Genomic DNA, 522,607 nt, shown 5'->3' with positions numbered 1-522,607 from the left:
ACATACATACATACATACATACATACATACATTTTGCATGAGTAAACGCAATTTCCTGAAATAACCGCATTTTTTCTTTGAACTTTTAACTTTTTAAATTTTTTAAAGTGTTTTCAGAACATTAGCTAAATGTACATATACCCCAACAATTCTTAGATAGTTTCATATTTATGTATGTTGAGAAGGAACGCATTCGGGGAAAATATTTAAAAGGAACAAGTGTTTCTTTTATCATGCAGCTTAAACTCTTTATCAATGAACATTCAAGCAGTTTGTTGATCTCACACAACAGTCTGATCACGATTTATGTGACTAAAACTTTCAACATTCGTACTAAGTAAACGTTACGTCACATACACACACACACAACAACAACAAAAACAAAACAAACAAACAAACAACAAAACAACAAAAACCTGTATGCATCCTGTTATTACAGGGGAAATATGTAAAATTATGCATCTGAAGTTGGTGGTCGGGTAGACACTTTCTTTTTCACATCAACACCGATGTCGCTAACATTTGGCCGTATGTTTCTGCTTCATAATCCAATAGTTTAGCGAAGATACTCGACCCTTGATTAGCGGTAGACCTCCATTCCCACTTCCAATTATATATACACCTGGAAGTGCATTTTCCGCCCACAATGATATATACACTGCCAAAGCTGAGCCCCACCTTACAACTTTGGAAACTTCCTGACGGCGCCGCAGTGCATCTCCCCGAGGCAAGAAAGTCGGTTAACTCTCTTGCCTCGGGAAGATGCCGCAGTGGAACACGGTCGTACAAGTCGGAACCGCTGTAGTAGATGTAGTAACGCAGGTGATGGAGTCGCACTACATGCACGCTGGCTGACACGTTGTCGACTTGAATCAGTCTTTTTTCCTTCTTCCGAAACATATTACAGTAAAATACGTTTATAACGAACACTTTTATAACGAACTGACGGATATTGCGAACTTAATTTTTGGTCCCGGCCATTTGCTGTATAGATGTTGTATATATGCTTATAACGAACTGCGGTTATAACGAACTAAAACGAGTGGTCCATTTGAGTTCGTTATAACCGTAGCTTACTGTACATCCTAACTAAGTGTTATATTTACGGAAACGTTTTCTTTTATTTATCAAATATACTCCACCTTCGACAGCACAATGTACCAAGCAGCGTTTCTACATTACGTATCCATTTGGTTAGGTGTCGTCAGTTTCTCACCTTCATTTAAATGTTTAGAAACAAAAGTATCGTCCACACTTTCAGAGCACGCGTTCCCTCGAGGACATAGGCGCATATGAGGCGAGTTCTGTTTTAATTAGGTAATCCCTAGTTACTAATACCTTAGAACTTTTCACGGCGGCCGCCCGTTTCTAAGACAGGCTGATTAATGTCCGTAAGCCTGGCAATCGAGACCAAAGCTTAAATATGACAAGTAAACAAAACGGTAATCGGGAGATTATGTCGGTTTAATTACTTACGAAAATAGTTGTTATAGCGATGAACGGTCGCATCCCGACCACTAATACACCACGTTATTGTTAATATCCAAGTGAACTAGAATATGCATTAAATTAACATGTACGAGATAGTCTATGTCACGCTACATTTATTCACATGAATTATTAAAACATAATATATTGAAGCATTTACAATAATAGTTTGTATTTAACATACATTCATAAAAGTAGTCATACCTCTAATGATACAAAAAGTGGGAAAACTTCGTTTAATACGACACTAGAATAAAAGAGCACATCTATATTTGTAATAACCTTTCGTTAAATGTGTTTCATATTTTTACAATCAAAATGTATGCTAAAAATGTGCATATAAATATTCTATAGGTTTATTGTTCTTATTTGTACATCCCATGTTAGTCATATAGATGTCTTAATTCCATTCAGATGTTACATTCACATGCGTATGTAAATAAAATTTTACTACTATCTCGTGCCATCTCCATGTTTGATAGTAAATGAATGAATGAAAGCTACACTGACGACCTCAAAGAACTTCCCATATTACCGCAGCAACCACGGTCAGAGGTCATACGCAAATGACAACAAACGGTACGCGTCACAACCGGAAATACACTATGCCTGACATACAAAGTAGAGCGACAACTAGTTTCTAAGAACATTATATAAAATACCTTTTTACATCTTTTTATTAGCAGAAATTACGTAACATATTCATCCATAGTTGATGTAATAAAGCAAATATATATTGAATCGTTATTCGCGATTAAAGCGATCGTTGTGCTTCCTTAGCAACGCGCAGTAATATTACGCAGGGATTTGTCCCTTGACAACTACACTTAGACACACACCACACAACGGATCCTTCACTTGACAACTTGGTGATCAAGAGAGAAGTGGCATATAAGGGCTAGGAGCAAGAAGTTCGGTAGATATTCTCCTGTAAAGTCCCTTAGCATCAGTCGAAATGTTCAAGAACACATTTCAAAGTGGATTCTTATCCATACTTTATAGTATTGGAAGCAAGCCTCTACAAATATGGGACAAAAAGGTGAGCAAACCACTAAATGTGTGAAACAGTTTTCCCATGGATACAGATGGATAGCAACCGGGAAGCTAGTCGATTTCTCAGTCTATGTGAACATTTGTGAAATGACAACTATTTATACAACAATTTTACGATATCTACAGGCGTTAGGTGGATTTATGTTACATTTTATACCTACCATTTTATTATATTAGCGTTGATTTGTGACTCGCTCAGTTGTTCTATGCCGTCGGTCTACGCCTGTCAGTAACTGCAACTTCTGTTATTTTATTGTACGTGTCTTGTTTGGTATTCTTTATGGTTTCGTCCAACGCCTCGACTGCTTTTAAGTTGGTACGCCTAACCTTATGTGATCATGAAGACTTACATTTCTAGCATCAATATTTTGGTTCATCTCAAACTCCGTTTTCATAGGATCGTTTTCCCTTACCACAGTCTTTTTATGTCGTTATTTATCAATATTTATGAGTAGCAGTGTTAACAGATAGCTATGTAATTAATATGAAGTGATTATTTTAGATTAAAAGGACGGTTGCTATGATATTTTAAAATTGTTTCATTTCAATACACATCAAGTTGTCCGCCATTTTGGATTGTTCACTGACCTATTTCGCCAACTAATACATGTGTTATTATATTTCAGGTCCGAAATGGGCATATCAAGCGTATCACAGACAACGACATCCAGTCACTAGTCTTAGAAATTGTTGGGACAAATGTCAGGTGAGTTGTTTTTTCGGAAAGCGGAAATAATTATATTCTTTGTACCGGTGCCACATGGGAAGGGCGGATAACTCTTACGTTCGTATGCGCTTTATCTAATGAAAGAAACGTCATAAAATATCCATTGTGACTCAAAATTGGCAACAAAACGTATCACACTAGTCTTCAGATAAAGTATTGATCCGATATTCATTCTTATATTGAAAAACAACAAAAAATATAGTAAGTGGTGAAGATGTTCATATGTGATATCCATAATATTTATGTTTTCTCTCTCTCCCTACAGTACAACGTACATCACATGTCCAGCAGACCCCAAGAAGACCCTGGGTATCAAGCTTCCTTTCTTAGTGATGATCATCAAGAACTTGAAGAAATATTTTACATTTGAAGTTCAGGTAATGAATCATATTGGTTTTTTTATCACATGTTATGAAAATGGAAAACAATTTGTCATTATATGAAACAATTATAATTAATTAAAAATAACACAAAGGCAATATTAATATTTATGCAAATTATTGAGATGTATTTCAGTCAACTAAGTCTTCCTTTTTGTGCTATTCAGGTATTAGATGACAAGAATGTAAGGAGGCGCTTCAGGGCTAGCAATTACCAAAGCACCACAAGGGTGAAACCCTTCATCTGCACGATGCCCATGAGATTGGATGATGGCTGGAACCAGATCCAGTTCAACTTGTCAGACTTCACCAGGAGAGCCTATGGAACTAACTACATTGAAACTCTTAGAGTACAAGTAAGTAATTCATCATTTATCAACCATTACAGCAATATCATTTCCCTGTGATCTGAAATTCAGTTCTTTCCCTTCATGTTTTAGGTAACATGGGAAGATTCTCCTATAATATTTGAATCTGAGAGCCCCTAAATCTTTAACTTTTAACATTATTAAACAATAATATGACAAAGACACCTTGACTACCATATTTAATATCGAACTGTGAGATAAGATGAGTTTAGTGTGAATGAATTATTACCAAGATAACTGCTTTCCGATAGACGTTACTTATGTGTTGAGAGTCACTATTATATGTTTATACTTGTGTTTTCAGATCCATGCCAACTGCCGTATTCGTCGAGTGTACTTCTCCGACAGACTGTATTCCGAGGATGAATTACCAGCAGAATTCAAACTTTACCTCCCCGTTCAAAACAGCAAGAAATAACAAGCCCGACCTTGGAAGTAACTCATCATTGTAAATATCTATATGTTACTACTCAAACTGATCACAATGGAACTACAATGTACAAAGGATTCTTGGAGCCAATGCAAATGCCATTGTGCTTGGCTAATATACATTTTAAGTTACACATATCTCGGGGAATATTTGTTGAGAATAAATGTGTCACAGAGGAGTGCATTGTTGAACACAAAACAACTGTAATGAAACAAAACAGGATAATACTTTTTTCGAAAGGACACTGTCTTTTTTAGGCAGTGACAATTGGCATGTTAAATTATTTCGCTGCACACAACCACCACTGTGAAGAATTTGGGACAGCTGAACCTCAGTTCATACTTGGCGTGGCGCAGCAAGCAAGATCCAGACCCATATTGGTGACAACAGTAGTAATAGAAGCCTATTTTGTCGGTTCAAGTTTGGGGACAGTTAAAACATTTTGTTTCATCTGTATAAATTTTTCATGGATTTTATATTGTTTACAGTGAAACACAGATTGAGTTGTTGGGACCTGTTGCAATATGCCAACACAGTAGTCCCTGTTATCTATTTGCTTGAAGCTTCCCAGCTCCTCATTCTGCTTGTTCGTTAAGGATTGATTGTGTACAGACTGCCCTGCCCAGTAGGCATGATGTATCTGCATTTGGAGGAAATGTCAATATTGAATTGTAAATACCACTTCCATAGTAATAAAATGTTCTATTGCCATAATTAGCATCTCTTATGTCTTTCTGTTTATTTCAATGGACTTTTGTCACATGTGTCCACATAACCTGGAACTCTCAGGGGCTAGAACTTAATGAAAAGCTTTACTAGCCTGGGTGAAGATAACATGCCCTTGTAATGTTAGAACCATAGAGAAGTTGGGAAATTTGTACTAGCCTGCAGGAATTTGTATTAGCCCCGGACTAGCAGGCTAGTCTTCTGTTCTAATCCTGAACTCTGATTATTTGTAAGGGTTCAGAACAGTATTGGTATTCATAATTTACTGTTTTGATTAATTGCATTTGGCCAAGATGCAGGTTTATAAAATATTATTATTTTTTCTAATATAAAAAGCAAGAAAAATGTTTGAGGTGGGTTATATGTATACATTATTAAGTTTGGTTTCCTTTTCTGATTTTAATTCAGTAGGGAAGAGTAACTTCAGATTATGTAACTTGTCATATGAGTCCGTTCAGTAGGCATGCAAAGTGATTCTTTGTTTTATTGGTGACCGAGTTTGTAGTTAGATGTATCCTCTCAATATGATTGGAGGAAAGGGGCACATAAGAGTAAAATGAATGTCTCCAGTTCATTAATATTGAGGCAGATATGTTCTTGTTTGGGAATGTTGATGTGCACCAGTTCCTGCATTATTCACTTATGGTTGTCATTTGTCTACTTCCATTATGATCAATGGCTGTAGGATGTAGAAACTGAAACTGAAATATGACCATATGAGCATCTGTACTCCGAGCTGGATCTTTGACATAGTATCTTGATTTCTGGGTTAATAAGTTTTCTCAGCATAAGAATTTATAGATTCTTTGGAATTTCAAGAATAATAATAAATTGAAAATGAAAACAGCATGTTCTAGATTTTCAAAACAGAGAAAACATTAGTTACCATGGTAACTGGAAACCTGAAATGTATCGGTTTCCTCTTTCTCGTCACTGCCTGAACAGACCTTGCTAGGCAGTTAAAAGAAACCACTTGCACTACCTCTTGCATTCTGTTGACAACATGTTACAAATCCATATAACATATCAACCATTATTACATAAGCTAAAAGTGTTCAGGGCTTTCAGCAAAACGTATAGCTATATGAGTGCTTTCTTTTCCTTACCAAGGATATTCCAAGTCATACTTTTTCAAGGATATTCCAAGTCATACTTTTTCACATTCTCTGAATTTTCTGATATTAACAGCCATTTATGTTACAGCCATACAGCATGGCTGTATCCTTATATTACTGGGTTTTAATTTAATAAAATAATCTTTAGTTTGTGTTTATTTTTGTTTGCCTATTTTGGCTGCCATTTGGAAAATATGACTGAATGTTTTTTTATGGTTTCAATTGTACTCAAAAGAAGGTAAACACTCAATTCTTTCATATTATTATGGTTATCTGTCATAGCCATTTAACTATAGTAATATGAAAGAACTGGCTGTTCTTAAGCCTCGTTTGAGAGGTATTAAGGTAGGTTGTGTGTTAATCAGCTAAAATTAATACAGTCTGAACAAAGGTTGATAGCATGTGCAATAACCCTGCTGTGGGCAGGATGGACCAGGTCAAGTAATGTAACCACTCCAGACTTAGATGAAAATCAGATAAAGGTATCTCAATTCCAAGGGATATTTAGAATATAGTTAGCCTTCCAACAGGAACATCCTCATAATCCAGTGTGTTATATCTGGTTATGTTATGATAAATGCTGTTCACCAAGCAGTGAATGGGTACCCAGTAGGATAAAATGGTGACTATTAACTTTTTAGTGCTTCAAGGACAGCTGTCATTGTATACTCCCCAGGGTGCTGAGAATATAATTGAGTGAAATGGATCCATTGAACTGGGTAAATATTCAATGTGTGCTTTTCAGCATGAAAAAGCCCCATACAAATGGATTATTATTGTTGTTGTTGTTATTATTATTATTGTTGACCGCCTCCGTGGTCTAATGATAGACTGTCCACCCGGAGAGTGGAAGGTCCGGGGTTCGATCCCCGACTGCGTCATGCCAAAATACGTTAAAAGATGGTACTTCTTGTTACCCTGTCTGGCGCTCGGCATTAAGGGGCTTAAACAAGGACTGGTCGGTTCGGAGTCAGTATACTGTGTCTGAGTGGGGTATTCATGTTAAACTGCGGCATGGTATCTCAGTGAGCTATCACTATAAATTGGCATCAGTCTGGACTAGTACAAGCAGCCACACACACACACATACACATGCATGCACGTCGCTATATAAGTGCAATAATCTTGGACGCGACGTTAAACCCCATTTCACCTCACCTCACCTATTATTATTAGTGCAATGACTGGGGACATCAATCCAATCCAGATAGTCCTGTGTTCAGCCACCCCAAAGTCATGAGATGGGGTATCTAAATAATAACAGAATAAAGAACAGAATTATACTAACTATGACATTTCCCTCCTAGAAAACAAAGAAGTAGGACAAGGGTAAAGGTTAATCAGTTTCACGTGCAAATTCTTTTATATCAAAATTCCCAGGAAAGCACTTTATATGTGCCAGATCGTGTATGGTAATAGAATCCAACAATGGCACACAGGTTTGTTCACGTCAACAAATATGATAAGGATCAACACGTAATTCGGTGATGCTGACCTGTTCCATTATGTGAGTTCATACCCGCTCCCGGAAAGAAAACAACACACCTTTATAAAAAATATATGGATATGAATCTGCATGTAATTCTTGGCAGAATGTTTGTTTTCCCCATCCCATGGTCAAGACGTATAATACTACAGTGTTTTAACGAGTGTTGATATTGCCTTGAGTGGCTATTTGTAGGTGCCTTGAAAACACGCAGGTTTTATGTAAACCATACAACTTCCCCCTAGAATCAGTATGTTAAATGCGGGAAGCTGGTATTACATATAGAGAATCTCACCCGAGTGTCTTTTGATATCTCATACATCAACACGAGTTGATAAAAGTGGAAAAATTCCGAGGCTTGCCGAGGCTTTTTCCCACTTTTATCAACGAGTGTTGATATATATGATATCAAAAGACACGAGGGTGAGATTTTTTTTTCATCCACCATCATTCTTTCAACTTTTTTAATTTGTAGACAGTAATTAGCAGTGACTTCAGTGTAAAAAGTACTGCAAACAGCTTCAGTAGCAGAGCCATTAGTAATGTCATTTGATTGTGACGTCATGGTTACCAGTGACGTCACAATGGTCTGCGAAGCATTGTGATGTAATTTCATTGCAGCGATATCTACAGTGTAGATATCGCTTGATCTTATCCAAGCGATATCTCCTGTGGGAGCCAGTTTGGGGTGATAAATATTATTCTTTAAAGGGGAAGTGTACACGCAAAAATCGCTTTCTTTCTTTTTCTAAACAAAACGCAATTTTAGAATTAGTTAGTATCTGTGTTTGAAAATATACACTCATTTTTTTTCACAGTGAAAGTAGGAAGCTCACAATAGTGTGAAAGGGATATGCCGTTATGAGGCCTTCGTTTTACGAGCGAAATAGGCCTGAGTTATCCCCCTTAGATTATGACGTAATTGGTGCCAATTCAACTGGGTCCCTGTCTATTCTCAACGCAAAAGATATCAAGGACCAGTTTGCGGTAAAACAACATGGTCTACGACACACTCCGGCGCAGTGGTGTCTCAGCATAACACAATTCTGGCTGGCATCTGAGATGCTAGAATCACAAAACTGTACCTACCCCACGTGAAGCGGCTCTAACAAAGCATGATGACGTCATAATGTTTATCAATTGGCACCAATGACGTCATATTGCAAGGGGCATAAGCCATGGTGTTTTTGTTATGGAAATAGAACACTTGGTAAATGTGAAAAATATGAATCGTTTTAGTGCCAAAAATATGTTAATTAAATATGATGTTTTTATATTTTTGTCTATGACACTTCTATGTTAACACTTTTAATGTGGAAAAAGTACAAGAAAAAATGGTTCATTTCCGTGTGAACTTGCCCTTTAAGACAAAATCGCGAGCTACTAGGAATTACGTCTTTTTTTATTACGGAGAGATAATCCGAAAGTCCGTGTTAATTCCGAGAAGCTTTTCATTACCAGTAGTCTCTTTTCAGAGAAACGAATAAGAAAATGTAGAAAATGTGTGTTTCCTGATATATCGAATTGAGACATTATCATTTTGTTAGACCGGCTTCACACAGTCATCTTTGACGTCATTAACAGTGGATGACGTCATCTTCAATTATTTGCGACAATGCCCACTCAAGACGTCACGTTGCTATGGGTTTCTTCGCAAACAATCAAAACAGCAGAATAGCCAATCAGCCAAAGCCGATAATGCTCAGTGAACGTTATTGAATATAACTTCACTGTTACCGTTGCCCCTGTGGGCACTATTTAATGAATAACCAACGAGTTACGAGGAATTGCGGATTATCTTATTTATCTTATTATCTGTCCCGAGTGAGTGAGTGGTGCTAATCCTCTTCCTTCTGGGAGGGACTTACAGGATTCATTCACGAGAGACAGATAATCCGTAATGGCGGGTTTCGAGTAGGTTATTCTATACGTCATTGACATTTGGGCAGACCAACACAATCATGATGTATTAGTATATTTCATAAAGACACCCTGTAAAGGTTATTAAAAAAAGTAAGAAAGTGTAGGTTCTTTTAGACATATATGCTAACTCCCTGTTCTATTCACGGAATCTGACCCGTGAAGATCCGGGATAGAATACGTCTTCAGCAACCCATGCTTGCCGTAAATGGCGACTATGCTTGTCGTAAGAGGCGGCTAACAGGATCGGGTGGTCAGGCTCGCTGACTTGGTTGATGCCTTAAATCGATCCCATTTGCGTGGCTCGATGCTCATGATGTCAATCACTGATTGTCTAGTCCAGACTCGATTATTTACAGACCGCCGTCACATAGCTGGAATATTGCCGAGTGCGGCGTTAAACAACAAACAAACAAACTCACGGAATCTGTTCACTTGATTTATAGCTGTTTGCCTGTTCAAGACGCAATTATTTCAAGGCTGTCGTGATATAGCTGGCATCATATACCGACTGCGGCGTCCAACAACATTCGAAAATTTACTTTTAGCTTAAAATAAAAGCGTGAAAACACTTTCCATAATCATTAGACATTTCTGATGGAATTAAGGGTCGAATGTACGATTCCGAACATGTCATGTGTTTATGAATCACCACCAAATAGTGATGATACCAGGTGTTCGTGAGCATAAGCTGCCTGTCCAACCGTTGGGTCTCGTCACAAACACATGCAAAGGCAAATCATTATTCTTCACCGAAAACAACACGGTAACATGTACAAGTCAAAACAGGGAATTGCACTAGACATCTTTTTTGTCGTTGATGCGTCAAATATGGCAATGTTTACCACATCCTGTACCAAAAGTACGTTCTGATTATTGAGAACGTACCACTCAGTATGAAACACACACACAAGGTCAGAATAATGTTATAGCTGGTTTTTTTTACGTAATTTGTTCGAATACCCGTTCAGTTAGTCAGCTCGACACATACATGTTATGACACGCCTGGTTGTGTGGGACACCAGTTTAAAGGTTCACCTTTATCTATAACCTCTGTATACACTTAAATTATTGGTAGGACAGTTTTACGACTCCGAGTGTCAAATCCGAGTGGCTGGTCTCCAGTGTCGTTTAACTTACCGTAACAACAAAGCTATCATTTATTGACACCTCATATAGCGCGACCGTTATCAATTGATCTCTCTCCATCAGTATTGACAGGGCGTGTCTGATGGTCACGTTCTCAGTACCCAAGGATGTATCCTATATATCGCAGGATGTGACGACACATGATATTTGGTCTTCAATTGTTATGGTAACAGTGATATGAATGTGTTATGGATTGCGAGGTATAAGTATTTGTGTGGTTCCCATAGTAACCATAATCATAGATTAGCAACAAGTATTGTATTCTTGATTACCGTTTCAGGCTGAATAATTTACAAGCCATATATATATATATATATATATATATATATATATATATATATATATATATATATATATATATATAGTGATTAAGACAATAGCTGAGTAGGGACATAAACACACGGCAACCTTGGACACCTGTCCGTTGATAAACAATATTATTTCAGCTACTGCTGCAAAACCAGATATGTTTTTTTAATTAAAACTATCAGCCTGAATATATTTTGGTGGCAGACAATTTATTTTGTTTTCAACAGTCTGAAGCATAATTATATAGAGAATCTCACCCGAGTGTCTTTTGATATCAAATATATCAACACGAGTTGATAAAAGTGGGATAACTCCGAGGCTTGCCGAGGATTTTTTCCACTTTTATCAAAGAGTGTTGATATATATGATATCAAAAGACACAAGGGTGAGATTTTATTTATCATCCAACATCATTCTTCAAACCTTTTCAGTTTGTAGACAGTAATAAGCAGTGTCTTAGTGTAAAAAGTACGGCTAACAGCTTCAGTAGCAGAGCCATTAGTAATGTCATTTGATTGCGACGTCATGGTAACCAATGACGTCACAGTGGTCTGCAAAGCATTGTGATGCAATTTCATTGCAGCGATATCTACAGTGTAGATATCGCTTGATCTCACCCAAGCGATATCTCCTGTGGGAGCCAGTTTTGGATGATGAATTTTTTTCAAAGATTTCTGGGAAATGTTCTTCTCGATAAAATTCCATTAGTGGGGTTTAGGGTGAGTGGAGGTGAGTTTATTTACAATATTCATTTATGTATATATATATATATTTGGGGGGTAGGGTGGGGGGTACACGCTTTTGCTTTTCAACAATCCTCCTCCCTCGAAATGCAGAGACGTGGTTAGGGAAATGCAAAGACGTGGTTATGGCTCTGAAATAAGCTAATAATTCGACAAAATTGTCATTCGTGCTCCCTAACTATGTAGATCTAGATGCGTTTAGAACATAGAGCAAATTAGTGATGAAATTCACCCGGACAGTGACCTGAAATTAACAATTCGCACATGACAACACTTTGCTTTCTCACGTGGGGCGACGTTTGTTTATCTTGACAACGGGAACTGATGTAGTACACACAATCGGACGCTGTTTGCATCACGTAACACTAGCAGATAACGCGTAAATAAAAACACAAAGAGAGTATGGATTTTCTGAGACAGGAGGCGTGTTCAAGCTTGATAGGCCGTGGATGAAAGCTCGGTGTATTAATTGATGGCCCGCCTGCATCGACATGAGAGCATATTGATTATACGAGTTTCAAAGACGTTTAGAACGCATTTACACAACAGCTTGAGTGAGCACATATGATGCCTGTCGACACTCAACACGTGTTAGTTTGGTAAATCTGTGAGTGGGAAATACCCCGCTGTTGAATATTAAAAACAAATACTGTGGGACATTCTATTGAAGTGGAGGTGTTATAATAAAAAATACATTTAAATTTTTGTGTGAGTGTGCAAAAGTACTATATGCAGTTATATACAAAAAGACACTGGAGACTTGACAGTTGTGAGCGAAGTCCATCGTTGAGTTTCCCTGTTATCAAGGAAGTTATATAAAGGCAAGAGTAGCATCCCCATACACTAATGATAAGTGGACCGCGTATATCCAAGCAGGAAACGTATCGCAGGCGGCCGTCGGCGCAGACTGGATTGCAACACGTGACGAAAGATCTCACTCACATGCTGGACGAATATCTCCTCTCGACACACGTTTTTGACATTGCACAGGATACTGAGTGGATGTATTTTGCGTGGATCCAAATTTAAAGCTACTTGGGGCGTTCACTTCGCGTAACCAGGGAAGCTTTATCAACGCCCAGTGCTGGTCCTTGTCAACAAAGCCTCGAGTTACTTCCACAGACCAAGAAATATATATTTTTCACTTTACAGTGATTCGATCGTTGTATTGATTCCCACAAGATTTGTGATTCGAATGGAAAACCCGCGTTGAGAATTCTTGAAAGAGCGTTTGTTTTATTTGTGTCCATTTGTTTGTTGTCAATTACTGGTCACGTGACATTTGCTGCGGCACTGTAATATGGCCGCGCCCATGAAACAGGAAACAATAGCAGCAGACGATGTGAAATCGGGAATTTTACAAAAACTAGAGGGCAATTGTTTCCTCAAAGATGTATCGGAACATCTAAAGTGCCTTGATGTTTCATATGATATAGATAAGGAAAATTCAAAAGCAGCAAGGTAGGTGATAATTGACTGAAACTGTTGACTGCCAAAAACAGCCCCGCCCACCTTTGCTTCAGTTAGTGTACAATATTGCCATATTGACCTGCCTGACATTGTCAGGCATCACATTTGCAACTATTTGTCGTTAAAATTGGAAATATATAATATTTTCCCATTGTATATTAATTGAAATTAAATGTAATGATGAATCGAACTTGTTGATGTTTTTCATTTTGACAATATGTTGCAGATGCACAATGACCCATTTTATCAATGGCAACTGATTTCAAAATGTCTTGGAATTGAGATAAGTGTAGATATTATTAGCTTACATTGGTCCAAGTACTTTGAATCAGAGTGATAAAAGTATGTCCAAAATAATACAAGGATCTTAATTAAATCTTGACAAACTATGATTTAAGTCTTTGATGGGCGTTTAGAAGTTAGAGGAACATGGAGCCAAGAGCCACGATATGCGTCAATCAAGATATGAGACGATGTAAGGTCATGTCTTGACTGAAGGACCCCATCGAGGCTCTCATCTTGCCGGATCCTATTGTAGCTCTCAGCTAGAACATGACGACATGATACATTTTATGGATAACAACTTCTTTACTGTTTGTAACAACATGTCAGGGCTACTTCTTGCTCTGTCATTAGGTAACCCTCCACCAGGCAATGAAGGGGCAAGAAGTTGCCCTGAAATGTTATTACATACAATAAAGTTATTATCATTGAATGTTTCATGACTTCAAACTGTGAAGTTGTATTTGGAATAATGTCAAATGCATTTGGTTCCAGAAATTGTATAAAGAATTATCAGTGTTATCCTTGCCTTAACAGTGTAAGATCAAGTTTTTCAAAGTTTGTTTTTATTTTTACATACACATGTAGTTGACGTGGGGAAAACCAATTCCAAATTATGACTTTGTTACTGTGCAATAAGCTGCTAGTCATAGCTAGATTACAGCCCAGCTCATACCTATTATGTGATGTAAAAAATGTGTGAAAAATATTTAGTATTTAGACAAAATATTTCTTTACCACAGTATAACTCCTTTATAATATGTTTTTTTCCAGCTGGTTAGACTGGGCAGTACGTATTCCATATCTTAAGGTTATCAAGTCTTCAGTGCCTGTGGGTATTCTACCGAATGCATACCAAGGAAATCTGATTGATGTCAAAGTATTTGCAAGACATGGACCAGATGATGAAATCTATGACAATAACAAGTCTATACGAGAAAAGGTAAATTTAACACATATATAACAGAAATATATTGTTTGAAGTGGTTCACCTGTTTTCCACTGTAATCTTATTTATCTATAAAATATAATGACACTGAAATTTTATGGTATGAAAAGAGATACACATTCACTATAATATATTTGTATAGAGAAAAGGGTATTAGTATGATATGCTACACATCAGGGATACAGGTCAGTCTATTTTCAATAATTCTTATGGAGCATTATAACAAATGTTCAATTGTTTTCATTGTTTGCAAAGAGGCCTTTAGCAGTCTTTCAAAATACCCGTCTGTCTGACAGTCTGAGACGGTCTATTTTGCTGATGGATGGTCAGTTTTGCAAAGTTGCACTCCTGGGAGTTAAAGTTACTAAGTTGACGATCTCCCAGTTTATTGTTATTTGCAGAGAAATAACAGTAAACCGTACTATTCTTATGTTTCCCCTTTCGTTACTTTTGTTTGTTAATTTAGAAAATTCTGGACTGGCAACACTTTATCTGGTCTGGTAACTTTGCACAGGTGCCAGTCTGACTGAAATTTTGGGGAATTTTATACACTGCCTTTAACAATTTGAGGTCATATGAACACATAGTTGCCAATGATTGAAAATGACATCATCCATTGTATTATGTGAAGTTGCTCCAACAATAGAGTAGCTGAGCTGATGTCTTCACTTGAAACCCACATTTTTCTTCATTTTCTCACACCATTCAGACTGTGTTAGTCCTGCACCATAGCTGTGGAATATATTTATCTTATGAAAACAAAGCTCATCTAGATATACAAACAAGAGCAAGTATAGCCAGCTCTGGTCAGCTCTATTTTACAATCAGCATGAGAAAAATTATTTGTTTTAATTTTAGAGCGGCGAAATGTTATGTGTAATCAAATGTTTCAGACTATATGTTAGTCTAACTGTTGGATATACAGAGTATAACCTACTCGCAACTAACTTAGAATTATGGATTCTCTGCACCTTGTGAATTAATTGAAAACAAAACTAATGCACTCAGGACAAATAATCCTCAATTTTAAGTTGGTGGTGAGTAGGTTATAGTCTAAATGTGGATCGCTGTCAAAAAGTTGGCCACATCAATGTTAACTATTACCCCGTTCACATATGTGTGTATATATGCATACGTGTGTAGAAATACATACGTGAGTATACTTGTCATGTGAACACGTTTACTCATGTATATATTTACACCAGGAGCAAATTTGCATCATGTCTGGAGCGGGTGCAAATGTAAATGTAAATTTGCACTGTGTGTACATGTTGCAATGTAAACGTTTATGTCAACACGAGGATGATCTAATTAATATCTGTTCTTTTGCCAACACCAAACAAATTGTCAACAGTTGCCAACTTTTATGCATATATACAGAGTTGAGCAGACAGTGTTTTCTTTTGGTTTCAAGGAGACAAAACTTTGTGTACAAATTAAATCAAACACACGTTGCTTTACACGAAAATTTTCGCTGTAGTAACTCTCTTCTCATTCAACTTTGATTGGAAAACAACCTGTTTTGTGTTGAAAGGCGTAATCAGACTGACAAATATGTGTGCCTTACACAATTTATATACTTTATTTACACACCTATGATGCTTTTCATGTGAACGCATAGTAAATTTACATATACACACGTATGTATAGTTACACGTGCAAAATTACTTACGCTAGTAAATGTTGTGCATGTGAACAGGGAATACGTATTCAACAAATGATGTGGTTCTGGGTGACAAATGCTACTAACATATTTATGAAAGACATAACCAATACATTGTTCTTACATCATTTCCTTATAAAAGGAAGATGGATCCTATTTGATATTCATGTGTCACAATTTAGTTTTGGTGTCTAGTAATAGGGGATACCTGTAAGCTTCTTGGTAATGATACAAGACATTGATGATTATATTAAATATAATTGTTTCTCTAGCAGACTTCAGATAAATAACGTGTGGATTAGTGTGAAAAGAGGCTTAGGGCTGCCTAGGTGTCAAAATGATCACTTCTTGACTGATGCTGTGATCCTCGACATTAGCCCTGATTATAATTTATAAATTTTATTATAGAAATAGAGGAAGACAATGCTTTGCACCATGCAATGTCTGATCAAACAGACTGTATGTATGCCTCTGTGACACTGGTCAGTCTTGTTTATTGAGGACTGTTTGTTTGTTTAATGCTGCACTCAGCAATATTCCAGCTAAATGACGGTGGTCTGTAAATAATCAAGTCTGAACCAGACAGTCTAGTGATTGACATCACAGGAATACGATGACATGCAACAACCAAGTAAGCAAGCCTGACCACCCGATCCTGTTAGTTGCCTCACACGACAAGCATAGTCGCCTTTACCGCAAGAATTGAGGACTGGTCTAGTGGTAGAGCGTCCGCCCGGAGAGCGGAAGGTCAGGGAATTGATCCCCGGCTGCGTCATACCAAAAGACGTTAAAAGATAGTACTTGTTGTTACCCTGTCTGGCGCTTGGCATTAAGGGCTAAAACAAGGACTGGTCGGCTTGGAGTCAGTATACTGTGTCTGAGTGGGGTATTCATGTTAAACTGCGGCATGGTATCTTGGACACGACGTTAAACCCCATTTCACCTCACCTCTTTAAAGTAATTTTCTTGTTTGAATGTTTAATATTCAACTGAGGAAGGGAACTATTTGAGCTTATTTCAGATGAAACCTTGCTAGGAAAAAGAAGTAATAATGAGCTGAGACTCTCCATCTTGTGGGGTATTTTAATTAAGAGTGCTGATTAGATGGTGGGGTCAAGAGGTGCTTCAGTGTAATGACCTGCTTACTGTGGGAGACTGGGGTGAGAAGGTCACAGGGGAGGTGGGCTGTCAGTGTTGAGGATGTTTCCACATCTTTAGTTAATTGGCTTGATGGTGCCCCAGAAGGATCCCAGGACTGCAGAATTGGGCATAAGTGTCCCTTGTCCACTTGTTTCACAGACAAATCCCCTAAATGTTCCAGTGCTGTAAACACATGTAGTAACTATGCACTACAAGTGCCTATCTGTGTTGGATTTTGACAGGTATTGTGGAATACAGAACCTAACATTACGTTGAATCTGAAGTCATGCCCGAAACATAGAACAGACCAAACATCTTTGAACAGACACAATTTGTGAAACTGAATATTCCATTTATTTTCAGTTGCATTCAGTATAAATATCTTAAAAATGTACTTGTGCTGGAAAAGATTTCAGTTGTTCCTATAATTTTAAGGCCTTTCGCTAATTTAGCTCAATGGTGGAAATAAAAATGTTAATGTTCCGAGGGACCTATTGTAACCCTTGAACCCCTGTAAGACTGTAACTTAGTAGTGATGTAATGATGAAGTGATGTGATGTTGCCCTGAATGTATGCAGCGGCCACTTGTATATGTCCACAATTGATGTTAGAGAAGAGGAATTTTGTGATGATAAACCAATGATAGAAATTGGCACTTGTCCTTTAGTCCTTGCCAAACAGCGCAATTTTTTAGGGTTTTGTTATATCTTATCATTATATGGATTATGGATTAATAATGTTTGTTTCTATGGGGTAAAAATTGTGTTTGACTGTTAATTAAATCTACAGAGTAAGATACAAATGCAATCATTATTAATTTACGCATGTCGGGTAATTTACTTATTTATTACTTTGTTTTGTTAATTTCAAGTTATGACTTAAACAGGAATATAATTCATTAACTTCCTGCCATCCCTATTATGACCAAAGACTGATGATGAAATCGTGTCCTAAAAGTGCTTCAGTGTTGTGTTTCTTCTTATTTGTGTGTCCTCCATGGGCAAGATATCTCTGATTCCTGTAACTTGCCACACTTTCCTTTGCTGGATAGTTTTAAGCTGAAATCAAGATAAAAACAGTCACTTTGACATGTTAATTTCTGAAAAGTACTGATTATGATTGATGATCGGTCATTTGGGAGAAACGGATTGATTGTAACCAATGATCAATTATTAAAATCGGAACCAATTTCCCAATTCACAACATACAAAGATCTATTTAGATTGCCAGATCTACCAAAACTTGACATTCATAATTTTCCAGAATTTTCAGAATGTTCCACATTCTCTTATTTATACCAAACATTATCCATTACTGGAGGAGAAATAGATTGATAGTAATTGCAATTTGATGGACATATTCAGGTCCATCATGGACACTCTTATCGTGCTCATTCAATACTCTCATTTGTTCCTTAATGTTTCAGCTGAACATTTAACATTTGAACATCCTTAAACTTTGACCACTTCATCTCAGAAAGCACTTAACCAGGGAAGTGAAGGTTAGCGTGAGTGATCCCATGTGGGATTTTCCTTACATTTGTGCAGTAAATGTGTGAGTAGAAAGCATTCACACTTAGTCAGCAGTTTCACAGCAATATCAAAGTGACCTGCTATGTTCTAATCAGAAATTGCTGAAATGGCCCATAGTGGAAGCAACAGTCATGCCCATTCGGGTGTGACGACCATCTTCCCGAGGCAAGGGAGTTGACTCACTTTCATAGTCCACCTTTGCCGAACTAGGCTGGAATTTCTGGATTCGATCGTAGCACCACCAGTGGCTGTTATGAGTTTTGTCCCATCTATGTCTCCCCCCCCCCCCCCCCCCCTCTCATCCTCGATTATCCAGTGTCTGAGTCATCTTTATATTATGACCAACACCCTGGACCTACTCCCCACAATAGCTTCCATCCAGGAGGTGACATCACCATCATCCAGCTCCCTTGTCAGTAAACTCACAGGACCTACTCCAAACGATAGCTTCCATCCAGGAGGTGACATCACCATCATCCAGCTCCCTTGTCAGTAAACTCACAGGACCTACTCCCCACAATAGCTTCCATCCAGGAGGTGACATCACCATCACCCAGCTCCCTTGTCAGTAAACTCACAGGACCTACTCCCCACAATAGCTTCCATTCAGGAGGTGACATCACCATCACCCAGCTCCCTTGTCAGTAAACTCACAGGACCTACTCCCCACAATAGCTTCCATTCAGGAGGTGACATCACCATCATCCAGCTCCCTTGTCAGTAAACTCACAGGACCTACTCCCCACAATAGCTTCCATTCAGGAGGTGACATCACCATCACCCAGCTCCCTTGTCAGTAAACTCACAGGACCTACTCCCCACAATAGCTTCCATTCAGGAGGTGACATCACCATCACCCAGCTCCCTTGTCAGTAAACTCACAGGACCTACTCCCCACAATAGCTTCCATCCAGGAGGTGACATCACCATCACCCAGCTCCCTTGTCAGTAAACTCACAGGACCTACTCCCCACGATAGCTTCCATCCAGGAGGTGACACCACCATCACCCAGCTCCCTTGTCAGTAAACTCACAGGACCTACTCCCCACAATAGCTTCCATTCAGGAGGTGACATCACCATCACCCAGCTCCCTTGTCAGTAAACTCACAGGACCTACTCCCCACAATAGCTTCCATTCAGGAGGTGACATTACCATCACCCAGCTCCCTTGTCAGTAAACTCACAGGACTTCAGCGCTCATGGAAGTATTTTGAGTGGCCAACTATTTTTGTTGTTGCCTATTTCTCAAAACAAAGCTACAGCAGTCAATATTATTTATCTTATTTGATGGAATTGAGATCAGATTTTAGATAAGATACTTTGGATTCCCAAGGATGTTATTTCTGGAATCCCCACTTCCCTGGAATCCAGTGACCAAAGCAAAAGGTTTATTGTTTGAAGACACTATGAATGTCCTTGTTCTGTTGTTCTGGGGAAATATAATACATAAAGCAGTTTCACAACGGCATGATTTATCAAAACCAGGGTATCTAAAAAGCAATTTATAAACTAAGCGACCATGGTCTTCAGTATGAATCACCCGAACAATCCTATCATGGCTTTCACTTACCTTATACACATTTTTTTTACACGTGTTTAAAAATAGTTGATCTTTTCAGTGACAAACATTGAAAATCTGAATCTCATTTCTGAGCTGATCATATTCTACCCTTGCAGTAAATTTCTCTACCCAGGTTTTCTGACAAGCCACACAAAACAGTGGCCATTTCCAGGTTTCATGTACCGGTTAGATTCTTGACAAATGCACCATCAATTGTCTCCCACTACCATACAAAAGAAGTATTCAAACATTGTTTTTCTGCAAACAATTAAAAAAATAAACAGACATTTGATTGATTTTATCGTGTCATGTAGAAGAGGCCTTTGTATACAATGACTTATATTTAGGCTATTTTTTGTAGAAATATAACTGAGAAAGAGTTATTTTCAGAGACTTAATCACATTCTATGAGGAATTGTATATTACCTGTGCAAATTGTATTAAATTTGAAAATCTTTTTGTAAGGGACCTTCAACATTATTTCACAATAAGGATAATCCATAAATACAAGTTCCTGAATTGATTCTAAATATTACCATGATTACCCATAATCCTTGTTTTTGAGAAAACATAGAAAAATGTGGGTACACTGAGCAAACCTTGGCCACCCAATCTCAATGAAATATATGTGGGTTCTTTAGCCAATCTGAAGTCATCTTTCTAAAACAAATCGTCTTAATTGTTTTACCACCTTGATTGGTAAATTTGGATCTTAGTAAAAGAAAACCTCCACAGAACTCAATATACAATTGATGGTACACCCATTTGGATGTCAATGCCATGTTGCTCATGATGTAGAACACAAACATAATATAATTGCACAGCTATTTTGTTTGCATTAAAAAATCCCTGATTAAAATAGTTTTATGGTACATAAATTAGATATGTGTGTCTGAATGTTTGGCTCACTGGTACTGAGAATTTAGAAGCCTTAATGCTGACTAGCTGGTCAGAAAGTTCACCTAAAGTTTCTACCTGCCCTACCTGCCGCTTTAAAAATATTTGATAAGAAACAAGTTTTTTTATGTTGCTCTGTGTGAATGTTTTTTTTTCTCTAAGTAACAAATTAGGTACATGTTCCTATTATATGTTGCCTGGTGTGATTGATATGTTTGATTTTAAAATTTTAGTGATTATATTTTCTTCAACTCAGGTTTTTATATCCCTAGAAATTTGTGTATCCCGTGCGGAATAAATTATTTGACAACCATTTGAACTTGATGAGACACATTATTTTGACATAAACATCCAAAAGAAATTAAAGCGCATTGATTTTTCAGCCAAGCATGGGGATTACTGACTGGTGTCAAGTTTTCACTGTGAACCATTGCTAATATGATTAAGTCACATGTTCCTCGTTAAGATTGATCAGTAGTGTGAAGAGCATGTCCCTACTTAATTACAAAGAGTTGCCATGGTGATTTGGGGAAGACTGTGAGATAACTAGGGGGTATTTCCTAGCTTGCTGTGTCATATTGAATTTGGATTGTGACTTGATTGTAGTTCAAGATCTGAGGCACTCGGGAATTGTGCATAGTAATTAATTAGTGTTTTTGTTTTTTTCTTGGTAAACTAACGTACACATTCTCGGTCACACGGTGTCAATGGGTTTCTTTCTTAAATGTTTTTTCAAAATATTTTAAGATGTTTCATACTTGATAAAATTGTGAACTCGTACCAGAAGAACTCATTTAGATGGCAATTTCAGTTTTATTACATTGTAACCCATCTCCTGTGGTTTTAAAGGGTCAAAACACCCTCACCGCACTCAACAACTTACCTTTATGTTTATACTGATGTGTGATCTTAGTATTTGAGCTGGGACGAGTCCAAATTTACACTCTGGGTACCCGACCCCTATTACCCGACCCTACCTGGGTACTCACTGTAGGTCTCAAGAGTTGGGTACAAAATGTTGTATTTAGAATTGTTTACCAGACCTCTGTCAAAAGGTTTTTAGATACATATATAAAACAATCCTATCATAATACACTGAAGTTGACTGAACTGTATCTTTATTCCAAACATATCAAAGTCAGAAGGAATGCGCATATAGTCAGAAATATATGCAAACATTAGCGACTTGTAGGCAACATTGGTGTTATAGTAGTGAATTTTTCTCATTAGACAATATATCACATGACTAACCATGGGTCCTGGTAGTCCTGTGGGTACCCGAGTCCTACTCAGTACCCGCCCGGCCTGAGTTACCCGTCCCCGCCCTACTTGTATTCCTTGTGCTGCTGGTGTGTCCTCTGTTACTAGTTCTGAGTATTTTCTATTAAGTTGCATGGAAGATATTCAGTTCCCTAAAATACCATGATATAAGAGGTGACTAAATCAGTAAATGTATTTGGTGGTCAGGCTTAGTGATTGTTGATTGCTTGTCATTGTATCCCACGTTGCATGTTAATCACTGGATTGTCTGGCGCAGACTTGATTATTTACAGACTGTCATCATATATCTGGAATGAGGCATGAAATAGAAAAAAATCTTTTTTTTTGTTGAAAATCACGAAAATGATGTTCATGATTCAGGGTAATTGCTTCTATTGTTCTGTGATCCTACCTAAACTTGTGTGAGTTTCACAAATCTCTCTCAGGCATTCTCATGTTATTGGCTGACCTCCCCTGATTGTCCAATGTGCTTGGTGACAGGTGTCAATTATTCAGGTAAATCTATAATCAAGCCATCCAGCTTTATGGATATTCGGAGCAACTAGCTAATTAAACTAGGAACCTGGGGCCAGCTAAACAGTTCATCATATGTGATATATATTGACTTATTTGGCATGCAGGGTAAAACAGTGATTTTTCTGACATAATCTTGAATAACTATTGCCTGAAGCTTGGTATTCAGTTATTGCACTTCAAGTCAGTTCTTTTTAAATTTTTCTGGCACGGTTAAAATTGAAACGATTCAAAATAGGTTCCAGTGTCTGAAGGCACACTTAGAAATAATATTTGACATGACAGTCAATCCCTCGTGAAATTTTTATTAAATAAGGCTGGAGATAAATAAATATGCTTTACGTGAATAAACGTGACAAACATATTGCACAGGATGACTTATGAAGACAATTAATCCACATTGACGCAATTGGTTAGTGTGTACAGCACCAACCCCACTATTACCCGACCCGGGTACCCATTGTAAGTCTCAAAATGTCCAATCTCATTAAAATCAGACCTTAGTTCTTGCTACCGCTAAACAAAGATCTGAAGACATCCGAATAGGGGTCACGTCAGAACGACCTTTCATCCAACCAATCAGAGCGTCACTGAAAAGTGACAGTCGGAATGTGATTTCTAATCATACAACCTTGCAAACATTAACACGGGATATTCCTAACGATAGTTACGGGTTGAACGACTGAATCCATACAATCTAGACCATCTATTAGCCATTCCAGAATGTTCTTTTGTTCAGGTTTCTAATTTGTAATCGAGAATTTGTCAAAATATATTTCGAAGCGTAGTCGCCAATTTGAAATTATTGCTGTAAAGCACGAGAAAGCTGCCTTCTGATTGGTCATTCCATTGGTCGGTCAAAGTTCGCGCAAGGTTGGTCTGACGTGACCCGTAATGGGATGTCCTCAGATCTTTTTTTAGCGGTAGCGAGAACTAAGATCTGATTTTAATGAGATTGCAAAATGTCCGATTGTGAAACGTTTGTCCGTTCTCGTGTCAAAATGTATTTAGATACAGGTATAAACCAATCCTGTCATGCATACACTGAAGTTGATTGAAGTTTTATCTTTATGCAAACATATTAAGTCAGAAGGAATGTGTGCATTGTCGGAAAGAAATGTGATCATTTGTCACGTATTGTGTAACCATAGAGTTTTAAATAATTTTTGCCATTAAACAATATAATCATGTGACTAACCACGGGTCTGAGTAGTTCTGTGGGTACCCTGGTCCTACTCAGTACCAACCCGACCCGAGTACCCGAGTACCCGAGTTACCCGTCCCAGCCCTACAATGTATACATTTAAGGGGATTAGTTGTTTTACTTTATTCTGTAAGATTTAAAATATGTGATTTCAGGTTGCCAGGGGCAACTGTTTTCTCAACATTGAGGGTGGCCCACATCGAGGAACCACCTGTGTTCTCTATGCCCTGAAGAAATTTACAGGGGGCCTTGGTGATGACGATGACAGGGAAAAGGGCGATAACTTCACTTGGAAAAAATACTTTACTCAGGTATGTCACAGTTGCTTTGCAGAAAACTACTACTGGTAATTTGGAACTGAATTTCTTTGAATCATCTTAAGTTTTCAGATCTACTTGTTAAGAAATATTCAGTAGTAGAATGCCACGAGCTTCAAAACAGATCTACCTATCATCATAATGTGGCTAAAACCATGGATTTCGGAAAGGGATATTCAAACTTAATATTTTGCAATACATCTACCACTAATGTTGTGGCCACAAGGAAAGCCAATGGGGAGGCAGCACATCTCAGCTGCACTATGATTGGTTATATATGTATGTTTTCAGCCAATAGAATCTACCTCTAATGTTGTGGCCACAAGGAAAGCCAATGGGGAGGCAGCACATCTCAGCTGCACTATGATTGATGGTGAATATGTCCTTTGTGGAGGATCCAAGAACGTCCATCTACTATTTAGAAGAAAATGTGAGTCTCAATATGATTATTTAGAATGACCAATTAATTTTATTGTTGATAAAATTTGGAATAAACTGTTAAACAATTATTGAGTGGTATGTGACATGAATATACCGTGATGTATGGCTCATTGTATCAAGCTATACAATTTCCAAATATCTTTTGTTCTTACTGTATAAATAGGACATGTGAAACCTCACTTTCAACAACATGTTATAGTTTCAATCTTGAACTTGGACTTGTACGCTGTCCGATCTAATCAGACAGTCACATTTGTTGTCAGTATGCCAGTATGAAGGTATGAAAGAAGACTTATGCCGTGGTGTGTTTTGCTTCCTTACAGTTGCAATGGGAAACTAGTTGACATGCCCAATAATACAGACTGTCTTGGGCAGTCGGCACACATCTTCCCAAGGCAAGGGAGTTAACTGACTTAAAAGTCCTATTTCCACCCTTGCCAAACTAGCTACTTTCCATGAACCTAAGGAAACGGGCAGAAAATATCTGTTCCTTTCGAACAGTTCTTGCAAAAGACATTCTGAAAAGCATTGCGATTTATCAGTGCTTCTTTAGCCTACTGGTACGGTCACTGTGCTACAGATACAAAGGTTGCGTGTTCGATCCTCGGGTATATGAAGAAAACATTTGTCATTTGATTTTAAATTACATTACATGTTACAACCTGAACGGAAGTTGTATTAATAAAATACCTGGGATATTATAACACTTTATATAGCAAATAAGCCTGGAGTATCCTATAAAATCCTGGGGACATTACAGCATCCATGTTTGTGAGATTTAACCCAACTGGAGAACAAAAGGATGACGTCACTGGAGGTTTAGATCATCTTGACTGGGTGCCACCATTTTGTTTGAAACAGTTCCATGTGATATGAGAGGTGGAATCAGAGGGACACAGACGGGACATAATTTGTAATAGCCACTGGTGGCACTACGATCGAGCCTAGAACTTATCCGCCTTGCCTCGGGAAGATGGTTTTTCGGTTACTTTTACTGAAAGGATTAACCTGTAGTACTGTAATAGGGCTCTGTTGTGTTATAATTTCAGGTGCCAAAGACAGTCATATTCCAGTGTAAATTAGTAAATACAATACTGCTTTGCCAGCTTGTCTCACAATACAATACTGCATTGCCAGCTTGTCTCACAATACAATACTGCATTGCCAGCTTGTCTCACAATACAATACTGCATTGCCAGCTTGTCTCACAATACAATACTGCATTGTCAGATTGTCTCACAATACAATACTGCATTGCCAGCTTGTCTCACAATACAATACTGCATTGCCAGATTGTCTCACAATACAATACTGGATTGCCAGATTGTCTCACAATACAATACTGTATTGCCAGCTTGTCTCACAATACAATACTGCATTGCCAGATTGAATATACTATCTGCTTCTCAGTTACCAGCTGGGTTGCCTCGTTAATTTATCTGCATCCAGTCCACAGTGTTGAAGTGTGATCCCCCCCGGCATGCCAGAATCTTATTATCAAGTCCTCGAATCCCAGGCCAGATGCTCATCTTTGTTTGGCAGCATCATACATAACAAGTGAGATGTGATATAACTGAAATATTATTCAAAGGGGTGTATGGCCTAACTCACTCACTCACAAGTTCCGAATGGAGTATACATTTATACTGTATGATACCTTTTGTTTCAGTGGATATCAAGCGTTACCCTGAGGATCGATTCCGCATTGCACGTGAAGTATGCACTACTGTCATGGATGTTTTGGATCAGATGGAGGCTGCAGACAAACAAAGGTCAGGGTCATCCTGGCATCCCAGGCAGCAAGTTAGGCATTAGATTATGAATACAGCCTTTTGCTCCTATATAATATCAATCACTGGATTGTCTGGTCCAGGCTTGATTAATTACAGGCTGTCATCAATTAGCTGGAATGTTGCTAAGTGCTGCATTCAACTACAAATAAGGCTACAAAACCATGTTTATTCTGCATGACAATACTTACTGGTGCAGTGTTAATGCTAACTTTAGATATTTTAGTTAGTCATCAATGAAGTGAAAAAGGCTTTATTACAAATTTTATTGTCACATATACATATAATTAATATTCAAGTAATAAACATTTGTTTTAGCTTTTTGGGGAAGGTTTTTCCAAATTGCCTCAATTTGGGTTTGTCATCTCTACAGTTAGAGTGACAACCTGACATACTCAGTAGACATTACAGGAAGTTTCTAAGCATTCTCACCAACCAATTAACAATTCAGTTCATTCAGAGTTATAGGTTTCCTTAATTTAGGTTTATATTATGATTTTTAATTATTCTTAGGCTATATATGTTTTATTTTGCAAAGAAAATTGTATTCCAATATTTAAGCACAGTTTCACACTGTTTCACAGATTGTGAGCTAAAGTCTCTTTCAAAATAAATACTTATTTCTGAAAAAATATATGTCTTTTTAAATTTTACATGTCACATTCACACATCCACATAGAAAATAAAACCTGATCCCCCTGGGTGACAAGAAAACACATTAACCACTGTGCTACTTCACTGTCCCTTCGTGTCAATAGTGAACGGCAAGGCAATGTTTCATGACCCAGCATACAGTATCCCTACAGTCTGTGATTCATATTCAGGAGTATTTATTGATGTATGTTCCAGGTTGCTACAATTCCTGTGTTTGAGTCGGTACACAGCAGTGTTTGAGATACTGGCGCCACACCATCAGCATGTAGAAGACCTCTCCAGTTTGCCCGTGTGAGCTGCTTTAGTGGATCTCAACACAGTTATGTCCTGTGACACGTTTCACACAGCAATCGTTGTGCTAAGACGATCTTAACTCCCATACTTTAACATAGGTTTACAATAGTCGTAGCGCTAAGATCGCTTTATGGAATGGGCCCCTGGAAACCACCTTTTTTAAACAGCATTTTTTTGTTAACACCACAATATTCTAGCTATATGACAATTGTCTGTAAATAGTGATTGAAGTCATGAGCATTGAACTACAAAAGTCCTATAAAAGTAAAATTTCCAAATTTGCCGAACTAGGCTGGAATTATGGAGTTATATTTTGGCTGCACTAACGAATCTGGGAGTCCAATCAAAATCGTGTAACAAACTAGATATCCAGTCGTAAAGAACATGGATTCAATATGCAGATTTGCAAAGCATGTGTACCATCAACTGGGTGCTGACAGAAATTTTTAAAATCTGTTCATGTTTATAATCAAGGTTCGCACTTCGCGAGTTAAGATCCGTTTTATTGCAATATAGATATTAATTATCTATCAAATCGTCTTGACTGGGCACCCCCGTTTTGAAGCAAATACAAGTGATATGAGAGATGGAATCTGATTGGTCAGTGGAGGGACATAGAAGGGACATTACTCGTAATCATCACTGGTGGTGCTACAGTAGAGCCACGAAATTCCAGCCTAGTTTGGCAAAAACTAATGTACAGTTAATAGAAATAATCCTCTACTTTTTCCTTTATCAATGTACATGTATACTAAAAAAACTGAATTATGGGAATAAGTATAACAAAACCTTACCTTCACCAATGAAATACGACAACAACAGAAATGAGATGTACATCAGTGGGTGTTGGTCAAAGGGAGATAATTCTACCAGTATGTGGCATGTGAATATGGTTGTGTCTAATGCTAATTTTGTATGTAAATATCATTTTACCTATAAACCTAAACAAGACATATTTATCTTGTGTTTTGATCTATCAGGCCCCAGCTACAATTTATCACATGGACCAGCACAGACCTGGAGCCACCCTCCGACACCCAGCTGTCAACACTTCCACCACACGTTGGTATTGAGGTCAGTGTCACTCACTGCTAGTAGCATTACAATGCCCTCTCCACAGGGGTTAGAATCCCGCTTCACCCAGATATGTTTCTGGGTTTGTCAGCACCATACCTGGCTGGTGGGTTTGACAAAAGTGCATCACTTCAGGCTTTCCTCCGACATTAAGGTGACTCATCATGATGTAGCTGGAATACTGTTAGAAGCAACGTTAATTCAAGCTCACTCACTCACTCCACAGGGATTTGGGGAATTTAACATCAGAAGCCAAAGGATAGGAGTTATAGCTATTCTAGACTTATAATCCACTGGTCATGGGTTTGAATTCAAGATTCATCCTGATAAGGGTCTTTTGGGTGCTTGTGGTTTCACCAAAATGTTACATGACCTGGGTAACGTCCTTCATAAGGTCCTGGGTAATGCCCTGGATAATGCCCCGGGTAATGCCCTGGATAATGCCCTGGGTAATGACCTGGATAATGACCTGGGTATTGACCTGGGTAATGCCCCTGGTAATGTGCTGGGTATTGACCTGGGTAATGCCCTGGATAATGCCCCGGGTAATGCCCTGGATAATGCCCTGGGTGATGACCTGGATAATGACCTGGGTAACGCCCTGGGTAATGCCCTGGGTAATGTCCTGGGTAATGACCCAGGTAATGACCTGGTAACAACCAGGGTAACATCCTTGGTAATGACCTGGGTTATATCATGGGTAATGACCTGGGTAACATCCTGGGTAATGACCTGGGTAATGACCTGGGTTATATCATGGGTAATGACCTGGGTAACATCCTGGGTAATGACCTGGGTAATGACCTGGGTAATGACCTGGGTAACGTCCTGGGTAATGCCCTGGTAACGCCCTGGGTAATGACCCAGGTAATGACCTGGGTAATGACCTGGGTAATGCCCTGGGTGGTGCCCTGGGTGGTGATCTGGGTAACAACCTGAGTAATGACCTGGGTAATGACCTGGGTAACGCCCTGGGTAATGTCCTGGGTAATCACCTGGGTAGTGACCTAGGTAACGTCCTGGGTAATGACCTGGGTAACATCATGGGTAACGACCTGGGTTAACAACCTGGGTAACTTTGGGCTTTCTCAGCCATATTTTGTGCATCTCAATACAATGACAATGTTCAGTGGGCTATGTAGTTCAACTAGGTAAGTTAATACTGACTTATCATACTCAGCGAGGATACTTTGTAGAACTTCAGGAATCGTATTGTCGGTTGCATTGATTTCTTCCTTGAAATATGACATGATAGATGAGATGAGACATTTGAGAGGTGTACAAATAATAAAACAGACATAAAATATGATTATATTAATCAGAACTTCATATCCCTATGTCAGAACTTGTTCCAGGAGTATGATATAGTCTTGATTTTCACAGATTGCTCGTGCTTTAGGACTACAAACTGTTGAATATGAAGTCATATCCCCCGGAGAGGTAGAGAAAAGAATGATTGAGGTAAGAAGATACATATATATGTTGCTGTTCCATCTTGAAAGCAAATGCACAATGTCGGAAGGTAGGCCTGTGTCATGTTGAACCTGAAGGGACAGCGCGTTAGGACATTATTGCACAAAACAATGCTAGCAAAAACAATACTCTTTTATTCCTGATGTATATTTTTGAAACCTGAAAGCATATTTAACACTAAATTATGTCTGAATGTAAACTTGGTCTTCAACAGAAAGGGACTGGGTGATAGTGTAGCATGTTAATAAGTGGCCAAAGGGAGATAAGCTCACCTGCTACTGTGCTTTTGATAATTATATGCAGCCGAGAAATGAACCGTACTCGGTTTATATGATAGGAACATACATTATTTTGCGTAAGTGAAACACTACTGCATGAAATTTTTTTATGTCTTCTAAGGGAACAGAACAAAATTGATACCCTCAGGTGGTATACTTTTCAAATTTATTAATGGAATTGAACAAATTTAACGGGACTCTGATCTGCACCATGCACAGTATATATTGATGGATATCAATGGAATGGGTTGCTACGAGTGTATGTACACTTTTATCTTATTATGAAAGTGGGGATTCCAGGTTAGAATCGGTCTCCAGCAACCAATGCTGGTCATAAGAGGCGACTTAATGGATCGTGGTCACTCGGTGACTTGGTTGATGGCATGTCATCGTACCCCAACAGTGTGAATCGTTGCTCACAATATCAATCAGTGGATTGTCTGGTCCAGACTTGATTATTTAGAGGCCACAGTCATATAGCCAGAATATTCCTCGAATATTGTTAAACAACAAAACAACAACTATAACATTGTGAAATTTGTACTAATATTATGTATATTTCCATGGGATTTCATGAAAGGAACTAGCCAATATTTCCTCATTTCTGTCAGATCCGCCAGGGCTACAACTATGAAGGGGAAGTCTTGTATTTCCTCAACTCATCAGACTGTGTCATCGGGCTGCTGAAAAAGAAAACTATATGGTATGTTTGCCTTGAAGCTTCAGAGTGGAAGACATATAAGAGTTTAAACAGGAATTACTCACTGTGTGTGTGTGTAGCCCTGTTCTGGTCGTTGAAAAGAATCTAGCTATCTGATTGGCTGGTCAGGCATTGTCATGTGAAAATACATGAACCGGTAAGTAGGCTGGCTTGTTTAATGAATCTAGCTGATTGTCCAGTCGCCGTCTGTTGAAAAAATGGCTGCCCAACCTGCACTGGTATCTTGACTTAATTATGTCAGATGTGGTGTCTCTTGCGTGTTATATCGCAATCGTTCCTGTTCACACTTTGACTTATCATACTGAGAGTCCAGTAGCGGTCACAAGAAGGATCTAATTGTCAAAAAGAACAAACGTATATAATTCTGAAATACCTTGTTTTGTCTCACCTTACATTAAAATATTAGCTTCTGATTTGTTAAGGAGCAGGTAAATATTCTACATGTAACCTGCTTGTGTAGCCTGCTTGTGTAGCCTACCCATGTACCCAGCTGAGAACTTTAGGTAACATGCTTATCTCACATAATTATCGTTGAGCTGAAATGAACCGATGTTTCTGCGATTGCATTGGAGGGAAGTAACCCGGTTCGTTTGCGTCGTCTGCTTTCTGTCAAAATGGCTGAAACAAATGGTGAATGTTCTGTGTACATACATTCTTCTATTAATGACACATGGCAAAGGTTATGTACCTTGGTGAGATTCATAATAACATAATAATCCACAGTTCTTATCAGTGAAGGGCCAGTCGGGTAGCCTAGTGGTTAAAGCGTTCGCTCGTCACGCCGAAGACCAGGGTTCGATTCCCGACATGGGTACAATGTGTGAAGCCCATTTCTGGTGTCCCTCGCCGTGATATTGCTGGAATATTGCTAAAAGCGGCGTAAAACAATACTCACTCACTCTTCTCAGTGAAGCACTTATCATATGGATTCTTATTCCAGGTATATCATCTGCAGAGCTACGCGTGAGAAGGTCCGAGTCTCATGTCAGTTGGCGAAGAAAAACCCAGACACCTTCCAGATATCTCGATCTATACAGAAGGTAGGAAAGTGATGTACTTAGAGACGTTTTGTGTGGAACTTTGTGTAGCAGGGTCATGAAATGGGACTTTGTCATAATTTGACCTCTGGAGAATTTGATTTGTTGAGTCCACCAGGTTGTGAAACAAGCAGAAGTTTGTACCACAAATAAATGGTCGAAGAGTGTTGCTAGACTTATACAAATTCCTTATTGTCAAACTTTAATATTTGTGACCAAACATGATATCAGGGACCTTATGGGTGAAAAATCACATTTTGACTTCTCATTATATTTTAAAACTAACATGTATGTCTTTCATTACCGGTGATCTTGTATTTTATTTTCATTAAATTTTCTGAAGTTGTGTGTTTGGTGGCTGGTTGTTGAAGAGGTTGTGAACATTGTCTGTTTGTTGCCAGCTGGAGAAGAGAATGAAGGAGATACAGATGTGGCTCGGGATGGACGATGACAGCGTCGAGAAGTGGAGGGTAATGATGATGATGATGATGATGATGATGATGATGATGATGATCGAGAAAATGAATATAATTGGGGACTCTAAGACTACTGGTACGCCAGGATAAGTTGAGTTGAGTTGAGTTGGGACCTGACAATTAACCCTGTGCGTACCATTGTGAAGAAAGGGGTAGCAGATCATCTGTGACAAGTAGTACAATGGATCAGCTAACAAGAAGTTCTAATGGCCAGTACAACCTCTGAATAGTCTTACATGCAACATGTGTGTCCTCGGGAGCATAGTCAATTTCATCATCATGACCTGCATGTGCACAACATGCGTACACCCTCTCTAACAAACTAAATATGTTGGCCCAAATTCTGTGCATCTCCTACTTGTCTCAAACACATTTTGTGATATGGTTTAAGTTATCCTGGCTTACCAGTAGCAAAAGATATAGTTGTGGAATTATATTATTGTGGACGAGTTATGCAGCCTGTTGTTTCTGAGCACCATGGCATCTACATCCAAGGTTGAAGAAATTTTGGTATTCTGTGTGGGTTTTCATTTGTAAAAATTAGAATTTCCGATTCAAGGTGGTAAAGAAAGGAACCCAAATCAGTTCAGAAAGCTGACTTCCGATTGGTTCAAGAAATAATGTATCTGTCATTTAGATTGGGCAGCCAAAGCTTGTGACCTTCTATAGAGGTGTCTTAGGGTCTTGAAGCAGAGAGTCATCATATCAATGTTATACATCTGAGTTAAATGAGCTTGGTGTATATCATTGAAAAGTTGATGGAACTTCAGTCAAATCTAGCAGTTTCTTTGTATTCATAGCATTGCAAATAAACCTCATGTTTGTAATTTATTCTATGCAGGAACTTGGTGTGAGGTTCTTACGGTGGAGCATCCATGAATTGGAGGCAGGCCACATCTGTGTGAACGACATCTCCGACAAGTTTCCAGTTCTATGGTGAGAAGTGATGCGATAATGTTACTCAACATCGTACATAGAAACAGTGTTTAAAATACATGCCTCCCTGACAATTTGAGATGGACTGTTTTTGTTGCTGATGGGGAACTTTTATAACAAGCTAGTCCAAATTCCTTTTTATAGATTTAGTAAATAAATAAAAAAACTTAAATTGGGAGAGGCATTTACCAAAAGTCTCTATATGTATATCACAATTTTCATCTGTAGTTATCTGTAGTTATTTTTCAGTCCTGTGTAAATGAAATCTGGACTGGCATCATTTTAACCTGACTTTCAATTTATTAGACTTGCCAGCCCAGCTGTCAGGCTGGAATTTATCTGAATCTCAAACTCTGATGGCATTCATGTGTCATACTATTAATTCTGAGGGACATTTTAAAGATTTGTCATCCTCCCATAACTATTTCTCTCTTTATTTTACCTCCTTCTATAGAGCAGCATGTCTTTGTCGCAATGCAGTGAAAGCAAACAAACATGATCTATGTGGCTATGGTAATACTAACATAATCGGAAATTATATTTTTTGTGCTTTTTTTTCTTCTACATTTACATTTATAAATCTTCATATTTTATTCCAGGAAACAGCATTTATCGGCAAGTGATTTGACAGACAAGATTTCAACAAAATGGCGGGAACCAGGGGGATCAGATGACTAAATAGCACCTGTCATTCCAAAGAATTTCATCATTTCTATCTTTCCACAAAAAACATGAACAGAATCATATCGCTTCCTATCAAATGGAATATTTAAAACACAATCATATCACCTTTCATAATTATGAGTTTTACATCCTGATTTTAACATTGTGATATATTTATTTCAAGAATCGTTAAAAAAATCAATGTTCATTACATGTATATAAATGATGAAATTCTTTGCAAATTGTATTAGTGAAAAAAGGCAGCATGTAGAACCTGATTCAACATAATTATTTTTAAAAACTACCAGTAAGTAAATTCTTTTGAATATTTCTTGTATAATGTTTTGATTATCAGTTTTGAAATAGAATGATTATAAGCATGACATTTATATCCACAGACTTCTTTGTGTTCAATTCACGTGTCTGTGATTACTTGGTTTTCTTTACTTAAATGCACTTACCACACTGACCATACTAACCCAACACAAACAAAATATCTATTGACTAATGAATCCATGGTCAAGGGGAGACAACTCAGTACACTACTGTCTGTTGGTCAGTGTGTTAATGGATGATGCAACATTGATTAGTAGCCATATATTGAAAAATATGTTGTGAATTATCTAAATTTTGATCTGAATCAGATTTGGTAAAATGTATTTATGCAAGTAAAATCTGATAGTATTTTTTCTATGTTGTAATGCATGAACATAATGTATATATTTTTAAATGAAATACAAGTATACAAACTCTTAAACCACGTCAAGTTAATTTATTAATATCACTTATTAATACAGATTTGTTTTTATTTGTAGGATATTCATTTAGATTTGAAGTCTGTTTATATATATGCTTCTTGGTATTACTTTCCAAAGTTTTTTTAGGGGAACTGGATTCATCAGGCTTGGTTCATCTCATACCTTGAGTCGATAGTGTCAGTAAGTGCCTCTCGTAGATGAACCCTCCTATACAGTATCTGTGTTAAAGGGGCTCTTGGTTCAAATATCACACTATCATGTGTTTTCAAATATCACCTGTTCAAAAGGTTCTCTATACCTGTTGATTAATAAACTAGGAAATATTTCATTAACCAACAGACCAGAACGAGAGAGAGAGAGTAGTCAGTCTAAAACTAGTTGAAAAAATATTCATGTTTTTGTTGAATATTTTCAAAACTGATTGTAGCAAATGACCTGTTTTGGGCTACTGAGAGCAGCTCTTAACAACAAACTTCAAAATCACATTTGTGTGAATATTCATAAAACTTATTCAAAATTCAAAATAAGAAATGAAATGAAATGGAACGAAATGATAGGCTTCAGAATTTATATAGCCTAACTCAGTTGTTTGAAAAACTGTCATAGCGATATAGAAAATGAAACTGTTACTAGTATGCATGAAAACAGATTCATTCCTTACCTCTCCATACTTGAGCTACCTAACATATGTTGCATCTTCCCAAGGCAAGAGAGTTAGTTAAGTGACATTAAAAGTCCAGTTTCCACCCTTGCCGAACTAGGCTGGAATTACTGGGTTCGATCGGAGTGCCACCAGTGGCTATTACCAGTTATGTCCCTTCTAAGCCTCTCCTATGGACCAATCAGATTCCACCTCTCGTATCACTTGCGTTTGCTTCACACATAATGGTGGCGCCCAGTCAGGATGATCTGATCCATAATCAAGATCTATATTGTGATAAAACGGGTCTTACATTGGAAATGCATCAAATCATGTGAGCACCTTCATTAAACACATGAAGAGATTTGGAAAATATCTGCTGACAACAAGTCGGCGGTGCACATGCTTTGCAAATCCTGCAATCGACCGAAATCTTCACAACAGTTTACAAACTGGATTTCGATTTCAGTGCGCGATTTTGATTGGACTATGCATAGACTCGTTAGTCCAGCCAAAATGTAACTCCATAATACCAGCCTAGTTCAGCAAGGGTTGAAACTGGACTTTTATAGTCAGTTAACTCTCTTGCCTTGGGAAGATGGATATGTTGATGCCCGAGAGCCCCTACACAATGTGCTGTCCCATGATGCCCACATCATGCAGTTGTATGTCTAATTGTTTATATACATACCTTGTACGGAGATAGTTCTTGTTTTAACTGTTTTAGTGCCTTTTATACAAAGTCTCATTTTTTTATTTATAATATAAATGTTTTAGAGTAGTTCTTCTGTCATGTAACTCGGACATCTGTTCTGTGAAACAAGCATAACCTGTTTAGGACCAATAATGTTAATACTATATCCTTGGATAGCATTATCAGTTGTATGTTAAACCTGGTATATTTCTAACAAGGCAAAACATGTGATGTTATAGTAGCCTAGTCATTCACCATAAGTCAGTTCATAAAACTTCCTCCTCCATATGTTTCTGTAATGTAAGCAAAAAGAATATTTTACTTCAAAAATGAAATTTCGCTAATTTCTTTGCATGTATGTGGATACTCTATTTCAGCCATCTTTTACCATTTGCTTTTATCTTAACCTTTATCAACTTGCAAGAAATGCAACAAATGTCTTGGACACACATTTAGGTGTCAATGTTCACAAAGAATGAAAGAAATGGTGAAAAGGACTACATATGTTAAACCCACAGACAAACCTATATAATCTGGATAGGAAACACTGCAGATAGGTTATACAGGTCTATGATCAAGATAATGCTGCAAATTTTCAAAGAATTTTTTTGAGTAATTAAACTTATTATTGCTAAAATTAATTATTATAGAATCGTATGGAGAATGACATGTTTCTAATTTACACATGGAAAATTATTATTACTCACTCCCAGGCCAGAAAGTGATGTTTGTTCCTTGTTTTTCACAGATAAAATTAAGGTTTAAATGTGCATGGTGGCAATTCCATTGACATGTGTTTAGAGTTATCTGCCATTGTGTACCAAATCCACAAGCTCCTTCCCTGCGTGACACCTTCCTCACTCTCTTGGTATCATTGCTGCCGACAGTGTACAAGAGGCCATTACAAGAATCTTGAAAAGTTTCCATCAAACCCCAAATGTAGTGACATGAATTTTTGTTAGTACGTCAGTTGGAATGGCATTGTAGTGAATTGGGATTAACTTACGATTTCCCGGATGAATTTACCTTTGTTTATTCAGATTGGTTTGAGATTGCAGAACTGAAAAACAATTTCCACCTTACATTCTCACTAAATAAATAACGTTAGAGTTGAAATGAAATAGAAATTCAAATTGACAAACAAACTAAATGTTTTAGCTGGGGGAAGTGGATTGGATGTCACAACGTTCATCTTTTGTTTGTAAACATAATCATGATAATGGTCAGTTCAACTCCATGCATGGTTGTTGGCATCTGTCACTGTAGGGAGCTGTGCCTGGTGGCTGAGAGCTCCTGAGCAGCTTGCAAAATCCAGTACTGAAGACCAAACTGATCACTGCGGGAAACATGGAAAAAACAAGAAACAAATGACCTTTTATTTTGGCCTTACCACAATATTGTGATTGAGTATCTTTGTACCAGTATTTAGTTAGAGCACCAGTACTCTATTTAAATGTCAAGTAGCGTCCATGAATATATTTATAGAATTGCTGTAGACCTTTCATGTGCCTTGCTCAAGCAGTGTTTTGCATTAATATGTCGAAATCTTAGCTCACCTGAACTGCTCACAAAATTTCATAAAAACATTACAATTTTTGTTTGATAAGTAAAATCTTCCATGGATAAACCTGTTGATTAAACCTCAAAGGTTTTGTAAGTATAGCACTGAGAAGAGAATGAACGTTTATAAATTTATGTATGATGTACAAATATTGACATTCAAATGTTCAGGTGAGCTGCCATGTTGGCAGGTGCTTTTTACAAGGTTGCTTTCCCTAAGTTTGGCCAGTGTTGCAAGTGTTGTTAATGTGCGATGTAGAACAACTACACTCATATATATATTACATTCCTGAACACTGGGGGACTAACCACATTATCTTTGGGGCAGGGCTGGGTGTATTAGATTGTAAGTATTAGCAACACAATCATGTACAGAGTTCCTATTGTGCAAACTGTCCCTAAGTCATAGCAGCATGATGGCATTTGCCTCTGATTATTTTCACCTTTGCATGGTTGTATGTGTATTCAATAACTTGCTGTTTACTACAGTTTCTGCCAAGACTCTGATATAGGTATTTGATAAAACACTAACGTCAGTCACAGACTCTTGCACAGTATCCTCTGGTGTCGGTCGTCACAAGGCAATAGCTTCAGTATTGGAACTCTGGAAGGGATTTATCACAGCTCAATAACCAGGGCCATTTGCACAAAGCTGTTTTAGCACTACGATGATCGTAACTCACATACTCTAATGTAGACTTAAGATTGCCATTGCGCTGTTAAAGATCGCCTCTGCAACCCCCCTTAGCTTATGATGGATGATGTTGATGAAGTGCACAGCGCATCTTCACACCTCCATGGGTGTACCAATACAGTTCATGTTCAACCATTACACACCATTGTTGTCACTCAAGATCAAATTTATACTGGGGACCCTGTCATCTAAGAACTGCAGACTTGTGTCCCTTGGCACTACCAGGATCTGCTGATCATTTTTTTCAATACCATACCCCAAGTATATGTCAGCATGATCTCTGAGGGTTTCCTCGAAGTGCACAGCCTCCAACTGCCACCACTTGTAGCTTTCCTCACATGTTCAGGAAACTTGTGGACTAATTTTCAAATTTAACTTAAATAAAACAAATGCTGAAATATATTAACACTTGCTTTACACATTTTACATGCTTCTGTCAACAAATGTAGTGTGTTGGTGTGTTAATGTAAGATATGTTCAACAGATCATTTTTCAAAAGTAAGTTTCATTTGCGTGTACCTAAGCTTTTATTGTGGAATGTTGAAATGTGTTGAAATAGATTTTTAATGTTCTTGCAGTGCCAGTAGTTCCATGGTCAGACTTAATCATGTGTTTATGACATATTCTCGTGAATATCTCCTGCATTAAAAACATGATAGTGGCAACATGTACAAGGCCTTGTTTCTCAATAATCAAGCAGTGGGTTTGAATAAAGCATTTAAGATATTGATGTTTTAAGCAAACTTTTATTATGAAAACATGTCATCAAAATACCATATTCACTGGATACCAAATCTTTTTGTTGGGGTTTTGTTGAAATCTTTGAAATATGTACTTTTGTATAATATTTGTTATGTTGTAATGGGACCAACCTAACTTATAAATAAGGTAGAGAAATACGAAGTTGATATATATTTAAGTACTCACAATGCTAAGTCAACTGCACCATTTCACAAGTTTCATGTGTTTCCTAGGAGTTGTTTCCTCTAATACTGACAACTCCTGCCACACATTCAACTCATGTCATGCCACTTATTACTGTAGTGTCACAGCTATAGACCAATCTTCCTGAACTGTTTGAAGGCAAGTCTTACCTGACAACTTTCCTGAACCAGCAAAAGTAGAGGCTGAGCCATCGCTCAATGCCCATGACACTACAGTGTAGCACGACATGCATAATGAATGTCAACACTCTTCATAAGTGCATGCCTTCATCTTTCTCTCACTAGTTGTGTTCACTTGCCAGTGTTTACTTTCAAACATTAGTGTGCTGTGGAATTTTTATGTACTTGATATGCCAGTATTTTGTTGTTTTTCTATTTCCTTGCAACGTAACTGAACTCCTAAACTCCGAACACTAGGAATAGAAATATCAGTGTTACTTTCAGAGATACCATTACATAGGATGACATTGCATCACTGAATACACTGGTATCAAGTTATACGCTCTGCAGATTAGTCCAGTAGTTTCATCAAAAATAAGAAAATAGATAGAATATTTGCATTATCTGATCATGTTTTCATTAAGTGATCTTACAAAGCAAGCAGTTTCCTAGTGACTGTGTATCAACTTTGACATGTCATTCAATGGGATCAACATATTATTTGACAGGATTTGATTATTAGAATCTGTTTACATTCCACTGAGTAGGGGTGAAGCTTATTTAACTCTGATATTGCATGGACACTTTGACTGCAGTCCAAAGCAATGACACAAAGACAGTACTTTATTGAGTTTTATACTTTAATGTAAATAACATTCATAAACATATAACATCTCCTTGTTTAGAAAGAACTTAAGGGAAATGTTGATATATAATCCTACCTGAATTTCTTGATAAACTCTGGTTTGACACACTTATTATGGAATAGTGTTGATATGTGGAAATTATTTATACTGGTTCTATGTAGCCACACATCTTCTTGCACTGTCATGATGAACTGAAAGGCATCAATAGCAGAATAACACAGTTTTCCTGTATGTCATTATTTTAGTTTTTCATTTTGTTGTCTGCACCTCTGTGATACTTGTCAGGCCATGTGGAATCATTTGCTCATGTGAAGTCAGTGCTCTTTGTTGTCCTCACGGGTCGCTCATCCTGTACAGATGTCAAACATAATCCTCAGATCAATACTATCTATCAGTGTACCCTAGGACACAGGATGCTGTTGCTTCTTATCTTAACAGACTTTTGTTTATTACTTATTCTGATCAAAGGGAGATAATCCACACAGCATTACTGTCATCAGAATGGGTCACAATGAACTTGTCTTTTTTTAAATCTATTATTACAAGAGAAGTCTCAGACCCAAAAAAGAGTCATAAAATTCTGTGTGTTAATTATACAATACTTCACTGGTATTAATCATAAATTTGTGAATACCACATGGGTTTGTACACAATGTTCCTATGAAGATCCTGGGTAGAACCCATTCTTGCTGTAAAAAGTGACTATGTTTGTCGTAAGAGGCAATTGGGGATTGGGTGGTCAAGCTTGCTGACTTGGTTGATGCATGCCATTGTATCCGAATTGTCTGGTCCAGACTTCATTATTTACAAACCACAAGCAGAGTGTATAAACCTGTAAAGAATAAATGTTGCTGTAATTTCAGCATCTATTCAATCTAGCAATAACTGATTATCATAAATACAATGTCCAAGTTTCAAACAGATCATTAATATCATAAAGATCTAAATTAAGTATGGTTGCAAGTCTGCGGCAGCTGATGGTGATCCAGTGCATTAATTTTATTACAGTCAAGGGATTGACTCCTCCCATCACACTTTTAGAAAGTATGTACAAGTGGGTTTCCAATTTTGGAAGACAATAAAAAGGTCATCAAGGTAGAAACTATCAATGTCAGCAAGACCATGAAGTCAACGTTTCGGTTTTGTAACAGTTATCGTTTGATAACAAATCTTACATCATGTGAATTTAAATAGGCTACAATAAAACTAAATGTCAGTGTTATATGTCTTGTCAGTATAAAAAATGTAGTTACTGTGTACATTTTTTCAATTTTTATGGATGTTTTGGTGTACAGAGGTATTGATGTTAACTCCAACATAATGTGATATGATCTATCAGCAATAGGACTTTGTACTCTCATGTTATGTGTTTAAAACATACTCATCATATTAACCTATACATGTTTTATGTTGACCATTAAACTGAACATTACCATGAAGTGTTGTTGTTTGAAGTTGAATCCAGATTACCACACTACACTGACGATCAGGGAGTCAGAAAGTGTGTCCTGGATTCCTGTCCGATTGTGATATTTCCTTAACAACATCGTTCGCTACTCATGACATCAACCCACGGTCCCGACTTCAAGCTGCTGTGACTCCTGCTGAAAATTCCCCATTCACTCTCACTCCCCCTAATCAAGAGAGTTGACAAAAAGCACTTCAGCATACAAAGTGACAGGCTATTGTCAGTAACTATTACTGATTAACATAGCCTGATCATTTTGTCATTACTCACATTCATTCCTGGTTTGTTTGGGCCAGATTATTTACAGGTCACGTCATGTAATCTTCTGGGCAAACAAAAGTATACACTTAAAAATTGGATCTAAAAAACCCAAACAAAAGGTTACTACGCTGAAAACAATCAATAAAACACTGCAAACTTAATGTCCAAAACACAAGTATGACACTCGTATGAAATATATGATAACCATTACTTGTTTGTTTCATTTTTAGCCACCATCAAACATTGGTGTATACTTTCTTTGCATAGCAGTTAAGCTTAAAGTGTGGCATTAAGTAACAAACAAAACAGTAAAACTATTACTTAGGTACCTTACATGACTGGGCTAGTTCAACCAGAGCTGCATTAATAAACAAAAACACACTAGCAAACTGATTAGTCAGCTCTATAAAATACGAATGTCCTCAACATGCACTGTGAGTTTTATGACAGAACATTAATCTTAAACCTGTGCATATTGTGTTCAGGTAAATTTTCAAGTTGTGTTTGTAGTGAATAAATAGGTGCCATAGATGCACCACAGAATATCAGTATCATGGGATCATGTTGATTTCAAGTCCTGCTATCTGTTCATCTTCCTTAATTAACCATTTCTATTTTAGAAATCCAATCTGAAACACAGTCACAGGCGGGCAGTCGGGTAGCCTAGTGGTTAAAGCATTTGCTCATCATGCCGAAGACGGTTCGATTCCCGACACGGGTACAATGTGTGAAGCCCATTTCTGGTGTCCCCCCGCCATGATATTGCTGGAATATTGCTAAAAGCGGCGTAAAAACCATACTCACTCACTCAGTCACAGACAGCAACCATCCTCTGCCAAGCATAATATACTAGTACCTACGTGAAGAGTCTCTTTAGCACCAGACTCATGGGGCTTCTGTTTAAGAATATAGGGCTCATGCAACATTTGCTAGTGAGAAGCGACTAAATGGATCAATCAGGCTCGGGGTCATGGTTGATTGCATGTCATTGAATCCCAAATGCATTGATCAATGCTCATGTCAATCACAGAATTGTCTGTTCCAAACTCGATTATTTACAAACCACATCATATATAGCTGGCATATTGTTGAAACAGCAAACAAACTTCAGCCCCACCCTTGACAATATTTTACTGTCACACAATATTTTAAAAAAGACACATGTTTTGTAACAAAACTTGTTTAATGTCACTTGTCTTGACTTTCAAAGTAAACTTGGTCATTTCTTTGCAACCAAACAAGATGCAAAATATTTATCATTGTTGACAGCTGCTAGCAACTGAGATATCAGAGCTGGTAATGGTTGGTGATACATTCATGAAGCAGGTTTCATATAACCATTTCAACACCATCATGTTTTCGAATATGCATTTACATCAGCAATCCATTTGTCCATTCATTTATAAATCCAGTGCCTGCTCACCATCTTAATAGCAACAGCACTGAAATAAAGACACAGCACTTCGGTACAATTGTTCCATCCTGCAAACCTTTTTCAATGACATGAAACTTTGGAAAAAAGTACACCTACGATTAATATCTATCACTTCTTTGTGCCCTTTGCACTTGAGTCTTTTTTGTCACCATCTTTTGTCTTATCTTTATCCTTGTCTTCTTTATCCTTATCCTCCTTCTTTTCTTTCTTCTCCTTGGGGTCCTTTCCTTCATTCTTCTCTGCATCGCGGTTCTGGATCTTGTTATTGATGAGATTGTGGAGTGCAATAATGGAACGTATCAAAGATGCCAAGTAGACAACCAACATCTGATCGTTAGTCTTAACATACATCGATTTGACAAATTCTTGCAGGTTCACATCGGGAAGGAGGTTGAAGATGTCTTGAAGCTGGTAAATGATCTGATGGTTAATGGGCAGTTGCCCAGATGTCACTTTTTCCAGATATGCGCTTATATCATTGATGTGTGAATGGAGGCCCTTCAGCCCCATCAACTGACTGGTGATCCGCTGAGACAGTGTGCCTACAGTTGTGTCCTTGATGTCCCTGAAATCATCCAATATAGCCCCTGTACCTAATGACTAGACAGCAACATCACAAGCACATCATAAAGGCATACCATTTCCTCTGCAGCATAATTCTAGAACTCTGAGTTTTGTTTAACGCCACTTTGAACAGTATTCCAGTTATATCATGGCATGTCAGCATATGTGGGAGGAAAGCCCGAAGTGATGCAGGTCTTAAACATGTACCACTAAGGTGGAACCCACGATCATGGGCATGGTGCTGACACACCCTGAAATATCAGAGTGAACCAGGATTCGAAATCACGATCATAGGTTTCGGGTGTGTCCACTGGAAAACTGCACGGGTAACTCTGCACAGCGAAATGTGGCACCTTAGACGACTGGGTCACCCGTGCCCCCACTAGCACTTAAATGCCAGAAGACTAACTAGTATGGGCAATAAGATACCTTTAGCCATTGTTAATACTTTAAATAGTAAACAAAATAATCTGATAAATTGAATTAGATTGCATTACAATGGTGCAAACAAATGTCCAGTCTAGGGCACTTATTTGTTATGTATGTTAACCAACCTGAGCAAATGTTCCACTCCCACTTCCTCCGCCTCTTCTGCACCAATTTCACTGGGCACATGGTCAAATGTTTTAGAGGTTGGGGTTCCATCCTGAAATAGACAAATCAATGGGAGACCATGACATACAAGCATTCTCTTACAATCTAATGCAGTAATATGATCCACTGGGCAATCTTTCTGAAGTTATATTTAAAATCATTCCTATGATTATACTGATCTGTAATAATTACACATATGAAAACCATCATCAAAATGCAAGCTATCAAAGATTTTTACTTCTAGATATATAACATGAGATTTCTAAAATTTCCAATAAAATCTGTTGATAACCAATTTTTGGACGAAACAGACAACAAAAGCTTAGAGAACAAACTGATTGTGACCAATTCTTGATGAGAAAATGACAAGAGTTATGTATCCAGCTATGTGAATAGTAACTTACATCATGCACCTCTTCCACTGACACATAGGCTTCAGTTGGCAGTCCCAGGTCCTTAGGCTTTGCATCAATTACCACCAACACCTGGAGTAAAGGATTTATCATTGACATACCAGAATCAACTCTTAATGACATGAACAAATACAGTTAACTAGTTATTACAAACTCAAAGGGACCACTAATTTTAGTTTGTAATAACCATAGTTCGTTGTAAGCATATAAACAACAAATGGCCGGAACTAAAAAATATGTTTGCTGTAAGTGTCTTTGTTATTATGTAGTTTACTGTATGCAGTTTTGTGTACTGAACACCATGTTAAAGATTGGAATATATTAAGACGACATCAATAGCCTCCATCAACTGACCCATCTTAAAAATGTTACAGAGTCAAAGAAAATTCTTATTTGAAGATAGTTTGCCAATAGCAGGGTGAGCCACAGTGCAAACTAAGTCAGCTGTTTTCCCTGTTTGACTGAACCATGTCATCTTCCTGAGGCAAGGGAGTTACTGACTATAAAAATCCAGTTTCAAACCCTTGCCAAACTGGGCTGGAATTCCGGAGTTACATTTTGGCTAAACTAATGAGTCTATGCATAGTCTAATCAAAATCGTGTAACAAACAAGACATCCGGTCCATAAACATGGATTTCAATGTGCAGATTTTGGTCGACTGCAGGCTTTGCAAAACGTGTGTACTGCCAACTTGCCATTGACATATATTTTGCAAATCTTTTCATGTTTTTAATCAAGGCGCATAAGTGATTTGATGCACTTCACAGGGTAAGACCTGCTTTTATTACAATATAGATCTTGATTTTAAATCAGATCTTCTAGACTGGGCGCGGCTATTTTGTTTTGAAGCAAATGCAAGCGATATGAGCGATAGAATGTTATTGGTCAATAGGAGGGACTTAACTTTTAATAGCCACTGGTGGTGCTACAATCAAGCCTTGAACTTTCAGCCTAGTTCGGCAAGGTTGGAAACTGGACTTTTACAGTCAGCTAACTACCTTGCCTCAGGAAGACTGAGCCATTTAGTACAATACCATGTAAGTCACATTATGAAGTTTGTTCTTTAATGCCACAGTAACCAATATTCCAGCTATAGGACAGCAGCATGTAAGTAATCATGTCTGGATCAGAGAAAGCCATATTATGTGCAATGTCACACCAGGAATCTTACAGAATCCCAATAGGTCCACATGACTTACTGAGTTGGGGTTGTATCTTCTGACAAGCTCATTGATTGCCACATCATTGGGGTGAAGTTTGGGGCCAGTATGATACCATCCCACAATCTTCTCACGGGCTGTTGGAACAAATAGCTACATATCAGAAACAATAGCAAATAAAACATGCACAATAGAAAAAGAGAATCAGACTAAATCATTGTAAAAAGATTTGTTTTTTGTTTGTTTAATGCCACACTCAGCAATATTTTAGCTATATGATTGTGAACTGTAAATAATCAAGTCTGGACCAGAAAATCCAGTAATTGACATCATGAACATTGATCTATACAATTGGGATATGACAAAATACATCAACCAAGTCACCAAGGCTGACCACCTGATCCTGTAAGTGGCGTCCTAGCAGAGTTGACTATTAGGGCAAGCACGGGTTGCTTTATTCTAACCCGGATCTTCACAGCGCAGTCTAAAAGGAATAAGCATGCACATGGACGCAGCCAATTTCAACAAGACAATCTGTTATCATAATTATTGTCTTCCCACATCGCTGCATTACATACAAGTAGCTCACCACTCTATTACTGTAAATCTGTGACAAAAACGCTGTATCATGGTTGTAGAAGATGCTGCATTTATGTTAACATGCGTAATTATCACTTCCTAAAATCCTCAGTTATCCAGTGTTTTATCACTCCATTAAATACACTGATGATGCACTTAATAATTCACACATCATGCAGGTTTTCTAGTTCTAGGAAAAATAGCCTGGAAATAATTATGTTCCTGCACTGTTTTACATGTTTTATACATACTGTATTTTCTTGAGTATTGGGAGCACCCATGTATAATGCGCACCCCCCTCTAGCGGATTCAGTATTTTGGAGAAAAAAATATTTGAATACCAAGCGCAGAAAAATTTACACCGTACCCATTTAGTCAAGTCCGGCAAACGAACGGGTGATGAGAAACTTAGTCAGTACAAATTCGAAATTTGAGATAAAAAATCAAAAGAACATGTTTATTTACCGTTTAAATTGTATTTATTGTTCTGCTAGGCATTGTTTTATATCCAGGGATTAAGATTACCTTGTGTATTTTCTCGTAAACTAAGCCGACCACAGCAATCAGCAGTACACACGTTTTCTTTGAATCTACCGGTGATTCGGTCAAGACACACCCAGGATTTACAGGATTTTAATTGTATCTGAAACTATTTTTTTCATCAGGACTAATATATTCCAATATCTTGTTAATTTAGATGCAGCTTTTACTAAACATATTTAAAATAATAATAACCCTTAGGGAAGCAGCTGATTGCTACTGCCAGGTATTATTTTTTACATGGAACCAGTCTCAACAGTCACCGTCAAGGCTCCCTCGTACGCGATCGCGAGAATTACGTGTTGACATAGAATCGTCCAACAAAACCAAATATGACTTTTAACGAGTCAAAGTATGTATCCATTCTCTGTCAACTAAAGTTCGTTTCAGGGCGTCAATAGCGGTAATCTGACCGTGGTTGCTGTTAATAACGATGAGTTAGTGATCTTCCGATCACTTCACACACAATTTCGCCGAAATTAATTAAATCAATATCATTATGAAAAAAATTAATGAAATAAGTTACAAACATAAGTCCAGATATACAAAGAACACTTTTTATAGACAGACAGTGTAATTACATAATTATTTTGCGTACTTCAGTATGGATTTGTTGACATGGTATTTCCGGTGTTTCGTGCTCACGGTACGTAATGTCTTTCCATGGGAGGAAAAAACATCCAAACTCATAATTCGTGTATAATGCGCACCCCCTTCTACACAGCTGTGTTTTTCCGAAAAAAAGTGCGCACTATACTCAAGAAAATACGGTATGTGCTCACGGTAATGTCTTTCCATGGGGGAAAAAACATCAAAACTCATTATTTTGTGTATAATGCACATCCCCTTCAAAAGTCTACACAGGTGTGGATTTTTAAAAAAAAAAGTGTGCACTATACTCAAGAAAATACTGTAGTTCTTATGAACAGTGGTTGAATCTCAAATACATTTGTCGATTTACCTGTAAATGAAACATTATCATGATTCAGTGATCATTTTAATAAAGTGATATCAATAGCAGCCTCTACAATGTACACTGCAAATGTTGATACTCCCTTTTGCTAACCATGCTAAAAATTACCATTGACTTTCTTGAACATTCCATACATATTCTCCAAGTAATCATGGTCAAGGAACCACACATTCCTGTCCTTGTCATCCTCATCAAATGGAACTGAAAGAGAAGTTATCATTTTGGTTATCACAATCATAACCTCATGAGTTATATACAAAAATGTAACTTTATTGATTCTATGATACTGTGTTCCAAAATTTATTGTTTTTATTTGGCTTAAACCTGTCATTGTGCATCATTCTTAGCAGACATAAGTAAACATGTAATCATTGAAGTCAGTAGTTGTAGACATCTAGGGAGTACTGCCTTGATGGACATGGGCAGTAGAAACCTGAGAAAACTTGCACCATGTTGTACTGGTTATTGCCATTTTTTCATATTATTTCTGACATATTCCTTGTACAAAATTGACTGTACCTATAACTTGGATTTAGTCACATGACACTGTTCGCGTCTCTTTTTTTAATTTGCATTTGAGCAAGGTGATTGTGTGTGTTTTTAATATTCACTCACAACAGTCCATTTTGTACATCATTTATGGATAAATATTTCCTTCTTCTAATGAAAACAGGCAAAAGCAATATGAGACGCGATCACATGCACGTTATAACGGTGAGTTGGTGATAACCGGTCGCTAGCCAGTATTATTTTCATCGTAAGTTGATGAAAATCCACTGGTTTATTTCGTGAAAAGAGGTGAGATAGTCAATATATACTCAAACTCACAACTAACCCTAAGGATAGTAAAGGTCGTGCCTGGCGAACTGCAGTCTGGACCACCCTTTAAATCAAAACATTATAAATGGGCGATCTGACGCGCTTGAATAAGGATAAAATACGCGGACTAGCAACAATACCATTATCATGATTATGACAATAATTCGGATATGCTTTTTTACCAAAATATGAATACACGAAAGAATTTCATATTTATAACGTTTCGGTCGCAGTAGGGGGCAGAACAACCAATGTGTTTTTACATACCTGCAAAGCTGTTTGATATGTCAAGAATTCCTTGTCTGTTTGCTCCAAGCAAGACACCGACAACGCGTTTGACGTTGCCGACTTTTCCCATACGATTAAAATGGTCCACGACGCTCAAAAGCACAAGTGGATGAACAACCACTTTAGTTATTTGTTTGCTTGGTTCAGTAACAGGCATTCTGTCTGTTTTGATTTGACGAAAGATAACTAAATAAGCTTATATTTCTCAAACAACAATTAACGAAAATGCTTTCAATTTTCCTGAATCATGTCGGCATGGACTTCCGCCGGAAAACGGAAGCGGATATTTGATAGATCACTACACAGAAACGTTGATCGTTTTGAAAAAGGAAAAGCAATTATGATCGGATTGAAAAAACACCCCTTAGAATCATACAACGTATTTATGTTTCAAATTTCCAACTTTTAATTTGTTTGCATGTAAATACACGAACGATATATAGTGGAACTATGTTCTTCGCGTACGTTCATGCTTACATAAGTGATAAGGCTATATTGTTTACAGGTGCTTGGCAATGCATTCGAGGATGGTGGTGTAGCTCATGGGGTTATAAATTATGCAGAAATCAGTCTCACCTGAACGGGTTCCGCGAGAAGCGCTTCACGAACAACATGAACGACTTACCACGAAGCACATTCAAACGCTGTCGTTCTTACAGGACATCGTTAATGAAAACAAACAACTCAAGGCCAGAGTGGTGCAGCTTGAGGTGTTCTATTTTACATGCGAACATAGAACTATGATTAATATCATTTTTGTCCTTTACGTACACATTGATATTGTTTATTAACATTTTATTGTACCATCCGAAACAATGTGAAAAAGAGAAAAAATATTGTTGTTAATTTAGATTCAGTGATATCGATGTGAATATCATTGATAATAATAATAATAATAATAATAATAATAGCACAGTACTCCATGCCTAATCATGCTGGAAGACCTTAGACATTATTACCCCTATCAATGGATCAGTATGCACTCAATATTCATTCTCAGCTCCCTGGGGAGTATACAAGCCAAGCTGCCTGTGAGGGGCTAGAAGGTTATTTGTCACATTAATAGATATCATTGATGTCCTGTAAGAAGTACCTGGCATAAGATTAACAAGAGTGAGTTAGTGAGTTGGGTTTAACACTGCTTTTAACAGTGTTCCAGTTATATCATTGTGTGCCAGCTTAATGTGGGAGGAAAGTCCGAAGTGATGACGTTTACCACTTTTGGAAATCCACAAGCACAAATATGGTGCTGACAAGCCTATAAACATAATCAAGGTGAACCGGGATTCAAACCCACGATCAGGTTTCAGGAGTGCTTAAGGGACACAGCCTTAGATACCCGGGCCACCCATTCCCCCACATGAACAAGAATAATATTATAGAACTTGTTATTACATATTGATAAAGATATGCATATAGGTACACTGTTAAGCTGACAAAGCAGCACTCAAAATATCTTGACATCCTTAATTGCAACATATTGGCAAAAATCACATAACAGGTAGTATGTTATGGGGGTCTTTGAAAGGCATTTAGAAGTGATACACATAAGGAAGAGAATTTATGGATGTCAACTTCTTTATTATGAGGAACACAACATTTCCTCCTTCATCAGGTGAATGAATGCCATGAGGCAGAAAGCATATATATGTACATGTAAGGACAACAAAATCAATAAGATAACAAAAGGTGGAAAATAACAAAGGTAAGAAAGCTAAAAGGGAAGCCAACAGATGATTGGCGCTGATAGGTGATTAGCAATAGACAATGGAAGCCAACACTTTACAGTAATTAGAGCTGGTAGTATTGAAGCCAGTACTTAAGTTATCTTAGATCAGTAACAGGCAATGGACAATGGGCAAACCGGAGTAATTAGCACTGATAGCTGATAGAGTGGACATAGCAATAGGCAAATTGTCATGATGATCACAACCCGTGAAGATCCGGGGTAGAATAGGTCTTCAGCAACCCATGCTTGCCGTAAAAGGTGACTATGCTTGTCCTAAGGGGCCACTAACGGGATCTTGTGGTCAGGCTCGCTGACGTGGTTGATTCATGTCATTGTATCCCAATTGCATGGATCGATGCTCATGATGTCAATCACTGGATTGTCTGGTTCAGACTTTATTATTTACACACTGCCGTCATAAAGCTGGGATATAGCTGAGTGTGGTTTTAAACAACAAACAAACATGATGATCGCACATGTATTTTGATGTCATCCTTCACAAATTTGTTGTACAGAGAATCCAGAAAGAGTATGAATCCCTGGAGGAGATGGAGGACGACCATCAGGATCGCATCAAGCAGATCCAGGAGCAGTACATGAACAGAGCAGATGAGATCAATGCCATGCTAGCAGAAAAACACAAAACAGAGGTTGGCCATTAGTAGTATAGAGATAAATTTATATATTATAGTTAACTGATAAAAAAGGACAAACATTGGGCTATTTTCAGAGCGTGGACCTAGTCCAGAAAGGGCGTGGTGACTGGTCGTCATTGCTCATAATATCAAGATTTGATTGTTTATACTTCTAGCATGTTTAGTTTATTCTTTGCTTTGTTTTGAGGGAGCTGAATTAGAGATCCATTGAGAGCAAAAACTTGTGCCACTAATCTTATCTCTGTTCATATGTATGTTGGAAACATGATGGATAAATTAGTGCCAGCATGTAGCTGTTTCTATTCTAATATTGTTTAGAACATCCTTATCTTACACAGATCCTACAGCTGGTGGATGAGAAAGTTGAAATTGAAAAGAATGCATACCAAGAAATTACTAAGGTGAGTTGCTGACTTCTTACACAAGTAGAATAATGATAAATAGAGTAAATAAAGAAACCCCATTGTCATGATCATCATACCATGCCTGTGAATTTGTTTTAATATGTTTGGAATAAACAATGAAGGGGTTAGTTAGCTATGGGCATCTTGTTGCACTGCATTACCTCCTGTTTTAATACCTACTCATGCTACTGGTGTGTTTACCTATATGTACACAGAGTATGACCATGATAGGTTGGGGCAGAAGGCTCACACAGGCTTGAAAAGTCCTTGAATTTGGAAATCCTGTCTTGAAAACTCCTTGAATTTGGCAGTCCTACTTGAAAATTCCTTGAATTTGGAAATCCTGTCTTGAGAAAATTCCTTGAATTTGGAAATCCTGTCTTGAGAAAATTCCTTGAATTTGAAAATCTTGTCTTGAAAAGTCCTTGAATTTGGCAGTCCTACTTGAAAATTTCTTGAATTTGGAAATCCTGTCCTGAAAAGTCCTTGAATTTGGCAGTCCTACTTGAAAAGGTGGGGTCAGGGGTGGCACTGCAATATGCTGTGCAGAGTTGAGCCCCTTGGCAGAAAGCTATGATCAGTTTGCCCTGATTATGTTTCTAGCCTTGTAAGCTCCATAGTTACATTTGCTGCTACATAAATGTCTTACTGTTATTAAAACATAATTCTGGTGGTTCAAGTTTTGTATGAACAATGTGGCCTCAGTGACTCAAGGTGAGAATGTTAAATATTGAATTAAGCAGGCTTTGCACAGTTTGTTTGATGATACTGAAACACGTAGTGTCAAGTACATATGCATGTTTTAGTGCTGCACATTTTAGTGGTATAGTGCTGGCCAATTTGAAGCCCCACTCCAAATAGTGGTGCATTCTGTGATGGTATACCTCATGGGGATTCCCCTCTCCTCATAGTCATGCATTCTGTGATGGTATACCTCATCGGGATTCCCCTCTCCCCATGGTAATGCATTCTGTGATAGTATACCTCATGGTGATTCCCCTCTCCCCATAGTAATGCATTCTGTGATGGTATACCTCATGGGGATTCCCCTCTCTCCTCATAGTCATGCATTCTGTGATGGTATACCTCATGGGGATTCCCCTCTCCCCATAGAAATGCATTCTGTGATGGTATACCTCATGGGGATTCCCCTCTCCCCTCATAGTCATGCATTCTGTGATGGTATACCTCATGGGGATTCCTCTCACCCCTCATAGTCATGCATTCTGTGATGGTATACCTCATGGGGATTCCCCTCACCCCTCATAGTAATGCATTCTGTGATGGTATACCTCATGGGGATTCCCTTCACCCCTCAAAGTAATGCATTCCGTGCTTGTATAGTAATGCATTCTGTAATTGTATACCTCAAGGGGATACCCCTCACCCCTCATATTAATGCATTCTGTGATGGTATACCTCATGGGGATTCCCCTCTCCTCCCATAATAATGCAATTGTGATGGTATACCTCATGGGGATTCCCCTCTCCTCTCATAGTAATGCATTCTGTGATGGTATACCTCATGGGGATTCCCCTCACCCCTCATAGTCATGCATTCTGTGATGGTATACCTCACAGGGATTTCCCTCTCCCCTCATAGTCATGCATTCTGTGATGGTATACCTCATGGGGATTCCCCTCTCCCCTCATAGTCATGCATTCTGTGATGGTATACCTCATGGGGATTCCCTTCTCCTCCCATAGTAATGCATTCTGTGATGGTATACCTCATGGGGATTCCCCTCTCCCCTCATAGTCATGCATTCTGTGATGGTATACCTCATGGGGATTCCCTTCTCCTCCCATAGTAATGCATTCTGTGATGGTATACCTCATGGGGATTCCTCTCACCCTTCATAGTAATGCACTCTGTGATGGTATACCTCATGGGGATTCCCCTCACCCCTCATAGTATTGCATTCTGTGATGGTATACCTCATGGGGATTTCCCTCACCCCTCATAGTATTGCATTCTGTGATGGTATACCTCATGGGGATTCCCCTCACCCCTCATAGTATTGCATTCTGTGATGGTATACCTCATGGGGATTCCTCTCACCCCTCATAGTATTGAATTCTGTGATGGTATACCTCATGGGGATTCCCCTCACCTCTCATAGTATTGCATTCTGTGATGGTATACCTCATGGGGATTCCTCTCACCCCTCATAGTATTGCATTCTGTGATGGTATACCTCATGGGGATTCCCCCTCACCCCTCATAGTAATGCACTCTGTGATATTATAAACCTCAGAGTTTTCATTTGTATTGATCGTTAGGTTTCTTCAAACTTGAGATAGACCCACATGAGGTTTTACTTGCGTAGAAAACCCGGGACTTACTGTGGAAGACCCGGGGACTTGATTTTCATCGTTATAAAAAGTTACATATTTCAGATCAAGTCCCTGGGTCTTCCACAGTAAGTCCCCAGGACTTCCATACTATTTATTTTTAAAAAAACCCAGCAGTACTAGATTTTCTTCACTTTAGTTGAAGTTGACATTTACAATGATATTCTTTGCAGGCCCCCCTTCCTGCGGCAGCGCAGAAACGGTGTAGGTCGGGGTCTTCACCTCGGAATCGGTGACGGTCCTTTCTGGCTTGCTTGCAACAATATTCTTTGCACCTTCCTCTCTCTCCCACATCTTGCCACTAAATGAAACTCAACTGTAAGCTGTCCACATTATGACGGGGACTCTCACGGGCAATGCGTGCGTGCACGACCAGCACGTGCATAACACCTGTAGTCGTCACTCAACATAGCTCACGGATGCGTTTATAGTCTCGTTATAGCGTATATATAGATCCTCGTTATCGTGTATCTCAATTAGAATTAACTTTGTCGGTTTATTCCCTGGTCAGGGAGATCCTGCGGGCCTTCGGCCTTTAGGATCTTCCCTCCCAGGCGATTTACATTTTCAACCAAAACCTCGGAACATGTTTTATCCTTCACGTATACCTCATGGGGAATCCCCTCACCCCTCATAGTAATGCATTCTGTGATGGTATACCTCATGGGAATTCCTCTCACCACTCATAGTATTGAATTCTGTGATGGTATACCTCATGGGGATTCCCCTCTGCCATCATAGTCATGCATTCTGTAATGGTATACCTCATGGGGATACCCCCCCACCCCTCATAGTATTGAATTCTGTGATGGTATACCTCATGGGGATTCCCCCTCACCCCTCATAGTATTGAATTCTGTGATGGTATACCTCATGGGGATTCCCCCTCACCCCTCATAGTATTGAATTCTGTGATGGTATACCTCATGGGGAATCCCCTCACCCCTCATAGTAATGCATTCTGTGAGGGTATACCTCATGGGGATTCCTCTCACCCCTCATTGTAATGCATTCTGTGATGGTATACCTCATGGGGAATCCCCTCACCCCTCATAGTAATGCATTCTGTGAGGGTATACCTCATGGGGATTCCCCTCTCCCCTCATAGTCATGCATTCTGTGATGGTATACCTCATGGGGATTCCCTTCTCCTCCCATAGTAATGCATTCTGTGATGGTATACCTCATGGGGATTCCCCTCTCCCCTCATAGTCATGCATTCTGTGATGGTATACCTCATGGGGATTCCCTTCTCCTCCCATAGTAATGCATTCTGTGATGGTATACCTCATGGGGATTCTCCTCTCCCCTCATAGTATTGCATTCTGTGATGGTATACCTCATGGGGATTCCCCCTCACCCCTCATAGTATTGCATTCTGTGATGGTATACCTCATGGGGATTCCCCCTCACCCCTCATAGTAATGCATTCTGTGATGGTATACCTCAGGAGGATTCAGGGCAGAATCTGTCAGCAGTTACCATGCTTGGAGCTGGGTGTCTACGCTGTGTGACCTGGCTGACTGTGTCATCCCATCATGCTCAGGAATCAGTGCTCACGTTTAAACCACTAGTAGTTTATTAGGGCTCCAACCAGTAGTCAAGTGGTTGGGGCCAGGTTGATTTCCGCAAAACTTGACTCCATTATTGATGACTAGAGTACTCACTAGGTGGAGGTAACTCTAATTCACATACTTTCTTAATTTCAATACACATGTATATAATTAAAGAAAGACGTCTCATTAATTTAGTCAGAGTATTCAGCTACAAGTGAGAGTTCATGTATACATAGAATAGCATTGATAGTATTTCTTCTCTACTGTAATTTCATTGGATGGTTGTTCTGTCAGTTATCCAACCACATAATAGTTTGTGGCTTAAGTAGATAAGTGACATGGAAGTGGATTCCCATTGTAGCCAGGTGTAGAGTTGTCCGAGACATTTTAATGTACATCAGTGTCAGTGCCTTGCACAAGTATATAGGTCAACATGTCCCAGAAAGTTACAGTATTGAAAATCTGACACACAGTGTGGTTTATTTACGTTTTGTTTCAGTTATATATATTTTGATTTATTTGCTAGAAAAGGGAAGGTACATAAACCGACATGCTGAACCCTTATTCATAAAGATAATGACATTGTCAAAAGGTTCTCACATAATCAGGTATGATCAGGCATGAGCCAGTTTCGCCCCGGGGCACTCGAGACAAAACATGTGGACCTGTTGAAGCCCCATTGTTGACTGTGCACTGTGATAGATAGTGCATACACTGCTGCTTGTAGAAGGACACTGACTGTAACCGTGGTATCTGTTGCAGCTGAAGGCTGACATTGAGGTCCTACAACAGACCAACAGAGAACTCCTAGGGCAGCTGGGGCCTCTCACTGACCTCGAGGAGGAGAACAAGGTGGGAATACAGTATTGTCTTCATAACTACATTTGCTAAAACTAATATTCATTTGATAGATTCAAATTAATGTAATGCCAAAGGCTCTTGTTCTATACCCCATGTGGTACAATGTTTCAAGCTCTTGTGCCTTTCCTCCATGACCGCCTCCGTGGTCTAGTGGTAGAGCGTCCGCCCGGAAGGCGGAAGGTCCGGGGTTCGATCCCCCGCCTCGTCATACCAAAAGACGTTAAAAGATGGTACTTGTTGTTACCCTGTTTGGCGATCGGCATTAAGGGGCTAAAACAAGGACTGGTCGGCTCGGAGTCAGTATACTGTGTCTGAGTGGGGTATTCAGGTTAAACTGTGGCATGGTATCTCAGTGAGCTAGTACTATAAATCGGCATCAGTCCGGACTAGTACAAGCAGCCACACAAACACCCACATCAACATGCATGTCGCTATATAAGTGCAATAATCTTGGACACAACGTTAAACCCCATTTCACCTCACCTTTCCTCCATCTTTGTATTGCTGGAGGTGGTGTAAAACTCTACAATAAGGAAATACTGCACCACACAAAATATCAACTCTGTCAGCTAATTCGTTAAACTATACATGTTATGTGACAAAATAATCCAAATATCCTCTATATATTTCTTCAGTCACTCAAACAAGATCTTGAAAATGCAAAGAAGGAAAATGAAAACTTGAAGTGTGAGTACACCAAGTTGGAAGAGGCGTCTGCCAGCAAGGTGGACGTGCACCACCTCCAGGGACTTAAAGCTCAGAATGAGGCCCTCCAACAGCATGTCAAAGAGCTGGAGCAGAAGAAGCATGAAATGGAACACAGGATCTCTCGACTGGAGGCTGAGGTGGTAGAGAAGTCACAGGATGCGGACAAGGTCAAACTCATCGATAACCTTCGTCTCAAGCTAGAGAAACTACACAAGGAGAAAGCAGACCACTTGACAAGGATTACTGTCAATGAAGCTGAGATTCAGGACCTTACAAGGGAAAATGAACAACTGAAGGGCTCTCTCATCCAGCTTGAAAAGGAGAAAGAAAAGCTTGCTTCCGAATTCCGAAATGTGTTATATGAACTCCAGACTTTGAGGAAACAATTGTCACATGATAATGAAAAGAAGACGTTCAGGGATTATGTGATGGTGAAAAGAGAAGTGAATATGTTAAGAGAGGAGAATGCTGTTCTGAGACAGAGGAATAAATTGACAGTTGAGAAGCTGCCATTCCTGAAGCCGGACCGACCACAGTCGGGCATCAAGGGGGCAGAATCCAGGGACACTAACAAGAGGCGGCAGTTAGCGTTGCCATCATCAGGACATGCTTGATAGAAGTGAGTTACCGTTTCTGAAGGCTGAAAGGGTAGATTCCAGGGACACTTACAAGAGGCAGCAGTTAGCGTTGCCATAACGTTCAGTTTAGGAGTCTCTGTGTTAACTTGGTGTTCTGTGTAATGTAGTCAAACATAGAAGTTTCTAGTTTACAAATTAAACATAAAGCCATTCCTGAAAATGCATTTCTGGATCTTGCATTTATGCCCCAATAAGCAGCCCCAAATCATCTTCTGGACCAATCTGTAAGTAATCTTTATAAGCGCCCCCTGCAAAAATAAAAAACTTACCTCGTAATTATTATAGAAAAAAGTTTGATTACTACCGCTTGATTTCTGTATGCAAGTTTAACTTGTGTATGATTTTAATAAGCATCCCCTTCGTCCATTTCTAAAAGACTAACATATTTAGGATTAAATGGTTATTGTATTTAATATGTTATGTTCACATATTGGCCAAAATCAGTCCTCTTACAGCATTTACCATGTTTAAAGTGTCATATGGTTTAATTTATACCTCCTAAACATTATGCAATGTTCCATCTTGCTTCGATCATATGACAGTGTAGAACAATCACCGGAACACACCCTCTGACCACCTCGCTCCCAGCATGCTCCTGTACTACTCGTCACTTTTTCCTTCATCGTCCGTGGTAAATGGACAGTTAGATTAGTTATTGTCATTTGGGTTTGACTTAGATTAATCATCCTTAGTCACTGTTAGTCCCAGGCCATTATTTATCAATAAACATGATTAAACAGCTACTTTCCTTTGTCACATGCATTCTTATACCGCCATTGTTCCCATTGGCTCGTGAAAGCTCTGTTTTGGTTTCCTTTCTCCTGTTTCTACCACCATCATTTTAACCCGGGATGGTTGTATTTTATTGAATGTTCATGATTTTTATTCTTCTACGTCCTCTCCGAAAGTGTGTGGAAGAAATCAGCATAGGACCATCAAGGTCACTGCCCTGACTGCCGCGTCCCCTGCACCTTGGTCCAGCATTGCACTGATTGTGCACACTTATCTCTCGACCATTTCAATGTTTACCTGGCCAAACTATGCAAAAGGGCACACCAACAACTACAGCATCAGACTTTGTGCCCCGCTTGGAAGCCTGCAACTTGCCAATCCTTGTTTGTCGCTTCTTATACCCATGACGTGGGCGGAGCATCTTCCACCTCGTTCATCCCCCCAACTATCAGTCTGCTCAGGAACTTGTATGACAAGTACGTCTGCCTTGCTGCATCCCTTGAGTCCCTCGACCTGGAGTCTCTAGGAGCCTCCCCAGGTGCTGACACATTCGTCAGCGTATCTCCAAGTGCCTCCTCAGACACTGCCTCCTTTTCAGGCGCAGACAAAGGCACCTCCGCAGGTGTATATCTATCACCTTGTCAGGGCCACCTACACTTCAAGCACCTCTCCAGGCACTGCCTCTTCCTTCAGTGCCTCACCAGGTGCAGGCGCGTCCACAGGGCTATCTTCAAGCACCTCACCAGGCATCACATTAGCAGATTCGGTTCATTAGGCACCACAATTACAGGTGCAGCTACATGGTTACCAGCTGTGGATGTTATGTTATCACCCTGCTTATCTACAGCATCATCAGGTACCATCTGCCCGGCCTGTTCCGTATTACTCGCAGCAAGCGCAATCTCTTCAGGCGTGGTTGCCTTTATAGACATCATCTGAGCCGCAGCCGCCACAGACTTCGAATGTCCCGTCCTCACCTCGGGATGGAAAGCCTCTGGTGCTATCTCCTCAGGATACTGACATGGATGTCAGTCACTGCAGTTAACACTCTCACCTCCTTAGGGTACCTCCCTACTTTGGTTGTCGCCTGTAAAGCCTGTTCAGGTGCCTCGGGTTGATGGTACCTCAGGCTCTCTTGCTAGGCATTCAAGATACCATTTGTTGTCAGCCACTCTACACTTCTAAGGATTAGATCCCGTGAATCATGGATGTCCTTAAACTCGAGGAGCCTGTCCTGCTGCCTTCAGTGAAATGCTCCTTCGATCCAAGGATTACGACATTTGATACGGTGCCCGTTCATAACTTGGTCAACAGCATCCCTGCTTTGTTGCAGCAGGCTTTGGATAAGGTAGTCCTCAAGGTATCGCTTTGGCAAATCCGCCATCATGTCATCCCAGTTTAAATTGCATGAAATTTCATTCCCCACTTCGGCACCTCCCCTTCATGAGGATGATGCTTAGACATTGGGTCATTTCACGTCTCATGTCTGTTAAATGGCGCCTATCCTTGTTGTTTGAACTGTTACGCAAATCTTAGACGCCCAGGCGACTGAGAAACAGGAGATTTAGGAAAATTTTCTCCCTAGTAGGCCGAAGCTACAGTTCAGACCTTGCAGATGTGTATTACCCGCCCAGGTACTCAGTACACATGGAGGATGCCCTATCAACCTAAGGCTCAACCACACCATCGTGCTCAACCACACTCCAAACCTTCGACGCAGACTGCATCTTCTCAGATTTCTATGGCCAGATCGACAAGAGGCCGTACTCAGTCTTCCTCCTCGAGCTTGGTGCAAGGGCGCAGAATGACACTCAGGCATGACGCTCCTTCCTGGGCAACTGGGATCTTCCGCCACCGGTCGGTTCTGGCAAAACTGGGACCAACTCTTCTCGGACCGCTGGGTCATTCAGACTCTCGGCTACGTGTCCCACAGAACCTCCAGGCTCCAGGACTTCGGGAATGTGGACCGCCCTGCTTCTCCATTGGCACATCAACTGTTTAGAGTTTCAGTCTATCTTTCTCAATCCATCTGACACACCACCTTTCTACGGCATCCCTGTATGACCAGAAATGCCTCCTGGCTCTGTCTGTTGAGGATGTCAAATGAGTGCACCAGGCGGTCTAGTCTAGTCTGTGCTCTGGCCCATCCACTAAATTGCAAAAGGGGATATGCAGTTTATCAAACCGGCTGTCCTACCATGGGATGATTGCAGATAATTGTTGTAGAGGGATAAGTAACAAAATGTAGGGAATCAGAGTATTCCCCATATTTTATATACTTAACCTGATACAACAGGTCCTGACTGCCCCGTCCATCCCCTTGAAGATTTGGATCAATGCGTCACCTGTCTACAGGCAATAGTGGGAAAAAGTGACGAGTAATACAGGAGCATGCTGGGAATGAGGTGGTTGGATGGTGTCTTCCGGTGATAAGACTACATTGTTCTACACTGATATGATCAAAGCAAGAAGGTTGCAACCTATAGCATACAGCTGTGGAGAGATAAGTTTATGTTTTTTACTTATCATGCATTACTCCTTAATGCATTTACTGCATACTTTTGACAGAAGACAAAGCTGCAGTTTAATCCCAAAACTGGACAATTTATTAGATCAGCATGTCTGTCTGTGACAAGCAGTAATATATGGAGTTAACGGACATCGTCACATTGGGTCACATGGTCTCTTCTGCTGCGTCCTGCCACACACTTCAGTGAAACAACTTCTTTCTCAGCTGGACCCCTTAGGTTTCTGTCAAAAGTAAGCAGTAATGCATTAAGGAGTAATGCAGGATAAATATACAAATGTAACAAATATGTAGATTTTACTAAAAGTAAGGTGAATACTCTAATTCCCTATGCTTTACTGAGTTTGATAACATGTTCAAACAGGAGAAAAACATATTTTTCATGAACTGTTTTACTATGTTTACCGTGGCAAGTTTGAAGATGTCCAAATGGAAACCTGTTATTCATATTGATGTGATTGAAGTCTTGGAACATGAAATAAACTTGTTATTCATATTGATGTGATTGAAGTCTTGGAACATGAAATAAACTTGTTATTCATATTGATGTGATTGAAGTCTTGGAACATGAAATAAACTTGTTATTCATATTGATGTGATTGAAATCTTGGAACATGTTGAACATGTGTTGAACGTGTTGAGTGAGTGAGTTGGGTTTAACACCGCTTTTAACAGTATTCCAGTTATATCGCGGTGTTTGAACGTGTTGAAGTGATAACGATCATTATGATGATGATGATGTAAATTATTGTTTGATATCCTTTATGATTTACACCTGTTATTTGTCAGCACATTCCGTCCAACATGTCCAAAATATGAAATGTGTATTAAAGATATGTATTTTTACCTACCAGATTTACCATTTCTACAACCTTACAGATTTATCTGATGTTATTTTCTACTGATGTGATGTCGGCTGTTCTACGCAAGTATGTCATACAATATTTCATATCATTGAATGGCTTGGTAAAACATTTTGATTACAGTGCCACATTAATATATTCTAGTTACCATGGTTACCAGAACAGATTTACTCACATGTATCATGTTTGTAATAAAGATGATTTCATTCTATAACTGTTCTCATTTGGATTTGATTTCATGCTACACTGTTGCAATCTCTATGAACAAATAGGAGGCTCTTGGGTATTCCAGGCTGTAGATGGTCACCAGCAACATGTGCTGGTCATTCGAGGCGACCGGGTCGTACTTTTTAACGTCCAGGAATGTCCGGGATTTTTTGGATGCAGTGCAGTCAGCAAGTAAAACATGTCTTTCTCAGTCTGTCTTGATTGTGAAAATATCCACCGTGAATGGCGTAGATAGATATTTTACACAAGCATGAGAGAATAATTCTTGTATATCCTGAACAAGAGCCCTGTAGAGTAGGAAATTTGAAAATAAAAATATATAATTTATGAATTGTGGGAACAATTTGGAGACTAAAGTATATAATACGAATATCAGAAACACAAAATCCACATCAGTGACATTTTATTAAAATTAATACAAGAACACAACTATATAGACAGTGCTTTATTATTTAGTATCATTCTTTGGACACTCCCTGACGTTGCCTGGATGTACAAGTAACAAGGAAAGAAATATAGTATATCAATACTAATACCAGCACAATGAATACACTGCAAAAATGTTTCTACATCATTGAGGAAAAGAGCAAACAGGTGACAGGTTATCTCCTTGACGAACACCATTGTCACAGTAAAATAATTGACATTTGACCATTTAAACAAACACATGACTTTATCATTATACATACCGTATTCGACGGAATAAGCGCACACGGCGATATTTGCTAATATATTGGCTCGTGAACAATCCCAATTAGCTCCCTTTCCGATTGATCAATGTACACTGCTTATTTATTCGCTTATAATACGCACTCGTGTGTTACATGCACCCTTAAAGGGGCACTGATCTAACGCAATTCCCCGGACTGGTTGTTGCCTTTGTTATTGTTTTTTTCCCCGTGAGTACCCGGATGATACGCAAAGCAACTGAGCGTGACCAGAGACTGGGCTACCGTCTGCAAGGGCAGCTAAATAAACTTGGAGGCTGGAGGCAATATTTGTTTTACGCATTTTTGTTTTAACACTGATTAGTTTAACCGTGATCTATAAAGATTTCGACAAAAGGCGCATGTTAATTAATTTCTTCAGCTTAAACAAACAGACAAAAAGAACGGCGGAGCTCATCGTATGTCGTCATTTGGAAATACCCCAGATGGTTATAGTTTAATAATTAAAAAAAGTATCCATGCAGTGAAAGCATTTTCGGATTTCGGATTCCGTCGATAATACGATTACTACTCACTTGTTGTCATCCACGTTTTCTGGTATAACCCTACACTTGTGTATTTGTCGTCATTCACTTGATGCTCAATTAATGAATTTATTACAGGTACAATTAGTGGTAGCACCACTTATGTTACCTGACAAAGGTTCCCATTTGGCATTTATTGTGTCTGGGGTAATTATTCAATCTAAATCCAGGTTTGAAGTGAGGTGAAATGTGTGTTATGTAATATGCACGTGGCAGCCCAGCAAGAGGTGAATGATCAGTTCATTTACTTTTTTTGTAAATCAACGGATCGTTCCTAGTCATCAAAGGATTAACAGAAAATACGTTGATTGATCAATCACTGTTATCTTGCACAGTGGATATGTCAAAAGGGAGTGTTTACATGTCTAGGTTTACTAAAACAAAGGGAATACACTCATATCATGGCGTGATGTGTCGATGTAAAAACAACATACTTTGTTCAAAGGGTTAACTAATAATACGTTGATTGATTGCTCATTGTTATCTATCACTCAATGGATTTTTTAGGAACCGTGGACGTTATGAAAATAGTTGGCACGTGGGCTTTCTCAGCCGACCCTTGAGACTTGACACCTATGTGAAACACCTGAAACAATCCAAGTGATCAGTTGAGAAAGGAACACGGGTTATAATATCCCGAAACGATATATATCTTTTAAAATATGTGATTGTTACAAAGACACGTGACATCGAATAAGTTTCTTTGTATACAGCTGCAGACGAGTGGGATATTGTTCCTTTGTGTGGATATTCACGGATACATTCCTCGAACAAGGAAGCTGCCTAAAATTTATACACGTACATTTGGTAGGTTGTAATTATGGTATTTGCATTTTGTTTTCCTTCATTTGCTGTAGCATTGAACCGATTCGTCCTTGTTTCTCTACGTCTTGGTTGGGGAATTCTTCAATGCGCGATAGACGTTGTTTTCACAGGCCTTTTCCCTTGTAAGCGTGTATATATTACCGTCAATTTGTAAAATGTAATTCTTTCAGGCAATTTATAAAATGTGTAAATATTTCAGTCATTTTGACTACAAACACCACAACAAAGATTATGTAGGATTAGAAGCCAAGCAACATAGGAATGTACTTTTCAACGTAACATTTTCAGTCTCTTGGTGATGACATAAAACATCAAAATGTTTGGAATTCTTATCATAATAATACAGATGGAAATGTTTTTCAGTCACATTGTTAAATAACTGAATATTTAGGCGTTTAATAAATTTGAACATGTTACACATTTTGACAGTAAAAGTTAAACACACTTTCAAATAGCAATGCTCAGGTGAAATATTTACTTTGTGTTGCAAGTCAAAATAGTGTAAACGAAAATCGCAAAATTACCAAGCAAGTGACTTATCAAAACTTCGGCACCATTACCGATGCTACCCATAAAGATACCTACATTTCCTTATTATCTTGAAAACTGCATTTCATTTTGTTGATCAATGTGACCATACGCCCTATTTACTACCCATACAAGTGACTAATGCGCTTACGAATGGCGCAGCAGAGGTCGCGAACTAGTCTCGATTTCTGCTATACATCCGGGTACTCACTGGGAAAAAACAATAACAAAGGCAACAACCAGTCCCAGGGAATTGCGTTAGATCAGTGCCCCTTTAAGTATGGGCAATTGAATTCTGGAAAAATATATCTCTCATATATAAACATTTCAGGCTGTCAGCATAAACCACGACATTTATCTTTCAACTCTGTTTTTTTCGACCAAATAATATTCTAATAACAGCCCCCTATTTCTAATTTTGAGAGCGCCCCGAGCGCTTATTACGTCGAATACGGTATTTCATATTAGAGTAAATAGTTTTCCTGACACATCATAGGATATTAATTTAAGCCATAGTCCATATCTCAACACGTTATCGAAAGCCTTTTTGGAATTGCCAAAGACAGAATAATATCAGACCTGAGGATTTCGTAATTGTAATTGATCTGTCAGGCTTGATGACTTGGTTGATTGCATATCATCCCACTATCATGCTGTTTCTCCCAATATCAATCACTGGATTGTTAGGTCCGGACACGATTTTTGCAGGATGCTGTGAGATGAAACTAACTAGACTGCAGTTCATTTTGAACTAAATACGAGACCTAGAATCATGGGTGTAAGATAGATGGCCATACTATAATGTTCACACAATGTTTTTCAGCTGTCCAATATGTCAGGTCCTACTGATGTCGCACAACCTTTGACAGTCCTATCATCAAATACTATACATTTCTAAACACTTTACAGTTCAACAAAACACTGCTGTGTCCTTTCACTAGTCTGGGACTAGCAATATAGCACCATGTGACCATGACAACTGATATAGCTATGTGCTTTTATGCACTGTTTACAAGCCCTGAACATGTGGCAACTTCATACTTGCATTATTAGTGTGGATTCATCACTCGTATTCCTTTAACACTGCTACTGGAATATTGCACATTTTTGATTGTCAATATACTTTGTGAGTAATATGTTAAGAATTTACAGAAATGTATGATGAGAATCTAACGGTGTTGGCCCCAGATACTGAGATTTCCTCTGTCAGTTTAAGTGTCTGTGCTTGTTGATATAAGGGAGATAATCCATGGATGTTACTCACAATCACCCATCACAGTGTCTGCAGATTGGCCTCGGATCTCTGCTGTTTACATAACTGAATGTTGTATAATCTATGTGTCAGTTCTTTCCCCTGCATATGTACAGTATTGCCTTTTGTTGTGTGTTAATAAAGACACGCACGCACGCACACACGCACGCACGCGTGCACCCAGGCACACACACTGAACAAAAATTAAAAGATCATGACACATTTTTATATACCGTACATATTTATAAAAACTCATTTTTACTACAAAAAATATCCCCCCAAATATAAATGTTTGTGCTCAGCATAAGTTGAAATCAGTTGTTAAAATGGTCAGTAATTGTTGTTGTTTAAGACTGCAGTCAGCAATATAACAGTTGTCACAGTAGCCTGTCAATAATCAATTCTGAACAAACTGTCCCCCTCATGAGTCTCACCCTCACCCTCACCCGCATCCTCACCCGCACCCTCACCCGCACCCTCACCCCCACCCGCACCCGCATCACCACCCGCACCCTCACCCGCACCCTCACCCTCACCCGCACCCTCACCCGCACCCGCTCCCTCACACGCACCCTCACCCTCACACGCACCCTCACCCTGACCCGCACCCTCACCCGCACCCGCACACGCAACCTCACCCGCACCCACACACGCACCCTCACCCTCACCCGCACCCTCACACGCACCCGCACACGCAACCTCACACGCACCCTCACCCTCACCCTCACACGCACCCTCACCCTCACACGCACCCTCACCCTCACACGCACCCTCACCCGCACCCGCACACGCACCCCCACCCGCACCCGCACCCGCACCCACATCACCACCCACACACCCACACCCACCCGCACCCTCACCCTCACCCTCACCCGCACCCGCACCCGCACCCGCACCCGCACCCGCATCACCACCCCCGCCCCCACCCGCACACACACTCCCAAAAGTGTGTTTTCTCAAGTTGTGCCAAATTTTTCCCATATTTGATACGGCCAACCCGTGAAGATCCGGGGTAGAATAGGTCTTCAGCAACCCATGCTTGTCGTAATAGGCGACTATGATTGTCATAAGAGGCGACTAACAGGATCGGGTGGTCAGGCTTGCTGTCTTGGTTGATTCATGTCATCGTATCCGAAATACGTGGATCGATCCTCATGATGTCAATCACTGGATTGCCTGGTCCAGACTCGATTATTTACATATAGCTAAAATATTGCTGTGTGCGGCGTTAAACAACAAACAAACAAATGATACGACCACCTCCGTGGTCTAGGGTGATCAGGGGCGGTCGGGTAGCCTAGTGGTTAAAGCGTTCGCTCGTCACGCCGAAGACCCGGGTTCGATTCCCGACATGGGTACAATATGTGAAGCCCATTTCTGGTGTCCCCCGCCGTGATATTGCTGGTATATTGCTAAAAGCGGCGTAAAACCATACTCACTCACTCTAGGGTGATAACATTTGTCCGGAGAGTGGAAAGTCTGTTGTTCGATCCCCGGCACCGTCATACTAAAAGACATTAAAAGATGGTACTTGTTGTTACCCTGTCTGGCGCTCGGTATTGAGGGACTAAGACAATGGTCGGCTCGAGTCAATATGCTGGGTCTGAGGTGGGCTAGCACTATAAAATCGGCATTAGTCCGGACTAGTACAAGCACTCGCGCGGGTGCCCGCACACACACACGCACACACACACACTCACATGTGCATGCACGTCACTGTATCCGTACAACAATCTTGGACACAACGTTAATCTCATTTTCAACATGGTGACACATTCCGTTAATTTCAAAGCAAATCCAAATTTGAGATAAAAGGAACCGAAAAAAACTAAAACAGACCCTACCTTATATATGAATGGGCTGAAAAAGGAAACACAAATTTTAGGGGCACTTATCATAGTGGTCTACTAGATTCTAGAGGGTTCATCAGAGAGTCAGGATTTAACAGGCCGAAATTTACATGCACAAAAATAAATACATACTTGCTCATACAGCATCCGCAATGCACGATCAATGGCTGAGTAACATGACCATGTTCACTATCAGAGTGACAGGAGGACGCTCACACGAAACCATTGCTGGAATCAATGGCTGAGTAACATGACCATGTTCACTATCAGAGTGACAGGTGGACGTTCACACGAAACCATTGCCGGAATCAATGGAATCAATGGCTTAGTAACATGACCATGTTCACTATCAGAGATACAGGAGGACGTTCACACGAAACCATTGCTGGAATCAATGGCTGAGTAACATGATCATGTTCACTATCAGAGATACAGGAGGACGCTCACACGAAACCATTGCTGGAATCAATGGCTGAGTAACATGACCATGTTCACTATCAGAGTGACAGGTGGACGTTCACACGAAACCATTGCCGGAATCAATGGAATCAATGGCTTAGTAACATGACCATGTTCACTATCAGAGATACAGGAGGACGTTCACACGAAACCATTGCTGGAATCAATGGCTGAGTAACATGACCATGTTCACTATCAGAGATACAGGAGGACACTCACACGAAACCATTGCGGGAATCAATGGCTGAGTAACATGACCATGTTCACTATCAGAGATACAGGAGGACACTCACACGAAACCATTGCTGGAATCAATGGCTGAGTAACATGACCATGTTCACTATCAGAGATACAGGAGGACACTCACACGAAACCATTGCGGGAATCAATGGCTGAGTAACATGACCATGTTCACTATCAGAGATACAGGAGGACACTCACACGAAACCATTGCTGGAATCAATGGCTGAGTAACATGACCATGTTCACTATCAGAGATACAGGAGGACGCTCACACGAAACCATTGCTGGAATCAATGGAATCAATGGCTGAGTAACATGACCATGTTCACTATCAGAGATACAGGAGGACGTTCACACGAAACCATTGCTGGAATCAATGGCTGAGTAACATGACCATGTTCACTATCAGAGATAAAGGAGGACGCTCACACGAAACCATTGCTGGAATCAATGGCTGAGTAACATGACCATGTTCGCTATCAGAGATACAGGAGGACACTCACACGAAACCATTGCTGGAATCAATGGCTGAGTAACATGACCATGTTCGCTATCAGAGATACAGGAGGACGTTCACACGAAACCATTGCTGGAATCAATGGAATCAATGGCTGAGTAACATGACCATGTTCACTATCAGAGTGGCAGGAGGACGCTCGCACGAAACCATTGCTGGAATCAATGGAATCAATGGCTGAGTAACATGACCATGTTCACTATCAGAGATACAGGAGGACGTTCACACGAAACGATTGCTGGAATCAATGGCTGAGTAACATGACCATGTTCACTATCAGAGATAAAGGAGGACGCTCACACGAAACCATTGCAGGAATCAATGGCTGAGTAACATGACCATGTTCGCTATCAGAGATACAGGAGGACACTCACACGAAACCATTGCTGGAATCAATGGCTGAGTAACATGACCATGTTCGCTATCAGAGATACAGGAGGACGTTCACACGAAACCATTGCTGGAATCAATGGAATCAATGGCTGAGTAACATGACCATGTTCACTATCAGAGTGGCAGGAGGACGCTCGCACGAAACCATTGCTGGAATCAATGGAATCAATGGCTGAGTAACATGACCATGTTCACTATCAGAGATACAGGAGGACGCTCACACGAAACGATTGCTGGAATCAATGGCTGAGTAACATGACCATGTTCACTATCAGAGATACAGGAGGACGATTGCTGGAATCAATGGCTGAGTAGCATGACCATGTTCACTATCAGAGTTACAGGAGGACGCTCACTCGAAACCATTGCTGGAAACCATGCAGTATCCGCTGTATTGACATTGTCAGCTCAGAAGAAATGTCCAAACTGTATTGTCCATAAGGTACTGCCAAATTCTTTCTCATGAATAAAGCACAGCCAAATTGTACTTCGTTCATTAAACACAAAAACATCAAATGATCCATATAAATTTAGTCTAGTGTGTATTTAATAAGAATAAAGGTAACCGAGAGTTGTTTAAGGAGTTTCGGCTACGAAACTTGGCTGTCCAGCAAGTTTAATACAAGACTCTCAAACTGGCATCAAATGAATATCCTTATTATAATGCCTTTGTGTCATACAGCCCCAGGTCGCCATCGGGTTACACAAAAACCTCGAAGCATGACAATTGGATATATGGTGTACTAGTATTTAGGACTATCAGTGTCCTCAGTATTAAATTGGTCCAAGGCTTGTAAGACCTTAGCGCTACAGGCATCTAAGGTAATGTTTCCTGTTTATAAATTATTCAAGAAAAACAAATATATTTCCACAGCAACTTCGATATTTTATGGTAAATCTCTACCCATTTTGTTATACGGCTCGGAAATATGCGACATTAAATATTTTGCATCCATTGTGAAATTTCACACTTTATATTTGAAGCAGTTTTTATGCATTGGTAAATATGCTTCAAATAAGGCAGTACCTGGTGAAACGGGTCGCTGTAGTTTACATGTACATAGCCAGCTGCGTGTTGTTAAATATTGAATAAAATTATTAAAAATGGAAGCTCAAGGTACCCATTTCAGTGTTACAAAATGCTAAAGCAATTAGATGGTGAAGGAAAAACGAATTGGGTGTCTGGTGTAAGAAGCATATTATTCAATACTGGATTTTCCTTTGTATGGATCTCACAAGACACTGATGACACAAGAGGACGTTCACACGAAACCATTGCTGGAATCAATGGAATCAATGGCTGAGTAAAATGACCATGTTCACTATCAGAGATACAGGAGGACGCTCACACGAAACCATTGCTGGAATCAATGGCTGAGTAACATGACCATCTTCACTATCAGAGATACAGGAGGACGCTCACACGAAACCATTGCTGGAATCAATGGCTGAGTAACATGACCATGTTCACTATCAGAGATACAGGAGGACACTCACACGAAACCATTGCTGGAATCAATGGCTGAGTAACATGACCATGTTCACTTTCAGAGATACAGGAGGACGTTCACACGAAACCATTGCTGGAATCAATGGCTGAGTAACATGACCATGTTCACTATCAGAGATACAGGAGGACGCTCACACAAAACCATTGCTGGAATCAATGGCTGAGTAGCATGACCATGTTCACTATCAGAGATACAGGAAGACGCTCACACGAAACCATTGCTGGAAACCATGCAGTATCCGCTGTATTGACATTGTCAGCTCAGAAGAAATGTCCAAACTGTATTGTCCATAAGGTACTGCCAAATTCTTTCTCATGAATATAGCACAGCCAAATTGTACTTTGTTCATTAAACACACAAACATCAAATGATCCATATAAATTTAGTCTAGTGTGTATTTAATAAGAATAAAGGTAGATGTTTAAGGAGTTTCGGCTACGAAAATTGGCTGTCCAGCAAGTTAAATACAAGACTCTCAAACTGGCATCAAATGAATATCCTTATTATAATGCCTTGGGTCATACAGCCTCAGGTCGCCATCGGGTTACACAAAAACCTCGAAGCATGACAATTGGATATATGGTGTACTAGTATTTAGGACTATCAGTGTCCTCAGGATTAAATTGGTCCAAGGCTTGTAAGACCTTAGCGCTACAGGCATCTAAGGTAATGTTTCCTGTTAATAAATTATTCAAGAAAAACAAATATATTTCCACAGCAAATTCGATATTTTATGGTAAATCTCTACCCATTTTGTTATACGGCTCGGAAATATGCGACATTAAATATTTTGCATCCATTGTGAAATTTCACACTTTATATTTGAAGCAGTTTTTTATGCATTGGTAAATATGCTTCAAATAAGGCAGTACCTGGTGAAACGGGTCGCTGTAGTTTATATGTACATAGCCAGCTGCGTGTTGTTAAATATTGAATAAAATTATTAAAAATGGAAGCTCAAGGTACCCATTTCAGTGTTACAAAATGCTAAAGCAATTAGATGGTGAAGGAAAAACGAATTGGGTGTCTGGTGTAAGAAGCATATTATTCAATACTGGATTTTCCTTTGTATGGATCTCACAAGACACTGGTAATGAAAAAATATTTTTACATAAATTTAAACAAAGATTATTAGATATATTTCAGCAAAGGTGGCACCAACAAGTTTCCTGTTCACACTTTCTCAAGCATTATGCTAATTGTTACAACCAGAAAAATATTTAAGTATATTACAAAATAAACTCTATTGAGAGCTCTTTGTAAATTTAGAATATCTCTCCCTAACTCCACAGGCTACACAGAAACTATGTCTTTGTTTCATACAGCCCCAGGTGGCCACAGGTTACACAGAAACTATGACTTTGTTTCATACAGCCCCAGGTGGCCACAGGCTACACAGAAACTATGACTTTGTTTCATACAGCCCCAGGTGGCCACAGGCTACACAGAAACTATGTCTTTGTTTCATACAGCCCCAGGTGGCCACAGGTTACACAGAAACTGTGTCTTTGTTTCATACAGCCCCAGGTGGCCACAGGCTACACAGAAACTATGTCTTTGTTTCATACAGCCCCAGGTGGCCACAGGCTACACAGAAACTGTGTCTTTGTTTCATACAGCCCCAGGTTGCCACAGGCTACACAGAAACTATGTCTTTGTTTCATACAGCCCCAGGTGGCCACAGGTTACACAGAAACTGTGTCTTTGTTTCATACAGCCCCAGGTGGCCACAGGTTACACAGAAACTATGTCTTTGATTCACACAGCCCCAGGTGGCCACAGGTTACACAGAAACTATGTCTTTGATTCACACAGCCCCAGGTGGCCACAGGTTACACAGAAACTGTGTCTTTGTTTCATACAGCCCCAGGTGGCCACAGGCTACACAGAAACTATTTCTTTGTTTCTTACAGCCCCAGGTGACCACAGGTTACACAGAAACTATGTCTTTGTTTCATACAGCCCCAGGTGGCCACAGGTTACACAGAAACTATGACTTTGTTTCATACAGCCCCAGGTGGCCACAGGTTACACAGAAACTATGACTCTGTTTCATACAGCCCCAGGTGGTCACAGGTTACACAGAAACTATGTCTTTGTTTCATACAGCCCAAGGTGACCACAGGTTACACAGAAACTATGTCTTTGTTTCATACAGCCCCAGGTGGCCACAGGTTACACAGAAACTATGTCTTTGATTCACACAGCCCCAGGTGGCCACAGGTTACACAGAAACTATGTCTTTGATTCACACAGCCCCAGGTGGCCACAGGCTACACAGAAACTGTGTCTTTGTTTCATACAGCCCCAGGTGGCCACAGGCTACACAGAAACTATTTCTTTGTTTCTTACAGCCCCAGGTGACCACAGGTTACACAGAAACTATGTCTTTGTTTCATACAGCCCCAGGTGGCCACAGGCTACACATAACGCTGGGATAGCTGAATATTGCTGTGATAGCTGAATAACGTTGTGATAGCTGAATAACGTTGTGGTAGCTGAATAACGTTGTGGTAGCTGAATAACGTTGTGATAGCTGAAAAACGTTGTGATAGCGGAATAAGGCTGTGAAAGCTGAATAACGCTGTGAAAGCAGAAAAACGCTGTGAAAGCTGAATAACGTTGTGGTAGCTGAATAACGTTGTGAAAGCTGAAAAACGTTGTGATAGCTGAATAACGTTGTGGTAGCTGAATAACGTTGTGGTAGCTGAATAACGTTGTGATAGCGGAATAACGCTGTGATAGCTGAATATCGCTGTGATAGCTGAATATTGCTGTGATAGCTGAATATTGCTGTGGTCGCTGAATATTGCTGTGGCAGCTGAATAACGTTGTGATAGCTGAATATTGCTGTGATAGCTAAATATTGCTGTGATAGCTGAATAACGTTGTGATAGCTAAATATTTCTGTGATAGCTGAATAACGTTGTGATAGCTGAATATTGCTGTGGTCGCTGAATAACGTTGTCAAAGCTGAATAACGTTGTGATAGCGGAATAACGCTGTGATAGCTGAATATTGCTGTGATAGCTGAATAACGTTGTGATAGCTAAATATTTCTGTGATAGCTGAATAACGTTGTGATAGCTGAATATTGCTGTGGTCGCTGAATAACGTTGTCAAAGCTGAATAACGTTGTGATAGCGGAATAACGCTGTGATAGCTGAATATTGCTGTGGTCGCTGAATAACGCTGTGATAGCTGAATAACGCTGTCATAGCTGAATAACGTCGTGATAGCCATATAACGTTGTGATAGCCGTATAACGTTGTGATAGCTGAATAACGTTGTGATAGCTGAATAACGACGTGATAGCTGAATAACGCTGTGATAGCTGAATAACGTTGTGATAGCTGAATAACGCTGTGATAGCTGAATAACGTTGTGATAGCTGAATAACGCTGTCATAGCTGAATAACGCTGTCATAGCTGAATAACGTTGTGTGTGAGTGTGTGAGTGAGTATGGTTTTACGCCGTTTTTAGCAATATTCCAGCAATATCACGGCGGGGGACACCAGAAATGGGCTTCACACATTGTACCCATGTCGGGAATCGAACCCGGGTCTTCGGCGTGACGAGCGAACGCTTGAATAACGTTGTGATAGCTGAATAACGTTGTGATAGCCGTATAACGTTGTGATAGCTGAATAACGTTGTGATAGCCGTATAACGTTGTGATAGCTGAATAACGTTGTGATAGCTGAATAACTCTGTGATAGCCGTATAACGTTGTGATAGCTGAATAACGCTGTGATAGCCGAATAACGATGTGATAGCTGAATAACGCTGTGATAGCTGAATAAGGCTGTGGTAGCTGAATAAGGCTGTGGTAGCTGAATAACGCTGTGATAGCTGAATAACGCTGTGATAGCTGAATAACGTTGTGATAGCTGAATTAGGCTGTGGCAGCTGAATAACGCTGTGATAGCTGAATATTGCTATGGTAGCTCTGCTGTGTAGCATATTAATTTTTCTTATTTCCATGGCGTAAAACTACAAACAATATTAATATAATACATTACGCTGATTGCGACATCCACATGACTGTAAAATGGCTATATAGAGCAGTCCCACTCGCAACCACCCCAAGCAACGTGTGTATTTTAAATAAATGTGTCTTATGCAAAAGGATGCACAGAACGAATATAATTTGAACAGTAAGTTTAAAACTGTTATGTTGTTTATTAAAGACCAGCTGATATCCCTGTTATTGTATGCATAGCATCATCGAGAGATTCCACGTGTTCAACATCATCAAAAGATTCCAGTTTTTGTGGATTGTTTTCTCATTTCCCCATGATTGGGCTAATTGTGTCTGAATCAGAACCAGCTGCTCCATACGATTAATACGTAATTTGACTAAACAGGAATCAGATGTAACATTTCAAACAATATACTTTTTTTCCATTCTGTGAAGCAATCTACCAAACAGTTTTAGCTCACCTCAGCTAAGGGTCTGCGTGAATTTATAAATCAGGGCATGTAGTCTGTCATAGACATTTTATTTTAGACATTTCCTCATAATATAAAAAATACGTTTAATTTTATTTGATTACTTGTTTATCGTACATCAATGCATAATGTGATATGGTATGTTGTATCTGCGAAATACTTTAGTTTTGCTATAAACATACAGTTTTAACTTTCGTTCTAATATAGCCCGAGACCCTCATTTACCCCTTTGATTCGAGTAAACGAAGATGAACTTTGGTTTATATGATCCTTTCAATGGTATTCTTAAACAGGGCTAAATATTCCAATTCCATTTTCAAAATCAGTACCCACCATTTATTTATATATGAATCACGTGATAAACAGTTTGCAAAAATGATTGTTGCAGTTTTCACTCTCTATGACCTTTGATCTTGACATAACATTTGAACCTAGTTCGACACCTTCTGAACTTAGGTTTTGTTGATATTTCAAAAGATGCTCAGAAAATTCCAATCCAATTCTAATCACAGCCGCAATTTCATTATATTGTAGAAAATGTGATTTTGGTCTGTCTCTGACATACGTAAGATTTTGAAATTTAAAATAACAATCCCTCTGCAACTATAAAGCTAATCTAAAATAAAAGGCAGACATAACATGAATATTCCAAATGGATTTTATGTGCATTTTATTCATGTGCGTGTGTGTGTGTGCCTGTGTGTGCGTGCGTGCGTGTGTGTGTGTGCGTGCGTGTGCGTGCGTGTAGATATTGTGGTGTGTACATGTGGTCTGTGAGGGTGGTGTGGTGTGGTGTGCACGTGCGTGCGTGCATGTGTGTGGTCCGTGCGTCCGTGCGTCCGTGAGTGAAATCTGTGTCCATGTTTACTGTTTCCAATGACGTCAAAAAGAAATATGGCTTTATCATATGTGAATATTGAAACTTATTTCATGTTTAAATTTGAGGATAACATGAAGCCAATTCTATTTTTTTAGATTTCTCACAGGTATGTTTCTAATCTACCTAACATTGGAAATATATGGGATTTCGTACAATTTCTTTATTCATTTGTAGGAAGAACCTCACGTTTCTGCTGCTAATATAACAGTTATCATCACAACATTCCCATGAGAGATATTCCTAATGAACTATTGATAAATAATGCAACTTTAATCCTTATAGGAAAAATACCATTAAGAGAGTGGGTGTGTACTCGAAATGTAACTTTTCTGATCATCAGAAAACAGTTTGTTCATATTTATGTAATTATATGAAATAAAATAGATGAAATTACATTTTTATACACTGTTTTTCAAGAGACTAGTAATCAGTATATGTCTGTCTGGTATATCAAATTGTAATGTGATAGGTCTGATATCTGCCCTAATCTCCATTGCATCGGATACTTAAGAAAATGAAAGTTTGACCTTTTGGATAATGACAATTTTCAAAGAAATAATTGCAATGAATGACTGTTCGCCTAATTAAATATACCATTATATCACCTTAGTACCATCTCATTAGATAAAAATAACCATCCAAACATTTTCTTAAAATATTCATTTTTCTTCAAAACAAAAACTGATAAAAATACCCCAAAATATAGTTTGACATAACTTTGGTAGATTGGCATATTGTGTGTCCGCATCTGACAATGGCTTCCATTATGCTCTTGTATGACCCATATGCATACATTGTCCGTTAGACAGCTCGTATTACAGACTTGTGAAGTAGAATTGGGAATGCAAGAGTTATCTCCCATGGACTAGTTACATCATTAGTACCAGGTTGGAATGGACAGAGACAAATCTCCTGTTACGATCATTTCTGGTTGCGAACCACCTGCGACTGGATTGTTTAAATATCAGTTTATTGTTCACTTTTTTTGTCAGTTTATTTTACAGAACAGTTTCAACGTCTCTTAGAACTGAAATATGGTATAGACTTGACCTGAATATTTCATGTGCTTGGGTTATTGCTGTATAAAAACCCCATCAGATTCCAGATATGTTTCGTATGAGTATAATGTATTAGAAAAATATGTTCCATGAATTCTGGCTTGATGATACACAGATGAGTGAGTCTTTAAACATATATAAATATATAAACATGACCTACCTTCACGCTTTTTTTTATGATCTGTTTTTTAATTTTTTATTTTTCCATTCTTCAACCTCAATACATGTCTATTCGATTGTTTAAAAGGCTCATTACGTTACTATATGCAATTGCAAGGCAGGCAAGTTGCAATGTTGTTGTTGTTGTTTTTCGAAAGAAAAAATAACCCGTTTTATTGGTGCTTGCATCAAGCAAACATTACACTTTCTTGTTTTGGTGATAATTCCCCAAAATATATCATTTTATGTCTTTGATGGCAATGGGGAAAAAAACCTCATTAACACCGAATGATAATCCCAGTCAATCGGTCATTAGACACATCAGATCTCCCACACAAAATCACCTTATTATCTTACACTAAAAGCATAAACAGAACAGAAAATGTCGTTGTTCGTGGCTAACAGGAAAGCGATAACATTGAGCATCACTTAAACTTGTGATTGATGTGGCGAACGGAACCTTTCTCAAAAGAACTGAAAATATATCGACTCCTCTAAAGAACACCATATATATAGATCCATGGGAAAGACTTGTCGACCGTGCTTAATTGACGTAAACGATTACTAAAATAGTTGTTCATGATAAAAATATTTTAACAAGATATCTTTGGGCTATTACCCAAGCCAAATGAGATGGATGGACGGTATTTGAATTTCGTAATTGGTGTTGGATGAATTAAGTCTTTGAGAAGTCTGCAAATCACCAATACCAGGAAATCGACTCAACGTCCGATGGTGATACTTGTGCCTGTTTAAAAAGTCTGGTCGTGGGTCTTGTGTGAAACAATCGACCGTCATGATCAATTCATTCCTGTTTTCGCGGCCTCAGAAGAGAAACACATGAGAGAAAATATGCTCGCAATAGTCGTCTGCTTTGGCTATGTCGTCTGCTTGGAGGTGAAGAGAAAATGAAGAAAATAAACGATTTCATGACCCGGGTCCACAGAAGCCGTGGTACTTAATTAATCCCCCGACTTAGGCAATGTTACATTAATGTTCCTTTGCAGTTAGCTGGAAGCAAATATTTGACTAGGCCGAGAAAGTGCTGGTCCTTGGGTAATTGCAGCTACGAATAGAAGATTGACTTACAAGTTAAGAAGGCAACGGGAGGGCTTATGAGATTACCCACAGAATTTTTCCATAATGGCTGCATGCGAGAGAACTCTGATGAAGATGTGTATAATTTGAGTAATTTCACCATTCCTTGTGCTGCGTCAGCCGCCAGTCACTTCGATTTCACTGACATTACAAGTGTTTAAAGGAATTCGCAAACAAGTTTGCATGGACTGCGACAATAGACCGAGTGGGGAAATTCTGTTATAGCACCCTGATGGGTCGGAGCAAGCAAAATTTAGCTCATTAACAGCTGCTGGCGGACAGAGACGACGGTATGAAGAAACGTCCTTGTTTCACGGCCGTGACATCTTCTAGCTTGGCTAACAAGCGACTGCCATCTCATTTAATTAAAAGCCGGCTCTTTAGATGACAGAACTGAGAACAAATTTTCTTGTCTTGGGGCCAGGCACATTAGGGCCTTGAAATTAGGGATGGAATTATATCTTTACGAGAGTGCCGTATTGATCGTTTGCCCCTGTCATTACCACGTGCAAAACGTGGAGCTGTAGCAGTTGTCTCCCCTTGACTCGTGATCCCTGGCAATGATTATATTTACATCATAAACATATCTACACAATAGCCCCGTGCTCTGACTCGGGATAACTATATTATTCTTGCTTCTTAGGCAGGGTAAGAGTCAAAGATCAAGACGTGAATCAACAGGTCAACAACTCGACTAGCATTGAACACTTTATGACACATCGATGATGTTGACATGAAGGATTTTAAATGATTGACATTCTTTTTCTAAAGTTCAAAAGTCGGCCATCGCTATCGTATTAATACACAAACCCAGGACATATAAAAAGTAATACTTTTTTCAGCCATGTTCACAACTCTCAACCAAACTGAACCAGCCAGTGGGACAATTGTCAACATGTCTTTATGATTTTGCGTTTATATCAAGACAGACAATTAAAACAGTTTTTGAAAATCTTTCAACGAATATTTGACAAAAAGATACTCTTTACTTTCAATCATGGTCTGAATTATTTCTTTTTGAAAAAAAGAGAGTCTTTTGTTGTTTTTTATGGCTCAGTTTCTTTTTCTCGCTTACACTCTCTCTTTTTTTTTTTGATGCGTTGGTGCTTTGATTAAATTGTTTTATTAACTACATCATTAAATGTATCTGACTATCGATCTGTCTGGATGGGCTGTTATTAAAAAAAATAAAGACAGAAAACTGAAAAGTTGCTTCATGCAAACCCTCCAAGCGTCTAATCATTCTGAATAATATTTGTGATTATGACAGATTCGAATTTCGTGTGCACATGACACAAATCGCAGTGCCGTCTCCGGTCGATGTAATGGTTATAGATCGCGCGCACCAGCGCTCACCTCGACCGGGAGTCGAACCCCAGACCACCTTGATGATGTGTGATTGTAACCTCTGACCAATGTGCTGCTCAATAGCGTTTCGCGTGACGTGTATGCACGAGCTTAACGCGCGGAAAGCGAGCGGTCGTTGAGACGGTAGCCTCTTCGGGCCGCCATGTCATCGAATCAGAGCTCATTAACACTGATAGCACCAACGCAACGATTTCCAATTATGCGTCGCTTGAGAAGGCACTTGTGGCCGAACTATTGCAATGCCTTTCACTGTCACACGTTTTGATAGGGGGACAGAATGAGGATTAACTGGTCGTACAGAGATATTCAGACGGTTCTGTCTGAAATCAGCACGGTGTCAACCATCAATGTCCAATACTCGCCCGTTTGTTTTCTACATTACTTAACTTAATATGCGATTACGTTTACAAAATCAAGAAAACATGACCAGATCGATGTCACAAAATAAATATTTACAAATTTGGGTAACATTTTGATAACTGATGTAAATGATAATATTTGCGTGAGATAAAACTACTTGCACATTTATTTCTTTGTGCAGGGTTGTGCTAGAAATACCGCCAACTACGAATATTTATTGGGAAGGGACTCCCTTCTCTCCTTTTTAATCTGGCTCTCTCTGGTGCAGTCTCTCTGTTGTCAAGTGTCTGAAATATTTGGAGCGACTCCGTGGTCTAGTGGTGGAACGTTCTCCCGGAGAGCGGAAGGTCCGGGGTTCGATCCCCAGGTCGCGTCATACCAAAAACGTTTAAAGATGGTTACTCTTGTTACACTACCTGGAGTTCGGCATTAAGGGGCTAAACAAGGACTGGTCGGCTCGCGGTCAGTATACTGTGTCTGAGTTGGGTATTCATGTTAAACTGCGGCATGGTATCACAGTGAGCTAGCACTATATAATCGGCATTACTCCGGATGGTACAAGCAGCCACACGTCCCCATATGAGTGCAATGATCTTGAACGCTACGTTAATTTAAATCTCTCTCTCTCTCTCTCTCTCTCTCTCTCTCTCTCTCTCTAATAAATCACATGCCTATCTCTTGTCACTCTTTCCCTTTCTCTCAATCTCCCAAATTTAACTCACTCACTCTTAATTCGCCTCCGACTCAATTCTTTCACTCCGTCTCTCTAGTATACCTTCCTCAGTAGCCCATTCTCTCTCTCTCTTCTCTATCATAGAATTTATTTCTGAATCTTAATCATCCTTGATTATGTTTCTATAGACTCCGCCCCTCCGCGGGAACAGACACAGATAGCCTGAAGGGGGGTCGGACGCAAATATCTCTCTTGATGACATTTGGCTGAGAACGTCAGTGCCTTAAATATGATTAACGGACACTATCCGGAAACAATGCACGAGGCAAATCATAAAAAAATAGGCTTTTCTATATATCATTTAAAAAAGGTACTTCTTTGTGGTTGTAAAAAAGTACCTTTCATATATGGACAATACGAAAAATAATACTGAAAATCATTTGTTGAAATCTTTGCAATAAACCTGCAGACCGCCATTATAAGGTTGAAACGTGTCAAATTCAAAGACATTAAACGTGTTTTGATACCTTGCAACGACAATTATTGTAAAAAAAACAGCGTTTGTGTACACACCCTTCTAAAACAGTCCATAAGATACAGATGTTTAACTGGAATATATCGTGATTTGTAAATGTATTCTAATCTTTGATCCCCATGGATAGATGCCCGGTGATTGCCTGCAACCAACCCTAATGAGGATCGGTTGTGTGGCCTGGCTGGCTGTTTGTCATCACATCCGACAGCGTGGAACGTAGTTCATGTTCCGCTGATGTTTGGTATGTTGATGGCTGTGCCGTAAAACAACATTCACTAACAAACTGCATCATAACTATCTGATAAAAGGTCCAATCAAATACATCCACCAGTTGTTTAGTACTGGGTTTGTTAGCTCAATTAATGTTAGGCCTCATACATATCGCAGCTTTGTCATTGTCGACTTAAACTTATTGCACTCTTAAAATCAAGACGTTCGTTTATCGTTTACCCATTCGGTTCCATAATACAACCCCGGATTTGTCGACATTCGAGATTGGAGGATTGATGAATCGTTTCCAGCTGTAATTTGGAAGTACCGCGATGCCACATTTTGAAATTCGATCCCCGGCCGCGTCATATCAAAAGACGTTAAAAGATGGTACTTGTTACCCTCCCCGGCGCTCGGTATTAAGGGGCTAGAACCAAGCCTGGTCGGTTCGGAGTCGGTGTACTGTATCTGAGTTATGTATTCATGTTAAACTGCTGCATGTTATCTCAGTGAGCTAGCACTATCAATCGGCATCAGTCCGGACTAGTACAAGCAGCCACACAGCCACGCACGCACACGCACGCACGCACGCACGCACGCACGCACGCACACACACACACACGTAACACACAAACTATCGCTATAAAAGCGCAGTAATCTCGGACGCGACGTTCGACCCTAAGACTAGTACCTTGGTCTGTAAGCCTGTTGGTCTTTTCGTCTTTGAATCTCTTCCCGCAAAGTAAACTGACACGCCGTGATAAAGCTAAGATACCGTTAAATGCAGCGTTAAACCCAACTCACTCACTTAATGGTGTCCATGCATGTAAAGTTCTCGTCGATCCCATGATGAACACAGCACAAGATCGGCCTCTCGAGTACGGCAGACCGGCGGGGATATCTCCCGGTGTGAAATATTCTGGACACGCACTGAATGACTATTACGCGCAGCGTTCGATCCCCTGGGTGAATGACTTGGTGTGGTTATCCTCCTGTAATGAGACACGGAGCACTGAGACATTCCCGCTAGTCACCTGAAGGCTTGTCCCGGAGTCGATGTATTTACTCAGTCATACGATTCCACGCACTCCTCCACACAGCCGGCACCGAGGATGAGGAAGCAACGAGGACTGCTAATGTATTTCCTAATCCCAAATCAGTGGGTTATAATCCAGGAAACAACGGTGTCTCCGTTGCCCCTGATAGCAGAGATCACAACACTGTCACTACAACATGGAATACTGCTGCAACCATTACATCTACAGTTGCTACTACCATTACAACATCTATTGCTACTACTATCACTACACCACAACAACATCTCCTGCTGCTATTATCACTACACAACCCGTGAAGGTCCGGGATAGAATTGGTCTTCAGCAACCCATGCTTGTTGTAAGAGGCGACTAACGGGATCGGGCGGTCAGGCAATTGCGTAGTTCGATACTTATGATGTAAGTCACTGGACTGCCCATTGCTCGATTATGTACATACCGCCGCCACATAGCTGGAATATTTCTGAGTGCGGCGTTAAACAAGAAACAAAAACAAACTACCAGTACACCATCTACTGCTGCTACCAGTACACCATCTACTGCTACCAGTACACCATCTACTGCTACCATTACACCATCTACAACTGCATCTACTGCTACTACACCATCTACTGCCTGCTACTAGTAGTAGTAGCAGCAGCAATAGGAGGAGTAGTGGTAGAAGCAGCGGTAGATGGTGTAATGGTAGAAGCAGCAGTAGATGGTGTAGTGTTTGTAGGAGATGGTGCAGTGGTAGTAGCAGCAGTAGATGGTGTAGTGGTAGAAGCAGCGGTGGATGGTGTAATGGTAGAAGCAGCAGTAGATGGTGTAGTGTTTGTAGGAGATGGTGCAGTGGTAGTAGCAGCAGTAGATGATGTAATGGTAGAAGCATCAGTAGATGGTGTAATGGTAGAAGCAGCAGTAGATGGTGTAGTGTTTGTAGTAGATGGTGCAGTGGTAGTAGCAGCAGTAGATAGTGTAATGGTAGAAGCAGCAGTAGATAGTGTAATGGTAATAGTAGCAGTAGCTGCTGTAGTTGTAGTAGCCGCAGTAGCTGGTGCAGTTGTAGAAGCCGCAGTAGATGGTGTAGTGGTAGTAGCAGCAGCAGATGGTGTAGTGGTAGAAGTAGCAGTAGATGGTCTAGTGGTAGTAGCAGCAGTAGATGGTGTAGTGGTAGTAGTAGCAGTAGATGGTGTAGTGGTAGAAGCAGCAGTAGATGGTGTAGTAGCAGCAGTAGATGGTGTAGTAGCAGCAGTAGATGGTGTAGTGGTAGTAGTAGCAGTAGATGGTATAGTGGTAGTAGCAGCAGTAGATGGTGTAGTGGTAGTAGTAGCAGTAGATGGTGTAGTGGTAGTAGTAGCAGTAGATGGTGTAGTGGTAGAAGTAGCAGTAGATGGTCTAGTGGTAGTAGCAGCAGTAGATGGTGTAGTGGTAGTAGTAGCAGTAGATGGTGTAGTGGTAGAAGCAGCAGTAGATGGTGTAGTAGCAGCAGTAGATGGTGTAGTAGCAGCAGTAGATGGTGTAGTGGTAGTAGTAGCAGTAGATGGTATAGTGGTAGTAGCAGCAGTAGATGGTGTAGCGGTAGTAGTAGCAGTAGATGGTATAGTGGTAGTAGCAGCAGTAGATGGTGTAGTGGTAGAAGCAGCAGTAGATGGTGTAGTGGTAGTAGTAGCAGTAGATGGTGTAGTGGTAGTAGCAGCAGTAGATGGTGTAGTGGTAGAAGCAGCAGTAGATGGTGTAGTGGTAGAAGCAGCAGTAGATGGTGTAGTGGTAGTAGTAGCAGTAGATGGTGTAGTGGTAGTAGCAGCAGATGGTGTAGTGGTAGTAGTAGCAGTAGATGGTGTAGTGGTAGTAGCAGCAGATGGTGTAGTGGTAGTAGTAGCAGTAGATGGTGTAGTGGTAGTAGTAGCAGTAGATGGTGTAGTTGTAGTAGCAGCAGCAGATGGTGTAGTGGTAGTAGTAGCAGTGTACTACCACTACACCATCTACTGATTGCTACCACACCATCTACTGCTACCACTACACCATCTACCGCCTGCTACTACACCATCTACTGCTACCACTACACCATCTACCGCCTGCTACTACACCATCTACTGCTACCACTACACCATCTACCGCCTGCTACTACACCATCTACTGCTACCACTACACCATCTACCGCCTGCTACTACACCATCTACTGGATGGCGTTAAGTAGCAATTAATAACGTATGACCTATGTGTGAATGTTTCAGGGTGTTGAGTAACATCTGAGTACAATTGAGTGTGACTGGCCCTCTATGTGGTTGTCTGTTTTTAAGGTGTTATGTAACAATGGAGTATGATTGAGTGTGACCGGTCCTCTATGTGGTTGTCTGTTTTTAAGGTGTTAAGTAACAATGGAGTATGATTGAGTGTGACCGGCCCTCTATGTGGTTGTCTGTTTTTAAGGTGTTATGTAACAATGGAGTGTGATTGAGTGTGACCGGTCCTCTGTGTGGTTGTCTGTTTTTAAGGTGTTATGTAACAATGGAGTATGATTGAGTGTGACCGGTCCTCTATGTGGTTGTCTGTTTTTAAGGTGTTATGTAACAATGGAGTATGATTGAGTGTGACTGGCCCTCTATGTGGTTGTCTGTTTTTAAGGTGTTATGTAACAATGGAGTATGATTGAGTGTGACCGGTCCTCTATGTGGTTGTCTGTTTTTAAGGTGTTATGTAACAATGGAGTATGATTGAGTGTGACTGGCCCTCTATGTGGTTGTCTGTTTTTAAGGTGTTAAGTAACAATGGAGTATGATTGAGTGTGACCGGTCCTCTATGTGGTTGTCTGTTTTTAAGGTGTTATGTAACAATGGAGTATGATTGAGTGTGACTGGCCCTCTATGTGGTTGTCTGTTTTTAAGGTGTTAAGTAACAATGGAGTACAATTGAGTGTGACCGGCCCTCTATGTGGTTGTCTGTTTTTAAGGTGTTATGTAACAATGGAGTATGATTGAGTGTGACCGGTCCTCTATGTGGTTGTCTGTTTTTAAGGTGTTATGTAACAATGGAGTGTGATTGAGTGTGACCGGTCCTCTATGTGGTTGTCTGTTTTTAAGGTGTTATGTAACAATGGAGTATGATTGAGTGTGACTGGCCCTCTGTGTGGTTGTCTGTTTTTAAGGTGTTATGTAACAATGGAGTATGATTGAGTGTGACCGGCCCTCTATGTGGTTGTCTGTTTTTAAGGTGTTATGTAACAATGGAGTGTGATTGAGTGTGACTGGCCCTCTATGTGGTTGTCTGTTTTTAAGGTGTTAAGTAACAATGGAGTATGATTGAGTGTGACTGGCCCTCTATGTGGTTGTCTGTTTTTAAGGTGTTATGTAACAATTGAAGTATGATTGAGTGTGACCGGCCCTCTATGTGGTTGTCTGTTTTTAAGGTGTTAAGTAACAATGGAGTATGATTGAGTGTGACCGGCCCTCTGTGTGGTTGTCTATTTTTAAGGTGTTATGTAACAATGGAGTATGATTGAGTGTGACTGGCCCTCGGTGTGGTTGTCTGTTTTTAAGGTGTTATGTAACAATGGAGTATGATTGAGTGTGACTGTCCCTCTATGTGGTTGTCTGTTTTTAAGGTGTTTTAGGGTTTTAAGTAACAATTGCGTATGACAGAGTATTATTGTTCTCCAATGTGGTTGTCTGTTTTTGAAGGTGTTAAGTAACAATGGCGTATGGTTAAATGACATTGCTTCTTTATGTGAGTGAGTGTTTTTGAAGGTGTTAAGTAACAACGGCGTATGGTTAAATGACATTGCTTCTTTATGTGAGTGGGTGTTTTTGAAGGTGTTAAGTAACAATGGCGTATGGTTAAATGACATTGCTTCTTTATGTGAGTGAGTGTTTTTGAAGGTGTTAAGTAACAACGGCGTATGGTTAAATGACATTGCTTCTTTATGTGAGTGAGTGTTTTTGAAGGTGTTAAGTAACAACGGCGTATGGTTAAATGACATTGCTTCTTTATGTGAGTGAGTGTTTCTGAAGGTGTTAAGTAACAACGGCGTATGGTTAAATGACATTGCTTCTTTATGTGAGTGAGTGTTTCTGAAGGTGTTAAGTAACAATGGCGTATGGTTAAATGACATTGCTTCTTTATGTGAGTGAGTGTTTCTGAAGGTGTTAAGTAACAATGGCGTATGGTTAAATGACATTGCTTCTTTATGTGAGTGAGTGTTTTTGAAGGTGTTAAGTAACAATGGCGTATGGTTAAATGACATTGCTTCTTTATGTGAGTGAGTGTTTCTGAAGGTGTTACGTAACAATGGCGTATGGTTAAATGACATTGCTTCTTTATGTGAGTGAGTGTTTTTGAAGGTGTTAAGTAGCAATGGCGTATGGTTAAATGACATTGCTTCTTTATGTGAGTCAGTGTTTTTGAAGGTGTTAAGTAACAATGGCGTATGGTTAAATGACATTGCTTCTTTATGTGAGTCAGTGTTTTTGAAGGTGTTAAGTAACAATGGCGTATGGTTAAATGACATTGCTTCTTTAAGTGAGTGTTTGTTTTTGAAGGTGTTAAGTAACAATGGCATATGGTTAAATGACATTGCTTCTTTATGTGAGTGAGTGTTTTTGAAGGTGTTAAGTAACAATGGCGTATGGTTAAATGACATTGCTTCTTTATGTGAGTGAGTGTTTTTGAAGGTGTTAAGTAACAATGGCGTATGGTTAAATGACATTGCTTCTTTATGTGAGTGTTTGTTTTTGAAGGTGTTAAGTAACAATGGCATATGGTTAAATGACATTGCTTCTTTATGTGAGTGAGTGTTTTTGAAGGTGTTAAGTAACAATGGCGTATGGTTAAATGACATTGCTTCTTTATGTGAGTGAGTGTTTTTGAAGGTGTTAAGTAACAATGGTGTATGGTTAAATGACATTGCTTCTTTATGTGAGTGTTTGTTTTTGAAGGTGTTAAGTAACAATGGCATATGGTTAAATGACATTGCTTCTTTATGTGAGTGAGTGTTTTTGAAGGTGTTAAGTAACAATGGCGTATGGTTAAATGACATTGCTTCTTTATGTGAGTCAGTGTTTTTGAAGGTGTTAAGTAACAACGGCGTATGGTTAAATGACATTGCTTCTTTATGTGAGTGAGTGTTTTTGAAGGTGTTAAGTAACAACGGCGTATGGTTAAATGACATTGCTTCTTTATGTGAGTCAGTGTTTTTGAAGGTGTTAAGTAACAACGGCGTATGGTTAAATGACATTGCTTCTTTATGTGAGTGAGTGTTTTTGAAGGTGTTAAGTAACAATGGCGTATGACCCAGTGGTACTGGTCCTGGTCCTGTGTCTGTTTCCAATGGTGTTAATAACAATGGCGTATGACCCAGTGATACTGGTCCTCTAAAGCGACCGTCCGGATTGCTGAATGGCTGGATTAACGAGGGTCAGATGTGATTAAATCGTCCTCAAGAACCGCCTATGATGATTATGAGCTGGATGATGTGAATGGGTTTCCATATTGTTTCTAGCGACGCCCATGCACGTGTGTGTGTTTATGTGTGTGTTTAAGTGTGTGTGTGTGGCTGCTTTTACTATTCCGAACTTATGCCGGTTTTATAGTGCCTGCCCAGTGAGATACTCAACCTGACTCCGAGGTGGCAAGTCCTTGTTGTATCCCATTTTCTTGCTTTTGTCCAGCTCCAGGTAGGGTAACAGCAAGTGCAAGACCATTGCTATGGTGCTGCCAGGCATCAAACCACCGACCAAAGGAACTAAGGAATATATATAAATATAGATATGCACAGCAACTATCATAACACATTACTATATAACTATCCTGGACCATATTTATTGAGCAGCATATATAACCGCTGATGAGATCACTTGATTGGAACATTTAAAACGTACGAATGTTCTTGATCACTCGCGGGGATACAGATTTAGGATCTCGAATTTTGGAATATGTTACTCTCCTTCTAATTACTATCGTTATAAATCGGACTTGACAGGAAAATAACAAACCCAGTTGCATACTTCTTTTTATTAATCGACCTGAACTCATCCCGTGTGTCGTTTTGTCAAACGGGATGCACTTTTTCTGTTTTAATGGATGTGGAATACGGGAGTAATTCCGAATGCACAATTGAATCTTCCTTTGAATTTAATCAAATTCCCTTCATTTGGAAATAATTTGAATAAATTTAAGTGTTTAAGAGTTCGCTTGTTACTTAAATCATGAACATATCAGTTTGAAGTGATGTGATCGCATTCCTTGCCGATCATTTTCAATCCAATTACGGAAACAAAACTAAACCATTTTTGGGAGTTCGGTGACTTGATAGCGCTCATGTCATGTAATTATTCCATCAACTTTTACTCCAATTTCGATATCTTCACTGATTAATTGAGGCGCTTTATTTCTGAATATCACTCCGCTAGTTTCTTGATAGTTACGGAAGCCATCGACCCAAACATTCGAGAAAATATTCCCAATATAATTAGAAAGAAAAAAAATGGAAGTAAAAACAAATTCAATCTCATAAATCAAAAGTTAGTCACGGATCGTGCTCCCACGTGACCCTCACGTGACCTGCTCTCACCTCACCCGCCATCATTCCGGAATGTTACGGCATTTGCCGAAAAAAGTCGATTTCTTCCCGGAAAAGATGACAGATTGACGATCGGTAATCACTGGCGAGGCCAAAGCAAGTCGCAAACACACGAAAGAAGAGGACTTTTGTTAGCTTTTAAAACCATCGCCCGGTCACGACTCGATCAACCTTCATCAGGAGCTGTCAACAGCTTCCAAAATTTAATTTTTATTTGTTTTTACCAAATATTTCTAGTACTTCAATGCCATTCAATTTTCGAAATATAGGCCAAACTAGATGTAGAAATTATTTACGTCGATAAATGAAATGGTACTGTTGAAGCTGGCATTTTTTTTCGTCGTAAATTTGTATCTTTTATCTTAGTTGATCTTATTTTTACAAGATTGATACGTGTTCGAAAAGTTCAAAGGCACGTATACGTAATTCATATACATACTATTGATGAGGATAGTATTTGTTACGTTATCCGATGACCTACACTGTCTTACTGAAACATCGCCATTGATCTACGATAGCAATAAGGTCAAGTGGTGCCGGAAAATAGTGCAATTTTAATGAACGTTCAATCTAAAATAATAATTGTTCATTTATTTGCATATTATTTGCAGAAGCAGCTAGAGGAATAGCGCTAGAGCAAGCTATAAGAAATTGTCCATGGCCACGCGTAAAGTCAAATTTGCTATGTTGTTCCATTTAAAACATAAAATATAGGTTCTTCTGTATTTCGTCCGAATTTGAATGCCTTAACCATGCTTTTTCTAGCGCATGACATATACTGTAATAGAGTGGTGTAATGACCAACGGTAAACAGAAAAATAAAATAATAAATGATTATTATTATATTAAATTCATCGAAATTTAAAGTGAATTTCCATTTTTATATATTTTCACCCTCGATTATCCAGTGTATTATAGCTCCATTCTGACATGTTATTGGGGTCACTTTCTATACGAAGCTAAGGTGTTGAATGGGTCCAGGGTAATAGGCATAGGGGAACAGAGATGCAGTGCACTGGATAATCGGGGGTGATTTGTGATGATATTTTCTAATGACCGAAAAAATGACTTCAAATATAATGGAACATACAGTGAAATAGTGAAATATAGTGAAAATACATAAACATTTCACAGCTGAGACACCATACTGGCCTGTCATACATTATACCAAATGTAACTCTTAATGATTGTCATATTTTCATATGAAGTGTTAATTTGGTTTATTCTTAAAATAATCTACATTAATTACAGAAGCTATAAAGTATGTATTAAATGATTTTAATTACTTGGTAATAATTTTCATGGCTATTTTCGAGCCTATGAAGAAAATATGTCTCTAAATATACGTGAAGGTGGTCGTGTATTGTTATATATAACATGGGAACATCAAAGGCCGAATCACCTCAGTTGTCTTGCTTGTAGGAATAGCGGCGGATTATATTCTGTGAATATTCTTATATACGTGAACCTGTACAAATGCAATATTACCAGCTCTACATGTATAATATCAAATGAATTAATTAAGTAATTCAATTAAATCCACAAAACGGCCTAACAAAACCATTCAACCTGAATTATCAATATCACAAAAATATGTTTTCTTTGTGTTTAATAAAACTACAAAAAACAGATTTACATGATAAACTTTACGCGATGCGTAACATTTAAGAGGTATTGTTTTCACAATTCAAACAAAAATAATACACACAAGGCGTGCTTCAATTCAAAATGGCGGCAGTCATATTGAGAATTTATTGTCAGATTTCAAGAAATCAATATTGACTATTATGTGGCACGAGGATTCGCTCACCCCCATGCCTCGCTATAGGTTGATGGAGGACTGGACGCGGTTAGCTCCCTTTGACCTGTTGTCGAGAGAAAAAGACATTATTTTTTTACTGGATTGTGAAAAAATATGGCGGAGCGAAGATATTTTTTGTCTGTCTGCATTTTTTACTTCGTATCACGATGAAGCGTAATGATAAACACGGGACTTATCTAATGGCTGAGATGAAGACTAAATGCAACCAAGAAAGACAAATAGTTAAAAATAACGTACACTGATCGAGAATAATCCATATATGATACACCATATGTTATGCAGGGATGAGGATGGGGATGGATTTTTGTAATCAGCAAATATGTCCCCCATGTTACCGCCAGCACAAATTATAGCACTCCTCAGCATATGACATTAAATGAGTGCGTACACATATATTTTATGTCATAATAAAAAAATATACATATTAAGAATTCGGAATACAAGAAAGATATAAAAGCTATTTTAATCACAATTCGCGTTTCCTCTTGGGGATATACGATATTGGGATTAATTATTTTCGTATCTATTGCAAAACTAAATGGATTCACTCATAAAATCGATAACTAATGTATGTAGCTTTAATTCAGTCTCCAATTACAAAACAATATATTTTGACAGACCCCTGTGTAATTTACAAATGGCCTCCATAACTGATATGATTTTTCTTTTTCAATTTTCATAAATTTGATAATGTTATCAAATTTGTCAGATCCGTGTAACGCTCTCCTGAAAACTAATTGTAGCTGCATGTCTTTCTGTTGGACCCGGGTCTTTAGTTAGGCAGTCGTAGGAAAGTATCATCATAACGTATAAGATAGAGATTAATGGCGATAAAGTAATTTCAGCGCGTCTTAGAAAATTGCTTTTCGTTGTAAAAGTTTTGGAACAAACTCGACAGGAAGGTCAGACGACTAAAGGTTATGAGTCAGGGACAGGGGGCCTCCCACTTTCAAAAAATTAATTCAAAGATTTATATCAACAAAGTTTCTGAGCGAAACAGCAATCGAAAAAGCCAATTGAAGCTAAATTATGATTTCTATATGACATTATGAAAAACAGACTGAAAAATGAGTGATTAATAACAGTTACATTTCTCAACTTAGACATCACGTCTGCGTGCCATTGTGTCCTAACGCTTTAAAGAAATTTGACAAAAAAAACAACGCTCTCTCAAGGGTGATTCAAATTAAAATCACAGGAAACAAGTTATCTAAAATTTTATTTCGAAAGTTATGAATTGATAAATTATGATCCATGCGCTAGCAGCGAGGGCGTTTTACCCTGACTGTCGGTGTCTGTCAAGTTCTGAAGCCGACCGCCATCTTGGACTTGGAAGTCTAGCTGTTATTGCTGATTATGCAGGACATAAAAAAAATAAAATGAAATTGCGAACGACATGTCTAAATCAATATGTGGAGGTGTTTTGTATGGCGGACACTGTTGCATGTGTAGCTTGTCTTCCTTGACTATTTCTGGTGCCAGAGTATGATGATATATCAGAATTCAGAAGCAATCAATCGATGACCAGATCGATACCAAGCAAGCATCTTACGTGTGAGATCTGTGCGCTGCCACATGTAAACTCACACATACCGTTGTGAGTTCTCCACAAGCCATTGTCGGTATAATTGAAGGACATGGTTTGGGCGGGTCAACTGTGACGGGGCCTCAAACCCTGGTCTGTCAGGCTTGATATGAGATCGAACTACGATGATCGAAGAGACAGTAATATATGATCGGGTATTGGGTTCTGATGTTAAGTGTTGGTGTGAAATCTGTCAGCGAGCATTGAATTACCAAATAGCACTTATACACCAAAGGAAACAATTTCGATTTATTTGCTTATTTCAACATACAAAACAACCCAAACACACAACACGGCACTCAAAATAAACTATCGGGCAAAAGAAAGTACATACATACACCCATGTTTGCCGGTGGCTTGAAATTTAACAAACACGAAATGGTAATTTGTATGTATTTGATACAGGTATCATAGTAGTGTTTTGGACCTGAAGTTTGCAGTGTTTCGGCGACTGTTTTCAGCATAGTAACTTTTTAAAAAAACGGTTGAAATTCGTTGGTCAAATCCAATTTTTAGGTATATAATTTTTTCTCGGCAGTTAATTTTATTTCTTAGCTGGATATGTTATAGACAAACAGGTAGTCCTTTTGTATGGCGTTATGGTCAATAGTACACTTTATGTGTTTAATTTAAGCATTTGCCACGTGAATTACGCAGTCATACAAACTTAGAGGCAGTCATCGAGTGTACTTTTAACAAACTGTTTACGGAGAGGATTTGCGTAACAAAAACACAGGGCACTACAATCAATGGCCACTCAATTAATTGTTTGTGTTGCGTATAGTCAAGTCGTATACTGCTGCGGTATGCAGGGCAGGTCCTCCATTGTAACGTATAATGTAGGCCACATGTTACTTTAGGTTAAAGCACACGGAGAACAATAGTATTATATTTATATAAAAAATGTCTTTTAAGGTACAATGGCTTCTGTCAATCACTGTGGATGGTGATGGTATGAATTTGTCTCTTGAGTGGCATGTGTTTTAGAACGAGGAACGTGGACCACACAGAGAAAACTATATATTAATATTTAATTTATCGGTCATTACGTTTTTTACAAATTGATACCAAACAATTAGTGCTGTCAAACTATCCAGATTTGACGATATCTAATAAATCCATGCGAAATCGTTTAGAAAACTGATTAGGGGTAATATTTGAAAATGTGTCGCGTGTCAACGAATGGGACCGATAGACTAGACCAGTATAACGATAATGTCATTAGTAAATGGAACCGTGCTTGTCGGAAGAGGCGACTAACAGGATGGGGTGGTCAGGCTCGCAGACTTGGTTGACGTATGTTATCGTATCCCAAGTACATAGATCAATGCTCATGATGTCAATCACTGTGTTGTCTGGTCCAGACTCGATTATTTACAGACCGCCGTCATATAGCTGGAACAATGCTGAGTGCGATAAGTGTCACACATAAGCAGTTAGAATATGTACACGAGCATAACACTTTTATTTGTTACATATGATGAGATGGCGACGTCCCCCCCCCCCCCCCCCCCCCCCCCCCCCCCCACACACACACACCTTATTAACCACAAAGGGACGCAATCCGTTTCAACGTTTAGTCGACCGATCACTGTAACGAAATTTTCATTTAGAAGCTGAAAGAGCATAAAAAACATGGTTCATGGATAAAAACCTGTTTATTGTTTGTGATGACTTTTCATGTCTAATTCTCGATGTTTCTTAAAAAACCCACTAAATACTTATAATGATAAAAACAACAAGAATAACAACAACAACAATAATATCAACAACAACAATAATTATAATAATTCACTGTTTTTAGCGGTGCTACATTAATACCCCGGTCAATGGATCATTCTCGGCTCCCTGGGGATTATACTCAAGCTACCTGTGAGGCGCTAGAAAGTTCATAGTCACCACCTTATCCTACCGGGGACCCATTCACTGTTGGGTGAATTCGGGCATAGTTCGAACAAAGTCACTTGCCTCATGAGACACCACATGTACAGCGATCCCTCTTTAATCCGGAAACCCGTAATTCTGGCCGTTAGTATTGGGGACTATGTATAATACATTATCAGAAATATCGCTGTGCAGAGTGAGTGAGTGAGTTTGGTTTAACGCCGCTTTTAACAGTGTTCCAGTTATATCGCGGCGTGTCAGCTTAATGTGGTGATGAAGTGATGCAGGTCTCAGACGTTTACCACTTCGGTGAAACCCACGAGCACGGGTATGGTGCTGACAAACCTAGAAACATAATCGGGGCGAACCGGGATTCGAACCCACAATCATAGGTTTCTGGCGTGCCCAAGGGACGCAACTCTGCACAACAAATCGCGGCGCCTTAGACGACTAGGCCACCCGTGCCCCCCCCCCCCCCCCCCCCCCCCCCCCTACCAAGCTTATTGTTATACTTACAACAATTACTATAATAAACATAACATGATAATATTATATTTCAGACGGCTGTGGTTAAAAAACTGTACACGAGAACTTATACCAAATTCTTCCAATGACACGATACCGGAAGTACATATCAATGTCTCACACAAAAAAGCCCAGACAAGGACTAAGTCAATATTTCAGATTCTTAGTGTCAAGTGTGAAACACTACATGCTAGTGTCAAAGAGCGGGCCTTGTACGACGAGGCCGGTAGACCATTGACTCCATGTACATGAAGTCTCAAACGGTTGGGGTTATGTAAGAAGCATAACAAATCATACGAGGTTGCCGAAAAATAAAAATTAGGTTAGAGGAGACAAATTTAAAGAATTTTCACGCCTGGAATAGAAATTAATGATTATATGTCTGCAGGGTGAATTAAGAAAGTCGTGATGGATGAGCGACTAACAAGCCTAGCCTGACATGGGTCTATTAGCTTGGACCCATTTGCTTTATTACAGTGCCGCAGCTAAATGTTTGGCTATGGCGTTTGGAGACACACAGACGGCACCCTTGTCCGGGGCTAGCCCCTCTTCTCTGATGGAATGCTAGACACAGCGCCTTCCATCACGACAGATGTAATCAATTTAACTGCTTATCTCAATTCGAGCAAAAATGAATAAATGCCATCAACTTTTGGTCTCAATTGTGTCATAAGCGGGGACTCTCGCTAAATGCATTTGATTATTTCGCTAAAATCTCGGATTTCAATCTCCCCCAGGACGTCAAGTTGAGGAAAGTAGTTCGTTCTCAAAACAATACTGGCATATTCACACGATTCTTGCAATTAATACTAAATGCGTTCAATGTAATTAAGGCATACACACGAGTCCTTGCGGAGGCCCGAGCGCCTAGCTTGAATAAACATGGATTATCTGAGTCGGAGACTTCTCTCTTGACGACTACGACGCTAAAATCATTAAAGTCTTCTGAGGATTAAAACTATCAATCAAATTTTATTTTTTGTGGAAATATCTATCAACAATTTATTACATGTTAAAGTTGAACAATTATCTAAAGTGTCGGCTATACTCCGTCACCTTAGGAGTCAAATACAAAATTGCAAATTGTAAGTGCTCCATTGAAATGGATACATTAAAGTTTCATAATAAAAAAGAAAAATAATCTGCCGTTTAAACCTTAACATGGGCGTTTCCGATTAATTATCATTGATTTCTTTGTTGTTTATTCTTTTATTTCATTGAGAATTCCCCGTTGTGGTAGAGACCGCTGTCGACCTTCGATTCACAGCTGTGTTGGGGAGGTTAAACTCATGAATTACTGATATTGAGGTTTGATAGATGAATGGGAGGTCGACGACAACATATGCGCAACAACTTACACAACAACGGAAAAAACGCACATATTTTTAGTTCTGTTTCCTAACGTCACGATAAATGACCTTCAAGTCGACTTCCGGTTAAGAAGGTCATCTTTTGAGTAACAGTTACAATTGTTAGAACAGAATACCCCAAGACCAGTCAGTCTGAATATATTGTCTGGGTGTATAGTCGCACATAACCCAGCTACACATCACGTCCCAGTCAGCGATAGTGTCAACTTGTATTCGGTCGACATGTTCGCTTCATCTAATTTCCCTAAGTTGACAGTGTAGTATTTTTGTCGACGTGAAACTATGGGGGAAGTACAAGCAGACTAACGAACTGGCAAACCATGTGTGTAAGAAAACTACATGCATGTGCTCAACTAAACCCGTTTAACTAAAAACTACCAAATTCATGGACGTATACAAAGTTTATTCCAGATCAGCTAATCTGTAGCAAATGTTTAATATTGGTTAGAACTTTTAGGTTTTTTTTCTGTATCGCAAATTATCTAAGTATGGTGATATTTGCTTTTCACACTCGAATGTCACAATTTGCTGCGCTTTTTGGCAGTAGGTTTGGGGAATGGGGGAGTTAGATTATACACGGCTGTGCACTGTAGCTCATTTATTGACGTCATATCATGGAGGAAAGCTCACAGCGTGTCCAAGGTGAAATGTGGGCAAACGTATTTGCTGACCAGTCGTCTCTAAACCAGTATGTGTAGACCGTTAAAAACCTAAGTAAGGATCTTACTTTTTGAAAAATGATATTGCTGGAATATTGCTGGAATATTGCTAAAACCATACTTACTCACTCTTTCAGTAGTTTGATGAAACTAAAACATTTTGTTGACCTTTGTTTTTGATAGCTGGTTATGTGCTAAACAGAGAAATATCGACACTACATTATTAAAATGCATATACACTGCTTTCAAATAACGTGTGCCAAGTTGTTGATAGAAGAATGTTTGTTTGTTTGTTGTTTAACGCCGCAGCAATATTCCACCTATATGACGGCGGTCTGTAAATAATCGAGTCTGGACCAGACAATCCAATGATTGACATCATGAGCATCCATCTACTCAATTGGGATACGATGACATGCATCTACAAGTCAGCGAGCCTGATCATCCCATCACGTTAGTCGCCTGTTACGGCAAGCATGGGTTGCTGAAGAAATATTCTCTACCAAGAACTTCACTGGTCTGATAGAAGAGTGAGGGAGTTTGGTTTAATACTTTGAACGGTATATCGTGGCATGTCAGTGGGAAAGCCCGAAGTGATGGTCACAGACGTATACCACCGTGGTGAAACCCACAGCATGGATATACTGCTGACAAATCTAGAAAAATAATGAGAGTGAAGCCGGATTCGAATCCGCGATCACAGGTTCTCGGCACGCCTAAGGGACGCAACTCTACACAGAGAATTGCAGCGCCTAAGGCGACTGGGGTGGAGAAGAAATACCGAGGAAGTTACTGTCTGGTGTTTTACTTATCGAATCAACGATGCAGCGGTCAACCACGTACTGACCTGACAAATACAACGACATTTATTATAAAGAGATAAAAATCTTATGTGAATAATATGTCAAGTACACGCCCTTCCCCGTGGTATAATGGACTGAACCTATCCCGCCCCTTAACCCTGCACGATATGCACGTGCATTATGGATACTTTATGGGATGGTCGTCTGCGAGTGAATTCACTCGCGAAACGATCATGCCGTTCCTGAGCGGTCGCTTGTCATAGTCTGTACATAATCAAGTCTGGACCAGACAATCCAGTGATTGATATCATGAGCATCGATCGACGTAACTGGACTACTGGGATGGTCGCCTCTTTTACACAAGCATAGTCGCCTCTTACAACAAGCATGGGTTGCTGAAGATTTATTCTAACCCGAATCCTCACGGGTCCTTACTTCTAGTATCAAATAGCTCATCGAAAACGATTTACCAATCTCTATATTTTTTCTCATTCCACGTCAGACTTTGTCCAGTCCTTGATTGTAATATCTTGTGACAACAGAATGTCGGTACATAGGCCTCAGCCGTGTCTGTTCTTAAACGATTTATCACAAACGTTGTAATCTTTGTGGTGTTAACCAGCTGTATTGAGATGAAACAATCGGGCCGAGAAGTGCGGCTATAGTTTCCCCTATACAATAACCACTGATCCTGGCACATTCACGACGAGTTGTTTAAAAAACATGTGAGTTTGTTCACGATCAGAGATCGACCATTTAATGTAGTGCCCAAGAATACACAGAGATGGGCATGGTGATCCTGTCAACTAAAGCTTCATATCTCAAGGTGCAGAGTTACTTCCCTTGATCGCGTGCCAGAATCCGCTGGTCGTTGGTTTTTAAATATGAATAACTCCTTCCCCATAAGTGAATGAATGTTGTCCACTGCCGTAATCAGCTGTCATGTAGTGATGTAAAAATTAATACTTTATAATTAAGTTCCCATATAACATCAAGGAACATGCATCGATATTACCATGCGGTGCTCCACACAACTGCCTACTCGTTCGTCCGAGATACATTTGTCCAAATAATGAGCATTTATAACGGAAAAGATTCCACACACTGGCTATCATTTTTAAAATAGTATTTTCAAACCTTGATATAATATAGTGAGTATATACCCAACTCCTGCCAGTACTATGCGGGAGCGGGTCTCCATATGCATATACTAGTATTTATCATATAATGGGAATGCAGGATAAAGTCAACGGATAAAAACGGTAGCCGTTGGGGTCATTTACGGATAAATATGCAAATATAAACGGTCAGGTAAGTACTACTTGCAGTGGTTAGAAACCAGCATGGCGCCGCCCTTGTCTATCTGCGATCGGGAATTAACCATATTCTAGATAAAATTCAGGGAAAACTGTTATCATAAATTTAAAAAAATGGTCTTAGAAAATCAGTGTCTGTAACTGAAACAAAACAAATTTCTGTTTTAACTGTAGTAATGCACACATCCAGTAGAACTTTCTATGTTCAGGAATCGTTTGTGAGAGATGAGAATGCCGTTTAAGAGGACATAATTTAAGAATGACATGCTGTATATGAAAAAGAGGTTTTCACACTTGTGTGTTTTGGAGGGTAAATATCATGTTCGTATATACCAGTATATATCAACTGCCAGTACTTGACGGGATATGGTCCCACACGTATACATATATATCACCCCTGGCAGCACAGCACGGGGTCAAGTTCCCTCGCTTCCGCCTGTACATGCGACATAAACGACACTCTCGTAACTGATCTCCGCTTCCGACAAGCACAATCCTCCGCTATGTGCTGGAACCACCACGACTTACCTAGCTCCCGCGACACATACTGTTTCAACGATGTACGTAAGGTGATCGTTTGACCGTTTCTTTCAGTGTGATGCAATCACCGGTAGCATGGCGGTGGTGTGGGGTTCTCTATCTCATCGGCATTGATATTGTACTCTAAACATCAAACATTCTTAACTGAAATGTCAGACAAGATATTCCTGCAATGTGTCAGCGACTTGAGTCGCCACGGCTCTCAGATTCTCTATGGTAAATGTCACCTATGAAGATGGTATTATTTAATGGCAGCTGTGAACGGGTGTATTAATATATCTTAAAAGATTCCCGAAAACGATCTCTATGTCGAAAGACACAATTTGTTTATTTTGAGCGCTACTGTATCCCGCCGGCGGAGGATGATGTGCATAATATCAATCACTGGTTTGTCTGGTCCTTTACTTTTTACATGCCACCATCATTCAGCTGGAATATTTCCAAGTTAACAACAAACAAACAAATAAATTACCTGTATTCAGCCTGACACCAGCATAAACATGATAAGTTAAAGAGGAATACTGATTTCGACTTTTTATAACGAGAAAAGCTTTTATCTTACATATTCATCAAGTTTGTTTGTTTATTTGATGTTTAACGCTGCACTCAGCAATATTCTAGCTATATGACGACAGTCTGTAAATGATTGAGTCTAGACTAGACAATCCAGTGATTGATATCATGGACATCGATACGATGACATGCATCAACCAAGTCAACGGGCCTTGACCACACGATCCCGTTAGTCGCCTCTTACGACAAGCATAGTCGCTTGTTACGGCAAGCATGGGTTGCTGAAGACCTATTCTACCCCGGATCTTCACGGGTGACATATCCATCACGGGAAATATGCCCTGGACCTATTGTTTTCTGTTTTCTGTCTCAAACAGCAAGATTCCTGTTCTATCACGCCAGGCAGTAAACATTAGAGTCAGGACCTGGCGAACCACTGACTGACATCATGAACAACAATACAAAAGTCGGGGTTCGACACGCAATCAATGAAAACACAGAGCATGGCCAACCAGTCCTCAATAATCAGCTCCTACGACAAGATGTTGTAGGATTTCAATTGAGAAACAATACTTTACTCGGCCCTGCCCCCCAAAAAGTCCTCAGTGGTAAGTCTGTCGATCGGCTCTCTGAAGAGAGCCCATTGCTACGATGCCTCACATACTGAAATCGGCTCTTGTCTTGTATACGTCTGTAGCTTAGAAAAGTACCATTATCAGTTTTTTGAACGCTACACATTTAGACCAGAGCCCCAGTGTGAGATTGTTCCCAGCTGGTGGTTAAACAAAAAAGAGGCTCTAGACGTGTGATGTCACTTTCAAAGACCTGTCTGTAGTCCGCCTCAATTAACACGAGTCAAACACACTCCTAGATTAATTTAGATGAAAGAAGAACACGATACGATACTCTGTTTCAGGGAGACTTCAGTGAAAATACTGACTGGAATGTCAAATGACGGTGACTGAGTAGTGTTCCAGTAGGCTTATTTCATGTCCTGGTTAAGTTAGTACAATGTTAATTACGATCTGTCTAAAACTAAGGACTGTTCTTTGAGATTAACCCCAAGGGACTTCTCTTCAAATGAAATGACCCAAATCCAAACAAACGTTGTCCATCGCTCAGTTACGTAAACAGTCGAAGAGAAACAATGCCATACGTTTAGTTACCGAAAATCCAAGATGGCTGTCATTTCTCAAGATGGCCGTCAAATGTCAATGTTACATGTATGTATATATTCATACATATTGGTAGAATTTCCAAATTTATTTGTCATAGTGTTACATTAAAAAAAAAAATCAAGGTGAAAACAGTTTCTCTTGAGACTCACATAAGTCTCAGGGCGAATGGTCCACATGCTTCGCTGAAACACATTTCCAGTGTACGAAGTCAAGTGACTTTTGTTGACGGCTTAAGAATGCAATAGAGGTGAAAACAAAGTTGTGTCTTGACATTGACCCAGACACATGACAGACTTTATTCCAAAAGTACCCAGATAACACCAATATAACATGTGGAAATATGACTGAAGTGGTGGATTATTTGTTGCTTGTAGCGACGGACGCCCGCCATTGCGATGTCCGGTATAATCTACTATGTTCGTCGATGGCTAGTTGAGCTAAAAAACACGTGAGGTGCTTCGGAAGATGAAGTTAGTATAATCACCTAATCAGATTAGGACCTATCCTGTCTATACTTTTAGCGTCCGTCGACAGAAAGCACTCCTGGAGTAAAACACTTTTCCCCGACAGCAGTTTTCTACCCCCACTATGTCCTTATACGTCTTGTGTTGTGACGACATGAAACCCAAATGGAAACCATTTACACATTCACAGCTACGTCGGATAGCGTCTTCGGTAAAAGATCAAAGTTGTTTATTATTTATGCACATCGACGTTTTAGCATTTCTATTCTTAAAACGAATTGTGCTAGAAACATGTGATGTATGTAAGGCGTTTATTCTTCGTCGGTGTAAACTGCATGGGTTGGTGATAGGTGAATCAGAGGTCGTGTACTTGAGGATGCTGGCAAATGCGTCCGATATGACATATCACGTTTGTAGCATGTTTACAGGTTCATTTCAGCGGACAATGCACAACGACTCATTCTCGATAGGTGACCTCGTCATGTTGGTGAGACGAGGTGGAATGACGGTTTACTCCAAGTCAGGAGCCAGGAGCCTGTACGGAATCGTTCTTAGAGGTCGATAGTGCGAGCACCGACGAGTTTACAGCGGGTTGAAGGGAATCGAATGAAGTCCAGTGGTCGATAGTACGAGCACCGACGAGTTTACAGCGGGTTGTAGGGAATCGAATGAAGTCCAGTGGTCGATAGTGCGTGCACCGACAAGTTCAAAGCGGGCGTGGGAAAAATTCGAATTCAGACTAGTGGTCGAAAGTTTGAGCACCCACTATTTCACGACGGGTTGTAGGAAATCGAACTTAGACCAGTTGACGATAGTGTCAGCACCAAGTATTTCACGATGGGCTGTAAGGAACAGAAAATGTACGAGACAAACCAATGGCCGTTAGTTTGAGCATGCAACGACAACGAGTTGACAGTTCGATCACAGACCATTTCACAGTGGTCGGTGGATCGATCCCCTAACCGTGTGATACCGTTTAAAGATGGTTCTCGTTTTAACCCTGTCTGATACTTGATATTAAAGGTATAAAGCAAGAACTGGTCGGCTCAGTATATCGTATCTGAGTGTGACATACATCTTAAACGGTGGGGCATGGTATCTCAGTGGGCCAGAACTATAAGTCCCGACTAGTACAAGCAGCCACAAATACACGTGCATGCCCGTCACTATAGAAGTGCAATAATCTTGAAGGCGACGTTAACCTCACCACGTAATATTGCAAATTTCAATGCAGGGCTAAGCAAGGTTCACAATTGCTATTAATGCTATTAAAACGCGTGTCCAACTATTGCAACAGAGGTAAACAGCGGGTGAAGGAGGTACCCTAATGACGGTGTGATGACATTATGAACGCTGTCTGAAAGAATACCCACGTGTTGATCTAAGCAGGGTGTAGTTTGGATCAAGGGGACAGAGGTAAACTGTTAATAGCACTTTTCATATTGTTACGTCTGTCGATATTATCGACAGTGCAGCCCAACATCCAAGGAACTATTGATGTTTTAACTCGTCATGGATGTATAGCCAACGTGCCATCCACAATTGCGATGTAATCAATCGTTACGCCCCTAGTTGCCAGTATGAGAATAGCCTAAGCATCCTCGGTTATCCAGCGTATTAATTATATCACAAATCTATTTTATTTACACACGAGGAAGTAGCCCCAGTGGGACATGCGAGTCCTATGCTTAATGCAAAATGCAATCAAAATGGACAACACGGAGTCTAGCCGCTGATGATGCTCACACCATCAGTCACTGGTTTGTATGCTCCAGGCCTGAACCGCTCCGTTCAGGTAGCGGAATAGTTCTACCATATCTTAGTTCTATAGCGCTACCGCAGCTACAACTACTATCACTCCTGCTGTCACAGTTCATGGATTTGAGGTAATTGGGAAAAAATATCACTCTTTAATCTCCAGCAGTTATCAAAACTGATGATAACAATTATAATACTCACGATAATAATTCATAAATCCTGCCACGTTTAAGAGCCTTTTAGACATAACATGATACAGGAGCTGGCACACATGCGCTCTTTGTGCGTCTTTATCGGGGATCAAACCTTGGGCTGGATTGTTTTTAATAAGCGGGTCATCGCGACGGTCAGATGATAAATGGGCGTCATTAATACAATGTCTGACCACTCACCCTTGTGTGAGAACAACTCGTCCCCCTTTATCTTAGAGACACGGGCCGTGTGACCGTGTCATTTGTCTTTCGACAAGAACCAATCTCGAAGCAGACAGATGGATCCGACTATATGAGAAATGCCCCTTTCAAACAATGGCCCGGTCCGCAAGCATGCACAATTGCGAGAAGACAAAAGGTTTCGGGCAAGAAGACATGTCCGTCCAGGGGTGCTATTGAAAGAACAACGCTTCCCTAAAAACAACGAGCAAATTGACATTATCGTCCAAATCTTCAAAACAAGGCAAACCAAACAGGACCCGTGATGTCTGGGTCTGGTGTCCTGGCGAGGTGAAACCCTCAGGGGGTCATCCGAGACCACAGTCTTATCTCCTCACTGGACAACAATAACCGTCCCCTTACCCCATGACCCTTTCCCCCGCCCCCTGTCACCTCCACTCACCCCACACCCGCCCTTTCACCTCAATCTAACCGATAGCCGGACTACCTACCCCAACAAATCGGGTGTCTAAATTACAGGTAATGCATACGCAGTTTCCCCACAGCGTTTTCAGCGACCCCTATAATGACCAATAACAACGTCACAAGCATAATTAGAAGCCGGGCTATGTATAGATAATACATAAATGTCCACCTGTATACTGACCAGGGCAGGTGCGAGGTCATGTGACGTGGTCACTACATCTGGACGGACATCTCTGAGGACACGACCGGTCTGCTTATTAATCATACATTGACCCTCGGGCCTTGAACTTATTACTCTGGGTAATGAAAACAGCACTAATCACCCACACTTTGTCCCGTGGGAAAAAAGTGATGCCCTCGAGTTTATGGTTTCCTTGTCGGGCGACACGTTTGTGTTTTGTGTGTCTAATATGTGGTTGAGTGGTACTTGTCAGCGAGGAGGTGTGATTGTGAAGGACATGGACTTACACTCACTCTTATTATATGTTATTAGAATTATTCTACTCTGATTATTAACATGTTGACAGCGAAGGGGTTCACTGAGAACACACTAACATTGCATTTAAATAGTGATAAATGTCCTGCTCTTCGAAATGATTACTGTTGTTTTGTTTGTTCGTTGTTAACACCGCTCTCAGCAATATTCCAGCTATGTAACGGCGGCTTGTAATTAATCGAGTCTGGACCAGACGAACCAGTGATTGATATTATGAGCACTGTTGCAAGCCAGCGGGGTACGGTGACATATATTCGACTAAGTCACCTAGCCTGAACACCCGATCCATTCTGTCGGCTCGTCCGACATGCATAAGCTGCCGGCGACCGATGTATATTATAACGTGGAATCCCCACAAGTGAGTGAGTGAGTGAGCAAATGATTACTTTCCATATTAAGTAAATGGTCTATTATCTTTTTTTAATTCCACTTTTGTTATATCACGGAAGCGTGTAAATCATAATGACCTCTTGAGACCGTTCCATGTTATTCATCTCATGGAAGCATGTAAATCATAATGACCTCTTGAGACTGTAAATCATAATGACCCCTCGAGACCGTTCCATGTTAGTTATCTCATGGAAACATGTAAATCATAATAACTTCTTGAGACCGTTCCATGTTAGTTATCTCATGGAAGCATGTAAATCATTATGACCTCTTGAGACTGTAAACCATAATGACCTCTTGTCAGTCCTGCACCATGATTGTGGAATATATGCTTCTTATGTAGGGTCGGCAGAGGGGCAAAGTCACAAAAACAACAACATTGACTTGAACAGATGATAAAAAAATGTAAGTTCAGAAAAATTCCACAATCATTTCACGGCTAGAACATTCAAACCATAGAGAGAAATACATATTTGTTTGTTCAAACAGAAGAAATCAAGAAGAATGTCATGGAAAACGGACCCATTCGTTCAAGGTCACCCACTAATGACGTAAAGTATATTTGGCGCCTGGTACCTACATGAAGACATGGCGTCGGCCCCACGAATAACAGACTGGCGTATGTGTCTGCCGGACGGACTAGCCAAGGTGACGTCCTTATTTCCCACAGACAACATCTTACTTCTTGGATGATAGATACACACTTTACCTACACAGCCGGCGGCCATATTGTTGAGTGCCATCTCCATCACGGCGCTTGTGGCACTAACAATATATTTATTATCTCATCTTGGGAAAAATATGTCTCCTTGTTTCATATCCATTAGGAGCTAGTCTCCCTCTCACGTCATTAATATTCCATATATTCATTATGTATATGAGGCACCTACACCTTATTTATGTTAGAGAATGTGTATAAATGTGCATAGTTGCATTAATCAATGATTAAAATGAGAACATTGTCTGGCACTAATTGGTTATGTTTACACGAAACACAGATGCAATGTTATTTTTGTACAGTATATCAGTATATTTTGTAATGTCATTTAACTCTAATTTCACTTTTACTGCAATGCTCATTTCGCGTGGAAAAACAGTTTTCAAAATAGCGCGGTAAAGGGAGATAACTCTTAATTATAAACGAAGCACATTCTTACGCGTTGTGGTGAAGGCCTAACTAGACTCGTTCTAACATCATATTAGCGTCAAGTTTGAAATTGTGACAACTATTTGAAAATCTGTTCAAAACCTTAAGGGATGAAGCAGCATAAGGATATGATCTCTATAAATAAACCTGGACACTGCAAACCATTAGTCATAAAAGAAACGTCGAACCTCTAATTATCATCGCCTTGTACGGAGCTTTGTCACATTTGTCTGAGACAAGTTGAAAACCACTGTCATCCCACTGAGAATTTCTCCGTTACATTCAACTAGCTTCTCTTGTATTGGCCGCCCATAAGCTCATTTGGTGCACGATAACCAAAACTGGTGTAAAAACATGATAATGATTTCAATCGATTTCTTCTAATACAGAACGTGTTAGGGGGAAGTAATTAGTTGACTAAGGTGCCTAGGGCAGACCTTTTGATGACGATGAGCTGTACTCGCGGGGGGAGGGTGGGGGAGGGGGGAAGACCAGCGCCCGTGTTGTGGTGGACGTAATGAACACCAGGCAACGACTAGGCGAAAATTGCTTGTTGATAACCGAGGATTATCACAATTGCGGAGTGACATGTTGAATCCAGGAAGAAATAAACAAGGGCGACCGGCCCATGTGTCTAATGATGAATGACACGGGTGAAATAACTGTTATCAGTCATAGTTTACGTGATTCTCCGATGGCTAAAAATCGGTTAGGGCTGCTGATCCAGTGGAACGTACATGCATGGCTTGGGCTCGTCGTGAAAAGAATACGGCCCTCATTGTGGATGTGTAGATGCTGTGTTTATAGAACCGGCGCCAATACGGGGATGGTGGTTCAACCAGCAATTAACATAGGGAATGTTTGTCTTCTGATTTCCTCCGGGAGTGGGAGTTAGGCTCTGTGTATGAAGTAGGACTTCACATGTGACGTGTGACATACATTGCTTGCTACCTGATATGCACTGACGAATACTTTCAAGCAAGGTGGTTACGACTGATATCAGATGTAACGAAATTGTTTCCAAGATTCGGAAGCACGGTGTTACATTTTCTACATAGAGACATTGAACGATATATATGTACGAATATTATTTAACTTTCAATTTTATAGATATTTTTGTATACAAAAAATATTTATGAAAGAAATACAGAATACAGACATCAGGGATGAATGGTATGAAATGATTTCGCTTTTAACCTAGGTAAATATTATCGATTACTCTAAGTATTACTCACATTACATAGCTTAGCTGATAACATTTCAACTAGAAATAATCAGTTGAAGGACGTCTATTTTTAAACATATTTCTCGAGAACTTTTAATACAAACAATAAATCATAATTGTTCATTTACCAGACATAAGCACTGAACATAAAATCGTAAAAAAACGGGGCCGTTTAGCCGCCTCATTTCTTTACCGTTGAGCACAGGTGGGCGAGACATCGGAATCACGTGACAAATCACGTGACTAATCACCTGCAATGATCCTCTAATCGCATTACTCCACACAAAAGGACAGCTGATTGAAATAATCTAATCATCGAGTACTTCTTAAAAACAACATTAACTGAAGCAAGTCAAGCAGAACAACATGTCCAAAAAATTATGAGTTTCAAATTGCTAAAAGAAGGGGTGTATGCTTACCAAATCTAGAGTTATTTTTATTGACGGTGTTTGATGTTAAAAACTAGATTAAATGAAGCAAGGAATGAAAATTTTTGCTTAAGCGGCTAACGAGTATTTTTCCAGACATTTCCAAGGCTTCGTTGCCTTCGCTTTCTCCAGGGAGAATAAATATCAAAGTTGAGTTTAATTTGATGCTTGTGTTTTGTACAGGGTAACATGACAGCTTTGTAAAAATTGTGACGACACAAAAGATGGAGATTAATAATTCAAAAGTATTTTCACGACAACTTTCGCTTCATTTCAGGATATCTGTTTGTGGTTTCTCAGCCCCCTCTGTCGGTGTAAATCAAGATGTATGTCCGATTGAAAGACATGCTTCAGCCTGCCCAACCCACAATACCATGCTAACTACTGTTACAAGGTTAGAAGTCTGCCACCAGGTACTGGACACACGTAATGCTGGGACTATCTTGTTGTGCCATCACTTGGAGATGCAATGTTTACCTTCCTTACTTCATCATGTCCCCATCCCCCCATCCCCCCATCCCCCCCCCCCCACTCCCACCCCCCCCCCCACCCCACCCCACCTCTTCTCCCCTTCTCCCGAGATTTCCTTTTCTCCTTCCCCTTCTTCCATATCTCATTCTTCTTCCCTTCTCATCTTCTTAGTTGTCTTCTCCTTATCTCTCCCGTCCCTTTCGCAATCTTCTTCTTCCCTTTCCCAGTCGTCTTCTTCTTCCATTTCTCCTTCTCCCCCCCCCCCCCCCCCCCCCCTTCCCTTCTCCTCCACCCCTTTTAAACTTTTACTGCTCCCTTTAACCCCCCACTCCTAATCACAAATTTCCCCTTCTAATTCTTCCCCTGCACTCATCTTTCGTCTTCCCCTTCTTCTTCCCCTTTCTCTTTACAGTCTTACCCTTATGTCACCACCTTTTTTTTTAGTCCCTTCTTGCCCTTCTTCTTAGTCAAACCCCCCCCCCCCCCCCAAATCAACACAGGGGAATTTGGCAAAGAAGTTATGTACCCTGCTGAACTAGAACTACCAGACACCAGTGACACCTCTTTATCTGTTTCCTATTTAGATCTATGCATAACGATCCAGGGTAACAAAAGCAAATCTCAACAAGACTGTATGACAAGAGGGATGACTTCAACTTTCAAATAGTTCACCTTCCCTGCATGACGACTGAGATTTGGGTTTCTACGACTTTCGTGGGACAATCGAACATTCTCTTTCCCCTAAACAATTCAAAGAGCGTCATACAACTCTTGCACCAAAGGGGGCACTGGTGGCCCAGTCGTCTAAGGCGCCGCGATTCGCTGTGCAGAGTTGGTGGCTGTGCACAGATCCCTTGGTCACGCCAGAAACCTATGATTGTGGGTTCGATTACCGGTTCGCCCCGATTATGTTTCTAGGTTTGTCAGCGCCATACCCGTGCTCGTGTGTTTCTCCGAAGTGGTAAACGTCTGAGACGTGCATCACTTCGGGCTTTCCTCCCACATTAAGCTGACACGCCGCGATATAACTGGAATACTGTTAAAAGCGGCGTTAAACCCAACTCACTCACTCACTCACTTGCACTAAAGGTGTTGGATCAGGGTTACAACATTCAAGGCCTTAGTAAAGGTTCCAAAAGTTATATTGTAGACATGTGAAGGACATTTACAATTTGACGCACAAGTGACAAAAATAATGTCCGAAGCAATTCCCTATTTTGACTTGTATCATATGTTCCGGTAATGTTTATGTGAACAATTGACTTGCCTTTGCATGTGTTTGTGACGGGTGCCACCGGTGGAGCAGGATACACTCACCTTATAGAGAACACCTGGTATCATCCCTATTTGATAGCGATTCATCAGCACACGCTTGTGGCATGGTCGGAACCGTACACAGGACTTGGCTTTTAGCAGAGATTTCTTATGGATTATGTTTGTCGCTTTTGTTTACAAATACCGTACCGAACTGAAAATATCTACGGGTGTTCTTAAAGCCACACGTGTGTTCGTCTCTTTTTTGTCTTAAATTCAAAAGAATAACAAGTCTCGAATATTTGGCAAGACAGATTCCATAGGGCGCTATTTAGACAAAATATTGACGAAAATAAAGAGAAAATCAGTGATGACACCAGGTGTTCGCAAAAAGGTTAATAGTTCAAAACGACGTTTCACCCCACTCACTAACTCACTGAATGATTATATCAATTCAGTTTGAAATCCAGCTAATGTCAGGTCACAAGTTCAAAATGGAAATGGGGTAGTTATAATCGTCACAGCAAATATAAGAGGCAACTTAGAAACCCTGCAGTCTGTCGCGCCTGTAAAACCAGCCGAGGGTCATAGTCAAAACACAGATATGGTCCTAGAGAACAGCCAGTCTCGAGTTTCTGTCGAAACAGAATCCACTGAGCGTAAAAGGCAAAAAAATGAAAATTATGCGAATGGGTCACTGAAAGCAGAGACCATATAATTATAATCTCTATTATATGGTCTCTGCTGAAAGTCAGTGATGACAGCAGGGTTTCGCGAAAAGGGTAAATAAAAAGTGGCAATGCAATAGTGAGTGAGTATGGTTTTACGCCATTTTTAGCAATATTCCAGCAATATCACGGTGGGGGACACCAGAAATGGGCTTCACAATTTGTAACCATGTCGGGAATCGAACCCGGGTCTTCGGCGTTACTAGCGAACGCTTTAACCACTAGGCTACCCGACCGCCCCGGCAATGCAATAGACTAACCAGTCTTGATTATCCACCGAACCAGATTCAATTTGGCGTTAAGAGCAAAATAGTGGTGGAGATTCTATGAAATCAGTGATGACACCGGGTGTTCGTGAAAAGGGTCAGCATGTCCTGCTCTACCACGCCTCACGCTATATGTTAGTCCTGCCTTTAAATTAGAGAACGTTATGTATGTACAACCTCTTTTCTCTCATCGAAAGCGCAACGTGGCTAAAAATAGCATTGATCATACCATAATTTTCCTTGTATTTTCGACTTCCAAAAAGTACAACATGCATTGAACAGACTTGAACAGTGAAAGGACGAATTGGGTCACTGCTGGTTCGAACGATCAGTTTGACTCTGATAATATTGACCAATGCAGGTACTATATATTTCACACCGAGTTACAACATAAATCGGAAAGAACATTAAAGTTTAGGCTCGGCTTAATTATCAACCCTGACAAATACGCATCAAGTCATTTTAAAAATTCACTCGACAGATAACTCACGTGTGGTCACCTGGATCAATCTAGGAATATCTCATTATTGTAATTACATAAAAACAACTCACTTATTACAATGTCCAGACCTAGACTGGAAGTGGACACTGGACGATGGAACCCGGCCAGGCGGTAAATATCCAAAGTAATATTTGACGTCAATCATATTGGACCCCAGATGTGTAACGTGACAACAATGATATTTCGCACATAAATTGTAACTGACATCAGTAATATGCAACACATTATTTGACATCAATTATATTGGAAATATAAGCATCGATTGATATCAGTTAAACACATTATGAATCATTTGACTAAATTGATATTCAGTACATAAAGTATAGTTTATATAGCTATCATTTGTTTAACTCATTATGAATCATTTGACTAAATTGATATTCAGTCCATAAAGTATAGTTAGGTATCAATTGTTTAACTCATTATGAATTATTTGACTAAACTGATATTCAGTACATAAGGTATAGTTTATATAGCTATCATTTGTTTAACTCATTATGAATCATTTGACTAAATTGATATTCAGTACATAAAGTATAGTTAGGTATCAATTGTTTGACTCATTATGAATCATTTGACTAAATTGATATTCAGTCCATAAAGTATAGTTAGGTATCAATTGTTTAACTCATTATAAATCATTTGAGGTGAGGTGAGCTGAAATTGGGTTTTACGTCGCGTCCAAGATTATTGCACTTAAAAAGCGACGTGCATGCACGTGTGGCTGCTTGTACTAGACCGGACTGAGGCCGATTTATAGTGCTAGCCCACTGGGATACCATGCCGCAGTTTAACATGAATACCCCACTCAGACACAGTATACTGACTCCGAGCCGACCAGTCCTTGTTTTAGCCCCTTAATGCCGAGCGCCAGACAGGGTAACAACAATTACCATCTTCTGCGTCTTTTGGTATGACGCGGCCGGGGATCGAATCCCGGACCTTCCGCTCTCCGGGCGGACGCTCTACCACTAGACCACGGAGGTTGTACATGAATCATTTGACTAAATTGATATTCAGTACATAAAGTATAGTTAGGTATCAATTGTTTAACACATTATGAATCATTTGACTAAACTGATATTCAGTACATAACGTATCGATATCAATTATGTATAACACATTATGAATCATTTGACTAAACTGATATTCAGTACATAACGTATCGATATCAATTATGTACAACATATTATGTATCAGTTAACATAACTGATACTGGCCCCGTTGGATACTAGACACACTGAACATCGAACCTACAATCTGAAATGAAAATGACACGTTGACAATGATTTCAAACATCAAAAGTATCATTTGTCATTTATGATAACTCAGAACACTCGACTATAAGATTGAGTATTAAACTATCATCAGACATCAAAAGCACAATTTGAATCGAAATTAACATCGAAATTAACATCCACCACCGAACGCACTATTTGGAAATTTTCCTCTTATATTTCACGTTTACAATCTGCATGGAGGACAATAAAGGCAGGGTCGAGCTAAAGAAATTATACCAAAGGATCTAATCGTCGCCTAAACACGAACAAATAGCATTGACATCCGAATACCAGCTTCGGTGGACCGGAAGGGAAGCAGACGACACATAATTTGTTGAAAAAAAACCCTCGTCCACTGTGATGTCACTTCCTCCCTGACTCTGGACTTGACATGAACACATCATCTGACCAAAGCAGATGTCGGCTGCATTAATTTGGTTACTTATATAATACGCGGAATGTTCGCACTAGGCGTTATTCAAGTATTACACTTTGTTGTGCCTTTTCGTTTGTAAAAGTTGCAAGGAAATGATGCAAAAACTGACCTAACACCATTACTGTGCTCATTGAACACGACGATCTAAGGGGTTTTCAGGATCTTAATGAACATTACAAGATTTTCCTCTTTTACACTTTCTTTGATATCCGTTATTTGCCAAAGGCATTAAACGTGATTAGAAGTATTTGCAAACTGTATTGTTTTAGTCATTATCGACTGGACATGAAATCTGTATTCAGCTCCGCGCTTCAGACAGGAAAATGGCGGCACGAAAGAACTGGCTTTGTGTCGTCTGCAATGACACTGATGTCCAATTCACGTGATGCGAATTGTTTTTTCGCGTCTGCTAGTTTGAAAAATGCTTTCATGCCAGTTATTGCCGTTTTTTAAAGACATGTGCTTAAAGTATCGTGTCACTGCGCAATTTCAGACAAAATTTACATGTTAATATTCTTGCCCGCGCAATCATAATCGGAAAAACTGACGTCGGAGATTGTTTCTTTTTGTGCCGTCCTCCAAGGCGCACAAATCGTGATCGTCATAAACATGGTTGATTTGCCAGCAGACGACCGTTTTAAAACAATATTAAAGCGGATCTGACATTTTTGATCATATTTGGTGCTGGGGTTGTATCCTAAAGCGCATAAGTCTGCCAGAATCCCGATTAAACCTTGTCCTTGCTGGCATCAGGGGTATGATCTGGCCTGCTGGCAGGCTACACAGGGCACCATTGACCAACCTGGTGCAGTTGATCGCCAAATGTAGCAGGCAGTGGTAGACATGGGCATCACGAGATGGTTAAACGATTTTATAGAAATTGAATACAGCGTGATCAATTGGTGCTGATATGACCTGTTTGGAGCGGAGCAGTCGTAATGATAGTTAGAGATCTAGGAGCGACGAATGATGTAATTCCAAGCCCTAACCGCGAGAAACAAGCACACATATAGATTACTGAGCTATGCCTGAGGCCTGGCCTGGCACTCCGGACGGTGATAAGGAAAATGAAAGGATTATGAGATCTTATGAAATGTGAGTTCCGATCAATAAAGGAGCAGGGGCTAGCAATTACACGGGCCAAAAATATCGGATTAATTACCTGGCCAGGGCAGCGAGAGCGGGAGGCCTCGTTATGGCGGCACAACCTTCACATATGACGTCTAAATAAGGCGAAAAAATGTTTGTAATTGACGGCTACGTACAATGCAAACTGCATCCAACTGATTTGGGTTTCTGTGTAATTTTGACTATCCTATTGATGTCCAAAGTGTCATTTTGACTTCGCTAATAGCGGTCTAAAGCTGACGGGCTGTAATTTTTTGATTGGGTGACACCAAAGTAGGTTTCTGGTCAGTCGCTTCCACAGGGATTAGCCGCAACGAACCGGACATGGAATTATTTTCTTCAGCTGCAGATGGAATTATTTTCTTGGCACGCTAATAACATTTTCTTGCGAAGAACGTGTGAATTTCATCTATTGAAAAAGGATAATATGGCCATCAATCGAAATTCATGTCAGATTGTTTTATATTTTATATCATAATTTGTCGAAATATTTGTATTTGAAGACAGATTTATGAAACTGCAAATTGAGTTATTTGACGTGCTGCCCCGTGTGCTCATGACCACGTGACCTACGAGCTTCCGTGGCCCGTTTGAATCTCAATTCCGACACACACCCCGTCCATAATCATACCACAGAAAATAAGCAATTGGTAGATGGCATAAAATTATATTACCCTCAATTCTCAATAGAAAAATTAAAGTAACTAGCTGGCGACTGAGAATAACTGCGCACAAGTGTCATCGCGTTTTCTCAACGCGTAGAGAACAAACGATAACGCAATCTGAATACGACAGCAGCTCCTTAAGACAGGATACAAGTCGTACGGATATGTCTCTGTTAAATCCTCAAAGTATTTAAAAACAACACATGTTTATGTATGTGGATATTAAATACAAAATATATACAGATCAATTTGAAGTATAGCGACATATATCAACCACCTTTCCGGTAAATTTAGACGGACATATCATTTTACATTAAAACAAACCGACGTGGTATTTTCCGTGTAATTAAATACCAATTTAAGAAGTAATAGCACAGGCGACTACTATTGAGAACAAAAAGAGACTTGTCATCTGGCTGAAGTGTACGTTACCTCGAGACACCGTGTGGTAAGTTGTGAGCCCACATATTTCATAAACCGGTCCGTCTGACGTTACAAACCCAAGACGGCTGCGCATTCCGACAGCGGCGCCAGTTGTAGTCAAGACATCAAGAAGCCAAAATGGCCTTTTATTTTGATTTAGAAAATGCTGCGATGTGTATGTGCGTGCGTGCGTGCGTATTTATACATTCATTATGGAATGCAGTACACAAGTCATCGGTCACTACAAAGTCACATGTCATCATGCGACTAAAGCTGTAAATGTGTTGCTGCTCTTTTTCAGATCAATCCAGGCTGGAAATGGATGCTGGTACAAAGCTATAGAAACATATATCTGCCTGAAGGAGAATTCTGGCCGGCGACAGTCTGTTCGGCGAGGGCACCGTGCTTTAAGTAACTTCTGTACTACGTACTGTAGGTGGCAGTTATTAATATAAACAGAAAACGTCAACGCCAGAGGATAATCAGTCTCCATTATCAGCCGAAACAGATACCATTGGGCGTAAAAGACAAAAAGGTATGAACATTATATGAATGAATCACTGAAAATGAGTGAAGACACCAGATGTTCGCGAAAATGGTAAGTATGTCCTGCTCTACTGGTAGAACCCGCCACACTCTTTACATAAAACAGTAACACCCGAATCAACCCTGCCAGACTGATACTTTAATACAATACAACTTCCGGTTTTCTCGAAGAGGAATAGTTTCAAGAAGGATGGATCTTGACATTCACCTTGGATAAACATTGTAGTTACAGAGATGTGTATGTTTAGTGGAACCGCTTTCTATATTAAATACCCCTCAAATAGAGAGACTATTTTACTTTTCTCAATATTTATTGAAAACAATGTATATCAACCATCTTGAACGTGACAAAAGCACAAGCTCTTCCATTCATTTCATTTCCACCAAGCGCTTCTCATCACTCCCGAACATGAACGCTCAATAGCAAGGATCACATCCAGATTAGGCCAAATATGATTACGCCCCCCTCCCCCCCCAGTGCCATCTCTCATTTCTCCATCCCCCCATTTTCCATGTATTGACCTCTTTTCTCTCTCTGACCCCAGCTGGCCTTGCTGAAACTTGATTAACCGTTCCCCATTATGTCTGATTCTTCTCTGCCATTGTTTGCCATACTTGGCCGACCTTCATTCTCGCATCTTGCTGGGCAAAATGTTTCTTATGATTGTGGGTTAATATAGGCCTCTTGTTCTCAAGTTATTGTCGCCGACAGAGTATGTTGCAATAACGTGCCATATATAAATCTGCAACTATCTAGACCGCTATGCGTGTCATCGTTCTCTACCACGTGCATTGTCTCTCGTAGATCATGATCCATTTGCATCAGCTGCGGCGATGCAGATTATTTACACGTAGACACATATTAATAAAGATCTTTGACCGGGGATATATAGTTTAGAAATGAATGTTTTGTTCGTGTGACACTGCTCTAGAACACGTTTGTTTCAATGCTTTTATGTCGTTTTCTGAAATGTCAGATGAATTTCTGGACAGGAAAGACAAGGTTGATGTGTTCCATATTCTATGGGCGATAATGAGGGAAGGAATTAGCGTTGTTTGACGTTTATGGATATGTAGTGTGCATTACTGCCATCTTCTATGTTAGAAGATGAAAACTGAGAAAGAAAACATGGCTTTTCATCATGTATGAAGAAAGAAACAACATGTATACTTATTAGCAGTACAGTCTTTTTGTCAAGACAAGATGACACTTTCCGTCCGACATATGAAACAGTGGCACGGTTCAGGTGTGGGCTATCACTGAAAAGTGTTCCGTGAATCGTCACGGCAGATTACTTATAATGTCGCTACCAGTTGGTTTGGGCTCTCCGCTTTACTGAGGCATTGGGTTTCCTATTTACATATACGTGCGATTGAAACACATTTAATATGAATCGATGTTTTCATCATATTTCGCGGGTGTTAAGTTAAGAGTACAGGAGCTTGGTTGAGGCTATTATCACATTTACAGTTTCTATACCACAGTGCGTACTTTCACTTTAACATTCTGAAATTCTAAAAGATAATCACATGTGTCCACTGAATATAATTAACCAATCTTACGTTTGGACGAGAGCAGAATGATGAGAATATCTTCTCATCAATAACTGCTTAAAACATTCAAATCTTTCGGTTAAGCGGCCTGAATACCGTCATCCATTCGGGGTTAATCAGCGCGGGGGCAACTAATCAACGGACTCAGGATTAAATCTCACTCTCAAATTATATGTTTCACATGGAATTTCATCCATGGTCCAACGAGATCAAGTTTCTCTACCTCAGAGTGTGAAACTAAACAAGTAAGTGAGTTTTAAAAAAAATAAAAAAATAATTCCTTTAAACTTAATCCAAAGCACCTTTACAAGTATAAGGAAGCCATCTTGACTATTTAGGATTTTTTAACAATCACTAAGGTATGTCAACTAATGTCGCTAAATAAAGTAAGATATCTACTGCTATATGTATGTTATACAGGTACAAACCGTTACCCATTAACCCGCTCCTGTTTCCATGAGCTGCTGTACTCATGGAATTGGTTCACATAGGTAACAGCTCGTGACGTCGTCGTGTATCCTTATTTAATGTAACAATCAAATACATCCCAAATACATACAACAGTCCATTAATATATTCTCAGTGTTTGTCAATTACTTCAACGTCTCCTAAATGTGTGACTACAGTGTCAAGTCGTGTCACACAAAGACTAATTAACATCATTCCGACATCGTCACCCGTGGTATCACGCCTCCATCGACATTAATACTGACGACATCCCCATGCTACTAAGGTCAACGGTTAATAAACACATCATTGTTATTTCATTTCTATGTATATGTTTTCTTGATAAGCGATTAACCTTCGTATCCCTCTGCCCCCTCCCTCCCTTGTCTCATTGCTATGTCCAAATGTCTGACCCCCTCACAAATATGACTACCGACTATGATCTCTTGGTCATTAATCATGCATTTATTTATCCCAAGAAATCGCCCCTTGACCGATTAGATCTGACGATGTCAAAAGGTCGGGTACTGTCTGACGATGCTGGATGTATGCAAATGGTGGCACGGCTAGCTTAATTAACCCTCTTGGTAAAGCCGCGATCAGTTATGGCCCTTTTAATAGCCACGGGTCCGCGCAAATTTATTGCCAACCATAAGATATACACTTTATCACCAGCAATCAATTCATAAGCGTATACATAACGAGGGGTGTCGCTGTACACGGTCGGAATGAGGTAATTTCGATGAGTTCTTTATGGTCGCTTATGAGAAGGAGCAAACAGACCGTGCTTTCAAAATGTTGGCTTTATGAACAGAAAACAACGCCGGGACGATGTCCTCGTGGTATGCATAATCAGAAAAGGGTGTAACTATTTCATCGTCCGTATTGACTTGTCGTGAGCTTATTCGTTAGGCTTGACTAGTCCCTGTTGTTTTATTGCTAAGTGTCCGTGAACACGGTTTGTTTTGTCTTAATATCAGCATCTGAAACGGGAAAGGCAAGCTGCTTGTCTCTGAACCATGTGCACTTCTCGGGGATAATGTATGACGTACTGAGTAGATAGCTATCATTGTAAATAACCATATATTCACCACACCCTCAAGATGCTATAATCACCGCTTTGAAAGGAAACGGAAAATAAATCAATGGTGTTCAAATTAAGTGCGCTTAGTGCACAACAAAAACATCACAATTGAAAATAAAATTATTTTTTGAGGTAATTGTTTCAAATTTAATTTCATAAAAAATACGTTGATAATTCATTCATTTGGTTATCCTTTCTTTCGTTGATTGTTTAGCTGAGGACCATAAATAAGAACACATTTCTTTATGTTTATATATTTTTTAACGATGTTTTCCATGGTCAATCGAAACCTCATCTCAAAACAAAAGGCCTAATTCCAAACTGTATTTATAGCTTTCAGGCGGATACTATACCTTTCTTGCTTCGACGTCATAAGGTCATATCATTGTGTAGTAAATGGGGATTTCATATCAGGCAATTTGTCCCAGACATATTTGCAAGGAACATTTAACGTGCATTCAAACATAGAATAACAAATGAGAACACGAGCGGGAACAATGACTAAACCAAGAGGGAATTAATCAAAATTGTGTTGGAACCCTGAACACAAAATTGTCTGTGATAAAATCAGCAAAGCCTTTGCCATTAAGATAAAACAGAAATCTTCAATTCGCTACCAATAGACGCTATTTTAATCATCAGCATCTTCATTCAACCTGTAATGAGATGACTATAGAAATGTTAAAAAGTGATATGACACAATTTAAAAAGAACTGTCTACACAACTGGAAACTCCTTCTCGAGTTTCTAGAGTGTCCAGAGTGACATGTCCAGACACTTTGTATTGGCTGGAAGGTAGGTTCAAAATGACAGGAGTTGGGGAGGGGCTTGGTCAGGGGAGGGCTGTGGGCATGGAGGGTTGTAGAGGGACGAGGGGGAAAGGTTGAGAAGGGTAGTCTACTCATCAAATGTTACCAACGTTAATTCTGACAAAAGATTGAGAGTGTCTGATCACTAGTGACAAGCTTCTTTCATATGAGTAGGGAATCCCATGTTAAAACATTCCTATATATATCGTAACAACGTCGAGTTGATAAAGACGTAGTCATTAGCCAATTGGTCTTGTGTGCTCCTGAGGTATTTGGTTCTCACTTGTTCATTAATCAACATTTCGTCAACACATTCTTGGTACAGATTAGGCTGAATGGCCGCATTAGGGTGACGGTTTTCACTAATGTTTCCAGACGGATGCCGGAAGGTGGGATGAGCTGCATCGAGCAAACCCTCTCTCTCCCTTCCTCTGCTTTTCATTCGGGATTAATACCAGTCTACACACTTGTACTACATAAATGGTAATTTTAGGTGTTTTGGCATATCTCAGCGTCTGAAAGTTAGTTAGAAAATGATTGCTAAGAGCCGAGGCGAGAAATCCAAGATTTACCACTACTATCGAGGCGTTAAGAATATTGGAGGAGATTCTTAATTAGAAGATGAATAGTCATCTTAACAAATTCCTAATTTGTTTGGAAGAAAACCAACCATTTCTGTATTGAAATGTGGAATAAATATTACCGCCTGAAGGGAAAAGGGTTCAGAGTTTGGCGATATTGAGAAAGGACAGACATACACTCACTCAACCGACATGTGTCGCTGTTGCGTAGTCTAAGCATTCATGCAATACAGCAATGACCAATGACGTTCGCTCGCAGAGCTTGTATAGTTTGGAAAACTTTGAAACTTATAAACCTTGGATCATATTATTTCTCTCACCAAGACTCGTGTTTGAACTGTGAATCTATAGGGAGAATGTGTCAGCAAGAGTCTTGTTGATTCTCATGATGGTGTCCAGTGTATCATTCCTGAAAAAACCGTCTACTTCTGTTCCTTTTAAGTTATCGATTTTACGAAATTCCCCGAATGCATGAATGGCAGAGAACGGTCACGTCTGACTGGTGACACAATAATACTGAATATATGGTACGGTTAGGAGTTGTTGATATTTTAAAAGAAGATTCGAAACGCTCAGAACAACATGATTATACTACCGGTAGCACATGTCAAGAGTCACCAAATTGTCATTGCCATTAAACTGCGGCGAACACCTTTACTACAGGTCACATACGGACAGTTCTGAATAATGGTAACATGATAGTGAAAATGTGTATGGAAATACCTCTATCATAGTTCTGGAAGTCAATTTATATTTAGGTCATACAAAACACCACTATGACACTAAAGACGAATACTGACATTCATAAAAAAACCCTCAAATATAGATGAGATCTTGAGATCACACGAAAAGAATAGATGAAAAATATTTCAAAACATATTGATAATAAATCCATGAAAAGATACGTGAAATGAATAGTCACAAAGATGCATAATAACTGGACACAACACAGTACTGGTTTGGTTGGTATAGCTTGTCGTTCAGTCCCTGTTGTACTATATTATTAACTTAGCCCTAAAACAACAAATACCATTGACATTAAAAGTAGACCAATGAGCGAACCTACGGATAACTATTGAATCGATGATCCCATTTCAGAAAAAGATCCATATGATGCCTCCACGTTTCTTTTGCTGTTGTGGTGACACGGAGCTAACCTATCCACTGATGGCTGGAACAGTGAATGGTTCCGATGGCTGCGTCTAGCCTATTTAGATTGTTCAAAGTTGTATGATCAACAGTCAGTATGATCTGTCTGGAGAAGCAAATGAGTCACTTAACACCACCGGACATTCCTGCGGATAGCTCTGAAAACCGAAATTATTTTAAACAAAGAAGTTAATCTGTCGACTAAACATGAGGCTTAGTATCATGTTCGCATCATGTTAGAAAATGCCTCGAATGTGTCATATCAAATGATCTAACATAGGTTTTATTGAAGTGAACAGTATTGGAAGGACTAGCTATATCATCAGTGAGTGTGTCTTGATTAGTATTGCGGACATACTCCAATACTAGAATCAATGGATGAACAATATTAATATGAGCACCCTTTCCGAGTTGTTTTTTAATTCATGTCATAAGAAAACATGGGTAGATGGGCCCAGCATAATACAAACATTCCTATGCACCCAAAGGCATATCCTTAAATAAACATTAACTTCATTGATAAAACTATTTTCAGACGACTTGAAAAAAAGGCTTTCTTTGAGTAAGTGAATGAGTTTAGTTTAACCCCACTTTGAACAATATTTCAGTTATATCAGGGCATGTCAGCTTGATGTGGGAGATAGCCCGAATGATGCTTGTTCTGACAAACACAGAAACATGAAGAGGGCGAACCTCGGATTTGAACCAATGATCATAGGATTCTGGCACACCTAAGGGATGCAACTCTGCATAGCGAATATCTTGGCCAACCTAGACCCTGGCTTTCTTGGAAGGAAAGCCCAGCGATATATGACATATATGACATATATGAAATCCAAACACACCTTCAACTTGAAGTTTTAAGTGACCTGATAAAAAAACAAACACATTCTTTGATTGGTGGTACCATCATTTTTATTGGCACAAGTAACAAACTAATAAGAAGCAGTGAAAACATCCGAAAAAAGCAGAAAAATAGATTTTGTCTTTGAGATTCACAAAACATAACATAATATCCAACAGTGAATAACAGCAAAGACAACACAGTGAGAAGACTAGTCTGATGTGAGGCTAAATGCACACAAATGTACATATAATATATATATATATATATATATATATATATATATCATAAAAAGCAGAAGTATCACATTGGCTAGTGAGATCGCAATGCACACAACACTGCTGTATCATAGCGACAGTGGCAAAACATTTAAACTTAACAGATACACTCCGTCAAATGACAGCAAAATCAATATGAAACAATTCATCTCGAGGTGTCAGATGATTCCTCTCTTGAAGTTACTCTGGTAAATCCATATATAAAATAGGAAGTTATTAAGACAAACGTTTTTTAAAATTTCAGTTATGATTTTGTTAATTCAAAACTTTCCTAAATGTTCACTTAGTTTTAAAAAAAAACATCAATAAAAATATTGAAGGTCATTTGTTAAATTCTAGTTTTGACTTGGATGAATATACTTATAAATTTAAACTAAAAAGATCATACTCAAATCCAAAGTCTATTTTAAATGTAATGGTAACAGTTCCAAGAATACATGTATTTCAGTTTTGACTCATCTCAGCTCAGGAAGCCATCAGTGTTATTATTTGATTTGCTCAGAAAACATATGAAAACATTCCTGTTTTCACCACCAGTCTACCAAAACCGAAGGATATGATATCTGTGCCTACATGTAGAAAGTGTTAAGAATGTCACGTGCCCTATGCCCTACAACTAGCACCTCAGGTAAATGATTCCTAGGAAAATAATGAATACACCTTGCTCCAAATACAGGTAGGTATACAAAAATACAAAGCTATAAATCTTACTCTATCTATCAATGACAGTTGATAGAATAGAAATAATAGCAGGTAGATACATACTGGACATTGTGAAAGAGGAATCCATCTCTAACCTCATCCATTTTTATGGAAAGAAAATCCTGCCTTGAAATGTAGGAGAATATAACAGACAGCAGCTAATCAAATTAGTAAGCAAGTTGTGGAAATGTTTAATTGCTAACATCAAGGTGGTTCTAGCCATAAAGTGTGACGAGTTGACAACAAAGACTGTCCATATTGCTTCAAGATAACCACACAGTAAATCCTATAAAGTCTCGGTGGAATGCAGTGAAAGCTGTAACTTAGTAATATGTGTCCAAAACTAAGTATGCAAATAATAAAAACAAACTTGTTGAAAGAAAGTGAACAAATGTATACAAATTAAAGTCAATTTAAGAAAACACATAGCATTTTGAGAGTACAGGAAAATAATGATGAAATAAAAATGACATTTTTGGGCAAGTAATATATGTGTCTGTATATTGTTAGGCACTGCTATATGTATTAATTTATTGTTAGGCAAGAAATATGTGTTTGTGTATTGTTGGGCAAATAAGTGTTTGTTTACTGTTGGACAAGTAATATACCTGTTTGTTGAGCATTGATATATGTGTTTGTCTATTTTGGGCAAGTAATATGTCTTTGTTTATTTAATTTTCTAAATGAATATATATAATGTTTAAGCATGTCCCATTTTCATAATATTGATTTTCATAATAACCTCAAGTTTATGACTTAAAGTTGTCATTGTGTACTGATAATACAACATTTACATACCCTAGTCATTCAGCAAGACACAGGACTCCCATAACTTTGATGGAGATGCAAGTAATCTTCATATCACAGCCATGCCAATTTTTCAAAATACAAGAAACTTACTTTTCTATAATCATTTGCAGTTTTTCCTTAGGATAAGAGAGATTGTAAATCCATGTAAAAAACACCATCACTGAAGTTTTCAAAAATATTTACAGGAAAAAGTTCAAGACTGATATTTTTAGGTGGACTGGTCCTAGCAACATGAGAGGAGGATACACAGTGCCCATGTTGACTGTGATCCTATTGCTGCTGAGTGACAGAGCAACCTAGGGATGTATACAGCACAGGCAGGGAGTATCACATGGCACAGTTGGTCATTACCGGGTACTCTGTATCATTCAAGTCAACTGAACAGGCCTAAAAAAGTCATGCCAGCCATTCACAGGGAAAATCTACAGAAGCAAAGCTACATAAATCAGATAATTTTTGGAATTTGTTGAGGAAAGTGTGTCATGGCCTAGGGTTAGTTACACAATATATATGGAATGTGCATTTTAACACAGAAGAAAAGTTATGATCATATATATAATATACTTGCAGTTTGAGTATTGATACTGGAGTTACAGTTTTAGCAACATATTGCAGATAACATGTTCTATAAGCATACTGGGTGTAGTTCATATGTGTTATTTAGCAGCACATGCATATGTATTGGTTCCATCAAATGGTTTGTTGAGAACACTGGTGCAGGACAAACTAGCCATGGTCCATGGGAACAAACCACACCGTAGGAAGTAGTAAACCATCTACTGTTTCTAACACATGCATTTCAGCTTATTATTTCACATTACTTATACACTACTATAATTTAAGTACTATATTGAAGTAAGATAATAAGTACATACACAACAAAAGCCAGAGGAAAACAATGCAACGTCCTACTATTGTATTACTGGAAAAAAATATCTGACATTACTCAAAACTTAAGATATAAACTCAAGAAAAGTCAGAATATTTCAGATGTGATGATCACCACATGAATCTTTCCTTATTCTAGCCAATACTTTAAGATTGAACATACAAGATTACAACCATGGGCCCAGTAGCTCACCTTCATTGAATCAGCACAATTAATGTCTTATTAATTTACCAACTGGGATGAATCAGGCTCAAGAAAATGAACCAAACCACTGGAAGTCTATCCAGTTGGATAACTGATTTGTACTAACACAGGTATATGAAACAGTTACCAAAAACTTTTGCCAATATCCAATGGAGTTTTGAAATATTTACGCCATAAAGAGTTCAGTGAGCTAGTCTTTTAGCTTAGCTAATCAGAACACAGACATCTTCACTAGGAAAGTTTAAATAAAGATACTTAACAGTTGTATGCTTTTAAAATTGTGTTTGTCTTTGCCAGTTTGGTAGACATGACATTACTGCCCTTGTTTTATTGATGCACATGTAACTTTCAACTGTTCCATCGTGATGAGTAAGTGGCGACCAGAAAGAAAGTTCATTGTCATTTTTGACATGTTATAAGTCAATCCAGACTTCAACAGGTCACAAGAGTCTATGGAAAAATCTCCTTCACATCCTGATTCAATAATGTTCAGTCAAATCACAGATCTGATAACCAACACAGAATTTAATGAATCAGCTTAATCAATAATATAGATATCTTGATCCAACATAATCATTTCAACAGCTTACAGCTTCACATATAAACGTTACATATATCAGATTTTGATTATAATCTTGATTAGGATTCATTTAACAACCTGCAGCTATGAAGTATGCATACCTGACTTGAAGACAGGATCATGCTTACTCTGATGTGTTATGGCCCACATGGGTACTATTGGGTTTCTGATCAGGATATCTAAACCCAAAGAGAAACACATAGTCATCAATACACAAACCTTTAAGCCAGTAGAGAAGAATGTCATCTAATCTGCACCTATTTGAGAACTAATACATATGCATCTGCAAATACACGAAGTAGTTATAAGAAGCGAGCACATTTATACTGGGCAGATTATTGCGGAGAACATGATAAACAAAATGGTTGTCTCTTCCAAAGAGTGCTCATTGCATGTCATGATCATCAATGGATTCAGATTATCAGAACTATCGAACACTCCTGTATGAACATTTTACACATAGCGGAAAGAATACAGAGACATAGTGAACAACATATATAACATACACTATAAAACACCATATTACAGCATGAATGTAGCCACATATATGTAGCCACATATATGTAAAGACAATACATTAATAAATGCATAAATTACATAGGACACCATTATTTGCATGAACACTAGAGTTCAAATCTAAGGGATATGTTTATTTATGATTACTATTCCACTAACTTAATGTTATATAGTGTCATTCTATATTTAGTATGTTTCTAGATGAATGACGTTTTAGCGTTAAACTATCTAGAAATATAACTTATATGGTCTAAATATTAGTCCACTAAGGGACCAGTTCAAAAGTTTGATGTCAGATAAAAATCTTAATTCCATAAGCTTAGGGGTGGGGGGTTAATGGCCCTGCAAGTTTTCAATATGACAAAATCAACTTACCTGATTTCTCTGGGTCTCATATGGGAACTACACTAAACCAATCATATTTTCCTCCATATGCTGTTAGGAGTTGTCATAAATACAGCTAGTCTTCCACTAGGTAGAGATTTATTGTGGCCAGCAATAGTGGTAAGTCCATCCAGTGCAGTGTGTAATACAGAATGGCAGATTTAATCTATATGGTGTATGCGCCAAAACTTACAGAATCATATCTTTTTATCTGAAATCGAACTTTTGAACTGGTCCCTAATATTTACTGTTTCATATCTTAGCTCTGAAAATGTAAAAAAATATCCTTAAAAGATAATAATAATAATAAAAGTCCTTTTGAATCATTATTGATGAAGGCATAAACACCCACATTCCAAGTAAATGCCAAAAAGGTATCAAACCAAACACTTTTTGGCATAAAACAAAGCATTTCAAACACTTGCTGTTCTTCAAATAGAAAGGCTAGGATTACTGATCTTGAATATGGTTTATAACTACTTCAAATAACAACATAAAAAATAACACAGCTTACCGGTAATTTTGATTGCAAGAGTAAGTACAGACCCTGTGGACAAATCTAACATTACAATAGAAACTAAGGGGGTAAGGTATCGGATCTATTTAGTAAACTGTGGTATCAACATTGCACGTATCAGTGACGTTACAAAGGTTCCTGTGTGTCAGCTTGCATCATAGTGATGACACTCAAGATGTACCATGGACAAAGATCAGCCACAAACTGTCACTCATCAGTTTCCAGCATTTCCTCAGGAGGGGTTGTTGTGACACGATAATGCACCATGAATCATTCTTTGGTTTTCAAACATATTGAAGTACTACATATGAGTGACCTTAATTGTGATGTCCAAAATTATTACACATAGTTGGCCAAAATACAACAAAACATATTCATTCACGTATGTATGTGAAGCAAGGAAATACTTCCTTTGCATGGCACCTAACACATATCATGCTGTGGTTCTGATTACCCATCTTGTGCATTCAACATTTTAGAAAACCTTTCAATTAAATGTATGAGTGATGGATCCAATTGCTGAAAATAGTGTCTTTCTGGATTACCATTTAAGAAGATGTTGTCTGTGCATCATTCTGACAGACTCCTGAGTTAGGTAACAGGAATCACCACCTAGTGTTTTTGCCTGACTTCTACACACATGAAAGACAAGGTACACCGAGAAGTTTGTACATACAGCTAGAACAATCATACCCTGTGTGACAGAAACTTCCACTTCTGGTGTGTCATATGACACTCACATGACTTCATGACCTGTGAGTTCAACTGTCTCATGAAGTCCAATAGAGAAACACTGAAATGTTTTGATGTTCCAGCATTACATCACATGATGGCCCTGTGATGCCTGAAATTAGACCACAAGCAGACACAGAAAACCACAACTATCATGATCCTGGTAGTCCTGTGACATTGATAGCACTGTGATCTGGACATTAAGTTGGTTCCTTGGCAAATGGCAGTGCATCTCTATTCCATCGACGTGTGGTATATCATGAGACTGCCACTTGATACATGGTGGCATCATCTAATGCTCAACAATCATCAAACTGATCAACACACCAATACACTCACAATCCAATCAACATAAAATGACCACCAACAAATGTATAATAAAAAGTTCTAGGTGAGTCACATGGCTGTCACGTGACCATCACATAACATACTGATCTTACATCAACCACCAGTAATGTCACACGGGGGCTCTCATTTCAAGAAACAAAAGAGATTATACACATTAGGAATAAGATATACCACTTATTCACTAATCCAAGACATTGTGCTCGAGCTATTTAGGCACACATCCTTATTTAAGAAGATGGATGTTTTGCATTCTTCAAAATTTCAGTTGAGGTAAAAATGGCTAGAAACATGTCTGGCATGCTTCCAATACTTCAATGTTGGTTCATTAAATTACAGGCTTTGTCATATCAATTTGGATACAATTCAAGAAAAAAAATGGATTGCTGTTCACCTTCAAGACTTTAGTGGCAATTAAGAAAAGGATGTTTTTTTATCTTGAAGATTTCAGTGGCAGTGGGTGCAGTGGGTGTACAGGTGGCAAGTAAGACTGGATGTCTGCTTATCTTGAAGAGTGCGGTGGGTGTACAGGTGGCAAGTAAGACTGGATGTCTGCTTATCTTGAAGAGTGCGGTGGGTGTACAGGTGGCAAGTAAGACTGGATGTCTGCTTATCTTGAAGAGTGCGGTGGGTGTACAGGTGGCAAGTAAGAATGGATGTCTGCTTATCTTGAAGAGTGCGGTGGGTGTACAGGTGGCAAGTAAGAATGGATGTCTGCTTATCTTGAAGAGTGCGGTGGGTGTACAGGTGGCAAGTAAGACTGGATGTCTGCTTATCTTGAAGAGTGCGGTGGGTGTACAGGTGGCAAGTAAGAATGGATGTCTGCTTATCTTGAAGAGTGCGGTGGGTGTACAGGTGGCAAGTAAGACTGGATGTCTGCTTATCTTGAAGAGTGCGGTGGGTGTACAGGTGGCAAGTAAGAATGGATGTCTGCTTATCTTGAAGAGTGCGGTGGGTGTACAGGTGGCAAGTAAGACTGGATGTCTGCTTATCTTGAAGAGTGCGGTGGGTGTACAGGTGGCAAGTAAGAATGGATGTCTGCTTATCTTGAAGAGTGCGGTGGGTGTACAGGTGGCAAGTAAGAATGGATGTCTGCTTATCTTGAAGAGTGCGGTGGGTGTACAGGTGGCAAGTAAGACTGGATGTCTGCTTATCTTGAAGAGTGCGGTGGGTGTACAGGTGGCAAGTAAGAATGGATGTCTGCTTATCTTGAAGAGTGCGGTGGGTGTACAGGTGGCAAGTAAGACTGGATGTCTGCTTATCTTGAAGAGTGCGGTGGGTGTACAGGTGGCAAGTAAGAATGGATGTCTGCTTATCTTGAAGAGTGCGGTGGGTGTACAGGTGGCAAGTAAGAATGGATGTCTGCTTATCTTGAAGAGTGCGGTGGGTGTACAGGTGGCAAGTAAGAATGGATGTCTGCTTATCTTGAAGAGTGCGGTGGGTGTACAGGTGGCAAGTAAGAATGGATGTCTGCTTATCTTGAAGAGTGCGGTGGGTGTACAGGTGGCAAGTAAGACTGGATGTCTGCTTATCTTGAAGAGTGCGGTGGGTGTACAGGTGGCAAGTAAGAATGGATGTCTGCTTATCTTGAAGAGTGCGGTGGGTGTACAGGTGGCAAGTAAGACTGGATGTCTGCTTATCTTGAAGAGTGCGGTGGGTGTACAGGTGGCAAGTCAGACTGGATGTCTGCTTATCTTGAAGAGTGCGGTGGGTGTACAGGTGGCAAGTAAGACTGGATGTCTGCTTATCTTGAAGAGTGCGGTGGGTGTACAGGTGGCAAGTAAGAATGGATGTCTGCTTATCTTGAAGAGTGCGGTGGGTGTACAGGTGGCAAGTAAGAATGGATGTCTGCTTATCTTGAAGAGTGCGGTGGGTGTACAGGTGGCAAGTAAGAATGGATGTCTGCTTATCTTGAAGAGTGCAGTGGGTGTACAGGTGGCAAGTAAGAATGGATGTCTGCTTATCTTGAAGAGTGCGGTGGGTGTAGAGGTGGCAAGTAAGACTGGATGTCTGCTTATCTTGAAGAGTGCGGTGGGTGTACAGGTGGCAAGTAAGAAAGGATGTCTGGTTGGCTTTAAGGCTTCAAAAAGGGTACATTGCAGAGGGAGAAATGTAAGACCTAATAAATACTTGTCTACAATGTCACAGTTGAGGAAACCAACAATCGATATCATACAATTTCCAACATTGTGAATACTGGGAAACACGCTTGCTACCAGGAAACTAAACCCAGACTTATAGCATACAGGGCGACATGCTTGCTACCAGGAAACTAAACCCAGACTTATAGCATACAGGGCGACACGCTTGCTACCAGGAAACTAAACCCAGGCTTATAGTGTATAGGTCAACATGCTTGCCACCATTAAATTAAACCTTGCCCTATAGTGTACAGGGCAACACATTTTGCTTTGTTTGATCGCCGCACTCAGCAATATTCCAGCTACATGATGGGACTCTGTAAATAATCTATAGTGTACAGGGCAACACGCTTGCCACCAGGAAATAAAACCCTGGCCTATTGTGTACTGGGCAGCACATTTGCCACCAGGAAATTAAACCCTAGCCTATAGTATACAGCTAGGGCAACAGGCTTGCCACTAGGAAATAAAACCCTGGCCTATAGTGTACTGGGCAACAAGCTTGCTACCAGGAAATTAAACCCTAGCCTATAGTATACAGCTAGGGCAACAGGCTTGCCACTAGGAAATAAAACCCTGGCCTATAGTGTACTGGGCAGCACATATGCTACCAGGAAATTAAACCTTGGCCTATAGTGTACAGGGCAACACGCTTGCCACCAGGAAATTAAACCCTAGCCTATAGTATACAGCTAGGGCAACAGGCTTGCCACTAGGAAATTAAACCCTGGCCTATAGTGTACTGGGCAGCACATATGCTACCAGGAAATTAAACCTTGGCCTATAGTGTACTGGGCAACAAGCTTGCTACCAGGAAATTAAACCCTAGCCTATAGTATACAGCTAGGGCAACAGGCTTGCCACTAGGAAATAAAACCCTGGCCTATAGTGCACAGGGCAGCACATTTGCCACCAGGAAATTAAACCCTAGCCTATAGTATACAGCTAGGGCAACAGGCTTGCCACTAGGAAATTAAACCCTGGCCTATAGTGTACTGGGCAACAAGTTTGCTACCAGGAAATTAAACCATAGCCTATAGTATACAGCTAGGGCAACAGGCTTGCCACTAGGAAATAAAACCCTGGCCTATAGTGTACAGGGCAACAAGCTTGCTACCAGGAAATTAAACCCTAGCCTATAGTATACAGCTAGGGCAACAGGCTTGCCACTAGGAAATAAAACCCTGGCCTATAGTGTACAGGGCAGCACATATGCTACCAGGAAATTAAACCTTGGCCTATAGTGTACTGGGCAGCACATATGCTACCAGGAAATTGAACCTTGGCCTATAGTGTACAGGGCAACACGCTTGCCACCAGGAAATAAAACCTTGGCCTATTGTTTACTGGGCAGCACATTTGCCACCAGGAAATTAAACCCTAGCCTATAGTATACAGCTAGGGCAACAGGCTTGCCACTAGGAAATAAAACCCTGGCCTATAGTGTACAGGGCAACAAGCTTGCTACAGGGAAATTAAACCCTAGCCTATAGTATACAGCTAGGGCAACAGGCTTGCCACTAGGAAATAAAACCCTGGCCTATAGTGTACAGGGCAACAAGCTTGCTACCAGGAAATTAAACCCTAGCCTATAGTATACAGCTAGGGCAACAGGCTTGCCACTAGGAAATAAAACCCTGGCCTATAGTGTACAGGGCAACAAGCTTGCTACCAGGAAATTAAACCCTAGCCTATAGTATACAGCTAGGGCAACAGGCTTGCCACTAGGAAATAAAACCCTGGCCTATAGTGTACTGGGCAACACACTTGCCACCAAGAAATAAACCGCTGGCCTATAGTATACAGGGCAACAAGCTTGCTACCAGGAAATTAAACCCTGGCCTGTAGTGTACAGGGCAACATGCTTGCCACCAGGAAATTAAACCTTGGCCTAGAGCATACAGGGCAACACGCTTGCCACCAGGAAACTAAACCTTGGCCTAGAGCATACAGGGCAACACACTTGCCACCAGGAAATTAAACCTTGGCCTAGAGTATACAGGGCAACGAGCTTGCCACCAGGAAATTAAACCTTGGCCTAGAGTATACAGGGCAAGAAGCTTGCCACCAGGAAATTAAACCTTGGCCTATATTGTACAGGGCAACACGCTTGCCACCAAGAAATAAAACCCTCGCCTATATTGTACAGGGCAACATGCTTGCCACCTGGAAACTAACACTGGCCTATATAGCAGCTAAGCAAACTTGGATAAGTCCACACTACAGTGGTAATTCACAATAACCCACAGGTGCATCTTTTCACAATCTTATAAATGAAATGCTTACCCAGTAGGCTTATAATGTCTTGGGTCAGTCTGTTTCATCTTGAATGGTGGCTGTAAATGAACAATCTAACCAGCATAGCCACTCACTATTTACTGTATATTTCCCTGCTATCGACATGTATGTTTCCCACTTACAGTCAGCTGTAGGTTAAGGGATGTAACAGAGAGAACATTTGTCTATGTCATAATCTGACAAATCCACTTTGTTGGGTATTCACAACCAGGATGATATCCCAAGTCAGAGACTCCAGTCTCCCTCTCTGTGATCAAGGACAGCCACGTCTGTGCAGGAATCAGCTGACAGCATAAACAGAATTAGGTGATGCCAGACTTGTCTGTTTCGTCATCTGACAAAGCTGACATTAGGACACATTTATTAATTAACAGTTTGTACAAATATGGATTTTTCCATTTCAGGTAATCAGTCATTTTCCCAGGGATTTTCTTGTTCAAGTCCAATCCTGAAAACAAAAGGAAAGTGAATGAGTCTGATGTTATTTGTGCAAATGTTCTACAGCTTATGATTACTGTGTTCCTGACAAGAGAGCCAAGTAACAGTGCAAGCGGTTTACTATCTATACATAGAGATGTGTCTACTCTCTGCACATAGAGATGTGTCTAGTGTCTGTACATAGAGATGTGTCTACTCTCTGCACATAGAGATGTGTCTAGTGTCTGTACATAGAGATGTGTCTACTCTCTGCACATAGAGATGTGTCTACTGTCTGTACATAGAGATGTGTCTACTCTCTGCACATAGAGATGTGTCTAGTGTCTGTACATAGAGATGTGTCTAGTGTCTGTACATAGAGATGTGTCTAGTGTCTGTACATAGAGATGTGTCTACAGTCTGTACATAGAGGTGTGTCTAGTGTCTGTACATAGAGATGTGTCTACTGTCTGTACACAGAGATGTGTCTAGTGTCTTTACATAGAGATGTGTCTAGTGTCTGTACATAGAGATGTGTCTAGTGTCTGTACATAGAGATGTGTCTACAGTCTGTACATAGAGATGTGTCTAGTGTCTGTACATAGAGATGTGTCTAGTGTCTGTACATAGAGATGTGTCTACAGTCTGTACATAGAGATGTGTCTACAGTCTGTACATAGAGATGTGTCTAGTGTCTGTACATAGAGATGTGTCTACAGTCTGTACATAGAGATGTGTCTACAGTCTGTACACAGAGATGTGTCTAGTGTCTGTACATAGAGATGTGTCTACTGTCTGTACATAGATGTGTGTCTACTGTCTGTACATAGAGATGTGTCTACAGTCTGTACATAGAGATGTGTCTACTGTCTGTACATAGAGATGTGTCTAGTGTCTGTACATAGAGATGTGTCTAGTGTCTGTACATAGATGTGTGTCTAGCGTCTGTACATAGAGATGTGTCTACAGTCTGTACATAGAGATGTGTCTACTGTCTGTACATAGAGATGTGTCTAGTGTCTGTACATAGAGATGTGTCTAGTGTCTGTACATAGAGATGTATCTACAGTCTGTGCATAGAGATGTGTTTACAGTCTGTACATAGATGTGTGTCTAGCGTCTGTACATAGAGATGTGGTAAATGAGAGTAATTCTTTAGCATGATCCATGTAGCCATACTGGATATCTGATGAAAGTATTGTGTATACAGTTGAAACAGTACTTCACAGTACTCTGATGGAAGAGCTAATCCAATATGCCTGGTGCCTTGTTGAAGTTGGCATTATATAGTTCCTGCTGAAGAAGTGACCAACAAGCACAGAAACATTACCTCTACAACTTACATGATCAACAAACACAGAAACAGTATCTCTACAACTTACATAATCAACAAACACAGAAACAGTACCTCTACAACTTACATAATCAACAAACACAGAAACAGTATCTCTACAACTTACATAATCAACAAACACAGAAACAGTATCTCTACAACTTACATAATCAACAAACACAGAAACAGTACCTCTACAACTTACATAATCAACAAACACAGAAACAGTATCTCTACAACTTACATAATCAACCAACACAGAAACAGTACCTCTACAACTTACATAATCAACAAACACAGAAACAGTATCTCTACAACTTACATAATCAACAAACACAGAAACAGTACCTCTACAGGTTCTACTACACCAAATCGGTACCAGTTTGGAGAGTGCTGTTTTCGTAGGGAGCCTTCAGTGCAGATCGAGAGATATCTGCAGGCTGTGATTGGAGGATATTCTGTAAGATTTTTATGTCTTTCAAATGTACATCCATCCAGTTATTAAAACTGACCATGTTTTTCTATATTTAGTACTGTCTTTTTCAACATGATGACTTATGCTGAATGTGACCACAACTATTTTCAAGTAGGTGACATTTGGTGCGAAACTGGGGGTGGTGTGTTTAGCTTCCGGTACTCGGAAAAGGAGCTGGCTAAGCTAGTCATTTTTATTTTTTTTATTGCTGCTCTAAGGCCAAACTGTGCATACACGTACAGGTAATAGCTGTTGAATGCTTAGTTATTTTTAAAAAAATCATAATGTTACTATAGAAGTCTATGGGAAAACATTTGGTTGTGTGTAACCTGTAACTTACATAATCAACAAACACAGAAACAGTATCTCTACAACTTACATAATCAACAAACACAGAAACAGTACCTCTACAACTTACATAATCAACAAACACAGAAACAGTATCTCTACAACTTACATAATCAACAAACACAGAAACAGTAGCTCTACAACTTACATAATCAACAAACACAGAAACAGTATCTCTACAACTTACATAATCAACAAACACAGAAACAGTACCTCTACAACTTACATAATCAACAAGCAGAGACAAGCAGAGACTATACCTCACTGTAAGACATATTAAGCTAAAACTATTGAGTGCATAAAAAAACTTCCAGACGTAGATGTTGTTAACACTGACAAATGTGAAACACACACTATGGAGACAAATGTTTTTAATCTTGTCTTCCTAATCAAAGAACAGAACTGGAAGGTGAACTTTGATTGTTTTTAGATTCATTGCAAATGTTCACAGAACAGTAATCTCGGTGGAATTAAATTGAGACTTCACTGCGATTACTCTTTCAAAACCTCACACACTTTCCGACATTTCAATTTAAAACTTATGATCCAATTTTAATTGTGCAGCACAGATAGAAATTTGCATAGTAATTGGATGTTGTTTATGTAAAATGTATCGCCAAATTTGATAAATCAAATCTAACAGACAGAAACAAATGAGAAATATGTAATTGTTAAACAGACATTTCAATTTCAATCAACAAGGGAATGGCCTCAAAGAAAAACGAATTTACGACAAACGTTTTCCATTGATACAAAATCTGTGATATTCAATTTCTAGTCCCCTTTGAAACAACAGTATAACTGAATTTCAGGAAGGTTATAATTATTCATGCATATTTGCATGACATCACCGGGAAAATTCACAACAAAAATGAAAAGAATCATTGCTCATTTGCATAATTTGCAAATTTAAAATCGTCAGCAGGGTCTCTGTGGAAATGGTGAAAGCGCCTTGCGTTAATGACCAACGGGGAAATGTACGCTACATTAGACGTAGGTCGTACAAACACATTAGAGCCCTCAAAAACCAAAGCGTTAGGTCTCGTAAATGAAGAAACAGTTGATCATTGTAAAAAATTAATCTTCATCCCCTCTTCGAACCAGCTGTTTTTAGCTGCCTGGTGCAAATAATGGTTCGACAGATACCGGGAGCTCAGATGGGCACACAAAAATTCATTTGGTAGACTGACATTTTTCCAATTTCAATTTACACCTAATTAACCTGCCCAACGCGCTAAGTATGCATCCGTCACCGAGCTCGTTAATTAACAGAGGTGCGAGAGTGTTCTCTGCAATAATCTGTCAGGAGAAATATTCACCCCGCATTGATTTTCACCACAGAGATTGAAAATTTTCAGGCAATTAGCCCCACTTTAATTGTCTCTACGTCTCCAGCTTAATTTTCGTAAGTGTGAAAAGCCTTTAGATGCCCAGTGTTCACTGTTATAAATGATTCACATGCCACTGGCTGACAGATATGGAGCACATTTGCCAAAATCTCATCATTTCAAACATTTTACCCCAAGAAGCGACAAAAACTGTGATCTAAACAAATGAATTTCTAAAAGTTCATGCGGGGAGTTTTTAAATTCAGAAATCATCCAGTGACATTTCGATGTGTAACCGATCCAACATCAAACGTTGGCGAGAGATTTCTACACCTAGCTACAGCCATCGCATCCTTCCACGACATAATAATTTGCCCATGTGCATGCTGCAGACCTGATGGAGGGACAACTGCACACCAAAACAACAGGATGTGTTAGAATGCCTCAGCCAAATGATGTTAATTATTTTCGTGTGATTAATGATGCTTCTCTACACAAAGGAAGTCAGCATAAACAGTCCTTAGTTCAAATGAGGATCTTGTGGGGGTGGACTGGTACATACATATACATTTGTGTAGAGAAGCACCACTGTTTCTCCTCCTTGCAAACCATTTCCTGTTATGTAACAATCTCAAATACAGACAGACTTTCAACACATGGGGTGCCAAAATTATCATTAATTTCCCAGCCCAAGAATAGCTTGGAGATATTGTACAATCTAACATGACAGTTGCCTGTAAATAGTTTACTGTGGAAGCTGTCTAAGAAGCTTCTTCAGAATCCCATGAAATGATATGAAAAACTACAAGGAATTAATATTTTAAATGCTTTCTCTTTTAAATGAACTTGAAATATTGCAGACTAATAATTGGCACTTTTCCATTACTTTTATCAGCACTTGAAATGGCTTGCGATAACCACCAACAGGTCTGGTGCCTTTATCATTAACCTCAATGCAAAGCATAGATTGTGCTAAGTTCGTGCAGCTCACCTGCACTGATAACAAATCCTCCTCAACAGGCAAAGGTATCTTGCTGTGTTTGGTGACGAGTTGGGACATAGCTGAATCCAATTGTTACATATGTATGTTTCCTACCTAGCATGGTCTGTCTGAAGAAAAGCTTTCTTCATTAATCTGTAAGGATTTATGTGGTGGTGGTGTGCTTTTACAATGGTGATGTGTTACTGTTGAAGAAGATATCAACTGATTCTCAATTAAAATCATTGTATATGATAGCTGGTCTACATTCAACAGAACTTTTCAAGATTACATTGATGTCAATATGCTGCAGTTGTGTATGAAAATGGTACTTTGAGACATTTCATCTATACATCAATATGTACATATGTATCAATGACAGGCCTACTTTGTATTATCAGATATGCAATATTCCAGCAGTATGACGTTAAGCCTGTGAGGAATCAAGTCGGACCAGACAATCCAAGGACTGATATTGTGAGAACAATCCATGCCGTGGGAGTATGATGACATGCCATCAACCAAGTCACCAAGTCTAACCAACCGATCCATTTACTTGCTCCTTACAACCAGTATAGATTGCTGGGGACCAATTCTCCCCAGAATCCCAGTGGGACAAAGTGGTTAACAATTTCTTCATAAAAAACATATATAAATGGCATCAAAGTAATGTTTGTGCTAACATGATACAAATAATGTGTTCTTTTTTTTATTTTCAATTCTTCAAATAATGCCAGTCAGCATACGTAAGCATTTCACTCATCTTGTTCATATAAATGACTTTAGAATCTTCAATTATATATGGCCAGCATTTTCCCAGTGCACTTAGATTTATAACACTCAATAATTAATAATCCTTTGATCTTCTAGAGGGTCTGTAATTTGCCTTGACATCAAAAACGTTGGTGAGGAGTAATCCTCTGAACTGACTCCTACATAAAGTTCCGGAATGGACTAGCGAGGACCGACTAAATTTTCATATGACAAACAGAAATTGTTGATATTCTTTCAATATTTATGTGAATTTGTATCCCCTGCAATCATGCTCTGGGTTTAAGCCAAGGACACATGACCTAATGCCATTTCCTGGATAATGAACACTGCAACATTGACTTATCATTGTCATGGAATATACAGTGGAACCCTGCTTGTACGGACCCAGATATCTGGGAACCTCGCCAACTGGAAAATATTTACGTGAAATGAATATATACTGTGCAAAATACTCAAATAATCATATGCATTCATTTAATATAGTTATTTTTGCCTCCGTAGAATTTGGGCAGGGGAGGTAACAGACAAGGAATTATGATATCCGGAAATTAATTTATCCGGGAGATATGGAAAAAACGCAAGTGTCCGGCTATGTGAGGTTGGACTGTAATAAAAAAATACCCAATTTCTGTAAAGTACATAATATGTGGTACAGTTGAAATAATGTAATAGGAAGTATGTTTGATTAACATTTAAGAAATACATTCATCTACTTTCAATACTTTCTCCAATATATTAGAACTCCACAAATACTCATAATATCTAAACCAGCATGTGAACCACAATGCAAAGCAGTTGACTTAGTCACTCACATGAGAAAGTATGACACTTGTTGCCATCCATTGTGCTTTGTATCTGAGTAAGCTACCTTCTATTGTCTTCTTCTTCAGGTGCATGTTTTGTGATTTGTTCCACTCTGTTATGATCTGTACATCATAGATTGGGTAACATTTCATTGGTCAGTTCATCAGTATCAATGGCTCATAATGGCTGATCACTTCCTCTAACAACTTGATCGAAAATAGATTTATACTTATCGAGGTCAAACAAATTCTGATCCAATATCCCAATTAACGAGGAAAAATGTGATTTACGAAGCTAATTACTATGTCTGAATGTGGTCATTTTCTGCAGCCTTTGTCTGCTTTTTTCACTAATCAGTTTACACAAAATCTGAGGCAGTCAGGCATGATGGGGATTTTTTTAATGAACTAACATTTTACACTTGAGCAAAGATTGCAAAAAAAGTGGCCAAATCACCCAGCTTTTGATCATTTTACAGCCTGCAATTTTTTGCTTCAATGTTGATGCTACTATATCTTGGAGGCTCAAGCTATACACTTGGAAAATGGGGGAAATTAAATCTAATTTTTTGCCTTCCATGACAGTTTCTGAAGGTTGTCTTCAGATTCAAACAAACCTAAACCAATACAATCTACTCAAGCTGGTAGTCACCTTCTTTGTTACTGTCCGAGCTATTTTCTTGAAACATAATTACAAAAGAAAATGGTAAAGTTGAGAGCAAGACAAAACTTTTTGTTCAAAAACATAGCGAGTGTCCTAGTTGCAGCGAAGAAAATGGATAGTAAAATGTCTACTGAACATTTGCAGAGTCACATTTTGAAAATGCCATTGCAAATACATGTATTGGCACCTTTCACAATGGGGAAATGGGTATGGGAGCTGAGTGATCTAAGGCTCAGCAATCTGCATGCTCAATTGCCTCTCTTAGTTGTGTCAGGATCCGCTGTTTGTGGATTCGTATTCCAAATTGACCTCATTGGTCTGTCAGCATCATACCCTTCCCCTGCTCATTATTAATTTATGAAACAAAGAACAATGTGTATTAAAGATTGTCAATGACACAGTACGCCACAGAACAACATTTACAATAAAGATGGCGTGGCAATTTGTACAAAATTCCGAATTATATCTGATTATTCCGTTGTATAAAAGATACAGTCATGCAATGTGCATACTGACGCCGAGGTGCCCATTACACCACTGTGACATCATAAACATGAACATGGTTGGCATGAAGCATTGGACAAAGCCTACCACCACCTGGTGCTTGCAATATCCGTGAAACAAGGACAATTATGTTTATTCATGGGGATTAGCCAATATATCTTTTACACAGTCCAATGTACATTAATATCTCAGCTTTCATTATGATTAGTTCGTTATTACTTTTTAATGCCATTGCATTTGAATATATCAATTATTTGTAATTAATATGAAAAGAAACTATGAATAAAGCCTGAAACTTTATGATGTCTGATTTCCAAATGGCCTTATTACAAACAAAACTCCATTTTTCAAAACATCACGCTTTCCTGGCGTTGCTGACTAAAGGCATGCCATCCTTCCAACATTTATGTGGTATCACACGGTGGTGCACGAGGAATGACGTGATAAGTGACTGTGTTGTGCAACTTTGCATAGTGTTGTACATTGCATGCTTCTGCCATATACACAGCGGAAAATTAGCAGATACTCGGAATGTAGTGTTAGAGTGCAAACCATTTCAATGCTTTTTTTTAAAATAATGCAAACCATTTCAATACTTATTTAACATTTTATTTATCTAAATACCTAACTGGTTCAATATGTTTCCAAGTGCACCGAAATTCTATGCCCTTTGTCTGCTTAATATATTCAGCAAACATTCGGCGTATTCCCTCTTATCATAAGCCCCTCTCTGGGCAGGACCCTAAATGTCCAGCGCTTTCTATAAATTTCAGTTAACACCTCCTTTCGTCGCCGGATCTTACATATATATACTCGCACACAAAAGAAACGCAAGTGGTTTTAAGCAAATAGGTAACAAACACGCAACCATAAATTGATACGAGTTTTAGCATGTACAAATCGCCAAAACGCACCATTTCAATGAATATGTGGGTATCATGCAGGGGTCCGGAAACCGTCATATGTGCCGGAATCTCAAATGTCCGGTTTAAAATATTGCTTACCGGACATTTTAAAAAGTATTGTCCGGACATTCTTAAATTTTGACCGGACATGATCAACAGTAAGGACTGAGCAGTTTCTGTCTGCAGTTGCAACACAATGAAGATTAACTACACTGACAAGCTTTGTTTGTTTTGATTGCTGTAAATACATCGTACCTACATGATAGTCCAATCGGTCAATCACTGTAATAGGCAATAAACTGAGTTGACACTGATTAATCGAGGATTAATTACTGAGAACATCTTGTAAATTTGAGTGAAAGATGTTTACAACTGTTCATAAATACCTTGCATCATCGATGTACCTCATTATCCTCACAATGCTACGATACATAACATCAGACAAGTAGCGAAAGCGTGACGATTGCCAGTCGACTGATGCAGATCAGTCGAGCGGATCTGCCAAACCCTCAAAGTCTGGACGATCATTTTGTAAGTCGTGGCTAACGACTTTCACTTGGTTGACATACAAAGAGGATTTGCAGATTTTATTGTTTTCAGTAGCTAGTCGTATATTGAATCTTGATTGACCGCCATTTTGCTTTTTCGGACGATCGATATCAAATTTTTTTATGGTCAATAATTAAGTACAGATGAAAAAAGTATTCAAATAACTATTGCTATCAACGATATTTTAGTATTTGTGATTAAATTATCTGTCTTGTTTTTTAAAAAATCTTTAGTTTAAAAAAACCCCTTTTCCCGTGAGGTCACGTGATAACCAAATATGGGATAATAGTCTCGATGTTACAACACGTACACTTGAGCAGACTCATGAAAATATAACTCAGGAATATTAATTAGACTGTTCGCTACATTAACAGATCGTTATTATAACAGAAACAAACGTATGTTTTCCATGTAAAATGATATTATTTGTCATTAATTGTCCGGTGAATTAAACAATTTAAATTGAAACAATTCATAATTCATCATATTATGAATACGTAAACTTGTACTGTGTGAAAAGTCGTACTAAAATACGCTATTTGAAGGGGCGTGGCCTAAATGCAAATGTCCGTTTGGGATTTTAAATTTTCCGGACCCCGGGTATCATGCACCCATTCCTCACGAAATCGAAAATGCACGAACTATCACGAACTTTAGTGGGTATAAAACTGTGGCTGATTCTTGGACATACCACTCCTTGGTCAACAATGCCACGCCTAACTCAAATTAAGAGAAACCAGGCTATCGGACGTTTGGAAGCTGGAGAGTCTGTCCAAGACGTTGCACGTCATTTCAACGTTAACATAACCACAATTTACCGTCTACACAGACCACAGATGACCTTCCTCAGAGTGGTCGTCCTAGGGTCACCACACCTCGACAAGATCGGCAGATTACCCGTCAATAGCGACATCCGTTCCTAACTGCAAGTGACAGTGCTGGACAGACCATAGGAACACATAATCGACACATTAGCCGGGACACTGTGATCCGACATCTCTTTCTAACAACCTCAGATGTCGCTGACCAGCACGTCGTCCTGCTCTCCAACCACGGCATCGACATGCACGACTTCAGTGGGCACAAGGTCATCACAATTGGCATCATCGTGAGTGGAGGCGTGTCATCTTCTCTGATGAAAGTCGCTTTTGTGTCTCCCATGCAGACGGAAGAGTCAGAATTTGGCAGCGTCAAGGTGATCGTTTTGCTGACAGAAACATTGTGGAAAGGGATCCATGGGGTGGACCTAGCGGCATGATATGGGCAGGGATTGGACTTAATGCGAGACTTGGATACATAAGCTTTCTGAATGTTGGTCAAGATTGGGGACACGGCGTCACTGCTCAGCGGTATATCGTCCAAGTGATCAGACCCCATGTTGTTCCATTTTTGACACAACATCAACACCACATTTTCCAGCAGGACAACACTCGTCACCATGTTGCCAGAGCTACCATGGCCTTTCTGCAACAACACAACATCCGTGTTCTACTGTGGCCAGCCCTCAGCCCTGATATGAACCTGATCGAACACTTGTGGGATGAGGTTCAAAGGCGTCTGCACAATGTGCGCCCAGTCCCTACAACTGCCGATGAACTACGCACAGCTGTTCTGGATGAGTGCAGGAGGATCCCTAGGGCCTTCACAAATCGTCTGATCCACTCAATGTACAGGAGATGTGTGGCAGTGATCAATGCCTTATGGTGGTCACACCAGGTATTGACTGACATTTTGGGTATTGACCCGAAACTGTGTAAGCCCTTAACATTTGAAAAAAAGAAACTGTGTAAGCCCTTAACATTTGAAAAAAACAATTATGTCATCTGCCTTTTAATCCATTAAACTGTCTTCAGTCAAATTTTAGTCAGTCTTGCCCTATTGGTATTTCTTGTCTTTATTGTTGAAAATAAATAACATGTATACTGCAAACCAGACTTGTGTTTCTGTTGCGTGTGAGTATACATACACGTGGGACAATGACCTTGCCACATGTTACTTAATACCTCGCTCTACAAAACCCGACTGACATGGTCAGTCAGGGAGACAGCCAGAAGGTAAGTGACAGAGAGAGTCTCCAACCGGGAACATTGGCCACTCGGTCCCGCTGTGCATTCTGTCACGTTATTATCAACATGCACCTTTTCGACTCATTTCAACCTGCATCAATAAACATGGCTGCTGTTGTCTTAAACTTCACCCCTGAGTGTTGTCTTCAGTCTCCACCCTGAGCTACCATCTGAGGGCTGAAACTTGGACAATTGTACCGACTGCAGCACCATTTGGCGTTTTTATTATGACTTATGCCTTTTGTGTACATGGACATTCTTTAATACACATTGTTCTTTGTTTCATATGACATCATTTTTTGCTACCTGTTTGCTGTGTCATGGTTGCTCATTGATATTTGTTCTGAATTTTGAGTTTCATTATTCATATGCCAAAAATGGCCTTTTTTTTTAACATTTGACTCTTATTGTATACCGGTACTGGACACCTTTTTTACAATTGGCTTTTTGGCCTTTTTTGGCTACTTTGATCAATGTTCAGGTATAAATGGTTTACCTAGGTTTAATAAAACTATCACATTTATTGACATAATAATTATTCGAAGTTAGTGACAATCTTGCGTGAGGTGTTTGCTTAAAAAAAAAAAATCTTACACCAGAAAATATGGTAAGTGGTTAGTGGGGCATAACAATAAATCAGTTTTCAGCCTTGTACACAGAACTGATACAAAATGCACCTACACCTTAACAGCAGCTCAAACATCAATGTCATTGTGTGAGTGAGCGTGAGTTGAGTTTAATACTGCTCAAACAGTATTTCAGTGGCATGTCAGTTTGATGTGGGAGGAAAGCCTGAAGTGATGCAGGGCTCAGACATTTACCACTTTGGTAAAACCCTCGAGCATGGGTATGGTGCAGACAAACCAAGCAACATAATCGGAAGAAGTGGGTTTCAAACTCACAACCATAGGTTTCTGGAAAACGCCTAAGGGATGCAACTCTGTGCAGCGAATTGAGGTGCTTTAGACGACTGGGCCACCTGTGCCCTGACAAAGTTAATACAATCAAGAAGGAAGTAAAAGTGTGTTAGTAAGGGATAGACATAGGGTGGTCATAAGCATAATACCAGCATCAATTTGCAGACAAGTTGTAAATGAGTGAGTACACAGGAAACTACAGCTGGATCACACTATATGGGCTGTATGACACCCAGTGGTCGATGGTGCAAGCAACTGTGCACGTCAGCAGGTTACACCAGCATCCAAGTTATTGAAACAATAACAACACACAAGGCCATCAACTATATCGATGATCTATGATAGGTAGAAGCTGTTACATGCATAGCACATGCAAATTGTCATAAAATATGGATGATAAAATGGTTCAGGAGGAAACGCATTTGAATAGTTGTGATTTGATTACAATAACATATTTTAATGAAATCCGTTCAACAAAGTTTGTATGATAAGCTTTCCAAAAGGTTTCATGAAAAAAAAAGAGAAAAAAAATGTAAACAGATTTTAGTTCTGCCTATTTTGTTCACCTATAAAGCAGAAAGAAAGATTGAACAGTCATCACAAAAGCACATTTACAGATATATGCTGATTAAATAGCTTTGAAGAGCATTTGGTTTCACCATATTTTCTGAAAACATGATGATATAATTGTCAGCCATTTCCTCACAAAGATGACAGAAGATTTGGCAGAATCATTATCAACTACTGAACACATGTTTGTGAGAAGTCCTTAATGGAAGGGTCAGGTTACTAACTACAAATACAGTATCATGCACACATGCAATAAGCAATATTAAAACAATACTGGAGAAACACAATATAACATCTATCTCATACCTCTCTTATGTCAGTCTTAGTATCGTCAAATCTGAAACAAATTAGGTCAATCAAAAATGAATAAAATTCCTAATTACAGCATGATTCTCACATTTCTTAATAAATGATGTTGTTTTGAAAGTATAGTCTCTCTTTACGACTATATATAAGACAATCATGAGCTGATAATTCTATGCCTGAAAACCCAATCACACAAGAAAAGCTGAGATGAGGTCTATAGAATTGTTCTCATTTAATTTGGAATCTATCCACATACAGACTTCATGTTTCAAGAGTTAAACTTCATCACATGACTTAGATCATCAAGATGTCAAAATGTTGTGTTAATTGTTCCCGAGGAAAAACTGAAGGTGACAGTGAGTGAGGTAAAGGGTTGGTTTAAATCTGCTTTGAACTGTTTTTGTTAGCTGTAGAAGGAAAACTTTCAGTGATGTAAGTTCTAGATGTTTACCAGTTTGGTGAAACCCATGAGCAGGGGTAGAAAAACAGAAACATAATCAGGAAGAATATGGGATTTGAACCCATGATCATAGGTAGCTGTCATGTATGAGGGACACAGCATAGGCAACTAGGCCACCTATGCTCTTAGATGAAGGTTGCAATGTTGTTAGGTTTCAGCCTATCTATCTCTTAAAGATGTCTCAGTGTGATTGTTCTTCCGGAACAGGACAAATCAGAGTCATCAGAAGATGACAAATTCCCCGACCCAACAATAGCAAAAGGCACTACTTCAGTCCCTGGTTATACATGTACCAAGACTAGTGTGGATGAAAAAATCTTTGATGGTTTTCAAGTTAAGCTCCGGAAAGAAAATACTGACGGACAAACAGACAAGATAGTGACTCCCTGCATTATATGACGGGGGGACAAAAACTCATGGAGGGTAACACCTAATAATGGTCGGCGGAAACACTACCGAGTTGTGTCCCATATATATCTGGATCTGCTGTGGTTACAACAGGCCAGGTTTGACTTGAAGTAACCTGAACAGTTTTGGTACAAAGACTTAGCAAACCATGTGACATGGCCCTCACAGCAAGTGCATAGAAACTAATTAGGCTTAACTTAACTCGTCCTCCCATAGTACCTACAGACGTCAATATGGTAAGCTTACATACAGCCTAACAATCACTTTAAACTGTTAAACTACAACAGTAATGAGTATGGTACTGGAAAAAATCATATGTAATATCCTTTTTGGATTCAAACTCTTGACTGGTTGAAGATCCTGACAGCTGAGAGATGCATCTTTTGACAGCAAATTGTGGAGTGAGGTGACAACAGTGGCAGCACTAAGTGGCCACCATAGTCATATTTCTTCGGTTTGTGTCACACATTTGGAGTCTACCAGCCTGAATGTGAATCTAGACATTATTTTCTCTTGATTTTATTTTCAGAGTATGGATTGGTGGTAGCAGCTGATGTTAGCAGACCCAAAGAAAGAAATTTTACTAGACTCCACATTCTGACTACCGGTGTACGTAGCGGTAAGGCCTGATGAGCCCAATACACCGAGGCAGGGTGTAGAGCTACACACCAGCAAGTGAGACCTTCACATGACATGTCATTTAAAACAACCAGGTCACCTGTGTTTGACTGTGATGTAAGACAACCAAGGACACCTTCTGTGTTTGACTGTGATGTAAGACAACCAAGGACACCTTCTGTGTTTGACTGTGATGTAAAACAACCAAGGACACCTTCTGTGTTTGACTGTGATGTAAGACAACCAAGGACACGTTCTGTGTTTGACTGTGATGTAAGACAACCAAGGACACCTTCTGTGTTTGACTGTGATGTAAAACAAACAAGGACACTTGTATTTTACTGTGATGTAAGACAACCAAGGACACCTTCTGTGTTTTACTGTGATGTAAAACAAACAAGGACACTTGTATTTGACTGTGACATAAGACAACCAAGGACACCTGTGTTTTACTGTGATGTAAGACAACCAAGTACACCTTATGTGTTTGACTGTGATGTAAGACAACCAAGGACACCTTATGTGTTTGAGTGTGATGTAAGACAACCAAGGACACCTTATGTGTTTGAGTGTGATGTAAGACAACCAAGGACACCTTATGTGTTTGACTGTGATGTAAGACAACCAAGGACACCTTCTGTGTTTGACTGTGATGTAAAACAAACAAGGACACCTGTACTTGACTGTGATATAAGACAACCAAGGACACCTGTGTTTTACTGTGATGTAAGACAACCAAGGACATCTGTGTTTTACTGTGATGTAAGACAACCAAGGACACCTGTATTTTACTGTGATGTAAGACAACCAAAACACCTTCTGTGTTTGACTGTGATGTAAGACAACCAAGGACACCTTCTGTGTTTGACTGTGATGTAAAACAACCAAGGACATCTGTGTTTTACTGTGAGGTGAAATTGGGTTTAACGTCGCGTCCAAGATTATTGCACTTATATAGCGACGTGCATGCACGTGTATGTGTGTGTGTGGCTGCTTGTACTAGTCCGGACTGATGCCGATTTATAGTGCTAGCTCACTGAGATACCATGCCGCAGTTTAACATGAATACCCCACTCAGACACAGTATACTGACTCCGAGCCGACCAGTCCTTGTTTTAGCCCCTTAATGCCGAGCGCCAGACAGGGTAACAACAAGTACAATCTTTTAACGTCTTTTTGTATGACGCGGCCCGGGATCGAACCCTGGACCTTCCGCTCTCCGGGCGGACGCTCTACCACAGGACCACGGAGGCGGTCGTGTTTTACTGTGATGTAAGACAACCAAGGACACCTGTGTTTTACTGTGATGTAAGACAACCAAGGACACCTGTATTTTACTGTGATGTAAGACAACCAAAACACCTTCTGTGTTTGACTGTGATGTAAGACAACCAAGGACACCTTCTGTGTTTGACTGTGATGTAAAACAACCAAGGACACCCATGTTTGACTGTGATGTAAGACAACCAAGGACACCTGTGTTTGACTGTGATGTAAGATAACAAGGACACCTGTGTTTGACTGTGATGTAAGACAGCAAGGACACCTTATGTGTTTGACTGTGATGTAAGACAACCAAGGACACCTGTGTTTGACTGTGATGTAAGATAACAAGGACACCTGTGTTTGACTGTGATGTAAGACAGCAAGGACACCTTATGTGTTTGACTGTGATGTAAGAACACCAAGGAAACCTGTGTTTGACTGTGATGTAAGACAACCAAGGACACCTGTGTTTGACTATGATGTAAGACAACAAGGACACCTGTGTTTGACTGTGATTTAATACAACTGAGGACATGTGTCTCTGAAGTAATGTAAGATCTGGAATAGCTGATATAACAAATTAATTATACAGGATTAAATCTATCACGTCATGCATGAAATCTGATCTTCAGGGGGAGTACAAGAGACAAATCATGTAGCATCCTCTAAACATCTTACACAAATAGTGCATTACCATATGTTCACATGAATTGGTATTCTACAAAAAATGAGTACAGCACTTTTTTGGCACTTTTATTGTTCCTCTCATCTATATACCTAACACACACTGTAACAAATCTGTCATCATTGTTTTCCCATAAAACAACACTGTTCCCAGTGCTCTTCAGTTGTCTCCCCCAAATGGTTACTATCCTCATCTGCTTCAGTCATTGCTGTATCCACATCTCTTCTGTCTCCCTTTCCAAACACCAATTCTACACACTTCTAATAACAACTGGCAATTTAGATACCATATGTAAGAATCTATATTGGTATGTATTGCAAACATTGGCTTGTGAATCATCTGTCCCTGGAGCAGTAAGGGCATTAAGTGAGATTACAAAGAAAGCTCAATCAGTGTGGATAGAAAGAGGTGAATCTTGGAGTTGGACAAACTTGGCTATCTTGAGTAATGAAGTCCTAGAGGGAACAGATCACAAGTTTGCTCAAGATTATGATTAATGGCTAAGATTATAACGCCATCCCCCGAATCACTTTCAAATCTCAGTAATATCATATCCAAGGACGACTGTGTCATTTACAACTCCCAAACTGCTCGTTTTTCACCAAACTGGGATGCACAGATTTTTTTCTTGGTAATTTTCCAATCTAACTTTCGTTATTTAGGACACTTTTAATTATTCTGGGATAATAATCCACAGCGATGCCTGGAATCCTGCTGCAATTTCCCCGCTTTTTGACGTTTATAGACACAACTTTTAATCATTTGCTGATAGTGTTGGTGGGATAGACCCTAGCAAAGAAATTTCCCCATCTTATGACTGTTATTTGTGAAACTTTTAATTATTCCTTGATGATCGTCTGAAGCTACAGGGACTTAATCGGGATCTTTGCCAGCAAAATGAAAATATTAATCACTGTAATCTGTAATATCCATGATGATACTGAGGGCAAAATTTAATCATTGTGCGAAAATTGGGGATTGTGTGTCAGTGATTAATAGGCCAACAAAGCGTCAGTGTGCTAGCTCACCCATGATAAGGAAGATAGATAACTCACTGGGGACCCATCGGCGCTGACCCTCTTCACAAGGGGACCTCTCTCATTAAAACCACACTCTACCAACACTCTTTCAGAACTCCACAATAAAATATGTTTCTGAATGGGATAGAAATATTTCCATTTCTATGCAAACATTCTTATATGTTAAAAATGGATGAACTAAACATTATTTTGAATTAATCAATAAATATTTTCCATAGAGGCAAAAGCAAAATGTGTCATAATAATTCAAATCTGAATTTTGTTTGTTTACGACTTGTAGAGCCATCTAATTTGCACTGGATATGATAGGAAAAATCCAGTGTGATACTTTTAACATCTCCTTGATTGGTTCGAAAGAGGAAATAATACTAATATGCTTCCTTACAATTACAATCATGTGATTGCAAGTGATGGAGTTCTGAATTTTAAAATCATTAACAGAAAGCTTATATACATCATCTCAGATATTGGCTTCATAATAATTGAGCTACATGTCATTATTGTATCATCAAATTTAACACACTTGTGTATTAACAATTATATTTAGGAAAAACACCTTACACTTCTGATCATCCTAATATTGAGTTGTAAACTAATTCTAAAAAAAGGTTTAGAGCTTTCACAAACTTATAATTGGAAAGAGCAAATGCTCCTAGGATGTTTTTTTAACCTTCTCAGTTAGAGAGTTCTATCATGGGAAGGAATACCCTCAAGAGGTCAACTGATAAATACTAGATTGTGCTCCGACTAAATGAAATGTCATTTGATAGATTAGAAATTTTAATAATGGAGCGAAGTAGTCTCTAAGAGATTTAGTGTTTCATGCTTTAGTTATGCTTGGAGAAATAAACACCTTCGGCAATAAATTCACTTTTTTTGTTTGTTAAAATTTGTGTGAAGTGCCCTCAAATGTCATTTTAAAAAGTGCTGCCATTAATTAATTATCAGGTGATTTCAGGAATCAAATTGATATTTGACTTGCAAAAAAACATGTATATTGTGAGAAACACTGTCTGTATGGAAATATATTTTTTTTAGATTTAAATGTAGTGATTTGGAATCCCCAACCTGAACCAAGATTAAAGACCTTTGTATACCTCAGTGGCATTTTGTTGTATTGACAATGAAGTAATATGATGTTTATATGGGCTTAACATGAACAATCTGACTAAAAGCATATACTCATTGTTCTTTCAATTACATTTCACCAAATGTTCAAAGCATGCAAAGCTTAACAACATAAAAAAATGTGATGACACAGAATAACTCACAGTATGATTTTCAACAAACATTGTGTATAAAATTATATTTATCAGTCTGAAAGCAGTTGTACTCAGTAGATTAACTACATTTATAAAAATAACTGAAACATCAAATACATAATTCTCTAGCCATATCATAGATAAAATTTAAAATTTAAAAATTGTCAAAACATTTAATGATACAAATACCATATATTCAGAATGTCGTCACATCTAAAGATTCCGACATTATTGCCACATGGTCAAGAATGAAAAGTCCTAAAAGTAGACTCCAAATTCAATGAAGCATTTCTTGCCTTCTTAGACATAACCCGAGGCTGTAGACAGGAGTTTTCTCCCTTTGTGTGAGAGGCTGCCAGTCCTTCAGCTTCAACACAGTGCAATAGCCTGTATCAATTTATTGTTTCTGCGACAGCATTCAGTCTGTATTTGAGCCTGCCACTTCAAACAACATGGTTTACTGAACATGATGCAGTCAAAGTACTATCACTCAGAGGGGATAGATTTTTTCATTGTATTGAATTATTACATCAGTGCCGAAATATTTAATGCTAATGGCCTTGTTATCATATTACAGTAAAACTGTTTACATATGAAATAATTTGAAAATGCAAATTCTTTCAATGTTGAATGATAAAATCATAAAGTAATAAAAGGGGATAAGTAATGTATGAATAATCAAGCTACCAAAACAATCTAAACACATGTTCAAACAACAGTTTGTCATAATGGTTTTCAATTTGGGATCATTCCAAATTTTAATGGTAATCCTGGCACAATTACATGGCTAATGTATTCTGATCATAAGCTAAATTGCACCTATTATTCTAGAAGATGTCACATTCAATTTAAAAAGTATTGCTTACAAAAGAAATATATAGAGAATGTTGAACTTCATTTGAATATTGGAAAAATCATCATGTATTTGTTATCAACAAAATGGAATCCAGGCATTGGAGATGAATGTACTCCTCATTAACACATTTATAATTCTAGCAGCATTTCTGCCCAATCATGCAGACTGCATCAACTGTTGGATGTGCAAACTAGGACACATATATTGTGTAGTTAGATAACAGGCCTTCATTTACGATTTTTCCAAATATGAAGATTTTATCAGCATTTGCAAATCAGTCAGCTGAAAGATTACTTCCATTTTACAAAATTATATTTTCCAACAAAATTAATTTGTGAAGTAAAGTGTTATTGGAGTCACGACTGACGCACAAGTAATCTGAATTTATACCTGATATGGATCGACCAATCAATTTGATTGTTTTTAACAGCGTGTGTCGCGGACGCCATTGCTCACAGTGGAAGCAGGGGCTCTATTACTGTAAGGTATTTAATATTCAACGCATATAATATTACATTTGGGCGATAAAAATCAATATAATATTCCTTTGCCTATTTATTCTCTTGGAAAAATCTGATTGCGCATTCCGCCTTTTCCTTGACTAATTTTCCCCCAACACTGACCACATGGCTAAAAGGACTTGAGTCCTATGCCAAATTCCATATCAGCTCCCCAAATTATTTCCAAGCTTTAACGTTATCCAATTAGTGATCTTTTTGACTGATTACACAATTTTGAATATTCCTGGTTTATCTAAAGGACCCTGCACTTTCGGTCAATATAGAAAATGTGTGTGAACTAGATTCTCTCAATCTTGACTTATTGTGAAAAGATAAAAAGCTTGCCTGTCTATGAGGAATACAAATTGATTAGAAAGTGTGAGGCAACTGTTTTTCTCATCACATATATGTTAGATTTACATTCAAACCTCAACTATGACAGAATTTTAAAGAAATACAGTCATAACTATTGTATTTTCTTTAAAGGATGAACATGAAAAGTATGAAAAAAACCAATGTATTCAGGAAGCCTGAGCTTTTGTACAACATAACAAATATTTCCACACAAAATGGTCAGTAATGGCAACAGTTTGAGAGCTCCTGTGTAAGAAGACAAATTCTGTTTTAATGGCAGATATGACACACTTTGTTTGACCACAGAGCTAGACAGAGCGCTCCACCACAACAATATTCCTACCTACAGATTCAGTTTAGTCCTATTCGTCAAGGTAAAGTCGAACATGTAAACTAAATCAAGGCTTACATTCTGCAACCATTTTGGAGATGGAAAGAAGTAAGTTGTACATTGAAATTTGTTACATTTCTCAAGCATATGATCTGTTTTCTGTCCTCTGCTGATTTGGTAGATACGTTCTTGCCAAGGCACCAACAAGAAGCTTATAAGAAGCTGATATATGTATATGATTGAGGTAACACTATAGCAGAAGCAGGTGCTTGTCATATCATACACAGCATACATAATTTTAAATCAGATTTAATCTATCTGCTCTTATTAGACATAGTATTATAAGCCTGCCTAACCAAGAAACCCTTCATGAAAAATGCATTTGTTTTTCTTGGTAACATCTGCAATACCAACAATACATGTAATATACTCTAATGATATTCCTCTGAAAGTAATTGTATCAGTTTATTAACTAACCACTTCAGGCTAGATTGCAACACAAAACTGTTCATATTATTAATCAAATTCCACTGAAACATTTATTCTAATTTCCCAGCAACCTTAAAAAGGTTTGATTTATAACAATAGTTATGGAATAATCAATTAAGTGTTAAATAATGTATCATTGTATTATTTCATAATTAAGTGTCATATCACATTCATATATATTTCCCAATCAAGAGGTATGCATTGTATGAATATGAACCTGTTGTACTGAAAGAAATTACTTTATTACTCAATTACGGGAGACAGCTTTCAGCATTTCAAATATGTTTGTTTGCTTGTTGTTTAACACGGTCCTCAGCAATATTCCCGCTATATGATGGTGGTCTGTAAATAATCAAGTGTGGACCAGACAATCCAGTGATTGACTGTAGATCATCGATCTACGCAATTAGCATACGATGACATGCATCAAACAAGTCAGTGAGTCTGACTAACCGGTCCCGTTAGTCGCCTCTTAAAAATGTTTTAGACATAGGTGTCATGGTGAAAGATCAAAATCTGTGGTTCATGATAAATGTGTATAAAGTATGTGGTATCTCTGTCATGTATTCAAGTGAGCATGTGGTAGACAGAATTATATGTTAATTTGATTCAAAATTGATTTGTTCAAAATAAAAGCCCCATTTTAACGTAAATAATCTGGGATCGTAAACACATCCTCACCACACTGTGCCATGGTTTCAGAGTGAGTGAGTGAGTTGGGTTTAACGCCATTTTTAACAGTATTCCAGTTATATCACGGCGTGTCAGCTTAATCGCGGCACCTTAGACGACTGGGCCACCCGTGCCCCCTGGTTTCAGAGAACAGACAAGTGACATTGAGATTGTTTTGCTGGCTGTTTTGAGTTTATAAAATGAAAAGTCTACTTTGTTGTAGCTTGAGATATGTCCAACATGTTGCACAGCTGTGATGTTGATACATCCCCAGTTTGGAGCAGAAGTACAAGAGCCATCTGCAGATGGAGGCCAGATGAACATACATGACATGATCTCACAATTATGTTAGGGAGAGTTGTTTGTTAATATCTCTTACAAACTATAACAAAGTATATTCATCCTTGTTCTTACAAAATAATTACCAATATGAGTGATTCTTTGTTATGGTATATTTTGCTATATCATGTCTTGTCTTCATTTGCTATCAGTAAGTTATGTCATCACTAACTGACCTAAATATTCAAGTAGTCACTGAGGATCACTTAGACTAAGGGACATTCAGCTTGAGTTGAAAGTTATTACTTTGTACTCTATTCAGCCATGGAGAAGGGAAAGTGTGACTATTATTATACTATCATTATAGCTTGTGGCTTCCCAGAAGGATAGTCTTAAGCACTTGTTCTTGAATGGATAATTTCTTAAATTTGAATAAAAACAACCAAAACATTTTGTAAAGGACACTATACTGCTATGTTCAACCAGTGTATCATGTCTCTCTATATGGTTTCATAGAAGATACATGGTATATAATTTTCCATAATTTCAATAATTATTGATAAAAAACACACATCAAATTATATTAATTTTCAAGCCATGAACAAATCTGTATAACATTATGATTCTAAATATCCTCATAAAGTTTCAGTCTTCTGGATGTTGTGGTTGTTAAGAAAATGTCCAAGTCAAAATGTTTACTTTTAAAAAAAGAGAGATAAATGCCATATTGAGGAGCAATATATTTTTTTAGCTTAAAGTGTGAGGAAAGGTGAACGTGATTCAGAAACTATGACACAAGATGGTGGCAACTTCCATAGGATGCTTTCGGCCCAGATGATATTGCAACAGGGTTCAGATGATGTCACTTCCTTTCCTATGTCTCATCTGGGTCTGGCATCAAGGTGAACTGGAACTTGATTCTAAGAGCTGGAGCAGGTCATGTGTCTGGTAGAATTTTGTGCACCCTTTGTGTGACCAATGGATCTAGTTCTACCACAAGAGTGCCATGCACACATCAAGCAAAAGGTGAAAAGGAAGACCTACTTGATTGTTGAAGAAACTTCTACAAACATGTAAAACCATGGAGGGTATAAGCAGACAATGTCCAGACTTTGTGCGTAAAAAAAGAAAGATCCACAAACATGCTGATGAATCTCTGTGACTTTGAAAGTAACTTGTCTACCTCTCTGAAGTCCCTTTGTCCAAAATATATAAGCATTGACTGGTCAGAGAAGCTGGTCAGAGATGAAGTCTACAATGCTAAGAATGTGTTTTGTAACTGTCCCTGGTCAGAGCTGTTATTTGCAACAGTACCTGTCTGAGAGGTGCCTGGATGCAAGTTGTTTTCCCTCTTCAACATCTGGGGGATTGATGAGTAAAATCATGGAAATACCAGTTGATCATCACCCCTACTAACCGACCAATTATTTCATGATTGCCTCCATAATGACGTCCATAAGTCCAGTGCAATGAGCGGTTGACATCAGGGAAAACATTACTTATCAGAATACTAGTCATACCATGCATAATGTTTCAGCCTTATGGCAGAGGAAAGGTCCAAAAAGAACAGTGAACAAGGAATAATTTGTAGCCAAATTCACTATGAACAAGTAGAATAAAAAAACAAACTGATGAATTAATACTGGTAGTTTATCCATGTGAGTCTCAGGTATGTTGGGTGACATGAATATTACCCTGGTAATTAGAGGGGTTGAACTGTCCAACATGAACAGTGAAACAACAGTGTCTCAAGAACAGGAAGCTCTTCCGATGGAAGTTCCTCATTGCACAAATGTACTGTTCTCCAGTTCCTGTTCTCATTGGCCCTACAACACTTAATTCAGTAGGAGTGAAAGGTAAGCCATAGGTTCTAAAAAGTAAGTTCAGTAGTGTTCATGGTTGAGCCATAGGTGCTGCACCTGCTAGTTCATAGGGGTTCAAAGGAAAGACATTCGTCCTACACCATTAAATTCAGTTGGGGTTAGATGCATTGGTCCTACACCATGATTCAGCAGTCTGTCAAACACGACCAAAGATATACCATTGGTCCAACACTATGATTCAGCAGTCTGTCAAACACGACCAAAGATATACCATTGGTCCTACACCATGATTCAGCAGTCTGTCAAAACACGACCAAAGATATACCATTGGTCCTACACTATGATTCAGCAGTCTGTCAAACACGACCAAAGATATACCATTGGTCCTACACCATGATTCAGCAGTCTGTCAAACACGACCAAAGATATACCATTGGTCCTACACCATGATTCAGCAGTCTGTCAAACATGACCAAAGATATACCATTGGTCCAACACCATGATTCAGCAGTCTGTCAAACACGACCAAAGATATACCATTGGTCCTACACCATGATTCAGCAGTCTGTCAAACATGACCAAAGATATACCATTGGTCTTATACCATGATTCAGCAGTCTGTCAAACACGACCAAAGATATACCATTGGTCTTATACCATGATTCAGCAGTCTGTCAAACATGACCAAAGATATACCATTGGTCCTACACCATGATTCAGCAGTCTGTAGAACACGACCAAAGATATACCATTGGTCCTACACCATGATTCAGCAGTCTGTCAAACATGACCAAAGATATACCATTGGTCCTACACCATGATTCAGCAGTCTGTCAAACACGACCAAAGATATACCATTGGTCCTACACTATGATTCAGCAGTCTGTCAAACATGACCAAAGATATACCATTGGTCCTACACCATTCAGCAGTGTGTCAAACACGACCAAAGATATACCATTGGTCCTACACCAGCTCAGCAAGCTCAGCAGTGGTTCAAAGACAAACCACTGGTTAAAACCAGATAGTTTCGTAGGGAACCAAATGCAGGCCATCTGTCAAGACCACATAGTTTGCTAATTAATCTCCAGAGAAAACAAACTAGTTGACATTGTGAACATTGCCTTTGACACAAAATGCCACGCACAATACAGGACATAAGTCATGAGTCTCTGGCCTAGTGGCATCTGGGCTTTTAGTCTGCTTTTGTTCAGGGCAGTAGAGGCCCATTGGGACAATATGAAGTGACAAACATCTCTGAACGAACAGTTGTTCTGCTGACTAAGCAATGCTAAGGAACAGTGTGTATGGAATCATACACAGATCAGCTTTCATATATTTCCATGAATGTGAGTGAGGGATGTAAACCAATATTTTGTAACATATCTCTGCATATCTCTGATTGAGAAGAGGACTGTTACTTAGATATTAGCAATACTGCAGCAATGTCACATTAGGGAACACCAAGAATAGGGTTGCTGGCATTGTTAGAAATCAAACCCTGTTGGGTCTTTAGTGTGAAGTCTGAATGCACTAACCACTGGGGGAGGAACATGAAAACTGAAGTTGGTCTACCAATACGAAACTCAATTATCAGCACAAGTGTCGTAATTCTTCATGAATCAGCCAGGAAGGACAACACCATTGGATCCTTCAAAAACATCACCCAAACTGATATGATTTCTGTCAATTCAAGGAGAATAGAGAAATACATTAATCAAAATGACCACTTCAACAAAATGTACAAGTTTTCAAAAATATTTACTCAAATAAGATCTCACCACCATTCATCCCAATCAATCTACATGAAAAGAATTCGGCAAAAAGATCCTTTTGGTCAACACGTTTCCAGCCTAAACAATCTGAATGGTGACCTAAAAAAGCTGGGATGGTGAACAGATATTGACCGGAGCTCTCAGTTTCCAATATAATTACGCCATGTCCAGATTGTAGTTTTAAGTAATACTGTAATTACACAACTGCAGGCAAGCCTAGGCCACCTTGTCAAATATGTCTGCATCAATATGGCATATGCTCCTAGCAATTACAAACGACCCACTTTTTTCGGGGCGCAAATTTGCATGGAGATTGCAATTCCTTCACAGAGTAGCGTGGTGGCACTCACTCGATACTAATTATTTTGCGTTTCGCATAGAACACTTGTTATCAGTCATCAGTGCAATACCGGCGTGATCCCATCATTTGAGGAGTAATTCAGATTTGCATTTGCATAATTAAATCTGCTCAAATAAAATGCAGCCTGTAATACACATTTTCTTCCAAATCTTGTTTGAATTGCCTCAGTAATTATGATTGATTGTGGCATTTTCTCATCTTCTGCCCGCCAGAAATATGGTAACATTTCATCTATATGCACAAAGCAAATAATGCTTACATCAAAACCATGCTTAATTTCGCACACTATTTCCATACTGGACTGTTTGCGGCAGAAATAGGTTCCATTCAACAATATTGGAAGTCCCTCATAATTTCCACAAATTGTATTAGATCTACTTGTGGCCATATGACGATGACATTTGCATATTATATCCTTTTTGTACCGGCTATTATTAAGCCAGACAAGACTACCCCCCTCTCACACGCCTGCCTGGGTTTCCGAGCACGATAGCAGAGAAAGGCGACATCTCGCAATGAGGAAATCGTCTAAATTCAACGTTAGCTAAGACTGACATAAAGCACTCTTAATAATTTCAGATTTTTTGGTTGGGATTATTCAATTTGGAGGCATTGCAGGATTCTAGATTACAGTGGATATATCATTAAATCTTGCACATTCTTTTGTGTCCGATGGACTTGACAGGTCGGCCATTTTGAAATAGATTAGGATTTCCAGACAACCAATTACCATGTTGATGCAGTTTTTCTGAATCTAAACAATGAAGTATTTTATATTTTCTTTTCATACCATGGGTACTTTTTGGTGAAATATAACCATCACTATTAAATTATTTTATTTGATGAAAGTATGAATTCTTGCAGACATGTTGGATGGCAAGCAGGATCATTACTTATCTAATTAAAGGGCTGAAAAACAACTATCTTCAGCAAATGAATTAGTAAGATCTGTCTTACATGTTATACAAAACTACACTTTCATTGGCACCCAAATAAACTCACAATTTCCTTAAAGTGACTTTTTTGTTTATTGTTCAAACTTGCACCATTCAATCTGCCACACTGCATTAGTGTGCAAGATGAACAAAGCGATTTCCAGTACAAATTCTTATAATTTTTCTAAAATCTTCAACATATACTTAACAAACCACCTTGTACAATTTGTTAGTGGTATAACAATTTGATCAATTATCTAAAAGCCTTCTACAAACACCATAAAGATAGAAGAGAAGTTGAAATTCATATATATATATGACAATTTCACTTGCATTACAAATTAATTTCCCTGATTCCTACGAGGGTTGATTGGTAAGTTCTAGGCCTCACAGAGAAGGCATTGCGTAATTGTGAAATCAATTGTTGTGGACAGTACAAGATGTCAAAGAAATATATCAACAAAACTTCAGTCAGTTGAGCTAATAGTCTTGCTGTACGTGACAAGTCAGTAAAAGGAGCAGAGATCTTTGATCTATTGGAAATGGACACACTTGGGGAATGTGGAGTGATCATGTAGTTGCAGATTGTTGTTTGGACTTTGCAAATTGTGATCCCAGATTTCATCCATAGTCAAAAAGCTTTCTGAAACAGCTTCAAACAGAGCTAGATTAGCATGAGACATGTTGTGGTGCCTGATCAGATGTCAGAGGTTTTGGAACTCAACGAGCTTGCCAAAGTTTCTGTGATAAGGAATCTACTCACTCTCTTCAGGGAAATGTCTACTGAACTAGCAGTATGACACTCAGTCATTCTCTGGTCGGTCATCACCACATAGTGGATTCTCTGGATCATTTCTTGTGTGGCTGACATCACAGGCCTTCCAGGATTGGGATCTTCTTCAAGACTGTCCTTCACATGTTTAAACTCTGGTGCCAAACTCTTTACAGTGGCATAGGAAGGGGCGTCCTTCCCTTGTGCTGTACTCAAATCTTCATGGATGGCTTTTAGTCTTAAGCCCTTTTTTTCTGCAAGTACTTGATCACTGCACATTCCTAAAGTTGCCCATTTTCCAAAGGTCACAGACCCAAACTTATCTTACTAACTTGTCACAGTGAAACTTGTTACAAATGACTCAAGTTTCTGTGGTTACATCTCTATGACATCACATTATATCCACAACAAAAGATTGCATCCCTTGTAGATTTACAACCAAATGAGGTCTGTACTTGAACAACTGCCTCTCAGTGACTACAAATTTTGTGATTGTTGTACATTAGGTACCATGCAGTGTTGGTAGAGACGGTAAATAGATTTGTATTAGACAGAAAAACCCCAGCAACATTATGTTTCTTACAATGGGCCAATTTGGAAAGAGGATTCTGTGGAAAGAATTGGCTTTAATAATCATGATCAAATCTTAAATGAGAAAAAATATTGTTTGTATAGCTCATACGCAGATCCGTGACACAGGCTTGTGTGTAGTGGTGGTGGCGTACAACCGCCCGCCCGCCACACCCAACCCCGGAATAAACATCTAGTCTCGAATCAGATGAAGCATCCATGTGCCCATACGCAGACATCTGTTAAGAGAAGAGCATGATAGTCTTTCTCCATGGAACATTCCTAACTAGGAAAGATACTGCCTCTGTAAAGGGGTTAATGACTTCATCTTGCAAAGGGTTAATTATTTTATGTTGCATGCACATGAACAATACAAAGTCACGTTTCCAAAAACACTTGTTAAATGTTTGCACAAAAATTGCCCTCAATTGGAAATCCTGTAATGGCTTGTATGTTTTACTTGACCAATGATGATTTGATGCCATTAACAAGATGGGAGGGTCACTAGCTGCTCCCCAAATCAGAACTGTAGGCGTCAGCTCATTGAACACGACAAACTACGAACCTAATTACAGAAAAACCTCAAACAAGTTGCAATAAAGCAACAGATGAGAAAGTGATTTGATGATCGAAGTTGGCTAAAAGTAGGCACTGCAACTACGCTGATACAAATCTTTATTAGCAAGCTAGTGTAATGTCCCTATCGCCCTTAGCTCTTCAATATTGTTTTACGATTAGCTCACCGAATTGATTGAGGTACAGTGATTCCATAGTTAAATTAGCCAAGATTCCAGTACAAACAACAGTGTCATGATGTGTCATATTTCAACCAATGTCCTCTGAATAACGACAAGAGATATCAAAAGATGATATGGAGGCAGCTGTTTCAGCTGAAAAACTTTCCTCTTTATGATATCCTCATTCTGCCTCTAAATAACATTTCTTAACACTTCTCACTTTTTGTTCATTTCCATTCAATACAATCTTTGACATGCCACTGCTGTTTCTTTGTATGTAAAGTACCTAATGCAGCACATTAACAGGGCCGTACAATAAAAGCTGACAGCTGGAAAACAAGCATTAAAACAAAAAACATTCTAGTGACTGAAAGGCTGAAATATGATTCTGAGGATCAGCCTTACTTTTCGACCTGTTATTTGGTTCTTCTATCCATTCTATACAACAAATATCTTTTTGCTTAATCATGAAACTAGCAGTCAAGCCTCATGACATTATTCACAGGACCTGTGATTTCTCTTGAGCTCCAAGAACTACAATTCCAACAACTATGATAATGTGATGATATATGGTCTCTTTTACCACCATAATCTCATTAACAACAAAGAGTGTATGCATGTGATCTATATGTTTGTTCATGTCACATCAAAACATCAGTGATTCATCCTAGTTCCCTGTAATAAGTGTAATTTAATTCATTGATCTTGAGACCTTACTCCCATAGTTCCACTGAAATGCTGAATCATCAATAACCTGATATATCTCTGATTATTCTACATGAAGCCACAGATTACATAACACATATCACAGTATACATACCCAGCCTCCTAGCCACGTCATCTATAGTCTTGATGGCTGCAGGTATTCGGGTAGAAGAAGGTGCCACCACCTCAATCTCGCCAACTTGGAAACCATGGTCAGTGAGGTCAAGGTCAATAGTGCAGTCGGCTAATCTATAGCTCTTACGGGTGGTTGATATTGTGGCAAATTCTGACATCACTGCTGATTTGATGATGTCCTTAACTTTAGAACATTTGTTTGCAATTTTAAGTTTAGATTTCAGATATGAAACGATTTCCTTCTCATTTGTGACTTCCTTGTACTGTGAGACTCGGTCCCTAATGGACATGCCTTCTGATGCAACTTTCAGCTCCCATTTATTCTCCCTCTTCCGCAGCCAACAATCAGACAGGGTCAGACAATAATCACAGTTGTCAAAATAAATGTCTGAAAAAGACCTCTCTTTCATTAACTTCCCACCAAGTTTCTTTATTTTGTTTTCAGTCTCTGCTGTAATGTTAAACTTCCGTTCCACTTCAATAGGCTGTGAGATTGACTCCTCCCTTGAGGGACTCTGAGATGTTTCAGTTTGTTTTTGTGCAGTTATTGTGGAAACACCTCCCACTACAGTTGCTGAACTTGTCACTGTCGTCGTGCTCATTGACATGCTTTGTTCCGCATCACTAAACGATTTCATCTGTGTCTTCAGCTCTTGTGCATGACCCATGCTTGACTGATCATGTGACAAGGCATTGGTCTCGGTTTGACGGTTATCCACAACCTTTGTCACGGATGGTGAATCTGTGACATCAGCCTCTGCAGTGACTTGCTGAAGTGAGGGATTGTCAGTTCTGATTTGCTGAACCTTGGAGGACACTTCAGAATAAACAGCATCAGAAATATGTTTTCTTTCAGTGGGACCTGTCACTGTTTGTGACACTTCCGAGTACTTGACTTCAGTTGACCGCCCACTATCTGCAGGATTCATTACCTTTTGGGACATTTCAAAAGAGTTGTTATTTGCAGCTGTTGTTCTTTCCTTAGGAGATGCATCAGAAAGTTTGGTTTTAGGGGCTTCTCTATGTGCTGATGCTTTACCACCTTGAGACATTTCAGAGAATTTAGTGTCAATCTTTTCAGTAGAACTTGTTCTTTGAGAAATTTCAGAATATTTGGCATCAGATGCGAGACCAGGAATAATAGGAAAGACCTCCTCATTAACCTCCTGACTTTCAAACTTCATTCTATCATGTTCTCCCAGCATCTTCATCATATCATCCATAGACAGACTGTCAATTATGGCATACTCCTCCCTTTCTTTTCTCAAACGTTCCTGTTCCCACAAGTCTGTCTCCTGCATTGCAATGATCTGGGAGATTCTGTACCCCTGGGCAGGAGTCAGAGGGGCTTCCCCAGTGCTGCTGGCAACTCTTTCCCTAGTCTCTGTCTGGCCTCCATCATGTCCCTGCATGTTGTTGTTTTCAGCATCTTCGATACTTCCTTCTGAAGACCTCTTCTGTTGAATTTCTTCCACAGCATAGCTCCTGATAGCAAGACCAGGGGTGTAGGTAATCCTCTCATACAATGTGGCATCATCCTTCTTCTTCTCTTCCAGCTCTGCACTGGACAAATGAACCAAATCCTCCCCCTCTGAAGCTGCCTGGTCACCATTCTGGGATGCTGTGTTTGAAGAATTATCCTGGTCCAGGAGATAAGCAAAATAGGACTTCTTAGGTTCCGGAGCAATAGACTCTTGTTCCTTGCGGATCTCGGTTGTCTCCACTCTATCGATGAAGCTCACATCCTCATTCTCAATGAAGACATACTCATCAGCAGGATCACTGCCATCATCTGACAATCCAACGGCACCATCAGTCTTACCAGAACCAGTAGTGAACTCAGTGGAAGAGACGAAGGACCTCCTCCCTGGGGAAGATGTTGGAGACACACAACCTGAACTGCCGATCTCAAAGTCCATTGTCGATATTTTCTGGCCTGTTTTGACCTCGTCAGTGATCTCGGTTGTCTTGGTGATCTGCCAGGAAGTGGATGAGACCCGCTTTTTAGTTGAGGTTGTCTTCTCGGATGTGTTTCCTGTCAAGATGATGGTTGTTTTGTTCTTGTTAATCTTTACCTTCTCTGGACTTGCTAAGTAGGTTTCTGTGCGGTCCACAAATGGGTTATTGTCAGCCATCTTCGCTTTATAGATCCAGTTGTTTATTGGTAATTTTCTGCGGAAAAACGAAGCATCTGGTTACTTCACAAATCATACATTAATGCAGCAATTAATCAATGTTGAATAATAATATTTTTAAATGTTGATAGCTTGGATGAATATTGTGAGTGAGTGAGTATGGTTTTACGCTGCTTTTAGCGATATTCCTGCAATAACATGGTGGGGTGGAACATCGTGAAGACATAACATTATTTGAGTAAGTTCATGATTAAGACTTATAGTAAAATGAATGAAAATCATTTGAATAGCATTTCATTCTTTTAGCATAGCAACACAAAAGGGTCAATAAATTATTTTCTGATATATGGACTTTCAGTGTTGAAATTGTAAGAACAATGTTGCAACTGTAAGGGCAACATGCTTGTATTTGTGAAGAGTGTTGTAGTTGTGAGAACAGTGATGCAGTATGAGGCAGTTGTAAGGGTAACAGTGTTACAGTTGTGCGGGGAATAGTGTGTTTCAGTTGTAAAGAGAAAAGTGTTACAGTTGTGAGGGGAATAGTTTGTTGCATTTGTAAGCGGAAAAGTGTTACAGATGTGAGGGGAATAGTGTGAGCAGCTGTGAGGGGAATAGTGTGAGCAGCTGTGAGGGGAATATTTGTTGCAGCTGTGAGGAGTACAGTGGTAGAGTTGTAAGGGGAATAGTGTGAGCAGCTGTGAGGAGAACAGTGTTGCTGTTGTGAGGGGAATAGTGTTGCGGTTGTGAGGGGAATAGTTTGTTGCAGCTGAGAACAGTATTACAGTTGTGACTGGAATAGTGTGTTGCAGCTGTGAGGGGAATAGTATTGGTGTTGTTAGGGGAATAGTCTGTTGCAGCTGTGAGGGGAACAGTGTTACTGTTGTGAGGGGAATAGTGTGCTGAAGCTGTGAGGGGAATAGTATTACAGTTGTGAGGGGAATAGTGTGTTTCAGCTGAGGGGAATAGTGTTGCTGTTGTAAGGGGATTAGTGTTACAGTTGTGAGGGGAATACTATGTTGCAGCTGTGAGGGGAATAGTGTTTGTGTTGTAAGGGGAATAGTGTGTTAAAGCAGTGAGGGGAAAAATGTGTTACAGCTGTAAGGAGAACAGTGTTACAGTTGTAAGGGGAATAGTGTGTTGCAGCAGTGAGGGGAATAGTGTTACAGTTGTGAGGGGAATAGTGTTACAGTTGTGAGGGGAATAGTGTGTTGCAGCCTAGATGAGAACAATGTAACAGTTGTGAGGTGAAGCATGTGTTGCAGTTGTGAGGGGAATAGTCTGTTGCAGCTGTGAGGGGAACAATTTTGGTGTTGTGAGGGGAATAGTGTGCTGAAGCCGTTCACAGAAAATTGTTTAAGAATTTTACACACTTGTGACAGCTATACAACCTGAAGAAAAATATACTTTTATATTCACCTTGTCAAACATGAAATAATTAATATTTGTTGCCCCAAATAGCTTTGTTGTTATAGGAGTGTACTGGCTGTTAAGTGGAAGTGATGAACTGATATTTTCCAAAGGATTAGTTTGACTTTTTTCTCATCCGTTGTTATTAGTGACACGAGAACAGAAAGACATGCAAGGCACAGCTGGTAAGGTAGGCAGGTTTCTAAGACTTCTGTGTCATATAATTAAATGCACTGACTGACTCAGTGAAGAAGAAATCTGTTTACTGTTTCCCACATTTGCAAAAGTTTCGTAGAGTGGATCTATGATCCAAGTGGATTCATAATGAGGTGGATCCATGTAATCAACAAAGGGTAGCGTAATGAGTCAAGACACTGTGGAGTTGGTTGGTGTTTGGATCTAATTAACATTAAGGGAATATTGTTTAGTAACACAGTAGACAGTATTCCAGCTATATCTGACGGTCTGGAAATGATCCACAGGGCAAACACTGGAGTAACTGATCATGAAGCTGCTGGGACAATGAGACAACTTTAATCATTTGCAGGACACACTGACAGTGGCTACATGGTCAGTTTCACATAAGAGCAAACACATTGTACTTGGTTTGTTGTTTAACGCCGCACTCAGCAATATTCCAGCTATATGACGGCGGTCTGTGAATAATCGAGTCTGGACCAGACAATCCAGGGATTGATATCATGAGCATCGATCCACGCAATTGGCATCGATGACAGTGCATCAACCAAGTCAGCGAGCCTGACACTGTACACTGATGTTAGAGAATATTGGTACTTTATACATTGTGTATGGTGTTCACAGATCATGGTTTACAGGTCGCGTATGGTGATCACATACCATGGTTTATAGATATTGTAAGGTATTGTTAGACCATAGTTTATAGGTCATGTAGGGTGACCACAGATCATCGTCTACAGATTGTGTATGGGGAACAGACCATGGTCTATAGATTGTGTTTGGTGATCACAGATCATGGTCTACAGATTGTGTGTGGTGATCACAGATCATGGTCTACAGATTGTGTATAGTGATCACAGATCATAGTCTAAATATTGTGTATGGTGATCACAGATCATGGTCTAAATATTGTGTATGGTGATCACAGATCATAGTCTAAAGATTGTGTATGGTGATCACAGATCATAGTCTAAAGATTGTGTTTGGTGATCACAGATCATGGTCTACAGGTTGTGTATAGTGATCACAGATCATGGTCTACAGATCTTGTATGGTGATCACAGATCATAGTCTAAAGATTGTGTTTGGTGATCACAGATCATGGTCTACAGATTGTGTATGGTGATCACAGATCATGGTCTAAATATTGTGTGTGGTGATCACAGATCATGGTTCATAGACACCCGACCAGCCAGGCAACAGACTGAACACCTGATCCCCATAGTAGTCATCTTGTACTGTGGACTTTTTCCAGAATCAGGAATCCCCACAGACATCCTGTTTGCTTACAGAACCATACAGACCATATATCTAACAGATCATAATCAAATTCTTGCAGTACTGAAGCCAGAAGAGACCCTGTGTTTTAACCCCCATTACCTGATCCTAGTTTGAGACAGTGGGGTGTTCCATGGTGGATAGACAGCAAGAACATGATGGAACAGTAGAGATAAGAACAACCATAAATAATCTTAATCAATTGAATAGACTGGGAAAAGATGTAGCTTTTCAAAGCAACCACCATACAATTAGAGAAGATCGTGGTATTAGTTTCAAACTCCATGACACTCATGAAACTGGGTTAAAAACTGTTGACTACAACAGGTACGAAGGGAGGTGATACGTGTAATTACACACAGAAACGCCAGAAAGGTGTGTAGCGATTATTCCAGTTTATGAAGCGTAATAGGCCACATCTTTGATGGGAACAAAAGACACTGTATACCTTTCCCTGAAAGGGTAGGGTTGGTAATAACATTAATGAATGCTGACTCTGATGGGACATTAACAATAGTTGCATGACTGACTTTAAAACAGTTGTTTATAAAATCTTATACATACATGTATGAGTCATGAAATTAGTGAGCGTAGAAACGAAAAATTGGAATATAAATGAGCTGGCAAACAATTGTGTAGTAAATGGGCATCCGTTCATTTATGTATGTAGTGTCTATTAATTTAAAGATGGAAAAGCTGAAAAGAGCAGGATCATAGAGGCAACTAAATAAAAGAAATTTCCTACTGGGTAAAAGGGTTCATGAGAGGCCAGACCATGTTCAAAACTAAATCCCTATGTTGCTTTTAATTCATGGGTAGGCCACACTGGCTCAGTCACAGCAGGATATTAAAATATCTGCTGATCCATATATATGCTAATTGATCTTTTTCTTTACAAATGTCACCTAGTAAATTCTTTCACGCTGGTGTGAGAAAACGAAATTATAAAGCGCCTTAGTGTCCATCTAGCCCACTGATGAATCCTTCGTCTTGAAAAAGTCTTCATTAACTTGTCTTGCAAACGCATGAAACAACTATTGAGGCATTAAACCTCTATTCAAGATCCAGCCAGCGGGCTCCCTTGCATTGTAAATTCAATATCAACCTAAATCTCTCACAAACAAAAGCTTGGACCGAGAGGTGACATTCCACTGACGTTGGTGATCAACTAGGCGCGATGAGGTGAGATTCCTTAATTGTCAAAGTTAAGAAAGAAAAGCTGTGTACCCATCAGCCCCAGTTCGTGTCTTTGTTACACACCTGAAAGGATCCTGTCTCGGGGTACAATTAGGAAACAATCCCCTCTTTGTTTGTGATGGAATGCACTCAGACCCAGATTTTAATTGGCAAAATTTAACAATTATGTATATGTTCCGATTTTATCTGGCATACTTTCGGCAAGTAAAAATGATAAGGTAGTCATCAAAAGACCACATTGAAAAGAGACGCAAATGCAATTATGAGTGGAGGGTGAAAAGCCCAATTTGACAATTACCTGAAGGGCTTCCAGCGCTTAATAGCAACTGACTCTGCCTCACTGTTGCCTACATAATTCCTTTGATTGGCTGAGCTACCCCTATACCCTATACTATTAGGGCTTGATATGGAGTAACTGATTTATCCACATGTGGATGTCCCTCATAACAGGGCAATACTGTGGGCCAGCGTCATGCATCATGTGCTCCATCATACTTCATACATACCACTTCTACTACATAGTCAGAAATAGAATTGGCTTTAATGAGGAATGTAATAAGGTATTCCTCACAGGGAAGAATCAGAAGTGAGGAACGGTGGTGGTGTATTTTTAGAAGTGTGTAGGGTTATGTTGGGTAACAGGTTTTAGGGGGGATTCTTCCTGTTGAGTCATTTGATAGCTGCTGCCAGTGTAACAAATGATAATGAACAGAAGTAGTAGAGGTGGGTCTGGCAAGTGATCAGTGTCACGGGGCAACAGCTTCTGGGATGCAGCGATTGAGTGAGTGAGTGAGGAGAGAGTGATTTTGTGAGTGAGGAGTGAGTGAGTTTGTGAGTGAGGAGAGAGTGAGTTTGTGAGTGAGGAGAGAGTGAGTTTGTGAGTGAGGAGAGAGTGAGTTTGTGAGTGAGGAGTGAGTGAGTTTGTGAGTGAGGAGAGAGTGAGTTTGTGAGTGAGGAGAGAGTGAGTTTGTGAGTGAGGAGTGAGTGAGTTTGTGAGTGAGGAGTGAGTGAGTTTGTGAGTGAGGAGAGAGTGATTTTGTGAGTGAGGAGAGAGTGAGTTTGTGAGTGAGGAGTGAGTGAGTTTGTGAGTGAGGAGTGAGTGAGTTTGTGAGTGAGGAGAGAGTGATTTTGTGAGTGAGGAGAGAGTGAGTTTGTGAGTGAGGAGTGAGTGAGTTTGTGAGTGAGGAGTGAGTGAGTTTGTGAGTGAGGAGTGAGTGAGTTTGTGAGTGAGGAGAGAGTGATTTTGTGAGTGAGGAGAGAGTGAGTTTGTGAGTGAGGAGAGAGTGAGTTTGTGAGTGAGGAGTGAGTGAAGAGTGAGTGTGTGAGTGTGTGAGGAGAGAGTGAGTTTGTGAGTGAGGAGTGAGTGAGTTTGTGAGTGAGGAGAGAGTGAGTTTGTGAGTGAGGAGAGAGTGAGTTTGTGAGTGAGGAGTGAGTGATTTTGTGAGTGAGGAGAGAGTGAGTTTGTGAGTGAGGAGAGAGTGAGTTTGTGAGTGAGGAGTGAGTGAAGAGTGAGTGTGTGAGTGTGTGAGGAGAGAGTGAGTTTGTGAGTGAGGAGTGAGTGAGTTTGTGAGTGAGGAGAGAGTGAGTTTGTGAGTGAGGAGTGAGTGAGTTCGTGAGTGTGTGAGTGAGGGGTGAGTGGGGAGTGAGTGAGTTTGTGAGTAAGGAGTGAGTGAGTTTGTGAGTGTATGAGTGAGGAGAGCGTGAGTTTGTGAGTGAGGAGTGAGTGAAGAGTGAGTGTGTGAGTGTGTGAGGAGAGAGTGAGTTTGTGAGTGAGGAGTGAGTGAGTTTGTGAGTGAGGAGAGAGTGAGTTTGTGAGTGAGGAGTGAGTGAAGAGTGAGTGTTTGAGTGTGTGAGGAGAGAGTGAGTTTGTGAGTGAGGAGTGAGTGAGTTTGTGAGTGAGGAGAGAGTGAGTTTGTGAGTGAGGAGAGAGTGAGTTTGTGAGTGAGGAGTGAGTGATTTTGTGAGTGAGGAGAGAGTGAGTTTGTGAGTGAGGAGAGAGTGAGTTTGTGAGTGAGGAGTGAGTGAAGAGTGAGTGTGTGAGTGTGTGAGGAGAGAGTGAGTTTGTGAGTGAGGAGTGAGTGAGTTTGTGAGTGAGGAGAGAGTGAGTTTGTGAGTGAGGAGTGAGTGAGTTCGTGAGTGTGTGAGTGAGGGGTGAGTGGGGAGTGAGTGAGTTTGTGAGTAAGGAGTGAGTGAGTTTGTGAGTGTATGAGTGAGGAGAGCGTGAGTTTGTGAGTGAGGAGTGAGTGAAGAGTGAGTGTGTGAGTGTGTGAGGAGAGAGTGAGTTTGTGAGTGAGTGAGTTTGTGAGTGTATGAGTGAGGAGAGAGTGAGTTTGTGAGTGAGGAGTGAGTGAGTTTGTGAGTGAGGAGTGAGTGAGTTCGTGAGTGTGTGAGTGAGGGGTGAGTGGGGAGTGAGTGAGTTTGTGAGTAAGGAGTGAGTGAGTTTGTGAGTGTATGAGTGAGGAGAGCGTGAGTTTGTGAGTGAGGAGTGAGTGAAGAGTGAGTGTGTGAGTGTGTGAGGAGAGAGTGAGTTTGTGAGTGAGTGAGTTTGTGAGTGTATGAGTGAGGAGAGAGTGAGTTTGTGAGTGAGGAGTGAGTGAGTTTGTGAGTGAGGAGAGAGTGAGTTTGTGAGTGAGAAGTGAGTGAGTTTGTGAGTTTGTGAGTGAGGAGAGAGTGAGTTTGTGAGTGAGGAGAGAGTGAGTTTGTGAGTGAGGAGTGAGTGAGTTTGTGAGTGAGGAGAGAGTGAGTTTGTGAGTGAGGAGTGAGTGAGTTCGTGAGTGTGTGAGTGAGGGGTGAGTGGGGAGTGAGTGAGTTTGTGAGTAAGGAGTGAGTGAGTTTGTGAGTGTATGAGTGAGGAGAGCGTGAGTTTGTGAGTGAGGAGTGAGTGAGTTTGTGAGTGAGGGGTGAGTGAGTTTGTGAGTGAGGAGTGAGTGAGGGGTGAGTTTTTGTGTGTGTGTGAGGAGTGAGTGAGTTTGTGAGTGAGGAGTGAGTGAGTTTGTGAGTGAGGAGAGATTGAGTTTGTGAGTGTGAGTGAGGAGTGAGTGAGTTTGTGAGTGAGGAGAGAGTGAGTTTGTGAGTGAGGAGTGAGTGAGGGGAGTGAGTTTGTGAGTGAGGAGTGAGTGAAGAGTGAGTGAGCAAGTGAGGAGTGAGTGAGTTTGTGAGTGTGAGTGAGGAGTGAGTGAAGAGTGAGTGAGTTTGTGAGTGTGTGAGTGGGGAGTGAGTGAGTTTGTGTGTGAGTGAGGGGTGAGTGAGTTTGTGAGTGTGTGAGTGAGGAGAGAGTGAGTGTGTGTGTGAGTGAGTTTGTGAGTGAGTGAAGAGTGAGTGAGTTTGTGAGTGTGTGAGTGAGGAGAGAGTGAGTGTGTGTGTGAGTGAGGGGTGAGTGAGTTTGTGAGTGTGTGAGTGAGGAGAGAGTGAGTGTGTGTGTGAGTGAGGGGTGAGTGTGAGTGAGAAGTGAGTGAAGAGTGAGTGAGTTTGTGAGTGTGTGAGTGGGGAGTGAGTGAGTTTGTGTGTGAGTGAGGGGTGAGTGAGTTTGTGAGTGTGTGAGTGAGGAGAGAGTGAGTGTGTGTGTGAGTGAGGGGTGAGTGAGTGTGTGTGTGTGAGTGAGGAGTGAGTGAAGAGTGAGTGAGTTTGTGAATGTGTGAGTGGGGAGTGAGTGAGTTTGTGAGTGTGTGAGTGAGGAGAGAGTGAGTTTGTGAGTGTGAGTGAGTTTGTGAGTAAGTTTGCGAGTGAGGAGAGAGAGTTTGTGATTGAGGAGTGAGTGAGGGGTGAGTGAGTTTGTGTGAGTTAGTTTTTGTGTGTGAGTGAGGAGTGAGTGTGTGAGTGAGGAGAGAGTGAGTTTGTGAGGGGTGAGTGAGTTTGTGTGAGTTAGTTTGTGTGTGTGAGTGAGGAGTGAGTGAGTTTGTGAGTGAGGAGTGAGTGAGTTTGTGAGAGTGTGAGTGAGGAGAGTGAGTTTGTGAGTGAGGAGTGAGTGAGTTTGTGAGGAGTGAGTTTGTGTGAGTTAGTTTGTGTGTGTGAGTGAGGAGTGAGTGAGTGAGTGAGGAGTGAGTGAGTTTGTGAGAGTGTGAGTGAGGAGAGTGAGTTTGTGAGTGAGGAGTGAGTGAGTTTGTGAGGAGTGAGTGAGGGGTGAGTGAGGGGTGAGTGAAGAGTGAGTGAGTGAGTGAGGACTGAGTGAGTTTGTGAGTGAGGGGTGAGTGAAGAATGAGTGAGCGAGTGAGGATTGAGTGAGTGTGAGTGAGTTTGTGAGTGAGGGGTGAGTGAGCGAGTGAGGAGTGAGTGAGTGTGTGAGTGAGGGGTGAGTGAGCGAGTGAGTGTGACTGAGTTTGCGAGTGAGGGGTGAGTGAGCGAGTGAGTGTGAGTGAGGACTGAGTGAGTTTGTGAGTGAGGGGTGAGTGAAGAATGAGTGAGCGAGTGAGGATTGAGTGAGTGTGAGTGAGTTTGTGAGTGAGGGGTGAGTGAGCGAGTGAGGAGTGAGTGAGTGTGTGAGTGAGGGGTGTGAGTTTGTGTCTGTGAGGAGTGAGTGTGAGGAGTGAGTGAGTGAGTGAATGAGTGCACAGGTTATCATTAACCAATGTTAAGTAGCGATTTTGATCATCTGATTCTCATTTCAGTAGCGTGTGAAATAAAAGCACTGTCAATGGCAGTGCCATGAGGCAAGTTGGATGTCAAGTTTAAAGTTTTATTGGGCATGGTGTTACAGTCCCCACAAACTTGGAAAGAAGAGGCTTGTAAGAGCGTGCATGAAGTTATGCTGTATTCAGAGATCAGTCATCATGAACCTAACATATCAATACCGGAGATGATATCGTGTCATCCATATTGATATCAGATGGGTATATCATGGGTCAGTCATCCATATTGATATCAGATGGGTATATCGCGGGTCACTCATCCATATTGATGTCATATTGGCAGGGTTAGAATTTAAATTTTTTAGGCACAAGCAAATTTTTGCTTGTGGTTTTAAAAGTTACAAGCAAAATCAAAAATCAACAAGCAATTATTTTTCTCATTTCAAAACTTCAAAATATATATCACAAGATTGCATTATCATGATTTATGATGCATATAAATAATGGCTGATTATGCATGTTATGACATTCAGATAACAAAGTAATTAAATTACACTCATAAAACATTTATCAAAGAAAATATCCTCATGTTTGTAAAACCATCTTTGCTACCACATATTAAACACCATTTGAAGTTCCAATCCTATTGTATATAAATATGTTATGTTTATCACATTATTTAGATAATGCATTTACAACTTAATTATGTTTGTTGTAAATAAAGAAAATGTAAGCTTACACATTCATAACATCCAGATTAAGGACCGAGGAAGTATCATGGTTAGCATTTATCTAAAAGCTTCAAATCAATTAAACTATGTAGACGTAACTCTTGTCTTATTGAATAGTATGTCTAGAAGATGCGCTCCCATTACCTTAGGCTAGCAACCATCTAAAAAGCTATAACTGAAACTACTGATATTTTATATATGCATTTTACCTAATGATAATTATTACTTGCTAAACTATAATTATATGAAATGATGTATAAATATTACACCATGATAACTCATAAAAGCACTTGATGTAGATCTAATTATTATAAGATAACTTAGTATAAATGTTAACCATTAGTTTAGCAAGTAATAATTATCATTAGGTAAAATAAATATATATAAAATATCAGTAGTTTCAGTTATAGCTTTTTAGATGGTTGCTAGCCTAAGGTAATGGGAGCGCATCTTCTAGACATACTATAACTGAAACTACTGATATTTTATATATGCATTTTACCTAATGATAATTATTACTTGCTAAACTATAATTATATGTAATGATGTATAAATATTACACCATGATAACTCATAAAAGCACTTGATGTAGATCTAATTATTATAAGATAACTTAGTATAAATGTTAACAATGATAGAAGCGCAAAATTGACGATTTTCGCAAACAGAATCTATAAGATTTCATAAAAAAACGCAATTGGAAAAATATTTTAATAAGAATTGTAAATAGATCTAGTATCTGCCATCACCCATTTCCCAATAACAGCGGCTGTCCGTTCAGTAACATGAAGAGATACCTCCGTTTTCGAATAACACTTTCGTCGAAGACAGCCATGTGACACATCGATAGAAAGCTTCATTGGCATGATGAATTTCAGAATTTGACGAAAGACTTTTGTTAAATCGTGTTATTCTGAACGTTTTAAGCAGAAAATTGCGATCTATATTAAAAATATGGAACTTCATGGATGTATCGTGCCAGATTACGAGCTGTGACAAAGATTTTTCATGCTTACATTTTGTCCGAATTGAGGAAATTGAGACGACGAAAGCCGAGATGTCATTTGACTTACATTACACGCGATCGCTTGAAAAGATGGAATATTACTTTGTATAATATATTTAAATATTTGCTTGAAACATCTTTACATTGCTCTTTGACATGTTCGATATGGACATTTGAATAAATTACCGATGACATAGTTTTTAGGGCATTTGATTGGTCTCTTGAAAATAGACATACTTCATTGCATAATATTAATCTCCGTGCTATATGTTCATTGGTCAAAAAGAGCTCGGGATAGTCCGCGTTCACCAAAGTTAAACGGAAAGAAAGGAAGTAAAAGTTTTCCCCGGAAAGGTGAATGGGGAGGTAACTCTAAATTGAAGGTAAACAAATCAAGGAAAATTTTCGCTAATCAAAGTTATAACAGTGAATTTAGAAATCTAGGTATTTCTCAACCAATTGTGAAACGGAAAAAATCAAGACGCAAAAAATATCGTCTTTACTTTGATTTATAGACGCAAAATCATAAATTAAGATGCATTTTGCATCTTAGCGTCCCTTAATTTCGTGGGTATATCATGGGTCAGTCATCCATATTGATGTCATATAGGTAAATCGCTGGTCAGTCATCCATACTGATGTCATATAGGTATATCGTGGGTCAGTCATCCATATTGATATCAGATGGGTATATTGAAGGTCAGTCATCCATATTGATGTCATATAGGTATATCGTGGGTCAGTCATCCACATTGATATCATATGGGTATATTGCAGGTCAGTCATCCATATCAATATTAGATGTGATGCCAAGCACCTTGGACCTACCGTATCAATATTAGACGGCGACTTGGACCTACCATATCAATAATAGACGGTGATTTGGACCTATCATATCAATATTAGATTATGACTTGGACCTACCATATCAATATTAGATGGTGACTTGGACCTACCATATCAATATTAGATGGTGACTTGGGCCTACCATATCAATAATAGACGGCGATTTGGACCTATCATATCAATATAAGTTGATGACTTGGACCTATCATATCAATATTAGATGGTGACTTGGACCTACCATATCAATATTAGATGGTGACTTGGACCTATCATATCAATATAAGTTGATGACTTGGAGCTATCATATCAATATAGGTTGATGACTTGGACCTACCATATCAATATTAGATGGTGACTTGAACCTATCATATCAATATAAGTTGATGACTTGGACCTACCATATCAATATTAGATGGTGACTTGAACCTATCATATCAATATAAGTTGATGACTTGGACCTACCATATCAATATTAGGTGGTGACTTGGACCTATCATATCAATATTAGATGGTGACTTGGACCTGTCAGATCAATATTAGATGGTGACTTGGACCTATCATATCAATATTAAGATGGTGCCTTGGACCTATCATATCAATATCAGATGGTGACTTGGACCTACCATATCAATATAAGTTGATGACGTGGACCTACCATATCAATATTAGGTGGTGACTTGGACCTATCATATCAATATTAGATGGTGACTTGGACCTGTCATATCAATATTAGATGGTGACTTGGACCTATCATATCAATATTAAGATGGTGCCTTGGACCTATCAGATCAATATAAGTTGATGACTTGGACCTACCATATCAATATTAGATGGTGACTTGGACCTATCATATCAATATTAGATGGTGACTTGGACCTATCATATCAATATTAGATGGTGCCTTGGACCTATCAGATCAATATAAGTTGATGACTTGGACCTATCATATCAATATAAGTTGATGACTTGGACCTACCATATCAATATTAGATGGTGACTTGAACCTATCATATCAATATTAGGTGGTGACTTGGACCTATCATATCAATATTAGATGGTGACTTGGACCTGTCATATCAATATTAGATGGTGACTTGGACCTATCATATCAATATTAAGATGGTGCCTTGGACCTATCATATCAATATTAGATGGTGACTTGGACCTATCAGATCAATATAAATTGATGACTTGGACCTACCATATCAATATTAGATGGTGACTTGGACCTATCATTTCAATATTAGATGGTGACTTGGACCTATCATATCAATATTAGATGGTGCCTTGGACCTATCATATCAATACTAGATGGTGATATGTTTAGTCAATGGGTTTCACCAGGTACACAGGTCATTAGGACAGTGCTGAGGTGATGATGATGATGATGATGATGATGATGAAGAAGGAAAATAAGCGATACATGGTTATGTCCCTGAACGCATATTGCAAATATTACTAGCTTGTATATTGAGAATAAAACCTGTGATGAGTTGGCACACTTTCTGATGAGCCATATCGGTAGGGCAATTGTTGTCACCATCGAGTGTCAAAACACCAGAGTTTGCTCCACAAGACACTTGAGGAGGCTGAGACGAGAAACAAAGGGGTGGGAAACTAACAAGGGAAGCAGTACTTTCACAAGGCAGTGCTGGCCAGAGACTTCTTTCCCAGATAATTGGGCAAGAGGCTATATTGTGTCTTGATGTATGACTGCTATTGCCAGTGGGTGTGAAACCTGGCAGTGAATGAATTGATTGCTTGTGAGAGAGGTGGTTCAGTGAGAGAATGGAATGCCAAATCCTTTAATAACAAGTTACATATCTTTCACATGTCTCTTCATATCAGGCAATAACAAGACCTGGGAAAGGACTGGGGAAAAAACATCAGAGGAAAAATGTTAATTTTGCTTTTGTTACATGAGTTAAAAGACCTGAAAATGCCCATCCATCTGGAGAGCTAATTGGAGCTAATTTGCAACAGGTAACAACGTAATGACTTTGTAACCGGGTCATCACAATAGCATGTGCATGGAAACAGCTTACCACATTCTTATCAGAAGCTGTCATCATGTACACTTTACCATTTAGTGGAGAAGAATATTACACAAATGTAATCAAATCAAATTGGCTTTCGTTGAGCTAATATAAATAACCGTGTCTAATTATCACTAATTATTTATGTCCTTCAAAGGTGCAAATGGTCAATATGAATAATTGTTGCTTAAATGGTCATATTGTGTGTCAGTAACAGTACAAGTACTGCAGGGTAAGTTGTTAGGACCTACCCACCCCCCCACACACCTTCTTTCCATGTCCCCCTTTTCACATTTACTCCAATTCCACATTCTGAACTGGTTCAAGTCCAAGACTGCAACCTTAACCACCAATGCAGTCTGTCTCACAGTCCTTGAACCATTTTATTTATAGCCCTAAATGATGCAAGTCTACATTTTCGACAGGTTTAGAATCTACCATCTCATTTGGGCTCCATTTCAATTTAAATTGAGTTGATCATTCTAACAAAATTACATATTTTCCGAGACAAAGCGTTAGTCTACACCTAGTCCGAAGCCTGAGTCTCTTGTAACACTTATCAAAGGAAGTAAATAATAGGAAAAAGAGGAGAAAGGACAGGTTGGGTCCAGAAGACTTTGTTTCTGGCACTGACTTCAATCCACAACTGAATTGTCCTGACATGATAATAAACTGATGTAATTCACTAAACTAGAGGTGTAACGATACGGGAGGGTCGCAATACGATACTTATCGCGATACAGGGGTCGCGATATGATACGTATCACGATACAGTGTTTACTGGTACAAGCTTTCAAGTACCGTTGAAGAAGATATAAGGTGTTTATTTACTGTTATAGCAAATTGTCAGCAATACAGTATGTTTTACTGAAACAAACTGGCTTTGAAACTGTTAAACGTATTTCATGTATTTTCTTGAGTATTGTGCGCACCCATGTATAATGCGCACCCCCCTCTAGCAGGTTCAATATTTTGGAAAAAAAGAAATTTGAATATTATTCGCAGAAAACAATTCCACCGTACCCCTTCAGCGAAGTCCGGCAAACGAACGGGTGATGAGAAACTCCATCAGTACAAATTCGAAATTTGAGATAAAAAAATCACCAGACATGTTGATTTACCGTTTAAATTGTATTTTTTGTTCAGCTAGGCATTGTTTTATATCCAGGGATTAAGATTACCTTGTGTATTTTCTCATAAACTAAGCCGGATACAGCAATCCGCTGTACACACGTTTTCTCGGAATCTACCGGTGATTCGGTCAAGACACACCCAATGATATAACTTTACAGGATTTTAATGCAAGGATCGACAAAAGTTGCATCTGAAACTATTTTTTTTTATCAGGAAAAGTATATTCCAAAATCTTTTTAATTTAGATGCAGCTTTTACTAAACATATTTAAAACAAGTATTTGTCACAAAGTGACGAAATGTCCCCCGCCGCCTTATGCGATATGTGTTATTTTTCCAAATATTTCATTCCTTTTGAATAATTTTATGGAACTATTTGTCGTACTCCAAAAGCCAATATCATCAAACATGAAGGAATCCAAAAATTAGTTCTTGAGATATCGCAGCAACACTGTTTTCCATCTCGAATAACAGATTTCCCTGCTGTTATCTTGAAAATTAAGTTAAGGTCACCAAAATCGACTGGTGTCTGCGGAGTCTGTATATACATTATAGTACCAAATATGACGACAATCCAGCGATTAGTTCTTGAGATATTGCGGTAACACTGTTTTCCAACTTCAAAAGCAGATTGCCTGCTGTGACCTTGCAAATGGGGTCAAGGTCACAATAACCGACTGGTGTTTGCGGTGTCTGTATATACACCATAGTTACAAATATGAAGACAATCCAGTGATTAGTTCTTGAGATATCGCGGCAACACCGTTTTCCGACTCCAAAAGCAGATTTGCCTGAGGTGACCTTGAAAATTGGGTCAAGGTCACCAAAACCGACTGGTGTCTGCAGAGTTTGTATATACACCATAGTTCCAAATATGAAGACAATCCAGTATTTAGTTCTTGAGATATCACGGCAACAAACAGGTGGGACGTACGGACGGACGTACGTACGGTCGTGAATACTATAATAATAACCCTAAGCGAAGCAGCTGATCGCTATTGCCGGGTATTATTTTTTACATGGAACCAGTCTGACCAGTCACTGTCAAGGCTCCCATGCATGTGAGCGTGCAATCGCGAGAATTACGTGTTGACATAGAATCGTCCAACAAAAACAAATATGACTTTTAACGAATCAAAGTTTGGCATTTATGATATGTCTATCCATTCTCTGTCAACTAAAGTTCGTTTCAAGGCGTCAATAGCAGTAATCTGACCGTGGTTGCTGTTAAGAACGGTGAGTTGTGTACGATTTTCCGATCGCGTCACACACGATTTCGCCGAAATTAATTAAAACAATATTTAAAGGAGTTTTAAATAATATTGATGAAATAAGTTACAAACATAAGTCCAGATATACAAAGAACACTTTTTATAGCCAGACAGTGTAATTACATTATTAATTTGCGAACTTCAGTATGGATTTGATGACATGGCCTTTCCGGTGTTACTTGCTCACGGTAATGTCTTTCCATGGGGGAAAAACATCAAAACTCATTAATTCTATATAATGCACACACCCTTCTACACAGATGTGATTTTTGGAAAAAAAAGTGCGCACTATACTCAAGAAAATACGGTAATACGGTAAGTAAAACTGTGAAAATATCGTATGTATCGCGATACATGCTTTCCAAATCTATGCATCGTATCGTGGGCTGTACATTGGGATACAATACTGTATCGCCGTATCGTTACACCACTACACTAAACAGGAAATAAAGACAACAATGGCTATTTGCTCTGCAATTGTTATATATATATGTTATTTTATATCTATAACTGATACCCGATTGACGAGATCTTACTAAGGACCATAACCATGAAAGAGTGCTTTATTTCTCCTATAAACCATCTCAAAGCAAGAAATAACAGAAAAAAATTTATAGAAAACATCGAGATATCTTATAGTGAAGCAATAGAGTGTGTCATGGCATAAAAGGAATGTGATCAGAGTGTGCAAGAGAAGGAAACGTGCAGCAGAGACAAAACCAAGTCATGACATCTAAAATTGAACGATCTTTCACCACCTGCCCAGGTGGCTCAGTGGGAAAACAGAAGGTTACAAAACTTAACATGATATGTGAGGTTGCAGGTTCCATTCCCCTCATCCATAATGAAAAATTTCCTTTCTTCTCTTTGATTTTAGAACATTGGACATTTGAAACACTAAGTCCAAATCCAGGTCCTACTTGGAAAATGTAAAACCTCCCAAGAGATTATTACGAGATACAAAGATATCAACAATACAATAGGCAAATGTGGCAGTAGGTTTTTGAAGATTTATAGTGAGTATGCTTTTACACAGCTGTTAGAATTATTTCAGATGTACAAAGGGTCGAACAGGAAGAAATGGCTACACTCATAGTACCATACCATGAGGGAGTCAAACCCCTGGCCTGAACTTGATGAGCAAACATGTTAACCACTAGGCTTCCCCAGCACTCGGTAAAGATTTACAGCAATTTTACTTAACATCATAACATTTGTACATGGCACTTACATATATATATATATATCATATGTTTCCTGTAACACAACTTAATAATGACATCTTGTTGCACGAGATGACAGCTGTGGACATTTGACAACCATTCACAATCTAAAATCATATGGTGTATTGTACATATACACATCAAGTAATTGTAAGACTTATTTTCTCTCTCAATACAAATCTGGGAATGAACAGATGAATACCAAATCTCCTTGTGCATATATGAACATTAAGAACATTCCCTTTCCTAATTCCACCACCACCTTTGAATGCTTACATTACACTGGGTGACAACAAGATGCCTCACTGTGGGCCAAGGTGTGCAATAGTGAAAGAAAAAGATCAAATGGAGACACTTTTTCACTTGTTAATTCGCAGGTGTGAATCGGTAAACAATGTTATGAATAACTCATCAGAGGCTGGGATAAAGGGACAGTAGCGGGAATGATATATCGTGACTTCCCAGTAAACATAACAAAGACTTCCTCTGTACCATTGAGTTTCCATAGGATCAAATTTTGCACCCTGATGATTTCAAATACACCTCATTTTCACCTGAGCTCGTGGAATAAAGGGGCTGAGCAGGGTATGGCAAGGGGTTACCTGTGCCATCAATTCCATTACATGCTGAAACTCACATCAGTAAAAGTTGAGGCTAATATTTAACATGGTTGATGTATGTAAGCTGATGCTAGCCCTCATCACTTCCTGCTGAGGACAACAATCTGTATCCTCTATTATCACATGGGCCTGATGAATACCACTTAACAAAAGGCCACAACTCAACAGGGTCATAAGGTGCACTTGTATATCTTGATGATTTGGCTTCTTGATAGCGATATTGAGGCAATAGACTCCCAGCTGAGTGTATGGTGAAAATACCAAATCATCTTTAACCTAGAACTGTTACCTTCATACAACCCTATGTCATTATTTCAGCCAATAATCTACCATTGACTCCATCTTCCCCTAAAATGATGGTTTAAAGGTTCCATTGAAATAGTTTCACTCCATTTCCCCTTTTAGGTTCAGTGTTTAAAACTTTACAAACCAGTAATGACAATATTATTAAATATTCTCATGTTTGAAATAAGTTACATTAAAAGTATAAGTACATGTTTCACCTGTCATTCTCACAGGTGAGTCGAAAGTAAATCAACCAAGAAATACTTTTAGCTTTTATGTGCAAACATTTAAGTTAAATGTTCTGCTTATGCAATGTAACAATACTATATTCCAGACAACCAATTCAGACAGCAGCAATTTAGATATTTAGACAGAGGAAGTGTAACATACTTTGTGGATGTTAGGGACCTCAATTCAAATGTCAACGCTTCATTAAGCAAATCACTTTGTAATTCAGCTGATAAAATGATACTTAATTCAGTGAGGAAACAGCTAAATGACAGCTGTTAAACTATTATGAAATTAACAGTTTTTATATATATTTTTATCCATGTGAAATATAGCTATGTATATAACTTTTGACAAGACAAATTCATGACGGACACTTGGAGCTGCTCACTGTAATTGCCTTAAGCTAAATAACTTTCATTCTTTTTGTAAATCAATTCTACCAAATTAAGTGAAATGAGCAGGGCATTGGAAGAGGATACAATCTAAAATCTAAAACCTAAATTAATGTCTGTGTGACTGTTAAATGCAGGGACCCTGGCTTATATTGGAAATTAATGTCTTTAACACGAGTAGCATAGATTTCATAACCATCCTATCACTTTTATAAGACTTTTGTTATTTACTAATAAACTCCGGTTTTCCAATCGTCATCTCAATCCATAGGATACTTATTAATCAAGAAGCAAATTTTATGTATCTATGTCCACAGGAACTTTTCAGCACTGTCATTTGTAGAGTCCAAACAATTTTTTTTCATTATAAACACATTTTATTGACCGCGTAAAAAGTACTAGACAAAGCTAAATCACTGACTCTGCCTCTTGTTACAATGTAACAGAACATATAGAATAATGCAATATGGTGCCCAGATTGACCTGTGTTTACTGAAGATACACACTTGTCTCAAATGTTTTTGAATTAGTCATTTTTCAATTGATAATTTGAAATTGAATATGATGTAAAATCAGAAACACAAAGGTTCATATAATATCAAGGAATGACAATATTAAGGGTTTTTTCTGCTTTACAGAAAGTGGCCATGTGTGTTGGGTGAGAGCAGTGTGGGAAATCTCTACCATCTTGAGTCCCGTGCTGCTGATCAGCTCCTGGGTGAAGGAGGTAACTTGTGAGGGGTCAAATACTACTGTACACAATGAACACTGTTAACAGTTGTTCTCACATTATGCGAATAGCACTGTCAAAATTATTCCCAGCTCTAAGCCTCCTCTGGCTGGGCAGACAGATAATGCATAAATTAGGTCAGCAAGACACAAGAATTCCATCAGAAATATCCATATGTGATAAAATATATTTGATACTTCTATCTTACAATTCATATCTTGCAAACACATCAGCCGGACAACAAACTGTCACCAACAACGTGTCTCTCCCAGATCACCAAGAGTGATGTAGAAGGGTGTGGGGGTAGGGGGTTGCCTGTCATCCTCAGAGGGGCTTATTACACTTAATGATGTGTTAATGATATAACCATGTACTCAGATAATACATTAGGCATATTTACAAACAATTGTAAATGCATCCCAAAACACTGAATGTACTGATCTATGGGCATCACATCTTTCTAGGGAGAATTTTGCTTCTGGAATTAAGGATGCTTGATTTTTACAATGACATTCATCACCAACATCACCATTACATTGTCAAGATATACTTTCTCTCTTTTTCCAACCTAGACCATCTCCCTGTTTCTTAGTACAATCTAATAGGACAAATGGAAACAAACATCCAGACAATTTCTAAATAAAAGTTGAGTGCATCAAGGTGAACATTAAACTGTACTATTCCGAATCTGAACATGTATGATTAATAATATTCTTCCTATCAGGATATTTCAAACCTTCATTTCCTTGGTTGGGTACTCATCTCAGAAGAATGAGTTGAATTTGTTTCAGAACCTGACAACATAAAATGTCCATATTTCTGACCCACACAGAAGTATTATGATACAGGACATGCATATTTGATAAACAATACTTTTATTGTGTGTGTGTGTGTGTGTGTGTGTGTGTGTGTGTGTGTGTGTGTGTGTGTGTGTGTGTGTGTGTGTGTGTGTGTGTGTGTGTGTCTGTCTGTCTATGTAGTGGTTGTGTTGTGTGTGTGTGTGTGTCTATGTAGTGGTTGTGTTGTGTGTGTGTGTGTGTGTGTGTGTAGTGGTTGTGTTGTGTGTGTGCGTGCATGAGAAACCATCCATATCCATAACCAGTGTGTTGTTTAGTGTGTGTTGTTTAGTGTGTGTTGTTTAGTGTGTGTGTGTGTTGTGTATGTTGTTTAGTGTGTGTGTGTGTGTGTGTGTGTGTGTGTGTGCAGTGTGTGGTGCTTGTGTCTGTACTGTGTGTGTGCGTTGTGTGTGATGTTTGTTTCTGTACTCTCTGTGTTTTGTGTGTTGTGCTATGTTGTGTGTAGTGTGTGTGTGTGTGTGCGTGTGCGTGTGCGTGCGCATGTGTGAGATACCAACAATAGTAGTCATGGTGGATGTCAAGCTAGATGTAATGCCATTAAATTGTCAACTAAAGGCTCAACAGCCAACAAAATCAATAATATCTAACTACTGGTATCCTTGCAGTGTAGGAGATTTGAACAATTGTTAAAAGTAAAACTAAAAACTTTCAGTTCTTCAAAACAATAAATGTCTCTTGAAATTTGTAATGAACTCTCAAAGGTGTTATTCATCACAACTCTGTCCAAAATGTAATAACACATGCCTACAAGAGTTCAGGAATCACATATTGGCAATTTCATAAATTACAATTCCAAATAAAATTAATTTAAAATGCCTGCCCAACAAGATTGAGGAAGCAGTTGTCTCTAACAAATATTTCATTTCATGAGGTTTGTTTAATCATGTAATTTGAAACAGTCGATTTACAAATTCATTCTCAAATTCTGATTCTGATGTACCATTATGGAAGAGACTTGTACACATAAACTGCCCTGAAAATAAACAAGGTGATTGCACCTCACTGGCTGAGACATTCACTGCTGAGCTAGCCAAGAAACACACATAATTGTTTTATGAGAGATTTGTATTATTAGGGACTGTTCATAATTTTCTAGGCCATCAAAACCAAACTAAAATCCCCCCAAAACAAATTAAAAAGAACCACAACAAAACACATTAAAAACATGCAACGTTTTTTAATGCCCCCCTACCCTTCTGCACAGCATCCATGTGGAGCCTCCTCTGATGTCTACATTTCAGAACTGTGCCCCCATCCCTTCTTTTGCTGTCAGTTTTTCCTTACCCCAACCCCAACACATACACACACCTCTCTTCAAATCATATATTTTTCAGTGTTTTCAAAATATGGGGAGTCCTGGGATCCTTGAGGTATGCTCCTTCAGTACTTGAACTTAAGATCTCTGAATGTTTCACCTTTAACACTGAGGCGGTGACAAGGACCACTGACTTAAATGGTTAATTTCAAACACTGTATTTGAATCAGAATATGTACATATTTCACTTTTAAAGCATTCTCATATCTTGTTGCACTGCTGACTGAGTGTCATGCAATATCCGTATCTGTACATCCACATCCAAGGAAATGTCTTGTAGGTTTGCAATTATGACAAACAATAACTGCATTAAAAACCCTCATAAACTACATTTTCGGATTTCAAGGCATCTTGGAAAAAACCTGAGTATGAATGGTATCAGGTTTCTTGATAAACAAAAGAAAGAGTCTTCTGATATATAACACATCTTAATGCCTCAGATAACGTTTCTTGCCTCAATATCAATGAACAAATATTTGTAGTGAAAGATCTAGAAGTTTGTTCATGATGTTAACATTCTTGCAGAAATAATTCTCCTTTCTACTGATGATGTCGTATTCAAGTGAAAACAGAATGGGGACTTGTCTTTTCAGAAAATACAAAAAATCTAATGTAGAAATCATGGTATTATAATAATGTAAAACTATTCAATATGAACAGGTCAGGTTAATAGCCATTTAACCCATCACCTTTCTAGTGGCGATCAAACAGAGTGCATGGAGGAGTTATCTTCCTTTGCTCTATTAGTACAGTTCAGCATCTAATGCTTGCAGTTATGGTGCATATGTAGAAAAAAAAAGTATTGATCGCACGACATAAAGAACAGACAGACATCACACGAGAGCAAAAAAGATGTGGCTCTGCATCAACGATATCGTCTGGGTCTGCACAGACGAACACAATCAAAGCGCACGCTTAAAATTCTAACAGACATAACAAGAAAACCAACCTGTTTGGCTCAATGTTGGAAGGGAAATTTGTATTTTAAGCATGTTTGAAACAAAGGCATCAATCAAAACTGTCAACTAAATGCAAAATTGTACATATTTGTCACATATTATGTGAATATTATTTGCAAGATGTCCATAAGGGAGATGCATTTAACAAACTGAGAAGTGGAAATGATCATGAAACTTATGGCTGCACTAATAATAAATTGACAAATTCACACAGAGAACCAGTATCTTGAGTAACATTTTGGATACAGATACAGACACTGTGTAATAGACTCCAATCAATCAATAACATGAATACACCAAATGTCAAAAAGGCAACTTGTTGATTGCATTAACGCAAATGACTAATGAATCTTAAGCAAGCATTAAATTAAAAGCACAGAAATGATGTATCTTGGATGGACTTGATCTGAACATGAAATTATCCAACAAATATTTCAACCCTGTTATGAACTAAAGCAGTTGACTCATTTATCTGCATAAAAAATGAAACAACATAATGAGACTGGCTTTAATAATGTTTTTGATATTTATTGATAAATGTTATATTCTATAGAGAACCTGTTCTAGAAAGGGAGGTTTGAGTTAAGTGTCCAATGTGGGCACCTAAGTTACATTATATGGAGCTCTGCCCTTTGCCATAACATCAGCTCATAACATGAGCGTACTAGTTTACATTGACACCCTATAAAGATGTTCCTCTTTAAGTAACAAGAAGACATGGCAAAGTTGACTTCTTTGGCTGGAAAATGAAGGCATAATACAAGGCAACATGCAAAACATATTTAAATGGATAAAATGGGTATACCGGTAACCTTGCCAAGGAGAGACTTGCATTAAATGGATATACCGGTACCCTTCACCAGGAGAGTCTTGCATTAGTTGGTTGGTTTGTTGTTTTACACCGCACTCAACAATGTTCCAGCTAAATGATGGGGGTATGTAAATAATCGAGTCTGGACCAGACAATCCAGTGATTAATATCATGAGCATCAATCCATGCAATTGGGATCGATGACCTGCATCAACCAAGTCAGCGAGCCTGACCATCCGATCCCGTTAGTCGCCTTTTACGGCAAGCATGGGTTGCTGAAGACCTTTTCTACCCCAGAATCTTCACAGTGGAGCCTTGCATTAAATGGACATACCAGTAACCTTCCCCAGTTGAGAATTACCATTAAATGGATATAACAGTAACCTTCCCCAGGTGAGACTTACCATTAAATGGGTATACTGGTAACCTTCCCCAGGTGAGACTTAGCATTAAATGGATATACCGGTAACCTTCCCCAGGTGAGACTTAGCATTAAATGGATATACTGGTAACCTTCCCCAGTTGAGAATTACCATTAAATTGATATACCAGTAACCTTCCCCAGGTGAGACTTAGCATTAAATGGATATAACAGTAACCTTCCCCAGGTGAGACTTAGCATTAAATGGATATAACAGTAACCTTCCCCAGGTGAGACTTAGCATTAAATGGATATACTGGCAACCTTCCCCAGTTGAGAATTACCATTAAATTGATATAACAGTAACCTTCCCCAGGTGAGACTTAGCATTAAATGGATATAACAGTAACCTTCCCCAGGTGAGACTTAGCATTAAATGGATATAACAGTAACCTTCCCCAGGTGAGACTTAGCATTAAATGGATATACTGGTAACCTTCCCCAGTTGAGACTTAGCATTAAATGGATATAACAGTAACCTTCCCCAGGTGAGACTTGCATTAAATGGATATACCGGTAACCTTCCCCAGGTAAGACTTAGCATTAAATGGATATACTGGTAACCTTCCCCAGTTGAGAATTACCATTAAATTGATATACCAGTAACCTTCCCCAGGTGAGACTTAGCATTAAATGGGTATACTGGTAACCTTCCCCAGGTGAGACTTAGCATTAAATTGATATACCAGTAATCTTCCCCAGGTGAGACTTAGCATTAAAAGGGTATACCGGTAACCTTCCTCAGGTGAGACTTAGCATTAAATGGACATACCGGCAAACTTCGCCAGTTGAGACTTAGCATTAAATGGGTATACTGGTAACCTTCCCCAGGTGAGACTTGCATTAAATGGGTATACCAGTAACCTTCCCCAGGTGAGACTTAGCATTAATTGGATATACCGGTAACCTTCCCCAGGTGAGACTTAGCATTAAATGGGTATACCAGTAACCTTCCCCAGGTGAGAATTACCATTAAATGGATATAACAGTAACCTTCCCCAGGTGAGACTTACCATTAAATGGGTATACCGGTAACCTTCCCCAGGTGAGACTTAGCATTAAATGTATATACCGGTAACCTTCGCCAGGTGAGACTTAGGCTGAAATGGGCATACCGGTAACCTTCCCCAGGTGAGTCTTGCATTAAATAGATAAACTGGTAACCTTCGCCAGGTGAGACTTAGGATGAAATGGGCATACCGGTAACCTTCCCCAGGTGAGTCTTGCATTAAATAGATAAACTGGTAACCTTCGCCAGGTGAGACTTAGGATGAAATGAGTATACCGATAACCTTCCTAATGTGAGATTTCAGTATTTGTGGGGTAAACTTCCCCATGTGAGACTGAGTTGTGTGATAACATTCCTCATGTGAAACCTCAGTGGTGAGTGTAACAGTCCCCATGTGAGACTTGTGTGGGTCACATTCTCTGTAGCGGCCATATTGAAAATCAAATTCGAACCTCTTGAACAAAGTTTGCTGTGATCATTGGTTGGAAGTAGCATGTGAAGTTACAAGTTCACTGGTTCAGTGGAGAATGACGGGATTATGTGTACAGTGAGGGGAAATTCCTTTTCAGGGAATTTAAGGAACATGGTCCAAGTGCAAAGGGAAAATAAAGACACAAAAAAAGTGATTGAGTAATGTCCATGAATTACTTTTTCAATATGGCTGTTGCAGTGGCCAAATTGAAAATTGGATTCAAACCTCTTGAACCAATTCAGGTGTCATCACTGGATGTAACAGTTATAAGAAGTTTCACTTAAATGTTCCAGTGATTTCTTAGGAAAAGATTTTTACAGATGCTGATGGGCTAGCAGGCCATAACATAAACTCACTTGCCTTTCAGACAGGTCACCTTAAATGATACCAGAGGCTACATCTTTATAAAAACAATAACAATGGTGGGATTATATTAACTTATAATATTTTTGTGTTGAATCAATTAATAAATAATGCTATTATTTCCTCTTAAACAGTGAATACATAGCACTGAAAAAGTGGCAACATGACCTTCTAAGAGCATTGTTGATTAGTTTAACTGATGTTGCGTCTGATTAAGTTTTAGGAAACTTGTTCTGCTTATCTGACACGAGTGAGACGAACGGATTCGCTAATTAGAAGACATTGTGACAGATGCAGAAGTACGTAAAATGTCAGCGTATTAATTTTCATTATTGCTCTGTCTTAATTTGATATTGAGTACTGATATCTGTAATTAGTATGCACTGCTATGGATACAGGTCTCAATTACAGCAAATCAAATCACACCAGGAATATATAAGTATAATCACAAATCTCAACTTTCTAATGGTTTAATCTGGTCATATTAACCTAAATCCTTCAGGCATGAGAGTAGGAAACTATCATTAGCTACAAGTTCTAATTTCACCATTAACTGGCACAATGGCACCACATTACAGAGTTGATAATGTGCCAGAACTTGATGAATCTTTTTTAATAAAGCTGAAAAAGAATCACAAAAAGGAAAAAAATCTGTGAGATGATGCTTGAATATATTGAAAGTTGTGCTTGGAAAATTGACCCCAGTCAAGCAGAGTGAGTGAATAGATTTCTTTTTAAATTACAGACTGGGATTACCCAATGCATCAAATAATGCACACCAATGACACAACTTTGGACAAAAAATGCCATGTTTTTAAGTCTGACAGGAGAAAAACAAACAATTCTCGGTAAGATGATTGATAAAATAACAATATGGGGGCCAAATTAGTTAAATGACATGCTCTATGACGTCAAAGAAGCCAGTACTTTTTTGCTGCGTGATCATAAACAATGGTCCTGAATTACAAAAATATCACGCCATGTAATGCTAGGCCCCTCAATCTGGAGTAATTCACGTCTTTTAATCTGTATGATATGGAAACCATGTAGACCTCTCCACAGGAAGGGACTATTTTCACAACTTGATTATTGACATTATTGTGTTTTGGTCAGTGTTAATGCAGTTCAGATGTCCAATACAAGGTCACAGACTCACCCCTAACACTCATGCAAAATCAAAACACTTCCTCCAGAACAAAAGCGCTTCAGCTCGGTTGTATTCTTAATGAGGCTCTCCATGATAGACATCCACATTTAATGAATTCAGAAATTCTTGTTTTTTTTAAAGCTGGAAAATCCCCCAAATGATAATAACTGAATCAACTGAGCAGCAAAGACGTAAAGCTTGCTTGATCAAGACCATATTCTTGTTGAATCCAATGTTATTTTCTGTTTTATGATGATTTTTTGGTCACCATTTAAAAAATCAATCGGAACACAAAGAGGCTGTAAGTAAACAAACAGCAAAGAAAAGATTTCATTTTGGTAGATTACTTTAGATATTCAGCTGATGTAGTGAGAACTTTTACTACATATCAGAAAACATCCCATACAAGAACAATTCACTTAAGACTCACTGATAATTTCTGGTGCTGCTGTTTGATAATCAAATATCTTTCAAAAGTTAAGTCTGATTTCTGTCCACTGCACCAATGTATTGTGCAAATATAGCATAGTCCATGAAGTAGTCACTGCTGGAGGTAATAAATGCACAAACTTAATTTCTGTTTCACTGAATTATGACCACTGTCCTAATTTGGACTAAACAGCCAAGATTCGTCGGAATTCACCTACACGTAACAGATTTGAACTGAGCTCCCAAATGCCAGGCTTGAACTGAAACAGCCTATGGGCAGACTGATTTGGACTGAATGAACATACCTTTGACCACAAGATCTGAACTAGGTCTGATATTATTAAGACCAAACTGATCTTCACATGAGTGAACTCTGATTGTCTGGATGATTCTTATCTCAATACTTCCTAACTACAGTGAACCTGCTTTCTCCATCATTAAAGTTTCGTGCAAAGAAACTAAGCACATAAACTGCTGTTGTAATCTATTTTCATTCAGTATTTAAAAGCATTCAAATATTTCCATTATATCAGCAATTTTTCTAAAAGAAAAGAACAATTAAATCTTTAAGTAGCTAAATACTCAGAATTTTCCATGGCTAAACTTTTAAGTATGTTTTAACCTCTGGCATACTGACGTTTGTCCAAAATATAAATAAACAGCAATTGGTGTTTTGTTTACACTTAAGAAACTCCTATTTATTGCATTTGCACGTCAAATACTCAAACCTGTTGCAGTTGACACATGGCAGGTTTTAACATTGAAATTACCAGCCACTCAATGCTGTTTTTAAATGGATTAAAGTATTCAGTTTTGGGGCAAAAATAATAAGGGTAAATTTCGAACACCTCCAAGACAAGGGCCTCTCATGGTTTGCCACACACACAATGCGGCAAAGATATTTTCTTTCCGAGGCCATGCTGCTTTTGAACCCCGACATATGCGCCTCAGTACGTGAATGTTTGCCATCTGGGCAATTGAGCAACGTACCACTTCCTGGCATTCTATCACATGATTTTGAAACCTACACGATACGTAAAAACATCCAAACCATTGTTTGAATTGGCTTTCATTAAACGCATGTTTTTTATCCAATCATAGCGAATTTATTTCACATGTAGGTTTTGCCCATAATGCTTGTGGAACACACTTAGAAGTACACCCCAATGTTGCAGCCTCTCCCTTCTACCCTACGTTTCCTCACCAAATGAGTTCACCAGGGAGGTAGTCCAACATTTTTATCCCACTGTCCATCCATCTTTCTTTTTTGTGTGTGGTATATTCCAATTGAATTGAAGGGATCCTATTTCACAAGTATGAGGTTCTTCCTTTAGACTCAGTCAGCTTAAATACCTCATTGGCTGTAAAGGACAAGCTCTTTTCTTGAAGAAAAAATATTCCAACCTTATTGGAGGAACATCTATCTTTTACAACATTACTTCAATTGAACATACATCATTTTTCTTTTTTTGATTTCAAAGTTGAGTATTGCATATCTTTGTTTTGCTATCAGATGAAAACATAAACAGAGAATTTTAAAACTCAATAAATCTAACTGTTTGTTACAACTTATTTGAAAAGCAGTTTCATGACTTTACATATAACCATATCTTGAAAAGTGTGTTTAGCTAATGTGTGAATTAAAAAATCTTGTTGTTTCATTAATGTCAACATGATATACAATAGAAATTAGGACTGGGACGAGTCCAAATTTACTACCCTGGTACCCGACCAGCTATTACCTGAACATATACAAGTACCTGCTGTAGGTGTCAAGAGTTGGGTACACCATGTCCTATTGTACACCATGACAAAGCAAGGGTCCAGGTTGTCCCGTTGGTACCCGGATCCTATTGAGGACCCAACCAACCCGAGTACCTGAGTTACCCCGGCCTTACCCTGATACAGATGTGGAAATTAAATAATGTTTGGTAATGCACAAGTGAAAAGATGTGAGGACTAGCAGGTACATCCAAACTATAAAAACACTAGATTCAAATTGTATGTGTACCCGTTTTATTTGTTCATGGTGACTTCCCATATAGTCATACTTTACAAATGCTGAAAATACAACAATGACATCTCTTGCTTGTAACATGTTTCCAAACTGTTTTGCAAGAAGGTAATGATGTAATAGTAAAGAATATAGATGCACAAATTCAGACACTTTCACTGTCTTAAACGCATTGGTCTTTATAAGAAGTGTTAAGCATTGGTAGAGAGAAAAGCACCCCATCCTGTCTACTTGTGTGTGTGCCTGTCAATGCATGTTCATCTATGCATTGCAGCATCCCTCATGCAATCCATGCATGTCTATTACAACTGTTAAATTGTTTACAGATCCATGAGGTTCAAATCTCAGCCTGAGGGAACCCACTATGATAGGGCTACCCTCTAATTCTTATAAGGAATCAAACTCATTTAGTAAAAGTTCAAGACAATGTTCTTATAGATATACTTATGTAGATGTCTAAACAACAACCAACTGATTCTCTCTCCCAGTGTTACTTCTGTCCCATCCTGAATAGATCCATAGGTTGTCAACACATCAAACATTATGCCTCATTATGAAATTAAATTCAGAAGCATCAGTTTCAGGCATGACTGATGTGAAAATCTTCTTCTAATTGAAATACTATCACATGTGCTGGTAGTCTACACCAGAAACAATTCAGTATCAGAAACCCTTGAATAATAGTCTGTTAAAGTAATCAATTCCCATGACAGTGGAAACTCTCAAGCTGAGATCAACACAGATCCTTGGCAAATGCACAAAACTATTTTCCGCTAATTACTTCCTAATGTTGGTAAAGTTTTGTTTAGAAAAATAAGTGATTGCCAACATCAAATAACAGCATTCCTTATTATCCTCTCTGACTTCAAAATATGAAAGTTTTAAATCAAGGTATTAAAGTAAGGTCGTCAAATGCTGATCACAATTTTGAACAGCTGCTTCAAATAGATATGTTAATATTGTATTTATCAATTCAATTTTCTTATGATGAAGAAGGCTGAGATGAGGAAAAAAGAAACCTTTATTTAACATACTTAAGGAATGTTGGTTTAACCCTAATGGCTTCAAGGAGTTCAAATTCAATAATTTACAAAAGTGTAACATAAGAAAAGAAATTAAAATGTAACATGATTGCTTACATTCTATGCAGCACCATCATGTTATGAGAGAAGAAGAACACCATCTATAGGCAGCTGTTTATTTTATGATTTCAATCTGTTGAGCAAACAAGCCCCCACATAGACCTTTCCAGCATATAGTATTACACTAACAGTTTCACACTCAGCTAGGGTTTTTTTCTTGGCTGTAACCAACACACAATGAATACAATATGGCCATTTTTATGATTGAAATGAGAGGCTTGTTCCTTACAAATTAACTTGATGGAATTAACAGCAGTGAGGAACTTCTTTAAAACATTTTAAAGCCATTTCTCATTTACTCTCTCCTAAAAAAGGGGATCTTTATGGTCTAAACTGCTTTTGTAAACATTGTTTTATCAACTTGGTGGCCTGGAAGAAGCTACCCAGTCTTTCCCACCCTCCCAAGCTTGTTTGCACATCTTAAATTTCAGCTAAACCTACAGGCAGTTGTCAAGCTAATATCATATTCTGTGTTTTCTCATTGTGCTCCCAGACACTTGGTAATTACACACACATCCATTAAAGAGTCCTCATACTTTGTACAGATTGAATGCAATAAATTGGGTCAACTGGTAGGCTGTGGTGACCCTGGGTGACCCCTAGGTAATTACATTCAGACGCTGGGAGGGTGATTAGACCAATCAAAACAGGTGTGCCTACGTATTGACGGCTGGTGACATTCGAGAGACGCACAGGTATTCATTAACCTAGGGTTCCTATAGATACACGACTTGCAATGAAAGAATGTGTGGCTACTAATTATGAGAACAGGTTTTGAAGTTGGGGCTGTGGCAAACACTCCTTTTTTAGGTCCAAGCATTGAGGTTACTTTTATCTTTTTGAGAAATTCAAACTACATGAGGGAGCGCAATTTCAAATGGATAAGATTATCTTTGCAAAGAATATGAATTTACTTCGCCTCGTCATAAGGGCATTTATAAGTTTGGTTCATTACATAAAAGCTGATCAAATCTTCAAAACTTATAAACAGAGATTATCTTCTAAATTTTTAAACTGGAGAAGGCTGTCAGAAAAAGTTGATCTCAAGGGGAAACCTTGATAAGCCCTATCCCAAACTGGGAGTTATGGTAAGCTCTTCAACAAAGACAACCCCTGAAATGTTTCAAGGAGGGTCTAGACCATGGCCCTCTATATGGTGGGCGCTTTCCAACTTGACTCTTCATTTGTAAAACAGTCGGGTGGGAAGTTCAAGTATGGCTGTTGATATATGCATGTTTTTTCACTGTTCATCTTCACTAAGGACTCTTTAGTAACATGCTCAAGCTGTTGATTTGGGGGCAAGCTCTCCAAACCCTCTGTTATTTTAGATAGGAGACAAAAATGGCATCTTTAAAACCATCACTAAGGAATGAGGAATCCCTTACCAAACTGGCGGAAGGGGTTCGGTATACTGCATTCTCTCAGTTTGTAGTTTTACACCACTCTCCACAATATTCCAGCAACATGACGGCAGCCCATAAACAATAGAGTCAGGACCAGACAAACCAGTGATTGATATTGTGAGCAACAATCCATGCCATTTGGGTACGATCACAGGCCATCAACCAAGCCTGATGATCTATGTCATTAAGATGGTTGCACAAGATAGACTGATGGGGACCAATACTAATCCGGAATCCCCTGGGATGTCTGTTCACCATTTGCATCTATCCAGCACTTGTTTTAGTGTGGATCAGTGTAATTTTGAGACATAATGTTGATGCAGAAGGCAAAGACAATAAGTGATAGCTACATAGTCCTTTCAACATGAATTGTTAAACGAATATCAGCAACATGCACTTCGTGCGAAAATCAGCATTATCCTCAAAAGCATGAAGCAATAATGATTTGTTAGCTTGCGATAAAACATTTATAGATTAGGAGGAACACTAACATATTCTGGTCATCTTTTCACAAGGGCAAAGGTGTACTGGGTGAGGTAGAAGAGGAGGGGAAAGATTCATGAAGTCTAATGTTTCTGTAAGACCATATCAATGTTCTTTTCTCACCTTATTTTCTTATAAAAAAAAATCATTTGTACGTTTGTACTTTCTACAGCATGTCATTTTGAACCTGTAAATTTTGTACTAACACAGATATCAGATTGTGTACCTTGTTTCTTGTTGCTTACTAAGAGACAGTACTTGGCAGTACTTTGCTCATATCTTTGTATATGAAAATGTAAAGAATTACCGATCTGTTAGGACTTGACTCGATGAGGTTTTTTCTGCTCTGAAAGTAAGAAAACACACTGTTGACATTGTATTATAAACATAAACCTTTATTGATGACTTTCATTATAAGCCCAAATCTCAATTGACTAAAATGATAACAAGTATTGTCAAGCCCTCCTGTTACCTAACCACTCTCACAAGACCTAGCCCACCCATTATCCAACCCCTCTCACAAGAACAAGCTTTCCTGTTATCCAACCCCTCTCACAAGACCATGTCCTCCTGTTATGCAACCTCTCTCACAAGACCTAGCCCACCCATTATCCAACCCCTCTCACAAGACCAAGCTTTCCTGTTATCCAACCCCTCTCACAAGACCATGTCCTCCTGTTATGCAACCTCTTTCACAAGACCTAGCCCACCCATTATCCAACCCCTCTCACATGACCTAGCCCACCAATTATCAAACCCCTCTCGCATGACCTAGCCCTCCTCTTACCCAAACCCTGGGATGAATGCCCCCTCTCCCCAAAGAAATTACCTGCCACAAAATTTAGATCATTGTTATTGTAAGGTGTAAAAATTTAAGGCCCATAGTTTTAAACAATTGTGGTTTTGTAGCTGAATGAATACCTAATCTTGATACAAAATCCCAGCCTCTCACCCCCACCCCCGCCCAATATTGGTCCCGTAATGGAAGCATATTATGCTTGAACATGTGAGCCAGAGCTACTGAACCAGCTGATGACAATGCCACAGTGGACGTACAAAGTAAATACATGTAAATACATACAGACATTAAAGTTCATACACTATTCACTGGGCCATAAGAATCAGCATTTCTTACACATGTCTCCAAGTAATCAAATTGCAAACTTGGACATTAGTTTATAAGAGTGAAATTTCTTGAAACCTTTTCTGGATCTATGATCAAGGAACCAAGGTACAGATGGACAGGTATAGAAATTATATCATATTCCAGTGTCTGACAAACAGTAGTATCAGATTTTGTTTTGTATAGCTGACACACTGATCTATAGAAGTATGGTAAGGGGAGGGGGAGATAGTTAAATGGGAGTTATATATGTTGCGAGTTCCATCAATGATATCAATATGCAGGTTAGGATATATACTCGCTCAACCGTTTCCATGGCACCTGGTGATGTATATCTGCATTGTTGGTTAATGCAGATTACAAATATAAAACTTGTTCAACCATTTTAATAACACCAGGTGGCATCACAATGACCTGCAATAGTAACATCTGATTTGGTCACGTTTCCACTGAACTGAGCTTTGTTGGATGTGACAAAGATGCATTTTGGAACCTGGAACAATGTAGTGTAGCCCATCATAACACCAGGCTGTGGCATTTGTTCCAACAGAATATAACGATGCTGCCATTTAAACCTTGCAACTGACACTTGTGTGCCTTGAAGAGGATTGTAGTAATATCATGGTGTGTCAAGTTAATGTATGGGGAAGGCCTGAAGAAAGGAGGTCTTTGGCAAATCAATGTCACTAACAGAACTAGTATCATAAGCAAAGCTTATCTGGAATTCAAACCTATGAGCAGCAGATCCTGGCATGACTAAGGGATGCAAATCTACACTGTGAACTACAGCAACTTACACCGCTGGGCCACCTGTGCCCCTCAACTGTCAATAATCGATGTATCATTCCTCATTGCTTCCCTCAAACAAAATCATGAATGTCAGCAACAAAAATTAATTGCTCCTGAACAGGACACTTGAAATAAATTTATGACCTTCATAAAATGATTATTTACAGTACAATCTCACTGATAGAATGACACAACAGTTACTGGAAAACTATGCGGAAAAACATGACATATTTTATAACATCATTTTGAATGATTTATTTCTGCTACAAAAAGACCCCCTTAAATACACATAATACTGGTTGCAGAGCTCCTTCATTAAGAACCGGGAAGACTGGACAAATAGGACCAACATACAAAAACAGTTGTTGGTAAACACTATGCAGTAAAATGAAACCAACATATGCATTTTGTTTCATCGCAAGACTTATGAAACTGAAGCAATTTATGTCGTAGGCCCAACACCATAAATATTCCATATAAAATGCTTGGTTTAACAGTTACGAGGGGTGTTTGAAACTGCCATACAAATGGCCTTTATTAAGTTACAGGAAGTGATACAAAAAGCACGCCATGGAACTCCGACATTGATGTAGGAAAGATTAGTACCAAAGCAAATATCAGCCATGGCAGTTGGGCAGGTGGGAATACCTAAACATTAAGGTCACATTTTGATATGAAAATAGTTAATCTACCCTTCCCTTCCCCAAGCCCTTCATCTAGCCTCCACTATTTGTAGGCGATGGTTTTAATTAGAAACTGTGATCCACCATGGTGGTCTCAGGGTCTAACATACTACATCTGGATGACTAATTATAAGACAGGCATTACCAGCAAGCTCATATTGTGCTGCAAGTTTTAATCCTTTTGAAAATGCTCATATAGTTCATTTTCTCTTGGACTGACAGTGAAATAGAGATTGCTTTTTCTCTGGATCGACAAATTATTCTTTTATGATTGCTCTGAATCGTGAGAAAGAGCTAGGGAGTTGAGGAAACGACATCCAAATCTGGATATGTTTTTAAAAGGTAAAATGAATGAGGTTGTTGGCAAGAGGTCCGAGCACCTTTCATTACTACACATGGATTACACATTCATTTATTTCCTTGCATACTCAATATCAATTTCAAATGGATTTTGCAATAAAGTTGATAAGAATAATTCATTATCATTTAAATGTGTCTCTCTCTGTATTCTGATTTGAAAGGAAATTTTGAAACCTTCGCAAACATACTTAACATTACAGGTATGACATAGTACTGGGATGTGATTTTTACAAACGAAATTAAGGTCATTCCAAAATGGAATTTTTCAAATAAAATATTAGTATCAACTGATAATGAATATAGCAGAAGTGTGTATAAAAGATATATAAGTTATTTTGATTCTATATTAAACATTCTTCCTATTTTGTATTATATTTGTGCATCTCTACATGTACAACAGAACAAAGAGTTCCACAGATCCTTGATCCAATTACTGAGTTGGATAACATGGCTGACAAATTCAGTTATAGATAAATCATACAATCATCCATCTTTTCAAAGGTCCATGTCTATTCATTAACAACAGATCGGAGCTTCAAATGAAATAATTTTATATTAATTACAGGATGGGAACAGAAAGAAACTCAATTAATACCAACCATGAGTGTGACTGAAAAGCTGGAGCAAGGAATTTAATTCAATTGTAATAAAACAGCCCCAACAGGTTTATTTCAATGACATATATTGTTGAATAGTATACACTTTTTTCAATGCGGGGCAATACAAACTACCACAAGCAATCTAGTGCATTCATCACTGCATCTGTTCCAATTATGTAAACAAACTCAGTATTTGTTGTGGTGAAGGTCTCCTTAAAATATCTGATGCCGAACACTCAGTTGATGAAAGTTCAGTTATTTTATTATTGCAATAAATACCAGTGTGGACATGTGACACCTACATATAATAACAACACCTCACACCCTCCTCTGTCTCTAGACTCCTCTATCAACTTGACCAAAGTCCACAATAATGTTTGATTCATTTTGTAAGTGACGTTGCGACAGCCATGTTAAAATTCCTATCAATCCTGGTATTGGTTAGTTGAGTTTTATGTCTCCTGTGACGTTTCCTACAACAGAACTATAGCTCTTTATAGACTGTCCAAGTTTGTGCGAAAACTACAACTTTTCGTAGCCCGAACTTGTCACTTGACTATATTTTCAGTAACTTTAAGTGCTGATGTATGCGAAGCTAACTGAAACAGAAACTTAACTTGACCCAGGCTTTGTATTAGTGTCCAATGTTGCAGACCGCTATCCTAAGTCTATGATCAGTTTAGTAAAGTTTGGGAATGTGACAGTTGGCCTTTGAACAGTGATTTAGTTATTTCCCTCCTTGTTGTACATAAGGTAGACCTAAGTGACATAGAATGTAGCCATTCACAATTTTGTGCTGACAAACCAAGGATCATAAGTGGGTCTCATTCAAAACCACTGACAATAGGATCCTGGCATCCAGGACTATTTCAATGATGGTTGGGTTTAGCTCTGCTTGGAACAGTATTCCATTCATAAAATACTGTGTCAGCTTCATGTGGGAGGAAACCACAAAGTGATGCAGGTCTTAGATGTTTACCACTTTGGTGAAACCCACAAGCATAAGTATGTTGCTGACAAACCTAGAAACATAATCAGGGGATTCCAACTCATGATCATATGTTTCAGGTGTGTCCAAGGGACGCAACTCTGCACAGCGAATTGTGGTACTTAGACGACAGGGCAACATGTGACCCCAGAAACTATTTGAAGACATCAGACAAGTGGGCCACCATGCCCCTTATTGGGAGGGAGTAAAGATGAGCCATGCATTTCCATGACCTTGAAGAACAGGACCCTAGAAGAACTGTCCAATCCCTTCAGCATTTAGTGATGACAACAGCCAGTTTAACTGTAACAAATCAAGTCTTACCAAAGTCCCAGTGCTTGTACATGACAACCATAACAGCTGTATTGAAATACAGGTGCAGAAGAAAAAGAGATATTTTCAGTGTTTCTCAACATGGTTTCTGTAGTGGTCATATTGAAATACAGACACAGTCCATAAGAACAGGCTCTAGCTGTTAAGCCTCATTCTCCATGACTAAGCGAGACATAGTTGTTGAGGTAGTTGGTGTATGCAATATTCAGCTGTGGATGGAAGTGGAGCCCACATCAGCCCTTTCCCTGCAAGGGGTCAGGTAGAAGTGTCAGGGAATACGGGACAACGCTGTACTCAAGACATGATGCCAGACAGGGTTAAGGTTGTCTCCTCTGAACCTGGCATCCCATCTGACCAAAGGAACAAGGACCTGTGGAATACATGTCGGTCTCATTCAAACACAAAATGAAATAAGTAATCAAGTAGTTAAAAAATTCACACAGGAATAAAAAACAATAAACTTCTTTTCATTGTCTGCTTATGTTATAAACACATCCCCAGGGTGTATTTTCTTGGTCTAGGCTAATTCTTTGTTAGAAATGTGTCAAAGGAATATATTTGTAAATTACCAACATAGGATTAGATGAACAGACATTTTTCTGGTGAACTTGAGAGTTAAACATACTTGGTAGCTCATTTAGCAATCAGATACCAATCTAAATGAATTATATAACATCTATTGCATGTTAAATCAACAGGCTGCAAACTCATGATAAACTTCTTGTTTTTTAGTTGATCATACTGAGTGTGTGAAATGTTTGAAATTAGGACAAAGGGTTCCACCAAGCTGACGTTACATGCAGTATCAAAGCCATTAAAGTGGTTTTATTGCGTTAAAGACTTAGAGGTTGACTACAAACAGCATTGTAGCGTAATTACAGGCTGAAAATAAGACCTTGAAGTTTCTTTACTGAAAGTGTAATTATCCTGTTCATGCAGCCTGTAGATATAACAATATCTCCAATGACAGTAAGTGCACATGATTCATTTCTCATGTAAACTGACAACAACAAAGTACATCTGTACATTCATGACCATCAGCCAGTGAACTACTCAAGCTAAGAACAATCTATGCGCTGTCCTTCAGCAATTTTCATCACCATATGGGCCACAACAGCGTCCTTGTGGCCTGATATTCTTGTGCATGTAAGACAATTCAGTGGGCCTTTACAATATATGCTACTTTAGCTTACACAAATTAGATTTTCATAAAATGCATATTCTGAGTGACACCTGGTTTGGCTGGTACCACTTTTTTTGTGAGCAAGATAGACAACTTGTTACTGTACATTAATACAATGTGGAGGATTTGGTCTACCAGAAGAAAAAACCTAGCTCACATGGCTTCATCCGACATTTTTGTTGTTGACCGTACCACATGTGCATCTGCATAATGCATCACTTCTCTTTCTCATTACACTGTACATATACTGACAAAATCCTCCACTTTTTCTTAGTGCACAGGACACAAGAACTGAATACAAAAACCACGACAACAACAAACCAAGCCATCAAGGTTGTTCCAATTTATCCATTTTTTAATCATTTCTTATTTCATTACGATGAATTTGTGGGGATAATAAATTGGAGAATAATATACACATAGATTAAACATTTTGATAATAGAACATACATTTATTTCAAGGTCTTCTGTTTTCAATGTTTCCAAGTAGATGTGTTAGTGTTGCTGTGCATAGTTAGATGTTATTGAAGATTTTGCCATTTTTAATTGTTATTTAAATGAGGGATACTTGAAAAAAAAAGTTCTAAATGTAAAACTTCTCTGTTCTTAATCATGAATTTTCATTGATCAGTGACGGATTATTGTTTTCAAACCAAAATCAATCTTAAACTTTTTAACCATTTCCCAAAACTAGGTGACATGATGTTTGTTTGTTTGTTCTTTTACGCCGCACTCAGCTATATGCCAGCTATATGATGGCAGTCTGTAAATAATCGAGTGTGGACCAGACAATCCAGTGACTGACATCGTGAGCATCGATCCACACAATTGGGATACGATGACATGTATCAACCAAGTCAGTGAGCCTGAGAACCCGATCCCATTAGTCGCCTTGTACGGCAACCATGGGTTGCTGAAGATGAAGCTGGATGACATGAAGCTAGGTGAAGTGAAGCTAGGTGACGTGAAGCTAGGTGATATGAAGCTAGGTAATATGAAGCAAGGTGATATGAAGCTTGGTGACGTGAAGCTAGGTGACATGAAGCTAGGTGATATGAAGCTAGGTGACGTGAAGCTAGGTGACATGAAGCTAGGTGATATGAAGCTAGGTGATATGAAGCTAGGTGACGTGAAGCTAGGTGATATGAAGCTAGGTGATGTGAAGCTAGGTGATATGAAGCTAGGTGATGTGAAGCTAGGTGACGTGAAGCTTGGTGACGTGAAGCTAGGTGACGTGAAGCTAGGTGATATGAAGCAAGGTGATATGAAGCTAGGTGACGTGAATCTAGGTGATATGAAGCTAGGTGATATGAAGCTGGTGATGTGAAGCTAGGTGACGTGAAGCTAGGCGACTTGAAGCTAGGTGATATGAAGCTAGGTGATGTGAAGCTAGGTGATGTGAAGCTAGGTGATATGAAGCTAGGTGACGTGAAGCTAGGTGACGTGAAGCTAGGTGATATGAAGCTAGGTGACATGAAGCTAGGTGATGTGAAGCTAGGTGACGTGAAGCTAGGTGATGTGAAGCTAGGTGATATGAAGCTAGGTGATATGAAGCTTGGTGACATGAAGCTTGGTGACATGAAGCTAGTTGACGTGAAGCTTGGTGACATGCTAGGTCACATACTGAAACCATCTAATCTGCAGTCAGGCAGGTCTTACCACTAGGAGGGACAGATGTTATTTCACCTTAAATTAGGTTGTATGGAGGGGAGAAAATGTTGCTCCACTGAAATTTAAAACAAGTGACATAATGAACAACGTTTTAACTTTGTTAACCTCTTTGCTTGTGTTTTACAATTCAGATGAAATTGACATCTGATGTTTCTGATGAAACGGTACGATTGAATTCATTGGTCTATCAACCAATGTATTAACATCTCCATGTATCGCACTGACAAGATGACAGGGACAACTTGCCTAGGCTTAATGTACAATCAAACTACCTTTAACGATAATCTTCAAAAACTACATTAAGCATGTGAAACTGCTGTACATGAACTCTGTACCTGTACAATGTGCCCTTAGACGATCATTTAGCCCCAGAACAAAGGTTATCTTATTTAAAAAAATATACCTACTAACGACAAAATAAAATCCAAGTGGAGCCCAGGACAATGCTTAACTTCCGAACTGAGACAATCAAGACTTGCCAAATCATTCTAGACTTCTGGATTCCTTTTTTAACATATTCTCTAGAGTCTGGGAGACAGACTAAATGTGCCCTCAGATCAATGACATGGGTAATTTCAACATCTGCAATTACAGCAAGTGTATAGATTTGATCATTCTGTACAGTCATGAATTCTTGCAGACATTGTTTTTGTGTGAGGATGGCGATCCACTTCCATAAATGCTTTCACCTACAAATCCACCGTATCATGGTCCCTGACTACCATTACATAGAGGGTGGTGAAAGAAGCACATCGTTAGAAATGTAAGCTCCCATGTCAGGTGGTAATTAGGCCTGTTACTAATAACACATATGGAAACGACTTATTGATCAAAAATCAATTACATACTGAAAGCACTATTGATCTACAATTAATCACTTTGTCAATGCCTGCACTGTAGTTACCAAGCTTGTTAAACCTAACTTGACCTCCGACCCATTGACCTCCAGAAAGGGATTTGATTGGTCTAAATCAACTCACAAGAAACCTTATGAGAGATAAATTGACAAAGTAAACTTCACTGGTACTCAAGGGGCAGAGGAAACTTATTACTGATGTAGAAGAAGGTTACAGACCAAAACATTCATTAAATCTTTAATTGCCATATTCAACAAACTTATTTCCATATCACAAGACTGGGTAATGTACTGTCAGATCTATACATCCGTGGTTCGTCTGACTAAACATACACCTGATGAAGCTACTTCATGCAGAGTTATTGACAATTTTTAGTTTGCATAATTTTATTCATCATCAGTACCAATGCATTTGGAGATATCAGGACTTATTAAGGCACATTCAACACACAAGCACTAAGAGTGCTTCCAAAGTTGAATACTAATTAAGCTAGGAGATGTTTCTTCATACATATATTTGTATACATATATTTGTATGCTGTTGTTACATAGTGAGTTGATGAAGTCGGGTTGATCTTCTGGCTTCCAGGATCTTGCTAGTAAGCACTGGGACAACCATGCTTCCAGAGATTCCTAAGCTATAACAAGCAAGCAAACACATCTAGGATTGTCCTAGCTGAAGGCATGTGTAATCCCCCAAATCCCCAGGTTAGTACACCTGTCTGGGTGACCATCATCACAAACAAGCAGCTAGATGACTTATTTCTTAAATTTACTATTTCAATGCTATGGATATACAGAAAATCTAAAGTAAGAAAAATCACAAGTTTGAAAGAGTATTTCAGTCATATCACAGCATGTCAGATTAATGTGGGAGGAAAGCCCAATGCAGTGCAGGTCATAGACTCAAAGACACAGGTATGGTACGAACAGAACATGGATCATCATCAGGAAGAAGTGGACACATGGATTCAAACACAGCATCAGCAGATACTGGCACATCTAAGGCAACTTGGCCACATGGGCCCCCCATCAAGAAATGAATGAATACTTTAAGTTAACTAGCACGCATGTGAGGAGGAAATGTCCACACATGCAGCCACACTTTATCCAATCCAGGTGTGGCAGGAACAGTTGTTAAGGGACGAGGGAGACCAATGTCAGCCTAAACTATAACATGATAATAGGCTAGCCTCAGACAGAGCTCCAGGGGTAGCCTACCTGATTTGTATTTGGAGGGAAGAGGGAGACCAATGTCAGCCTAAACTATTACATGATAATAGGCTAGCCTCAGACAGCTCCAGGGGTAGCCTACCTGATTTGTGTTTGGAGGGAAGAGGGAGACCAATTTCAGCCTAAACTATTACATGATAATAGGCTAGCCTTAGACACGGCTACCAGGGGTAGCCTACCTGATTTGTGTTTGGAGGGAAGAGGGAGACCAATGTCAGCCTAAACTATTACATGATAATAGGCTAGCTTCAGACAGAGCTCCAGGGGTAGCCTACCTGATTTGTGTTTGGAGGGAAGAGGGAGACCAATGTCAGCCTAAACTATTACATGATAATAGGCTAGCCTCAGACAGTGCTCCAGGGGTAGCCTACCTGGTTTTTGTGGTTGCAGGGAAGATCAACACATCAGCCTAAACTAAAACATTATGAAAATAGTCTATCCTTGAATCAAATTCCAACATGAGCCTGAAGAAAGACCTGATACTGACCAGTCTTGATGAAGTAATTCCTTGTGTAATACATCTGCCCTGTAAACTACAAATAAAACACTGATTAATGAGGCACTGACTTCCAGGAAGCCCTGACAATACATTTTCCTTGTCACGTCTTACTGGTCTACTCCACCTGCATATAGCTATTGGTTCTTACTCATCATAAAGGAAAGAAAACAACTGGTGCTTAATCAACATAAAGGAAAGAAAACAACTGGTGCTTACTCAACATAAGGGTAACAAAACTCTTGGTGCTTACTCAACATAATGGTAGGAAAACTATTGGTGCTTACTCAACATAAGGGTAACAAAACTCTTGGTGCTTACTCAACATAATGGTAGGAAAACTATTGGTGCTTACTCAACATAATGGTAAGAAAACTATTGGTGCTTACTCAACATAATGGTAGGAAAACTATTGGTGCTTACTCAACATAATGGTAGGAAAACTATTGGTGCTTACTGAACATAATGGTAGGAAAACTATTGGTGCTTACTCAACATAATGGTAAGAAAACTATTGGTGCTTACTCAACATAATGGTAAGAAAACTCTTGGTGCTTACTCAACATAATGGTAGGAAAACTATTGGTGCTTACTCAACATAAGGGTAAGAAAACTCTTGGTGCTTACTCAACATAATGGTAGGAAAACTATTGGTGCTTACTCAACATAATGGTAAGAAAACTATTGGTGCTTACTCAACATAATGGTAAGAAAACTCTTGGTGCTTACTCAACATAATGGTAGGAAAACTATTGGTGCTTACTCAACATAAGGGTAAGAAAACTCTTGGTGCTTACTCAACATAATGGTAGGAAAACTATTGGTGCTTACTCAACATAAGGGTAAGAAAACTCTTGGTGCTTACTCAACATAATGGTAGGAAAACTATTGGTGCTTACTCAACATAAGGGTAAGAAAACTCTTGGTGCTTACTCAACATAATGGTAGGAAAACTATTGGTGCTTACTCAACATAATGGTAGGAAAACTATTGGTGCTTACTCAACATAATGGTAGGCAAACACATGGTGCTTACTCAACATAATGGTAGGAAAACTATTGGTGCTTACTGAACATAATGGTAGGCAAACTCTTGGTGCTTACTCAACATAATGGAAGGAAAACTATTGGTGCTTACTCAACAGAAGGGCAGGAAAGTATTGGTGCTTACTTATTATACCGTATTTTCTTGAGTATAGTGCGCACCCATGTATAATGCGCACCCACCTCTAGCGGATTCAATATTTTGGAAAAAAAATATTTCAAAAACCAAGTGCAGAAATTTTTTTACACAGTACCCCTTTAGCGAAGTCCGGCAAACGAACGGGTGATGAGAAACTTGGTCAGTTAAAATTCGAAATTTGAGATAAAAAATCACCAGACATGTTGATTTACCGTTTAAATTGTATTTTTTTTCTGCTGGGCATTGAATTATATCCAGGGATTAAGATTACCTTGTGTATTTTCTCGTAAACTAAGCCAGACAAAGCAATCAGCTGTACACACATTTTCTTGGAATCTACCGGTGATTCGGTAAAGACACACCCAATGATATAACTTTACAGGATTTTAATGCAAGGATCGGCAAAATCTATCTGAAACTATTTTTTTATCAGGAATAATATATTCCAACTTCTTGTTAATTTAGATGCAGCTTTTACTAAACATATTTAAAATAATAATAACCCTAAGCGAAGCAGCTGATCGCTATTGCCGGGTATTATTTTTTACATGGAACCAGTCTGACCAGTCACCGTCAAGGCTCCTGTGCACGTGATCGCGTGATCATGAGAATTACGTGTTGACATAGAATTGTCCAACAAAGACAAATATGACTTTTGACGAGTCACATTATGGCATTTATGATATATGTATCCATTCTCTGTCAACAAAAGTTCGTTTCAAGGCGTCAATATTGGTAATCTGACCGTGGTTGCTGTTAATAACCGTGAGTTGTGTGATCTTCCGATCGCTTCAAACACGATTTTGCTGAAATTAATTAAAACAATATTAAAGGGAATTTTGAATAAAATTAATGAAATAATTTACAAACATAAGTCCAGATATACAAAGAACACTTTTTATAGCCAGACAGTGTAATTACATGATTAATTTGCATACTTCAGTATGGATTTGTTGACATGGTATTTCCGGTGTTATACGTGCTCACGGTAATGTCTTTCCATGGGGGAAAAACATCAAAACTCATTAATTTGTGTATAATGCGCACCCCCTTCTACACAGCTGTGATTTTTGGAAAAAAAAGTGTGCACTATACTCAAGAAAATACGGTAATGGTAGGAAAACTATTGTTGCTTACTCAACATAAGGGTAAGAAACTCCTGGTCTGCTGCACTCACTAGGGTAACTAATATTCTGCATATTTCAAGGATCATAATTCCAGAAGTGTTTCTACATAAGTATCCAAGTTGTGAATCTATTCAAGCGTCATCAATAGCAGCACCTTCAACTGAACTACCCCTTCAGACCCAACACTGATTTACTTACTTTGTTGAAAGTATTTATTCCATATCCCACCATGGATTCACACAATACCATAGGTTCATCTGCACAATTAATATGGTTGTTATCTGTAATAACATAGATACAAACTTAGAAGTCTATGTACTTCCTCACAACAGGAGATGTGATTAACCTGCCTATTATCAAATCAACTTGAAAATAGAACACATCTGATGAAAATACTGCTGACAACACAAAATGTTGAAAAAATATCATTATTTTGCCAAAAAAACATAAAAGCTGATGAGTTTTTGATTATTTTGAAGGCATGAAGTACTCATTAAGTCAGGAACTGAATCTGAAAACTTCTCTAGGTGGACAAAAGTTCATGCCAAGAAAGTACATATAAATGTGTGTTTTTCGTGCTAATGACCATCAGACATAGGAAAATCTCATTTCCATTGAATTTCTGTCATAAATGAACATTAAAAAGAAAGTAATTAAATAATTTCTCTCGCAAATGTTAATAATTGCAGACTGAATTTAAAGATAACGTTTTATCTGATGAAAAATGTAATATTTCAGCCCTCCTTCATGCTAATGGGAGATTTCAAGTGTATGCACATAATCCCTGATGAAATTCAAAGCAATTTATGTTCTCTTACAGTCCTTTACAGCATTAAGACACCCAGATCAATAGAATAATGGATCAATAACTAATATAAAATAGGAAAATCTACAACTTTTGACAAATTAGAAACAATATTTAACCAACTTCATCGCAGAATTTTTGTCAGTAGCTTTCGCTATCCTCATTTCACAGTAGTGATTACAAGAGCTCCCTGAGACATGAAATAATCATTATAAAATGATGTACGATCCTTTCTGACCCCCGAAAGACCTCAGTGGAATTAATGTCACCAGATCCTAGTTACAAAAATATTTGTTTACTCCAGATTTCTCAATTTCAAGGCAAATGACACTTCTTATAGACAAAACGCAAGCGGACAAAGCACATTCTAATGCCAATCTGAACCTCCATTAATATCCCGATGGCTCTAGGTTCGTACATATGAATTCCCCTACACTGACGCAATAGCACAAGTAGCACCATTAGGGTGATTGGGGGGATCTGATTAATCGCAGAAAATTTAGCCACGCATACGGGTTTGGAGTAACCAAATTTGACAAGGCAGGTCATTACCTCCTCGCATGATGAATAATTTGAGGTCCTGGGTAAAGCCTGTTCACTTTCATTATACAGATGGAATATTAAATTCATCTATATCAGAGGTCGTCCTTCATTTGCCATGCTAGAATAGAAAGGCTCTTTCTATGGCCCAGGGGCAGATGGGAAACTCTAGGTCCATAACTCTCGAAACAAACTGACTCACTTAATGTAATAATATGGCTGCTACGTTTGGCCGACCTTTCGGACCAGGGTGATGTCTTTTCGGCATATGAATAGAGCCAATTAATGTTCTTATAGGTTCGGGACAAATAATTGCCTCTGCATGATCTTATAGAGTCTTAGGTCCTTCAAACGGACTAAAGATTGCTCCTGCGATGACCCTTGATGACCCTCAATAACATTTCATCTTGGGCGTGATGAAATATAGATAATTATTAGGTTGCACGTCCAAATCTAAGTAATCTGATGAGGACAGACAACCAGTGACAGAAAGGACACACTTTCAAAAGGACAAATCAATGTGATGTCTAACTAATCTCTGCTTGTCATTTTCAGAGAGAAAAATTAGTCTAGGTGTCATCACTGAAAAAGATGGAATTATACGTTTTGTGGGTGAAAAGAGCGAAAGGATACATGGCGTATAGGAAACACAAGAACTGATTACACTTAGGGCACACTTGTCAGGACCTCTATCGACCCAAATAATCAATAGAAAATTACCAGTTTCTTTGGCCATATCTAGTACAGAATTACATTAACTTTAATTCACTCTTAAGGAAAATGAACAGTTTGATCAATATATTTGTATGAAGGGAGAAAAAAAATACAGAAATTGTTTGAAACTACATAAAATTGACAAACATGATAAATCTGATTCATTTTCAAGGGAAAAAAAGAATATACTCAGTATGATTAGGTTATTAGTACATCGTTTGAGGTCAGTGCTCTTGATAATCAGAGTCTATGGTTTCATCATAACAAATTCTGACAGAACTGAAAATAATAATGTATTTTTAACACACCGAATAACTACATGTAACTACTCTCTTCATTATATATACAGAAGAATTTCTAAGTTAGGCATCACAATGAATTCCTCTTAAATCATGAACTCATAATCTCTTCTATGGATTATTAAATAAATCACATATCACCATGAAATCAACAACTAAAAACAAAAACAAAAACAGGAAGTCCCCAGCAAAATATATTGAGCTGTGGGCTCTTTTTCTGAATTTCGGTTTTTGAGGAAGAAAGATACAATCGGCTAAAGACATCACAGGACATGTTGATACTACCTGCATACTAGCTACAAGGCAAATAGTGTGAGTAAACTAACGGTGTGAATGTAGGTTTGTGTAATAAAAACACAGGGCACGACAATGTGAACTCAATTAATTGTTTGTTTGCAAGATACATTTAATCAAGATGACATACTACTGACATGTGCAGAAAGGGAATTCCATTGTAACATCTTAAGTCTTCTTGTCCCACCACATTATGAGTGAGTGGCTGAGTATGGATTTACGCCGTTTTTAGCTAATTCAAGCAATATCACGACAGGGGACACCAGAAATGGGCTTCACACATTGTACCCATGTGGGGAATGGAACCCAGGCCTTCGGCATGACAAGCGACCACTTTAACCACTTGCCTACCCCACTGCACCTCATCACATTATGACTTGATGTCCACCTTTATGCACCAGTCAGCAAAGTTACACCTCTATCAACTCGGCCTGTTGGTGATCAAGTCAGGACCAGTAAAACCATATCATGATAGCTTATCTGCTTAAACAGGACAATGGAATGGTCCCAAATACCAACAATATGGCCGGTAAAATCCATTGGACACCCTGTGAAAATTCCTTGGCACACCCATGCAAAATTTGATCTTTATTGCTTTCTTTATTTATGGAGAAGAAGCTCTTTCAATGAAATAAATAAACAACTGAATTTCTTTTCAACTAAAATCTGGTATTTTCAAATTCTGATGTCTTGAAAAAACAAAAATATGCTAAACGTCAGGGAACACCCACAGGAAAAATCAACTCAATCCATCAAATGGGTTCAGTGAAAAAAACATGAACATAGTTTACTATGCAAAGTTTCAGCCTTATAAGCCTTGTGATTTCGGAGAAGAATATCTTTAAACATTTCGAGAGTGAAGCAGTTCTGGAAAAGGGGTTGAAAATATGATCTTTTTGCAGATGAAGACAATGGACATCTAGGCCTATGGACAACGGATGCAACTGATTCTGGAGGAGAGTGTGGCATTGATATAATATTAAACAAAACTATAAAATTAATGTTCACATGGTCTATATTTGGCAATGTTGATACAGATGATGATACCCAAAACATTTAATTCCAGCATCATAGCCTTTCTTCTTTCAGATAAGATGTGAAAATTAGAGTCAAAAGGCACTGTAGCTCACCATAATGTTTCTGGAATATTATGTTAGATGAGGTGAGGTGAAATGGGGTTTAACGTCCCGCCAAAGATTATTGCACTTATATAGCGACGTGCATGCACGTGTGTGTGTGTGTGTGTGTGTGTGTGTGTGTGTGTGTGTGTGTGTGTGGCTGCTTGTACTAGTCCAGACTGATGCCATGCCACAGTTTTAACATGAATACCCCACTCAGACATAGTATATTGATTTCGAGCTGACCAGTCCTTGTTTTAGCCGAGTGCCAGACAGGGTAACAACAAGTACCATCTTTTAACGTCTTTTGGTATGACGCGGCTGGGGATCGAACCCCGGACCTTCCGCTCTCTGGGCGGACGCTCTACCATTAGACCACGGAGGCGGTCTATTATGTTAGATCCGAATGGTCATATAAGGGTAGAGAGGGAAATGCAACGAAATGACAGAGGTCTACTGCAGAGACATTTTCAAAGCATGTTCATTAAATTCATGGTACATGAATAACTAGCTTTGTAGATGGTCAAAATTACATGTTGACCGATACTACAAGGCACCATTGGTCAGTGTTTGAAGTAGTGACAAATATGACTCTACACAGCAACACATAACATGTTTTAGTAATTATGTCATGCAACAGAATTACTTTAAATTAAATTAAACATTCGCAGAAAAATCTGAGAAATGTTGTCAAATTACAGTATTGGCAAGTCATGTTTTAAGTTGTATCAGAATTCTGTGAGCTCACTTTTGAGACAACATTGCTGGTATCACAAACACAAAATTGCAGTTTAATAAACTGAGAGGTTTCAAACATGTTAAAATGCAGTAAAACTAGATAAATGGTATCATGTGAGGATCAAAGGTTGTAGCTTGGTAAAAAATATGCACAAAAAATGCATCTTATGTTATTCCACACACCACATACTTGCTGCATATCAAATTTCATGGTACATGCAGAAATGGCTAATTAATGGGAATAAATGACATTTTCAATATGGCTGCCGTGGCAGGCTTGTTTCAAATCAGATCAGAATTCTATGAGCACTTTTTAGATACAACCAGAGCTGGGATAATTCATCTACAGTTTCAGAGAAGTTGAAAATACCAAAGTTAATGCCAGATGGACTAACATGCCAAGCCATGTTCATGTTCAGATGAGCACAACGTGTCAACATGTTGGAGGTGTCTGTATAGCAGCGGCCATACAGACAATATGTTATGACAAGATCATGTGGCTCCTTTAACCAGATGAGCTTAAAACAAAAGAAACTAGCATATTCAAGAAATTCCATTTCAGTGATTTTAGATAACTATAAGTTTTCACAATCACTGATGGGTCTGCCAGAACTTCTTATTAATAATATGCACAATCATTCATTAATAAAATAGTTAATAACATTTTAAGGGCATTTAAGCTTTTCCCTTTGCAAAAGAATCTGTGCTTTGTCTGTAAATATTGAGCTTTCTAAAATGAAGAGCATTCACAAAAAACAGTCATGCATATGGAAACATATAATAGGCTAATCAGACCATAGTCATACCTTCCAAGCGCAATATTGTTTATTAAATATTGAAACACAAAACACTACTATTGAAATTAAATCACACTATTTACCAGCATCTATATTGTAACAGGTGGGGGTTGCCTGTTGTGAGGGGACATAATTGCTTCCAATTTTTGTTCTTGCCTCCATATTATCATAAACAAAGCCTGAAAATTAATTTTGATAATGTGTGCGCTGATGTACAGCACCATTCATGAAACTATTACACAGTTGCTTGGCTTGTGCAGCCTGATGAAAGGTCAACTCAGAATACCATGAGGGGTGGCTGAAAAGTTCTGAACCTGACTGGTAGACTGCATTGAAGGACTTGGTTGCTCTTTTTTACTTCAAAATAATCCGGCCAAGGTCCACACACTTCTTACAATGATGCTGGAGTGCCTGGATCACACTGGTATAGATGGTTTCCTCCAAGTTCAAAATGTCCTCAAGGGCAGAAATGATGTCATCATCATTTGCATAATGCTTGTCAGACAGTTCTTTCTTCAAGCTTGGGAAGAGGTGGAAATCTGACTGTACTAAAACTGTGAATAAGGGACTCCGGATGTTTAGGGAGTTTAAAGCCAATCATGCCAGCTGATGGAACAGACTTTGCCTTCCTCTTCGGAGGGGTTAGATGTTTCCACTGCTTTGAATGTTGTTTAGTCTCTGGCTGATAGTTCTGAACCCCAAACTCATCCATCGCTCAACAAAATCAGATGAGTCTGATGAACAATGAGCATCTCTGTTCAGATGTCAGAAGCACTGGAACCCAGCATGCAGAAACCTTTCTCATGCCAAGTTCATTCCTCAAAATGTTCTCAAATCTTTCATGAGAGGTGCCTAGTGTATTGGTCGGCTATGTGGCATGTGGGTAGCTGACGATCATCCATAATCATATCAAGTATTTTATCAACATTTCCTTACTGGTGGCTGTAGAATGTCTTCCTGATCTTGGACCGTCTTTAAGGCTCTCACTTCCAGTGTTCAAAATAAGTGCCTGTCGGTAGATCTTGTGTTGGGCCCATAGTTTCACATTTGTATGTGTCCTTATGGCCTGCAGTAAATTTGAGTGTTGAATTATTTATCACAATAAGCTGTAGTTTGTTTAATGAGGACCTAAAGAGTAAGTCTGTGGATTCTGATTCAACCTGGTAATTTGTTTTAATTCAAACCCTGCTCTCTTCCCCCATTGAACACCATATCCGCATGGGTGGCTGTTTGAGTTGGCCCTTTCAGTTGGCGATACTCGATAGGTAGTCCAGGTTGTCCATTTCCATCAACAGAGCCTACCTAGTCACTCTGATGCAGCCTGTAAACATGGGAAGTATTGCACTTCATACATGCACACTGTTAAGGGTGTACTAGACATGCTTCGTAGTTAGACTTAGAACTTTTCAGCCACACTTGTTTTAAAAACCCACAATTGTGCATCTGTTTTCCAATTCCATTTTTCCAGGACTGTTTCTACTGCTGTATGTAATACAAGCCAGTCTGTGAAGACACAGTTACAATATCACCTCCATTGCTGTGCCATCAAAATAACATTTTCTCCATAAATATCCGCTCTTTAATCTACATTTCTATCTAATAGTTTAATCTGTGTATACATATTTCATTATGCTGGAACATCAAAACACTGAACAAGGACATTAAGGAAAACGTACAGGAACTCCTATTACAGCTATATTATATTGAGAGTGAGAGAGACTAAAGTTTAGTCTATGCAGGAAGTAAAGCTGGTAACAGTACATTCAGGGGAGATAATGATACTCAGGTTGGACATAACACCAGCAAAAGAATAATAGTATACATTTATTCCTATCAAAATATTTTATCTCTGATTGAATAACAAATCTTTTATTGAATGAAATATCACACAATCATGTCAATAATTATAAAATTAGAAAGAAAAACCAATCTGTTTAATGATAAAGGTTAAAGTGACTTTGTGGCATATATTGTGTAGTTCTGATACCAGCTAATTGGGTGTGGATGTTTGTGTGCGGCTAAATATTTCAGCCTATAGTATCTGCTTATTGTAACCTTTACTTCACACTGAAGCAGTTTCTGTCTGTCAGTCAAGGACTTTGTCTCATAAAGAAACCATTCAAACACCATTCCTGAGATAAATATTATGTTTTCAGATTCAGATTTCAGGTCATAATAATATCTGTGCTTCAAATCTGAAAACCCATGACAAAAGCAATTAAACATGGACCCTTTCCACAACATCCTCCAGGGAAAAACCAATGTCCATCCCAACCATAACACTGCACACACCCTGGTCTCTCTACACCCAACACAGCACACACCTTGGTCTCTCTACCCCCAACACAGCACACCCCCTGGTCTCTCTACCCCCCAACACTGCACACATCCTGGTCTCTCTACCCCCAACACAGCACATCCCCTGGTCTCTCTACCCCCCAACACTGCACACACCGTGGTCTCTCTACCCCCAACACAGCACACCCCTTGGTCTCTCTACCCCCCAACACAGCACACCCCCTGGTCTCTCTACCCCCGAACACTGCACACACCCTGGTCTCTCTACCCCCAACACTGCACACCCCCTGGTCTCTCTACCCCCAACACTGCACACCCCCTGGTCTCTCTACCCCCAACACTGCACACACCCTGGTCTCTCTACCCCCAACACTGCACACCCCCTGGTCTCCCTAAACAAGGCACATCCCCTGGTCTCCGAACCAACAAGGCACACCCCCTGGTCTCCGAACCAACAAGGTACACACCCCTGGTCTCCGAACCAACAAGCCACACCCCCTGGTCTCCCTAAACAAGGCACATCCCCTGGTCTCCCTAAAACAAGGCACACACCCTGCTCTCCCTACCCCCAACAAGGCACACACCCTGGTCACTGTCCCTCCAGCAAGGCACACCTCCTTGCCTCCCTACCCATAACACTGCACACACCCTTGTCACCCCACCAACAAGGCACACACCCTGGTCTCCCTACCAACAACAAGGCACACACCCTGGTCTCCCTACCAACAACAAGGCACACACCCTGGTCTCCCTACCCCCAACAAGGCACACACCCTGGTCACTGTCCCTCCAGCAAGGCACACCTCCTTGCCTCCCATAACACTGCACACACCCTTGTCACCCCACCAACAAGGCACACAATCTAGTCTCCCTACCCAGAACAAGGCACCCCCATTGGTCTCCCTATCCATAACACTGCACACACCCTTGTCACCCCACCAACAAGGCACACACTCTAATCACTCTAGCCCCAACAAGGCGCACCCTGGTCACCAAAACCCCATGACGACAGAGACTTTACACATCCCACACCCAATTTCAATTTCCATCTGTATGACAGTGTGTCTGTTGTGTTCAGGTCATCTGTGTGACAGTGTGTCTGTTGTGTTCAGGTCATCTGTGTGACAGTGTGTCTGTTGTGTTCAGGTCATCTGTGTGACAGTGTGTCCGTTTCTGTTGTGTTCAGGTCATCTATGTGACAGTGTGTCCGTTTCTGTTGTGTTCAGGTCATCTGTGTGACAGTGTGTCCGTGTCTGTTGACACATACCCTGGTCACCCCACGTCCATCTCAACATGCACCCCAGCCACCACCCTTAACACATGGCCTATTCCCTACAGCCTGTGCAAGTCCTCCTTCACCCCTTGTATCACCAAGTTAAGTTGGTCATGTGTTAAGCCCTGCAGGTGTGTTCCCTAATAAGCTGCATCTTAAATCTACATTGACACTGCTCATATTTCAGGGGACAAATTCTCTCCTAGCTATCTCTCTATCTCAATAACACCTTTCTTCTCAGACAAATCACTCATTTTTTGTCCAACAAAATGCCTGGTAGTGCCGTATATTCAGAAACTATGTGCAAACAAAACCCAAGCCATTTGTTTACTTAGCTTGTAAATCATTAAGATCAGTTCTACCCTGGGGTAGATGGTTAGAGATAACTGCCTCATTGTGCAGTAAACCTTGCTATCGAGATGGACTCCTTCTTACAGATGCACATTAATAATACAGCTGGTCTTTTACTATCATTGTTTTCACTCTGAAACTCATCTTGATAATTCAAATAACAGGATAAGAATCACTAGTTAAAAGCTTCCCTCTCCCCCCAGAAGAGATACTGTATTCCCTGTCAGATTAACAGTGGTGAAGATTCATTACACTTGTCAGTTATCTGCCCCAGAAACGACTTAACCATAATACATAAATACCCATGCTGGAAGAAATTAATAATTAAGTATGTAGTTTTATTCTGCTCTTGAACACAAGGCAAGTCCGTGTACTAACTGTACTAACACTAATGTGATCCTGTATAGATTGGAGAGCTCATGATAATACCTCTTATACAGACAGTGTGACTTAATGACTTCCTTTTAAAAATGACAACCAATACAAGGTATTCTTTTTGTGTAAATTGATAATCTTGAACCAGTTGACAATCAGCAATCAGCTGCCTTCTGCGTTTAACCTCCCAGAGCAGAAATCAACCAGCACAAAAGGACCTACCATCAGCTTACCAATTTAACCTAATTAATTTTGTCTTATCTGTATATAAAGTTCATGATAAGTTCCCAGAAAATCTTGAGGGATTCAGTGTTTCAATGGTCCACAGCAACCCATACTTTTTGTAAGAGTCGGGTTAATGGTTTGGGTGGTCACTGACTTGGTTGATTTAGTCATCATGCCCTAATGTCGAGGATCATTGCTTAAAAAGATAGCTCAATTTTTGTATATTGCCCCAAAACTATCAAAAACCTTAGGGTCATACAATTGTCCAGGTCATGACAAAGCTGATTGTTTACCACAAACTTAAACTCTCAGAAATTATACTGTAACTACCACCCATCACTAAATCTAAAATAAAAGCTGAAGAAGAGCACACAGATGACCTGTACACAACAGACACAGACACACTGTCACATAGATGACCTGTACACAACAGACACACTGTCACACAGATGACCTTAAACAACAGACATTGACACACTGTCACATAGATGACCTGTACACAACAGACACAGACACACTGTTACACAGATGACCTGTACACAACAGACACACTGTCACACAGATGACCTTAAACAACAGACATTGACACACTGTCACATAGATGACCTGTACACAACAGACATTGACACACTGTCACACGGATGACCTGTACGCAACATACATTGACACACTGTCACACAGATGACCTTAAACAGACATTGACACACTGTCACACAGATGACCTGTACACAACAGATATGGACACACTGTCACACAGATGACCTATACACAATAGATATGGACACACTGTCACACAGATGCAGACACAGTCACACAGATGACCTGTACACAAGACAAACTGTCGCACAGATGACCTGTACACAACAGACACACTGTCACACAGATGACCTGTATGCTACAGACATGGACACACTGTCACACAGATGACCTGTACACAACAGACACAGTCACACAGATGACCTGTACACAACAGACACACTGTCACACAGATGACCTGTACACAACAGACACAGTCACACTGTCACATAGATGACCTGTATACAACAGACACACTGTCACACAAATGACCTGTACACAAAAGACACACTAACACACAGATGACCTGTACACAACAGACACACTGTCACACAGATGACCTGTACACAACAGACACAGTCACACAGATGACCTGTATACAACAGACACGGACACACTGTCACACAGATGACCTGTATGCAACAGACACAGTCACACAGATGACCTGTACACAACAGACACACTGTCACACAGATGACCTGTACACAACAGACACAGTCACACAGATGACCTGTACACAACAGACATGGACACACTGTCACACAGATGACCTGTACACAACAGACACAGTCACACAGATGACCAGTATACAAAAGACACACTGTCACACAGATGACCTGTACACAAAAGACACACTACCACACAGATGACCTGTACACAAAAGACACATTACCACACAGATGACCAGTATACAAAAGACACACTGTCACACAGATGACCTGTACACAAAAGACACACTACCACACAGATGACCTGTACACAAAAGACACATTACCACACAGATGACCAGTATACAACAGACATACTGTCACACAGATGACCTGTACACAAAAGACACATTACCACACAGATGACCAGTATACAACAGACACACTGTCACACAGATGACCACTATACATCAGACACACTGTCACACAGATGACCTGTACACAAAAGACAAGGACACACTGTCAGTCTACACAGGGCATGGGTTAACATCCTCTATCTGGACTGTGTAACAGAATATCCTTTAGTTTGCAGAAAGTATAGCATTTCATTTACTTTGTTTACTGTTTAGATAATGATGGGCCTCGTGAAACACAAGATGCTTACATGTCTGCCATCGACAACCTACTAAACACTGCTCCGCACCTCATCAGGTAGGATAAAGGGCTTAACAATAAACAGGATTTAATTAAAAGGAAGTTATAGATGAAGAGTTAAATTTAGGTTTGAATTAAAATACTAAATACTAAAAAAACATCAACAAAATTAATTTTTAGAATTCCTATTAATAATGCAATATCTAAATGAATTTCACTTTAAATATGTCCAGTTCATTATCTCGAAATACACTGAAAAGATCCATCTTATTTTAGATACAGAATATATTTTTCAAAAAGACAACCAAACAGGAAGAATGTATTCTTTTTCAGTGAAATGTGCTAAAATACTAAAGGTACCAAGTTTCATCCCTAGAGCAACTAACTAAAAAATATCAACGTAATAAATTACTGTAAAAAGAGGGTCTCCCTGACAACAGGCAACCTGGCCAGTGTGCGCTATTACGTAATATAAACTCAGTCAATCTTTCAGAACCTTTACAACATTCAAAGCCTTGAGACATACAGGTATGATTCTGACGCTAATTAAAAGGTGTCGCATACCATTTAGCCAACGAATAAACATGAGTAAGGACAAACTACCCCTTGTTTAAATGGGGATACCTAGTGATCTTAGAGCTGGCAGAGAGGTAAGTTTTTACAACAAATGAATTTTATAGGATCACACAAAAGTCATAATACAAGCTTTAGATAGCTGATAGCTGAAGAAGGAATTAGAACTGCACCCTAACAAACAAGGTGAAAGGCTATGCCCATTAAAGATTGCTGATAAAATAAATATCTCCTGTACCCGAGGTTTAACAAGCATGATTCATACCTTATTGTGTACCTGTCTATTTGTGTTATCAAAAGAATGCTAAATTAATGTGACAGTGAACCAGCTAAATGGGTTCATGGTCTATTACATGTTGTTCTGTCACCTGGGTGAAACAGGGATTTTACAGGGTATGATCTGGGGCATGTATGATCCATACGTTAAAATATACAGGATTGAATTCACCTTACAGGAGATAGCTAAACCAATGTCTCATTATATAAGACAGCTATGCGATAAATTGCAAAGAACAATGACGAACGAAGCGTTTATTTCAGATAAAACACACTCCTATCATGACGTAATTTCTGGAGATTCGAACAAACGCTCGCAACTAGATGACGTCATAAATTGGACGACGTTATTTTTGAGAGGGAAGTGTCTAGCGACTTGCTCCCCAAAGATGTAGCTGGGCAATGCAGATGAACTCAATGGCTGAATGATCACATCTAAAAAGTGGGAGAGATATGACAATCAGTACTGGGAGAAAAGGTACAGATAATTGCCGTGAATATTGTGATAGTATCTGGGAAATACCAAATGTAACCCCCCTGTTCATTAAATGAATTTGTCCAACATTGCCGAGGTCTGGTTGTATTCAGGGACTTAGGGCTGAGATGGGTAACTCGGGTACCCGGGTTCGGGTGAATACTTAGTAGGACCCGGGTACTCAAAGGACTACCTGGACCCGTGGTTAGTCACATCATATATTGTTTAATGACACAAATTAACAAGCTTGTACATTTTATTAACATCCTTAAAGAGGCTGTACAAAATGTTGATATCTCATATAAGAAAGTAATGACTCGTCATTGTTTGCAGTGTTTTATTGTACAATAAACAACTTGCACTCATCGTTTATTTCGTAAATACACTGTACACAACTTCAATTACTATTAGGTATATATTCATGTTCTGGAACAGAGACTGAATATCCCATAATGATAGAGAAATAACATGGTTACAGTGATACTGCTTGTTCTGAGACTTCAGAATGGTTTGAGGGTCATGGATTCCATCTGTCAGGCATCAGAGGCTCTGAGTTCGGTCCACAGAAGGATCTTAAAACTTCGACTATCATACATCAATGGTAAAGAATAGGACTATAATGTGTGTGTGTGTTTGTGTGTTTGTGTGTGTGTGTGTGTGTGTGTGTGTGTGTGTGTGTGTGTGTGTGTGTGTGTGTGTATGTATGAGGTCCTTGATCAATATTCAGTATTCTTACCACTGATCTGTGGACAAAGAATTAACAGGTTCCAATGGCCAGTCATATATTGAACAAAACAGCATTTTACTGAGGAATGATCCTTTGTCATAATGTTTGCAATGAATCTACAAGAGATAATATGCAGCAAAAAAAAATCAACAAGTCAGTTCACAAAGACTCAGAGGGGCTTTCACCCAGGGAAGGATGCATCTCAAGTCTTCCCTTCATACAGCTTTACACATGTGATTCTTGGATAGGTTGACAAAACCTTAATAAGAACGTGATATGAACATGCTTGCATCCTTCGTACGTATTCACATTTCCCCTGAAATCAAATGTCTTAAATGTGTATCCTTCACTGTTACTTATGCACAGCTCTCTTGACAATACATTGAAGATGAACTGAAGGACACTTTCCTTCAGTTTGTTATAGAGGCATACACAGAAATATGATGACAGTATCATAACTATAATTTGAATAACTTCAAACTTAGTGTTCAGAATACAATCAAGACATAAAAATAGCCACATCAGAATATATTTGCTTACATACCAAACACTGTTAACCACATACTTCTTGTCTGAAGTGACAAATGTTTATCAAAAGTATCAAGATTATATGATAATCTTCCCTCAATAATACAAACAAATAAAAGGAAAATCAATAAGTATATAAAGCTGTCATTTCAGCAAATTCTTGCTCAAACACAACATTGTAAAAAACACTGGTAATGAGTTCAACTTATGAAACAAACAAACAAACAAACAATGATTTATGTACGGAAATATCAAAGATTAACATCCAAAAACAAGAGATTAACATCTCCCCTTTGGTGTGTACAGAGGTGACGCACAAGATGACTCTGAAGCCAAGATAGGAACCCCAGGATCTGGACAGAAGGAAACATTTCCCCTTTGGTGTGTACAGAAGTGACGCACAAGGCCGATCTGAAGTCAAGATAGGAACACCAGGATCTGGACAGAAGGAAACATCTCCCCTTTGGTGTTTACCGCTGTGATGCACAAGACCACTCTGAAGCCAACATAGGAACACCAGGATCTGGACAGAAGGAAACATCTTCCCTTTGGTGTGTACAGAAGTGACGCACAAGACCACTCTGAAGTCAAGATAGGAACACCAGGATCTGGACAGAAGGAAACATCTCCCCTCTGGTGTTTACCGCTGTGACGCACAAGACCACTCTGAAGCCAAGATAGAAACACCAGGATCTGGACAGAAGGAAACATCTCTCCTTTGGTGTGTACAGAGGTGACGCACAAGGCCACTTTGAAGTCAAGATAGGAGACCAGGATCTGGACAGAAGGAAACATCTCCCCTTTGGTGTGTACAGAGGTGACACAAAAGACCACTCTGAAGGCAGATAGGAACCCCAGGATCTGGACAGAAGGAAACATCTCCCCTTTGGTGTGTACAGAGGTGACACACAAGGCCACTCTGAAGTCAAGATAGGAACACCAGGATCTGGACAGAAGGAAACATCTCCCCTTTGGTGTGTACAGAGGTGATGCACAAGGCCACTCTGAAGCCAAGATAGGAACCCCAGGATCTGGACAGAAGGAAACATCTCCCCTTTGATGTGTACAGAAGTGACGCACAAGACCACTCTGAAGTCAAGATAGGAGACCAGGATCTGTACAGAAGGAAACATCTCCCCTTTGGTGTGTACAGAGGTGACGCACAAGGCCACTTTGAAGTCAAGATAGGAGACCAGGATCTGGACAGAAGGAAACATCTCTCCTTTGGTGTGTACAGAGGTGACACAAAAGACCACTCTGAAGCCAAGATAGGAACACCAGGATCTGGACAGAAGGAAATATCTTCCCTTTGGTGTTTACCGCAGTGATGCACAAGACCACTCTGAAACCAAGATAGGAACACCAGGATATGGACAGAAGGAAATATCTCCCCTTTGGTGTGTACAGAGGTGACGCACAAGACCACTCTGAAGTCAAAATAGGAGACCAGGATCTGGACAGAAGGAAACATCTCCCCTTTGGTGTGTACAGAAGTGACGCACAAGACCACTCTGAAGTCAAGATAGGAGACCAGGATCTGGACAGAAGGAAACATCTCCCCTTTGGTGTGTACAGAAGTGACGCACAAGACCACTCTGAAGCCAACATAGGAACACCAGGATCTGGACAGAAGGAAACATCTTCCCTTTGATGTGTACAGAGGTGACGCACAAGACCACTCTGAAGTCAAGATAGGAACACCAGGATCTGGACAGAAGGAAATATCTCCCCTTTGATGTTTACCGCTGTGATGCACAAGACCACTCTGAAGCCAAGATAGGAACACCAGGATCTGGACAGAAGGAAACATCTCTCCTTTGGCGTGTACAGAGGTGACACAAAAGACCACTCTGAAGCCAAGATAGGAGACCAGGATCTGTACAGAAGGAAACATCTCCCCTTTGGTGTGTACAGAGGTGACGCACAAGGCCACTTTGAAGTCAAGATAGGAGACCAGGATCTGGACAGAAGGAAACATCTCTCCTTTGGTGTGTACAGAGGTGACACAAAAGACCACTCTGAAGCCAAGATAGGAACACCAGGATCTGGACAGAAGGAAACATCTTCCCTTTGGTGTTTACCGCAGTGATGCACAAGACCACTCTGAAGCCAACATAGGAACACCAGGATATGGACAGAAGGAAACATCTCCCCTTTGGTGTGTACAGAGGTGACGCACAAGACGCCTCTGAAGTCAAGATAGGAACACCAGGATATGGACAGAAGGAAACATCTCCCCTTTGGTGTGTACAGAAGTGACACACAAGACCACTCTGAAGCCAAGATAGGAACACCACGATCTGGACAGAAGGAAACATCTCCCCTTTGTTGTGTACAGAAGTGATGCACAAGGCCACTCTGAAGCCAACATAGGAACACCAGGATCTGGACAGAAGGAAACATCTCCCCTTTGTTGTGTACAGAAGTGACGCACAAGACCACTCTGAAGCCAACATAGGAACACCAGGATCTGGACAGAAGGAAACATCTCCCCTTTGTTGTGTACAGAAGTGACGCACAAGACCACTCTGAAGTCAAGATAGGAACACCAGGATCTGGACAGAAGGAAATATCTCCCCTTTGGTGTTTACCACTGTGATGCACAAGACCACTCTGAAGCCAAGATAGGAACACCAGGATCTGGACAGAAGGAAACATCTCTCCTATGGTGTTTTCAGAAGTGACGCACAAGGCCACTCTGAAGCCAAGATAGGAGACCAGGATCTGGACAGATGGAAACATCTCCCCTTTGGTGTGTACAGAAGTGACGCACAAGGTCACTCCGATGCCAAGACAGGAACCCCAGCATCTAGTCGAAAGAAAGATCTACCCTTTGGTGTGTAGAGGTGATGTGCAAGGCAACACTGAAGCAAATATATATGAACACCGGGATCTGGGCAGAAGGAAAGAGCTTCTGATGTACATCATGATAACTCATATTCTTATTATCATTGCATGCAGTATAAAGTGGAACACACACACAGTTCATTCTTTTTTTGGTGCTGCTCAACCATAGTTAGTGAGTTAAGTTTAAAGCTGCTTTTGTTTTACCTTGCAATGTGGTGGTATGGACAAAATGTGGAAACATAATAGGTTTCTGGTACTGCTAAAGGACACAATTCTGCACAGCAAATTGCAACACCTTAAACACCCTGGCTTGTGCCCCTTGATCAACCATTGTCTCTGGATACCCAGACTGTAGAAAGTAAGTATACTGACTTACACATGACTTCAGTTACTGATGACACATCAAATAAAATCCTCTTTTTCTATGATAGTTTGGGCAGGCATATAATGACAAGGACACGGTGCTGTTTCTCTCTCAGATTCCAAGCAGGTTGGCTTGGGGGTACGGACACAGTGCAGATGAATACTGTGACAAAAGGTGACACTTTGTCTCAAGCAGGGACATAATTTGTATATCATCATGATGGATTTCATTAAAGTCATGTGTCATATTTCAAATTGTCATGATGAATCATGACCATGATATATTAAGCACATACTTTCAAATAAAAGTCATCATTTAAAAATAGCCACTGACTCCTTATGTGGGCATTGTCATTAAGTAAATAGCAAGTTCTTATACATTTAATCTCACCATTATAGAAACTGACAGGTCATAAGACATATACAAACGGAAAAAAGAAAGTGACTATGTCTTATCATATAAAATGTCAATTTTATCATATGAAAGATCTTTTATAAAACTTTCAGCCTTTGATCTCAGACCACAATGCACACATTCACATACCTTTATACAGGTGAGATGGCAAGTACTCTCCTTGATCTGAAAACAATAAATAACCATAAAACACCTGTTTTTAATGTATCAGCTTATTAAGACCCCCTGTGCATTCCTATTAATTATGATAAAAGGTCCATATAGCATAAATGACAATCCCCCCAAAAAACTTGATACTGTATTAATTCAAATCAGTCCACCAGGTAAGGAAGTAAGTTTGCAAGGTTCCTAGTCATAATGTACTCGTATAACCCAAGTTGAACTACATAAGTCGCTCAACACCACAGCTGTGTTTAGGTAGTGGAATGGTATCAGTTGTGCAGAGACAATACAGTAAGTCACCAACAGACATCAAGAAGTGAAATGCATTCAATCTGCGGATATACTGAATAATTAATTCAAAGATAATTAAAACAAACTGTCACACTATAAGCATTGACACAAGTTTAATATTGAAGTGCACAGATGAATATGTTGCAGCCTTGGTATCGGTATTCAGGTGGATCAAGATCCCCCCTCCCCCCCCCCCCCCCCCCCCCCCCAACACACACTGCCGAGAGAGGATTTGGATTCGACTCCATCCTTTTGAAAATCAAATATAGTCTGTTAAAGATAAACTCCCACTCAACAGATGAGAGGGGATTTTTATATATGACCCTCGCCCCCCCCCCTGGAAATCAAAAGTAGAATGTTAAAGACAATGCCTCTCTCTCTTCCCCCCCCCCCCCCCCAAATCCACATGTAGACTCACTGAGAGAGGATTTTGATATTTGGATCACTTCCTAAAACTTCCTTAAAACCAAATGTAGTATATTGTAGAGAATTACGGCACCACCACCACTGAGAAGATTTTTTGATATATTGGAACCCCCTATTTAAAAATGATGGATCTGTCCTTGCCACATGGACAAGATAAACTAGTTGTTGATAGAGTGAGCAACAATCCAATTGATCTTTCCTCGTGTTTTCCCGACCTGTCCTTCCTACAGCTACTGTGACTAGTTGGTGTCAAACTTGTGTTAACTAGTCCCAAGGTGTCTTTAGGTATTTTAAGGCATGGTTTCTCATCGGCTAAGCTTACAGGAAAGACAGAAACTGCACACATGGGCTACTGACTCATCGCACACAGACTGCAGATACAGCAAGCCAGAATTGAGCTGACTCAACAATACTGATGGTATAGAATGAATCTGGTGTAGGTAAACCACACACGAGTGTATCTGGAATAGGTGAAGCTACAGAGATACAAAGCCCAAGTCACAAAATCCAGTGCCAATGCTAGATGTACCCCGGTACTTGTGCCTCGTTCTTCCATGTTGATGATAAGTATACTTATTTATCACAAAACTGGTATAGCCTAGTGGTTGAAGCTTTTGCTTGTCACGATAGTCTAGGTTCCTTGACCCACATTTTGGTGTCCCCTGCCATGATGTTGCTGGAATTTTGCTGAACCCTGAGTAAAGCCATACCAACTCACAATATACCAAACAACTTAATGGTGTCAACAGCTATACATACACATGCCCCATAAACCCAGTGATTGCAAATGATGTATTTCATAAAATTGTTGCCAGGCAGTGCTACTGTGCCACCAACATGAACCTATGGCTAGTTTGAAGAAACTGTACGTCTAACTGAGCCACATAGGACACATTCAATCAATTTACAAATCTTACAACATTAATATGCGTGGAATAAGTAACCAGTCTGATAATAAAATGTTAAATGTACATTATAAAGTGACGTCAAAATATATGTGAACAGCCAAGATGACATCTGGGAATAATTGGCCCCATACAGAGAGGGGGTCCTCTACCTCCATTGATAAGCAATAGTTCCCAAACATTCAAGCCCTGCACAATAATTACAGAGCATTACTGTGATTATAAATCTGTAACATAGCTTTAATCTTATTCACATATAAGACGTATAAAGTTACACTGAACGATTCTCTTTAAGTTTACAGTTACTGAACCATGCTTTAAACACACACAATATCCTAATGATATAATTACATAAAATGTAAAATTTAATTGACTGAAACCTGATTTATACTGGCAAATAATTGGAGGATCAGTGCTTCATAAACAGGGCCAGTGTTTTGAAGAGAGGAGGGGACAGTTCGGTGCTAATGCAGCAAAGCATTAAGTACTTGTGACTCTTGTCATTACACACTGACATTGAATAATGCTAATTACAGAATACTTCGAGAGACTAGAAGTCATTACAGCTAAAATTATAACTTAAAGAGCATAATAACAACAGATGCAGTCATCCCTTAATATTCAGGGTTAATAACCATCAAAGGATCTCAGACACGTCGTTTCTGTTCAAACTCTGAAGTGTCTCACAACGACTTCTATGCTTTCAAGCATAATCAAGTAGTAAAAACATCAAGACAATGTCCATAACATTTCAACAATAAATTTCCACACGTTGGAACACTCAGTGAAACAAGGACCTATATGACCATGAATGCTTTACCTATACTTTACACTTAATTGAGGGAGGGCAATTTCAGTTTTATCTACAGTTGTCTTAACAACTGTGAGTCAAGGAAGAAGCCAGACCCCCTCCATGTTTATATAGGGTTTTCCTGGGAGGTATTCACAATCATGATTAATTGTTTTGCACCTCACATTGGCTCCAGCCAACAGAAGCTAGCAGTAAACCCTGGACTTACTATAACAGATATCATGAACACTAGCTCTCTCAACAAAAACTCTTCACACAAAACCATTATGCTTTGAAAAGCTTTAGATAAACCTTTTTTTTCAGTGGCTATATCACCTAAGTTGATCATTCTTCTTTACTTTAGTAATGTCTTCTTGAATTCCATTTGTTCAAATTCAGACGAGTCAACTTTCAAAATCTGTGAATTTGAACCGTCATGATCTACACATCTCCTTTGCGACAACTGTTTCAAAATGTGAAACAGTCTAACAGCCTTCTCAGGTAAAGTAAAACCCAGTTCTCATGTACGGGAGCTCATAAAAATCCTGTATGAATGAGTATTTAAAGTAACTTTTACTGCCACATACATAAGACCATGTTGTTTGAAAGAACATAGAAACTCCTTAACTCCATAATGCCCTTCATTCTGCTGTAATTGGGAGTACTACCTACACTGATACAGAATCATAATTCTAAAACATTTGTGTTATGTCTAAATACCACTATATTTGCTAAAGTATTCATTGAATGCACACAAAGGAATGTTTTGGTCACCATTATTAGTGATATGTATTAATAGGTAACAAATTGTGAAGAAGGAAGTTGTTCAAATACAAAATAATATTAATGCAGGTTCCAAACAAACACACAAACAACCCCTTGCCCCCCCCCCCCCCCCCCCCCCCCAAATTAGTAAATAAAAAAAATATTTGTCAATATCCATATTTTGGTTATATAACAGAATATCAGCATAATGGGGGCAGCTCAAGTGATGTATGTGTATTTACCACTTCTGGGAAACTCATAAGTATTGTGCTAACATACCTGGGATCATCATGAAGGGGAATCTGTATTTGAAGCTACAATCGGCAGATCATGATACAAGTTAGGGATGTAACTCTGCCCAGCAAATAGTGGCACCTTACATCGCTGTGCCACCCATTACTCTGATTGGAAACTGAGTGGACACAAGGAGATATACACTCAGAAAAGTGTCAGAAAAGGCTAACAAAATGTACAATCAACACCGGACAGTCACCATATTGACCTCAGAGGAAGGTCATCATACAGGCAGAAGAGGAAGGTCACCATACAGACAGCAGAAGGTCCTCATACAGACAGTAGAAGGTCCTCATACAGACTGTAGGCCGTACAGACAATAAATGTCATCATACAGACAGTAGAAGGTCATCATACAGGCAGAAGAGGAAGGTCACCATACAGGCAGAAGAGGAAGGTCACCATACAGGCAGAAGAGGAAGGTCACCATACAGGCAGAAGAGGAAGGTCACCATACAGGCAGAAGAGGAAGGTCACCATACAGGCAGAAGAGGAAGGTCACCATACAGGCAGAAGAGGAAGGTCACCATACAGGCAGAAGAGGAAGGTCACCATACAGGCAGAAGAGGAAGGTCACCATACAGGCAGAAGAGGAAGGTCACCATACAGGCAGAAGAGGAAGGTCATCATACAGGCAGAAGAGGAAGGTCACCATACAGGCAGAAGAGGAAGGTCACCATACAGGCAGAAGAGGAAGGTCACCATACAGGCAGAAGAGGAAGGTCATCATACAGGCAGAAGAGGAAGGTCACCATACAGGCAGAAGAGGAAGGTCACCATACAGGCAGAAGAGGAAGGTCACCATACAGGCAGAAGAGGAAGGTCACCATACAGACAGCAGAAGGTCCTCATACAGACAGTAGAAGGTCCTCATACAGACTGTAGGCAATACAGACAATAAATGTCATCATACAGACAGTAGAGGGTCATCATACAGAAAGTAGAAGGTCCTCATACAGACAGTAGAGGAAGGTCACCATACGGACAGCAGAGGAAGGTCATCATACAGACAGCAGAGGAAGGTCACACAGAGAAGAGAAGAAGGTCCTCATACAGACAGCAGAGGAAGGTCATCATACAGACAGCAGAAGAAGGTCCTCATACAGACAGTAGAGGAAGGTCACCATACAGACAGCAGAGGAAGGTCATCATACAGACAGCAGAGGAAGGTCATCATACAGACAGCAGAAGAAGGTCCTCATACAGACATTAGAGGAAGGTCATCATACAGACAGCAGAGGAGTGAGTGATTGAGTATGGTTTTACGCCGCTTTTAGCAATATTCCAGTAATATCACAGCGGGGGACACCAGAAATGGGCCATGAAATTGTACCCATGTCGGGAATCGAACCTGGGTCTTCGGTGTGACGGGCAAACACTTTAACCACTAGGCTACCCGACCGCCCCGACAGCAGAGGAAGGTCCTCATACAGACAGCAGAGGAAGGTCTCCATACAGACAGCAGAGGAAGGTCATAAAGAGAAGAGAAGGTCCTCATACAGACAGCAGAGGAAGGTCATACAGAGAAGAGAAGAAGGTCCTCATACAGACAGCAGAGGAAGCTCTTCATACAGACAGCAGAGTAAGGTCATAAAGAGAAGAGAAGAAGGTCCTCATACAGACAGCAGAGGAAGGTCATAAAGAGATGAGAAGAAGGTCCTCATACAGACAGCAGAGGAATGTCATAGAAACAGCAGAGGAAGGTCCTCATACAGACAGCAGAGGAAGGTCATAAAGAGAAGAGAAGAAGCTCCTCATACAGACAGCAGAGGAAGGTCATAGAGACATCAGAGGAAGGTCCTCATACAGACAGCAGAGGAAGGTCATAAAGAGAAGAGAAGAAGCTCTTCATACAGACATCAGAGGAAGCTCCTCATACAGACATCAGAGGAAGCTCCTCATACAGACAGCAGAGGAAGCTCCTCATACAGACAGCAGAGGAAGGTCATAAAGAGAAGAGAAGAAGGTCCTCATACAGACAGCAGAGGAAGGTCATAAAGAGAAGAGAAGAAGGTCCTCATACAGACAGCAGAGGAAGCTCTTCATACAGACATCAGAGGAGGGAGTGAGTATGGTTTTACGCTGCTTTTAGCAACATTCCAGCATTCCTTTCTATGTGGGGTGGTTGGGTTTATCCTCTCTATGTGAGGGTGGTGGGTTTATCCTCTCTATGTGGAGGTGCTGGGGTTTATCCTGTCTCTGTGAGGGTTGTGGGGTTTACCCTCTCTCTGTGGGGGTGGTGGGGTTTTTACCTGTCTCTGTGAGGGTGGTGGGGTTTATCCTCTCTATGTGGGGTGGTGGGGTTTATCCTGTCTCTGTGAGGGTGGTGGGGTTAAACCTCTCTATGTGGTGGTGGTGGTGGTGATGGGGTTTATCCTGTCTCTGTGAGGGTGGTGGGGTTAAACCTCTCTATGTGGTGGTGGTGGTGGTGTTTATCCTGTCTCTGTGAGGGTGGTGGGATTTATCCTGTCTCTGTGAGGGTGGTGGGTTTTACCCTCTCTATGTGGGGGTGGTGGGGTATATTCTGTGTCTGTGATCCTCATACAGACAGTAGGGGAAGGACATAGACAGGTAAAAGGTCTTCAGACAGTAGAGGAATGTCATACAGACAGAAGAGGAAGGTCATACAGACAGTAGAGGAAGGTCATACAGACAGTAGAGGAAGGACATGCAGACAGTAGAAGGTCATCATACAGACAGTGGAGGAAGGCAGTGTTGTTCCGTGACTGTGACCTTGCGGGACTTACGCAACATTTCTGTGCATGATGCAATAAAAATACAACAACGCGTCCGGGTGGGCGCACTAAGCTTTTCCGCTTCATTTACCTCAATGTAATTTTATTCCGAAAGGTTGTGTTTTATAAGTAAACACTGCAGTCAATCATCAGCATGTTTTTTAAACCAAATGTGTCCGCCATGTTTGGGATTAGTATGGTGATAGTTTTGACCAATCGTAGGCAAGCTTACAATTGATGACAGCAGGGCTGCACTGAATATTATTTTCCGACCAATCAGATTTATTGTTTCTCAATAGACACTGTCATAGCCAGCAGTGACAAGCGTGGCGTCTGCTAAACCGAAGATGCGACAAATGCACATGGAAACATTTTTTGTGTCGTCGTTGGGTAAAAAACAAAAGAATGATGACAGAGACAATCCCATAAATAGTCCGAAAGACATTTCTGATGATTCAGTCGGTTCTAATTTTGAAGATAAAGTATGCGATGCTAATGTGTCGTCAGTAGATAGATCATCATCAATTTTGCTTTATTAGGGATGAGGCCCTCCAAAATTTTAGAAGGCCCCTTCATTGACACCAAGAGGCCCTAAGGACCCTTGTTGATGTAGGCTAGGAAGAACACTGGGAAGGTCATACAGACAGTAGAGGAAGGACTTACAGACAGGTAGAAGATCACCCTACAGACAGTAGGGAAAGGTCATACAAACAGTAGAGAAAGGTCATACAAACAGTAGAGGAAGGTCATAATACAGACAGGAGAAGGTCATCACACAGACAGTAGAAGGTCATCATATAGACCGTAGGTCATCATGCAGAAAGAAGAGGATATTCCTCAAACATACAGCAGAGGAAGGTTATCATACAGACAGTAGATCTTCATACAGACAACAGAAGAAGGCCATCATACAGACAGTAGAAGATTCTCATACAGACAGTAGGGGAAGGTCATGCAGACAGGTAGAAGGTCCTCAGACAGTAGAGGAGGGTCATACAGACAGAAGAGGAAGGTCATTCAGACAGGTAGGTCACCATACAGACAGTAAAAGGTCCTCATACAGACAGTAGAGAAAGAACATGCAGACAGTAGAAGGTAATCAAACAGACAGTAGAAGGTCATCATACAGATAGTTGAGGAAGGTCATACAGACAGTAAAAAGGTCCTCGTACAGACAGTAGAGGAAGGTCATCATACAGACAGTAAGAGGTCGTACAGACAGTAGAAGGTCATCATACAGACAGTTGAGGAAGGTCATACAGACAGTAAAAAGGTCCTCATACAGACAGAAGAGGGAGGTCATCATACAGACCATTATAAAACAACAGGATTATATTTGACTTTCAAGCAAATAAATTTCTCAAGAGGCAACTCCGCAACTCAGCAAGGATGAACATTTTCAGTTGAAACTCCCTCATATATACGTAAAATGAAGATTGAACAACCTACTCATTTCCATGCTATCAGCTGATTTGTAGATAAAGGTAAACAACCTGCTGCCATAAAGAAAAGGTTAGTGGAGATTGGTGAGTATTACTGTAGCCAACAAAGACAGCATGGCAATTATCAGGCTTAGTACTAATGGAAAAGGCTTTCTTTACTAATTCACGACCTTAGAGTAACATGACCTGTTGTGGAGAACTACAGCAATTACACAAAATTACAAGTCCTCAAATTAAAACACAGGGGAACGATGTAAGATAAAATCCTGTAGTAGGGCAGGCTCAATCAGGGCACATTCTGCATAAAATATTTGCTGACATGCAAAGTGGCTTTTGTTTTCTTTGTTGGTTCTGCTTTGGCAAATAATTTTATTATGATATCTTTCATAAAGCATCAGACAGTCAACAAATCCGGGGTTATTTTTGTTGAAATTAGTCTCCTTATTCCCTGCAGTAAGAAGGTGGTATTTGACATCTGACCAGAACTGCCAAATTAATGCAAACAATCTAGAGATTAGTAGGTTGCTAAGTTACACAGAGGGTGCTACTGGACATTCTAAAACAGGTGAAAGTGGGCTGAATAATGGCCATAAGAATGTAATAGAATGAAGATGACATGAAAACCGTGTTTACTTGTGCCCCGGTTCCAAAAAAAGCCACACCACAGAATGCATGAAAATTATTGATATAAATTTGTTTGAAACAAGTCATAAGAAATTGCTTATGATACAAATCCAAGGCTGTATAAAAAAAGAGAATATCAAACAACATTTTTGTAACTTACATGACTCTTATACAAAATGACCTCACAAAATAATGTGAATACTTAACAGTCTTCTCTTGGACAGCTGAAGGTCTATAAACAAACACAGCATCGGCCGAAAATGGGAAATATTTACATTGTTTGATTTGAGCAATAAGCTTACATCAAGGCTTTCTCTGAGCATCAATTTTCTGCAAGCAGAACTATGTGTCTGTCTTTTTAAGTTGACAATACATAGCAATCGGGCAGCATCGGCAGCAGTATAAAGCCCACCATCAACTTCGCAATAGTATTTTACCCAATCACCTGCGGCATACATGGGTAAGAAGAAACTACACAGTAGTATTAGGGTTAACATTCATCTCAAGTCGAGTGCAGCACTGGAATGCTGAAATGTCCTAAGACAATTCAAATCTATTTCAATTTTTTCATCGCTTGATATTTGCCCCCAAATTAAAATGAAGATTTATCAAGTACCTACATACACAGGATTGATACACTTTATACGAAGCAGTCTGGCTCTTTCCATAACTATTAATGTTTACTAATTGCTGATATACAAAGTGTTGACACTGGACCTTTTCAGAGCAGTCTGGACGACGTGAACCGTCATTACATCAGTGAGCAATTCTCTTCCATTAACAACAGACACTTTACCAGGAGTAATTATTAATACTATTTTCCAATCTTCTGCACAAATGGTTTAGAAACAGGATTTGATTTGTCGTCAAACTAATTATATACTTTCCATTTTCTAAAATATATATCACAATTTATGCAAACATAATTTCCTTTTAAGGTATACACAGTTTCCACTTCAAATCCTAGAACACTAATCTTAATTTGTGAAAACTGTGAAAGCAGGGCGAGAGAATGATAGAGAGAATTGTTTTTTAAGTCTTGAATTATGCACTCAGTGCTTTGTGTCTTCACACACAAAATACCTTGGTGTCACATAAGAGAAAAGAAAAACACCCAAACATTACTTCATCTACCTAAAAAGTTACACCTGAGCAAGCTGCATGCCTAAGAAAGTGGTATTCCTTTTTTCAAATGATTTTCTCAGGTGAAATCTGCATTTAAAAAGCTTTGTCTTCCAACATCAAGGTTTGCAAGCAACATATTATCTATCCCCTACTAACATGCATGAGAAAAAACCCATTAAATATTACTCTTATTACATATCACAGCCATTTCTTCATAAACCATTGCCTATTTTTTCTTTGATGTTGGAAGGACAAGGCTATTAATGTCTAAAACAAGACATACGATCTGGTTCGTTGCTAAATGAGTTGACTGAGGGATCTACAGTCACTGACTAGTGTACAATACAAAAAGTATTTGACAAGTGTCAAGGTGAAACCAACACCTCCAACCATCAAATGATATAACGGTCCAAATAAATTAAATCTGGGCTACACTTTTCAAATATTGTCTGAGATGTGTTCATGTAAGTGATCAGGCTGGAGCATTAAGAAAGTGCAAAGAAAACATGAACTTAATGTCCTAGGATATTAATCCTTTTGTCATGCAGAAAATGTCACTGAAGGCAAACACCCTACATAGCTCCCCCCTTTGATTTTCACTACTTCAGGTGAAGAATACATTCATCAATTTATCAAGCAAACAAAGAAAGCAGATTTTGTACTAGGTCACACCACATAAAGAAAACTTGTATCACTGCTAAGCAGAAAAGGATCTATTGTAAATTTTGAGCTCGGAATTAAAGTTCCTTGAGTCCACCAGTGATCCCCTGACAAGATGGAAGGATCTTATTAAATCTCGCGTAATAAAGAAAGTGACAGGCAACATTGAAACATTTCCTATTGCATTTTATTGATATCAGCTGTTTATTTTTTATTTGAGCTTTAATTTATTAAATTCAGTTTGATTAAATGCAATGTTATCTGGCATTAAGAATTCACCTCATTAAAATTTATAACACACACACATACACACGATGATCCCCTGCTCAATAAATAAGCTAGTATATGACACTTATTCATTGGGTTTATACACATTAATAAATATCAAGAGTAGAGTTTCTTATATATTAATAGCAATTCTCTCTTAGTCCCTAATAATTCACTAATGATGACATTTCCATTCCATCACTTCAAGAAAGTCATATGCTTTATTGCATTCTGTGAAGGAGAAAAGTATTTCAGTTTTCTTGCAAAACATCCTTCATATTATTATATCATAGTTTGTACTTGGAAAGCCAACTTAAATATTTAGCAATCCATAAAGAGTACTAAAGTTAACATTTAATGAAACCATAATTTGAAGACACTGATCAAGAAAACCAAAATAAAGCTTATATCAAATGTATCCCATGTGATAATATATATATGACATTCTTGAGTATAATATCATACTAACATACTGAAATACATTGAACTGATTTGTAAGGAAAATAGATTGGATGAAAACATAGAAGTCCTAAATTATGTTTTTTTGAAATAACATTTGATCTGCATGTGTGTTAAATTCCTACTAGTGCCATTATACACATGCGGTTACTCTACTTCACATGCACACAAGACCCCAGCACTGTGTACATGCCATGTTCTTTATTTCTAATAAATATTGCTATTTCTGAGCCCAAAATCATCTCTCCAAGAAGCTCAGACACACATTTCTTTGTTTGTAAAAAAATATATACATTTACAAAAGAGTGCTTTTCTTCATTTCTGTAAGGGGTGTAAATGTCTCAACATCTGAGCATATTTCAGTTATTTCCATTTATTAACAAAACAATTTGTTGACAGTGCAATAAATGGTCCACAAAATGAGTACTCATATATGAGGGTTAGACATGGCCACCAGTTCACAAGTCTGAAAGCAGTGTAAATCTGGAAGGACTAGTTGTTTTCACCCCAAACTGTGTTATGTTACATATTCCCCGAGTCTGGTACTGTGGACAATTTGGAAGAAGATGATGGTATCTATCTACCTGTGCATATTTGTAATTTGATGTTGTGTCCTTCATTGCTATGTGTGTGTTACATGTGATACATAAGTGACGATATACAGGGAAATTGGGCTCCTATCTCTGTTTGTATGTTTTTCAATGATGCACTCAGCAATATTCAAACTATATGATGGTGATCTGGACAAGACAATCAAGTGATTGACATCATGAGCATTGATCCACCCAATTGGAACACAAGGACATGCATCAACCAAGTCAGCGAGCTCCTATCTATCTCTGTTTGTTTGTGTTTGTTTGTTTTTCAAAGACCCACTCAGCACTATTCAAAATACATGATGATCTGGACCAGACAATCCAGTGATTGACATCATAAGCATTGATCTACACAGTTGGGTCACAAGGACATGCATCAACCAAGTCAGGGAGGTCCTCTCTCTGTCCCTCCTTGAGACACATAACTTGCCAGTAGGTAAAGAAAGGTTTCAGCAGTGTTCTATGTTATCTGTCAGTGACTAATGTGACCCCATGTTTGGAGACGAGGTTGAACAACGACTGGTAAACAATGGCGGCTAGTCAACAAATAAATCACTGCTTGCAATGTCTAAACTTACAACAGTACAACCAGACTACTGATGTTCTGGAAAACTCTTGCTGTTAACAGCAGAAATTACATCCATATCATTTACTCGAGTATAAAATTCATATCATCATGAGCAATACAAATAGAACAAATGTCTGCTATCAAACAATCATTTGGGGCCGATGTGTGGTTGGGGATTATTATTGAAGACAAAATGCCTCCTGCATTTCTTTTGACCAATGAAAGTACACTTTCCTCAAAAGAAGAACACACATTTAATTAGCATCTATAATAAATGTTGATCTGGATGTTTACCTAACAATTTACTTTTGGGTGTAGAAATATGACAAAATTAGATTTTTCCTGTTTCATGTATATCAAGTTTTTCTTTAAAACAAATTACAACCAATGACAAAAGCTAAAATGTTTAGTCCCTTGAAGACAACAATTTGTTATCAGAGGGAGAATGTGTACAGCCAGGCAAATTATTTTCAAGATGGCCACAATGTCAATCAGACAAAAGTGATGGTAACACTGAGTGATAGAGAAGACAGGTGTTATGAATCCTCAAGGCATGTAAAACCCTGAGCTGAATGAGTTATGATTGGGACATATCCCTTGTGCACCCACATGTGAAGGACACACAACCAGAAACCATTAACAGGTAAAAACAGACAGGTACACAGTTAGTAATTATAGAAATAACCTCGTAAAGTAACAAAAGAACTCGCTAAATAAGACTAGGGTATTAAAACTTACTTGGTTGCTTGTGAGCTGTATCAATATCTTTGTGGTTTGATTCTGCAATGAAAGAATATTTAAACACTCTCAATACACAGTGTCTGGTATCAATACACAGTGTCTGGTATCAATACATACTGTCTGGCATCAATACATACTGTCAGGTATCAATACACAGTGTCTGGTATCAATACATACTGTCTGTTAACAATACATACTGTCTGTTAACAATACATACTGTCTGGTATCAATACATACTGTCTAGTATCAATACAAACTGTCTGTTAACAATACATACCGTCCGGTAACAATACATACTGTCCGGTAACAATACATACTGTCCGGTATCAATACATACTGTCTGGTATCAATACACAGTATCTGGTATCAATACACAGAACTGGTATCAATATATACTGTCTGGTATCAATACATCCTGTCTGGTATCAATACACAGTATCTGGTATCAATACATACTACCTGGTACCAATACATACTGTCTGGTATCAATACACAGTATCTGGTATCAATATATACTGTCTGGTATCAATACACAGAACTGGTATCAATATATACTGTCAGGTATCAATACATCCTGTCTGGTATCAATACAAAGTATCTGGTATCAATATATACTGTCTGGTATCAATACATCCTGTCTGGTATCAAAACACAGTGTCTGGTATCAATATTTACTGTCTTGTAACAATTCATCCTGTCTGGTATCAATACACAGTATCTGGTATCAATATATACTGTCTGGTATCAATACATACTGTCTGGTATCAAAACACAGTATCTGGTATAAATACATACTGTCAGGTATCAATACCCAGTGTCTGGTATCAATATATACTGCCTGGTATCAATACATACTGTCTGGTGTCAATACACAGTGTCTGGTATCAATATTTACTGTCAGGTATCAATACCCAGTGTCTGGTATCAATATATACTGTCTGGTATCAATACATACTGTCTGGTGTCAATACACAGAGTCTGGTATCAATATTTACTGTCTGGCATCAATACATACTGTCAGGTATCAATACACAGTGTCTGGTATCAATACACAGTGTCTGGTATCAATACATACTGGCTGTTAACAATACATACTGTCAGGTATCAATACATACTGTCTGTTAACAATACATACCGTCTGTTAACAATACATACTGTCCGGAAACAATACATACTGTCCGGTATCAATACATACTGTCTGGTATCAATACACAGAACTGGTATCAATATTTACTGTCTGGTATCAATACATCCTGTCTGGTATCAATACAAAGTATCTGGTATCAATATATACTGTCAGGTATCAATACATCCTGTCTGGTATCAATACAAAGTATCTGATATCAATATATACTGTCTGGTATCAATACATCCTGTCTGGTATCAATACACAGTATCTGGTATCACTATATACTGTCTTGTAACAATTCATCCTGTCTGGTATCAATACACAGTATCTGGTATCAATATATACTGTGTGGTATCAATACATACTGTCTGGTATCAAAACACAGTATCTGGTATAAATACATACTGTCAGGTATCAATACCCAGTGTCTGGTATCAATATATACTGCCTGGTATCAATACATACTGTCTGGTGTCAATACACAGTGTCTGGTATCAATATTTACTGTCAGGTATCAATACCCAGTGTCTGGTATCAATATATACTGTCTGGTATCAATACATACTGTCTGGTGTCAATACACAGAGTCTGGTATCAATATTTACTGTCTGGCATCAATACATACTGTCAGGTATCAATACACAGTGTTTGGTATCAATACACAGTGTCTGGTATCAATACATACTGGCTGTTAACAATACATACTGTCAGGTATCAATACATACTGTCTGTTAACAATACATACCGTCTGTTAACAATACATACTGTCCGGTAACAATACATACTGTCCGGTATCAATACATACTGTCTGGTATCAATACACAGAACTGGTATCAATATTTACTGTCTGGTATCAATACATCCTGTCTGGTATCAATACAAAGTATCTGGTATCATTATATACTGTCAGGTATCAATACATCCTGTCTGGTATCAATACAAAGTATCTGATATCAATATATACTGTCTGGTATCAATACATCCTGTCTGGTATCAATACACAGTATCTGGTATCACTATATACTGTCTTGTAACAATACATCCTGTCTGGTATCAATACACAGTGTCTGGTATCAATATATACTGTCTGGTATCAATACATACTGTCTGGTATCAAAACAAAGTATCTGGTATCAATATATACTGTCTGGTATCAATACATCCTGTCTGGTATCAATACACAGTATCTGGTATCATATATACTGTCTTGTAACAATACATCCTGTCTGGTATCAATACACAGTGTCTGGTATCAATATATACTGTCTGGTATCAATACATACTGTCAGGTATCAATACACAGTGTCTGGTATCAATATATACTGTCTGGTATCAATACACAGAACTGGTATCAATACACAGAACTGGTATCAATATATACTGTCTGGTATCAATACATCCTGTCTGGTATCAATACACAGTATCTGGTATCAATACATACTACCTGGTACCAATACATACTGTCTGGTATCAATACACAGTATCTGGTATCAATATATACTGTCTGGTATCAATACACAGAACTGGTATCAATATATACTGTCAGGTATCAATACATCCTGTCTGGTATCAATACAAAGTATCTGGTATCAATATATACTGTCTGGTATCAATACATCCTGTCTGGTATCAAAACACAGTGTCTGGTATCAATATTTACTGTCTTGTAACAATTCATCCTGTCTGGTATCAATACACAGTATCTGGTATCAATATATACTCTCTGGTATCAATACATACTGTCTGGTATCAAAACACAGTATCTGGTATAAATACATACTGTCAGGTATCAATACCCAGTGTCTGGTATCAATATATACTGCCTGGTATCAATACATACTGTCTGGTGTCAATACACAGTGTCTGGTATCAATATTTACTGTCAGGTATCAATACCCAGTGTCTGGTATCAATATATACTGTCTGGTATCAATACATATTGTCTGGTGTCAATACACAGAGTCTGGTATCAATATTTACTGTCTGGCATCAATACATACTGTCAGGTATCAATACACAGTGTCTGGTATCAATACACAGTGTCTGGTATCAATACATACTGGCTGTTAACAATACATACTGTCAGGTATCAATACATACTGTCTGTTAACAATACATACCGTCTGTTAACAATACATACTGTCCGGTAACAATACATACTGTCCGGTATCAATACATACTGTCTGGTATCAATACACAGAACTGGTATCAATATTTACTGTCTGGTATCAATACATCCTGTCTGGTATCAATACAAAGTATCTGGTATCAATATATACTGTCAGGTATCAATACATCCTGTCTGGTATCAATACAAAGTATCTGATATCAATATATACTGTCTGGTATCAATACATCCTGTCTGGTATCAATACACAGTATCTGGTATCACTATATACTGTCTTGTAACAATACATCCTGTCTGGTATCAATACACAGTGTCTGGTATCAATATATACTGTCTGGTATCAATACATACTGTCTGGTATCAAAACAAAGTATCTGGTATCAATATATACTGTCTGGTATCAATACATCCTGTCTGGTATCAATACACAGTATCTGGTATCATATATACTGTCTTGTAACAATACATCCTGACTGGTATCAATACACAGTGTCTGGTATCAATATATACTGTCTGGTATCAATACATACTGTCTGGTGTCAATACACAGTGTCTGGTATCAATATTTACTGACTTGTAACAATACATACTGTCTGGTATCAATTCAAACTGTCTAGTATTGATACATACTGTCTGGTATCAATACAAACTGTCTGGTATCAATACATCCCGTTTGGTATCAATATATACTGTCTGGTATCAATACACAGTATCTGGTATCAATACATACTGCCAGGTATCACTACCCAGTGTCTGGTATCAATACATACTGTCTGGTAACAATACATACTGTATTGGTATCAATACACACTTTCAAGTATCAATACATAATGTCTGGTATCAATACATACTGTCTGGTATCAATACATACAGTCTGGTAACAATACATACTGTATTGGTATCAAAACACACTTTCGAGTATCAATACATAATGTCTGGTATCAATATATAATGTCTGGTATCAATACATACTGTCTGGTGTCAATACACAGTGTCTGGTATCAATACATACTGCCTAGTAACAATACATACTGTATTGGTATGTATACACACTTTTGAGTATCAATACATAATGTCTGGTATCAATATATACTGACTGGTATTCATAAAAAAAATTTGCTTATCAATACAAACTTTCCCAATACCAATACAAACTGTCTGGTATCAATACAGAATATCTGGGTATCAATACAAATTGTCTGGTATCAATACAGAATATCTGGGTATCAACACAAACTGTCCAGGTATGAATACAAACTGTTCAGGTATCAATACAAACACTCTGGGGATCAATACAAACTCTCTGGGTATCAATACAAACTGTTCAGGTATCAATACAAACCCTCTGGGTATCAATACAAACTGTATGGGTATCAATACAAACTGCATGGGTATCAATACAAGCTTTCTAGGTATCAATACAAGCTGTCTGGGAAGCAATACAAACTGTCTGGGTATCAATACAAACTGTCCAGGTCTCAATAAAAACTGTCTGGATATCAATACAAACTGTCCAGTGTCAATACAAACTGTCCAGTGTCAATACAAACTGTCTAGTGTCAATAATAACTGTCTGGATATCAATACAAACTGTCCAGTGTCAATAATAATTGTCTGGATATCAATACAAACTGTCCAGTGTCAATACAAACTGTCCAGTATCAATACAAATTATCCATTATCAATACATACTGTCCGGATATCAATACAAAATGTCCAGTATCAATACAAAATGTCCAGTATCAATACAAACTGTCCAGTGTCAATACAAACTGTCCAGTATCAATACAAACTGTCCAGTATCAATACAAACTGTCCGGATATCAAAACAAACTGTCTAGTATCAATACAAACTGTCCGGATATCGAAACAAACTGTCCAGATAGCAATACAAACTGTCTGGATATCAAAACAAACTGTCCAGTATCAATACAAACTGTCCGGATATCAATACAAACTGTCCGGATATCAAAACAAACTGTCTAGTATCAATACAAACTGTCCGGATATCGAAACAAACTGTCCGGATAGCAATACAAACTGTCTGGAAATCAATACAAACTGTCCGGATATCAATACAAACTGTCCACTATCAATACAAACTGTCCGGATATCAATACAAACTGTCCGGATATCAAAACAAACTGTCTAGTATCAATACAAACTGTCCGGATATCGAAACAAACTGTCCGGATAGCAATACAAACTGTCTGGAAATCAATACAAACTGTCAAGATATCAATACAAACTGTCCACTATCAATACAAACTGTCCGGATATCAATACAAACTGTCCGGGTATCAATACAAACTGTCTAGATATCAATACCAAGCAATCATTCCTGACAAACAGGTGATGGGCAAGTGGACCAGAGTGAACATTAAAAAGTCAGTGATTAACGGATGGAAGAATGGACCAGAGTCAACATTGAATAGTCAGGGCTGACTGATGACCAGGTACTGGGGGAGTGGACACATGTGAACATATAACCTTTAAAAGTAATGCGTGGTCCAGTAGCCAAGAGTGATTGAGTGAGTTTGGTTGGACTTAGCGCAACTTTGAACAGTATTCCAGTTATATCACGGGGCATCAGCTTAATGTGGGAGGAAAGCACGAAGCGATGCAGATCTCAAACATTTACCACTTTAGTGAAACCTACGACAATGGGTAAGGTGCCGACAGGCCGAAAAACATAATCGAAGCGAACCGGGATTCAAACCCACGAGCTTAGGTTTCTGGCATGTCCAAGGAACGCAACTCAGCACAGCGAAATGCGATGCCTTAGATGACTGGGCCACCCGTGCCCTTCCCATCCCATCCTAGAAGCCATGACCATTGCATAAACTACTGTACACCTTGAGTCAGTTAAGTATCTATGATGTCTCACTTGACCCAAAAGACACTATTTTTATGCAAATGTCAAATGTCTTGAGTGATAATATCCACTTTTTTTTCCAATTCATTCATGTGATTTACACACTTTTGATACCATTCACATCAACCCATCAACAGGTGCTGGAATTCTTGATGAGGGTAATATAACATAGTTTTCTTTTCCAAATTTTCTTTTTTCTGCCAAATATCTTGATAGACCATATTTTCTTTTAATATACATATATATTCAGATGGTTTACATTGCACTTTCTTGTGTGGCATACACTACTGAAATTGGATAATCGTGGTTTCTGCAGCTGGATATTCCTTAAAAGAAATGTCCAAAGTAAACATTTCTGTTGTAATTTGAAGGCATCTGTACTTTCTTACAGGTGCATAATTATGTCTAGATAGATGACAGATTAAATCTGAGTGTTATATTTTCCTTAACTGAGACTCCATTTATTTCTATTTAAAAAAAATGTTTGAATTCAGAAGTGTGAATTTGAAATTTACACACAATTCTATTTATGCTCATTTTCTGACCATTCCAATGAATGTTTACTGGTATTCACTATATTAGCACATTATAGGCCTAATTGTGTCTGTTCAACTGTTAATAATAATAATATATAGACACATGTATAAACATAAACGTTAGTTTGTTGCAGAATGTATTACAATTGAAAAATAAAGCATGTGTAATAAAATGTGTCAAACAATATGTGAATATTACTGGTTTCATTTCCTTGACCTATATAGGCCTACATATGACAGTGTTCATTACCAGATGAGGTTCATTGGGACAACATTGTTCCACGTAATAGACACCTTCAACAAAAACTGAAGTATGCATATGTAAACTTATAATAATACTTCATTGGGTGCTGGCAGGGTACAATAGCAGATGAACTGTCTTCTCTCTCGTTTATTTGCAGACTATATTTCTCCTGTTCCATGAACACCACACATTATTGTCGTTATGACTCGATAATGATCTATTATCTGTGTCATTGTCCACAATATATCAGAAAATATTCTTAATGATTTACTTACATGTTATCTTGGTCTCCTATCGTTTTTAGTTCGCGTTAAACAGCGTGTGATGTTGAATAACACCCTATGTAAAACACGTCGTCTGCATGAGTTTTGTCAACATTCATGTTTGCCATGCGAGGCGTTGGTGAATTGATTTGGCGATTGCGCTTGAGTTAAATGTTTAATTACTTGCTGTATGTGTCAAGTATGTAGCGTGTACTTGTTGTGATGTTTATGCACCGCTGATTTTGACTTTAGATACGTTTATTGGCTACTTTTTCTCATTTTTCCTCACTCACCGGGCACCTGCTAGACGGCTGCCATTTTCTATCCCACAATTCCGCTTCCGGTTGAGTCTGGTTAATTGAAGCATGCGCAACTCATTCCAATTAATTTTTGAATAATTAATTAGCGCAATAAAATATCCACTTTTCATTTACTGTTATTTTTAGCTGCCGTTTTGAATGCTTGCAAGTCGCCAGAGACGCTCGAGCTGTCGAGACAGAGAGGTGCGAATACCGGCAAACCTGACCTCCTAGCGATCCAGGGGGCTCGAAGCGGCAAACTTCAACCTGAAGAAATTAACAACGTGACGGATTTTGAGGCAAGTTTGACCTAGACCTAGCTTGCTCCACTCCATAGCTAACAGCACGCTTTCTAATTACTGGCTGTAATTAGTCTGTAAGTCGCCATGATCCACAACTAGCAGATCACACAGTGCGGCCTGGCTTTCACCGTAGGTCTTGTCGTATTCTTCTTTTCTTTCTGTCTTGCATTGAAGGGTAGATAGCATGTTTTTAATCGAGTTTGTATTGCAATTTGCGGCGATATCAATAACAATCGGATTGCGTATTCGGCTAGTCAATATTTCTTGTCGATGTCTGAGGCAGTCACATCTTTGTTATGCAATAGTGTTGCTTGCCGTGCGATAAGCATTGGTGGGAGTGTGTTAAGACCGCAACGGTTTAATACCTCTACTTTCCATTTCGTGTTTATTCACCGGTGTCGGCATCAAGGTATATTTTTCTTTTATTTCTCTATTACAATAACGTGATTGAACTGTACTGTCAGGTATTGTCTGCTTGTTCAGACATTTCGGTAGGTCTATTTTATTTTCTTGGTGGTCCGTGTAAAACCCATCCCATACGACGGGTTAATGGCATGCGATCGTTCAGTCATTGGAACCAGTTATAGTGATTGAATAATGTTCAAAAACGCGCGAAAGTGTTTCACACGCTTACATTGCATGCTGATTGCTTATGAATACATGTGCATGTTAGGTGTAAAGCTATGACACGGCGTCGAGGGGGAGGTCGTGGGGGGTCGGGGTTTGTGATTTTACGCGACCGGACAGAGAAATGGGACCTCGGCTGACCCCGCTTTCATCATAGGCCGATAATGTTACGAGGGATATACTCGAGGGAATTCCACACGGCTACCGTGTATTGCACAGAGATTCGGCTCACACGCGCGGTCAATGTGTTTCACGGGATCGTTTTGCTGTGTGCTTTATGCGTGTAATACACACTGTGTGTTCTCCGCACGTGGGGTGCGCGTGGAGAGTATTGCATGTTTATTGCGGACAAATAGAAATGCGAGGCTCAGATCGTAATGGGTTTGTACTGTAAGAATTCTTTACTTACACAGGGTACTTGACGGTATAACGTTTATGTCTGATTTCTCGTGTCGATATATAATAACAATTATTTTGAAAAAAAAGATAAATCTGATTAATATCAAATATAAGTAATTCGTGTGCTTTGTTGGTTGTTAAATGTATGTACAATATTAATTAATTTTTCACATCATGTGTTGAGGAGTCAAAATATCATGTCAAGTGGAAGTAAATAATTTTATATTTGCTTCTCAAAGACTTGTAATTACTCAAATTGTCATGTATTTTTCAAAAATATGAAAAAAGATATTTTCATTATTTTATCAAATTGCCCTTTTTTTGCAATCTCTCTTTGACATATGTGAAATAGACAGAAATAGATCATGGAAATACTATATTGAGAGCTACAGTTCATGCATATTATAGGTCGTAAAACACTGACTTGGGAAGTATTATATTATTTATGTCTCAACAATATCCATGTTTTGTCCAACACACAAGAAAACAGAAACAATGTTTAGATTTATGTACTCTGAGATTTTTTTGTAATAGAGATTTGTTTCAGCTCTGGTCTAAGTTTTTATATGATGTTCTAATAAAAGTAGAAATTTAAATGAATTGAGCTTTTCAATATTTTGGGTTGTATTGCTAAAAACAGAATTAACTCAGCTAAGGAAAATGTGAGGGATGCTGAATTTATCAGACAATATGAAGACTAAACACAAACATGGTATTTGCTTGATTTTGGGAATCACAATACCTGCTTGATGGTACTGAATGACAACACTTGCTTGATGGTACAGCATCCCAGTATTTGCTTGATGGTACTGAATCACAACACTTGCTTGATGGTACAGCATCCCAGTATTTGCTTGATGGTACTGAATCACAACACTTGCTTGATGGTACAGCATCCCAGTATTTGCTTGATGGTACTGAATCACAACACTTGCATGATGGTACAACATCCCAGTATTTGCTTGATGGTACTGAATCACAACACTTGCTTGATGGTACAGCATCCCAGAAATTGCTTGATGGTACTGAATCACAACACTTGCTTGATGGTACAGCATCCCAGTATTTGCTTGATGGTACTGAATCACAACACTTGCTTGATGGTACCGCATCTCAGTATTTGCTTGATGGTACTGAATCACAACACTTGCTTGATGGTACAGCATCCCAGAAATTGCTTGATGGTACTGAATCACAACACTTGCTTGATGGTACCGCATCCAAGTATTTGCTTGATGGTACTGAATCACAACACTTGCTTGATGGTACAGCATCCCAGTATTTGCTTGATGGTACTGAATCACAACACTTGCTTGATGGTACCACATCTCAGTATTTGCTTGATGGTACTGAATCACAACACTTGCTTTTATGGTACAGCATCCCAGTATTTGCTTGATTGTACTGAATCACAACACTTGCTTGATGGTACAGCATCCCAGTATTTGCTTGATGGTACTGAATCACAACACTTGCTTGATGGTACAGCATCCCAGTATTTGCTTGATGGTACTGAATCACAACACTTGCTTGATGGTACAGCATCCCAGAAATTGCTTGATGGTACTGAATCACAACACTTGCTTGATGGTACAGCATCCCAGTATTTGCTTGATGGTACTGAATCACAACACTTGCTTGATGGTACCGCATCCAAGTATTTGCTTGATGGTACTGAATCACAACACTTGCTTGATGGTACAGCATCCCAGAAATTGCTTGATGGTACTGAATCACAACACTTGCTTGATGGTACCGCATCCAAGTATTTGCTTGATGGTACTGAATCACAACACTTGCTTGATGGTACAGCATCCCAGTATTTGCTTGATGGTACTGAATCACAACACTTGCTTGATGGTACAGCATCCCAGTATTTGCTTGATGGCACTGAATCACAATACTTGCTTGATGGTACAGCATCCCAGTATTTGCTTGATGGTACTGAATCAGAATACTTGCTTGATGGTACAGCATCCCAGTATTTGCTTGATGGTACTGAATCACAACACTTGCTTGATGGTACAGCATCCCAGTATTTGCTTGATGGTACTGAATGACAACACTTGCTTGATGGTACAGCATCTCAGTATTTGCTTGATGGTACTGAATCACAACACTTGCTTGATGGTACCGCATCCAAGTATTTGCTTGATGGTACTGAATCACAACACTTGCTTGATGGTACAGCATCCCAGTATTTGCTTGATGGTACTGAATCACAACACTTGCTTGATGGTACAGCATCCCAGTATTTGCTTGATGGGACTGAATCAACACTTGCTTGATGGTACAGCATCCCAGTATTTGCTTAATGGTGTGAATCATCTCTTGCTTGAGTGCACTGCATCCCAGTATTTGCTTGATGGTGTGAATCATCTTTTGCTTGATGTGAAACTATACAGCGAGGTAGCAATACGATATGCATCACGATATGCCTTGTGCTTATTTTAGATGGGGAATAGGGGTGAAACGATACAGCAAGGTAGCAATACGATATGCATCACGATATGCCTTGTGCTTATTATAGATGGGGAATAGGGGTGAAACGATACAGCGAGGTAGCGATAAGATATGCATCACGATATGCCTTGTGCTTATTTTAGATGGGGAATAGGGGTGAAACTATACAGCAAGGTAGCAATACGATATGCATCACGATATGCCTTGTGCTTATTATAGATGGGGAATAGGGGTGAAACGATACAGCGAGGTAGCGATACGATATGCATCACGATATGCCTTGTGCCTATTATAGATGGGGAATAGGGGTGAAACGATACAGCAAGGTAGCGATACGATATGCATCACGATTTGTCTTGTGTTTATTATAGATGGGGAATAGGGATGAAACGATACAGCGAGGTAGCGATACGATATGCATCACGATATGCCTTGTGCTTATTATAGATGGGGAATAGGAATGAAACGATACAGCAAGGTAGCGATACGATATGCATCACGATTTGTCTTGTGTTTATTATAGAGGGGGAAAAGGAATGAAACGATACAGCGAGGTATCGATACGATATGCATCACAATATGCCTTGTGTTTATTATAGATGGGGAATAGGAATGAAACGATACAGCGAGGGTAGCGATACGATATGTATCACAATATGCCTTGTGCTTATTTTAGATGGGGAATAGGGGTGAAATGATACAGCGAGGTAGCGATACGATATGCATCACAATATGCCTTGTGCTTATTATAGATGGGGAATAGGGATGAAACATACAATACAGTGAGGTAGCGATGCGATATGTATCACTTTACATAGGTCATGATATGATACATATTGAGAACGCATATTTAAGTCAAATCGTGTGGAATCTTCTTGACTTATCTATATTTCAGAGCAGGTTCAAAAGAGAGTAAGTGAGTAATCTGGTTTTACACTGCCTTTTGCAATATTCCAGCAATATGACGGCGAGGGGCACAGTCATAGCCTGCACACATTGTACCCATGTGGGGAATCGAACCAAGGCCTTTAAGAGTGTCAAGCAAATACCTCGACTCTACCCCACGAAGGAAAAGCTAGCTGTAGGCACATGTTTGTAGCGGCTATTTTCATAAGTGAACTTGAAAAGCTACTTACAACACATTTTACAGTATGTGACTGACAAACACTTGGGGTCATGAAACGAGTAATTTATTTAATCAAGTTTATTGTTTTGTATTTGATACTGTAAAAATCATATCATGTAGCATATCATCTCATGAAAACTCACGATGCACCCATGCACTGATATATCGTTTCACCTGTAATTGGGAATCCTCTTTTGAATCGAAATATATTGATTAAATGAACAAATCTGTCATGGACTGTCCAAACATCGACTGTACTTCTTATAAGAACTGAGATATCACGTAAATCTTTCCCACATGCTTCAGTTTCCATCTTTCTAACAGCAATGAACTTGTGCTCCATGTGACCTCGCAGTTTTAATCATGCATTCTTAATTTTAATCACTCAAAGTTTTTAGACATTGGAATATTTTGCATCTATAAAAATCATTTCGTCTTTGAATCAGTTCATGTCAAATATTTATATGAACATGATAAAAGAACAAATACTAACATTACAAAAATATTTAATTCTGTCAATGATTCACTTACTTGAAGTTTTATGCTGATTCAGGTACTATAATTCATAATTGATATTTTGACCACATCTAGTTTAATATATTGATCATAATCAGTAGTCTACAACTTTCTCAACCAACTTATAGCTTATTAAAAGCTCCTCTCAAAACCCAGCACCCTCACATAGGGAGAGGATAAACCCTTCAACCCTCAAATAGAGACAGGCTAAAATCCACCACCCTCACATAGGGAGAAGATAAAACCCAGCACCCCCACATAGAGAGAGGATAAAACCCAGCACCCCCACATAGGGAGAGGATAAACCCCAGCACCCCACATAGAGACAGGCTAACACCCACCACCCTCACATAGATAGAGGATAAACTCCACCACCCTCACATAGAGAGAGGATAAAACCCAGCACCCTCACATAGAAAGAGGATAAACTCCACCACCCTCACATAGAAGGAGGATAAACCGGACCACCCCAACATAGAGTTGTTGGTTGGTTGGTTTGTTGTTTAATGCCACACTCCGCAATATTCCAGCTATATGACGGCGGTCTGTAAATAATCAAGTCTGGACCAGACAATCCAGTGATTAATATCATGAGCATCGGTCCACGCAATTGGGATTGATGACATGCATCAACCAAGTCAGTGAGTCTGACCATTCGATCCCGTTAGTCACCTCTTACGACAAGCATGGGTTGCTGAAGACCTATAAACCCCACCACCACATAATAGTGAGAGGATAAACCCCCACCATCCTCACATAGAGAGGATAAACCCCCACCATCCTCACATAGAGAGGATAAACCCCACCATCTCACATAGAGGATAAACCACACCACCCTCACATAGAGAGAGGATAAACCCCACCACCCTCACATAGAGAGGATAAACCCCACCACCTCACATAGAGGATAAACCACACCAACCTCACATAGAGAGAGGATAAACACCACCACCCCTACATAGAGAGAGGATACATCCCAGAACCCTCACATAGAAAGAAGATAAACCCCACCACCCTCACATAGAGAGAGGATAAACCCCACCACCCTCACATAGAGAGAGGATTAACCCCACCACCCTCACATAAAGAGAGGATAAACCCCACCACCCCCACATAGAGAGAGGATACATCCCAGAACCCTCACATAGAAAGAGGATAAACCCCACCACCCTCACATAGAGAGGATAAACCCCACCACCTCACATAGAGGATAAACCACACCAACCTCACATAGAGAGAGTATACATCCCAGAACCCTCACATAGAGAGAGGATACATTCCAGAACCCTCACATAGAGAGAGGATAAACCCCACCACCCCCACATAGAAAGAAGATAAACCCCACCACCCTCACATAGAGAGAGATACATCCCAGAACCCTCACATAGAGAGAGGATACATCCCAGAACCCTCACATAGAGAGAGGATAAACCCCACCACCCCCACATAGAGAGAGGATACATCCCAGAACCCCCACATAGAGAGAGGATAAACCCCACCACCCCCACATAGAGAGAGGATACATCCCAGAACCCTCACATAGAGAGAGGATAAACCCCACCACCTCACATAGAGGATAAACCACACCACCCTCACATAGAGAGAGGATAAACCCCACCACCCCCACATAGAGAGAGGATCACACCCACCACCCTCACATAGGGAGAGGATTCCCCCCCACCACCCCTACATAGAGAGGATAAACCCCAACACCCCCACTAAGGATTTATGTGGATAGAGAGTAATGAATGCTTCACTTGATACAGTCATGAATGCTTCACTTTGATACAGAGTAATTAATGCTTCACTTTGATACAGAGTAATGAATGCTTCAAATTGATACAGAGTTATGAATGCTTCACTTTGATACAGAGTAATGAATTCTTCAAATTGATACAGTCACGAATGCTTCAAATTGATACAGAGTTATGAATGCTTCACTTTGATACGGAGTAATGAATGCTTCACTTTGATACAGAGTTATGAATGCTTCAAATTGATACAGCGTTATGAATGCTTCACTTTTATACAGAGTAATGAATGCTTCACTTTGATACAGAGTTATGAATGCTTTATTTTGATACAGATTAATGAATTCTTCACTTTGATAGAGTAATGAATGCTTCACTTTGATACAGAGCTATGAATGCTTCACTTTGATACAGAGTTATGAATGTTTTATTTTGACACAGAGTAATGACTGCTTCACTTTGATACAGAGTAATGAATGCTTCAAATTGATACAGAGTTATGAATGCTTCACTTTGATACAGAGTAATGAATTCTTCAAATTGATACAGTCACGAATGCTTCAAATTGATACAGAGTTATGAATGCTTCACTTTGATACAGAGTAATGAATGCTTCACTTTGATACAGAGTAATGACTGCTTCACTTTGATACAGAGTAATGAATGCTTCTCTTTGATACAGTCATGAATGCTTCAAATTGAGTTATCAATGCCCAACATAAGTTGTCACTCTGGTACATTTAAAGTTTCTGTGATCACAGACACATGCCACCATGGTGGTTCCTGTTTGGTGTTCCTGGAGAGACACTCAATAGTTCTGTTGTCAGTAGCAACATGTGACTGTCATGGGGATGTGATTATTGACACTCTGTAACTTCTTTGGAATGTCTCAACGCAAATCAGCATTACATACAGGCTTATGCAGGGATGGATTAGGAATATGGCTCATTGAAGCTGTATGATGATTGAGAATTAAGTCAAATGACAACTTGAAAGCCAACTGAAGTTGTGGGGAATGTTGGGATGTAAATTTGGATGTAACACAGGATGTTGTTTGTTATGTTTTCAGACTTGATGCTTCAATTTACCATTGCTGTTTTGTCATACTCATTACCAGGGCATCTTGTGTGTTAGATGGGTGTCTTGTGTGTGACATGGACATGGTGTGTGTGACATGGACATGGTGTGTGTGACATGGACATGGTGTGTGTGACATGAATGTCTTGTGTGTGACATGGACATGGTGTGTATTACATGATCATGGTATGTGTGTGACATGATCATGGTGTGCGTGACATGGACATGGTGTGTGTGACATGGACATGGTGTGTGTGACATGATCATGGTGTGTGTGACATGGACATGGTGTGTGTGACATGGGTGTCTTGTGTGTGACATGGACATGGTGTGTGTGACATGGACATGGTGTGTGTGTGACATGGACATGGTGTGTGTGACATGGACATGGTGTATGTGTGACATGGGTGTCTTGTGTGTGACATGGACATGGTGTGTTTGACATGGGCATTGTGTGTGTGACATGGACATCAGTGTCTTGTGTGTGACATGGACATGGTGTGTGTGTGACATGGACATGGTGTGTGTGTGACATGGACATAGTGTGTGTGACATGGACATGGTGTGTGTGACATGGACATGGTGTGTGTGACATGGACATGGTGTGTGTGTGACATGGACATGGTGTGTGTGACATGGACATGGTGTGTATGTGACATGGACATGGTGTGTGTGACATGGACATGGTGTGTGTGTGACATGGGTGTCTTGTGTGTGACATGGACATGGTGTGTTTGACATGGGCATTGTGTGTGTGACATGGACATCAGTGTCTTGTGTGTGACATGGACATCTTGTATGTGACATCGGTGTCATGTGTGACATGAACATCTTGTGTGTGTTGTAGACATCTTGTGTGTGAGACGGACACCCAAAAACCTCCATTCCAAGTGGAACCATTCCTCAATAAGAACACCAGTTTCTTCAGTTATTGATGGACTATATCAGCAGGGTGTTTCCTGTTGTAATGTTGCATTGATATGCATATAAAGTAGCGTATTATTACATCTCATACACCTCAGTCCGTCCTATTGTATTTCAGCATTCACTGGCATAAATGTGAAATAATTATTTCTCGTAGTACCAGCTGGTTTAATAATTAATTTTGCAAAATCCTACTAGTCGGTTACCATGGCAAAATCCTGCTCTAAACAATTTAGCCGCATTTGCATGTTCTATCAGTTTTTTTCGCGGGTCTAATGACGGATCACGAACGCAGACCGCCATTTACAGAGGAAGAAGTCAAAGTCTGCTTGCTCTAGCCTCTGGCTCAATGTTGTCCGCATGTTGCAAATAATTTTTTTTTTCTCGGTGGTCACTGCTAAACTTCAGTCAGGAATTATTGTTCTGATTGAAACAATCCTTGTCACAATCATCATTGTGATGCAGAACATGAGTTTGTGTAGGATTTGTGTTCGCTCATTGAAGATTATTTCACACATGACTATGGATTTGTTAATGCGTAAAGACTGTTGAATAAAATAATACTTTTTTTCTGATTTTTTTCAAATAATAATATTTTTCAAGATAACATTTGGAAATAATTTATAAAACTTGTATGTTCCCATCTGTACCAAAAAATATAGTTTTTATGATCCTTGAAGATTTCTAAAATGGATTTTTTTTGGCTGTCAGTATGGTTAGGATTTGACTAGGTTTTCATAATCAGACCTAGCAAGCATCTAAAGGCCTGATTGCGTCGACTCGGTTTGCTGATTGGGTATTTCTCAGCATCCATCAGCCATCAGCAGGAGGGTGGTGGTAGGAGGGGTAAGACCAGGGAAGGGGGGGGAGGGGATGTTTAGGTGTTGGTGTGTGGCTGGTTTTCACCCCCGGGGACCGGAGTATAATCAAAGGCTTTTGCATTAGGTTTGGAACAAGTAAGCTCATTTTGTGAATGTGATCGGGAGGGGGAATATTGAAGCGGGATTATTATTGATTGGATGGCAGTCTGCATAAACGAATATTTCCCAGGCTGCATTTGCATAAATATGGGCTATGGAAGATTAACATTGTTATGTGACATTAATAACTGCATTGTGTGGGGCTTTTTTATTCCACAAAATGCAGGAAGTGGCATGACAACATTTCACGCTCTCTGGAAAATGAGAAAGAAAATTAAGCTGGCCAGAGAGTTGACTTGCGCGACATAAGTACAGCCAGGACACCGATGGGTCGACAAAGCTGAATAGAGATGGCAAAAATTCTAGATTCCTAATACAATGTGTTGATTAAGCGAAGTATCTTTGAATGGTCAAGGCAGTGATATGATTTTCTGGTGGGGAGTCCTTGTTCCATCAGGGTTATTAGCTGTTTGTCAGCCGGGCCCCTCAATGGTCGTCCTGTCACCTTAGTGTGTGCCTTAATGAAATCCGTCAGTCTCCTCTCTCCCCTTTCACTCTCGGTCCATCAGGGGCTGCACAATTATTATGGTGACAAACTCTTAAGCTTTATAATTTTGCTGTTTTATAGATTAGAATGTTCTATTCCCAGACAATTTGACAAGCCCTCCATAATGGTTTTCCTGAGAAATTGAAAGATTGGCAATAGTTGCAAGTCAGTTTTTGGGATTAAAAATAGGGACATGAAATATTTGTGAAGGTAAGATTTCATATTCCAAATGTTAAGCTTATAAAGGCTTTTCCATTAGTTGTTTTGCCTAATTCTAGTTTTGGTCAACAGGATTATTTTTTTAATCCTTTTGATTTTTCTTTTTGACATCAAAGTTAGGCTATAGTGTTTTTAAGATGAGATTTAGTAAAAGTTCCAAAACTCGTTTGTGACATAATGCTGTGTTTGGCCTATTTAATACCCAGCTTTACAGTAGTGTTCTTTTAATGTTTTTTGTTTAATTGTTTTAGTTTCATGTGAAAGGTTTTCTTGGTGTAAATAATGCTTGATCAGCCATGGCTTATGTTTGTGAAAACTCTTTCCTGCCTATTCATGTATTGGAAGTTCGGCATGAAAAATCTGTAAAAAAAACCATTTAGCCTCATCGTGCTACAATTATTTTGATTTGTTTATATTAAAATCTGCATGTTATGTAACTTACAAATAAAAACCTGAAATATCTACTGCCGAAGGTTTTGTGGCAAGGATTGTGATTTGGCATTACTAGTGTTGCCATGTTTTACTTTAGGCCAGTTGTGTAACTGTGGGCCAAGATTGTGTTTAATACAGTTTTGAGGTAAGCTGGACTGACTAGTATTTAGGTCATCACTTTGTGTCTATAAGATTGACACATATATAAGTTGCTCTGCCTTGTGCACGCCAAATAAAAATTATTTTACATCGGGAAAAGATTGGTGTAATACTACTCGAACATTCTTGACTGTGTATACAGATTTTATTGTCAGGTCTGATTGATTTTACATATCTTTAGTTATTTTAGTCAGTAATAGACAAAAAAAAGCTTGTTTTCTTGTAGTAAGCTTTCCTTGAGTAATGAACACTGCCATTTAGTGTTCGTGAGCTAGAAACGTCTGACTAGACCGGGAACTTTTGACCAATGTTATACATTTGAACTCACTCACTCACTCACTCACTCACTCACTCACTCACTCACTCACTCACTCACTACAATGCTCCTTTTGTTTGATGATCTCCAACTTCAGTTCTACTTTCGGGGCTGTCGGGTAGCCTAGTGGTTAAAGCATTCGCTCATCACGCCGAAGACCCGGGTTCGATTCCCGACATGGGTACAATGTTTGAAGCCCATTTCTGGAGCCCCCCGCCGTGATATTGCTGGAATATTGCTAAAAGCGGCGTAAAACCAAACTCACTCACTCACTCACTCACTCACTCACTCACTGTTCTACTTTCATTTAGTTGGACGATAAAGAATAAGGTGCCAGACAAGCAGTGAGCAAGATACTGTCATGTTTTCGTTTCTATTGCTGGTCATGTCACCAACTTGTTCCATGTTTACACTGTTGCAATCAGTTACTGCAGGCATTATGAGCGCCAGGAAAGAAGAGTTGGAAATGAGTATGAACGACAAAATCATTTTGAGGGGGTATTTTATTCTACTTTTTAAACCATCTGACTGAGATATTGTCCATGTAATGGTTGACCACATTGTTACATGCAATTCCGTAATCGGGAGAAAAAAAGAAATGAAATTAAGTCATATTATTTCAAAGTACAAAAACAATGGAATTTGTGTGCAATGGTTCATAACATGACATAACAGCTGACCAAAGCCTGTTTCTGATAAAAAAAATTCACATGTCTTAAATAACATTCAAACTGCCCAAGAATTTATTTGTTAATATGCTGATAAATAAAGTAGGATCTTCTTAAAATGTCTGTGGGGTAAGGAATGCCATTCTAATAATCATAACTTGGCAAATACCATGTTAACTTCTTCAATGTGTTGGAAACAAGTTTAAAAGCCTAATCATTTGCCACAGTAACAATATCCTGTGTATTTTATTCAATCATGATAAGTAAAAATACCCTTTCAAAACTAATAAAATCAAGAAAATGTTTGAAATATCCAAATCTTATTCCTTTCTATCCAAGTTCCATTGAGTATATAAATCCTGCTTTGTATATGAGATGAATGTATTATTACTTGGCAGTAATTCCAGTCTGATGAACTAAGATAATGCTAAGATATGCAAAGATGGTGTTGCATGGTTAAAGATAAAGTTAGAATTGTGAATATCACTGTCAGGGCATCTACATACATGGACCTGAGGTGTTAAGACTGAAGGGGTCAGACTGAGGTGTTAAGACTGAGGGGGTCAGACTGAGGGGGTCAGACTGAGGTGGTCAGACTGAGGTGTTAAGACTGAGGTGTTAAGACTGAGGTGTTCAGACTGATGTGGTCAGACTGATGTGTTCAGACTGAGGGGGTCAGCCTGAAGTGTTCAGCCCGAGGTGTTCAGCCCGAGGTGGTCAGCCTGAGGTGTTCAGACTGAGGTGGTCAGCCTCCTGAGGTGTCAGACTGAGGTGGTCAGCCTGAGGTGGTCAGCCTGAGGTTTTCAGACTGAGGTTTTCAGCCTGAGGTGTTCAGCCTGAGGTGGTCAGCCTGAGGTGTTCAGCCTGAGGTGTTCAGCCTGAGGTGGTCAGCCTGAGGTGGTCAGCATGAGGGGGTCAGACTGAAGGGGTCAGAATGAGGTTTTCAGACTGAGGTGGTCAGTCTGAGGTGTTCAACCTTAAAAAGGTTTTTAACACCAAGAATTGTATAAGTTAGTTGTGTAGGACTAATGTGTCACCTGAATATCAGTTCTAAAATTCATGTTGCTACAAGATCGTGTTCAAAATCTATTTTAGTTGAGCGTCTCAACTTTGGCTCAATTAACATGGCAATGAAAGCTGTACAGCTGCTTTTAAATGATGACTTTAAATGTCAGAATATGATTAAGATAATGTGCTTAAAACAGCGGAGATGACTCCATCTAAAGTCGTTTATGTAGGCTTATCGCATCAAATTCATAAATATATGCATGAAAGTAAGAACAAAAGCTCTCAAATAGATCTTTTGATATCGAATGACCAATAGGCCCTTTCTGCAGAGGAAATCAAATCTTGATGAAACAGATTGCCTTTGCTGGAATAGTAGAAGCAACTGTATGGATTATCAAAAGTTAAGAAACTTGTTTCTTTATAATGACTTTAGTGTTTTTTATTGACCATTTACCCATTTTGTTGGAGCATGAACAGGAGATAAAATATCAGTTTCATGTGACAGATATTCTGTTTCGTTAATTTGCACAATGGAAAAAAGAGATGGTGGAGTACTTTTTTCATTGTAACAGCCATTACTGCTGAAGAAATTGAAGAAGATTCTTTAAGTATTCAGTTTTATGTATTTTTGTTAATTGGCATATTCCGCTGTACACAAATATTCAAAGTGGAATTTGGTGGTCATTTCCAAACCATTAACAGGGTATTTATTTGTTTATGAATCTGAAAGACTGTGATAGCAAATTACTGTTTCTACAGAGCTCCAGATAAGCTGCGTATCTGCGTATCTGCGTATCTGCGTTAAATACGCATCAGAAATGCAGAAATACGCAGTAAAATATAATCAAAGCGTATCAAATACGCAACGAACATTACAGATACGCTACAAAAATACAATTTGTGCGTATCATCAAAATATTGTGATGTAATCCTGCGTATTTGATTAGCAAATCAGCAACTTATTTTGAAATTATAAACGGGCATTCCGTCAACCTTGCCAAACTCCACGATGACAGTTACATCTTGATCATTTGCCATCACACTTTCGTGTGGAAGTATCGTGGTATTTTTGAGTCCTATAAAGCTCTCAAACCCACACGACACCAGTTTGCAGGGACTAGATGAATATTGTTCTTAAATATTTAACTTAAATACCCACATGTGTAAAAACTAGTGGGTAACAGAAATTTGAATACGCAGATAGAATTACTGATACCCAATGATTTTAAAATGCATGGGTAAAATACCCACAACAACAAAAGCTTATCTGGAGCTCTGTTCTATTTTTTGTAGAACTTTAAAAAAAGAAAAGACTGTGGTCTTGAAAATTATATACCAGTGACCACTACCTTTGATAAAAGTAAATCAGTTAATCAAGTATGAGCTATGCTCAGTTGCACCCCTTGACCTTTCCAGGATCTTCTGATATTGATTCAAATCCATATTCAAGAGGTTCACCTTATTGGTACACTGAAACATCAATGAACTCCCCAACTTCAGGCGTTCTTCCCATGAGAGAAACCTGCGTTGTGATTGAAGTACTAAGCAAGGTCACTCACTCACTAAATCATCACTAAATTTCCTCATATATAGGTACATTGTGTTGGATTTACAGGATGCTAGGGTTGGAACGAGTCAAAACTTACTATCGGGTACCCAACCCCGATTACCTGACCCTACCTGGGTACCAGCGGTAAGTCTCAAGAGTTGGGTTACTAAATGTCTGATTGGGAATTGTTTTACCAGAGTCTTGGCAAAAAACATTCAGATACACATATAGAATGATTTTTACTCAAACCTATGAAATTCAGAAGGAATGCATGCATAGTCAGGAATGCAAACATTAGCAACTTGTGTAACCATGGAGCTTTATTCTTATTGACATTAAACAATCTATCACATGACTAGCCATGGGTCAGGGTACCATGGATACCTGGGTTCTACTCAGGCCCCACCCGACCCGAGTACCTGTCCTAGCCCTACAGGATACACAGGTGATGAGAGGACAGCATGGAGAACATGTACAGCGCTACTAGTCACGATTATTCTGTGAATCAGAAATCTTCATTTGCCCTTCTTAGAGCGAAGGTGTGTTGTCAGTTCTAGCTTTGGACTTTTTCCAAATGTTTGCAAATTTCTTCTTTATTTTCACAAATGTTTTGATTCTGGAAGAGTACTTGGGTTGGTTTCATATTGAATGCTGTTTGTGACTGTGTAGTGTTAATTGAAAAGACATTCAGAAAAGCTTCAGTGCTGTTTAATGACTCAAAGCATAGTTTCAGTACATATGATGACTGAGAGCACATCTTGAATTCTTAGTTAAATTTGGTTCTTAGTTGAGCATAGCTTTAGTTCTTACTAGACCACAGCTTTAGTTCTTAGTAGAGTACAACTTCGGTTCTTACTAGGCCACAGCTTTAGTTCTTAGTAGAGTACAACTTCGGTTCTTAGTGGAGCACAGCTTCGGTTCTTAGTAGACCACAGCTTTAGTTCTTGGTAGAGTACAACTTCGGTTCTTAGTGGAGCACAGCTTCGGTTCTTAGCAGAGCACAGCTTTAGTTCTTAGTAGACCACAGCTTTAGTTCTTAGCAGAGCACACCTTCTATTCTTAGTAGAACTCAGCTTCTGTTCTTAATAGAACACAGCTTCTGTTCTTAGTTGAGCACAGCTTCTGTTTTTAGTTGAGTACAGCTTCAGTTCTTAGTTGAGCACAGCTTCAGTTCTTAGTTGAGCACAGCTTCAGTTCTTAAATGAGCACAGCTTCTGTTCTTTGTAGAGCACAGCTTCTGTTCTTTGTTGAGGACAACTTCAGTTCTTTGTAGAGCACAGCTTCAGTTCTTTGTTGAGCACAGCTTCAGTTCTTAAATGAGCACAGCTTCAGTTCTTAAATGAGCACAGCTTCTGTTCTTTGTTGAGCACAGCTTCAGTTCTTAGCAGAACACTTCAGTTCTTAGAAGAGCACAGCTTCAGTTCTTAGTTGAGCACAGCTTCAGTTCTTAGTTGAGCATAGCTTCAGTTCTTAGTTGAGCACAGCTTCAGTTCTTAGTTGAGCACAGCTTCAGTTCTTAGATGAGCAAAGCTTCAGTTTATTGAGGAAAAATGACTTCTTAGACAAAATAAACTTTCCACAGCCTCTTGGCATCTTCAGGAATGTGAGACAAAGAATTTACTTTGATTGTTGAAAAATTGAATGATGTCATTGTGTTTGCATGGCTGGCAACATGCTCTTGAAATATGTTTTCCAAAGAGCATTGATTGTATAATAGGTAATAAGGCCATTGTTTCTGCCGCATATTCAGAGCATGAAGCCCTACCGATTATTCCAAATCATTATATTTGCAACAAGTCTAGACAATTACCACAACTATCTATTATCACCTGTGTTACAATGGTAGTCAGTTGTCAGGGGAATAGCACCTAAACAATTTCCATCACTGATGCATTGTTTCTCTGCCTATGCGTGAATGCCATAAGTGTCTTCAAAATTGCATAATGTTATGAATTAATGATGAGAGAAAACATTCAGTTCTGTATCATCAAACAGGGGTTTTCTTAATGATTTGTACACAGGGGACAATGGCTTAGAATGATGGTAATTACTATTATGTTGAAGGTTTCTTTGCTGAGATAATGAACATGGATATTGAATGTGTGAGAGCATTTGTGGGTGGGGTGAGTTTGTGTAGGGTCTTGAGGGGGGTGCAAGACAGATCAATATCAAGACTGCTCCCTAGAGTACTGACAGTTGGGGAACACCACACAATCATTACTTTCTGAAAGTCCAAAAGATAGGTTTTACATCATGCTAATGATCAGGCAAGAAAGCAAGTGATAGATTGCTTCATCAAGTGGACTTCTTTTTGTTGTTTTAAAATGATTATGTGTATATATATGTATATGTGTTACATACTTGTCTGTAATAGTACTCATATATACCACAAAAAGAAATACTGTTGTGAAGTGTTGTTGCACAACATTGCCTTCCTATGAATCGGTTTTACCACATTGCCTTCTAGGAATCAGTTTTACTGTATTGCCTTCTTACGAATCAGTTTTACCGAATTGCCTTCTTACAAATCAGTTTTACCGCATTGCCTTCTTACGAATCAGTTTTACCGAATTGCCTTCTTACGAATCAGTTTTACCACATTGCCTTCTACGAATCAGTTTTACCGCATTGCCTTCTTATGAATCAGTTTTACCGAATTGCCTTCTTACAAATCAGTTTTACCGCATTGCCTTCTTACGAATCAGTTTTACCGCATTGCCTTCTTACGAAACATTCAAGTCACATTGCCTTCTTATACAACAGTCTCTTGCTAATCAAATATACCACAGCCTTAAAAGGAGTACTGGTATAGTAATCTCTTATACCATAACCCTCTAAATAGTTCTATTTCTAGTGGTCAGTTATACCTCAGACATCTAAGTATTTGTGTTATAATAGTCAGTTATAACAACTTTAAAGATAGCTCTATTATGGTATTCAGTTATATCACATGCTGAACAAAGCTTTTGATAATCAAACCTCTTACATCTTACATCGATTGTGAAGTGGTTGTCATCATTTCCTATCTTCCCATCAGCTGGTTTATTTTACCTCAAACGACTGTAGTGACTAAGCTGTATATTTGGTGGCTTGCGTTCATGTTCAGGATGACACGAAAAAAAGATGGAGATAGAACCAACATCCTCCTTAGGATGAAACTCAAACTGTTGACAAACATGACAAGTATCAGTTTTCATTTTCTAAATAATACAAGAGGTACTATGTCAATTATATTTTAGATTTTAGAAATAATTTGTTCTACACAGCACCTAGACTAGAGGTGACTAGTTTGGTCCTTAGCAGATGATGAGTAGTATGTATATTGAATAGCCATTATGCAAATGAATAATTAATTTGATTGATCATGATAGACTGACCCATTATTTGATGATTCGCACCAGTTGTAGCTGCCCGTGTGTAGGTGGTGCAATACCATTATATACTCTGCAGCTAATGATTGACATTTTATGCATGCATTTTTGGAAAATGTTAAACCTATATGAAGATATGAATTTTTTAGGGTTTCATTGTCCTAAAAGAAAAAAGATACAAGGAAAAAACTTGCTCTTACTTTAATGGATATATAATATCCATTTAGAGGAAAAGAAGAGAATGTGCAGCTCCTTAAAACTTATTTGATTCTGCTCAGCTACAATTTCATGTAGTTCGGCCTGCTTTTATTATAGATATGGACATTTTAGGTCATGTTAAGTGATCAGTGTTGCCGTAATGGAATTAAGTACACTTTCATCATGATGCTTTGGACAGAAAACTCCAAACCAGGGGCCGTTTTGGCTCATGTGGCTTTAGCGATATAGCCCTATATTTTCAATTAATGACAACAAACATGTAGTTAAGGTTTTCTTATATCCAGCTTTGAGAAGCCAGATTAGTTGGAGAAAAAACGGCAAGGAGAAACAGTTCGTTAAGATGATTAAGTAATGACATAACTTGACTCCACAAACAATGGCGTCATCGTTAGGCACACGTTTGAGAAAAACCATCGGAATCAATACTCATTAAAATGCGGCTGTCATTGGAAAATGTAGTTTAAGTAAAGGATAGCAAGATAATTTTGATTTATGAGTTAGAGCTATTAAAAGTTATCGAATTTCTGTATTAGAAATGAACCTAACTCTGTATTCTAGTAGAGGGTCATTAATATGCGGACCCTTCTTCCAAGATGTTTGCGATAACCACATTTACTTTCCAGATGGAGTGGAATTAGCTGTATGTAATTTCTTACATAAAAAACAGCGGATTTTCTGATTAAATCTTGCGTTTTCTTATCATGGTCCTATTCCTCTGATGTTAAATGTTTTTTCAAGGCAGGTTTAATTAGACAGACAAGATTATGAATTAGAGGAGTCCATATAGTTTGATATCATAGACTTCGGAGCAATCAGGATGTAAAATGATATCATGGCTGATGAGAGTTGAGTGAAAATGGTCCTGCTACAGGAAACTTTGACATTGTTCGCTGTGGCAGTGGAAGTTTTTAGCCAATAGGAAGGTCTGTCTGATAAACTGATCAGTAGAAACTTTGGCATTGTTCGCTGTGGCAGTGGAAGTTTTTAGCCAATAGGAAGGTCCGACTGATAAACAGATCAGGAGAAACTTTGGCATTGTTCGCTGTGGCAGTGGAAGTTTTTAGCCAATAGGAAGGTCCGACTGATAAACAGATCAGGAGAAACTTTGGCATTGTCCGCTGTGCCAGTAGAAGTTTTTAGCCAATAGGAAGGTCTGTCTGATAAACTGATCAGTAGAAACTTTGGCATTGTTCGCTGTGGCAGTGGAAGTTTTTAGCCAATAGGAAGGTCCGACTGATAAACAGATCAGGAAAAACTTTGGCATTGTTCGCTGTGGCAGTGGAAGTTTTTAGCCAATAGGAAGGTCCGACTGATAAACAGATCAGGAAAAACTTTGGCATTGTTCGCTGTGGCAGTGGAAGTTTTTAGCCAATAGGAAGGTCCGACTGATAAACAGATCAGGAGAAACTTTGGCATTGTTCGCTGTGGCAGTGGAAGTTTTTAGCCAATAGGAAGGTCCGACTGATAAACAGATCAGTAGAAACTTTGGCATTGTTCGCTGTGGCATTGGAAGTTTTTAGCCAATAGGAAGGTCCGACTGATAAACAGATCAGGAAAAACTTTGGCATTGTTCGCTGTGGCAGTGGAAGTTTTTAGCCAATAGGAAGGTCCGACTGATAAACAGATCAGGAGAAACTTTGGCATTGTTCGCTGTGGCAGTGGAAGTTTTTAGCCAATAGGAAGGTCCGACTGATAAACAGATCAGTAGAAACTTTGGCATTGTTCGCTGTGGCATTGGAAGTTTTTAGCCAATAGGAAGGTCCGACTGATAAACAGATCAGGAGAAACTTTGGCCTTCCATCAGGTGTTTGCTTAGAATAGACTTTGTTCTGAGTGTTGTACTGAGTTGTGTCCCTTTAGATGCCAGGATCCACAGGCTGTGAGTGAGTTGGGTGTAATGCCACCTTGAACAGTAGTTCAGTTAATGGGTCAGTTTCATGTGTTAGGAAAGCCCAAAGTGATGCAGGTCTTAGATAGATACCAGTTTGGTAAACCCAAATGTTTGGGAAAGGTGCAGGAAAGTATGAATCGTGTTCAGGGTGAATCTGTAATTCGAATCCATGATCATATGATTCTGGGATGCCAAACAGCGGTAGAAACTATATTAACTAGTCCTCATAATGATAACGTATAGCAAAACCCTTAAAATGGCAAATTTCTACTAGTCCTTATGATTTCTTAACTATTGGGCAGTTTGGAAAGGACTACAGGACTAGTGCCCTGTCACAGGTAGTAGATTTGGACCCAGATTCAGTATCCTTGTTGTGGCAGCATCACATCCATGCTGAACAATGAACTGCCTCTGTGGTCTAGAGGTAGAACATCAGCCAAGGGAGTCAAAGGTTGTGCCATACCAAAAGATGGAGTCAGTATTCTGTGTCTGAGTGGGGTTTTCATGTTATTCTGTGGATGGTTTCTTAGTGGGCTTGCATTTTAAATCTGCTTTAGTCTGGATTAGTACAAGTAGCCACACATGCACACCGCTATATAAGTGCAATAATCTTGAACATGACATTAAGCCCCATTTCACCTCACCTCACCTCACCTCACCTCACCTCACTGAAACATGATGAAGTGCTTGAAGTAAAAAACGACCTTGACTTATGTCAATTTGGGGTTTCTTCCCACATTGAGCTTTTCAAATTGAAATAAAAATACATTTAGATCCCTGAAATAACCTAATGGCTAACTAACTTTATGTATCCAGAATATGTTTTGAACTGCTTAATCATGAGAATAAGAAGGCAGTGTAATTTTTACTTTTTAAGTCAAAAAGCTAAATGTATTGTTTCAAAGTTTATTGTCAGCAAATTTGATAAGCTATTCTTAGAATGTGAATAATTAACTATTGTTGTTAAAAAACGACATGGAGTTAAAATTCTGCTCAGCTGGTATGCATTTTTATCCCCCGCCCAACAAAGTTGGCGGGGATATAGAAACGGGCTCCGTCCGTCCGTCCATCAGGTTTCGTTTCTGGAGCATAACTTAAAAAACGTTCAATATTATTTTATGAAACTTTGCAGGTCTTTAAGTACATACTGAACTGGTGCCTTTTGCTATTTAGAAATTGTAGGAATTTTTATTTTTTACGTTTCCATGGATTTAGGTTCTGTGAGGATAGGGTTCGTTTCAGGAGCTTAACTCAATATTTTTTCATGAAACTTTGCAGGTCTGTCAGGTACATGCTGAACTGGTGCCTTTTGCTATTTAGAAATATTAGAAATTTTAGAAATTTTTATTTTTTACGTTTCCATGGCAACAAGATGGACTTAGGTTCCAAACTCTTCATTTTTGTACAATTTCCATGACAAGTTCCACCTCTGTTAAAAAAGGTTAGGGTTTGTTTAGATTTAATCATGTCATAAATTCAGCAAGAGGGGCGGGGGATATAGCCACGTTAGTGGCAAAGTCTTGTTTAACTTGCATGTGTTTCAAAATAAACTTCTAGCTGAAATGCAGGGTTAAAGATGTATCTGTCATACATTTCTAAAGAGACACAATAAAATGGTTGATGTTGGCACCAAGATAATGAGTTTTTAAAAATACATGTACCACTCAACTTTTGATAGGAACAGTCTGTGTGTCCAGAATGTGTTGTGATTCATTGGAGATATTGTCATACAAACTGTATGCTGACTGTCATGGAACTTGCATGTTTGTAGCTTACACCTCCATTTTTTGGAAAAACAAGTTTACATTTCTTTCGTTGGTTTTCCGTGTATTGGAAAAGTAATAGAATAGGTCTTCTGCAGCCCATAAGAGGTGACTATGCTTGTCGTAAGACGCGATTAACGCGATTAACAGGATCGTGTTAACAGGCTCGCTGACTTGGCTGATGCATGCCATCTTATCCCAATTGCATAGATCAATGCTCATGATGTCAATCACATGATTGTCTGGTCCAGACTCAGATTATTTTCAGACCACCATCATATAGGTGAATATTGCTGAGTGCGATGTTAAACAATAAACATACAAACGAACAAATAATATCTGAGTATTACTATTCAGAGTTGAGTAATATATATTGGCGTTCTGACACGTGTGGCCTGACATGAGGCACAATACCTGAGGCCTCATTGCTTGTGTGCCAGTTGAAATAACTTATCTGACATGTTGCAATATTTTGTCATATTGATGTCGTACACAACAATATTGATCTTGTGTTGACATCATCACATTGCTAACAGGAATGATTTACGGGGATTTTAGTAATATCAAACCTATCAGCTACTGGCCTACTGTTAATGGACCCTGTGTGTTGAGGCATCAGTAGTCTAGCACAGCAGGTTGTGTGTATACTCATTGCACATGAAATCCAGGTTTGAACCCCTACAAGGACAGTGCAGTTTGTAGGTGTCTCCTGCAGACAGTGGTTGTGAAACTGCAGTCATTCCCAGCACTCAGGATGAGACAAATCTGTGTCTTCTGTTGACACCTTTGTGGAGAGATATTTGTTATTGAGTCTTCTGTTTCCACACACAGGAAACATGCTTCTATCCCCATTAATTGTTGTTAATTTTTGTTCCATTTAGATTAAACCATTTCATTCCATATGTTCCTTCATAGCACAGAAGGGGCACAGATATTTACCGCAAGGAACATGCTTTTTTCTGCACTCTCTAGAATACTTCCAATTCCCAAAGCATCATCCCAAACCTCCACCATCCATCCTGGCCTCCCCACTTCCCAGAACCACTATCCCAAATCTCCACCATCCATCCTAGCCTCCCCACTTCCCAGAACCACCATCCCAAATCTCCACCATCCATCCTAGCCTCCCCACTTCCCAGAACCACCATCCCAAACCTCCACCATCCATCCTGGCCTCCCCACTTCCCAGAACCACCATCCCAAATCTCCACCATCCATCCTAGCCTCTCCACTTCCCAGAACCACCATCCCAAATCTCCACCATCCATCCTAGCCTCCCCACTTCCCAGAACCACCATCCCAAATCTCCACCATCCATCCTGGCCTCCCCTTTCCCCAGAACCACCATCCCAAATCTCCACCATCCATCCTAGCCTCCCCACTTCCCAGAACCACCATCCCAAACCTCCACCATCCATCCTGGCCTCCCCTTTCCCCAGAACCACCATCCCAAATCTCCACCATCCATCCTAGCCTCTCCACTTCCCAGAACCACCATCCCAAACCTCCACCATCCATCCTGGCCTCCACACTTCCCAGAACCACCATCCCAAACCTCCACCATCCATCCTGGCCTCCCCACTTCCCAGAACCACCATCCCAAATCTCCACCATCCATCCTGGCCTCCACACTTCCCAGAACCACCATCCCAAACCTCCACCATCCATCCTGGCCTCCCCACTTCCCAGAACCACCATCCTAAATCTCCACCATCCATCCTGGCCTCTCCACTTCCCAGAACCACCATCCCAAATCTCCACCATCCATCCTAGCCTCCCCATTTCCCAGAACCACCATCCTTAATCTCCACCATCCAGCCTGGCCTCCCCACTTCCCAGAACCACCATCCTAAATCTCCACCATCCATCCTAGCCTCTCCACTTCCCAGAACCACCATCCCAAACCTCCACCATCCATCCTGGCATCTCCACTTCCCAGAACCACCATCCCAAATCTCCACCATCCATCCTGGCCCCCCCACTTCCCAGAACCACTATCCCAAACCTCCACCATCCATCCTGGCCTCCCCACTTCCCAGAACCACTATCCCAAATCTCCACCATCCATCCTGGCCTCCCCACTTCCCAGAACCACTATCCCAAATCTCCACCATCCATCCTGGCCTCCCCACTTCCCAGAACCACTATCCCAAACCTCAACCATCCATCCTAGCCTCCCCACTTCCCAGAACCACCATCCCAAACCTCCACCATCCATCCTGGCCTCCCCACTTCCCAGAACCACCATCCCAAACCTCCACCATCCATCCTGGCCTCTCCACTTCCCAGAACCACCATCCCAAACCTCCACCATCCATCCTGGCCTCCACACTTCCCAGAACCACCATCCCAAACCTCCACCATCCATCCTAGCCTCCCCACTTCCCAGAACCACCATCCCAAACCTCCACCATCCATCCTAGCCTCTCCACTTCCCAGAACCACCATCCCAAATCTCCACCATCCATCCTGGCCTCCCCATTTCCCAGAACCACCATCCTTAACCTCCACCATCCATCCTGGCCTCCCCACTTCCCAGAACCACCATCCCAAACCTCCACCATCCATCCTGGCCTCCCCACTTCCCAGAACCACCATCCCAAATCTCCACCATCCATCCTGGCCTCCCCACTTCCCAGAACCACCATCCCAAATCTCCACCATCTATCCTAGCCTCTCCACTTCCCAGAACCACCATCCCAAACCTCCACCATCCATCCTGGCCTCCCCACTTCCCAGAACCACCATCCCAAACCTCCACCATCCATCCTGGCCTCCCCACTTCCCAGAACCACCATCCCAAACCTCCACCCTCCATCCCATCCTTCATCCCTATTCAAATGACTACTGGCAGACTCCACCCCGTCTCTCCCCTCGAGACAGTGTGCAACATTCTCATTCAGCCTTGACTTACTTCTTCTTCCTTGAGATATCCTCACGTAAGTAGCCATGAAAATTGGCAATGACTTATTAGGACTGGAGATGTTGTGATCTAAAATGTAGCTTGTTTCTGTGCTGGTGTATGACAGCGACGTCATTGACGTAGTGATTGTTTCTAACTGCGTAGAGTTTCAAGTTTCAGAACAAAACCTAATTACTAAGTTTTTCATTTCAGATGGTGGCAAAGTGACAGTTAAGTGTGTATTACATCTTCCTGCTCGAAGGTGAGAAATAGTGCCTTTTGTGACATGAGACATGATTGAACAGCATGAGTCAGGATCGGACACATCATGTGTTGCTCCTAAATATAAGTAAGGCGATATTCACAGCAGTTATGATCACAAATATAGACAATGTGACAAAACGTTAGATCAAACCTTTTTGTTATTTTGTGATTAGGGCTAGTCGGTTCGGTTTGGTCAAAAGAAAAATGAAGGTCCAGTGTGAAACTGAATTATATTTTGTTTTGGTGTACATCAAAGGGGTTCAGTTGGTGTTATGGTGTGTTTGTGTAGAAGATAACAGGTTACTTTTCAACACAGACACAAACACAACATTCCTCTCTTGGATTAGATGTGTGTGTATTGTTGCACTTCTCTATAAGTTTGCCGCCTCCGTGGTCTTGTGGTAGAGCGTCCGCCCGGAGAGCGGAAGGTCCGGGGTTCGATCCCCGGCCGCGTCATACCAAGAGACGATAAAAGATGGTACTTGTTGTTACCCTGTCTGGCGCTCGGCATTAAGGGGCTAAAGCAAGGACTGGTCGGCTCGGAGTCAGTATACTGTGTCTGAGTGGGGTATTCATGTTAAACTGTGGCATGGTAACTCAGTGTGCTAGCACTATAAATCGGCATCAGTCCGGACTAGTACAAGCAGCCACACACGCACACGTGCATGCACGCCGCTATATAAGTGCAATTATCTTGGACGCGACGTTAAACCCAATTTCACCTCACCTCACCTCACCTCTATAAGTTTGGTTTTAATAACAAATTAATTTCCAAGTCCATAATCTGTGATTCTGTCCAATACAAATGCTGATGTAAAGGATGTATCGACACCTTTATGATATTGATTTGAGAGCATGTTATCAAGTTAATAATGTTGTCATCATGCCTGTATTAATTTTGAACAATGTCAATAATTTTGGTTTTTAATGAAAATATAGAATGTGTTTATGATATCTCTGATGGAGGAAGTTTTGACATGTATTGAACATTTCATTAAATTATTATTCTCTACCCAAACAAAGGGATTTATCACATTGTGACAGAGGGTTGTTTTGGTGATATTACAGTTTTACCAGGATGGACTGAACCGGTAGGTTCTAGTGGGGAATCATTCATACTGCCTGGGTTCAGTGGCACGCAACCAACCAGGTCATAACTGACACTTGGTCAGCATTTGGTCTGTGAGTGTCCTGTGGGGATTCTGTTATAATAATTACCCAGCAGCCTATGCTAGTTGTAAGAGATTTGATGGATTGGGTGGTCAGGATGGGTGGTTGATGGCATGTCTTCGTACCCTGATAATGTGGGTCTTTGCTCACAATATCGATGACTGGATTGTCTGTTCCAGACTTGGTTATTTACAGGCTATACTCATCAAGCTGGAATAGTGCTGTGTTAAACAACATAACACATTGTCTTTGTTGTCATCATCAAAGTACTATTGCGCATCCCTTGTACCTATTCAATCACTGTTTTAGTTATCTTTGACCCGTAGGGGAAATGGATGGCATTGAGTATGGTTCTGTAGTGGCAGGTTTCACACAGAAAGTGTCTACTTCTTAGTTGACATTCATAGCTCTTAAGTAACATGCCTGTAAAACTGTGTCCAAGATGTGAACACATAACGTGCCCATCAGCAGTGATGTCAGGATGTGAGCCAGCAGGAACAGAGGGATGAAGTGAGAACTGGACATAGTTTGTCGTTACAGTAGTGTCTGCTATTTTGAAGCATTTTTGTACATGGACTACTGAACTACTGAATTCTACTTGTCCATGGACTACTGAACTACTCATTTCTACTTGTCCCTGGACAACTGAACTGCTAAATTCTGTTTGTTCATGGACAACTAAACTGCTGAATTCTACTTGTCCATGGACAACTGAACCACTGAATTCTGCTTGTCCCTGACAAAATCCACTGAAGTCCATGTTTCAGTGTTTGAATGCAATCAGAGTTTCACAAACACACAACCTCCCCACTGCAGTACATTCTTCATGAACATGTTGAAAAATACAGATCTCATGTCACCAGGACCATGTCGTTAACAGCTATATTACGGCATACCCCTGATAACACAGATTGTAAATCTAATTGTAATAATTTAGTATTTTTCAAAACCGACATCTCATCTGAGAAATCATTGTCTCCCTCAATAGTTCAAGTAAGTAATAATTTTCTAGATTTTTACCCAAAAATGTTTTCCAGATATGTTGTTGGTTTTTGACATATTTGAATTTGGTTTGACGTATTCTGAAACAGGCAGGCTCTACAAACAAAAGCATTGACAAAAGGTGTCGACGAAGGGTTAGCATTGTTGGTACTGAAGCTGTTACTGATGATGGTATTTTGCCCCACTGCCGTTTTGTCGGTGGCGCAACGATTGTTGGAGACTGTTGCAAGTAGTTGCTTTAGTCGTGTAGGAAGTAATCGGCGGCCATAACAAGTACTGACAGAATTCATCCTTGTACAATGGCTTAATGACGGACCAAGATCCCCAAAGCCTGGACGAGCATGTAGGCCTTGCAATACATGTATTTACTCATTGGCCAATTTCTCCATGCTATTGGGTCAACACTGATTGATTGATTCAATTATAATCAGTGTCAAATTTACGTACATGCCCAAAACCCAGGATTCCATTAGGCAATAATCGGATCATCATGTGACCAGGCAATTTTATTATGGAAGAAATGTTTTATCAATAAAGCAGAATTTTATTTTATTGTGTTTTGTCACTCTGTCATGTTGAGATCAATACAGCAGCGTCGACACGGGATCACAAATGGTCATCCGGGGACAAGCGAGTCACATGACCGGGCTCAGATGCAAACGCGTTAAAAATTCATTTTGTGACAGCTCTTGTCAAAATAGCCTCTTAGGGATCTATTTGAAAATGGGTTTTGTTGTCCACAAGAAAATGTCTGCACTTAATTCATACATACAGAGAAATTTGTTAGTTTTTGTTCATAGTGTGTTTGATGTCATCAGGATAAATGACTCTTGCCTTTAAATATAAAAAGCAAATGTACTTTGAAATTTCAGTCTCTTGATGGTAGTTTGCTGAAACCACTGTAACTGCTGAACTTCCCTAAAATCAAACCCCATGAAACAAAGAAGTAAATTTGTTTTAATGTTGTACAATGTTTTGAGAGTCAATTTATTTTGAGAACTTTTCAGATAATTGTTGGAACGCATTCTCTGAGAATATATGCAAATAATACCTTTTTTGGTAAAATCCATCTCCACCATGGTACTCAACTATACAATATAAATCGATCCACCTCTTTCCTCAGCAAAATTCTCTTCTTCAAATGCAAATACTATTTATCTCAATTTAAATCATTTCATAACAAAGGCAGGAAATTTATTCTTGTTAAGTTTTCATGTTGATTGAAATATTTTTTAAAGTCTCTCCAGTACGACAGAGTAATAATATCTCAGTGTTCTGGTTTCTCCAATGACATCATGTGGGTGGTTATTTATCCTGAGAGTCATTACGATGTCGAAGATAATTGAGACTGGTTCGACTTAATATGTATTGAATATATTGGCGCTATTTTCCTAGGGAATATTGTCGTTTTAACGTCCTACCTGCCCTAGCCTGTTGTATTGATAAGTGATGCAGTAAATTGCACTAAATGAAAAGAGTATGGATTCTACTGTTGACAAAGGCGGAGAGAAATTCTTGTGACATAATTAATCGATAATCATCAGTGATCATTAGAGCCCAGATTATTAATTATAGTTGTCATTAATTGATTTCTTATTTGGCAAAATTCTCAGCCTGCTTCATTTCCGGAACATTGAGACTATGATTGGGTCGGTGATGTCACCATGGCAACCATGCAAATGACTAGGGTGTGTTTCTTTCGTTTTAATGAAGAATTCTAGGTGTTGTTTTGGAGCACAGACAAACAAAGAGAAAAAGGGATTAATTGGGAATGATTAGGCTTTGTGTTCGATTATTCTAGCCATGGCAACATGTACGGCTAATGAGGGATTATATATGTCATCAGGGACGGGTGATATCACGCTAAATGCAGCTTTTGGTGACGAATACCATCCAATATTTGATTACTGATTATTTTTATTCTTGGTGTTTTTTTGGTTCATGTGAACAAAACAGTTGTAAACAGAGTGTCCTCCCCTTTGCTTGAGCAGCCATTTTGGATTACATAAAGAGTGTCATGATCATTAAAATTGCAAAACAAACGATTCATGTTGTAGTAAGCGTTCCTTTTGGCAATGGTTACATTTTTATAGCAAAACTGAAGATTTTATCCAGTAGGTATTTTATTTTGTGATTCTAACAGGCTGTTACTTTAACAACAACATTTTTACAACTGTTGGTTAGCAATTCACTTAGACTGTATTACATATTTGTATATGTTGTCCCATTTCCTACACTTTGGAAAAATAATCTCACTCAGCCACAAAATATATTGTTCTCATTGTTTATTGGCCTTTTATGTGTATGTGTGGTGGGGGGAGGGGCTCATGATATTTAACATCTATTTATATGTACTTCTATGCAACTCAACAGGATGCCTTTCACTGGAAGCACTGAATAAAGGCATATAGAAGTCATCGTCCAAACGTTTTATTTTGACAAAGATTTAAATGTTAAGAGTTGCATGTTTACATACAACTGAAAACAACTGTGGAAAGATTACAGTGTTCAGTTGATAACTCTTCAGATATGATTTAGAGGAATAATATGTATGTAAATAGAAAAGGAATTTGTGTTTTGGAAATGGGTGTGGCTGAGGTTGATCTAGATAGAGTATGCCTACCCCTACTTATATCATATTACCCTCATTAAATCGGCTGTTTGAATATTTCAAATAAAGGAAAGCTTCTAACAAGTGTCTCAAGCACATATCTCCTTGATAAACATCACTGAACAAACAACCTCTGCATTTCTCACAAAATCTCTTCCTTTGTGTGAGTATATGTGTTAATTATACACCACTAGTCTGACCAGTTAGGTTATATTTATCTGAGGAAGAATATCGCCATAACCTTCTTTCAAATCATAATGATGAATACTTTGCAATGTTTTTGCTTCACACATTTAGACGATTGGACCAGACGCCTACAGAAAAAATGTCTCCCACTGATGTTGAGAAAATATGAATATAATTACACAGATGTTGACAGGCGTATCGGGTGTCCATTGATGGGAGCGTCTCACCAGCGATTGTCTTCTTCCTGTACAACTGCGACGAGGGGACTTCATTGTGTGAGAATAATACATTAATACACCACACCAACTTCCAGTGCCATGCAGCTTTTTCCCCAAACACAAAAATAACCACAATTACAAATATCTTGCTCAACGCGCCACAAATGCTAAAACAGGGGATCTTTTCTCGATTTTCATTCGCTATGATGGTTAGACGGAGAAGAAATGTTTTATGCTATCATTGACAGACGTTTAAAACCCCCACCTCAGATATTGATCTGTTTATTGCTGGTGAGCAGACGAACTCGTAAACTGTGAATGGTGAATAAATACTGAATCGGTTTTACTAGGCCACTGTTCTATTTATATCCTGACTGGTCAAAACACAAGTGACCAGGGCGATGACCAATTTACCCTGGGTTCTGTCGATGACCTAAATATGGACCTTTGGACTTTTGATTAATCAGCTCGGCGGCCATGTTTGTTTGCCTCATCTTGGAACCATTAGGTCTCTGAGGACTCTAATAAATTGGTAGTTTTCGATAATTTGCCTGTTCTGATCAGAGGAATTAATGCTGTTTCGATAGGTTGGAAATTACGGACGAAATCGGACGTAGCTTAGTTGTTATAGCTGTCCAGTTTTATACAATTTGTCTAGTTAATACAAGAAAGAAAGGACCAATGTTGATAAGGGATGGACTTTTCCTCGAGATAAATAATGACATATGTCCACTTAGATTGGAGGAGTATCTTGCAGTCAGATTTCAAAGATGAATTGTCACACCTCAAATTCATTTTAGTCCATGTACAAATTCTATGAAGATACTATATTGGAACTATTGATCGTTTGTTCATAAGGGACTATTACTAGTTGATTTGAGAGTCTGTTTTTGTAAATATATAACATTGTATTAACTTGATGAACCAAGGAAAGAGTTATGTTGATTTTCATATCACTCATGTACGGACTCTGTACGAACTGGTACAATTGATGTAATCTCTAATCTGGAGGAGAGGAGGAACATGTCTGGCAATATTAACTCATATCTGCCACATTTCAGTATTTTCAGTGATAAGCCCATAATGAATTTAAATGACTTTGACAATAAACTTCCCAAAATACTAGTAACAACAAAGGCATTTTTGTAAAGAGTATACATCCATATACAGCCTACATTTATGGTATCAACAGAATTTGGAGGAAGTGTTTTCATTTTATCAATTTTACAGTCCCATTAGATTTTTCTGTGTTGACTGAAATTGAAAACACATTAGAGGTGTATTTTGTTGTCAGATTATAAGATGAATGCAAGTCATTTATTGAATGACTGCTTTGCATACCGGTAATAGGGACGTTTTGTTCATTTTGAAGAAAGAAATTTGAATGCAAATGATGTCCTATTGAAGTTTATAATTTAGTGTTATGATTATGACCGATTATTGTGATACATGTATTTTCTCGACTGTTGGGATAGGTTGCAGATAATGGACTATAGAGGACTTCCGTAACATTTCAGCCGATCAGTGAACTTTGTTCAATAAATGGAAGGGAAATGAAGCACATGAAATCTTTTATCTTGTGTCAGTTCACAAGTTTGACAACTATATGTACACATTTGGTCATTCTTCGAGAGAAATTTTCAAATATTTCAAAATTTCTTCTATGCATAGGACAGTTTGAAAATGTAGTATGAACAGGCAAATTTTAGTAAAGGTTGGAATAATTAACTACCTGCTATCAGGAATATATTTGTCTTGGAGCAGAAATAAAACTGTTTTAACTGCTGATTTCACTGATCTTGATGTTGCCTGAAAATTCAACATATCATTTAGCCTCATGTTTTGATGAAGTCTTTGCATGAGCATGCCAACATGTATGAAGGAGAAAAAAGCCTTCTCAAATATCCATACATGTGTTGTAAACAAACAACAACAAACATTTGTCACTTATGTAACATAAATGAAGAATTAACACAGTTCTTTTCTTCTAATTCTTAACTACCTATTTGGTGAGTGAAAATCTGTAAACCTTTACATCAAACAAGGTATGACATGTTTTGTTTATATATTTTTCTGACCTACATAATTGTTGAGTGAAAAGTATGTAAAACCAGAATAGTGAGTGGATTTTGTTGTTTTCATGCTTCTGACATATCAGGTAGAAATTGTAGTGACACATACAGCTACGATGATAGATGAAACAAGCCAATTATATCTGTTCCCGCATACTAATGTGGCATGAGTAGTGGAAAATCTTTATATGTTATAATAGTGTATGCCTTTCCTCACCAAAGGCCATTAGAATTAAATTTCTATGAAGTTTGACAAAGTACACCATATATATGTTCCAGTGTACACGCCTCACCGGTTCAGGTGTCACTGCCACATGAATTAGTTATACTTGGAGAGGAATAGGTTATACAGCTCCAGCAACCTTGTGCTGAGTAGTTCTTCTTTACAAGTCTTCATTTAATTTCAAGTTAATCGTTTGTATCACATTATATGGACAGCACTTGGTGTAGATGGCTTAGCATTATGCAGTCATTTTCCACTAAGGGAAGTCATTGATGTTATTTTCCAATCTTGTCATAAACTATTTTCGCACAATTTGGCAGGCCAGACTTTAAAACTTAAAATTTCAATCTGCCTTGAAAGGCCTTAAAATTCAAGGAAATGCCAAGATAAGGCCTTGAATTTGTCCCAGATGACTCAGAGAATGATGTATTCAATCGAAGATTAATCTGTTACTTGATTGATATGTATCATTGAAACAGTTGCATGTGGAATTGAATGTATTTATCCACTCTGTTTGGCTCCACTCTGTACCAATGGGGGAGCACGGGTGGCCAAGTTGTCCAGTGTCCAGAAACCTATTATTGTGAGTTGGAACCCTGCTTTACCTTGATTAATTTTCTTGGTTTGTCAGCACTATACTTGTGCTCGTTGGTTTCAACGAAGTCTGAGACCTGCATCACTTCGGGCTTTCCTCCCACATTAAGTTGACACCCTGTGATATAACTGGAATACTGTTCAAAGCGATTGTTGCTCACTCACTCACTCACTCACTCACTCACTCACTGTACCAATGAAAAAAGTAAGAATGTCCTGATAAAGTCGGCTTGGGTCCTAAATTTAGCCATGTAAAGTGTTGTCATTGCCTTGATAAGGCCTCCCATTTGATGGCTCAAGTTGTGTACGCAGCATGAAATATGTATGTACACTGTGAGTGAGTGAAACACAGCAGTTGAGTCCAGGCTGTCTTGGTGTTGCATACGTGAGGGCATGGATCAGTTCACGCGCCAGTGACACTGGTTAGTCCACACAGCAAGAGGCTGGAGCCTCATTTCTTTGTTGTTGAGCTTAAAATGTCATTATGTTACCTGATTATAACTGTAACATGGCTTTGGTGGCACAAGGGAATCTCGGAATCTGCTCAGAAAGTATGACAAGAAATCTCAAATATTGGAGAGTTCTCATTGTTTGATAATGCAGAATGCGTCATCACATGAGAAACAAGTCTGTCAAACTGTTCCAGACACCTGGTCAATTCTTGAAAAATATGGAGATTTTAGGTAACTTAAAAAGTGGCAATAACTTTTATACCTGACGTTTCAGGTTTTGTTAGGATGACAAAATTAGGAGGTTGATGCTGATGGTGTCACGTTTGGTTTTAAATATCATGTCATCTGCTACTCTGCATCTGTAGTTGAAGCAGTGATCTCACTGTTAATAGGAGAAGGTGGAGCAGGGTCGGGGGGGGACTGCAATCAGGTGCCAGATTATTACATGACTTGTAACAATATCATTCGACAATTTGACAACGATGCATCACTAAGTCTTGCTTATTCATCTTGAGTAAGGGCAGCGAGAAAACTAGTTGTTTTGGCTTGCATTGTGTTTCTGACACTGGAATACTTGGAACCATATTTTGGATGTTACATATGTGTTGAATCTGTGGAAGCATGTGTTGAATCTGTGGAAACATGTGTTGAATCTGTGGAAACGTGTTGAATCTGTGGAAGCGTGTGTTGAATCTGTGGAAGCATGTGTTGAATCTTTGAAGTACGTTTTTTTCTGATGAAGTATGTGTTTTTCTGATGAAGTATGTGTTTTTCTGATGAAGTATGTATTTATCTGATGAAGTATGTGTTGGTTCTGTGGAATCATTTGTTATCCTGGAAACATTGGTAAAAATAATATATTCCATTTGTGGAGCCTCCAGCCAAGATAAGCTCTATTATGTAAGTAATATGTAACCGTCATTTAGTTTGATAAAAGCAGAGCTCATCACAAACATTTAAAATTGATCTATATGATGTTGATAAGGATATAGCTTAGAAATAGATTGTGATGACTTGTTTTATGACCAGTACATGTTTTTTAAGGTGGTAATATGCTGGAAAAGACCTTTAAGTCCATGGACAGTCCTATTCAAGTTCTTCAAATAGACAAATATGGCAAATCTGTTTGTAGATGAAGTAAATACTCAATCTCTCTCACTCACTCATTCACTCACTCAATAAATGTTTTTACTGTAAGTTCGATAACCTCTAAGTTATTATTGACAAAATTGTAAATGTCCAGATTGCAGGGATTTGATTCTGTGTGTCCAGATACCAAAGGTTTGACTGTGTAAATCGGTTTGTGTGTTACCGGGCAGCACCTTACCCAATCACAGCTTTATATGCACGTATGTAGATGTATAGATCTTTTGTTGCTGAGCAAGTGAGCAGGTCCCTATCTTATATGTCTTAAAACCATTGAGTAACCATGGATTCAAACCATTTTACGAATTCAGCTCTCCTGATGAAATGCATATATCCAGTCTCATCTTGTAATATATTAATTGTTTTCATGGGGCAAGGACGAATACCCCGGATTCCATTGCAATCAATTTAAACATGCCGATCATAAAAGCTCTGTTTTGTATGAAAGTCATTTTAGGAAATGTAGGTTGGCATGTATTGGTTACTGGGCTATGCCGCATCCCAGAGAAATGGACAGGCAAATTTTGATAGTATTTAGCCAAATTATTCTGAGAGGAATCAATTGATTTACCATTTTGGTGGCAGCGGGTTTACTAACCCGATTCTGCGGAGGGCGATCAACTTGGGGAATCGTAATTGGTATACTTACGCAAAAGCAACCGTCATTAATATCTACAATCAAGTTATTAGGCTCGATGAAGGTGGAGCATTACATCTTTGCTGTGAGTCGACTAGTTCAGCTGTGACAGTTGTTGCTTGTTTGTCAGCTGCTGAAATGGAAGGTGTCGTGGCCTTTCCTCTCCATCATGCCTAATGTGTTGTGTGGTAGATAGCATGTATCGTGTATAGCAGATCAACTTTTAAAATATTGCCCTCATCATTCAGGCTCAGTTTGAATTTGGTTGAAGTGTGTATTTGTCTTTTTGGATGTAGGTAGTCTTATCTAAAGCTTATATATGTCTTTGTTGGGAATGAAGGGGTTTCTTGAAAAAAAGAGAAAAAAACACCCTTGAATGGTGTTGTGTGCTGATAAGCAACCATCACTTTACTTTCACCATGACTAAAAGGAATTTTCTCTTCATGCTCTTAGAACCACCCTTTAATACCTCTGCTTTGTAGCGCTGCTCTATGATATTACCTGGACACAGTGGTCGATGGTGCCACAATTTGCTCTGAAGTGTTGTGTCCCTTTGTTTTGCAAGGAGCTGATGGTAGGTTTGAATGACAGATGCTGTTCTCTGTGATCTCTCAACAAGGCAATAGATGTCTGTGACCTGTGTCACACACAACACAATACATCACTTTATATACCACGCTAAAACACCATTCAACACTTTATAAAACATCCACACAATAACACCATTCCAGACTTTATTAAACTTCAACCCTATAACACCCCCCCAACTTTTAACTCTACCCCAACCTATAATTGTACCCCAACCTATAATTGTACCCCACACTTGATAAAACACCCACTCTATAACACCACCCCAACTTATAACTGTACCCCACACTTGATAAAACACCCACTCTATAACACCACCCAAACCAATAACTGTACCCCACACTTGATAAAACACCCACTCTATAACACCACCCAAACCTATAACTGTACCCCACACTTGATAAAACACCCATTCTATAACACCACCCCAACCTATAACTGTACCCCACATTTGATAAAACACCCATTCTATAACACCACCCCAACCTATAACTGTACCCCACACTTGATAAAACACCCACTCTATAACACCACCCCACCATTATACCACCATAAACCATCACCATACACTCGATAAAACACCCAGCCTTAAACACCCCAACCCTCCCACACTTTATATAACACCCACTCTATAATGCCACCCTACTGTTTTATACCACCCAATAACACCACCCCACACATTGTAAAACACCCACTCTATAATGCCACCCTACTGTTTTATACCACCCAATAACACCACCCCACACATTGTAAAACACCCACTCTATAATGCCACCCTACTGTTTTATACCACCCAATAACACCACCCCACACATTGTAAAACACCCACTCTATTATGCCACCCCGTATGTTATACCACCCAATAACACCACCCCACACATTGTAAAACACCCACTCTATTATGCCACCCCGCATGTTATACCACCCAATAACACCACCCCACACATTGTAAAACACCCACTCTATTATGCCACCCTGCATGTTATACCACCCAATAAAACCACCCCACACATTGTAAAACACCCACTCTATTATGCCACCCTGCATGTTATACCACCCAATAACACCACCCAACACATTGTAAAACACCCACTCTATTATGCCACCCTACTGTTTTATACCACCCAATAACACCACCCCACACATTGTAAAACACCCACTCAATTATGCCACCCTACTGTTTTATACCACCCAATAACACCACCCAACACATTGTAAAACACCCACTCTATTATGCCACCCTACTGTTTTATACCACCCAATAACACCACCCCACACATTGTAAAACACCCACTCTATTATGCCACCCTACTGTTTTATACCACCCAATAACACCACCCCACACATTGTAAAACACCCACTCTATTATGCCACCCTGCTGTTTTATACCACCCAATAACACCACCCCACACATTGTAAAACACCCACTCTATTATGCCACCCTGCATGTTATACTGCAACCCTGTACTACCGTCTCCTCATTGACATTAACAGTTAGGACTGGGCACGGTTTTAGGATGTACAATGTATAAGGATGATACTGTCTGGCTGAGATACACGTGTATATGGGAACTGGTCCAATATTGATATGTGTTTAGTCACCATCAGAGTGTCATCATCTGACAGTCATCAAACCTTTATAATGATGATAAGCTCTTGTAGAAAAAAAGTAAAACAAAATGTAAGTAAATACAAATCTTCAACAGTTGAGACCAAATTCCAATATGTATCCTGCTGTTCCGACATCAGGATGAACTTCATGATGACAAAACACAATTCATAAAGATCCTGTATTTCTTTTGTTACAAAGGTTAGAAGCTTTAGTAAAGTGAAAATTTCACTGATTTACAAGATAGGGGAAATAACTTATTCTACATTGACAAAACTTGAATCTGTTTTAATGTGTGTGGTGAAATGTACACTTCATGCTTGTGATGACAGAACATTAAGTTATATGAATATTACATGAGTTACTGAGCTTCACCACACTGTATTTCTTTGAAGTCTGTATTTAGTCATAGGTTGTACAGAAAGTAGTATTTGAAATAAATTCAACAGGTGTAAACGGACCAAATTTTAATGGTTGATGAATTTGAAAGATTTGCTCTTTGTGGGAACTATACACTTCAGTTATGAATAAAAGTGTATGAAATTTTACAAATTTTTGTCAATGTGTACTAATATGCATGTAAAGGAAAAATTGCCAATTATTGGGCCGGAATGTGGCAATATTGACATGCAGACACCTGATTGTATTATAGATAGAATACAAACAATGTAGATTTTGTGTATGCTGTTGTTCCAGGAAAAACCTATGCTGTGAGTGTATGCAAACATCCCCTTGTGATAACATTCTGATTTTTGTCACCTCGCTAAACCGAACCAGATCTCTCCTATTTGAGTATTCTCAGACTTAATTCAGGGTTTGTGGAATTTCTAAATCCTGTGAATCCGGTAGATTGAACTGGTTTCGTGGAGAGCCATTAGTATTTGAAACATTGTATTGGATCCTCCCTTCCTCCATGCAGGTTATAAATATTGTATGCACCCACATCCAGATGATGTGTAAAGTTAGTTATCTATGATGTTTTTTAACGGGCGCTGTGGTATTATTTACAAGGGATTAAGCCCCGAGGTCCAGAGAAGATCCTGCCAACACGATGCTGGGCCCACGAGGCAAGCCAAACAAAACACAAACACCTTGCAGTTGGACGTTTATTGACGATTGTTTGTTTTGACGGAAAACAATGCCGGTAAACAGAAAGGACAGAGGATCAAAAGAAAGCAATGTAGACAGTCCCAATAAACAAATTTAAGCAGCGATAACGTGAAGCCGTTGCAACGTTTATCTTGACACGATGAAAGCTGCCTTCTGATTGGCTCGTCACTTGTGCCCCTATCATATATACAAGTAACTTCAGTTGGGCTTGCATGTTCTTCTTGTGTGGGGCCAGGGGTTTATTGGATGATATGTTATTCAACTTCTCCATGTAGACATTGAGACTTTTTCAAAGGTTCTGATATATCATACTTTTAAGAAAATGTTGAAACTGTTTATAAGGCCACAGATCAGTGACTTTTGATTTGAGTAAATCAGTTGGTTAAATGTTTTCTTTTGTGTTCTGAAATTTAAAAAGGAAATCAAATATGCAAACATTTGGTGATTACTGATTGTATCAAGGAACAGAGGTGACAGTTTTTAAGCTCTTTGGAATTCAGTGTTGTCCTTTTTTAGCTTGTGTTAGAAGTATGTAAGATAAACTAATAGGAATATTTAAATAAGCCTCTCTATAGAGCATTTATTTGATTTTTTTTTTTTTAAAACTAGTACATTTTGAATGATATGTTAAAAAAATAGAGATGGAAAAAAGTCATCCCTGTTTCAATCACAGATGTAGAACCGCACAGAGCAATTGAAAAAAAGGAAAAGGATAAAAAAGTGACTTGAAGAAAAAGACAAACAGAGAAAAAACAGTCATGCCAGCTAAGTAAGAAACATGCGTCATGGAAGTTTAAATTGAGGAAGATTGCGGGTCTCCATCAGACTGTGGTGGCTGTTTGGGCTGGTATGGGGAAGTTTAAATGAAGAAACATACGTGTGATAATGGGAAGCTAAATTTGAAATATTATCAGCCATTCCTGTCTATTTTTCATTTTTTTTATCAAAAGTGTATTAATTATTGGGCCTGAAACATCTCCGAAGCAGCAGTAGATAGCGTTTATTGCAGCAGTAATCTATGTCACATGATAACTGGCAAAAAAATAATCTTCATAATTCATACTTAAAAAAACGGATGTAGTTGGGAGATGTGAGAGTCAGACCTCCGTGAAGTGTTCTGTTGATTTGATTTCAATAAGGGAACACATATCATATAGCAGAGGTTTGCAGGGGAGGGAAGTAAAGGGGGTTTACGAATATTTCAGCACATAAATTTACATGATTGACAGAATTGTAGCTGTGTTTTTTAGGGGGATATAGGTGTTTCAAATGTGGAATGACTGTTTACCTCACTCTTCCTTCCAGCTTCTATGTCTAAAATCGGTAACGAAGAATTTGGAAAAGGATTTGGGTGTTAATGGCTGATGTTTCCATCATCAACTCGAATATAACGTGAATTTGAAACTCATCTTCGTCGTCAGTGACCTTTACATCACAATAAGCATTTGTGGCAATATTGTTTCATGGAAGTTTGTTATTTTTATTGCCCAATTGAAACTGAGTGTTTTTCCATTTTGAGCATCCATCTCGGCAGATCATGGCTGTTTTTTCTTGTGTTGGAATGTTTGGTAATGAATATCTGATGACTGCCGTCTGCTTTCTCATATATGTCAGTCATACTGTATTGTACAAAGTCATGATTCCTCAAAAACTAAGATTTGATTTTTAAAAAATTCTGAACTGTTGAGAGACGAGAGACGGACGGACGGATGGACAGACAGGTAATGCCATCCACAATATCAGACATCTGACTGCACGTTGCAGCAAAGAAGGGAAAGCGACAGAACAAGGGATCAGTATGATAGTGTTACTAATTGTGTTGATGGAAACACAAAATCTTGATGATTTTGTTTGTTCAGATAAGTCCAGTGAAACTTTAATACAAGATGTTATCTCCAGAGACTATACACTTCTCTCCAAAGACAGGCACAACAAAGACAAATATATGTAGTTAGTGTCTCATTCTGTCAATTTGTTGACTCGGGTCAATGAAACACTCCGTTCAGATGTTGATAAATAATGTGTGATTTTAGATATAATTACACCAGAATTGAAACAGCATACTTTTGTAAATATCAAATTAAACCTGATGTGCAATAAATAAAATCAACTTTGAGATGAATGATGGTAGTGTCTTGCTTGATTTGGACCTACACGCCACATTGAGTGCGTCTGTTTCAAAGTGCCAGTATGTAATCTGGTCATAACCTCACATGGTGTGGGTATGTGGGTATGCTGGAATCTTCAGATTCCACGGTGGAGATAACTTGAGGTGACTGTTCTTGGCATTTATTTTTCAAAATGCAACAGATTTAAAAGAGAATCTTCAAGTTGATCAGTGGAGGAGAGGTAACTTATGTAAATGAGAATTAGAATTTCAACTTAAAAGTTTAGAGAAAAGGAGTTACCATTCCCGACCTTGAGGGGATCATGGTTGATCAATGGAACTAATTTCTTTAGAGTCTTGCAAAATAATTGGTTTAAATTCATTAATTTTGCAGACTATAATGAAATGAAAAAATAATTCGATGAATTTGTGATAGTGTATTAGTATGCATGTCGTGTTTATCTAGAGAGAAGCATCTTCATTAATTCTGATCGCCCGTGATGGTGAATTGTCCATAATGATCCACCATTAGTCGGTTAGTCCGGCTACATTACCAATTGTAAATAATGAATGCAATTTTATGGAAGGGTCGTCTTATGGCACAACCACACAATGATACAGTAATTGTTGCCACAGAGCTGGGGGCTAGCTTGTTCATATGTGAAACATGATTTGCAATCCGATGGTGAACGGCATTAATTACATTAGTGATGTAAATATCGGGGGGGGGGGGACTACAGTGTTCCCTCGCCTGAATCCCAGGCCCGAATCTGCGACTTCCGCACTCAACACGATTTCTGTATATAAAGACATCCACATGTGGACTCTCCGAAAAGGTAGCACCCGGCATTCCAGTAAACTGAACCCCCCCATCCCCTTCCCTCTCCCCTGTTGTTCAATGAATCCCACTGCTGCCACTAGCTTGTGTACGATTGGGGATTACCAGAAGCTGACCTAATGTGAAGAAGAAGGAGTCTAATTAGAAATGCGTGTCAGGTGCTCCCGGCTCTGATTCAGTAAAAGGCTTTCAGCGCTTAACAAAGCCGTTATTAAGATGGAGGGAAATAAGATCAAAGGCTAGCTTTGCCACTTTAGTTTTTCTTCTTTTAAATCTATGGAGCAGTAGAGAGACCAAGCAACGGGTAGGTTTGTGTCTTGTGTACCCCAACCACCAGTACTCCCTTTCCCGCCACCACAAACAATGAGTCTGTAATTTATGCAGATGATGGTTTCAGAGCAGGTCGAGGGGTGACCTATTTGATTAAACGTTTGCGATCAGCCCGAGATAAGGTGACGTGCATTTCATTAGGGCTTTATCGATGTCTGCTTGGAGAGAGAGTTGGCTGGCTCATCGTGTCGAGGGTGAGTTGTGTGTTGACACTTATACAGGTAGCTATTGTTTGGGGATAGATTCGGACACACACTTGTTGAGTTTGATCCAAGTTTAGTCCGCTTGTTCAGTTTGGAGTTTATGTGGTGGTGTCTACCGAGGTGTTACTGTCAGGCGGAGACAGAAGCAAGTTGTCAACGTTCTGATTGGTTATCAAGGGTGTGAGTAGTGGCGTAATAAGGTATGTGTTAACATTGTATTCATTGTTCCCATTGTCAACAAGTATGCACTGTTTCATCACCAGCCTCTCTTACAAAGCTGTACACTCAATTTGGTTGAATAAATCACGTTTCTCCTTCCCAGCCGATTCGTCACAGCTTGTAAGCTATGAAGAGCTGCGGTCTGATGACTGAAGGAAGCCTCTTTTGTTGTTCAGTAGTATTACAGTCAGTGAATCGCTGACATTGCACGGCCCACTGGCCACAGGGGGCGACATTGCCTGGCCTTTTGACTGCTGGAGGGTGGTGGGTGTGATTGACGGGGGAACACAGTGTTTGGTTGTTTGACTGCTGTTGTTACATGCTCTTGCTTTCTTCAGCTGTTGTACTATTGACACTCCTGCCAGTGCTGGCCAAGTATCAGACGCTCGCCACTCACCATTCAGTAGCCTCTCTATATCTACACTCTCTATATCTACACTCTGTAGCCTCTCTAAACTCAGTAGCCTCTCTATATCTACACTCAGTAGCCTCTCTATATCTACACTCTGTAGCCTCTCTAAACTCAGTAGCCTCTCTATATCTACACTCAGTAGCCTCTCTATATCTACACTCTGTAGCCTCTCTAAACTCAGTAGCCTCTCTATATCTACACTCAGTAGCCTCTCTATATCTACACTCAGTAGCCTCTCTACACTCAGTAGCCTCTCTATATCTACACTCAGTAGCCTCTCTATATCTACACTCAGTAGCCTCTCTACACTCAGTAGCCTCTCTATATCTACACTCAGTAGCCTCTCTATATCTACACTCAGTAGCCTCTCTACACTCAGTAGCCTCTCTATATCTACACTCAGTAGCCCCTCTATATCTACACTCAGTAGCCTCTCTAAATCTACATTCAATAGCCTCTCTACTCTCTGTAGCCTCTCTCTATCTACACTCAGTAGCCTCTCTACACTCAGTAACCTCTCTATATCTACACTCAGTAGCCTCTCTACACTCAGTAGCCTCTCTATATCTACACTCAGTAGCCTCTCTACACTCAGTAGCCTCTCTATATCTACACTCAGTAGCCTCTCTATATCTACACTCAGTAGCCTCTCTACACTCAGTAGCCTCTCTATATCTACACTCAGTAGCCTCTCTACTCTCTGTAGCCTCTCTACACTCAGTAGCCTCTCTATATCTACACTCAGTAGCCTCTCTATATCTACACTCAGTAGCCTCTCTACTCTCTGTAGCCTCTCTATATCTACACTCAGTAGCCTTCTATATCTACACTCAATAGCCTCTCTACTCTCTGTAGCCTCTCTATATCTACACTCAGTAGCCTCTCTACACTCAGTAGCAGGTATCTGCCTCATCTGACCATATTCTTTGCTTGATACAGAAATGTTGTAGAGCAGGCTAGGTAAAGTAACAGCATCCGTTTCTACACAATCAGAATTGTGACATGAGACTTTTACACCAAAAATTATTTAAGGTTTGGAGATAATTTGATTGTTTTATTTTCATCAATGGAAAAAGTGTCTTCTGAAAATTGTTCAGATCTTCATTAATACTTAACGAGAAAAGACATTTCCTGACCTGGACTGAGAACACTGACACAAGGAGGGATTCGGTCGGGGAGATACAGAGGAAATAAACCAAACAAGTACATGACAAGAGATTACGTCTCCTCAAGTTGAGATTAGAATGGGAGTGACTGTGGGAAATGATGAAGCTGTCTCCATCCGTGGCTGAGGTGACATATGCAAGACACTATACTTAACATAGCCATATTCCCAGCCTAGATAGGACTGGCATAGCATATCCATGGTATAAGTCTGGATATGACATTGTCAGTCAGAGACGGGCATTACATAACCATGTTCAAAGCCTGGGTGTGAAATTGTCAGAGACTGGTATAACCTATTTATGTTCTAAGCCTGGATTGTCAGTCAGGGACAGGCATTACATGTTCATGGTCAAGGCCTAGATATGACATTGTCAGAGACAGGCATAACATATCCATGTTCAATGACTGGATGTGACATTGTCAGAGATAGGCATAACATATCCATGTTCTAAGCATTGATGTGACATTGTCAGAGACAGGCATGTCTTATCCATGTTCTAAGCATTGAAGTGACAATGTCAGAGACAGGCATGACTTATCCATGTTCTAAGCATTGATGTGACAATGTCAGAGACAGGCATGACTTATCCATGTTCTGTACCTGGAAGTAAGATAGGAGATATGCCTGTGTCACAGAAAGGAGAGGTTATTTACAAAGTCATATTCACATGTAGTCGGGCATATCTATGACAGAGTCTGGAGATGTTTCCTTTGACAAAGATTAAGTTATCATAAATACAGATAGAAATTAGAAAGCATCCCTATCAGTTTATTCATAGGCATACATATCACAGAGAATTACATGGGCTTACATACCACAGAGAACTACAGAACGAGAGAAAGGAATTGAGCATTATACAAGACCATGGTAGACATAAGGTAGACAGTTAGACACATGACTGTTGTTGATCATTAGACAAATATCCATTATCACAGACAGACACAACTCATTTGGGACTAGTGGTTTATGAATGAATTCTTGGAACTAGTTGCAGTCTCGATACATCCTCATTGTCTGGACTAGTTGCTGTGTCAAAATCTGTCATCAGTGTCGATACATCCTCACTGTCTGGACCAGTTGCTGTCATCAGTGTCGATACATCCTCTGTCTGGACTAGTTGCTGTGTCAAAATCAGTCATCAGTGTCGATACATCCTCACTGTCTGGACCAGTTGCTGTCATCAGTGTCGATACATCCTCACTGTCTGGACTGGTTGCTGTGTCCAAATGTGTCATCAGTGTCGATACATCCTCACTGTCTGGACCAGTTGCTGTCATCAGTGTCGATACATCCTCTGTCTTGACCAGTTGCTGTGTCTATATCTGTCATCAGTGTCGATACATCCTCACTGTCTGGACTAGTTGTGTCTAAATCTGTCATCAGTGTCAATACATCCTCACTGTCTGGACAAGTTGCTGTGTCCAAATCTGTCATCAGTGTCGATACATCCTCACTCTCTGGACCAGTTGCTGTCATCAGTGTCAATACATCCTCACTGTCTGGACCAGTTGCTGTCATCAGTGTCAATACATTCTCACTGTCTGGACCAGTTGCTGTCATCAGTGTCGATACATCCTCTCTGTCTGGACAAATTCCTGTGTCTAAATCTGTCATCAGTGTCGATACATCCTCACTGTCTGGACCAGTTGCTGTCATCAGTGTCGATACATCCTCACTGTCTGGACCAGTTGCTGTGTCTAAATCTGTCATCAGTGTTGATACATCTTCACTGTCTGGACCAGTTGCTGTCATCAGTGTCAATACATCCTCACTCTTGGACCAGTTGCTGACATCAGTGTCTATACATCTTCACTGTCTGGACCAGTTGCTGTCATCAGTGTCGATACATCCTCTCTGTCTGGACAAGTTGCTGTGTCTAAATCTGTCATACGTGTCGATACATCCTCACTGTCTGGACCAGTTGCTGTCATCAGTGTCAATACATCCTCACTGTCTGGACCAGTTGCTGTCATCAGTGTCGATACATCCTCACTGTCTTGACAAGTTGCTGTGTCTAAATCTGTCGTACGTGTCGATACATCCTCACTGTCTGGACCAGTTGCTGTCATCAGTGTCAATACATCCTCACTGTCTGGACCAGTTGCTGTCATCAGTGTCAATACATCTTCCCTGTCTGGACCAGTTGCTGTCATCAGTGTCGATACATCCTCACTGTCTGGACAAATTCCTGTGTCTAAATCTGTCATCAGTGTCGATACATCCTCACTGTCTGGACCAGTTGCTGTCATCAGTGTCAATACATCCTCACTGTCTGGACTAGTTGCTGTGTCTAAATCTGTCATCAGTGTCAATACATCCTCACTGTCTGGACCAGTTGCTGACATCAGTGTCGATACATCCTCTCTGTCTGGACTAGTTGCTGTCATCAGTGTCGATACATCCTCACTGTCTGGACAAATTGCTGTGTCTAAATCTGTCATCAGTGTCGATACATCCTCACTGTCTGGACTGGTTGCTCTGTCTAAATCTGTCATCAGTGTCGGTACATCCTCACTGTCTGGACAAGTTGCTGTGTCTAAATCTGTCATCAGTGTCGGTACATCCTCACTGTCTGGACTGGTTGCTGTGTCTAAATCTGTCATCAGTGTCGGTACATCCTCACTGTCTGGACAAGTTGCTGACATCAGTGTCGATACATCCTCACTGTCTGGACAAGTTGCCGTGTCTAAATCTGTCATACGTGTCGATACATCCTCTCTGTCTGGACAAGTTGCTGTGTCTAAATCTGTCATCAGTGTCGGTACATCCTCACTGTCTGGACAAGTTGCTGTGTCTAAATCTGTCATCAGTGTCGATACATCTTCACTGTCTGGACCAGTTGCTGACATCAGTGTCGATACATCCTCACTGTCTGGACTAGTTGCTGTGTCTGAATCTGTCATCAGTGTCGATACATCTTCACTGTCTGGACCAGTTGCTGACGTCAGTGTCGATACATCCTCACTGTCTGGACTGGTTGCTGTGTCTAAATCTGTCATCAGTGTCGGTACATCCTCACCGTCTAGATCATTTGCTGCTGAAAGTGTTCAAAGCTTTGTTATTAAAGTAGCTGGTGGCATCAGCTTTCCTGTGTCAAAGATGTACCTCATTGGGCATGAGTTACCCGAAATTAAAATGTCACCAGGAAAATCATTAGTAGAGTTCATGTTATATGTAAACCAGGTTTTTAATTTTTTTAAATTAATTTTCATAAAAAAACGTCATGTAGGTGTATTCACATTGAAATGTAATGCATGGATAAATTTTGAAATATTTCAAGTGTGATAGTGTAACAGCTATTGATCCCTGCACTGTGAATGAGCTGCTGTCAGTCACCCATCAATCTCTCACTGTGATCTGACAGGTGTGCACCTGCTGCACGTACCTGCTGCTGTCAATGCTCGCTCACTCGCCCTGTGCAGTACCATGTGCAGTACCATGTGCACAGGTAACTGGTTGACATGGATACACACTCTTGGTGTCACGACTGTTATATAACTTATTAACAAGAATAATATTTACTCATGCTGTCAGGCAAAGGGTGATTAGAGGTAGTTGATGACATTTTGACCACCTGATTCTCAAGGTGGAACAACCAGCTGTGTCAGTGTTCCACTGGGTTTGCAGCACAAGCAGGCTTCAGTTGATACGCCTGAACCCTATGGTGCACTCTGAGTTTGCTGCTAGAAGCTTTGTGACTGTACCCTTTTCACTCAGTTGATGTTGATAGCCTGAGTTTGAATCCCTGCATGGCATAATGGGGGCACAGGTGGCGCAGCCATCAAGACCGACTGAAATACTGCTCAAAGTTGTGTTCAACCCAGCTCACTAATTGACTGATGCATTGTCTATGATTTGGATACAAAACATGGCTACAAGATTCTTCAAGCAATAAAGAGCACTATCCTTGTATTAACAGGTTACTCTAAAACAGTTCTGGCCCAGAATTAGACATGAGATACATGTTTCAGCTATTGAGATCACTCTGGGTAGCCGAATGGTGGCCAGGTTAGCCGAGAGGCAGTCAGGGTAGCCAAGAGGCAGTCAGGGTAGCCAAGAGGCAGTCAGGTTAGCCAAGAGGTGGCCAGGTTAGCCGAGAGGCAGTCAGGGTAGCCAAGAGGCAGTCATGTTAGCCAAGAGGTGGCCAGGTTAGCCGAGAGGCAGTCAGGGTAGCCAAGAGGCAGTTAGGTTAGCCAAGAGGTGGCCAGGTTAGCAGAGAGGCAGTCAGGTTAGCCAAGAGGTGGCCAGGGTAGCCGAGAGGTGGTCAGGGTAGCCAAGAGGCAGTCAGGGTAGCCGAGAGGCAGTCAGGGTAGCCGAGAGGCGGTCAGGGTAGCCGAGAGGTGGTCAGGGTAGCCGAGAGGTGGTCAGGGTAGCCGAGAGGCGGTTAGGTAAGCCGAGAGGTGGTCAGGGTAGCAAAGTGGTAGTCAGGTAGCTGAGAGGTGATACTGGTTACCCCTCATGGAGGAGACCAGTTTTCGATTCGCCATGATTGAAAGTGGGCAGCCTGTCCCCTTTCTGTGATATTGCTGAATTATTGCTGGAAGTGGTGTATAGCCAACATCACCATTCACTGTTGGCGTGAATAGCAAAATGGAAACTCATGTTCCTGACATAAAACAATATAACCTCAACAATAGTTTCTAAACTAAGATAGTAGGTAGACCCCTCTGTCCCATCTGGCAGTGAAGGGATCTGTATTGTTTAATACCAGATAGTAGTTCCTGTGTACAGTTTTGAATGTGTTTATGAATACATTTGTTGGATTTATCACAACATGGACATATTTGGGAGACTGCTGCAGTTCGATCACAGTGTGATGGTGATTGTTGCACTCCAGTACTTATTCACCGCAACAGCTAAACCTGCATTCTACAGCTGGCATTAACCTTCATCTTGCGACTTTCATATTAGGGTGCGGAGTGCAAAAATTGATCTGGCCAGTAATTGGCGATTGTCTGTGCAGCGCAAGCAATGAGCCTGTATGAATTATTGTTTTAATGATAGCATGCAACACGTGTGTGCTTTACAGAATCTTTGTGATGAAAATGCATAGTTCAATTAACTGACAATTGCATATGTGTCTGGGCGACTGGATCTGCTACTGGTGCATATATTATAGGATTGCCAGTCAATACATGTGGAGAGGTGGCAACAGGCATCAGGAGTTTCTTTGTATGCATCTAACATGTGTGGACTAACTTTCAGAGTCAAACATACTTAACTGTATTGACAGTATTCATAAACACTGTATGCAGTTAAAGATTTTGATCGATAGATACTCCTCAGCCACTGTAACTAGTTGAGTGGTTAAGGAGAAATAGCAAAAGAGCTCAGAGTGTTCATGTGTGGTGGTGGTGGTGGTAGGGGTGGGATGGTGTTGATAGAGGTGTGGTGGTGGTGGTAGGGGCAGTGGTTGGAGTATAGGTGGGTTGGTGGAAATAAGTGTATCCTGGTTCTAGATTGGGATACTTGTAGCCAGGAGTCTGTAGTAGGGAGGGATAACTGGGGCCAGGAGTCTGTAGTAGGGAAGGATAACTGTATCCAGGAGTCTGTAGTAGGGAGGGGTAACTGGGGCCAGGAGTCTGTAGTAGGGAGGGATAACTGGGGCCAGGAGTCTGTAGTAGGGAGGGATAACTGGGGCCAGGAGTCTTTAGTAGGGAAGGATAACTGGGTCCAGGAGTCTGTAGTAGAGAGGGATAACTGTATCTAGGAGTCTGTAGTAGGGAGGGGTAACTGGGGCCAGGAGTCTGTAGTAGGGAGGGATAACTGGGGCCAGGAGTCTGTAGTAGGGAGGGATAACTGGGGCCAGGAGTCTGTAGTAGGGAGGGATAACTGTATCCAGGAGTCTGTAGTAGGGAGGGATAACTGTATCCAGGAGTCTGTAGTAGGGAGGGATAACTGTATCCAGGAGTCTGTAGTAGGGAGGGATAACTGGGTCCAGGAGTCTGTAGTAGGGAGGGATAACTGTATCCAGGAGTCTGTAGTAGGGAGGGATAACTGTATCCAGGAGTCTGTAGTAGGGAGGGATAACTGGGTCCAGGAGTCTGTAGTAGGGAGGGATAACTGGGGCCAGGAGTCTGTAGTAGGAAGGGATAACTGGGTCCAGGAGTCTGTAGTAGGGAGGGGTAACTGGGGCCAGGAGTCTGTAGTAGGGAGGGGTAACTGGGGCCAGGAGTCTGTAGTAGGGAGGGGTAACTGGGTCCAGGAGTCTGTAGTAGGAAGGGATAACTGGGTCCAGGAGTCTGTAGTAGGGAGGGATAACTGGGTCCAGGAGTCTGTAGTAGAGAGGGATAACTGGGTCCAGGAGTCTGTAGTAGGGAGGGATAACTGGGTCCAGGAGTCTGTAGTAGGGAGGGATAACTGGGTCCAGGAGTCTGTAGTAGGGAGGGATAACTGGGTCCAGGAGTCTGTAGTAGGGAGGGATAACTGGGGCCAGGAGTCTGTAGTAGGAAGGGATAACTGGGTCCAGGAGTCTGTAGTAGGGAGGGGTAACTGGGGCCAGGAGTCTGTAGTAGGGAGGGGTAACTGGGGCCAGGAGTCTGTAGTAGGGAGGGGTAACTGGGTCCAGGAGTCTGTAGTAGGAAGGGATAACTGGGTCCAGGAGTCTGTAGTAGGGAGGGATAACTGGGTCCAGGAGTCTGTAGTAGAGAGGGATAACTGGGTCCAGGAGTCTGTAGTAGGGAGGGATAACTGGGTCCAGGAGTCTGTAGTAGGGAGGGATAACTGGGTCCAGGAGTCTGTAGTAGGGAGGGATAACTGGGGCCAGGAGTCTGTAGTAGGGAGGGATAACTGGGGCCAGGAGTCTGTAGTAGGGAGGGATAACTGGGACCAGGAGTCTGTAGTAGGGAGGGATAACTGGGGCCAGGAGTCTGTAGTAGGGAGGGATAACTGTATCCAGGAGTCTGTAGTAGGGAGGGATAACTGGGTCCAGGAGTCTGTAGTAGGGAGGGGTAACTGGGGCCAGGAGTCTGTAGTAGGGAGGGGTAACTGGGGCCAGGAGTCTGTAGTAGGGAGGGATAACTGGGTCCAGGAGTCTGTAGTAGGGAGGGGTAACTGTATCCAGGAGTCTGTAGTAGGGAGGGATAACTGGGTCCAGGAGTCTGTAGTAGGGAGGGGTAAATGGGTCAAGGAGTCTGTAGTAGGGAGGGATAACTGGGGCCAGGAGTCTGTAGTAGGGAGGGATAACTGGGGCGAGGAGTCTGTAGTAGGGAGGGGTAACTGGGGCCAGGAGTCTGTAGTAGGAAGGGATAACTGGGTCCAGGAGTCTGTAGTAGGGAGGGATAACTGGGTCCAGGAGTCTGTAGTAGAGAGGGATAACTGGGGCCAGGAGTCTGTAGTAGGGAGGGATAACTTGGGCCAGGAGTCTGTAGTAGGGAGGGGTAACTGGGGCCAGGAGTCTGTAGTAGGAAGGGATAACTGGGTCCAGGAGTCTGTAGTAGGAAGGGATAACTGGGTCCAGGAGTCTTTAGTAGAGAGGGGTAACTGGGGCCAGGAGTCTGTAGTAGGGAGGGATAACTTGGGCCAGGAGTCTGTAGTAGGGAGGGGTAACTGGGGCCAGGAGTCTGTAGTAGGGAGGGATAACTGGGTCCAGGAGTCTGTAGTAGGAAGGGATAACTGGGTCCAGGAGTCTTTAGTAGAGAGGGGTAACTGGGGCCAGGAGTCTGTAGTAGGGAGGGATAACTGTATCCAGGAGTCTGGCAGTAGGGAGGGATTTACCCTGGATGTTGTAGTTGATCATCAATGAGATCGAATGTTGTGTTTTATTACACTGAGACTCTGTTCTCGATGAGAATGATTTTTCATACTATCATAGGCATGGAGATGTGCACTGCAGCTTCATCATCACAATCAAACAAAAAGTTCCAGTCCTGATTCTGCTGCTGTTTTCGAATAGACTTTACCATTAATTATGTAATCAAAATGTCCCAGTAGGTAATAGCATACAAATGTAATCATTTATCTTATGTTCATCATGGTGTCATATTTATGCAAGTAATATGTTGGAAACGTTACACGCTGTATTATTATTACCTCATTGGAGAGGTGTGGACTATTTATGATGCATATCATAGAATATTGGGTGCTCATTAATATGCTAATCAAGTCCAGGTACTAATTTCTGACAACTGATTGTCATTAAGAATTATCTTACACATGAAATATGGTCATTCCAGTAGAATGTGAAGGGGAAATGAATTTGGTTCATTTCTTGCTAGGAAGGTAGCATATGCTCTGTATTCTCAGGTTTGATTTTTGTTCATATAAATGTATTTCGTCATGCAGCAGGTGATGTGAGGGGATTTATTGAATGATATGTGCATGTGTGGTTTGCTCATGTTTCTTCTCTGTCTTGCAGATGGTCTGATGTGTTGGATGGTCGTTGTCACAGCCATACCCAACTCTCGAGTCAGTGAATCTGTGCACAGGTGAGTGGCCAAATGGTTTAAATCAAGCTTTAACATAAAAAACTGGCAGTTGAATCGGGGGGCCCCATGGGATGACCAAAAGTAATGCTTGGATGGAGATGTTGTGACCACAGGATTAAGTCCGGGCTTCAGATTTCCGCCCATATTGTAATAATGGCCAGCGTTTTGCAATGAAGAAAACCGACTTCCACATGATCAGGTATGAGAACCCTTGTGTGGGATTCAGTCTGACAAATATCATGTATTTTAGGTTGATTCTAACTCTAGACCTGACTTGGAACCTCCCGGGATGGCACTGTGGAATTGCAATCGTTTATATTGCTACTATTCACATCAACTTTTGGATTTCTCATTTTGAATTGACATATGGGTATTTCATGTAGAACTAATAGAAAAGGGGAGAGTATGGACTGTTTCATAGCTGAAGGTTTTGGCTATTACATCAACTAGGACAAATGTGCATTTAGTACTTGGTGAAGGACATAATGACCTAGATGTGTCCCTATTTTGTTGAATGTGGAGGAATGAAATATTGGCACTTTTGTGTTTAGTCCAATAGTAATCAGAGTTGAGTAACTTTTAAAGAGCAGATTCAAAAAGGGGAAGGTTGATGGTTTTAGGTTAGAAGATTAGTTGTCATATAATGTCGTGGATTCTGTCTGTGACAGATGGTCTTGTTATAATAGAAGATTTGGTTTTGAAAGTTGACCAGGTTTAAGTATGGGTGGGTAAGACAAGGGTAGGTGTGGGTGAGACAAGGGTAGGTGTGAGTGAGACAAGGATAGGTGTGGGTGAGACAGTGGTAGGTGTGGGTGAGACAAGTGTGGGTGAGACAGTGGTAGGTTTGGGTGAGACAAGGGTAGGTTTGGGTGAGACAGTTGTAGGTGTGGGTGAGACAGTGGTAGGTTTGGGTGAGACAGTGGTAGGTGTGGGTGAGACAATAATAGGTGTGGGTGAGACAGTGGTAGATGTGGGTGAGACAATGGTAGGTGTGGGTGAGACAATGGTAGGTGTGGGTGAGACAGTGGTAGGTGTGGGTGAGACAGTGGTAGGTGTGGGTGAGACAGTGGTAGGTGTGTGACAGGTAGGTTTGAGTGAGACAGTGGTAGGTGTGGGTGAGACAGTGGTAGGTGTGGGTGAGACAGTGGTAGGTTTGGGTGAGACAGTGGTAGGTGTGGGTGAGACAATAATAGGTGTGGGTGAGACAGTGGTAGGTGTGTGACAGGTAGGTTTGAGTGAGACAGTGGTAGGTGTGGGTGAGACAATGGTAGGTGTGGGTGAGACAGTGGTAGGTGTGGGTGAGACAGTGGTAGGTGTGTGACAGGTAGGTTTGAGTGAGACAATGGTAGGTGTGGGTGAGACAGTGGTAGGTGTGGGTGAGACAAGGGTAGGTGTGGGTGAGACAGTGGTAGGTGTGGGTGAGACAAGGGTAGGTGTGGGTGAGACAGTGGTAGATGTGGGTGAGACAATAATAGGTGTGGGTGAGACAGTGGTAGGTGTGGGTGAGACAGTGGTAGGTGTGGGTGAGACAGTGGTAGATGTGGGTGAGACAATAATAGGTGTGGGTGAGACAGTGGTAGGTGTGGGTGAGACAAGGGTAGGTGTGGGTGAGACAGTAATAGGTGTGGGTGAGACGATGGTAGGTGTGGGTGAGACAGTAATAGGTGTGGGTGAGACAGGTAGGTGTGGGTGAGACGATGGTAAGTGTGAGACAGGTAGGTTTGAGTGAGACAGTGGTAGGTGTGGGTGAGACAGTGGTAGGTTTGGGTGAGACAGTGGTAGGTGTGGGTGAGACAATAATAGGTGTGGGTGAGACAGTGGTAGATGTGGGTGAGACAATGGTAGGTGTGGGTGAGACAATGGTAGATGTGGGTGAGACAGTGGTAGGTGTGGGTGAGACAGTGGTAGGTGTGGGTGAGACAGTGGTAGGTGTGGGTGAGACAGTGGTAGGTGTGTGACAGGTAGGTTTGAGTGAGACAGTGGTAGGTGTGGGTGAGACAGTGGTAGGTTTGGGTGAGACAGTGGTAGGTGTGGGTGAGACAATAATAGGTGTGGGTGAGACAGTGGTAGGTGTGTGACAGGTAGGTTTGAGTGAGACAGTGGTAGGTGTGGGTGAGACAAGGGTAGGTGTGGGTGAGACAGTGGTAGGTGTGGGTGAGACAAGGGTAGGTGTGGGTGAGACAGTGGTAGATGTGGGTGAGACAATAATAGGTGTGGGTGAGACAGTGGTAGGTGTGGGTGAGACAGTGGTAGGTGTGGGTGAGACAGTGGTAGATGTGGGTGAGACAATAATAGGTGTGGGTGAGACAGTGGTAGGTGTGGGTGAGACAAGGGTAGGTGTGGGTGAGACAGTAATAGGTGTGGGTGAGACGATGGTAGGTGTGGGTGAGACAGTAATAGGTGTGGGTGAGACAGGTAGGTGTGGGTGAGACGATGGTAAGTGTGAGACAGGTAGGTTTGAGTGAGACAATGGTAGGTGTGGGTGAGACAGTGGTAGGTGTGGGTGAGACAGTTGTAGGTGTGGGTGAGACAGTGGTAGGTGTGGGTGAGACAGTGGTAGATGTGGGTGAGACAATAATAGGTGTGGGTGAGACAGTGGTAGGTGTGGGTGAGACAGTGGTAGGTGTGGGTGAGACAAGGGTAGGTGTGGGTGAGACAGTGGTAGGTGTGGGTGAGACAAGGGTAGGTGTGGGTGAGACAGTGGTAGATGTGGGTGAGACAATAATAGGTGTGGGTGAGACAGTGGTAGGTGTGGGTGAGACAGTGGTAGGTGTGGGTGAGACAATAATAGGTGTGGGTGAGACAGTGGTAGGTGTCGGTGAGACAAGGGTATGTGTGGGTGAGACAAGGGTAGGTGTGGATGAGACAAGGGTAGATGTGACACAATGGTAGGTGTGGGTGAGACAAGGGTAGGTGTGGGTGAGACAAGGGTAGGTGTGACACAATGGTAGGTGTGGGTGAGACAAGGGTAGGTGTGGGTGAGACAAGGGTAGGTGTGGGTGAGACAAGGGTAGGTGTGGGTGAGACAAGGGTAGGTGTGACACAATGGTAGGTGTGGGTGAGACAAGGGTAGGTGTGACACAATGGTAGGTGTGGGTGAGACAAGGGTATGTGTGGGTGAGACAAGGGTAGGTGTGACACAATGGTAGGTGTGGGTGAGACACAGGTAGGCGTATGTCAGACAATGGTAGGTGAGATGAGTTATACGTTGTTTGTTTGTATGTTGATTAATGCCGCAATCATACTAGGGTAGATGTAGGTCAGACAGTGCTTTCAGATGAGCATCTTTGCAAGACAGTCTTGAATTAGACATTGTTTTATGCTTAAGACTGTTGCTGTGGATGCCGTACTGGTCATTCAAACAAAACAAATAGATCTGAATAATAATGTGTTAAAATAAATGGACAAGTTAATGGAAATAGAATATCCACTGAGTAATTGATATCACTCATATTTATTTGTGTGCTCTTGCAATGTAATTAAAGTATAATGCAGACTTGAACATTTAATACATTTATTTTTGAGATCTTGATTTGAAAAGGTATATCTTCTAATTAAGGAAATGGCAATTTCTTGGAAAGAAATTAATTGAATTAATTGAAATTTGAAACCATTTTCTTGTTACACTCGATCAGTAGTTGACTCCTAGACTATATATATGTTGAAATGAAACAGTGAGGTTAATTCAGGTAAATCAATTCGGTACTCGGCTAATATGTAACTAGGCCCACCTTAGTAATTAAGTGATTATTTGCTCGTGAAAGACAAGCCATGGACACAAGTGTATTTGTGTTTCATCCATTGCAGTTAATTTTCTTAATCACTTCTGCAGAGACAGACTCATGATACAGAATTAGTTTGGGGCTGCGTGTCAGGTAGATGGCAGACATTTTGAATTTGATTTGCTTCATTAGCTTGCTTGTTGTGATTAAGGTGGGTAACTATGGTGGATTGTTCTTTGGCAGTTGTCGAATTTCTCAGTATTAGCTTGCTTTGTCAGTACCTGTTGGATGTCATGTCAGTACTTGTTGGATGTCAGTACTTGTTGGATGTCATGTCAGTACTTATTGGATGTCATGTCAGTACTTGTTGGATGTCATGTCAGTACTTGTTGGATATCATGTCAGTACTTGTTGGATGTCATGTCAGTACTTGTTGGATATCATGTCAGTAGTTGGGTGTCATGTCAGTAATTGTTGATGTCATGTCAGTACTTGTTGGATGTCATGTCAGTACTTGTTGGATATCATGTCAGTACTTGTTCGATATCATGTCAGTACTTGTTGGATATCATGTCAGTACTTGGGTGTCATGTCAGTACTTGTTGGGTGTCATATCAGTACTTGTTGGATGTCATGTCAGTACTTGTTGGATGTCATGTCAGTACTTGTTGGATATCATGTCAGTACTTGGGTGTCATGTCAGTACTTTTTGGGTGTCATGTCAGTAATTGTTGGGTGTCATGTCAGTACTTGTTGGGTGTCATATCAGTACTTGTTGGTTGTTAGTTCAGTACTTGTTGGATGTCATGTCAGTACTTGTTGAATGTCATATCAGTACTTGTTGAATGTCATGTCAGTACTTGTTGGATATCATGTCAGTACTTGTTGGATGTCATGTCAGTACTTGTTGGATGTCATGTCAGTACTTGTTGAATGTCATGTCAGTACTTGTTGGATGTCATGTCAGTACTTGTTGGATGTCATGTCAGTACTTGTTGGATGTCATGTCAGTACTTGTTCGATATCATGTCAGTACTTGTTGGATGTCATGTCAGTTCTTGGGTGTCATGTCAGTACTTGTTGGGTGTCATGTCAGTAATTGTTGATGTCATGTCAGTACTTGTTGGATGTCATGTCAGTACTTGTTGGATAGCATGTCAGTACTTGGGTGTCATGTCAGTACTTGTTGGGTTTCATGTCAGTACTTGTTGATATCATGTCAGTACTTGTTGGATATCATGTCAGTACTTGTTGGATGTCATGTCAGTACTTGTTGGATATCATGTCAGTACTTGGGTGTCATGTCAGTACTTGTTGGATGTCATGTCAGTACTTGTTGGATATCATGTCAGTACTTGTTGGATGTCATGTCAATACTTGTTGGATGTCATGTCAGTACTTGTTGGATGTCATGTCAGTACTTGTTGGATATCATGTCAGTACTTGGGTGTCATGTCAGTACTTGTTGGGTGTCATGTCAGTACTTGTTGGGTGTCATGTCAGTACTTGTTGGATGTCATGTCAGTACTTGTTGGATGTCATGTCAGTACTTGTTGGATGTCATGTCAGTACTTGTTGGATATCATGTCAGTACTTGGGTGTCATGTCAGTACTTGTTGGGTGTCATGTCAGTAATTGTTGGGTGTCATGTCAGTACTTGTTGGGTGTCATGTCAGTACTTGTTGGTTGTTAGTTCAGTACTTGTTGGATGTCATGTCAGTACTTGTTGAATGTCATATCAGTACTTGTTGAATGTCATGTCAGTACTTGTTGGATGTCATGTCAGTACTTGTTGGATGTCATGTCAGTACTTGTTGGATGTCATGTCAGTACTTATTGGATGTCATGTCAGTACTTGTTGGATGTCATATCAGTACTTGTTGGATGTCATGTCAGTACTTGTTGAATGTCATATCAGTACTTGTTGAATGTCATGTCAGTACTTGTTGGATATCATGTCAGTACTTGTTGGATGTCATGTCAGTACTTGTTGGATGTCATGTCAGTACTTGTTGAATGTCATGTCAGTACTTGTTGGATGTCATGTCAGTACTTGTTGGATGTCATGTCAGTACTTGTTGGATGTCATGTCAGTACTTGTTCGATATCATGTCAGTACTTGTTGGATGTCATGTCAGTTCTTGGGTGTCATGTCAGTACTTGTTGGGTGTCATGTCAGTAATTGTTGATGTCATGTCAGTACTTGTTGGATGTCATGTCAGTACTTGTTGGATAGCATGTCAGTACTTGGGTGTCATGTCAGTACTTGTTGGGTTTCATGTCAGTACTTGTTGATATCATGTCAGTACTTGTTGGATATCATGTCAGTACTTGTTGGATGTCATGTCAGTACTTGTTGGATATCATGTCAGTACTTGGGTGTCATGTCAGTACTTGTTGGATGTCATGTCAGTACTTGTTGGATATCATGTCAGTACTTGTTGGATGTCATGTCAGTACTTGTTGGATGTCATGTCAGTACTTGTTGGATGTCATGTCAGTACTTGTTGGATATCATGTCAGTACTTGGGTGTCATGTCAGTACTTGTTGGGTGTCATGTCAGTACTTGTTGGGTGTCATGTCAGTACTTGTTGGATGTCATGTCAGTACTTGTTGGATGTCATGTCAGTACTTGTTGGATGTCATGTCAGTACTTGTTGGATATCATGTCAGTACTTGGGTGTCATGTCAGTACTTTTTGGGTGTCATGTCAGTAATTGTTGGGTGTCATGTCAGTACTTGTTGGGTGTCATGTCAGTACTTGTTGGTTGTTAGTTCAGTACTTGTTGGATGTCATGTCAGTACTTGTTGAATGTCATATCAGTACTTGTTGAATGTCATGTCAGTACTTGTTGGATGTCATGTCAGTACTTGTTGGATGTCATGTCAGTACTTGTTGGATGTCATGTCAGTACTTATTGGATGTCATGTCAGTACTTGTTGGATGTCATATCAGTACTTGTTGGATGTCATGTCAGTACTTGTTGGATATCAAGTCAGTACTTGGGTGTCATGTCAGTACTTGTTGGATGTCTTGTCAGAACTTGTTGGGTGTCATGTCAGTACTTGTTGGGTGTCAGTTTAGTACTTGTTGAATGTCATGTCAGTACTTGTTGGATGTCATATCAGTACTTGTTGATGTCATATCAGTACTTGTTGGATGTCATGTCAGTACTTGTTGGATGTCATATCAGTACTTGTTGATGTCATATCAGTACTTGTTTGATGGAATGTCAGTACTTGTTGGATGGCATGTCAATACTTGTTGGATGGCATGTCAATACTTGTTGGATGGCATGTCAGTACTTGTTTGATGTCATATCAATACTTGTTGGATGGCATGTCAGTACTTGTTTGATGTCATGTCAATACTTGTTGGATGGCATGTCAATACTTGTTGGATGGCATGTCAATACTTGTTGGGTGTCATGTCAATACTTGTTGAATATCATGTCAGTACTTTTTGGATGTCAGTACTTGTTGATGGCATCTCAGTACTTGCTGATGTCATCTCAGTACTTGTTGGATGTCATGCCAATACTTGTTGATTGACATGCCTTGATGTAAGCATTAGATTTTCCGATTCCTGTATGACGTTGACTTAATGTAGCTTGTTGATATGAAAAGATGAAGTTAACTTACATCATAATAGAATCCTTCAATAACACTTTTTACCACATTTCCCCAAACAGACCTCTTATTTGTAGACTCAAACTAACGATCCACAAATATTACAATTTCCACTTTTTAGCGTTTTGGCTCTGCTTTTAGATCTACCTCCCTGCCTCTGTATACAAGAGTTATCTGGAGAAATCTTGATGTTTATGAGTTATGTTTTTTGCTTTGGGAGTTGTAAATGGGTTTATTACTAGGTGCAGACACTTTCTGTGGGCATGCAGTGCCTGGTCCTGCTGTCAAACATGATAAGAATATGTGTCGGATTTCTCACTCACGAACCTTTTCCTATTATGAAGCCATTTTTTCACCCTGGTTTTAGGAGTGTAAATGAAAATTCAAGAAAATGATGAATGGATTTATAATTTATTGCTTTTGGTTCGACTTTGTTGATAGATTTGGGCTCCTCAAGAAGTTGTTGCCATGATGGCGTGATTAGGGCTGCCTCCTCGCCCCAATTTGCTCGTACCACTTACATTCAATTTTACATATCAGTTGATTTCACATTGGGGGAGTTTAATTAGCTTCGTTAAAGCTCATGGACTGGTGTGTGGGTTTTCATGGCTTTTGATTCTGTGGATATTGTTTATCAATACCTACCATGTTAACACATATGTAGGAGTTAAACCAACATGAAATTTAGGTTGCTCTTAAACATCATTACACTGATTTGAATGTTTTATGGCTGCCAAAACATCACTATACTGAGATGAAATAATTTCAATTTGGCTAGTAATAAACATGGTCCCTTAGGTCTTATATGCATTTGATGGGGTCTGAAAAGAAGGTTATATATAGATATGGATGCTGACTGGTCATAATTTCTGTAAGATTTTGGAGTAAGTTGCTCTGAATTGTGCTGAGTAGACACATTTCTCTGCCTAAATAGGTAAGAGGTAAAATGAACATTTTCCTTGCTAACAATTAGTTTGTTGGCGAGTAGTATTTCAAAACTGGTGACCCTTCTCAAGGGCGTTTAACCTCAATGGTATTTTTTACACTTGTTGAACCTGTAATTATGATCAAAATCATTTATCATGATTTGTTAAGAAGTGTAATTAATAAATATTTCCCAAAAGCTCATGGTTGTGGATGATGTGGCTGTTTATGACTGTACCACCTGATTACAGTGTTGGGAATGTGATGGGTAAGCTTACAGTTGCAGCAGTGTGACACGTGTACATCTTTGTTATCGCCAGCTTTTAATTGACATACACATGGGCATTGCATTACATACACTTGCCAAATGTTACCACGATCATTAGATTCCTGCTCATTCATATATAATACAAAGGTATTGTGGTATTATATTCCATGATAAATATATGTGGAATGTTCTCGTTGGATGTATTTTGTGAGGAATTAGTGAGATTCATTTATTCGCAGTGTTGCTGAGCTCTGGTGATGAATCAGAGTCAATAAGGCAATATGGCTGCCAAGAAAAACAATCCTAACACAAAGAGCTGTCATGTTCTAAATATGGCCCATGTCAGATTGCAAATGGAAGCAGTGATATACCAGAGTGATGTGTATAAAATGATACCAGGTGCCCATAGTCTTGCTAGGGCTATCAAAACCCAAGTGGAATTCCCAAGCAGGAAGACTTAATTAGGCCTTCTGCCAAAATATCAAGTATTTCCAACTGTGGAAGGTTAGGGGAGTCGACACACGCCCATCCAATGTAAGACAATATCGCCCAACTTTTAGCAAAAACTGCCAATCTGCTAATATCCTTTCATTGAGAAGGTGCTCGCAACATAGTTGAAAGTTCTTTATCAGAATTGAAATTGACTTGTTTTTAAATAACAGGGTCTGAAGAAGTTCGGATTGCTGATAATATCTTCCATGATATTTGGTGGCAGGCATTCTCAGATATGGATTATCTCCCTTTCCTGATAAGCCCCCTAAGGTATGGCCAGTTAGGGAGAAAGACACAAATATACACTGCATACTAAAAGGACAAAAAAATGAGCAAAGTGAATATGATTATGGGTCTGTAGATTACTGGGAATTAATGTCAGTTTTTATCAGTACTCCTGGCGAGAATTTGCGGGCCTAAAAGCTGTTGGAGTCTGGCCTAATGAATCTGATGTTCGTCAGTGACACATTAATCAACAAGGCTTCTTTAGAGACTATAGGTGGAATTAGATACTTGTACAGCTTGCTCAGAATTAGCAAAATCTGATTCAATGGAAGTAGTGTCCCTGTGATGGTTACACGCCTTTGTGTAGACTGAAGTCACTCAATAGAATTACTAATGAAATCACTCGTCGCCAATGACATTTTTAGCTCAATGAAGAATATTAATGGTGTTCTTTTCATTTCGGACTGACAGAAAAAAACCGGTGCCTTGTTTCTTCAATTCTATGTCCGACTTGATCCAAATAATGCAGCGAAGCTAATGTCGTGCATTGCAAAAAAATGTCTTCCCTGTGATGTCAATCAGGAGATAGAAATAGACCGACATCAGCGTTGTCTTTCTGGGTGTGATTACGTAAATGACCACGGTCGTCTTCGCTGTCACATGACAGGCCAAACAGCCTCACAGTTTCATAACTAGTTTGTCAAATAAATGGAAGGTCTATCGCAGACAATGCAGCCTACATATTTCCTGTTCCAGATAGAAGTTATTTGGAGGATGTCATTTATAATGTAATTTGACTAAAGTATAGAATTCCATAGCAATTGTCCTGTATCATGCAGATAAGAGATCATAAGAGGTAAAAGAAATGACCAAAGACAGATGGGTTTTGAATATGTGTCATTTGAAAAATACTTTTTGTGTCAAAATCTGACATGACATATTGTGAAGAATGTTGTGCAGTGGATGGATTATTTAACCTCATCAATTCTCTTGTTTGATCTGTTTGTGTTGCTGTGTGTTACAGTAAAGCTTGTGTTTTCTGAAGTTAGGATTCCTGAGTTATCTTACAGAGCTTTAAATCAAACACTATCTGCAGTCATCAAACAGGGCCCATCTCGCCTCCATCCCCATCCAGTTCCCCTCCCCTCCCTTTCACCTCCCCTGTTTCCACTTTCACATCCACTTGCCCCTCCCACTCCCCTCCCACTCCCCTCCATCCCCCCTCCATCCCCCTCCATCGGTAACTACCGATGTGTGAATTGTTTTGCCTGGAACTCGTCTCCATCAGATATCTTTTGGGAATCCGTTGAATTTAAACTGAAATGTTTGATATTTCACAACTATTTAGCCCAGGCCCACCCCTCTACATTGAGACAACACTACCTGTATTTGCACCTCTCATTATATCGGTTCTTTACCTGATACATTTTGTACTTGAAAACAAATGTTAATATCGTTTAATATATTACATTTTGTAAGCATCTGCAATTCATCAGTTGGCACAAGAGCCTCAAAGAGCCGTGGAAACCTCAAGTATCATGCTGACCTTTGGATCTCTATTAACACCCAATATGTCATTTCACTATATAGCTCAACCAAATAACCAACTGTCCTCAATCTTCCACCAGAATCTTCCACCAGAATCTGAAAAATGATCTTCTTTCTCTTCTTCAACCCAAAATTATTTCTCTTTTTCCAGTTTAATCAGCCATCTGTACCTAATTGTTATAAACTGTTCTCCAGAACACACCTTTACACCAGTTCCCTGACACACCAACCAACCCTCCCTCCCACTCCCTCCTTCTCTTGCCCCTCCCCCACCCCATTCCTCCCCGCCACCCTTTTAACCACTCTGGAGAACCCTCCCTGACCCTATTCAGGACACTGGGGGACTTAAAAGAATTGCCAGCAACAGACAGAGCAGAGTAATTACTACATTGTGAATTCTTGCGTTAAGATATAGTTTCAGACAGGTGCTTGACTGTATTTTATTGTATTTCTTTTTTGAAGAGATGTTTGATTTTCTCGGTTGAGTAGAATATTTGTTGATCATTTGCAAGTATCAATAGCAACGGACAGCTTGAGACGAGGGGATGAGATCCAGACTGAACCTTCCCGACTTTCCCACGCAGGTTCCTTTTGTGGCGAGACATGCAGTATTTGACGAGAAAGAGATTGCTAATTTATTGTGAGCTTTTTGTCTTTAATACAGCAGGTACATTGACGCCAGGTAAACTGTGGTGACAATTACTGCGGTGGATTTTGTTGTGGCCAGTCAGGTGGAAACCGAGGTTTGTTATTGGTGGGCCCCGGTGTATCTTTAGCGATTGTAATGAGGCTGCCTTGTCGGCCATTGTTTATCTGATAACTGCCCCCCTTTATCATGGAGGGCCATGCCGCCCTCATCAACAATTGAAGAAGATCGCATTTCTGTGAGGGAATGCAGTCTGTGTTTGGTATTTGCATCTGCCTTCTAAATGCTGCGAAGTCCCGTCATAACAGGAGCCCATGCAGAAAACATATTGGCAAGGCCAGACTCACGATGCTGGGCCCTTCAATTAATCAGAATAGAGGGCTGTGGTTCACTTCTGATGGGATATTCATGGTACCACGGAACTACCGTAAACTTTATACATTGCTGGGGCCCTGTTAAGGAGAAAACAATAAAACAAAATCATCATCCTTACTGTCCACTGTTAGTTTTGCATTTTTGTTTTTACATCATGTACCTGTGGATTTTAAGAGGGTAGGATTAAAAGAGTAAAAACTGTAAAAGTTAACACATCTTCTCATTATCATGTGTCTGATTTTTGTTTCATGGTACCTAACCTAACACATTACTAATTATGCCGTCAAGAATATATCTTCTTTTTTTTTATTTAAACATCTTTCATTGTCAGTTTTATTTCATGGGCAAGAAATTGATGAAATTGCTAATACTTCTTAGTGATTTCTGGCTACCTTATATTTGTAGCATAACTCAAATAATTTAGTTATCAGACTGTAAATAGTGCAATGTTAAGACTAGATAGTAAGAAACAGTGTCTTCAATAATACATCTACATTTGACATGTAGATTTAAGAAATTTCTATGAGCATTTTACATGATCTCATGAGGAAATTGTGCATCAAAGAAAAAGGATTTCAATTACTTACATCAAGTTGGTTTCAAATTAGGAGACTAAATGTTGCAGCAGGACTGATGAGTATATGTGGAAGGCATTAAGTTTCTGTGAAGGGCATAATGATTTACAAAGGCTGAGAAGATGATGCTGGTATTGGAGCTAAATGAGCTAGCATCGCTCTACACTCACACATAATGAAGAAAGTGCTAAATTAATGAGCGCGCTCGTAGGTGTAAAATGTCATAAGTCATTAGTTTCTAATTTCGCTATCAAATTAGTCAGAATGACCAATGTTTCAACGTTAGATTCTCAACTTTTTCTATTTCTGTCATTATTAGAGTAGATTAAAACTATTATACCTATTTGTCAGCAGAAGTAAGTAATTTAGTTTATGTGTAAGTCATGATTTGTTTTTATATCTGGGACTGCTCAGATCAATATATATTGGGTATTCTTTGGGATGGGACTGACACTTTTGGAGTATTTTGCAAATATAGTATTTTATTTCTGTTGATTTCAACTTATTTCGGATATGAAGTTTTACACTTTTCCAATCTATTTTATTTTGTAATCAAATATTAATAAAGCCAGTAACAAAGACATAAAATTAAGATAAAGTAAGTGTAAAACTCCTCATTTAACGCCATTTTTTTCGAAGAAGGAATTTTGATCTTGAAGTGAATTCATTAAAGGCTTAATCTGATGTTATTTTAACACGATGACATATAACTTTGTACGTAATTCCAGCAGAGCCATGATCACATATCAGTGGGGTGGTATATGGGATATCTTGTTACTGATAACGATGCATGAAAGCCGTGCCCTTGCAGCTCGGAGGTGTCACTGACGCTGCATCACTTACCAGTAGGGGGCAGCACTGTGGCTTCTGCAGACGGCATTCGCCTCCCTTGCTTATCTTAAAAGGGGAAAGGTCGTGCCTCTTAACCTGCTACTGACTGGAACTTTGGCATCCAAAAGCTTCTCCTTAGAGGACTAAACTTGATGTTAGATGTATTGGGCCGTAACTTTACTTTCGTGCTCAAAATATACAAATGTTTTCTTTTTATTGTCTGTCTGACTTTCATTCTGATAGCCATATTATGATATTAAAAATATTTTAATCCAATGTGAACTTTCTTAGAGTGATCAGTGGAGCTACTTTTGTCAATTACTTTGTACTGAACAGGATGTATGTTTACTGGTAGTCCTGATTATCGGAATTTGACAACATTCTATAAATCATTTTTATTTTGTAGTTTTGGCTGTGAAAAGAAATTCTTTGTTGATGAATAATTAGAAATAACTTCATCAAGACAAGGAGACTTGGTTCTCAGAATAAGCGTGTAAAGAAAGGAATGTATATTTCTCGAATCCTGATACTTTTTTCGGGAACATTTGCTAAAGTTTGTTTGTAGGTGTTATCGGGACAGACATCTCTAAATTGCTCGGGCTGCTCCGAGTTAGTGCTTTAATTACTTTTCCATGCAACGTAGGCCAAATATGATATCTTTGTGTGGGCAAACCGGGGCACTTCTAGAAAAACACTACACCTAATTTATAGATGATAAAGAAGGAAATTCTATATTTGAATAGAAAACCTCAGAATTTTGGATTTTTTGCCTTACTCTGAAGACAAAGAACCATTTGCTGTACATTAATTGTCCTTTGGTTTTCGGCTTGCTGTAATTAGCAGCGTTGCTCAGTTTGAGCAGGACTGCTCAGGAGAAGGTTTTTTTGAGAGATTTTGTTCTAATAACAAATACACAAGAATGTCAGATAAGTTTGCTGACTTCCGAAGTTTTTTTCTATGTGCATTAATCAAACTACATCTCAGATGCTGATGCGTTGGAGAACAGTTTGAACCTACTCATTAGGAAAAAGATCAACTGCTCAGGTCACACGACCTAGAAAATAGCCAACCAAACAAACATGATTGGTGTAATGTGTTCAATGTACAACTAGCACTTACAGTAGAACAGGGGTTATAGGGAGACCTGAACGATGAGTATGTTCATGTTTTAAACAAATTATTAACTGTGAGTGTGCTTGTTGTTTTGTCGTGGCAGTTCAACAAGATTTCATTCCTACTTCCTACTTGTCATTAATAAATACTGCGTGGATTTGATTAAACTTCAGAAATATATGAACGAGTCGAATACCTTATCAGAACTTTGTTCAATGCATTCCATGTTATGGAATGGATAAAAGCTTACTGTCATTTTTTAATCATCAATTTATCATTTTAAGACAGGCTTTAGAAATGGTAGCCCCATGCTATGTCCCATCTTAATCAGTGCTCCCATCTACAACATACAACCCGGCATTGTTGGTGACAACCAGCGATGTTTGCTCCAGATCCCCTCCATTGTCACCTTTCTCAATTCAATCCTTTCTTTCTGCCCAAAATATTGTGTCCTGGGACAAAGGAAATTTACACGTAAATGGATATGTCAGAATGAAGAAGTGACCCCTATTTGAGGTCATGTACCCATCCGGAGGCATGTCCAGTCTTTTGTGATGAGAGGTGAATGTAGGGATAATATGAACCTAGATTGTCATCAAGCTGGCATATATTTATTATAAGCTTGATGGAAGCCAGTGAAAAATTAGAGGGAAAGAATGGCTTGAGAGGCCTTGGGAGTGATTTTGGGGACTGTCTCTGTTGAACACGGATTGTCCTTAATGGCAACCAACCACTTGGGTTGGCCATCTTGCCCAGGGGCAGTAATTAGCCTTGTTTAAATTACATTTATGTAAATATAACATAAGACTGTCATTAAGATAGAATAGGCTTCTTTGCTGCCCTGGCCCACTTAACCTATTAGGGCTTAAAGACTTGGAAATTCAGGCCTAAATTTTCATGAAGGATTTCTAGTGATAAAGTACTTTCGTTATTAATACATTTATTGCCCTAGTGTTTTTTGAGTGGAGATTTTGACAATTGTTGCTGTAAAATGGCACAGAAATTGCTGAATCGGCACTAAACATCTTTCACACTTACTCGACCAATCGAATGTCAAGACAAGAATAGTAAATATTTACAGATTTTAGGGCATCTCTGAGTTACTTTAATTGTTTTCTTTCAGACATGTTTTGACAAAATTTACAGATTTTGACACATTCCTGATTAACTGTTTAGATTTTTTTTTAAGTTCTATAACATGAAGCTTTGAACGAATACTATTTTTAATTGCTGTTCCGCAGACAATTTGGGTGTAAAGGGACATCATACATAATGTAAGATGTGTTTACATATTAATATTCTATGCTTCTAGGAATTGTAATTAACGCTGGTGTCAAGTTTTTTAGTGGCGTAATTATATTGGCTTGGTTGTATCCCATCCTAATTACAAAGGTGACTGTAGATATTGTTAAAAAAGAAAGTAGGTTAATTAGATTGACGCTGACTGCCGATCATGTGTCATGGCCCTCGCTTAGCTGTGTTTTTGCTCCCAAGTTAATTAGATTTCCAACATGCTGAAAGGGCACATTTGTATAAAAACCAGCTCATTATCATTTAGCTTTAGGCCAGTAGCTATTCTGAAAAACACATTCTAGTATATACATTAATCCTGCTTGTCATCAGAGGTCCTTGTCAGAAAGTAATAAGTATGAAGATAGTTGCAGGTGATTAGTCTTAACACACTTAGAGCAGACTGAGTATATGTCAGTTCTGTTTTTTATGAATATCTATGAATAATTTAAGAACAAGTGTTAAGTTAGTTGCTTCTAATTATCATAGGTGACAAGAGAGTTAAAAAAATCCATTTCGGGGGGAATGAAGGATATTGCATGTAATATTTATGCTTGTAATAGTAATATAATATTGTACTGGCTCTGAACTTTCACTTTTTTGTCCATTAGTTATATGTGAATGCATCATTTCTCGTCAGCTGTATATATCTTCATAACATGAAACCCACAGTAAGGGGAAGCAATTTATATGTTAACATGTCACAATCAAGTAAACACCAAATGCATGTTTTTGAACTAAACTTAAGATAAGTAATCAACCATAGTGACAAAGAAGGGTTGGGTATATTTTTAAATCTAGATATGTATGTTAAGTGTTGGGGTGTTATGAAGCTGTTGTTTTAGGTAGATATCTAATCTCATCTACACATGCAGCTACATGCACAGCACAGCCTCCATGCCCCTGGGGTTGGGGGAGGTGTGGCAGAGGTGTGGAAGTACCACCGCCACCCTCGAGTGAGAGACCACAATCCACCGATATTAACGCTTAAAGTCCCACGTTGTGATTAAGTATTTTATTTGTACAGATGTGAGGTACATTTACCTCTTGATAAGACGGTCAGAATTTACATTTACAAAGAAGCTTATTAACAGTAATCCCTGGTATGGGTTCCTTTGAAAATAAATTTCACAAACAAATATTTTTCGTGAGCTTTATGAGAGGTGTCCTATGAACAAGCTGAGTTGGGATGATATTCAAAAATAGTGATTATTTTTATCTGAGAAACTGACACCCTGGCTGGACTGGTAGGCAAACATGGCATTACCCCAAGGGGATGCTTGATTGGGAAGTGATGGAATTTGATCTCTCTACAGCTGTATATGTCAAAAGACAAGCGGCTGATGTAAAATGGCGGTAATCTTAAGGGAGCAAAAATTAGCCCGATCTAGATGCAATAAAACATTTGGCACATGTTTGAGTAATTAAGCTAGGCAGCGAGATGAAGTTATATTTTGTTTGGCACCCACCCACAAATATTTACAACTGATGATTCGAAAGGTTGATCCGGCCCTATTGATATGTTTACTGATGCTGGTACAGTGATGAGGAGATGCTCCGCAAAGTGATGGATATACTTGCTCTCAGAGAGTTGCAAGTCGTTACGCAGGAAATCTTATCAAAAACAAGACATACGCTTTTTTTACCAAGTGATCCGTCTCTTCTTTTTAAGGTTTGGCCGCATCAATACGTAATGATTTCAAATGTTGTTGTGTGGTTCACTAGGTTTACACAGATTGGTCGTGTCACCTGACACGTGGCAGCCATATTGTTTTATCAAGTGGAATCTGATTCAGTCTATATTTTTAGATATTTGGATATTCTGTGGAGGATGTCTGTTTTGATGAGAGCAATAAGATGTTTTTGCTGCCCCCTTTGTTTATGCTTCCAGATTCCCTCATCAAAACCGCGGCTCCATTAGAAATAAGGGAAATGTTTGGAGAAAAAACTTCAAGAATCAAAGAAATAGCTCCAAATCAAAGATACCGGTCAAGTTATACAAAGTACTTCAATCACCATATGTCAAATAGCTCCTTCAATTTCAAAGAACTATTTCAAATGTTGTATATTAAACATTAATTGAACAAATGAAGTAGGCAAGATTGTTTAGTCTTAAAGTTTGGATCTGGGTGATACCCTGGTTGGTTTTATGAAAAAAGCTGTATTTTTAGAAGTAAAGTTACTGTACACAGAAGGAACACCCAGACACACCATGGAAGCAAAGGATATGGCTGTCTTTCACATTGCAATGAAACAGAAGTTTCTCAACTTTCTTCTTCAGGTGTAGTTTGGAAGTTACTGAAACCATACCTGAACCAGGAGGACATTGGTTAATTGTCCCTCCCTTGGTGATTCAAGTTGGTAGCCATGCTTGCCCTCAATGTTGCCCTTGATGCTGCCCACAATGTTACCAAATGGGTCACCCATGAAGATACCGGTTAGATGCTGCCCACAATGTTACCAAATGGGTCACCCATGAAGATACCGGTTAGAAAAGGTCTTCAGCAACCCATGCTTATCGTAAGAGGTGACTAACGGGATCAGATGGTCAGGCTTGCTGACTTGGTTGATGCATGTCATCGTATCCCATTTGTGTAGATTGATGCTCATGATATCAATCACTAGAATGTCTGGTCCAGACTTAATTATTTACAGACCTCCATCATATGGATGGAATATTGCTGAGAGTGACGTTAAACAAAAAACAAAGACAAATGGGTATTAGGTGGTCGGCATCGGTAGTTCTTCAATAATCCACTGTCAATAGTTCTTAAATAACCATGTTACTTTCAGCAATATTCCAGCAATATCATGATGGAGGACATCTTGGGGAGCTTCACACATTGTACCCAGTGTGATGAGCAAAATGCTCTAACCACTAGGCTACTCCACAATGCCATGGCAGAGGAAAACCATCATACAGTGACACTATTTCAGTTTTGGAGACAACAATTTCAGATCTTCACGGACTGATTTCAGTTGGTCACGGTCTGAATTTAGATCCTAAAGGCCTGCTTTTTTGTAGGAAAAGGATTGTTTCAGGTCCTTGAAATGTGTTGCTGCCATATACAGCACATAACTTGCAGACAACGGCATTTTAACTAAGCATACCAATGAGCAGTATAAACATCGCTCATCAACTCACTCACTTCAGATGAATGAACAATTAACAAATGTTTCACATACAGAACATTGACACATCTGACATAACGCAAGCCCTTGAATACATTTATGGAGTAAGTTGAGTGAAACATGACTCCCAAACTTTTTCCAGCATTTTATGTCCCCGTCCAAGGCTTAAGTTTCACATGCAAACCTGGTGTTCCATCAACACGTACCACTAACAACACCAGGGGTTAATCTGAGAAATATGTTCCATTTTCTTCAGGCCTCTTGACAAATTACAGCATTTTAATAGCCAAATCTATGTCTCAGCAGGGTATATGACTACTACACAAACGCAAGTGTGGAGCCCAAAAAACAAGCTTATTTGCAATAATTAAGTATGTCAGGTTATCCTCTTAGTGGCGTTGTATGGAGAAGCAATTCTTATGAAGGTATTCGCCATGGTCAGGATGCGTTCTGTTTCCTGGATATAATTGAAGGGTGATGAAGAGGGATGGCAGTGGGGTAATTAACCACAAGGACGTTCATTGTGCTTTTTTTTTGTACATGTGGACCCCCAATAAAATGTTTCCACTTGCTGGCTGAAGACATTGTTCATTCACTGAACAGGCTTCAAGTACAAGCTTTGGCCTCAAGATGTCAAGATGTTTCTTGAAGTTGCATAGAACCATAACCATTTGGTTCAGAGTTACCAATGTCAAGTTCATAAATTACAGAGTACTGATCACAGAATAAAGGTAATGCATTGCATAACAACATTTCAATAAGGGAGAGGTTTTTTTCCCATTGCCCTCAAAGTTTACATTATCCTGTAGTGTCTTTCCACAAGAGCTCTTAGGGCAAAAACACTTCCCTTCCAATGGTGCCTTATGGGCCATAAAGGTGCTCGGAAATGCCTTCCCAGACTTGTTTTTCATTAAGAGTTTTTGCCAGACCTGGGAAGCTATGGTATGTGAAGTAATCATCTGTGATGCCCTGTATCAGGCCCCTCAATCTGACACACTGCCTCACTTGTTGATCGCTGCTACTCATGGTGGTCACTGGTCTGATTGGCTGCCGCAAACATCAGGTAATCGTTGTCTTTTTGTTCCAGTACAGTGGTGCCATATCTGTAGTCATTGCCCTGGATGCACTTTGGTTCAATGGTGGAAACATTTTATATTGTTCCAATACGACCTGGCCCTACCTGTGTATCTTGTCCTGAAACATAGTTGCTTGGCTTGAAAGTATTGTGTGTCTGATTGATCTAATGCAACAAGGATATACTTGTGTGTCCTGACAATCCAATGCAACATAGCCATACCCTTGTGTCTTGTCCTGGTACACAGTTGATTGTCTTGAAGACATCAGGTAATGTGTGTCCTGACGATCAATACAACTTAGCTATACCCTTGTGCCTTGTCCTGCTACACAGTTGATTGTCTTGAAGACATCAGGTAATGTGTGTCCTGACGATCCAATGCAACATAGCTATACCCTTGTGTCTTGTCCTGCTACACAGTTGATTGTCTTGAAGACATCAGGTAATGTGTGTCCTGACGATCCAATGCAGCATAGCTATACCCTTGTGTCTTGTCCTGCTACACAGTTGATTGTCTTGGAGACATCGGGTAATGTGTGTCCTGACGATCAATACAACTTAGCTATACCCTTGTGTCTTGTCCTGCTACACAGTTGATTGTCTTGAAGACATCAGGTAATGTGTGTCCTGACGATCCAATGCAACATAGCTATACCCTTGTGTCTTGTCCTGCTACACAGTTGATTGTCTTGAAGACATCGGGTAATGTGTGTCCTGACGATCCAATGCAGCATAGCTATACCCTTGTGTCTTGTCCTGCTACACAGTTGATTGTCTTGGAGACATCGGGTAATGTGTGTCCTGACGATCAATGCAACATGGTTCTACCCTTGTGCCTTGTCCTGCTACACAGTTGATTGTCTTGAAGACATCGGGTTATCTGTGTCCTTACAACACAGTACAACATGGCTGTACCTGTGTATCTTTCCCCATTACACAACTGATTGATTGGCTTGGGGGATCAGGTAAGGCAAGGCCTGTTGTCCCAGTGCAACATGATCACGGGATGACAAATCCTCATTAGGCTTACTCAATCATTGGCATGGTGACTGACCTCACTGCAGTATTATCAGGTGGTGGTGCTTATTAATGTCCTAGAACTGGTGCTTACAATTGTGCTTGCAGTGGTGCCAACAGTTGCTATGGCTCTGGTGCTTACAATTCAGCTTGCAGTGGTAACTACAGTTGCTATGGCTGTGGTGCCAACAGTTGCTATGGCTATTGTGCTTGCAGTGGTGCCAACAGTTGCTATGGCTGTGGTGCTTACAATTGTGCTTGCAGTGGTGCCAACAGTTGCTATGGGTGTGGTGCTTACAATTGTGCATGCTGTGGTGCCTACATTTGTTATAGCTGTTGTGCCTACAGTTGCTATGGCTCAAGTGTGCTTGCAGTGGCACCTACAGTTCCTGTAGCTGTTGTGCCTACAATTGTGCTTGGAGTGGTACCTACAGTTGCTATAGCTGCTGTGCCTACAGTTGCTATGGCTGTTGTGCCCTCAATTGTGTTTGCAGTGGAGCCTACAGTTGCTATGGCTGTGGTGCCTTCAGTTGTGCTTGTAGTGGAGCCTATAGTTGCTATGGTTGTGGTGCCTACAATTGTGCTTGTAGTGGAGCCTACAGTTGCTATGGCTGTGGTTCTTACAATTGTGCTTGCAATGGTACTAACAATTGTTCTTATTGTGGTGCTTTGTATTAATCCAGCAATGATTTATACAATGACAATTAACTGGCCATGTTGTACCAAAAGATGGTATGAGATGGTACTTCTTGTTACGCTGCCTGACACTCATCATTATCTGGCTAAAACTAGGACTGGTTGGTTCTGGGTCGGCATACCCTGTGTGATTGTGGCATCCATGTTAAAACAGAAGCTTGGTTTAAAACCCTCATCAATATGGACTAGTACAACACACACACAGGCACACACACAAGCACACACACACACACACACACACACACACACACACACACACACACACACACACACACACACACACACACACACACACACACACACACACACCACGTACATGTGTGACATTAAGCCTCACTTCAGCAGTTCCCTCTGTTCCACATAAAACCTCAGCTGAGATTGGTTGAATGGCCTCTGTGTATGAATAGTTGAGGATGGATGACCACAAGCTCTGACCATCTCCATGGCCTGCTTGTCATGGCATCGCACTATTGATCACTGATCACACTTTTTGTGTGATCACACACAGCTTGTGTTGTACCAGGACACAGTGATGTCCCTTATTGGAGCATTCTATTGCAGCACATGGTTGAGGTGACCTTCACCCACAGAAATGGACTTACCATATATGAGTAGGCCTAGTTTTTACCAGATTGGTATAGTATAGACAGCAACAATACTAATAATTGATTCCATTAATTAGAAGCTCAACATGACAAAAGCTTATCATGGCCAAAGTTGACAGAGACTGAGGGTAATTGGATGTAAAGCCTTTTTGTCATGTTATTTTTTTCTGGTGCCCACTAAAATGAGGCAACATTAAGTGTAAGAGGCTCACTTCCCCAACAGGTAAGTGGTCTCCACCTGGCACACTGCCCTTTATCCCAGTCGGAGCAGATTATGTAAGGGCATCCTAGCCAGGCAGCAGCTGAATCAACTTAATCTCCCAGTTGTCTAACTGCTGGATTTGTAGACATAGATCAGACCCACAGAGGATATCTTGTACAAACATTGTCGTTATGCAGTCCACAATAAGTTATTATGCATGTGGACTTGTTTAATAACATTTAGTTCATTTAAACTTTGACTACACATTTATTCTCTTAAAAGTTTTGTGATTTGTGAATGCTCTGTATTGATGATTCCAATTAAAGCTTGTTTTAAGCTGTAACAAAAGCAATAGAAGACCCCCTAGACGACCGAGCAAGAGCAATGAGTTCATGGCACGCGCTCATCACATTCAGCAGTTTCATTGGTTACTTTGCAACATACGAGAGCAGCAGATGATTTTTTCATCAGAAGACAAGAAAAACATAATGAACATAAGTCTTAGAAATGATGAAAATTAATTTGAGGCTGATGGCCCACCAAAGTTGGGGGGATGCCGTCTCTGTGGGAGATGAGCCGGTTGTGCAGTCCCGCCCGTGTGATGACTGCTTGATGCAGTTCCTGGTGTTTTCTGTGAGAGGGAAAGAAAAGCAAACATGCTGCCTCACAGAAGCTTATCTTGATGCACTTGTTGTGAGGTATCTCTGCTGAAGCAGCGGCCAGCTGGTCAACCGCCATATTGAAAGGGGGAGCAGACGCCACTTGATCAGTTCAGTGTGGGGTCAAACACAGTGATGGACAACACCATAGAAAGAATGTTTTCATGATAATTAACTGATGAGAGGTGCTCATTCCAGGTTGGGCGATCCTCCCTGCTTTATCTACAGACCTTATCAGACATTTTCTGAATTTTAAGATTGGGTGTGTGGAGGGGATAAGGCAAGTTCTGCAGGATTATCACCCTTGTGAGGAGTCAACATTATGCAAAGTCAGAATTAAATCTCTTAAGTCAGTACCAAAGCTTGGGTCCTGCCAGTAAACAAAGTTCCCTGTTCATCTTCCTGCCTCCATAGCTGAAGATTTCCCTCTAGCTCTTTGATATTGTTTTGAGAAGTGTGTGACAATATTTGCTAACCCTAGCCTGTCACAGCCTCCTAGCCATTGTGTTGCCCAGTATAAACTAGCAATCGGACCATTTGTATCTAGGTAAATTGCACTCAGGTGCAAAAGAAACACATTCACACTGCCAGTGTCGGTCTAAGTCGGCCCTGGCACTCAACGGTAATCTGTTACAAGCTAATTTAGTCACAGGTTGTTTGATAATCATCACAAAATTCAATATTTCACAGAATGATTTCATCTGCGGATTGTAGTATGTCTTGCTTTTAACAAGCCCACCCACTTACTCCTTATCAGTGTAAGTTTGTTTATGAAAGAAGTAAGTTTGTTGTGCTTGGACAGAGTGTTCAGGATCAACGTGTTGACTTCAAAGCCAAACACAAGATGATATAAATGCTTGTAAGCAAGGACATTTCTCAGATCCATAGAATTATTTTTATGTTTCAAATTATAGACTCTTTCTGGCATAAGAATCATTATATGGGAAATATTTGAAGTTAAATTATGTAAGAAGAAGTTTTTTAAATGGTTATGCATGTGTAAGAACAATGTATTATGTACTATTTGCTTTTGTTTAATGTTACAATGAATCTTAGTTGAATAAATTATGAAATTTTCTTTTGTATTCTCATTGATAATTCAACTCATGCAAACTTCATAGCCTTAATTTGTCCATTAAGATTTATGTAAACATATTTCTTCTGTATTATATTTGCTGTTGGGACAGTACTATAACAGTTCTGTAAAACTAGTATTGGTTTTCGTCTTACGAAATGTTCTGTAGACGATAGGTTGTTAATGATGACTGTGGCATTGTTTGATTGTCATGGGCAAGTTTATTTCCTCTTGTGATTTAATAGACCAATTTTATAGAATATGTTATGCCAAACCAAATTCTTTGAATGATGCATTCATTCTTCTTGCAGACTGTATATTTCCTTACATTGGTAGATATTCCATGTGTGTTTTACATATCCCATCCTGGAATTTTCATTTATAAAAGACACCACACTCCAATAATTTTGTAGTCATCAAATCTCTTTTGATTGTTCAAACTGAGTAATTTATTTGCTTGTTTAATATCAATATTGTCGTTTAATGCTTGTGTCATGCTTATCTTTTACAGTTACGCTGGCCTTCGACATGATATAACAAGTTACAGGAATTGTCTCCCCTTGTTACGCCCCAGTAGATGTCTCTGATTGTTGATGCTGATGACACCAATGTTTTTCTTAGCCTATCAGCAAGCTCAATTATTGGCATCAGGTAAGACAGTGATTAATCTTGTAGTTGACAGATAGAGATTACACAAAAATAGTCTAATGATATGAACAGGTCAACAATTAGAATTGGGGCAATTTTTATACTTTTTGGATTACCATGCACTGCCCAGAACTAGGTGTTGTATTCTTTAGCTCACCTGACTTAAAGTCAAGTGATTTTATGTCATGGCGTGCTTGTCGATATACTCTGCATCTGTGAATGTCTTCCACTCAGAAACAACTGGACCATTGAAGCTGAAACTTCACAGGCACATACACACCAATGATGACACCTGAGTTTATTTTAAAAGGTTTGAATGGCAGCCATATTGAAAAATCTGTTTATCTGCCACTTTTTTTCAAAATGCAATGACATTTGGTAGTGTTTTGCTGAGTACAGTGTTAATAAACAAACAAATAAACCTTATGATGACACATATGTTGTTCAAATATTTACAGTTTAGTACATATGCAGACAATATTTCAATATCAATCCTGACAGCAACTTTGGTCCAACTTTGGTAACTTTTAAGCTGTTGGCTAGACATCCAGGTGAGCTACCATGCTGTGGCACTCTTTATTTGTTTTTAAATTTTAGAATGATTGGTTTCATTTTTGCAGCATAAAAGGGAAATGTGCTTTACTGTCAAGCACCCACCCTCCATTTTAGGGGAAATAACACTTCTTACTAAAGTCAGTACCCAATACTTTTGAGTCTATCCCAGACTTGTCACTTGGCGTTGTTATCCAGTATGTTTAGTGTTTATATGGACTTCTGTTAGCATACTGATATTAATTGGGAAAAAATCCACTGTTCATATTAATAGACAATTTCATTCTTCAGAGAAACACACAGTATATGTCACATTCTAACATATCCATGTGTTCATTGCATGGATAGATGAAGTATGATGTCTGCCTGTATTGGATTACTTGAACTGTTATGTAACTGGAGTCATTTAACAACATATTGTAAGTCAGTGTGTCACTTGTATGAAGGTGATGAACCCTAGCACAGACGAACCGTCACATATATGGTGTTATTATCACAAGGGCTGGCTATCGATATAGATCATAGAGATCAATAATTGTTAACAAGATGTTGATCAATTATTGCTAAATATCGCAAAGTAACATTAAACAAATATGCAAAAAGTCTTATATATTTCACATCAGTTGGGAGTGGTGACACGTTTATGCAGGGATTACTTTGTGGACTTTTAGGATAAAGCAAAAACAGTTGCTCTCCATCTTCAGCAGTTGACATGATTAACAATAACAAGTCTGTTTCGGTAAATTAAACTTTATTTCATTACAATAGGTTATATGTAAGATATTATGGATGACACAATTTTCATATGAAAAATCGTTAATATTTTTTTTCATCGACGATAATTCCCATTATCGATTCTATTTAGCCAGCCCTAACCACAGAAAAGTGTGAACTAGGTACCAATTTATGACAGGCCATGTATTGCTTATGGCCAAAGCAAAAGAGAGTAGCTCCACTATGATGTCGCTGCATTGTGACCATGTTGAGTTACATGACGCCACAACTTTGGAAGACATTGAATGTTCTGCATGGTAGAAATTGAGGGAAAATATGTTATTGCTCATGTGTTTTCTAAAATAATTGCTTGCTAACAAAGAGAATTTATATTGTCTTACAGGTTAACACTTTATCAATACGTTGTTAAATATCTTAAGAGTTAAATACTATTACTTAAAGTTTTGTGCAAAACTGTTGAGACCGTGATTCCCCTTTATGCTGCTCCAGTAACATGTGAATTTGGCATGGTAGTTGACAGGTGTGCCTTTCACAATGAAATGCACACTAACACCCCACACACCCCCATCACCTTCCACACCAACCCTCCACACACTTTCCATGCCCCCCCACCCCTCCATAACCCACACACACACACACACACACACACACACACACACACACACACACACACACACACACACACACACACACACACACACACACACACACACACAAAACACACTCAAAACACACACAAAACACACTCAAAACACACACAAACCCATGCCCCACCACCCTCCACGCCCCCACCATCCTCCACACCCACCCACGCCCCCACTTTTGTTACAGACCAGCAAACATCTATATACTCACACAATGAAGGTCATTATAATATCAGTTTTGATTGGACATTATACCATGAAAACTGTCTGAAAACAAATGAGAATTGGATTGCCGTCATAGAGAGGATGCTATTCCTCAGGGTCTTCTGAAAAGGTCTTTATGTCCTAAAGGAAACTTGAGAGTACCTATACAGGGTGATGTTTCACCGGTGATTGCATGCCTTTAGGAAATTAGTATCTTTTTAGAAAAGCACAGATAATGGAAACATATTAGTGTGTTCATGATTGTAGAAATGAAAAAAAAAAAAAATTCAGTTTTAGTATTGTGATGAAGATTGGGTTATCAAGTAGCTGTCATTTCACAAACCAGTAATTTCATGACATTATTGCACGGGATATATATCATTTCATGTGATTAGATAATAAAAATGCTAAAATAAACCAAATCAGTTTGACCAAGATATTAGGTATGAATCATTTCTTTTGCATATGAGTATATATTCCGTATGTGTTAATGGTTGTTGTTGATTAGTCTGACACACTGACTTGTCTGTCATTGTTTCATTAGGTGTCTTTCTCAAGGATTATCATACAGTCCATTTTCTGTTTAATGAAAGTTGGTCAATTCCATACGACTAATGGAGATGACATGATTCTGTTCACATGCATATGGAACTTGTTGTGCAGTAGGCATGGCATGATGATTGTATACAATGTACGGAATGTATGTGAGAAGATGTTTACAACTTTCACATTATACACTGAGGGCAATGTCAGATTTGTTTCCAGGTGATTGCTGTCCAACTCTCTTCTCTGTGCATCAGGCTTGCAATCTAGATCAACAAAATATGATGTCCTATATCTCTCAGGATATAAGATATTATTGTGACATCATTTCAAAGGGATATAACTCTTTAACCTTGTTTTTTGCTTCTTGACAGCACATTTGCTGAACTAGTTTCGAGTTTTCAGGTTTTGGGAGTAAAAGAAATATATCTGCAGGGAGACAAAATATAGTTGATGAGGCAGAAATAATGCCACCTTTTTTTTTGAGAATGTGTAACAAAGGTTTGTTTGATGACATTGTCTATATGAATGAATGAATAGACCTTAGGCTGAATAGAATCATTACCAATATGTAAGGGAACAGGTGCACAGGTTTAGTTTCAGTGCACTCCTTGGGTGACAAAGTTGTTTCATGAAGTCAAAGGATTGATTGTTTTGGAGATTTTAAGTAAACAATATTTCAGACCTTTTTCGTCAGAATGCATTTTCACTTGCCAAAACATAATTTGTAATGCTATGTCCTGAGAATATTTTTGGACAAATTAAGCTACATAGGATCATTCAAAGAATGACTACAAAACTAATATGACTTTAAGGAACATCTTGGAAAAATTGATTCACTTAATATTCCTACTTTTTGCATGCTCAAAACTCACTGCACTCATATGGACTGTGGGGGAGACTTGGAAAGCTGAGTTTAAATCAGCTTTGAAGTATCACCAGGGGGTCTGAGAGTATGTCTTTCATTTAAATGTGGTGGTTAATTTAGTGTGATTTAGTGTGTCATATTAGCAGCAATCTAAGGCTCGTAGTCATGTGGATCACTATAAGACTGAACACACCCGATCTGAAATAATTTAAGACATTGGCTTGCTGTGATTTTTCATGATTTGTGTTTCAACTGGGCTTAAATGGGAAGAGGTTGAGAGTGAGTAAATCCTGTAGCAAGTAATATGTCACAGAAATGATTAAAGGTGAGTCCATACCTCGACAGATGACAAAAACATAATCATATCATCGGAGGGAATTTTCGGGGGCAATCAGTACTTTTCAATTTCATGACCCCTCCTAGACCCGGTCTGTTGAGATAAGCGTGAAGCCATATCAAACCCAGAGAAAAATGAACGTCTTAATGAAGACTTTTTATTTGTCCTGTTAACAATTCTTCGAAAACAAAGCCCTTGCTTTCTTAGCAGGAAAACACGATGGATTAAAAAGATTTGTGAGGCATGAGTTCATTTCGGGGCATTGTGATTCAGTGTCAATGATATCAGACAAAAACTTTACACTATCTGATGTAACTGCTGCAAATTTGAAATTCATATGCTGGCAACAACGATGAGTTTTCAGTGTTTGATTCAATCAAACAAGAGGGGAAAGCAGGCTCAAAATGGGAAGAAAATAAAATTGAATCCTTATTGATTGGCTCTGGTGTTTGAGCTAATCATGGGAAAGTTTTGACTCATCTTTCTCATATCACTGACTTGGGGATTTTTTCCAAATTAGGATTTAACAGAACAGGCATGGCACTCTGGAACCAATGAGGGCAAATAGTTGCACCGGTGTGTGCACACCGTAGGGGATAATAACACCTCCATACTTCCTTATATCTACCAGTTGACTGGCATGGCAAAACAGTTTTATTTGGAATATTCATTTTGTTCTGGTATATGTGTGTGATGCAAACGGATGGAATCAATTTCAGAAAGGAGTGGATGATATGAGGGGGTAGTGGATGATACAAGGGGGTAGTGTAGTAGATGATATAAGGGGGTAGTGGATGATATGAGGGTAGTGGATGATATAAGGGGGTAGTGGATGATATGAGGGGGTAGTGGATGATATAAGGGGGTAGTGTAGTGGATGATGTAAGGGGGTAGTGTAGTGGATGATATGAGGGGGTAGTGGATGATATAAGGGGGTAGTGTAGTGGATGAAATCAGGGGATAATGGATGATATGAGGGGGTAGTGAAGGTAGTGGATGATATAAGGGGGTAGTGGATGATATGAGAGGGTAATTGATGATATGAGGGGGCAGTGAATGATATAAGGGGTAGTAGATGAAATGATGGGCCAGTGGATGATATGAGGGGTAGTAGATGATATAAGGGGGTAATGGATGATATGAGAGGGTAATTGATGATATGAGGGGGCAGTGGATGATATAAGGGGTAGTAGATGAAATGATGGGCCAGTGGATTATATGAGGGGGCAGTGGATGATATGAGGGGTAGTAGATGATATAAGGGGGCAGTGGATGATATGAGGGGTAGTAGATGAATGATGGGCCAGTGGATGATATGAGGGGGCAGTGGATGATATAAGGGGTAGTAGATGATATGAGGGGGTAGTGGATAAAAAGATGGTAATTGACAGGTAGGATTAGTATAAGATAAAAGAAATTTGTATTGAAAGATGGGATAGTCCATTGCAAAAAAGGGATAACAAAAGATTGTGTTGGACAGTACATAGTGATAAGAAGGGATTGTGTTGGACAATATATAGTAATAATATGGGAATGTGTTGGACCACACTCAACAATATTGCAGCTATATGATGGGGGTCTGTAAATAATCGAATCTGGACCAGACAATCCAGTGATTGACATCATGAGCATTGATATAGGCAATTGGGATACAATGACATGCCTCAACCAAGTCAGCGAGCCTGACCTGACCACCCGATCCCTATCACGACATGCATGGGTTTTTGAAGACCCGTTCTAGTGGGACTTGTGTTGGACAATGTTGTTGTGATAAGGGATTGTGCTTGACAGTATGTAATAACAAGGAATTGTTTTTGTCAATGGGATCGTGACTACAAGTGATTGTGTTTGACAGTGGGATTGTGTTGACAATATATAGTGATGACAAGGGATAGTGTTTGACAATATATAGGGATGACAAGGGATAATGTTTGACAATATATAGTGATGACAAGGGATAGTGTTTGACAATATATTAAAAAAGGGATAGTGTTTGACAATATATAGGGATTACAAGGGATAGTGTTTGACGATATATAGTGATGACAAGGGATAGTGTTTGGCAATATATAGTGATGACAAGGAATAGTGTTTGACAATATATAGTGATGACAAGGGATAGTGTTTGACAATGTATAGTGATGACAAGGGATAGTGTTTGACAATATATAGTGATGACAAGAGATAGTGTTTGACGATATATAGTGATGACAAGGGATAGTGTTTGACAATATATTAAAAAAGGGATAGTGTTTGACAATATATAATAAAAAGGGATTGTATTTGACAATGGGATAGTGAGAGATGGTAATGGGATGATAGTTCATGACTGAATAATCTTTCATTCTCTCCATGTTTATCATGGAATCTATCATTAATTTCACCTAGTGTCGATCTATGGCAGATTTCAATCAGTCTGTTTTTTGTATGATGAAAACCAGACAGATATTGTTTATATCTTCTGTTTTGGATGGGTCAAATGTAGAATGAAGTACATGAATTTGCATCTTTATGTTAGCAATAATTGTTCTTCTAGATTTGTATTATTTTTTCTCAAGATGTTTTTGTTGCATGCATATCAAATGTTTGTTCAAACATTTACAAATCGTGAGAGGCTGATAATGTTTTTCTCATTACATTTTGTATTATTCCAGTCTCTACTTGCGTCCCTACATAAAATGTGGCTGTCTGACAGATGGTAATTAAAACTTGTGCATACATTCATGAAAACTCACCAGAAAAAATGTCTACATGTCATTTCTCATCTGCATGAGCTAAATTTTTCCAGCCGATATTTGTTTAACATTCCATCCTTGTCTCAAAGGGGCTGTTCGCCCAAAGAGGGCTGACATTTTCTTTGCATAGCCTCTACTTGAAATCGCCTTTTTCTGCACAAGCATTTAGTTTGCAGCACTCGAAATGAATAGGGCATGCATTACTTCAGGTTGAGCTAATTGTTTTTGTCTAGGCAGGCAGCTTTATATTATGGAAAATATGCTTTTATTGAAGGTTACAGGAATCACCAATGGTTACTAGGGAGGGGTAGGAGTGCCGAATAGCAACTGGTGTTTTGATGTGTCGTCTCTAGTTAGACGAGATGCCTCAGCTATGCCAATTATTCTCTGATGGAATGATAGGAGTTATAATCTAGCCCCCTGTTCCTTAGTCACAGTCGAAAGGACCTATTGGTTCAATAGCTCTCGATGCCGCGCCCCACAACATATCGGCAAGAGAGTTGCCCCATAATCAGTTTATTTATGCATAAAGATTGGATTCAAGTTGATTACCCCAGATGTGACGGGCCTATTAGTATGCAGAGAAGTCGTCTATAAAGATTTATTAATAAAGCTTGCAGTGTTTGAAAGAAACCAGGCATCAGCGAGTGCACAGTCAGGACCCAATTTTGCTTTTCTTGCCTAAAGCTTGTCTGGGAAATGTTTTAGTTTTATGTGGTGATTAGTTATCCTAAATAAATATCTGTACTTTGGAGTGGAGCACTAAGAGGTTCCCGATGGAAGAAATATCTTCTAGAAGATATTAAAATGATATTTTTCATTATCTTTTTCATTATTTACTCTGAAATTAATTTTTTGAATTTTCTTATGTATTTCATAATCAGGTGGCTATTTTTTTGTTGAAATTTCTCTGAATATTAGATTGAATTTCATCCAGCCTAGTCATGTATAGTTTTCACAACTTGCTCTCAGAGTCAGCCGTAATGTCTTCCCATTTGGCCTACACTCCACCAATGTCCATCCTGGTTACAGTCGCTGGACCATCACGCTTTAGGCCAGCCAGTCTCTGGACCATCACGCTTTAGGCCTTCCAGTCGCTGGACCATCACGCTTTATGCCTACCAGTCTCCGGACCATCATACTCTAGGACTACCAGTCGCTGGACCGTCACACTTTAGGCCTACCAGTCTCTGTACCATCACGCTTTAGGCCTACCAGTCGCTGGACCATCACGCTTTAGGCCTACCAGTCGCTGGACCATTACGCTTTAGGCCTACCAGTCACTGGACCATCACACTTTAGGCCTACCAGTCGCTGGACCATCACACTTTAGGCCTACCAGTCGCTGGACCATCACACTTTAGGCCTACCAGTTGTTCGACCATCACGCTTTAGGCCTACCAGTCGCTGGACCATCACACTTTAGGCCTACCAGTCTCTGGACCATCACACTTTAGGCCTACCAGTCTCTGGACCATCACACTTTAGGCCTACCAGTCTCTGGACCATCACACTTTAGGCCTACCAGTCTCTGGACCATCACACTTTAGGCCTACCAGTCTCTGGACCATCACACTTTAGGCCTACCAGTCTCTGGACCATCACACTTTAGGCCTACTAGTCACTTCATGTGAGATCCATGTTGAGATCACCACCACCACTAACTCACCCCACTTCAGCCATGTTGAGAACACCACCACTAACTCACCCACTTCAGCCATGTTGAGAACACCACCACTAACTCACCCACTTCAGCCATGTTGAGATCACCACCACTAACTCACCCCACTCCAGCCATGTTGAGATCACCACCACTAACTTACCCCACTTCAGCCATGTTGAGAACACCACCACTAACTCACCCACTTCAGCCATGTTGAGAACACCACCACTAACTCACCCCACTCCAGCCATGTTGAGATCACCACCACTAACTCACCCCACTCCAGCCATGTTGAGATCACCACCACTAACTCACCCACTTCAGCCATGTTGAGATCATCACCACTAACTCACCCACTTCAGCCATGTTGAGATCACCACCACTAACTCACCCACTTCAGCCATGTTGAGATCACCACCACTAACTCACCCCACTTCAGCCATGTTGAGATCACCACCACTAACTCACCCACTTCAGCCATGTTGAGATCATCACCACTAACTCACCCCACTCCAGCCATGTTGAAATCATCACCACTAACTCACCCCACTCCAGCCATGTTGAAATCATCACCACTTACTCATCCCACTTCAGCCATGTTGAAATCATCACCACTAACTCACCCCACTCCAGCCATGTTGAGATCACCACCACTAACTCACCCCACTTCAGCCATGTTGAGATCACCATATGATATAGATAGCAAAGGTTGCATATGCCACAATGTTTCCCAAATCTCACCACCCATTTAGAGAGACCAAAAGTTGGCTTTCTTACACAATCAGTAAAATCACAATGAATATGTATGGTGGCAGATAGCTTGAGCTATTTTCATAAGACTGATCAAATATAAAATAACAGGCAATGAAAGCTGACAAAGTTGACTTGTGCCACACCGTGCTGGGGGGACAGGGGAGGGGTCAGAGGACGTAGATGTTGGGGAGGGTTCAAACATTGAAGCTTATGTTACAAAGTAAAACATTCCTGTTATGGGATTTGTTTTAGTGTTGAGCAGTTGAACATAAGGACTGATCAGGAGATCAATACGAGACGGCATGAGCGAACAGGTTCACTTAATGTGCCCATATGCTAAATGAAACCTGTGGACATACACACCAACCAGGGGCATTCTCAGGAGGAGAATCAAACTCCATGACAAGCACACTATCCATAGGACTACCCTGTAGACCAAATGGAGCATCAAACTCATGACTCTATTGCCAATACACCGTAATCTGTACCCCATTGACCTGTATCCACAGACTTCAACTGCTACCCAGATCTTAATGCACGCCATTTGGGATCACTACATGGTCATTTGTGCAGAGATTAGGGCTGGGACAAGTCCACATTTACTACCCAGGTACCCGACCCCCTATTACCCTACTCTACCCGGGTACCCACTGTAGGTCTCAAAAGTAGGTACAAAATGTTCTTTTGGGAATTGTTTTACTAGGGCCCTGGCAAAATGTGTTTAGATAGAGTATAAAACGATCTGATCGTGCATATACTGTAGTTGACTGAAGCTTTGTCTTTACTCAAACATATAAAAGTCAGAAGGAATGTGTGCATAGTCGAGTTGTCCTAGTGTAACCATGGAATTTTATTGTTATTGACATTTATCCATGTATCACATGACTAACCACGGGTCCCAGGTAGTCCTGTGGGTACCCGGGGTCCTACTCATGACCCACCCGACCCGAGTACCCGAGCTACCCGTCCCAGCCCTAGCAGAGATAATGTATGAATGCTATCAGCTGATGTAAAAAGAACATTAAAATTACATACCACTTTTTGAACAGGGATATAAATTAGTCAACAAATATTGACTTCCAATACCAGGAAAATGTGTGTTTTGCGTAATGATAACATCTTTTCATAACCTGAAAACTAGTGAAAAGTGGACTGTGAAATATAACGTTATGCTCAGTGGCCTCAACTCTGATGTTAATGATTGTTGTTTCTAAATTTCATCTTGAAGATATTTCTAATTTAATTGCATGTCCCAAGAAAGCAAGTTGAATGTAATTGAGATGATGTCGAAATGAGTGAAAATGCTATTTTACTTTTTGTACAATAACAATATCCATATAGTATTATATGTAAATTGCTCTTCAACAAGGCGGTAATATGTGACACTGAAAAAATGGTTTTAATGTTTAGGACAACATTGTGATAATTGGGCCCCCATAATGTATGTATTGTTTGACAACTAACTCTGTATATTTGGATCAGGCCATATTTTGCACAATGCATCACAAATGCTTTTTAGTCAACCTGTGGATAATGATAATTAACACAGATGTGGCCGGCTGAAGAAAATACCCTGACTTCCGTTCTGAATTTGTCATTAGCACAATATGTAGGGGATTAATTGGAAATATTGCACATATGGCACTAATTAGATCCACAGGACAATGTGGGTCTTGTATCATTGAACTGGATTTATACCGTAAGCTTCTTGAATATTCAAGCACCGTTTCTAACCACATTTTTCACAGTATAGTGGCATTAATCATATAATTATGCACTTTATGGCCATTTTGTATTGATTCACTTGATGTGTAACGGAATGTAATCTTTTCATTGCTTGGATCAGATTTTATGTATTTCTTAAACAAGTCTGTTTTTTAGAGAATATTGATAAGAAAAAAATTATCAGATATTTTCTTCTCAGCAAACCATGTTATCAGTACTGTGAAAAACTGATTAAAAAGTCTCCCATTTTGCTTGCAAACTTAAAACCCATTCTGTTTCTGTTTGAAGATTTCTAAAAGATTTATTTAATTATTTTTCATATGACAAATACACATTAAACAAAATTGATTTTTGAGATCCTCTGGAGGCTTTTCTTATTCATGTTTTTCTTTGGATGATGGATAAATTTATGCAAAAGGGTGACCTCATCAACATGACTGATGTCACGCTAAAGATAAACAGGCATTTGTGTCCTATTTCCATACTAACAAGACTGCAAAAACGCTAGTTTTCCTTTCAGTACTAGCGACATCACAACCGATGCTGTTACCCCTAAATTAAAATTGTGTGTGTGAATATTGTTGTGAGAGTGACCGAGTCGAATGCTAACGAAGAAATCAATAGAAATTGATGATCTCAGCAGCGCGATTAACTCTTGATTAGAGAAATGAGGTCACGCTGGGGTCACACTAGAGGAATCCTATCTTCAGCTATCATGGCCGCCATCATCTATGGAGTTATCAAAACTTAAAAATGTAAAATGATCAACTGGAAGACCATTTCTTCCCCATTGCCGGCAATGGAGGGTCAGTGATTAATTACAGACCTTGGTGGCTGATCTGACACATTCATCGACCATATTGTGATACCTAGGGAGGGCGTTCTCTATGATCTTTACGTCCTGATACTTTATAATGACAGTTTCTGGGTTTATTGTCAGTAGGTAGCTTGTCATTTTCTTAATGTCACTTTCAGGGCAAATGTTTTTTGGGGGAACATGTTTTATGAAAGAGTGTTAATCATTTCAACAAATTTGCCCCTTCTTTTCTTTGCCCGGCTGTCTTTCTTCACGTGCATGTTATCCTTCTTTTCTTTACGTTCTATATTCTTTTCTTCACCTTTTTCATCTTTTCTTTCATCTTCCTCATGTGTTTTCCTTTGTCTTTTTCTTCTTCATTCCGTTGTCTTCATGTCTGTCATTTTCAAACATTACTCTTTTCTTCCTTTCATTTTTTTTAGTTTCTTTCTTATTCTTTCTTTCCTGCATTCTCTTACCTTTTCTTTCATTTCATCTGTGGTCTCTGTGATTTCATTTTCTGCTAACTCAATCTTCAGTCTCCATTACAAACTTCATTCCTCCTTCCTTCCTTTCTTTGTCATGTAGGGAAATAAACACTATTGTTACATTCTGTCATTCCAGCTCACAGAGAAACAGTTGTCTTCTGAATTAAGCATCCCAGCACATGTGGTTCTGATATGAACTCTCTAGACAAGACTAATTAAATTGAAAACTAGACTTTCAAACATTCCAAAACAACCTTATATATTTAGCCCAAATAATCATAACTTCTTCTGGCTTGTCTCCCCAGTACAAAAGTCTTTGAGATAAAATGTTGAAAGGTCCAAGAAGTTTTATCCAATAATGATTTCCAGTGTATCAAAGTTTGACAAGTCCCTGTATATTGACATATATTATCTTGAGAAGTAATGATTTCTTAGAGCTACCATCATCAAGCTATTCTCACACAAGTCTGTCTCCAGCCTGCAATTAGGACGGACCCCTCATCAGCGATGGAGAAATGTGGCTTATTTTAGCAATCATAATTTCATTTAACGCCATCATTAAAGGTATTTTTGATACCAAATCCTTCAGTGTTTCATTTGACACATTAATTAGATCTGAATTTATTTGTTTTTCTGACAATATCCAATGTTATTAAGCAAGCATTTACCTCAAAATCAGTTTAATTTGGTTGGTACTGGTGCAGAATTCCGTAAGCAGATATTGCCTCACTGTGAGCAAAGCCATTACTCTCTTCAAACTAATTCCTGTCATAGATATGCATTTTACCTTTGCTTTATGAATTTCTGAAATAGAAGTCATTTGTTAGAAAATTTGAACCATATGAGAAATAAATAGCATATGATGTACCTTACTGTTCATTTCAAAACTTTCTTTATTTCTTGGCCAAGCTATTAACAAGCTCTTAAGAGTTGCCATATTACTTTTGACATCATTTGTGGTATTCAGAATTCTTGATTGGAAACTTGGAATTGATACAGTACCCATCAATACTGTTACTTCAAGTTCTTAATTAATCACATTATGAAACATCATTGTTAACTGCTCATCCAGAGATATGTTTTGTGAACTTAACCGAAAATATATATATGAATGGATCTTCTTTTATTGCTCATATGTGAAGGTTAGAGAGATGAAGTCTTTCTGCTCTTGTGATTGGTTGAGTTTTCTCATATTGTAATCGTAAATCAGACATAAAATCGTCATATGAGGTTGTGACATAATTTATTTTACAATGTCAAGGATGGTTAACAAACTTGATGATCATTTCAACAATCAGAAGGCTATGGAATGAAGTGTCTTTAGATTGTCAACGTTATATGCATTTGGCTTTTAATAATAGCAGTGGGGATTACTAAATTAATTTCAAAATTGGAAATTTTAAGATAATCTGTCCTTTGTGAAAATATAAAGAATAATTAAATGATTTGGAGGTCTTAATGGTGCAATATTCCAGTAGGATGTTCTCAGCATGATTGTGTACAGGATGCCAAAAGGAGATGCCATGTTTGTATGTTTAGTCCGTACCAAGAGTGAGTGAGTGAGTGAGCTGGCATCACCTGAACTCTATCGCCGTAGTATTGAACCTCATAGCACCAGTAAAACTCTCACTCACTCACTCACTTGTCCAGGGTTCGATCCCCATCCATGTAATACCAGAGGGTAAAGTTGGTACATTAAGATAGGCATTAGTCCGGACTAGCACAAGCTGCATGCATGTCGCTAAATTAGTGCAGTAATCTTGGATGTAATGTTAAGCCCCATTTCACTTCACCTCACCTCACCTCACCTCACCTCACCTCACCTCACCTCACCTCACCTCACCTCACCTCACCTCACCTCACCTCACCTCATTTACAATTTGTTGAAGTCAAGCTCATTGATGGACATGGCAAGCAAACACTTGAACCAGTGATCTGCCACACAGCAGCTCTAAGTGCTATGACTGTAGAATCAGCACCACACCTTGTGTAGCCTCCTGGTGTTGACCATCCCACACTAAGTCCTACAAGAAGCAATATTTGTACAAAAAAAGTAGACAAATAAGTGAATTATTTTTTGGCCTCTCAGCAAAAAGTGTATGGTATGGATACAATCACGGAATGTTCTCCCACCTGGAGTTTTTTTCATGTTGATCTGACATTCAGAAGGAGTCTGTGACTTTAACATTCACTACTTCGTAGCCCGTGTCTAGTACAATTTTGTTCAGTCTAGTGAGCTCAGCTAATAATAGTCCATATATAAAACTAAAATCTACTGAAAATAATGTTAAGATTCAGTTAGTAGACAAATATCTTTGGCACACGCTGAAGCTGTTGTATCCTGGATTGTGTGTACAATATAAATCTGTTTCACCTTCGTATCTGGTCTTATGGTACAAGCTGGACCTTTAAGTGACATGTCATTTGTCTCCCACTCACCTCAAGGAGAGTCCCTTAAATCGTCTCCCACCCCAGCACTCGTCTGCGGCAGTGCTAATGTTGTTATACTTAAGCTAACTAACCCTAGTCTTGAGCTTAAGTCGTGAAAATAACCTAATCAATTCTTTCTTAGGAGATGCCAAAACATGTTTAAGGGATGAGAGATGTGAAACAAACCCCTTCTCCTCTCCCCTGAGTCAGCCAGCATCTCACAGACTGATAGCCCTTCTAGAGGTGTCACTCCACACTGATTGGGCACCTCATATTCCAGTGATATTCCTTTCATATTCCATTCATATTCCATTTATGTCTCTGTCCATTTGTTCGATGTGTGATATTGTTTGCATTGGTGTGCCATGTTATTGATAGTATTCTGGTCTATTGCTGGTATTCTATCATGTTGCTGTGTTCATGTTGCTATGTGTTCTTGTTGCTGGTATTCTATCATGTTGCTATGTGTTCATGTTGCTGGTATTCTATCATGTTGCTATGTGTTCTTGTTGCTGGTAATCTAACATGTCGGTATGTGTTCTTGTTGCTGGTATTCTATCATGTTGCTATGTGTTCTTGTTGCTGGTATTCTATCATGTTGCTATGTGTTCTTGTTGCTGGTATTCTAACATGTCGGTATGTGTTCTTGTTGCTGGTATTCTATCATGTCGCTATGTGTTCTTGTTGCTGGTATTCTATCATGTTGCTATGTGTTCTTGTTGCTGGTATTCTATCATGTTGCTATGTGTTCTTGTTGCTGGTATTCTAACATGTCGGTATGTGTTCTTGTTGCTGGTAATCTAACATGTCGGTATGTGTTCTTGTTGCTGGTATTCTATCATGTTGCTATGTGTTCTTGTTGCTGGTATTCTAACATGTCGGTATGTGTTCTTGTTGCTGGTATTCTAACATGTCGGTATGTGTTCTTGTTGCTGGTATTCTAACATGTCGGTATGTGTTCTTGTTGCTGGTATTCTAACATGTCGGTATGTGTTCTTGTTGCTGGTATTCTAACATGTCGGTATGTGTTCTTGTTGCTGGTATTCTATCATGTTGCTATGTGTTCTTGTTGCTGGTATTCTATCATGTTTCTATGTGTTCTTGTTGCTGGTATTCTAACATGTCGGTATGTGTTCTTGTTGCTGGTATTCTATCATGTTGCTATGTGTTCTTGTTGCTGGTATTCTAACATGTCGGTATGTGTTCTTGTTGCTGGTATGCTAACATGTTTCTATGTGTTCTTGTTGCTGGTATTCTAACATGTCGGTGTGTGTTCTTGTTGCTGGTATTCTAACATGTTTCTATGTGTTCTTGTTGCTGGTATTCTAACATGTCGGTATGTGTTCTTGTTGCTGGTATTCTATCATGTTGCTATGTGTTCTTGTTGCTGGTATTCTAACATGTCGGTATGTGTTCTTGTTGCTGGTATTCTAACATGTTTCTATGTGTTCTTGTTGCTGGTATTCTAACATGTTGCTATGTGTTCTTGTTGCTGGTATTCTAACATGTCGGTATGTGTTCTTGTTGCTGGTATTCTAACATGTCGGTATGTGTTCTTGTTGCTGGTATTCTATCATGTTGCTATGTGTTCTTGTTGCTGGTATTCTAACATGTCGGTATGTGTTCTTGTTGCTGGTATGCTAACATGTTTCTATGTGTTCTTGTTGCTGGTATTCTAACATGTCAGTATGTGTTCTTGTTGCTGGTATTCTATCATGTTGCTATGTGTTCTTGTTGCTGGTATTCTATCATGTTGCTATGTGTTCTTGTTGCTGGTATTCTAACATGTCGGTATGTGTTCTTGTTGCTGGTATTCTAACATGTTTCTATGTGTTCTTGTTGCTGGTATTCTAACATGTTTCTATGTGTTCTTGTTGCTGGTATTCTAACATGTCGGTGTGTGTTCTTGTTGCTGGTATTCTATCATGTTTCTATGTGTTCTTGTTGCTGGTATTCTAACATGTTTCTATGTGTTCTTGTTGCTGGTATTCTAACATGTCGGTATGTGTTCTTGTTGCTGGTATTCTATCATGTTGCTATGTGTTCTTGTTGCTGGTATTCTAACATGTTTCTATGTGTTCTTGTTGCTGGTATTCTAACATGTTTCTATGTGTTCTTGTTGCTGGTATTCTAACATGTCGGTATGTGTTCTTGTTGCTGGTATGCTAACATGTTTCTATGTGTTCTTGTTGCTGGTATTCTAACATGTCGGTATGTGTTCTTGTTGCTGGTATTCTAACATGTCGGTATGTGTTCTTGTTGCTGGTATTCTAACATGTCGGTCTTTGTTCTTGTTGCTGGTATTCTAACATGTCGGTATGTGTTCTTGTTGCTGGTATTCTAACATGTCGGTATGTGTTCTTGTTGCTGGTATTCTAACATGTTGCTATGTGTTCTTGTTGCTGGTATTCTAACATGTCGGTATGTGTTCTTGTTGCTGGTATTCTAACATGTCGCTATGTGTTCTTGTTGCTGGTATTCTAACATGTCGCTATGTGTTCTTGTTGCTGGTATGCTAACATGTTTCTATGTGTTCTTGTTGCTGGTATTCTAACATGTCGGTATGTGTTCTTGTTGCTGGTATTCTATCATGTTGCTATGTGTTCTTGTTGCTGGTATTCTAACATGTCGCTATGTGTTCTTGTTGCTGGTATTCTAACATGTCGGTATGTGTTCTTGTTGCTGGTATTCTATCATGTTGCTATGTGTTCTTGTTGCTGGTATTCTAACATGTCGGTATGTGTTCTTGTTGCTGGTATTCTATCATGTTGCTATGTGTTCTTGTTGCTGGTATTCTATCATGTTGCTATGTGTTCTTGTTGCTGGTATTCTAACATGTCGGTATGTGTTCTTGTTGCTGGTATTCTAACATGTCGCTATGTGTTCTTGTTGCTGGTATTCTATCATGTTGCTATGTGTTCTTGTTGCTGGTATTCTAACATGTCGGTATGTGTTCTTGTTGCTGGTATTCTAACATGTCGGTATGTGTTCTTGTTGCTGGTATTCTAACATGTTGCTATGTGTTCTTGTTGCTGGTATTCTATCATGTTGCTATGTGTTCTTGTTGCTGGTATTCTAACATGTCGGTATGTGTTCTTGTTGCTGGTATTCTATCATGTTGCTATGTGTTCTTGTTGCTGGTATTCTAACATGTCGCTATGTGTTCTTGTTGCTGGTATTCTATCATGTTGCTATGTGTTCTTGTTGCTGGTATTCTAACATGTCGGTATGTGTTCTTGTTGCTGGTATTCTAACATGTCGGTATGTGTTCTTGTTGCTGGTATTCTATCATGTTGCTATGTGTTCTTGTTGCTGGTATTCTATCATGTTGCTATGTGTTCTTGTTGCTGGTATTCTAACATGTCGGTATGTGTTCTTGTTGCTGGTAATCTATCATGTTTCTATGTGTTCTTGTTGCTGGTATTCTAACATGTCGGTATGTGTTCTTGTTGCTGGTATTCTATCATGTTGCTATGTGTTCTTGTTGCTGGTATTCTATCATGTTGCTATGTGTTCTTGTTGCTGGTATTCTATCATGTTTCTATGTGTTCTTGTTGCTGGTATTCTAACATGTCGCTATGTGTTCTTGTTGCTGGTATTCTAACATGTCGGTATGTGTTCTTGTTGCTGGTATTCTATCATGTTTCTATGTGTTCTTGTTGCTGGTATTCTAACATGTCGGTATGTGTTCTTGTTGCTGGTATTCTATCATGTTTCTATGTGTTCTTGTTGCTGGTATTCTAACATGTCGCTATGTGTTCTTGTTGCTGGTATTCTAACATGTCGGTATGTGTTCTTGTTGCTGGTATTCTAACATGTCGGTATGTGTTCTTGTTGCTGGTATTCTATCATGTTGCTATGTGTTCTTGTTGCTGGTATTCTAACATGTCGGTATGTGTTCTTGTTGCTGGTATTCTATCATGTTTCTATGTGTTCTTGTTGCTGGTATTCTAACATGTCGCTATGTGTTCTTGTTGCTGGTATTCTATCATGTTGCTATGTGTTCTTGTTGCTGGTATTCTAACATGTCGGTATGTGTTCTTGTTGCTGGTATTCTAACATGTCGGTATGTGTTCTTGTTGCTGGTATTCTATCATGTTGCTATGTGTTCTTGTTGCTGGTATTCTATCATGTTGCTATGTGTTCTTGTTGCTGGTATTCTAACATGTCGGTATGTGTTCTTGTTGCTGGTAATCTATCATGTTTCTATGTGTTCTTGTTGCTGGTATTCTAACATGTCGGTATGTGTTCTTGTTGCTGGTATTCTATCTTGTTGCTATGTGTTCTTGTTGCTGGTATTCTATCATGTTGCTATGTGTTCTTGTTGCTGGTATTCTATCATGTTTCTATGTGTTCTTGTTGCTGGTATTCTAACATGTCGCTATGTGTTCTTGTTGCTGGTATTCTAACATGTCGGTATGTGTTCTTGTTGCTGGTATTCTATCATGTTTCTATGTGTTCTTGTTGCTGGTATTCTAACATGTCGGTATGTGTTCTTGTTGCTGGTATTCTATCATGTTTCTATGTGTTCTTGTTGCTGGTATTCTAACATGTCGCTATGTGTTCTTGTTGCTGGTATTCTAACATGTCGGTATGTGTTCTTGTTGCTGGTATTCTAACATGTCGGTATGTGTTCTTGTTGCTGGTATTCTATCATGTTGCTATGTGTTCTTGTTGCTGGTATTCTAACATGTCGGTATGTGTTCTTGTTGCTGGTATTCTATCATGTTTCTATGTGTTCTTGTTGCTGGTATTCTAACATGTCGCTATGTGTTCTTGTTGCTGGTATTCTAACATGTCGGTATGTGTTCTTGTTGCTGGTATTCTAACATGTCGGTATGTGTTCTTGTTGCTGGTATTCTATCATGTTTCTATGTGTTCTTGTTGCTGGTATTCTAACATGTCGGTATGTGTTCTTGTTGCTGGTATTCTAACATGTCGGTATGTGTTCTTGTTGCTGGTATTCTATCATGTCGGTATGTGTTCTTGTTGCTGGTATTCTAACATGTCGGTATGTGTTCTTGTTGCTGGTATTCTAACATGTTGCTATGTGTTCTTGTTGCTGGTATTCTAACATGTCGGTATGTGTTCTTGTTGCTGGTATTCTAACATGTTGCTATGTGTTCTTGTTGCTGGTATTCTAACATGTTGCTATGTGTTCTTGTTGCTGGTATTCTAACATGTCGGTATGTGTTCTTGTTGCTGGTATTCTAACATGTCGGTATGTGTTCTTGTTGCTGGTATTCTATCATGTTGCTATGTGTTCTTGTTGCTGGTATTCTAACATGTTGCTATGTGGTCTTGTTGCTGGTATTCTGGTCTGTTGCTGGTAATTTAACAAGTTACTAGTATCATTGATATTCTACAATACTGCTGGTAATGTAGGTATGTTTATGGTATCCTATACCAACAAAACTTATTTTCTCATTGTTTTAACTTCTTCCATGGTTTTCATTCATATTCTTCTCCCGCCATTTCCTGCCTCTGCCGATACAGTTAGATTCTGAGCCCCCACTGATATCTAGGTGATATCATTGATCTCGTCTGCCTACCAGCCATGCTGATATCACCCATATATCAAGCTGATATTGTGTTTTCTTTCATCCCTGTTGCTAGGGTGGTATGACTGATATCTCACTAGATGTGCAGCCAATCCTTGATTGCGCTGTAAGACAACACTTGTGGAGACACAAGGGAATGATGCAAGTAATTTGCAATTGTGCCGTGGCGGCCAGTCAAAACAAATGGAGGATGCACCAACTGCTAAATATCACACATGATAATGGCTGCCAAAACTTACAAATGTCAGCGGTCACCTGCAAAAAGATGAGGCTGGAAGTGAAAACGAATCAGCAGAAAAAATCTCAAAGGTTATGCACAGGTGGAGGATAGAGGGGGTAGGGGGTGGGGGTGGGGGTGGGGCTTAAGGGAACACAAGGCCAGTAGGGGTCAGGATTTCAGCACAGGAAACTTAAGGGAAGGTTGTATCAATAGAGATGTTATTGTCAGTCGCGCAATGAGTTAATTGACTTACATCCTGATGGGAATTTATGAATATAGCAAATGTCATTGAAAAAGTCAAGTGTAAATGATAATGGGTGGAGAGAACATAGGAAGATAGATGACTTTAGGATATGATGCTTGATAGCCATTAGACCAAAATTTAAATTAAACTTTTTTTGTGGCACATATTCCGCATGGCACTGTTCGTTGCAGGTTTGACCTTTGTCATTGAAATAAATGTTAATGAAACAGATATTATGTTAGTTGTCTATTGTCTAAAATTTTCCAATAACTCTTGCAGTATTCAGTCAGTGTTTTTTTCATTAACTAGTCGTGCAATATTAAACAGGCTTCCAGTATAACCATGGAGTTGAATAATGCATTATATTACAATTAGCAATACATCACATGATGAATTACTTCATGCTTATTTGTATATTAGCTGAGCTCCATGACTCTCATGATGTTTTTGCACAAGTGATCTGATATTGTTCATTCTAAATACAGCCTAGGTGATAAAATGATCGATTTCTGTATACAGTACTTAAAAGCTCTTTTATTTTGTTATTCGTCAGTGGTCTAAATGAACCTGCTGAATATACACCTATATGTCAGTACTCTAATGTGAGCCAGGAAATTGTGCTTATTGTCAATTGTCTCCCTTGGTGCCTTAGTTCCCTGTCAGAAGCTGTAGATATCCTTTACTTAAAGTCAGTAACACAGTCATGAATATAAGGGGTGCAACATTAGCTTTCCAATTGTTGGTTGTTGTCTTGTAAATATATGAATGCAAGGACGTTCATTGCCCCTAATGTTTTATGAAGAATGATATGCCAGTGTCGTCCATGTTGCGGCCTGTGGACACTCAAAGCAGTGGGGTACATGATTCATTCAATATGATATCATGTGATGAAATACCACGATGGAGTAACACAATACATTGAACTAAAACTTAATGTATAACAATGAAAAATATTTGTTTATTCATGATTCAATGTTGGGCTGCATGTGTATCAGTGATCACAGGTCCTTTAGCCATGCTTGTTGTCTAGGACAGCAGACGTGAGGATTGGATGGAGGAATTCTGACTTGCAGCAGTCCTCGGACAGAGTGGTGGCATGCCCTTGGGCACACCAGATTTTGGATTTGAATCCCGGTGCACCTTGATTTTGTTTCTAAGTTTGTCAGCAAGTGGTAAAAAGGTCTGAGACATGCATCAGTTCAGACTTTCCATCCACATTAAGCGGGGGCATGAGGGGCCCATTCGTCTGAGGCACCGCGATCAGCTGTGCAGAGTTGCGCCCCATGACCACTTCGGTCTTTCCTCACATATTAAGCTGACATGCCACTGGAATACTGTTCTAAGCGGCGTAAAAAACTCACTCACTCACTCCATGTGATGCTGACACGCTGTGATATAACTGAATACTGTTCACAGGTTTGATAAACCCAACTCACTCACTCACTCAAGGCTAGAATGTGTCCCCAGACAGCTGAAATTAGGGTGTTGTGATCTGGCTAAATGCGTGTCATCAGACCCCAGCAGCAGTAGCCACACTGGAAGAGGTATTTATGTCAGAGCAAACATTCGCTCACTCGTCTATTTATCACTGTGATGTTAAATTTCAACTCACTTATTCCACTGGATTAAACACTCAAAACCTATAACACACTGCCATAAGCACATATAAGCTGGCTGACTTGTCGTATAACCACTCTCTTTCAATCACTGATTCAAGGGGCACAGGTGGCACTGTCATCTAAGGCGTCACAATTTGCTGTGCAGAGTTACGTCCCTTAAGGATGCCTGGAACCTATGATAACTTAAATACTGTTCAAAGCGGTTCACATGGACATTAATCCTAACTCATGCACCCATTTATTTTTTTACTCACTGATATCTTGTGTTCCCAAACAGACTGAAGACTGGCATGTTCTCCTTTCTGTTAATGCTTGTAGGAGGAGGTAGCTATTCTTTCGTGTTGCGTATATAACCAACTTACTCAAATGTCAGCTGATGACGTTGGTCAGCGCCATACAAAACTCATCTTTTAAATAATAGCCCAAAACACAAATGGAAAAAGCACCATTATTTGGTGGCATGGATCAAGTGGAGTAATTTGTCTGGACTGTTAGATGGGGACATGCATTTGATGCTGCAATATGTCTCTCTTGCTCTTCAAATGACCTTTCTTGTTTCAGTAATAATTAATTTTGATTGATGCAAATTTACGTTTCCTGTGAATTTACACTGGCGCTAATGACTGATTTAACCATTCCCTCAATCATTCCTGGTTGCAGGATATCCGTTAGTTATCTATAGTTGTTGGCTTACAATATAATTGTCATATCTATCATATCTACATACTCTCACACCAACATTCTTTCTCAAAATATTTTCAACAATGTATATCTGGGAAAATCTGTGTATATTTCTTGTCTGTTGAATACCTGTATTTCCACCATGTTGTCACTTTATTGAGAAATTATATAATTGTATATGATATAGGATTTCTACCTTCATGGACATGAAGATTTACAAATGGGAAATATTTTAATTAGGTCCTTACTACAGATTTAAAGTGTCGCAGTTTGATGTGGCTGGCTCTGTACAGGACATTTGAAGAAGAATGTTGATTAAAAATAATAAATATGTACAAAAAGTATTATGATACTAAATCCTGTATATGTCTTTTTTATTGCTCAAGAAGCAATGCTTTTGAAATACGAAATTACCAGATTTTTCTCCTGAGGCAGAGTACAACCATGCATAATACAAAACTTTGCACCAGTAAAAAGTAGTACTCTTCCAAATATTTCTCATCCATCACCCTGTGTTTAACATCATTGTAAAAAGATTAGGTTTGTGTATATGATTAAAAAAATCCATCTCGTTTTTAATGGTTTTCTTGACAATAAAATTTCAAGGAGAATTCAGCCATAAATTCCATTTACCAAGTAGGGAGGTGAATTAATCATGCTTGTTGTATACTGGATGTGGTTACCTATGGTTGGAAACCAAGTAAGAATCACAAGCCCCTCTCTACATCAGTCTCTCCCCCGTTGCACAGTGACTCGCTGTTCTTTAACAAGCAAAAAAACGTGGGGCGCAACACCCGTCATAAAAGAGAAATTTAATGTCGCAGTCTTTTGAATTTCCAGAGCTGTTTGGTTCAGATAATTAGACTTTGGATGCCAAATTATCATGATTACTCAGAATTCTTCCAAAAAAATCTTGAGACAGACAGGCAAAAATCACTCTCTTCCGTTTGAGGGAAGACCCTTTATGATCGGAATAGATTGAAAGCTGTGAGTCGACTGCAAAAAAACTGCAGGCTATGTTTCTTGATTGCAGATTTTGTTCTTATTCTTTGGGGAGAAAGGTTAACACTACCAGGCTACCAAATTGAGTGTCAGATTTTTTTAACTTAGGTGAGAAAAAACATGTTTAATATGATGGGTGAAGTGTTTCGGTGTATGTCTCTCAGATAGGTGTCCCTCCTGTTGAAAAAAATCGATATCATACATGGTGTTTATCAAAAAAGTAATAATTATTTTTGTACTCCTTGTAACATGCTCTCTGAAGGTATTTTTTTACTTTACCCCAGACATTGGGGTTTTTGTATCACAATCTTTATGTGCCATATCTGAATTGTACACATCGGTCTATTTTCAAATTTATCTTTCTCGTGAAAATGTACACGAGAAAAGTGTGCATGGTTGAAATAGAATATAAAGGGTTAAACCATAAAGACAGAAGTTAGACAGATTTTGCAATATCAACAGTTTGTGTTCCATTTCTGCAGGTAAAAAATGGTCTTAAACTTTCTCGTAAAACATCATGTGCAATATTTGCCAAGGTGTTGAGCATGCAAATAGTTGTTACTGTTTTAAGTACTGTTAAGATCCTTTTTCTATGCATATACATCAGAATCATTTTTACCTCACTTTAATCTGACATCTCCTGCAACAGAAATTTGTAAAGGTTATCATTTTGAAAAATATGGATTATGAGACGATCAAACATTACAAATACCAGCAGTCTCGTCAACTTACATGAATCAAAAGAAAAGATTCAAACCAAATTGAGGAAGATTCAGAACAGTTGTGTCTGTTTTGTCTTTAAACAGTTTCCTCAAGATGATTGGGCTAGATATTCCATGTATTTTTGTTTAGGATCTTCCAAGCATGCTTGATTTATGAGGGTGTGTTTGTGGGGGATATCCCTCCTCCCCCTCCCTCCACACACCCGATATGCTTGATGTTTTCATTGGGAATACAGACCAGGGAGCAATCATAGGCCGTGTCATATACAACTGATAGGAATGAATCGGAATGAATCGCAGATTCATTTCGGCTCCACTAATGATATTTCTCTGTGTTGGAGAGTGGACCGGCTCCCAAGCATTCATTTACTGCTTGTTTTTATTGTTGGGAATAAGATCAGGGATGGCAGTTATTGGTTAAACCTGTGTGTGTATATGTTAGGAAAATCTGGCTTTATGGGACGTATGGCTGAAGACAATGAGGACTGTAGCCCGCTCACTTTATCTGACCCTGCATAAGATGGCGGTTGTAAAATGTGCCGATTCGACCCACAGGGATGCCAGCGTAATTGCACCACTTCTTATTCAGAACGGATAATTTGCATCTGATGTATTCATATTTACGTCAGTATCTTCGTTCGGCGGTGTCTGCTTTCTTTTACTGTCTTAAATGCTAACTGTCCTCTCAGAATCTGCCTTGCTTTCTGTAATCGCTATATCCCGCAATCAAATTTATTGGCTTTTTTGACGCTCGGCAAACTTGATAAAATCTCAGTGTTTTGATCTTGTTTAATTTTTCAAAACTCATTTGCATATATTTGCATAATTAAGAGTTTCATAGTCATTGTACAGTGTCTGTTTCGATGAAGGCAGGCTGAATTGAAATAACCCAAAAAGAAAATTGAATATAAATGTTTGAAAGAATAATCAACCAATGTTTCTTTTGATCTACATCAGATTGGGGATGAATATTCATGTGGCACATGAACTTTGGAAGCCGCAATCTTAACTGATTAGGTTTTTGTCATTTTGGTCACTAATAAACCTTTGTGAAAATTTTGCTTCTCTTTTTCGCCTAATCTCTAAATCTTAGAGGCCATTAATGCCAGTGTTATTTAATATGGTGTATTCCAAGATATGGAGAATTCCATCTTTCACCCTGATTATCCAACCTGTGAGAGATATTCTCTATCTTGGAGGGATCATCGGAATGTTATGGATGTTGGAGCAGGGAACAGACATGTAGAAAAATGTGATTTAAAGTTTCTTTTTATCAACAATGATTCACTTACAGAAGAATTAACCAAGCTCAGGCAATCATTGCAAGCATTTTCTGAGCTAATGTATCAAGAAGGCCATTATGGCACTATGTTCTAAGAGATGTTAGTATTCATTATTACCAAAAGTAAACATAGCTGCCTCATAGAGACAAATTAAATAGCTTTTAAAATGAAAAGGAATATTATTTGAATAATTGTATTTTCACCTTTGATTAACAAGACAACAGTTATTGGATGTGTACCTTGTAAGTAATGATACTAGGTCAAATACTAATGACTTTATATTTCAATACAAATGTTAACAAGGAAAATAATTTTGACCTAAAGATTACCTATTGTAAAATAACATTCATCATTATCTATAACACAACAACTAATCTATTTCAATGCTGGATCTTATTGTGAAGTAATACGTAAGTCTTTGTTAATCAGGAGTGGCAGTGTGTTAGCCAAGTGGGGAGTGTGTTTCCTTCTCACACAAATAGTTTGAATTTAATACCCATTATTTGCATATTGTGTGAATCCCATGCTTGTGTCCCATTGTATGAATATGATTACTAATCGATATATATGAATCTTCAACAATATTCATAAGCAAGCCTTTGATCATATCAAGCTCCAGTAGGTATGCATAGACATAACAATGGGCTTGTGTGTAGTCAGCTAAAAGGTGTTTGACTCCTTGCAGTTTCTTAATGGTGGCAAAGATTTCTTGCTATACCAACAGATTGTTGTTAAAGTCAATATATTCCCTGAAGAAGTGACTTCAGTACAAAGGCGTTGTCAAACTGAACCATTTACAAAGCAGGGTAGAACTGACCAGACATATAAATTATATGTCTTCATACATTTCCGATCAATTTGTTTTCACTTCTCAAGTCGGGCACTCACACGAAGGAAATATGATATTTCTCCAATGAATGATCAAGTCCCAAATTATGTGTGTGCATTAGGGACCTAGTTTATCAGCTTATCATTAAATGCATACCCACATTTCTTCAGCCTCCTTTCAAGCCTTACATGTAGCCTCTGTTCTATACTCAGCATATCTAAAAAATTCCAAATTGAAATTTGAAACCTCGGAAATTAAAAGCACTCAGCTTTTATGAAAGCTCCCAAGACCACATGTTGCTGTGAAGATTAGAATCTCTATGTTTGTTCATAAAAGTATAACTTGGGTTATTTAATAATCTATAGGACGAAGTGGGTGGAATTATTTCATATTATCTGAAATTAATGTAGTAATTTTACAGAGCTTTAACATAATGACCCAGCAAGTTTTGTTTTACCATTTGTGATCAATGCCGAAAAATATTCAAATTTATATATGAAAAACATTCCATTATTCCTCTTCTGCACACAATGAACTTGATCCACAATGGAAAATGTCAGCTTTTGGATAATAATGTGATGATTACATGAAATGAATACTCATCAATTGAGGCCGGAAGTTTTTAATTAAAAATATGTTAATTACAGGAAATGGTTGAATAGCAGCACATATATCACAACACTGCCTATCATGCAGCAATTAAAACCTGCATAATGGCATCCAGGGATGTCCCGCCGTCATTTGTTTTTGAAAAACAAACACCTCAGGCTTTCAATAGGATTCCCCAATTGCTGATGGGCAGAGGACAAGCTTAGCAAATTCATTTCTAAAGGCAGACTGAGACCGAACACCTTTTCAGCTTGAGCGAGTCGGCTCTATTTGCATGTCAATAGCAAGTGGAGTCTTCTTTGAAACAAATGTGATAAATATCTCATTAAGCCGGGCTGGTGCAATAAGTAAGGAAATTCCCCGTCATTAACCGAGGCCCTGGTAATCTGAAGGTGTTTGCTCCCAGATAATCAAGCCCAGGCATGCTGGTTCGGCCAGTAATTATCATGTATTGTTTGTTATATGAATAGCATTGGTTTATCTTAGTCCTTGGTATTACAGTGTTTATCTCCAGCTCTGGCTTCCTACCTGCTGTAATTAATCATTTCATTAGTCGGAGCTGAACGGCTCAAATGGAAGCAAGGACCTTAAGTCAGTTGGTGTGTTGCTTCTTTAAGTTAAGTTTATCTCGGGGCTGACAAGCGATGGAATGAAGATTTGGCCTGGAGGATCAGCAAGGGGGGGACCCTGCATTGATCAATTTGTTGTGTTAAGACCTGGACTGAGAATACGTCAAACTTTTGACTTTAGCGGGAGTATTAGCAGGGCCCAGCGACAAACCGGATAACGTGTACCTTCTCCACCTGACATAACCAAGGGACGAAACGGAGAGGTAAGAGGCTAGATTAATAAGTTGAAATTGCGAGTAGGAATCCAGTAATAAGTGTGATAAAGAGATCAGCAGAGGCACACAAGTAGGTCAAGCCCTCGCGCTTATCAGCCAGTGAAAAAAGGCCCTGGTGTAGGTATGTGAATTTCCTCATTAAAACCTGTGTTATGTTCATTTGTGACGTTGAGAGCTGTGATGACCTGAAGCTTAGACAAAGAGCTCTGCGGACGGTTGACAGCGCAGGAAATCGAACATTTGTCGCATACAGCTGTAATTTGCACCTCTGTTCGGAAGCAGTGAGTGTCATACTGGCTATTGACAAGGATGAGTTAGAGCGGACTGCGACTGTACGAACAGGTAATTACTCCATTGTTTTTCTCCGTGTTTGTTCCGCTGTGTCATGCGTGACTGACTTTACTTCACCCATTCTGGCTGGTTGAGTCGGACAGTCATCTCAGGCCTGTTCGTGTGGACAGTTTGTTGGTGAAACATCAGTGGACATTTACTGGAGCTTGTGACCAACACATGCCGTGTAATAGCTGTGAAAGGACCGTTATAGCGAGGACACGGATATCCTCGCTATAAGATGATCATAAAGATAAGGTGTGTAAGAACAGTATGACTATCACAGGCCAGTTTATTATCAAGAGGGAAATTATGCTATTTTCAGATTAATATCTTATCATGGTGGTGCCTCACTTTGGAGGGATTTGGTCAACTTTCCAATGACATAAGGGCTTTTTTACAAGATAAAAGACTTCTACATAACAGATAGTTCTTGTGCTTGATCTTGTTAGGAAGAATGTACTGTTTATCTTTAAAATTCTAATTTGTCAGTATCGAAGTTCTGCTTTTGATGGTTGCTTTTTGGCTGTAACATGTCCCTTGACAGTTTGACAAGATAAGTTGACTTTATGTGGTATAAGCAATGATGGTGTACATTTAATTCTTTTTGACTTTTGTCAGAGTGGTATTTTGTCAATGTGGAAATTCTTAAGTCTGAAAAATACTAACAAAACAATGAGAAAATGTCAGTGAAACAAAAAGAGTTGTAAATGATTTTAGAAGCATATGTGGAACTTATGTGTGTTGAAAATGAAATGTCTTGTATGATTATTTAATTAATATGTTTTAGGAGTATGAAATGATTGGTAAGCCCAAATTAATTAATCAAGCTCTGTTGTCCGCCAAAAGTTTCCACATTATTCCTCCTGCGACCAAATGCTACAACTCTACTGCAGACCGGTTGTGAAAAGAACATCATGTCTCGCCTGTGTCCTAGGTAATGTAATGCAACACATGGTTAATTCTGTGAGTTTGACAGGAATTTTAATCTCCCCTTGTTACCCCTTCACTCTGATAAACGCCCTTTCCTGAAAAAAATCCCCTCGCCATTTTTATGAAGCAATCGGGGAAGAGGTATGGCGATACTGATCAACTCCATTGATGAAAAGTGGCGAGCTAGTCGGCTGCCAGTCAATGCCCAGTCATATCAAGTCGCTTTAAACGCGTGCACATGAGATTTTCCATCTTGTGTTTTTTTCTGTGTCTGTCGCATATAAGAAAGGAAATTTTACACTCTGGGACAACTTAAATCTGCCGTACTAAATGGCACAGCTGCAACTGGGAGTGCATAGTTTTAATACTGATATGTAAAAAAAACATTATACATTTATTGAGTTTAATTATTTGAGATGATGTAATCGAAGGCTCTCATTTCTCTGTAAACATATCTTAATGAAACAGATGATAATCTGTTTTGGGTCCTTAAATTTATGTATTTTTCACTCAAAAATTAAATAATAAATTTTTTAAAAAGATTATTTAAAAACATCAGTTTTAAGAAGTAGAATTAACCAAAAAATTATATGTGTCACACAAACGAAATATAAACACATTTATCAACATTCAGAATGGAAATGTGACATATATTTAGCCAACCAACAAAAACAAACAGCTTCAAAGTGAACAAATTAATTCAGAAATTCTTCCCAATGTAGGTGTCGTGTATTCTTGGCACATAATGAATTGGAGATGATATTTTTAATGGTAATGTCATGTTTAGCTTCATACCAATGGGTTCCTTTGTCCCCTGGCCAATGTGTATGAATGTTTGATGTTTAATGTGCTCGGGTGTGATTATCATTTCCCTTGGTTTATGCTTGTTATCTGGTCTTCTCATAGCTACAGGGGGGCTGAAGTCTTGCCAAATGTCCTGTTATAGATGGCACACAGTGTATTGACTGACAACACCTAGTTGTGTAATATAACTTGTTAATTATAACAGGTAAAATGTAACACAATCTGGTGTTTTCTTGTACATAGATGACAGTATCTTTTTGTGAATTAATTAATAAATTTGGAGTTTGTATACTGTTTAATGTCTTTGTGTGGCATTTGGGAACTGTAGTTTGAGGAAGACGGATTGACTTATTGACTTAAGAATTTTGACTTTGCGAAAAGATTAAATTAGTTGAAACCTAAGTCACACCTGTTTTTATTGTATATTGTTCATCTGTAGCAAATGCATTGGATATATTATATATTACAAAACTTTTATTTAAAAGTTATTTTTTATAATTTTTTTACACATTTTGAATAATTTAATTTATTAATGTAGAACTAGTTTTGTATGGCATAGATAGTGGTATAAAGTTAAAATGGTGGAACGATGTACAATCAAACTGTGTCCAAAACAGTAAGGCTGAATGGAGAAATTGATTGAGACAAGCTTCTTCTTCAAAGTACTCCCTGATAATGCTGTGGTACAGTTACATGAATCAAGGACTTCGGCACCCAGGTGAGGCGCCCAGGCAAGTCATGTGACCTGTGTTTGTCACATGTGGACAAAAGCCATTGTTTAATATGATGACCAGCGTGCTTCAACATCCCCTTCATCTCATTGCCACCTCAGGGCATGTGCTGATGAACATACCTGTGCACCCCTTCCCAAGACAATAGAACCAGCCATTATCTTGTTCTCTTGTTGACCATCACTTGGACTGGTCTGATTAGAGGGTGGATAATGATATGATCAGTGCCCATGGTGTTGTGTATGGGAATTCTCTTTGCAATTGTTAGCATGGCTACCCCTCTGTAATTATTTCTGCGGACTTTGTCTCTATACCTTTTCAACACGGAGATTTTAATCTTCAGTCTTAATCTGAGTCTGGTCGGCCATTGTCATTAGGGTGACACTAATTTGGAAACGATGTAAAGTCTACCTATTGTCCTGTGTGTGTAGCTTCCACATCAGAGCATCCTCCTTACAGATTATTTTCTCATTTCCTTTCGTTGAAGCATCCGCCTAGCCCAATTAATTCACCTTAAAAAGTATTTCTAAGTTTTTGGGTAAATATATGTTTGGAAAAGCAAAGAAAGCTACTGAACCACATGATTATGATATTTTTGTGTGAAAACACGTCGAAGAAGGTCGTCTTTGCAATGTCGGATCACGAATCAAGACGAGCCACTAATCATAGTACCTGTTAAGACAGTCATGAGCATTTCAGAAGAGAGAACACAGTTATCATGTTTATGAAAATCATAAAGTTTGCATTTCATCATGACTCATTGGTTGTTTCTGTGTGAAAAGGTGAATCCATCACTTCAAACCTGTTTGCTCTGATGACGTGTGTGAACATTGTACCTTACGTTCAAGCATTATTCACGAAGGTAACAAAACTAAGTCTGAAATATTTTAATTTATGCAAAGTCATTTTGTGATTAAATTTCATGAATAATCATAATGCACAAGAGCTTATTTATTCAGAGATGGTAATTTTTGCCTTTGCAAATTAGTTTTTTCTGTTAGAGTATCATTTCTCAGTTTAAACTATTCATCTGCAGCTGTTTATTTCCAACTTAATTCTGGAGGTGTTTTCTAAATATTACTGGAATAATGATCAATTTATTAATATTGTAATATCCCAAAGCCAGCTCGTTACTTTGAAGGTATATATGTTTAACTTCAACAGCAGCTTATTACAGCATATGGTGTCAGTGGAAACCCATACATGATAGTGTTAAACATGTGTAGTAGCATTGTGTGGATGTGGGGTTTGATGTATCTCTGATTAGAGGGTTGAAAGAAACTGTAAATCAAAGCTAACTGTCAACAGTTATGTCATGGCCCAACACAGTTGTTAGTCATTGTCTGTAATTTCATGGTGCAAGCTTACAATTAAAGGTAGCCCTTGATAGTCATGGCATCATTCCCTCCCACTGGTAAGTTCCCCTTTTAACCTCTGACCCCTGTTGGGATCTTTACCCTTTAAAAGCTATAAAGTGTAATCATCACCCAACTTGTAATTACATTATAGTCATTAAGCAAGAGTGTAGTAAAACTGTTGTTGGTTTTATCACTGGGCCCATTGCTTGCGTTCCCCCCATGCTGTGTGTAAGGTGGAGATTTGAGGTTTAGTTCCTAATTAATTCATAGGCTGTCTTCAAGTAATGGTGTTTTAGTCAGTAGTTATGACCTTCACACCATTAGTAGGATTTACAATTTAGATTTGTAGGATATATATAAATTAAAAGATTGAAAATGATGCTAATCATGGACGCTCTAGATCAATAGTCAATATTCTATTACTCTATGTTCATTAGAGATTGAGCTAAATGAATTCATCTATATCAGGTTCATATGCAGTGATTAGTTTCTGACATAATAACTGGGGAATTAGAGACTGAAATATATTAATCTGACTGGAAATGGGAGCTGCTCTTCGGCATCTGCTGGGTGTATTTTGACATTTCTAATTACAGAAAGGTAATACTAACTAGTTTGGAACCTATCTATTTCATTATTTGATAACAGGAAATTAGAGTGTTTAGAGTATTTTCATAAGATCATGTGACTGTACCAAAATGACCAAAAGGTTGACGGTATGACATGTATTCATGGTATGGTGTATCAGGTTGACGGTATGACATGTATTGATGGTATTGTGTATCAGGTTAAGGGTATGACATGTATTCATGGTATTGTGTATTAGGTTGATGGTATGACATGTATTCATGGTATGGTGTATCAGGTTGACGGTATGACATGTATTTATCGTATTGTGCATTAGGTTGACGGTATGACATGTATTTATCGTATGGTGTATCAGGTTGACGGTATGACATGTATTCATGGTATGGTGTATCAGGATGATATTCAGGATATCACGTCATGTCCAGGGTATCCAGTTATGTTTCAGGAGTCGTGATGTGAGAGAAAAGAGAAGTGTGAGGCTTAACATATTTATTATGATATTGGCCGATGGGATCGAATAAAGTCGCCCAAAAGTTTGTAATTACTTCAAACTCAAACTCATTTATTCTCAGAAAAACCACCCACAGTGGTACATGAGATACAATTATATACAATTTTTATTATGTACAAAATGACAGCATTTAACAAAAATAGGATTCGTGGATACTAATACAGTTTACCAATTGAATTGAACACATTGATAAGCCTTTTAGATCTCTTATACTGTTTGTGGTCATAGTTTTCTTAAATTGGGACATGTTTGGAAACTGAAGATAATGCTTATTTAAGAGTTCATATCGCTGTTGGTGAAAAGCTTCACATCGGAATAAAAAGTGAATACCCAAACATTGTATAATTGTCATGACCGTTTTCCTGTTGCACAAATAGATAAATGACTTTATGCAAAACAACAAGGGTAGGTATTATGCGTCACGTAAGAGAAAACTATTCAATTCTTAGGCAGTGATGGGTTGACATGGCCAGATATCAACAAGAACAAAAGAGTTTTAGATGAAGGGATGGTTATTAAATGTAATAGTTAGTGGGTGCGTCGACATCAGGTTCTAACATGCTTACAAGTTGTGCTATGCTACATCTGCCATTACTCGAGGTAACTTTGTCAGTTCCTGTTCTTTTTTCAGTATATCACGATCTCACAAGTTGACGATTCAAGTATCGTCTGTACCTTGTATCGATGATATCGTAGGTGTCGGTGAATAGTTACAATCGTAGCAGAAAACCACCAAATACTTATGTACCTATCCTTGTTGTCCATGTATACATACTTTTGTTTGTTGTAACTGAAAGATTAGAGAAATGTATAATGAAAGCTAGAAGAAACATCCATCCATTACTGTCTGAAGGCGTGTAGGGTGATCAATCAGTGGCCCTCCAGGTGAGAGTGAAATCAAGGGAGGGAGCACTTGTCCTCTCGCTACACACATACATGTATCTCATCTGTAGCCTAGCGCCAGCTACACCTGTTGATTGTTTTATGTGCCAGGTATGAGGTAATATTTACTGGTATGATTAGCGGTCATTTCAATAAACTCCAATCAAAGAGAAGTGGCAAGGGTCAAAGGTCATGGTGAAGGTCACTGCATTGGCTCTGAATAAGGAATTAAAATGATCTGGAGCTGTCAACTGATGCTTTGTTTGTCTTCCAACTGTTACGATGCTGTCCATTCTCTTCCTTTCAACACCGATTTCCTCCTCATTACGTCCAGGTAATTGCAGACCCCTGACAATGGCTGGGGAGGGGGTACAGAATTTGGGGGGGGGTCTGGGGAATGAGGTGCTAGGGAAGCAGGGTGTCATTAGACAGGTCATGTAATCCCCTCTGCTAACTGTGTGGGAATTAGTGGAGGTGATATACAGGCATATCAACCAGTGGAATGTTGGCAGTGTCTGTCAGCCATATTGGATTATAGGTTTACATGCTGTTTTCATAATATTTCACAGGTAAATCATCATTTATTAGATCTGTTTAATTGTCATGTTTCTTGTGCTATGGTGTAGTGTTAATAGCTACTGATTGTATGTATGTTCAGTGCTAGAACAGGAACTTGTGTTTAGAAGGCTAGAGGGTTCTCTCTGATGGCATGGCCAATAGTCTGTTAGCACTTGGGGCAGTTGTTTTCTCCGCTGCATCTGGTTTACTTTCTTTTATAAACTACTGGTCTGAAATGAACTGATGACAAGTTATAATGGCTGTCCAAGATGATGGCATAAGTATCTTTAACAGACTATATGTAAAAGGCCTCATGGCACATAATACAAAATTGAGCTGAAATGTCTGTCAGATTGTTTCAGTCAATGAGTTTCTCAAACTTTCAAACCCAAACATTATATTTGGGTTGAAGAGTTGTAGACTGATACAAATCACTCACAATAAACCTGCAGGGTTGGTATTGGTAGCCTGATTGTGCCAACTTGTAGGCTGATCCTCATCATTAGCACAAAGATAATTTTGGACTGGGACCATTGCTTTGTGTGATTGAATTAATTCAAGCCTTTTCTCATCTAGGTTGCAGACTTTTGCATCAAGGTTGAATAATGCTTGATTGAAAACTTGCTTTATTAAAACTTTTCTACCTGAAGATGTCATATACAGTAATCCAAATTAGCAATGTACAGTTGTCAGGACACCAGCCACAATCATGTAGTTCCATGAACTGATAGGTTGTTAAAAAAAGACCAAGTACTTTGACAGAGTCTGTTGAAATATTGATGTTAATAGTCTCTGTTTCCATTGTCTTGAGACCATAATGAGACAAGTATTATCAGACCTTATTTCAGCCAGGTAATACAAGTCGATATATCAGTGAGGTTGCTCTTACCTGTCTCTTAACGATCTTACAGGTGATAAGGTGGCCAGGTGTGAGTTGACATCGACAGATAGCCACTTTGATCTGGCTCCAGTTTAAGTTAATGACTCACTGTAATCTAGGGTTGTCAAATTTGGTTTGTTGAATTGAACTTAGGACACAAGGATTCGTTTAATTAATATATTCAAGTTGGAAATTTTGTTTGTTCTTGTTGAAATCAAAGGAATCAGTGTTTGATATATGTAAAATTTATCTATTGCTTTGACTGAACAAACTGGTTGGCATTTGTGTTATGAAAGTAAGAAGAGTTACTTCACCATCATAAACAGTATGACAGACTACCATTCAGCACCACGACTGATTGAAATCAAGGCAAACAAGTACAGGTTTTGCAGAATTATCATCCTTAATTGTGACAATAAAGAATTGACTTCAACTCCATAAACGCAACAACATATTGAAATGAATTCTAATAAATAAATATGTCAACAGCAGTAACTTCACAAACTGCCCATTATATCATAAACACACACAAAACTAAGGAAAGCAATACAATATTTGTGACATCATTCAGGGCAATAATTCCTGCACATTCTCTTATCGATCAAGAAAAAGTAGTCTGTGGGCATTGCCTAATTTTTGTTTCGGTTTATTGAAACCTAAACTCATTAAAAAAATTGCTTGGTTAGCCAATGAAATGTCACAGAATCAATTGCAATTTATTTATATAATGGTAAATGTTTCCTTGCAACAGAAATATGATCTACTTCCTTAGAGTGAGTGAGTAAATGTTGTTTTATTCCAGGTAAGAACAGGTACCTAGTATCCCCTGCCAGGTTGTAAGAGTAACACCATGTAACCATCCAATCCACATTTTATTCCTGGGAAGGACAATTATGTTGACAGGGGCCCTATCCTCCAGGATAGTTCCCCTGAAGTAGAGAAGTCAGAAACCTTTGGGGGAACTGTCATGTCGGAGAGAGTGGGATGCAGAATTAACATGTGTTGGTATCTGAGAGAGAGAGGCATTCAGTGTTCTCAATGTGTCAGAGCTAATGAGTTGGTTCAACATGTTGTTGCAACACAAGCATTTGAAACTGCATATCATTTGTTAATGTGATAGGTTGTGATTGTATAACTTTTATTCTGACTGATGCAGATATATACATTATAATTTCATATTGAAGTTGGGTTCTGGTTGTAAATGGAAATATAAGTCTTTAGTGAAATTGACATTTTCTTTTGAAAATTAATTGTTGATGATGCCATTGGATTGGAGCAACAGATGAAATGATGAAGTTATCCCCAGAACCAAGGAATTCTTAGGAAATGTTTAAACATTCCATTGTCCTGCACTGTGAACCTCAGCTTCTTATTTCCACCATTGACTTAAAGTCACATCATTTCATTTCTTAAATACTATATAAGATAGCTACACAATAAATCGCAAAGAACAATGAAGAACAAAGCGTGGTTTATTTCACGATAAAACATTTTTCTGTCATGACGTCATTTCTGAGGATTCAAACATGCGCTTGCAAATTGTTGGCATCATATATTGGTCAACCTTATTTTTGAGAGGGAAGTGTCTGGTAAGTTGTTCCTCGTATATGTAGCTGGGCTACGCAGATAAACACAGTGGCCGAACGATCGCATCCCAAAGTGGGAGAGATATGACAATCAGTATTAGGAGAAAAGGTACAGATGATCTACATGAGGAAATACCAAACTTAACTCACTTGTTTGTAAAATGGACTTGTCCAGACACTTCAGAGGTCAGATTCTATTCAGGGAGTCATCATTATCCAAATCTGGGTAAGTAGTTTTAAAGTTTGTACAACATCCTAAAGGAGGCTGTACATAATGATGTTCATATCTCATATATGTTGTCGTTTATTTCTTAATTAAAGTAATGATATGCATTCTTATAATTGTTATTAATTTTAGTCTCTTGTAACCCTAAACAAATTGAGGTAAATCTGTCAAGCATTAAACAAAACATTCTCCTGGTAAATATCGGTACAATGAAGCGACATAAAAACTGTCTGCATCGACGACTGTATAGACATCAAAGGTAAACATGCACACCCATTTTGCTGTGATTTAATAGGCATTTGCTGCATGCCCAAAGGGTGTGAATATTTGATTGTGACTTCAATGACATTAAATTTCATTTTCAATGTTATACATGAACTAGTATTAATCCCTTCAAAGGATCCTGCATATTCATGGTGAGACTTAAACTTAACCACAATAAGAAAGGGGTAAATAAAATGTGTATATAATTAAAAATTATGACATCTTACAAAGGGGGATTTTTTATGTCAGTGCACGACTTCAAATTTAGAGGCATATTTGAGTCCTACATTGTGCCTATGTTCTCTGACATCTTAAAGATATGTCCCACACATAAGGGGCTCTAATTGAGAAAGCTCTCCTGAAAATATGTGGTATGATTTTTCAGGCAAGTTGTCAAACAGGATGAAACAAACAAAGGTTATTTTCAATGTTGTGCAAACGGAATAAAAGCCATTGAAGCATGTAACAACAGTTTGTCAGCGTGGGACAGTTGGAAGGGAGAGCACACTTGGTATATGTAGCAATCAAACATTGTTAGGTCCCCATGTAATCACTTGCATTTACCTGGATTTCTTCACACTGCAAGATTATTGTGTGAAGGATTTTAAATGTTACCCAGTGATGTAAATACGAGTGAATGAACTCAGAGATGGGTCTTAGGAAGGGGCGACTGCATCAAAGGGTGGTGAGTGTTGATCTGTTGCTGGTCTGAGGGTGGTGAGTGTTGATCTGTAGCGCATCAACTACCCAGCGTCCGGGTGGGTAGAGTGTCTGGTTGGGTAGAGGGTCTTGGTGGATAGAGCGTCTGGGTGATTAGAGCGTCCGGGTGGGTAGAGCGTCTTGGTGGGTAGAGCGTCTGGGTGGGTAGAGGGTCTGGGTGGGTAGAGGGTCTGAGTGGGTAGAGTGTCTGGTTGGGTAGAGGGTCTTGGTGGATAGAGCGTCCGGATGGGTAGAGCGTCTTGGTGGGTAGAGGGTCTGGGTTGGTAGAGCGTCTTGGTGGGTAGAGGGTCTGGGTGGGTAGAGGTTCTTGGTGGGTAGAGCGTCCAGGTGGGTAGAGCGTCTTGGTGGGTAGAGGGTCTGGGTGGGTAGAGCATCTTGGTGGGTAGAGGGTCTGGGTTGTTAGAGGGTCTTGGTGGCTAGAGCGTCCTGGTGGGTAGAGTGTCTTGGTGGGTAGAGCGTATGGGTGGGTAGAGCGTCCTGGTGGGTAGAGTGTCTTGGTGGGTAGAGCGTCCTGGTGGGTAGAGTGTCTTGGTGGGTAGAGTGTCTTGGTGGGTAGAGTGTCTTGGTGGGTAGAGCGTCCAGGTGGGTAGAGCGTCCTGGTGGGTAGAGTGTCTTGGTGGGTAGAGCGTCTGGGTGGGTAGAGTGTCTGGGTGATTAGAGCGTCCGGGTGGTAGGTTGTGAGAGAAAGGAAAGATCACTGTTTGACTTGTTGTCATTAGCAAAGTGTGAGGGTGACAGAGTACACATGGTAGAAGGGTCAGATATAATTCTATCTCAGTATACGTCTGTTTAAAGAAAGAACAATCAAAGTATGAAAGTCCACACATTTGACCTAACCCTTTGTGGGTACAAAGTAACTTTATAACCTAGTTTTATGCCGGAATCGACTTACATGATGACCTTATTGATTCATAAGTTATATAATAAAGTTTCTTATCAGTTCTAATGTCTTGAATCGTCACCCTGTTCAGGCACAATTTCTTCTTCAATGTAGGTCAACAACATACGATGATAAACTTAAGTACATTCGTTATCGCGACAGACAAACAAGTCAGTAATTGTCTCAGCCGACAACCCACCTGTAATTAACATCCTATTCAGGTACATAGTCGGCATACGTGAACCTGCCTGGTTTGTCACTACAGATGAATGTGTTAATTATGTAGCGTAAGAAAGGTCATTCACGAAATTAAATTTCTTGCATAATGGCAATGTTCTTTTATCAGACATGTTATCACAAGAGCTTTGGAGGACCAGGGAGGCCATTTGTTTATCAGCTTCGACCCTTGGTTACTAAACCCCTAATTGGTTGTTGTGTACATAAGACACAAGCCTTATTGTCTAAGCTTAAACCTGTTTATCATAATCTCCAGGCGTCCTCTCAACGATTGGCCAAAAACAAAGTAGGAAGACTGTAGAGCAACTTGGTCCTCTAATCTTATCCAGTTCTCTTTAATCCCACGTAATGAAGACATTACAGATCTGCTAATGGTAGTCCAATTCTGCATTCAGTCTGTCAGAATTTTATTTCCCTGATTTTTGTGTGCCATTGCCACCTGCGACGCCCAATGCCTGTTCTGATTGGTTTGTGATACATTGTGTCTAAATATTGGCACAGAAAGCATTACATTAAAAGGATTCATAATTCGAACAGTGAGAAACCATTAACTGCACGAAGGGTTGCTGTAATGCAGAGGGCCTATTACTAAATTCCTTGACAGAAGGGAAATGCAATTCGTTGTTGCTAGGAAATTCTCAAGCAAATGTGAATTATTTTAATACACAAGTAGAAGTATTCTTGATGTGTCTTTATTCATGCACAGAAAGCAATAATATGTTCGAGGGGAGTTTTTATGCATAGTTATGCTGGCTGAATACGGGTAAGCATTGTACTCCAGTGGAAACTCTTGTTAGTTGTTCACTTTCGAAAAACAGGGATTATTCGCTTTGGTTCATGAAGGGTCGGTGTGGGTTGGGACTCCTGGCGGCAAGGTCAGCGGGCCACCTCCATGTGTTCTTTATACCAGATTAATCTAGACAAGCCTCCATTGGCCTTCCATTGCATAATTGATCATGTCTGCCAAATTTCTATGCTTCTGTTCAAATGAGGCCCAATCAATTGCTGCAGCCATGTAGCTCTTAAAAGATAATGAGCCTTCGCAAAATGTTGACCTGGCCCCCGAACTAAGGGTGCAATTTTAGGAGGTCCCACCACGAGGGTTGCGATTTTACACGTTTTCCCTCCCCGCGAGTTCTTATGCATAAGTCAGTTTGCGCCATTTTTCATAATTTGCGACAATTTCTTGCCAGTAGCTTCACAGTGAGAAATCTGATCCGCGCCATTATTGTGCTAACCTGCACAGGCTGTGCAAGTCTGTATAATAGGGAGGTCTAGCTGTTCAAACGTCAGGCCATGATCACTTGCGTCACAGGTTGACATGGCACCCAGTTAATTAGCTCATCTCGTTAGTACGGGCATGCTATTGTCAGCTCAATCAGCATCCTTGCTCCGGTGCTACCACTGCTTCCATCTATCAAATGTGAATGCTATTATGGTCACTAGTCTCTTCAATAAGTAACTGAGAATTGTCTTTACCATCTTTCCACCCCCATTGGAAATGGAACCCCCCAGATTTGATTTACATGAGTTTCATACTTTCTAATAGCTTTACCTCCCTCTGGCTTGCTATCAAGATGTCTGAGCCAATCCACTTCACTTGATATGTACATGTAATAAACGCTATATCATATGGGCTTTATAACTGATTTAGTCAAGTCTTGCCCTGATATGCACATGAAATATTAGATCGTATCACCTGCAGATGAAGTCAAGAAGATGGTGTTACACCTACTTACTTACTTTATTGTAGGTCAAATGTATCTGCAAGGGAATTTTAAGTTGGTGTAAACAAGTTTTTTATGAGTTGAGGTGTTGTTTTCTTTTAGTATTTTCCTTTTCTTCTCTTGTGAGACAAAAGTTACAAAACTATAGGACACCTGCATTATTTTAGTAGTTTAGTAATATATATTTCTACAAATGGAGGTTTCATTCATTTCAAAGTTTGGAAGAGTATTTATATGTTCATAAATTAAAGGTATGGTTTAGACACATATTCCTTAACAGAGACATAAGAGACATGCAAAACTAAGATGGCTGCCTTAGTCCGTCTGCTCATTAAGAGCAGGGTGTGGTGCGATTCACAAAGATGGTATCATATTGGCAATGAGAGGTTAATCAAATAAAGTCTTCCACTGTTGTCTTCAGGCCTTGTACACACCTGAATACTATTTATCAAACAACTTTAAGTTATGTAAGTATGTCATACAGGTGTACGGCTGCTTGTGTATTCATCTAAATTCAAGGGACATTCATCAGTGGTACTTGTGTGCCTGATTTACATTTATATAGGAGTAGAAAAAGCCTTTTATTAATCTTAAGAATACATAAAGATTAACAGTTTGTATTTAGGGAAGGTCACCATCATAGGCAGTGACTCAAAATTGTGAAATCATTGCCATAAGTTATCACTTGTCATATTATGAACATTAAACACGATGAAAGAAATAGTTTTTAAATGTCTTGAATAAAAAAATTGAAATTAAGGTATAATGATAACTGAAAATAATTTTTAGAAAAAAAAAAGGAAGAAAATTTTCCTTTTTTTGCAGTTTTAGTTTCAAATGCCATGGTTTTGGGGGATTTTTTTCAATTATTTTTTTCATTTGTCTTCTATGATAGACCATCACTGCAATTGTAGACATTCTGAGATTTCAGAAGATATTATTTGTACTGCAGATAAAAAGTCTAAAAAGATCTTTTTCCAATGGATTTTTTCCCCACCTGCATCATCAAAACAGGAAATTTGAGTTTAAATTGAGTTTTTACAGAAAAAAATTGTAATTACAGATTCGCTTCCAGTAAAGAATTAAGATTTCGGATTTAAAAAAAAATCATATGCTTTTATGCCACAAAGGCTAATGTACACTATTGTAACAGAAACAGGATTATAGAGTGGTTTAACTCTTGCCTGTTTTACAGCAACACTAAGGTGCAATTAGAGAAGATCAATTTCCGATACAGGTGTTTAGCCTTCCAGCCCATGACACGTACATTCGCGATGCGTTCGAGATCCGCAGACAGGTGAAATCTCCACACACTGCTTTATTGGGAGTAGGAGGAGTTGTCCTCACAGTTGAAGGGAGGGAATCTGGGAAAGATTTGGTTGGAATCGTTGTCAGGGAGCACACACAGGGCTGTTATAACAACAGAAACGAGAATCTTGGATTATGTTGTTCCGGCAAATTTATCGAATATCACTAATACATTTCAATTCATTCATTTGGATTAAACTTGAATTTCAGATTTTTTCCCGTTTGATAACTGACCAATCGTTGTTTTGTTCACTTAGATTTAAGTTACAGGTATTATGGTGATGGTGTCAGTTTGGTGTTATATTTTTTAAGTTATTTTCATGGGGGTGATGATGAAATATATCTGTTTCATTTGTTATCAATATCATTTATGGAGTTTCGTAATGTTCAAAATAAGTAGCATCATTGACATTTAAAATTATTTTTGGTACTAATACCTTGCCAAACTGCAAATTGAAACTCACAATAAAAAAAAGTACCTGTTTACCTGTTGTGTGAAGAAGAAAAAACTATCAACAAGTGCCAATTTTAGAAAAGTGAAATTATCCTGATCGATTAGATTTTTTCCGCCAGACATAGTGTTGTTTATCTTATCAGCAGAGAAACTATTCTGATTTTGACCTGTAATTTTTTATGCAAAAAACAGGAAGTATATATTAGAGTAGAATGTTTTTTTCGCTGCCCCCAACTACGAAGACGTACAATCAGTAAGTGCTGATTAGAACCCTGAACACAAATCTACCATCCCTAATTGTTTTTCTAACTGATTTGGTCGAGTGTAGAAGTAATTTTCTGTTCATGTGTTTTTGTGCCATATTTTTTCCTGCAAGACAAAGGCATCTTGACAGCCCGAAACAGTATGACGCATATTTTCTGGAGAGCCAATTAATTGACGAGAGAGAGCTGTATAGAAGATGGCTGGTGCTGTGTTATACATTCTTGTAATGAGAGGATTTTAATCAGCCTTACACTAAACACTAGGCTGGGATTGAAATCTGATCAAGGCCCTGGCACCAGCATTAGTATAATCGCCCTGCACCATACTGTACCACTTAATGAGTGATTTGTCTGTTTGGGCTAATTGCCTTGCATATATGCAAAGCAGAGGCGGGCTAGCCAGAGCGAGGGAGGGAGGGAGGGCAGTTGAGTGTCGGGGTAGGGACGAAGGGGAAAGGAGCAACGGTCCCTCTTGCTCATCGACCCACCGCGTTACAGGATAGCCAAATTACCCGAGCCAGGCCACAGCTAATATTTGAAAAGGCATCACCGACACAAAAGAGTTGCCATTTATTATCGCCAATGCAGAATTCTAAAGGATGTATAATTAACGTGTCCCTGTCGGGGACCAGCCTGGTCCGACCACTTTTCACATGGACATTAATCGTGGGCTAAGTGGGTCACAGGAGTTGCTTGTTTCACCCCGAGGGAGAAAAGAGAGGACCCTCTTTGCTTCACTTGTTTCCATACACGGACTGTACCATATGATGACAGCTATGGACACAGGGGTCCCTGACAGGTAAATACTTCAGCTTTTCCTTACTCTATGTTGACCATGATGCTGTGACGGAATCTTGACAATATTTACAACATGAGGGTGTTGGATGCCTTGCCCGTCTGCCGCTATCCACTGGTGGCTGGCTGCCCGGCTGCCGGCCTGCTTACCGCTCTTCACTGGCCAGGCCACGATCTAGTCACACAGGCCAATCTCTGGGTCGCACTCTTCCTCAGATAATGTGCCGGCTTCGTTATGCTGTGACTCGGGCAGAATAATAATAGCTCTTGGGCAACAGTTAGCCGACAGAAGCCATCAGAGAAAGGGAGATAGCTGACGTCAAACTAATAAATCAATACATAGCTAGGATTAGAGGTGATCAGGCTTAATCTGCTCATGTTTTATAACTTTAGAAGAAATTCTGTCAGGTTAGGGGTCTATTTGTTGCTCGTTCTCATCTCTTGGGGCATAACCTTTCATCCCAGTGGTCAGTGAGTGTTGTCAGTAATGGTCATAGGTCCAGGGCTATATACCAGGGGTGGACAATAGGGTTATGCCATAAGCCAGAGGTTACTCACAGGTTAAGTAATCCTCAGACATCTTTTTTCTAATGGACATGGTTTTTGAGTGAAATGTAACCAGGTTTTTTATTTCATTTCTTCAAAGTGAATTTATTTTGTTGTACATGAGCACTATGATAAGAAATTCTTATCTTGTTTTCTCCAGTTTCAAGTGAAGTGAAGTGTCATAATCTCTTGTGTAAATTTATGCCCAGTGCTAGTCATGCTTGGACAAGCTTTGGAGGATATGTTTCAAGATTAAAAAGCCTTTATTTATCTGCAGATCAAGTGATAGAGGTTTTTTAACCAGTGGTAAGTGAGCTGTCCGTTCTGTCGACACAGTCGGCATCTTGTTGGTGATAATTGAAAACGACACAATGGTCTGTCAGGCGGTTGCTGACGAGTTCTAGAGAGATAATTTGCATTGGCAGAGATGACCCCTCTCACATCCTCCCTCCTCAACCCTCACTGATTTCTTCTGTCTGCTCTATAGTAGCCACAAATACCCCAGTGTTATCTTCAAGTGTTGCCATAGTTGTAAACTAAAGAATTCAAAAACCATCCTCCCCCGTAAGATCAAGCCTGCAGATCGGAGGGTATTACAACACGATATGTAATTTCTCAGCGACTTTGTCCCAGAATCTGCCTAGGGCACACAGCTGTGTCTTAACAAGCCAGTGACCGGACAGAACAATGAGCCTTAATTTCGGGATTAACGCGTAGGGGATTAGGTCTTGACTAATTACTGCTTCTTTAGAATTGTCCTTGATGAATATTTCACTTGACTGCCTCCAGCTAATGAAATGCCTTGGACAGCTTGTGTAACTAAGATTAATTAAAAGTGCTTTTCTTTCGCGTTTGCTACCCTTTTGTGTTTTGAGACAAATAGTAGCCCCAATCATCGGGCCGGCTAGGGCCCTCTAACGGTGGTCAGCTCCTGTCAGATGGAGAGTGGATTAGGAGCCGATAGGTCATAACCCGTACCTCCTCGCTGTCGGATATAGGATACACCATTCTTCTGGATTTACGCGATTGTGGATTTACCAAATTGTTTTGTGCCATCACCATGTTTTCAAAGGCACAGACATTGTGTCATACTGGGCTATAAGCTACAGGTATGATCTATATTTTGAAATTTATAACTTTGTATGCTGTTTGCTGGGACAAAGTACAGTTATGTGCTTTACTGTTATCAACATACACAATGGGTAGGGTTTATGCCCTTGCAAGTTGTAATAAAACTAGTTTGTGTACTGCTGAATCTTTTTGTAGATATTATATGTTGATTAATAATATATTTGTTATCCCAGTAAATCTAATGAAACAAATCTAACAAAAGTAGTTTTTTTAAAACAAATATCATACACATTGCAATTGATATAATTTTATTGATTTAACAAATTCCAGAACTTATGCCAGAATATTTTAACATTACATAATTATGTTGTTTTGAATTCTGACGATAAGAGGATTTTTTAAAGACTTTCTTTCATGTACCAGTTGTGTATTATGTAAGTATTAGATATAAGTTATTTGGTATTTGGCAAAATTCTAGTGACAGTGATATGACTCCTTTAAGTTAGTATCATAAATATATCCCATTTGGAAACACAATCTTGGTATATTTATTTTTCTGTGTTGGAGGCTTGCAAACTCTGACATGCACTCGGCTATAATTGCTCTGAACTACCAGGAAACCATTAGATGTGTGTAATTTGACATTGCAGTAATTAACACAAACAATTTTGAGATATTCTTAGAACATTTTCTCCATTAATTACTGAATCCAGCTATTATGTTGTTACTTCAACCTTACGTTAACCTGTTTATGTTTCCAATATATTAATTAAAAGAAAATGGTGCTAATTAATAAGCATAGATTCAGTTCATGCTAATGCCTCCATATTATTGTTGGTTTGTGTTTGACTATAGTCGGTGTGTTTACATGGTGAACTCAACCACAATCCTTGTCAGGAAACATGGATTTGTGTCAATCAGGAAACATTTTGTAGTATTTGTATAAAATAGATTGGAACTATAGAACAATTTTTTATATTAAAAAATAAAACCAAAAAGATTTGTATAAATCATATGTCCAATTTTGTTTAATGTCAGGTTTATTAGGTTATTTATCCTTATCAATGTTGGCTAATAATCGTTATCATGCACCTATGAAATATGTTTCCAAATTTTGTTGTGATTGGTCATGTTGAAAAAAAGTAACTGGCATATGGTCCTATTATGAAATAAGTACAATTTAAAAAACCTTTAGTGATTTCTGAATTCTTAATCAGCTCAGGTTTTATGGACCAACACTGCTACATACACAAGTCATGGTTGGAAAATTCATCTAGCCTTCATAATATATTAAAGTACATGATATTGAAAATTGTGTTGCTGGATAAGCCTCTGTCACCCCTATCACAGAGAAAATTACACATTGTCAATGAAGTGAAACTTGAAATTGTCATTATTTCCTGCAAACAAATTACTGTGAAGCACTGGAGTAAAACATGACATACAACACAATGGCTAAATCAGTGAACACCTTCATTACTGCACAAAATATAACATATGTTCAGAATATTGTCACAAACACTGCATAGTGATGACTTCAAATTGATGTCAAAAATTACAAAGCATTCATCAGTATCATGGGTTTAATTAAGATTTGCATATGCATCCGTAACCCTCCAACAGACCTTTCAACAACAAAATGGCAATACTACATCCATGTGATTTAGTCTGACGTTTATCAGGATTCATTCTGATTAATATTTAAGTAAAAGTGTCCAATAAATATATACAGTGATTCCGGCTAGTTGACTTACTCATTTGAGTGTGGTAGCTTTGACTCAACACCGGGAAGAGTCTTTCTCAACCTCCGATGTAAGTACAATGAGCATATGTGGTCATTTTTGTTCAAATGTTATTTCTCAATTAAAAATTCATGATTATTTAGCCATAGAAAAAAATGTCTTTTCACCACAAACTGTTTTGAAAAGTCCAAACAGGAAATTGTATGCAATTGGAATGATTTTTTTTGTAATTAGTTATTTATAATTTATCAATTCTAATTTAATTTTCTCAAGCTGGAGATTTAAAAAGTTAATTACAAAATGTATGTGGTACCAGCACTGTTTGTTTTTTGTCTGAACACTGGTAATTAATTGTCACTAGGCATTGATTTGTTTAATCAATATAATTAAGTTTTCTTGGTTATATAATGTTGTAATTATTGGAGTGTTTATTCATGGACGAAAACTAACTAAGGGATCTTATTGTTTCCAAGTTCTTACATAACTTAATACAAATAAGTTTTGTATGAGTTATGCAACATGCTTGAGGTGTTGCGGCTTTGCTTCCTCGAGTGTGAAGGTATGTCTGATCTGGAGAAAGGATTGTAAATGGTAGCTGAATATTTGCTGATAATTATCGAAAACAGAGAATTCCAGGCCATCACCTGGGTGTGATGTGGTATGGTTGTGTAATTGTTTAAAAAAATTAATTGAGAAGAAATTCCTAGGAAGGGTCAGTCTACAGACGAGAGGAAAGCACCCCTGATGGCATGTGGAGAGAGGATGAGACATTCATATAACAAGTGTAGCACAGGGCAGTAATCAGCCGGGGCCTGTGAAATTACACCAGTATTCCTGGTCAAACAAATCATTAACACATGCAGAGGCTCTGAGTCTGCTTGCCTCTCCCTATCACTGCCTGGTCAGATCCAAAGAAAAGTGAAAATGAGAGGTCAAAAAGTCATTCCCATCTTAACAAAGCATCTTGCCATCCAATGCGCAACTTGGAAGGAAGGCTGTAGGACCCAAGCACCTGTAGCAAGGGTCTGTTGGTCCTGGCCAAATTGTAATTAGTGATCTGCATATGATACGCTTGGCTGAAAGAGGGCTGTCCATGGTCGCCCCTACTGGGCAGTAGATCAGGCCGGGAGGGCAGAGGCAGAGACGGGAACAAGTTGGTCCTCGCTGCCTGATTAATGCTTGTAGTGTAAGTAGCCCTCACGCCTCGCGTTCGCTGCCTCTCTAACTTCATTACGCCCTCATCGCAACTCATTTTCTTTGATTTATCCCTGGATCAGGGAGCAGTGGACACCATCAGGCCGCGTCCCTCTCTATACCTCTCTCTCCACCTCTGCTAGCAGAGGAACCCGGTAAGTGGTTCATCACTGTTCTGCATGGTTAACTCTTACTATGACCTTACATACAACATGACTACAACCCTCTCACGGCTTCTGCCCATTCAACTGGAGGAAGTTTACTTTTGGGGTATCACGTCTGCTCTTTATGAAAGAAGCAGGCGCTTTTTGCAGCCATTATTTACTATAACTGCCAGACTTGATTCTGGAAGTTCTCTGGGACGGGTTTGAAGGAGGGTCTTGAGCTACTGGCTTCTGCTACCGATTTGGATGTTTGGGTTTCAGTAGCACTATTATATAACGCCCCTAATCTGATTGTACATGCCTGTTAGGCATTTTACTCCCGCCAGAAACTTGAGAAAGTTCATCAGTAGTCAGGATGAACAAGCAGTCTGACAGGTATATATACACATTTGACTGGCACAAGCTAAACTCTGCTGTGATGCTGTATTAAACCCTTCTGTCTGCCACCATTTACAACCTCAACGAATCCTGGCAAAAAACACTTGTACTCTGCTTATCCCAACACAGTCTGGGAGGCCCTGTTTGGGTTTCCTTGTCGGTGGAAAAAGGGATTGTCTGAATCAATATCCAATTTAATGTTCTGTCAAGCCAGTGTTTTATGTCCCATCACTGAATGTTTGAATTAAAACATTCTTAGTTCATGTAACATTGAAGTTGTTGTTTGAAATTAAATTTTTATAAGACTCAAACTTATTTGAATATTTTTTTTGTGATGTTTAAACTTTTTTTCTGTAACAAAGTTATGTATATTTTACAGAAGCAGTCAATTCTAATAAGTGTGTAAATTATGAATTCATGAAGCACAATAAATCATATCTGTTTCATAAAGCAGACTAATTAGAGTGAATATTTGTGTTAATTAGCATTTTTGCTAATTAGTGTCTGCCTAACAAGCATTTGTAATTTAGTTCATTTCGTACATGAGTGTTATAACCAATTATCTTCTTTCTAACAATTTGTTAATTAGTAGTTCATTAGTGTATTCTTGTTTAATCATACATTTACAATCCGTAAATATATCAATTCAGCACCAAAGACTGAATCATTTAGCTTAATTATTTCTTTTCCAACATTATCTTTAACTTGACTAAAAAATCTGTAGACATTTGACTATGAAACATGTAGACATGATACTAATCTTTTTCATGTTGATATTGCGTAACATAACCTCAGTAAATGGGTGTTCAGGCTATCATATGCAGACAGCTGTTACATTTTGCCACCCAAACAGGGCCCCTTTAAGGGCAGGCAATCTACCGCCCTGCTGCTCCACCCCTGTCCCCAAGAGCCTAACCCATATTGCACCATAGTCAACACGGAGGTAGGTTTGATGAGCCGACCATTCACACCAGGTCAGCGCTTGATATCAGCCAGTATCACCCTAGCCATTTATAGCTCCCGTACCAGGAGGACACCAGGCCAGGCGCTAAATGTAGCGGCCCTAGGGTTCTGCTATCTGCAAGTCCATAGACCCTGCAGACCGGTAGCAACTAGCGAGAGAAAGAGAGCTCTCGTTGAAAGAGGGCTCAAGTCTTGCTCACCGACAAGTGTAGAGTTTTAAAAAAACATAACTGTAAACACACTCCCGACTAAAATATTATTGTAGGTGGTCTTCTCGCGGCGGAAGATAGATGGAGGGAGGCGCGAGACGACTGGGAGCTACGGCGGGGGAAGGCAATGGGGGCGAGTTGGAGGGGATATTATGGAAATGTGAATGGAGGGGGCCGGCAAGGGAGGGTTGGGCTGAACTCACAGTGCAAGGGAATGCCACAAAAGAATGCTCTCATCACAATCAGTGTCTTTGAAGAGAGTAGAGATTGGGTAAGGGATACCTACTCCCTATCCTACCCAAGTGAAGAATGACTAAGGCACAAGTCTTCCACTGGCTGTTAGTCATCAGGAGAATTCAGGAAGAAAATTAAAACTGAGGATTTTGATAGGGGCTGTTTGCTGTGATTAGACATCGACCTCTGACCTCCTGACTTGTCTCCTTAATATTGCTCCAGATAAACATACCCGTCCAATAATACTTGCAAAACATCCATGGGAAGTAGAAATCGGAAGGGATTGTAGGGAAAAATGTTTTCAATAGTCTCTCTAATTCTTTTCAGTGTGAAAACATACTCATTATTTCTCTGAGATGTCTGTTAATAAGTTACTGACTACTTGTGTGAAATGTGTAGAATTGTTTACTCTAACACATTTATTTGGAGCTTGGACTAATGACTACATTTTTGCAAACATAACCATTTCTTTAATTTGTGCCGGACAAACATATGTTTTTATCCATATGGATCACGATAACTATGTTTGTTTTTTCGTGCAATTTAAATGAAGTTTGGGCCACTGCTACCTCAATTAATGTAACGGAATGTATGAAAATCTCAAATGAAAAATTAAAGTAGGCAAAACTTTTCTTTTATCTTTTGGATGAAAAGTTATCAAAGTGTAAAAATTCCCCGACCTGTACTCAAGAAGAAGAACTGACACATAAAGCAAATTTATACCCATTGCAGTCTTTGTGATTAGATAGATTGCTAGGGAGCAGAAATAGAAAGCTATAAAAATGTTTTAGTGTGAGTGTGATGTTATTTGTAAGAAACATCCGTTACGAATTCCTAGCCCAGACTTCAGCCAAATTCCCTTATAATGGACCAAGCTTATCTCACTCAAACACTCCCAGCTTCCAGCATTTTTATGGGAACAAAAAGAATAAATGACAGCGAGAAAAAGTCTTAATAACTTTACCTACTGTATTTTGGCAGCTTCTTTGTTCTTTTTGTTACCATAATCAGGAACTTTCTGATTTTGTTGCATCTTGGAGTTGGTTTTTAGATAATTGAAATTAACACCCTGTACTATTTGTACACATAACGCTTTTGAAAGCTTCCACTATAAAAATATTATCACAAGATTTTTGAAAATGTTTGTCACTGCCTATGAAAGAATTCCTTCCAATTTCTAAAAGTGATAATATTTTTGTAAAACTGGAAATACAATTAAAACACCAAATCAAAGAACAATATGCTCCGTGTCATAAAACAAGCTGTGTGTTGCATGTCTATACATTAGCCCGTCTAGTATTTCAGGATATTGTACAAGTGAAAATGGCAAAAATAAAATCACCCGATTTATGGCTCAATTTTTACTGTGATATTTTTACTAATGTTTTAAGAGATATATCGTATGTCACCGCCCAGGCGGAAAGCCCCAGATAGGGTCAGGCGGAGTCATAACACCCAGTGATCGTGTGTGAAGTCAATCTTTAATGGCCGCAGAGCTTCTATTGGAACCAGCTGTTTATGCACTTTGCTAACGAACTGTTTTTTAACCTCCTCATTAAGACTTTTATTACTTTTCTGAAATGTCAGTTTTAATATCAAAATTGCTTAATTCATCAAGCAGACCCAAGTTTACCATTTCTCTACATAGCTATGATTTATGTCGAGTCTTGGTTATTTTCTTTTAAACTTAACTAAAAAAAAATATTTTTTCATTTTCCCTGAAACCTGTACTTTTACTAAACTGTAAATTTGGTATTTAACATATTTATTAATGTCATCAGTAAGATGAGTATAATGTATTCTTTAAATGCCTGCTTTGTTGGATTATTATAACTTGTATAGATAACTCTATTGTTCATTACCATAGAGAAAAGCAAAACAATATTACGGCTTGTTAGTCATGCTGGAACTTGGTGATATGTATGCTAATGAAGAAAATATTTTAACCTTTGTCCCCACTTTTATGATAATCCCAGACAGCTAACTAACTGATAGGGGGAATCAAGAAGCATGCAGTGTACATGGATTAAGGCATAATTTCAAACACATCTGTAACAAAGAGCTTTTTACCATTTATATTTTTCCAGTAGATTTGATACATTTCTGTTAACCCTTTCACAGAAGGCCTTTATTCGGCCAACTGGAATCTATACATCGTGAGCCATACTGGCACATTTTCCAGGCACAGTGAAACACCTGTTGCATTTTCATGGAGAGCTGACAACTTCTAATATGGCTCCCTTATTAATACGGAAGGCCAGAATTGATTCGTATTTGCCGGTATATGCATAATTTTAAAAACAATACATACAGTAACAGATATTTATTGACAAAATGTGTGAGGACTATTCTCCATACAACAGACAATGCAACAGCCTCTCCTGGTCTATGAGAAAGACGCAAATTTCTTTTATCGTCCTTTCTTTCTATGGAAGAAATTGATTCTGGAAAGTAATAAGAATAGAAATTAATGAGCATAACACATTTCTCTGCGACAGATAACGGTATTGGGGTTGGATAATGTTTTAATATACTATTGATCAACAACAGCTTGAGGCTTGATTAATTTGCTCGTATCAATTTATTATTAAGCACATTGTTTCCTTCACATTCAAACATTTACTGACTCTACGCTAGCTGTTAGAATCGCTCTATGAGACATGATGTCATTCTGATGAAAGCGCTCAGTAAGAATGTCACAAAATATTTTCTTCTCTTAAACTGGACTTAGGACTTTTGAATAAGTGGATGCATTCTCAACTGGATGTCATCAACTGTAGGTATGTAGTTAAATTATTCTGGTAAATTTGGGTAATGTTAAAAAAAGTTGTCCAACAATATTAAATATGTATGATTCATATGCAATTGTGAAATATAGTTCAGTGATGGCTGAAAATTAAATAATTCTGCAAGGGAAATAGATATTTTTTCCTTTAAAATTTACATTTTTTGCTGTATTTGAGAATTGGAAACTTTGTTCAAATTGAATAATTAATGACAGAAAATAAGTAATATCCTCAAGTTTGTGACTACATTTGAATTTTTTCATATTAAATGAAACAATTTATAAATTATAATTGGAAACAGGTGGTGAAGAACTTTATTGTATATGATTATCACCATGTAAGCTGATGAAAATTAATGCCAGGATGGCTTACGCTGCTAGTGTTCACTGTCTTTGTTCCTGGTTAGCTTATGGTCATTTTTGTGTAATTGTGCTGTAATCAATGCAGCATATAAGTCTGACAGCTTGAGCAAAATGCAACAGGTGAAGAGTCTCATCACATCAGGGTGTCAAGCAATGATGGATACACGTACCACATAAATTGATATTGATATTTGCATTGTTGGAAGTACCTGTTGTGTAGAAAAAAAGAATACTCGGACGCAATCAGGCTCCTTGCCATCAGAACTTGTAGGCTCCATGGCTCCTTGGATTGACAACCTTCTGTTCGCTTGGGATCTATTGAATACCTTAAGTGTAGCCTCTGTCTCAGCCAATCTAGGAATGTCACATCATTGAATATAAGGGCACGTATTGGAAATAACTGTTGAATTTGTGCATGTGGAATGGTCACATTGTGAAAATTAGTGGGAGTTTCAAGCAGTTTTCATGAATATATTGAACATGGAAACATCACATGAGAGAAATAGGTGTTTCAGGGATAACATACAGATATTGCAATGCTGATTGTTGACACAATGGTGAAATCTGAAAACACTGAATTAGAAATAAAATTTGTATTACCCTTTGCTGATAATTCCCTTCTGTCTTCAGATTGCCGGAGTGAGGAGCGAGCAACATGGCCCCAAGAATGAAACAGAGTTTGCCATGGACGTGGGGTCCTTGAGCACGAATGGGGCTGTGCAGTCCCAGTCACTGTCGTGTGTGTATCCTCCACTAGCCCTCCAGTCGGCCTCCTTGTCCATGGGGGACCAGCACCCTTTAGCGGCAGACGCAGCAGATACTGAAGAGAAATCGGCATCCAACAACATGGTGGTCTCTCATAGCGAGGAGCGAAGCGACAACTTTTATAACTACAAGGAATCAGCAATGCTTGCTAATAAAGGATTGAAAGATGTTGAAGATTCAGTGACAAATGATGATACGAGTCTAGGAGTTACTCCTCTTGAAATGGAGGCTGCCTCTCCGGTCAAGGGAGGTAACTCTGATGGAGGTGCTGGGTCAGATTGTGAGGAAGACCCAGTGGAGTGTGGAGATTGCAACCGCGATTTCCTCACTCTGCAGCAATATATGGATCATTCATGTGCGCGGTTAGATTCAAAAGACCCCAACTTTGCCGACAATGAAAGTGAAATGAGTGACGGAGAAAGCTTTAATGGCAAGATTGTTTATAACCCTGATGGTTCCGCATACATTATTGAAGGAAGTGACTCTGAGATCAGTGACCTTGACATAGAAGTCCCCAAGCAGGATGGGGCAATCATAGACAAAAAGGGTTTGTCATCAACAGTCCCCACTCTACACCCTATTTCAAATGCTTTTTTTGTACCTAGAAATCCAGCATCGTTTTTGAATAGTTACTGCAACACATCTAGTTCCTCCCAGAAACTTACCCATGAAGCACCAATTATGCACAGTTACCGAGTGTATGACGTGCGATCAGGGAAAGACTTGAAATCAGGGGAGGAGTCCTCAGACTCGTCCCACAGCAATGAAAACCACATGCCATCATCTACCTCCTCCTCTTCTGCTAAGTCTGAAGCCCTTACTGTCCCCACCAAACCCATCCTTATGTGTTTCATCTGCAAGTTGTCATTTGGATTTGCTAAGTCTTTCACAGCACATGCCACCACTGAGCACTCCATGCACCTCAATCAGGAGGAACGGACAATAATGTCTCAGAAAAATGCATCTGCAATAATTCAGGGTGTTGGCAAGGGCAAGAGGCCTCTGATGTCGTTTCTGGAGCCCATGCCTGTACCAGCATCAGCCTCATCAGCTTCCTCTGGCTCCAAGAGTCCATCATTTATGTGTGCAAATGCTCTCAGCTCGAACAGCAAGCAGGAATCTACCACTGTGAGTTATGTGTATACAAAACCAAAAATCTCATTACCTTCAGCATTGGAAAACCAGTCAGCAAATGACAGTGTGTCCTCAAAGCATGTTAATTCATGGGTAACCAATTCTCAATCCACTGTGAAATCTGAAGATGTTGACGGGAATAAGGAAAATAGTGACTCAAATGGCAAGGACTCCGATCAGGAGGAACCATTGGGTTACTCCCGATCTGCAGAAGAAAGCTCAGCCAGAAGTACCAAGGTCAAGGCTGATCCAGATAGTCCAAGAGAGAACAGCGAGAAGTCTAAGTTACCAGGTGAGGGCAACGCTGACAACACTGCCTCTACCTCAACCATGAACTCATCTTCTATAACTAGCATAGCCAGCCCCTCTCTTGTTAACTCCCAGACCTTCACAGGCTTCCTTGGTATGTGTGATGAACACCCTCAGGGCCGTGCACAAGGGGTGGAGTGTCCGAAATGTGACATGATTCTCAGTTCCTCCCAATCTCTAGGTGGTCACATGACAATGATGCACTCCCGGAACTCCTGTAAAACATTAAAATGTCCGAAGTGCAACTGGCACTACAAGTACCAGGAAACATTAGAAATCCACATGAAGGAGAAACATCCTGACAATGACGCTCAGTGTATCTACTGCATAACCAACCAGGCCCATCCACGACTTGCCCGTGGAGAGACCTACTCTTGTGGGTATAAGCCATACCGCTGTGAGGTGTGCAACTACTCCACAACAACTAAAGGCAATCTCAGTATACACATGCAATCAGACAAGCACATCAACAACATGCAGGATCTTGCTAATGGTAGCAATGAGATCAAGATGCCTCCCCAGCAATCTCCTTTCAATAACAATGATGACAGCCAGTACAAGAAGGCCAAGCCAAAACAGACCTGGAGATGCGACGTCTGCAACTATGAAACCACAGTGGCGCGGAACCTGCGCATCCACATGACAAGTGAGAAGCACACGCACAACATGATGGTGCTTCAGCAGAACATGAAGCACATGCAGCGAGACATGCACATCCAGATGAACCAGCTCATGATGCTAGGACAGCAGGACCCAGCCATGTTTGGACTGCCGTCACCGATGTCAGGAGGAATGTTCCCTTTTGACCAACAGGTCCTCATGGCTGGGCTCCCACCTGGCTTTGAGGTGCCGGTTAATTTAACTAAAGAAAATGGCACGGCTCTTCCTCAAACTGGATCTGAGAACATTGACTCCTCCAAACTGTACCAGTGTTGTGTGTGTAACATCTTCTCTACAGACTCATTAGAAGCCCTTCATCAGCATCTTCAACATGACCGCAGCAAGCAGCGAGAGAACGAGCACATTGTGGTCAACAACGGCACATACATGTGCAACTTGTGCACATACAAGACCAACCTTAAGGCCAACTTTCAGCTGCATTGCAAAACTGACAAACATATCCAAAGACTTCAGCTAGTGAACCACATCAAGGAAGGAGGCAGCAACAACGAATGGCGCCTCAAGTACCTGAACGTCAGCAACCCCATTCAGGTGCGCTGCAACTGCTGCGACTACTACACCAACAGTATTCACAAGCTGCAGATGCACGGCAGCAACCTGCAGCATGAGGGCAGCGCCCAACTGTTCCGCCACCTCCAGGGGGAGGAGGGCAAGTTGAGTGGGGCTGCCCCAAAGTATTACCAATGTACAGTATGTCTTGTGTCCACCCGCACCAAGCTGCGCCTCATCCAGCATGTCCACTCCATGAAGCACCTGCAGGCAGAAAGCCAGGTCAAGGTGCAGGCGCAGGAGGCCGGCACACCTGTGGAAGATCTGGCCAACCTCTTCGTTGTCAAGGAGATGACTGATGGAGAAAGTATAGACTTCGATGATGAAGGTAAGATAATTCAAGAATCATTCGAACACCCTAATGTTTATGTATAATATTTGGTAGTTAGAAACCCAGACATTCAAATCTTTCATTTCTGATCGTATTGAACTTCTCTCTTAATTTTCATATTATATGGAACGCTGGTGACATATTTTGTCAATCCAAGTTCAATATGATAGGGTCAAATCCAAGGTGTCCGTAAGTTATTTTTGTGATTGTTGAGCTTTATAATAGCATCTTATAATCATAACTCAAGTAAATATCTCTTGATGTAGCTCCAGAATCTATGTAAATCTGATTATTAGGTTGATAATGAGGTATCTATGGCAACATCACATGATGAATATGGTGACTAATGTGTTGAAAGGGAATCCGTGCGTTGTTCCTATTTTTAAAGTTGTGAAAGTTTAAATGTTGAGGTGAGGGAGGTAGTACGCTGGTAGCCATGGATATGTAGAAGTAATTATCACTGTTATAGCATTCATATTGCAACACAGTAAAATTAACATTAAAGTAGATGAGAGACACGATTCTGAAAAATCAATAACAGTTACCATGCTTAGCAACTATTCGAGACAAATGAAACTTGTTTATAAAGGCAATCTTTTGTGAACATCTTTTTATCATTTTTTCTCGACACCATGAAACATTAAGCTTTGACTGAGAAAAACAATACCATACCTTTGGTGAGAGAAATATTCAAAAATAAATTGTACCAGAAAGTTACAATTTAAGAGGTAGAATAACAAGACAAGAGAATTCATTGTCAAGAAAGATAGTTTACGCTGAGTGTTTTGATTAATAATTGACGGCTTTACCAGACTATCATGATGTAACGACAAAAAGATCTATAATTCATAAACAATAGGCGAGAAAGCGTGAATAGGACAGTAGCATTGAAGAATTGATTTTCAATATGGCTGCCAATTTAATATCAGTGTTGACCCGACTGGCCGGGCAGGTAACAGGATGTTGTTGATTACGCTAGTGTCTCATTATAAAGCAGGTCAGCACAATCAAACCCCTCATTATAACAACTGTCAGTATAACAACCTCGTTATAAAACTCCCTTATCACACAAGTGGTCTTTATGTCTAGGGTGGAAAATTTCAAGTGGGATGGCTTGAGGTGAGGGTATTATATCATGATAAGGGTGGTGGATTTCAGTAGGGAGGGGTGGGTCCCTGGTGTGACCTGATTAGGCCTGGCATTGATGAATACCATTACAAAACCTGTTATGCTAAAAATATCCTTTGACTTGTTTTATCATTTAAATAAACATTAAACTAGGCTTCAGGGAGTAAACACAAACTAGTTGTCATTCAAAGCACATATGTTGCTTTTCCATGTAAAGGAGTTTTGGGCCATTAAATCTAGTTAAGTGCAATTTTGCTTCTATTATTTCATCTTCATGTTGAATCTTAAGAGCCAACATAGTGACTATTCTACAGCCAAAGGTATAATTCCGATTTGAACTATTCATCCTTCACAATCTCATTGAAAATCTCTATGCCCTTTCACACACCCATGAATGGGAGGCTACGTTCCCACACTAATATCTAACAAGGCTAGGCTAGATTGGATTTTAATAAGTTGTCACTTACAAAACATGATACAATTCTTTTCTGTAAAATGTTCACGTCTTAGCTTGTGTGGATGAGCTAATCTAAGAATTAAGGTGTCTGGAAGGCTGAAATTAAAGGCTTGTTGCTGTCCTTTTCTGGACTCATTTGAGAGTGGATAGAATTTCTGTGGGGCATTTCCAGGGTGGGATAGTGTTACCCTGATGATATATCTACACCTTGGCCTTTAGCAGTTGGATTGCTTTATGGCAGCTTGTGTTTCCACTTAACCACATCCTTCATGGACACCCAAAATCTCATCTTCCAACCCACATCACCATTTTGATCCTTACACCAAAGAGCAGACAACTCTTACACACCTCGGAGTATCATGTACGATGTGATTCAAGATTGTCATCTCAAGGTTCAGCTTTATTCATATTTACATGACCTGTTGGTTAAAGTGATAAAATTTGAAAATTTAGTTCAGATACTCCTGTACACTTTCACAACCAAGATTAAAGGTGATTTGGAAAAGATTTTGAGTTCAAAACTGGAGCTACCTTACAAAGCATATTTATGGATGTTTGGGTGATCTCAAGGTGATTTATGGCTAGGTAGAAGACATGAGCAGGTACTTGGCAAGGACGCAACATAAGCATGGACAACACGGATTCCTGTAGGATTGAGCAAGGGATGTTGCCCACAACAAAGTTTCAATGATATATTTGCCAGTAAATTTGTTTATCCAAGTTATGACTTTCTCAACATGTTTGCTCGAGACAGGTTCAACCACCTGTAGTTATTCTGATCTTTCTCATGTGCACTCTTTGTAGTAGACTGGCCATTAACATATTCTTTCAATCACAATCTGTTCATTCCTGTTGCAATTGAAAGTCACTTTTGTAAGCAGTATTTGAGTGCCTTTATGGTGTGCTTGGCTGGGACGTTTATGTGTCTTCACTGTGTTATGTAGGCCACCACGCTACAGTTTTAACTGACAGGTCCTCCAGCTTGTTTGTAGATTAGGGTAATGAAAAGAATTCATATTTGATAAAGGATCATTTTGCATGGTGTCCTGCGACGAGTAAAATCGTGTTATTCACAATAGAAGAAGTGCCCCCTCTCCCCGAGAAGGGTCATGTGACTGTAATGTCGCTAGCGTGTACCAATGCCCGAAACAAAGGCGTAAATATGCAGCTCTCATCTGGGAAATACATTCCCCTTTCATTCGATTTTAATATTGAATAGACGAATATCTGGGACAAAGCTTTGAAAGAAACTGTACACTCATTATAAAACTACTCCTTTCAAGTCGGAACACAATTGTGCCACTTTCTAAAGAATTACTGTAATATATAGCTAAGACTAGGCTATAACAAATGCTTTAGACAGAGATTGTTAATGGGTTGCCACTACCCAGATAGTCAGTACATAAACTGCCATCCATGATTATATCTATCTTAAGCAATGGCTCTATGATTCTGCCCCAGTCTAATGACATGCTTGCTCTGCTACAGTTAAAGTTTACAATTTAGACAGATTAATTACCGATGAGTCACAAGCCACACCCGTGGTAGCTTCTTTTATTTGTGGTTTTCCTATGTCCTTCAATGTCTTCTGTTTGTGAAGCGACCCACCCTATATTTGCCAAAGAAGTAAACACCCCACTGATCCACACGTCAAGACTAAAACAATAGCATGTCTTGTCCAGAGGTGTGAAATACACAAACTGTCCATGCAGGATTATACAGATTAAGATGACTCAGCCATTTGTGATCATGTCCTGGCGGAACTTTTACCCTCTTGTTGGTTTACAAACTTACAAATTTGCTTTGGCCCCTGTCCACGTCTAGGTGGCGATAGACTGGTCAGTTTTGTCTGACAAAAGGGATTAGCAAGGAAAACAGTTTCTGTGTCCTTATCCTTATTACACCACATATGTCCAGCAGGAGCCTTTGCTGCCACCTGTTTCGGTGTTGCAGTATGTGGTTAGGAAATAACTATCTTGCTCTATCATTGTGGTCTGCCCATGAGGAACCTCACACTCAACTGAAGAAGCTGGTGCCAGATTTGTATTTGATAAATAGATTTCTCAACCAGGGATAGATGAATGTGGAGGATTAAAATGTCTTGACACAGAGGCAGGGCACAAACTGAATTGCTAGAGAAACTATTAGTGATGGTGATGGTGGTGGAGATAAGCCAGATGTGGAGTAGCCATTGGAATGAGGAGTATCATGTTGTCCCCTGGACTCAAGGAGCCTGACATGGCCCATCACAGGAATAATCATCAGATGAAATTCTACACATGATTTCCCTTAAGCTTTAAGTCGACAATGACAATCTCCATCTTCATGCTCCTTGACCCCACCCACCATACCCCTTTCCAGATCATCCTTCTAACCCCACCCATCCCAATGGTAACAATGTGTGAAGCCCATCTCTGGTGTACCTTGCCATGTTATTGCTGGAATATTGCTAAAAGCGGCATAAAAAAATACTCACTCCCTCACTCACTCTCAACTTACCTCACTACACCCCTCCACCCCTCTCATCAACTCCAACACTAACTCTCCCCATCGACCCACACCAGGTCATCCCTTCAACCCAAACCCCATTCCAACCCAAACTCATTTTTCTAATTCTAAATCTCAGCCTTCCACCCACCCATCCAAGGTCATCGCTCCAACCCTAACTCTCCCTACCCACCCCAACTCTTCATTCTACCCTATCTCATCATTTCTACCCCAGCTCATCCTCTTACACCCATCTTGCCCCTCCCTCCTCCATTACCCCAAGTTGTTCATTATATGCCCCATATACTCCCTTCTCCATCCTCCTCATCACCCCTTGGACTTTTCCTCTACCCCCATGTCCTCAGCATGTTCTCTGCTGACTCTGGAAGTTAATGAGTATTCAGATGCCACATCAACTATCCAAGTCACATAAGACCTTCCTTCCTAAGCAATAACCGTCCCTGACTATCCCAGCACATTCAGCCCTTGTCTTCATTGCGGCTCTCCAGGAAACATGACAATGATTAATTACACAATCCCCATCACACCTTCATACAACACCCCTTTTGTCCTCTTATATAACCTAATTTCACAAAATACATACATGTATATTCCTTTCTGATTTTCTCTTCTCAGAAATATTATAGTTACTGTCACAAATATTATAGTTACTGCCCTTTCAGTCTACACCCTGAAGTGGCCTCTCATTTCCCACCCCATTCTTCTCTCTGACTTGCCCCCTCCGTTCTCACCCCCCCCCCCCCCCCCCCCCCTCAATTCCTTTATTTCACCACTTTTGCCCCGAAGCTGTTCATTCAGCACAGTGTGGTTCTTTTATGTAGTTCAGTTTCTTTCAAGTATTCAGAGCGTAAACAACAACTGCCCATCCTTAAATCATTAAGGTGTAACTGTCTCCCATCACCTGCAGAGTGTTTTCATTAAATGCATTCTGTTTAAGAGATTTCCTCGCATTGACCCTCAGGTCTGTGTCCGATGATTCTCATTCCTCCAGATCTTCCAGGGTGGTTAGAGGATTACATAAGGCAGCTCTGCTCATTTATCTCAAGGATCTGATTAATTTTAGGGTCATTTACAATGCTAGTCAGTTCAAAGAGATTAAGTCGGACATGGCCCTTGTTTTATTGCCACCGATAGAATGGCCTGCAAATAATCAGTGTGATTTATGTTGTCGTCCCATCATTTCTGATGCAATCTAGGATAAATGAAGCGAGTCCAAGTTCAATACTGTCTCTAACCTCCTTCCTCTGTCTTCCTCCTCTGATCCTGACTTTACCTCTATATTATATCTTGTGGACATGAAAGTTATATTTATCTTTCATAACTTCTTGCAATTTCCAATGTTCATTACAAACCCATGATACCATGAATATGAATTTTGAATATGTATATCACAATATTAAATATTAAAGTCCTTATGTGATATTATGGCAATAGATATAGAGGATGGATGACGTTAAATTCTTTGACTCAGAAATAACCGGCAGTGCAGGCTTCATGTGAGAATTTCAGGGGAAATTGAACATATTTCAATCCAAATTTAACATGCAGTTTATTCTTCATGAAGAAAATTGATTCCAATTACGAAATGTCGTTTCGAGTATTTGTTGTACGCTACCGAAAATGTTATATTGGACGTTTACACTTGAGCACTGCTTTCTTTTTTGGCTTTGGCTGTGCCTCATCTTGGTCTGAGTGCATCGGGAAGCTGTGGCCAGTTTGCAAGTTGTGTGTTTGTTTGAGTGTTTGTTTGACACGGTGGGGTATTGATGGTTTTGTCAAACACTTTCCACATTGAGGTGTTCGCTACCTGTGCCGTTACGCAGGATTGTGTTGATACTGTCAATGCAGACCCTTGATCTTCTGCAGCGGTGTTGCGAAACTCGGCCGTGTTGGCGCAGTTTGTACACGCTGCTGCACACTTGACACCAGGCTGTGCGCGCCCTCCCCCTACCATCTTTGTTTTGTTTTTATTTTTTTATTTTTTTTGTTTTACTACAAATCCTCCACTCTAGCTTTGCTTGGTTTTAAGAGGAAGGTGCTAGTGTTCCTAATTTGTTGACAAATATATTGTGCTGAATAGGTATAAAATGCATGTAATCAATTTTAATTGTTCAATTCCACAACTTTTCAAATCATGGTTCCTGTTTGTTATCTTTACTTCCTTTTTTGGTTATCGTTCAAATATCGGGCTGATTATTTTCATTTATTTCTGTGAATTCAATCACATTTTTTATTTTTTTTAATCTGTTGAATTTTATCTAAATTATCCCTCTCACCCTTCACTGAACTATCGTCCATTATGTCCATTATGACTGACTTTCATGTTTTTAGGGAAGTTCTTCCTGAACAGTTTTTACAGTTATTGCTTCATGATACTGTTAGAAAACCATTGTGAACTTTGCTGTCCCCTTGTCATGTGACTGCTGACCTCCAATGACCTCAAGGTTGTCCTGTTTTGGATGAACCTGCATTGTCGGGGTCAGGTGGCGAGATGTCACCCTTGGTTGACTGTCCATTGCTAAAGTGGCCGGTGGTCAGGGTATTGTTGTCACTCACCAACCAGTTTCATAAATGGCCTGTCGTAGGGCAAAGGTGGCTAAACCTATGGCCGAGTTATGACCATTAAACAAACCATGGTCTTGTCACATTCCATATGGAAATGAAAGAGAGGCCATAATCTCTCCTGCAGGAGCCCCTTCCAGTGACCCAAGGGCTCATCAGCAATTGTTCTCCTCCTAGCTATCTCTTGTACCCTCAACTTGTACCTGTACATTAGCATTAATAATAATAATAATCATAATCATAATCATAATTATAATCATAATTATAATATACAAATGTTTTTGAATAAAATGTTTTATATTTTTATTTTTTTAGTAGACTTTGGGAAAAGTTTTGTTCTTTTTAGAAAAGATCAATTTCTTTTGAACTTTATACTGAGCAGTAGAATCAATACAGGGTTTAAAGTTGAAAAACCACTTTCCTTGACACATTCGTGTAGTCAGTGGTAGGTGTGTCAACTGGTAACCTTAATTTCCAGATACTTCTCGGCTGGGTGACCCCTTTAGGACCTGGTTGGCCATAACTGTCTTGTGTTTTTGATTCAATTGCGCTCTTCAGGGTTCTTTCTACACCAAGGTGTGGGAACATCATGAATGCTTTATGGCCTTGTATTCATTATTTATGAATATGACTGATGGGCTCGAGGAATCACTAGGGGTTGGCCATGCATAGCAGCACGTGATCGCCTGTTAAATTACTGGAAAGGGGTTTTCAGATTCATTTAACCTGAATATGCAATGACAGTCATGGTTTGCTTAAAACTGTGGTTTAAGAAATACAGTCCCTCTCCGGGCGCTCTATTGGTTTGCCAGCGGCCTTTGTACAGAAATTTAAATTTGGAATATTTTCTTGGTGACTAAATTGTTTTCCTCTCCATGACTTGGGAAACGGAATAATTTTCCCTTGATTGTATGGAGTTGTCACAGGGCTTGAAATGATTTGGATAAACTTTTTACAAGTTGCAGCAAATTACCCGAGTCATTGTGAAAGTTTTCCTTGCATATTAGGCCATCTGAACTATTTACATGTTGTTGCTGAATGTTTATAATAACTAGAAACAACTTGACCTTGCGAAAACATTATTTGTTTTGAACTTCCATTTGCACTGAGTTTATCTCCTTCTAATGCATTGTTCAGAACTGCAATCAAATATTTCTCGGTCAAATGAGTTGAGATTTCAAGCAGTTTGTATATTTTAATGAGGAGCTGTAAAATAATTAGAATTCCTGTGAAATTGTCCGCGGCTGTTAAGAGTGAGAGCAGGGTGTAAAGTCAGGATGTATTGTGAGATTTCAAAGTTACACACTTACACGAAACTTGACAAAAGTTGAAAGAAAATCATTGAATCTTGCGCAGCTAAGACAATTGCTGTGTTTGTTGATCATTTTGGGGGACAATAGCCAAGTCTCTTCCCCCTCCCTGATTCTAAACACTTTTACAAAGAACAGACCCATCTAAGAACAAAAAGCCTTTGGGCAAATAGTGTGGTTTGTTTGATAGCCAAGATGAGCAGAGACCAATGAAACGGCCTACATGTTTACAGGGGAACGGGTCCTTTGTGTCAAATTTCTTAAATCAATTCAGCCTGTCAGAGACCTTCTCATTATGAAGCGGGGATCAGCTATTCAGAAAGGTCGTCTTTTTCTATAGCGGAATGCTCGTTGCCCCTAGCAACAGCGGGTAGCTTTGTTTAACTTTATACTCTGATATGTTTAGGCGAATGGTTTCACTGCTGTCATTTTTTACCCATTCATATTCTAATCTGGGGTGCTTAGTAGATATCACATTTATGAGTTTATCGTAGATGAATTGCCCACCCCGTGACTCATAGCCTTTGATTGGAGGAGCGTTTTCAGGACGAGAGAGACAATCGCGCTTTATGAATTTGTGGGAACAAATTGCATTACTTTCTATCCCTACTGGTTGTAATAAATAGGAATATTTTGACAGTCTTTTAAGAAACAACAAGAGAGGCAGTAATTGAATTTACATAGCCCAAGCTTGTGACCTGAGCCATGACTTAACAATAGGCCATTTGCGAGTGAACGACAGCTCGTATTGGTCTTTGAGGTGTGTCTCATTGAGCCTGTTACTGTAAGGAAAAATTAAAATAAGAAAGTCGTATGAATGTGGTAATGAGCGATGCAGGAGCACACAGGTAGTAGCCACAATGAGGCCATGCTCTCGGGTAAGGATTTACTTGTCCTCCATTTCGCTTTCTTTCCTCTCTCTCTCTCTCGCTTGCTTACTGTGTTTCTCTCACCAGACAGTCTTGTTTATTACCCGAGATGATTTTCTTTGAGGGCCGCCATAAGTAGGCCGCTGATAACACGACCAGTCGAGTTAATTTTCTATAGGCTGAGGGTGACATCGTTGCCTTGTGTTGAGAAGAGCGGCATTCCGATACATTAGCCGAGCCTATGGACTTCTGTCTGTGCCTGGTCAGCAGTGGGAGATCAGCAGCATCTCAGTGTCCATCTCAGTGACCACTACTGTAACAGCCATGGACTCATAAAATATTCCTGGCAGTGCGTGTGTAGTGGTGACCGGCGGTGGCTAAATGGTAGATAGATAGCCGTAGACTGATCGCTAGTTGACACACAGTTATTCGCCATGTGACCCCCTCGTCACGCCAATGGCTGCCATATTGGGAACAGATTGGGAGAGATTTCTATCCTGCTTCATCAATAGATTATCACATATTGAAAAACATGTCTGTCTGATTTGTGATTATCGTCAGTGATCTATATTGATTAGGGGGTAGTTGATCAGTGGCTGGGGTTGATGTGCAACATGTGAGTGAGTGTTGCATCTTGGAGGTATAGATGTTGGTTGGGGGTGGGGGGTGATACATTGCATAATGGAACATAAGCTTGGCTTTATGTCGCGTCATACATTATGTATGTAACACCATATAATGCTTTAAACTGTCAACAAACATGTCAGGATGGACATTTGTGTAAAGACAAATGTAAAATATGAGACACTGTGATCTAAGGCTGTTGTTTATGAGGAGTGTTGTTTTCCTGGCAAGCCTTACAAATATGACATATCATTTTTACAGTTGCTTTTTATAATGGATTATTTATTTGTTTACTTCGTTATGCAAGAATTTCTTGGTAAACAAGATTTTTACCAGTTATTAATTGTGAATAGTAGAACCTTTTGCTGTTTACTTTTCAGGCACTGTTTTAATTTGACATACACAGATGAAAACAACAAAATGATATGATAGTTGATTTGGTGATGCCCAATCAAGTTTTGTCTGGTGACGATGGGCTTATTTGTAATGACTGCATTATTATTATCAGTTAATGTTCCACATAGTATAGAAATCAACAAGTTTAGTTTTTTAAAATGAACAGAACGAACATTTAGCCATGCATCAAACTAATTTTCAAAATTAAAGATAAATTTAGAATTAGAATATTATCAATTTAGGTTTGATAATTATCTTCATCATCATTAAACTTGGTTTCAGTATGTTAATTCTTGGCATATACTGCACATAATGGCAGTCTGGAGAAAGTTGACAACAAACCTGATTGCCAATATGGTTGTTAACGAGCTAATTATTTCTGACTTATATTCATTTGAAATTAACAATTAATTAGCTTCTGATCAATACAAAGCTATTGTCAAAAGCAGAAGCTTTGAAAGTATTTTTTCACCTTGTGAAAATATTTGACAGAATCAATATGAATATCAAAAATACTTCAGAATTGTCTTCAAACATGTTATGAAAAGAAATTGTTTTTCAACTGGATTTACGTCAAGGTAGAACAGGCAGAAAAATGTATGAAACAGTAGGTGAAATATGTTGTTAAAGCATTATGTTGACATACAAGGCGGATTAATCATGGCTTGGTATTTCATCCAAGGTGACAGGGATAATGAAAAATTTACAGGTTTTTCTTTAACAGGTCGAGGGTTCTTGATGGGCTGTAGACTTCAGTCTTCGTAAACACTCAGTTAATCCCAAAGAGAAACCTGGATTTTACCTTGTCTTTGGGCCAAACTCTTAAGTCACTGGACAAATTTTGCAATGTCTAACCACGAAACAATTTGCTTTAAAACAGGATATTGTCTTTAGGATTCGGATTTGAAGTCGTGTACACACATGCTGATAATTCCATCTTACACAAGCTGGGGGAAGCAATGAAGCAGGTGAAATGACACAAAATACCCCATTATTTCAAGGCTTAGCAACTAAGATGAAGGAAAAATACTCTTTTCTTTTTTACCTTCTAATTGCTTTTGTTTGGACTTAACCCCCTTAGGCTCACTGACCTCCGTCCACCATAATCAGTGAATGCCCCGGGCACAGGAAATACCTTAACGATCAGCTCTAGTCTACCCGTCCAGCAACAATCGACCTCATTGTTCTAAGCGATTGTTCTACCTGTAATTACATGAGAGGCCTTCTGTGATGTAATAAGTGCTGTCATATGTACTACGTAAGTCAGTTTTCGATCAGATTGCCATCACTGCGGTCATGCAGCAAACAGTAGCCCCATGTGAGACCTTTTCCTTACCTCCTGCTTGTGTTGCAGACCTGTCTGTTTCACCGGCATACTTTACATACATTCTAAAGTTAATGCTTCTTGCAACAATCGTGATAAGTTTTTAATCTTTATCATTTTCCTGTTCTTGTAAGTTCATTTTTTATCAATTAACTTTATTCTGTTTATTCTTTAGCTACATCCTCTTGTCACCCTTTGGATGATGCTAAAATATCATATGATATTAATATCATTAATGCCCCCATTAGTTTCAAAAATACATGTTTGACAAACTTTGAACATTCTCTCAATCAGCTCAAGGGGATGAGTGATATCAATCAATGTAGGAATTTTTGTCCTTTAAAAATATTGTAAATCCTTGGGACATAACTAAAAGAAGGTATTTGGGAGGAAGATATTGTGCAATGGATGACCTGTCCTCAAAGGTATATTGTGAAGGTTTACGATCAGTTTCATATGAATATGTGGTATGTCAATACATAGATGCAGTGGTATGTCAAATATATATATAGTGGCAGTCATCAATTTAAAGGGCCCCTTAAGGTTTTTGGTTATGGTATTTCAACTAAGGACCCCTAAATCTTAGGTTTTAACTTGGACCCCTTGAGTCTTCTTCCTAATGGTTCGATGGTAGATGTTTGTTGAATGATCATAGAGGGATGCCAGTATGTAGGTAGTCTGTCTCCATGACCCTGGAGAACATTCTTTTTTAAAAGGAGTCCATCTCAAGTCTAGATTGCCTCGGCTCTAGCACCTGAAATTAAGCGTTGTTCTGGGCTCCCATTTGGATTTTTTATTTTTTATTTTGTAGATATTTATTTTTAAATAAGATGACTTTATTCCTGTGACTAAATATCAGTCTAGTTTGAAGATACTGTAAGAAATGTGCATTTATGGTTGTATGCTAATATTTAAACAGTAATATGTCAACAGAAAGTTATATTTAGTTGTCAGTACAAGTATGTTGAGGTTGTACTGCAGTTAAGTTACTTTCACTTCTATTTAACCCTTATATTTACCTTACAGAATCTAACTATGTCTCTGTGCAGAATGATTTTCCATATTCATTAATTTATCTTCTCACTGATATGGCACACTGTACGTCAGCATATGCTAAGTAAATTATTTATGCTAATATGCAGTGTGGTTTTATTATCAGAAATAATAGAAAGAGTTGTTAGAAATAATAGAAAACAGTATTTACAAGTCTGATGAGAAGCACTGCTCCTGTAGCACAATATCATACCACAAAGATAACGGCTTTCTCTTCAAGAGAGCCAGCTGTTTTTCCCTGAATAAATATTTCTAAAATTCATCATAAGTTCATTCGTGTGTAGAACATCCCACCCATGTTGTGTGTTGTGCGTGTAATTTACAAACATTATCTAACAAATTGTTTTGACAGGTAATGAATATTTATAACTTCAAACAAATTTAGTAATTCATCCCCTCATCCCATCTTGTCTTAATGCAGTTGTAGACATGGTATAGTCCCTGGCTGCAGCTTAGTCCAGTGTCTTTGACAACTACTAGCAACAGTCCAAGAATGATTGTTCCATTCTTGCAGTTTGGGGGTGGGAGATGTTTGTGATGAGAGGTGAGGGTCGGTAATGAGGAGGTGGGTGGGTGGGGCAAACGCTCAGGCGGTCAGGTTTCCTTTGGAGTAATGGTAAAGCAAGCTGGCCATCAAAAGCATCATTATACTTCGTGTGCAGCACAATAATTGCACAAAGCTAGGAAGATGCAATGGTATATATAGAGAAAAAATCCTTAAAACATCTGCTGGAAAGTCAGATGGAATATTTATGTGCATATTAAGGTTTCCAGTTAGCTGGTATTTTGTCAAGTGTGAAGGAAAACACTCCCCAGTTCTGTTGTTAGATATGCTTTCCTACACATTGCAATGGAACCCTTATTGAAAAGAAGCATGGCGAGCGCCTGGTGACTACTGTACTCCACTGATAGTTTATAGCTGTTTTCTGCACATTTGCAACCATTTTACGCCTTGAAATTATCTGTATGTAATAGTAACAATTGTTAACTTGTTTGTAAACATGTGAACAAAGTATCACCATGCTGTTAATTTGGATGAAAAATTTCACAAATATTTTGTCTCTCATGAAGTATGGAATAATACACAATATGGGAGTTGTTGTGCATGTTAGAAATAAACCATTTTCTTAATTCTTAGCACATCATACTAAGAGTAACAAAGGGTTCAGTTTTTTCTTTTATCGATTTTTTTTCACATATTTGGCATTGGTCTTTCCTCCGATTTGGCCGGGTCTGTTGTCCATATTGGAATTACTTCATACCTAGTTCCAGTATCTATTGACACAGATAAAAACTGCCATAGTTTGGTAAACAAATATTTGTAGAACTTAGGACAAGGAACAATGCACAAATTATTTGTCTTAGTTTTTCGATATCCATGTGTAATATGGATTAAAGGACCCAAGCTTGAATTGAGGGTGCTGGAATTCCGATCTAAAATCTGAATGTTCATAGAGATCGTTGGAATTTTGTCATTGACCCCTGACCCCAGTCTCCAAATGATTTGACCAATCGGGGGACAAGTCATAATAAGGTTTACACAGTTCGGACCCACAATCAATTTTAAAGTGTCGCAATAAGCCTTTGATCCCGGCAATCGCCATGTTCTTTGTTTATACAAGCTGGATGTAAAACAACTCAAATTCTCACCACCCCTTCCTGCCTAATTTGAAGCAGAAATATGGCCGAGTGACCCTCTTCAGAGCGAGTTTGAATTTGTTTCATTACCATTGATTCATGCCATAAATTATCTGCCCGCTCCCTTGCCCAGCAACACATTATGGAGTTTAATTTGAAGGAGGATTTGGGTTTGGGAGATAAAGCCACACTTTAATCCTGTTAGCTGGGAAGGTCATCCATATGACCTTCAACCCATGCCAGCTCTAGTTGCAAACATTGTATCAACTTGATGAGACAATTTCAAACTTTAAACCTCCCCAGAGATAACATATCTTCAAGCATGAATGTCTGATGACTATATCAAAAATAGCTCTTTGCATCTTTGTATTCAAATTACAACAAACCTATGTTTTGTAATAACTAGTGTTGCAAAAGAGAGAAAAAAAACAAAGAAATTATTACTTGTGAAATGTTTCGAGGAATTGCACATTGAGTTTGTATGCCTCTGGGACAACAAACATCTACATATATATTGTGCACATCCTGAGGTGTGAATACAAACTATTAGCTATCTACAAAATGCAAACATTCTACAAATTTTCAAGAAAAAAGTCCTTTTTGTTTGTGGTGTGCAAGGTGTAGAGAAATAATGGCTCTTGCACTATACGTCCCATATCTTTTTTGGCAAAGCCAGAAGACCCAGTTAAATAACCAACAGATAAATATTCATATTTCATTTCATTTCCGTTTGCGAAAAAAGATTTTTTCACTGATGAACATTTTGCATGTTTCTGGCATTTTAAACTTCTAATTGGATAATTCATCCATATTTAGATTTGGTCAAGGGTTTGATAGGTGTATCTGGATTCCTTGAAATTAATTTATTCATTGCTCTGTGATTGAAATGTCTTCCCCATCAAACAGGAAATCCTTGAGTTTACGCCTATCCCATCATGCAATAGGTAAGCGATATCCCTGCCATGAATTTTAGAAGAGACTGATAAAGGCTTATGTCTTCATAGACTGAGATTTAACAAGATTCCTCGACTGAAGCAACCATATGTTACCATTCACGATCTTATCTGTAAAAGTCGTCTTAAATGTGCTCTAAATATAAAATATTTGCAAATATCAATGAATCAGCGGATGGTAAAATCATCATTTGCTAGCCTGGCTTTGAGCAGTGTGGGTGTTCCGCCATGATAAGTTTGAATAAGTATGAGGGGAACCATAGGGTGAGGTGTAGCAGCAGGGTCGAGAACTACATGTGGGTCAGAGGTCAACAGCGATAAGGCTGTTGCTGTTAGCTACTTGGTCTATGCCAGTGATCCAGTATTATTAGACAACAGTGGGCACTTAATATTGATTTATATATTCTAGCTAAATATTGATCCAAATGTATATTTCCCAGCGGACTTTATGCCAGACAGTTAGGTCATATGCCTGAGATATCATTACCGACAAACGGAGCTAATTTGCACCTTTTAGCGATCTCGTAATCCATGGTTCTCTGGTTGTGATTGGCTGACAAAGATGGAAATGGATGCTATGCCAAGGCTGATTATTCACTCTGTCTCCCATCTCGCAGTCTTAATCCAAATTAGAAAGCAAAATGTAAAAAATACAGTAATTATTGTTTGTTTGTCAGATATTTACTCCATTATTCAGATGGTATTCAGTAATTCTTGACAGCAGTACTCATAAATTTTACAAAAGATGGTTCGCAGAATGCTGTAGGTGACGAGGGCTGGCACGAGAAGGCTGCAGTCTTGTATTATATATGACCAACATTGATTCGAGCATGTAAATCATGAGAAACCGCTTCTCTCATCCATTTCTCAACATGTCACACACAACCGTTTCTTCAATTCTTCATCTTTTGTTCTATGCGGACAAAGAAAATTTTACAAAATTCCATGAAGTTTACAAATTCATGGCTGATTTTAGTCATCTCTGTGTTCTTCCTGGGTTTTTTAAGTACTAAATTTTCACCGTCCAATAATGATTTTACTCATGTCTTTTCATAACATTTCTTTAAAAAAAGAAAATTCTTCTTTTTTTTCAATTATATTTTTTTCATTAACTTGATCTGGTCTCAGTAGTGACTTCAAAGCATGTTTGACAAGTGGCAGCCATTTGTTTCATATAAACAACGGGGTCAAAGGTCGGAGGTCGCAATCATCAGGATCTGATGATGATAACATGTTTGTCTGAAACTCTGCTAGTCTAAGGTTTTTAATCCTGGTCATCTGTCCCTAATGATTGAGACAAATGGAGAAAGAGCAAAAATGCATGTGGTATGAATGTCTTCATTTGTGATAGGGAAAGGTCTTAAAATGCAACTAATGAGGAATCTTCCTTAAGCCGAAGTTGTCGGAGGCTAATGAATCAATGCAATGTTATAGATCAGTTTGGGGCCTCCACAAGAACACATTTCACTGGCTGTCCGACGAGTCCTCATAATTGGTGTAATTAAAGTTGGGAGAAACAGAGCAGTGCGGCCCTTCGCTCTAGGGATGTATTATTTTTCCCATCAAGCAGAGTAGCACATCAAATTAATCTGCCGACCATTTTTCAGCAATCAATACCAGCGCTACTAATTACAATCCAGCCACACTGTTACCTAGGAAATGAATTTTGCGTCTGCCAAATGAACATTTTTGCATGGTGCAGGGGTTTGCGACAAATTAAGTTGTTGATCGCCACTCGCAAATCCCCGCTCAGATAGTTACTGTCCGTTGTGTAATTTGGGTCTGTAGGATAGAAGCCATCGGGCCAGAAAACTAATATGAGGGCAGAAATGGACGGCTGTTCCAACAGCACAGAGCAGGTCGAGAAATTCACCAAATAATGATGCTCAGTCTGACCCATATCCTCTTGCCACCATATGATATTCCAATCATATTTGAAAGCAACTGATTGGCTAGGTCTTCAATATTCTTGTCTTAGTATCGATTTGTTGACGTAAACCCATGCAGTGGAACTCTTTAGCCTTTAGAGATGGTTATCTAATACAGAGGGGCAGAGGAGCTCTCCCTTTCTCAATATTAAAGAGATAAAAAGCAGTGCATAAAATCCAAGATGGTGGATGGTGACAGGGCGAAATCCGTGTAAGGTAGCTTTATCACTCGAGGTCAATTTCAACATGGAGGGGAAGCAAGCAGGGCGAGTGTAGGGCTGCTGTCATGTAGTTTTGTATTACTGCTATGAATAAAATCACTCAACTGTGGTCCTGATCTTCAGATAGGCCACACTTCAGCTGTACACTGATAGCATCGAGAAAGCACTAAAGATTTTGAATATTGCCCATTGAACAAGGTCCCCAAGCCTTTCGGTTACAGTTATTTCATTAATAGCAAATATGTGATGACCTGACACAGAGGGGATGCTAGACTGGCTGGCAAAGGAAATAGATGTTAGAAAATAGATGTATATGTTTCTTCTGTGTACTTGGAAATTGTGGGTGCGACGTGTCCTCCGGTACTGAAATACAGCTGTCTTGAAACACTGTTTGTCCAGTTATGGTTGAATAATAGATTATTTACTCTCGAGATCTTTCACCTATGGGGGATTTGTAAATAAACTGAAATTTATAATATGTTTGGTGTGATTAACAATATTTGATATTTAATGTAAAAAGCAATGGATGATATTGTCCATGATGTTTGTCAAATTGGTGTTGCATTTCATATTTTTTCATATATTTTTCTTATTTGGGGAAAATACTGTGATAATTGCTAAGGTTGCTATGATACATATTAGACCTAATTATGAACTTTCCTTGCTTGTCACAAGTGTTATGTGCCTATTGTACTCTTGTGTGGTGTGAACTGTCATTCCTGTTTCTTGAAGCAACATGCGAGTCAGAGAATTTATTGCCTCTTTTGAGTTTCGAAAATACTTATTTTCAGATGGAGACCGTGATGTGTCTGAAAGGGCTACAACTGGGGAAGATGGGCCGGAGAACTCTGAAAAGCAGCGTCCAGAGGGGTCATCTTCATCAACATCACTTGTGCCCACATCATCAGTCACTGCAACAGCGCCAAAATCATCATCTCCAGTGACATCAGTCAATGGTCAGTACCAGTGTGCTCCTATTAAAATTGGGTGAACATGTTCATTGGTTATTTGCCAAAGACTGAAACCATTGGCTTTGTGAACCCCACTGTAATTAGGTGAACTATTTTGTACCAAAGTCTTTAAAGTGACGCCTTACAATTTGCTAGACACTACATTGATCAAAAGTATTGTTTCTCTTACTCAATCTATCCTTTCCTTTGTGTTTTGTGCTCATTCCTCATTAGCTGAAAGATGTAATGATATTTACCAATGAATGCATGGATGGATTTCTTGAAAACTAATCAGGATTGATGCCAAACTTGTTGTAAACTTATAAGAAGACTTGCCAAAATTCCTTTCACTTAGAAGGAGAATTTAAATGGAACGAGGAGGGTGAAAAGCAAGAAAAGTTTTAGGATCTGATGCCAATTTCTGCTGATGGCATATTTTTGTTTGATGGTTTTTATTATTTTGTTGGTGCACGTTTTTGTTTGACGAAAAAACTTCCTTTTTAAAAATAAGAGCGATTTGTAGTTCTGCCGACTTCCTGGGTGCGAGTAAATGAATATGAGCTATGTACAATTACCAAGCTTTAACAATTGGAGACCATCAAATTTCTGGTTAGAAAAATAAATTCAGCCGACAATGAATCAAACTTGAACTTTTGTGAATCAAAATGGCATGACTCTGTCGTTAATAACATCAAGATGACGCGGAAACCATTCCCATGTGGTTTCTACAAACAGAGCCGTGTTAAAAGCGGGACTAGCATGTCAAATATGTTGTTTGAGTGCTTTTAAACAACAACCTCCACTTCGCATTTGTTTCACATAATCTGCCGAAATGAGGCCCGTACCATACGACAGGGATTGACTTGGTGAATAGCAATTAATTTCAGATTTTGGCTATTGTGGCATTTTGGTTGGAGTAGTACATTCTTTCTGTTATTCATCACCTGCTTGAGGCAGCGAAAGCTGAATGTAGAAATATCTTGGGGCTGCTCACCTGGTTCGACAAATCTTTTGCAATTCCTATTCAAAATCTTTATTAACTTTAATGGTTTCATAGTGGTTTCATATTCACCCTTCACTGAACAAAGAGCCGACCCAAAGAAACACATTAGATGATTATGATCTGGAGAAGTCGGTCAGCAGATATGTTTAAGGGTTAAGTCTGAGAAAACAAAATTGTTACTATAACTGCCATTATTTGTTAAGAAACAAAGTATATCATATTTAACTTGTTCATGCATATTAAAAAATGTAATTACTTGTAATCAGAAAGAAAGTAATTATGTGCCATACTTGCTTGGCTGGTGTACATTAATGCTATCATAAGCCAGTATTTGAACTAACCTCTGCAGTGGGGATGTAGATAGGGGATTCACTTGATGGGAAGCAACAACCTTAACTGACTTGTTCCACAGGCCAGGCTGCTTCTTACAGAGTCATGTAACAAGTATTGATTATTATCAATTATTCATTTTTGTGTGTCTGATATGTTATTTTAATTTTATGGACTTTAGCTCTAATCTAATCTTGCAAGTTCTAATCTTCAACATGATTTATTTACCCACGAAGATAACCTCTGCCTTAGACTTTCATACAAAAATTATTATGGCTGTCAGCAAATTATTCCTAGTCTGGGGTCCTGCTGGAGTTGCTGAAATGTTTTTGAATCCTCCACTTCTCCCTCATGTGTGGAATGTTTGGATGAAACTGAAAAACCAGGGTTCAATTGGTTGGAAATGCATGTTAATCTACAGGGAGCTCTGTCTGACTTGGCTTACAGTGTGATTGTCCTCCATCTTATAACATTTATATTGCACTTGGCGTGAAATTGTCTTATTGTACATTAATAATGGTATATAGCTCGTTGACAGATTTAATTTTTCAGTGTAATACTGAAATTTAGTGTTCATTACTTGCATGACTGTGTGAGCTGAGTAATAACTATGAATATGTAATTGTTGGATGAGATTCATGAGTGGAAGAAAAGTCATTGTGGCTTGAAAAGAACAGAACTATTTTGCTGCTGGACACGTTGCTAATTATTTGGAAGCAATATATGTACCGATGATTGTTGCCACTGTCAGTGGAGTACAAAGCCATCACATTTTGCCCTTATGCTGATAATTAATGATAGAATAATATGGAAACAGACTTCATCATACATGCCACGAAAACCAATATGGAGTGTTATTGCATGACTCATTTAAACATAATGGTATGCCACCTGGACACCATGCTACTTATCGGATTCAAAATGGTGTATATTTAAGGATATCTGCTGGTCTGGCATATCAGAGTTCCTTTAGCAATAGTAATTGAATCAGTCTGTCACCAATAGGGGGCACAGGTGGCACAGTCGTCTAAGGCGTCATGATTTGCAGTGCAGTGTTGCGTCCCTTGGACATGCCAGAAACCTATGATCGTGGGTTCGAATCCCGGTTTGTCCCGATTATGTTTCTAGGTTTGTCAGCAACATACCTATGTTCGTGGGTTTCACTGAAGTGGTAAACGTCTGGGACCTGCATTACTTCGGGCTGACACGCCGGGATATAACTGGAATAATGTTAAAAGCGACATTAAACCCAACTCACTCACTCACTCACTGTCACCAATATGATGCTGAGAATCATAGTATAATTGTCCAATTGTCAAATATACAAACACTTCTTTGAACTATGATGTCAATACATTGTAATCTTAAAATCAATAAAATGTTGCTTCTCATTGAATGATTGAGAGGCAGTTGTTGGTCCATGTTATCTTGCAGTGACCACTGCCTTGGTCGTCTGCATGGCTTCAATGTTTGATTGTTTCCTAATTTGGTCACACCACCATTTGGTAAGTCATTAGATAAGTATTGCTACACACCTACTTGAAGTGATATTATTTTCTTCACAGCTAGGTGAATGTGAGGATTTATGACAAATGTTTGATTCCTTACATGGTCACACCTTCTTATCTTTTGCTCAGTATGACTATTAGTGCAGATTATTCAGTTTAATCCATGTGAGATTTTCCCCCAGCTAGTCCAAGGTGTATGATATGTGTATTGTCATGGTCCTCTCTCTATATTTCAGCAGAATCCAATGACTCCTCCCACATGTGCCCCTTCTGCACGTTCAGCAGCACGAGCGAGTCCTCCCTCCAGGCTCACGTGCTGGCCCAACACAAGCAGCAGGAGGTCCTGTGCCCCCTCTGCCAGGATGCGTTCAAGGTCAAGGCCAAACTGGAACGCCATCTCATGCAGTCACATAATGTGACGGCAGAAGGTCTGCAACGTTTACTGCTCATTGTGGATGCCAGTGATTGGATACCACCTTTGGCCAGTCAAGAAAAGAAAGAGTTTGAGTCTCCAAGTCAAGAATACGATGAGACAAAGGAAATAAACGTTGAGGCCATGGAGATTGAGCATTCAAAGCTCATTGCTGAAGGTGAGCTTGGAGTGGCTGGAACTTTTACTTGATAATGATTAAGATTAACGCATACCTTCAGGTGGGAATGTAGTGTAAGACACTTCTTGCAGTTATATTTCAAAATATTTCCATGGTGAAGTTGTCTTGGAACTGCTTGGTTGATATTCCTTTGAGTCACGAGCCTTATTTCTGTGATTACCTCTTTCTACATTTGTAAAACTGTGAGTTCAGTATCTTGTGAAAAAATTCATTTCTGGTATATGGATGTTTTATGGTATTTTATTCTGTTTTGCAGCCATTGACGTTTCCTCTCTGCTGGACAAGAATGATGGAGATAATCAGTATAGATGTCAGACCTGCTCAAAAACATTTGCAATCATCGACCAACTCTACGCTCACCAGAACGAGCTGGGTCACCTGGAGCTGAAACAGACGCCACGGGGTCCTGGTTACTTGTGCTGGAAGAAGGGTTGCAATCAGTATTTCAAGACTGCTCAAGCTCTCCAAGTCCACTTCCGGGAAATCCATGCCAAACGTGTGGCAGGCGCTGGCACCGATTTCACCCAATACAGCCATCAGTGTGCCCAGTGCACGTTAGCTTTCAAATCTGCTGACAAACTCCAAATGCACACTCAGTTCCATCTCTTGTGGTTTATTACCAACTGTGGTATCTGCTCCAAGAGTTTTCATTCCATTGCCTCACACAGAAAACATCTAGAAGCTGGCCACACAGAGATAGGGAAGGCGGAACTGGACAAACACATAGAGACTCTTAATGCTAACTCAAAAGCCTGGCATGAATGTACAGATGCTCTAGAACCAAAGCTCAAGCAGTCCTCCAGTTCCTTCGGTGCTCTCATGGCCACCAAGCTGGCCAACTCAAGCCCCAGTCTCTCTTGCTCCCCATGCAGTGAAGACAGAGATGCAGCCATGCAAGATGATGCCATAATGGACGATAATGATAATGACTTGGAGACCTCTTGCAGTGACTCGGCCACAGACTTAGAGAATGGTGCAATGTTCAAGGATAGTGCTAAATTTGGAGATGACAAATGTGACTCTGATAAGGGTGATTCTTCCAGTACTTATAGAGAGCAGCAGTTTATGGAGGATTTCATTAACAGCCAGGCTATGGCTGAGGGTAGCTATGAAGATCCTGGTCGTAAATACAAGTGTCACAGGTGCAAGGTGGCTTTCACTAAACAGAATTATTTGACAGCTCACAATAAGACTCTACAGCACCGACGAGGGGATAAATTGAGCTACCCAATTGAAAGATACCTTGATCCTAATCGACCTTTTAAATGTGATGTTTGCAAGGAGTCCTTTACTCAGAAGAATATCCTGTTGGTACACTACAACTCAGTATCTCATCTGCACAAACTGAAGCAAGCTGCCCAACAGGGAAACCTGCCTCCCTCAATCTCTGCTTCTCCACCCACCTCATCCACCAGCACAGCCACCACCTCTTGTACTGCTGTTGCATCTGACTCGGAGAAAAAGCCGTATCGCTGCAATATATGTAAAGTAGCTTACAACCAAGGATCAACCCTGGACATTCATATACGATCTGTAGCTCACCAGACAAGAGCATCCAAAATCCATGAATTAGCCATGACAGGACAAATAGATATTAACCTGCCCCTCATTGAGCAACCAGATCTGACAAAATCCTCACAGCAGCAGGCTCAACTGTTTGCTGATATTCTACAGCAACAGCAAACACAGGTATCGGTGGCCAACTCCCTACAACAGCAGTCACTGCTGTTCCCAGGCCTGCCAAACAGCTTGTCTGGCCTCAACCCACTCTCCCAACTGCCTGTTCTACCAGGAATGCCTATTCCTTCCTCTATGCTTACAACACCCACAACCTCCTCACCTCAAGTTACAACATCTAGCTCAGAAACATCAACCTCACAGAAGGTCAATGGGGAAATGTTAGAGAAAGTTGTAGAAAAGTTATCCAGATCTTCAGAAGGAAAGAAGTCTGAACTTAAAGTTGAAGTGAAGAAAGAGCCAGCTGAACATGCTGAAGATTTTCCCCATAAACAGGACTCCAAAGTATTAGAAGAAAAGGAAATGATAGTGAATGCTGTTAAGATACCATCCAAAGGTACAGAACATGCTGAAAGTAGCAGTCAGAATCAGCCTTCATACTGCTGTCAACGCTGCAACTCCACTTTCATCAGCCAAGACGCCCTGAGTACCCACCAACAGATATACTGTTTCCTTGGAGCAGGGGCCAACTCACTGGCATCTCAGGCTTTCAACAGATCCAGATTCATGGGACGATTCAAACCTCAAGTCCATAAGAACCTTCTAGAAAATATTGGGTTTGAGTGTGTGATGCAGTTCAATGAATATAATCAAAGAAAGTCTGTAAAGAAAGAGGCTGAAGAGAAGGAAGAAAAGGACGACAACAATACTGATGACAAAGAAGCATGTGAACAGGTAGTGATGGGGCCGGAAGTGGAGGATGACAGCAGAAAGAACAAACCAGATCTGCCAGAAATCAACAAGTGTTCATGCATAGCATGTGGCAAGGACTTTTCTAGTGTCTGGGTTCTTAAGGCCCACCAGGAAGAAGTTCACAGAAAGATGGTCCCAATTGAGGCAGTTGAAAACTTTGGTGAAAAGTTCAAAACAGACTTTGATAAGAAGCAACCCAAAGATGAAGCTTTGCCAACCACACCTCAGCCTGGCAGCTCAACCCCTGGTAGCACCGGGTCCAGCAGTGACAAACCTGGAAGCCAGGAGATGCCACCACCACCTCCACCTCCACCTCCAGTGTCACTAGCTAGCCAGTTTGACATGGCTTCTCTGATGCCAATGTTTGGAATGATGCCGATGCCACTTCCTGTGAACTTGATGACACTTGGTATGCATCCTCCTCTGATGCCAATGATGATGCATGGTATGGACATGCCGGGATTCTCACCTCAAGTTCAAGTTGTTGATCCTAATTACATGAGCCAGCAACAACTGCAGCAGGCACAGAACCAGAAGAGAGTTCGAACACGAATCAGTGACGAACAGTTAAAGATCTTACGTGGTTACTTTGACATCAACAATTCCCCAAGTGAAGAGCAAATCCAGCAAATGTCTGATCAGTCAGGCCTGCCACCAAAAGTCATTAAACACTGGTTCAGAAATACTTTGTTCAAAGAAAGGCAGAGGAACAAAGACTCTCCTTACAATTTCAACAATCCTCCATCGACATCAATAGATCTTGAGGAATATGAAAAGACTGGAAAGATACCAGAGATTAAAAGTGAGCCTAAAGATGATTATGAAGATGATGAAGATCTTCGAGATGATCCTCAAAGTGATAATGAAGCTGATAAAGGTGATAGATATGAAAGTTTGTTTAAACTTGAGACACCAAAGCCTGAACATTATGATGACAAGAATCAGTTTGAGAGCTATTCTAATGCTTCCACTCCTTCGACAACGTCTTCCATCCCCTCCACACCTACTGCTTCAGTGCCCAACACCCCCACACCTACCACAACTCCCACCAGTGAAGACCATGCCTTTATGAGAAATGATGGCGGTTCCTCTGGGAAGAGAGCGAACAGAACCAGATTCACAGACTTCCAAATAAAGCTTCTGCAGGAGTATTTTGAACAGAATGCCTATCCCAAAGATGATGAACTTGATCATTTATCCAAACTTCTTAACCTCAGTCCTAGAGTTATAGTTGTTTGGTTCCAAAATGCCCGTCAAAAAGCCAGGAAGATTTATGAGAACCAACCTGCAGCTGATGCCAAAGAAGGTAACACACCATTCCAGAGAACCCCAGGTCTTAATTACCAATGTAAGAAGTGTAATGCTGTGTTCCAAAGATACTATGAACTGATCAAACATCAGAAAAGACCATGCATTGCAGAAAACAATAATAATAACTCTGTTTCTAATATAGATGATGACAGCAATTCAACAATAATGTCCCAAGATGATCTCAGTCAAACAGGCAGCATTACAGAAACTAAGGAACAACAACAACAGCCACAGCAACAGCAACAGCAACAGCAGCAACAACCACAGCAGCAGAAGGATGTAAATTCACAGACTGCTGCCTTCAAATGTGACAAATGTGATGCCAGCTTCAACAGGCTTGACCTCTGGCAGGAACATTTGAAGATTCACAACATGAATCCAAGTCTGTTCTCCAACTTCCCCTCCAGCAGTGCTTTCGGGATGTTGCAGACACTTGCTCACCAGGAGGATAGCAAGGCAGCAGCAGCAGCGGCTGCTGCCAAGAGAAAGCTTATGGCTCAAGACACAGATGAAGAGAAGGATGATCAACCTCGTGACAAACGTCTGCGGACCACCATCCTTCCTGAACAGCTTGACTACCTCTACCAGAAGTACCAGCTGGACTGCAACCCCAGCCGGAAACAGCTGGAGTCTATTGCTGCTGAGGTCGGCCTGAAGAAACGAGTCGTCCAAGTCTGGTTCCAAAACACTCGGGCCAGGGAAAGAAAAGGTCAGTATCGGGCCCATCAACAACTCATTCACAAACGTTGTCCCTTCTGTCGTGCTCTCTTCCGTGCCAAATCTGCTCTAGAGTCTCACCTTGCTACCAAACATGCTGAAGAAATGGCAAAAGTTGAAATCAATGTAGATGCCATACCTGATGCTTCCATGGACAGCAATCCCACCAGCCCCCAGCCAGTGTCTTCATCAACATCTGGCTTCTCTCCCTCTGGCACTGATCTCAACAAGCTTCTCTCTCTTTCCCCAGCGGGTATGCAACAGTTGCTACCATTCATGCCTCCATCCAGCCTTGGGATGCACTTCCCTCAAGCAGACCCACTTCAGCTCTCCATGAACAAGATCTATGAGGATTCTTTAAAGAAGTACATCAATGAGCTCAGTGGACCTAGCCAGAACACTAAGTCAAGACACAGCTCTGAGACAAGCTCCAGCAGAAAATCTGAGACTGAAAGCCGTGTACCTACACAGATGGAAGATGATGCCCCTCTTGATCTCAGCAAACCCATCAAGGTGAACACAGAGACAGACAAATGTTCTGATGGACCTTTGACTGACATGAGCGAAAGAAGTGATGACCATCATTTTAATAGGAGAATCAGTATGGACGACTCTATATCAGAAACTTACTCTGACTTTGATAATAGCACAAATGAAGATGTAAACTCAAGTGTGAATAGTCCTCCATCTCCAAACAGCTACCACATGAACCAGCCAAACAAGAGGTACCGGACCCAGATGACCAGTCTGCAGGTCCGTGTCATGAAGTCCCTGTTCCAAGACTACAAGACACCAACAATGGCAGAGTGTGAACTGCTGGGCCGAGAAATAGGTCTTCCAAAACGAGTAGTGCAGGTATGGTTCCAAAATGCTCGAGCCAAAGAGAAAAAGTCCAAACTTGCTTATGCCAAAACCTTCGGAAGTGATGTGGATTTTAACAAGCCTCCTGAGGAGTGTTCACTCTGTAGCTTTAAGTATTCCCACAAGTTCACCATTCAGGATCACATTTTCACCAGGAAGCATATAGACAATGTCAAAACCTTCATCCAATCTCAGTCGGATGCAGAGCGAGAGATGTCTGACCCTACTGGAATGTCAACACTGTTGCGACAACAGAGGGAGATGGATCGAGTCAGGAAGGCCTGGGATGATGCCTCCTCCTCCTCCTCCTCCACGACGCCTCATCTGGCTCAACTACAGGCTATGGGGATGAATGCCATTGGTCTTCCGGCTAGCGCTGGAGGTATGTAGTCACATACACTGCATCCCAGACTTTGTATCAGAGACAATGTGTAGGGGCTTGGTGATGACATTCTAGGCAATAATGTTGAGCAGGAAAGGGAACATTTGTAAAGATGTGGCACGTTTCTCATTAAGAATTTCCTTTTGTGAAGAAGGCATGAATGAGGAATTGACGTTGGAATTTTAGTTTCCATTCTTCGTTTTAATGATTATACCATGAAACTTTTTTCAGAAAAATCATAATATGTAGCTGAGACTTAATGTCAGTAGTGAAAGTAGTTTTTATGTAAAGAAAATAGTAGTTTGAATTGTGAATGTTTGCATCAGACTGTGTTGTAATGGTGATGTGTTGTTCCTAGGAAATAGCTCGGCTCTGAGTATGGGCACAGGGCACCTGCCAGGTAGCTCCAGTTCCAGGAAGTCCAGTCGCTCACATGAAGAAACAGCCGAGAAGAAGGAATCCAGATCATCCACATCAAGTGAGGGTGGGTTGTGAATGTGATTCAGCAGTCACTACACAACTTCTGCAATTTGTCAATATGTAACACCCACACACATCCAAAACATGAACTACCCATGCACTTTATATTATGAAGAAGTCCTTGGCTAGGTATTTGTCAGTTCCTGTTCCTCATCAAATCTACCTGTCCGCGTCTTACCAAAAGACATTAAAAGATGGTACTTGTTGTTACCCTGCCCTGGCTTTAATGGATAAAACAAGGACTTGTCGGTAAACTGTGTTTGAGTGGGGTATTCATGTTAAAACTTCTAAATGGTATCTCAGTGGGCCAACTTTATAAAACTGGCATTAGTCTGGACTAGTACAAACATGCACTGATGCATGCATGCATATCATTGTATTAATGCAATGATCTTTCACACAGCATGATACCCTGTTAACCTCACTTAACCCTTTACTTTTCACTCATCATTTATTTGCTTCTTCCTCCTTACTTCAGGGTCTTCTGCGTCAACATCCAAATCTCAACAACAACAACAGCAGCAGCAGCAGCAACAACAACAGCAGGATTCTGTAGCTTCAGTGGAGATGGCAATGAACATGCAGATGATGTCAGCTCTGGGCGGCTACATCCCTGGGATGGACCCCTCATACCTGCCATTCATGTACCCGGGACTGCCTGGGTACATGCCGGGGATGGGCATGCCACTCCTCCAACCCGGACTTATGCCAGGTATGTTGTCCTGCAATTAAGCTCATATCCATTGTTCAAACAATTATTGTCATCTATTTTTAAAGTATTATTTTTATTTAAAAAATCTTTCAAAGAATAATTATGTATTTAGTTTACATCGAATGAAGATTCCTATTGACCTATGCTGTAAGTCCATTTGACATATCAAATCCTGGCTATTTTAGAACAACAAAAAAAAAGAAGTCAAATTTAACGACTTGTGTAATATAGTAATAAGATTTAAAGTAAATAGAAATTACAAGTAAAGGGAAACAACTCTGTTTTGAATGATATAAAGCAATGAAAATGCTCTGAAGAAAGTGAAGGTTTCATCTAATTTTTTTTATACAAAGGTAGTAAACGTAAAGTATACAAAATATACAGAAATATTTTGGGATAGCTCGCTCTCACATACAGTTTGAACTGGAAAGAATTCTATTTATTGATTTATATTTTCTGTACCCAGGGGCAGAGCACATGATGGCGTATGACCCTCTTAGTTTTGGAACTCCACTCCCTCTTCTCCAAATTCCTCAGGATGCTATAAAGAATGTGAGTGAGATGTTGGCCGATCCTAAGTCCAACCTAGCTCAGTACACACAAGATTCTAAATCTGTCTCGAACCTCAAGAACCAGGTGAGCAGTGTGGACTATGCCTGTGCCCAGGAGAGTACTGTGGACGTGGGCTACATCTGCAAGAAATGTCAAATGGTGTATCCTGCTAAGGAGGCTTGCATCACCCACCAGAGGGCCGTGTGCTTCGCAGGCGCAAAGGTTTCAGAAAATATGAAACCGATGTTGAAGCTAGAGCAGAAGCAATATGAATGCCGAGCCTGCACCGAGCGGTTCTCAACTGCATACGAATATAAGCTCCATACTCAGATGGAGGTGCATAAGGTCAAGGCCACGAAACTATACCAAAGGAAGTCTGAAGGAAGCTCCTCCACTGCTGGGAGCAGTCCTGCCAAATCTAGACCTGTTTCTGTTCCTTCCGAGAGCAGACGTGAAAGTGCCTCGGAGGATTTAGAACCCAAACCTAAAAAACCAAAGATAGAGTAAATCATGTGACTTAATAGACATACTTGTATGTGAGAGAGGCAGAGTTGTGTTCAGCCATTGTGTTGAAGAGACAGTATTGACCAAGGAACACTCAGCCTCTGGTGATGACCTCCCACGGGTGGATATTGTGGGCAGTTCTGTTTTTGTCAACTATTCCATGTTTTAGGAAATTGTACTCATACATATCTTTTTGCTCATGTGAGCACTTAATGTAATTCTTCCATTTTGTATTGTTGTTGTTGTTACTCTTGCTATCATAGGCCAGCCATATTAAATATGGGCTTGCAGCATGCGGTTTTGGCAATGAACCACGTTCTATGATTTGTTGTAGTTAAACTTACTGTGAAGAGATGACATAGTCAACCTCCTAGAGGTGGAGTATTTTAGTTTAGTTTAACTAGTTCATTAAAAATGTAAAGGATTTACTTGAAATATTGTAGTATATTTGTTGATACTTGATTCCGCATGGGTTGTGTGTTAGTGAATTTGGAGAACCGCCCAGCAAATGAGATATACTATCACCCAATCTTCTTCCAAGGTGCCATGAACTTGGTGGTGGTATGTCTGTGTAAAGATTGGTTTAGTCGAGGTCTTGTACTGACCTTGATGAGGTGAAAGGCAAACTGTGACCTTGACTGACAAGTTTGACCATAGCTGTGTTCGTAGCCTTCAATGTGATTCAGGTCGTTTCTTTAGGTCAAGGTCATGGTTGTCTTATTTGGGATTTCTAGTTGACCAAAGTTAAGGTCAAGGTTGCCTGGGCTTGAAAGGTGGACTTAAATGGACTTTGTAAATTTGTATTGCCATGTATTATTTTTACATATTGAAGCATGTGTGTGTTGATTGTCAATCAGCAACTGCCGTTGTTTGTCCTGTTAAATGATTTCTTCTGCATTATCATGACATCAGGTCCTCTATGTATCCATTCAAATGTTGTCCTCTCATTATCCAGGGCTTCTCACAGGCAATGGTTGGACACAAAACATGTGTAGGTGCTGTGAGGAGTTCCCCTAACTCCTTCCATCCCCAGGTAAAACAAGTGTTCTGATTGGCTGTAGACTAACACTGGAGATGGCAGGAGTTACTGCAATGTTACGACACTTTTCACTGTATGCATGCTGTTGAAGTTGTCCATATTGACGGTGGTGTCTGTGTTATCCCAAGCAGCGATGCACTGGGGATAGTATTACTTGTTTTGTGACAATTGTGATGATGGTTTTTGTTCCTCATGTTCTTGAACAGTTCAACATGAGGGATAGTTCCTTGTGGTGAAATGTGGAATAATCAGTGCTCCCCTAGAAGTGAAACAGGGTCTCTCTCTCCGTTTTTTTGTAGAATCTATGTATCACAGGGTTCCTATGTTCTCATTGACAATGTATAATCAGCTTGATCAGTAATACCCTCTACAAACTGCAGCATTTCAGCATCTCATCCATGCAGCTATTTCATCCAGTCTAACATGCCATAACATATATACCTTTGTATTCTTTACCTATTCCATATATTAGAAGAGTCCAGTTGAAAGGGATATATTACATATCCCTGAAATGCTCAGTTGAAAAATACCAATAGTCCATATCATTTATAGATATATTTAGTTTTATTTTCAGCCTATTAGGAGTGTTGTTACAGCTTGCTTTGGATTATGTTAGACAGTTTAAGTTTCAAAGATTGTTTTGCAAACTGACATGTTTTGCCAAGAAATGAATCCTACTATGCTTGCAGCTGATGGCTGCTTTATTTTTGTACGTTTTAAGAAGACAAAATGATAGAACCTACTGCTTGAAGCAGATAAGAGGGCTTCGAAATTGGTGCATGTACGAAAAAATACAACGTAAATTGGTCATTATCATATACATATTTGTATGAGAGTATAGAATAGCACACCATTTTATATTATTTTTTGTAGCATATATATGCTAAAGTGGCATTTATCATAATTTGTACATATACAGTAGACAATGTGATTTTTGTAGATCTCAAGACTGATAAGACATAGGCAGTGAAATCCTCAACTTGTGTTCCTACATGACTTTGATGAAAGGGGTTTCTATATCTCTATCAATATACAAGAAAATCACTATATTTGAGTGTGAAATGTACTGGCTGACTAAATCTCATGGAAGAGAAGGTAGAAATCTCAGTGTTGACAAAGACCAGTCTTCACTTCTTTCCACTCGAACACATTTACAGAATGAGTTAGATAAATGATGTAGATACGATGTTTGTATTGGATGGAAATGTAAATTCTCTTCCCTTGCCATTGTGTTGATAAACTGATTAAGTGCTTTGTAGATTTGAGTTGATAGAATCTTGTTATATAGATAAATGTTAAAGTTATGTATATTATGTTATTGTTTACTTCGGACCAACATGGAGCGACGGACATGTCTCTCCACTTTACCAAACTAGCTTTAATGTTTAAAGTTCAATATTATGGCCAGATTTGCAGAGATGTTGATATATGTTGGAAGAATATACTAAATCGAGATCTCTCCACAGGGGTTTAAATTTGTGCATTTATTTCATAAGGATTTTGAAATTTTTAAATGTCTGTTTTTGTTAAACTTGCCATAATTTGTACCTTTAAATTGTTTTGGTTGTTACAGACTCCCTGAATTGCCCCTGCCTGTTGATTCCCAATCTGATAGTGATTGATTCATTGGTAATCTTAAAAGTTAGAACTGTGAAATATTTATGAATTTACATTACAAACTATGATTCTATATTTCAATAAAAAAAATGATTTATCAATTATGCTTGATCCTGTTTTTACTACAAAATGAACATTGCAATGACTGTAAGTTATTTTGATAAATATCTTAAATATCTTACACCAAACTTTTCAGCTTATAAATGAATCAGCTTATATTTTCATTCCCAGAGCCTTGTACACAGGAAAACTGCAGTTACTTATATAATACATAGATAAATTTTATATTAACTGTTTAAACTATCATTAAGGTAGATCTGTGTGCATTTGTTTGTATTCATATTTTTTTCTGCCTTTTCTCAAATGAGAAAAAGTATTTGCATATTATCCTCAAATTTATTGTAAAAAATGAAAAACAACAAAAATATTGCGGCAATGTCTTGGCCATGACCCTTTCCCAGTATACATCATTCAACATGGCTCCCCTTTTACCAGGCCAGGTCAACACAAGGAAAGTGTTCAGTATGTAACATACATATTTACAACTTCACATGACTATACAACTTCTATTGTGTGTAACCATGTATAATACTGTCAAACAATGTGTCACTATGGCTGTGTAAGGATGCTCGTCTGATAAGGGGGGAGTTCCGTGCGATATTGTGCATCTTCCTCATATGCCATTTGTTTTGTGTACAAATTGTGCAAGTATGGAGTCTGGTTATATTTTACATTTTAATTCAGGGATCCGCGTTCATATGTTCTTGTCTTGGAATCGGCTATCCCTGTTCAAAGTTGTTTTGATGGCGCAATTTGCTGTTCTAGGCCTAGAAAACTATTTTACTACGGTGGTCCTATTTTTGGTACTGTTGAGTCTTTTAGACCTTTTTTCAACGAGATATATGTAGTCTGCTTCGCAATATACAAACAAATAAAAACATATGATCAGTATATCTGTGCTTGTTTTGTGTGAACACATCATTGGAAACAGACCTGCAGATTGTACTTTCTGCCCTGATGGTCACCTTAACCTTGTTTGAGAGGTCAGCAACAGGCTTCTTTCGTGACGATGTGGATCTACCTTCTGCAATGGAGGGAAATCTGGTTCTTCACAATATATCTGTAAGATGGTTATAGAGCTCTGTTAGAGAGGTATGTAGCGCTGATGGCAGTGTTGAAGCCTGTATCACACGATGGCAGTGTTGAAGCCTGTATCACATGGTGGCAGTGTTGAAGCTTGTATCACACATGGTGGCAGTGTTGAAGCCTGTATCACATGGTGGCAGTATTGAAGCCTGTATCACACGGTGGCAGTGTTGAAGCCTGTATCACATCATGGCAGTGTTGATACCTATATCACACGGTGGCAGTGTTGAAGGTTGTTGTATCACATGATGGCAGTGTTGAAGCCTGTATCACACATGGTGGCAGTGTTGAAGCCTGTATCAGTGTTGAAGCCTGTATCACATGATGGCAGTGTTGAAGCCTGTCTCACACAGTGGCAGTATTGAAGCCTGTATCACATGGTAGCAGTGTTGAAGCCTGTATCACATCATGGCAGTGTTGAAGCCTGTATCACATGGTGGCAGTGTTGAAGCTTGTATCACACATGGTGGCAGTGTTGAAGCCTGTATCAGTGTTGAAGCTTGTATCACATGATGGCAGTGTTGAAACCTGTATCACACATGGTGGCAGTGTTGAAGCCTGTATCACATGATGGCAGTGTTGAAGCCTGTATCAGTGTTGAAGCCTGTATCACATGATGGCAGTGTTGAAGCCTGTCTCACACAGTGGCAGTATTGAAGCCTGTATCACATGGTAGCAGTGTTGAAGCCTGTATCACATCATGGCAGTGTTGAAGCCTGTATCACATGGTGGCAGTGTTGAAGCTTGTATCACACATGGTGGCAGTGTTGAAGCCTGTATCAGTGTTGAAGCTTGTATCACATGATGGCAGTGTTGAAACCTGTATCACACATGGTGGCAGTGTTGAAGCCTGTATCACATGATGGCAGTGTTGAAGCCTGTATCAGTGTTGAAGCTTGTATCACATGATGGCAGTGTTGAAACCTGTATCACACATGGTGGCAGTGTTGAAGCCTGTATCACATGATGGCAGTGTTGAAGCCTGTATCAGTGTTGAAGCCCTAATCACATGATGGCAGTGTTGAAGCCTGTATCACATGATGGCAGTGTTGAAGCCTGTATCACATTATTGCAGTGTTGAAGCCTGTATCACATGATGGCTGTTATGAAGCCTGTATCACATAATGGCTGTTTTTAAGTCTGTATCACATGTTGAAGCCTGTATCACATGATGGCAGTGTTGAAGCCTATATGACATGGTTGCTGTGTTGAAGCCTGTATCACACGTTGAAGCCTGTATCACACGGTGGCAGTGTAGATGCCTGTATCACATGATGACTGTTTGGAAGCCTGTATCACGTGATGACTGTGTTGAAGCCTGTATCACATGGTGGCTGTGTTGAAGCCTGTATCACATGTTGAAGCCTGTATCACGTGATGACTGTGTTGAAGCCTGTATCACATGGTGGCTGTGTTGAAGCCTGTATCACATGTTGAAGCCTGTATCACACACGGTGGCTGTGTTGAAGCCTTATCACATGATGGCTGTGTTGAAGCCTGTATCACATGTTGAAGCCTGTATCACACGCGATGGCAGAGTTGAAGCCTGTGTCACAAGATGGTGTCAGTATTGAAGCCTGTATCACTTGGTGGCAGATCAAAAGCCTGTATCACACGCGATGGCAGAGTTGAGGCCTGTATCACATGATGGCAGTGTTGAAGCCTGTATGACACGTGATGGCAGAGTTGAAGCCTGTATCACATGATGGCAGATTTAAAGCCTTTATCACACGTGATGACAGTGTTGAAGCCTGCATCACATGATGGCAGATTTAAAGCCTTTATCACACGTGATGGCAGTGTTGAAGCCTGTATCACACGCGATGGCAGAGTTGAAGCCTGTATCACAAGATGGTGTCAGATTTAAAGCCTTTATCACACGTGATGACAGTGTTGAAGCCTGTATCACATGATGGCAGATTTAAAGCCTTTATCACACGTGATGGCAGTGTTGAAGCCTGTATCACTCGTGATGGCAGTGTTGAAGCCTGTATCACATGATGTCAGATTTAAAGCCTTTATCACACGTAATGGCAGTGTTGAAGCCTGTATCACATGATGTCAGATTTAAAGCCTTTATCACACGTGATGGCAGTGTTGAAGCCTGTATCACACGTGATGACAGTGTTGAAGCCTGTTTTTAGCAGAAGATGGCATTGCGGATAAATACGGAGTTAGTGTTCATTACTATTGCTTTATATATCTGAAGATATTATGAAATGATGCATTAATGAAATCATTTAACACGTTTAGGATATAACAAAATGATTGTAGAAATACTAACTGGTTCAAAACTGATATCAATAAAGAAACAATGTTGATTAAATCTCTTTTCTGATTTCTTAAAATTGTTTTAGTTGAAACCTCGAACTTGAAATATGAATAAATGTTTGAAGATATGTACACAAAAGGCAGACGATAACTTCCAAACGTCCATTTTGGTGTATGACAGATGGCATGTATGCGGATATGGATCAAGGAGTGTGGTCTTCTTGTGAAACACCTAGGCTGTGTTTAGGAGTGATGTTCACGTCACGTGACTCCTGCTACCCGACACGTTATGTTTGAATTGCATCTTTAAACCTTCATTGGACTCGGGTTAGAGTAGGTGTCCAGTACCCAACTTCTGGTTGTAAAGGGCGACTAAGTTGGATCTAACGGTCAAAATCTGTGGTTTAGTTGACTTGCCCGATGGGATCGCCGTTCCTGATTCCTGTGGTTTGTCTGGTCCAGATTCGATACAGTCCGCCGTGATATTGTTGCTGAGCTATTTGTAAACAACCGTCGCGCTCTCACTGTTCAAACAAACGGAGTGTTGTGACTTTAGGGATATTCGAGACAACTTATTTAATAGCAAGACACCATCCCATAATACATAAATCTGCCGTAATAATTCACACGTGCTGGAGTAAAGTATAAAACCAGAGACCATATAATCTATTATATGGTCTCTGATAAAACAATTTCATTTTCAAGACAAACTGGGTATTTAGGTGTTTCTTGGTGCGTAGGTTTTTGCCGAGACCCAATATCATGAATGACAAGTTCATCACCTGTTTGCATTAGCTGTGTGAAGTGCATGAGATGGGGATTCAGTGTACTATGGCGAGAGGTGCCTTCATCTCATGCCGGCATACTGTTCATATATAAACATATTTGCCCTGGTGAGACGGCGTGTCCACATTTTCACTCTCTAGTTCTCTAGCATAAGTCCTAGATACGGGAAGTGAAAGTCCAGTCTGAGTCCAGTGAAAGGCCGGTGCAGATGTATCCTCAGCACTCCCTAATGTCGACTACAGTGCGAATCAGGCTGTGAGAGAGAGTCATATCATTCAACTAATATTTTAAAGATTATTTAATCAAAATAAGCATCTGCTGAAAATACTTGCCGATCATTAGCCCAAGTTTTGGCCCTTAATATGTTGACACCACACCCCTGTTCGTAATGAAATCTCGGAATAACGTGTACAATGAAAGTAACGTTCCCCGTTAAATCCGTAAACAGCCTCATTGCAATAAACACGTGCACCCACCAACCCTGAAGGGTCGACCATCCCAACCCCTTCTTCCCCCCGACTGAACTGAAAACATCATCGAACTATGTCTATAAATTTATAAACCTACCACAGTCACGATATATTGCCAATTAACGCACTGCAAGGCAGCCACGTACAAATGCCATAAAAAGTTCAATGACTGCTAACAAGAAGGACTTTCGGTGGTTTCCAAACGTCGGAAATCACACCAGCAAACTAAAGACGTTATCGAGATGTTAAAGGCCTTTTTTATCTGCATCGATCTCGTAATAGCTTGTCTCAGCTAGAGACCACCTAAGTAATAAACACTCAAGATCTTAAACTGCTATTGATTCTTAAGGCGTGATCATGCATATACATTCTTCTAACACCAGATATATCTTATTCTATTTTATCTGAAACTAATCATTAATCGCAGATGATAAGGAAATGAATATTTCATATACTCCGGCATGTCATAAGAAGTGTACAATTTACTTGAATCAATACAATATTTCCTTTCTAAAAGTAACACTGTTATAACCATTATGTCACTCAGAAAAACTTAATCAAGAATTTCTTGATGTAAAGGTCTAATTATGAGAGCCTCAGGTTTCTTGTTGAAATTGCGAAAGTGTATTGTTGCCATCGATCTGTGTATTTATCACACAGCCATCAAATAATCACACTGCAAACATGCAGACTTGTACGGCATTAAATGCATGCATGGATGCATTCCACAAATACACCGCTGTAATTATTGTCAGTGGGAGAAAAAAATCCCGCTCCTGTGCCCAGACGTCAAAAACCAAGATGGCGTCATGTGGCGCGAGAACATCGATCCGAACGCTAGATGATCAGCAGACAATCTGCTCCAACCTTCGTATATGCAAATGTCACAATTTCCCAACAACATAATGTAAAAAATGGGGTAGAATATCACTTCATTTCCGCCGCTTCTCGCTTTATTTCAATGACCTCTCAAAATTGTCAATCATGCCTATTGATTTAGTCTCTGGGTGACATCTTGAAAAATTGCTGCAAGATCTCGCGCGTTCTTCTGACGTCTAATGACCCAAGGCACTTGATTATCAACACTGTCGCAGGATAAATCCAAGCACTGGATTCATTATCCACAATTCCAACCTGGCCAGTGATCGCCGTAATGGACGTGCCCTTAAACACCCCAGATTTTTTGGGTCAAGCCCATAGCTTTTCCCTCTCTCTCTCTTGCGACATTTATGAACAAATAACGGAAAATTTTAGTCAGACAGACAGGGCGAAAAAAACTAGTAGGCGATAATTAGCGGTGGGATATATCTCGTGGTTGGCCGAGGGTCGTCTTACGTCACCAGCTCAATGTAGTGCTATTATCTGCACAACTACTTAAACGAAGTAACCTGGGGGATACAATCAAAATAAAACAAACGTAATTACGAAGGCGAATAAACATTTCTAAAGTATTGATTTGAAGTGATAAGAGTAGGCAGTAGTGCTGTTGCGATGTGACGTACATTGCTGCATTGTGCGACATTAAATTGGAAAAGAAACAGACATTCGCTAAGCATGACACCAATCACAAAATACAGGTTCCTTGTCGTAGACAGTGCGAGCAGCGTACATTCAATTTACGTGTTATTATCTTCCACAGCTACAGGTCTGTCAATCACAAAGACTGCAGTTGATACCGTTGCCTTTTCCACCATCATAGCTGCCAAGTCGCGGTGTGACGCGCATGTATCAGAATGTATGGATATTTTTATGCATCTCCACACAGACACCTGGGATTGGACTAAGGATGGAATCAATATGGATAACAACCTGTGAAAATTGATTGCTGCTCACACTATCAACCACTGGTTTGCCTGCTCGAGTCTTCAAGTTACCGCGTGGTAACCCTGTGAAATGCCGATAACTACGAAAAAGATCACACGTGCCCTCACGTGCACGGTTTCCTTCGCTAGCAGCCTTGACATTCCGGTGGATGTGACAGGCAATCAAGTGGATTAATGTCTGTCTTCAAGAAATGCAATATTGGTTTCATATTTGAATGTCGACTTCCAGGAGTATCAGATGAGTTATGAACAAAAGATTGATCGATGCACGCCCACAAGCTTATCTGTGCGTCATGCCACACTGGGATCATACGGTGGGATATGTCATAACCTGACTAATCCAGATCACTGTCAATAACGGACTACATTTCCGGTACATTTATTAGGTTACTTCATTAACTAATCCGGAATACTTGCTAAACCGGTTTAAACTTTGGATCCTCACATATCCGGTGCCGACATACTCAACTGTATGTATTTATTTAGTCCCGCACCATGACTGTGGATACATGTAGTTTATGAAAACAAAACCAATCCAGGTTTATATAAAAGCAAGTGTAGCTAGCTCAGCATCATGAAAAATAATTATTTGATTTTAGTATCAGCATCAGGAAAATTAATTGTTTTAATTTAAAGGAGAGAAATGTTGTGTGTAGTAAAATAGACTATATGTTAGTCTGGTATTTATTATTTCATATTACTTTCGGCGCCCATACCAGCTCAGCAGAGTTAAGCCCTTAGACTTACCGTGGGTTCGAATCCCAGATTCAGCCTGATTATGTTTCCAGGTTTGTCAGCACCACACCCTTGCGCGTGGACTTCACCAAAGTGGTAAATAGTGGTAAAGTGTTGACCCATGCTGTTGAAACCGATCCCATAGCCTTGTGATGGTGCTGGGCGCTACATTGAAAACCATGGCTACAGCTGATCGGGATTCCCCTGACTGCAAGCGGCCTATGACGTTGTTTCTTAGCACTTTTGTTAATCCTGGCTTGTTGATGAACTGTCACTGTTCAATTGACGCAGATGCCAGTCAATCAAAAACCCTGCACTTTAATACCGTTCATAGTGTTGCTGCGCGTGCAGTACGTGCAGCTACATGACCCTTTTGTTTATGCACATGGTGCGTTTTTCCGAATCGTACCTGTTTCCCGACTAATGGTTTGCATGTCCTTGTTGTGATCATTTTGATCCGGGAACTTTGTCACTGAAACTATAACACATTAAACCTCTTCATGTTGCACCTCTTGGTCCGGTAATTTTGCTTTTATGGCCAAAAATATCCGTGTTGCGTTTCTTTTTTTTTGAAGAGTATATCTAAGCTCTGTATCACTTCGGGCTTTCCTTCTGCATCAAACTGACACGCCGTGATGTAACTGAAATACTGCTCAGGGTGGCGTTAAAACCAACTCACTCACTCACTCATCCACAATAAACAAAATAAACTGTCATGACCTTGCTTATTGTGTAATCGCCCTTCCTGTCGACAAGGATCGTTGACAGCAGAACGGGACACGGGTTTGCCTGGGCCAGAGTCAACTACTTATACTAAATTGTAATGTGATATTTTTGTTATTTAAGGCATTAAACACCATTCACACATTCCCAAGGACAAATTGAACCCACTAGGGCGCGACTGAAGTGTGATCCCTCTGCTCTTAGAGCGGTAAAAACGAGCATGGAAATAGAATCCAATCAGGGAGGTATTCATCCAGTGAAAACAGTTTGGTTTACATACACATGTAGACGCTCGGTGAGAGACTCGGGGCTTCTGTATACAGCGCTATCAGAGCCCGGCTCGAACCGTATCGTGTACAGACCCTCGTTACCGCAATTGCATCTTGGGATTCAGGAGATAGACATCTGGGACGGCATGAGATGTAAATGTTTACACGTATTTTCAAACATTCTAGAATTCACATATTCCATATATTGTATTCACAATATCCCTCCCTCCGTTTTCCTGAGAATTTAGCACTTTTTTTATTTACAAAAGTAGTGTTACTCATGCGAATTCATATAACATTTTAGGATTTGTAGATGCCATTCTTAAACAAATAAAACTTTATAATAGAATGATAATTTCATTGGTGTTTATATTAAACAAGAGAAACTGTGACTGCCTCTTGGTTGACATGAATCAGCAACAAACAGTTAAGGCACAGACATCGGAAACAAGGTGGTAGCAAGACAAATTAGTTCAATTATCGTTGTTTAGCCGGGAGATTAAAGACGGATATACAGAAGGCCAAACCAATACATCACCCAGAAAACAAAACAAAACCAGATGCCTTCTTATCTCGATTTAAAAAAAACAGCTTGTGTAATTTGATTTTTTTTATTCTCCCAGTTTAAGTTTTTATTTGGATTAATGATTGTAGACTTGTGAATATTGCTCCAGCAGATTTTGTGATGATGTACAGTGTCATGAAGTTCTCGCTATGTTGGGATTTAGGCAGGTTTCTACGGTCATGGGTTTCGGTATATGTCGTGTTTCCACCTGTAGGCTGGTATAGGTCCAGGAGCCAACAAACCCGTGAGTGATAGCATGAACACGTCGACACCCATGCCTTGGGGAACGAATATACACACATCCAGCAATTCTATATTTATAGACAAAGACCCAGCCATTACATTCCCCCTCCACTATTGAAGGTATATGTCGTGTTTCCACCTGTAGGCTGGTATAGGTCCAGGAGCCAACAAACCCGTGAATGATAGCATGAACACGTCGACAACCATGCCTTGGGATACGAATATACACACATCCAGCAATTCTATATTTATAGACAAAGACCCAGCCATTACATTCCCCCTCCACTATTGAAGAGTATTCATCTGGGTGCATATTACAGTTTTCAACCCCGTAGGAACTCCTGCTTACAAAAGGCACACAGCAACCTATGATACGCCTCGATGGATCGGGTGGTCAGGCGCGGCTATTTGGCTGATGACATGTCATCGTAGGAAGGAGGGCAATGGAGTGGCACGTTGCTCTTATATCAATCACTGGTTTGTCTGGTACAAACTCGATTATTTACAGCACGGCTTGATATACTTTGTAGAAGCAAGACTGCGGAGTGCGGCGCTAAAGAAAAATAATTTTGATCACATTTTTATATAATTTGTAGTAATAGGCGTGGCTACGAAATTATTTAACCAATTTGTTTCTAAACACATTTGAATTGTCCTGCCACAATAGTAGGTGAGTGAGTGAATACAGTTTTATGCTGCAGTAATATTCCAGCTATATCGGGACCTGTATAACCTCTGGGCAAGGAGAAGTGAGTATAGTTGTATGCTGCTTTTAGCAATATTCCAGCAATATTACGGCGGACACACCAGCAATGGGATTCGCACAGTGTACTCTTGTTGGTATTCGAACCCGGGTCTTCGGCGTTACGAACGAACGAACCCGGCCAGGCTACCCCAACTGCCCCGTAATGTCATTGGATCACAATGAGACCTTCATAATTGTAGGCGGTGGGGTACCCTCGTGGTTCGCTCGTCACGCCGAAGACCCGGGTTTGATTCCCCACATGGGTCTAATGTCACATGGGCCCATTTCTGGTGACCCCCACCGTGATATTGCCGGAATGTTGCTAAAATCGGCGTAAAACCATACTCGCGGATTCACTAGCTCATAACTGTAATCGCCCGAGTCGCAAGGTTTCCGGATTACCAGGATCTGTACTAACTACAGATGTCTCTGAATCCGTTTAAAGATGTGTCTGGTCTCCATTTGTAGTATAGATATAGACATTGTAATCAGTTCCATTATATAGTGGGATTGGGAGGACTTGACTAAAACTGACACTGCCAAGTGTCCTGAATATTGTCACTTTTAAGGCAAGGCATGGTACAGTAGCTTCTAACTAAAGTTTATTTGATTCAAATGGAATCTAGCTCGGACCCAAATACACAAGAGAAGTGCCCTTACACCAGGGCGCCGCTTCACAAAGCGATATTATCGCTAAGGCGCCCGTACCTTCCAGAGGTAAACATGTGAACACAAAAGTCGTAATGGTGAGATTGCGTTTTGGAATAGGGCCCAGGTAAATGGAAATACGTTTATCCTAAAAAAGAAAATCAAGGAATCAAGGAAGAAACAAATGTAAAGTTCTGCTGTCACAAACCGGGATATGACACAATTGCTCGTCCTTTTGCGCCTAACAAGAGAGAGAGAGAGAGAGAGAGAGAGAGAGAGAGAGAGAGAGAGAGAGAGAGAGAGAGAGAGAGAGAAACCATATACTGTCTGCCCCGTTCTCCTCCCAAGCCTCGTGGTGTCTCCCTCACGTGCAGTACAACTGAGAAGGCAAGAAACTAAAACTATGTGAGGCTTGCTTTCCTGTTGATCAAAACCTGACATCAACGTATCTTTTTATTCCTTCATCGCGATAAATGTACTCGACACAACATTTAAAACGAAAAGAAAACCTAACTCGATTCTCGTCTACGTGGCCACGTCGTGTGTTTCCTGTGTGTCACGCATTGTTTTCGGGTTGGTATGGTAGCCGAGTGATGGAACAGTCGTTCGTCACGCCGAATCACGCCGCAAATCCTTCTATCTGGTATCTCTGTGGTATAAATGTGGCGTTAAATCTACAATGTTCTCACTCATGATTAAACACTGCTTCGTCAAGAAGACATTACTGGGGTTTTTTTCATTACGAAATGGTATGGGAAATTATCTAAAACTATTAACGTACGTTTTATTTTTAAAATACAAAAGAATACACTAAAGAACTATTTGTAATCGTAGCGCTTTGATTTCCAAGGCTGTAAAGTCAAAAACAAAAAGTTAAATGTATAGCCCCATTTAACTTTTCAATTGATCGCAAGGGATAATTTAACTACACAGTAAGTCCAACTAAGTATACAACCGCTCGGTACCCAAGTTGAGCTTGCAATCTCAAAGTCTATAATCCGGGCTTACGTGACTTGTAAGCCTTTCCTTTGGGTGTCATTGATTGCTTAGCACGTTGTTCAGAGGTACTGAAAAAGAATATTTTCCAAATATCATAGACATTTCATGCGCCAGGGTTTTAAGTGTCTACCGGCATAGACGGACGCCCGACAGGAGGGGAGTCGCATAGCTTCAACAATATACCCCCCGTAACCAATCCGCTTATTGAGTTATAGTCCAACCCATATGACTACATGCAACGTATTGGTTAAAGGCGGATATTTATGTCAAACAAAACGTCAACTGCTTTGCGTTTTAATCGTTACTTCCTTGTCTGTGTATGTGTCAAGGATCAGGGAGTGTAGGTGTGAAGTGGCTGTTGGTCGTTTGGTCATGGTTCGTCTGTACCGCATCGAACTTAATGCCTGAAAATGTTGCAGCGATACTTCAAAAGAAGCATTTCAAGACTGGTAGAAATAATGGTCAACCTAATCAAAATTAGATACTAGTTCTCGCTACCGCTAATCAAAACTTTAATGACATAGAATAACTGATAAATATATATTAGGTATTGAAATCGGTTCATAGATTAACTATAAGTGTGAATGAACGAATGCAGTTTAACGCCGCAGACAGAAATATTCTATGTATATAAAGGTAGCTTGTAGATATTCGAGTTTGGGCAAGTATCGATGACTTGGCTGATTGTGTGTCGCCGTGCCCCGATGACGTGAGCCGTTGTTCATGATTTCAGTCACTGGTTTGCCTGGTCCAGATTCGACTTTTGTGAATCAACATTCACTCACTCACACACTCTCCTATCGACCCAATTTCCCAAGCCAATTACACCACCCGATCCATTTAGTCAACGACAAGCAGAGGTTGCTTGAGTCAATTCTAACCAGGCACCACAACGGAGTAGACCCGTGAAGATCCGGGTTAGAATTGTTTTCAGGAACACATGCTTGTCGTAAGAGTCGACTAACGGGATCGGATAGACAAGGCTCGCTGACTTGATTATCGTATCTCAGTTGCGTAAATCGATGCTCTTATTTCAATCACTGGTTTGTCTGGTCCAGACTCAATAATTTACAGACCGTCGTCATATATTTGTTATAGTGCTGAGCGCGGCGTTAAACAACAAACAAATAAATACAATGGGGTAGAATAACCAGCGCACCTGCAAAGTATTCATCGTTGATTGTGCGGATGTTTAGTTCTTTCGTCAAACATATTCTCACTGTTTATGTAACAGAGTAGGGGAGGTCCTCCCGTTATGGTTTATGGTTTAATCTGTTCCCGAAAAGTTCTTGTGCTTGTGCATGTGGCCAGATTTATAACCCACAGTGAATGACGTCACTAGGTGCGTTCGATTATTAAAATTTGAGTGAGCTGAGTCAGCTGAGGTTACCATTTTTCTGGCAACCAGGGTTGACTTGATTCAACCTGAGTTAACCAGTGTTAAACAAGCGCAACTTAGGACAGTATCCGAAATAAAACGCATAACATGCAACTTTAGATACAAAACATATTGGCTGCCAGGAGTGAGTGAGTTGGGTTTTACGCTACTTTTAACAGTATTCCAGTTATGTCACGGCGTGTCAACTTAATGTGGGAGGAAAGCCCGAAGTGATGCAGGTCTCAGGCGTTTACCACTTCGGTGAAACCCACGAGCACGGGTATCGTGCTGACAAACCTAGAAACATAATCGGGGCGAACCGGGATTCGAACCCACAATCATAGGTTTCTGGCGTGCCTAAGGGACGCAACTCTGCACAGCGAATCGTGACGCCTAAGACGACTGGGCCACCCGTGCCCCCGGCTGCCAGGAGAAACAACAGCCATGTGTGTTGCTGTAACACACAACTAGTAGAGATTAACAAGTTTTTTACTGCTTGACAAAGACGCCACTGTACCTCTTCTATTTAAGGAATATAAAACGACATAGACAAGACAGTTCAGAATAACGCTTATTACATCAAACGACATGCAAAGTCATTATCAAGGTTGCATATTTAATACTAAAGTATTTATGTCAACAATCGAAAGTTAAATTTCCGTAATATCACAATATACTTATACCATCAACACCTAGTTAATTATGTTTAGGAAAATGATTTCATTCATGATTGAATCAACAGATATATAAAATATACTTTATCTATCACTTCACTCGTAGGCTGCTAACCAGAATACCGCACCCCGGGGCTCAATGGGTATGGGCAACTAAAGTCAACCGATGTATGACGTAAATCAGTTAACATGAGCTGACTTTGGTCAACCAAGGTTAACTTGGGTTATACACGGGTTCGCCTGGGTCGTCTAGGGTTTTCAAATCGCACGCAAGCAGTGTGTCAGTGTCTTCAGAGAGTTGATGCAACGTACGAAAAGTCAAGTATCGCACACAAGACCATAAACAGTCTTGGCCTCTCCGTGCATATACTTCACAGACAGAGAATTTACCCACCGGGTCACGAGCATGCACTCTCAACACGTGCAGGTGTATGGGCATGCACTCTCACCACGTGCAGTGGTGTGGGCATTCACTATCAAAGCCAGTGTCCCTGTTGCACGCTCATAACGGAGTACGTCGAGTGACCCAAACGTATTACGCCAGCTTCAGATCTCCAGAAACATTTGACTGGGTTCCTGTCTACCGATACGAGGCTAAGTGCGACCAGACGGCGGCGCATTCCGACCGAGCTACGGTGTGTGTGCCGGGTTCTGAAGGCGGCACTTGTCCCCGCCTGTGCAGGGATATGTGGGTGTGATGGGTGTCGGGTTATATGCTGAAGGTCCATGAAACACAAAAACAGTTATTTAATGATGATGTCTGTAAATGTTTGAAATACAAATATAAGCGTTAATTTCATTGATAGGTTATGATAGCTAACTCGAGTCCTGTGAAGATCCGGGTTAGAATAGGTCTTCAGCAACCGTAAAAGGCGACTAACGGGATCGGGTGGTCAGGCGCGATGACCAAAGTCATCGTTTCCAAATTGCGTGGATCGATGCTCATGATGTCAATCACTGGATTGCACAGCACAACAAAGAAAGTTTGACGAATGAAAGTGAAAGCATTGTTATATGGCAATACGTCGTTCATGGTCTGGAAAGAATTGGCCGTGTCGCTCGCGAGTGTTTACCGCGCAACCTGTCAGAAGAACCAGTTTAAGTTGCACCTCAGCTACGTGTATCCCATTCTCCCGTCCGCCTATGACTGTAGTTAGTGATCTATTGCACGGGCTGGGTACAGAATGTGCCGAGCCTCCACTCGTAGTTTAATCACCCAATCAGAACTGAGATACGTCTCGGGTTAAACAATTGGAAACATTCTCAATATTGTAAAGTTTCAACACCCCTTTACGAAACTATACTGTCAAGTATTTAGGGGGCAATGTTTCTTAATTCTCCGGACAGGAAACTTTGAAATGAAATAACTACTCTATCCGAGCCGCGTTCATTAACTCGTATGGTTAGATAACAGCCCACGATCGTGAAGTTTTATTAAGCCCTTAATGGATACAAAAGCAAAAGTGAAACACAACATGCTATGGGTCATAAAACAATAAAAGTCCCCAAATCATTATATAGTCTGCCAGTATGGCCTCTCTTCGTTATCCCCGAGTTATCAGGGCAGGAGAACCGTTGTGGGTGCATCCCCTTAGCGCCCCCCTACATATCGTTTTCTAATTAACTGACCCAGTATCGGGATACATCAAGCTCGACATTTCGCTAGGCCTTTGATTGCACCGCGCATCAACAATTCCCGTTAGACACATCCACTGAGCAATAAATTTACCAGGTCATAGATGCTTCAGACCTCTACTAATAATCCGCCTCACTATCAGCTGAAATTTTTTACAAGGCGAATCTTTCTAATATTTCCTATCCCTTTAGAGTGCTGGTGTAAATTAACTTGCGCACAAAATCGCTTATCTGGGCTCCAATCGGTCTGGCGAGGGTCCGGCTCGCTTCCATCATTAGTGACAGCAAAATGCCGACAGATCAGACCCCCGTTTTTGCTCCAAGATTCAACAAATGGCCCCGCGCTCATCTGACCCGAGGTCTGTACACTATATATCTACAGCCTTTGATAATCCCAAGTCCGGCTGTCTTACATTTCTAATATTGTAAACTCCCCGGTAGCCCAATAAATGCGTTTCCCGGATTATTTTATTCTGTAGCCGATGCTCTGTTAATCAATCTTAACCAATCTTTACGTGGCGCATGGCTACTTTTTCACTTTTCTCATTAAGAAAAAATGGAAAGTTCATGTAATCTTGAAAAAAGAGCCAAGATGGGCATTATGATGTCTTAATGTCATAAAGCGAACATCAATCTAAACTTAAGAAATCAACAGACGTCCGAGAATATTCCACCAACTTTTTCCAAGAGCAATGACAAAAGCATATGAATCCGTGCATAAAGATCCCAATCTAGTAATGTAATAAGTAAATTTATCGCGATCACCCAGTGCTGGGCGCAATTCGAGACTCTTAACTTACGTGATAGTCGGAGAAGAATCTCTAATTCTGCGAGTACGGCCATTTTATTACGACGTAACGTCAATCAAGGCGAAATCGAGACAGCGTGACGTCATCAAGGCGGCTGTATGGAACACACTCGAGCCTCATTTGCGGGATCATTGAATACAATAATTTGATAATTGTGAATCGTCAGATTTCTGCTTTTAATCGGAAATAGTTAATCTAATACTGGTAAATACAGTATTTTGCTCAAATTGATGACATGCGCATACTGATTCTGACGTTAAAAGTGCAGCCCCTATCGCCTCCATAAGCGTGTACAGTGAATCAGTGAGAGGAGTAAAAAATAAAAACGGGAGAAAAGAAGAAAAGAAAAAGTAAAGAATGAATATAAGTGGGTTTAACAGTCTTTCAGTGTGTGTGTGAGTCCGTGTCTGTGTGTGTGTGTGTGTGTGAGAGAGAGAGAGAGAGAGAGAGAGAGTGTGTGTGTGTGTGTGTGTGTGTGTGTGTGTGTGTGTGTGTGTGTGTGTGTGGACGTGTGTGTGAACGTGTGTGTGTGTGTGTGTGTGTGTGTGTCTGATACATCCACGCTGATTCAGGGGTGGGGTGGAATGTGTCTGTATAAACTCGGGTAGCAGAAATACAAGCACAAAATCGTCGAGAGAGAGAGAGAGAGAGATTGTATGTCGTGATCCCCTCTAGTCATACACCTGGCACAACCCTTCAATAATTTCACACATACCGACGTTTTTGTATCGATTGAAAATATCAGAAAACGACATAATCTCTTCGGCCCAAATGTCTAAGATACTAGTGATACCCGCTCAAAGGTTCGATTATACAAGAGCACTATATCAACTGCCGGGCAAAAGAAAGTAAACATCCATCTTTGATGGTGGCTAAACATGTTAAAAAACAAGAACTGTGATGTATTTCATACGGGTCTTATAGTCGTGGTTTGGAGCCACATTTTGCAGTGTTTTGGCGAATGTTTTCCACCTGGTAACGTTTTTATAACGTTTGTAAGTTTTTGGTCAAATCCAATTTTCAAGTGCATAATTTCTTGAGTCCGGTTGTGTATAGTTTTCTATATCGCAAGTACTCAGTCATATGCTATGATGCAAGGCAACAGAGGAAGCAATTGAAAGGAATTCCTAGAATTATTGACATGGAATAGATACCAAGTATGGCACAGATTTCATCTTCTGTATTCCTGTATGACTATGTCACTTGAGAAAGTGGCAATTCAATATGGTGATATAAAGCGGTGTTTAACTAATGTGAATACTTAGTGCTCTTCATACGATTGTTTATATATATAAAACCAAGAGCTGACGTGATTGGCGAACAAACAAGGCACGAAAACCGTATGCAGCCTTCCAGGCAGTGAAACTAACTGCGCATGTGCATGTGTACTATTGACAGCAGCACTAATCAATGTTCATTACACACAGAGATAGTGTGGGGATATTAACAGATTGTCAATTACTGAGTGATTAATATACTAATATTCATCTATATTTTATTTTGCTTTGTGGTCTGAGCCATGCCATGTAGTTAATAAAACACGGGATGCGTGGCATTATGGCTGTGTAGCCTCATTTAACGGGTGTCGCTCTGTTCTCACTGCATATTGAATGGGATTTTCAATATTAAGTGTTCAGGCACAGCTAGGGGTATGAATCAATAATTACGTGGGATAAACATATGTTAGATATACGATGTCTTTTTTAATAGCATATTTAACAGTTTTACCCAATGCAATTATTGATTCAAACCCCTCTCAGTGTTAACAATTATGTATTAACTTACACGAACAGTGTGGGTTTACAATTTCAAACGTGTTCCAAATCTAGATCCAGACCTTTGAACTCTTCTGGTGAATAAAAGGTGACAATTTAAAGTGCAAAGCGTGAAAAAGCACAAACAGAAGTATCATATAATTATTTCGGGAGTAGGTTTGTATCTTTTATTTAAAAGTCTGAGTGAAACGCAAAAATGCAAAACAACAAAAGCTTCACTATTCAATCGAGAAATATACAAAGATTCATCTAAGGAGGGTGTTACTGAAAAGATTGTAATTGTAAAATTTCACCAATATTTTTCATAGTTCAGAAATATGAAGTTACACATAAAAAAAAGAAGAAATATATAAAAGAAAAACCTTCTTTAATCTCTATATTGGTGACTCATAAACGGTACCTATGAGCACAATGTTAGGCGACATTAATACATAACATGTTTGTCATATTTGTTAAAATTAGTTAACAAGCTGTATCATAATAGATTCTGTGGATTAATGTTATCCCGGATTCCCGACGGAGCATCATTAAACTTGCTAGACGAAACCTGATTTATGAAACCATATTTTCTAAGGCCTGGATAGCGCAAGGCGTGAAGACATCGATATATTCACCGGGAGTCTCAAACAAAGTCTGTTTGTTTGTTTGTTGTTTAACGCCGCACTCAGCAATATTCCAGGTATATGGCGGCGGTCTGTAAATAACCGAGTCTGGGCCAGACAGTCCAGTGATTGACATCACGAGCATCGATTTACACAATTGGGTTACGATCAAATGTATCAACCAAGCGATCCTAACCACCCAATCCCGTAAGTCGCCTCTTATGACTAGCACTGTCGCCTTTTACAGCAAGCATGGGTTGTTGAAGACCTATTCTAACCCTGATCTTCGCGGGTCTTCAAACAAAGCTATAAATATATTCAATTTCAGATTTGACATTATCAGATAGCCAACATCATATTTACTATAGACACTTAATCCGTAAGGATAGGGGCGGTCGGGTAGCCTAGTGGTTAAAGCGTTCGCTCGTCACGCCGAAGACCCGGGTTCGAATACCGACATGGGTACAATGTATGAAGCCCATTTCTGGTGTCCCCGCCGTGATATTGCTGTAATATTGCTAAAAGCGGCGTTAAACCATACTCACTCACTCACTCACCGTAAGGATAATTTCGATAACGCGTGTGTGCGTGCGTGCGTGCGTGCGTGCCTGCCTGCATGCGTTTATTCTATTACACTATGTGGAAATATTCCAGCAACATGACGGCGGCCTGTAAATACCAGACAAGCCAGTGATTGATATCATGAGCAACGATTAACGCCGTCAGGGTGATAGGACAGGCAGTCAACTAAGTCACAGCGCATGACCGCCGGATTCATTGCCGACATAATTCCCATCCGGATTCCTCAAGGTGATTTATAGAACCTGAAACTTATATCTCAGTTCCCCACATGGCTACGAGGCCTCGATGAGGATATGTATTTCACACAACTTAAATGTTGAAGAATATCGAAGCCGCCCTGGCCTTGATTAAGCCGTATCATTTTGTAATAAAGTTAACTACGGTTTATCTGAATATGAAAATAAATTCATGGGCTGTTCAATGCGGCGTTAAATCCAACTCACTCACTCTTCCTGTTTGTCAGCAGCACTGTCGGCTGGGATTTTTTTTTAAATTATGAGCCTGAATTATTTGTAAAAGAAAACACCTTGAAACAATGTTATTTTTGTGGCAGGAAATTTCTTTTCATTGTCAAAGTCCTGAAGCATAATGATTCTATTCAAGAACTTTCAGGGACAATATTTTTTTAATATCAAATCCCTGCTACGATTCATGGGACAAATTCATATAACTTCTATCCACTCGTAAAAGGCATAGTTTTGTACCGTAAACGAAAAAGGCATAGTTTTGTACCGTAAACGAAAAAGGCATAGTTTTGTACCGTAAACGACATTTGCCTGTTTTCATGTTCGATCTCATGTCTTTCATTGTAATATCGAGTGAGTGGCTCCGCAATGAAAGATTTGCCTAAAATTAAAATCACACACAAATGTACTATTGGCCACGGGGCCATGGACAACAACTAAACTGTGTGTGTGTTTCTACCCGAGGAGACGGCATGGATCTCAGCTTATACCATCCACAGTTCTCTGCATATCTTAGGCCGCTGTGGTGCATGGAAAACAGTTTATGTGTATGATATGTATGTATGATAGATCAAACAACACCATCTAATAGGACTGCTATAGCCAAATATTGTTATTTAGTTCGTAAATCAGCCCCGTGGGGAATCCGGTTTAGAACAGGTTACCAACAACCTGCTCTTGTACGAGGCGACAAAGTGGTGGCAAGGCTCGGTGACTTCGTTGATTGCGCGCCATTGTATGTACCAGGCGGCGTGGAAGGTTGTTGTTCATAATATCAATCACTTGTTAGTCTGAGTGCGGCGTTAGGCAACACACAAATAAGTCTGATTGCGATATACAGTGTACCAGAAAACCATGCATCCTCATTAATCAATTCATTCATTCATTCGAATACACGCATTTAATGCATTCCTCAGACGAAGTAGAAAATATTCGTGCATGGGTTATCGTCCTTGTTTCGACATATCACACAATCCTGTTTTTTTTTGTAATTACATTCAAACTCAACATCACTTGTGTTCTATTATGTTCTGATTGGTTTTTCAAAAGAAAAAAAGACACATTTCTACAAAACGCCGTCTGCTATTGTATGTCCTTGAATCCACTTCAACAGGGATGGTCGAACGCAGCGACACACTGAGACTTAGTAGAACAACAAACCTGCCCTCACAATCGTGCAAGGAAACACCTGCCTCAGCTAAAAAAGGACAAACCCCAAACGTTCTCAGCTGAGCTATGCAAACCTGAGTCGTCATTTTGCTTTGATTGGAGGTCAGACTTTATTCTGAGCGAGTTTGGTGTGCCCAGGACCGGAGGCTAGACAAAAGCATGTCATACGAAACCAACCTAATTTTTTTGTGTAAAATAATAATTACTGAAGTCTTTGGAAGCGGGTTCAGATCAGGTAGATCTAACTCGCCAGCGCGGGGTAATTTTCTCGCTATAAAATTATACACCGTATGAAAAGCAGGGGAATTAAGTCGCACTTTAGCACATATAATTGGGCCGCTATGTATGATTTGTGTCTCCGCGATAATGAGCAACGTTGTAGTTAAATTTTCTACTATTACGAGTTATTATCTCCAATAATTACTTCCAGTAGAGATGGTGAGATGCTCTCCTCCGTTGGCGTCCTATTGATGCTAATATTTGACACGACGCTCTCTAATTACAAGTCGCCATCAGGTGAAAGTGGGAGAGGGAGGGGGGCTAGTTAGTCCATGTAGACGGCTAGTCACATCGCTAGTCGTTCCTTGACACCTTGGTCTGTCGTGTCTTCAGTGATAAAATGGAATAGCCAATGTATAACCCCCAGGGAATCGTCTCCGCTCTACGTTGACCAATGTGTGGGTTAGCGAAGGTCATATCCATTATCTGAGTCAAGTCGTTTGTGATGAGAGAACAGGATGGTTGATATGACTTGTGCCGAGCCTCGTTCTGTAAACCAAGGCCCGTGACTAGTTGGGCTTTGACACATCACATTTCTCATCTATAACACCGAATGTAATTACGTTAATGTGAGAAAATGAAGAATGACCGAAGGACATGATGAGAGAATCCTTTTCTGCTGGGATGTTCGGAGTCAATGACCCGTAGTGCGTCTCAGTCGACTGACTATCAACACATGGGTTTTTATGGGGCAAGTTATTTTGTAAATAAATGTTGATCACCTTGGTATAATCTTATCCACATTCTCCTTTTCTTTTGTCTCATGCGACATTAACTTACCGCCGGGTTGTCGTCTTATTCTGTCAAAGCATACCCACAAGGTCTTTCCCTAATGAACATAAGGAATAATTTAATGTGCGCCATGAGTTATAAGTTCAATCACCATGATAGTAACGGGTCTTGTATCACGTAGCTCGGCGTACAATTACAACTCAATTCTCCTACAAATGGCATCGTTTACATTAACTATGGTCACATTACCCATCCCCATCTCCATACGCGATAGCTAAATAAATGTCATAAAATACAATATGGCCGCAGAGAGAGCCATGTTGATACAAATTTATAAACTAAAGAAGAAACGATATCGAGCGTTTCCTTGTGCAGTTAATCTGAATTTGCATGGGTGCTCTCCCCTGATTACAATTTATGGACATCCACGATATTTACAGCATGGCCATTTTTACTCTCATGGCTTTTCTCTAGATATACTGGTGAGAGTGTCATCTTTATCAACGTGTAACGCATATATACAATCCCCTATATATCTCCTATGTAGAACACGGTCTATACATACACACGTTGTAGAACCGTACCTATGATAGACTGTGTACATATGGTTAGGAACGACAGTAATACAAGACTTCTTTTCTTCTAATAGATTGTATATTTATTTTCTAAAACCCCAGATCACATATATCACTGTGCGTATGTGGACAGGTCTTCGTCCCTGGCCACTGGATCATGCCAAGAAATTGGAGCCCAAATTCATATTAGCAAGACATGGTATACTTGAAACGGAGAGGGCGGGAATATAGCGGGAGTAAGAGAAGGAGAACGGACAGGAGGAAGTGCGAGAACCACCAAAGGCCAAGATCGGAGATGACAAGAAGAAGAAGAAGAAGTATTATACATTGCATGTGTGCATAAACAGCCAAAGACTCTATGAGGCTGAATCAAGATTCGGTCACCATGACCTATGTTTTCACCATGTCAAATCGTCTTCCGTTTTTATACACGTAAAGAAGTGATAGACATTTTTACATAATAAAACAAGTGCAAGTCTTCACTTATATTAAGCTACGGCAGATCATTTATCAGTCTGTATGCTAACCGAAAACTTACAGCGACGCATACTGTAGTTTTTACGTTGTTTTACATGAGCCGATGTTACCACACACACACATAGAGGTGCCATGTTAAGATTCTTATTTTTTGTCTCTACATCGTAAGTGTGTAACTTTTTCTAGGAATTGTTTTCGAAATGCGCATTTTTAACAATAAGAACGTTATCAACCATCGGTAAAGAATAGTTTACTCAGCCTGGTTTTATGTTGTCAAGTTGCATTTTGCATATGTAAACAACGTTATGGAAGCCAGTAAATATACATAAACTTTCATAATCTGTATCTCTTCGAGCCAAATAAGCAAACTGTACCCTTGTACTTGTTATTCATATATATTTACCATCTTTTAAAAAATCAACTCCATCAATCCACAATAATAAGGTTCGGGAAGTGAGTGAGTAGGATTTAACGCCACATCCATCAGCATCCCAGTTAAATCACGGCATGTCACTTTAATGTGGGAGGAAAGGCCGAAATGATGCAGGTCTCGGACGTTTATCGGAAACCAAGACATTTTTTAACCCTTGAAATGGACTCATCTACAAACCCAAGAGCATATATTTAATAAATAAAATTCACACCCGTTCCACTCTGGCCCCCTTATCAGTTCTAGCTGCCTATACCCATCTTCTTATCAGTTATAGCGGCTTATGCCCATCCCCTTATCAGTTCTAAGTGCCTATACCCATCTTCTTATCAGTTCTAGCAGTCTATACCCATCCCCTTATCAGTTCTAGCAGCCTTTACCCATCCCCTTATCAGTTCTAGCTGCCTATACCCATCCCCTTATCAGTTCTAGCTGCCTATACCCATCCCCTTATCAGTTCTAGCTGCCTATACCCATACCCATATCAGTTCTAGCTGCCTATACCCATCCCCATATCAGTTCTAGCTGCCTATACCCATCCCCTTATCAGTTCTAGCTGCCTATACCCATCCCCTTATCAGTTCTAGCTGCCTATACCCATCCCCTTATCAGTTCTAGCTGCCTATACCCATCCCCATATCAGTTCTAGCAGCCTTTACCCATCCCCTTATCAGTTCTAGCAGCCTACACCCATCCCCATATCAGTTCTAGCTGCCTATACCCATCCCCTTATCAGTTCTAGCTGCCTATACCCATCCCCTTATCAGTTCTAGCTGCCTATTCCCATCCCCTTATCAGTTCTAGCTGCCTATACCCATCCCCTTATCAGTTCTAGCTGCCTATACCCATCCCCATATCAGTTCTAGCTGCCTATACCCATCCCCTTATCAGTTCTAGCTGCCTATACCCATCCCCATATCAGTTATAGCGGCTTATGCCCATCCCCTTATCAGTTCTAAGTGCCTATACCCATCTTCTTATCAGTTCTAGCAGTCTATACCCATCCCCTTATCAGTTCTAACAGCCTATACCCATCCCCTTATCAGTTCTAGCAGCCTTTACCCATCCCCTTATCAGTTCTAGCTGCCTATACCCATCCCCTTATCAGTTCTAGCAGCCTATACCCATCCCCTTATCAGTTCTAACAGCCTTTACCCATCCCCTTATCAGTTCTAGCTGCCTATACCATCCCCTTATCAGTTCTAGCTGCCTATACCCATCTTCTTATCAGTTCTAGCAGTCTATATCCATCCCCTTATTAGTTCTAGCAGCCTATACCCATCCCCTTATCAGTTCTAGCTGCCTATACCCATCCCCTTATCAGTTCTAGCAGCCTATACCCATCCCCTTATCAGTTCTAACAGCCTTTACCCATCCCCTTATCAGTTCTAACAGCCTTTACCCATCCCCTTATCAGTTCTAACAGCCTTTACCCATCCCCTTATCAGTTCTATCTGCCTATACCCATCCCCTTATCAGTTCTAACAGCCTTTACCCATCCCCTTATCAGTTCTAGCAGCCTTTACCCATCCCCTTATCAGTTCTAGCAGCCTTTACCCATCCCCTTATCAGTTCTAACAGCCTATATCCATCCCCTTTTCAGCTCCTGCAATGATCAGACTTTGAGGGTCGCTTCATACTCAAAGGTTCCTCAATGAAATATGTATATTTAACAAGATAAATAACTTTATTTCAGGGACAAGATGTTATTCTACCCTGAACAATTACATCAGTGAATTTGCAAGAAAGTATACTGTCCTTATAAGTCGGGTGTGTTTTATACCCTTGTGCCCATTTTAGGACAACGTTTAAACATTGTAATTCGTGAAATGTGTATGTTAATTATTAACACGTGTTTACATTAAATATAGATAAAATAGGCTCTGCTTTGGTGAAAACTACTGGGGCTACCGGTTGGCCACAGCCTAACCCCCCCCCCCCCCCCCCCCCCCCCCCCCCCCCGCGGCCCCGCCCCTCACACCACCACCATATACGCATTTTTTAAGCAAGGTCAGGTCATGGTTTTGTGCGCCCGGTAATTCATACCTGTGCCCATAACCTGGGTGAAACTGTTGATCGTTCTGTTAACTGCATGACTTCTCGCGATGAAGAAAACACTTTTATTGCTTGAATCAGTGACATATTTAGTTGGAACCCTGCAGTTGGGGACAATAAATAAGGACAGATCTAGCGGCATGCAAAGTGCTGTAGCTCACCCGCTTGCAGAGGTTGGTCGTTCTGATTAGTGTGGTCTGCCTTACTTGAAAGCTCTAGCCAATTAAAACTGTGTTAGAATTACTCCACACACACACACACACACACACACACACACACACACACACACACACACACACACATTATTGTGGATAGCTTGTTGCGCGTTGTTTCACTTGAATGAATAATGTTTAATACAAAATCAAAACGGAAATGCAAACCTTCAAATGTAATCAATGAAATAATGCTTTATGGAACTCATATTTTCTTCAAATAAAAGGTTTTGGTAAATGATATTATAACCTTTGTGTGGGTTTCTTATTCAAATATTATTCTGGTATTACAGTAAACTACGGTTATAACGAACTCGAAGGGACCATAAGCATATATACAGCATTTATACAACAAATGGTCGGGACTAAATAATAAGTTCGTTATATCGGTCAGTTCGTTATAAACGTGTTCGTTATAAACGTAGTTTACTGTATATGTTAACATCACGCTGTCTGTGCTAAACACACGACTAAAGTGTATTATAAACATACATCGACCATGTTAAAGGGGTATAGTATATTCATCGAGTTGTTAATGGATTTGTACTGTGGTATAGTCAAAAATATTTTCTGCTCTGAAAGTTAGCTGCAACCCACTCGTCAGTTTCAACCCTACAGAATATGCTGATTGATAGAACATGCATGCGATGTGTTGCTGGTCTTATCTGAGGTGTCATATGCGCTCATCGTTTGCATTGAATCCTGAGCTGAGTTTCTCTAACTTTTAACATGTATTGATCTCATATGGTCTGGGATGCTAATAATCTTTTTAAGGGAGACACCATGCAGAATAATAGGGGGACCAGCATACCATAAAGTACCAATAACTGTTTAAAGTTCCAATTTAAAATAGTTTGCTACATGCATGAAATATCCTTGTCCTAGTGTGGCATTAATCATTGTCCAGCATAAAACGCGTCGACACACTACAAGGATATTAACTTTCAGATCGAATCAAGTTTTCAAGAAATATTCATGCTCTCGAGAAATATTAAAACAGACACTTTCGCATGTTGTTAAACTGACCAATTATTAAAACACATGAAAGAATTTCCTCCAGAAGCTGGACAATTTCACATCCGTTTGGTGTCGACTATCAATAGGTTTGTAACGAGGTAAGCTCGTCTCTCTCCCCAAAGAACGCCACTTGAAGTTGTGTGGATGAAAGACTAGTTAGAGATGCTTTGTCCTGATTAATCTAGACTGTTAATGAAGCAAAACGAAGATATTTATTTGAGGGGCACAGAGTTATTCGCCTGTCGACAGGGAGCCCGACCTTTTGAACTTCTGAACCTTGTGGCTTTAAAACATCACTCATAGCGGGCTATTTAGCTAATTGAACATTTTTTGTCCGTGCTAATTCCCTATTGTTGGGGTGGTCGGTGGGAACAGTTGAGGTATGTAGCTGTCTTCCTCCAAACAATCATATCACCACACTCGTATACCGTTATTTGAACATGGCTATACTAATAAGCTTCATTTCTGCCTATACTTTATCTGAAGTGTCACTGAGCACTGTTTCCATTGATATCGTGATTAACGGAATAATTAAGTTTTCTGAGCTGTATTGTATATAGTAATGCAGTGTCGATGGCCGGACAGCGTGGTGATAAATCTGAGCGTGATTGACAGGTGAGAGACAATGACATGTGTCATACACACTTGACATCTGCTGCTCGGCGTGGACAGCTGTGCACAGATTTCCACTCGTGTGGTAAGGTACAAGGCCGGATTAATGACAAGCTGCGTGGACAAAAATTTGTATAGGTTTAAAAACTCGCATAAATTAGGGACCTGGAATTGATTCCACTCTTACTTCAAGTTCCCGAATAATATAGGGTGTTATCATGAATATTGCAGCTGATGGTATTGATGAGGACCACCTCCGCCAAATTAACCATGACAAAAACAACAATACATATAACAATATTTATGAGAACTATTCTATACTATAATTAAAAAAACACAGTATGCAACACACTGTCACGACAGTACCCGTTACAGGGCTGGTCCCAGCTGACCCTTTGTACATTCAAACTTCCAGCTCCAGTTTGTCAATACAAACCGAGATAACGGAGAACATCGGGCACGAGTGATAAGCTATACACTTATTTTTATGTATTTAAATGAAACTGACGGAGAACTGAAAATATACTCACATTTATTTGATGGTGACGTATTTCATACGTTTGCTGTATTCTGGCGACTGTTTAAAGCCAAGTAATATTTTGATAACGTTTGTAGCTGTTTGGTCAATTCAAATCCGATTTTCAAGAGTACACTTTATTTTGCCGGGCAGTTTCAGTAGTATGTATATTCAAATCACTGCCTCATTGGCTCGTCAGTTTGGTGATGGGGCAACAACTCAAAAACACATGTCAAATTTGTATACCAAAAATGTTGATAAAAATGACTTGTGTCGGATTTTTTATTATTTTGACATCTATAATACTAATCATGCAACTTGAACTTGTGCACTGAACCGTGATGTATGTTCGCGACTTCGGTGCTGCACAACAATCCTATTGGCCTGTGGGTTTAATTGGTTAAAAAGTCTGAGCTGTGGGATGTTATATCGACCTCTCGTGCTGAAACAGGCAGGAGACAACAGGTGGTGTTAACTGGCTGACACATACGAAACGTGAATCAATAAGTTCAATGTCGCTTTGAACATAATTCACTCATCAATTTTTAGATTAATAAATGCGAGGGAAAAAATAGCGAACCCAAAGAGTATTTAGTTCTGGCGGATAACCACAACCAGGGAGAATCTGAGATTCAAACCCAAGACAATCCACTGTAAACTTACACAACAAATGTATCCCAGTATAACCTCCCTGTGACCAAATCACAGATAATTTTAAACGATTTAAGTAGATGTTCCTAGTTGCCAAATTTGAGACGTGTAGCTTGGAGATAATGAGTGCTTGGACATGAAAGCACATTTTCATATTCGGTCGTAAACGTACATGTCATCACCGTCTGACTTTCAAGAAACTTTCAGAGAGTTGTTGCTCCTTTAAAAAATCACAAAAGAAACATGTCTCTTTAACTTATAGTGTTTTTTTTAATTCATTTATATCTCATCCTAGCTGTTTATCTTCTGGGTGAAACGAACCTTTGTTATTTCAACTGTGATTGGTATTTGAACAATATGGAGTGCTTCGGGTCATGTCTGCCAACCAAAGTATGTCCCTTCATTTTATAAGAGTCCCGTCAAAATTGATTATCTGTCTGTATATCAAAACAGTTATAATACTTTGAATTAGCTAATATAAAAGTAAAGGTCCTTTGTGGCAGCCTTAGGCGCCAGTAGTCTTGGCGATGTGTTGCAACCACCACTTAAGGTTTCATCGGACAAAAAACTGTAATAACTGCCGTTGATTATTTTGCAAAAATATCAAGTCAGGCAACTTGGAACAAATGTGTCTATTTGATCAATTCGCAGAAGAAGAAAAAAATTCAATCACACTAATATGTGGCGACAGACGTGGACAAAACCTCGCGAGACGTTAGTACAAGGGAAATAACTCTTGTCTTGACACGTTTCATATATCACAGTGCAATGCATGGACCAGCTTAGTAATGAAATCACATGTTCGTAACTCTGTTAAAGTAGACCTTCCCCTTTTCAATATAAAAGTATTATTTTACACTTTCTCTGAATTTTTCTGAAAACTTTAACATAGATTTAATTAAAGTATCAATTTCAGATATAATGTCAAAACTACTTAAAGAGAAAGACATACGGACAAAACAGTGTTTGGTAGAATCAGGGAGTCCTTACTGACCTCTATATCGACTTCCTGGTAGAATTTTGTTTGGCGGACAGTCGACAAGCAAAACGCATTCAGTTCGGGTGACCTAAGATATAGACGTTTGTCATTATTATTCTTTCTACGTTTGTTTGTGATAGACGTAGAAAGAATAATAATGACAAACTACGTTTGTTTGTGATAGATTCCGGGGTAGAATAGGTCTTCAGTAACCCATAATTGCCGTAAAAAGCGACTATGCTTGTCGTTAAAGGCGACTAACGAGATCGGGTGGTCAGGCTCGCTGGCTTGGTTGATGCATGTCATCGTATCCCAATTGCGTGGATCGATGCTCATGATCTAAGTCATTGGATTGTCTGGTCCAGACTCGATTAATTTACAGACCGCCGTCATATAGCTGGAATATTGCTGAGTGCGGCGTTAAACAACAAACCAACCAAATGTTTGTGATAGTAGAAGAAACATATAAAAGGCAGATGATGCAAGGTGGGCGGTTAGAATGTGAACTTGTTGATTGTCCCTTTGAGTTCGTTGTCTGCGGATTCGGATGTTAGGCATGAAACTATAGCACGAGTACTTGTGTACTCCTTAAACTCAACCTTACTTGAAATTCCGATGCTATGACTACATGTTTTTCAGGTCTGGTCAGTCGTATAGGTGTAAATACATAACATTTGTCAAAACAGACCTGTATGGGTTTCTCAAAGTTACCCTTAGACCTATTAGTGTCAGGAGGAAATCCCTGTTTTACATCATTGATCTACATTACAAGACATTCAATAATTTTGTTCACACAACACCAACATTACTTGGTAGTAGCTCAAAGTGAAAAAAACCCATTTGCTTCAATTTGAAATTTGGGGGGCAAAGTTAAATGTCCATGTTTTTTAGAATCTTTACAAAACTAAACAATTGGAGGTTTGCGTTCTTATCTCAATATATAGCATGAAGGCGTATGTACAGACTACTATCAAGACAAGAGAGTCAATACAAATACACACACAAAACACACTTTAGTCTGCGAGCCAGTTTCATAATAATCCCTAGAAATTGCAAAAAGAAAACGTAATACAATTACACCAGAAAACACTGGCAGTGAAGTCGGACCTGCTAGTGTGGAAAAGAACTACTCCTACAAAATACTCAATTGGAAAACAGGACCACATAGAAAAACTGTTCTTCCTGTCATTTTTCGTGTGGAATGCGGACAAAGATCTGATTTTAATGAGATTGGATACGAATATTACTTAATATCTATAAACTGCTCTTACATACAAGTAGGAAGGGTTGGGACGAGTCCAAATTTACCACCCGGGTACCCTACCGCCTATGACCAGACCCTACCCGGGTACCCGCTGTAGGTTTCGAGAGTTGGGAACAAAATGTCTGATTGGGAATAGTTTTACCGCAGTCCTGGCAAAAACTATTTAGATACATGTATCAAATGATCAGATTATGCGTACTCTGAAGTTGACTGAAGCTTCATCTTTACTCAGACATATACACGTCAAACGGAATGTGTGCATCGTCAGAAAGAAATGCGAATATTAGCGACTTGTAGTGTAGCAACTGAGCTATAGTAAGTTTCTGACATTAAACATTATATTATGTGAATAACCACGGGTCCGGGTAGTCCTGTGGGTACCTGGGTCTTACTCTGGACCCACCCGACCCGAGTACCTGAGTTACCCGTCCCAGCCCTACAAGTAGGTGTGAATATAGGCTTTCAACTTGCACCTGACCATGGCCTTTGCAGTGTTCGAAATTGGCACTATTCATGAAGTCCAATAGTTCAGGTATCATAAGCAGTGCCGTAACCAGCGGGGGTGAGAGACAAGTTGGGGACAAGTGATATTTTTGTTAAAATATTTGCCAGAAATTTGCCATTTTTAAGGGTTTGCTATATGTTATCATTGTAAGGACTAATGAACTAAAAATGTTAGTTTCTACCACTGCCTTTGTATAAAAGCAGGCCCCCTGTAATTTCTGCAGATCATGGGCCAAAGGACCAGCAGTGAAGTCATATCTTGGTAGCAGCTACTGTCAAGTTCATAGACTGTAGAGACGAGTGGAAAACGGGACTGAAGGCAAGCTCCTCACATCGATAACCCGTTCCCGGAGCTCCCTATACTACCGAGAGTGTAACAAAGGTGTCACGCGCTGGGAAGGAGCTTGCTTTGAAGGCAAGCTCCTCACAGCGATAACCCGTTCCAGAGCTCCCTATAGTATACTACCGAGAGTGTAACTAAGGTGTCATGCGCTGGGAAGGAGCTTGGCTTTGAAGGCAAGCTCCTCACATCGATAACCCGTTCCCGGAGATCCCTATACTACCGAGAGTGTAACGAAGGTGTCACGCGCTGGGAAGGAGCTTGCTTTGAAGGCAAGCTCCTTCCCAGCGCGTGACACCTTCGTTACACTCTCGGTAACATCGCTGCCACCAGTGTGGGCGCGGCCATTACAAGAATCTTGAAATTTGCCCTCCAACCCCATATGTAGTAACGTTTATACTTTTGTTTATGTCTTTGGGAATGCCATCATATTTCAATTTGAAAAGGTTTACGACTGACCATGTTTTCCAGACGAATTTACTTTGTTGTTTTGATAATCAGATTGGTTTGAGATTGCAGACTAACGGAAAATCAACCTACTTCTTCCTTACATTCTTATTATATCAATAACACGATAGTTTTAATGAAACAGAAATTCAAACTGACAAACGAAGAAAGTAATTAAGCAGCGATAAGTGTATTCGGCGTCACGACAGTCGTCACTTGTTTGTAAACATAACGGTCATTCGGTTGCGAGTTCAACTCCAAGCATGGTTGTGGCCACCTATCCACAGTGGGGAGATTTGACTGGTGGCAGCGATAGTATAGAGAGCTCCGGGAACGTACTATCGCTGTGAGGAGCTTGCTTTGAAGGGAGCTAAGGGGGATCACTCTCAATCTGATGTCTGCCTACCGCTATGATGTGAGCGAAGCGCTCATAATATATCACATGTGGCGACACATGTGTATTAAAGAAGAAAGGCTAGTTGCGATTCGCACTCTTTTTAAAGGAAGCCGCACCTTTTATTACATTTGTGGCGATTAGCTATTACCATGGAATTTAAAATGTCCAAGGGAGCATTCCTCAAAGAGCAACCCTTGTAACAACCGTTGACACAAGCGGTACGGACATATGGGGCAAATTTAATTGTTTAAATATATCGTCGTGAATAAATGTCTCATTTTCAGAGGCCTTGGAATTTGACAAGATGCCTATACAGCGATGCTGCTGTTGTCCTGTTATTATTTGCTGTAAAGAAGAAACACAGTAGTGAAACAGACAACTAGTTGGTACACTATAGAAACTGTCTGTATTCAGATGACAGGTCGAAAGTAATATGACACCCTCTCTTTTCCATCCCCCCACCCTATATCTTCTAATCTTCATCTCCCACCCCATAACCGCTCTTTTCCATCCCCTACCCTATATCCCCTCCTCTTCATCTCCCCCATATCCCCCCTTTTCCATCCCCTACCGTATATCCCCTCGTCTTCATCTCCCCCATATCCCCTCGTTTCCACCCCCCACCCTATATCCCCACGTCTTCATCTCCTCACCGTATACCCCCCTCTCCCTCCTTTTCTATCCCCGACCCCCCTATATCTCCTCTTTTCCACACACCCCCACCCTATATCCCCTCTTTTCAATCCCCCCTTTTCCACCACCCCACCCTATGTCCCTTCTTCTCATCTGTTTATCCAATATCCTCTCTTCTCCCATCTCACCACCCTAAATCCCCTCATCTTCATCTCCCATCCCCCCCCCCCCCCCCTATCTCCTCTTCTGCATCTCCCCACCCTATATCCCCTCTTCTTCATCTCCCCTCTTTTCCATCCCCTACCCTATATCCCCTCGTCTTCATACCCCCCCTTTTCCATCCCCCCACCCTATATCCCACCTTTACATCCCAACCCTATATCCCCCATCTTCCTCTCCCCACTTACCCTATATCCCCTCTTTTCCATCCCCACCCTATATCCCCACGTCTTCATCTCCCGACCCTATATCCCATCTTCATCTCCTCCCTTTTCATCTCCCCACCCTATGTCCCCTTTTTTCCATCTCCCACCCTATATCCCCTCTTTTCCATCTCCCCACCCTATATCCCCTCGTCTTTATCTCCCCCATATCCCCTCTTTTCCATCCCCCACCCTATATCCCCTCTTTTCCATCTCCCCACTCTTCATCTCCCAACCCTATATCCCCCGTCTTCATCTCCCCACTTTTCCATCCCCTACCCTATATCCCCTCTTTTCCATCCCCACCCTATATCCCCACGTCTTCATCTCCCGACCCTATATCCCCCCGTCTTCATCTCCCCCCTTTTCCATCCCCCACCCTCTGTCGCCTCTTCTCCATCTCCGCACCCTATGTCCCCTCTTTTCCATCTCCCCACCCTATATCCCCACAAGTGCATGCACATCACTATATAAGCGTAATAATCTTGGACGCGATGTTAAACCCATTCTCCCCACCCTATATCCCCCCCCACTTCTCTGTCTCACCCACGTTTTCTCTCTTTTCCATCTCACCCATCTTTTCTTTCTGCATCTTCCCCGACTTTTGCTGATGCTTCACACAAATATTTGCAATCTAGGAGTACTATCCACCTACACTGCTCTCATGTCATAGCATGAATGTCAATGAACAACAAACTACAAAATGTAGAGAATTCTTTATTCACTGAGTATTATGCAAAATTATCATCAGTTAGACCATAATGTTAAGAGATTTGTGATTAGAAATATATAGCTCCCTGGGCCAGTATGTATACACATTTACACTATCACCATGTACCTGTGGCTGACACCAACACTGACAGTAGAAGCTACAAGAGTGGGAGACGCCTCTTCCCCAAAACAATAGCAATACTAGAAACTGTATAAAACATACCTTACTGCTGCAAGAAATTATCCATCTTATTTTATACACATCATGATGACTGATTTTTGTGTTTAGTACAAAATAGCTATTTTCATCTGATCCATTTTATGTTGTACATACAGAAGTTGGCACTACTTTCTCAAAGTTTGAATTTTATAAAAAGGATTCTGTGCGTTTCATGCCATATGTCTGATCAAGCAAACAACTCAACATTTACTAGGAATACATAGAAATGTGAAACTTTCACAAAGAAAGTGCATGGATTATTGGCCTTGCTGAATGTAAGTGTCAGGATTTCAACAATGAAGTCAGTAGTTGCAAGGCTGAATGAAAGTGCCTCAGCTGCCACAACCTATTAGAAGGACTTGGCTTTGACTGCAAATTAGACCAAAACTTGTGCTTCTTTTGTTTGTTGATTTATGCTGCATTCCAGCTATAAGGCCAATGTCATATGTCAAGGTTCACGACCGAGAATAAGGTCTCGATGGGGGTACTTAGACCTGAGGGGAATAGATAAAAAAAAGGTAAGACCGAGGGCCAACAGACCTATTTTTACGTATCTCCCCAAAGTGTTCATCCTCTCACAAGACCTATTTTTACGTATCCCCCAAAAGTGTTTATCCTCTCACAAGACCTATTTTCACGTATCCCCCAAAAGTGTTTATCCTCTCACAAGACCTATTTTTACGTACCGGTATCCCCCAAAAGTGTTTATCCTCTCACAAGACCTATTTTTACGTATCCCCCAAAAGTGTTTATCCTCTCACAAGACCTATTTTTACCTATTCCCCAAAAGTCTTACTACTCTCACAAGCCTGAATTCAAGGTTGACTCAGAAATAAACATCTTGTTTGATTGACACACACATCAATCAAACAGGTTGTGTTTATTTGATACCTATACCCCTGTTTAAAATGGACTGGTTTAATGCTCATTAATATCCAAGCAGTGCAGCAACAACACTGCAAGTGACCCAGTGGGTGACACACACTGTCACAATCCATGTGCTCAGTGAACCTTTCCCTCATCATCTGCCTCGGTGGCTCAGTGGGAAAACAGTGGGTTACAATACTAAACACAATATGTGTGGTTGCAGGTTCACTGGAGGGTGAAATAGGTCTTTGACTTGTTACCAGTCTAAAATCAACATTAGATACAATTTAATTAATATTGTTCAAGAGTAAAACCTCAAAGCAGGTCATCGTTATGATTCAAAGTAAAACCCTTAGGTCTGTCTTGAAAGAAGTAAAACCTCAAAGCAGGTCATGGTAATGATTCAAAGTACAACCCTTAGGTCTGTCTTGAAAGAAGTAAAACCTCAAAGCAGGTCATCATTATGATTCAAAGTAAAACCCTTAGGTCTGTCTTGAAAGAAGTAAAACCTCAAAGCAGGCCTTACCTCCCTTTGTATATTCAAAGTCATGTTGATCAAGTCCAAGTACTTGCTCAAAGGAGAATAACTTGTAAAAAACGATATGACGTCACCGGAGGTCTACAAAGCTGGAATATTGCTGAGTGCCTTACACAACAAACAAAAGAAGGACTAGCATGGGGAAGGGAAGGTGGAGAAGGGTACTTCCATATTCCTACTCTTTTCACATTTTTGCATATTTGTAGGTACAGAGTTCTGGCCCAACTTTCAGTTACGTTCTGGCAAAGCTATTGGCTCATTTTCATGTATTGATAGCTATTAATAAGTGCACAAGAAGCTACTTTTCACACCCTTTTGAGTAATATTACTTTCAGCGTATTCACAAGTTGTGTGTTTTCACTACTGTGTTTTTTCCTTACAGCAGATAATAACTGGGCAACATCAGCATAGCTTCATAGGCATCTGGTCAAATTACAAGGCTGTTGAACATAAGGCATTAATTCATATCAATCCTTAGTAAAAGTTCAGTAGATATTGTGTTGTTGTAATTCATCCTCAATATGAGAACATATTAGCAAGAGCAATAGGTACTATGCATACCAAGGAGACGTGAACTAAAGACATCCAAGCCTCAGACCTGCAACCCAAGGCATCTACAATGTGTAAATACCACATGGTCAACACCAACTCAAGCAAAACAGAAGCACTTAGAGATTTAATAAGAAATCAAAGCTAAATATAACATAGTAACCGCATCTGATTGAAAGTGACACTTTCCCATTGCACACACAATATATTATAAAAACACAGAGCCACTGCACTGTAGTTCACCTGGATATGTACTCAACAGTTTTTTATGTCAACAAAGCCACTTAACAAAGTTTATGTCAGCATTGATAGTTTGTGCATAAACACCAAGGACCAACAACTAACACTGACATTCTAATGATCTGAACAAAACACGATGTCATTAAAAGAAGACACATACATGCCAAAGTTCCATTTCCTCAGTGTAGCCCATCCCCCATTATCCAGTGTAATACATAAGGATGGGAGGTATTACTAGTATATCGGTAAATTGAGGTTCATTCTTTCCACGATACGTACCATAATATCCTTTTTCATGCTTGATATATCGGGTGATTTCAAATTTGGATTTTGATCATGTGTTTAATGTTATATACTTGCCAAATGCCTTGGCTGCCCAGGAGCGAGCATCTGGGGCCCCTAGAAGGCTGCGTAGTATTGTAGGAGAAAACATTATGTTGTACCAGCATCTTATTTTGTTCCATTTATAAACTTCAGATCACTTCATAATGTATAAGATTGCTTCTGAATTTAAAATTTAGGATTATACAAGATATCGTGGTTCATATCGCATTACGGCCTTGTGCATTGCAAAATATTGTGATACACTTTAAACCTCTATTAGTGAGTGAGTGAGTTGCGTTTAACACCGCTTTTAACAGTATTCCAGTTACATCACGGCGTGTCAGCTTAATGTGGGAGGAAAGCCCGAAGTGATGCAGGTCTCAGACGTTTACCACTTCGGTGAAACCCACGCGCACGGGTATGGTGCTGACAAACCTAGAAACATAATCGGGATGAACCGGTATTCAAACCGACAATCATAGGTTTTCGGCTTGCCCAAGGGACGCAACTCTGCACAGCGAATCACGGCGCCTTAGACGACTGGGCCACCCGTGCCCCCTAAACCTCTATTACACATCCCTAGTAATACATATCCATTTCATTCTGATAGAAATACCCCATATGCCACCAAAGTTTGGTTTCGGAAGTGACATCACAATCTCCATTCCCACAATACTAACGTTGCTCATGAGCTTGAACTCAACAACCAATCAAAATGACTCTTCTTAATGAGAGGTCGGCAGTCAGTAAATAATGGAGTCTGGACCACACAATCAAGTGATTGACATCATGAGCATCGAACCACGCAATAGTCAGGGCAAAAGTCAGTGCAATCCACACAAAAGACAGCGAGCCTGACCCCCAGATCCCGTTAGTCGCCTCATACGACAAGCATTGTCGCCTTTTACGGCAAGCACGGGTTGCTGAAGACCTTTTCTACCCCGGATCGTCATGGGACTGGAGTCAAAACAAAGCTTTGGTGCCAAACGGGTACAGGGTATTTATCATGCCACTGGATAATCAAGGCATCATCTGGCCATTTCTGAGGAGTTATTGAAATATACAGATCAAAATACACTACCATGGTGGCTGTATTGAAAACTGGATTCCACCATCTTGAACACATTGCGGTGTCACCATTGGTCGGAACAAACTTCAGTTGCAAGTGTCCAGTGTGTTTTTTTGGAAGATGTTTACAACTGACGACAGACAAGCAGGCCACGATATCAGCCCACTTGATTTTCAGTCAGGTGAGATAAAAAGGAAAACTGGCCACTTTCTATCCACATGTGGCCAATATAACCAGATGATGTTCACGTCCATGTTTGTATTAATGTTTGACTAACTGCAGGGTGTGTTGTAGCGTGTGCTCTTATACTTAACCCAACCCAACTTGAAATTGGTCTCGATCATGGAGAAACAATAAACTTGTGATGACAGTATTGATGATGGATGCCATAGAACAAGCTCCGCTGTATGAGCTAATTAACAAGGCTAAAAGTGAGCAGGGCTCAACATATTCAAAACATGAAAAGAGCAATTTTTTCTCAGGAAACCCACTTACCGAAATCAGACTTTGAGATGCACCTCTCCTGTCGGTACAGAAACAGCACCCCCAATTTGAAAAGAGTCCATCAAGTTAAAGGTTGCACAAATGTTAAAGAAAAACAATATTCTATGTTCAAAACACAAAAAAACAACTTATTCTCTAAGAAAATCCACATATTAAAATCAAACTCTGCACCGCACCTCTTCTATTAGTATGGAAACTTTGCTAAATTTGAAAAAATTCCACACAGTACTTTTCAAGTTATAGGTCGCACAAATGTTTAAGTAAAAAAAAAAGAATAAAAATAGCTCCATTTTGTCTGAAATAATACTGAAATATTGAAATCAAACTTTGCACTCCACCTCTCCTATTGGTATAGAAAGAGTTCACCAAGTTTGAAAATAATCTATGCAGTAGTTTTCAAGTTATAGGTCGCACACAAAAATGTCCTTGGAAAAATGGACGGATGGACGGTCTTTTAGGTCAGGGGTATAATAATGTGATAATATTTGTGCACAAAATACTAATCAACAAAACTTTCAACAACACAATTCAATCATAATTTCATCACTGAAAGAATATTCCTATTTTTAGTGGTACCAACTGTCTGAACAAAGCCAAGCCACGTGAGAGTATGGTGCTAGCACAAGTTAACAACAGACTAATGATATAAGCATGGTAAGGGACCACCCATGTTGTTTGACGCCATGCCACGCTCAGCAATATTCCAGCTACATGATGGCGGCCTGTAAACAATCAAGTCATGATTGATAGAATGAGCAACAACCCATGTACGAAGAGACGCTTTCAACCAAGTCGCCGAGTCTAACCACCAGATCCATTGAGTCGCCACTTCTAACCATCATATATTTCTGAGGACTATATTCTAACCTGTAGTTCCCACATCCATGAATATATATACCACACATGAAGTTTAGACCACTATTTCTGCCCCTACAACAAGACAGGTGGATAAAAACACACTCTCATAAAAAACAGATAATTTACATTGATATGATATCTCTATCCATGAACATCTGACAACCACTCTGTAGTCTAGTCAGCCAATCAGCATCAAGGCTTTGAAATCCTAGATACAAGTGAGAGAAACATTCAAACCTGCATGCATGATTTCAGTGTTTATACAAAGAAAATGCCACGACACTGCTGCAGTTATGTTATTCACCCTGTCCTGCGCTATGGCAATCTCATTAAAATCAGATCTTAGTTCTCGCTATCGCTAAACAAAGATCTGAGGACATCCCATTAAGGGTCACATCAGAACGACCTTTCATCCGACCAATCAAAGCGTCGCTTACCAGATCATGAAAGTGACAGTTGGAATGTGTTTTCTAATCATGCAACCTCGAAAACCTTAACACAGTGTATTCTGAACGACAGATTCCGTCAAATTATTGTCTATCTCACACTTCGTGGGATAAACATTTGAACGGATGGGGTGACGCTTTGATTGGTCGGATGAAAGGTCGTTCTGATGTGACCCTTCATGGGATGTCCTCATATCTTTGTTTTGCAGCAGTGAGAACTCAGATCTGATTTTAATGAGATTGGCACTATGGCATCGACACACAACAAGAAGTCCCATCAAAGGAATGCTTGTGTTCAGTGTGGATTTTATTTTGTTAAAACTAATTTAATTGAAATGAGCTGGTAAGGAAGCTGACATCTGATTGGCTCACCCATGCATCCTTCATTTAGATTGAGCGTATCGGAGTAAAATATTGGACTTTACTAAAATCGGATTCAAAACACACTTCCGTGCAACCAGTTTCAAACAGTTTCAAATGCAGTGACAGATTGGACCCTTCACTGAACACTATGTCAACCAGTACAACATCAGATCCAACACAATACCTTTCCCCATCCATCTTTGTCAAGATTGTTTTAAAACAGTGTCCATACTTTCAAGACCGGGCTTGCTCACACAAAGAGGCGGTTGAAAAACAGTGCCAAAGCTGCACTAGGGTATTTAATACAATGAGATTTATTTCTTCCAATCCAACATATTTACATAATCACCTAATTTGGTTACCGGTAATTAAAAGTTCTGGACAGAAAGTTCCTCCCCCAAACATCTGAACACGATATGTACATGGGGCATTGACAGGTAACCTATGGCACACGGAAGTTGTTGCATTACTTCTGATATACATTCACACACACTATGTATAAAGCCTTGACCTTCAAACAGATCATCTTCCCAAGGCCAGGGTATTTCATTCCCTCCCACTGGAATGCTCAGTTCCAGCACGCTTCTGATTCGTGCCTCAGTCCAGGCCATGCAAGTGTAGCAGTCCTACTTAAGAGCTACCGATCCACTCCTCCACATGGACTGACAGACTAGGCTCCGGTCTACCTATTAGCGAGTAAGCTGATGGCATGGGTGATTGGATCACACAAAACAAAACATTCATTGGCCCTCAGTGTTGAATGAAAACAAATCACGGACTATGTGAAATTTGTTGTGAAGTAAAATAATTTTCTCATGAACAATAACGCCAGCAGAGTTGTTTGTAAAAACTTTTACTACCCAAAACATATAGTTGAGGCGTGGGCATGTCTCCATATATATTCCCAGTTGTAATTAAAAATGCTGCACATTTGCTGATATAACTGGATATATGGTACAGATCAGTACCACAATTTATAGCTGCCACCTTTTGGCTTAAAGTGCTAAGCTTGCTGCGAGAACCAATAGTGTAACCGGTTTATATAAGCACAGAGCAGACAACAAAGGGAGGTAACACTGAACACTACCAGAACATCAGAACTGTCACTCCAGTGACACTCCAACCTCTCTCTGTCTAGATGTGCCAATGCCTTCATTGGAGGAGACATCAGAGTGAGGGGTATCAAGTCAGAGAACAAGATCGGATTCTCATGAAACTCTAAAGGAATGTAAATCTCCAAGCCTTGAGAAGGTGTCTAAAGCTTGCATTCCAAACCCTGATCAAACAGGACACCTACTAACATACATGGGGCACACCTGCTATCATACATCAGTGGGCCGGAGCACAAACACAGCATCATATAATACAAAGAAGGATTTATTAATATCTCCCTCACACAAATATGGGAGCTTGGAAAATTTCTCCACAGTAAACCCTGCTGGTGTAAAAACATGTCTGATGAGGCTGACCGTCTGCTCCTCGAATGTTTTCCCTTCTATATGGAGGCACTCTGTGGGCTGATGGTCTGTTGAACCTTCACACAGATGAAAATATTCATGTTATTACATGTCACTCGAATATGAGATCCAAAGACAAAGTAACACTATTTGTACAGGAATTGTAAAAAGCAATGATTTAGAAAATCAGTTAATAGTTGTAAAATGAAACAATACACTGACACCTGAAGAAGAATTTCATATAAGCTGTAAACAGTTATTGCTCCTTCTTGCCATTGCACTTAACATCAGCCCAGGTCAACCACAATCTGGTGGCACTGGTGACCCCGTCACCTCAGGTGCTACAATTTGCTGTGCAGACCTGTGTCCCTTGGGCACTCCTGAAATTGCCGGGGTTCGATCCCTGGCCGTGTCATACCAAAAGAGGTTACAAGATGGTAATTGTTGTTACCCTTTCTGGTGCTTGGCATTAAGGGGATAAAACAAGGACTGGTTGACTTGGAGTATACTGTACTGTGTCTGAGTGGGGTATTCATGTTAAACTGCAGCTAGTGAGCTAGCATTATAAATAGGCATCAGTCACGCACGCACGCACGCACGCACGCACGCACGCACGCACGCACGCCCGCCCACCCGCCCACCCGCCCGCTCGCCCGCCTGCTCGCCCGTAATAATATGTACAAGTCATGGAACTAGTCTTGAAATTGTATATTAGTGGAAACTGTACTTGACTTTTGTTATTTGTGACTCAAACAATGATGCAGTTTATGCTAGGGCTGGGACGAGTCCAAATTTACTACCCTTCTATTACCCGACCCTACCCGGGTACCCACTGTAGGTCTCAAAAAATAGTTACAACTGTTCGATTGGGATTTTTTTACTATAGCCCTTGCAGAACGTATTTAGATACATGTATCAAGCAATCTGGTCATTCAAACACTGAAGTTGACATAAGTTATATCTTTATTCAACCATATGAAAATTCAGAAGGAATGGGTGGATAGTCAGAAAGAAATGCGAACATTAGTGACTTGTAGTGTATCCATTGAGTTCCAGATAATTTTGTCATTAAACAATATATCACGTGACTAACCACGGGTGCGGGTAGTCCTGTGGGTACCTGGGTCATAGCTCAGTACCCACCCGACATGGGTACCAAAGTTACCCGTCCCAGCCCTAGTTTATGCTACTAGAGTATTTGGGTATATTCTTGCTTATCCAATGAGCATTATCAATTGAAATAAAATACTAATTACATTAATACTTTTGTATTTGTGGTCATTGTTGACTTAAGGAGGACTTGTACGCAAGTACAATTATTAGCAGACATGTTTTCCACGATCAGCTGTTATTTATTTTTGTGTCTTCAAATGTGTGGCAATAGAATTTAGTCGCCACAAGATATTTTCATGGTAGTCATTTGGTAACCTCTGAGTTTTAGACAGTAGACAAATTGAAATTAAGGTCCAATTGGCGACCGTTTTAGTCGCAACTTTGAGGCCTGCGTGCATGCACGTCACTATATAAGTGTAATAATCTTGGAGGTGACATTAAACCCAATTTTAACCTCACCTCATCATGGAAAAAAAAGTGCCAAAAATCCGCAATTAGCAAAAGGCACCACTTCAGCATCAGTGTGATATATCTGCCAAGTTTTGTTGGAAGATATTGAATTTTTTATAGGTTGGGCTCCGGAAACAAATCCACCCCCTTATGAGAATAAGTACAAATTGTTTCTATGGAAATAGAGAAAAAGAAATGCCAAAAATCAATAAATAGCAAAAGGTACTACTTCAGGACCTGTTTGATATATCTGCTAAATTTTGGTGAAAAATATTTAACGGTTTTCGAGTTATGCTCCAGAAACGGAAAATTATGGATAGATTAACGGACAGACGAGGCGGATAACGGGCGAAATCGTAACCCCAACAAAAAAATCCACCAATAAGGGGAACCCCCTTAGTTTGGTTAAAAAGGGTTCTCGGTGGGACGAGGACAGCTGGTGGTTTATTACCGGATGTATGTAATAAAACGCTTGTTACAAATTGTTTATTTGTTACTTTAATTTTTAACAATGTCAAGATGAAAGGTTGTTTCACACATTCAACAATGTATGCACTGTTGTTAGTTTTGATGGATTAACAGTTGTTACTGCTATGCCTGAAGCTTTAGGCCACACCCCTTAATAGGTTTGTTTTTGAAGCCAATTACAGAGCATGAGACTTCAGCAATTTCACTTTGGACATTTAAATACTTTCAATGAGTGTTATGAAGGTTTCTCTCTCTGAAATTGCCTAAATGTATCTAGGAAAATTGATATTCACAACAAAATCACAATAATCTTTTTTCACTTAACTTGCCCTTTAATACAGACTGTAAATAGCAAAGAATTTGCCTAGGTATCAAGGTTGAAAAATGAATGAATATGTACTCTTATGTCTATTTTCTTATAGTTTGTAGAACATGTAGAAGGTACTGCAGAAAAATTCACCTACCAAATTCTACATAAGGTTTAAATGGAAGCACTACTGCCACAATGGCCCGTCCACTCCCTCTTCGTAATGATTGGCGGATGGAATGAAGAATGCTGATTGGTCGATCGCATCTGTCCAGCAGATTCAGACAGCTAATGATGTCGTACACACGTGTCCCATTACTCCATTCACTGATGCCCAATACCCTGCAATCACAAATCTTCAAGTATCAACCAATCCGAAGTTGAACACATCAATTTCTTATGGGTAACAACGAAAATCCTTTATTGTTTGTACCAAATTTTCAGGGCTACTTTTGCATCTTCATCAGATAAATGGGGAAAGAAATTTGATACATTCTTACAAACAGTAGAAAAGTTGCCCTGAAACAATGTCCCTACAAACAGTAAAGAAGTTGCCATGAAACATTCTTACCACAGTAAAAAAGTTGCCCTGAATTTCCTTACAAGCAATAAAGAATTGGCCCAGAAATGTCCTTACAACAGTAAAGAAGTTGTCCTGCAACATTGGTACAAACAGTAAAGAAGTTGCCCTGAAATGTCCCTACAGACAGTAGAGAAGTTACCATGAAACGTCCCTACAAACAGTAGAGAAGTAACCATGAAACGTCCTTACAACAGTAGAAAAGTTGCCCTGAAATTCCTTACAAACAGTAAAGAAGTTGCCCGGAAATGTCCTTACAACAGTAAAGAAATTGCCCTGAAACATTCTTACAAACAGTAAAGAAGTTGCCCTGAAATGTCCCTACAGACAGTAAAGAAGTTGCCCGGAAATGTCCCTACAGACAGTAAATAAGTTGCCCTGAATATTCAAATGGATCACTATGACGATAGTACAGGTTCCAAGTGTAACATGAGTTAGTGCAATCCTTTGAACATACATGACCAGTGTTATGTATTCACCACCATGGCTGTTGCTGTACCGGACATGTTCATTATGTGGGAAGCAGTGTTATACATATACTTATATGATTATTTTAAGACACTATCTTACACACATGGCGACTGTCATAACTGCTTCAACAGCTTGTGTGAACAAGGCGCAGAACTTGATGAGAAGGACTGTCTAAATCTAGCACACAACTACATTGTTAATTGGAGTTTTGTTATGTATTGATTGTATTTGATTGTGTCCGCTCATATGCAGTGAACCTGACATGTCACCATACTCCAATGTGTCCAGATACATTTGTGTCTCTTTATTAATGTGAGCAGGGGATATTCACATTTTTTTATTGATTTTAAGATTTACAGTATATGTACCTACAATTCCATAGGAAAAAGTGACAGTAAGTTTATTATTTATTTGAATTTTCATGGTCAGAAAGGTTCCACATTCAAATATTTAAAACATTCATTTCCACACACCAGTGTTTGAACTTCAATATCATTTATCAATGAACATGATCAGGTTACAGACTTATCATTTGCTTTATGATGTCTTCATCTATCATTAGAGAGAAAAATATAACTGTAACATATTCCTTTAACAGAGGCGTTAAACATGTTAAATACCAAAACTTGCTATATGACATTCAGATAAAAAAAACACAGGAATAATTATCATTTTTTAGTGTCTACATATTTGACAGTTTCTCAGAATGAAAAGAGTATTGCATTTTTAAATAATCGTTAGATAATAAAGTAAGGCCTTAACAATAAAGTTTAATCTCATGTAACCCAACTCTGAAACCAAATTAATTCAAATGCTACCAAGTCAACAACAGTGGTCATGAGAGTGGTTTTATTGCCACTTTCCCCCATCATTACCTGTAGCCTCTTTCCTGCAGTCTCTTCACCATGATTTCCGATATTTCTGTTGCATATACATTGTCGAAGTACCTTGCCAGCTGACTAGTCACCATTCCATCTCCGGCACCTGAGAACAATTGACTCAACTGTAAACATGTAAAAATGACTTTCCCGCTTTAAGAACACTTCCATTAAGGGGTTTAAAAGATTACAAGATTTGTTTGTTGTTTAACGTAGCAGTCAGCAATAATCCTGCTATAGGACGGCGGTCTGTAAATATTTGAGTCGTGACCAAACAAATCCAGTGATTGACATCATGAGCATCGATCCACGCACTTGGGATATGATGACTTGCATCAACCAAGACAGCGAATCTGTACAATCTACAAAACTATTACGATTGCCTCCTACAAGTGTCTACACGATGACAGTTGTAGTTTGAAAACAATGAAGTTTAACACAAGAGCAAGAACATATAGAGACATGATGAACTGGTTCCACATTCTGTTCACACAGCAAGATCACTGCTTTTAGCCAATAGGATAAAAGTAAAGTGAAAAAAAGAAGTCAATTTCTGAATATTTCTTTGGGGGGAGGGAGGGGGGTGAATTCATAACATTAGAAAGTATTTAAATGTCCCAGTGAAAGTGCTGAACACTCTGTAATCACCCTCCAAAACAAACATATATTGGGGTGTGTCCTAAAGGTATCTGTAACTTGCATTTTAGTACTAACGTCCTGTTGGGTGCCGTGAACAGTGACTTCTTACTTGTCCAGCCCAATGCCAGGGGATAATCCCCATCGTGTTTGTTTAAGCGGGGCTGTGTGTGTCATATCAAATACTGTACAGGATAATGGGTTGCATCACAAATTTACATAATTCACAGATCAACAGTCTAGCAGATTCTTACAAAAGTTTGCACATCGTTTTTTCGATTCATACCTCAATGAACCCCCCAAACATACACAGTCAATCCCTACAATAAAATTTGAAAAAGAAAACATGCTTTATCTACAATACCAAATACAGTTTTATTTATCAAAGCAGAAAAAATGATGAGATTGATGTGCATTCCAGGTGTAGGAATACATACTAAGGTGTGACATGAATCAGATGATTATTTAATTTATACACATAACATGACACGTCACAAAGTCAGTAGCCAATCAACGCAGTGTAGGATCAAAACAAAGTTCATAGGACCAGTCCATCAAGGCAAGAGGCGAAAAGAACTGCAACGGTCAGACTGTAACGAACCAGAACAAATATGTCCGGGAGAAGGCGGCTGTTTCAAATTACATGGTCAGTTACCGCCAGATTCAAACATTAGTTCCCTGAGAATGGGAAGACGGTTGGAAAAATGTTGGTTAGAAATGTAACCCGAAGACGTGACGTTTGCTGTTTCAATTCTCGGCCTTCAGTCTCAAACAGTAGTTTGGGCAATGAATATGCATGAATTTTGCTTAATGTCCTGTGCACGACGATACACTAGCAGAAAGGGAATTCTCTCAACTGTAATATTGGGATTCCCCCCGGCATTCTGTAGTAAAAGAACTAGTCCGCCTCAGTGGGCAGGGCTTAATTTTGTACATTCATTGGAAAATGAATGCAATAACATGTGACCAATTCAGCTTATCAGAATGTAGGAATTACAAGGAACAACAAAAATTTAATTATTGCATCATGAACTTGTATTCTGATAAAAATCAAGTATCAACCGCACTTAGAATTGAGAATCATCTGCCCATTTGCCACAGTGATAAAATGTTTCTTGTCTGTTATTCCCTTTAGAGCCCAAATCATACTAAATGATTAATATTTTCACTCACGCATTGATTTTTACTTTAAAAGTTTTCACTCAGTACAGTGTATGTGAATATAGATCACCTATTAGTTGTGTCATTATGTTATGTGAGATACCACCCTTAATCCCCCATTGTCTTACCAATCACCACTGGTTACCATTATAATTGGTCAAAGAGATAAATCTCCAAACTGATAAGCTACTGATTGTGTTTAATTTTGAATATCCAAACAATTGTTAAAACGGCATTCATACGTAGAAGATTGGATTCATAAGACAAAACAATAGCTGATCTGTATAATCAGCAGAAACTCCTGTCTCCTTCACAAGAGAGTTCATGTAGTCTGATATTTGACTTCATCATGTTCTTTGCATGCACTAGACCAATGAATTCCAGGTTTAGTGTCATCCAATTGCAGGAGGAGTTGGCCACCCTTGTTTACTCTAGGTTGCCGTTGTGTCTCCTCTAGGTAGACAGGGCCCCAGAAATATGAGACAGAATGTAGCCTACCAAGATCGAGCATGTTTTCTGCCTGCCAATGCCAGCCGGTCGGAATGTCCAGGAGAGCGTCAAGCTGACACCTTGAGAAGATGAACATGGATCCTCGCTTCAACCATCTGAAACATACACAAGTGGTCATCCAGTTTCTGTGTCCTCGTACTAATACAACAGAGTCACCTGTGTTCAATGTTGAACTATACTTAGCTACATGATGCAGAAACAATACATTCTTTTCAGTACACATGATGTGTGTCAAGGACAAACACATGGTTTGGAAGCAGATAATAAATATACTGGGAAATTAATTATTGAATTTAAAGTCTAAATTTCAACATGACTAACATCCTTAATGAACACCAAGTTTATTGTTACTGTTTAAGTTATATCATGTCACCATGGTCATATCAAAGGACTGAAAGTTGCCATTGTGTTTTATACGCTAGATCTCCACATCTCTTACCAGGAGATAGTAGATTGGATAGTGCACATCGTCTGACACCATGTTTCACAAACAAAGGTGGATGTGATGAATCACTGGACACATAATGACTGATAGTCACAAGGTCAAAGCATCTTTTTTAATTTTATGGGAAATGATGTCAAACATAAAAATCAGAACCTGTTTACAAGACGGCTTTTAAACAGACCGACCACTCTACATCACAGCATTGACTGGTGCAATTGTTCTGAACACAGATAAAGCAGATATTTTTGATAAAAGATACATTTACGGGCTGTAATGTGTACAGATGTTCTGTGTTGATCCGTATGATCAGGAACACAACATACCCATTAATTGAGGTGCTTGTCATGAACCAGCTGAGGATGTATCGAAGTAGTGAATGTCTTAGTTGTGTGAATATCCAGTCTGCCTTCTCGTAACATAACTCCAGGAACTGTGTTGTCTCCAGATCCTGATGGAATCCAATGAACTTTTCACGTAGATCTTCTGGCAGTGCAGATACATCAAACTCGTACCACTGGAAGTATGGTTGATTAAATGATGATATAATACTACATTTACATGCTAAAGGAACCCACTCTTCTCCCTATTAACAGGACAAACAGCCAAGCAGAGATGGAAAGTTGTTGGTTAGGTATTTAACAATATTCAATTACATGTACTGAACATTTCCTCAAACATGTCAAATCAAACTCATTTTCCCCTAGAATATATACACTAACTGAATAGGTTGAAATAGCTCACTCACAACATACTATCACGGCATTGGCAGGACTTTTTAAAGAATAAGATTGCAACAGGCTAATGCTAAAATGTCACCTCAGCATGTTCAGCAAAATAATACCACACAAAAACATCACTGATTGGCAAAACAGGACTTTGCACAAAGTGAAAATGGCTACTATGGTTATGAGCAAACAGTCTTATTTTTATCCTCTGCTTTTTAAAAACAAGCAATAAAGGAAATTAAACTCAGGTTCACATGCAAACACAAATATCTTTATGTTAATCGCCTTAAAACATGTTTACAGTTTTAGCCTCTACTCGAATTTACATGCTCGGAGGCACAACTAAAGTTATTGTGAAAACATTACATACATATTCCTTGAAGGTTGAAGTACTTTTACTCAGTCTAATTCAATGTCAAGCTGAAACTGTATTTTAAGATGCATGAGAGGAACAGTCAACATGCTGTATCTGTGATGAATGTGTCCAGTGTACACATTGTGTCTGTGGTACTGGACTATCTATAGCTTGGTATATAGAAATTTGCAGGAATGAAGAAGATTTACCCTTCCATTGTTCAAGATGCATCGGTACCCCCATAAATGATGCGATTAAAGTGCAAGTTGAGGTATTGTGCTACTAATTATATTGTTGTTACAACTAATGAGTGTCAATGTACTGGGTAATTAAGTATTAGTGTTGTTACAAGTACAGTTACAAGTACAGTTACAGGTACAGTTACAAGTTAACTGTGATTTGTAATGGAGCAATTGATTTTCTTATGTTTCAGGTAAAGGAACAGGCAAGGTCCTAGCATTGTTGAAGATGTGCGTACCAACCATTTTGTTAAAGGTAATAATAATAATAATAATAATAATAATAATAATAATAATAATAATGATAATAATAATAATAATAATAATAATAGGATGATTGTGTTAACATAATGTTAATACATTTATATTTCTAACCCTTTTCTTTCTTTTATTACAGTAGGTGGTGAGGTGAAATGGGGTTTAACATTGTGTCCAAGATTATTGCATTTATAAAGTGACGTTTTGATTAAAGTAAAGTTGGAACATACGAATCAACAAGGTGGGAGAACAGTCCCTAGATATCTATAGGTTGATGCACTAGCTGTGCCAAAAGGCCAGTCTTCTTCCCTGCAGATCAGGCTGATCCAGGAAGCAGACTCTGCGCCATGCAGGGCGAAATCTTATACATTTGGCAAGGCTTTAGAAATTGGGATGTCTCACAGATGCTGACGCACAGTTACCAATGAATAAAGCATAAATATTACTAGATTCTACATGGATAATTTTTATCATTATTATATATATAATAATAATAATGGTTCTGTTTTCTTAGTCATATTTTCTGATTACCTTTCTTCTAAAGGGAAAGAAGTCCATTAACATTTTTGTTGAGATCTATCAGTTTCATATTCTTTCCGTCTTTTATTTGCTCAAACTCAAGAATTGATAACCCTCCCTGGTGATCAGTAGATACATTTACAGAGGGAAGCGCAAACATGGACTGCTCATCCTCATTTACTATGTCAAGTGCATTTTATCTATAGTCAGTTTGTATTTCCAATTATTGTTGTCAGTGATGGATACCTTCAGTTGATACAAAACATCTTACATGAATGCACACTGTGAATACAATTAGTTGCATGAATAGAAAGCAGAACTGGCCACTATACTTTGTGATCAGACTCATAAACAAAGGCATGTGTCAAATATATTTCAGGAGAACTAATTCGCGCTTCCATTAACAACTGATTGTGTCAACTCACATAGCTATGCGTGTCCTCCCTATGTCGTTGATCTTCTATCATACGATAATAAATATTTCTCATGAGAGGATTTCGTATCTGCTGCCCGGACCAGTCGCCCGGCTGTCCGGGTGTCGCCATTCTCAGTAGATTTACAAATGCTACAGCTGATATCAGGCAAATAAGTGTATCAGTAATCGTGAACATTTATATATCAACGCATTCACGTGGTTTCAGGGGATCAATAATTCCAATTATCAGGATAAATTGCCCGATTTAACGCTGAACAAACCCATGTGTTGATGTTTACTGGATGTACTTCCGCTTCCGGCTAGGTACAGTTGCACCTGAAAATGACGGACAGCGATGCGCAGCCTTTGCCATCTACAGTCGGTCATAGTGTTTCAACGATATTTTACATGAATGGATCGTTTTCATTTATATTATTCTACTTTGCTCCATATATGCCTTTGTAAGAGTACAACAAACTATTTTGTAATTTCTCTACACAAAAATATTTCTCTGACTGAATAGAATGATATTCATGTCTGGGAATGTGTTCTTATGGTCAGTTGAAACAATTTGTTAACGGCTCATGTAGTTGAAATGCCGCTGTCAAAATGGAAACAGGCACGTTTGAAATCGTTATAATCTGGTTTAATATCCTTTACAACAACGTGAAATTGTTCGAGCTACAGCAAAAAAAATGATGATGATTGCTGTTGTTTTTTAAATGTTTATAGCATACGTATGCATATGTTTTCGAGTGTCAAACTTCATATCCCACTCCCAGAGAGAGAGAGAGAGAGAGAGAGAGAGAGAGAGAGAGAGAGAGAGTCATGTGAATAACTGTTTCTATAGTGTATACACACGTCTGTTTTCACTGTTTTCTGGTTCTTCAGCGAATACTAACTGAGTGATAGAAGCGTCGCTGTGTAGACATCTGGTCAAATCCCAAGGCTTCTGAACATTAGGCATTGTTTCATGTTGATGTTGTTAAACAATGCCTATGTTGCTGTGTCCTAATTTTATGAGCAATACTTGGCAGACTGCCATACATTTGCCTCAAAGATTCGACACTTCCTTATGTGGCGACATGTGTTACAAGTCTTTCTCTGAGGTCTGTTCCCTTGGACACTTTGTCATCTAGAAGATATTTATATTCCAGTAAAATAGCTAATTGTTTCTCATGTAACAATGATTGTGACTACATTTTAAATGAGTGTGAATGAATGGCGTTTCTTCTTTAAAACAAAAGTGTCGACACATGTGACATATTACGAGCACTTCACCCACCTCATACAGGTAGACGGACATGAGATTGAGAGTGGTCTCCCTTAGATCCCTTCAGTCCCAAGCTCCTTCCCAGCGCGTGACATCTTCGTTACAATCTCGGTAACAGTATAGAGACCACCGGGAACGTACTATCGCTGTGAGGAGCTCTCTCTACTATCGCTGCCACCAGTCAAAACTCCCAACTGTGAATAGTTGGCCACAACCATGCTTGGAGTTGAACTCGCAACCGAATGACCGTTATGTTTACAAAAAAGTGACGACTGTCGTGACCCCGAATACACTTATCGCTGCTAAATTACTTTCTTCGTTTGTCAATTTGATTTTCTGTTTCATTAAAACTATCGTGTTTATTGATATTGTAAGAAGGTAAGGGAGAAGTTGGTTGATTTTCCGTTAGTCTGCAATCTCGAACTATTCTGATTATCAAAACAACAAAGTAAATTCATCTGGAAAACATGGTCAGTCGTAAACCTTTTCAAATTGAAATATGATGGCATCCCCAAAGACATAAACAAAAGTATAAACGTTACTACATATGGGGTTGGAGGGCAAATTTCAAGATTCTTGTAATGACCGCGCCCACACTGGTGGCAGCGATGCTTGAACTGAAGGCAAGTTTACAGACCAATACTTAATTGTTTCAGTTCAAAGATTAAACTTAAATCTGTGCACAGTGTTTAGCCGAAATAAATCCGGTTGTTTTCACCCTCTTCTGTCATTTGTCTTGACCAAGACTGTAGCTGGCGATGGCGCCTCGTTCTGAGTCCTCGAACTCCGTAACGTAGTTACTTTTGCCGTTACCGACGTCCCCTTCTGCGTTTAACAGAAAACGATCGCTTTTGCTCCGCTGATCTCCACGTTTCGCTCACCACTGTATCTTTCCAAGTGTTTCTCTTTCCACGATGGCTTCACATTCAAGGTATTTGCGATCACAATTAGTCCATTAAACAGTATTAAGACTTTAAATTAGTTGTGAAATTGGCCGTTGTTAGGCAGCGGTATGGGGTACTGAAGATGACGGCCGCCATTTGCAATTGTTTTAATTGAAAATGTTGGATTGTGAAATTGACTTGCGGTGCTCAGATGAAACCTGTTCGTGCATTATAGTGTCAGGCGATGTAGTATATAGGTGTTAGATAACTTGTATTACTTGAGAAGTGGCTGTTTGGCCCGTTTTTTAACTGTAGCACAGCCTGTAACGCAACATACACTTGGCATTCGACTTGTCAATGCACCGAGATATATTGACAAATTGTAGCTGTCTGAAGAAATTGCAGAGAACCTGCTTTTATATAAAGGCCATGGCCCGGTGCAGGTTGAAAGACCACATTCACACCTACTTGTGTGTAAGAGCAGTTTATAGACCAAGTATTGTTCGTATCTGGCATTCCACAAAACTTAACATTGGCAGCAATTGTTTTTCGGTATGTGCTCCTGTTGTCCATAGAGCATTACTGCACCCATTCCACCCAAACGTTTTCACTCGACATGACCGTTACCAATTGCAATACCTCCTGCAAACGCAGGGGAGGTATTGTTGTCAAACATCACCAGACATGACTGATGAAAACACTGTATATAAGAGGAGTTAATGGATATTACGACATGTTCGTATCTGGCATTCCACTGAACATTACAATGGCAGGAAGAACAATTAATAGTTTTTTTCAATATGTGCTCCAACCCGTGTAGATCCGGGGTAGAATAGGTCTTCAGCAACCCATGCTTACCGTAAAAGGCGACTATGCTTGTAAGAGGCGCCTAACGGGATTGGGTGGTCAGGCTTGCTGACTTGGTTGTTGCATATCATTGTATCCCAATTGTGTGGTTCGATGCTCATGATGTCAATCACTGCATTGTCTGGTTCAGACTCGATTATTTACAGACCGCCGTCATATATCTGGAATATTGCTGAGTGAGGCGTTAAACAACAAACAAACAAACAAACAATATGTGTTCCTGTTGTTCAGTAGAGTATTAGAGCAGCCATTCCACACAGCATTTACTACAGGAGCATCAACTTGTCCCCACTACAACAGTCTATCGACCTGCCCATATGGACACCTGCCAGACTGAAAACAAACGTAACCATTGCCTATTGCAAACGCTGGGTAGGTGATGTGATTCAGAAATAACTGACAAACAAAACCTGCATCATTGGACCTACTGTTGTGAATGATTATATGTTTTCCATTCAGAATTACATTTTTTTTTCTGTAGTCATCGTGTTTCCAGGTTGTAAATCAAGCCCATTGACCAGATGCTTATATAGCGATGGTGCTGTCGCCCAGTTATTATTTCAATTAAAAAAGCGGGTTTTTAATTTGTTAGTTATGTTACCCTCTGTCATAACATCCTGTCGAAGCCCATTTGTAGACCGCAGCTATGACAATAACTGGTTAGTTGGTTATGCTATTTATAATAGTCCAGCAATAAAGTTATCCGACTACGGTAGGCTGTCAGGTGGTGTTTGTGTTTGTGTCTAGTTGTTCATTGTCAGTAGGAGAGTGTATGGGGATACCTTTGGAGAATTTACATATTGTCGAATTGAAGGTGCTAGCATTAATAATAATCTCATATGTTCTCACGATTTCTTTGATTACATTACCATGTTGAATATTGGCGATCGTCTAGAATCTGATAATTTACCTTTGTACTTCACTTGGAAGTCCCCCCATTTAAGTAAAACATATAACAAATTAAATAATGAGGGTGACGCTGAGAAGAAACTAATATGGAATGACTAATTTTCGAACAATTCTCTAAGCAAGCTACAAGAAAGTATAACATCTTTTAAACAATTACTTCTCAACAAACTTGATAATGATATTGAGGGACAATTGATGACCTTGTTCAAATTATGTTAACTTCAGTATCTTGTATGAGAAAAGAATAAAAACTGAACATGGATAAAAATAAACCTTTTAATACTGGATGTAGAATTGCAAGACCTAATGCCCCAAAAGCCCTACGAAAATATTGCGAAAGTAGTAATAAATTTAAATATTGCCATCGGAGATACAAATTTCATATGCGTAGACATAGACAACACAAACTGAAAAACTCTATTAACAACCCTTCTACCTTCTGGAAACACATACGAACTCTCAAAAATTGGTCTTATGCCAAAGATAACGCCACAAAAGCACAGAAGCTGAGTCATTTTAAGTTGTTGCTTTTTTCAAATTATGCAATATTCACTACAATTGATGATGTGCAAAACTATTTTAATGAATGCTGCACGGATGTTGATGAACTTATATTAGATTCACCCATTCTTGAAAACGAAATAATAGATGTGATAAATCACATCCCGAAAGGGGGAAAGTAGTTCGTACTTGTGATGTAGTTATCGAAATGTTGAAGTGTTCAAAGTTTGAAGTTTTGTTTGAAAATGTTTTTATAAATTATTTGAAAATTGGGTTTTCCCTAGTAATTGGGGGTGTTCTATAATAATTCCCCTGTATAAAGAAGGAGACAACTATAGAAGGTATTCCATTGATGAGCATTTTAGGAAAAGTATTTACTACAATATTAAACAAATAAAATTTCTAAACATGCGTGATAAGATTCCTGAATTTCAAGCTGGTTTCAGAAAAAAAGTTATTCAACCTCAGATCATATATTTGCACTTTATGCACTTATTAAAAAACATTGTCATGGCGTAAGCATAAATTGCACGTAGCATTTGTAGATTTCCAAAAGGCTTTGGATTTTTGTAATCGCTTTAAGCGATGGACATGTCTACTAAAAGCTGGATAACCTGGGAAAATAAATACTATTCTAAAATCAATGTATTCTAATGTGAGATCATGTGTTCGTAGTGGGGATGGTGTAACAGATTTCTTTGATTGACCTATGGGCCTAAGACCAGGCTGTATTTTGAGTCCTATCTTATTTTCATTTTTCATTAATGAATTATATTACGAAATAGCTTCCAATGGTAAACATGGTATCCTCATAGATTCCAGATTTGATCGAAATATTAATGATACTTTTCGAAAAGGATGTCATTTTAGTGTCAGATACTATATACAAAGACAATTACCGTAAAAATTTTACGTACACACACGAGATAATGGAAATTATCTGTAAAGTGTGGAAAAAACAAAAAATATGATCTTGAAAAGGTGGTCCAGTAGCGTCGAAAGAAAGATGTTATTCCATCGTCGGTTAGTCAAAATAGTAGATCAGAATTGGAAAAATGTGTCCATGACTTATCCTTGCGTGCAATGAAAGCTTAAGTAAGTGTAATGTCTGTTGCTCATAAAGTTGTAAATATACTCTTAAAAAAAGAAACTTGACATAGATGTAAAACCACTTTTTGCCAAATATCTAAAATAATTACATTAAATGAGACCCAAATAAGTCTAACAGAAAGAAGGTGTGTCTATAATTCGCGAAAACACATAAACGTAGCGTTTGGGGATAAATTTTACAGCTTCATCCAAACGCAACCGCCTGTAAAACAAGAGTCATCAGAAAGATGACATATCCCCCCGGCAGCTGTCTGTAAAGTAACCACTAGTAAATGTGCAATTCTCTATGTAATGAGTCAACAGTTGAATGTTCTTTAAGAAGAATACAGTGTTTACCCACTGAATGTCTTTCAAATTCTGGCCCGGAAACGAACCCGTTCCCCAATGGAGTCTAGGTCCAACTTCTTTCCATAAAAATTGTAAAAAATAAAAATTCGTAAAAAAAAAATTATTATCAAAAGGGACAACTTCAGTATGTGCCTGATAGCTTTGCCAAGTTTCGATCAAATACACTGAATGGTTTTCGAATTCTGCCCCGGAAACGAACCCCATCCCCAATTGAGTCCAACTTCATTCCAAAAATTTTTTTTTTAAAATAAAAATTAGAAAAATCCCCTAATATCAAAAGGCACCACTTCAGTATGTGCCTGATAGATTTGCCAAGTTTCGATCAAATACACTGAATGGTTTTCGAATTCTGCCCCGGAAACGAACCCCATCCCCAATTGAGTCTATGTCCAACTTCATTCCATAAATATTTAAAAAAATAAAAATTAGAAAAATTCCAAAATATCAAAGGCACTACTTCAGTATGTGCCTGATAGATTTGCCAAGTTTTGATCAAATACACTGAATGGTTTTCGAATTCTGCCCCGGAAACGAACCCCATCCCCAATTGAGGAACGGACGAACACGAACGGCTGTTCATACAGTTCTTATAACGGCAGTAGAGGCGGTGACAGAATGCCAAGACTGAATGCAGCTCAACGGAACAACGCCATTGGGAGATTACAAGCTGGAGCAACTCAGCAAGAAGTGGCCAGGCACTTTGGCGTATCCAGACAGACAATCTCCGCACTGTGGACCCGATACAACAAAACCAACAGAGTTGACGACAGACCAAGGGTGACAACCCAAGCACAAGATCGATACATCCGGCTGCGACACCTCCGAGACCGCACTACCACATCCACGTCTACAACCACACAGATCCCTGGGGTACGCAGAATATCAGATCAAACGGTACGCAACAGAGTGAGGGAGGCTGGACCTTTTGTTCGACGTCATGTATTGACCCCACGTCATCTGGCGGACCGTCTGCTTTGGTGCCAACAGAGGGTTAGAGTGAGTGAGTGAGTATGGTTTTACGCCGCTTTTATCAATATTCCAGCAATATCGCGGCGGGGGGACACCAGAAATAGCCCTTCATACATTGTACCCATGTCGGGAATCGAACCCGGGTTTTTGGCTTGACGAGCGAACGCTTTAACCACGAGGTTACCCGACCGCCCCGCAGAGGGTTAGATGGGCACGTGCAAGGTGGAGAAATGTACTGTTTACTGACGAGTCCCGTTTCCTACCCACACGTGTTGATGGGCGCGCACGTGTCTACAGATGTCGGGGTGAACGTTACGCCCTCAACTGTGTGCAGCAGGTTGTCCCATTTGGCGGCGGGAGTGTTATGGTATGGGCCGGAATTCATCACGGTGGTAGGACGCCTCTCGTGCATGTGACAGGTGCATTGACAGGTGTGCGTTACAGAGACTTGATCCTACAGCCTTACGTTCTTCCTCACGTCAACGTTCATGGCGGACAATTCCAGCAGGACAACGCTCGATCGCATATTGCACGTGTTTGTCAGGACTTCTTACAGCACAACAACATCCAGACATTACCTTGGCCAGGCCGGTCACCAGATTTGTCCCCGATTGAGCATCTGTGGGACGAGTTGGATCGACGCGTTCGCAGAAGGAATCAACCGCCCCAAACACTTCCGGCGCTTCTTGATGCACTTCAGCATGAATGGCAGCACATCCAACAGCGTGTTATTGACAACTTGATTGTATCTATGGGTCGTCGGTGTCAAGCGGTGATTGATGCACGTGGTGGGCACAACCGATACTGACATTTTCTGTACCCCTGTGACATTAACTGTATCGTGTAGGTGTGTCTGTCTAGGTGACACGATTAATGTTTTGAACATTGTGTACATAGATGTTCAAACATGGTTTCAATTATGGTTCCTGTGTCCTATTTTGAAACAATCGCATTATATTACATTTTGAAAGTCAGTGTCAAGTTTCTTTGTTTGAAGAGAATATGTCACCTAATATCTTCTTCAAGATGTTTCATACCAAGAATCAACCAATTTTATTATATGGTTCTGAAGTATGGTTATTAGCATGTGAAAGGTTTCCAAATTGTATGGTTTATGGTGAACGTGGTAGATACCCATTATTAAATCTCAGATTAGATGTTTAAATACTGGTTTAAAATTCTCCATGTGCATAAACTTATAACGTGTGTTTACATTCAGATAACATGGGAAAGAATACGTGGACAACGCAGATACGAAATCTTATATTTTTTCATGGTTTTGGTCGGCTATGTCAGTTAGTTGGAAATGTTTCTTAATGAATTTCGAAATTGGTCTATAAAAGAATGGCATTGCACGTTTGTGGATAGTTCATGTTATGACTATTACACAACTTTCAGAACAAAATAGAAGAACAGAACAGTACTATATTTCTCTCACGCCGAGTGCATCGGAATATGACGTACAAACAATATTTTACATCGTGTTGAACAGAGGTTAACGAAAGATTTTAACAATTTTCATTATAATGTTAACAAATTGACATAGTTTCTTTTAGACAGAGATATTATGGCAGTTAAATAACTGCTGGAGTTGTAACATATTCGGTCTTTCCGAATAGAGTTTTGGGGTGCACAGGTCCCTTTGTTCATTGAAATATTTACATTTGAAGATGTAGTGGAATTCATCTCCTATGTCAAAACTATCACACAACTTGCATAAACGTTCATTCAAAGGGGTCTTATTCCATCCTTCAGTTTCTATTGGCAGGCGGAGACAAGATGTCTTAAGGAATAGCAATTTAAAGGAAAATTGGGGAGGGATGTTTATTAAATATGTTTCAAGTGTATTGGCGATTATAAAAATACGATATGAGGAGGATTTACTAGAATTTGAAATATCCGCTTTCCAAGATTGCAATTATGTATGAGAGATTTTTAAAGACATATAATTTCAGCCAGGGGGATACTTTAAAACTCTGTAATATCCAGACATAGGAAATACCTGACTCATCCAAAATAGTTTTAATAAAAGACAACCATTTATAAGTCCGCTGATTTGCAATTGAGTCGCTACACAAGACTGAATACAACACAAACGATAGTTTGCTACATTTTTCTGACATAAGCTTCGAACTGAAATTTAACATTCTTAACTTAACATCCCGACAAAGTTGGGTATTGGTTTTCCCATAGCCTCAAAGAGATAGAGTTGGCATTATAAAGAGATATCGTGAACGTGCCTTACGTAAGACAAAATACATTGTTTTCGTTGCTTTGTCACACAATTTTAACAGATTTAGAAAATGCCAAGATATTTATATTCATCCACAAAATCCAAATAATTTTCATTCAAAATAAATGTCCTTTAGTCAATTTTAGCACCACCGAAAATAAGGACCTTCGTTTTGTCCGTGTTTACAGTTAGTTTCCATAATTCACATTAATTTCCAAACAATTAAGTGATTTCTGTAGCTCTGTACGTGTTAGGACAAAAGAGCTGTGTCGTCGGCATACAGAAGTATAAATAAATCTAGAGCAATATCTACAAAACAGTCAAGTGCAGTTGAATCGTTCTGCAACCCTGTACAATCATATTGCATAAAATAGGATTCTAGGTAATTCAAATACAAGGAAAAAAGAACTGGCAATACATTTTCCCCTTGTCTGACTCCAACATTACAATCAAATAACTCTGACTTTAAACCGTTTAAACTCGATTAAGCTATTGAGTGTGGATATGTCTCAATGGTAGAATATTTATGTCTATATCCTGCTTTTGCTTCCGAAAGAATGTTTTCATTTTCAAAGTAAGTGTTTATTCTAGACCCTAGAATACCAGAGAATAAATTACCGAGACAGCTAATCAGACTAATGGGGCGATAATTTTCCGGTTTGTTTGGATCTAGAATCTTATTAAAAAGTTTAACGAACACAGGTGTCATAAACTCAGAGCTATTTATAACGTATTCGTTTAAACTGCATCAGGTCCACAGGCTTTGCCATTATTCTAGACTATTTCAACCTGAAATATATTTATCCGTATTCACTACGGAAGATTTAAAAAAAACCATTTGATTAAATATCGACTTCGTTTCCAAGACCTATTTGTAAATGAAGGAAGAAAACTGTCCATTGAAAAAATGAAAAGAATTTGTCCATTTAAGTCATACAGAGATAGAAAATGAAATTCATTTTGTGTCTGTCCATTTTACAATGATCTTCGAAGAAATATATCATATATTATTTAATAGCAATGTCACCGATAAACGCTTTTGTTTTTATTCTGACGACAAAGAACGAATCTAATATATTAAACCTTTCTCTATATATTAAGCATGCATAAGACAAAAGAAATGTACTGATCAAACAACGTGTATATCCCAACGTGTAACATTTATGATTGTATTAACATGCGTAAGTCTCTCTTGTATATGGGCCGGAGGCCTATGGTACAATTAACTTCTTTTGAACTTGACCTTCGACTGGGGCTGTATGCTGTTCTCAGATCTCTCCAGTTCTGGTGACCGTGCAATTTTTACTTGCGTTCAGACCATTTGGAACAACATACATATCATATGGGATCCTCAGTGCGCCACCGCTTTCTCGCCTGTATCAACGCAACTGGTAGTCACACTCGATCTTGACATTGTTGATGGAGCTGATCCACCACCCTTCTTTCAGGGCGTGTCTCTCTATCTGTTGTTACCAAGCATGAGTCTTGTCAGTCAATTTGTTAAATAACATAACATCGACACCACTAAATAAGAAACAGAGGAGTCACATTTGTCCACGCGCAAACTTGTGTGTGTGCGTGTGTGTGGATGTGTGTGTGAACCGTAAATATTTCTACTATATTTATTTCCACTTACATCTAACCTTGTCTGTACACTCTTCACTGTTTGTAGCTCCAGACACTGGGGCATCTTACAAGTCAGAACTGAGATGGACTCGTGGTAAATGAACAAATATTCAGTGCTATATATTTCCATGTATTTAACATACTGATATAAACCCTGACTGCCACAAACACAATCCAGAGTATGACATTCTACTGGTCGTACATATTTAAAATCTTTCAGCTATGACAATACTTAACAGTTCACATTAACCAATACATAAATAGTCTTCCACCGTTATTCACAAAATTGTCTTTATCGACTATTTCCATGTGTGTATTGAGTTATAACGTCTCATACACACAACTTAAAGACATTGTATGACAACAAAATCTAATCTTTAACCTGGAGATAGCTAATGACCTTGACCTCAGAAACATAATTACCTACTATTAATTATAGCTGTTACAAACAAAATGTGTTCATAATTAGGTTGTAAAAGTGCCCTTCGAGACTTTGGAGAGAGATATTTATTTGCATAAAGGCCTCCGGTCCATATACATACTTTCATAATACAAAATGCACTGGGCGGTAGACAAACTTAGTTACGACCAGGCACCATGAGGCTTCTGTAGGTTGTAAACTCGGTGTGATGCCGAACGCAGAGTAGAGAAGGAAGACAGGTGAGACAAGAGCGATCTTGCAACATGTCTACACGAGGCTCCATTCTTTTCTCCACAAGAAATGCTGGTGTGCCGTCCTCAGTTCCAACGTTGGCAGCTACGTCATTAACTCTCCATGGCTCATCACCTCGCATAGGTGTATGTCTGTGTAAACTTTGTTTGGAATCTATAACTCAGTCATCCGCACCAGGACAAGGTAAACATCATCTGTATCAATCTGACTGGGACTGGGGGGGGGGGGGGGGGGTGTAAGGTGAACAATTGACTCGCCTCTGCATGTGTTTCTGATGGAAGCAGACGGTGGGGCATGATAAGCTCACAATTTCGTGAACACCTGGTATCATCACTATTTCATAGTTATAAAATGCATAACGGGTTAGTGGGTTTGGGAATCGAACCGGGCGTGTCGAGCGAACGCTTTAACCACAAGGCTACCTCACCACCCTTAAATTCATAAACACATGCTTATTACATAATCGGACTCGGCTTTTAGTAGGGTGAATGATTGAGTTGGGTTTAACGCCACTTTTAACAGCATTTCAGTTACATGACAGCGTGTCAGCTTAATGTGGGATGAGGTGATGCAGGTATCAGACGTTTACCAATTCAGTGAAACCAACGAGCACGGGCATGGAGCTGACAAACCTAGAAACATAATCGGGGCGAACCGGGATTCGAATCCACAATCATAGGTTTCGGGCGTGTCCAAGGGGCGTGTCCAAGGGACGCAACAGTGCACAGCGAATCGCGGGCCTTAGATGAGACGGCCACCCGTGCCCCCCCGTGCTTTTAGTACGGATTTCCTATGATTATGGAAATATTTTTGTGGCTCATTATTTATCATTATCAGTACCAACCTCCCTATAGGAGTATAAGACCAGCAACGCGTCCAACTGGCACCATTCTAAGTGTCCGCCATCATTACAAACCTCACTGCAGGGGTACCTGTGAAGATCCGGGTAAGTACTCATCTTCAGCAACCCATGCTTGTCGCATGAGGCGACTAACAAGATCAGGTGGTCAGACTCGCCGATTGATTGATGTGTCATGGTATCCTAATTGCGTAGATCGATGCTCATGATGACGATCACTGGATTGTCTGGTCCAGGCTCGCGTTAAACAAATCACTATGGGGTTGTAAGGTCAGTAACGCCCCCATCTTGCACCATTCTTGGAGTATCAACCTCACTTTAGGGTTTGAGTTCGTCATCAGTAACAACCTTACTATAGGATTCTAAGGCCAGTAGTTGGCCGTGCAACATTTTCGAAGAGAGGTTGTCACTGTCAGTTTCTCCAAAGAAACAAAACAACGCCTGTCATGTCATTGTTAGTAACAACCGATCTTCTTACCATCTTTGCAGGACTGAGTCGTCGTAATGGCCCTTGTCGTTATTCATCAGACAGGGTTGATCTGCAACAGATAACATTATAGACATACAATATATATACAATATATATATATGAAAATAACCTAACCCTTTTAAGGGTCTAGTTGGCTTTCTTGTCCCAGAATTTAAGAATTAACTTTAACTTTTTTTATCACTATTTTACACCTCTAAGGATGTATACACAATTTCATGATTACAGGAAGAGCCACACAACAACCAGCTGTATCGCAGAATAAAAAAGTTCCTCAAACGGAGAGGTGACTTTCCTCTACAGTAACATCTTTAGTGGTTTGGTTACACGTTCACACTGCGTCATGATAGATTTACATCAAGTACAGGACGTAAGTGAATCTGTGACAAAGGTTAGTTATCATTATCAATTGGAATTTGTCATGTATTGAATGGTGGGTTGGCTGAAACACGCATGCACGAGTTTATACTCAGACCTACATTTTATTGCTCTATAAACCAAGCACATTCGCGCGTTCCTCCCACATCAAGTCGACAAACGTGATGTAACTGGCACACTGTTGAAAGCAGTGTTTAACAATACACTGTACACATTCTAAAGAGCACGGTTCCCTGTGCGGACTCTTACTCTAGAAAGAATTGGGTTAGAATAGGTCCCCAGTATCCCATTGCTGCTCTATGTAGCGATTAAATTGGATCAGGTGTACAGGCCGGGCGATTTGCTGATTTGTGTGTCATTGTACGGCTTGTTGCACCTTGGTGTAACTGCAATATTGCTCATGTCAGCGTAAAACAACATTCACTACCAATAAATAGCATGGGTGTCTGAGGGGATTGTTCCGTGTGCGACATACGCTTGCAGTCGGAAAGCGCACGTTAAATCTCCAATATAAGTAAGTAAGTAAGGGGATTGTCATCCTTTGAATTCTTGAAATACGACAGTCTTGCAAGGTAAACGTAAAGGTTATATAATAGATGTACATAATGAATATCTGGACCTCGGTCATTTTCCATGTAATGTCTTCCTACTGGACACAGTGTCCACATTTGTCCTGTTTGCGATATGTCTCACCCATCAAATGTTAAGATGTACAGTAAATATGTGTTACTTCCCAAACTAAAATCTGGCCATGTCACGGATCAATTTACACCTTCATAGTGGTACGCTCAGCACTTCAAGCATTTAAATGCCTGGAGTTTTGTAAAATGCAAGTTCTGATGAAATATCGCGTCAAATCTAGGGGGCGTTCTTTTCAGAGATGTATGGCAACCTGGTTCGCAGTGGAAACTAAACTCAGTTAACTAAACATGACCTTACCTTGAAATCAACTAAACGTGAAATCCCCTTATAATGTAATGAACAATACCAAATGTAATAAGATACAATGAAATGAATTTGAAACTTAAAGTGAAGTAATGTTTTCACATGGCAATTGTAGGTTGCTGACAACATATTAAAGAACGATAACGACGATAAACACTCCCTTGTCTAATCTGTGTACACTCCGGTACTCCATGTGTTTCTAGGTTGTCTACGGCTCTGCACTACCTAAACCCAATTTGTCTACATAACGGGCGCCCTGTGAAGATCCCTGTTTGAATAGGTCTTCAACAGCCCATGCTTGCCGTAAAAGGCGACTATGCTTGTCGTAAGAGGCGACTAACGGGATTGGTGGCCAGGCTCACTGACTCGTCTTGGTTGATGCATGTCATTGTATCCCATTTGCATGGATCGATGCTCATGACATCAATCAGCGGATTGTCTGGTCCAGACTCGATTACTTACAGACCGCCGTCATGTGGCTGGAATATTTCTGAGTGCGGCGTTAAACAAACAAACAAACAACACAACGGGCGGATACCGTTTTGATAATCTGCTGTGAACAGTTTCGTTACATAACTCATATGTTCTCAGCCGTTTAAAACAGTGCTTATCCTTTTCATTTACCACAATATTAGGAGTTTATTTATTATTCATAAATATAATATTATGTTATTTATGTATGCTGTCATACATGACATGACATGACATGTGTGACATCAACTCGTGCAAGCTATATGTACTTAACATGGGCGGATACAGAGGGGGGGATGCGGGGGTGCGTACCCCCAGTTTTTATTTCGAAAAAAATCTTTATTTCTGTATAAATTACCACCAAAGACAATAAATAGATCTTAACTGCCCCCCCCCCCCTTTTCAAAAAAGCTGTATCCGCCCATGCTTAAGTCACTGATAAATATGCTCCAATTGGTCCAGTACGAACTGGCCCCTGTATCAGGTATTTCTTACCTTTTAGAACAAAGAAGCGAAGTGCACGTGCGCAAGGCGGCACATGAACCATATCGTGTTTGGGCGTTCACTGAGTGTTGTAAAAGGTATGCATAGAGTTCCGATCTTTCTCAATATCGTTTTCAAACCAATGTTGTTGAACATGTTAGGTGCCCTGTTCTATGGATATACTTCATATATCTGTTCAGGTATAAGGTTTATTTATTGAGGGTGGCGAGACAAGTCTGCAAGATTGATTCTAATTTCTGGATGTTTTTCATATTTTAAACAAAGCATTTCTGTGAAGTGGACTGCTAAGTAAGTTTAACCACAGGATCGTGACATCACTGTGTACGCCACTTCTCGAAAATCGTCATTACGGGTTTGTTTGCACAACGTTCGTTCGTTCGTTTGTTCATCACCTGTAAATCTATTATACACATGGCCGCACTGTTGTGTCGTCGCGGCATGTTTCCAAAGAGATGAAACCATTTGGTGCTCCGACGAATGAGCGTTCAGATTACACCCGCAATATTTCTCGTGCAATATGTGCAAGAGCTTTGCAAGCTCCTTACAGCGACAGTCCATTCACCGAGCTCTTTACACTACCGCTGCCACCAGTCACAGCTCACTAATTCATTGACCTACGTACGTACGTACTCAGCAACCCATGCTTTTCGTAAGAGGCGACTAACGGGATCGGGTTGTCAGGATCGCTGACTTGGTTGATGCATGTCATCGTATCCCACCAATTGCGTGAATCGATGCTAATGATGTCAATCACAGGATTGTCCGGTCCAGACTCGAATATTTACAGACCGCCGTCGTTAAACAACAACCAAACAAACAAAAACATTTGGGATTAGAGGAAACTTTTTAATAAATGGCCGCCTGCACACTGGTGGAAGATGTGGGCCTGGGAGGATAACGAACGTGTCACGCGCTGGGAAGGAGCTTGAGCATCTTCTCTGCACACGGCTTCAATATCTAGCAATGGTAGGGTTCGCACGAAGGTCCTGCACGGAGTAGGATTCATTTGACGCCGTGAGTTATACACATCATTTTCACAACGTAAAACGGCAGTGTGTATTCACGGGAGATGTACGTGTAGTGTATGAAAACACCCGCGAAATACTGACGATGATTCTCGATGTCGGGGATATATTATTCATTATACCAAGAACATCATATGCAGCCTATACCTATGCATTAAACTGCCATTCGTTTATTTTAATTAGATACCCTGGACTATCACAAAAAGTTTGTTTGGAAGAGAAGACTGAAGAAAAATATATGAAAAAGGGTAGAAGTATAGCAACAAACTAGTGAGTATGTATGGAAAGTCAAATTCTGGCTTGAGGCTTCTCCGAGGGTACCCCATTAAGCTTACTGGGAGCCAGGATGAGTTTAGTTGAGTTGCAGGATGAGTTGAGTTGAGTTGAGTTGAGTGTGACCTGACAATAAACCCCGTATGATTATGTATGAGGTCCGTCCACTGGCAGGTACCATTGTGTAGAAAGGGGTAGCGGGTGGTCCTCGCTGATGTGAGATACCCGATCACTGTGAAAACGGTGACAGCAAACTATTCGCTTTGGCGTAGATACAAACGGACCAGTGGAAATGCTTGCTGTTAACAATGCACGAGATTTATTTGAATACTCTTTCTCCATGTAATTTACTACATTATAGGCCAATTTTCGAGCCTGAGAATGTATGACCTGACCATGCTTACCTAGCTTTGGTGTGTTTATTTGTTTGTAATAAACTTCAATCAGACGTCTTTCGGAGAATTCTGATATCGACTTGTCACTCCGACCTCTTAATAGTCCAGTTACCAACGCGTGTGTCCATGGGAGCATTGTCAATTTCATCGCAAAGACCTGCACGTGCACTACGTGCCTTCACCCTCTCTGTAAATGTTACAAACCCAATATAATTGCCAAAATTCTGTGACCGCGTTTTGTGAGTTGGTTCAACTTCATATCCTGGATTACGAGTAGATGTAGATTCTACAATCGAAAAAATTGTTTTAGCAGACGCTCGTTTTGGATCACAAAGTTCAGCCATATGGTTTCAATCTGTTATCGTCTGAGTAAACCTTTTACACTGGGCATGCTATAGATCGGACATTGCAAGACAGAAAGTATACCTTTTCATGAATTAAAAACAGACAAATAAATCTCCCGTCTAATTTAACTCACAGAGCAAATGCAGTGAATGAGAGTTTTGGGCTGAAGGACCCTTTCAACAGTATTTCTCTGTATCAATGTGTCATATAAATGTGTCGTGTAGATTTTTGACGTTTGTGATCGTGACGAAACTAGCATTGGAACCCACGATCAGCGAGCGGATAATAACGCAACTAACAGACATACAACTCTTCGCAGGTAAATGCCGCGACTCGACCTATTTTGACCATGCACATCCAACATTCACTCCACTAAAATCACACGTGTTTGAAACGATGGTGACCAACGTGGGAGAGGATATAGTTGTGAACTCAGTAATAGGTTTCATACATAAAATAGTTTTTTATGAACGTATGTGCGACAGTAGCAGCTCGATGAAACCTTTAACAAACGTTAATCATCCTTGGTTGGCAATCATCCAGTCAAAAAAAGGTTTCAGTTGGATTTTACAATGTCTACGTCCCGTTATCACTCATAGGGACATCACTGTTGAATGAATAGTAACTAATTTCAATTGACATTAACTGGACTATGATATTAAATGCAACATCTACCCGCGTATACACCGTAATCAGATGCATTACGATTAGTAAAGAGCGTTCCATGACATGTTAAAAACGCTCGTTTTCATATTGATGAATATTGAAACCGAACCATTTGTGTTCATGTGTTCGAACTACCATAAAGCCTACAAGTTATAAAGATAATGAGTTGGTTATATTACCTTGACACGGCGATGTTTCAATAAACAATTAGTTTATTATTTTAATTTACCGTTCATCTAAATACATACCGTTCGTCTAAAGGTATATACAGAGAACTTATTTACAGAATCTATTCCTGACAACGTTTGTTCATTACAAATCTTGCTTATGTCGTAGAGGTCAATGGATAGAAGCAGTGTCTTGTTCTGTACATCGAGATCGGCCATGGGCAGGCAAAGCCAGTTGTGAGATGGTTGAAGCAGCCAACCCAAGGTACGCATGCATATATCATATCAGATTGATCTCTGTATATACACTAGTCTTTCTAATAATTTTACTACATTTACACTTTAGTTAAATACGAAAAGGCCCCTGTGTTTACATTAGCCGACTTCGTAATATTGAGAATTGGTTACCTTTATGTGATACTCCCCGTGACCGGTTATTCAGCGTTTTTCGAACGGTATACTTTCGAATTATACAGTGAATTGTGTCCGTCTTTTGTTCACGTTACGGCACGCATAACCTTTTAGACATTTACATTTGCAGTGTTCTGTGTTATTTTAGCTAATGAACGTGATGATGTGCCTTTAGGTCGAAGCAATGTAGTTAATGTGTTTTGGATAAGGAAACGTTGAACGCGTTGAGGTAATGATTGATCCGTTAGCATGAAACCCAGACCCCAAAAGGTGACTATGTTGGACTACAAGCTGAATTGAACAGTATTACAGTTGCATCACAGCATGTCACATGAAATCCCGAAGCCATGCTTTGACGTTTACCACTCTTATGAAACCACTGCAAGAGTATGGTGCTGACAAACCAAGCATGTCATCAGCGAGTATTCGGGATTCGATCCATGTGATCAAATGGTTTTGGAAGGCCTCAGGATTGCAGCGCTTTCTACTACTGGACCACATGTGTATCGAGTCCATTTATTAACGTTTGATGTATAGCATCCGACTTCGTGGTCTTATTTCTATCTCCTTGTCAACAACCGTCTTCAGAACATTTATTCAAGTCGCATGTTGTGCTCAAGGTGCAATGTTTGGGTCGAGGCATTTAGACGGACTCCCACTTTAATGCAAGACGAACATTGTTTTCAGTTTAAAAAAATAGGTAAAAATGCGCTATGGTCCCACTGGATTTTTTAATAGTTTGGTTGGTGATCTGGTTTGTTTACGGGCCACAGTCGCATGGCAGGAGTTAAAACAACACTGCTGAGTGGAGTCACGCAACAAACACTAACTTTTTATGAAAACTGTGTGGCGGGTGCCACTGGTAGGTTAGGAAATACCTTTCCTTTTTGTGAACACCCGGTGTCATCACTATTTTCAGTGATCAATTCCTATAATTTTCACGTCTATTTCGTCTTGTCGCGGCGGATAATCCAGACTGGTTATTCTGTCGTTGACGTTTTATTTTTATTTTTTTTGACGTTAGTTGTACTTAAACGTTCAATTCTACTGTTGGGGACATCAACAACCTCGCAAGTCTTTCTGCACATATACATACGGAAAATGCAGTAAAGATGGGTGCAATTTGTTGCCCACGTTACATGGAATTGACATCAGATTATATTCGCAGTTCTGTAACCATCTTCCCGAGGCAAGAGAGTTAACTGACTCTGAAAGTCCAGTTTCCACCCTTGCCGAACTAGGCTGGAATTCCTGGGCTCGATCGTAGCGCCACCAGTGGCTATTACGAGTTATGTCCTTTCTATGCCTCTCCTATTGACCAATCAGATTCAACCTCTCGTATCACTTGCATTTGCTTCAAACAAAACGGTGGCGCCCAGTCAAGACGATCTGATCGACAATCAAGATCTATATTGTGATAAAATGAGTCTTACATCGCGAAATGCATCAAATCACGTGAGCACCTTGATTAAATATCTGTTGACAACGAGTTAGCGGTGCACATGCTTTGCAAATCCTGCAGTCGACCGAAATCTGCATGACAGTTTACGAACCAGATTTCGATTTCGGTGCGCGATTTTGATTGGACTATGCATAGACTCGTTAGCCCAGCCAAAATGTAACTCCATAATACCAGCCTAGTTCGGCAAGGGTGGAAACTGGATTTTTTTTATAGTCAGTTAACTCACTTGCCTCGGGAAGATGTTCTGTAACATATACAATGAAATGAAATCTGAGGTTCAGACCAAGTTACAATTTTCGAAGATGGTTGTACACACCGAGTCCGGAAAATGTATTTTGAAACATGATACAAGATGTCTTTCATAGAACTAGGTGTCGCTGACGTCATTGTCGCATCCACTGAACGCAGACGGGAGTCGCCCTAATTCAATACTGTGTCTTCCCTGAAACTGAAGAGGCACTGACATTGATACTTGACTGAAAAAAGAAATCTGGAACGCGTAGGATGCATGAACGTGGAGGACCATAAATGTTTCCTGAGGCTGTACCAATCACAAAATTGTGCTCTCGTTGATGGATGAACATCAAAACATACACTGCGCTGGTCACCTCATGCATTTAATATGCCGATGCCTGGTTTTTGTCCGATTATAACGTTCAAATACAGGAACTTGACATCCATACCTTTGGCGACACACAACTTGCATTGCGTTTATTGTGCCTCAAAGTATACAATGGCGAAGGACCCCCAAATGTTCAAAGATGATAATCGTATGCTTGTCTCAACTGCATTATGTTTATGATGGTAATACCAGGCGATTCGATTTGCTGACGATGAAAAGCGTCTTTCCAGTGGAGGAATGAAGTCATACTCTTGATTGGTACAGGGGAGGCGCTGCCAAAAGGGCAAAATCCAGTTCCCCTCGAGGTCTTCAATCACCTCTCAAAGGGAGAGCGTGTCCATCATTTATGAATCTTGAGTCCTGTTGATTACTATACCAGTACATAATCAGTGTGGCCTTTATCTTCTGAATGCAAAAGTTACTTTATTTCCCGAATTCCAATGTACCCATGTAACGTATTTATATTCAGCTGTACACGAAATGTCTGTTTGAATAACTTTAATTGTATTACTTAGTGTGTACGTGGTGATATGCTGTTCATGAATATATCCTTAAAATGTTAAAAGTCATTTGCAGTTTCAAGTGTTTACCTGTGTTCCTGATAAATCAGCAATATTAAAGCAAAATAGTAATGCGAGTCATTCGTTTAGCTTTTGTGCATAAACTTTTCATATAACTGGCAATGTTGAAAAAAACATGTTGGATATACTTTTTACATTTTGTTGTTGTTTTCTTCTGATTAGTTCACGTTGTTTGAGGGGTGTTTTTAGTATGTGAGGTTAAGGTCACTTTACGAACACGTGGCCGATGCTCATACAATGTACTCCAGGCGGGAATGGTACCCATGCCCAGTCACGATGTCATGTGTGAAGCGGACATGTGTTGTGTAATTAGGATGATCATTAGAACCTTTAGGTTCATAACACATGATACAATCCCCGTTATCAATGGTTTTAACGGCCAGATTCAAACATACAAATGTAGCGCTCGTTCTCAGCAGTTACGGGAGTATTGTGGGAGCAATGAACATTCATACATGCTGAAGACAGTGCAACACTAAGCCAGTTGTGGCATAAGTCAATTGTCGACAGTTAGGCTCAAAAGAGTATTATTCGAGGTCTTCGTTCCCACTTTTTCCTGTACACCCACAACCTTTTTCTAATATATTCTGACCAGTATTACAGTTGTTGCAAATGTGCATAGCTTTGCACGGGGTAAAACAAATATACTGAACTGCAAAAGTAACATTGCATGAAAAGTTGTCATTTAAATATCTGGGTAATCTGTGTCAAATTTTCTAAAATTTAACATTACCTTGTCCAAAAAAATGAAATTTGATGAACCCCCCCCCCCCCCCCCCCCAAAAACAGATGGCAATAAAACTGATCGCCACGTAGTGGAAGACCAATGGTCACCACCCGACGTCAGGATTGTCAGATTGTTCGTCAGCATCTTCAAGATCGCTTTGTTCCTGCTCGACAGACCATGGGGACACACCAGCGACACATTTGTGCGAACACCGTCCGTCATCGCCGGGACCTTCTTCAGTGGGCATCACAGCACCAACATTAGCGCCACCAGCAGTGGAGAACAGTTCTCTTCTCAGACGAGAGCCCTTACTGTATCTCAACAGCAGAGAGAGAGAGAGAGAGAGAGAGAGAGAGAGAGAGAGAGAGAGAGAGAGTCTTGCCATGCCGTGGGGAACGTAATTCGGATGCTTGTGTTTTTGAGAGACTCGGGGGGTGGTCCGCGCATAATGGTGTGGGGGCATAATGGTGTGGGGCGGTCCGCGCATAATGGTGTGGGGTGGAATTGGCCTTGCACAAAGGGTCGGCCCTGTGGTCTTCCAGAACATCGGTCCAGAGAGAGGCAATGGTGCCACAGCAGCTCGGTACATTGATCAGGTCTTGAGACCACACGCCACACCGCATTTCGCACGTCGCCACAACCACCAGTTTCAGCATTATAACGCCCCTGCCCACACTGCGAGGGCAACAAGATCATCCAGCAGAATGGCACCAGAACCATGCAGTCGCCTGCCCTCAGTCCCGAATTAAATCCCAATTGAGCACCTGTGGGATTCAAAGACGGCTGAATGACGTCCGACCAAGATCGACAACTGCAGCTGAACTGCGTCAGGCGTTCCTCAGAGTGTGGGCTCAAGTGCCTATGGCCTTCATCAACCGCCTCATCCATTCCATGTATCGACGTTGCAGTCATCAATGCTGATGACGGACACACGAGATACTGACGTGTGATGCCAATTTCTCAGAGACTAGTGCTGTGTTTCACTGAAGAACATTTGACACTTTAATTTCAACCGTGATCAGTTTTGCCAAGTTTCATCTTTTTAATATGTCTCAAAAGTATGTTTACAGTGTTTGGACAAATAAGGTTTCTCATATATCTATCCATGGTGACGTTTCTTTTGCAATCAGTAAATATGCAATATAAAGAGAAAATTCTGTTTATTTTTTAATGAAAATGATAAAAAATACACAGACATTGGCATCACGCTTGATGATCTGGATATGGCTTAACTTTTGGTCTTTGCATTGTTTTCGTGAATACTTGTGAACAATTTAATAGAAATCTACAAACGTTTTTTGTCACTTAAATCCTGATAAACTCAAAGAGAAATTACAACACTTCCTCCTCAATGAAACACACATTTTTGATTATATAAGACAGCAGTGGTGGAAGATTTTTTCAAAAATCTTCCGCTTGGGAAGATGACCAGCTGCAAGAATTACGAATTTAAAACTTATTCTAGAAGCAAGTAAGCTAGTTTGGGGTTTAGAATATAATGTAACAATATGGATTTACAAGACAAATTGAAAAATGTGATTTAGTCATTCAAATGCTTTTCATACACATCGCGAATATTAAACGTATGTTCCACTTCCGGTTAACTTCTTCGACGCACTTCACATTATATGCAGAAATGACAGTAAAAGAACAGAGTTTCATAAAATATCACATATCGATAATCATATATCGTATTTCCTTGCAGTTAACAATGCTCATAAACCAATAATACATACACAGAGGATTCATCATGAGTGCTTTTGAAAATGGTAAATACCAACCGATTCTTAGCTAATCGGTATTAAGGCGAGGCAAATACCAATAATGGGGCGAGGTTGATATTTCCCATATTAAAAAACACACACTCGCGATGAATTATATTTATCATTCAGCTCGAACAAGCTGTTACTTACAGCAACCACGATCAGATTACAACTATTGGCGCCTTGAAACTAACGTAAGTTGACGGAGAATGTATGTACATATATCATAAATGACATATTTTGACATTTTAAAAGTCATATTTGTTGAAGTTTAACTGTTACATGCAGACATAATCTTTTCGCGATCGAATTAGCACAAACGCGGGAAGGCTTAAACGGTCACCCGCAAAACTTCCTTACTCAAAAATATTCCGGCTATATATCAGATTAAGTGCTACGCTTATGGTTATTATTAATAATTTATATTACTACTTCATAAATCTGCAGCAAAGGTAACCCCGTTATTGGAATATACCATTGCTGGTAAAAAATAACTTATTGGTTGGGTCTTTTCACCGGTGGATCAAGGAGAAAATGTATGTACAGCTAATTGCCATTTCCGGCTTAATTTATGAGATAAATACACACGGTAATATTAATCTCCGCATAGAAAACAATGCCTAGCAGAAGAGGGCATATAATTGAAATGGTAAATCATGTTTAGTGATGATTTATCGCAATTTTCCCATTTTCATTGACCAAGTTTTGTTATCGATCTTCTGTTCGTCTCACCAAAGCATGCGACGTATTTTTGTTACTGCGATTAGCACAATCCTCGAAATACCGTAATGTCACCAAGTGCGATTGTGGGGAAGGAAACTTAATTAGCTCGCTGCATTCAAGCGTTGCTTTAGCTTGTTTACCAGACTACTCAAGTCCTCAGATACCATCATCTGTGCCTGCTGCCAGCATTTGTCACCACGCGCCCCTTTCTGTAACCTGCAAAAATACTCGTCCCCCTATCGATGAATGTTATGCTTGAAAATACGACAAACCAATCAGAGTGCGCGTATGACTTCAAGTACTTCGGTCAAAGAATCCCTCATGAATAACTTTAAGTTTTGCATATTTCTTGCATCAAAAAATTATCTAAGATACAGTTAAATGTGTTCAATCATCCTGTATAATACCGAAGTTCCGTTGTGTTTTTAAGTGAATATTTTTTATATATGGGGGAAATATACGTGAATCATTACACAACGAGTTGATAATTCTTTCAGCTGTGCCCGTGTGCACTTAAGACGGAACCCAGTTGCAAGAATGGCCACGAGAGTGGGAGAGTTGCTATTCGGCTTGTCTCGGAATATCACGAGTTGGTTTTGGAATATCACGAGTTGGTCACGAATTCGTCAGAAGAAAAGAGGCAAGCGTCCGATGTATCAATGACAGAATGTGACAGGCGATTGGTGAAAACATGTCCACATGTCACTCTCATTTCATTTCACAGACTCATTTTTTTTAAAAGAGAAACCAAAATGTGGTTCTCCTTCAGTCAAACACAAAGTAACCCTTACACTCCCCCATGTTAATTATAAACTGCTGCTGTTGCAACATCAGACAACATTCTGGGCCTAACGTCGCGACAATCACGAGGATTCTCATCAGATCTATTTTTTTCTCTTGGACAGTTCAACCTTTTCTTGATTTTCTCCATCAACATGCAAGGTGATGTCCCGACCCCGACCACCCAAAGAACAAACAAAATAACAACACAACATCTGGTAGTGATCATTGAAACCCCTTAAACCGAAATGGATTGTGTCGTAGAGCTATAGACAGTTTATTATGCTTAATGGATGATTATTTCCAATGGATCTAGTCTGTCAGAGGGACTTGAGCTCTTCATCACTAATCAGTCGGTAAACTGCCACGCCCTTCTTTCTTCTGTTCGATTAGCCTCCCCATTAATACCTCCCATGATCTTGAAAATTCTAAGGATGACGCGAGGAACAGCCATATCCCCTTCGTTTTTGTGACCTTTCGATGCTGCTCCGAAATCCCGTGAGACTCTTTGGTTCATACTTTTCCCCATTGTTTAGGATCACGCGGTCCTCAACAGCGACACATATCTATCACCTTATGCTTTCGTCGTCTGCTTCGATGTGGTCGACGATTGTGTTTCAAAGACGAAACGTTGGTCACAGGGCATTTTAGATAATCTGCCTTCATCAGTCAAATTAAAAATCATCAACCTGTAACCTGTAATATCCATTTGGCAGCCCCTATATCACTTTAGCACTCCCCTTTTGATCTATTAAAACATTGTATCCAAAATCAAAGGTATCCATATTGCTGGTAAACACCTGCTCACGTGCACCGGCGAGGAAAGTCCCACTTCCGGTTAACATTTGGCATTTCTAATTTGCAAACTTATGCTATTGGTATAGGACATACATGTATTTATGTCATTAGCTTTTGTCATGGATAAATGCTATAGTTAGATGATGAATACTTATACATATTCGCGGTGGAATCGAATGTTCCGGTTGAGGGGTCGTGGATTTCTGTTTTCATTGGCTACCGATTTTTATTTTACCGATAAAAGTATTAATTTTGATTAAAACAGTTTCCAGAGTTTATTTACAAATCGGATCTGAAGAGTTTATTACGATTTAGCCATTAATAGTATCTATAGATCACGTGACCCAAAATTCCTTTACATTTATCAACTAATTCTAAGTTCCAAGGATCGCGACATGATGGGTAGGCAATCCTCGTAGTTAAGTTATTCGAGGAGTACGCAATCATATTATTTTTGAAATCAGACGAAGATCGATAATTCAATTCATAAGGAATCATTGTACTTCATATTTCTCTCCAAACGACTTTGCAGCTCCATTTGCATGACTAAAAATTGGTGGTATCTTTCATTTACCAGTTGGAGCGGAACTAATTCTTTCAATGTGAAATCTTGTGCAAAATATACGGTTAAAGTTTAATATAAAATTCTCCCAAAATGGAGGTTTTGGCTCGATATCTGTAAACCCCAGCATATTGTCGTCGCTGATCATTTTTCCGAAATGTTTGCATGACCACATCGCAAGTCGTACGATTCTAAACAAGACCTGTACATTTTGCACTGGTGCCAAAACCGCCGACATTTTTATTAAGTCATACTTTTGTAAATAAAAGCGACACACACGTTACAGTAATTTTCAATCTACGATATCTTGGTAAAAATTACATCAAAATATCATTGCAACGCATGTGATTCTGTTGATCGGAATATTGAGCATATATATATTTTGGTCAAATTGAAGGTGTAATTACTTTTGACAAATACCTATCATTAGTAATAAAAGCAGGTGTCTGTGACCTTGGGAAAATGGACATTGCCATGATCAAGTAATTGCAGAAAAAAGGCTCAACACCAAACGCTATCCATGCATGAAAATGTGAGCACAGCCCCAGGAAAAGATGCCTCAACCTTGGTCACCGTAAGGTGAGCGGCAGGAAAAGCCGTAAAGACGACTCCCCAATTCTGGAAGGACTGTGACGTCAGCAACTCAAGGAATGATCCTGAGAATCCATGGTGAAGACTGAGCCAAACTTTGCTAGTTTAGTAGCATTTACCAGGTGGAGAGTACATTTCATTATCACAGAAAAATTGGCAATGATGAAAGTACCAGCTCGTTGCCTCTGACGTCTGATCGAAAAGGCAACAGACTCGTCCCGCGATAATCTAGCTCTGTTTGAAGCTGATCCAGAAAGTTCTTGATGGAATTCATTTCCACTATAACGCATAGCAGCTGCGGAGAACGTTTTTGACACGTTTTGGACAACCAAGAGAAGGACATCCAAAAAGTTATCAATGTGAAAAAGTAGATGATATTGATGTCTTTTGGTTAGATATTTCTAGTTTGGCTCAGAAGTTACCTACCACCATCGTAAGTCATGCCTCACAAGGCTGTGGTGTACACGCAGGTGAGGTATGTCATGCAGGAGTCGGTGGTGTGCACATGGGGGTGTGGTATGTGAAGCCAAACCAGGCTGTGGTGAATGCATGTGGATGTATGTCATGACTCACGGGACTGTGGAGGATACATGCATACTGTCAAATACCTCATAGTAGTCAAATATCTTGTTCACATATGACGAAGTAATACGTCTTTTTTTAAGGTGGAAACTGAAAAAGTCCTCAATAAATTATTTTGTTTTACTTTACTTCATCACGGATAAAATTGATCCAATCTAACCATGAAATTTTGGAGAAATGTTTCTTACTATTGTAAATTCTTTGTCATCAAAATAGTGTTGTTTTCCCAATGACCACAAGACATTCACATCAGCAGGGAAAACATGTATTCCCCATCAAAGGCAATCAGATACAAACGGCAAATTGCCATTTTGTTCAAACTGTATCCAGTTTTCATGGAAGTTGGATATTTGGTGGACCTCAGCCATCCTATTTTTATAGTTTATTGCACACAATTGGACAAAAAATCCATCTAAATTTTGGTGGGTTGGTATGGCGGTTTTAATGTCATAGTTCTTGGTTTCTTTTGTTTTGTTTCATAAACTTGAAATTCAAAGGAAATATCAAGATTATTATTCGATTGTTTTACTTTGAATCACAAAATGATGCAAAAGAAAAGCTAGGGTATATCCAGATCACCTGGCATAAATGTGTGTCAGAAACACAATTTGTATATTTTGATACTCACATATAACCATTTTCATAGAAATATGTATTTTTCTCTTAATAGCTTTATGTTTTACTGCATGAAAAGTTATGCACACATTTGCAACTGCAGTACTGGTCAGATATTGTGTACAGAGACCCTCTCAACAGATGAGTTGAAGGAAAATGTGGGAATAGAAACTTTTTTTGAGGCTCCTGGCCACCTGGTTTGGGGCTTTCTGCATGGCATCGAACTTACTGTTTATCATTGCTTGCATAATACTAAATGGGGAGGTTGTAATATATTGAGTCAAGCAAGGTCATGGTCAAAGTCATCACATTTTTATAGGTTCATTCATAACATTCGGGTTAGTTTTGAAGTTAATATTTAGACATTTCATTGATGAAAAATACACAAGTTGGGGTTCAAACACAGCTTCTAAAATTATTTCCATCAGTTTCACGGCAGGTTGCTCAATTTGAAGGAAGGCAGCATGTGTTAAACATATTTTGGTGATGACTTTTAGTTATAGTTGTAAGTTGATGTTTATAGAAGGTCTAACAGTTACCAAAGTATTACTTGACATTATTATTTGAGCAATGGACCTGAAGAACACATTGAAACGATATTGAGAATCAAAGGGCTAAAGCACCGATCACAACAGTGAGTAAGTATAGTTTAAAACCCCTTTTAGGAATATTCGAGCAATATGTGGTCAAGACACCAGAAATGGTTTCCACACATTGAATGGGGATGACAAGCAAACGCTTGAATGACATGGCTACTCCATCACCCAACCACAAAAAAACATAGGCATTTCTAAAATATAAAATAAATAGAGAAAAATATTTTGCCCTCAGATTTGACTCACAAATAGTAATCTGTTCACTGGCCATACTGGATGTGAGTAATTATTTTTGACAAAAACATTTTAGGTGAATTGATGAAGAGGTTACAGACAAAGGCCTTCTAAAACCTCTAATGATGTTTTGGTGTGATGTTCATTGGTACCCAGATCATAATTACATCAGGTTGTATTTTACCAAATCTGATTTTGGGCTTGTCTAATCTTGGACAGTTTTTTTTAATCATTCCTATTCAATCATGGACTCTTCACAAAGTTCATACAGCTTTGGGGAGATGAAATTCAAGTACTTTTCTAAGATAACATTTATTTCAAAATAAAGATTTTGTAATTAGGGATTACTTACTCTCCTTCAACAATCTCTAAAAGAATGGGGCTTTGGCAGAAGGCAGTAAAGAAATGGTTTGTAGGAATCTATTCTGCTTGTTCCATCTCAAATCTTATATGATGGTGATCTTTTCTTGAAATGAAACCATTTTACACTTTCAATCACATTAGATGCCACACAAATAGGTGGCTGTAGGTTTAGATCTTTAGTTGTCGGTGAGTGATTTTCCTGTTGGATAGTACTACTACAGGGATTTATCTAGACTGGAGGTCCACAAAACGTGTCAGCATAAAAATTAAGGTTCACATGATACTAACTATTTATGTTTTGGCTTTGAAAACCTCATTTGTAGTTTACTGAATTTGCAGGATAAAAAAAGACTTCATACTTACTTAACATTTACATTGAATTTAGTTCAAGGCCTCAGAAACATGGGCTGTAAAGTGATTCCCGATTTGGGGCAAAATAGGCACTTGACAAATGCTTGATATATCCCTGTGCTAAATAGACAAGAATCTAAAACCCCTCCCAATAAACATAACCATACATCTCTTCAGCATATAATGAAATTCAGACAGATTCCCCCAAATTCCTTATTATAGGTTATAGTTAGGATATGCAAAGTGTAACAAGGTGTGATCAAGAGACAAAAAGGGACAATATGAACACTGATAAAGCTTATTATTTTATTGAAGTGTAACAGATACAGCATGTACTCTTTCAGACTATTCATGTCATATCATCACATTCCTGCTAAAATACTGAATGTGAAACGTAACAGATTCATTAAAAGACAAAATAAAGATTGAATGTGACAAAATGACAAGACATTAACCATGATTCAATTGACATAAAACACAATGACATGAGTTGATATACAGTGAAGGCTGCACCTTATGAATATTCTTAGAAGCTGTGGTGTGACGTTAGTATCGTGGACGAGCAACTGGCATTCCTCTAACAGGGGGTGCTGCGGCCATGCCCTGTTGGGTGTAGCTCGGGCGAGGGATGCCAGGGGTGTTCAGGAGACCAGGTCGGCCAGACAGGTCCCTGGCCATATGAGGGCCTGAAGCTGTCTGGGCGCTTTGGGTACTGGAGGCAGCACTGATGTTCCTCAACAGATTGGGGCCACTCTGGATCAGGTTGTCAAGAGCTTTCTGAACACTTGGGTTGTCAAAGTTGATAAGTGCTGTGTTAACACTGCCAGAGCCTGAGGCTGGGGCTACAGGAGGAGGTTGACAATGGCTGGACATGTGGGTTTGGGGAATTCCAACTGACCCTCCTGCAGTCGGCTGTCCACTACCATTGAGAATGCTGAGGATCTTGGTCTGAAGTTCTTGTTGCTGTTGTTGCTGAAGCAGACCATCTTCTGGAAGAAGTTGTGCGCTTGGTGCAGGTTCACGGTACCCAACTAAAACACCAAGGTCTACTCTTTAGTAAATGTTACTTGCTGACCGACACTTTTGTTTTGTGACATTTTTTGCTTATACAGTGATGATAAAAGGTTGGAAGATAATCCCGCTGAACAGCCATGGATTGAGATAATTCAATGATGCACAAATAACACGGCTGAATATTAAAATCCTTTAGTGATCATCATCAGCCCAGCATTCACCAACTATTCACCAGGTGCTGACAAATCAATGTTCTAACAGCAAGGATGATGAAATAATATATTTTATCTCCTGACTGTATATAGAACTGTAAAGAGTAACATGGTGTGCTGATGATTAAAATTTTATTGTGTCTTACAAAATCAGGTACAAAAAGACATTGTTGTTGAACAAAGAGTAATTCTAAAAAGCTGTAAGTACCCCCCTACGTCTATTGGCAAAGGGATACTCCAACTCACCATCTCCTCCTGCCACTGGTCTTCTCTCTGACTCAATCATCTTGTCCCTCCTATCTCTTAAGTACATGATAATCTTATCCAACTCCTCCAAGGTAAGCTGGCGATTGTCAGCCAGAAGGTTAAGCAAATAAGACACCTCTTTGGAAGGGGGTAAGAATGGGGGTGGCCGTGCCCCAGCGGCAGGTGTTGCTACAGGAGCGGCAACAGCAGCAGCAGCAGCAGCAGGGGCCGCTGCACCAGCAGCTTTCTCCTTCAGCGTCTGCACATATTTCTCAAAACTGCGGCCAACAAGGCTCATAGCATCTTCAACGGGCATATTCCTGTGTTCTGTTGTGCATAGAAGGCAAATGAAGGTTAAAAGTTACAGCATAAATGATAACAAACATGCAATTACTTCCAAGATTAAAATAGCAAGTGTATTTATTCAAAGAGCTGTCATTAAAATAATATTCCAAAAGAAACCAGTCATATATTTCATCCTCATGACAAGTACCATGGCAGCCATGACATATCTTCATGCTGTCTGGATTCTCTTGCCCATGATAGGAGTCTGTTAAAACAGTTTGCAGCAGCATCAGCAACCTTTATATGCTGTCAAAATGTGAACATCATTATGTTTCCACGGTTGTTTGGAACTTTAAAAGTTTTTGTTTATCTTTTAGTTCGCGTGAAATCATGTTTTGTTTGAAATCTTGAAAAATCATGTTTTTGTTTGAAATCTTGATTTTCATTAACTTCCACATGCTTAAAATTATTTGCAGCATGTTTTTTTTTAAAAAGGATTAGTCATTAGGCTCTGATTGTCATTTTTGGTCATCTTCATTAAATTGGTATTGTTTGTGTTATGTGTACGCAAGCGAATTGAAGACTTTCACAAACACTTTGGATTAATGTGAATGCTTTGCATTGGAAAATTGGGATATTTTTAATGCCTGACTTGGATGTCAGTATCCAAATGAAAGAGCCGCATTATTGTACCATTTTGGATCATAAATCGCATATGGTCTTTCCGATGAGTTTTATCAAGTTTTAATGCACGACTTGGAAGTCGGGATTCAAAGAGGCAAATAAATATACGTTTTGGTTCTTTAATTGCATATGGTCAATCGTATAATTTGTGTTGACTTCATGTTGTCGTTTATTGTTATACAGCGGGGGAAATAGGTTAACTTGAGGCAAAAAGTATGACCCATGGCTTTGCCACTATCATATGCTTAATTTTGTTTGTTATATTTTGCTTTGAATAGTAGTTAAAGTCTTTTTAAAGAAGTTTTAAGGTGAATTAGTAGTTTCAATTTAACAACAAGAATCCAATTTTTCAAATTCAGAATATCGGTACATTAAATTATGTCCATAAGATCGCATTCTTTTCAGAATTGCTGTTGCACTTCTTAAATTTAATTTAACAAAAATTCATGCGCTTGTGTCAGTTTTGCTTTCATTTGTATGTTAATATTTAATTACTATATTCTGGTAGTATGTAGGTCGAATACAACTGAAAGGTGTGTTGAGATTACATTGATTCACTGAGCATTTGCCCAAACCATATTTGTTTGAATGTTAAATTTTTGTCAATCATGTTCCCATGTTATATTTCTTTAAATTCAAAGCATTTGCTTCAAAAGTTCATGACAGTTCATGTTCCATTCAATTAATGAAAAAGTATGGTGAGCTGTCAGCACAATGAATGAGAAGAAATCTGCTACCGCATATGACAAAAACTACAATGTGACAAACATCCCACCACCATTACACACAAACTCTTTCAACAAAATGTTTTCGCTATTCTTATACTTGATGAAGGACACATGTGAATCAGTATACTCATGGCGGTTATCTTTTTTACTGTAATTATATCTGACCTGCATGTCTTGCCACACAGTGATGACCCCACAAATGAGTCTTGTTTTATAATGCAGAAAGCAAAATAATTGATAGTGTTCATTCTAGTGTGGTAAAGCAAGGCCCTGTGGAGCCATCGGTGGTCAAAAAGTAGGGCTATTTCTAAAAAGGCCAAGGATACAAAGACAAAAAAACTTTCTTGAAATGAACAGTCAGTCTGAGATGGCGCAAGGCCCTTTGATACCGCTAGGCCTGTTTAGCTTGCTAACTCACAGAATAAGGAATGGAAGTCTGCTATTAGACTGGAATTGACAAAAATATGCTTGCTGTAACATTGGTTGTAAATTTCAATATTTTGCTTGAACTAAAAAGTGCTGTAAACAGTCAGGGTGGCCTCTTGCCCACGTGGCAATTCAATTCCCATAACTCTGTGTGGAAATTCAATTTTGCATTATTCCCCCTTTTTTGTTAAAAAAAGTATGAACTTATATGAAGAAAGACACAAATTGTAACATACATTCATTACGTTTGTATTAATGTACTTTTGAAAATTAATCAACAGTAATCTTGACTTAGAAAGGAAAAATGTTTAAAAGAAATCATGGTAAAACTCTTGACACCACTATTAATATGTTGATTGTCACGAGTAGGGAACTTTACCCAAATTTTAAAGACACAACCAAACTGTTTCACATGTTGATTGCCACATCCACTTTACAACCAGGCTCACAACGGCAAGACTTTTTTTTTAATGTATGTGTCACAGAATGGGATGGAGCTCGCTTCATCACAGGTCGCATGCACAATGCTCCTTTCCAATCTGAAGACTACTGTTTGTTACAGGTACATGTTATGTCTTAGATATGAAATTAATTGTTTCTGACACTTTGCACCAAACTGCCGTACTTGATAATCCACCTGCCATATTTGAAATAGACACAACAATGCTGTAATGCTGAGCCCTAGAATGAACACTGAGCCAAGCCACACATTGTACCATTTAATCAACAAATAAGACAAGTATTGAGTACTGGGGGGCTATTCTGCCCTGAACTCCAACAAGTTACACACTATCACAAATAAAAATCCTAATCACTACCTTCCTAACCGGCACCCAGAGGAAACTCTTACCTTGTGGACTTCCATGCAGAATGTTGAGGGTGAGAGAGCGATGTAGCTCGTTCTGACTGTTGATGACAATGGCAAACAAGCCTCCACGATGAGAGATATCCTCGATCTGTTGAGACAGTGTTCTGTCCTCTGGGATCACGACCAGATCTGTGATTAGGTTCAAACTCTTCACTTGGCGTTCAATGGTCTCACCATATGTTCTGCAAGAAGCCACATAAGGTTGTCAATGTAAGGGAGGTAACTCAAACTGTCTTATTGTAAAGATATTATTTGAAATAAAGGGGGTCTCAGGGTCCTTCAGGTTTGCCCCTATAGTATTTAAATATAGGGATCCCCAAATCCTAAACATTTCGTATAAGGGCTATGACCGTTTCACTTTAATGCTTAATTTAGAAGCCTTAGTCAACTAATATCAAATGTACCTACAAAAGATTTCTTATTACTAATTCAAATCATTATCTCTTGTATACATATATCAGGGATTCAGCTTGACCTACAAAACTAGGGGTCTAGAGCACCCCCAAATACTAATTTCAAGGGTCCTTACAAGAAATATGAGAGCAATGTAAAGTAATGAAATGCCGAAGTGTCCTGTACTATAAATAATTACAGGAATGTTACATTTCTTGTCAAGAGTTAGGTACAATGAACATTATTGTGTGTCACACAGGACGCAATCTTTACATTTTTCTGCGTCTGCTGTACACATTTGTGAGTAATAGAGAAACATTTTAGTAAAATCCTGCACAAACAAGTCATAAAACATGACAATACAGAATTTAGTATGTACTGAAATATGTAGCAGTATTTACATCAAAAGAGATATTTTGAAATCTCTATCAAGAGAAGATGTAAACTAGAGAGGTGTTTGCATGATCATGCAAAAACAGAAGCAACCATTTCCTCATCATTTCCTTAATTGAATGCCCCAAAACTTTCCCATCAGAAACATGTATCATGAACCATTTTGACTTGACCACATCAGCAGATGTCACATATTTCCAATGCAGTACAACTTTGAAACAGAGAGTCCCATGCCTCCAGCTACTTTAATGACAATGTTATAAACACTTCTGGTTCAATGGCCTTGACTTCCAATCTAGATATTGTCTCGACACAAGCTTTTGGGGATGTCAACTTTCCACAAGTGACATATCTTCCGGAGGCAAGGGAGTTAACAGACAGTCAAAAGTCCAGTTTCCACCCTTGCCGAACAGGGCTGGATTTTCTGGTCTCGATCATAGCGCCACCAGTGGCTATTACCAGTTATGTCCCTCCTCCTATTGACCAATCAGATTCCACCTCCCATATCACTTGTATTTGCTTCAACAAAAAGGGCTGTGCCCAGTCAAGATGATCAGATCGATACACAAGATCTATATTGTAAGAATACAGGTCTTACTTTGCAAATTAAACAGGCACCTTAATTAGGAACATGAAAGGATTTAGAAAATATCTGTTCACACCGAGTTGGTGGAATCATGCATGCACGCACACACGCACGCACCCACACACGCACGCACGAATACGGTGTTAGCGTTGGGCGTCTCAACGTGCGTGATTCCCCTGCACCCTTTCAAGTTGAGTTGATTGGTTCAACTGTGTCATATGGCCCTGTGTCGCAGGGGTAGCATTATGCAGATACTTGTCTGAGAAAAGAGTTCATGATATTTTCAAGAACAGGGGTCACAGCATGAAGGAGCATACCACAAACCTACCGGAGTTTGTTGGTCATGATAACAACAACACACTCAGCCGGTGCTGGCGGTGGCTTCCTTTGTGGTGGAGGGTCATAGTAGGGGTCTCGGTATGGATCTCTGTAAGGGTCGGCAGCATATGGGTCACGTCTGAAACAAAATCAATGTGAGCAAAAAGATGATTTGAAAGCAAGACAAGTTGATTCAAAACACCAAATGAAGTGTCTTGTTTTTTGTGTGAGAATATTGGGAGGTCCCCAGATATGATAATCCGTTGGTCATGCTTTCAGTCACTGGTCTGCCTGGTCAAGACTAACATTTACAGGATGACGTGATCATATTGATATGGCTGAAATATTGCTGACCCGTGCAGAGATGAACAACATCCATTCACTCCCACTTGATAGCATATTTAGTGTAAGTATGTTTTTGTGTTGTCAAGAGGCTATCGAAGTTGCAATGAACTAGACAGGAATTAACATTAAAGCTAAAAATGTTTACGAGAGTTGGATTCAATGGCACTGAACAGTATTTCCTTCATATCAAAGCGAGCCCAAAGTGACACAAGTATCATAATAAGGCCTAATACGTGATTTGAACCCACAATCATAGAATTAAGATACGCCTAAGGGATGTGACTCAGTACAGTAAATTGCAGCAACACAGAAGACAGGGTCATTCGTACACCCCCATGGCTGGTAGTTTGCTTAAGTGTTGTTGAATGCCATACTCAGTAATTTTCCAGCCATATGATGGCAGCCTGTACATAAGAGTAAGTGTGAGTGAGTTTGGTTTTACACCCCTTTTAGCAATATTCCAGCGATATCACGGTAGGGGACACCAGAAATTGGCTTCACACATTGTACCCATGTCGGGAATCGAAAATGGGTCTTCAGCATGATGAGCAAACGCTTTAACCAGAAGGCTACCCGACTGCCCCATGTATATAAGAGTCTTGATCACACAACCCAGTGATTGATATCATTAGTAACAATGCCGTCGGGTATGATGACACACAATCAACCAGCAAGTCTGACCACACCATCCATTAAGTCGCCTCAGCATAGGTTGATGGGGAGCTGTTCAAACCCTGAATCCCCACTGGTATATGGACAGTAGAGAATACTTACCTTCTGTCATGAGCAACATAAACAACACTGCGTATAAATATGATAATTACACAACAACAAAGACTAACAACAGAAGGGCAAGTAACACGCAAGCGGGACAAGCTGACTAAGCATGAAGGAATCGTGAGTCACCTGTAAGGGTCATCTCTATATCTGTCATAGTAGGGGTCTGGTGGAGGCGGTCGTCTATAGGGGTCATCATAATAAGGGTCTCGAGCCTCTCTGCAAGCAGAACAAGACAACATTGGCAGGTACTTCAACATGGATTCTGCAGATCGGCAACCATTTAGTATGTTTAGCAACTTTATTAGCAGTGATTAGTATAATTGCGTTTGTCTCTATTTCAGAATATGGTGACACATTTTTAAATCTATTTGCTCAAAATGACATTGTGTAAAATTTCTTGACCATATGGTAAATCACAACAAGGATTATAAGGTGAAAACATCAGGTGATATTCAAACCATGCTAAAAGTGAATTCACTTAACTCCTTAATTAATCGCAGTTGGGTAAGGATCAGACGACAATAACACTTCAAATAGTTGTCCTGATTTACGTTTTCAATGTCATATAGTTATCAATGCATGAGTCACTCAGTCATTTTAGCTGGAGTAACAAGCAGTTTAAAAAAACGTGTTCCATAGGTATCTGTAAGGAAGGGAGCTAAGTCCTGAAGTTGGCGTCTGTCGTTCAGCAACATGGTAAGACCGACAATGAATAAGCACGGAAGACATACAATAGCAAGGCTGCAAGGTTGCACATGCAACAAATGAAACGTAAATAAGAAATATTGAAACAGGAAAAATCATCCCTCAGTGTTGTATTACTAAAACAACAATACTACATGAATTTGTATATTTATGATTTTAGCATACTTATCTTGACACAACATATAGCAAATTCCTTCTTCACTCCGATCATATAACACAGAACCTAAAACGTTCCTATCCTACATCTGGGGTACCTGCTGCTCTTGGTTACCAATCAGAATTATCTTTCCTTGATCCCTCACTGCAACATTTTGCAACACTTATCCCACAGTTGGAGGCATTATTGGTAATCAGTGCTGGAAACCATCTGGATTAGACTATGCTCAGCGAGTACTCGCATCAATAATACCATATCATCTGTCCCATCTTTACTCTAACATGTAAAGCTATGCTTCCTGTGTAGCTCTTGACACATGACACCCAGAGGACTGGAACTTTGAGTTGTAGCGAATAGCAACAACATCTGAACAACCCATCAGAATACTTAACGCTACACAAGGGAAATATCTGGTTAACACTCCACTGTAGCTTGTAATGACAATCTGAATGCTTGAAAGAAAAAGCATTGATGAGTGTTGTAGCAGTATAAAACGCATCGTATATTAACAAGAGCTCGGCTATCTGTCAAGAGTTTTGTTGAAACATCCTTCCTTGCCCAAAGAGAAATTGGGGACATCTGTGATACATTGTGCAGAACATTCAACTACTGTGCCAATCAAGAGTTGTCAAACCTGGTACTTTCTACATTGAGGTGAGATGTCTGTTTGCCGAAACATTTCTTGACACCTCAAACTGAACAGTTGATAGTGGACCCTTGATCACGGATGCCAGGACCATGATTCCGTGTGTATTATGTGCTTGAAGAGGACCTAACCCTTCATGTTTGTATGCCTGCATGATTGTTGCCCTGAGGCAAAACACCATGGTGTTCTTAGTAATAATAACAAGCATGAAATACTTTCTTTGGCTTGACGGTCATCAAAACCTTGAGTACTTCAAGATTATGTACTGTACTATAGCTTCACCTATCACTGAAGAAGTATATTGTATCACGTTATGAGATCTAGATTACCCAACTACATAGTTATGGATTATATATTGGTTGCCACTGTTGACAATTGTCAGTTAAGTATTGTAACAATTAGTACTAACTGTATTAAAAATCATGACACAGTCATCAGTCATCTGAGGTTTTATGGCTTCAGATAAATTCATGGGAGCAGGGTGCAACCTGGTTTTGTCTGGTGCAACTAGGTTTTCATGTCAACATGCATGCAGTGCAAGTTAATCAAGTTCCTTAAAGCTCTGCACGCTAATGTTGACAGAGGTGTCTGTTCCTGTGCATCTGATGTCGAACCCATTCAAGCGGCGAATAGCAAAATGACACCCCAAAATAAAACTTGCCATATCTATTTACCAAAAAGGCTTTGGGTAACATTTAAATTACGTATGACATGCATAAATGCTGAGCTTGCTCAATATTAAATCTATATCGTAACATCATCGATTGGATGGAACTTGTATGATCATGGCAACGGCGGTAAACAAACAACTCCACATGCATTGTGATCCCGTAATACTATTATAACCATTCAGTTACATCTGACTTAAGTTTCTATAATTAGAAACATGGATGTATATATCTTTGTAAAAAATCTCATTTTTATCGAGTTTTCAACATGCTCAAATGATTTCGTTTGAGAAACTTTCTGACATTGACCTGTTGTTGACAAACCCATCAACGCAGGCGTGGCCTAACTCACGATTTGTTTAGTTGAACAAAGTCAACAAATGCTGCGAAATATTAATAATATTTTATGATACGCAAAATCTGAACTTATATACATTATAGGTAAACCATTCATTAGAAAATAATGCATATTACCAAAAACATTCAAGATCCTTGCGATTTTATCTATTGTTCTGAAACCGGAAGCACGTATCGGATCTCACACATCGAGGCAAAATATGCAAAAGTTTATGAAACTTAAAATTTTAAAACCTGTAAACAGCTGTAAATAATTATACAATTACAAATCTATAATCTATAATATTTAGGGAACAAATTTAGAAATGCTTCGTGAAATTGTTCTAAAATCATGCTAGAATCTATGAATGTATTATGAAAGGAAAACTGTCCCAAATGTAATCTTGAACAAACACCGAAAAAATGTATATTGCATTTTATTGCTTATATATATCCAATCATATTCAGAACACAGGAATGTTATTTTGAAACACGTTTTGTCAAGCCCATTTTCGTGCACTTGTTGTAGAGGGTGATCTTGCTGATCGACGATATCCATAGACATATTGCGTGGGATACACTTATCATAGTGAAATTTATCAGTGTGTACATCACAGAAATATGAATCATGTCCTTTTTTATTCACCATAACATTGAATGGTGATTCTTAAATATCAACAAAAGTTCTAATAAAAGATACTGAGAAACTTGCATGTGGCATGTTGATTTATCGTCTACCGTTTCTGAGTCACGGGAGCAAACAAGGTCAAATGGATTAAATAATAGTCACATTTTTATTTCATAGTTATGGTGATTACTGATACTATATATTGACTTACGTTTTAAGTGATAGACGAAATATTTCAAAATTTACTGTAATTGTTTTGGTACTAAAAATTATCAGGAGACTACCCCTGTCTGTGACATCACATCCAGTGAGCTTTGCACTGTCAGAATTCACGAACTTTTTTCTTTTTTTCTCTCTTGTCACATTTCGCCAAGGCATATTTATAAAGGCAATGTAAACTTTGTTGATATTGAAATAGCAAAAAGTTATTCATAGGTCGAGGGAAGCGCGCCATGTTTTTATCATTGTATATCGTAAATATTCAACCAAAATGTTTGAAATTGGGATTAGTGAATATTTATAAGTCATTAATTGTTTCCTGCAAATTTTATAACATGACACGTCAGATTAACCCGAATGTTCGTATTTCTGCAACCGACATGATGACCTCGAAAATTAAGTAATTTTTCTGTTTAAAGTTTGGATAATAAATTTACTGAAATGGTTCATAATTTACCATCGCTCTGTTATTTGCTGATAAAAAACAACTAATTTTTACTCTATTAAAATTAATATATCAGAGATATGATTATTGAAATCAATTTGCACAAATGTTACGATATAAAAAGGTTCCTAGCATGAAATGCAAACCACCTTCAATAACACAATTCAGTTAAGTTCAAGAAAATTTACAAATTTTGAGTTCAATTTGGTCTTAACCTTGGTATGATGGAAAACATCGGGATATTTTTATGTAGAACATGGTAGTTTTCTATCAGGAATATATGTGCAAAATATTTCTTCAATTGGCCCTTGTTTAATGAGGCACCAACTGTTTGAAATCACCCACCCTCTTTAGAGAGCCTTATGCTAAAATTAATCCAGCAGGCAGGGGTAAGAAGTGTGAAAATAATTTAGCAGGCTAAAGGTTAAATAACCGATGACCATGATGAATATATTGTCAATGTATTTGTAAAGCAAAGATCTTTCACAGGAATACATAGTCAACTGTCTTTACATTGTACTGAAATAAATAAGGAAAAAAAACATCACTGAATTTAAAAAACAAACAACTTAAAACATGTTGATCTCAAGTACAAAATATAAAGGCTGAAAAAATGGACAGCTGTTACTCTGTTTAAGCAAACACTATATCTCACAACCAGTTTTCCTAAGACCCTGGTTTGATTCCCCACACAGGTACAATGTGTGAAGAAGCCCATTTCTGGTGTCCTTCCACTGCAATATTGCTGAAATATTGCTAAAAAGGGCGAAAACCATATTCACTCACTAATTACTTGGAGAAAAATAAAGTAAGAACGAGTGAGGCCAGTGTCTTTTTTTGCAGGGATTAATCTGGACCGGCTCAGAGACTGATATTTGGCACCAAGTCTGCAGAAAATGTCAGTCGCCATGTCAGTACAAATTCCCAAATTGGAAATACTTTTTTCTCAATTCATGTTATTACAGTTATACTTAATGTTATAGTCTTGTCAAAGGGACTATATTTCGCTAATAGCAAGAACAATATGGAGGTAGAAGCATTATTGTAATGAATGAAAAGTTAAACATGTAGAATTCTGAATTTTAAAAATCACAAACTTTAAAGATACGACAATTTATCTTCAGTCCACATGTAGATGTTGCAATCAACACCATACAACTTCTTAGTAATGCCTATCAAACAACTTATGCCAATTTTGTACAAAATAAGGATTTTTTCTCTCCCAAAAAGTGCCTGTCAAGGACACTTTGCTTGGAATCCCAGATAAATCACTATTCTTTACAAAAGCAAATAACGCTGAAGTATTTGTGTTTGTTAGGTGTGATCTAGTTCACTGAACTTAACTCTGAAAAACAGCAAAATAACACAAACCAATTAATTACAATGTGCCATCGGTTGGGACACAGCAACTCAGTGTTCAAATTTGGATGACATACATAATCTATGCCTTACTGAATCCTATTTACATTTTTCTATTTGTTCTAAAGGACTGACCATACATGTTACCAAGCCACATCACCGGAAATTCTATGGTAGGTAAACTGCAGCATTTGCTGATCACACATGAATTGTGGATCCATACCTTGGTGGTGGAGGTGGCCTTGCTGGGTCTCTGGGTTCTCTGTACGGGTCTCTATATCGGTCATCATAGGGGTCTCTAACTGGTGATCGATCTCTAGCAACAGGGGGACCTCTCACCAGTGGCTCACGTTCACGTTCTCTCGGATAACTGTAAACATAATTGCAGCTGTTTTATTTCATCGCTTGTAAGGAGATATGACAATTAACATCAGACAGACTGAAAGGGAAACCAACAACACACAGTAAAAATATGTTCCAATTGTTTCAGATATGATGAAGACTTTTCTGCTACCTTCCATTCCATTCATGTATTTGCAACTTACAAGTTACACATGCAATTATCTTACACGATTTGAAATAATACAATGTTTGATCTATGACTGGTTTGGTACCCTTGAGGTTTGTTGCTGTGGTATTGGTATTTTGGGACCCCATAAATCTTAACTTTTAAACATAAGGGACCCCTTTACTTTCATGCTTAATTTTTACCACTGTTAAGTGTATGGCTACAGAGATCAATGTAGAAATAAGAAAGCAACCTCACCACTTCCCCCCTCCCCAAGTCCCTAAAACTTATCTTGCAACAAAACCCTTTCTAAAGTTTTCCAAAAGAAACACCTAAATATACATAAACTATCTTGAATTACCAGTAAATCAAGAAAACCTAAATGCATTTCCAGTCTAACGACATCATTTGTCTGATTGAGCTATCAAAACAATTCCATGGGGATCTGGAATTGTGTATTTCTCTGTCGGGTACAGACCAATATGAACAAGTCCAAGTCAAACTCATTGCCATGGAAATGGAAAAAACAAATTCTAAACACCCCAAAGTAGCAAAAGGCACCATTTGACAACCTCGTCTTTGTGTGTGCAAAGTGTCATAAAAGAATACCTATTAGCTTTAGAGATATCGTCCTGACAAACACGCCACTATGAACAGAGCCAAATTTGTCACCATGGAAACTGGTTTTGTTTTTGTTTTTTAATTTTCTCAATAGCAAAAGGCACCATTTCAAATTGGATGAAAAATGTTGAATAGTTTTCTAGAAACGAAACCTACCTCTGTTTCATTTACTTATAACCTTTATTCAATGGAATCGGAACTAAAAATTTTGAAAGTTTCCTAAATAGCAATAGGCACCACTTCAGCCTTTGATTAATACATGTACCAGGTTTGGTTGAAAAGTCTTTCACGGTTTTCAAGTTGTGCTCTGGAAACGAAATCCACCACCCCCTTTTGAGTCTCAGTCCAAACTGTTTCCATGGAAATTGAGAAAAATAAAAATGCCAAAAATTGGTCAATAGCAGAAGGCACCACCATTATATGCTGGGGGGAATAAAAATAAATTAAGTCTGTCGTGAATTCTTCAGTGTCTATGGCACACAACTCTATCACTGTGTTAAATCTCACGTACACATCTTTGGTACATATTTTTGTGTGCTTTAATACTTTTATTTACAAGTATATGTCAATTTGTACCGATTCAAGGCTTTTCAAGCTAATTGGTGTTATTCAAGGCTTTTCAAGGTTGACGCTAAAAACTCAAGGCTTTTCAAGAAGGACCTTAAAATTCAAGGCTTTTTTAACCCTGTAAACAAAACATGCACTATATAAGCAATGCAGATGATGCAGTAGAATCTTAAAACCAGAAAGTTGTCTGCCAAGAGCTACCTTAAAGTTAAGTAAGTCAGGCTTAAAAAAATAAAAGAATTGGTTCTCAGTCAATGACACTTGAAAATATAGTGCAGGTGGGCAGTGTTTTTTGTGTGTTTTTGTTGTTGTTCTTCTTACTAGTATGTAACCAAATAAACAGTAGTGTACCATCAACCTGGAAAAGGGCCTCCCTACATAAATGTTTTCCTTGATGAAGTAAATACTGAAATACAATATTTAACTACCGTTGGACTACCAGTGTGTGCATAATCGATAATCATCACTATTGTAATAAAACAGACTTTACCCTGCTACGTGCATCAACTCACTTGACCACCTTGATTAATAACATGAGACGAATTGCAAAATATCGGTCAAGCCTAGTTGACGGAACACATGCTTTTCAAATCCTGTAGTCGAACGAAATCAGCAGGTTGAAATCTATGTTGTTTACGAACAGGATGTCTAGTTCATTACGCAATTTTGATTGGATTATGCAGACTCATTAGTCCAGCTAAAATGTGACTCCAGAATTCCAGCCCAGTTCTGTAAGGGTGGAAACTGGATTTTAATAGTCTGTTAACGCCCTTGCCTCGGGAAGATGGGTGATGAAAGGCTGTTCAATTTTACAAGTCATGACATGGTCTTTCTCTCACAGGCCTTGATTTAACTGTATTGTTTCACCTTAGGTATCCCAATGTTTTCTTATTGTTCTTATTGTTCTGGTATTTCTTGTATTTAGATGGTTCCAGAAGTTGGATAAAACACCCCTCCTCAGTTGATCAAATGTAAAACTGCGAGCAAGGGAAAAGCCCCATCTGAAGGTTTTACATTTTCAACCAAAACTGAGGAGTGTTTTATCCTTAGCTGAGAAACATGTCCAATGCAATACATCTTTAAAACAGAAAGTCACATGTCCCAAGCTACCTCAATAAGAAAGTGATATGCATTTTGTGTCTAAATGAACATGAACCTGAATTTGCTTGCTCTTACAAACACGTCATACCAACACTGAAGTAACTGTTCCAATGTCCCTGACCTTCACAGAAGGATCAATCTAAGGCCCACATTGAGGATGATATGTACCAAACATAATAACCAATAATGCTGTGTCTATCTGTCCTTATTATGAGGGCAAACTGTATATAGAGACCAAATAATTATTTGGGAAATCAAAGCTTACAGAAAGCTCGTCACAACATAGTTGTCTTAAATTCCTGTCTTGTGATATGTACATCTTGCATCAATGAAACATATTTTACACTGAAATAACTGAAATAATTTAATTTGCTGTTGCAACACTTGGCAACCAACTTCTGCAATACTGGTTGGTGAGGGCGGCTCACGTTCAGACTCAGTGTTCACAGATCATGCCAGTCTCATTAAAATAAGATCCTAGTTTCTGCTTTCGCTAATAAAAGTGAGTGAGTCAGTCAGTCAGTCAGTTGGGTTAAACACCGCTTTTAACGTTATTCCAGTTATATCACAGCATGTCAGCCTAATGTGGGAGGAAAGCCCGAAGTGATGCAGGTCTCAGACGTTTACCACTTCAGTGAAACCCACGAACACGGGTATGGTGCTGAGAAACCTAGAAACCTAATCGGGGTCAAGGGGGATTTGGACCCATAATCATCAGTTTCTGGACGCTAAACAAAGATCTGAGGACATCCCATTATAGGTAAAGTAAGAACGACTTTTCGCGAAATATGACCAACCAATGAAATGACTACCTAAAAAATTATTTTGACAAAGTTCTCAATTCCAAGTTTGAAAATTGAACAAAAAATGCATTCTTGGTTATCTGATAGATAGCCGAGACTGTATGGCAGTACTTCTCACAGTCTTCTGTTTTAAATGTTTATCCCCCTGAAGAGAGGAATACTGTCGTCTGGAATACTGTGCTAACCTTTTCGAGGTGGCATGATTAGAAAACATATTCCGACTGCCTATTTTTCCCTATCTGGTAAACAATGCTCTTATTGGCTAAATGAAAGGGCTTTCTGTGACCTGTAATGGGATGTCCTGAGATCTTTGATAATCAAATTGCATGCACGTTATTATGACACGTTTCAGCAGTTTGTTCCCTGTATACGTAGTACCACATTGTTAATAGACCCCTGCAGTACATGACCCTAACACTCACCTTGCTGGATGATCTGCAAATGGGGGTGGAGAACGCCTGCGCTCCCTAACCATGACACGTTCTCTCCGGCCCTCTGCTGCCATCTTCACGTCTGAAACATTGCAATTAGTCATTAATTTCTCTCAAACAAAATGATAAGGGAAAATAACTGCAAGGTTTCAGTTATCAAAGCCGGTCAACTTTCACTCGCAACCTGATAAGTTTAACAGTGACACATTTTTCTTTCTATGTGTAAAAAGGAACCATACAATTATGTTTTCCCCTTATCATACTAAAAACATGTATATTATGCAATATTCAAACTACTTGGATGTAATGGTAAGGATTAAACAAAGACGTGAACGTACAAGAAGGTATTGAGAAATTCCAGCACTTTTTATTTTCTTCGAAAGTATTTAGCGGTAGGTATAGTATTCAAGCAAGAGCGATACCAAAGAATAAACATGTAGCTTGACAAAGCATAAAACGTGTCTAATGTAGAACAGTCTTTCATATATTTGGCAAAATTCTCATTAAAAATAAGGATGACTCTGATTACAAAGAGCTTGTCGTCTATGTGGAAACAAAAACAGTTGAATTTCCTATGGCACTGTTTTTTTTCAAGATTTCTGATTTCTGCGTAGTCTGCTAATCACCTGTGTGTACTATGATGATGTGAATTTGTTGTGACCATTTCTCATCTCAGACATTTAACATTCACAATTCATTCCAATATTATTGATAATATCGGCTGTGTAATGCGCACTGAGAATTACCATGTTGTGGGCAAATGAGAATCAATAAAATACTGGTATAAACACTGTCCTCAAATCTGCGAAGTGGGAAATCTGTGGACACATATCAGTACCTTTTTTTATCTAGTTATGCAATAAAATCTGTATGTAACAAGTAATATTAAGGCCATAATTTCTCAACAAATATAGGCTAGTTATTTCCGTTGTAGTTTTCCATATCAATTGTTTTAATGATTCCATATTTTACAAATGAGATGAATGAAATTAATTTTTCTATATTCATCTTCCCGAGGCAAGGAAGTTTACCCTTAAAAGTCCAGTTTCGACCCTTGCCCAACTAGGCTGGAATTTCTGGGCTCAATCGTAGTGTCACCAGTGCCTATTATGAATAATATCAATTCTATGTAATTATTGACCAATCAGAATCTGCATATCATATTACTTGCATTTGCTTAAAAACAAATTAATGACACCCAGTCAAGACGATCCGAGTCACAATAATGATCTATAGTGTAATAAAACTGGTCTTACCTAATGAAGTGCATCAAATTATGTGAGGACCTTGATTAAATTTTTTTTTAAAAGATGTGATTCGGAAATAATGCAATCGACCGAAATCCGAATGGCAGTTTATGTATCAGATGTCTATTTCGTTACAGGCCTCTTTAGTCCAGACAAAATTTAGCTCCATAATTCCAGCACTGGACTGTTAAAATCAGTTAACTGTCTTGACTCGGGAAGATGTTCCATATAATGCTTTATTTTTTTGTGTACTTTATCATAATTTGTAGTACATTACTGCATCTCTAAACAAGCTTTTTGGAACAAATAACCTTGATATTTGACTATTTTGAATATTAATCTATAGCATGCGTAGACCTAATTAAAAGAGCAACCTCATAACAATCATCATTAAAACGTGTTATAAATAGTGCCTTGGCACTGTTGCTCACAAGGCACATTGAAAGTGAGCCAAATGTTATATATACGCTTCAGTTTGAGCTACTGGCCCAAAGCCCTTGTAATGACATTCTGTTTTTTCTTAATACTCAACTAATCATAACATAAAATCCACTGAAAAAGATGCAGAGAGCCATTACTGGGCAGGGAGGTATTTCGCACATATTCCGAATGCATTACATCCCCTCCGTCCCTCCCCTCATTCTGACTCAACCTGTAATGATCACTAATGGGATGTCCTCAGATGTTTTCGTAGCAGTAGTGAGCTCTGATATCTGATCATACCATGTTATTGTGAGACTAATGAAACTATCGAGGTACTAGTTGTTTTTCCCCCAAAAATCTAGTTATCCAGCTGCTGACTACTTGGTTGTAGCCAAGACAGACAACATGCCATGCCAAAGGATCACGTCGACCTGTGGTCCTGGTGAGCTAAAAAAAGCCCCAAAGAATCAATGAGTTATGGATCTTTTTGACATAATTATGTTTATTTCTGGAAAAATAGGTATCTGATATTCTAAATCTAGCATATCTAGATATTTGTTAACATTTGTATGCTCATACTGTATAACTCCTTAATGCATTTACTGCTTGTTCTTGACAGAAAGGAGGGCTGTGTGAGGTCTTGCTGAACAAGAAGTTGTTCCAACTGGTTTTGAGGCTAATCCCATCACGCAGCTCCCATGTGACAACGGAAGTGATGACGTCAAGTATCATCACATTACTGCTAGATCGTAACATCTGAAGACATCGTGGGGAGGCAGTTCTGCGACAGGTGGCCCACTTTAGAAGAAGTAATGCAGGATAAGTATACAAATATAAAAAAATATTTCTTGACTTTACTAGATTTTTTCACTTATCCTGCATTACTCTTTAATGCATTTTTATCGGACACAGGGCATACATTCAGATGCAGTCCTCTTTGACAAACTCTCCAGTAGTTCACTGCAGTCGTTGAGCACATCACTTGCATAGATCTGTAACTGCTTTAGTCAATCCTGTCCATGGATGGTACAAGAGTATGTGGACATCCTGGTAAAAAGCATCAAGAGAAATTAGTGTGTGCTAAAGTCTTGAAACTGATGTACCAACTGATCCTTTCCTTTACAAAAGGTTCCGTAGGAATGCCACCTGTCATCATAAAGGCCTCGGGTCGATGTTAAATGTGCCATAGCAATGGTCTTAACTGCCCATGCTGAATAGCTTCTTGTGCCTAGAAGAGTCAGGTGCTAGTCGAAACCTGCATGGCGTTGGATGTGGCGACCTGCTGTGCAGTTGGATGAGGTAGTGAAAGGCTTCCTGCAAGACTTCTGAGATCTACAAACCACCCTCTCGCAGGTCACCAAGGCACAATCACAATGAGAGTAAGGCTCCTGATTGCCCTGATCTTGTACATCACCCTGGTAAGGATCTTCTGTATCACCCTGGGAAGAAGTACTGGTAGCAGAAAAGCGTACGCTCTTAGCCCTTCCTGTGGGTCTGGAATCGGAGAGACAACAGGTGCAATCAGTGGTGACAAGGGCAATGATGGGCTACACTGTCTGGCCAGGATTGCTGCCATACGCGATCTACAAGATGCAAAGAATAGAGTGAGAGTGAGTCATCCCCTGATGGCGATGGCACCAGACCACCGTGAGATGGAGAGTTGAGTGTACCAGAGGTGCTCCTGCCAAGTTGTTGATGGCCACGTGTCCCCTCAGGTTGTATGGTCCTCTATTTGTGCTACTCATCCTGTTGAGGAGTCTATGCACACGTGGTATGTTGGGAGATAACTCTGTTAAGGAGACACTTCCTAAAACGTTCGACTCTACCATCCACCAGCTGAAAAGACTCCGGAGGTGAGGTGGTTGAGCAACAGATAGGCCAAGGGTCTTGACCTCTTATGTTAGGCTCCAGGAACTGTTAGATTGGACGCAAATGTAGTTGACCTCAGCTTGTCACATTCTGGGCTGATGTGAGCAATCCCAGGAGCACTTGCCACTGACAAAGTGTCAGTGGCAGTTGAATAGCGGGTAGCAGAGATTCGCCTGTCTAGAAGACTGTAAAGTTGAAAAATCGTGCTTTGACGATACATGGAAAAGTGTCAGCGAACCAATGCCAAATCCCATGTGGACGACATAAACCTGCCCCTCAACCGAAAGCAGAGGCTTCGACAAAACAGTTTACCTAATTCCGGTTTGAGAGGTGTACAGTCAGAGAATTCTTGACATGTGACATGTAAATAACCCTGTGCAGTAATCTGGAATCCCGCATTTTGTTGGAGACAAGGTTCAAGCTCCACACACGGACAATCCCCTGTGAACTGTGTGGTTGACAGACAAGAGGTGTTTCCAAGTTCTGTGTAGAATGGGTGACGTGGCCGGTGTAAGGGCAAGTTGATCACCACGATAAGTGTGACATCTGGTCTTCACTTGTGAACAAGGATCCTGTGGTGGGTACCTGGTGGCAAAAGCAATTCAGTCAAATGTCAAATTGGTCGTGAATTTGATATGATCTTCAACTTTTGGTGCAGATCATGTCTACCAGAAGCCACAGAAAAGTAATTCTTTGAGTAGACGTAGACAGGGAGAATTGGAAGGAACTTTCACAGAACCCTCACCATAAGGCCAAGCGCTGCCAAGGACTTGAGGAAAATGTTGGACCTCTGTTGTATAAAAGCCAATTGTGTGTCCAGCAACCACTATGATCCCGTGCAGGGTTGTAAGGATCTGGGGGATCCAATCTGGTAGACTCATAAGCCTGATGACAGCACGAAACCAAAAGGAGATCGTGTTTCGGCGCACTTTTGTCTGCGAGGTCATCCCATCCCAGGTGTGTGGTATGTCCACCACCTCCAAAGCATGGATGGGGAAATTGTCCTTCTTCAACCCAGGAATCTTCAACGCTGATGATAGAGATAATTTCGCATATTTTCCGTCCTATTCTGACACCAGATCCTTCAGCATCTGGTCCGTTGGAATGGGGGCAGCCTTAGTGTCTCGTTTATTCACACCCCGGCCAGGGTCTGCTGGATCATGAACATTTTGTTTTCGTTTTTTGTGTGTAAGTACCGACTAATGCTGATTTCATAGTGCTAGCCAACTGAGATACCATGCAGCAGTTTAACATGAATACCCCACTCAGACTCAGTATACCGACTCTGAGCCGACCAGTCCTTGTTTCAACCCCTTAATGCAGAGCGCCAGGCTAGGTAACAACAAGTACCATCTTTTGGTATGATTCGTCAGGGGATTGAACCCAGGACCTTTCGCTCTTGGGCGGATGCCCTACCACTAGATCACGGAGACGGTCTGCATTAAAAAGAATACAAACGCATGACACGAAAAAAGGATCCACAAAGTGAATTCAAATGGCAAATTGGAACAATACGCCTGATACTTACCATGACAAATATGACACAGTATACTGACTCCGAGCCGACCAGTCCTTGTTGTAGCTCCTTAATGCAGAGCGCCAGACAGGGTAACAAGTACCATCTTTTAACATGATGCGGTCGGGGATTGAACCCCTGGCTTTCCGCTCTCCGGGCAGACGCTCTACCACTAGACCACGGAGGGGGTCTCTGAGTGACAGCAGTAATGTGATGATACGTGACATAATTACTTCCGTGGTCATGTGGGAGCTGTGTTATGGGATTAGCCACACAACCAGTTGGAACAACTTCTTCAGCAAGACCTCACACAGCTCTTTTTTCTGTCAAGAACAAGAAGTAAATGCAATAAGCATGTTGCAGTAAAACATATGTAACATAAGAGAGAAAGAATTCAAAGAACGGCAATCTTGTGGCTTACCTCAAAAATCTTCTTGCAAAAAACAAAATTTCCTCATATTCTTAAGCGCAATATGTGTAAATCCTGTTTGGTCGTTTACTGATAAATCAGAAAAGCAACATTCCATGCAAGTCCACACTCTCGCCGTGATATACAAACGCACTAATGCATGCCCACACACATACACACATTCTCACATACAACAGCATACACCGACGCACAGGTGTAAGTATTTTTTTTTTTACAAAGGCAATTATCAGTGATTGTTTAAAAACAAAGTGTAAGGAATAAACCAACAACAAATTTTTTTGGTACTTTTTTTTATTGTAAAGATAATACATCGAGACATGGTCAATGACTGCTCTTTCATGACGGAGGCTATTGTGGTCACTGTTATTAATGTTTTCAAGAACATATTATTTTACGTTATTATTGCAATACATTGGACATTCCATGTCACCTTTTAAACAACACATATATCTGAAATAAATATATGCATTACCATGATGACGCACAGAAACATAATAATGTAGATAATGATCAACCAATGCTGTCCACAAAAGTTAAATCAGAGAATGGTTCACATTATTGTTTAAGCATTAAAACCTCTGCAAAATATTCTTCATGCATGCTAATCCTCTATTTTGTGGTATTAATAGATTTCTACAAAAGCTTTAGCAAATTTAGAGAATTTCTTTTGAAAATAAAATGCCAATATTCCTAATTTTATAGTTATTGCAAATGAAGGCGATGAGATGCATAGCAACATCAGAGACAGACATAGAGAAACATCACCTACCGACTAAGGACCCTTTAATTAATGATCTCTGCTCTTTTTCAACAGCATTTCTGGCATCGGCTTCGTTTACAAATTGGACAAATCCATAACCCCTTGGATGCACAGATGCATCTGAAAATGGACATTGGTGATTGAAGATCTGTTATAAAAACTCCATGTGGTGTGACTTGAGCTCACATGCATCATTCATAACTTCCACAAGTAAATACAAAGTTCATACATCACATAATATCAACTTTGTATCTACATAATAACTTAAATAAGTCAACAATACTCAACATCATATCCAGCAAATCTTAAATAAGTCCGCCATGATATTGCTGGAATATTGCTAAAAGCGGCATAAAACCAAACTCACTCACTCACTCACATATGTCAATTTATTTGTCTATCAAAAATGTTAAACTTCAATCCTACTTTCCAGCATGAATTTGAAAAAGAAACACGACTGAACATGTCAAAAGAGAAACATTGATCAATAGATAAATGTAGTATTACATTGATGTTACTTTCCAAATCATCTCACCAAGAATATTCCCATATGGAAGAAAATGTTTCTCTAATTCTTCTCTAGTTATTCTGTCAGATGGCAGATGTCCAACAAAGATCCTTGCATTCAAATACTTGGGGTCATCACTAGATATAGGTCTCTCTGGCACTGGACTAACTGAATTTTTACGTTGGCGACTGGACTCTCTACTCTTGGATCTTTGACCTCGAGAAGTATGTCCTCTGTGATGTCGAGGGCTTTTGCTGCGGGACCTGTTGCGCTTATTCCGGCTCCGGGATTTGCTGTTTGATGAGTTGGAGGAGGAGCTACTGCTGCTCCTCCGGCGTCGGTAAGGGCTTCTTGGCATCGAGGATAATGCTGCAACTGCTATGGACAAATGTCGGCTAAACACAAAGCATACAATCATTATTACTGGTCCACATTATTGAAGACTGTTGACATGCTACATTTCTGTTCATAAAACTACTGAACATCACTTAGATCAATTGCACAAAGAAATTTCATCACAGTAGTTTCCGATGACTGTCGTATATGCTGCTGTGACACATACAGGTTTTATATGCCTCTTAATACTATATTACATTAAATGAACCATTTCAGCATATGATCATTTCGAATTTCAATTTGAACTTGATGGTGGATCAATGCCTTACAGCAAAACATGGCAAAGACATCTGAGTGTTCTACGACAACTATTTGTAACACGCACATGTTAGCACACAAACACAAGGTGTAATGATACGGCAGGATTGCTAGACAATATGTATTATGATACTATGGCCGTATGTGTGCAATATATTTAGAGATCAAAGAAGGGATATGACAGGGCAGAATTACATAGACTAGAGGCAATGTAAATGTTATGCTATTGATAGCCAACTGTAATATTCTAGAGATTCCGAGTAAGCTGTTTGTTGAACAATTCTTGTTACCATGGTTACTATTCATGTGTTTTTACACCAATATAACTTGTAATGTACAGAGGTCGTGAATAGATGTATTGTACAGTGGGCATTGTTTTGCAATACAATACCGTATAGCTGTATCATAACACAACTAACAAAAACATACACATTAAAACTAATGAATGAATAGAGACAATTATTACCTATAACATTGTGTTAATGTACACAAAGGTCATCTGACCTGTGCACTAAAATTTGACCCATTCCCGACTTCTCATGCTCATACATAAATGCTTGAAATTAACAAAGTTCAAAGTCCATGTATGCTGTGCATAGACATGTAAAAATATAAAATTTGTAAAAAAAACAAAAAACAGTCTGGAGATATCCATCATGCTTATATAAGAATGACGGGTTAACAGCTAACATGAGAGAAGATCAACTGTGGACGAAAGCAAATAACAGGATTAAGAATGCTAGAAAAATTCATGTAATGATAAATATCAAAATCACTTTTGTATATCAAATGTACCATGGACCATATTAAATTACAATTGAACTTTTGTACTGAAATAGATACGTCTTCTTGTATAAAATGTTTTGAAAGATGCTCTTGGAATGTTGTTATTAACTGTACATGATATATAATGATTACACATTATTTCAAGCCCATATGAATATTTAAAAAATTTCTGTGTGAAGCCAGAAGACAAAAAATTATTACATCAATTCATTAAAATGACATCCTTCAGTGCATGCATTGCATACTAAGCGGGATCACTGTCCAATTGGTCAGTCGTTGTTATCAGCAGTTTGAAAATTATCACCCACACCAAGTAGAAGTAGTTTGTGATTAGAATTAAAAAAAACCTTAGTGCTGAGGTCCTGAAGTACTTACTATAAATGGTAAGTGCAAATGTTTCAATGTAGCATTCTATATTCAGGCATGCAAATTGGAAGTAGCCTTCATCAAAGTTTGTTTGACTGATTGTGCTAACTTTGAAAGTATCTCAAGGTCTATCAGAATGTTTCAGGTAACTCTACATTGTTAGTGTATGGATGCGAACGTCCTTTATTTGTGTTCACTATTTCTGAATAGATCTGTAAATGCCAATTTCTACATAAATAAAAGAGTTGACATCAATATACCACTGTAAGGATCTCCTTGTTCATTGCTAATAACAACCACCAACTTCAACATGGTGTCAGAATGGTGAGACAACTACAAGACAATTACAAGTCTGCAAGTTTCCTTACATAAACCATTTGTCCAAAATGAGTTTACGTCAACTCTTCGAACTTGATGTGGTCTAGCTCCCTTCTGCAGATTGACACCATAAATTTGCATAATCATCATACTCCATATTCGAAGGCTTCACGCCCAAATTCACTTTAGCAGGTACACCTTTAATCAAAGGTTAAAGGTTAAATTGTAGGTATATGTAATAAACAAACCTCAAATAAAGTTTTCTCCCTCAAAATTTATCTGAACAATCTCTCAACACACGAAATTAGGAGACGTTGCTGTAAGATCTGATGTGTTCCCCATGCTGCAGGCGACTGCTGTTTTGAAAACACTTTTCTTGTAGATATTATCGCTGTGTAAATGCAAATTCCAGGAATAAGGAAACAAATTTCAAACCGCGGTAAAATTATCAAATTGAAAATAAATTCTTCCAAAAAAGCACCGCCATGTTGAAAAGTGCACGCCGATCTGCTGGCAAATCAATCGTAGAACAGAGGCGATAGCAAAGGCCACGGGAGGAATCTTGCACATATTGCTATAGCTTACCCATAACCTTAATTGCTAAGGGGGACAAAATATTTAATTCCACAATTCTCACCATAAAATGACAAATTGGTTGGCTTTCCTTCTTCGCCCGAACGACTCCTCGCGTTTCACAGTCCTGTTTGCAACATAGCATCTGATTGGTTAAAAATCACAAATCAGCCAATCACAGATAAAGTAACGTAACGTAAACAGATCATCATGGCAGAAGGCCATGTATCGTGTTCAAAAAGAGTACATATTCCACAATGTACACGATATCGTGTAAATAACAGACAATTTATCACAATATGCACGATATCGTGTAAATAACAGACAATTTATCACAATATGCACGATATCGTGTTAATAACAGATAATTTATCGCAATATGCACGACATCGTGTAAATAACAGAACTTTAACCATAATATGCACGATATATCGTGTAAATAATGAAACATTATATATATATGTTTGCGGTTTATTGGCCTAGTATCTACACAGATCAACACATCGATCTCGGCATTTGCGCAACAGTTAGAACCCACAACACTGGTTTTTAACGATACTCGTCGATAAAATCGAATATGATAAATATTAAAAGCAATCAT

The 522,607-nt window shown here is 39.5% G+C and overlaps 13 protein-coding genes across 30 annotated transcripts; 5 read left to right on the top strand and 8 right to left on the bottom strand.

Moving 5' to 3' along the window:
- Nucleotides 1-2,303: 2,303 nt before the first annotated feature.
- LOC139448481 (cilia- and flagella-associated protein 20) lies at nucleotides 2,304-5,160 on the top strand. The gene is made up of 5 exons (XM_071230030.1): nucleotides 2,304-2,527; nucleotides 3,168-3,247; nucleotides 3,534-3,645; nucleotides 3,816-4,004; nucleotides 4,321-5,160. The coding sequence occupies exons 1-5, from the start codon at nucleotides 2,444-2,446 to the stop codon at nucleotides 4,432-4,434; spliced, it is 579 nt and encodes a 192-aa protein (XP_071086131.1). The 5' UTR covers nucleotides 2,304-2,443; the 3' UTR covers nucleotides 4,435-5,160.
- Nucleotides 5,161-13,194: 8,034 nt separating this feature from the next.
- LOC139448470 (uncharacterized) lies at nucleotides 13,195-34,651 on the top strand. Its single transcript, XM_071230021.1, has 13 exons — nucleotides 13,195-13,355; nucleotides 14,421-14,589; nucleotides 24,544-24,699; nucleotides 24,997-25,135; nucleotides 26,816-26,918; nucleotides 27,786-27,881; nucleotides 28,865-28,958; nucleotides 30,342-30,419; nucleotides 31,321-31,412; nucleotides 32,371-32,470; nucleotides 32,869-32,937; nucleotides 33,785-33,879; nucleotides 34,479-34,651. The coding sequence occupies exons 1-13, from the start codon at nucleotides 13,195-13,197 to the stop codon at nucleotides 34,555-34,557; spliced, it is 1,431 nt and encodes a 476-aa protein (XP_071086122.1). The 3' UTR covers nucleotides 34,558-34,651.
- Nucleotides 34,652-43,531: 8,880 nt separating this feature from the next.
- LOC139448459 (26S proteasome non-ATPase regulatory subunit 7-like) lies at nucleotides 43,532-49,994 on the bottom strand. The gene is made up of 6 exons (XM_071230011.1): nucleotides 49,713-49,994; nucleotides 48,735-48,827; nucleotides 46,574-46,671; nucleotides 45,365-45,445; nucleotides 44,921-45,012; nucleotides 43,532-44,367 (listed from the first exon to the last, which is right to left on the bottom strand). Exons 1-6 carry the CDS (start codon nucleotides 49,888-49,890, stop codon nucleotides 43,911-43,913), a joined length of 999 nt encoding a protein of 332 aa, XP_071086112.1. The 5' UTR covers nucleotides 49,891-49,994; the 3' UTR covers nucleotides 43,532-43,910.
- Nucleotides 49,995-50,274: 280 nt separating this feature from the next.
- On the top strand, nucleotides 50,275-59,294 carry LOC139448448 (uncharacterized). Its single transcript, XM_071230001.1, has 5 exons — nucleotides 50,275-50,443; nucleotides 51,978-52,112; nucleotides 52,457-52,519; nucleotides 57,196-57,285; nucleotides 57,930-59,294. The coding sequence occupies exons 1-5, from the start codon at nucleotides 50,291-50,293 to the stop codon at nucleotides 58,614-58,616; spliced, it is 1,128 nt and encodes a 375-aa protein (XP_071086102.1). The 5' UTR covers nucleotides 50,275-50,290; the 3' UTR covers nucleotides 58,617-59,294.
- Nucleotides 59,295-67,270: 7,976 nt separating this feature from the next.
- On the top strand, nucleotides 67,271-67,834 carry LOC139453689 (putative uncharacterized protein FLJ46204). Its single transcript, XM_071235164.1, has one exon. It carries the CDS (start codon nucleotides 67,271-67,273, stop codon nucleotides 67,832-67,834), a length of 564 nt encoding a protein of 187 aa, XP_071091265.1.
- Nucleotides 67,835-131,216: 63,382 nt separating this feature from the next.
- Nucleotides 131,217-248,793, bottom strand: LOC139454232 (serine-rich adhesin for platelets-like). Of its 4 annotated transcripts, XM_071235834.1 has the most exons (6): nucleotides 248,678-248,793; nucleotides 241,207-241,248; nucleotides 228,489-228,524; nucleotides 163,700-165,891; nucleotides 146,687-146,717; nucleotides 134,111-134,196 (listed from the first exon to the last, which is right to left on the bottom strand). In XM_071235834.1, exons 4-5 carry the CDS (start codon nucleotides 165,852-165,854, stop codon nucleotides 146,692-146,694), a joined length of 2,181 nt encoding a protein of 726 aa, XP_071091935.1. In that variant the 5' UTR covers nucleotides 165,855-165,891; nucleotides 228,489-228,524; nucleotides 241,207-241,248; nucleotides 248,678-248,793; the 3' UTR covers nucleotides 134,111-134,196; nucleotides 146,687-146,691. The 4 variants fall into 4 exon arrangements, 3 of the variants coding, with proteins under 3 accessions (XP_071091933.1, XP_071091934.1, XP_071091935.1); XM_071235832.1 differs by lacking the exon at nucleotides 146,687-146,717 and having other exon boundaries at nucleotides 131,217-134,196; XM_071235833.1 differs by lacking the exons at nucleotides 146,687-146,717; nucleotides 228,489-228,524 and having other exon boundaries at nucleotides 131,217-134,196.
- A 102-nt stretch (nucleotides 248,794-248,895) lies between these two features.
- LOC139454230 (zinc finger homeobox protein 4-like) lies at nucleotides 248,896-416,627 on the top strand. Of its 15 annotated transcripts, XM_071235830.1 has the most exons (13): nucleotides 248,896-248,982; nucleotides 274,046-274,094; nucleotides 301,348-301,417; nucleotides 326,030-326,169; nucleotides 374,925-374,996; nucleotides 380,568-383,703; nucleotides 401,469-401,633; nucleotides 404,705-405,058; nucleotides 405,336-408,815; nucleotides 408,963-410,780; nucleotides 411,139-411,264; nucleotides 411,739-411,972; nucleotides 412,439-416,627. In XM_071235830.1, exons 6-13 carry the CDS (start codon nucleotides 380,622-380,624, stop codon nucleotides 413,029-413,031), a joined length of 9,852 nt encoding a protein of 3,283 aa, XP_071091931.1. In that variant the 5' UTR covers nucleotides 248,896-248,982; nucleotides 274,046-274,094; nucleotides 301,348-301,417; nucleotides 326,030-326,169; nucleotides 374,925-374,996; nucleotides 380,568-380,621; the 3' UTR covers nucleotides 413,032-416,627. The 15 variants fall into 15 exon arrangements, with proteins under 15 accessions (XP_071091931.1, XP_071091932.1, XP_071091930.1 ...); XM_071235831.1 differs by having other exon boundaries at nucleotides 405,336-409,529; XM_071235829.1 differs by having other exon boundaries at nucleotides 405,336-410,780; nucleotides 411,139-411,258.
- LOC139453688 (zinc finger protein 16-like) lies at nucleotides 251,341-252,390 on the bottom strand. The gene has a single exon (XM_071235163.1). It carries the CDS (start codon nucleotides 252,388-252,390, stop codon nucleotides 251,341-251,343), a length of 1,050 nt encoding a protein of 349 aa, XP_071091264.1.
- On the bottom strand, nucleotides 273,100-273,594 carry LOC139453687 (uncharacterized). Its single transcript, XM_071235161.1, has one exon. It carries the CDS (start codon nucleotides 273,592-273,594, stop codon nucleotides 273,100-273,102), a length of 495 nt encoding a protein of 164 aa, XP_071091262.1.
- LOC139453686 (clumping factor A-like) lies at nucleotides 294,791-295,990 on the bottom strand. The gene has a single exon (XM_071235160.1). It carries the CDS (start codon nucleotides 295,988-295,990, stop codon nucleotides 294,791-294,793), a length of 1,200 nt encoding a protein of 399 aa, XP_071091261.1.
- LOC139453685 (microtubule-associated protein 6-like) lies at nucleotides 298,642-301,027 on the bottom strand. Its single transcript, XM_071235159.1, has 2 exons — nucleotides 301,023-301,027; nucleotides 298,642-300,421 (listed from the first exon to the last, which is right to left on the bottom strand). The coding sequence occupies exons 1-2, from the start codon at nucleotides 301,025-301,027 to the stop codon at nucleotides 298,642-298,644; spliced, it is 1,785 nt and encodes a 594-aa protein (XP_071091260.1).
- Nucleotides 416,628-455,313: 38,686 nt separating the features above from the next.
- On the bottom strand, nucleotides 455,314-466,709 carry LOC139448438 (protein-L-histidine N-pros-methyltransferase-like). Its single transcript, XM_071229991.1, has 6 exons — nucleotides 466,426-466,709; nucleotides 464,228-464,418; nucleotides 463,448-463,554; nucleotides 461,150-461,258; nucleotides 459,381-459,565; nucleotides 455,314-456,962 (listed from the first exon to the last, which is right to left on the bottom strand). Exons 1-6 carry the CDS (start codon nucleotides 466,609-466,611, stop codon nucleotides 456,751-456,753), a joined length of 990 nt encoding a protein of 329 aa, XP_071086092.1. The 5' UTR covers nucleotides 466,612-466,709; the 3' UTR covers nucleotides 455,314-456,750.
- Nucleotides 466,710-496,389: 29,680 nt separating this feature from the next.
- On the bottom strand, nucleotides 496,390-522,123 carry LOC139454229 (nuclear receptor coactivator 5-like). The gene is made up of 10 exons (XM_071235816.1): nucleotides 522,071-522,123; nucleotides 519,337-519,704; nucleotides 518,811-518,921; nucleotides 512,548-512,638; nucleotides 508,749-508,895; nucleotides 503,489-503,578; nucleotides 502,248-502,376; nucleotides 500,530-500,729; nucleotides 497,557-497,883; nucleotides 496,390-497,115 (listed from the first exon to the last, which is right to left on the bottom strand). The coding sequence occupies exons 2-10, from the start codon at nucleotides 519,665-519,667 to the stop codon at nucleotides 496,631-496,633; spliced, it is 1,911 nt and encodes a 636-aa protein (XP_071091917.1). The 5' UTR covers nucleotides 519,668-519,704; nucleotides 522,071-522,123; the 3' UTR covers nucleotides 496,390-496,630.
- Nucleotides 522,124-522,607: the final 484 nt, after the last annotated feature.

Source organism: Haliotis cracherodii, unplaced genomic scaffold (assembly GCF_022045235.1).
Source record: "Haliotis cracherodii isolate W230 unplaced genomic scaffold, xgHalCrac1.p SCAF_10, whole genome shotgun sequence".
NCBI lineage: Eukaryota > Metazoa > Mollusca > Gastropoda > Lepetellida > Haliotidae > Haliotis > Haliotis cracherodii.
The sequence above is the reverse complement of the archived record's forward strand: the minus strand, read 5'-3'. Positions and strand labels throughout refer to the sequence as shown.

Coding starts and splice junctions, on each gene's coding strand:
- LOC139448481 (XM_071230030.1), top strand. CDS start 2,444: ATGTTCAAGAACACATTTCAAAGTGGATTCTTATCCATACTTTATAGT. Junction 2,528..3,167: donor TACAAATATGGGACAAAAAG/GTGAGCAAACCA, acceptor ATTATATTTCAG/GTCCGAAATGGGCATATCAA. Junction 3,646..3,815: donor ATTTTACATTTGAAGTTCAG/GTAATGAATCAT, acceptor TGTGCTATTCAG/GTATTAGATGACAAGAATGT.
- LOC139448470 (XM_071230021.1), top strand. CDS start 13,195: ATGGCCGCGCCCATGAAACAGGAAACAATAGCAGCAGACGATGTGAAA. Junction 27,882..28,864: donor GACCTCTCCAGTTTGCCCGT/GTGAGCTGCTTT, acceptor TTGATCTATCAG/GCCCCAGCTACAATTTATCA. Junction 33,880..34,478: donor GACAAGTTTCCAGTTCTATG/GTGAGAAGTGAT, acceptor ATTTTATTCCAG/GAAACAGCATTTATCGGCAA.
- LOC139448459 (XM_071230011.1), bottom strand. CDS start 49,890: ATGCCTGTTACTGAACCAAGCAAACAAATAACTAAAGTGGTTGTTCAT. Junction 48,828..49,712: donor CATATCAAACAGCTTTGCAG/GTATGTAAAAAC, acceptor CTTCTCTTTCAG/TTCCATTTGATGAGGATGAC. Junction 45,013..45,364: donor CAGTGGAAGAGGTGCATGAT/GTAAGTTACTAT, acceptor TGTCTATTTCAG/GATGGAACCCCAACCTCTAA.
- LOC139448448 (XM_071230001.1), top strand. CDS start 50,291: ATGCAGAAATCAGTCTCACCTGAACGGGTTCCGCGAGAAGCGCTTCAC. Junction 50,444..51,977: donor CCAGAGTGGTGCAGCTTGAG/GTGTTCTATTTT, acceptor TTTGTTGTACAG/AGAATCCAGAAAGAGTATGA. Junction 52,520..57,195: donor CATACCAAGAAATTACTAAG/GTGAGTTGCTGA, acceptor TATCTGTTGCAG/CTGAAGGCTGACATTGAGGT.
- LOC139453689 (XM_071235164.1), top strand. CDS start 67,271: ATGAGTCTCACCCTCACCCTCACCCGCATCCTCACCCGCACCCTCACC.
- LOC139454232 (XM_071235832.1), bottom strand. CDS start 165,854: ATGGCTGACAATAACCCATTTGTGGACCGCACAGAAACCTACTTAGCA. Junction 134,197..163,699: donor TGACGTGGCTAGGAGGCTGG/GTATGTATACTG, acceptor TTTTGTTTTCAG/GATTGGACTTGAACAAGAAA.
- LOC139453688 (XM_071235163.1), bottom strand. CDS start 252,390: ATGATTCACACCATCAAGCAAATACTGGGATGCAGTGCACTCAAGCAA.
- LOC139453687 (XM_071235161.1), bottom strand. CDS start 273,594: ATGGTGGAGATTTGGGATGGTGGTTCTGGGAAGTGGGGAGGCCAGGAT.
- LOC139453686 (XM_071235160.1), bottom strand. CDS start 295,990: ATGACAGATTTAGACACAGCAACCAGTCCAGACAGTGAGGATGTATCG.
- LOC139454230 (XM_071235818.1), top strand. CDS start 380,622: ATGGACGTGGGGTCCTTGAGCACGAATGGGGCTGTGCAGTCCCAGTCA. Junction 383,704..401,468: donor TATAGACTTCGATGATGAAG/GTAAGATAATTC, acceptor ACTTATTTTCAG/ATGGAGACCGTGATGTGTCT. Junction 411,265..411,738: donor ATCATCCACATCAAGTGAGG/GTGGGTTGTGAA, acceptor TCCTTACTTCAG/GGTCTTCTGCGTCAACATCC.
- LOC139448438 (XM_071229991.1), bottom strand. CDS start 466,611: ATGTTCACGATTACTGATACACTTATTTGCCTGATATCAGCTGTAGCA. Junction 459,566..461,149: donor CTGCAGGAAAGAGGCTACAG/GTAATGATGGGG, acceptor TTGTGATTGCAG/GGTATTGGGCATCAGTGAAT. Junction 456,963..459,380: donor TAAACCTTATGTAGAATTTG/GTAGGTGAATTT, acceptor ATCTGTGTGAAG/GTTCAACAGACCATCAGCCC.
- LOC139454229 (XM_071235816.1), bottom strand. CDS start 519,667: ATGCCAAGAAGCCCTTACCGACGCCGGAGGAGCAGCAGTAGCTCCTCC. Junction 512,639..518,810: donor AATTAAAGGGTCCTTAGTCG/GTAGGTGATGTT, acceptor GCAATGTTTCAG/ACGTGAAGATGGCAGCAGAG. Junction 497,884..500,529: donor TCTGCATGGAAGTCCACAAG/GTAAGAGTTTCC, acceptor TATGCACAACAG/AACACAGGAATATGCCCGTT.